The 574117-nt window shown below is 43.9% G+C and overlaps 7 protein-coding genes and 7 long non-coding RNA genes across 52 annotated transcripts; 7 read left to right on the top strand and 7 right to left on the bottom strand.

Annotated features, from left to right (window-relative positions):
• Nucleotides 1-3037: 3037 nt before the first annotated feature.
• On the top strand, nucleotides 3038-220245 carry PRKAG2 (protein kinase AMP-activated non-catalytic subunit gamma 2). Of its 8 annotated transcripts, none has more exons than XM_083824659.1 (16): nucleotides 3038-3294; nucleotides 69216-69287; nucleotides 81376-81655; nucleotides 148572-148786; nucleotides 169466-169538; nucleotides 190297-190406; nucleotides 204143-204224; nucleotides 204936-204994; nucleotides 209027-209072; nucleotides 209890-209944; nucleotides 211327-211453; nucleotides 212244-212409; nucleotides 212791-212828; nucleotides 214224-214370; nucleotides 216761-216854; nucleotides 219136-220245. In XM_083824659.1, the coding sequence occupies exons 1-16, from the start codon at nucleotides 3175-3177 to the stop codon at nucleotides 219165-219167; spliced, it is 1716 nt and encodes a 571-aa protein (XP_083680785.1). In that variant the 5' UTR covers nucleotides 3038-3174; the 3' UTR covers nucleotides 219168-220245. The 8 variants fall into 8 exon arrangements, with proteins under 8 accessions (XP_083680785.1, XP_083680786.1, XP_083680787.1 ...); XM_083824660.1 differs by lacking the exon at nucleotides 3038-3294 and adding an exon at nucleotides 27779-27941; XM_083824661.1 differs by lacking the exon at nucleotides 3038-3294 and adding an exon at nucleotides 56128-56260.
• On the bottom strand, nucleotides 148797-169076 carry LOC310894496. The gene is made up of 3 exons (XR_014579951.1): nucleotides 168992-169076; nucleotides 168227-168321; nucleotides 148797-167480 (listed from the first exon to the last, which is right to left on the bottom strand). It is a non-coding gene; the product is annotated as an uncharacterized lncRNA (long non-coding RNA).
• Nucleotides 220246-226244: 5999 nt separating the features above from the next.
• Nucleotides 226245-266972, top strand: RHEB (Ras homolog, mTORC1 binding). Of its 4 annotated transcripts, none has more exons than XM_083824675.1 (8): nucleotides 226245-226593; nucleotides 245322-245393; nucleotides 251270-251337; nucleotides 254377-254459; nucleotides 258592-258648; nucleotides 258749-258796; nucleotides 259312-259393; nucleotides 266455-266972. In XM_083824675.1, the coding sequence occupies exons 1-8, from the start codon at nucleotides 226542-226544 to the stop codon at nucleotides 266545-266547; spliced, it is 555 nt and encodes a 184-aa protein (XP_083680801.1). In that variant the 5' UTR covers nucleotides 226245-226541; the 3' UTR covers nucleotides 266548-266972. The 4 variants fall into 4 exon arrangements, with proteins under 4 accessions (XP_083680801.1, XP_083680803.1, XP_083680802.1 ...); XM_083824674.1 differs by lacking the exon at nucleotides 226245-226593 and adding an exon at nucleotides 229446-229524; XM_083824677.1 differs by lacking the exon at nucleotides 258592-258648.
• A 264-nt stretch (nucleotides 266973-267236) lies between these two features.
• On the bottom strand, nucleotides 267237-275153 carry LOC310894500. Its single transcript, XR_014579956.1, has 2 exons — nucleotides 275026-275153; nucleotides 267237-274285 (listed from the first exon to the last, which is right to left on the bottom strand). It is a non-coding gene; the product is annotated as an uncharacterized lncRNA (long non-coding RNA).
• CRYGN (crystallin gamma N) lies at nucleotides 274301-282397 on the top strand. Its single transcript, XM_083824678.1, has 4 exons — nucleotides 274301-274629; nucleotides 275021-275269; nucleotides 276633-276778; nucleotides 282040-282397. Exons 1-4 carry the CDS (start codon nucleotides 274609-274611, stop codon nucleotides 282173-282175), a joined length of 552 nt encoding a protein of 183 aa, XP_083680804.1. The 5' UTR covers nucleotides 274301-274608; the 3' UTR covers nucleotides 282176-282397.
• A 12442-nt stretch (nucleotides 282398-294839) lies between these two features.
• Nucleotides 294840-297108, bottom strand: LOC310894504. Its single transcript, XR_014579960.1, has 2 exons — nucleotides 296857-297108; nucleotides 294840-296604 (listed from the first exon to the last, which is right to left on the bottom strand). It is a non-coding gene; the product is annotated as an uncharacterized lncRNA (long non-coding RNA).
• Nucleotides 297109-297305: 197 nt separating this feature from the next.
• On the top strand, nucleotides 297306-319855 carry WDR86 (WD repeat domain 86). 8 transcript variants are annotated; one of them, XR_014579958.1, is made up of 8 exons: nucleotides 297306-297721; nucleotides 298634-298940; nucleotides 301719-301860; nucleotides 303398-303830; nucleotides 311896-312031; nucleotides 312154-312509; nucleotides 316564-316667; nucleotides 318309-318324. XR_014579958.1 is itself a non-coding variant. In XM_083824687.1 (8 exons), the coding sequence occupies exons 2-8, from the start codon at nucleotides 298778-298780 to the stop codon at nucleotides 318525-318527; spliced, it is 1113 nt and encodes a 370-aa protein (XP_083680813.1). In that variant the 5' UTR covers nucleotides 297306-297721; nucleotides 298634-298777; the 3' UTR covers nucleotides 318528-319855. The 8 variants fall into 8 exon arrangements, 5 of the variants coding, with proteins under 5 accessions (XP_083680813.1, XP_083680809.1, XP_083680811.1 ...); XM_083824687.1 differs by lacking the exon at nucleotides 312154-312509 and having other exon boundaries at nucleotides 303398-303637; nucleotides 303722-303830; nucleotides 318309-319855; XR_014579957.1 differs by having other exon boundaries at nucleotides 312154-316667; nucleotides 318309-318352.
• A 2204-nt stretch (nucleotides 319856-322059) lies between these two features.
• NUB1 (negative regulator of ubiquitin like proteins 1) lies at nucleotides 322060-337815 on the bottom strand. Of its 2 annotated transcripts, none has more exons than XM_083824680.1 (15): nucleotides 337043-337815; nucleotides 334614-334731; nucleotides 334363-334524; nucleotides 332298-332356; nucleotides 331654-331724; nucleotides 330627-330809; nucleotides 329036-329124; nucleotides 327550-327656; nucleotides 326493-326679; nucleotides 326032-326139; nucleotides 325686-325838; nucleotides 324634-324780; nucleotides 324266-324364; nucleotides 323309-323501; nucleotides 322060-322733 (listed from the first exon to the last, which is right to left on the bottom strand). In XM_083824680.1, the coding sequence occupies exons 2-15, from the start codon at nucleotides 334728-334730 to the stop codon at nucleotides 322570-322572; spliced, it is 1839 nt and encodes a 612-aa protein (XP_083680806.1). In that variant the 5' UTR covers nucleotide 334731; nucleotides 337043-337815; the 3' UTR covers nucleotides 322060-322569. The 2 variants fall into 2 exon arrangements, with proteins under 2 accessions (XP_083680806.1, XP_083680805.1); XM_083824679.1 differs by having other exon boundaries at nucleotides 337587-337814.
• Nucleotides 337816-342196: 4381 nt separating this feature from the next.
• Nucleotides 342197-348112, bottom strand: LOC310894506 (uncharacterized protein C9orf152). The gene is given in 3 exon segments (XM_083824700.1): nucleotides 342197-342814; nucleotides 342816-343321; nucleotides 347412-348112. Coding segments are annotated over 3 exon segments (813 nt in total). The 5' UTR covers nucleotides 347641-348112; the 3' UTR covers nucleotides 342197-342736.
• Nucleotides 345617-351318, top strand: LOC310894508. Its single transcript, XR_014579969.1, has 6 exons — nucleotides 345617-345675; nucleotides 346982-347117; nucleotides 348193-348380; nucleotides 349084-349305; nucleotides 349418-349565; nucleotides 350341-351318. It is a non-coding gene; the product is annotated as an uncharacterized lncRNA (long non-coding RNA).
• A 6495-nt stretch (nucleotides 351319-357813) lies between these two features.
• On the top strand, nucleotides 357814-457619 carry XYLB (xylulokinase). 20 transcript variants are annotated; one of them, XR_014579968.1, is made up of 20 exons: nucleotides 358998-359464; nucleotides 359874-359956; nucleotides 360869-360938; nucleotides 362422-362502; nucleotides 363980-364066; nucleotides 365873-366001; nucleotides 367281-367346; nucleotides 369709-369781; nucleotides 374977-375095; nucleotides 376330-376411; nucleotides 377407-377447; nucleotides 377874-377989; nucleotides 380683-380798; nucleotides 383263-383336; nucleotides 384673-384769; nucleotides 426729-426787; nucleotides 430843-430930; nucleotides 433166-433260; nucleotides 439124-439210; nucleotides 441141-442488. XR_014579968.1 is itself a non-coding variant. In XM_083824697.1 (19 exons), exons 1-19 carry the CDS (start codon nucleotides 358744-358746, stop codon nucleotides 452938-452940), a joined length of 1899 nt encoding a protein of 632 aa, XP_083680823.1. In that variant the 5' UTR covers nucleotides 357814-358743; the 3' UTR covers nucleotides 452941-457619. The 20 variants fall into 20 exon arrangements, 12 of the variants coding, with proteins under 12 accessions (XP_083680823.1, XP_083680822.1, XP_083680820.1 ...); XM_083824697.1 differs by lacking the exons at nucleotides 358998-359464; nucleotides 439124-439210; nucleotides 441141-442488 and adding exons at nucleotides 357814-358788; nucleotides 452563-457619; XM_083824696.1 differs by lacking the exons at nucleotides 358998-359464; nucleotides 439124-439210 and adding an exon at nucleotides 358146-358788.
• LOC310894509 lies at nucleotides 443096-452582 on the bottom strand. The gene is made up of 2 exons (XR_014579970.1): nucleotides 444500-452582; nucleotides 443096-444427 (listed from the first exon to the last, which is right to left on the bottom strand). It is a non-coding gene; the product is annotated as an uncharacterized lncRNA (long non-coding RNA).
• Nucleotides 457620-468000: 10381 nt separating the features above from the next.
• LOC310894510 lies at nucleotides 468001-508857 on the top strand. Of its 2 annotated transcripts, XR_014579971.1 has the most exons (5): nucleotides 468001-484440; nucleotides 484730-487307; nucleotides 487699-487974; nucleotides 495893-503020; nucleotides 508722-508857. It is a non-coding gene; the product is annotated as an uncharacterized lncRNA (long non-coding RNA). The 2 variants fall into 2 exon arrangements; XR_014579972.1 differs by lacking the exons at nucleotides 484730-487307; nucleotides 508722-508857 and having other exon boundaries at nucleotides 475518-484440; nucleotides 495893-497662.
• Nucleotides 508858-572298: 63441 nt separating this feature from the next.
• Nucleotides 572299-573368, bottom strand: LOC310895746. Its single transcript, XR_014580926.1, has 2 exons — nucleotides 573225-573368; nucleotides 572299-573085 (listed from the first exon to the last, which is right to left on the bottom strand). It is a non-coding gene; the product is annotated as an uncharacterized lncRNA (long non-coding RNA).
• Between the last annotated feature and the right edge of the window lie 749 nt (nucleotides 573369-574117).

Below are 574117 nucleotides of genomic sequence, written 5' to 3' on the forward strand. Positions count from 1 at the left end.
ATTGAGCGGAAAGCTGGAGAACAGAGAAAAATGGAGGAAAATAGAGTTTTATTCTGTATTAAAATGTATGAGTGCTCGGTAATATTGCTAACAGAAAACTTGAACAAAGATTTAAAAACCACCAGCAACTCAGACGATTATCTCCATGCACCACTTTTTTCAGACACACTTTTTCACTTAAATATAAAGTCTTCAAAAAATCTCTCTATATTGCATATTAAATTTCAGCACAACAGTTAGCTAGCTAGATGGTATTTTAATTATAGCAACTACAGTCGATACAACCAAGATTTAAAGTAAAGTTTTATGGTTATTTTATAAACTTAGGAATGTACTGTGGCAATTTATAATGGCGAAATCGATTCAACCTGCATTTAAGGAATAACTAGGGCAAGTTGTCTGATGGTGGTAGACCAAAACCCATGGGCTGTTTGTGCAGAGTTGCAGGTAAGGCTTGCCAACGTGGAGCACTCACACTGTACCAGGGAGGGACAAAATGGATGGGGTGTTTGTGATCCTCTTCTGCTGCCCGTCTCGAGGATGCATGAAACCTTTAAGTACTTAGGGTCATATCCTTGAAGTTATTTAGGTGTCCATTAGTCTGTGAAATTAGTAATTTGGATGCTTACCTGTCTCAGAAAACATGGTTGTCAGCAGTCAAACTAACAGGATTTAACATGGGAGAAATAACTTGAACTCTCATTAGAAGTATTCACAATATTGCTTGTTCATATGATGAATAAATTATTCTTTTTGTCCACTAAGGTTAAAAAAAAAAAAAAAAAAAAGCAAGCAAAGCAGAACCACGATGCCTCACTGTTTGAAATAATTGGTAATTCCTTTATTTTATGGCAGGGTGTTATTAACACTTGATTTTATGGAGAGTCAAGCTCCTGAAGCCTAGCAACTGTAGGAGAATTTTGGCTTTGGTTCTTTAAAGTGTGTCTCTAATCCTCAGAGCTGCAATTAAAAGTTTAAAGGAGTTTCAGAGGCTGTATTTGTGATCTTAGAGGATAAAATGAGAAAAATAAGAATAACCGCACATTGTAATATTATTAAAATTAAAAATGCACTCAGGGTAATATTATAATGGAGGGGGAAAGGTGAGTCATGATGTTTTTTAGGTTTGGGAGTTTTGTAATACTGCCTTTATGCTACTTCCTGAACCCTTTTTCACATTTTCCACCATTATTTATATAAATAATCTGCAAGAAAAGGAATGAGTTGATATTTAAAATGCTACATGTGTAAAATCAGAGATAATATTGTAGGAAACAATTCTGTATAAACAGCGGAATAAATTATATTTGTGGCAGATTTTATTCCACCTCAGATGCCTGTTAATTTAAGAAAGAACACCCAAGAAGTCTGCTCACTTATAGTACGTAGTGCTAAAATCCTTCTAAAGAAATTCTACCATTTTTCCTTTTTTTTTTTTTTTTTAAACTTTCAAGAACATAATAGCAATGGAAAATGTCGTAACAGTTTTTTGCTAGGAGCGTGTTTGTTAGTAACTTTCTCAGTGTTCATTCAAGGGATGATTTAGTTGTTCCTATATCCCCCTGCAGAAGCAGGGGGGATATATAAGTGTTTATAACTTTATATAAGTGTTGTGGGAAAGTGGGTTACAGACCCCCCGGCTTCTCTGGCGGTCTCGCAGCCTGCCCCAGACACAGTTTACTCCTTGGGGGAATTCTGCTGCCCCCTTCCACCTGCCGTTAATATCCCTCTATGATCCAGTGACAACGTTGTTAACCCCTGCAGTGTCATTTCTGGATCCGCTTCCTTCTAGGACATGAAGTAGGAATCTATGGGGCATTTATATATACCTTTAAAGTAGGGGCTTCGTATTTTTGTATTTGAAGCTGTATGCTTTTATAAAAGTGGCTCCAGATCTTATACCCAAATTCGCTTTGTATCTGTTAATTCCTGAGACTTCCCTAAGGAGGGAAGTAAATCTGAACTCGTGTGTATCTTCAAGATAGCCATCACATTCCTGGTGGTGGTGGTTTTATTTCAGGAGATAAGAAGACTTGCATGGAAAACACTTCCCCTTCTCCCCTCGGTGCTTGTAAATCATTATTTTATAGAATCCTGTACGATTTGTTAGCAGGAACCGAGGTGTAGACTGTGGGAATACACACGCGCACAGCTGGGAGCCCGGTGAAAATCTGGGTTTAAATGCTGCGATCGGAGGTGTGTGGCTGTGCCAGGGCAGGCTTGGCAGGGCTTTACACCTCGGGCACCCGCAAAACGGGACGCTCAAGGGGAGCAGTGTCACTTCTGACAGGAAAACCCCTATCTTGATCCGGAATGCGTGCCGGTTTCTACACGTACGAAAGCCTCTTGATTGGTTTTAAGGCAAAGACCCCTCGCTCTTGCAGGATTTGCCGTCGGAAACCCTCGGCCCCCAACAGAGCTGGAAGCGGAGGCGGCAGGGCCGTGGCGAGAGCCGCCAGGCGAGGCGGCGGCGTCCCGCTCCCCGACCCTGCGAGGCGGGCACGGCTTTGCCGGGGGGCTGCCACCCGCCTCCTGCTCTCGGCTGATTTGGGCGTCTGAAGGCTTTTTGGGGAGGGAGGCAGAGGATAAACCACGCGTCCAGGAGCCGGCTGGGGCCCTGCTGCCTCAGGCGCCGGCTGGCTGGCGGCAGCCCCGGCCCGTGGCCGCGGGGGAGCGGTGTCGGCCGGGGGCTGCGGGCGCTGGTGGCGTTGGGGTTTTATTTCTTCTTCTTCTTCTTCTTTAGGGGAGGGAGCCCGGGGTTTGATTTCTTGCAGGGAGAGCGCGGCCGGGCTGCGAGAAGGGAAGGAAACTTTCTTAACCCCTTAACCTCCCCCCCCCCCCCCCCCCCCCGCAGGATGCTCCGGATATTTTTGAAAGGGCGGAAGAGTGAGAAAGCGAGCAGCGCGCCCAGGGGCATCTCCTGCTCCTGAGAAGGTCCCCCTGACACCTCGCTTCTGGGATTAAAGGCTGGGGCTGGAGAAACTCCTCCCCTTCCCTCCGCTTCTTCCCCCCCCCCCCCTCCTATTTCCTAAGGCCATTAAAAAAAAAAAAAAAAAAAAAAAGAGGGAAAAAAAAAAATAATTAAGGAGCCTGGAGTAACCGCGGCCGGTGGGGTAGGGGACGAGCAGCTTTCCTCTGCGGATCCATCGCCCGGCACCACGCCGGGGTGCAGGGATGGGGAGCACTGCCATGGACACCAAGAAGAAAGATGCCTCCAGCAGCAGCAGCAGCAGCAGCAGCAGCAGCAGGAAAAGCTCCAGCCAGAAGAAACTCATGCTGCGAGTGCACATCCCCGTAAGTGGCTCCCTGCTCTTCCTCCCCTTCGGCGGCCGGCCGTGCCTTGGGCACCGGGGCGCGGCTTCCTCTGAGCCTCCCCGCGGCTGGAGAGGCAGGGAAAGGGGGTTCCGGCTGCTTACACCGAGGGCTGGAGGTGTTGGGGTGCGACAGGCGAGCCCTCCGCCTTTGGGTTGGGCTGGAGCAAGGTGTGTGTGTGTGGGGGGTCCCGTGGGGTCCCGCCTGCAGCGAGTGGCACCAGCAGCGAGGGTAACCCAGCTGTGGGATCGCTCCTCGGAGCGTGGCTCAGGGAGAAGCCCGCTCACCCCCAGACGCGGGGCTCGGCAGCGCCGGCTTTGGCTCCGGGAACTGTCCGTGCCTCGCGGCTGAAGCGCGGCGCTTAACCTGGCGCTGCCGGGGCTCGAAACCAGCCGGCGGCTGAGTTTCCCAGGGCTCGGGAGCCCGGAGTTTGACACGAGCAGTGCGTTTGTTGCTGGGAGGGCAGGGACGGTGGCACCGTCACGGTGGAGCAGGCAAGGGAGCCGCGCAGCCTGCGCACTGACCAAGTTTTGTTTTGCGCGGTCGCGCCGTAAACCAGGCGAGAAGCTGTAGCGTGTAGACACCAACTAACCTCACACCGAAAGTTTCGCTCTGCTCCCCGTGAGTACTCGGAGGCTGCCTTATTATCTGGGCCTTCAGAGTTCACATCTCTTTCAAAAGTTTGTTTGCTGCTTTTCTTTACTATTAGGACATTCTTGTTATCTCTGTAACTAGTTTCTCTGCTCTCAGTACCAACATCTTTTTGGTTCCAGTGCTTCTGGCAAAAAAAAAAAATAAAATAAAAAATGTCTGAGCCCCAATATCTTTTCCTGCGCAATCTGTTTTTCTTTTATCTCATTATATAAAAGTGGGAAACAGTCCTACACAAGTCTCTGCCAGGCCACCAGGGAGCGAAGAAGATATTTCTAAGTTTTTTTTCCTTTCTTTTAGAGGAGAATAAGAAGTCAAAGCGAATTTATTAGGTGTCTTGAGTGCACGGAATAAAATGGAGGAGAAATCCATGGCTCTTCTGCACATTTCGTTTTTCTCTGGGGAGGAATGCAAGCCCAGGAGCCCAAGCCAAACTTCTGCTGCGCTGCGTGAGTGCGCTCGATCCTAGGAGAGCCGGGTCTGTTTCTGCTCACAGGGGTGTTGCCTGTGTGTTTGGGGCTGGAATTTTTAGGCAGCGATCTTTGCCACGTTACTGGCAGGGCTTCATAATAGGAGTGTAAAATACCGTGAAAATTAGCTTTACCAGGTCTGAGCGCCGCTCACACTGTGCACCTTTTCCCTTTCCATCCTGCCTGCCACCTTGCTGCGTTACCAGCTCTTACCACAGCCCCCTTCCTCTGATTCAGTCTAGCCAGGACCTGCTGTGCAGCTCTATCTCCACCTCTGCTCAGAGAAAATGCAGTTTCTGCCTGCTGAAGAGCCACAGGTAGCCTGGGAGATGCTGTGGTTGCTGCAGGATCTTACAGGATCTGTCTGGTGCTTATGAAATCAAACCAAGCACCAGACATCTCTGACCACACCAGTGCTTGGAGCAGTTTGCCCCACTTTATGGCTGTGAAGCTAAGGTGGAAAACAACGCTGAATAACTTGTTCACTGAACAGATGAAGGCTGATGCTCTCTCCTAATCACTTCCTTAAGCCTGTAGACAGCCTTTTGTCATGAGCGTTGCTTAGTTTTGTCTTGGATGGAACATCACTAGTACCAGACGATAATTCTTCATGTTCATTAATCATTTAGTTTCTTTGCTTTGTAGTTTATCATCTAGATAGTGGTAGTTACTCAGCCACAAATGCCTGACACTGCACTGAAGTCCATGTGAGTTTTACTGTTCCCCCAGCTGGGAGCAATTCGAGACTTGGTAATGAACAAACACCTTTCATTTCTCCTTTCTACCCCCAAAATATGATCCTTTTGATTCATTTTGCATCATTTCAATATTCCTGAAATGGGCTATCGGACCCAAATTCTTTCAGGTAGTACTCTCATTTTTGGTGGGTTTCTGTTATCTGGCAGTTTAAATATGACTGTGCTATAAGAAAGAACATTTTTGTCATTCTCCTCATTTGACAGTGGAATCTGCATTTGAAAAGGCCCATTTAGAGTGTTTTTTTTTCTCTTTCATAACGTTTTCTTGGCTGTTGTTTTGAAGCATCATTCCTATTATTTCAGTGGCGCCTGTCAGTGTAGCTGTAGTTGTCAAGGGAGCTTTCACCAGACAGTAATTTTTATTTTGTTCATCCTCTTCTTTGTTTTGCTGTGAGATCATGTTTATTGCTGAGACATGTAATTCTTGCTCATTGACATCTTCAAATTAGGAGCTGAAAAGGTCTGAACAGGAAGAGAGAGCGGAGTCAATTCTGAAAGAGAGAGCAGTGGGCCAGAAAGGTGCTGGTGTGACGCAGGCTACCCTAAAACATATTTATTAATCGTGTGGAAATCCTGAATTAAAAAGTGATGATAAATATTGTGGGGGGGGGAAAAAAAAGGCGAATGGTGCAAAATATACTACATAATTGTATACATAACACATAATGGCTGGAAGACTGGGGAGTAATAGACATGTCTGAAAATAAAACTTGTATGCTTTTATTCCCTCTTTTTTTGTTGTTTTCTTTTGTTTTTGAATTGGCCTTGGATGGTGCGGAAAAAATATCAATTTAAGAAAGCTGTTTTTGTGTCTTGCAACACTCCAGGGCATTTCTCAGGTACATCTTTCTCAAGCAAGAGCATCAAAACATTATATAGAAAGTCTCGAAACACTCTATTTTTACCTTCTTTCTGTGCTGAATCTCCTTTGGGACGAGTCAGTGGTGCCCAACCTTTGCTTCTGGGAATAGTGGTTGACCACTTAGTTCCTGCTAGTTGGGTTTCCTAGCTCCACTCACCTTGTCATTCAGCAACCCAGAGAGAAGCAGGGGCCACCGTTTTCTGTTAGCATGGCAGGAAAGGATCTGCTAAATTGCCGGACTGATTGAACAACTTTTTAGTTTATTTGTCGTTTTCTTTGTAAATGCACAACTGACAAACTAGTGATTTAGACGGACCGTAATGTGGTCGCAGGAGCCTTTGTGAGGTAGAGGTCGTATCAGCCTCTGTCTTTCCCAGCAGCATGTTCTGAGAGCTTGAAATTAGAGCTGCCTAAATGGAAATTTCTGGTCCAATACTCTTGAAATCTGCTAAAGATTTGGATACAACTCTTTGCTCTCTAGATGCATCATGTCTGTAATATGAAGACATTAGCATTATACAATTCCTTTTTAAGCCATTAGACGATAATGCTGCCACATTACTTTGAACATTTTAAAAACCCTGTTCTAAGATGGGTTGCAATTGTCTGCTGAGTAGGAGCTCGCAGTAGTGAGATCAGCGTGTTCTTCTGTCATCTTGCAAAATTGATCTGCTCTAATGCTAACGTTACCGTTGTAATCCTGTGTTGCTGCAGAAAAAAAGGAGAGATTCTGCTCCTGCTTGCTTTGAATTTCAGCTGGGATAATTCAGTCAGTGCCAGCAAAGTTGAGAGTGTTTACACTAGTGAAAATGAGAGCAGAACGTGTCTCAAGAGCTTCGCCATGGCAAGTGCCAAGCACCTGCTGCTCCCAGCAGGTGAGCATTACAGCACCTTGGCACTTCCTTGGATTGTACCCAAATATATCACAAGGTGACTTTTTATGCAAGAGAACAAAGAGATTTTTTTCACAATAAGGACAAAAATAACATCTGTAAATGAATATGAAAACATCTTCTTTCAGCCTGGTGAAGTGGCTATTGCCTCTGACACTTCAGCCCTGACAGCAAAGCTGATGCATTGCACGGAGGCTCTTGGAGACCACGATTCTTTCTTGTCAACATCACCCAAACATCTCTGCACTCTTGCCTATTTCTTTTTCATCTGCCAAGCTTCTGAACACATTCCCCAACGTGCAAATTCATTGCTGCTTCCAGGCCTGTTATTATGTTGGGATGCCAGGCTGAAACATCAGATGGCTCAAATTTTTCTAACCCGATAGGTTACAACGCCGTCCTGACAGTTCGTGTTGGCTCAGGCTCTGCCCTTCCATCTTGCTCGCCACGCTTGCATAGTCATTAATGACTGCATGCCTAATAAGTCACTGTGAAATGATTTTGTTCTGGCACAGTTTTTGCAGGGTGCTTGTCTCCTGGTAATTGCTGGGTGGGCTGATGAGAACTGCACTTGAATCTAAGGAACACTTTAGAAAGCTGCACATGAGAAATAAGCAGGTCAGTTCTTTCAAAGATGAGGGAATCAGCTTCCAATTTGATCTAAGAATGAAAAAAAAAAAGTTTGTTTTCTTGGGAAGAGGTGGTGAAGGGATTCAAAGAGGAGAGAGAAAATTTTCCCTAATATTAAATCTGCGATTGTCCTTGCTCTCGCAGGGAGGACTCTAAGTTGTCCTGAGCTTCTGTGGCCTTGAATTTTATATTTGGATTCCTGCCTAGGGGGCTGATATATTAAAGATCTGAAGAGGGCAACAGGTATTTGCTTAGGAGCTTTGAGATTGTACTTTGAATCTATCTGAAGGAAAGAATAACGGATTCATATTTGCAGTAACAGTAGCTGCCACTGTACTTAAAGAAGCTTTTAGTCTTTTTAGTTTTAAAGCATAAGGAAAACTGATCATCATCTTATTGAAAAGCACTGCTTCTTTGAAACATCACTTTTTCTGCTAGGAGATTCTACTCCTAAATTATGTCATCACCCTCCATTATTTATCCCTGTGAGCCCTGTGAGGTCTGTGGGTTTGCAGGAAAGTGAACTTCATTGGAGGAAGAAGTCATGAATGTGGAAGAAACCTTACAGAAATGTGGATTGTAAGATTTGGCTTCTTAGAAGGTTATTCACACCATGCTTGTACTGGGAACTACGGAAATAGAAGAAAATGTCATTCTCCTAGAGGGGCTGGGAGTGATGAGGAAAGTAAAGGTCTTTTGATGGTAAGAGTAAGACAAAGAGGAGTGAAATTAAGTTCATGAATTTGTTGTCCTTTGCCAAAGAGGATTCATGTAGTTAAGTGTTAAACTACCTTTAATAGTTCCCATCATGTAAGGTTAGTCACACTATTACTTAGAGAGCAGATGACATTGCACCATGTTGTGTCGACATCAGTGACTGCTCAAAATCTCAGCTTTTGAGATCGTTGTTTTCTTTCCCCATGTGCCAGTCCAAGGGTATGAGAAAACCAGCTACGTTCTTTCCTTCTCATGAATCATTTCCATTAATATCCTGCAGTTAATGCATGCCCACATTAGTACCTGGGAGGTTCCAGTGCCTATTCACAGACCTGCAAAGCTCAACTTAATGTAAAATCTCACCTGGGCACCACATTGCTTTCAAGGGACCTGCTCAGAGGTGACCAAAAGCAGAATTTGGCTCTGAAGACAGGGTTAAACAATCATTTTGTTGATGATGTATGGGCAGTGTAGGTTGGCATGACCCTGTGGTTGGCTCAACACAGCTAATGGGAAAAGAAAGAAGTAGAAAATAGTAGAAAGTCAAAACAGCATCAGCATGGTTGTTTGTAGACTGAGTTATGGGCATACATGGTGAATGAAGACTTTTAATTTTCATTATTTTGAAGAAAAGCTGAATTTATATCAGAAAGTGTTCCATGTATAGGGAATAATGAAAGAGCAGAGTCAATTCCAAGAGAAATGAAGAATAAGGCTGTCTGGCATAAAAATAACCCTTTCGTGGGCTACATTACCCTAAGCTGATCGTCAGGCTTCAACAATTAGCTTGCTTTCAGAACCTGTTCTAGTTGCAGAGGACTGCTGTTTCAGTTTTCTACTACACACAAGAGAAAGTGCTGTGGCCTGGCAAACAGGGAGAGTGCAAATCTTCAAAGCCAAAAAGAAAAAGCAGCTTCAATGTATCTTGAATGGAGTATGTTTTGCGTGTGACTGAAAAGACGATCTTATGTATACACATAAATATAAGATACCATCAATAAAGATACAATATGTTTGGTGGTTTGGTGGTATAGGATAGTACTATGCTACTAGTGAATTACTAGAATTAGTAATTAGAATTAGAATTACGATTAGTAATTACAATTAGTAATTACAATTAGAATTACATTATTCTCATACTAGCAGTGAGTTGAAACAGTGGCGTGTATGAAAATTTCTGCAGCAGACTGATTTTTCTTTGTATGGTTGCAGGAATTGGAATGTAATGCATCAATTTAATTTTTGCTTCTGTAATACTGCCTCGCAAACTGCTTGCATATAACTACATATGAAATCTTTAAAGCAGTAAATTACATTATGTAAGCGTGACTTAGTGGGCTGCATAGCAAATGCATTGCAGAATGTGTTTCATGGTTGTCATTTATATTACACACCGTGATTGTTCAGACCCTTTGGTCGTTATTACACAGGGTGCTGATGATATTCTCTTCCAAAAACAGAACCTATGTCATAAGCTGAAGACTTAATCTATTTTTGCAATCAGGACGATAGAGCTACATACCCTTTTTAAGCCCCTGGAGAACACACTCATAGATCTGGAGTTTCATTAGGAGGAAATGTGTGCATTATAAGCATTATCTGCCATGTTATGAAACCTTTATCATCATTTATTCACAACAGGCATTGTGCAATTTGCAGTCAAGTTTTCACATTGGTAATGCTATCGGAACAATGAAAATAAAACACCCTGCTTCTGAGAGCTGCAGAAAGAAAAGCTATCACAGTGGCTAAAGTGCTGGCATACAGCACTACAAAACACAGGATTTTCCTGCCTAGTTGTAGACTTCCTAATGGTCTTTGATGAATCACTGGTGTTCAGATCTGGTTTTTAGAAGCTATGAGCCTGTTGATTCCTTTAGAAAAGTTTGGATTTCTAACTCCATATTTTCTGTGGAGTTAGAAATCGATACCTGCTGAGCTGGATTAGGGGTAAAATTTGAAACCACGCATGAAGAAATACTGCAGTGAAGACAAGCTCTCCATTGAAAAGGTATAGTTGGTGATGTTGCCTTTCAAAGGTGTAACTACCAACAAGTATTTTGTACAGAATCATGGAAAAAATGAGGTCAGGAGACATCTCTGGATATTGTTTAGTCCAGTTCTGCAGCTGAGAGTAGAGTCACAGTGTGTTGCTCCTTGTTTTATCACGTTTTGGGTATCTCCAAGGATGAAGACCACACAGCTTCATTGGTCTGAAGGAATGCATTTGGGCAAGTGAAAGCTCATTGAGACTAAATATTGTTCAGCTGCTAGCCAGGCAAACTGAATAGCTCCGCAGTTGTTTGGATCCTGTCCCACAAGCATAATATTCATTTGGGAAGTGAAAATGGATTTGATCATGTAGCATAGAGGCTTCTGAGAAAAAACATGCTCTAAGATGGGAGTGGAAACTGGAGGCACAATGTTCCCAAAAAGGCTTGTGGAAGAAGGGGAGAGTAAGGAAGAGACTAAAAAAGATGCTTAGTCAATGTTATCACAATATGTACGGAAGCTTGCCAGCTTCTCAGTAGAGCCTTGCATCTTCTGGAATGTGGTTTTCATCATGCCTTGTCATTCCTTTTGCATAAATTAATTAGAGGGGGATTTGCTGTTACGGAGTATTAATCAGGGCTTCTGTGTTGGAAGTATGATCTAAATCAAGAAGCATGAGGAAAGACAGTTCAAGAGCATGAAATCATCACCTAGTTATCTGAATGTCTATCTGCTTTATTGCCTGAGGTTGGACAGAAGAGAGTCCCGGATGTAAGCTTTGCATTGATGAGTGGCTGAAGCATGAGAGCCACAAAGAATATTCCATGCATACAGTGCAAAATAATACTAGATTTTTGTGTCACATTTCCATTGTTTTAACATGGTGGCTGGTAAACTATGAACCACTTTCAATGTATTTTTTTTAAGTATCAGTATGCCACACCGAAACCCCTATGGGATGCTCATTCCATGCACAACCTAACGCTTTTGAGCTAGATATCCATGCACACATAGGATGCATATATTAGTAGAGACAAACTGAAGAATTTAAGGACTTGAAAGGTGTTATAGACTGGAGACATGAGAGGAAACAGTATTGTTCCTGCAGTACTGATTTTCAGGTAGATGTTTTGAGTTTAAGCAACTTTTCCCATGTTGTAGAGGAGTGTGGCAGTTGCACTCATGAACTCTTGAGACCTAGTTCATTTACCTTAACAATAACCCCATCTTTCTTCCTGTGGTATTTTTCACAGAAGAAACAGTGTACAAGCTCAGCCTAAGTCAGCAGTGACTGAAAGTATTTTTCCTTTTGTTTTTTGAAAATCTGTGTTAAGTGAAAGGATTCCAGTTTTTGTCTACCATCATTCTGTGTCCTAAAATAACAGTTAGTGCTCTTTTGACGGTCTGATCAGGAAAACCAACGATTGAGGAGATTAGATATATAGAGAAGACTACATTAAATTCTAGCACGCAAAGTGACACATCAATGAGTGTGCCTACTTATCACACTCTCCATATGGTTCGTGTGGTTGTTGAAATTTGTGAAAGATTAGTCTTTTTTTGTCCTTTTTTTTTTTTTTTTATCTTTTCTGAATTGGTGTTGGCACATTAGGTGTAGAGTTCTTGAAACAGGGGATCTGCAGCCATTTAGTGCGTAGTCATCTATAAACTCAAGCCGATGGTCTTTGGAGCATCCCAAACAGCATTGTACCAACCTACAGCACCCTCCAAAGAGTTTGCAGGCATCCTGTCTCCATTCCTTCGATCTGTTGACTTGTTCTTCCAGTTGCCACAGTTGGGCATTCCCCAATCCTGCTGCCAGCTACTGCAGGAGAGAGAATACCAGCATTGTCTCAAACTATTCTTCTTGGATACTCCCACCATTAATGCTACACCAGCTCTCTATTTTTTTTTTGTGGGAAAATGGAGAGCTTCTGCCATTTGAAAAGTTGAGCCAACATTATTCATAAACATAAGATTTATAGTTGGAGATGAATGGGAGGTAAGAAATGTTACTCAGCTGTTCCCTTTGTCCTTTTATTTAGTTAGTTGATGTTAAAGGTAAATACTAATTTAATAGACTTCTTTTAGTTGGATAATGATTAATTATACATTTTCCTTTTTTTTTAATGTTTTTGAGAATGACTATACGCAGCTCTAAGCTATGCAGAGGCAGGAGGGTACATGCCAACAATTCTCTTTATAAAGTAATACCAGTAATTAAAAAACTGCAATTACTTCAATTCCTTTTCCTTTATTGTGTACTTAAAGAGTGTTGGCTCCTTTCACTGGAGCAGGCCTGTGGAGGCATCATCAGCTGGCATGCAAAAGCTGCTGTTAAATGAACTCTACTGATTTTTGATTGTAAAACACTGAAGACATGAAAAGAGGAAGCATGCCTTCCTTAGTCATGTACGGTAGGGGACTAGTCTCTATTACTTAGTAAGAGAATAATGTTGTTCACCTTTGGGTAATGTAGCATTCATCAGCTGTCCTGGTGGCCTCCAAACAACAGTTACCCAGGCAAAGCAAGCTGCTGTTTGCCAGTTTGGCTTTATTAATAGCCTACGTGCATCCTCCTGTCCTGTTGCAATGCTGAGTAAAACATGTTGTCTTAAAATGCTTTCTTCATTAGCCAGCATGTTTCATTTTCGTAGTGGGCACCGACAGATAAAACAACTCAGCAGGTGAGCGGTAACTTGGTGAGCCCCAGTAACTCACTCACTTTTGATGGCCATCTGACTATAATCTGAGATCAAAAAAACCCTAGAACAACGGATTACTCAAATTACTTGAAATGCCATTCACAAGATTAATCCTAGAGAAAAAATACTAGGTGCTAAGAAGGCTAGTAGTTCAGAGAGATGGAGTTTTCAAAAGATTTTGGGTGCGGTAGTTCCCTTTGCAGTATTTGAAGATCCTACTAGTTCATCTACATCAGGAAGTCCTTAAGCACGTTTGAAAATCTAATTTTACATCTTTCAGGCTTTCAAAATGCCATTCTTCCCCTTCTGTTTTTTGTACGTGTATTACAAAACAAAAGCTCGTTTTCCTACTTTTTCCACTCCCAATTTATTTTCAGCTTTGAATGGGGAAAACATCCTCTTGCACCTGATAGCTAAACAACAACAACAAAAGAAAAGAAAAAAAAAAGTCAGAAGCTTGCTTTTTTATGGAACAGAGATTGAAAGTAATACCAAGAAGTAATCTGGGAAGAAATAAATAGCAGCTGTTCTCTTGATGATAAAAACTGAAACTAATACCAGCGCTTGGTGTGGTGCAATTCACTGTGATACAATAAAGTTGATGTACGAACTTAGGTTTGACAGAGTGACCAATTATTGCATATGATAAAGGCTTCCAAACTAAATTCCTTTCCTACCCCGTTTAACTTTTAAATGTAACTTGAGAAAAAGCTGCACTCATTTCAAAGCTGGGAGGATTTTTTATTTACATATTTTTAGCTGTGTTACCTTTTAAAACTTGCTGTGAACTACTGCAGGCATTTCATGTGTTCAGACTTACTGTGGATAGTTATTTCAAATTGACCCTTAAATAGACAAGTTTTAAAAGGAAAAGTATCTTTCACTGCCACGATCTGTGTCGACTTTTTGTCCGAAAGTTTATGAAACAGAGGTATTTGGGTTTAAAAGTGTTTGGATTTGCACAAGTTGGTGCCGATATTGCTTCACAGGTTGCTGTTTGTCAAGGTCACTGGAAAGAGATGAGAGAACACCTCAAGCTGTCAGAAGGTGATGGGGTAACCAACTCGAAATTTTTGTGTACATATCTGCTGCAAAACAGCTCATCGCCTTGACTGTTTTTGAGTTAAAGTAATGGAGTGAAGGGCACACGTGTAATTACCAAAGACGGCCAATGCCAATGGCAGTGATCTGTGCGTGCATTTTAATGATGAGAGTTGGAACACACAGCCTGAGCATCTGGGGACATGCACGTGGGGATCACCTTCTCCCAGTAAAATCTTATTTCTGTGGACTCCAGCAACAAAATGAGAGGAAATACTAAGTATATACCCTAAGGAAACATCAGTTTTGAGATGAGAAATTGCTAAGAGTCCATTTCCAGAAAGCAATAGTTTACCCTTAATTTTGTTTTATGCTCCTGAAAGTTTTGTGTACTTGGCTAGGTTAATTTAAAAAATAGAATAACGTAAGGACACAAGTGCAGAGCCTGTGTACGTATGAAAGGAGGCTGCCCTGTGTGCAGCTGTTTACTACAAGCTGAATACATTCAGTGTGTATGTACAGGCTGGCAAATTGCTCATGTTCCAGTGAAATGAACTGTGATGGAAAATGCAATAGATATTGAATGATTTCAGAAAAAAAAAATCATTATGAATATGATTCTGCCTGATGTTAAAACATCTGGATTTAGTTTCTAGCTCTATGGAGATAATTTTCAATTTCATATCCTGTGTTTTAATGTCACAAAACAAATAGAACAGCTCACTGACTTTGTTTCTTGACCTTTTTGCTGTTTCTCTTTCTTCCTTTTTTTTTTTTTCCTTGTCTCTCTCTCTCTCTCCTTTTTTTTTTTTTTATTTTTTTGGATTTAAAAGACTAAATAAATTAAAGGCCAATCACCTAGGACAACGTGGTAAAAGAGTAAGGGGTATTAATTTGTGTCCTGCTGCCCAGGATGGTTGTAACCTGGACTAACCTTCTTCTTTCTTTTCCCTGCTTCCCTGCATACAGCTGTTGCTGTAGAAGGCCTCCAAGTCATGTCATGTCAAATAATGCATGGTCTTCAGAGCTCACTGGGGGAGAGCAAAGTCTGGGAACAATGTGAGCAGGCACAGCCAGCCACTTCCACTAATTGTTGATGTGGACGATGGAATACAAAAGCAGAAGGAGGGAGGGGGGAATGGAAATGTGTCTTGGTGTGGAAACGGCTGCGTAAAAACAAATATGCCTGGGCTTGCTCATTGGGAATGTACTTGTTGCACAGGAGAACTCCCACAACAGGAATCCTCTGCTTTACTCTGCCCTTGCCAGGTTATTTTAGAAGGTTTCTTTTTTAGTTATTTACCTGTGGAGGCTTTTTTGGTTATTTGGGGATGTGGACGGTAACAGGTAGTGACAATTTACTGCTGAGCTAACCTGAAATCATGTTAATTTTTGGTTCTAGTTATAAGGCTACTAAATATTGCAAATGTGAATTTTAAGTTAATTAATTTTAATGTAACATGCTAGTGGCATTTTGGATATATTCTGCTAAAGCACAGTCAAATATCTCAGGGAATCTCATTTGTACTGTGTCCTCTAACTCAAGGCAGGCTGCAGTGCTTTGCAGATGAATTACACACAACAAATAAAATAGAATAAAATTATATAGATGAGATTTTTACTCATAATAATAATAAAAAAAGGAATAAAAAACAGAATTTCCTCTCCAGAATTGTTGCAATGAAATGTCTAAACTGCATTTTCCTTAAATGAATAAAATCAGGTAAATACAGTGATGGAGGGATGATCATTTGCTAGGATGAGCTACAAAATGAAACATCTATCCTATAGGATTGTTGCTATAGAAAATAATGAAAAACAGAAAATGAAATTGGGAAAGTCATATTCATACAGAAAAATGAGTAAATTTCTACTTTACTACGCAGTGGAATTTAGCTACACAGCCCTGTGCGTTCTTCATCATCTCGTGGAGATGAAAAGGCTCTTTACATCAAGGAAACACGAAACGCAAGTGATACACAGGGCACTTGCATGTTCATCTGTTCCTGAATCATCATCATACTTATGCGGAAAAGTAGGTATTTTTGCAGTAAAATGCAACAGCTGCAATTAGTAATCGACGCAATTGGTAAAAATCCAAATGCTTACTTTATCCATTTACTACATGAATTGCAAAGTCTAAATCTGAACCAAGAGCTATTATGGAGGCAAGAGAAAAGGGAATAGTGAGCAGAAACACCAATTTGTTGATTGTATAATGGACCTGTCATTAGTAAATTGATTATGCCAGTGCCATTTCTTTTTCTTCAAGACAGATATTGCTCCTGCCAGAGCTGATGATCTTGAAAAGCAGTCTGATTATGCCATAGTGCATTTTAAATGGAAAATTATAATAGAGTTAAGGAAGATGGAAAACTATTGACCGGTAGAAATATGATTGCTGTTAGCATTGCAGAAAAGAGAGAATGTAGAAAGATATGATGGTTTATCCAAAGAGATAGATTTATCTCTTTTTAGTGAAAATTATTTAAATTAAGTGCTGTGAAAGTTAGCATGAGGACAGCCCTAAAGACTGAACATGGCTCAGAGCACAAATCAAGTCCATCATATAAAATTCCTCACAACAATTCATTGTGGCACTTCTGTTTTGACAGGCAGGATTGGTCTTTAAGCAATTACCACTGAAGATATTTATCGTCATAGTGAGGAAATCCGACTTCCTGGCACTGGGTTGGGAACTTCATTTCTTAGTGATCTCCTAAACATTTTTGCTGACTAAGACTGATTTTGAAACTGTTGCCAAAAGATAGCTTTTCAGTCTTCTTGCCAGTCTTCCAGTTTTCACATCAGATTTCCCTTTAATATGTGTCCCTGTTTTTGTAATCCAGTTATTTCCAAACGCCATCGTACCCTTTGGAAAAAAAATAGTAATTCCTTAGCAGTATCCTCCCAGCCAAAAGCACTAACTGCTATTTCTAGATACAGTTTCTAAAAAACCCCACCACAATCATAAAATACAAGCACCACAAAAATCAGTCTTGCAGTTACAAGTTGTGTCTTTATTGAAAGGATTTTTTCATTTTCTTTGCATCCCTGAGACAACGGTAGACTTTAGGGATGAATGTCAGGTTTTTCAGAACATCTGAGGACCTTGGCTACCTAAGGGTAGGCTACTTAATGCTAAGAATGCTACAATGCTCCTTCTATTTCATGGAGGATATTCACAATTAGTATTTTAGGGGATTTAAAGGATTTTTTTTTGGCCTGAGTGGTCTGTTCAGTGCTGAGCAAGGAGTGGCTGAACGTTCTGGAGGATTTCCAGCTGTATGGGCTGCTCACCACTAGATATACTGGGCCTGACTCCGGCGTTACCTGCCTTGGTGGGAGTGTTTTCCATGCCACCTCTGGAACTGCTATAGTCAACGGGGTCAGGGCTGGAGGCACTATTTCTGCTCAAAATGAAATTATTAAGGTTTTGTTATGGCTCTCTTGCAGGTCAGAGGGATGGGAGAGGGAACCACCTCAGCTTGTGAGTGCTCTTATAGCCGGTATAAATGAGAAACGTATGGTGTATTGATAAATACCTTGTTAATAAATACCAAAAAATATATGTATTTTTCAATTTTACAAGAATGCAATTTGACAAACATCTAAATTTCTTCTGGATATTCGACTGAGAGCTTTCTCTCCTTGCAGACAATTTTCATAGCACTGTTTACCACAAGTCTGAGTGCATCATTTATAAGGACTGTGCAAAATGGATGGTCTAAGAGATCTCTTATGGAGATAGATGAGAGAAACTCAGGTAGAGTGGTAATATGTGGCTAATGCTATGATTCACTCTCTCCACTATTCCGATTATGTTCCAACTGTAATTCTGAAGCTGTGGTTTCTTCCAGTGGTCTAAATGGGGAGGCAGGTAAGAGGCTGAACTCATTGTGAGCCAGAAACCTAAAATATCTCTGTGAGTATTGGCAAAGTGCACAGACCAGAATAGATACATTCAGCCTTTCTCTTTCACCTCCGCATTATAGAGACAAAGTACAAAAAGCCCATACAGAATTCTGACCGACCATATTTTGTTTAAGTAGATGCCTGGTGACAGTATGGACCAAAGACATTTATAAGGCTAAGTCATGTACTTTCTATGGAGTTTTAAGTCATTTAAATTAAGTATGCCTCGGTGAATAGGCTGAAGATCTGTAAATTGAAGCAGTTTTATGTATGTTTTCATAATATATGCTTTTTTATGTGCAGTACTTATACTTGGCTAGATGTTTTATGTTGGAATCCTCATGGTGATTTAGTTAATGTTGTTTCCTTTTCTGAAAATCATGTCAGAGTTTATCATGATTTATTTAATAGAAAAAAAAAAAGTTCTTTAATAGAAAAAAAAAGTTCTTTTATCTATCCCTATTTGAACATAAGGCTGGTTCTGAGGAAAGCTTGACTTTTCTGAGAAGCTTCTAAAAGTTCTGAAGAAAAATACTTCATTTCCATCTGGCAACTAATTAAAAATAAGCCTTAAGAAGTTCGTATTTTCCTTACTAGGACAATCTGTTATTCAGGCTTTTCAGCACTGCTGTCCATGAGCCTGGCTGTGTGTCATGTTACCAAACTGCTCAGAAGAGGAGTTTCCACCCATAATACCAGTGGAGACATGGGACTTATGTCCAGGGCCTGGAGTTCTTTGTCTGGCACACTGGTTGGGCTACACGGGAGGTAATAACTTTGGGAAGCAAACATATATATCCTAGCAATAGCCATAATGTTTTCTTGTTCTTGACTTTTTATTGTTGCAAAATTATATGTAAAGCAACTGTGACTGCACAACATATTTGTATATTTTATGTACAATGGCAAAGTAGAGCAAGTATGAATGTGCATCTTGGTTTAAGTCTTTTCCAAGTAGATGTATTCATTAAGCTGCCCATAGAAATTCAGTCAAACATAAACTCAGCTATTGCGGGTAATTCATTAACAGATTCATCTGAAACTTTGTCCAAAGCTTTAGTTTCTGAATCAGGTCATGAACGTCTCATTTCCTCAACAACCCAAAAATACACAGTCGATCTGGTGCTTGAAGCCAAGTCTAGCTAGACTCCGAGCAGCAGGGCAACCTCCTAACCACAAGCTCGCTTTATCTTGGATCCAGCTGTGCTTCTCCTTCCATATGTCAGGACTGCAGAGGAAAAGGATATCCCTGTAGTATGAAACATGGCAGTCTTGACCCTAACACCCTGACGACTTTGTTCTTGATCTTGAGGGGAGCATATAGCCCAGACTGCACTGACCTTGGGTGTACATGGAGTAAACTCAGGGACTGTTGTAAGCCTTCTCATATGAAAAGCTCTAAAGTGCTTTAAAAATTCTATTTTGCCATTTATGACTGACACTTAGATAGTTCTGGGACAGAGAGCTCTAGGTGTTTCACTGGTACTTAGCAGTTCTGGGAAAACTTTTTCCAGGAATTCAGGAAAATTACTTCATCAGGTGTATCTGACAGGGAGAAATTTTATCACCTAAAAATGTAAATTGTGGAACAGAGTTTGGAGTAAAAATTTGTTTTCTGAAGGGAATGTGTCATGAGATCTTGAATGGTTACAAGTGTTTTATTTCTCTGTATATAGAAACATATGGTTTTGTTCATTCCAGGCCTCTCCAGCATTTTGACTGCCGGCACTGTGCTGCCTTCCTGGTTTGGAGGGCAGCGTAATTCCTAGTGAACCATCAGTAATAGCAATACCGTAATTATGCTGAACCTGAAATTTCACCAATCACCTGACTGTCAGCTCTCAGGTATTTGCAAGATCCTGATATCCAACAGTCTCATCTTATTATCCATATGCTATTCAGTGTATAGTCTGTAGATCATAGCTCTTATCAGACAACTGTACCCTCTAATATCAGCTTTCTGTGCGCTCCAGTTTTCACTTATACGTTAAACACGGGGAGATCTGCTTTATTTGAACTTGCCAAAGAAGTGGACTCTTGGAGGGTGTCCAGGTTTTTATTGATGGGGTATTTGATCCAAATATTTTTTTTAAAACTCTCCTGAAAAGAAAGCCTGGTGTTAGAGCCAACATAACATAATAACCCTAATGGACTGCCCTCCTCTGTATTCTTCCTTCTGCACGTTTGGCAGAAATGTATGAGTTAATACCCAAATTGCCTGGAAGTATCATTATTTCTGATTTAAAGCCTGGAAAGCAAGAACATAAAAGGTAACTTGCCCAAGTCCATAGCAAGATGGAAAGTAGAGCTTATAGGCTCCCTAGTCTTGTACATTAGCTAAAACATCATGCTTAAAGCCAGATTGATCTAGGTAAATCAGCACTGGCAGATGTCTTGGCCCACACTAGTCCTGATCCCGCGCTGACTCTGTATGGAGCTTTTCATATGTAAGATCAACAGTAATGAGCCTTCCTTTGGCTGCAGAAATTTACCTGTGATGAAGTACATAGGAGTTGCCAGACTCCTATGTAAATAGATTTACTGCCTTCGGTTGGGGATGATGTCAATTTGACCCAGTCGAAGCAGAATCAGATAGCACTGTGAGCCTATGGCTCCCCATAAAACATCCATTCTCTGCCATTCATTGTTGTTAATGATGGATAATGTTGTTGCTGATGGAAATAAGCCAGTTTTAAATCAGGAGTGGGAAAGTAGAGCCTTGCCTTAAACTGAGCACAGCTGCTCTTTTGTTACTCGAGTTGTGCACAAGGGCGAGCAGGGTTTTGGCATGCTCTTGGCTCCATAAAAGCTCTGCTGAGGGAGCAGCGGAAGTTACTCCCACTATTTTAAAAGCCAGGTCACCAGACTCCCAAAGTTACAGCAGCTGATGCCTCTGGAGAGCCGTCTGTTCCCTAAGCCCTGGGGAGAGCTGAGGAAGAGCGTATGCTGCGAAAGACTCCCTCACCGTGGGAACCGTGGTTTGAACCTGGAAAGACGGTGACAAATCAGCTCAGCATTCTGCTACTGAGGGTCTGCTTTTCATATATAAGACAAAAGCAGTCTTCCGGGTGGCTGAGACAGGTGAAAGTAGGGACAGGGACCATGGTGGTGGCTGGTCAATGCTTAAAGTGAAAAAGAACAGTGTTGGTACATTTGCTTTCTAAACCATTTTGAGGAAGCCTTTTTTTCTTCTCTTTCTCTATCCTATTTCAGTTTTAATTTCACTTTTAAAACTTTCCTTTCCTCTTTTTGAGCTTCTCTTTCAAGTCTAGCTAAAAATATAATATTTCAGATGTGAAAAAAAAGTATCTTTCATGTGTTTGCTTGTTTTTCTAAGCTATTCATTAGGTTTGCAGAGATCGTTTCTGTTTGTTGGTTGATTTAGATAAGTCGGATCATCTTGATTCCACTTTGGAGTCATCATCCAACTCCTCACCAAACCTTGGGGCATTTCAGACCCTTGTGTAAGCGGATGATCTGTTTTTATGAGTAGTATCCCATGTTTGTGACATATATATGCATAGGGGTGTGTCTGCACACACCCCTATTTCCATGCGTACTTTTGCATTTAATCCACGTGACACATCTGGTGTGAGGTTTCCGAGAAGGACATGGAGCAAGGACTTCTTACAACAGGCTTCGCATGTTTTGATGTAGGTCTAGCAAAAGAATGTGGTTGGCATACTCTGAACGCTGAAATGGTGTCTCTCTGAGACACGTGGTCACATGTTGCATACCAGTCTCTTTCCAAATCTGGAAAATGGTCCAGAATTAACTTTCTGAATCATCCTATATTTTTTATGATAACCCTCACATCATACGTAGAATGACTTTTCTTTCCAGATGTCAGTAGCCTTTTCTGATCTTCTATTCATTGGATATCTTGGCTGCTTCTGTTCTGCAGATCTATCAGCTAAGGGGTCTCCACAACTGCTTAAACCTGGAAAAACTACTAGAAATAATTACCACATCTTTTCCTTCTCGTTGTAGTATATGTACAAAACAAGAAGAAGCCTTCTTTTAACCTGCCGTTTATTTCCATTTCCTGCTCCTGTAGGAAAATACTGTAGGCAGCCCCATCATAACTTCCTTGTAAGAAACTCCATCAGTCTGCAGAGCAGTTACGTTTTTTGTCCCCGTTGCTCTTGCTAGAATGTTGCTCCAGAATTTCAGTCTTTCCATTCCTAATTTCCAACCCAAGTTTATTCACAATCTGTTTCCATCTGACGATTGCACCCACAAAGTGTCCTTTATCTCTCTTCTCCCTCGGTGGTGTTTGTCCACCGTATGTAATTTTGGAGCGCGATCGCACACGCTCTCAGCTGTCGACTGCAAAGCTGAGCAAGCCAATCTCTTTTAGTCACGTCCCGTAAGAGAGCCTCCGTTCTGCTCGTCATCAAAATAGTCTGTCGGTGCACCTGTTCCCAGCTGAATTAACCTTTCCTGAGCACAGATGACCAGAGCTGTACACATTATTCCAGATGAGTTTTCACAATGCTAATATATATATCTTATTAAAGCTTTTTATCTGCTCTGAAGGCTTCCTGACATGCTCTGTAACCACAGGTGCTCTATCCATAGCAGCATTACAATGATAGCTCCTTGTTAACCTTTAGAGACTGCTACACTTCAGATCATCTCTACCCAGCTGCTAAATTCTCAGGTTTTTAGACAAAATTATAGTCCATAAGAACATGAATTCAGGGAATAAACTAAATTCATTAAATCAAATTAATAAAATTAGCCTTGATTCTTTTCCTTCACTCAGTGATGTTATCCAGTCCTTCCAGTGAGCTACTCTGGTGCTTCTGCTAGTGAGTGAGCCTGGTAGCTTCGTATCATCACCAGGCTGTCTGCCTCAGCTTAAAATATTTTGAGGGGACTCTTGAGCTAAAATGAACAAAACTATTTCCAAAACAGTGGCAGAGAAAAAAACAAAACCAAAAAAACTATGTTGTTCATCTGGGTTTTAAAAAACCGCTTCTTTGCACTAGGGACATGAAATTCCTTGCTCTCCCCCATGCTGCCTGGCGTGTCAGCAGGAAGGAGCACAGGAGAGGGCTAACAAAGAGGGGTTCACCATCTACAAACTAAATCTTGGAAGAACATACTAAGAAATTGAGGTCTCTTCCACAATTATCTGGCTTAGCATTAGGCCAGAGTTGGGTGGAGTCTCACAGAGACACCCAAAGATGGATCTGTGCTACCCTGTGAGATTTCAAGGTCTTAGTGAAAATGATAGATCTTTTTAATTTAACGTATATATATTAATATGACAAATCGTTTAATTTTCTAACTTTACCTTTTTTTCATTCAGGTTTTAGCTAAAACTTGACAAAATATAGATCACCAGAACAGGGCTTACATTTGCAAAGTGTTTGTATAGCATTTGCTATAGGTTGTATAGCATATAGACTTCTTGTTGCAGAAGTACAAGTGAAAATAGATCCATTCAGTGCAGGAAGATGATTTCATTACTTTACCAAATTGCTAAAGGTAAGACAGAATTAAGCACATTTAGTTAGGACTACTTTTGTCATCCTTACAGCAGTAGTAGCTGTCTATATCTTTACCTTTACAGTAGAGTCATTTGTGCAAGCAAATGGGCTTGGTGGTGTGGCTGAAACAACACGATCCCTGAAGCTGAGCCTTCTTATACTTTGATCTCCCTCTGTTTAGGGCAACCCGACTTTCAAGCATGGTATACTGAAGGGCTATGTAGTTCTTGAGAGAATCTGAGCTCATCTGGAGTAGAAGTTGCTCAGACTCTGCTTCAAGATCTTCATCAGCTTGCTTGACAGACTGATAATGCTTGGGCTAATTCCAAGAGCTTTTTCTTCTCTTTCTGCTACATTTTATAAACCTTTCTGGTGTCCTATTTCCCTTTTTATTTCCACTTTTCCTTTTCTGTTACTTGTTTTCTCCCATCTGTTTGAAGGGTATGAACCGTACTTTTTCAGTGGGGATATTGAAGGAAAATAAAAGGTTAATATAAGTTCTGGGCAAATAATGATTTGTTTCCAACAGTGCTACCAGCTGAATTCGCTTTCAGCTGCATTGTGTGCTGAAAACTGATGACTTACAATTGGCTTAAGCTGACAGCGAGGCTGGAGCAGCTGTTGTGTTGCAGAACAGCAGAAACTTGCAGAAATAACTCTTTTCCTTAAAGCTGAAAAAGAGTGGTGTTTGCTCCCCCACCCCTTCCCATGTAAGCAGGTGTGCTGAAGGTTTTCCTGAGAATTTAGATTCCCGCTGAGAAAGCAGCAAGATTTCAAGAACAAAGCTGTTTGCACACGTGTAAGCTAATGTAGTGAAATATTTAAGTGATCTCTTTGGTAATGTTTATGCTTTAGTAAGGATTTGTGTGTGTGTGTGTGGATTTAGCACTTCCGAAACAGTTGCTGGTTTCCAGCCCTGTAGTGGTGGGTTTATCCAGAGAGCAAATACCACCTAAAGCCTGGCCTGGCATCGCCTTTGTCTCGGCTGCCAATCCAGACCCCCTTGAGAGGATGCTGAGTGTCCATTTCAATGCCTCTTCAGCCCACAACCACCCTGAAAGGGCTCGAGAAGTTATGCTTCTCTGAAAACTGCGATGCTTTTATGTTGCAGACTTTGGGCCTTTTGAATTTCAACCAAGTAGAAATTCACCTCATGGCTGTGAAGGTGATTTACGAGGCCGTTTTCTGGGAGGGCTGTGCCAAGGAAATTGTCTCTCTGTGGCTGGTGCTTGTCAAGAGAAGCCGGTTGCTGCTCTCGTGACCATTATTCCTACCAGCTCCTCTTCCTGCTGTGCTGCCCCTATGACCAACGTACTTCTAACAGAGAGGATTTTCTTCTGGGCAAAAGTGTTTTTATAAAGGCACCTGGAGTCTTTTCACCTAGCAATGGTGCTGCTGCTTCCCCTGGGGCTGCAGTGTGTACCCTGACATGCGTCAGTGTGTGTTCAGCACTGCTGTAAATGCTGAGCGCTTCGTTGTTTCCTTAATCCGTGCTGACTCCACCATTTCTGGGCATTATCAGGAAAGCACTCACCTCAGTAGCAATCGCGTGTGGTCCACCGGGCATCTTGTTCTTTCCTGCGTCATCCCGGGAAGTGGCATGAAGGCTGGCTAGATCTTCCCTCTAAAGAGAGGGGGAAAACAAAGGGAAGGAGTAGCGTAAGTGACTCTTCTTATCAGCAAGAAAGAGGATTTGTTTTCTCACAGACTAAGCTGCTAATGCTGAATGACATAAAGAAAGAGATAAAGAGAGCTGCTAAGTCTCTGGGGAGGGTTGTGGGGACAAAGTATGCTCTCCAAGGGGATACAAAAGACAAAACAAAGCAAAACCAACATAGTTATGGAAATTAAAAATAAGCCCCTCCAAGAGGAGGATTAGCAGAGGAAATGAGCAGCAGGCAACAAAATCATGACATCCCGATCAGGGACCCCATGGCCAATAGTGGCTGATGAAGATCATCCTCCAAGTAACAGAGATAAGATCTATAAGTAAGAGAAGAGGAATTAAAAGGGTAAGGGGCCTAATTTTCCCTCTCTTCTTCCAAAATAGTTTATTATAGCTGCATTGTTTACAAGAGTTACTGTTTCAGGATGGGCTTTTCCCATATAAGCTGGCTTCCATTGATTAGTAACAAATAAGGTTCCAAGTCCACAGGTGGAAAAGGTCTTCTTCTGATATACATACTTCCTGAAATAGATAAATATACATGAAATACCAGAGAAAGATATCCAAGAAAGTGCCTTTCTCAAAGAAAGGTACTGAAAGGCTAATAAATGGGTTTGAATATTTAGCTAAGAAGGGTAAATCACTTTCCCAGAACCCTGAAAGCAAATAAGTAAATACCAATATCATAAAATTAAGTGAATAGGCTGAAATGGAGGTGGCAGAAAGTCTGAGCATTGCTGATGGCTAAGTACCCAAAGGATTACTTACAGATAGAGGAGCTCCCACTAAAATCTGTGATATTCCTGACAAATAGAACTTCATAAGGGTCAGACAAGGTGTCCACTGTTTTCACCAGTGGGACATGGTGAAAAGAATGGGTGGAAGAAGCAAGAGCAGCAAGACCAACTTTAGAAATTTAGCAGGTTTTCTGGAGTTGGATTTGTCTATTCATAAGCCATTTTACCACTTCTCAACTTGATCTAGTATCAGTGGAAATGGAGATCCGAGACAGAACAGCCAAAGACAGCCTGGCGTATCTTGGTACTTCCCTCAAATTAAGCTTATTTAATTGAACTGAATTTTTAAGGTTTTAGAGAAATAGAAGCGCTACTGATTATTGGCGTGATCTATTCTTAGCTCTTGCCACGGGTTTTGCTATATTTGCCATCTGAGCTTCTCGTGTGCTGGACAACACAAAGCAGAGCTGCTTTAAAACAGAACAGCCGACTTGTTATTAGTAGCTTGTTTGTTTGTCCTTAGGCCTATTTATAAAAACAGCCCCAGGAATTCTGCCAGCAGCCCAACCACTAAACAATTACAGATCTTTTCTCGGAGCACTGTGTTCAAATCTATGCAATAATTCAGCAGCAAACCAGGGCCCTGCTCACATGTGTATGAAAGTAGCCATTTTTGTGTGCAGCACTTTTTTTTTTTTTAAATGAAAACATAGTCTCAAAAAGTATCCATGCTGATGCATATAAAAGTCCCAAATTTATCACTGCCAGTTTAGTGAAACCAGGCCCACAAGTAAGATATGCAGAACTCAAAAGAAAGTCAAAATGGTCAAATAAATATTAACCAAAAACTATACATAGGCTGCAAACTCAGACAAGGAATTCAGGAGACTGGTACTCACATGGGGCCAGGCTTTCCAGCTCCCTCCAGTTAGCTAGGTTTAAGTGGAAAATAAAAAGGAACACCTCTGTGAGGGAGAAGATTCATCTTACTTTGAAAGGACACGGTAACATCTGGTTTTATCGTGGTATGATATTTCACGGATATTAATTTGTGATTGTGGTAGACAGTTGAATGTTTTTTCACAGTTAGTGTTGCAATGCAGATGAAATGCACTCCTTAATTAGTGGATGTAGCACTACAGGGATCGAATGATAGTCCCTTGATGGCAAAAATACAGGAGAAGTGGAAGGAGCCTTAACCATTTGCTTTTGTTTTTGTTCAGACTGCTGTAACAGCATAACAAGAGGATTTTGTGAGGATATCTTGTTAAACAGCAGACAGTAAACAAGGCTAGTGAATGTAATGAAAGGTAGGAATGTTCAAATGAGACTCTTTGGGGGAAAAGGAGAGTGCTAGCTGAGCAGATCTATTCGATGGAAATTACAAACTTTGCACAAGGCTGCCTCGGCTGGATCACTTCTGGGTACGAAGTACAGAAGTCATGAACTGGAACATCTCTGCTTGGGGAACGTGTGTTTGTTAACCAGATCGGTTGTGTGTCAGGGGTTTGAAATGTTCTTTCTGCACTGAAAATATTTGCTTGCATTTGATAGATGTGATGCAAGGTTTTGACAGTTTTGCATTTGTTTTATAATTTCAGCCTTAAGGAAGATCTAGAATTTGGGATTTAACCCCAAATCACTGTGAAATTAGATCTTTAGATGTTGGGCTTTTAAAATTGTTTTATTATTATTTTATTACATTCTAGTCTTCCCTGGAGGGAAAACAAAGCAAACCTGCCTGGCTGCTGCCGTGGAGAGGTGTGGCAGGGACACTTTGTCCCAGGGATACCTTAGGCCCAGATTATATAAATACACCCTTGAAACATTTAATCCTTCTATTCATGTCTGAAGATTGAGGCAAATCCTGAAGTAGCTTAAAAACCAGTTGTTGTGCGTAGGACAAGAGTTGGGAACTCGGAAAGCCCATCTCCTTTTCCTCTTTGCACGTATTTCTGGAAAACATGCTCTGTTAAAGGTATGACAGAGGCAGAGCCACCGCATCTCCAGTGTGCACAGCAAGCTGAAGGGATGCAGAGCATGGATGGTGGAAGCCCACAGCATCGTCTGCTTCTCCTCCCACACAACAGCCTGGTAATGTGAATGAAAAAGTTTGCATTTTAGGAGGAATACTCTGTCCCTGTTTGCTATTCAGGTTAATGAAAAAAACTCAAGGTGTCAAATTTTGGATACCATGGCTTAAAAATGAAGTTATTCATTATTGGAAAGCGTCTCTATTTTGCTCTTGAACTAGGAAGTGAGGGATTTGGAAAGAATCCTGCAGTATTTGTATAAGCTTTTTTCTTATAATTTGTCTGTTCTGTCATGTGCAAGCTAGTCTATAATACTGGGCTAAGGAGCAGATGAAAACTTTAAAGTGTTAAGTTCTGATAAGTTAGTAACTTTTTGATTCTTTTCTCTTTTTTCTTTTTCTTCATAAAGTTTCAAAATGGGGAGCTGAGAAAATAAGTAGCTCTCAGTCTCAGTTCCTCCTTTTTGCAGAGGGCCCTTGTTGAACTGCCTTGTTCTCCCTTCCTTACAGACAGATTATTCAGTCACTGTTCTTTATATAAAGGGTTAAGATCTGATGATGTTGAAACCAGTCTCCTGTTTACAATCATTGCAGAACTGTAGTATGGAAATTTCCATCTGCAGCAAGATTAAAAAAAAAATAAAAAAAATCCCTGCTGATTTTTTGAAGGTTTAGATCCAAATAAAGAAATAGTGGCTGAGTCAAGCATATTAATTCTGATTAGCACATACAGTGTGTCCAGCTAAATAAGTCCCCCATCCTTGGAAGAAATTAGCTTGCTCTGCTACTGCAGCCAGCAAAAGTTTTCAGTAGCAGCACAGAAACCACAGTTTCACTTGCAGAAGTACATAAGCTGCTAACCTCTGATGATCTTTCAGTGAGGTCCTCTGAAGTGCAGTGCTTCCTTCTCTAGGGAGGTATGATCAAGGTGAAAAAGTATTGACTTTGTAGCTATTGGTAGCAGTGGGTTAATTTTTTCATGTCATGCTGACACGGATAATTCTTTAGCTCTTCCATCTGTTTGGGCAAGGACAAATACAAGGATGTTGATACTTTTGGAGAGTTGAGTCCATAGCACAACATGTCTGACAGATAATTATTATTATTATTATTTTGAGAAGGAAAATAGATCTGTATATCCCACAGGCCTTTTGAGGAAACTAGACAGATGCTCAGCTTCTCTAAAAGTAAGATCAGTGTTGTCTTGGTTTCACTTGCTACATCTTACCCATTTCCAGAATTACTAAGGGTGTAATTTCACGTAGAAGTTGGATTTTCTGTATCAGTTCTGTATCACTTCACCTGTCCCGCTGCAACCACTGCTACCTCTCCTGCTCCTCCCGCAGCCCAGCAGTGTAACAGTGGTGTAATGTTTGCACGGAGAACAGAGCAGGACAGGGCTTACATTTAAAACATTGAAAACTTCAAGACTTGCATTAAGAGCCCTGGTATTAATATTTTCTATTGTCCTGGAATTTAAATTACTGTTGCTGTGTTAAGTTCCTGACAGTAGCATAATACAAAAAGCAAATTTTATGAAAAAATTCCCAGTTGTGGTTTTGGGAAGAGGATCTTTCCAAGCTGATGTTTTTAAGTTGTGTACATGGTGAAGTTTGCCACTGGACCAGTTCAAGAAAGAGCATTTTATATGTTTGTGAAACTGTCTTGCTGGGCCTGAGAGGCAGGACCAGCATTTTTGCAGGCTCTGTTGGGCACCTCCGTGCCCTGGCTGCTGAGCGTGGCAAAATCATCCAAACCATGTGCCCAAGTTATCTGCAGGCTGCTCTGGGTGCCTGTGGGTTTCCTTCACGAGAGCGAAATTGAGGTTGTTCCACTTCCTCCTATTTTGTATTTAGGACAAGTTATAATTAATCTGCTGTTGCCTTTGTAAACCCCAACCCAAAGTTGTACATAAGCAATACTAATCAAGGTTAATAATTCAACGCTGTGGTGATTTATATTTTTAGAGGCCTCTACAAGCATTTCATAGTTGACTGTCAACGTTTTTGTTGTAACTGAGCATCACACTCATTTTTTAGCTGGAGAAACCTCTTGCTGAACTGCAGAGCTGTGTTGGAAGCACAAGTAAAACGAACAGTGGCATTGGGACAGGCTCCAGCAACACGTTTTGGAAAATTAAGGCAAGATGCAATGAGTTTGGCAGGGGAGAATACACGAAAACACATAACCTTTAGATTCACTGGGAAGAGCGAGCATCCCCAGACAGCATCCTGCACCACACGTGTAGTATCTATGGTGGTGATCTCCTGCTGGAGCAGCACGGCAGCTGGCTGGCTGGCTTTTTGTTGTGGTGTTATCACGTGTAGAGGTGTTGGCCTCATCCCCCTTAGCGTGCTGGTGAGCTCTAACAGTCAAGCGGGGTTTGCCCAGGGCAATGAGGAAGCAGCGTAAGAGCTGGGATCAGAACCTGCTTTTATGTGACCGCCTTTAAGCCGCCCGTCTCCACTGTTTGTGGCACAAGGAGTAATTAAGTGATTACTTTTAGGCTGGTTTATTCAGTCATGGAGTTGTTCCTGTGGTTGCATCCTTGCAGGAAAGGCAAGTGGATGTTAAAAAGGAGAATGTGGGTGTCAGAAGTACAGATTGGGTTTGCTTGCATACAGTCCTCCTAATTTGTACACAGCAAAAACTCTACAGTGGAGGAGACTTAACATGACTTAACATCTTAAATGTGAGACAAACTCCACAGCTGTGAGGGAGATCACAAAAAGCTTTTGGGGCTTTATCACTGCAGAGAGATATGCTTGTAAGATGTGACTGGGTCAGCATGTGTGGGTTCACGTGGCCACATTAGCAAAACACGGACACGTCATATTAGAGGTGAAATCCTCACAGTGGCCAAGTCAATGTTTTGATTTTTTCTGCCAGTGATTTTAGTCAGAGCCAGGATTTCACCCTAGGTCTATAATCTTGTGTAATCTTCCTTTGAAGTTGTGTGGATTTTTAAACATTGTCTTACATAACACCAAAACAATTCATTACCCACACAACATTGTCTGTTTTCCTGCATAACCAAAACTGTATGTTGCAAATGTCCTCAGCAAAAGCTGAATGATGTTTGATGTTGAATTTTTCTTTTTGTTTGTTTGTTTTTTAAATATGGGGATGTTTTTTGAGCCATTTTGATGGTGTCGGTGAATTTTTCTTTCAACCCCCTGGTCTTACCCCATAGCTAACCATGCTTTAAGTAAGAGGTTGGAGTAAAGACTTTGCATAGATCCCTTCCAACCTGCATTATCCTCTGATCTTATTATTTATATCTTATGATTTAGATGACTTTTAGAAAAGAAATGTCTTTTAGACATTTGAATAAAGAACTGATATGCTGCTGGAAATGCAGTTTGTACCCTTAATGTGAATATAATCATCAACCACAGTTCCCAGTAGGAAACTCTGGGATTAGGTTTATATCAGTGCATATTCGGGAGCCTGTAACCTCAGACTGGGTCCACTGAAACCTGAAGAAATTTCATCTCTATCTTATGTGGAGCCACAATTTTACCCTAGCATCAACATAACATCTAGGATGTTGAAAGCTACAGGTGTGGTTTGAGTCTGCAGAGCTAAAAGAGAAGGTGAGGGGGAACACCTTCAGGGCAGTAGTTTAATGCTTCCATTTCACAGTGAATTAGAGGAGTAGCAGCCAACAAAACTTTATTTTGGGGGGAGGGCTCCCTATGTTGCTTCAGAAGGGATTGTTTCTTTCAGATAATGAGATGATAATGGGTCTTGGGAGGTTTCCGAGATGAGACTGGCCAAAGCCCTGTGCAACTTGGTCTGCGTTCATCGCTTACCCTTATTTGAGCAGGGGACTAGAAACCCTGAAATACCTTCCGTTCTGAATTATTCCGTGATCTTGAATCATGCACAACTCTCCTCATAAGCATTAGTAGGTCCTTGTCAAACACAGATGATGAGTGATGACAGGACATGAGATAAAAACAGTCTGCTATTAAATTCCTCATGGGATGTTCTACCTGTAGTTAATGTATCTGAGCCTTTGGTGCCTGTTGTGTTCAGGTCTGGAAATCACTGGTGAAAGGGACACAGCAGCTCAAACCCAAGTGCCTGGGAGGAATGGAGAAATTGTTGTAGGGCATTCCTTGGCCTCTGCAGAAATCAAACTGTGTGGGAAGAATTGCCTTTGAGGGATTATGGATCTTTGTTGCTGTTTTCATTGAAGTAAATTCCTGTTTCCTTTTCGTGCTAAGCCTTGTGTAGATATACACTGAAAGAAAAAATTTGCTCTGGGGAGTTCATATTATTTATGGTCAAAGATGAGGAAGGACTTCAACAAAAACAAACAACAGAGAAATGATTTAGTAAAAGTCAGAAAGTGTGTCAGCGATGGAGATGACAATTCAGCATCTTGTTCACTTGATCACATCATCTTTCAGGATTTAGGAATTCTCCTGTAATCTGCGTATGGGAAGACTTTATATTCTCTGGCAACAGCATCTTAATTCAGTAGTACAATTGCTGTTGACCTGGACAAGTTTATATCCCTGTGTTTATATCCATATATTCACAAACAGTTAAGGAAAAATTTCTGGTTATATTAATTCATCTATATTGTCAGTTTAATAAGGTCGCTTTTTCAACCTTATACCTCGATATTTGGGGTTTTGTTAAAAATACTCAGCTGGCACTTCCTGTTTCCTTGTGGTTTCTTCATTTGTGTCATTTTTATCTTAACCATTTTTCAATATTTAATTTCCTTTCAAATTTTCCCCTCTTAAAAAAAACCAACCAAATAAAAAAAACCCTCTCTCTTTACAAATCAGTTATGTTTGAATGAACGTCCATGTATTTGATGCTAACATTTGCTGTAGAGCACATCTTTTTAAGGCTGTGAGTTTTCTTTGGTGAGGGTTAACTTCATAACACTCTGAGGTGACTGTTCCAGCCTGGGAATTGTTTCAAGTGGTAGATTAAGAGGTTTATGAGGAGGTTTGTTGAAAGTACTTCGGAACGCAGGATTTGCAATAGCAGGTGAAATAATTTGTCAGTTAAGTCTGGTAACTCGCCTCCAGTAGTTGTCAGTCTCTAATGCCATGGTGAAAATTTGTTCTCTTTTCTCAGCTTCCCTTGAGCAACGGGGCTGGTTCCTTGTGTGGGGCGTTATAGGATAAGTGTGGGAAAACGTGGACTGTGTTTTAAAAGAACAATTAAGCTCCTTACGCTGCAAATTTGAGCCATATTTTTAAATTTAGGATTTGGTGTGAAAATGTTCCGGCTGTAAGCAATCTGGTTTTTGTTCTCCGAAATACATGGGACAGAAAGCTTTGCCAGAGGCCTGTTCTCTAATTTCTTCGAAGTAATGTGTTTTTCTACAGAAGTCAGTACAGTCCAAAGCAAAAGAACAAGCTAGGCTTGATGATGTCCCAAGAACTTCTTTAAGAAAATAATTGGTAAACTAAACTAAGCAATTTTAAGCTAAATTAAGCAATGAGATGACCGTGCTGCTCACTACCACATTCTGGATCCTCTCATTGGTGATGGCAGGCAAAAACTGAGAGGTATTTGAGGAGTATCTGGTATTTGGGGCTAAAGGAAGCAAGTTCTGCTCTTCTGACTGCTGACCTGCCATCCTCCTCCTGCCTGACGTGTCACAACACTGCACCTTCCTTGTCATCATCCCAAGGAATGTCTTCATCAGTTTGGATGGAAAGATGGACATATTTAAGAGTGTAGTCTCTTTATTTAGTTCCTGAATGCCACCTAAATATGAAGGTTTTGTTTTCTGTTTTTATTTCTTTCCCCTATTCCTCTTTTTTTTTATTTTTTTTTTCCATAGAGAGCATGTGCTGTGATTAGTCATGCGCCTTTTCGTTTGCCTTAAAGCTCAGCACCTGAAGGAAAACCTTGAATGGTATGAACATTGCTGCAGGTTGGATGTGTTACTGCATGGCTGTACCATGGCTGTACCATGCCTGTGTTTCTCCAGATAAAAGCAACAGGAACAAAGAACTGTGTTGAAATGAAAATTTTAAAGTTTCGGATGCTTTGAATTCTCTTTCCTCCTTTCTGCACCCATAATATATATAAATATATATATATTATTTTTTTTTAAATTGTGCTTATTGCTTTGACACTAATCAGGCCAATGTTTTTGTGCATTGAAACTCCAAAACTTGCTTAATTATTAATTGTTTTACTGGGACAGGGTCATAGTTCACCCTTGCACTCTCAGCACCTACGTATAATGTGAATATTGTCTCAGGAAGCCCACTGTGGTGGAGCAGGGCTTTCCTCAGTGATTCTGCTCTGCGTTATCCACCCAGCACTGGTGTTACACGTGCCTCTGTCCCACGAGGAAAAATCCAGAGGCAGCAGAGCAAATGAGAGCATTGGTGTGACGTAGTGTGACAGTACAGTGCCAACCAGTTCACCTCTCCCAAACTCCAGCCCTCATCTTCTCGCTGATCTTGGAGCTGGTTGCAGAAGGGTGTGTTGGGAGAGGAGCCTTTATGAACTGAGACGCTTTTTTTTTCCTCCTGAATCGGTGATTGACTTTATGGGCAGTCCTTGTTCTGCGTTCTTACCATAAGCGAAATGGAACGTGCTCGGGTATTTTGCAAGAATGCTGAGATGTAGCTAAAGTGTTTGGTGAACAACTTGGGTGGGATTTTAGCCTGGCTGGAGCATTTTGCAACGCAAACAAAGAATAAGAAAAAGACCTGATCAGGAAATCTACTTGACCTGTTTGTTAGTTAAGCTTTGTACTTTTTCTGGAGCTCACTTTCACCAAAGTGAGCCCTTGTTTTTGCTGAAGGGGAGGTGTGGAGTTTCTGCCAAAATAAAAGTGTTTCTAGGACCAAAGAACGGAGGGGAATGTGCAAATGAGGCCTTGGGAGATAGGTTGGCTCCTAAAGAAACTTGCCCATTCGCCATGGGAGGGGAGGACTGGCTGAAACCCACTGTGCACCGATCTGGGTAAAAGGCCTGGGTGCACAGGGAAAATTAATCACGGTGACTTGGTAGAAGGAACAACCAAGAATGGGTATCAGTATGTGTGTGTTTATTCACGTACTTCAGGGGTTATTTTTTAGGATAAGTATGTAATTTATTGAAAACTATAGGCTTTGCTTTTGATCCTGTCCTTGGAAAACTGTTGTCTGGAGTGACTAATTTGATTATATAAGCACTGAATGATAGTAGAAAAAAATATTACAAATATTATGATTGCAAGAATATTTTGAAAACTATAGCATGTGAGCTAGCTAGTAGAGGCACTTAAGACCGGGACTACTCTAATATATATTTTTATTTCCATTTGTGATGGGTGATGAAAGAGCAAGGTCTGATGTGTTGTGTTTTTATTTTTATTTTTTAAAAGAGTATTTAATTCCTGTTGTGGATCATCAGACAGCTCATAATTGTATCGTTGTGAGAGAAAACGATTGGAATGAATGGATTCAGCCCTTATGAAACCGAAACCAAGCTCTTAAGCCACATCTCCACGTGACACACTTCTTCGAAGCATTGGCCCATTCGAGACCTCAGAGGATCGTTCAGTGCAGCCTCTTGCACAAAGCTGGGTAGGTGTAGCTGGGCTGGGCTGAGGTCACACAGAGCCAGCAGGACTGATGAAAAGAGGGAATGGCTGCTTGTGCGGCATGTGGTTCTCCCACAACCAGCTCTTGTCCTGATACAGGTCAAGGAGCTGCCCGTGCAGAGTCCAGATGGGCAGAGGAGCTGACCCAATGGCATCCGTCATCCAAGAGCTGGGAGCCACCCCTTACGTGAAAATGAAGCCTGTGGGACCTTACAAAACCCAGACCCAGCCTCCAAAGCTGATGGGATCAGGCCACTTCTAGCTAAACCATTTTATGGTTTAAATTCTGATTGAATTTCTTACTTTGGTGACACTTTCCAAAGCAGCAGGTGCTGCAGCATCCCACATTAGTCTCTTAAACTTTGTCCCCGTTATTTTGACAGAAAGCTATCGCTTGTGCCCAATCTAAATCTTTCCTGCAAACTAAGTTTATCTATTTTTGTCCTTGGCTCAGTGGCCGTAGAGACTAGTTGACATCCTTGTGACAGCTACAGACTTGTTCTTTCTTTTTGTCTCTTTCTCAGTTAACACATAGACCATAGTTTATTAGTATCTTAATATTCTCTGGACTGTTCTGTTTAAGAGCATTGTTTTGAAAAAGCTCTAGACAAACGATATATAGCTGGGGATTCAAGTGTCTTACAAAGTAGAAAAAATGCCCCTACTTCTGTCTGACCACTCTCCTACCATACTTTTGTGACATTTTTCCTTTTTTTTTTTTTTCAGCAGTTTCTTGTCACTGCCTCATCCTCCAGTAGTCACCCATTTTAGCAGCCCTGCTAATAGCTGGCTGTTCCCTACTTCATATCTAGGCATTTCCTTCCTCCTTTCTATAGTACTTTGTAGCATTTTGTTTTATGGATGAGGATTATTTCACTAATTTGGAAGAACATGCTTGTTACTCTTGCAGTCCCCAAGAAAGCCCAGAAATGTCATGCAATGTAAATGAAATTATTTCATAATCATTATGGAGTGTATTCTCTGATCTGTTATTTAGGTAGTAAATAAAAGCACTGCCTGCAGCCAGGCCAACAGTAATGCAATATGGAAGTCTTCCTAGTTTAGTGGCAAGCCATCACTAGTTACCCGTTTCCCTTTTAAAGGCTTTTTTTTTTTTTTTGTCACGGCGTCACTGTGATTTTACCTATACCTTATTTCCCCAAGCTGGTTATGAGAGTGTCCTGTGGGACAATGTAAGAAGCTTTACAGAATTGAAGATGTATTGTATCTGCTGTTTGTGATTTATTCTTGATGAACTCACGTAAGATATTTGTCTTATTCTCATCTGGGTAGCTGCAGTAATTCATTGATCTCCTGAAAAAAAAAAAAAAAGTGGGATTATAGAATAAGGTTGTGCCTCCTGCTCTGTAACTCCCTCATTTCAATGATGAAAAGAACCAGTCAGAGAAAGAAACTACAATGCAGTAATATTTATTATATACATTGGATGCATTTGTTTACTGCCTGCATACAAATTGGGGAAAAAAAAAGAGTTAGAGATTTCCTCTGCAGATCCCAGTGGTCACATCAGTGAAGCATGGCCAATATTTGAGGGGTGGAAAGCACTTCTGGCAGCTCAGAGAGCAGGCTGCTACTTGCTTTGGCTACAAGCATGTTTCAGAAGCATCTTTAGACAAATTCTTTTCTCTGTCTGTGCTTTAAAAAGACCAAGCTCTGTATTATTGCACATTTAAGATGGTTTTATCATGTTCATACACCTCTAGAAATGTTCTCTAATTTACGTCTGCTCTAACATCTTGCAGCATCTACCGGTAAACTGTTTTCTTAACTAGCTTTATTTTTTTCTTCTTGTGGAGTATGTGTATACCATTTATAAGCTTTCATTGCGTCCAGGTAAACAGAGAAAGGATCTTGAAAAGACAGTCTTGTCTGTTGATTTGTGGCCTGAAGGGTCTCAGGATGGGGAAATAAAACTGGAGAGCATCGCCCACATTGTCTCTGGTGGGCGGTGGAGAGGTGAGCACTGCACAGCCCTGCCCTGGGCTGGTTCTGGCTAGTTTTGGTAAAAAAGCTAACACTGTTAGTCTGAGCACTAGTTTAATTGTATGCGTGTTTGTGTGTGAGATGGGAAGTGCTGAGCTATCCTTCCTCTGAAAATGGAGTCCTGCTGCTTTAGAAGAAAGATGCCATTCCCCCAAATCTGGATTTTGCCACGCTGAGCAAGGAAATAAAGAAATCTTCCTAAAGTACATCTTCATCCTTCTGGTAGTTCTTCACTGAACTATGAGCCCTGCATATAGCTTTGTTTGAAGTCCTTAATTCTGTAACAGTACCTAATGCTCACATTCCCAATTAGCCAGGTATTACCTTTTTTTTTTTTTCTTAAAAGTCACCCACCCTCCTCACAGAGGCAGCTCCATCAGCAACCACAAACACAGAATATTTGTGTCTGTCTGATCGCAGTGTAAAGGAATGTGAATAGAAATAACCTTCTTCAGAAAGCAGCATCCGCGTAGGCAGCAAATGAAGCTGCTGAAGTGAAAAATGCAGTAATCCCAATGTTGCCTGGATTTAGGGCCCTAATCGCTTTCCCTTGCACATGAGCCTCGTATCTGTTGTTAACTTTAATGAGACTTACGTGCCAAGCCTGCGAGGAGGATCGGCGCTCAGTTCATCTCACTGCTGAACTGCTTCATTAGTAAGCATTCCCATGTCTTTCTTTTGAAACGTTAGCTGATGGTATTGACACAGGAACCTTGCAACGAGGTCTAGGATCCTTGCCACAGATCGAGGAGCTGTGGTGAGGACTGGTGCTCGCACGGATGCGAGGGACATGTGCGGGCTCGTGCATGGCTGAGGATCAAATCCCCTTTAGATCCCGCTTGCTCCCTCAGTGACTCTGGGTAAATTACTGACTCTGTTTTCTTTTCTTCGTTTCTAAAAAGGAGGATAATTTGTCCTTATCTTCTTAATAGAGCTGTTGTGGAGATGAATTAGAACATGTTTGTAAAGCTCTTAAGGCATGAGAAGTTTAATTTGCACGTTATTGTTGTGAACTCCCCTCCACATTAACCTGATCGGTGTTTCTCTGAACTTCGATGTTAAGGTTTCGCCTGTGAGTATCTTAGGCGATGCCACAAAAACAAATACCAGGTGAACAGCTTCACCTAATATTTGCAGTGCCTTAATGAATATATTTATAGTAACAACCTTATAAACTCAGAGTCATTGAAAAACAACACGCAAATCAGTTGCAGCCCAGAAAATCCTAATTTGCGACTACTTTCTGCCTTCAACTTCATAACATTTTTTAATTTGTTGCACTCCTGTTTTCATGCTAATTTGCCTTGTGTGTTGCAAAAGCTACTTCAGCCTGCTGGCAGAGCAGGAATAGGAGCCGACCTGTCACTCCTTGGCAGCAGGTGAATGCCTTGCCCCTTGAAGAGCCATCCAGATTTACGTTTCCCTGGCAGCCGGCAGTTCAGCCAGGCCACTTTGCTGCAGAGCTTTTCTGGGAGAAATTCCTAACTTTATTTTCAAACTTGTGAACAGCATTTTGGCTTTGGAATTTCTTTCTGCTCCCAGCACCAGGGGGTTGCCTACTAGGCTGCCTTGCCTTCAGAGTTTAGACATTTTTGACTTGAAGGTGGCATTATTTTGCAGCTGCTCAAACAAGATTACAACCATGTAGGACAGGCAACGAGAAGAATTAAATTATCATTTTAGGGTGTTGAGGTACTTGAGGAAGGTAGTATGTTTGTTCCTGGAGTCACTCTTGGTTGCTATAATTGATCTAAATATTTCTTTATTTTTATGGAATATGTTGCTACTTGTGGTCACAAATACTCATAGATCTCAGTTCTTGACTGCTATTAGTGTTAATGTATGATATTTGTTAACAAACAGTATTTGAGAGTCATCCGTCATTGGAAGGTCTGTGGTTAATTTTGAGCTGATTAGGCTCTTTCACTGGCAAAGCTGAAGACCTTTGTTATTTGGGATAACATTAATTTGCGTTCTCTAAACTAACCCTGCATCTTTCAACTGAAACAATAGTTACTACGTGCTGAGTTGGTGATAGCTCCTTGGCAAAAATAATATATATGTATATATTTCAGTAATTAGAGTGCTCTGAGATCTAAGTGAAACATACTGAATTATATGTGGACTGTCAATCGTGATTTCATTTTCTTGTACTTTTGCAAGATGCCTGCTTAGAAAAATAAAGTAAATTGTAGATTGTCATTTCCTCTTGTTATAACAAAACAAGTTATAACAAAAAAATGTCCTTAGTCAATACTTAGCACAAATCTCAGCTGCTCAACTTCTGGCCCATAGCAATTCCCATGAAGTACTATGTTGGTGTACAAAGTGTCTCTCTTGGCTTGGATTGTTTTTATGGATTTGAATTTTAAGTTAAGGGATTTTGCCTTGTTTTTGTCATATGCATTTTAACTGAGGTGTTTGGGTTAAACAGCAGCCAAGAGTCAGAGAGTTCAGAGACCTTTCTCTAACCATTATTGGCATGTACATCTTGAAGCCAATGATAAATTTGGTTATCTTTGAGAGGCTTTGCTCTGCTGGTTTACTTCAGAGTAAATGGTGAATGGGAATACATCTTTGTGCAGGGCCAATTCCACTCATGGGGTTGTTTTTTGTCAGGATGCAGAAGAAAATGCTAGGATCACAGGGCGATAGCCTCAAAACACTCTGGCACTCCCTGAAGTCCTGGAGAAGACTCCAAAGGCAGAAGCACCCAAGATGCTGTCGGGAAGGCCTGACACTGCTTGCACATGAGCCATGTAGGGTTTTCTTCCTGCTGTGCTATCGAGGAGCTGAGTCCACCTGAGGTAGCTGATGACTCCCTGAGCTTTCTTTGGTCCTGTTGGGCAGCCAGACTTCCAGTGTCCTTCCAGCTTTTCTGCAGGTCAGTTTAGAAGATGGCTTGGGCCATGGTGCTCATTTGGGAGTGCCTCTCTTTGTGGGATCTTGCTTGTATGCTGGGCCAGTTTACGGTTATCTTCCAAGCTTTTCTTTTGATCGGCCTGTGTCAGGGGAGCAGCACATTTGGGGTGATCATGTTCTCACCTCACGGTCCTCTAGGGGGAGAGATGTGTGAGTCTTGACTTTTTAGCAGAGGTGGCAGAAGCAGAAAATGAGAAAAATTGAGATTAAGTAGGATAACCTTCAGGTCCTCAAGGACCCAATGCAAATTTTTCTTCTATGACCTGACCTTCTACACTATAACTACAGCGAGACTAAGAAAGGGTGTAATCGTGTTTGAATAGATGCATTTTCAGATGTCTAATAAGGATGAAAGTTAAAGGCCTTGTATTTTATATGTGGTTTAGTTGGCATAACAAAATTATGAAAGGACAGAAATGAGAGCAAAACAGGTGATAATGAGAAAAGGAGACAAATGTGTTATTGCCGGAATTAACAATACCTTAAGGTATCAATACCTTAACCAAACAAAATGAAACACTCCCTAAGATTACTTGATTTATTAGACCACAGTGCATCATAACCAGCTGGAGCCAGTTTACACATTTGCTACAGATGAAGGAAAGGATTGCATCACTGACATAACAACTTATTTTCATGTCTGAAAAATAATCCTGTTTGATATTACTCAGACATGTCAGCTTTTTGACCATGGGGAAAAAAATATGTGCTTGCTAATAAATTAACCTGGAAGAGCAGACATGTTCCCAAAGTGACAACAATTTATTAAATAACTGGGAAATACGAGAAAAAATAGAGTTCTGTAATATACCTTTTAAAAGTTTGTAAGAACCTTGAGAGATTTATAAGGCAATTGAAATCAGTATGGGGTGGGATGGAAGTTTAAAGCTGATTTCCTGTTCAGGGCCCTGTATTTCTTTCTGTTGTTGGCTGTTTCTCCATCTCATGTTTCTTCAGTGAAAGCAAAAAATCACAAAGTTTTGGTCAGAAGAAATAGCAAAATATCAAAATCAGTTGAAATATATTAGATGGTAGTACAGCTTTGGGATCATACACTGGCATTGTCTTAGGGATATTTTCTGGGTTTTTTTTGTCTTTTTTTTTTTTTTTTCCCCGAGGGCATCTGTATATTCCCATTTAGGTGATTTGGCTTGGAGCTATGAACTTCATATTGAAATCTTGAACAATTAAAAAAAAAATCAAGCCTGAAATGCAGAGGTTGGTGAGATGGCTTTGATTTAACCTTTTTGTATGTGTGATACGAGCTTTATTTACATCCCAGAATTAATTTAACCATTTTGGTATGTAGCAACCCAAACATTTTTTGTATTATTTTTTTCTGTTTTTTCCTAATGTTACAAGGAACTGAAGAAACAGATTCCATACTGTGTAATAATATTAATTTATTATTTGTTTCATAGTAGCCCAGATTTTTGTAGCCAAATTCCAGTTCTCTAGTACCTGAGCAAACCCAGTGAGCTGGTAAGAGCAGAAATCTGTACCCGCTGTCCGTGAAATGGCAGATATGAGCACTGTATCCCTCAGTCGGGATATGCAGAATAAACCAAATCTGAGGATATTTTTTCTCTTAAAGTTGACTAATGAATATGTGTGAGCCATAGTTCTTTCTTATTGAAGATGTTTAACTGCTTCTTTTCTGAAATGTGTGATTTGTTCCAGCTTTGGGTAGAACACCAATATTAAATATATCAAGTATTTTCTATGGTTGAGGCCAGGGATGGCAAAAATACAGTTGGATACAGTCTGCTGGAACATTTCACGTGCCCCTGCTGCTTTTTCTAAGGGTTTCTTCAGTGCAGATATGTTTGTCAGGTCACCTGGCTTTGGGGAAAGTCATCTCGGTGCTCTCTGCGTGAGCGTGATGTGTCTGATCATGCGAAGAAGCACACTCGTATGTCCTGCGTTGTGTGATGGAGCTGCCTATGTGTTGGTCACCGGACAGAAGAGGGACTGGGACAGACTGCCCTTCAGTGGCTCAGTGAAGGTCCCCTTACCCCCATAGCCCATCCCTGCTGAAAAAGATACCGTGCCTCTTTGCAGGGGGAAAATTAAAGCTTCTATTCCCTTTCATGATTAGTCTCACAGGATCTTAGATTTTTTTTTTTTCCAAAGCAAACTGGTGAGCGATAAATCATCTTTTCTTTTATTTTCTTTTTTTTTTCTTTTTTTTTTTTTTTTAAGCTGACAGTTGATTTCCTTCCTCTTTCTCTTTGAAGATCTGAGCTTTTCTTTTGTAGTTTGTTGAACTGTTGGCCCAAGGTCTGATAGAGCTCTCAGACCTTTGCAGCTCTGTGGTTACAGAAAGTATTATAAGATCTCAGGAACTGCAGACTTGCCAGAAAGTAAACAGCTATAACAGAAGTACAAAGAGCAACATTTTCTTTATTCTTTTGCACACAGATTGGTGATTGCCAAATATCGACATCAGGCTTGGGGCCTGAAGTGCTTGATCTTGTGTTTGAGATTTCAAACGAAAATACCCATGGTTAACAGAGTGTGAAACATATATGTGTTTGGGTTGCTTTTTTTTTTTGTTCTATGTTTCCAGTTGTTCTCTTCACTAACCTTTTCATGGGGCTTTGAGCTTCCTCTTTGGTCTTCACAAGTTACGTACAGAGTTTGCATTGAGTTTGAATTCCTCAAGCACATAGAGGCAGGAGGCAAAGAAATCAAGCTAGACTGGCCTTCTCTCAGTGGGAGATCTTGCCTTGCTATTGGCTTTCAAAAATAATTTGTTTAACCTTATTTGTCTTGGGTGGTTGGGAAAACCAGCACTGGGGTTGCTTTAACTGGCAAAGGTATCTATCAGCAAAGAACATGCTGTGTATTATGTATGCATGGTGCTGTTTTAATGACTATTATGAATCAAAGAGGATTTGTATTCATTTCATTAGGTGTTTTGGACTATCTCAGTCCAAATTAATATATAAAGACTTTATATAAGCATACCCACCCAAGAAGTGTTGAAAGAATATTGGTAAGGTTACAAATTCAAGGCCTCAGAAGTTAGGAAATGTTTGGATATAAGTAGCCTGTACAACTTAAATTCCTTTCTTTTCTTCAGATGTATTAAGATATAGCTGTTTCTTCAGCTGCCCATGTGTAAGTCTGTAATATAGCATTCAAGTTGCGCTAAGGAGTCCTCTCAGGCCTTCAGCTTCTTTGCCGGCACCTCTGCTGACACCAGGCAGCTCTACCAGTTTCTGTCTGCTCTTGGGAGAGAGGGTATGTCGGTCACAAAGAAGAGCATATTTCCTGCAAAAGAATGCCAGGCAAATTGGTGAAGCGTTCTCCTGTGGAGCACAGGTCGTGTGTAGGTGTTGTGGCAGATCTGCCAGCCCTGTGCCTTGTCATCTGTTGCCTCTGAGGGCAATAGGGATCTCTGCTTAGGCAACTGAATGCCACCCTTAATATTAATTTACTATCCCATGAGTTTAAGCACAAGGTCACATGTAGGCACTTATGCTGAGACACCTAAGTTTGAGTTGAGGTGACTCCTGCCTGTAATGTCAAATGATCCAAACTTGTGTCTGTATTTCCCCAAAAGAAATCAATTTTGTGTAAGTATTTTGGAGATGGTAATACTGAACAGTCTCTTCTGCCCATTGACTGCAGAGCTGTCTCCCTCACAGCCTGTGAGAGGACAGGACTTCATCCTGTCCCCCTCTCTGCACTGACTCTACTTCATGACTGTTTCTTAACCCCAGTTTCTATTTTGTGGCTGTCTGAACTCAATTTCAATCCCCTTGCCCAGCAAGTCTTTGATTCTGTCCTCTACCTCTGCTCTTTTTGAGATATTTCTATACACTGTAGCTGCTTATTAGCTGTCTGGCCGAATTCTCTCCCTAGCTCCTTCTCCCTTCTTCTTCAGAGGATGCCAGTTGTCCTGTTCCCACTGCCAGTCCTATTACTGTGAGAGCTTACACAGAGTAACTGTCAATGTCCCTGTATAAAGTAGCCACATTCAGGTGCATTTTTTAAGGAGAACAGAAATGTTTGTTTGATGCACTGTCTGCCCTGCCCACTTGCAACTCTTTGATCCAAACTAAGGAGCCAGAATTTTTCCTCTAAAAGTCAGCATTAAATAGTTTTTGCTGTTGAAAAAGTGCCGTTTTCTGCAACACTTTTGAGAAATGGCTGAAATATTTTGGCTGAAGCTTTCCTAGCCAGTTCCTGTTTGAGGCAGATGCGGCTTTGAAAAACTTCTGTTCTTTCTCATTACAGTTTGGCAAAGCTTAAAGGCAACTTAAAACAGGTTGTTAAAATAGGAATTGCCAAATAGTTGATTCAGATGCAATCACAGTTTTGAATATGTGGCTGTATCTGAAGCCATATATCAAGTTTATGACTTTAAATCTAGTTTTGTAAGGTATTAGAGCTGCTGACTTGCTGTGCAGCATTCTGTGCAGCTGACGCAGGAACTGCCTCTGTGACCTTTATAAGCTGAAGAACTTCAGTGGTGGAGAAAATCACTATGGACTCTTCTGTATTGTCCTGCTACCTCATTTCCTCTATGAAAAAAAGAAATGAATTTGGCACGAAAGCTTAGTTTAAGCAGCTGAATGTTTGCGGTTACATCTGGAGGAACGAGCTGAGCTGGTGGTTGCTTGCAACAATAAATCGAGTTTCTTAAAAAGATCTGAGTGCAATGGCACTTGTTGCCAATGAGTATTTCATGGCATGTATGTATGTCAGAGAGAGAGAAACTTGCAGATATGTCCCAAAAGTGCTGTGCTTGCTTTTTGTTCAATGTGAATGACTCCAGTTCTTTCTTACTTTTGAGGCGCTCATCTGGCAGCACTGGTACTGGCCATCTCAAAGGCTTCACACTACAAGGATTCACAGTACATTGATTACACCCTACACACAGAGACACACATACAACAGTTCACAGCTTCTAATAACAAAGCTTAGACCCATCACACACACACACACACACACACACGAAAAAAAAAAAAAAGCACCACAACCATAATATGCTACAGGAAATGGGCTGGAGTAACTAAGTGTACTACCAGCTTTTTATTTTGAAATTTACTTTCCTGGCAGGAAGAATTTGTTAGATAAATTTCCCAGGTGGCCCTTGAAAAGGGACCACACATAAAAAGATGAAAAACAAACAACCAAACAAAGCACTTTCACACTGGGGCAGTAGGGAAGGAAGAAGAGGAAATTCTTCCTGTCCCAAAGCACTCCATTTGTTTTAATCTTGAGCACATGAATCGCCTCTCCTTCTCCCAGTAAGCCAATGCACAGCCCATGCACAACCATTACTTCTGTCCTTTCAGTAGGAAACCTCAAACTCTAGCACTAAGCTAGATCAGCCTCTTTATTTTTGTAAAATTGAAGTGAGGAATAAATTCAGGAAGAAGGTTAGACCCGTAATAACTAATATATCTGTAATAACAGATGTTGCTGGTGTCCAGTTTTCCCTGGATGGCTTTGTATCACTTGTCTGGGCAAGCCTTGGCTTGGAAGACCACAGCTAAGGTTATCACAGATAAGTAAAGGCTGGAGATTTGGGGGTTATTGGTTTGGCTGGTTTTCAGCTGGGGTGTAGTCTAGAGTCTGACACGATACCTGAATTATCATGGACTGGAAGACGTGTTGGACTTGGCCCTTGGGAAGGAAATACTCTGGAAATATCTCTGTAGTATTGGAAAAAAACAACAAACCTCCAAGTTCCTGTAGATGGCCATATAGCACCATCCTGCACTCCTGTCAATGTCAGAAGTTGCCCTGGATCACTCTTTGGACTGGATGCTGGTTAGGATCTAGTTCATACAGAAGATGAGGGGAATGCTTCTTATTCTTGCCTAAAAATAAGCACAGTATTAAGCTCCATTTTAAATTTAAATGTAGCCTTGTCAGTGGTCACTTCCATTCGTGTCTTTGAAATCTAGCATTTGAAATGGCATACTGTGGGCAGTTCGAAGGGTTCAGCTTCCTTCTCCCAGTTCCCTTCTGCTTCCCTACCTCCTGCCCTGGAGAAAATAAATGAAAATAACTCAATATATACTGTTGCTTGAGATGCCATCACTGTACTACACAATTACAAATTTGACTTCACGGTCTAGCTTCCAAAAGCAATGAAAGATTATGTTGCAAAGTTCAAGTTAAAGGTATTTCTCATATTCCTCTCCTAGCAACTGTGTCTGCTGATGAAATTTCAGTGGAATTCTGTTCTGAGGGTCTAAAGGGAGGTGATCGGGCTCTGACACTAAAGAGTTAATACTGTAGAGAAAAACCCTGTATAAAAGCTGTAGCTGAAGTGGAAGACAGCTTATTACACATGCCAGTGTGCTGGCAGAGTTTCAGCTGGAGGTCCCCAAGGACCCCCTGCAATTTGTTAAATGTTGGTATTTCAGGTGTCTTAGAGTGGAAGGCTGAGGGATTGGGAAATTTGTTTTCAAAGGCTTCTTTGCAATCGAGACGAAAGTCAGTGGTCCTGGAGAAACAAATATCTTAAGCTGTACGTGGCTGGAAATGTTTGTTTTGTTTCAGGACATCATAATGGGTATATTATGCTACGCTGGTAATGGTTTCACTTCAAGTGCTAGGAGAGAGCAATCCAGAAGTATTTTGTAGCTGTGTTTCCTCCTCTTTTCTTCCAAAATAGCTGAGAACTTGTGCATTCTGGAGAAAAGTGCTGCTAACATTACGTACATACAACAATTAATATATTCTAAAATAAATAAAAATCTCTCTTCAGACTCTTTTAATGAACTGTAGGGTGGATTGTCTTTGGCAGGAGCACTTTAGAGGTATCCAAGAGAAAGGGCAAGGCTGAAAGTCTTTCTGGAGCGGTTTGCATAGCCCTCAACCACTGGCTGTTTGTTGATCGAGATCCAAAGTTGCTGTTTGTCTCCTTATTTCTGGTGTCCTGGCCAAATGCCCCTTAGGGTATTTGATGCTGCCTATTTAAATGCTGTGTTATCATCACTGTGTCAGTCACACTGAATGATACTTGTTACTTTATAATGTTCTGTAAAAAGGCAGTATGTCTGAATAGCATACAGTCTAAAGAAGCAGCAAAGAACAACCGGGAGGGGAGAAATGAGACGGAAGAGGAAAAAGATCCCATACACAGAAAAGTTGTGAGAACGGTCAATGAATTTTCATTTTTTCCACAATAAGAACAAAAAGGAATCATTGTTTTTACTCCTGCATTTTGCAAAAGTGGCTGCACAGCCCGGTGTCAAAAAGTGCTCTTTGCTGATAAATGTGTAGCCAGGCTGAAGCACGTTTTTACTGGGGCCATGCTGGGAGTCAGCCTGGGGGATGGGAATGCGACCCATGGCCACCACCAGCCTCCAGGGAAACTACATGGACTCATAAACACTAGAAAAGGAAAGAAAAGGCGTTTTATCAAACACATAAGACTGTGCTCTAATTTATGGAAGGTTGCCCAAGAAACAAGATTTCGGTCTCCAACCTTCAAAACAGATGATCCTGCTGTTTATGGGACTTGTTCCTGTTCAGAAGCTAATCTAGTGCTGACAGCTGCAGGGAAGCCGCCGGGTGCTTGCAGGGTGGTTTCTGTGAGCTCGGCAAGTTTTCAGATGTATATTATCCTGCACAGCACAGTAGCATAGTGATTAAAACAGGCATGATGTAACAGCGTGGTATTTTGAGGTATGAAAATGGTCTTGCCACGAGTGTTTGGGGTATGTTGGGTTAAATTCTGGTTAATCAAAATATCTTTCCAATTGATAAGACAGAATTTAGCTTTCCTATTGCAGCCTTGAATATTTTTGCAGCATGGTTATGTTTTTGGTTAGAAGTGATGATGGATATGAAAGTGGGGCATCCCTGCTGACTTCTGGTTTTCTCCAGGGCTGTCTCTTCAGCTGTGCTGCTTGATTTTAGTAAGGTGAGGTACAGTTGGAAATGAATCTCAGATGCCTACAACCTAAGAAATTCAATGAAAATGTTCTTGATCTGATTTTAATATTGACAGACCTTGTAATCACAAATGCTATCTTGGGAGCATTAAAATAAGTGCTAGGAAGATACCTGTAAAATAATCAAGTAGGCTAGCTGGATTTTGTCTGTAGATAATGAGCAGTAGCTGTTGTGTAGTAAATTGGAAATGGTGAAGCTTGAAAGACGGAAGAGCTTGTGAGCAGAAAATGACAGGGCCAAGCAGCTTGGTAGTGGCTGTAGGTTATTTGCTGGTTCACAAAAACCGGTAGAGTTGTCCCAAATTTGGTGCAGTAAACAGTAAATGATAGATAAATATTGAAAAAGAACGCTAAAAGGGACTTTCAAAGGGACAACTTGCAGCCAGGCTGTGAAATCAGTTGGCTGGAAATGCTGCTGCCACTCTGCCAGCCTCTGGCCCTGTGAATCCGAAAGATCTTACTGTCACCTTTTCTTCTCCTCACGTAGACTCAGCTCCCCAGGAGGGCACTGACAGCACGGTTATTAATATCACAGTGTGTCCCTGCCCTCAGTAGGAGGATGGGGTTTGAACTGGTTGAGGAGTTCAATAATATTTATTGACCCGAGCCCCGGCAGTGCAATGACGGTGTGCTAGGCCGCACTGCTGAACGCCGCAGGTCTGGGGCTTGGGCTGCTCCCCCAGTTGAGACTGGGGTGTTTGGGGCCTGTCTGTGGAAGAGGAATTTGGTCTGAGGAATGAAACAAGTGATGGGTTTGTGGGCTGTAGCTGTTGCTGTTTTATTTGTGGGCTTAGGCCAATATTGTGTCAAATGCACAAAGGTGGGGGGAAGAGAAACAGAATTCCTGTTTCCATCCAGTTTTATGAAAAAGTTCAAAGTACATATAAAAAAGTAAAATAAAATTAACTCTTCCTAAATAAACTAGCCAGGATTTGATTGAGAAGAGAGACCTTTCTGCGTTCCACAGGCTCTGTCCTCTGGGGTTTGCCAGAGTTTATCCAGGCTGTGGCTGGTAGTAGGGCTGGGGTACCCCGCCAGCCTGAACACAAAGCCACCTTTCACTCCTCAAAATACAGATGTAGCAGCGAGTATGGACCATGGAAGATGGGAAGGCCTAAAAATATTCTTATGCAACACTACCTTTTATGTATGTATCTATATCTATCTATGTGTGTCTGTTTTCAGATAGGTATATATATCCATGCACATCATTAATCCTATTACTCAGGATCTGGGTATGAGTAAGATGAGTCCAGTGACAGTTTACACCCTTTTCTTTGTTGCATGCAAAGGTTACACCCTTTAAAAGGCTTAACCTTTTCAATTATTTCATTAATTAAGACTTTTTTATGCCTTAGTGGTTTTTGTATGTGCTGTGCCACCTCACCTCTTAAAAAAACATAAAACGATGCTAAAGACATAAGCTCTTCTTTTGCAATGATTTGAACTTGTATTTAGTTATTTTTAATTATATTGGTTGTTTATTTGTTGGGTTCTTTAAAACCAAATTATGTTCACTTTCCTTTAGGCAAATCTTGTTTCTAGGATGTATTAAAAATGCTGCTGCCTGTGGTCACAGACTTTGAGAACATATTTTTCTTTCCAGTGTGGGTAGATTATTTTAAATTATTATTGACATGGTAAAAATAGGAAGTAAAACCTAAACTCTGTGTGTGCTCTTATTTTTTTTATTATTATTTTTTTAACCAATTCCCTACAGGGGAAATCCATAATTTCTCCTTAAAATGACTGCTCTTTCACCGGACGCTTCCTATATCCAGAATTGCTATTTGCAAACTTGTGCCCATTAAATAAAGACCAGACTCCTATCATAAATGGCATGTGCTTCAGGGATCCTTGCCACAGGGCTTCCGCTGTGCCAGCGGAGGTTGCAATAAAGCAGCGGGGCTTTGCCTCCCAGCCTCTTGCAGCCCCTTGGGGAGGGAACGTGACTCTGGTGAGAGGCCCCTGAGCTCTAGCAACACTATTATAGATAATATTGCAGATGTAACTATTCCTGAAGAAGTCATACCAGTCAGGAAATGTCCATGCTGCTTGTACCTATGATGTCCAGCCCCCCCAGCCAAACCACGTCTCCGTAAATGAAAATGAGTGGATAAAGTGGTTAACTTCATTTTCATTATGATGACAAATACATTTCCCACATTCCTCATGGTGAATTTTTGACTGTCTAACAGGTGTCTGCATTGCAACAGATGTATTTAAAAGTACTTGTTTTCTGTCAGTGCTGACCTACTTTAAATGCTGCAGGGTGGTGTTACCTCCATTTTTTTGCAGCAGCCAGTTGATACCAGTGAAGATCTTTGTACTTCACCTTCTAAACCTTTGATGACATTTTAACTGCTCATTATGGTATGTAAGCAGCTGCTTCATCCTTTTCTAGGTGGGCCCTTGCTTCAGTTCAAAGTTAATGGTTACTATTTATTGCATACTTTAGATTTGCGTGCAGCATGCACATGTAGTGCCTTAGAAAACCCAGAATCCCCAATATGAAGAACATACCGTCCCTAGCCAAGCTGTGATGGGGTGGGATACGTGAGTGATTTACCTGTGCCCTGGAGCTGTGGGGACAACTTAGATGAAATAACTCAGCGTCCAGCAAAATTGAGCCTTAAAATGCGTGACAAATAGTCATGAGGTTGAAAGAAAATAAAACAGGCTGTACACCCTGCAAGAGCATCTTAATGCCTGGATAGTTGAGCTGTGATGGTATTGCAGTGGGATGTTTTCTTTTTGGTAAATAATTAGTGCTCTCTGCTCTAGGGAGCTGTGAATGTGCTGTAACATTTTATGAGCTCAGCCACAAGCTCTACACCAAAGGCTTAAAATGCTGTGGACAGTACAGGTGTGGCTGGTTTTAGGCAGAGCTAATTGACATTCTCTTTTTCTCCTTGCTGCTTCCTTGTCCCATCCCATTCCCTGGCTTCTTGGGCACTGATTTCCCCATCCCTGCTGGGAGACGGAGCCTGAAGCAGCTCGAGAGCAGAGGGACCATGGAGGCAGCAGCATAGCTGAGGCATCTCTGTTCATCTCTGTCCTAACACATCCCTGGTCCTTCTCCCCTGTTGCTCAGAGGCTTCTGCTGACCCCATGCAGAGCACAGCTCTGCTCCAGCACCTTGCCAGGAGAGCCTCCAGCCTCCTCCTCTCCACCATCATATAGGAAAGAGGCTCTGTCTGTCCATCTGCCTAGCTCTGGATGTGGGAGCGAGTTGGGAAAGGCGGTGGGAAGGATCAGTGCAGAGCAGGGCACGAGGCTGCTGTTATTGCACAGCCTCCGAAGCTGCCTCTGTGTGAACACGTAATCTTTTCAATATCATTTGGATTTGCTATACGTGTAAATACAGAGAGCATAAATGACTACTTGAATCCTATTGAAGAACTATGTGTTTTAATTCATGCAGGGCATCACCTGCATGCAGCTCCCCCACTTTTGGTACCCAGCTGGCCGGGGCATCCCTTGCATGGCACAACCCACCCTCCTTGCAGAGACTGGTGGGGTGCTGGGAGAGATGGACACTTACAGGATTTTGGTCATTCTCACATGGATGCTGTGCTTCTGGCTTGTCAACAGTGAGTTACAAATTCCAGATGTTCAGTTCATTGCTTGGTAGATCATGATGAAAACTGCAAAGAAAAAAACAATGATTGCTTGAAGCAGATAAAGAAATGAACTGTAGATTTTGTTTTGCATGGGACATTTCTCCCTGTTTCTCTCTCTTTTCATTTTGTTCCATTTCTACCACCCTGAATTTCCAATTTTGCCTGATTTTGAGGGATGAGCTCCACAGTTCATCCCTACCTCTTACTGTTGGGGTGTGATGCTTTTTTTCCTTGTGATCCCTTTTCCAGCCTTGGCAGATCACGGCTGCCCTTTACCAAGCATCAGCTCTTGAGAGACTACATTGGCTGTCCCCCTAAGAACTGATGTAATTTATGGTGCTACTCAGGAGTTTCCTCTCCCTGTTTCACCTTCCCCTTGGGCTCTCCTTGTCTTCCAACTACCACTGTGGCTTTTAAAGCCCATCCAGGAGTCGCATCTCTTCCCCAAGCTTCCCCCAAATGTGTTGCTTTCTTGGCTGCAGGCTGCTCTGGTGCGCATCCGTGCTGTGTGACACTTTTGGTTGCTGCTCCCTGTAACATTTTGCAGGGTGACTGCAAACCGTGTAAAAATATGACAAATACTTTTTAAAATATGCACTGAACAAATGCCCTGCCCTGCCACACACAGTTCTGGCTCACCGCGTGCCTCAGCAATCGCTGTATGCTGCCAGGTATCCAAGGGGTATCTTTGCAGACAGTAGCCTCATGGATTTTTAAAGGACTGCTTGCTTAGAACAAGGAGATTTTCATGGAAGCAGGCCCTATGAACTCATCTAATTTATGTAGTACTTACAAAACCACTAGATCTTTGTGAAAATTACAGCATATAAATAACACCGACCAATGGCAGTGCATTTTCAGTCTCCTCTGGGGAGCTGTGGAAGGTTGCTGTACTGCCAGTTGGAAATTTATGATATCTTAGGCTTGTACTTGGACCAAAAAGAAGAAAGAGGATTGGTGTTTTGGAACAGTGCGAGCGAATTGTGCAGGAACTGTGTGCAACAGAATCTGAAGCTGATTGAGGATCTGGCTCTGCATTTTTGCAAACCAGAATCGTTAAACTCTTCAGATGGAAAAAACAAGATACAGCTGGTACAGCACTGTTTCAGTGAGCCAGAGAACTCCGTAGCTTTTTGGTGGTGAGACCGGGGTAGTCATGAATCTGCTTTCCTCGCATTTTGATCTTTGGAGCACGAGCGAGTGAGTGATTTACTGTAGAAGGCACAAGTGGGTTTTGGTGATTTTTTTTCCCCACCTTGTTTTTGTCCAGAAAAATATGAAAATCTTATGCTCAATCCAAATAAGTGAGTGTTCTAGGAGTGCTCAAAAATGAAATAATTTCTAAACTCTTGTACTTATGAAACCAATAATGACTGCTAAGCTTGAAATGCAAAGGCTTGAAAATTAAAAAAAATAAAAAAGGAAAGAAAGAAAAAACAACACTGAAAAATCTATTTGCATGGAATCTTGATTACATAAAACATTTTCTGGAGGCTTATAGATTGTCCTTAGTGCATAAGGAAACAGCTGGAATTTTGGATCCCTGCTCTTACAGACTCCTAGAATATGTCAATAAAGTATGTCTGCAAAAATATTTTAATGGCTTTGTTTGGGTGGCTTTCTCACGTTGCACAATCTTGTGCAAGATGCTGTATACAGCTTTGGTATCTCAGATCCGAGCATGTGCACCGGAAATCACAATTTGAAACAAGGTATTTGTTCAGAAATCATTTTGTTTTGTTTTGTTTTTTCTTGCATCTTCACTCGTTGGTTAACCAGCCACATCTGAGCATGGGTATTTGATCTGGGAATATTGCAGTCATAAGAGAGGTGCTAATTAATTAATAAAGAATACAAAATATTTACATAAACGTGATTTTGACACCTTAGGCCTGCGGATTCAAGAATAGCTTGGGGCTCTTTGGCAGGATGCCTGTCACATAAATGCAAGTAGACATTAAATAACAGTAAGAAATAATCATAATAATAATCCCTGCCTATTTTTCATCGCAGAAGGGTGAAAGAAAATGGCAAATCACTAAATGTTTTTCGTGGATGTCAGAAGCTGGACAGAATCCAAAAACTATTTCAGCAAATATTTATGAAATGGTATCTAAACCATTAACTGTTCTGCTTATCTCAGATGTAGTTGTGCAATGTGTTTCTCTTGCTTCGTATTCCTTATCCAAAGGTGGGGGAGGAAGAGGCATATTTTCAAGGTAGAATTTGTGCCAACTCAGACTTTGTGTCCAGAACTGGTTTTGAAGATTAATTAATAAAAAAACCTTTAATAGGTCTTGGTGTTTCTTTAAATTGGCTGCATCAAACTGAGCCCTACGAGTGATTTGAAAGGAATGATTTAGGGATATGAGACATTTTCCTGGCTGTAAATACCCATTTTATTTCATCTGATCTTTAATCAGAATAATCCTTTCAAGTTGCCTATGCATGGAAGCATCTGAGCTGAACCTTGCTTTGCAGCCTGGTTTGTAGGAGAACCTCTTTTACTCCAAGGCAAAACCCATCCTCCTTTTTGCCCTCTCTAGGGCAGCCACAGATGTGTCCTTTCTCCTACAGCTGCAGTGGGGAGGCACAAACATGTTTTGCTTGCCCCAGCTGCTTGACTAATATCTCTGGTACCACCAAAACAGAATTATAAAAGAGAGCTTGTTTATTTTCCCAAACTATTTGTATATTCTGCAGGCATAAAATATTCATTTAGCTGGGGAGAAACCTTCTAAGCGCTAAATATTTGTTCACTTCTGTATTAAAAAGGGCAGAAACCGAGCTTGTCTTAAAGTGGTTCAAGGAATAGCTGCCATGTGCGAGTGAACAGCGAGTACCCTTTGCAGCCTTTTTGCTCAGAAGGTCCTTGTGCTAGCAGGTGGGAGCACACTCAGCACGCCAAGGGGAGGCAGAAGGACGTGCACGAGGGGCAGCAGCACGACCTCGCTACTGCTGAATTAAAAATCCTGATTGATTAAAGCAAGCCCTATATATTAAAGAATATTTCAGTCTGTCCCCACAAATGTTGTTCTGAAATGGCCAAGAAAGGGCTGGCAATGCTTCACGGCTCAGGATTCGGCCACCTGTTTCTCCAGAGAGGTGTCAGTTCATTGCAGGAGGATTTTGATGTCTTTTGTTCAAATCCTGGAAGCTGCGGATGGGATCTCTCTGCTTTTTGCCTTGACGTTCGTGTTGCTCTACCAGGGGTGACCTCATCTGTGGCAGACCTCAGGAGCATCTTGGCCAAGGACGCGGCCCCACGGTCTGGAGGTGATTTCTTTGCCAGTAAAGGACACTTTATGGGGTTTCTTGATGGATTAAGCAAAGCTGAGAATGATTATTAAGAGGGATTTTTCAAAAAATTGTAGCTGAAGAAGAAATCTCAAATCCCCACCATCCCTCAGCTCCTACTTGGAGGGTTTGCATTGCTGTGCTAGCACAGCATGCTTTCGTCCACGTGACATGCTATCCTATTCAACTATTCTATTTTCTATTCTATTTTCAACTATTCTATTTTCAACTATTTCTACTGTTATCTTTATTTTTAACGGTAATGTTGTACTTTGCACTCAGACAACACGTTTTCCCAATGAGGTCTTTATAGCAAAATGCAAAGTCACGTAAGCCTTCCTCGTGTTGCAAATAGGAAAACTTGAGTACGGAGAGAAATAAGGTGATTTTTGTACCGATACAAAGTGGGCTTGTGGTTGAGGGGGGATCAAGGGGCTGAGAGCAGGGGCTGGGAGCAGGGCTGTTCAGCACAGCAGCCACTCCTTTCATACCGCGCCCGCTGCTCTGCGCTGCCTTCCCCGAGGTACCAGGGGCTGATGCAGATGCAGCCTCAGATATGTGAAACTTCTGCTGCCGAAAATAGGATCCTTTTTCTTCTCATATTAAAAAACGTCTGCGGTTATTTGAACTCTCAAACTTCCCTGGCGGACCCACAGCATTTAGCTAATGCACCCAGAGCAGCCCTTCATCACCTGCCTGCGTGGTCGGCGTGCCGCTAGCCCCCGCCAGCGTTGATGTGGCAGGTTCCTGTAATCGAATCGTGCGATGGCTTAAAGCATTTTTGGCACAGAGCCGGCAGCGGCAAAGGAAACTGTCGCCTGCGTTATCCTGAGTTACCTACGGCTCCTGCCAGCCTCTCGTAGCGCTGCGATGGGAAGGAGGAACACACCCAGCCCTGGTCCCCATCTGTTGCAGCATCGGCTTCAGTAGCAGAGCCTGAAATGTTTTAAATGCGCCTGCCTTTAGGGAAAAGCTTTGCATGCAGTTCTTCAATGGACGTTTCCAGCCAGACTGCAGGATTTTTCAGAGCTGTAAGTCAGAGCGTGGCTTGGCTGTCTGTTTTGTTTTTGTTTTTTTTTTTTTCAGGTTTGATTTTATTATTATTATTATTATTCATTTATTCTACCAGACTTGTAAAGGGAATTGGTTTCACATTCATTTAAGGGGAGAAGCCTGAGTGCACTGCAGGACTCTGCTGAGAGGCAGGCATTCTTCAGGCTGTGTAAGAAATGCATGGTTCTTGGGTGTTTTGTTTTTCATCTTGTTTTGTCTCTTTTGTATGCATGGCTGGCACAGGGCTGTTGTCCTGTTTTTACAGCATTTAATTACAATAGATATTCCAAGGCTGAACAAAATGTTCTTTTATCTAGTTAAAGAATGTAGCTGTTTTTTTTTTTTTTTTCCCTTGCATAACTTTTTCTTAGTGTTTTGGAAAGAGAGATTATCTTTTTGGGGTGTTTATTTAATTTCAGCCTAAAACCATCTGGTCTCCGCATCCTGCAATGCCTGTTTGCTCATACTGATCATCTCAGAGCAGCCTGAACTGCTGTGCAACTAATTGCTGTGGCTAGTCATTGCAAACCCCAAATCACAGCGCTTTGGTAAGCTGGTTGATTGGAACTCCTATTCTGCTGTTTGCCTTTCTTTTAATGCAGTATAATGCAATATTTGACTGTATGTCAGGGTAAAGACGAGTATTGCAGGCTTCGTGTGCTCCTTTTGCATTTTTCCCTTCCTGCTGCCAGACTTAATGCTGAGCTCACACAGTTTGCTTTGCAATTAATGGGCCCATGAGATAATGAACGTCTGATAACGATGAGGCTGACTCTGTCTTGGCATCAGAGCCAGTGCCCCGTTAGTGGGGTGATGGGAGGGGTTTGGTGAATGGCAACTGGAATTTATTCCCGTGTACGATGCAGTGGGCTTTGCCAGCTCCTCTCTGTTCTGCTGTGTTTTAGCTGCTGTTCTGGGCTGTTTCAGGCACATGGAGTCTGGGAAAGATTAGGGTGTCTGCTGCGAGGAGATTTCACTCTCAGCTACATTCCCATATGGGGGGAAGAGTCGGGAATCTCAGAGGGGCTGGACAGCAGAGGCTGCTCTGACTACAAGCAGCCCTGGGGGATGAGAGAAATCCGAAGTTGCCAAAATTGGGAGTTTGGGGTTCAGGGACATCAGCGGGAAGAGAGAATGACTGGCAGGAGGATGAAACGGATCCTGCTGCCATGGGGGCAACCCCCTGCATTTCAAAACACTGACTCGATGGAAAGGGAGGCAGCAGGAAGCCCAGCAAGAGAGCTCTCTGTTGCACTTTGTTTTTGCCCAGGGTTTGCTGAGAATAGAATACAAAATATATTTATTTTAAAAAATGCCTCAATTCGAAATGCACACTGAAAACAAACAAGAACACATGAATTTGTACTAGGATGTCTTACAGTCATCAAGAAGAAATTAGGAGAATAAAAAGCAATATTGCTGTAAGCCTTTAAAGGTAAATCGCAGAGCAGGTGGAAATCACCTGTAACCACAATCTGCTTCAGGCAGTAAACAGACCCGGGTTTTCCACCAGGAAGAGAAGATCCCTGTGCCATTTCAGCATGTTTCACCACCCAAGTAGGTCCAGTGACAAGCTGATTCAGAGCCAAGAAATATTAAATCATCCACGTTTAAGAGAACTGGCAGTTAAAAACCTGAGAGCTTGTTATCATGTATATATACACCCAATATATGGAGTTAGATGATCTTTAAGGGCCTTTCCAACCCAAGCCATTCCATGATTCTGTTCTATGATTCAATACATGTTTACCATGTGGGTTTTCCTACATGAGAGCATGCGTTATATATGAGTAAAAGAAAAAAAGACGCCCTGTGAGATGAGCTCTAGCACCCTGGAGGACACAGTCAGCAGTGACAGTCTGCTTCTGTTTCTCACCGTAGGTACAAACGCTTTTGGTTTTAGAACTAGTATGTTTTGATGAACTTATCCTTTTCCTCTGATGGAAGAGATGCTTTTTTATAACGTATTTAGCTGCTTATAATGCCTGTTTGTGGGCAGCCCAATTTGCATCCTAATGCAAATTCGCATCCTAATGCAAAAGGTAAAGGAGCTCAAAGTAAATGTCAATAAAACTTAAAGGCATACTAATTAATAACTGTACAGCTATTTAATACACATAGCTTGAAATTATCATTTTTAATGAGAAAAATAGCCAATATATTTTGAGGGTTGTATTACTTGCATGAACTTAGCTTTTGGTAGTATTCTGCTCTGTATAAAAATAGAAAGCCAAGCAAGAATAAAAATTGTTGTTTTGAATCAAGGTTTCCTGTTTGTTGTTTTAATTCACCTCGAGGAAAAAAAAATGGCTTTTTTTTTTTTTATCTTTGCTTAGTTTTGTTTCCTGTTCGGGTGCTTGATTCTTCTGTGAAGAGGTTTTTGGTGAAGCCCCTTGGCACGGTGGGTGTCCGTGATGGGGTGAGCCACAAGCGGAGTCCCTCCTGGTGCTTCTGGCGGAGCCTGGCTTGGTGATTCCAAAGGGAGGTTTGATATTTGGTGAAAACCGGGTTGGGACTGTCTGCCACATGTCTTGGAGCAGCAGCCACTTCTCAAATGGCATCTCTCGTGCCAGGCTCGTACTCTGTCCATCTGTCACTGTGTCCAGAGCACCCTGCCGACTTGGAAGGGTGTCCCACGCTCTCCGGACAGGATCAAATGCTTTTTGAACCATTTTCATGTACAGACTGCCAGCCAAACCAAATGCACGTTTGCCTGTTACAGCTCACCAGTGTCTGCTGGGTTTAAAAAACAATACATAAGGCAGAAACACCTTTTGGCAACATATGCGTGTGCATATACATATATCAAGTTTAAGTTTTAAATAAGACTTACCTGAATATAGGTGTGTTTACTTGTCTTTTCTTCACAGTGTGTTCACCCAGGTCCATCGTAATCATGGTGCTCAAATGGGCATGAGGAGTTAGATGGTTGAGATTAGAGGACTTATTAAAGAAGTGCACATGGCTCATTTTTAAGGTGTTTTCCCTGTACTGGATCTAAACGGGGAACAATTTCTGGAAAAAATAGTACATACCAATAAAATCCACAGCCCTTGAAAGAAACCTGCAATTTATTTGGGAGGATATTCACTTTAAAATTTTAGTATTGCATGTACAGTAACTAGAAAAAAAAAAAAACACCTTATTCTGTGTTATTTCTGTCCTTCCCATTCCATATGAAGATTATTTCCAAACTGGACCCACTGCAAAAAATTATTTTCAGTAATGGCTATCTCAAGTGAGAATGAGTAATCCCTTTTTATGTCTTGTTCCATTAGTCTCGTTGTTCACAAGATTTTCCAGATGGGCAAATATTCCCTCCATCTTTCTTCCAGAGATGGTCATTTGTGTCTTCTAACACCTTTTTCCGAACACAGCTGTGGTGTTTTTGAAGCACATCCCTAGAGGCAGCCTTAGCAAGTGGCCAGGGTGTGAGGAGGCCTGGCAGCGTGAGGTGCTTGGATCTCACCCTTGGACGTTTCCCTTAGATCATGCCCATTCTCTAACAAACTGGGTTCTCTCTGTGGTCATACAGCAGGCCTATTTTCCTAAAATTTAAATTCTTTTTGCTTCAGTTGGACACGGTGTCTCCTTCAATTTGACTCCAATGGGTGCTCGCTCCGTCAAAGAGTTAACCGTGTCCTATACAGCAGCCAAAGCTGGGTGAAGAAAATGTACATTTTAATAACACTTAGAAATGCCAGAGCCTGGGACCTCGTTGTGCCACCCACTGTATGGATGCCCATGGCGTGTCTAGCCCGCAGGCGAAGACGTGATTAAAGCTGGGGGTAAATTAACCCTGCTGAGTCCCGACGGCCGTACAACAGCGGGAGCGAGGAGCTCAAAGTGAGCTAAATTACCAGAGTATTTACTCAGCCTCCCGCGGGGATTGTGCAGCCTACGCTAGCCCGTGTGTTGTCATGGCTACACTGCTGTCGGTGCGGTGCCGAGCTGGGTTAAGCCGCGCTCGTGATTGCCGTGTAGACGTGTCCGTAGTACGACGCGGTCCCTATTCGGGATGCTTTGCTTTCTAAATAGAGGGAAATGGGAAAATAAGTGATTTCATTCCCACTTCGTAGGCGGTAAAGAGGGAGAGGTGAAAGTCAAGGTTCGTTCATCCTGCGCCGAACCATCCGAAGTTTAAGCAAGTTGTCCAGCCTTTCCCTGGAGCCCTGTACCAGGGGAACGGGAACAAATACCCCGGTGGAGATGCTGGCTTTTCCCTGAGCTCTATCATGGGAGGCTAGACAAAAAGTGTGGGGTAGATGATTAGTGTTTTCAGTGATAGATGTCCTGTCCTTGATGTTTTCCCAGAGGTAAGCCGGGAAGCTGGCGCAGGCAATGAAAGTCTCATTGCTTAAGTCCATCTGTGAAGCTATTCTGGACTGGATATGCGGTTTGTAAAGCTGCTTGGATTCCCACAGGAATGAAAAATTCCTGGATGAAAAATGTAATTTATTAGTATTACATGGCACCACTAACTAGAAAAAAAATAATAAAGGTACCAAATCTTTGCAGCTCTCAGCATCTCTCAGCTCAAAGCCTAGGGTGAGACTGAAGGACATGCAAGCTGGATTTAAGGCAGGGTACTGTACTGTGACTGTGACAGTGTTTTCTGGATTATCTCTGAGAATTTGATCTTCCTTCTGTCCTTGAGGGTTTTTTACATTGCCAGCTCCAGCAAAATGTGTAAAGAGCTCAGAGGGTGGAGAAACCATTCTTTTGGGAAAAGAAAAACAAATAGTCTATCCTATGAAATTAAGCATCCTGCGTATAATGGTTTCTTTTTACAGGTGGTGCTAAAGCTGTAAGAAAAGCTATAGCAAAGTGACTATAAATTTTTGTAGATACGATTTTTTTTTCTGCAGCTGCAGTCACAAAGGAGTTTACATCAGGAAAGCATGAACTGTGAAATCTTCCCTCATCGTGGGCTCCATGCGTTGTCCCAGTTGAGCTTCTATTCAGGTCTTCAGTACACCAAGCACATAGCCATCCTGTTCTTCCTTTCCTTACCTCATTTTCTCTTTGCTTCTAAACCTTTTTTACTTTCTTTTTTAGCTGAGGGACTACTCGTTCAGAGTAGGTCCCTCACTTACCTGCCTTTCCAGCTCTAAGCACTTACCTGGCTTTCCAGCTATTATTTTTTCTAATTGTTAAGATTATTCATGGTTATTAACTGAAAAGAATGGAAAGAGGAGGCAGTAGGCAGCTGTTTTCCTAAGTGCAGTGAACTGCAAAAAATAGTTGTAGTTCAAGTGCTTATAGCATTCACACCAGGCAGAAAATCTCTGACACCTTTTTTAGTGAGATGCATGCAAGGGGGAACCCTTTAAGTCTTTCTCAGATAATGGCATCAGCTGGAGGTTTTCAGCTCTGACTCTGTTTTGTTCTGCTCTTCCTCGAGGAAATGTTTTTCTAAGAGATTTGGCCTATAGAGAGTGAAGAAAAGCATCAAAATGTCAACTACAGTGACTTCTTAAGCAGATAAAGCGTGGAGATGATTTAGAAAGACTCATGATGATCCCGGCTTTGAATACCTTCAGATTGCCCCCATGCTGTAGTGTCTCAAGTGTTTTCATTACATAATGGCAAAATCATCTTTTGTTTCCTGTGGTTCTGCTCTTCCACTGCGGCTGACGTTATGTTTTATAGAAAATGTGTACTTTTTCTCTGCAAATACCTTGGGATCCTGTGTCTCGTTTATGTAAGTATTGGAAAGCAATTCTTTTGGCACCGAGCTGTGCCATCTGAACATTGGCAGTCTCTTGCCATCTCTCCCCGCGGTGGTATCTCTTCTGGTTGTTTCTTAACTCCCTCATCGTTCATCTGAGCATCTCATTGTTCATCTGATCACATTCACCGGGGCTGAGGTATGTTACCTTCTGCTTTCACCTTGCCTGTCTTAACTTTGGTTGTTTCTCGGAGGAAATGCCTAGCCAGAGAAAGGTTGTCTTAGGTTGAGCACCTAAAAATGGGGCTTAATAAAGACTTTGTAGTCACCAGAGTCTGTGGAGCACTGGGGGACATTCAGTCTTGCTCCCCTGTCAGTAGGCAGCTTCATACTTGTAAATCAAGCTGCGACATCTAAAAAGCAACAGATTTTTTCCATAGGCTGGATACATGCAGGAGCCAGCCACTGCAGACATTGTATGTGGACCGTGGTGTCACAGGGAATATTGAAAATTTTGTTTTCCTCCCTGACTTGCTTGCTCTGCTGTTCTTTTTCTTTCCTTTTTTTTTTTTTTTTTAATGACATTTTGTTATTTACGCTTTCGCTAGGTTGTCCATCTGCTGTTGTAATATGCATGCTGCCAGTCACCGTGCTGTGTGGTTCTTGGTGTGAAGGAGCTGACAAACCAGGCTGTCGTGTGCACGGGGATCTTGCTCAGGCTGTGTCAGAGACCCCCCAGTGATGGTGCGTGATGTTCTGGGTAGGCGAGAGCAGTGCTCTTCATCGCAATGTTTCTGTACCACCCTGAGCTCCGTGGACATTATAAACACCGTGGGGCTCCGGGCAGAACTGATCACATCCCACCCCAGGTCCGAGTGCTCCAGGCTGTGCTCAGCTTGGTTGCAAAGGCTGAATCACCAAGAAGATACCGAGGTGTTTCCTGGCAGGAGAGCACAGACTTGAAAGAAAATTTCAGCTTTTCCATGAGCAGTGTAGGAATGTGTTCTGGTGATTTAATTCTGAGATTGAGAGAAAAACAAAAAGCAGTCCACAATCTCTTGGCAGGTTTTTTGGATGAACCTTGCCTACAGCCTCAGAAGAAGAGGTACGCTTGCTGTGGGCTGCTTGCTGTAGTTTAAAGTCAGGATCAGTCGAGAGGTTTGGAAGGGTGTGCTGGAGGCTGCCAGCGTCTCATGGTCAGGATAACTCAGGATGAGCAGCTTGGACAGCTGTTTGAGGGAAATATCAAGGAATTACTGCTTTCATTGTTATCCCCTTCTCCAAGAAATTCTCAGTTTTAGCAGCTCTTTCAGACCAAGTGGTGGCAACTCAAGCCAGGCAACCCATGAGTGAGAACAGGGGAGAAGTAGCTTCGGTAGCTCTTTAGTTCTTTGCTTGTTTGTTGTTGCAGCTGAGTGCCAAGTTTTCTTTGCTATGGGACATTGAATAACCACCAGATGGATGGTGATCTTCACATACTGAGTTCTGTGTTGGATTTCAGCCAGCCATAGCTCCCTAACTTTTTACATTGTGCCTCTTCGGGACTGAATATTTCCCATTTCTTCCAGGCAGGTCATTTATTTATTTGAATTTAATTTTAAAAAATTAAGGTGACGTACCCTCTGTTAATTCAAGTCTGGTGCTGCGTCCACCTTGACACTGAATTTTGTGCAACTGGTCCTGCACAGTCACCAAGGACCACGGTGCTTCTGGCATCTTCATGCTGTGGGCAAAATAAAGTCTCTATAGCTCATTTCTACCATCTCAAACTGTCCAGACCCACTCAATTGTTCATTTTTAATGTGAACAGCCTGAAAAGTAACAGTACACAAATAAATTGCCATAGCCCTGTGAAGTACAAAGCTGGCTTGCACAAATGTAACCAGCTTTGTACATCTGTTACTGCCCACTCCCATTGAGTCATCCCGAGACTTAGTCACCAGCATCCTATGTCTCACAGTGCGATTTATATATCTGTCTCCAAAACACATGCTGCAGTCTAGATGGCATGGGGGAGGGAGGAAAGCAAAGCAATGAGCAACCTACTCCTAAAGGAATAAAGCCGTGTAGCAAGTCCTACGATACTATGCCTATTATATCAAAACAACAGGATCAAAAGGATAGAAATTCCCATGTAGGTCAGTTTTGAATCATTCCGTCTGCAACAGGAATATTTGAATTGATATAAATCCTAAAAGGCTTCTAGGTAGAAATGTTCTCCAAAAAGTAAAATTTTAATGCAATCAGAGCTGCCGAGCTCTGCACCCTATTCCACAGAGCTCAAAGTTTGGATTCTGCTCACAGGCTATTAGCATATGTAGTATATTTACTATTCAGAATTCCCTATGGGCTTGTAATAGGTAAAAACTAAGGCTGATCTAACAAAAATCTGCTGGTGCACAGGCTGAGCTGAAAGAAGTGGTTCACCACTATGTGAATAAATATCCTGACTTTCTTTGTCCTTGGTAGGACAGTCGACATGCACAGTAATGTTAGCAGAAGAGGAGACCCCGAGAGGCTTGTAATGTTGAGATGCTGAGGAGTGCAATTCTTAGCAATGCTTTATGAGATCAGCACTCTTTGGCACTCTTATCTTAATTTCTCAGTATCTTGTTTTCTTTATTTTATTAAAGGAGCCGTCTCCCCATATTGAGAAGCAGTCTCAGTAAAGTGATACCTCCTGCTTGAGTTATATTGTACAAAGAGACTGTGGTGTCTGGCAGGCATCTCACGTCCTTAAATTCGGTGCAGTCCTAGCACATACATAGAAGTTAGTGAAGCAGAAAAGTGATGTCTCGTAGGTGAGACCATCAGTAGTCAGGACTGCATGATGCTGCTACCACCTCCGCTGGGATCCTGAAGTTGTTTAGAGCAGAGGGACTCAGCCTTACATCAGAGATGGGCCGTGGGGTGTTTGTGGTTTGCTTTTGATTTCTCATTGTGCTACTCCACTAATGATAGGTAATAAATTACATTAATCTCCCTATGCTGAGTCTGTTTTGCCCATGACGATAAATGGTGAGTGATCTCCCTGTCCTTATCTCAAACCTTGAGCCCTTTTCATCGTATTTTCTCTCCCTTTTCCTTTGAGGAGGAAGATGTGTAGACTACTGTTGATCAGGGCCATAAAACAAGTCTTACTCCCACCCAAAACACTTTGGAAATAGGTCTCTGACCTGTCAATCACAGCCCAGCCTTTTATGGCTCACCGGCTTCAGCCATTGCAGGGAAGCTTTTTTAGCCTGGCTGCCAAAGCAGCCTTGAAACAAAACAAAAATAATAATAATAAATCCTTTTTATTCCGACTACATTGTTTACTGGATTCAAGGCTTTAGTGGTTTGTTATTTAAGTCTGCAGCCTCTGCAACAGAATTGCTGGAAACTCTTTTCTGACACCAAGGTCCCCAACTGCAGCCACGTCCAGACCAGCGTGTCTGGGCAGGCTTTTTTTGGCAGGAATTCTCCCTGGTAAGGAAAGAAACTGAAACTGGCTGGAAAAGGTGAAAAATTGCTTGGCGAACCAAATCTTGCTCCTGCTGCCATTTAGCTACATGTTGCCAGCTGATATATTTGCTTTCTCTATCCTAAAATGTGGTTTTCCTTCCTATTCTCCAAAACAGTTCTGAGAAAGGGACTTTTTTGTTGTTGTTGCTTTCCCAAGATATCAAATAACAAAATTTTTATTCTTCCTTCTTCTCACATAGTTCCAAGTATTCTGATATAAGGGCTGTCTAAGGAAAAAGAGAGGAATCAGGAAGGAGTGATGTAGCACTATATCCGTCTGGATATAAATCTGAACCAGCCTCGTGGCTGTAAAGTAAATCTAAACTGTTCAAGAGCTCATTTTTTCTAATGGGGCATGACAGGACCGATGTCTGGCTGTCGGTCTGCACTGAGCAATACGAAGGACCTACTGAGGAACAGGATCATGACAGGAAAGCAAACAAAACTTTACAAAACGGACTTTGAATAGCCTTAATTCCAGGCTAGCACCACTAGGAGCTGCAGCCTCTGGTGGCCTTTCCCATTACAAGGATGACCATAGACTGGTCTCTGCAGAAGTTTTCTCTCCAAGGATGTGATGCAGAAATGATGGACACAAGGAGTGATGCCATTTAGTCTTCAGCCAGGGCTCTGCAGTCTCAAATGAGAAGGAGCTTCCTCTTACCAACACATCACTGTACACCTTTGCAAAAGTATTTTTAAAGTATCTCCAAAACCATGGGATTTTCTAAAGCATTTATACCAAGTGTAATGAAGCAGAGCTGGAGGGGGCTGGTGGATAATAGCACCACCAGCTTTCTGTAGGGGTGAAAAGCTACCTAAGACTAGTTTAAATCCTAGGTTGATGGCAGAGCAAGCCTTCAATGTGTGTCAGTTAGCATAAGATCAGAGCAGTCAGATATGCAGTAAGAGCTAGGGCTGCACCACTGGCCTGTCAAGAGGTACTACAGGTGTTTTGAAACACTTTTGGAGCAGTTCCTATCTTTTTTTTTTTTTTTTACTGTGTCATCAACCCTGTAGCTGCGTATGTTTCTGGATGAAGAGCAACACAAAAAGGAAAGAAGAATCTGTTCTGTATTCTGCAGAGACACAAAGAGCAAATAAATACCCAGTATTTCCTTGCTTAACCAACAGCCTGGAATTGAGAGAGCAGTATTTGCAGCCTGGCTTTTGATATATGCAATTTTTCCTTCTGTAACTGGAGTTTTGTGAAGAAGAGAAAGATGAAAATATTGTTAGGTAGCTGCTTACACACTCTATCATGGGACTACAAGTAAAATTATCCTTTTTAAATGTTCGCTAGCAGACAAAGAAAGGTCTCATGTTGTCCAGGGAGGTTCTGGTACGGCCCCAGTTATTTCCACTTGTAAGTAGAGATGTACTGTTTCTGCATTTGAAAACAGATGAAGGAAACATACCTCCATCGAATCTGAGAATTACAAAATAGAATAAAATCATCAGGTGGTTTTCATACTTTTAGGCTTTAGAATATAGCATGTATCCATTTTTAAGCTTGGAATTGTAACTGGCAACTGAAGTTTAGCTGGTAGAAAAATAATTCTGCCTACCTACCTCTTCCTGTTTTTGAACATTTCTGCTCAAAAGAAAAGTTATGGTTTCATTTCCAGCTGTTCCAGGTTTCCTGGAGAGCTTTTTCAACCCTAATTGCTAGGTATGTGTCCCCTTAAAAACCTACTTTCTTCCTCCAGGCTCCAGCCTTCCCTAACTGCAGGTTTTCTCCTTGTGAATTACAAAAAGTAGGGGTATAGGGATGCTAACATATGGAGCTCAAAAGATATTATTTCCTTGTTTTATTTAATGGAAAATGATTTAGCACACATCAGATACAAGCTTCTTCACTACCAAAGATGGGTCAAAGAAAGTGTCGGTAAATCCTTTGGCTAAATTAAAGTAAACATGAGGGGATATGATTTTGTGTAACTTTCCATTAGGTTCTTAAAATTCTTCACAGAGATTTATTATTTAATTATTGTGGTAACCTATGAAGTAGGAATAATCCATTTATTGATAATGCTTATAAACACTGTTTATGGGTAGGTAATTTTTATATGGAGTACATAAGTCATTTTGGTCTTTATTAATGGTAGGAATAAACAAATTAATACAGAAGTTTTTCTTTAAGGTCCTGTGGTGCCTGGTTTAATAACCCTGTCAAATCTCGATAACAGTGAAAATGCAAACAAACAAATTGACTCTTCTTTTGATTTTGAAATATTTGCTTACATTTTCATTTGCAAATGAATGTGACGTGAAACACACGTCAAAGCGTGGTGATGAGGGTGACATACAGTTGGGTTGGTGCTTTGTAGTTTGGGCCTTGGTAGATGGTTCCCATTGAATTTGCCTAGCTCGGAGCACACTTATTTGTCATGAATACTTTGGTTTGTGGCCTAGGGACTCGGGGCCAGTTTGGCCAAGTGGGGTTGCTTTTTTTTTCCTTTCCAGCTTGGCACGAGTTACTCCCATGTGCTTCAGTTCCAGTAATTCAATATTTTGTTCCTTATTTTTGTTGTTCATTATGTAACCAGAATATTTTTGAACACTTGCAAGGATTATGCCCAAGTTACACACATTTTTGAGCATATTTTGGATTTAGTATGATTACACAATGTGATGTGATTAGACCTGTGGCTGTTCAGAATTCTGAAGGCCTTTTGGCAAGCAAGCCTTGCAGACTTCTCAGCCAGTGCTAATTTTTAATTAAGCTCTATTTAATCGCAAATTAAGTTTAAGTGAAATTGCTATTTATTTTTGTTTTGAGCAATTTTAAATGAGATGCAGATGTGATGGTAGAGAAGCTCTGAATCATTATATTTAAAGGGTGATGCCTTGCATCAGAGAGGCTCTGTGTTGAGGAGGTTTTCCTGACTTTGAGATCGAGGCTTGGGATCCAAGCCTCAGTTCTTCAGCACGCAACATTGACAACCATTCTTTTGCTCATAGAACTACTTATTATCTACTTTTCTGATCAAACAGATGCTAAACTTGACACTAACACAGAAAATTTCATTATGCGTTTACAAAGGAGCCCTAAAAATCTCGTGGCTGGAACACGAAGTAGCATAAACAGAACAGACGGCAGGAGGTAGAATATAATTACAGTTTGTTTTTGTTAGTTAAAGATGAGCATGTGTGCTTTTCTTATGGCTTTATTTTCTCTAGTTGCACAGAATTTGGTCACAGAGGGGACTTCTCTACCTTCTGAAAATGAATTGGTTATCTCATCCTCAACACCACATTTCTGTTTTCTCCCTCTTTGTTATATATGTTACATATTTTGAGAACATTGACATATTCTCATTCAAGTTTTGTTTATCACCATGAGTACTCTTTAAACAAAGATTGTAGTCCTCACTAAAGGCCAGATAGGTCATTTGCTGAGTAAGTAGCTATAGTTAGACTGTAATTTCCTACATTTTTTTTCTGTGGGATTTGGGTACCCCCCTTTTGAAACTTTTTGCAGGACTTTCTGCTTTGTCTGTCCAGATGCTGAGTGCCTTTTGATGGTGATGGATTGGAAGCACTGCAAAGGGCTTTCTATTCACTAGTTACTTAAATCTGTTCTCCTTTGCAGGCAAGGAGAACTGTCAGAGCCCACGTTATTACTTTTTGGTGGTTGCTATGGGTAAAGCAGTGGGCACTTTGTAAATAACACGGTGGGCTACAATCGTGGGAGCTCTGATGGAAGGAAGAAGACATTAGTACAGGACATCATTTTTTCTTCTCTCTCCTGACAGGATCTCAGCTCTTTTGCCATGCCATTCTTGGACGGTGATGTGGAGAACACAGACAAAAATGCTTCTCGCAAGGTAGGATATTTCCAAAGCTTCACGTTCACTGTAGTGGCTGAGTCCCTTTGTGATAAACACAATTTACTAGACTTAAAAAAGCCTCAGGGTTTTAGTCTTTCCTGCCATGCCATTAACACATTGAAAGAGATACTCTAGGGCAAGCGTTGTGACTTTTGCAGGCCTTATCATGACAGTGCTTAATGCTATCACCTGTAAAGAATGATAACCTCTGTGGTGATATTCCTTTAGAAACTGCAGATGTTGTGTGTAATGTTGTAATTCGATAAAGTGATATTGGGTAACTGTATTCTCAGGAAAACAGTTAGCTACCAGAATTTGTGGTGTTTCTACAGAAATGCAGTGCCCAAATAGGCATCTGTGGCTGTCGGTCTGTCTTCCTTGAGTTGCCTCCTAATGGTTGTCATCTGGCTATGGAGGGTTTAACTGTTCAGTGTCCTTGATCTATCCATCCATGGCACTGGCAAAATGAACAACATTCATTTTCTGGAGTCATAACTGTAGCATCTACCCATAAGCAAGATGGAATATTTGCTTCTTGATGTGAGATTAACTCAAGGTTATCCTTCTGGAGGCATTGCCAGCATTCGTTTTTCCAACAGCTTACTATTAGATTAAACGAATACATTCACAGAGTCTGCTTGCTTTAAGATGATCAGATGAGCATATCCAATGGACAACTTTAGGACCAGTTAGTCAGTGCCTACACATTCTTCAAAGCAATAAAAATTGTGCATAGCATCTGTCATGTTTAGGTTCCTGGCCTCATAGTTTTCACAGAGTGCTGATGTACAAGTTGGTCTGCTGAATGTAAGCCCCCTATCAGCCAAGGTAGGACTCGGTGAGGAGAGAGACTTCTATAAATGGTAGATATCCCCAAAAGCTAATCTATAGCTACGCAGTAGACTTATGACAATAGTTACAAGGATATGGACCTCTCTGAAGATTAAACCTGTTATAGGCCATTTGTCAAAGAGTCTGCTGTTATAGTTCAAGGCAGGTGAAGCAATAAATATCTCCTTAGTGAAGCTAATATGCATCTAGAATGATAATAATTTAGCCCTGTTGACAACATGAGTTTCTATTCCTTTACACCTCGCAGCAGAGGACAGTTGTTTAAAAACTTCTGCAGTCCATCAGTAACTGAATATATTTATAATACTGGCCTTGTTCTTTTCTGCAGTGGAGCTTTTAAGACTGTGACATAGGAGTTGCTGGTGAGCACAGAGAAACTCATAGATGCCAGGGAAGCTAAAATAAACAGTGTTATCAAAAGGGACTTTTTTGGTGGGTTTGAATAAAGTGAACAATATGATGGTTTTGGAAAGGGTTGTCGTGCTGGGAGAGTGCAGGTGTTCCTAACTGAAACTTGATTTCTCCCAAAGAAAGTTGGGGAAACTGCACAAATCTCAGTCCCAAAGAAAAAAATATGCTAAAGCTAATCTTGCTTGTGTATAGTGTTATGTGATATTGTTTAACAAGTTCCAATTTACCATTTATGAAGTCCCCATTTTTTCTCTTACTGGTCTCGGGATACCTTTTTAATGAGCGGTTGTCTTGGGAAGAACTAGAATAACATTTCAGTAGTTACCCATTTTTGCAATTTCATGGGATGCGTTTTTTTTTCTCTCCCAAACCTGGGTCAAATTCTTCATGTGGAAGTGTGATTAACTTTGGAATAATCATCTGGGGCTTGACATCTGAAACTGTTTTTTTAACTGACCTTTCTGACTGAGTGTATAAGACCCAGATATTTTTTTCCCCTAACCAAGAGCTCTGCTCAAAACATGCAACAAAGTGATAAAAGACCAGCTGCCAGTGCTCAACTTCTGATAAGAAACAGATCATCTAATGAAATCCATTGCTGCACATCTCATTCTAAATATCATTTTTCTCCTTAATGTGAAGGATGGGATCTTTGCTGTTAGTGGTTGATGACTAGCATCAAACTGCAGGATCTTATTTCATTTAAACTAAAAGTTTGCCAGGTCCTGCTGGTGCTACATAAAGAAGTTCATAGAATAATTAAGGTTGGAAAAGCCCTCCAAGGTCATCTGGTCCAACCATCTCTCTACCACCAATGTCACCACCAAACCATGTCCCTAAGCACCATGTCCAACCTTTCCTTGAACACCCCCAGGGACGGTGACTCCACCACCTCCCTGGGCAACCCGTCCCAATGCCTGACTGCTCTTTCTGAGAAGAAATGTCTCCTCATTTCCAACCTGAACCTCCCCTGGCGCAACTTGAGACCATTCCCTCTAGTCCTATCACTGGTTACCTGTGAGAAGAGGCCGACCCCCAGCTCCCCACAGCCTTCTTTCAGGTAGTTGTAGAGAGCAATGAGGTCTCCCCTGAGCCTCCTCTTCCCCAGACTAAACAACCCCAGAGCCCTCAGCCTCTCCTCACAGGACTTGTGCTCCAGGCCCTTCACCAGCTTCGTAGCCCTTCTCTGGACACGCTTCAGGGCCTTGATGTCCTTCTTGTACTGAGGGGCCCAAAGCTGAACACAGCACTCGAGGTGTGGCCTCACCAGAGCAGAGTACAGGGGGACGATCACCTCCCCGCTCCTGCTGGCTGCACTATTCCTGATATAGGCCAGGATGCCTTTGGCCTTCTTGGCCACCTGAGCACACTGCTGGCTCATGTTCAGGCAAGCATCAATCAGCACCCCCAGATCCTTTTCCTCTGCACAGCTTTCCAGCTAGTCTCCCCCAAGCCTGTAGCACTGCATGGGGTTGTTGTGACCCAAGTGCAGGACCCGGCACTGAGCCATGTTGAAACTCATCGCATGGGCCTCTGCCCATCAACACATCCTACCCAGACCCCTCTGCAGAGGGGGCAGAGAAGTTCCCAAGTTACTGTTTACTTTCAAGTGAAATGGTTTTCCTTTGTTCAAGTTTGAAATCACAGTGTGATCTGTAACTTTTGCATTCTCTAAGCCAATATTTCGTCAATGCCATGACTTTTCCATTCATCAGCCATGTTGGAGACTGGCAATTAATCAGAGATGTCTTCCTGCACTTAACTCTTCTGTCACCTGGGCTATATATCAAGTTAGAGAAGGGTAGTTCATAGCCTGTCTTTCTGATCTGTGATTAATTTAATGCCAGTGTTTTATTTTATTTATTTTTTTTTTGTGAAAAGCTTTTAGAAATTGTATTAACATTTTTCACAAGGATTCTCAGCACTTCACCGTGTGAGTGCCTCTCAATCATCCTGTGACAATAATCCTCATTTCACAGCTAGGAACTCAAGCGCAGAATTACTTTTTCATGTCAGAATTTTTTGGCAGTGGTGGGAATGTGGCATATATTTCATGCAGTTTAGCCTTGATCACTTTCATTGGTATTGTTATTATTATAGCTGATGTATTCTTCTTTGCTTTGTAACCTGATGGCAGGAAAGGGACAGGGTGGTTTTCACCTTCCTCTCTTGAAGTCAGAATATAATTCTCTGCAGACTCCTGCAGAGAATTTTTTTGGTGTGATGTGATGCAGCAAGGTGGCTCTTGTGCATGTGGCAGATATTATGGCCCTTCTTGTTGCCTGATAAAGTGCTTTAATACATGTGCTGGCAGCTATGTCCAAAATTACTGGCATTGTTGATTGCCCCATACTCAAAGACTCACCAGAAGTGGGTTGAATCCTCGCAGAATGACCTTACAGGATCATTAAATACATTAGTATAGATGAGGGTAACTAGGAGCTTAGAAGCAATTATATATACCAGATTTCCCCAGTCTGGGAAAAGACAGCAGAAGAGGGGGAGTTTAGAGGACTGGAGAATCATGAATGATATGCAGCAGGAGAACAGAAAATAATTGTGGTACGACATGGCAGGGTGGCAGTCAGGGATGAGTGCCCCTCTGCAACGAGGTGGCACTAGCAATTTTAGAGCTCTTAACACTTGGAATATTTATAGATCTTCCTTCTAAAATGTAGGTTACAGGAAAAGGTGTGGGAATTACAGGAAACCATTGCTTTCAGATGAAAGCCTGGGATTGTGAATGACTGTGAGAAGAAAATGATATGAGAAAACTGTCCATGGGGGAGCAACTAGCATATTGTATATGGAGGGGAGAGGAAGAGGAAGAAAAGAAGTTTGAAAAATAATATTGTTCTGTTACTTTACAGAAAGAATAGATTTGTTATTAACATATACAGGAAAGCTTGAAAAAGAAGTGTGCATTAAATGTTCATTTCTCTACATGGAGAAGAAGCAGGTGAGATGTTTATCTTACTGATAATGGTGACTGTCCCATTAATGACTCAAGTGCATTTAAAATGGAAGATACCACAGCTAGACATTTTAAAATTAAACCCAAACAACCCTGATAAAACAGCTTTGAATAAACTGGCTGATTAGTGATGATTTTGAATAAATCTTGGAGCAGAGAGGAGATTGCAAAAGACTGAAGAAAAAAAAAAGGCAATTATTGTGTTAATATTTACAATGCCTGTAATTAGGATAATTTTCAGATTTGTCAGTGTGGCATTAGTCCTGGGTAAAACAATGAAATATCTAATGTTGGATAGTTAATAATGCTATTACAATAGACTCATTTTGATTGGAATTAATGGCAGACAGTTCTTTATGAGAGAATTTGGCATTTTAAATGAGATTATACATTTAGTTGGAAAATGTATTGGTGTCATGTACATAGAAATGTAGCACAGGACATTTAGATTTAAGAAAGTGGAATGATACTGACAAAATGTGGAGCCTACTAAGTGAATAAAACCTGGCTGATAAAATAAGTTGAGACTCATCAGTGGAAAATTTTGTTTCTAGGCAGACAAAACATACTGTTGCTCTACTATATATTACTTTATCAGTGACTTGAAAGAAATACAGGCTCATTACTGTACAAATTGCAAATTGCAGTTTTTAGTTCATAGAAAAATGAGGGGGAAGAGAGCAGGAAACTTTCCAATGCAGAATGACCTGAGTCACTTAAAACACACTTTGCAAGCAGACTGCCTATTTCAGGTTGGCCAAACTGAGCAGTTACACCTAGGAGCAAATAATGAAGACTTTATTTTTGGAAAGTCTTTCACAAAACTTTGATTAGATTTTGAGAGCAGCTGTAGGTAATCAGCTGCACATAGATTCTGGATGTGATGTGATGGCTAAAGGATTACTTTGGTGTTTTGGACGTGCAAATCAATGAACAGGGCAAAATGTAGGTTTTGTTATGACTGCATCTGTCACTGACTTACAGTTCTGCTGTCAGTAATGCAGGAAAATGTTGATGAACTAGGATCAGAAAAGATCTGAGGAATGACTCCAGTACTGAAAGACTCAGGGGAGTGCTTTGCCCTGGTTCTGGTCCCAGCATTGTTTTTGCTTTGTGCGGTGACTCATAAATGGTAGAACAGGGAGGAGAAGCAAAAAAATGTCTGATTTTTATCCCCCTCTCCCTCGAATAACAAATCTCCTTTTGATTTATTTTTTCTCAGCCTTTAGTTATCCATTTCTTTGTGAACAGTGATCTGGCCTCAGCAGGAAGGATGGGGAGCATGTCTTGGGCACTGCGGCAGCCTTGGCACGGGGCACCTGCAGTGGATGCAGCGAGCCTGGCACAAGGACACGCGTGACAATATCTGCACTGCCCTGTGCCTGCCTCCTTCTCTTCTGCTGCTTCAACAGAAACATTTATGGTTAGGAAACAGAGCCAGGAGCCATCCTGATCTCACCTGGAGCCAGCCCTGCTTTCACCTTTCCTCCAGCATGCTTCTGCCTTCAAGCAGCACTGCTTGCTGTGGGAAACCCAACCCCGACCATCCGGACAGCCATGCAGGGCTCTCAGGACCTGCCAGATCAGCCAGCCGCATCCCATTGTATTTTAATTTTGGGAAGTGTCATTGTACTTTAGTTTTGGGAAGTGACATCTCTGATCCCATAAAACATGTTGTCATCCCGATTGTTATTGTTCATGCAGAACCAAGGGAGCTAACGGTGGTGAATGCAGCCTCATGGTGCCTGGGAGAGTAAGTCCTTCATTACCTTTCGGACTAATGAAGTCAGCTCTTGTGATTCTGTGAGCTCTTTTATTCCACAAGAATGAGGGAATCATCCAATTAAGTTTATCAAAGGGCTTTTTATTGAGATTCAGCAGAAGGGCAGGAAATAAGTGCAGACATCTATCTGGTGTGTCGTCTTTAGTTGTGCTTACTGTCCCTGACAAGGATGGTGGGAGGCGATTCCTTTCCTGTTATTCACCTTCCAAATTTTTTTTTAAGAGAAGAGGCAAAATAAAGGTCAAATAACTCACTGTTGTAAAAGCAAACAAAACTCAAATGCTCCATAACTGTGCTAACTTTTTGGAGCTGGAGAAGTAAAGAGAATTGCTCAGGAACTTTTAATAACTTTCACTTAAATTCAGAAACATTTTGAAGCTTGGGGGTTGTTTAGTTTGATCCCATTCATATTCCATACAGGGTGCTGGTTCCTTTTTATTTATTTATTGACTTAATTTCAGACTGTTCTGAAAATGAATCTAAATTCACCAGTAACTGAATTAAAGCCAGAGATTTTTCAGAGATACTGAGCTGTGTAAATCCCACGGCAGATGGGAAGGGATTGTGGAGTCGGTCACCCCAGAGAGGAGCTGTAGCACATCTCTCCACAAGGAGAGATGAGTTTGTCCAAATGGTGAAGGAATAGGGAAATCCAACGGAGTGCCTTAGCTTGGCGATTCCTGAAGTAGGGAATGAGGGCATCCTCTGAGGGAGGCTGTGTGCCTATGATAGGGCTCTGTGCTTCTAGGAGAGCGGGGGGAGGTGGCTGCAGAGAGGTGCTGGGGTAGGGTCAAGGACAGAGCCAGGGTTTCTCCAGCTCTGACATGGTCTCCGCCTGCTCGTGGTCAGAGTCTTCTCAGCACAGCTCATTCATTTTTTTCTGGCCACATCTCTTTGGCAGGACGCTTCTCTTCCCTGCAGTTAAGCAGTCCTTAAATTCTAAGTTGTGAGCACAAGTGGCTTCTTAGAGAGGACATAAGTTGGCAAAAGAGAGAAGGGATCAGAATTTCAATACAAAACAGGAGAAAGAAAATGACAATGTTGGGAAAACTTGTGTCTATGTGTGAGAAGAGGCAGGACTGAGACAGCTCATGTGTGGATGATGAGAGTCTGGTTTGTGGTGAAGGACGAATAGTTTGGTCTCAGTGCATTGCATTGGGGTTATCATACGGCAGTGGTTCAATATAATGTGCTTTAATCTTTCTTGTAAAATAAGAAGATTGTAAATTAGGTAAGAAAATAGTTGAAGGGAAAGGTGGCAGGCTGGTATCGAAAAGATGACTGTTGGGTGGAGGGACAGAACTGGTGGCACTTCCCAGGCTCAGTCCTTGGATTGAACTTTGGTAGTAAGGCACAGAAAAATAGAAATGCTAATGAAATTTGTTGGTGATACAAAGACAGAGGGGTGTTTTTGGATGTAGAGAAGGGTCTTATATAGGAAGGGCCTTATATAGGATAATTCCTACCTGCACAAGATACTTGGGATACGTCAATAGCAGTAGTAAGAGAGGTCAGGGACCATTCTCTTGCTCCAGAGATGCTGGGCTTGGGCCCAGTCCTGCTGTAGGGCCAGACTCTTGCGCCCACCAGCACAGGGTGGCCACATGCAGCCTGGGCCTGTCCCTTGCCTGAGCTCTCCCCGAGCCCAGGTAATGCCTGGGGAGTGCTCACAGCACAGGTTAAATCCCCAGCGGGTGGTGAGCAAGCAGGGAAACCATACGAACAACTGCGTGATGGTTTGGGCCTGTGTCCAGTTGTGTCTCGCTTGCTGGTATGAGGTACTCTGGCACTGGTGGAGGTTTATGCTGGGATTTTTGTTATCGAAGAGTTTGTTGAAAATGACCATGGGAAATGAAGATGCAGGCCTTCTGGTCCATCACAGAATGGAGTTGAGTCATTAAGGTGCGTTGCTGTGGGAAAGGAAGAAGAGATTAGGGAGAGAGAGAGCCCCTCATCCAGGTGAAAGGACAAGGGGAGCCGTGAGGATGCTGTTTGCTGAGATGAAATCTTCCAGAGCTGCCCAGCTCGGCGCAGGTGCCAAGCTACCACTTTACGTTCCATTCAGAAAACCGAAAGCACGTCTGCTCAATGTAAAGCAGTGCAAGTCTCCTCTCATTTTGTTGCTTTATTTTCAACAGCAGCCAGCTCTGGATACACTTTAGGAGCCTGCCTAAGATCATTCAGTTTATAAAACATGGCAAGGTTTCTCCCCGGTCCCCAGCTGAGGATCCTTTTGTGCTCTGAAGCATGAACACTGGTAGTCTTACGGCATTTTGGGATACATTTACTCAGTGCTATGTAAGGCTATGTAAGCCTTAAACAACCAAAGCCAGTCGCTAGAAACAGCACACGTAATCAAGCATGGGGCTCTGCTTGGCTGCTTAACCTCAGCGGGGAGCACATCCCTGCAGACTGAGGGTAGGGTTGTTCTGGCACTCGTATAATCTTCTATTACCCAGCTGCTAATGTAGCCCTGTTTCAGCTGCTCTGTTCTCTGCAGACCTGTGCTCAGAAGCTGAGATTTCTGCCTCTCCAACATCACCACTTTTAAGGTTCAGGGAGCCCAGGGTTAGAGCTCAAGAACCCCGTGTATGTTCTTCACAAAGCCAACAGAGGGGATGTTTTTTTGGTAGTTGTTTGCTTTTTATTTATTTATTTATTTATTTATTAAGTGAACAGTCTTCATACTTTGGACGATTTTTGAATTTGTTTAATTAGGCCTTATTTGTGCTTTGATTTGTATTGTACTTCCGTTTGGTGTTTGTACTACTTATCTCCAAAAGCCCAATTATCCAGCCAGGGTCAAATGAGCCACATCACTGTGTGTGTTTGCTGGGTGCGATTCATATTTCTGCTCATTCTCGCTTCACTGGCTTTCCTGGGCCATCACAAATTGATCTAAAAGGGTTATTAATGTGAGAAACTAAGGTGCGACACTGTCTTTTGCTGCTACAGCTCAGCAGGGGAAACAGTTATATTTCAGAAGCACGTGTGGGAGTTTTGTTCCCACCTGCCTGTCACAGCTTCAGGAAATTAACCCCAAAAGCATGCAGAACAGGCTGATGATCCATCTAGCTGTGCAGCCTTCCTCCAGCAGCACTGCTGGAGTCGTCACTCTGGGTCTGCATAGGATGCTGCAGTTTCTTCCACAGCAGAGATTCTTCTGCATTCCCAGCTGATGCTTGGAAATTAATATCGCCTTGTGACTTTTCTATGTGCTGTCATAGCTGTTGTTACTGCTGATTTTATTCAGAGAAGCGCCTAATCATCTTTAAAAACTCGCAATCATTAGCCTCCAATAACACTCTAAGAAAGAAATACTGATGTAATTCCCCAAGCAAAATCACAGGTATTTATCCTCTTTGATGAGGGGTGTAACCTTTGTGTAATTAATGTGTGGAGCAGCTGGGGAAGAATTCATTGTAGTAATTTCCTTTAATTTAGTAGCATGCACATGTGTATTTAGCAGTGTGCCCCTGGTGCTCTAACAATTAGCTAATTCAACTGCCTGGCGTGATGGAGGGAAAGCAACTGGTTGTGATTGCAATAAATAAAAACATCCCGCTGCTTCTCTTCAGAATTTGAGAACATTTTGCTTCCATGTCTGGCTCGTGTGTGCAAGGCAATACTGATTTTATTTGACAAATTGTTCCTTGACATTTTACATTTCTAGACGTGCTTTATCCCGTGAAGATAGCATAGTCTTTTGAAGTGTCTGCTATCCATGTTTGGTTATAAACAAATAAGCATGCAAAAAAAGATGCATGAAGTATTAAAGGTGGCACCAGAAGGACATCCTTCTCTTAGCTTTACAAATTTCACTGCTTGTCACTTCAGGAAAAATGATAATGAAATTACAATCTTGGAAACAGTCCTAAATTATAGTAGTGGTGGCAGACTTGTATTATGACTAAAATGAACTTGAAAATGTACTTCTAACTCCCAGCTTTCAGGCAGTAGATTTGGCAGTAGACCTGTTTAAGGTGCAGTGTGAATGGAGGTGCTGTTGTGCTACCTGGTTGTTTCCTGGGCTGTGTAGCTGGGAGAGAACCACGTGTAAGTAGTCTCAGATGACTTACAGATGATATTTTAGTGAAGTTAATAAGCCGCTATGAAAAAGTTACCACTTTGAGACTGTTTACCCATAACAAAAATGCAGTTTGTTTAGTAATTTATTTATAGCTTGTTAATTATTCCAGGTCTCAGCTGAGGGATTGTGCCCTATTCTTCATGATAAATACTCACCACGAGACGTTCTGTGTGCCAGAGGACTTAGAGGAGATACTCAAGGAGATACTGTCCTCACAGCAGAATAGATGTGGAATAGAAATGAGTTTTCAAGATTGCACACAAAACCGTGATGGAGTTGGAGGGCTCAGGCCGCTGCGTTAAGCATGAAACACTACATTTTCTCTTCTGAAGAATCAAGAGTCAAGAGTCTCTTGTTGGTTTTTGTATCCAGTGCTTTAGTTAGAATTGATTTATCCATTCCAAAAATTTCCCCGTGAGGGCAACTGCTCCTCTAATGCTTCTGCAAAAGGACAGGTATTGCCAAGACATTCTTTTCCGTGCTGTAAAAAATAAGTGGGGAGGTATAAAAAGCAGTTGTGCATCTTCCCAGACATCTCCGTGCTGCTCAGAGGAGCACAGAGCAGAGTTCATCAGCTGTGCAGGGCTCTGCCATGCCAGTGGGGCTCCGTGCTGCTGCTGGTGACCCATGCTGTTGGTGCCCATCTCCCAGGTGAAGTACCACGGGCCTTTCAGGTTGGAAACCTTCCCAAATGAGGCACCACAATCTCTGCAGGCCCTTCTGCAGTTCCCACACAACAAGATCCGTTCCAGCTCTCATCCTTTCTTTCATTTAAGTCGTTCTAATCAAAGATGTTATTTTCCCTGCCATTCTTCCAATGGCAACAGCACCCCTGCCCAGCTCGACTGATGCATATCAGGTGTGCCTGGCAAGCAGAAGTTGTGGTCTGCCCCATACCTCCCTTTTGTTTTGCATAACTGGGGAGCGAGGAGGCATGCAAAGGGCTTGGACCTCGGCATGCCTTGTGCAGGAGGCAGCACGCTGTGCCCATGGGTGCATAAGCCATGGCCTTTGCTGTTGCCTTCCCTGCAGACCTGAAACCCAGCGCTGCCGTCTGCCAGAAACAAGGCCCCTCATTCACGAGAAATGACCCCAGCTAAAAAAGAAGCCTCGTGCCCACAGAAGTGTTTTGTGCATCCAGAAGGCAATAAACTCCGCATATAGCTCAGGCACAGGCAAATCCCACAGCGGTTTGGGTAGGCTTCTGTTAATTGCATGTGGGGAGAATTTCATCTTTGCTCCTTTTTTTGGGTTGTTTTTCTGGATTTCCCCCCACTCCCTCGCTGGGCGAGCCTGCACAGTGCCGTGCTGTGTTGTGCACAGATATTCACGCTGGCTGGAAAGCCAGCACAGGTCCCAAAAGAGACAGAGCTGTTAGAAAGGTCGTGCCCAAACTGGAGGCCAGGCTAATTAGCTGGAACGTTGCTGCTCTAAAATGGTCGCTCTATTTTGGGACTGGAGTTGAAAGTAGCAGTGCCCGGCATTGTAGAGAGCTGCCAGGTGCTTGGGAACTTGTGCTCTCTGCTGTGCTGTATCGTGTGGAGGAGACTTAAATGCCACAGATGGGTGCTTAAGTGCAGGAGGAAGACTTTAGGGCGCTGTGTTTGCCCTATGTACATTTATTGTCTTAAAGTTTTCCAGGGAAGGAATAAGAATATGTGGCTAACAAAAAAAAAAAAAAAAAAAATTACTAAAAATATCCAGAATTATATGTGTGATAATAAAGTTTATGCACATAATTTTACTTTTTTTTTTTTTTGCGAAATTCAAGTCATCTTTAACAGCCATGGGCAGCACGGAGCCCAGAGAGGTGGCACTTATGCATCTATATGTGTTAGCGCAGGCAGGCCTGGCTAATCCATAGCCCAAATAATCAGGAACAACTGTGTTGAGACAAGTTCTGAGATCCCTGTGGCACAAGCTGAAGTGAATTAATGTTGCTTTTTCTTTTTCTTCCTTTTTCTGTCCTCCTCAGGTGGAAGAAAGCTACTCTGCAGGCAGCCCTTCAAAGGGCCTTTTCTCCAAAGGGCTCCAGAACCGACCTTCCAGTCCTGTTTCTGCCCCTGTGAGATCCAAACATAGCCCCGGCTCACCCAAAACAGTCTTCCCCTTCCCCTACCAGGAGTCTCCCCCACGCTCCCCACGCCGAATGAGCTTCAGTGGGATCTTCAGGTCCTCCTCCAAAGAGTCCTCCCCCAATTCTAACCCGTCTACCTCTCCTGGGGGCATCAAGTTTTTCTCCAGATCAAGAAAAAGTAAGAAATTGCTCATGTTATTTCAGGAAGATACACAGTACCTCTGGGCTTGGCCCATTCTTTACCTGCGGTAGTGAAGTAAGTGCAGATGAGGCATGTGCTAATTGTTCGTTATTGCTTTCACTGACCGTGTGTTTGGGTTTTTTTTTGGCTGGCGAGTAGGGAATGACTTCTGCAGGACACCTGCACAGGGCTGAGAAGGGAAATCACGCTTCAAAGCTTTGCTTAGGAATCCTGCTCCCATGTCAGGGGGAGTTTCCCAAGCAGTTTCACCAGGGCTGGTTGGGTGTCAGCTCCAGGGCTCAAGAAGAGCTCGAGCAGTCGTGGGGTTTGTGGTGGAGGTGGGCACAGAAGGGATCTCATCTCGGGAGGGAGGCTTGCCTCTGTAGTCTCTATGGAGAATTTCAGCAGGTTTTTAATTGGTATCTCTTTGCCCTATTGTTGGGGAAAAAGAGAAGCCTTGACTAGGTAGCAATAACTGGTACGTGTTTCTGATCAAATGACCACTAAAGGGGTGTTTGAGCTCCTTTACTACATGAAAGATGTGGCAGACCTCCATGGTTCACAGCAGTTGCCTACTTTGCATCAGGAATAAATTTTGCTTCTTCACCAGCCCGGGGACTAATATACCATTTCTCCAACTCAGAAATGAGCAGGGTTGAGAAAGGGCTTTGATTTTTAGGCTTTTTTGTTGAGTAAAGGCTCCCAGTGCTGATCTCCAAGCAGTTGTGGCCACTCTGCCTAGGGAAAAGTGGCTGTAGGAAGGGGACTGAGTTACAGGGGAAAGAGAGGAACGACATCATGCCACTGAAGGTGCTGGACTGTCAGACTTTCCTTTCTGTTAACAGAAGAAATAACTTAATGATGTATTTTTTGTCAAATCTTCTGAGACAATGTAGGTGCAGAATTAGCAATGCGAATACCCAAATGTGGCTGTATGTTTACTGCAAAGTGTTGATAATTTTCTGTGGCTTATAAATAGTGTAGAAGCACCTTCATCATCAGGATTTCTCTTCAAAATGCTGGCTTTAATCAGAACAAATAATTTCATAGTGATTTCTGTACACATGAAGACATCTATACAAACCCATGTTGGATTTTTCTTTTTGTTTATCTGTTTATTCTGCTGCAGCTTAGTTGAAATGGCACCTTTTCCAGTCCTTGCCTATCTCTGAAACACCCTCAGGAGACTGAAAGGACAGTCAGTGTTTCTGAAGGACACCAACTGAACTGCAAGCATCATTCTATTCAAGGGCATTTGTTCTTCTCCACTTAAAGTTTAAACGTGCTATTTATGCTCCCCTTTTTCTCAAGCCTCACAACATTAAAGATCATTTCAGCTCTGTTTGCTGGTCCATATAGGTTTCAATGTTGCACAGGCAGTATGGAGCTGACTCAGTGGACCCAGAAGAGCTTGCTCCTGCATCAATACACACTGCATAGCTAAGCCATCGTGTGACGTTTTGACTAAGTTATCCAAGCAAATAGCACCGCTTAAGTCTGATCCTAGCTAGGTACATCAGAATATTAAATAAAGAAATCTTCCAGTAGTCAGCAAAATCCTTTTGGTAAGGTCACATCACTGTCTCAGGGACAGGCTTGGAATGGGGCCATGCTATTTCTGAGCTAACAGAAGATCCCCATGACCCTGCTACTCCAGGGGCCATTGCAGGAATTGTGCTGGGCTTGCGTGTCTGTGGTTTTTTGTTTTTAAGGCCTCTTGCTGAGGGTGAGTTGATTAAAATTTGTATTAAATTTGATAATTTGATATTAGGAAGAACTTCTTTACTGAAAGGTTTATTAGGCATTGGAATGGGCTGCCCAGGGGAGTGGTTGAGTCACCATCCCTGGAGGTCTTTAAGAGACGTTTAGATGTTGAACTTAGTGGTATGGTTTAGTGGAGGACTTGTTAGTGTTAGGTCAGAGGTTGGACTAGGTGATCTTGGAGGTCTCTTCCAACCTAGACGATTCTGTGATTCTGTGATAATTTGTCTCATTCTGCAGCTTTTTTTTTCTTTTTTTTATCTGCAGAGCAATCTGTACCAGGTGCTTTCACATCATTAAGCTCTCTTACAGAGACACTTATGCAGATACATGCTCTTCACTCTGTCACGTTAAAGTAGATTTTATTCACAGTGTGCTAAACAGGGGTTGGTAATGAATTACGCTCTTAAGGTGTACTATATTCAACTGAATTGTATTTAACAAACACTTCTCAGGACTTCAGGAAACTTATGGAAGCCTATAGTTTTGTTGTATTATGTAGTTTTTCACAGGCAAAACTTTTACATTCTGCTGTGCGACAAAGAAAGAATAACCCTAAGCACCATGAAGCACTAAGTTAATTGGCTAAGTCCCACTCAAAGCAAAGTCTGTGTAGGCCGAGCAGCATTTTCTGAGTGACAAGACTTCTCAGAGACCCCTCAGACCAGATATTTCAGACCTTTGTGCAGGTGCCAAGCTGCAGAGCTCTGAGAAGCGCTAAAACAGCACATGGCTACCTTTCTGAAGCTATCCGAATGCTTCACTGCTCAGAATTGCCACATCCTATGTGATTAAAATCCCATTTCCTCAAGGAGCTTGGGACACTATGGGAGCATGCTAAAAGTGAAGGGGGGTTAGGTTGCTTTATTTCTTCTGAAAATGACAGCGTGCTGAAATCACGTGGACTTGCTGTGCTTGCCTGCTGTTACAGGTGATCAGCTGCTGGCACTGGGTTAATACTATTGAACTGAAATGGGCTAATACTATTAAAATGAAATGAAGTTAAATGTGTGCTGGGATGCATTAGGAGGAGCATCGCCAGCAGGTCGAGGGAGGTGATCCTCCCCCTTCTCAACACTGGTGGGACACATCTGTAGGGCTGGGTCCAGCTCTGGGCTCCCCAGTACAAGACGGTCAGGGACATACTGGAGTGAGCCTAGTGAAGGGCCATTAGGTTGGTTGGGGTTGGAGCACATGGTATAGGGGGAAAAGGAGGAGGAGAAGACCTTTTAGCTGTCATTAGTTACCTATCGGGAGTTTATGGAGAAAACAGAGCCAAGGCATGTCAGGGATGCACAACAGAAGGACAGGAGTCACCAAGGGAAGCTTCAGGCAGACATAAGCCAAATGTTCTTGATGGGGGTGACATGGCATTGGAGCAGGCGACCAGAGGGCTGTGAAATTGCTTCCTTGCAGATTTTAATAGTGCAACAGGACGAGGCACCCCTATCAGAAGTTGTAGCCCTGCTTTGAGCAGGGGCTGGACCAGAGACCACCAGATGTCCGTCCCAGCCTCACCTGCTCTGTGAAATTCGGCACTGGAGAATTTCCTTCTGATTTATAGCATATCTGCACTTACCCACGCAATCCACAACTGAAAAAAAGCACCAGGTAAAAGCCCACAGTGTTTGTAGTTGTTTTTTTTTTTTCCTCACTTTACTTGAACTGAGCCCATCCTATGCTCCTTCCCCTATTATCTTGGAGCAGTATGTGAGGGAAGTATATGCCGTCTTCATTGTAAATAAACTCCCCCGTCTTTCCTCCGCTTCCTCCTCCCACGCCTTGTTCAAAACACAGACTAACCTGTTACTCTGTGTATTCCTTGTTTTTCTTGGAAGCGACTTCTTCCTAGCTTGTTTTCATTTCAAAGGCTATGTGTGACATTTGCAGTGTTTTCTTTCCCATGTAGCTGCTCTTTTCCCAGTGAAGTTATTTTGCCACTCAAATATATGCAGTTCAGCAAGGATATTAATGGTTAGGACAATATTAAAGCAGCAAGTGATCCGCAGACATGAGGTTTAAAACATTTTCCAGTGTGAGGCTAGGAGTTTAAAGCATTTGCTCATCTTTAATATTTTTTCTCTCTCTCTGGCAATAACCAAAAGCTCATCTTTGTGTCTTTTCCTTTTGGTTACCCCAGTTCAACAGCTGGCCACCACCCCATGACTGACCTAAATAACTGCCTTGAAGTGAAAGATACCTTCCTGCAAAAAATATTTAGCTGTATGCACAGCTTTGAAACAGCAAGCTACAGGCTGGGGCTTCACGCTCGCTGTCCCACCTTTGAAAAGGCAGTAGATGCTCCAGATGCCTTGGCCCCTCCTGATGGAAACTCAACTGAATTCTTTTCACTGGGATTTGTTCTTGGCCCCCAGCACAGCCCCTTTGGTTCAGGAATTTCAGAACAGCAAAGCCCAAGGCAGCACCTCGTGTATAGAAGTAAAGCAAACTAAGGTGATCCAAAGTAAATGTGGGAGGATGACCTGCACTGGCAGAAAACACAATTCAGCCTACATTTTTCCATGGTCTTGCGTGAGCTCTCACCTCAGAAATAATACATGTACAAGTAAATCAGGAGAGCATCACTTTACCAAGTGGAAATTAGGGAGCTATCCCTGCAGATATGTTAAAATCAAATACCAGGAATGTTTTTAATAAAAGTACATGGCTGTGTGAGATTTAACTCATTAAAAATGAAGCTTTCTACCAGGGCTGAATGCCCTCTCTGAAGGACAGCAGGACATTTTCCAATCCTGCTTCCTGTTCCAAAAATACCAGTCAAAGTAGCAGCAATAATCACAGCGCATTGATGGCGCTGCCAATTTTAACAGCAAAGGAAATCAATTAAAAGGTTTCCATTGACCTAAGCTTTGGGTTGTGGTGGTTGGGATCAAAACATAAGTTAGCACAGGATTAAAGGCAGCTTACAGACTGTTGTATCTAAAATTACACAGCTTTCAAACACCTTGAAGTAGGTGCTCAGAGCTGAATAACAGTGAACATGCACGATATGTGAGGAAGGAAATGCTTTTCAATACAAGATTTTGATTTTCTGCTTTCTCTTAGTAAATATATATATATTTTTTTGCATCTGAAATTCAGTGCTATTAACCATGGTGCCTAACATAATCCATAAGGAGGGGTCCTGGTGCTCCAGTACTAAAGGACCAGAAAGGTTTCTTTTTTCCTTTTTTTTTTTTTTTGGAGAACATCTTGTGGTTAGAATATGCCATCTGTAAGGAAATAAAACTGTACTAGTTTTTACCCATAGATGGAGCCAGTGGCTCTCATTTCCAATAGCCCAGGAAAGAAATGGGGAAAAAGCCTACAGGGTTTCATGTTGCCGCATTCAGCTCTGCAACCTTGGAGGCCTCCTGACCGTGGCACATCAGTACTGAAGCTTTTCTTCACACGTTCATGCAATTCACAGCTCCAAGATTTTACTCCGTATTCATGATATTTAAGTAATAATTTGCAGTGAAGTGGCATTTTGGTCAGATACAGGCATGAGATGCCAGGCACGGGCATCCCACGTGTCATTGGATCAAGCTGGCTGCCCACCGTTACTCTGTAGGAATCTCCTTCTCATGCCATACAGGATGCGAGGAGATACATCCCTCCTGCAAGCTTCTGAGGTCTATGTTTGTATTTTTCTTTGCTAAATCAATACATTCGACCCATAGTCTGGGACCCTCCTGCTCTTCGGACTACAACTGTAGAGACACATCAATATAACTTGCATTGGGACGCTGGATAGCTGGGGCCACTTTCACCTTCAGTTTTTCAGCCTGTGTCCGTGGCTCCCCTGCCTTCTGGACCTGCAGGCGGGTGGGATGCTGGAGGGAAATGCCACGTGGCAGCTTCGGTGTCTGGCTGTGACTGCCCCCACGCCTGCTGCATAGGACTGGATGGTGCAGTCTCATCCAACATCATCCCATAAAGCCTAGGAAAGGAGCAGAGCCATTTCTGTCTTCCTCTCCTTCCCTGCACTGCTGCACAGATACATCTAATCATAATTTTTCAAGTTTGCTTTGCCAACAGAGGCAGGGGACTTAACACAATTCATTTCAGTCTTGCCTACACGAGAAAAATGACTTTTTGCAGACAACATGTGTCAGCAGCACGGCTGCAGCTGAACTGGTGCCACAGACAGCTTCCCATGGCCAAAGACCAGCCACATTCAGCCCCGGTTCCTCTGCCAGTTACTGACATCTGCTGTCAGCAGCAGACGATTTTTCTGGTTAGAATGTGCCCATTGTGATTGGTCTTAATTTATTTGGAGAAATCTTTCAATGCCTTTCCCATTTCACCTTAGTTTACCCATGGTCAGTGTTACCTGTAATCCGCATAGGTGGAGCGCGCCCAGCATACTTTTGTATTCTACACTGCTCATTCTTGGCAGAGAGGATTTTTCAGACTGTCTTCAAGCTGCTAATTGCTTAGATGAAATTATGCAAAAAAGAAAAAGAAAAAAAAAAAAGGGAAATTTTCAGTCTTTCATTGTTTGTGTATGCAATGGACCTGGGACCAGAGTCATTCCCATTTTCTCTCTTTCTTGGGATTTGAACTATGGATCATGCTATAAATGGTTATTTTTTGTAACTAAACAAGATTTTATTTCTTGTGATGTACAGAAAAGAAGTCAGTGACCTTAGTTTTATGTTTGTTCTTTTAGAGACTGCTGTGGGCATGCAGGGGAAAGAGAAGTTAATTCCCAAATTCCCAATCAGTAAAATAATGCTTTCCATGTTTATTTTAATATGAAATATACATATAGAAAATGTACAGTTTGAGCATCTCTAAAGGTTGCTGAACTCTGGTGGCCTTTCATGGCTCATCTCCTTCAAGTCCTCGTGTAAGGAAGGTTTGCAGGGCAGTGCTCTCTTGCAAGCAGCTTTGTTTCCCCACAGGCGGTAATGCAAGCAAAAGTAAAGCTGAAAAGAGAGTTTCGAAGTCTCAAAGTGTTAGACAGTAAACCGTTTGGAAATAATTTGTGTATTTCTTTTAGACTATCTCTAGTTTAAAAACCCAGGAAAACATGTAGGGCAGATTTTCAAATATACTTAGGTGTCTAATTTCCATTGAGATCAATCATTTCAGAATTTAGTCCCTAGGCAAGTTCTTGGTTTTAAGTACTGGAGAAATCCTATTCTGTTTATTTTAGTAGCTTTGTTCACATACTTAGTATTAAGTGTATCGCTTTATCTGAAGCTTAGCGAGCACTAGTCATGATCCCAATGAAACTGCGTTGTGCATCCAGTGTCTTACGTAGTTCGAGTCTGAAGTGTTACCAGCCAGTTAAGGTATCAAAGCCAAACTTTATATATATCGTAAGTTCTCAGAGTGCTCTTCTTCTTAGATAAAGCCCATGGAAAATGCCTCAAAAATGCATGATAAATGTTGAATCAATCAGTTCTCTGATCTGGAAAAATAGGGAATGAAAGAACTTGATTACAGGGCAAAAAATGCGTAGTTTGGGGGGTATAGTGTGTGTAGTAAAGTAAATATAGATAAATTTTAGACTCAGTCCAGCAGCCAGTAGTTCTTACGTAGCCCTTGCTGAATCAGTGTGGGTTTTGATTGAGATGGGGCTGAAAGAAAACATTAAATTAAAAAAAAAAAAAGGAATAATAATGATGGTATTGTGAGATGTTGCTCACTCACAGTGCTAGGTTAAAGGTTGGACTAGATGATCTTTGAGGTCTTTTCTAACCTAAATGGTTCTGTGATTCTATGACTATATGAACGCAGTGACATGAGAGAGGCCTTTAACATTTGGTATTGGTTAGGAATTACCAGTAGTTTTCTAAGATGCCCTTAGCAAAGGTGGTGGAGGCAACTTCAATACAGCAAGATGCATGACTCAGTGGGCTGAGAGCTGTGGACACCCAGTCCAGCTTCTGCTGTAGTAAATTTCAGTTCTACTTTTTCTGTGGTCTTTCAGGGAAGACGTTTCTCCCACTTCTAGTAGGCCATTTTCATGAGAAGTAGGCACAGGCAGACACCACAGGCTGGCAGCTGAGCTGGTGTAAACCATCACATGAGCTCACAGCAGCTGCTTCAGAAAAAGGTCACTTCCAGCAGTCACCAGGAGAGTCGTGAATCGGGCAAGGAGAGCCTATATCACCCATGTCAATTCAGTCAGTGGTTGGATCACCTACAGCAACTTGTATAGTCATCATCCAACTATGAAGTCGTTGTTGGCCCATTTGATGTGTACAGAAAAATTAAATGCAGATGGGATACTGGGATGAGGGGATGTGGGAAAGCACAGAAGTTCTCTTCTAGTATAAAGCTCTGCAAAGCACCAGGCTTCGGATTTTTTCCCCATTGCCATGCTAAGGCAAATATCAGACTGGATTAGGAGATCTAGCGTAAAGCCTTTTTGTACTTGCAGTTTTATGGAGGTGAAAGGGCAATGGAAATTGTGTAATACTAAAGTTATGCCAACCTCACTGATCTACTAATTTCTATGCTCCCGTATCTGTGTACTGGAGGTAAGTCTGTCCATGCCGCTCTTTATTTCACTAAAGTAAGCTCACGTTTGCTTTTGTCAAAGCAGAGGAGGACAAGGACGGCAGTTTTTAAAATTAATTGGTTTAGGATTTTCTAGCCTAGTGAGTTAATTGGTTTGGATTTTATTGGGCTTAAAATAATGAACACATCAGCTGGAGGAGGCTAGAAGTCCTGTTCTTAGTTTAAAATAAGGAGAGGACAGGCAAGGTCTTGTGCTGATGCCAGAAAATGAGTCTTGAGTCTATTTTTTGTACATCGATCTAAGAATGGCACCCAAGCATCAGGACCTCTAAAAAAGTTTGTTTGAATCATGTATCCTCTCAGCAGGCTAATACGTGTTTTGGGAGCCAGTAACTGTTATTGTGGGAGCTCTGATAATCCAGCAAACGTTCTGACACGTTTCCCTGGCATGGTGTGGGACAGACATACCGAACGAAGGACGACACTGTCCAGAGAACCCAAATCAGGTTCAGAAAAGTCTTGTGTTAGACACAGGAATGCACATGCACGTTATCTAGAGCTCCGTGCTCCTCAAAGTACGCATTATTCTGGGCTTTCATGGTGGGGTTTGCACAATGCTTGGAAGCACTAACAGTGGTTTGCCAGCCAGGATATGCAGTGGTTGGTGCTGCAAAATGCAAAGGATGGGGCAGCAAGATGAGAATGAATTGTAGTTATAGTGTAAAGCTGGGAAAAGAAAACATGCTGTAAGTGATTGTAATTTAGAGAGTAATTTCCTGAACAGTGACCTTTCTGAAGGGAAGATTTTAGTCTGTAGTCACCTGTATGCCATGAGTAATAATCTGTAATTGGTATTCTCTGCCAGTAGCTTTCTCTTTGATCCTCTTTCAGGATGCTGGAGTTCGTTATCTGGCTAAATAGCTAAACCAACACATCTGTAGAGCACTGCTGGAAAGGTCCAAATGTCAAAACCTAACTGTTTTATGACAATCACAGGAACACTGAGCCCGCATGGAGCTTATGAAGGTCCCTGTGCCTGGGAACTCCAGGGTGGATCAGCAGACTCATAGCCCTCCTTCCCACCTGGGCTGGCTGGTTCTATTATGGGGCGCTGAGTGTTTAATGAAATCCAAATAGGATCTCTCTTATTTCAGCTTTAAAACAAAGAATGTATTGTGGGCTTTTTTGTTTGCTTGTTAAATTATTTTGAAGCTTGACTCCGGGTTCCTATAAGCGTGATTTGATAGGCAGCTTCTGCGGATTGCAAAAGGGTTTTCTTTGTAGCTTGCTTCCTGCAGCATCTCCTGCCGGTATGGCTCTCAGCGACTGAATTGGAAGAGCAGCTCTGAGAGCCCCATGTAGGTGTGTGATGCAGGACTGCGGTGACAAGTGTGTGTGGGTGGCTGTGCCAGGCAGTGTCACGCTGCAAAGCCCAAAATGCATCTCCCTGGGAGCTCGTAGACAACCACGAAACATAGGTGCCCTCCTGTGGGCATCCTGCTGCTCCTCTTTGCTGTACGGAGAGGCTGGGATTGCGCCGTGTGCCTCTGGATGCTTTGCTTTAGGTTTCGAGCAGGATGTTAAGGACCCTTTATTATACTTTTTTTTTTCCCTTTGCTTCCAAACCCATTCAAACAGTGAGGGCTAAAAGCACCCATCCCTCTAATGTATGTAGCTGTAGTGATTTCTGGAGTTGTTCAGGGAACCAAGTCCTCCTCTCGTAGTCCCAGGAGGCTCTGTCACTGCCACCAGTGGGGTCAGGATGTAGCCCATTAATATGAAGATGGACATTTAATTGCATTGACAAGTACCTGTACCCTAACACAATTCATTCCTGCTGGGGAAGTCGTGCAGAGGCAAGCCATTCATCTTATGTTCATCAGTGAACGCCGTTAATTGGGAATGCGGAGCATTTCAGGGGCGCTGTGAATGTTTGTGCTGAACTGCCTGCATGCACGGGGCAGAAGGTTTGGTGTCAGATTTGTTTGCTTAACCTCAGTATAAGATTTCCGTAGCTCTTAACGTTCACGATCTTTTCCCGGATCAGTTTAATGGTGAGTGAGCTGCGTGTAGCAACCTGACCTGACACCTCAGCAGGACGACAGTGCTGCAGTTAGGGGGTTTCTTTCCCTCACCACTGCGTCCCCCACAGAGCCCGATGGGCAGCCCCCGACCTGTGGAGGCTCCTTCTGCCTCCCACCCCACCTGGCAGCCCCCGCACCGGAGGCCAAAACCACCTTTAGTCCATGCCAAAAAAAGCGCCTCGTCTAAATGCTACAAGGTCAAGACCTTCTGGACTGGGATGGGTAAGAATTGCACATGAGCTAACACTTAATACTGACCCGAGAGGAGCCGCACGTGGCACATAGTGCCTGCGTTATTTACGATGTGTTTAACGTCTACACGAAGCACCTGCTGCCTTCATGTTTCCTGCAGAAACACTGGGCAGCGTTAGGCACAGAGCAGCCACCTCATGCCAAAGGGTTTCTCCAAGACTGAAGTCACAAACAGCAGCTGGAACACGTAGCCAGGTAATAAATATAGTGCTTTGGCTCAGGGTGTGCGGGTCCTTAGTACAGCAGCAGGTGACCGCAACGCAGCGCTGGCCTAAACTTGTTTGTGAAAGTGAGTTCAAAAATGAATCGACGTAAACATTTAGATGAGTGGTTAGCTGATTTTTTTCATCTTTCAGAAGAAAGCACTGCTGCTGCCAGGGAAGGTAATTAAAGTGCAGCTTCTACCCCTGTGAAAGTCCAATTCTGCTGTCTTACGTGCAATTAAAACAACTGATTTGCTGCAGCTGCCTTTCTGAGAGAGTGGCACAGGGAAAGATTTGACCATTGCATTGGACAACTTATTCTAACACATTGGAACTGTCTCCAGACTTGGCTGCTTAGAGTTAATAGTGTAAATCCTTGCTGAGACATCTATGTTAAGAAGCTGGGTGGCTTGAAAAAATAGAACCTTTTAATTAAGAAAAGCAAAAAAAGAAGAAAAAAAATGAATTTTTTTGAATAATTTCAGTGATATTTGCTCATCACCCATATGATGGTGGTGAGCAACAAGGAATAGCTTGCTGTGTGGGCTCTTAAGAGTTGCTTTTAGTCCTTCAGAGCCAGAGCAAAGCCCTACTTCCTATGCCATCAAAGGCACTCTCACTGACAAAAGCCTCGTCATGACCCTTCCCTCCTAAAAACATAAATAGTTGGTGGTGAGGATTAGCACCAATCTGACATCTCGTATGCTCACTGGTGTTCACGGAAAGCTTTCAAGCAAACGGTGGGGATTAGTGCAAACCAGTTTGTACAGCTGCCCAGACTGTGTTCAGTCAGAAGCCCAGTCTGCAGAAAAAAAATTGGGAATTATCAGCAAATTCTTACTAGCGGTAAGCAAAGACAGGCAGGGATCGGTGTTCTGAACTTAGAAAAACAATCAAAGCCAGGGCTATGGGGTAACAGATAGGGGCTCTGTTGCAGTGGTTAGGAACATTTTTCTTTTCCCTGGTTTCCGTTGTTGTAGAAACAAAGACTGAGAAAGAAGCTGAGATTTAACATTCTTCTTACTTATATCAGTGTATTTAATTAATAGCCACCCCTCTGGTATTCCTTAGTGATGGGCTGTAATTCCTTCATATTTGTTTGACCATTGTGAATTGATGCTCCCAGAGTATCCAGACCACTGGGACAAAGAATGTGTAAAAAACATCACAGTATGAAAAAAAAAAAAAAGTACCATATATGTATGCAGTCAGATAAACCCTGAACTACAAGTCCTTAAAGCCAAGATATTTCTCTGGGGAGAGCAGGAATCCTGTGAAGTTTTGGGGTTGGTGTGGAGCTGCTGTGCGAGGGAGATTTCGTTATGGAGCTTTCTGTCCCCTGCCCCATGGTGATGCATTGTCCTCTAACCACGCACTTTAGGGGTGAGAAAGGGAAATCTCAGATATTTTTTTAAGTGTGTAAATGCTCTTGGGTACTCAAGGATGATAGCTGCTCTGGGATTGTGCCAGCCTTGGGGGATGGTGATGGAGGAGCATTACAGAAGGAGCAATTTGGGGTGAGGCACCTTGTTATGCACAACCACAGAAGGAGCTGGAGGAGGTCAGGATGGCCACGGCCACCTCGGTGATCCAGGAAAGTTTCTGTGGCACCGGGGGGCAGCAAGGTAGAGGACAGGGGGGTGCAAGTCTTTGGGAAGCTGGCCCTGGGTCAGCTCTTGCTCCAGCTGCAGTTTCTTGGCACGAGATTTATTATTAAGACAAGTCAGTGCAATTAAATCCAATTAAAGTCAAACATGCTGCTGGTGAGTGTTGGTCAGATGTGTGTGGGGGTGTTGAATCAGGTTTTAGGGATAAGTTTTGAGGCACCAGACGGTCTTCAAGCACCTGTGGAAAAGCAGTGTCTGCCCGCTGCTAGAAGTGTTTAAAGAAGCGATCAGAAGGCCTGTACCTTTCAGGAATCCCACCTCCATTTTCACTCCTTTACTCTCTCGTTGCATTTTGTATTTATGAAGAGCCACGCAGGTGGGAGGGCAGCATTTGTCCGTGCACTCATGCGTGTTAAGTGGGAATCGCCACGCGCCGCCTTCTGCATCTTCAAAACCAGTGAGTGCTCTTACGTCTCCCAGCCACAAGAGGCTTGTGGAAGGCAACAGCAAGAGGCATTGCTACCAAACGAGCCTGGTCAGGCAGTGCTATCATTTTTTCCACTGTGTATTGCTGCGGCTTTGTCCATCCCAGTGTTAAAGCTTGACAAGAAGAGAGGTGGTGTTCACAGGGGCTTGCAGGCATCAGTCAGAGGGAGTTACAATACTGTAGCAGCCCTGTGGGTCTGGGGCACCGAGGTTTGGAATGGGATTGCTGAAAGACACAAGTCTGGGTGCTGTTGGCTGCTCGTGTATTGAAAGGCGGTGAAGTTGTTAAGCAAATAAAACAAGTTGCACTAAAGAAAGTACCCAAATAGCACATCATTTCCTTTGGAAAGTAACCCCGCGGTGTGCTGAGATCTGCTGCAGCAGAGCGCAGGGATAACTGTGCATCGTTCCTCACTTAGGAGACATGTCAGGAACCAGACTGGAAAAATGATCTGTAGTGGGCTTTTCAATTCTCTGCCATCTAGCTGCCGGGAAGAGGAGTTTTGAGATTTTGTATATGTGCTTCAGTTCTGTTTCTGTTCTGCCTGAAGCCCTCTCTCAAGTCCCTCCAAATTCTTTACCATAAAAGATTATAAAACACTACAGCACTTCACTAAACGGCATCCAGATCTGTTCCTGCACAAGGCATATTTGGAGCAGGACAGCAATAAAGGGAAAGACTGGGAAAAAATCACTTCCCCCTGGAGTAGCTGGACTTTTGCCATCAGTGAAACCTGGAATCCACCCACTGTAATGAACAATTATCAGGTACTTAATAATGCTCTTTTTTTCCCCAGGATCCACAGGTACCCAGCGTAATGACTTACTGTAAGCAGCCCCTAAAAAGCAATGTTAAATCTCTCTGAGGTCTGCTTTGGAGGTCACAGTGAGATGGCTGCGTGAGCCTTGGCAGTGGCAAATGCAAAGCATAAAATGCTGTCACTGGGACAAGCTAAAGAAGGAGCTGAGTCTTAATCATATAAACAGATCCTCGTATATTTTCCCCACGATATATTATAAAGTGCTTATATAACTGAAAAGATTAACCTTGGAGAAAAAGAAGGATAGAAAAATATTTTTATGACTTCTTATTTATGGCTTTACTACGGTTGAAGAATTACTTTGCATTTTACAAAGCCAAAAAGTGGGGGAGGAGGGAAGAGGAGAGCTCTGAATAAGGAGAGATATTTGCATGGCTCTCAGAATATTAAAGAAAACCCCAAATCCTGAGGAGTTATTGCTGTCAAATGCAGACACGCAAGCAAATCCTTGAACGGAGCAGGGCTCAGTATCCAGGCAACGTCAACATTTTTTGTTAAGCTACTGCCAGCGCCGCTGACGGCTCTCGCCACTTTATGGTCACATTAAAGAAGAAAATGCCTGACATCACTGAAATTCTTAGAAATTAATTTCTCATCCGTCCAGCAGATGCGAGGCTCGGCAATGCACAGCACATGCACGTCTTGCTAAAAGGCAGAGTGTGCAGGGGAAGAAAAACCTTTGGCAAGTGTGTGGCTGGGAGGCCGTGCGGGTGCCTTGTTTCTCTGTAATCGAGGCATTTTGTTTCCCCCAGAGTTTCTTATCCTCTCCCTTGGATGCAGTCACTGGCTGTGCATTAGGGACTTGATCGCATTTGATTAAGAGGTTTATCAGCAACTTCTGCCTCTGTCCTGTAGGCTGCAGGATTAGAGAAGCCCTTTGCCACGCTAAGAAAGCTTCCACCTCTTTTTTCCTCCTCCTGTTTGCATAGCACAAAACCAAGTGGCTAAATGAGGCTAGGAACCTCGTTAACACACTAATAACACTAAGATGCTAAGGGATGAAGTCTTACAGGGCTGGGGGGGGACACTGAGGGTATTGGGCCTGCTGGGCCTAGCGCTGTAAGGCTGCAGGGGCCGTGCCGCAGGGTGGGGAAGAAAGGGTCCCCAGGTTGCTGCTGCTTCCCCAAAATACAAGCTCTCTGTGCTGGGTGGTGCTGTAGCAGAGCCGTGTCTTTCCTCAGGGCTGGGAAGTCAGAGATGTGTGTGAAAACCGACTTGCCAGCTGGGTCTCTCAGGCCACACTGGTCTCTGTGTTTGCCTCATCCCAGGCCGAGCCATTGCTTGATTTTGGTGTTTGCCTTTTGAGCACACAGGCCAGTGATAGATGTAGTTATCCCCAGTCAAGCAGCAGCCTAATAACAGAGCTGAGAATAAAACTGGAGTCTCCAAACTCCTCACTCAGCCCCGTTTCAGTGCCCCTCGCTCCCCTCCTCTGCCCTCTCTGTCAGTATTTTATTATGACTGGAAACTGCCTACTTGGTTTACAGGAATATGTTGCCTGGAGCCATCATTTCTGTTCCTGTCTGTTAGCACAGAGGTTTTAATATTTTTTGCTCCAGTCACACGCAAATAATACGACTGGCAGACTTGCCAGGCCTTATTGCTAGCTGCCAAGGTGGTGACAGGGACTTTTTTTTTTTCCCACAAATGTGTGTTAAGTAATAATAACAACAAAAGCATTCCATCTGACAGGGTTTTCCAGGCTGTTTTAGGCACCCTTGTCTCTGAGAGCCAGGATCACACCAGCCTGCATCACGGGAAGCTCCTAGCTAGGTGTAGGGCAAGTGTCCCTGAAGGCAGAGACACTCGCAGGGGGGGCTAAGGATGCAGGATGCTTTTGGGGAGGACACAGAAATTCAGGAACAGGGCTTTGTGCTGCTAGAGATAACCAGAGCTTTTGTTGCTGTAACACCAGATTTCTGCTTTGATTCTCGATGTGGAATTTGAACTGATTAATTATGTTGCAGCTACTTTGTGTGGTGCTTTCTACTTTAAGGACTCAAGCCTCTACACAAAGGCAGTCCTTGGAGAAGATTTGGGAATCTGATGGCACCGTACAACAAGTTCTGGTCATCCATGGTGCTTGTCTGGGTCACTTTCAAATGAGTTTTATGAGGTGAAAATAGTAGTGTGATTGGCCCAGAGCGTTGCCAAGCTGAATCACCATTAAACAAGATTTCATGGCTCCAGAAGTCTCTTCTCAATTTGAGGCTCAATGTGGTTTAATGAAGTAGGAAAAGATGCTGGTTGGAAGCTAAGCGTTGGCCTGGGAACTGAGTTGAGCTGGAGTCAGCCTGAGAACTTGTACCTGTCCTCTGATTCTTGAGAACCTCTTAAAAATTAAATAGCCAAGGAAGGGTTGCACAAGGAGTTACTGTTGTCTCTTGCCCACTCCATCTCTGGGGCACTCTCCCAGGGACACAATCAATAGCCTTTACATTCCCTTCCCTTATTGGAGCAGTTGTGAAAAGGTTTCAGACTCCTTTTCTCCTGTCTGTGCAGAGTGGCAGGGTTGGATTTTCCAGGAATATTCTCTTAGTGCATTGTTGCTCCCAAGTTTCCATCCCTCCTGCCATCTAGGCATAAAGAAACACACAGAAAGCCTTCCCTAGGTCATGTCTACATTGGTCCCAGCCAACCCAGGGAGATTTTTCACACAGCCCTAAATATAGCATCTCTGAACTGAACGCTGTTTGCTATTTTCATGTGCAAAGTGAATAAAGGTGGAACTTGGTACAACCCAAGTCATCCCACGCTGTCCCGTCATCCACTCCCATCCTGCAGTCACAGCAGCTTACCAGCTGGATGCTGTGGATGTGTTGGATGCCTTTTTCCAAGTTACTTGTCTGCCAATTGCATGAATTGGTAGAATTATCAAGACATTGGGGCTGGGATGGCTTCTAGCTCATTGTGGACATTGAGACAGTGCCAACTTTTCTTTACATGTGCTCCATCTCAGTGTTTGTTCCTTCTGTACCCTGGCAGTTTGCTAAGGTCCCTCAATTGCCATGTCGGTAAACTGCGGGATCTGTCTTTCTCACTGTGCTTTCATTTCTCTTAAAAATTCAGTAAAGTTTCTGTGGCCAACAAAATTGCTATGTTTGATCTGGGTGCAAAAATCTCATGGGAAAAAAAAAAAAGACGGAAAGAGAAACCAGAAAGATGTTGAATGATTTCTCTTCCAGACCTCATGTATGTGATAATGAATGTTTCCTCCTCTACACTTCCATCTGCTCTGGCAGATCTGCAGTAATTTGGGCGACTAATTGTAGTAATCTCCTCGGAGCTCGGGCATGTGAGACAGCCACCTCACGCACACAGCGCTTTAAAGCCGTGTGAACAATGTGTCGTGTTCTTGCAAAGGAAGGAGCCGAGCCACCGAGTCCAACAGATCTCCGTCGCCTTCTCTTCCTCTCCAGCCTCGTGCCAGCCTGCTGGGGGACTTTCGGAAAGGCACTTCTTCCTGGGCAAAGAAGCTGCAAACCCTGATGCTCACCTCCTTTCTGCTGGAGATAAAAAGGTGCTCTGGGAGGTCTAGCTGGTGGTGGTGTTTCCTGAGATGTTCGTCTCAAGCAGTTAGCAGGGCCAATTTGTCTGTTCAATTATTCTTGGCATTAAAGTATGCAATGTGCTTGGTTTCATTCCCTTGCTTGCAAGTCACGATGCTTCAGAATCATTAATTCATAGAAAAAGGGTTACAAAAGGTAGGGGTAGAAAAATGAGGACAGATCTTAGGATTTTGTGCAGTTGTGTTTGATTTTTTTTTTTTCCAAATCCTTTGTGTTCTTTGTTAACCAGCAAGTGAAGATCTGCTGTATTTGTTACGGGTGGCTTGAACAAGCAGACCGGGGGAGCTGGCTGCACTGCAAAGATGCCACACGGGGTGGATTTCAGTGCAGCCCATGCCTGCACATGGTGGATTCCTCCCTTTCTGCTGTAATCCCCTGGCTGGAGCAGTCCCCCTTTGTAATGACAGCACAGGGTTGGATGATCCATTCGGAATTTCCCCTTTTGGCATCATGCCTGTGTTTAGTTCACAGGATTGGGATCTAGGCCAGCGTGATGTCCTCGGTGGTTCATGTAAATTTGCAGTCAGCAGCTATACAATAAGTAGGCAAAGTTCCTCCTGTAGGTACCTAGGTTTGTCATTGGGATTTTGTGAGCGTAGAGTTTGAGTTCAGTGAATAATTTGGATCATCTCCGGTCTACAGAGTTTGAGTTCAGAGACTAATTCAGATCATCTCTGGTCTACAGCTACAAGACTCTGCTTTCACTGTCAACAAAATTGGGTTGTTAATAGCGAATGGAAAACGTCCATTCTGTATAAACACCACATTAGAGGCCATCTGTAGTAATTTGAGCATGGTCCTCAGGTTCTCACCCATCACCACAGCAGCCAAGGGCAGGAGAGGCAGCATCTGGAAACTCCTTCGCCCTTTGGAGACTGGAGGTTGGGAGCTCAAGGGGAAAGGTTTGTCCCCCTGGAATTGGCTGCCATCTTGCAGCTGAACACAATGAGACCCCTCTTCCATCACTGAAAAACTGGAGCATCGTCAATGATGTTGCTGGAGCCAGGAACGAGGAAGGCTTCTCCAGTGCTAGCTTCTAGCTAAGCATTTTGCTTTTCAAGGTGTGGTTCAATTTTCTCTTTAGTCAGTGTTGTCTGTGTTGTTTCTCATGTCTAATAGGATGCTTGTCACCATCTATAATTTTATGTGTATAATATATTTAGTATATTGTATCCACTGTGGCAGGGGAGGGGATCGTTTGTGGGATGACTGTCAACCCCAAAGTTGCACTGTCTGCATTTTTTATTGTTAGGGAACACTGAAGATTATTTTCAACCTAAAATAGCAGATAATAATAATGCCAAGCCAGGAAAAGAGTCTGTTTGTCATCTTATTTTATGTGTAAGTAAATTTCTTGGCTTCTGCTGTCAGATTCGGCTGCTTTTTGTGGGGAACAGAGGGATAGAGAACTTGAAATGACTTTGAAATCTCAACTCCCTGTCTACATTTTAGGATGAGGGCATTGCTTCACATGTGCGTGTTTGTCACTGAGAGCTGTATTTTATGATAACTGTGCCAGCACAAATGTTTAAACTGCAGTAAATGTGTGTGAAGCTGCTTTATTGGTAATGTTCTTACTAGCTCATGAATTGCAAATGTAGGAGCTGTGCCTGTGCAGGGAAGGGATGCTGGCTGGGTTAGTGTAAGGCTGATGTCTGAGGATGTCTCCTAAGGTAAAATCAGTGGAGGACTATGTTTATGTGAAGTTTTGGTGCTGTGATTTTCAGCCTCCTGTGTTTTGGGGTGCTCATTATGGGATATTGATATGGATTTCACTCTTCGGGTGCCGGCCACCCCTAATGTAGGAGTTTCTTGAAGTCATTTCTGCGTCTATTCATTTGCTGTCATTCAGTTTGCAGCCTATTCAGTGCTGGCTGAAAGAGCTTTTCTGGCGTTTAAACTGAAGGGGATGTTTTGTTCAGCCCCACAATGCCCAGTACAACTTGAACGCACTCAGTCTGCTCTGTCCTGCACAAGCAGTGAGGAACTGGGAAAGAGAAAAGAAGAAGAAGAGGACAAAAAGGGGATATGTGAGTTCCAGTGAATCCTACCTCCGTCTCAAGGCTTTGTGGGTGGACATGGTTGAAAGACTTGATCAAAGCAAGGAGGAAGAGAAGCAAGAAGAGATGAGAAAAGCACGAGTGGAAAAGTATTTCTGAAGAACTTCGTTGTCTCTACTATTTTATTGCAGAAGTTACTGCTGAGATATTTTCCTTTAGCTGAGAACTTATTAAATTTTAGGAGCTGCATTTGTCACACCAGACATCCTGTAATTACTGGATCAAATACTGTTTTGCTGTTTTGAGCACAGCCAGATTGTAGCATGTATAAGAACAGCTCCATTTTTCACATTGCAAACTGAAATTGCCAAGAAAGGGAGTGCTGCAGACATATGCCCCACGGTTTTTTAGTAGGATGGGGGGAAATGATAAAATTATCATATTCATCAGTCCCAAATCATTGGTCTTTTGGGGTAGGTGTTCTGAGCCTTACTAGAAATCCACTATGCCAACACTACAATCACCATTACTCCTACTCCTGCTGGTTCATATTATAAGCTCTGGAAAGGTAGGATAGAAAAACACGACAAAGACGCCAGGATGTAATTTATAAGTAATTTACCAAGTGATCTGGGGAACCCAGAGTGCACCTGGGGGAATTCTAAAAATAAGTAAAATTTAACTTTCAGATTTTTCAAAACCAATTTAGTGCCAGCCTGACAGCTTCGGAGATTGAAATCTTTCTTAATGTACAGTGAAAGCAGCATGAAGTATTATTAAAAAAGGGGATAAAGACAAAAACTCATTACAGTGAAACACTTGGTTATGATTATGGAAAGTAATTGAGCCCAGCTTGGAGTCATAAACTTGCAATTCTTTTATGGGGTGTGAGCTGGACTTGGACCAGATGGAGAAAGTGGTAGTTTGTATTTCCCTTTGAAAATGCAGGCTTGTATGGTCTGTCCAACTGGTGTGCAAATGTTGTTCGGCAGACATACTCTTTATTATTGTGCATTGCATCACTTCTAGTTTTGAGCTCTTTTTTTTTTTTCTTTTTAATAGCAGAGGTCTCTTTTACACATTTCTCTGTATGTTATTTTGAAATACTTTCCAAAATTGCTCTTTATATGAAATACAGTTGAAGTTAAAACCAGTCTGGTCTTATGAGACTTGTTACATGTCCCGGTACCGGTGGCAATAATAGGAAATTGTAATTCTGAGAACATCTGCCTGTAGAATTGAGAAGAGAGATTTAGAAAAATTCCAGTTTAGGGAAATTTTTAAGGAGAACAATGTAGAGAAATGTGATGCATGTAAAAATGCAAATGTGAATCATGTTTTGCTCTTCTAAGGGTGGATCTGACCTTTCTTTGGTTTCTATGAGCAGTGACAAAACCAGAAGAATTTCTGAACATGGAAAGTTTCAGCATCAAGGAAAGGGAAATACTTGGGTTTGTTGATTTGCAGTCTGCAGCCAGATGAAGCTTTAATTGTCACATATTCTTTTTAGCCTTCCCATTTTAAACCAAAGAAGATCTTAAATCTGGAGGAGGAAAACATTGCTTTCTTTTCATTTTCATGCAGGGAATACCCAATAAAACTCACTGTTCCCCCCTACCTACCCTGCGCTCTGCTGCTGCATTTGTATACCTGGTTAAATCTCTATTAAAAAGACAGGCGGGGAAATGGTTCCAAACATCAGCACTCCGAGTAGTTTCACCACAGCACAGAATTTACACCCCTATGAGATGGATGAATCAGGTCATGTCTCAAACTCTGAGAGGTGGTCAGACAGCCCGTGCTGCTTGCGCTCAGTTCCTGAAATGCCATTTTCCATATTTCCCATCAGGGCAGGAGACCAAATCTTAACAAACCCCAGTTCTACCTCACTGAAAAAATCTTTGCATAGCATTCAGGGGTGGGAATATTTTGCTATGTTTGTGCCTGAGGAGTCATGTTAAATTGCTGATGGGGTGGTGGGATACACAAGGTGCTTTTCTCCTGAGAGAAGAGGAACTGGAAAGCAAGGAGCATCAAGAAGAGGACATGGACGGGGCTTTCTTGGGTGGGATTGCAGGCAGCTACTGCCATGAGACTCCTCTCCTTATGTGGCCTGATGCATCAAAGTGAAAAATAGCAGAAGGCTTGTCTCTCTAGTTTGCGTGCTGCAGCCTCTCTTTCAAAAAGAATACAGCTGGTTTAAGGGGATGGAGGGCTGGGTTGAGCAGGGGAGGGTGTTGCAGGACAGGTTGGGAACACAGGTGGTTGACGGGGCCAAGACCAACGTTGGTGTAAGGGAGTTTTGCAGAAGTGGGGGCCTTTTTTAGCTGCAGAGCCTTTTTTTGGGCTCTCTTTTAGACCTGACACTGGGCCATCAAGGTAGAGCTTAGAGGAACAGCGGAACAGTGTAAGTGGAAAGGGACAGTGTAATTCTTCTACATTAAAGAAGCACGATGTACTATAACTAATTTGGGAGCCTTTAAAGTAGCTTGACAAGAGTCAATTTCATGGTTGTTTGGAAGGGATTTGTGTTTTCAGTCTCCAGCATGTAGATGGCCCCAAAGGAGCTCTTTGAAGCCCAGCTTTTTATTATTAGTTTTATAAGATCCTTCCACTAGAGTCATTAAGAGGATGTAGTATCTGGTGTAAATGTGGTAGGATCTGTTAGACCATTAGCTGTGGGAGACAAAATGATCATACTCAAAACACTTTGTGCTTTTTTAACAAATTACTGTGAAATTCGGTTGTTAAACACTATTGTTTCATTTTCTGGTAGCTCTGTGCAGAAACATCAGGGTCTTGCTGCTTTCCTTAATTAGGGGGAATGAGCCCTCCTGGTGCAACGGCCTTGCATGAAGAGGTCACCAGTTACTATTTATCGTTGGCCTCTACTAAAACGGGGGTTGTTTCTGTGCTGAAGCAATACCAATTTTTATCTCATTAAAAAGGGATTTACATTTTTTGGTTTCTGATGACATTAAGCTCTTCTCAGCAGTCCTTTGGCCACTGCAGGAGGAGGAATGTTTTTCAAAGGAGGGGAAACTTGAGGTCCAGATTGCTTCGGTGTTGTGGGCAGCATTGCTTGTGTTTTTGGCTAAGTAAAGACTGGAAAGAGAACTTGATAACTGTCTTCAAATATGTAGAGGGCTGCTCCAGAGCAGAAGGGAACAATCTGTTCTCCGTACGCACAGTGAATAATACAAGAAGCAGTGGGCTTAAATCGCAGCAAGGAATAATCAGTTTTGCCTGTTTCTCAAACAGGAAACTGTTTCTCAAACAGGAAAGACTTATGAAGGTCATAACTCTCGTGGAAGTGGGTTGAGAGCTGGCCCATGACACGTGCCCTTGGGGACAGCCGGAGCTTACCCTACTAGGGCTGCTGACCCAGTCGTGGTGCCACCAGTGGGGCAGAATGAAGGGAAGGGACAGCGAAAATCATGCTTGCAGAAGTAAATGTGACGGTCACACAAGGCCAGACAGGGTGGGAAGAGCTTGACACTTGTTACAATTATGCAAAGAAAAAAATAATAAAAAGAATTTAGGTACCACCAACACTTTCTCCTCCCAATCCCTAACCACCTCTCATTGCTCCCCCTGCTTCCCCTTTGCACTGGGTGAGCAGTGAGCCCCAAGGGAGCAGCTGGAAAAAGGTTTTGATAAAGCACTGATATGTTAGGCTTTTTTATACCAAAGTTTGTTACCTGGTGTAAAGCACTTCACATGCAGACCTGAAATGTGGCTAGGGCCGTGAAGGTAGGGGTGAAAGGAAGTAGGAGACAAGTCAGGAGGTGAAATGCTGGGAAAAAAAAAAAACACTTAAATTTTAGCTCCTTACATGGCTATTATGAGAGCTGTGTCTGCAAGATGATGTCTTGCTAATTTCATTTATTCTTTTGTTCGATAGGTGGAAGGACAAAGGTGCCCTCTGTAGAGACTTCTTCTGTGTTCTCCATAGGGTAGACTGAGGGAAGTCCCTGGTAGCTGAGGATGCCAGAGGGCTCTGCTGTCACCTCTGCACCTTCACTCTGGGTCCCTGAAGTCCTGGGACACGCTTGCATTGATGCCTTGGTGAGAATGATCTTTCTGGGAGACCAAAGCTCACAAGAAATCTGTACTGATAAAGGTATTTTCTCCAGTATTCATGGCCATTTTTTTCTTTTCCTTTCCAATGACATTAAGTCCCACGAGCAATCATGAGCACAAAGAAAAATCTATGCTTCTTTGGAGAACTAAAAGGTGATATAACCTTTAATTCTTCCTAGGAATGAAAAAGATAAGATTCTCATTACTCTAGATTACAAGACGAGGGGTTGGTTTTAGAAAGCTCTGAGCCTCAAGTTCTGGTGATATCCAAAGGAAAGACTGGCACTCTGTGTCTTCAAGGTAAAGCTTTTTATTTAACAGAACTTTTTTCTGCAGTCGTAGGAAGGTTGGCTGTGATAGTTTGACCATGCCTTGGGTTGTGCCTGCTCCCCTTTCCACCTGCTCGACATCTAGCCCATGCTGCTCAACCCTTTCCTAAAATAAACAGCTCCAACCTTACGGACTCAGCGCCTGCTGTAATACACCCCTGTCTGTAGGGGTGAGCAACAGCTTTGTGAATGCTTGCCTGATGGAAAAGACTACAAAGCAGATTTCAGTTGTGTTGCAAACAGCCGTCCTGTGTTTGCAAACAGCAGCTTTGACCAAGGCAATCTATGCAGAGCATATGGATATGCATAGCACAGGGAGGGCATGTCACTGGAGAAAGTCCAGCCCACAGCTCCGGCTACGGTTTCCAGAAAGTATCAGCCTTCTTTTTTATGAATTGGCAGCCGCTCGTTCCCATTAAGCCGTTAGTCATTAGTCGCAGAGGGCCGGGCGCTTCTGAGCTCATCGATAGGCAGCTGGGCCGGGCTGTCCCTGTGAAGACCTCGCGCACATGAATCAAAATAGTTGGGTGATGTCATGTCACGGTGTGAGTGTGCCCGGGCCGCCCGGTGCCAGGAATTGTCTGTATAGGGGTGGTTTCCTTTTACAGCCTTTTTAAAGAGTCATCATGCCGAGCTGCACATGACAATTCCCTTCAAGAGGGCTTGTGGCGCCTTTGCGCAGTTAGTGTTTTCTAAACGGGGGAGCTTAGCAGGCGCTCGCTGACCCTTTCCGCATGAGCTGATCTGCTGGGAAATGTTGTTTCACTCTCTGAGGCTTCTGACGGCCACCAGCTGCAGGCTGGGCAGACTTTGAGCCTCTCCCGGTATCCACAGCCGCTCGCAGGCAGCTCCTGTGCGCTGGGATTAAGGCTGGAAGTGCCTCGCCTGCAGGTTTTGCTATCCTGCTGGGGAGCCTCCCTCCACCAAGATTACAACCAAGCACCTTGAGGCTGAATTTCCAGCAAGCTGCCCTTTTTTTTTGTAACCACACGGTCTTCCTGGAGTTTTATTTTCTCGCACGTGGGCATTGGGTACAGGGGGCACCTTTCCCTGCCCCTCGCTCTGCCTTTGGATCGGAGCTGTGAGTTTTTTTTTCGATATTGGGCATGACCGACAGCTGCTGCTGCGTGGGCGCATGCTGCAGCTCATGAAGCGTTTTGGGAGTTTTAGAGGGAGCAAGAAGAGAAAGGAGCAGTGCAAAACCTTGGAGAGGCGCCGGTCCGATCCTCGTGGCCTCTTAGGTAGGGCCCGGCGGCGCGACCCGTCCAGAAGGCAGAGATGCCGGTCTTTGGGAGAGGGCAGCGTGGGGTATCGGGTAATCGAGCAACAATTTCGTGCTTCCTAATTCCACTGACTGAACTGTGCAGTTGTTGTATGGGGATTAGTTATATGTTACTTTGCACCAGGGGCGAACATCTGAGCTGACACCTGTAGCACACAGAAATAAGCTTTAGGAAAGGAGTGATGTTACAGTAAACCTCACAGTAAACTCTATGAAATCCATTCAAAAGGGAGTGTTGACTGTATATTTCAGACTAATGTTATTTTCATACAAAAAGAGCAACTAAATGCTAAGTTAGGGGCTAAAATTGTATATTGAAAGATGAATTTTAAGTAGAATAAAATTGCATATTGGTCTGATAAGTAATTCACTTAAAAACCCATCTTTCTGTTCCTGCAGGCTGTGGTATAGTTGCATCTGAGGTGCACTTAGGGACCTTCTTCTGTTAATCAAAAACTTTTCCTGGTCACTGAGTGAAACTACAGTGCAGGGGCTGAGTTGTGTGTGTGGTTGCCCAAGGGCCATGATTTCTGCTGAGCGATTGTGTCCTGTGACCAAGGGGTTTAAAAATGATGTTACACTGAGTCAGCCAGATCACGCCGAGGTTAGACAGGCTGACTCGTACAACGGGTCTGCAAGGCTTTTTTTTTAATGTGGTTTATTGGTCAAGAGTCACTGCATTAAATCCAGAGGGATGAGGAAGGTATGAGTTGTGTTGGACCATATGGAGGGTGCAGAGAGGTGCACACAGATGTGGTGATGAAGAGTTGCTATTGATGGATGGGTGACTGCCAATCCAGAGAGCTTGTTTTTCTATTATATAATGTTTTGGAATTTATTTAGTGGCCAATTGTGATGTTTTTAAAACATCCTAGGAAATGCTTCTCTTTTTTCCTATTTTTAACAATCAAGTGTTTTTAAATCTAAGTTGCTGAGGCTTGTTCTGCATTGCCCTAAAACAGTCTGAGGGTTTCTGCTGGAGAGCAAGTAAGGTCAAGTTGCTGTGAGTGAGATACGACCCAGGTCCTTGGAATGTCACGGTGTTGGTGAGATGCACAAAGACAGGTAACAGCCTCTGTGCAAGAAGAGGGATAGATCTGGCTTACAGATTGCCCAGATCCACAAAAATATTCCCAAAGTTCTGATGAAAACTCCTAAATTCCCACCTGGGCAGTAGCATGTGTGCTATTTGTTGACTGAGTGATTAATGGCACTTTGAGTCACTAGCTGACCCTCTTCTTTTGGTTTCATCAGTCAGATGGGAATAGTTAGCATCTGCAAAAGGATTCACTGCAGGTAGCAACAGGTGTGGTTGCAAGTCTGCTTCCACAGAGTCTAGCTCTAAACCCTCTGCTTATCATCCTCCATGGAGAAAATAATTCATCCTGCCCCAAGAGTTCTGGCTATGTGAACCTGTGATGTTTGTGGCAGTTATAACCAAACTGGTTGAAAGTGTAATGCCAAAAATGCCAGGCTGTGTTTGGGTTCCTCGGTGAATAGTTTATAATCCAGCAGCTAACTAGCATCCTGACTAGCTCCCATAAGTAGTTTTCGCCATAAATCCAGAGTGTAGCCCACTCTGGTGGTATGCTGGCAGCTTTAGGCACAATTCACTGCACAGTATTTGCTCTACACTATTTTCATCTGCTGTTCTTGTAAAGCATGGCTAGGTCAATTCCTTGCATCCATGGTCATCATGAATGGAGAGCCACCAAGCCACAAGAGTGGGGAAAAAACAATCAGAGATGTCTGTGTTCCTGCCTCCCCTGGATCCGTTGCTGCTTGGATTGCCTTTGCCATCCCAAAGGAGCCTGGATTCCTTTTGGGAAACAGGCTAACACTTGCAAACGCTTTTTTGCTCTAAACAGCCTTAAATATTTGCAGGAAAATATCACAACAAAAGCTTTGCATTATTTACTAAGTTTAGTCTGTACCTTGTTGCTGTTACGCTTTGCTAAACACTTCCTGAGCAGCTCTCAGAGGGACAAAAGGCACTGTGAAGGTTTTATGATCAGCATTATCTGCGTGTTGGAGCATCTGCAACAGGCAGACGTGGGGGCTCATCAGGTGCTGTCGTGCACGGGTGCCTTCCTCTTAGCTGCCAGCTCTCAACGTGGATGAGAAGTGCATGGTGGCAAACCAGCATGCGCTTTCCCATCTCAATGGTGCAGGTGTGACCTCAGGGAGCATTTTGGACTGCTAGAATTGACGCCAGGCATGTGTCTGCTTCTGAATGGGCTCCCATCCTTTCTAGAAAAGGGGTGGAAATGGTACAAAGAGGAAAAAGTCCCCTGATGCCTTAGAAAGGGATGCTCTGACACCTGGACTAACTGAATCTGGGATTTCTGATTTTACTTGACAGAGAGAACATAGAGGGGTAAAGGAAAAATGTGTGAGGGAGCACCAGGTGTGATGGAGAGCAGGGAGAGCAGTGGGACGAAAGCAGAACTCCCTGAGCATTGCTCTTGGAGAGGGGCAGCCAGTGGGGAGACCTCACTATCCCATCCCCACTCCACTGAACAGCAGGAAAAGGATGTGATTTTGGCAGGGCTGAAGATGGGGATCACCCTAAATTTATGTGACTTCTGAATCCCTTGGCAGAGTTCCCTTCTCCCCATTGCAATCGCTATTGTCTGGGCAGGAGAGCCAATGGCTCCTGCTACAGTGTGGCTTGTCGTAATGGATAGGCACATGGCATTGCTGATGGGGACAACTTTCTGGCCCCGGTGAGGCTAATTGCTCTGCCCTTCAGAGGACACCACCCATTCTGTGAAGGGTTGAATAACACATGCAAAAGGTGTGGTGTTAGAAGTGTTTCTTCCCTGCTGGAGCCGCAAGCACCCAGCGCAGAAACCTCTCTGATGCACAGTCAGCAGCAGTGAGCCCTGGAGCTGCCACCTGCCCTGGTGTTTTGCCTCAAACTGCTCCATTTGGAGACTTTTGGCCTCACTGAGCTGCCCAGGAGCTGCCCAGCCTGCTCCTTGCTTCTCTCTGGATGTGTCTCAGTGGAGTTGAATCAGCACCCAAAGACTCCTTCCTCACAACTTGGTTAGTCTGGTATCATTTAGGTCCAAATTAGGGCTAAATTAGGAGTTTCCCTGCTGAAATTGGACTCATACCCTGTACACACAAGTGCAAGCATGCTTCAGCACCCCCATTACATGAACCTGTCTGTTTTGGTGTGAAGGGCAGGGGCACATCCCTGAGTCACGAGGAGATGCTGTGTTTTAGGACAGCTTTAGCAGCTCCGGGGCTCAGCCTGTGTGGAAATGCCTTCCCTTCTTGGTCAGAAATCATATAATCACCTAGGCTGGAAAAAAGATCATCAAGTCCAACCATCAACCTGACCTATTGAGTCCCGACACCAAACCACGTCCCCCAGTGCCACATCCACACGTCTTTTAATGCCTCCAGAGATGGGGACTGCACCACCTCCCTGGGCAGCCTGTTCTAGTGCCTAACCACCCTTTCCATCAATAAATTCTTCCTAACGTGGAATCTAAACCTCCCCTGTTGTGACTTGAGGCCTATTATTACCTGAGTCCTGTTGTGACTTGAGGCCTGGTGCGACGTGAGGCCTGGTGTGACTTGAGGCTTGGTGCCACTTTGAGCCCACACCGTGCCACCCGTATTTAATGTGACCCATGATGGGGTCAGCTTGGAGAAGGGTCTACATGCTCATAGGATTTACAAGTGCGAATGGAAACCTAAGCGATGCTTCTGTGTGGCTCACAGCACCATTTATTGGCACAAGCCAGGGTGCAGATCATTGTACTGAGAGCAGGGACAGAAAACACGAAAAAACTTCTGGAGGAACAAATGGGCGTGAAGGGGTTGCTGCCCATCCAGCAGCTGTCGTAAAAGCACTGAAAACAAACAAACAAACACCAACAAAAAAAAAAAACACCAACAACAAAACCAAAACCAAATTCTTGTTGCTCCATAAAGGCAGCTAAAGCTGTCAGTAGCAGAGATCGGGCATGAAAAACTGAGACCACTTTGGTTTGTTAATGGTTTTCTCTACTGGTTTTCATGCTCTGTTGAGCTGGCAGTGATTTTAGAAAATGTGTAGCCCTGGCTGATCAGTACTGATTAATCTTGTACTGCAGAGAGCTCTGAGACTTGGAAGCTGTGAAATTGCAGTGGCTGGTTTTCAGGAAGCAGAAAAGCAGTGACAAGAAGCATGGTGAAATGTCTGAGGCCTTTTTTTTTTTTTTTTTTTTAACCATTTTCTGCCTTCATGTGGTACCTGTGCAGCTGCTTTCTATAAACACTCTGCTTTGAAACATTCTTAATATGGGGAGAAGGACTGTTCTGGTGAAGCAGTAAAATCAGCAAGGTGTTTTCAATCAGGTATTGGTAAATTAGGACAGTAATAAAGCCAGAAAATCTCTTCTGTTTTGGTGGAAACTGAATTGGAGGAGCTGCAAGCAGTGCGGTGCCCCAGCTGGCATGGAGCTGGGCAGCATCCTTCCTCTTAAAGGAGATTCAGACTTGTTGGCCTCACAATGAGTTGTCTGAGAATGCAACTTCTCCAAGTAATTCATTTTCAGAAATTAAGTTATTTTTCTTTGAATGGAAGGTTATAGACCTGAGAATACAGCAAGTTCCCATGAGGCACCAATTTACAGATTGCAGGTCTGTGTTGCTAGTTTGGTCCAAAATACTTACATTCCTATAAATGTGAGAATTGCTCAGCATTGACATGCTGCTGTCAGCGGTGTGTCCATGGGTGAGAGCAGCAGGATTGGCCTCCCTTTGGGCAGGCTGTTTTAGAAAACTTGCATCTTTGCGGCAGAGAGAGCTCTTGTTCTGGGTGTCCATGTGGCTATGGTCCTCGTTGGTGCAGGGGTTTGTCCCCCAGACACAGATGCAGCAGCAGCATAGATACTTCCATTTTTTTGCTTCTTAATTATACTTTAAATCTGCTATTCAAATGGCATCGTTTGAAACAGCAGGATGGATGTTTTTTCCTGAAGGAGAGACATGAAAAGCAAATGCTGAGATTAAATCTAGGTAGAGCTGTGAAATGCAAACATGAGAGGAAAGGTGATTTGCTGAGGTGGAAAAGGAGAAACCGAGATGGAAAACTGATAGTGACTGTGAGTGGAAGCAGATGCAGACATAGCCTGTTTCTGAAAGCAAACAATATTTATATGTATATAAGACCGGAAAGCTATCTTGGTTACCTTGTAATATAATAATTTATCTGATCTTTTTTTTATGTGAAAAGAAAATAACACAGATAAGACTTGCGTATATGACATCTCACTTTAATGAATGCATCCTGGAGTGATTTCATGCTGAACACTGGAGGATCACAATTTACATCCCCAAAATCACTGCAATTACTGATTTCCACATGTGACCAAAATTGCACTCTCACCCTTACTGCCCCACTTGGGAGTGCTATGGTGCTCTTCTTTTGTCTCCTCTCTATTTTACTTGTACTATTCAAGGGCTCTGACTTTCTGAAGAATAACTGTGTGAGAAGCTGTTATCCGAGACTGACTTCTATTTGATCGCGTTGTGCTCAGCTAGACCACAATTTATTTATATTTCCTTGCATCTATGCTACAAGTGCTGTTGCCAGGCTTTAAAAGCAAATTTCAAGCACAGATCTGTTTTTGCAGCCTGAATTTCCACTCAACAGTAGCATTTAGGTAGGGGGGTGCTTCTGTTTAATTAGAAATCAATGTTTTGGACTATTGACTCCTTGCTCAAAGTTTCAGTGAATTGCCCAAGAGTGCAATTTAAAAGATGTTGTTAAGGCAATTTGTTTGTCAGGTTTATTGGATCAGCAGATCCCAGGAATTACTAGGATTCAGCTGTTTTCTACTTTCACCTTTATTCTTGTCCAACCTAAAAGCAGTTCAAGGACTCAGGAGTGCTCTGAGCAGGGTGATTCAACGCCTCGAAATTGTTTGGGCCGTTTTTCTGTCATTACGGACTCGTGCTAAAAGGCGAGGGCTTAGGTCTTGAGAGTGAAGCACTGCTCTGGGAGCTGTCGTTATGCAGCTGGCAGGCTTGGTGTGGAGGCTTGAATTCGCCGTGCTGGAAAGGTCACGCAGCCCCGCTTGGTTTAAGGACACAGCCCAGCACACTTACACAAAGCAGTTCCCATCTTAGCCTGTCCTTTTTCTGCTCCTCCTATGATAAAGTTAGGGCAAAGTAGCTCGAGGAGGGATGATAGGATTAGCTGATATTAATTAAGAACATCCTGTTGTTTCTATGGAGTTTTTTTCCAGGCATCGGAAAACAGCTGCTTCCCCAGGCTGTGTTCTCAGCAGGGTAACAAGGGGCTTTTTGAAGCTCTCGGAGTTACAGTAACCGGATTGTTTAACAGATCCTGCCCATCTGCCCCCCGGCTTTATTTTATTCCATACAAGAGCTACACGAGCGTGTAGAGGACTCCCAGGACAAGTCATGCCTCTCCTGGCAGTGCTGCTGGGGAGGAGCAGATGAAGTGTGACGTCTCCACTGCTGGCGTCACACAGTCGTGGCTCAGCGGGAGGGAGGTGTAGCAAATGCTGCAGGCTTCAGCTTTGTGGAAGTGCTTGGGAGATGCCCACATCCCCTGCTTGGGGCATGCCCGCATCTCCTGGGGTCCTGGGTGCAGTGGCCTTTGAGCCTCCCGTGTGTTGGATAGACCCTGGTGGGAGCAAAGCTTCTGTTTTTTCCAGATCTGCAGACCTCAGAGACATCTGTCCTCTGACATTCACTCAGTGTAATGGGGCACATTTCAGAGTGGAGAGTACATGGTGTAGCATTTCCTTCTGAGAACGTGAGTGGAGATGTCTGCACAGGCTGCTGAGGAGCTAAGAGACAACCACAATGAATAAAAGAAGAACTAATCTACAGGAGCAGAGCCTATAGGATTTCTGCGACATAGCATAGTTCAGTTCCATTTCAGTGCTTTTATATAATTTTGTTTACTCTACACAAAATTAAAACTCTTTTCAAAATTATTGCATACCCTATTAGAGATAATAAACAAGAATAGGGAAAGAAACCAATTTATGAAATACAGATAAGGGAGAAATGAGGCGGAAACAACCAGAGAAATGAGGCAGATAAAGCCTTTGCAGAGGAAAGGTTCTTCCTGCAATAGTGGCATCAAAATTCAGATGTTCAGAGGCAAGGATTGTGCGGGGCTCCTTGGTAGGAGGACTGATATGAAAGGGTGAGGAACTGGAAAAGTGTTGACCTTTCCCAAGGGAAACAGCCGCATTTAGGTGTGGCCAGCACCCAGGGATCAGGATGGGGACTGATGATGTTCGTAGACAACCTGGATGATGAGGCATGGTGTACTGTCAGCTGATGTGTGGAAGATGTGACACTGCGGGTAGTCAATACCCTGTGCAAGAGAGCTTCAGTTCTGGGATCATAGGAAATTTGGGGACTCGGCCAAGAAAAAGCCCATGAACTAGGCCAAGAAAAAGCCCAAGAGGAAGCTCCAAGCCCTCACCTCCAGCGGTGAGATGAACCCATGCAGAAGTGCGTGCTGGGCACTGGTGACTGACTCCCAGAGGGAAGGACACAGTTGTGGTGGATATTGTGTGGAAAGTGATCCCCAAATGTGCTGTTCACCTAGTCACAAGTAGTGCGAAGCACATACTGGGCTACATAGGGAGGAACGGAGCAATCCAGTCAAGGGAAAATGTTGTCCCCCCACTACCTGGGTCTGGTTGGGCCTCAGCTGGAATCGTGTGTCCAGTTTCTGGTCCCCCAGTCACAAAAATGCTCAGAAACAAGAGAGGGTTTCCCAGCAGGACTGCCAAGGTGTTCTGGGACCTAGGGCACATAACCTATGAGGACAGGTTGAGGACAGTGGGCATTTCTTTTGTCCTGCAGAGAGAAGACTACAGGGCAATCTAATAGTGGCCTGCAACTGCTGGAAGGGGAGTTGAAAAGGTGATAGAGCCAAGCTCTTCTTAGTAGGGGCAGATGGTTAAAGGAGTTAAAGAGTCAGGCTCGATGTTAGCAAGAACTCCCTCAAGAGGGTGGTGCAGCACCGGTGGAGTAACTGCAGGCTCTCCTCCATCCTTGGAGGTTTTCAAGACTCAGCTAGACAAAGCCATGGCTGACCTGGTCTTGGTTGATGACAGACCTGTTTTAAGGGGGAGATTGGAGTAGAGGCCTCCAGAGGTCCTTCCCAAATAACATGCAGGTTGGAAATGAGGAGACATTTCTTCTCAGAAAGAGCAGTCAGGCATTGGGACGGGTTGCCCAGGGAGGTGGTGGTGTCACCGTCCCTGGGGGTGTTCAAGGAAAGGCTGGACGTGGCGCTTAAGGACATGGTTTAGTGGTGACGTTGGTGGTAGGAGGACAGTTGGACCAGGTGATCTTGGAGGGCTTATCCAACCTTAAAGGTTCTGTGATTCTATGATTTCTGTGATTTGGTGGAGTTGCTCAGCTGCTTGGTTCTGAAGTTGCAAATATCCTGACTGTGCATCTGTCCCCCCCGGTTCTCAGTGTCAACGTACAATTGCTCTCATTTTCGTAAATTTTCAAGAACAGATTGAATCCTCAGGTAGAGGCATCTTGGGACGCTTGTATGGCTCATTTGTACCAGCAGAAGAAGACCACTGTGAAGCCCAAGACTTAGCTACACCAAGGAAATTATTGGGCCAACAAAGGCAGCAAGATCTGTGTTCCATACAAAAGGCACCCCGTGTTAAAGGCTGCTTTCTGGCCAGCTCGTATAAATCAAGCATGGCCTTGAGAGTCCAGGACTGCCGTTAACTCAGCCCCGAGCTGAGCATTGCCTGGGCACCCCGAGCCACTGCCCCCCTCTGGGTGGCACCCATCCTTTGCCAGCCCGAGGATCCGCAGCGGGGCTTGGTTTGTATCAGCAATCTGTCACTATAGCAACTCCTCGCTTAACCACCCTAAAAATAGATCACCTTGATCTCGGGGAAAGAAAACCCGAGGAAATCAAAAGGGGCAGTGAGAGCGGAAGCTATGCAGTCAGCTATTGACTGAAGGATGGAGCATTTGAAACCTCTTATAAATAATCTATCACGCAAAACAAATATTCGAGGGGAGTCTCTTCAGTCCTGACACTCCACAGTGTCAGTGGGTTTGAAGCTTTAGCAAAGGGCACGCGTTGCTTTTTATCAGAGGGAAGGGTTCGCAGTTGCCACCGAGCACACAGGGCTGCCAAAAAACGTGTGGGATGCTGCTTGGGTTGCTCAGACGTATATGAAGGATCTCGTCTTCCAAGTAAGGAGATCTGCAGCTCTGGCACACCTGTTAGCCTCATGTGCTTGAATATAATGAGGTTATCAAAGCCCCTGCTCAGTCGTGAACACGTTAGCAGTATCTGCAGGAGTGTGTGAGGGACCCAGACCTGGAAAACACTGAATGCTGCTGGCGAAGCTGCTGCTGCCTCACGTTGAAGTTGATGGGAGCTGCGAGTTTTGGTACCTGATGGGGACAGAGTCCTCTATACTATGGGAAGTGTGAATGATACTTGGTATTACTTTTCCTGCAAACGTAGCTAGTCCTTAGCTCTGAAGGGGACAGAATAAGTCCTTGCGAAGATAGGGCGGTAGCTGTGAAAGCAAAGAAACAACAAGATGAAAAGCTCGTTCCGCAGCTGAAAGGCTGCAGAGCTCGCTGAAAGTGCCTTTGATGGGAAAAGAACTAAATCTGCGTGAAGACAGCTCAAGTATGACCCACGGTGTGTATGACACTCAGAAAAGGGTTAATCGAGCTGTCAGAGATGGCTGGAATTAGCACTGTGTGTTCAGCACAATCAGAGTTTGCGCTTGATAAAAGGGCAGATTGTTTTCATGACCTTTTTGGGCTGACAGTTTGCAGGCATGGCTGACACTGAGATGTGAAGGTATTTAACTGCCCTGCCCTCTGTATCGTGAGCATTATTTTTCTGATATTATAAATTGTAATTTTTATTTTTGGTTCATCTTCCTAGAACTAAGATAAGCAGTCTCCTGTGGTAGCATGCAGCATCTCAGGAGAAAGCCTTGGCGGAGCAGCGAGAAAGAGCACCAGCCCCCAGCTTCCACCATTCTTTTCAAGCTTAAAGCATATTACTGCAAGGAAAAAAAGTAGGAATATTTCCTCTTACGTTTTTTGGAGATCTGCTGCTTTTACACCACCTGGAGATCTGACCCATATTCTACACAACTTCACTGGGTGCTCCTTTTAATCAGCTTTGGGGCTATGAAGGAACTGAGCCGCAAAGTCATTAGAAATCCCCGGTGCGTTCCCAAACAGGAGGTGTGAAAACAGAAATGTAAATCTTCTGAACAGAGTAAACCATTCTTTGAAGAAGCCCAGTGATGCAGAGCCCGTAGCCCTAGCCCAGTTGTCACTGCTGTCTGGGGACAGGGAGCTGTCTCAGCGCACGTCTGGCTGCTGATACTCAGCTGCTGGTGAGAAGATGAGAGCAAACGAACCGTGCTCACTGTACACAATCCTTTCAGGTCCTGTGCATCCCTAGCTTGCCAAGACTCCTGTAGACATTTGTTGATGTTGCTGTCAGATTTGGTTTTATTCCTTTCCTTCCTAAAAGGATACCAGAGTTTTCCTTTGTATCAGCCAGGTCCTTCTTTAAAACTTTATGGAGATCCTTCCTGGCAGCGGCAATAGGAAAACTGGAGCCTAGAGACTATGTGAAGTCTATTTGAACTTAAAAACTGAAGGGCTGTAAAACAAGGGCTTAGTGTAAACCGTTACAAAATTTCCCCAAAATAAACACTGGAAGCTCCAACGCGGAGCACAAAGCAAAGCACCAAGCTCCCTGCAAGAAATCCCAGCAGCATAAACTAAGCTTGGGATGTGGAGACTAATACAGGAAACCTGCCATGCCCAAGACTGATGAAACTAATCCTAACTGAGTAGACTCACGGAGAAATGCCCGTGTTATGGGAGTGAGCCGCCAGCTGAAATTAAAGCCTGCTACAAAATACATGAGTGAGCAGCGCTCCTTAAAATTTAATTGCAAAACTGTCTGGGAGCTCATGAGGTGCTTCTGCTGCATTGGAGGGAGCTGGTGATGGGTCAGGACCCTGAACCGTGCTTGATCCTGGCTGAAAAATGAGCCCCAGGAGGCTGCGCACATGGAGGGGGAGGTCAACCTGAACTAGAAAAGAAAGGGATGGAAGAAGTCAAGGTTTTTTCCTCCATGTGGGGATGGGGAATAGCCAGAAGTCTCCTTGCAGCTGAAGAGCTGGAGGGTGGCTTCGTGGTCTTGTCTCAGACCTGGGTGACCACATGGACGTGACCAAGGCTCTGCTGCAGCCCCTGCAGTGCGGGATAATGCTGCAGGAGCAAACTTTAACTCAGGTAGTAGCTGTTATAAAGGGAACTATCAGCCTCCCAGCTGTAATGGAGCTCCTAATTTTCCTTGCTTCCCAGGCAAGTTTTAAAGCTGGGCTGACATGGCTAATCCATGCATCTGGGTGTTGTGCTGAAAGGTGACTTGGATCCGTCCTCGCCGCACTGCAGGCAGTGCAATTCCACCCTGTATTTTCCTCCCCACCTTCTTTCCTGATAGGAGTCAGGCATCCACCAGGTTTGGTCCTGTCTCTGGTGTTGCAACCCCTTGTAACCATAAACAGGCCACGTAGGCTTGGACTTGACCCTTCACGCTGCTGAAAGCAGCAGCCCGAGGCCCCCTGCCCCGGCTTCCAAAATAAACATAAAAAGGAGGATTTGACCGTAAATCTGTTAAATACTCGGCGCCAGTTGGTGCTTCTGAAAAAGAAATCTAATGGCTGACGTCTTTTACTGTCTTGTTTTAAGGCTTTGTCACAGACCCTTGACTATTTGGACTTGAGCACCAGCACATGCTGACCCACAGCTGCCTCACAGACAGGTCTGGTTAATAACACAGGTAACTCTTTGTCACCCTGTTATTCGCTCAGGTGTAGATCTAGGAGTGTCTTTAAAAGGTAGATCCCGTTAGTATCATCTTACAAATGGTGGAGTTTAGGCTACAGAAAATAAAGTGGTTTATGATATTTGTAGTGAGGATGGGACTGGAATAAAGGCACCTTCTGCTTAGGTGTGAGACTACGTTATTCTTTTTACTGCATTGAAACTCATTTTCAGTTCAAACACAAGAATGAATGTACCAGGTGAGGCCAAACATCCTTCCAGATCAGCCTCTTTCTGTAACACAGATATAGGGAGGAGTATGAGAGCAGGACAAGAATACAAGGGGGTTTCCCTTTATACTCACCCAGCCTCCAGAACTTCATAGCTTACTTTCTGAGCTAAAACTGGTGTTTTGGAGCCCTTGATGAATTTTTCTTCCATGATCTTTTCCAATTGCTTTTCAGAACCAAGCTTTTAGCATCTGCAGTGTTCTGCCATTTGAGAACGTGGTGTGTCAGAAATATTCCCTTGCATTTGTTTTGAGCCTTGCTTCTTGCATCTGATGCTTCCTTCCCTGTTTGTCGTCTTCATCTCATTCCTCATTTTACAGACTTCTGTCCTATCATTTCCCTTCACTCATCTTTCCTAATCTGAAATGTTACTCCGTACCTTTGATCGACCCTATCAGCCTTTTCTGCATCTTTTCTAGCTTTGTGGAGTCCTCTTCGAGGCTGATCCAGTAGAAACCCCTGGTCATCTGTTGCAGTGCATAGCCTGGACCCAGTCTGCACCTCCGTATTACAAAGGTGCCTTTGGGCATGGCCAGTAAGTGACAGGACACTTGTTAGTGTTTTGGCGACACAATTAGACAGGACAAGATCACCACTGATGCCAGTCTGGGGGCTGACCAGTAGGGCTTGCTCCAGGATCAGGACAATTTTCATCACCTATTTACATATATAGACTGCCCACTCCGGCATGTAACCAGAAGACTTCTCTTAGCTACCCCAGTGGCTGTTTACCTAAAAAAAAAGGTGTGCTTGGACGTCGTGATGTAGTTTTCTCCTGTACTGACTATGAGGAGCAGGTACACCTGTGAGGTGGGACAAGCACATGGCCACAGAGGCATTTCATGTCCCACTGATAGGATTAGGACTGCAGCTTTGCATGAGCTGCAATAAGGACAGTGAATAATAGTTCCCTGTCTAACTGATGGGAGAATAATAAACCTGAAAAATACTAAGATGTGGTTTATCTGTCTGGAATATTTAACTCAATAGCTGGAAAAATTTTTGCTCAGAAACGGCAGAGATCAGGCTCTGAACACAAGTTCAACTGTGCACACAAGTGCCTATAGTAAAATAAATCTCTGAAAAGTGGCGTTGCATATTTATTATTTCCTTGGCTTGTGTTTAGCTATCTAATCAGCCTTTGCACATGTCAGCAGCACATCCATAATAAGAAAGTGCTGTGAGGCTTGTGTGAACTGGAATTAGAGGTGTGATAATCAGCGAAACTGTTGGAGACAATGTAAAGGCGGCATGGCATTTGCATTCCTCTGGCCGAGGAGAAAATCCTTGTACGTGAAAATGAGTGGCTTGTATTTTATTTTATTTTTCCTTCCAAATATGTTCTACCCCTGGGCAAAGGGCTGTCAGAGCAGTGCTTCCTGACAGCGTGGCAGTTCGTAGCGTGGTGCCTCGGTGCCTGCTTAGACCTGCTCCTGTACAGCAGTGGCAGCTTCGCTGCCTTCACTTGGTGCGTGGGGCGAGGGGCAGACGGGCATGCAGACGGGTACGTGCCGTGGAGAAAGCTGCTGATGTATAGGTAGGCTCTGTTATCTACCCATAGACTACAGCTGGGATTAGAAAACCTGTTTTCCCACCTGTGAAATTCTGATAACATCGATCAGTCCCATCAAGATGTTGTGAGAGCAACCAGTAACAGGAGGAGCCTCACTTTGTGATCCTCACACTGCCACGAATGTCCTAAATCGTTATTGATTCCCTAAGTAAGCAATCTAACTGTCACCCGGTTATTCCTCTGGCCAGCCTCAGGGCTTTCTGTCTAAACCCTCCCTAACTCTTATCTCCCCATATTCTGATTAGCATCACATCGTCAAGGTATGAGAGGCTGAAAGCAAAAGGCTGATGATGCACCCGGGAGGTGGGAAGTGCTGAGCAGATAAAAGCGAGCTTAGAAGTGATGAGTAGGAGAAGCTCAACAAGATCTGATCCGGAATTTAATCACAGCCCTGCATGGCACCTGCGCTGGCAGGAGGAGAAGAACCGGGGTAGCAGCAGGTGAGCTGGAGCTCCTGCTTTGGTCCTGCTCAGCCCCAACCCATGCCCTGAGCCCCTTCGTGAGCTGGCAAGAAAATGAGGCAAAAACAGGAGAGAACGGAAACGTGGAGCTTGCTGCCTGTAAAGGTTTTTGTGATGAGAGCAGTCCTGACACACAGCTGAGGCGGGACATAGCATATCAATACTGTTCCTCAGCGTAGTTAAGCAGTTCCCGGAGCATAATTATCCATATCTCTAAAATTATATTCCTCAATAGGTTAAGAGAGTTCTCCTCCCAACAGCTGCTAATCAGCTACACCGAGCTGGCGGAAGTTTTGCTCGTTTTATGGTTCACATAACCGACAGATAGCAGAAGTGCCAGCTCACCTGCTCCCCCAGACCAAACTTATTCCCGACTTGGACTGTCCTGAGCGCTGTGCTCGCGTGGCAGGTGCCAGAGTTCATCTGAGCTCAGCTGGCACCTGGAAGAAGCAGAAATAGGGGAGCAAAACCGCCTGCAGGGTAAGAGACAGTTTGAAGGGCACGCAGTTAAGAGATGAGAACAGAGCATTCGCTGATAGACTGGAAATGGGAACTCACATGGAAATCTTGGATTTCTTCCATTATTTAGCAGTAAAAGGAACATTTCAGGACAAGAAGACGCAGGGGAAGCCGATTATGTTCTTTGCAATAATATTCTTTATCACAGATGCTGAGGAGATGCCTTCGTGTTAAACAGAAAGATGAGAAGACAAACTCACCGGGACAGTAACAGAGCCCAGCTCTGGGTGTTTGCTCCGGCGCTCTGAGGGATTTGAGTATGAAATAGCTGAATTGTATTAAAATGCATTATTTTGCAAGGAAGTGATGTGATGATTTGCTGTTCCCCTCCTTGCCCTCAGTTTTCCAGGCCTTGTTTGAACCTGCTGGGAAGACTTGACAAAAGAAACCTGACTGCTGCGATTTTAAAAGCCGCTAGGAGAGGCTGTGCAGGAAAATTAGCTGTTACAGGAAGAGGAATTATTGGGTCGGAGTTGTCTTCAGTGCACTGCTAGCTTGCATTTCACCCTGGCTGACTCCTACTCGTGCGCAGGAGTTTCTGACTCCGATTAGAGATGCTTTGAAGCTGCGCTGCTCTGCTGGCAGCGGGTTGCTCTTGATGCTGGGGCTGTGGCAGGAGGATGCAGCTCAGCCCCACGGGTGCTGCTGCTGAGGTCAGGAGCTTTGGAGCTTTTCTTTCTGCTCATTCACAGGGAAAAGTCGAATATAGGAAATTCTGGCCAAGGAAGACAACCTCTGCCAGCAAGGGCGAGGAGCAAAATAGTCATTTTTCCACATTTTTCCATAGGTTGGGAGGGTAACAAGGGGATGTCCTGGGGGACTGTCACAGGACTGGTGTCTGTAAAAGCACTGGTTGAAGAAAACTATTTGGATGAGCCTGTATCATTCTTAATGTTGCATGTCCAGAACAATTTTTGCCTAGATATTTCAGTATGGAGATTTTATTGTAGCAGTTCTAAGGAGTCTTTATGATCCATTTTCTATATCTGCCATAAGTTACCATGATCTGCTTAAAGACGGAAAGCAATACCATGTTCAGTATTTGTTTCAAAGAAAATAAAGGCTCTTTATAAAGAGTCTTTATAAAAAAAATAACTCTTTTTAAAGAAGATGGTGAGCCTGAGCCACAGAGAGATGAAGGAATTTGGCCAAGGTGAGATCAAAACCAGAACTGAAACTGCATTTCCTTGCAAAAGGGTCACCCTAAGACCTGCTATTTCAAATTGCACTTCTCTGCTCAGGTGAAGGGGACTGTATTTGCTGGCTGGGTCGTGCTGGACAGTGTAATTTAAGTGGGACAAATGCTCCTGCTTGCAGTGGCATTGCTGATCTACTTTTTGGTGTGTGTGTTTGCATCGTGTGAATCACCTGCCCTGCTCATTGCTTGAGAAGACAGCACCCATTTCATGTGGCCACCTTCATCTGGAGAGGGTTTTCCATATTTTTCCAGTTTAAATAGTTTAGTGATGGATAGAGGGACAAATACTGACTCTCTGCTGAATGGGGGTTTACTTACTAGTGCTGGTATTTTGTACTTTGGTAATAAGATTTTTTTTCTAATTTACTACTTCCCTCATAATTATTTTCTTTTATAAACAATCGTTTTGGCTTTATTGTTTGTGGAAACGAAATGACAGTGTTTCAAATAATGACTTCCACTGCATAAAACAGAGAATATCTTCATTGGTTCGTTTATTTCATTCAGATTAGTTTTATCTCCCAACAGCACTCTACAGGTTGAGCTTTGCAAAGCACCACACGCTGTGACCCACTTGGTCCTATTAACCACAGTGAGCTTGTGTTCGCGTGGCTGGTCTGCTCCCAGGTGCTCAGCACCTTGAATGAGCACAGGAACATATGTGGAAGAGTTAAATCCAGCTGTCCTATAGCTCCAGCAATTTCACTGGGGGTATCCAGAGTTGAATTTAGACGAAGCTTTCCATTTCTGTGCAAATGTTTTCAGCAAACATTGAACGCGTTAGGAATTTGTGCAAGCCCAAGGCTGTTGGTATCTGCCTGTGCATATTCATAAAGCAGTGATCTGTCCTGGGCACACCTGGGGTGTGTGTGTATGCATCTTGTGCAGGGAAATAGCTGCTCAGACGGGTACTTCTCGGTGTGGCTCAGCAGCTGGGAGAATGAAGAGTGTTTCTGCCCATGCTGCTAACTGTTAGAAGGTAGAGGCAAACCCACTGGAGGCATGAGATAAACAGAGGGACAGACTTGCGTGTTCACAGTTCACATGTAAAACATTTTGCATGTGGAGGGTCTCCATTGCATAGATATACATCCATTGCAGATCTGCACCCAGTGGATTTGCAGTCAGGTCCCTTACTGTTGGGCTCTTTTTCTCTGAATGTCTCTTCAGACCTTCATCACGGAAGGAGGAGGAGGGAGATTTCATTATTTGGAAAGGACTGAAGCATCTAGGTGTCCTAGGCGCTCACCCAAACCCTTTGCTGTGTGTCGTGCTATGAGAATGTCTCTGCTCGAGCTGTTGCTGAAGAGGGCTGGGGTCAGCCAGTGCCACGTCCACAGCCCTGGCACCCAGAGCTCCACAGGAGGCCTCAGAGAGCCCGATGTCTTCCCAGGATGAATAACCACAGTCCCACACACAGCCTCTGGAAGGGATATGAAGCCTCTGAGGAGCTGCTGGGGGCACTGAGAAGCTGCGATGCTGCTGGTGGTGGTGGTGGTGGTGGCGGCGTGTCTCAGCAGCCTCCTCCAGCTGTCCCCCAAGGAAGCCGCGAGGAGGACCTGACAGTCCCCACGTAGGCCAGGCAGGATTGCAGCCAGCTTTCCTTCTAGCTCTTAAAAGCTCATCAGGAGCAGCTATTAATATTGCATTTGGGTTTCGCTCCTTTGTTTCAGGAAGAGACTTTGAGCACCGGAGTGGAAAAATGGCGCAATTAGGGGCGGCGAGAAAGATAAGGCAGAAAAATAATGAGGCCTCCCTTGAAATGATAACAAATTGCAAACTGCAGGATGAGCTCACACCCTTTTGTCCTCTTTTGGGTGCTGCCATAAAGACCATCCCCTCTCAACCAGCCACTGCTGCTCTCTGGCAGAGGCGTTTGTCTAGGAAGGAAAGCTTTAAAAGAAGGCCCGCCTACCCTTTGGGATTTCCTCTCCAGCCCATCCTTGACAGGTGGGAATGCTGATTTTTGAGTATTTCACAATTAAAGGGGCAACTTGGACTTCAGACACCAGGACAGCAAAGCTGCTTCTGGTTCTGTAGTGGTTTCAAATCTCTCAGGTTATTTCTGTGGGGGGGTTCCCCACTTTAAAGCTCTTTCTGAGTCCACACGAGCAAAGGGGAAACCCAGCAGGTTTATGTTTCAGAAGGAGGCAGAGAAGTCCTGCTCGATGCCCAGAAGAAGCAAGCTGATAAAGCCAGTTTCTCTGTCCTGGTTTGTGGTTGTGTCTGCAGGGAGAGGGGCGAGCAAGAGCAAGCAGAGAAATTCAGGCAGAGTGGGATTTTGGAGGGAACTGTGTCCCTTTGAACATGAGATTGTGTTTTGTGTTTGAGATAACCAAACACATGCGTGGAATAATCTGTAATTTCACAGCGAGGGCAGACATTGCTAAACACACGGAGAGGAGACCGCCGCATTTTAATTCACTTAGGTGGCCCACGTGGAGGAAATCTGATGGATTGTGTCGGTGTGCCTGGCTCTGACGCTGTAATTACACACAGCTGCCTAGCAGCTATACAGAGTAGGTTTTAATTTAGTTAAATCAGGTAACACTGTGTCAGGGAGCCTTCAGACACCTGCCTAAACACCCCAAGGTGCTGGCAGGCTTGGGGACTGCATGGTTGCAGTTTCACGTCTCTCGGTTGCGGTACAGACTTGCTCTTCACTGCAGTCAGCATGTTGTTTGCCCAGGGTTTTCCTACAAGGGGGGGTTAAAAAGATGCTCATGAAAGCACGCTGCTGGGTTTCAGGTGACAAGGCTTTCCATATCGGATCCGGGTGTTAATGTATATATATAGCACCTAGAACAAGAGAGAGGGGAAATGAAGATTTTAGATTTTATTCTTTGATCATAGCTTTTGCTGAGCGATCTTGGAGAGATCAGATAAAAACATTCACGTCCAGGTGCTTGCAGTCAGCTTCCTAAAGCCCTGCAGAGATGCCAGAACAGGTTTCAGCGGAACGGGGGATCCTCAGCAACCTGTGAACCCAGGGGCTTAGTGCCTTAGTTATGGCACTGAGGCATTTATCTCAGTGAATATTGTGGAGCTGGGTGTCAGGCCCAAGTTTACCGTTCTTCCCTTAACCTCTCTGTTTACCCAGCTGGCAAACCGCCGGGAAGTCAGAGCTCCCTGCTGCACAGGAATTCAGCGAGGCTGCGTTTGGTGAGCACTAAATCCAAGTGGAGATTCTCATTTTGCAGTAACCTCGCTGCATCTGCCATTACCCCCAATCTTCGCAAATTTAATTTATCTAAACTATTACCATCTGATGCACACTGATAGAGGATGATGATTTGAAGATTCATTCATCTGAGATGAATGTGAGTGTTGGTTGATGAACTGCAAAGAAAAGCAGCTGCCATTCGTTCTCCCGTGTCGGTCTCTGCTTCATCCCCGGTGAGATCTGAATCTTTCTGGGAATGATTCTGGAAACACAGCATCCTCTGCCCTGAGTATTTCCTTAGCAGGAGGCAGCGGTGCTGGAGCTCATGGATGTGATTTTACCGGTGCAGTCACCGAGGAGGGAGAGGTAGGACGCACAGCTTGGAGTCCGAAAGTCAAAGGTCAAAGGTGTTGCCTTTGGTAGCTCATGCTACCAAAAGGTGTTGGTAGCATGAGTAGCAATGCAATACGTCACCAAACAAAAACACAGGAAGAGGTTTTCTGCCCCAGAAAACAGGTTGTTGAGCCTTTTCTGAGAAGAAGGAGGAAACTTATACCTTCTGGACTGGAAAGAAAGGAGCAGAGACTTGAAAGTTTTTTATTATTATTATTGTTTTTAATTTCTTTTGTCCATTTCTGTGTATTTCATTCTAATGATTTAATGGGCTGTGGAACGTACCTGGGTGAGTTCTTGCCCTCTTATCTGCCCATAAAATCTTTTCCGTTCCTGTCAGCACTCATTAGGTGACATAGAGCTTCCTCCATGTCAGCCTTTCATCTCCAGACAGAAGAGGTTTTCAGGTGGGGCCTTTGGGCTGCTTTCCTCTCCTGCCTCCTTCGGCACCCACAGAGCCTGACTCTCAAAAGCAGAGAAACAAAATGGGTCCAGCGATGATGAGAGCCAAACTCATACAATGCTTGAGCGTTGGTGGGAACCTGAACTATGAGAGCTGTGGATGACAAATGTGTAGGCTTTCAAGCTCCAATGGTTTTATTTTACATATAATACATATATAATCGGGCTTTCCTGTTGTGATATGATTTAAACCCAAACAATGTGCCCGGCTAGGCATGGTATCTTAGAAGTGTTCACGAAATGGTGGTTTAAGCGGTAACACAGCGCTGCTGAGTTATTGACGTGGTCTCGATGAGCCTAAACCAACGAGGCCGTACACGTGTGATAGACATACACCAACAAGGCTGTACTCATGCCCCCGGTGGTAGATCTATACCACCTAATGGTATGCCCCGGTGTGCTTTTTAGTGAGTTACCCTGCATCCGTGTGCTATTAAAGCTGTAGGTAAATGTATTAAAAATTATATTAAAAATTACATTCGAATTTCTGGGCTTGGCTTTTCAAATACTGTAAATGCTTCCTCATCTGAGTAATGTGCTGAGAGACTGTTCGTGTCAGTGACTGGTTCTGTCAGCTCTAAGCATTCCTATTTAATTTTGTATAACCTGCCCATAGGGACGGGACAGGGAGCGACGCATCTCTCCTACGTTGCAGAATTCCACTTTTTATAGAGGTTAGCATTGCACTACAAGCACGAGGGGCAGGGGGGCAGCTGTGGAGGTGGCAGTTGGCAGAGGGACTCCAGGGCAGAAGTGTGTGGCTGTTTCTTCCTCCAGCAGAAACCTTGGCACGGGGCTTGGAGGTGGTAGAAGTGCACCCAGGGGAGCATACGTTGAACGTGCCAAGGCCGGAGGGAGCCAGGCTGTGGTCACGTATTTGTGACGGGGGGAGTCTGCAGTGTCCTCTGCAAGCTCCTGTGCCTTTGGTGGCACTAGATAAAAGTCTCCAAAATGGCATTTGCCCAGGATTGTCATTACGCTTATTTCCCACACAAAATCTTACAGGAGGTGAATTGACTTCCCTGCTCGCAGAGCATCAGACAGTACTTACAAACGGCCTCTTTCATTTCCAGAGCTTATAACCAGCAGTTACTTTAACCATTTTTTTTTCCAGCCTTGTTAAAACCATCGGGTTTGTCAGTTTTGCACGCTGGGTTTCAGAATTTTGTACAACTAATGTTAAATTCTGGGTGCTGTCTGGATTATCTGGACGCTTTGGCAGCAGGAGCACGCCAGTTATCTGCGACGTCTAACAGACACCACCCCACCTTCAACTGGTCTCGCGAGCAGCTTTGCTTGATTTCCACAAGGGTTTTTTTGGCAGCCACTTAGATCGAAGAAGCCATTATCAGTCTCTGTCCAGATCCCCGTAACTCATAAACCAGGCTCGCCCGGAGGCTATCTGGTGGGACCAAAGCAGGGAATCCCCTCTGCAGGCTGAGGAGCAGCAGCAGAGATGATCGAGGGCTGTAGCGAGCATTTCAGCAGCTGTGGTTGTCGTTGTCCCTTCGTGAGAGCAGCAGTGGCTGCTCAGGTTGCTTAGCCCACCAGGACGGGCCCAATGCAACTGTGAAGATGATGGAGGGAAAAAAAACCAGATGTGCTGAGGCAAAGCTTGGAGGTTTGACCACATCCTCGGGCCCTCAGCCTTGCTCTGACCCCCACTTCTGCCCCGTCCTTGCTGCCGCAGAGGGCATCGATGTCCCTTGCAGAAGGGACCCTCCCCAAAACTGTGTTTGCCCAATTTTATGGAGACCTTTCACCTCCATGTCTGGAGGGTTTGGCTGCGGCATGACAGCATGTGCTAAGTTCTCAGCATGGAGCAATAGATGTAAAACGAGGGGTTTAACCTCAGGGTGCTGCAGCGGGCTCACGTTAAGTCCAGGTGTCTGCTTGCTACCAAATGGCACAGGATTTATCACGCTACTGCCAAGTCCCATGGCTTGGCCATCGGACCCACGCTCACGTTGTTCTTTGGTGTATTTGGAGGGCTGCCCCTTCATCGTGTCATCGTGTATGCCCGCATTTGAAGTCATCTTGGTTTTAAAGAGAGGGATTACAACATACAGCTTAAGTCTCAGGGTGCTGATGTGTTTTCATTCAATTAAACGGCATTGAGACAAGTTTGGGAGTTGTGTGAGCAGGTTAAATCAAACATAAGGGAATCCTGGAAGGGCATCTCAGACAGCCTACTTTGTGTTCTTTAATATACCTTACTGGACATTGGAAAGAATGTTGTTTGTTTTGTTTTGTTTTGTTTTTTTCCTTTTTCTTGGATGTTTTTTTACTAAAGTTCCCAGATTTGCTCTTCGAAGACTCAGTCATGTTTTACTCACAGAACATCTGAAAGGTGTCCAGCCCAAGTTTTTTACATGTAATGGTTGCAAATCTGGGCTCTAAAAAGCTAAGTAGTTACGTTTTTTTCCCTAATTTGCTTATGAACGTGTGTACGCATGTACAAATACACACTGCTATGGGCTGCTTGAAGTTGGCTGTAAGTCTGGTAATTCATCAGATGTCACAGCCAAAGGAAAATACCAACCCTGGCCATACCCTAGGTAACAACACACATTGCTATAGAAACCTAATGCATGCATGGAAAAAAAAAAATAATATACTGAAGGAGGAGAAAAGCCCTGCACACAGTAGCTTAAATTCTTTTGAATATTAAAAAATTGGGGGAAGAAAATGATAAAGTCTGTGCAAGTCAGGTCTTAACGCCTTTGTTTAGGAGCGGCTTTGAGGCAGGGACAGCACCAGCAGGTGCATAGAATAAGTTGCTAACTTATTTGGCGCCTAGGTCAGGTTCAATGCAAGCCTTTCGTTGATTGTTACTGGGCATTAGAGCCAGCCCTTTGCTAGTGCGTGAGATGAGAGAAAGAATCCATCACGAGCCACTTCCCCTCTCCTGAAGTACAGCCTCACTGAGGAACAGCAATGATAAAACGTGGTCGCCTACTGCCGCTTTTTCCATCGGTTTTGAAGGCGTGGAGCACATTATTTCAGCACTGCTAGGACGATGTAGGAGTCTACTTTACATTTCCCTAATATTTTTGTATAAAATTCAAGAGGCTTCATATACGTTCACGACATCATATAGCAAGTCATAAAAACCCACTGTGCAGTAGGAAATGTCGCTAGCATTTACAGAAGGGACAGAGGAATTGTTTGAGGAGCTGGTATCATCTCTAATTTCCTTAATTTTTATCAGTAATACCACTATAATAATCAAATATTTATGGGTATTTGTGATAGGTGATTTTGTGATCGCAACTCACAAATACTTACTGGTTTTATGATCATGTTATACACAATGCAAGTCCGATTCTTTCTTCATAAATAGGTACAAATCAGAAATACATTGATTTTTTTTCTTTTAATATACTAAACAAAAGCTTGCATTTAGATATTTTTTTTTCCTTTTGGAATTTTCTAGCCCTTTGTGGGTGCAGAGAAATATTGTGAAAACTTAATGCCTCCAAAAGAAAATGCAGAGAAGAATCCCGACATTTACAATTTTAAATACCGTGACTCTTTGAAGGTTTAGCTGGTGATTTTTTTTTTATTGGTATTTGAAACCAGTGCTATTGATGAATACAATATGTACATACAAATGTTATGCTTGTTACAGTAGGACCATATGCATTAAAATGGCTGTATAATTACAGTGTAATGTTGCTCGCTTGATCTTAAATTTTCACCTGGCTCGCATCAATGAAAAACCAAGCATCTGAAACAGAACTTGGCTTTATAGGGCCTTTATATTGGCTTCACGTGCATAGCTTGAGGCATGCTGCTGTGAAAACATTGCCTCTTGTTCTTCGTTGTGCAACATTCAAGGAAGGGAGCTGAGCCGCCTGTGACGCTAATAATGAATGAGTTAAAATTGGATTGGTTTGTAAAATGTCTACATTTAACCCAGCGTTTTGGTAGCTCTGCTGCGGCCACATCAAGGCAACTTGTAACACCACGGCTATTGAACGCTGGGTTATATTTACATTTGAAACCAGGTCTGGAGGAGGAGCGGTTTGTGGGTGTTGGCATATGGTACTGGGAGCGCTGGATGCAGCGTTTTCACCAGTGGGTCTGAAACAGCCCCCCAGCAAAACGAGGTGCTTTGGAGCACCCCAACTTAAGCTTGGCCACCGTGGCATCAGGGAGGTGGTGGCCATTTGCAGAGTTTGTTCTTCCTTCCTGCCTGGGCAGACACACACAGCCCAAAACCCAAGGCCAGGTCAGTGGCATTGGCTTATTAACGCATAAATGACCTTGTGTGCATCCCCGGGGGGGGGGGGGAATTTTTGAGAGAAGTGTTGAACAAGGGCAGAAGCTCAGTTTGGAAATCGCAGAAATCCCCCACCCTCAACTTGCAACATCTGGGATGTCCCACCCGCAGAGGTGGAGACGGGGCCCGTTGTCCCTGAGCAAAAGGGGTGAGGGCTGCCTTAGAGACAAGGCGTAAAAATCCCCTGGCGATGCCTGGAGCAGAGCGAAATGGAACTAGCTTAGGTCTCAGAAAAGAAAAAAGAAAAAAAAAAGTTTTATTTCTGAAACGGGCAGGCTTTACAGCTGCTAACATAAGGAAAGGGGTTTCATGGCATCTCAGTGCAATTCAGTCTGTCTGCTTCTGCCCGTGCTGCAGACCTGAGCACAGCGGCTCTGTGCTCCTGTGGGAGAAGCGGAGGGCCAGGCTGCCACGAGGGCGCACTGGGAACCCAGGTGAGGATCTGCTTCATGTCCAAGTGGGATGAGGTATGCAGACGGTGGAGAGCGGGTCAGAAATGAAAGCTCCCAGAACTGAGAAAGCTTGGAATCATAAAATTACAGAGTGGTTTGGGTTGGCAGGGACATTGAGGACCACCCAGTGCCACCCCCTGCCATGGGCAGGGACCCCTCCCACCAGACCAGGCTGCCCCCAGCCCCATCCAGCCTGGCCTTGGGCACTGCCAGGGATGGGGCAGCCACAGCTCCTCTGGGCAGCCTGGGACAGGGCCTCACCACCTTATATTTCTTCCCAATATCTAATCTAGATCTCCTCTCTTTTAGTATAAAACTATTCCCCCTTCTCCTATCCCTACACCCCTGACCAAGAGTCCCTCCCCAGCTCTCCTGCAGCCCCCTCTAGGCCCTGGCAGGCCGCTGTGAGGTCTCCCTGGGGACTTCTCCTCTCCAGGCTGAACAACCCCAACTCCCTCAGCCTGGCTCCACAGCAGAGGTGCTCCAGCCTCTGAGCATCCTCGTGGCCTCCTCTGGAGGCACTTGCCTTTAAGAAAAGCAAAACAAAGCTGTTGTTAGCCACCTTACAGACTAAAGGCATCCCACGTGTTAGCGTTACGATCAGCACGTGCTTTTCCTCTGAAAAGGGAAGAGGAGTTTGTGCTCCTGCATGCTGTTTGAAGACCAACTGCTAATTGGGAGCATATCGATCATGGTTTCCTAAACCAAGATGTGTGGGTTATTTTCATCTACATCTCATTGCGGGCTATGCTTTACATGTTTGATGTAAATGCTGCAGTAGGTTTGACTCCAAAAGACGGTGCGTAGCTCAAGGGATAGATTGCAGCAGGGTTCTCAGGGGAAGGAGCGGTGCTGCGCTGGTGAAGCCTAATGGAAGCTCATTTCTGCAGAGCCCCATACACGCTGCTGGTGATGTCTTGCCTATGCTGGGCTTTGTTTTGCATTATTAATTAACCACACTGCTGCTTCCAAGCACTTCAGACCCTTTTGAAGTTGCAGTTTGATCAACTGATATGCAGTGCACCACAGGTATAAATAACCTTATTTTATTAAAGGGACAATTTCGGTAGCTCTGTGGCCAGAAAATTTATCTGGAAGAACTCAGTGCTCAGCCATGACTCAGTGCTGCTTCAGAAATCCTCCTCTGTGAACTGCTTCAGTCTTCAAAATTGCCTGTTGGTCTGAGCACATGTGTTAGCCCTTCTAAGAGGCAGAGCAGGATAAGACATGCATTACTACATGCTTTAAGGCAGCTGTATTGATGAATAATTTTCTCTCCACAGAACAAGAAAACTGCAGCCTGGAAGAGAACTTCCTAGTTGCTAATGAACTGCTGTAGAAGAATTCTATCTTGTAGGGCTTAAGCATTTTTTTTACTTCCTGCAAAGTGCTCTGTGGCTTGGGGTGCCGTAGCTGGTCCAAGGGAATATTGCAGAGCTGGACGTGTCCCTCTGTGATGTCTGTTCTCCTAGGGTCTGCAGGACCAGCTGCCAGACCCTCCTCTGGGGTGGCCGGGCCAGCTCACACGTAGGTGATTCCACCAGTCATGGGAAGAGCAGTGGTGGTAAGAGCGTGTTGTGCTCCTGCATCCTCTTCCCAGCAAAGCCTGGGACAGAAGGCACCGTGAGCATGGGAACACCCCTGGGAGAGGAGTGGAAGGAGGTCTGTGAGTAGGCAGTGCTCCGATCCCCATGTGGACATAGGAGGACACAGCAAAAGCCAGCACAGTCAGCGAGGTAATCCTCACAGGGAATGAAATCCCCCCCGACAGCACCTGGCCCTGTCTCTGCTGCCAGTGCACTTGGTGTTTTGTTTCCACGCTTCATCCTGAATTCGGGCTCTGTTCATCACTGGATGGCTCGACAGATGAGGAAGAGGGATCTTAGATATTCAAAAGCTTTTAGGTCTGCCTGAGAGGTCTCTGGGAGAGCCCAGAGCTAAGTAAAGGAGGGGCCAAGTGCTGTGGATGGCTGTAAATGTTCTGAGGCAGTTCCAGCACCCTCAGCTCCGTACACGCTGTCGTCAGATAGTTTCGCTGTTTTCAGCCCACATTTCCCCTGTCTTGGCTTCATTTAATTACAAAAAAAAATCCCCATCACCTGTCAAACCAAATGGCTACAAGCACAGCAGAGGGAAGCTGACAGCTCCTCTCTGGAGAGGAAGGAGATCGAGGGAAAGGCCTGAGCGAGTTTTCCTGGATCACATTATGGCACGTGATCGGGAATCACAGGTTCCCCGGCTGCGTGTCCCCCACCTAGAGCAGCCGTCCACATGTCTGTCACACTCTGACACTGGATCCGCAGCAACTGTTGCTTCAGCCCGCTGCTGGCATGTATTTATCTTTGGTGGTGTTGGAAACGGAGCCAGAGCGAAATGTCATTAAAGCTCCAGCTCTAGGTATCAGCAGGAAAGAAATGGAGAAGAATATATCGATGCGAATGAAAACAACGTGATTTTGGTTTGTTTGAGCGCAGGAATTAGGTTATTTTCTTCTGGATTCTGCCTGATTTCAGGTGTCAGATTGAAGGAATAGTATGAAATACAGATTGTAATGTGCTCTACCAACGTCTTGCATGCTGCTGTAGGATGGAGCTGTGCAGTGGCCGGGAGCCCCGTCAGCACAGGGGGGACGTGGGGCACGGGGAAGCAAGGTCATCGCTCAGCGCAGTGACAAAGTTACTTAACGATGTCCGTCAGGGATCCTTTTTCTAATTGCATGCTGCTGAGGGTCTGCCACAGATTGTGCCTTGTTTGCCTTGGCCGCTTTAGTGGCTGACCCCGCTCTGGTCCGGATCCTTTTTGTTTCTGCAGCGCTCACCTCCTCCTGTGGCCAGCTGTGCCCCAGCCCCCTGCCCAGCTCTGATTATTTTCATTCACACTAAATAGCTTTGGTTCACCATCAGAGCCCTTTTATTTCATTGTGGTTTTGTTTACCGAGATGAAGCAATGCACTCGGAGCACAGAGAGGAAGACAAATAATCCTCGTTTTGGTGAAACTGCCCCCCAGCTCCTGACCTCTCAACCCTCCTGCTCTGCCCATTTGGCCTGAGAGACTCGTGCTGGCACATCCAGCACCCATCTCCCCTTGCCTACTACCACTATTGCTGCCACCACGGTTAAATGCACAGCAGAGCCTCCTCTAAAAATTCTTTGCTGTTCTTAACTCAGTGAAGTTTGAAGCCTCTGCTGGGAAGTTGCTTTCACCCAGGCTTCGGGGTTTTGTGGGGTGAGAGTGCCTGGCACGGTCTGTGCTGTGGGGTCAGGCTAAGCTCTCCTTTTGCATCATCAGGGTGGCCAGGGCGAAGGCACACGCTGTCAGACATCCTGCTCTTGGCTCCACGCACGGTGTGAATACCTTGGGCACAAGCCCTGCGAGGCTAGCGGCCAGCCACGTGATGGTCCGGAGACCTCAGCTGGCCTGGGCTGGTGTTCAGCTTGTACCGACCGCGGTCCGACACTGATACAGCCGAGTTGTTCCCAGCTGGATCCCGTTCAAGTTCAGCAGAACTCTGGGGTGATGCTTCATGTTCTATTCTGCATCAAGAAGAATGTCTGCTTACACACCAGCTATCATCCACCAGGCAGTGATTAAATTGCTTTTACAGTAGAGAAACTGTGGCAGCTTGTATCTGTTTAATCAATGCAATATTGTTTTTTTTTATTTTGTTTTTAAATAAAAAATAAAGTTTCTTGGAGCCACGGCTTTACAGTGTGATGGAGAAGGTGTTGCAAATGGACTGCTGATGCTCCCAAGATAAGAGCCTGCACAGACAAATCTTAAGGAAATGTCTGGAGAGCCATGAGCACTGTTCAGCACTATCCTGTCCTCTCTTGACATGCTGAAGGGAAAATATTGCAGAACTTCCTGAGGTTTTGTCAGTCTGTCTGTAAACTCTTGGTCTGGTAGGGGTTAAGGATCATATGTTCATGCTGTCTCTGCAGTGTCATCTTCTATTTTTCTGGAGGTGTCAGGAACATAATCAGCTGTCAGAAAAAACAGAGGCTCGGGAAAGCAAAGGACGGGGTTTTCTTGGCAAGTACAGTCCTTCCTCAGCTTATGTCCTCTGAATCTGGGCTGGAAGGACTAAGTACCAGTGTTCTTTCCTGACCGGTTTTGGCAAGGCCAGACCATCAGCCGCAAACCCTCATCCATTTGGCTCTTCAGAGCCTGATGCTCTGGTACCGCCTGGCTGTTCTTCCGTGCTGGGCAGCAGCAGGTGACACTCAGCACCAGATCCTGTATCGGCAAAGCTCAGCAAGTTGGGGTGATACATAGCACTTTACTGCTTGAAGAAGTGCTTGTAAACGTGTCACAGGCTTTTTGCGGAGGCGAATTGAGCGTAAGTGACTTTCTGAGAGGGTGCCTAGGGTTCCTAGGGGATATGCAGGGCTCAGGGTAGGGCCTTGGCCTGAGCTGCCTTGTGCTTCAAGAAACAGGCTGCAGCACTGCCTCGCTTCAACAGCCGAAAACATCCAGCTTTCCAGCGCAACAGTTACTTGTTAAGAGGAGAAAACAGCTCATCATTTATTTTCAGAAATGAGGTCAAAACAGTGCAGCTGAGGAGGGAAGTGACTGGTGCAGCGGGGCTGGTAATCAGATACAACGCCTCTCCCCGCTAGGTTAAATCCAGCTTCAGTCAGCAGTGACCGAAATCTTTCCTCGTTTGACAGTTGTTCGCCGTGGCCTTTGCGGTGCTGGCTTTGCTCAGCGCCATCTGAGTCGGTGCTTGCATAACCAGCACGCTGCCGGCCTCAGCCCCGCTACCTGCGAGGGGCCTGCTCGGCGGTCCTGTGAGAGAGCCTCATGAGCACCAGAGGATTTGGGGCCGAACACAATTTCTTCCTGAGAGAAAGTCCTCAATTCTGCGTTTCCAGCTCTGTCGGTAGACGAGGGGTGGTGGGGATCTGAGGTGCGGGGCAGCCGTAGTGCTGCCGCAGCCTTGTCAGAGCCTCAGCGGCTGCTTGGCCTGGGCCTGCCTGGTGGACCTGTCCCTTCTCCTGGTCTCACAGCCTTCTCTGGAGCCCTCTTCATGTCCACTGCTGTGTGCAGATTCACACGGGGTTAACGCCTTGAATAAAAGAGGATGTGTGTCTTCTGCACGCTCCCTTTCCTTGACCATTGCGGAGTTAAAGAAAACCATAGAGCAGACGTAAGATGGCTGCCCATATGTTGTTCCCTAATGCAGCCCATCTTCTAGTTATTGATGTTGCTTTTTTACAGATCCATCCGGGGAAGGATGTACTGAGATCAGGCATTTAAGACCTGTCTCTGCTTTTCTTCTCTGGCATGGTAGCCGCTTGGAGTTGTTCCTGTTTTCTCCCCTTGAAATATATTGACATTCATATTGAAGCTTTGTTTCCATCTCTTATTTCTGAGCTTTCAGGTGCTGTTGTCGTAGTCAGAGAGGCGGAAATTTCAAGGAAGGACCTCTGCAAAAGTACCTGCTTGGAGATGCACCGATGCAATGAAAGCACCAAACACGGTGTTCGCTTTGTGTGGGTTTTATGGCTGCTGGATTTGCCTGGGTTCTGCACTTTAACGTGTGTTAGTTCTCGGGGTTTCCCTCTTATCTCTTTGTATGTGAACAGCCATGGCTCGGGCTTCCTGAGCCTGGGGCCTGAGGTGCTGACTGCAGGCTGTGAAATCCCTGCCCCGCTGAGGAGTATTAACCCAAAAATGAAGCGAGGTGAGTCTGAGTGTCAGCACGAGCTGTCCTTCCACAGGTGATGCTGGTGGGCAGGAATGGGACCGACATCCCCAGGGACTGAAACATGGAGAGAGAAGGGAGGGAAACAGACACCTGCAGGAGCACAAGAATGGGTGTGAGAGGGCAAAAGGCAGAGTGAAAGGGCAAAGGTAGAGCTCCTTAAATAGATCAGATTTCCCCACGGCATGGGGGAAACCTCTGGCACGAAGGTGGCCCTGCTCCAACGAGTCTGCTGCTTAGGTACTCGCTCTCTCAGCGTGCTGAGTCCTTTTGGCTACCAGCGTTTTCGGATGCCTTACAGCGGGATGACAGCCCTGAGGGGTAAAACAAACCAGGAATGTGACTGCTGTCATGTGCCGGAGGCACGCCATAGTAGTGACCTGGGACGGGCGGTGGGGTGAAGCTGGGGTTGGATGACAAGGGAGGGGAAGGATTTCCTGGAGAGGAAAATTGCCTGGCCAGCCCTTTGGAAAATGTAAGCGTGCACTGCTGAAGGGCACGTGGGCTCTTTCCTGCAGCACCGCGGAGCTGGGTGTTGAGAGGAGGCATCAGCTGTGACTCGTTTCACAGCCAGGCAAAGCAGGGCACCCCGTGCCGTGCTTCTGGGGCTGGCTTTGCAGGGGTCTGGTGGATGAGGGAAGTTTTAATCAGCCTGCAAACAGAAGTCGGAGTAGTGAGAAAAAAGGAAATGTGGGAGGCATTCCTTTCTCTTATTCTAATAGCATCAGTCTCTAGCGGGCCTGCAGTGGAAGGGCAGAGGTCTGGAGTTATTTTTAATCTTTGTCACTTTGCGATCTAACTGTGAAAGGCAGAAGAGAGCCACTGTTGTGTGAACCGCTCCATGGGAAGGAGAGGGTTAGTCTGTGAGTGTCTGGAGAAAGCCGTGATGGTAAGGGTTTGAAACTCTCCAGGCTGTGCTGTGTGCTGCAGTAATGTTCAGCTAAAAGCATCACCCGGTGCCAGTGAAGGCAATGGAAATTATACGACCAAGTGGCAGAAGGAGCAGGAGCAGGCCCATGGCAATTTATTTTCCATCAGACAAGAGCCATGAAGTCATTAGTTATTTTTTCAGAAGGCTTTGCTAGGTGTTTTAAAGAGTACTGTACTATCTCTGCTGTGCCATGTATGCAGGAAAAGATTAATTCCCAGGTTAGCAAGATAAGAATTATGATGAGACAGAAGTCTGAGTCAGACGCAGGGGGGAGAGGCAAACGCTGCAGGCTGAAGCCATCCTTGGACTCCTGTTGAATTCTGAGAAGAGCTAGAGAGAGGGAAACTTTTTTTATTTTATTCTTTTAATTACAGAAGAACAGAGGTTTTGAAACACATGAATTTCAGAAGCAAAGAAATTGCGAATTATGGCTTCATTCTCTAGCTACAGCTACCCTGAGGATTTGGAGTACTTTGCAAATATTTAATTACTCTCACCTCAGTGCCCTTGTAAGCATTGCAGAAAATAAACAGAAATAAGCTGTGCTGTGAGACTTGCAGTCCAGCTGCAACTCTGATGCCTTTACTAGCAGCTCTAGAGCTGCTTTCTTCACTACAAGAGCAGAAAACTGAGGATAATATGAACTGGTAAATTAAATACAGTGCAGGTCCCAGGACCTGAGTCCTAAAGACTCTGCTCTGACACTCTTGTAACCTGCTGCTCTGAAGCTCCGAAGTGGCATACTCTGAACACTTGCCTTCTTGCTGAGCGGCCGTGGCTGTGTGCAGCATTACAGTGTGCATTCCCCTGGCGCCAGCTCTGGAGCTCTCATGCGTATGCAGTAAATGGATATCCTAGTGGTCTTTACGTGCATTAATATTCTGTCTCTCGGTTACTCGGAGTATGCAGATGAAATCGCTCACAGCGATTTCAGCAGGGCTCTGCAGGCCAGGATTTAGACCGGTCTTTTCATCAGTTTGGACCTCTAGTGATATATTTGTAAAAAAAAAAATTTGGGGGGGAAAGGGGCAAAGTGAGAGGTAAAGACGAGATGTTCCACAGGGTGTTTTTCTGCTTTAGCGTATTACAGAAGTAAGGTACATAGTTAAGTCACTTACAGCAAGTGAGCCAGGAAAATCTTTGCCTCAATTCCACCTTTTTTTTAAACTTGTGTTGGAAGAGTGTATCATAAATCATCACAGAAGCAACAACTTGCACCGTTCTGCACTCCCCCAAGCTGCTGCTTTTAAGAAGCTGACATTTAGTGCAGTGATTGAGTACGAAATCTGCAGTGTGAAATTAGGCATCAGAGCTAGCAAGCAATTACTTCCAAACCTGTGTTTGTATGTTGCGCACACAGCATTGCCCCTCCCTTCTCTCCTCCCTTAATTTCCCTCTTATTTTCCTTTGCCTGTCCAAATGTAAATCCTTCAGGTCAGGGCCTGCGTTATCTGTTATATTTGTCTGGTGCTACCAGAAACAAAACACGAACGACGACGATAACGCTGCGGTTTGCAGCTTCTGCCGTGCAAAGCAGGCGGCAGTGAACGAACCCAGGGAGAAGGTGCTGGGGCAGAGAGCAGTTACAGCAGCCTCTCCTCTGCTGGGATGGAGACACAGTGCTGGCTCCTGAAATATCACCGCGGAAAGGCAGTTTACAGCTTTCTGCAGCAGCAGGGGAGAATTTAGCTCAACTTGAAACAAAGCAGCAAGGAAAGCCTACACTGGACAACTGAGATTAATGTGGAAAGAGATGTTGCATGTTAGCTTTAGCAGCCAGACCCAGCTTTGGTAAAATGAAGAAAAAAAAAAAAACACATTATTTCCTTAAAGCCTCTGATGCTGAACACAAAGTACTCTGTGAAAGTTTAAAATGCCAGGTGGTGTATTAGGTAAATAAAGTCGTCCTGCTGTAGGCATTGTTTCTCACAGCAGCCGGCTATAACCAGCGCGTAGTACAAGCGGCCATGTGAATCTCTGCCATGTGATGTAGTGCTATGCCTGCCTAATGTGCTGATACCGGGCTGGGAAGTCAGCGGAGGCTTTTCTTTCAGCGGTTATCATTGTGCTGATAGGGGTCAGCTATTGCACGTGGCTTATTTGCACGGATTGGCGCACGCCCGTGAGTCATCTGGTTTGGATCACGACAAGAAACCGGGTGTTTGCACAGATGTCACGCGTCTTTACGGAGCAGATTGAATGAAGAGGACTGATTGATTTTCATTCTAGTGACTTTCCAGATTTGTATCACAGGACTGCACAGTTAGCTTTTGTTATAACTCGGTGGCTGCCCTGAGGCAGCGCTTGCACAATGTCACATCCCATCAGCAGCAGTCCCGGGTTTGCGTACAGCAAGAGTCCTTTGGAAGGCGGCAGTCTTGAACTCCTGTTGTTCTGCTGTAAGCAGCGGGACTGGAAAGTCAGCCAGGTGATTCAGAAAGTGCAAGGCTGGTATTCCCAGCCTTCTTGACCCCATGCTCTGTGGGTGATGGATGCACAGGAGGGTAAAGCTTTCTTTGCTCACGTGCTCAGCCAAGACTCCTGCTTCTGCTTCTCGTGGTTCTGCGGGGCATTTCCCCATGGTGCTGTTACCTGCTGAGGATCATTGGTAATGCTTCGCTCCCATCAATGCCACTTGCGCTGGCAAGGTGCATGGTTCGGTGTCTCCGACCATGCTTGCTGGCCACAGCCTAGTGTCTGGTAAATTCCTGGTGTCGCGTCTCTCAACATAATTACCGCACTCACTGCTGAGTGCTGATCTCACTGCTTCTGCCTGGCCAGGCACTTACTCAGTGCCCTGCCTCAACCGTGACCAGGACCTCTTCATTTATCACCTGTGAGGTTGTCAAACAGCAGTGGAATTTGCATTTGTCTTGAAAAAAAAGAAAGAGCCATCCTTTGCCATCCAGCTTGTGGCTCACAGCTGTTTCTCTGCTACAAACCCGCATCTGGTGCTCTCTCCAGTATTTGCAAGACAAAGGAGAAGGGGTCACAGAAAGCTGAGAGTTAGAGACCAGGCTGAGACCTCAGTCACAGCAGCACTTCCTGCCCATGAGAACCTGAAAAATCACACTGTGAGGAATGTTTTCTTCTTTGAAAAGCAGCAAATTCATAACTGTATAGATCTCTGGATCCTATGCACTACTTTCTGCAGCTTGCCTGTTGCCCTAAAAGCCCAAGTTCACAGCCCTTAACAGCCGTGTCTCTCCTGACAGTAAGGCTCCCTGGTGTATGTGTATATTCTGATATAATTTTCTCTGATGAATATGGGAAAAATGCAAGTCTGTTGGAAACAGGCAATGCAAAAAACAAAGTTACAAAACTTATCTAGCTGGGGAGAATAACTATTATGAACTAAGCATGAAAGCACAGGGTCACCATGGCGGTTTGGACCTCAAAAAGTGCTCCCTGTGCTCTCTGTTTGCCCCACCAGCGAATATCCTCGGGGCTGCAGAGCATTTGGTGCGACCTGATGACACGATACCGGTCCACGGCACATGAAGGCACCAAAGGTAGCTCAGACCGAAAGGCTGTCTGGCCCAGTGTTTTGTCCTGGATGGGGGAAAATAGAGGGTGCCTGGGCAACAGAGCAAGAGGAAAAGCGTAGGGTTCATAATTACCTGATTACCAGCCTGACTGCATCAGTTTACTGCAGAGGGACTTGGGGTCCCATCCCTGGCAGTGCCCAAGGCCAGGCTGGATGGGGTTGGGGGCAGCCTGGGCTGGTGGGAGGGGTCCCTGCCCATGGCAGGGGGTGGCACTGGGTGGGCTTTGAGGTCTCTTTGAAATTTGAAATTGAATCAATTACAAAGTGCAAAGCTTGGGGCACTGAGAGGGCAGAAACCAGCTGCAAGGGTGCACCTGCAGTGGGACAGGGAAGCTCTGCAGGTGAGATCCCAGGTGGCTGGGAGCCCGTCAGACTGATCCAGCCTGCTCATGCAGTGACTTGAAAGATACATTTTACTCCTTTTTTATTATTATTATTAATAGAAAGATCATTTTGGAAACAACCAAATCTCTCACTGAACACCGCAGCAGCTAGATGAAGAGCCATGGCGTTGCTTCATTAAGATTGAAGCAAATGCAGCTAGGATAGATGCTGCTCCATCATACTTTGGGTTATAATAAGATTGTTTTTCAGGTTTGTTTTTAATTAATGTGTTTTACAACATGTAGTGTCAATGTCACCAACACGACTTGAATAGAAACAGCCATTTACCTGCTTATGGGCTCATAGTTTTACTGCCATTAAGTGGCATTAAACTTCATTTCACATAATTTGCATCAATTTGCTTACGTGTCAAAATTAACATAGTATTGTGTCTGAAGAGTGAATCAGCTTAATGAACAGCAGGCTCAACTCGGATTCACTTGTGCTTCTGACTACTTAAAATTCAGCAGCCACAGCCTGCCTACTTCTCTGTTTCACTGCCAGCTGAAGAATGCAAATGAAAGGACGATGTTGTCCTGGGAAGGAATCAGACAAAAAGTGTCACTTGGCGACACCGCAAATGGAAACTCGCCCCCCCCCCCCCTTTTTTTTTTTTTGGAGATGTTTCAGTCTAAATGGTAAATGAATACATCCCTATGTAGTAACCTGGAAAGCTATTTTTTATTGTTAGTGATGGCATTATCTGCTTGCTCAGGTACAGGACAAGAGAATACTGAAGTGTGATTCCTAGGAAGATGCAAACTGTGAAAGTGATTTATTTTTCGTTGCCAGTAACTTTCACCAGTTTTAGCAACTCCATGTTAAGCGCATAAATACAAATGAAATGTTTGACAGCAGGCTGCTGGCTATATCCTTTGGACCCTCGACAGGGCAGTGCAACTCTGTCCAGACCCACCCTTTTGTAAAGGATCATTAGTTCATCCCTGAAATCTCTAGCAGCGTAACTTGTGGGCAGGAGGCTCCAAAGGTCCGTGGGGGCAGGGGCTGGTTTTTTTTTTCTTTCTGGAAAGGGGTTGATTGGAGCTCTGGGCAGAACTACACATCGCACTGCTGATAAATAAAAGGGAGGCTTTGGCAGGAATCACTGGGCTGTGAGCATCCTTCCTCCCAGAAACCACCAGATGCATCCTGCCAGGTCAGGCATGAAATGCAGGTGACAGAATTAATTGTGGGTGTCACCCGGGGAATGTAGGAGGGCAGCCACCCTTCTTCTCTCGGGAGTATGGGAATGACAATGGAGCGCTTTATCCTTTCCTGTTATGTATCTGTGGAAGGATGATGTGAATCCGAATGCCCAAGTAGGTGGATGTAAAATTTAATACCATGCAAAATAAGGGCTTTATTTAAAAGAAATAGTTGCACATATCTCAAGAAGCAAGGGAAGGTAGCAGCATTATTTTTGTATGCGTGTGACTAAGTAAATGCCAGTTAGTGTTGCATGCTATCTTGGGCCAAAGCTGTGGGCTCTGCTGTTACAGCAGTATCTTCTCGGAGCTCTTGCATCCAACCTGTGATGTGCAGCTAGATCCAAGCTGAGGCTGTGCAAATAAGCAAAGAATTGAATGTTGGGCCATCGCTGCTTATCATCACAGACAACACTGTCATAGAGGAAGACAACTGAAAATTGCCTTATTTTGATCAAAATTAAGACTAGTACTATTTAATTCTGTTACAATCAAACATACACATTCTAAGAGTAAAGATACACTATAATATGTGGGTTGCTTCTTTACGTGAATTCGATTAAGCACTACATTTGTATACTCTTGAGATTATTTTTATTCATATGCATATTCCGTTACACAAATATTAGGACTTACGACTCATCAGTAAGGAGACCACAAAGTTATCCTCTTTTTTTGGACTTGTTTGCCACCAGGAATGAAGTGGCAGGATGAACCAGAAAAAAAGCAAAACACTTGGACTGTTTATTTCCTTTTATGACAAGGTTACCCAGCCAGTTAAAGGAAGCCAGTAGATGTGATTTCTTGGGGATTTTAGTAAAGCTTTCGCTACTGTCTCTCACAGTATCCTTCTGGACAGAATATGGAGCGTACAGGTAGACAAGTACATAATATGATGGGAGAACAACTGGCTGATGGGTCAGGCTGAAAGGGTTATAGTAAATGGGGTTACCTCAGCCTGGCAGCCAGTCATTAGTGGGGTTCCACAGGGCTCCATTTTAGGGCCAGTTCTCTTTAATGTTTTTATAAATGACTTGGACGTAGGACTCAAATGCACACTAAATAAGTTGGTGGGCGATACAAATTAGGAGGTGCTGTTGACTCCTTCAAGGGTGGAGAGGCCTTACAGAGAGATCTTGACAAGCCAGAGGGCTGGGCAATCACCAACAATATGACATTTAACAAGAGCAAGTGATGGATTATGCACCTGGGAAGGGCAACCCTGGTTATAATGTGCAGACTGGGGAATGAGAGGCTGGGGAGCAGCCCTGTGGGATGTGGGGAGCCAGTCCCATGGGATGTGGGGTTTCTGGTTGACAGCAAGATGAATACGAGCGAACAGTGTGCCCTGGCAGCCAAAAGGGCTGGCTGTACCCTGGGGTGCATCAGGTACAGCATAGCTAGATGCTGGAGGGAAAGGATTGTCCTGCTCTGCTGTGCTCTGGTGGGGCCTCACCTCAAGTACCATGTGCAGTTTTGCGTGCCACAATATAAGCAGGACGTAAAACTATTAGAGAGTGTCCAAAGGAGGGCTAGAAAGATGATGAAGGGTCTGGAGGAGATGTGTGAGGGGTGGCTGAGGTCCCTGGGTTTGCTCAGCCCAGAGCAGAGCAGGCCAAGGGGAGGCCTCATGGCGGCCTGCAGCTCCCTCACGAGGGGAGCGGAGGGGCAGGCGCTGAGCTCTGCTCTCTGGGGACAGCGACAGGACCCGAGGGAACGGCATGGAGCTGGGACAGGGGAGGGTCAGGCTGGGTGTTAGGGAAAGGTTCTGCACCCAGAGGTGGTCGGGCACTGGGACAGGCTCCCCAGGGCAGTGGGCACGGCACCGAGCTGCAGGAGTTCAAGGAGCGTTTGGACACTGCTCTCGGACACAGGGTCTGGTTTTGGGGTGGTTCTGTGTGGAGCCAGGAGTTGGACTCGACGGTCCTTGGGGGTCCCTGCTAAGTTGGGATATTCTGTGATTCTATTATAAAACTAGACTGGGACAATAGAAAACATGGGACAAAACTTTCTGTTGGCCAGTGATAAAGTAACTGATCTACTAGAATCTCCACCACCCCCCCTTTTTTTTTTGTCTAAAATTGTTTTATTAATCTAATGGAAAAAAGGAAGAGGTTTTTTTTTTTTTTTAGTTTGCTAACATGAAAATACCACACATGATTAGTCATTTCATTGTCTGATGAATGAAACATTAGCATTAGAGATAATTACTTGGCATATCAGTTCATCTCCTTATCAGAACTGGAGGAGTATGCAGGCAACCTCCAAAACTGTTTCTTCTCCAAAATCCTAGATACATACTGCATTTTTTCAGCCATATTATAGAAAAGTCTAGAAATGGTGGCAGGCCTAATTGTTTAACATGTACTTTCTTAAAAACAAATTGTTTTCAGCCATACGATACAAGATGTATCTTGTCTCTTCAGTTTCTTCTGTAGTAGGCAAGTGCAGCTACTGCAAATATATGTACCTATATATTTACACCAATGCCATCTGTTTAGAAGGCAGTTCAATAGGATTAAGTTAACACAAAGTTCCGTTACTCCTGAACTGATTTTAGTTTGGGGATATATTAGAGATTTTCATCCTTTCATGTCACAGGCTTTCATAAAATTCTTTGTAGGGTTTAGGATATTGAGTTTTATCATAGCAGCTAAATCTTTTGTTTTAACAATCATAAAACTATTTAACATTTCCTAAAGGATTATTCCTTCAATCTCAGTATTATAGAAGTGTAAACAAAATATATACCACAATAATGCCATGAAGAAGGCTTTTAAATAATAAATGTTGAAAACATCTAATTACATAATTTAATCAAATTCCCTGCAAAATAATTATGACTTTCCCTCCACATCTTTGAGGAAGTTGCGTCATAGAAAAATTAAATCTCAAATGTGCCTCACTTTGAGTACTTACGTTTTAAGAGCCCGGGAGAAACAGACGGTTCTGAGGATCAAAGTGCTCTCAGTGAAGTTGCTGGAGTCACAGACACTTGTCATCTATAAAAACTCATGCCAAGTTTCCCAAGCTGCCATCCACGAGGAAGTTCACCATCAGTGAACGTTGTTATAAAATGGAAGCCACACTGTCTGTAAGGAACTTTTCCTGGCTGTGCTGTTACACATTTATAATGAGGTGACAATAGTTTTCATGAGATGTAAGGGATGTTACTTCCTTGGTCTCCTTTGATCCACATCTTCCGGTGTCCTATAGCTGTCCTCTATACTTGTATGCCAGCCTTGTTAGGACTGTGAATATGTGGTTCCCTTATGTCTGGTAATTACTCTTTTGGCAGGGCTTGCTGATACTGGAAATCGTTTCTGTAGACTTGCGGATACATTAGCACATAATGAGCACATCCCCGCAGTAAGACTTTAAGATCTAATGGTGTTTTTCTCCCTTTTAGTGGTTTTCCATTTGCAACAATTACAGCTACCATCCACCTCAAACCTCAGTCTAAGTGCTTAGGAAACATTTGTACACCCATAAAAACACAGAAGATAAGAGCATCTTCCCCAGAACTGTTTATCTAAATGTGCAAGCAAAAACCGTCCGTTTAATCGTTCAGCATATGGAACACTCCCCAACCTCACTGAAATCAGGAGAAGCTGAGGACATTCAAAACAACCATGGCATTTCTTCTTGCCTCTCCTTGTGGCATGTCACATTAGCCAACATTTGTATCTGCCTTATATTTATATAACACCCACTCTCCACTGGATCTGTGATTACTGCTGCTTGATCAGCAGAGCTGCAGGTCTCTCTAACGAAGAAAAGGAGTGAATATTGATTCCAATAAAGCTAAATTTTTTCAGTGAGAGTTAGGATTTTCTTGAAATAAATATATTACACTAGAACACTAATACCACTACAAATAAAACATCTTAGCTTAAAAAAACAGCTTAATCATTTTGAAAGTTTCCTGATGAGTGATTCTATTGTCTCTTCATATGTAAAAGCCATCAAGAAAGGCTGTTTTTAATGAACAATTATATTAAAAGAACAGTTACCTGAATTCCTCATTAATTCCTGGATATGTCAGGAGTAATTATTTCTTCAAGTAATAAATCCCTTCCTAAGTCGTTGGATCGCTAGTCTTCTGACTCTAGCATCTTAGTTAATACTGAGTTTTATTGTTTACCTTCCATAAATACAAAGTTTCCTTTAGAATGCTGTCTCGTGGGGTAGAACAGTGGCACTGAGAAGTAATGAACATCCTTTGAGGTCAATGGAAGTCAGGATACAAAAACATTGCTGAGGATTCAGTCAACCAGGGTTCTTGATGTGAGTCAGACATTTGATTGCAAAAGTGCTTTGAGAATAAAGTGAGCTGTACTAATACGTCTTGCCCTAGGTTGAAAGCAAGGACCAGCAGAGGCTGAGTGTAAGCCAGTGCAAAGTGTTTGAATGGAGGCGTGCAAAAGTCTCTGGTGAAACTTTGCTTGAACCAATCTTGCCACGAAGATGCACTGTCATGTTCCGAAACATTTGTTTGAATGGCTTGGGATTTTCTGCATATTAAAAGCTATCTGTTCCTTGTCAGTGGACTTGAATCCACTATGGACTAACTGGTTACGTACACAGATCTCTGGAAGTACAGGAAGTGAACCAAATTCAGAGGTCCTGTAGGTGCCTATAGCCCACTTAAAAATTTGAAGCTCTGCTCATGCTGGCATAAGAGAATCATCCTTTGTTTGCTGACACACAAACAGATCTATGTCATATACATGTATAAGTATGTTATAACAAGAAACAAGGATGTTGTAATGAATTTTCTTATTGGATGTAGATGTCTGCTTGTTCTTAAATGGGTAATAAATACAGCTTAAATTACGTGTTTGATCACAGCTCAGAACTGCCTTAAGAACATAACCTAAAATACAGCTGGGGTAGATACATGTGTCAAATAAAAACAGGATGCTCACAAGACAAACGATCTGCTTCTGATAATGATTTTCAGCAAAAGATAAGAATAGTCTTTCTCCTCAAAGGCTGCTGAAAACAATTCTAGTTTGTATGAAGGCATTGCCACGAGCTTTATAGAAAGCAGGCTGAGGCTCATGGGAAATATACCCTGTTTCGTTTTGCCTCTGCACCTAATTTTGTTCTAACTGTTGGGTGAGACAATTAGCATAATCAAAATGCAGAAGCGAGATTAAAGCTCTAGAGCGACTTGCTATGAGATAGAGGTAATCCTGACATTCGCAGGAGTATTAAAATTGCGACAAGAAAGTAACACCGCTGCTTAGGATCACTTTAGAAATAAGGGACCAGACAGGAGGTTAATATAACACAAACTTAGAGCTCTCTTATCTTGCCACTACGCCTCCCTGTATAACGGATCACACAGCTCACCCAGCTGAATGATTAAAAAAGTTTTAATGGGAAGGCAGAGCAATTCCTTTTTATAAGTGGGAGGATGAGATACATACTGTTTGCCTGCAGAAAAGTGATGAAAAAATACAAGTTTACTGTAAAGCTGAGATTTCTATCTGCTTTTCTTCAGAAATGATTTTTAGTAATTATTCTTTTTTACAGCCTCTGGCCTCTCTTCTTCTCCATCTACCCCAACACAAGTGACCAAGCAGCCCACGTTTCCTCTTGAATCCTATAAGCATGAGCCCGAGAGACTAGAAACACGGATTCACTGTTCTTCACCTCCGGACACAGGGCAGAGATTTTCTTTGCCTCCCTCCCAAAGTGCAGCCAAGCCTCCTATAATGACACCATCTCCCTGTGCTACCTCAAAAACAGTGAGTAAAACTTGTGTCCAGTTTTCCATTGGAAAATGTACAGTGTCGTGTGTAATTGTTTCTTGTACTACAAGCTCGAGCTTGTGTGCCCATACAGTGTAAGAGCGAGAACGATTTCATGCGCCTTTTACTCCAGACTTGTCTCGGCATCTCAGTGTTCAGTTGACAAGGCACTAGGAATCCAAAGGTGGTAGCTCCTCTTGTGATTTAACCAAATAGCAACTAATTTTGGCACTGTTCCCAAGTGAGCTTTGCAGTGGCTACAGATCCCAGAACACATTGCTGAAATCCCACTTTAGAGAAGGATAAAATTTTATTTAGGTTGGTCTTCCATCTCCCTTAAAAAGAGCTGATGAGGGGTCTAGCAGCCAAGGAGAGCATATCAAAAAGAAATTCACAGTAGGGGCTACAGGGTTTCGATTTCTTGCTGCCTCTGGAGTCTGAGGTGACTGGGACGGCTGCTGTCTGATGGCACTCATTGCAATCACGCTGTCTGCCCCACCTGAGTGCAGAGGAAAAAGGGCAGAAGTACCAGGGTATTTAAGCAGACTCCAGGTAGCAGTGGTGTCTTCACAGGAGTGGTGTCTTTGGTTCCTGGGAATGCACGAACTCAGCAGTTCCTGGGAATTGTGAATTCCAGCCTCTGATGTTCTCTGTTGCAACAACAGCACTGCAAGCCTTTGTCGTGCCTCCTCCCTCCCTTGGCAAGCCTGAGCCTCAGAGGCATCACTGTTCTTCTTCTGCGCTCCTCTGCCTTTTTGCTCTTTCTTTTTTCCTGTTCATTCTTTTCATTAACTGTACCTTTCTGTTCAACATTCCCCCGCCACACAGAATTAGAAAATGCTGTTCTGTCTCCAGAGTTAACTACCCTGTATTTATCTTTCCCCAGCTTTTCTTCTTTTTCTTTCTCAGACGGTAAAATCTTTGACTTTTTCTGAATCTAGAAATCTAGAACCCTAAAGGACAAAAAGGTTCCCGAGCTCTGTTTCCCTCTTGAAGTACTACAAGTTCTGTTTCATCCCAACTCTTACTGACTGCTCTTAAGGCAGGATGTCTCTGGACATGCTAACACAGCAGTCCCCAACCTTTTTGCTTTTGTGTCGGTAGCTCCCCAGTAGCGGCTGCAGCTGTTGTGCTGTGTGGTTATTAACGGTTCAAATACCACTTTCAAGTGGTTCGCAGCCATCCAGTAAAACACATGCCCTCGTTTGGGGAGCCCTCCTCTACTGGCTAGGAAGTTTCTGACTTTTGACCTGCATTTTTTCATTGGCAGCTTATGACCATTTGCTCTTATAAATAATAGATGTTTTCATTCCCTGCTCGTTACATCCTGTCGTACCTGTAGCCAACCTTTGTTTTTCTTGACTAAGTAAGCCAAACTCTCCTTGCAAAACACAGGCCTTCTGTTCTGCTGCTACGCAAAAATAAATAATGAAAAGCATTGAATAAAATAAATCCTACGCTTATAGTCAGGAACTCCAGCAGTAACCCTTCTCCAGACTACTCACTGCCTTTTCATGTAAGAAGTAGCCTTGGGATACACAAATTATGAAACTTAAGGGCTTGCAGGACACAAATGTATGTCTGGTAGGCTTCAGTCTATCAGTCATATTATTTGCATGTGAATGTGGTTTTCTCTGTTAGGCAGCTACAGGGGAGTCTTTGTACCTGTCAGAACAGAAATGGGGAAACAACATCATCTTAGGACATTCCAGCATCTGAAAGACTGAAAAGTCTGTTTTGTTTTTAATTATTTGCTGACTGGGACAATGTGAAGTTAAGTGAAGATACCAGAAAGAAGAAACAGGCTTCTTGGCAAGTATTTATCAGCTGCTGAGGTTGTGTATCTGTACACAAGAGAATCTGGATGAAAACTCGATATATTGGACTCAATTATCTCCTTTTCAAAGGATACAGAAAAATTCATATAAGATACGTAGGATGTACAACACCTTATTATCTTTGTTTTGTATCCTCTGCTCTCATTTATATCTGAGAAGAGTGAGCATGCAGGGCTGCCAGTGAATCGTTAGGTTTTTGTTTTACTTGGGAACAGATGTCAGCAGCTAGAGATCAGCGAGGAACGAAACAAAGCCGTTGACGTTTAATTTTCAACAGGGGCCATAGAGAGAGATTTGTCACGCTCTCCTAATGGGAGAAACTGTTCGGAGGGAAAGGCTAAGTTTCTGCAGAAGGGCACAAAGCTGAAGCTGATGGGTGTTCACTCAGGACTGTTGCGTCTTTCAGTCCCTGTAAGTTATTTCGCTTGCATTCCTTCACAAATATGACAGCAGTAGGCCAACAACCCTGATTTGAATACTGCATTTCAGACATTTCATTTATTCTTAGTTGCGTGCTAACAAGTGCTTGTTTTCACAGTGCAAATGCCATAAACAGATCTGTAAAAAGCAAACTCAAGTTCTTGTTGACTTAGATCACTGTTTCTTGGCTTAACGATTCCAAATATCTTAAAAACACGATAAATTATATGACAAAGGGTTTCGGAGTGGACATGCTGTTAGATGTTCAGTTTAATGACAGGGAAGCTTTTATGTTGACAGCTGAAACAAGGAACTCTTATCTGCAGGGCTCTGTCAACTTAAATCTCATTGCATTGTTTAATTAGTGATGATAATGTGTGAGATCCTAAAACTATTATAAATTATTCATGATTGCCGTACATATTGCAATAGCAAAGAGGAATCCTTGGGGCCAGAGGTGGAAGTATTATTAAAAACAAAAAACAAACCAAACAGAACAGTGGATGAGGATAGGAACTTGCATATCAGGACTTGGAATTAAACACATTTTTATAAGAACATGCATTTGAAGCTGATTGTGTAAGCGTTTTTTATATGTCTGAGACTGTGGCAGTGAATAGTTAAATCTGTTGAATAATAGAGAAGACATGAAAGAAAGAATCAAAATATTTATTTCCCGGCAGACATAATCAGGACTTTCTTGTTTCAGTAGCACTTAGCTTGCATTTCACAATGATTTTTAAGCCTGAACAGAGGGAGATGCTGCTTGTACGAGTATCATCTTAACACAGTACACAAATCTAAGCAATTAACCCCATGCTAAATGGATATCTGTGATAATCACTAAGGCCTGGATTTATCCCACCTAACTTCAGAAACCCATGTGAGCTGCTTAAGTGGGGAGTATGGTAGCTCTGGCTGTCTCTGTATGTCAGAGAGGCATTCGCAGAGGATAAATCAGATCTTAAGTGGGTTGAACAGCCCTTTGCACTGATTATACAGGGGCTGAGTCCAGGTTTTGCATTTCTAGCTGAAGCATTTCTGTTAGGTGCCCAAAGCTAGATGTGATGAGCCTGTGACAGACCATTGTGGCACCTCTTAGAGGCTTTCCCCTGGGAGTGTAGGGGTTCCTGGTGGTTGAGCTAGAAGGTTAGAATGAGAAACGCACCTGATAAGAGATCAAAGCTACACCAAAATATTAGCGTGCACCACATTAAATGGGGAAGGAGCAACTTGATTTTTCACCGTGCAGTTCACGACTCTGTACTTCAGCCTTGTGTTGTTTGGACTGTGTAACCTCCAGGCAGTTAAGTGGTGAATGATAACTCTTCTGTAATGTGACATTACTAACCATGAAAGGAATGTAGAGAGGTTGCAAATTCAATAACGAACGTGTTTTCCCTGTTTCCGCTTTGCCCCTGTTTTGAAGCGGAATGTAGTACGTTGAGCTTGGTGGGCTTGGATCCTTTTCATTTTGGCCTTTCTTCTTCCACTGACGCATAGGACACTGTGAAAATAACAGTAGTCCCTGCCTCCTGCAAACACAAGCATTTTTGTGGCCCATCATTTCCTGGCCTTTATGAGTTTCCTCTTTCCCTGCATGAGGAGAGTCCAGGCCAGAGAGAAGATGCCAGCTCCAAACTGAGTTCTCTTTTGGTGAAAAACAGGACTGGGCTTCCTTTGCTTTGAAGAAGTAACGAAGGCAGAACACACTTACAAATGGCCCCTTCCTTATGGTCGTAGACTTAACTACTGCTCTCTAAAGCCTACTAATTTCCCAGAACTTTCTTAAAAAGGAGGTATCTCAGCCAGAAGGCTGTCAGAGACTTAGGCTAAGCTTGTGTCAGTAAGTCCTCTTAAAACTGCACGTCTAGGACACAGGAGAGACTGGAAGAATGCATCTGTGTCCATTTTACACAGTCACTGCTGCTCCAGCGTATGGAAGAGGAGAGGGATAACCTACGAGTGGGACTCTCCCTTCCAATCACAGATGCACAGAGGGAAAGGGAAGATTGTTTCAGCAGCTACCTGTTTGTTAAACAGGAGCATTTCCCTGTGAGGCTATTCATGCTGTTTCTTAGCCAAAATGTAGTAAAGTCAAAAACAGGGCTCATAACTTGTTCGGCGTGAAAGACTATTACATCACACCCTGCTGCTGGCAGGCAGCCTGGGAACCAGGATATGTGCAGCAGGTCCTTCAGTTTGGCTCTCTCCAAAAAGCCATGCCACCTATCAGAGCTCCGTAATCAAGCCGGCTGATTAAAGAGATTTAAATCTGATGAAGAGAACAGAAAATGTTCTTTGATTCTGATGCTGACTTTAAAAAAAAAAAAAAAAAAAGGAAGAAAAAAAGTATAGGCTGGGAAAAAAAAGGAATCCGGTCTGCAAATATACGAGAACTCCCTATTTCAGCATTCATGTGGTTTAAGGAAATATACGAGTGCCAAGGCATTACTATGATTCAGCTTTGATTTACACCACAGTAAACTGATCATAAAAATTAGAGCCAGCAAGGCTGTCATTTACCAGTAAGAAGGCTCTTGCAGTGTTGTGTCCAGACTAGTTTTAAGTGCTTTAATACCAGCACTCCTTCTGGGAGATGATTCTGTTCTCTAATGGATCCTCTGGGCTGTGACGAGCCATCTGTGTTTCAACATTTCTCCCTCCTCAACTGTTGCTGTCCATGTGAAAGTGCATTTAATTTAAAAATGGTATATGCTTGTCCAACAGTTGGCATGCAAGTAATTAGTTGCAAACCTAGGAAATGAACAGCTTTTTGATACTGTGTAATTTAACTACTTAACAATTACATGCGATATTAATGGAAAAATGTCCTGAGTCTACCAGATTTGGTTTCAGTCTGCTTTGACAGAGCATCAGGGTGGCTCCACTGAGCTGAATACAGGCCCACAGAATTATTTAATGTTGTTGGGAAGCCCATAGTGAGATTCAGTGGGACGCTAGGAATAGACGAACCAGTAAACTCACTCGGAATTGAATGTTACAAAACCAGAGAGCTTCAGCTCTACCACACTCCTGTTTAATTACAACTCCCATTTTAATAATATTCTATTCTGTCCCTTTACCTTCTCCCTATTAGTCTTGCCTTTTGTATCGTATTTGGTATTTTTCTCCCCTTTTAAAATATGCAAAAAGCATCTTACTAGTCATTTTCTATTGGCTAATTCGCATTTTTTAAAACTACTTATTTGGTTTAGAAGAAAAAATGTGCAGTCACAACCTCCTGTAACACTGGTTTCCAAATGTATTTGTATTCCGGTTGCGGCACTCGGATTCATGGCAATCAATCTTAGGATGCAGAGAAATGATATTGCATAAACTTTTCTGCCCCGAGGAAATGCGTGTCTGTGTCAGCTTGTGGCTTTTTCTATAGAGCTAATTTAATCAACTATCTATGAGTTTACTGTGCGGAGAATTTATTCGAACGGCATGAAGTCGTACAATTCCTGTTCCTCTTAGTCCTAGATCAAAAGGAGAAAGGCTAGGTAGAAGGGATGAGTAGCCAAAATGCTGAGTTCAATCAATTCCCAGCTGCTTGGGCAGCTCTCATAAGGCTGTAAGTAGCTAAGGTAGTTAAAACCAGAGCATCTGTGAGTTTCTTCTAAGGTACACATGGGTACCAAACTCATGACCCCAGCATCCTGAAGAGAAAGTTAGTGGCTTAAAGCAAAGTTACTTTTATCACCGTATGCCCTGCACTGTGCGTGGTATAAAAAGGCTAAACCCAAGCACCTGGCTTCATGTGCCTATATAAACAGGTAGCTTCTCGATGAACAACGTGATGTAAGAGGGTGGTTTAGGATTTACAGCCTGCTTTTACCATTGAACTGATTTCAGTCACAGTTTACTTCTCCATTTTAGACTCGTTAACTTAATAAGCATCCTGTCATACTGTCAGGAGACTGGAACTTCTTACAAGAGTAAGCTCTATCCGTGATCACAAGCCTGATACACACCTTGTGATTTAATATATAGGTGCAGCTTAACAGAGGATCGCTGCCAGTTTCTTACCAACTGTATCTAGCACTGTAGGAAGACAAAAATTATGTTTTGAACCTTCTCTGTTGCACCATGCCTGCTTATGTATTTGACGAGATGGAAAATCCAGCTAAGAATAAGCAAAAAATGCTACAGGCTGGGATCGTTGGGAGGGAACTCTACAAGTCCCTCTCCAATCTCCATCTCTTTTAGCCTGGTTTTGTCTGCATTGTATTTTTAGATACACTGTCTTTAATAGCCAACAGAGCTATAACGAATGTAAACAGCTGGTCGATACCAAAAGGGCACGGATGACATAAAGCAGCAATATTCCTGTCTCTCTGTCTCACAGCGTTGCCTCGTCCCTTCCTCTATCTGGAGGAAACTGTTCAGGTTGGGAGAAATAAGGGGGGACATTGCAAGCAACGCTCCCTTCTGTACAGCTTCTTTCCTGCAGCGTTCATAATTCAGTGTCACTGTCTGCTTATGCATGAGGAGAGCAATCCAGCTCTTTAGAAATACAGCTTGTGTCTGTGTTCTTTTTCTTTTAAGATAACAATCAAGCAAGTTTGGCCATTTGAAAGTCAGCTGCATGGGCTGCTGACTCAGAAGAGGACTAGATACCATCTTGGCAGCAGCTTGGAAAAATGTTTCCATTGTGCTTGTGAAATGAATGCAAAATATTTATTCTTTGAGCTTGTTCACAACAGCATTCTTAGCTGGAGTTAAGGGCGAGGCCATGTGGAAGACGTTTTTAGGAAGACAATAATGATTTGTACAATGCCCAAGGTATGCATAATCTTATTTTATGATTAATAAAGAACAAAGCTCCTACCATATGGAGCTTATAAGCTGAAGTGTAGAACGGTGAAGTAATCAATAGAGCACAGCATCACAGAATATCCCGAGCTGGAGGGTCCCACAAGGATCATCGAGTCTGACTCCTGAACAGACAACGAAAGAGAAAAGGTAACAGAGGCAGAAGGGTCAGCAAAAGAAGGGGAGGGGGCAGAATTCACAAGAGGGGGTTTCAGTGTAGTCTTTTTCCATGATTAGGGTTACAGTCAATTGTCAGTGATAAGGTTAATACCTTAGATTTTTGAAAATGTTATCTATCACAACTTTCACTTACACCTGCACAAGCCAGGGAATCTGCAGCATGTAGAAAGCCTTCTTCCCTCTACCTCAGAACAAAAAGTTACTAATTGTTAGTTTGCGGTGTATGAGCACATAGGATTTCAGCAGGAAAAGAAACACGATTCTTGCCTGAGGACCTTATTGTCCAAGAGCTCGATCTAGCAAAACAGGCCAGGCAAATTCTAAAACTGTAAGCATTGGCTTGAAGAGGATTGTTCCTAAGCACTACTTCCCGTACACGCTCGCAGAACAGATTTTAAGTGTAGCCATAACACAGCCAGCAATGTCAGTGCACTGAAGAAAGGTAATCTGAAGGTTACAGCGCTGAGTCTCGTTGAGGTTGCTATGTGTTTATGTTGCTGAATCTCAGGTGCTGTTTTGTTTTGGCTTATGTCAATGCAATGATGGCCTCGATCCAGGAAAGCACTTAAACGTGTGGTTAATTTTAAGCACGTTGGTGGTCCGGTTGGAGTCAGCAGTACCAGAACACTTAGAGCTGTATGCATGCTTAGCCACTTTGCTCAGCTGGGGTCTTTGCACAAGTTTTATTGTCTGTGAAAACACAAATGACCAGCACAGGTACTGGAGATGAGATAGGAAGCTAATGGGCAGACAGAGGACGGAAAAAGAGTTGGGGAAAACATGAAGGATTCAGAAGAGAGTAAATGACGGAATGAATACAGGTATTGGAAAAGAAGAAAGCTCCTGGTGACAATGGGAAATAGCTGATCACCGAGCAGCAAGGAGAGCAGCAGCTGTAAGATTGCTATCTGCCTGCTGCTGTGTGGCTTTTAAGCTGGGGTGTTGGGATATTTACTTGGAAACATCCGTGGTGTGTACTGCCTCAGCACCCAGCTCCTCACACAGGTGGAAACAGCTACTGATGAAGAAATAGTTCGTGAAAGACAACACATTCCCCTCCTGCCCCTTTCCCTTAAGCATACTGGTAATGACCGCTCGAGCGTACATCCCCACAGACACGCTGCACACAGGGACAGGACATTGCCAAAGCTGATTCCTTAGGAAGCACTGTGAGGAATTGCTTCTAGAGAGAGTGCACAGCTTTCTTTCCTGGAATATGTCTTCAGAAAGAGACAGCAAGACGCCACTGGGCACCGCTCTGGTACAAAAGGACATAATACGAGCTGGTCACCAGGTAGTTTCTTCCATCATCCAAGATTTTACAGATACAGAAGCTGCATTTTGAAGAAAAGGATGATTTCCTCGGTCTTCCTTCTTTTCCTCATGGCCCCAAACATGGCTGTTGCTGTTCTAGTTCTCTGAATTCAAGATTTCCACTCTTTTCAGCTAAAGAGTTGTAAAGGAAAACAAGGAGTTTAAAAAAGAGAAAAATACAGTGCTAGTAGCTAGGGCATGCTTTTGAGGTAAGGGAGAGCTGTCTGCACCTATTTGTCTTGTCAGAGATCACGGATGTGATGACGAGTACGTCACTTGGTGTCCCAGTGCCTCGATTTCCCATGTATTTAAAAACATGCTGTAACACTGCCCTGAGTCAAAGAGATACATGAAGAAGTTCTACAGAAGTCAGATATTCATAAAGCAGGAGATATGAGTGGCTTAAGATAAGTTGACTATAGATAGCATGTTGCATTGAAAGGTTTTAGCAACAGGCTTTAACACTACAGACTATAATCATGTATAGAAACCTATCATTTCCAGAGCTCATCAAGATTTACACAAAAGATCATTGTAAAGCAGGCTGCTTTTCCATGTTATGTATTTTAGAGCTTACTTTAAAATAGCTGAGACATTCTCAGGAACTGATCATTTTCGAAGAATTACCACAGGACATTCTGTCCTGCAGATTGTATACAGATTAGTAAATACACACACATGCCCCGGGTTTAATGTTGTGCGCTGGAATGCAGACTTGCTCATTTTCACTCGTTTTTACCACAACTAAACATGAAATTACTTTAAAAATGGGAATCGATATAATGTCTACCTAAGTCAATTAACAACCTTAAATAAATACAGGTTTTTTTCTGGAGATCTATAGCCAGGCATCCGTTCTGAACTTGGTGTGCCTTTCCCAAGAGCTTAAAATATCATCAAAACAAACTAAAAATGAATATAACAACCACTGAAATGTCAAAGCCAAACGAGCTCCCCTTCCTTCAAGAATGCCCCATCCTGTCTCTCGCTCACAAGGCCTTACTTGGGCATCCTCTGAGAAGAACCCAGCTGAAACTCCTAAGCTTAACTCAAACGGGCTCTTGGGATTGCCCGGCCAGCAGCAGTTTCCCTTCTGCGCTGCCATCCCTCCTCCGTGAGCCCTTTCTCTGGCTCCCTCTGTGGCAGACAGCACAGCACAGAGGTAGTATCCCTGATAAAAAGGTCCAAGGCTTGCAGAACTTCTCATCTTAAAAGGTGATGCTCTCGGTTTCAAAAACCTTGGAAATACGACCATCTTGGCAGAAACAATCGCTTTCGTCGCGAACTCCTGACTGCATTATTTAGTTTAGTGTCCAACTGCATTTTTTTCATTTAGGTGAAACAGATACTGAATTTCCAGTCAGATACTTAAATGCACTTCAGAAAGTAAGAGACATCTCCATAGGCCTTATATACAATGTAATCTATGTGTATGTAATACGTATCATTGACATATGTTAAATTCTCAAAGCAGAATTTAAGCCTGACTGTACTGTAATGAGTGCCATTTTATTCTGTTGGCTTCAGAAAGGCTATTCATAGCTCGACTGTTACTTTACCTGTAAGGACAATTTAAGCAGCCCATTTTCACACTACTGATAACTGGGAGATACCACGCTACGTTAATACAGAGGTCTCCTCAAATAGACTGCTGACTAGTGAATGCAATCCTTTATTTCCCTATTTTGAGAGACTGGGATAAGCTACAAAACAAACAAACAACAAAAAACTTGGGGAGCATTTCGAGGAATAATTTCAGCTCCCAGCAGACATCTAACTACCGACTGTGTCTAAGCAGTCTGCATGTATGTGCTTGCGAACCCAGTGTTCACCATATGCACACTGTGCACATCCACTGACCACGAATACTTTTGTATCCACCTCTGCACAAACTGCAGTAATGTAAGCGTGGTGGCAGGCTTGCTGGAGGTATATCCCAGGTCCTTAGTGTGGAACGAATTTGAAATCTTTTCGATTCTGGTTCAGGGAATACAGGGAAAAGCCTTATCGGTATTTCCACATCTCTTCATGCTATTGTTCGGAGTCATAAAACATTTAGCTGAAGCACCTGATATGCTTCTTGCTTAGCAAAGTCCTCGCTTCAGTCCCTTCCAGGTGGTGTCAAACCACAGAACCAGTACATTGGAGGAGCTGGTCTCAATTGCAGTGATGGAACAATACTGCAGTGATGGAACAACTGAAGTGACGGAACAATATGGTTAAGAGGTTGTCAGAAGGGAAAGCATGCATGACAGAAGGAAGATAGCTGTTGCACGATGCTGTCATTGCAGACTTCTTTTATGCAGAATAAAGGAGAAGCAGCACACAATTATGCCTGAAGTGATCAGCAGTAGATCTGGAAGTAATTCAGAGGATAGTTAGGTTCCTCAAGCTATGCAGATTTAGTGCCATCTGAAAAATAATTTTATGTCCAAAAACGATTTATTTGGAGATTACAAGTCAACCATGGGCTCTGTGTTGAAAGAAGCTTGCTTGCCTCTTTGAGATAGCTTTTGAATACTTCTGGTGTCCTACTGAGTATGGAGATCCTCAGTCATGACAAGCTCTGCAGAAGGCAGCTACTTACTGCGTAGCTCACTTGCTACACGTTCAGGGAGCAGTTATCTGCTCCTTCGTGCAGCTCGTGCCACCGAGTGAATTATTTGTTCAGTTTAGGTGTATGTAACCTTCTTAAAGCTTTGTCGAGATCGTGGGTGATTCAGCTCTGAGCTGGACTGTCTCTATTTTTCAGTAAACCATCCTTCCAACTCTCACCTGTGTTGTCCTGCTGATGTTTAGGCTCGATGTATCTGCTTCCAGGCTTTCTGAACTGCTGATGGTCACGAAAATTCCATTTTAACAGTAGGCTGCTAATAGGTTACTGGAATTTTGCAGAGTTTACTCAAACCTGACGTGTGATATCAATTACCTTCAGGCTTTGTAAGGGAAAAGGTGTTTCATTTTAGATTTTAAAAACACCACCACTGATAGCTGGTGTAATAAGTGTTTGCACACTGAAGTCACTATCCATGGTTGAGGCTTTGAAATACGACACTAAGATGAAGAAAGCAAAATGGTGTATAATGAATGTTTATTCAAATCAGATTTGTTTCTGGGTATTCTTTTTTTAATTTGTTATTCTCAGTGGCCTCTGTTCCGTAGAGTACTCTGCAGTACTGTGGCCTCAATCCAGCAAAAGTACTTAAGTAAGTGCTTAACTTTAACTAACACAAATAATCCTTCTGTGTTCGATGCCTGTGAATGAAGCCCCAGGTAAATGTGGGCTCACACTTATTCTTGTCCATCCTCTTTAAATTAGTTAATGCTTACCTGTTTTTTAATCAATGACTTAGCTTAATCTGATTATTATTATTATTATTAAAAACAAACAAACAAAACCACAGTATGTTTGTCACAATCAGAAATATTGACTGTAATGTTTATGAGCTGATTACTACAGCTTTCTCCAGCAATCATTTCTCCTTTCCCTCCCGCCATCAAAGTGCGATAAGAGAGAGGTCCTATTTCAAAGAGACTTGGGAGTGCTCAATCACGTGTGAAAAAAGCTAAAGCATATCTTTTCAAGCATATATGATATACACATTTAAGACAAGAACACTTAAAAAAACAGGAATATGTTAAACTACTGAGTGAGATCCTCATGTTTGCAGCGATAGCACTATCATCACATCACTATTCTTAACAAACAATCTCTAGACAGTTCCTCACAAGTAACTTTTTTGAACTTTGTGTTCAAAAGGACAGAATTTAAATCGTGTCTTGATTAATAACATGCCATGCTGATAATACCGATTCAGTCTCCACCTATATTCTACATGCATAATGTGGGGAATGAATATTGGCCACAAAGGCTTCTTTAGAGAATGCCTCTTTGATATTCTTGACGCAAAACTCTTATCTGAGTTGCAGAGTGATGCAGGATCAGACATACAGCTAGAGATTAGAGGTTACGTAAACAAATCCTGTCTCTTCACCACTTCTGTTTTGACTTCTCTGTAAGAATTTAGCTGGGGATCTAGACCATACCTTGGTTGTTTACTTCCTTGAGGTTTATTTTTTTAGAAGTGCTTAACTCTTCTGGCACTGCTACCAACTTTTTTTCTCAGACAAAGCAGGAAAGCGATATAGGCCACTGTTCTTATCTAAGACAGGTTCTTCGTTTCTGATGTTAGATCAAAAGAAGTTTTCTAAATCCATCCTTTTTCTCAATTAAGCCAGTGTCAGAACTCCCTGGGATTAAACTGCAAGTTCATTTCCATACAGAAATATTTAGGAAGGGCGCTCCACTAGAAATCACTCTCCACATTCAGTTCATATATCTTCAGGGTAAAGAGATTTCAACACTCTGTACTATAATTGCAGTGCAGATTTAGTATAAACGCACATCGTTCATTTCAATATCTTTCCTGGTGCTGAATGCACTCCTATAACCACTTTTAGGCTACGTGTTATTGCTGTTCCAAGTATGTTATCCATTTAACCTACTAAAGGTCCCCAACTGTAACTCCCGATCACTAATAATTAACTCTGTAAAGTAATTAATATTATAGCTTTTGGTGTGTGTGAGGATACAAATATAATTCAGTGGGAGGCTAGTTACTACTTCTGAAACGTAAAAGCAGTACATAGTTACTGTGTCATGTCAGCAGATTCCGGATTAGGACAACTGTTGGATTCACATTCTGATGATGTTGGGATGAAGAAAAAAGTCCTTTCCGGGCAGAGTTCTTACCCAATGGCTGTTCGAGCTGTTTTAAAAAGAAACCACTACAGCCACCTTTAATCTCACTGCACAATATTAGAAACATATGCAGAGTAGGTACAATTTGCTCCATCACGTTCACACCTGGTGCAGGCTAGTTGTGCCTCTAACTCATTAAGGGCCGTGCAGATTAGGGACAGAGCATGGTAAGAGAACATGCAACGCTGCCACTAAGTTCATTTTCAATGCCACGCATTGTTATTGGGATTTGGTTACTGTGTTCTAAACAAATTGTAATCTCTGAGTTGTCACCATCTTCATTGCACATACTACGCACTGAAATGATTACAGCATCTAGTATTTCAAAACCTCTTTAAGACTAGAGCAAAGTTTATTGCATTCCTTCCAGGTACAGGAAGAAAACACTTGAATCCAGTATTTTGTATCAGACATCCCCTTCCTTACTAGTTCCTTGGGTGCTGGAACAGAGATTCCTTAGAATAAATGGTAGAAACTACAATTCCTGCACAGCTGCTCTTTTCACTCCAAGTTTTTTGAGGTAAGGAGGACTTTGCATCAGAACCAGGCCAGAGCTCTGCACTGGGACTGACCATGTTCTCCAGGCATGTAACAGACTCTCAGGCTGTCATCCTACAGCCATCCTTTTCATCACGCAGTTAATATTTTTAAATATGGAAGGGATTCAGGATGGGATCCTGATCTCAGACTCACTGATTCTAGCCTTCCCAGCTGTTGCAAGCCACTGGTATCAGTTATGACACTCTAGCAGAAAACAAGTAGGAGTTTAATTCACAGATTAACCAGCAGATGAAGCCTTTTTTTCTGATATTTTCTGTCTCTCTCCACTTCATAAACCAGACTAAATTAAACCAAAAAAATAAACAGTTTTTTAAATTAACTTTGCACAAACAGATTGCTACAGAATAAGCATATCTATGACATACATTTGGAAAAAATCTGAATTGTTCATTGACAGCTCATCAAGAGAAGAGCTGTTAACTACTTGACTGGTATAGAACTGTAATTGTAAGTAGCAGTAACAAATGGTGGGAAAATTACCATTTGTGGCTTACTCTTGCATTCAAAATGGGTTTGCCTTGATTTGCATTTAGATGGGAATTCCTTCTTGTTGCTCTTCAATCCATTAGGTTTTATAAGGTAAGTTTTTTTTTTTCCTTTCTGAAGTACTTCGAAGGGCATTCAGCTTTACTGCTGAACTGTGAGCTGCACAGGTGGCACCCCCAACACACCTGTATCAATAATGTTACTTACCGCCTTCAGGGATCAGAATGAAAAGAGGAGGAAAAAGGAAAAGCTTTGAGACAGCCTTGAATTTATCTGAAAATGTGTATTTCTTACTAAAGAACAGGTAACATCTTTGTTGAAATGCTTGAATAAGTGTTCCACACAAACTTGTGATTTGCAGCAGCATTTCATTTTTCAGTTTTGTTTTTTTTTCCTATTCCTACCCAGTCATCAAAGACTTTGTTTTTACTCAAACAGTATTTTAGTATTTTTCTAATTCAGCATGAAGGCCGCTTGTTTTGGGGGGAGAAGCAAAGCAGAGTTATATTTCTATTAGATTTTTAGTAAACTTTGACTTTCTTACAAAACATAAAGATTTCTCTTGAATTCTCATACAAAGACTAAATATGTTTTTCAAAAGACTGCAAAGACATAGAAACAAAAGGAAGTAAGTCTAGAAAGAATTGATTAAATTAAATTAATTACTTTTCCCAAGAGCACAATCAACTACGTGTAAATAATTCCCAACAAATGCTTTGTCTAACCTGTTGCTAATAAACTCCAGTTATGGGCATTTTACAGTTTTTTGTTTTGTTTTGTTTTGTTTTCAGCGAAGTGTGCTGGTGTTTCACTGTCATTATCATAGAATCATAGATTTATTAGGGAAAAGACCTTCAAGATCATCTGGTCCAACCATCCCCCTGCCACCAATGTCAACCACTAAACCATGTCCCCAAGCACCCCGGCCAACCTTTCCTTGAACACCCCCAGGGACGGTGACTCTACCACCTACCTGGGCAGCCCGTTCCAATGACTCACAGCCTTTCCAGTCAAGAATTTTTTCCAAATATCCAACCTAAACTTCCCCTGCACATCTTAAGGCCACTTCCTTTTGTCCTGTTGCTTGGGAGAAGAGAGCAACTCCCACCTCAGTACAACCTCCTTTCAGGTAGCTGTAGAGAGCAATGAGGTCTCCCCTGAGCCTCCTCTTCCCCAGACCAAACACCCCCAGCTCCCTCAGCCGCTCCTCACAGGACTTGTGCTCCAGGCCCTTCACCAGTTTCGTAGCCCTTCATCTGGACACTCTCCAGGGCCTCAATGGCCTTCTTGTAGTGAGGGGCCCAAAACTGAACACAGCTCTCAAGGTGCGGCCTCACCAGAGCAGAGTACAGGGGGACAATCACCTCCCTGGTCCTGCCGGCTGCACTATTCCTGATACAAGCCAGGATGCCGTTATATTCAGAAAGTTCTCCCAAATTCCAACCAAAGACTTCCTTGCTAATGGCTAAGTAAGTAACTTCTTATTCCATAACCCAGGGATCCAGAAGATAGTTTATCACTTTCCTTCTTGCAAAAACATGTTACATTTGGAACCTGTGGCTTTAGTTTCTTTCAGTCCTCTTTTGAGGAGGTTAAGTCTTTTTTTAGAGGCCATGTCTTCTCTACTCCTAGACAATCGTTGTTTTTCTTCAGACTCTAGAGTTCTTTGGATTCTTGAGTTCAATGCCCCAAACCAAATCCAATATCCCAGCTGGCAACTAACCAGCAGATATGTAGAACAGACTTTCCATGTCTTATCTGTAACACTTTTGTAGACAGTGTGATGTTTTTTTTCCAAGAATTTGTGCTGTCTCACATTTAGTTTCATTCTCTGGTCATTTCTTTGCATGACTGCTGAAAGCATATATTCATTATTCCTTCATCAGGTCCCCAGTGAAAACGGTGAATTATATTAGGCAGAATATAGACCACTGTGGAATCCTCTCTTAAACCCTTCCAGTTAGATAAAAAAACGTTACTACCTTCCTTGTGAGTATGGTTCTGACCTTTAGCAGTAGTTTCATCTAGACTATCTGGCTTGCTTAGGAAAGTGGCATGCAAGACAGTGTCAAAAGTCCTGTTAACTCATGCAGCATCTGCCTACCACAAGACTTCTAACCTGTTATTAAAGTGACCGAGATTGGCTGTGTTGGCTGGCTGTTACCAGTGATCTTCCTTTCCTCTAGCTACTTAAAATGGGGGTATTTTTACCTCTTATCCGTCTTGGAATCAAAGTTACATTGTTTAATACATACATACAAAGTTACAAGTTTATAGCTTCTCCTCTAGTTTATTTTTTCTCTGCACACCTTCCCTTACAGATAAACATTCTAAGTGGAACGAGCCTAATCAATTTGGAGATCTAGGCAGTACAGCGACTGGAGTCCAGCACACAAATCATTTTATCATAAGTACTCGTCTAAAATAGGTCATGTGAATGACGTTCTAGAAATGTCTGTTTCTCCACTGGTGGTAGAAGCAGCAGCCTAGGTTAACTCATTCAGTACAAAAGGCTACACAGTAGGTGTCCAAGCTCAGGTGAGATGAATCTCCTTCATTTGATATAGCTGGTCTGACCTGATGACTGCCACCGATAGACCTCTATCCCAGTAGGTGCATTCCTACCAATTCAGGGAGGCAAACTGGCAGGAAACTACATCAAAAATAGTTATCTGTTGATGTTAATGATGTAATTTAAATATTTAGAATGTCCTTATGAAAATAAAGGAATTCCTTCATCAGGACACAGGACTAAAAGGACATCTAGATAATCAGATGTGTTTTACTATATTCATTATAAGTGCATATTTAATTTACATGACTGATTTTACTTCTACAGAGTATTATTAACTCTCTTTACCCTAGAAAACTAAAGAAAACAATCAAAGTCAAAGTAAGCAGTTATCTATTAAAATTTACATCCTAGCCTTCCCAGGAGTCCTTAAACCTCTTTTGTTTACATCCACCTTTTTATGACTTTTGCTGTTGTACCAACCTTGAGTTATTTGTTTTACTTTGCTTCTACAAAGATTGCTGGCACTGCTGCATTAAGCTCCCCTATCAGTGTTATGTCGTAGGTCCTTGGGTTTTTGGCTTAAGTAATGCCCCTGTAAAAACTGAACTGAAACCTGGCAAAGAAAAAATGTATTCAGGAAGTTTTGATTTTATATATATTTTCCTTCTAAGCTTTTATATATAACATTTATTTTGCCCATTAATATTTAGTACATGAAGTATATGCTCAACTCAAACAGTTGAAATGAATTACCTGATACATTCTGATGTCTGCCCAAACATTTAAATCCTAATCTAGACAAATCTCTAGGATATAGTTAATAGAAACCTCTTGTGGCAGTAGAACAAAGAGTCGCAATAAACAGATATTGGAATGTTACAGTATATAATACTGTCTTGGTATGAATTACAGCTCCTTTGAAAGACAGATTTTTCCTGTCTTTAACCAGTAATCTTTCTGTAAAACAGCAGGCAGAGTTTGTAGAGAGAGGTAATACCTAAGACTGCTGAAAATATCTGCTAATTTGTATGCCGCCATAGTAGTTCACAATGAACACGAATGTTTTCACCTTTAATTTAAGTGAACTTAAGTGTGGGGTGTTTCCAGAAGGTATGGTCCCACTGTCACTCTTGCCCTTGGCATTTCTCGTGCACTGCTGGCTGTACAACCGCACAGTGAGTTGGATCAGGAACTGATCTGGATGAAAAAAACAATCTTTTCTTTCGGTCCGTTTGATTTTCAGCTGCATCTGTTTCCTGTTCTGACTCACCGTGTTGCCTACAAGCACAAAAAGAGCTAGAATGCAAAGTGAGGAGCAAAATGAACGCTGTGATCAGTAGCGTGTTCTAAGATAGGCTTAAACAAATTGTGAGACCGCAGGCAGAATGGGGGATGGAGTTCAGCCTTTACTTCTCAATTTCCTTTGTTGTTTTTATTTTTCTTTTTTGAACAGTATGGATGTTACAGCATAGCTATAAAGTTTACATTACAAATCTCTGCTCTATATTACACTCCTATCTTTATATTATCTTGACTTTCTCATAATACTCGTCATCTGGGTGTAGTTTCTGCAACTGTAAAACCCTGATCTTGCATTAAGCTCTGAGGTTCACAATGCAGTGCAGCTCACTGCATTAAATAGGCTTACCTGGCTTACTATGAACATATCCGTGTTTCATAGCAGGTGAAATGCAATGCACACCTTTGAAGATTCAGTGTTACTTCCACCTACAAACAACCTTGGAGTTGTATTTCCTCATGTCTGGTACTTAGGAGATTCTTATGTGGAGTAAATACCTATTGTTTTTAAAAAAGAAACAAAATCATGGCAGTTATTGCCAGGCATGTCACCTTATTCTTCTCTTTTGTTTAGCAAAGTAGGCAAAAACTGATCAATATCAAGGCACGTGACATAGAAGATAAAGTATTCAGAGCTTTTAAAAATAGCTCTCGGAGATAATTAGAAGCTTCCAAAGCATTTTAATTAGTAGACTAAAAATACATTAATATGAATTTCCTTGACATCTTGTGGCTGGTCAGTTAGAAAATTTATTGAAATCCTACTAGTCTTTTAAAAAACGCAACTAGGTGTGAAATATTTTAGGATTTTATTTCCAAGGGATCACTACGGTAAAGAAGAACTGGATATTGTCAACATCCTTGTCTATCCCTAAAAGCATCCCCCGAAAGAGGCAGCTTGGGGGATGTAAGCTGAGTGTAGATACCTTACTTGAAGCTTCTCTGGAATTAAGAAGTGATGAAGAGGCAGGTTCCTGTTTTCCAATAATTTTTGGTTCTCTCCTCCCATCACAGCTTTAATTCTGACTCGTGTACTTGGCTGATGTATGCACATTGCTGTGCTACCCTAGGTCTGATCTCCTCCCCTCCCTGAAGACTTGCTGAACCGTTGAAGTTTGAGGCTCTCCTTGAGGACCACCACATTTTAAACATTCCCTAATGGCTCCCGTGACCCCTTTGGAGCACCACACACGTTTCTGCCTGCCACAAGACTTGTTGCCAGCGCCATACGATAATCTCCTTACCTCCCTCACCAGCACCCGTGCCTGAGCCTCCCAACAGCCACCGGGGATCCCCTCAGTGCAGGCAGGACAGCCGAGGTTTAGCTCACCACATCTGTCTAAATAAATTTAAGTTACATCTGACGAATCTAGTTAGAACATTTGGTCATAAAAGGGATTTTAAAGTACGACCGGGCTGGGCTGACCCGCAGCAGGCTCCCAACCCGCCCCCCGCCCCCTCAGAGGGCTGTGAGGGGAGCGCGCAGCGCCCCGGCGCCGGGCTCCGGGGGCTAGCGACCGGCTTTCCCCGAGGTGTGCGATTGACGTGGAGGACGCTGAAATTCGGGCTAATCTGGAATTGTAACTTCTAAAAAATGGAACTTTTCAGTGGAAACGAGCGCCTCTGCTCGCGCAGCGTCAGCGCCCCGGGGAATCCCTCCGGACGCCCCCCCCCCCCCCCCCCCAGCCGAGCAGTGGAACCGCCGGCTTCCCCGCCGCTGCCTTGCAGGTGGACGCGCGGGACCGTACCAGCTCCGTCTGGCGGGGGGGGATCGGAGGGCTTTCCTCCCTTCTATCCCCTCCTGCACCTCCCTGGCCCAACGAAACCAGGCGAGAACCCGCGCTTGAGAATACACTGAGGAAGCCGATCGGCCCGGCAGAGCTTTTGGGGAGGCGCCATCAAACAACAACCCCCCTCTCTCCCCTCCTCCCCTTTTTTCATGGAAGTGGTATCTTCCCTCCCCTCCCGCCGCTGCCCGAAGGCCTCGACTGCAGCAAACCGGAACGTACCAATCCCTCCACCGGGGGGGGGGGTGAGGGGGGGGAAGGAGCGAGGAGGCGGCGAGGTGCGGCGGCGGCCGAGCGGCGCCCAGCGAGAGGGCGCCCGGGCTCTGAGGGCTCGGCGGGGCCGCCCCCGGCCGCTCGCTGCGCGCCGGGGCCGGGCGGCGGCTCCGTGAGGAGCGGGTGCGGGGAGCCGCGGGGGGCGTAGGGTTAATGGGCCGGGCGCCGCCGAGGAGAAGGGGGAGGAAGGGCGAGCCGCGGTTCCTCCCCTCTCGCTGTGTGTAAGAGGCGGCGGGGAGCGGGTGAGGGAGCCGAGGGGGCTGCCCTGGAGCCGCCCGTGCTCCCCTCAGCAGCCGCCTGCCTTCCCCTCAGCGCCGCCGCCTCCTGCTCCTATTCCCCCCGGCCGGCTGCTCCGATGCCGCCCCGGGGCCGGTGAGTCGGCGGCTGGATGCTCATCTCCTTCTCCTCTCTTCCCTCCCGCAGGCGGCTCCGGCTCCCTCTCAGCTCCCGGCCGCCTCCGAAGGGATGCTGGAGAAACTGGAGCTCGAAGATGAAGGTAAAAAATAAAAAATAAATAAAAATAAAAATTAAAAAAAAAAATGGGGGAAGGGGAGGGAAAGGGGCAGCCCCGCTGAGGAGCCAGCCCCAGCCCCGCGCCTTTTGTCCCGGCCGCTGCCTCCTGAGGGGGCTCCCTCAGAGGCCCCGGGCGCGCTTTGCAGCCGCAGGGCCGCTGGTAGGGGCGGCGGGCTGAGGGGAGGCAGCCCGCGGGGCGGCCCCGGCCGCCTTTCAAACCCTCTTTCTCCTCTAAAGCGCCTGTGATACCAAATATAGGCGCGGAGAGCTAGGTGCGAGCAGAGCTGGGAGGCTTGCGAGCTGCAGCTCCTGCTCCTCAGGGCTCTGCCTGCGCCCGTGATCTGGGTTTTCCTCGTGTGGCAGCTCCCCTGCCTTGTTCCTCGCTGTTTTATTAGGAGCTGTGGCTTAACAGAGGGCTGTGCCTGACAGAGAAACTCGGCAGGAGTTTCTCTATCTTGCAAGCACAAAATTATCGTGGAGAATCTTTAATATTTTCACTGACTTGACCAAAGCATTCGCTTGCCCCAAAAAAGGTCCGTATTGAACGTCTTGAGCTTTTCAGAAAGGATTAGATCAGTGGACGCGCTGCTAATCTGTGTGCTCGGTGTTGTGAAGTGCCTCAAACTTCACGAGCTGGGTTTTTCCGTAGTTGGTGGCTGCTATTGTAAAATGTAGGACAAATATTTAAGGAAAAATTGGAAATAGTAGGCTGAGTCATTCTGTGAAAATAAATATCTAAGCTGGTATGCTAATAAGGCACCTTCTTGGTTAGCAGTGTGCTTTTTGCAGCTGTGGGGCTGGACTGGAAAAGTAACACCTTTTATTTTAAGCTTCCTGTGTGTGAGAAAAGGAAGCTCTTGACAATTGGATTCTTCGAGCTCTTTTAGGAGCCCGTACAGAGTCTGATTTCTCATGAAACACTTGTGCCTTTGAGTTGTAAACATAATGAAATATAAATATTTAATGCAAGGGATTTGTTGCGAACTTCTGGATTTCTTCTCAAACTGATTAACTAGTTTTAGTCAGGCTTTCATTTTGTGCTTATTAAGAATTAAATTTACTGGTTACTGTTTTGCTGTTTGTTTTTTTTTACAAAAATCTAGCTGCTATTACTAGATAGATCCTAAAAGCTGCTGACTCACTAACAGTTAAATCATCATAAGAGCTGCTATAAACACTAAAGCTTAGATATCTGAAAGGGATATCAGGTTTAAAAAAAAATAAACTCGGTTTTATAACACTTTTACTACTTTATGTTGGTGGAAGAGACACCTGAGTAGGCTGAATGCCTGTGTGGCTCTTAAAAGCATTGCAGTAAGATAACCAGCAGCTTTCTACAGAACTCAGGTTTTCAAACTTCAGATTTGCTTTGTTTCTCAGCTCGTTTAACGCCAAAACGAAGGCTTTGTGGGTAGGTACTTGAGCTGGGTGAGTGAGAGCTGTTCAGGCATCTGTCAAAAGACATTGCCTAATAGCAAATGTGTGACCAGTTTAAATTGGTATGTAAAGGAAGCTGTCATCTAGCTCGCTTTCCGGATTGAATGAATACCTGGTTTTATACCTAATTTTATAGCAGAGTGGGAAGGGTGTGGAGTGCTATATTCAGAGGGTAAGGTGCAAGTGAAATGGGGTGTGATTATCGGAGCAGAACTTACTGTTCGGGATGCCTGTAGAAGGAAATTGATAGAAAATTGAGACGCGGACGGAAATGCGGCAGCTTAGTTGCGGTACGTGTTTTATGACCTAAATTTTTGCACTAGTTGTTGTAGTTTGTGCTAATATTGGGGGTGGGGGAGTAAGATGATATCTGATGGTGATAATATTTTTGTTGGATGGCAAGTAGTTAGTACGCGGAAGTTGAGAAGCTTCCTTAACGTTTTAGTAAGATTTAATTAGGTGGATGCAGCCATAATTTAACTGATGATCTTTTGTCAAGCTCCAAGTGAACTCACTCCAACAATACCAAAATTGGAAGGTAAATAAGAAATTTGAAACTTGTTTTGGAACTACTTTTCTGACCTCTAATTTTGAGTATTTCTTGCTAGCTTTTGAGTTTCTGTATCCATCAACAGTTGATAATTGTCTTGTTTGTCAAATTATGCTGCAGTTCTCTTGAAACGGGTTAATAAAAAAGGCTGGAAAATGAGGCTCAATGTGTTCCCTGAATGCCATCCAGTATGCTGAAATGGATTCCTGCTTGTCATTCTCCTCAAAGGTTACACAAATGAGAATGCGAAAGCACAGAAGGCATTCATTTAATTTGGATTCTAATTAAGAGAGTTACATTGGAAAAAGCAGTACGAGAAAGATTTATAGTCTAAGTAGTAATGTAAGGAAATATGCAGAGTCTGGCCTAATGAGATTACTTCTCAATAAAATGGTACTGTCAACTCAAGGGGGACTTCTTCCCCTCTGAACACTTTGTACATAATTAATGTGGGCAGTACTACACATGACGTTTCTGTACCAGAAAGGAATGCTAGTCTTCTTGGTTGAAAGCCTGTCTACTTAATATATCTGGCCGGATTCTCTGGGGTCAGGGAAACTTCTTAGGGGTTGATCACTTGTTCTTTCTAGCATTGGCTCAGTAATACTGCTCTCAAGTGATGAAGAAGAGCAGATCGCAGTGAGATGGTGTTTAACAGCACCAGCTGCACTACAGCTGAGGTAGGACAGGCTGTGGGCTGATCGTGTGCACAGAGGAGAAAGGCTGGGTAGTCCAATGGGTACTGGTTTTATTTAGGACTCCTTAAAGGGCTTTTTCCCCAACAGTAGTCGGATCAGAAAAGGAAAAATGCTATTGTAAAAAGTTCAGAGTATCTTTTCTGTTCAAACAGAAAATCCTCCAGTTAAAACGTTATTAATGTAAGACTCTGAACTCATCTTGCTCAGTGTTCCTTGGATGGGGCTGACCTACCTGTGTCTTCTCAAAACGAATGAAGGTTATCTGTTGGTGGGTGTGGAATTCCTCATGGTAGCCTGAAATTAGTGCTGAGAGACTTCTCACAAGTCTGTAGATAGACTATCAATTTTTTTTTCTTTATATGTATTGTGGCTTTGCTTGTTCTGTACTAGTGTTTACGCAGTCATGTTTTATATTAGGGTTGTTTTTACTTCTGATCAGTGTCAGGAGTACTTAAGGGTTGTATTTTATGGGGAATGAGATGAACGTGGAAAAGAGCAAGAAGAGATTGTTGTGAAGGTCTAATGTGAAAAGAAAAAGGGCTTTAGTTAACAAATGAAAGCAAAGCGTAAATTGTTAAGCTGGAATTTCAGAAACAGTTGTGTAACAGCAGTTACTTATGCTGTGCGAGTGGAAGCAGGGTTAGAGAAGCAAATGTGTACCTGTCAGTGGTATTGATTCCATTGGTACAGTTTTAGCATGATTTTTGGAAGCTAGCTTTGTTGCAGTGTTGGCTCAAATCCACGTCAACCTCTTCTATTCACTCAGCTTGGGCAACGAAGTTGTTCCGCAGCCTGGTGACACCTCGGGGTCCCTCGGGCCCAGCCTCTGCCCCAGCAGGGCCACCCCGAGCAGGGTGCCCAGGCCCATGGCCAGGCGGCTTTTGGAGCTCTCCAAGGAGGAGACCCCACAGCCTCTGGGCAGCCTGGGCCAGGGCTGTCACTGAGATAAGTTTCTGGATGTTCAGAAGGAACCTCCTGTGTTCCAGTTTGTGCCCACTGCCTCCTGTCCTGGCACTGGGCACTGCTGCAAAGAGCCTGGCTCTGTCCTCTCTGGACGCTCCTTTTAGGTCGTTGTATACATCGATAGGATTCCCCTGAGCCTCCTCTGGGCTGACATCCTAACAGAAGTGACGCTCTAGTCCCTTTATCCCTTCATGGCCCTTCATTCAACTCTCTCCAGCATGTCCAGGTCTCTCTTGCACCGGGGGGCCCAGACCTGGACAATATTCAAGTTGTGGCTTTACCAGTGCTGAGCAGAGGGGAAGATCACCTCCCGTGACCAGCTACGCTTTGCCCAGTGCAGCCCAGGGCACTGTTAGCCTTCCTGGTGGCAAAGGCCTGCTGCTGGTTGTGCCCCACTCGGTGCTCAGCAGGACACCAGACCCTTTTCTGCCAAGCTGCTCTCCAGCGGGGTGCTCCCCGGGCTTTGCCCTCCTCCACGTTCTCCTTGCGCTTCTCCTGGTAGCTACTGATGAGGCAAAGCTTAACTACTTCTTTTCTGGCATCTGCTAACTGTTCTGGCGTCCGGGAGTCTTCGCGAGGCATTTTCTGTGGACAGGAGATAATTGCATGGTTCTTGTGTATCTGTGCTCAATTCCTAGCCTGGGAAAAGTTCTGCAGGCAGCAGCATAGAACTGGGGTCACGGGGCTGATGCGCTCGCTCTCGAACGCCCTCCTGCCATGGATTGTTGCACAAAGTAGCACTTAGGCAGTTATTTGATAAACAGTTTGTACTGGAGTGGAATCTCTCACGGTAATGCTTTGGCCTGCATCTCGCTTTCTTCTTCGCCTGTGTCATACCCTTGTTTCTGGCCGTCTCTGGAAATAGGCTTTGAGCAGTAATTGCATCCCCTTTTGACTAACTGTTGTGTCTGGAGTCATTCCTTCTGCGCTCCGTGGGTTTTCTGGGAAGTGGTTTCTTACTGAGCTCCTCCTTTCTGCCAGCCTCCCGCTGCCACACAAATATCCGAATCAAGGTACGCAAACAAATGGCACTCTGAGGCCAAAAATAGCTGCAAGAAGTTAGCAAGAAAATGCACGTTCATGTGCATGCCAGGTTTTGTTGCAGAACGTAAGGCTGAAGGATCAAGCGTTCAGGTTATGAAAGAATCCTTTAATATTTCCTAACCCTATTGTGTTTCGTATTTCTTTAGCAATACGAAAGATAAGGCTTTCTTTTATAACTGCAATTTGTTTCTGATGTTAATTAGGTGGTTGTTCAAGCTGTTGAGAAATGGTATTTTGACCATGAGGTGTGCTCTGAGATATCAGGGTATGCGGTGATGATGATAGGGGGTGCTTTGCGGAGCCTTTCCTCAGCCAATTGGAACCCTAAATGTACGTAGCAAGAGTTGTTACATGGAGATAATTGGCATTAATGGACTTTATGTAGTTGTAGATCCGGATTCGTTTCTCTCTCTGCATTACAGTTCATTTGTGGTGTAATATTTGAGGCACAATAGCACATTAGGAACAAAAATCCTGTTACATGGTGCCTTTTTCCCCCTGGGTACCCCATTTGAAGTCAGACTGAATACTTGCATCCAAAACTACAGTCAACAACTGCTCCCACCGAATTTACTCAACTTTTATTTTTCTGTCATCTTACAGCTAAGAATACCAAGGGTACCATGAACTTTCCAGAAGAATTACTTCTCTGGGGTATTCAAATTTCAGCTTTATTACTTCATGCAAAAAGTTATGATCGAGTGCCCTGCTGTCCTGGGCAACCTCACGTCCCTTGTCTGCCACTTTGCTATTTAGGAACATTTTACAAGTTTTCTCATGGCGTTTTCCCTCTTCAAAGCTGAAGGATGGCCGTTACGTATGAAATTACAGGTCAGTGCAAGTACAAAGCCTTCCTTGAACAGCATAAAACATACTTTTGGCGGTTCTGTCTTAGGTAAAGGTTGTTCATGCAGTCTGCACGCTGGTCTCTTACCTTGTGCAAGTACTGCATTGGGTTCTTTCTGGAAGCCCGGTGCTCACTGTCTCCAGCCAGTCCTAACTCTTCCTGCTCCTACAAAAGATGCAGCTCTTGCTCTTAAAGTGAGGAAAGCCCTACTTGATCTTCACTAGGAAATAACCAGTTGACAGCAGCTAAGGCACCCAGAGCAACTCGTCTTTCAGGAAACAAACTTTTCAAGCGTTATTACTGTCCTGAAGATCATTTGCCAAAGTAAAAGATACAGCTCTGTTACATAGGGTGAGCTCTAAAAATGGCTGCTTTAGGTCTTTGGGTTGGAGGAGCTTCCAGATGGAAAAACTTCTATGAAATTTTAATATTGTCAAAACACTTCCCCAAACCTGTTCCTGGAAAGAGTGGAACCATTCTGGCTGAGATGTCCTAGGGGGAAAAAAAAAAGCATAGGAAAAATGTCTGTGATAGCAGAGGTGAGGCCATGTAACCACTGGCAGAATTGCAAGCGACTGAAAGCAGAACGTTTGAGGAAGTGTTGGAGCTGATTTGTGTCCTAGTAGTATTGCACCTGCATGATCTGCAAACACAATGTCTACCTAGACTTTAGTAAAGCTCTTGGCACTTTCCCACAGCATTCTTTTGGAGAAACTGAAACTGGCTGGGGCCAGAGTTGTGGTGAATGGAGTTACCTCCAGCTGGAGGTCAGTCGCTAGGGGTGTCCCCCAAGGCTCAGCACTGGGGCTGGGTTCCTTTAACATCTTTATGAGTGCAAGTGCTGCATTCGGCTTTGGGCCCATCACTACAAGAAGGCCATTGAGGCCATGCAGCATGCCCAGAGAAGGGCTACGAAGCTGGTGAAGGGCCTGGAGCACAAGTCCTGTGAGGAGCGGCTGAGGGAACTGGGGCTGTTTGGTCTGGGGAAGAGGAGGCTCAGGGGAGACCTCATTGCTCTCTACAGCTACCTGAAAGGAGGTTATACTGAGGTGGGAGTTGCTCTCTTCTCCCAAGCAACAGGACAAAAGGAAATAGCCTCAAGCTGTGCCGGGGAGGTTTAGGTTGGATATTTGGAAAAAATTCTTGACTGGAAAGGCTGTGAGTCATTGGAATGGGCTGCCTGGGGAAGTGGTTGAGTCACCGTCCCTGGAGGTATTTAAAAGACATGCAGCTGTGGTGCTCTGGGACATGGTTTAGTGGTAGGCTTGGCACAGCTAGGTAAGGGTTGGACTTGATGATCTTTGAGGTCTTTTCCTACTTAGATGATTCTGTGGCTTTATAATCCTCCTAGTGAAAGCCATTATGGGTTAGCAACTGCTTGACGTAAGGTCAGAGGCTCTGGGTAACATCATCCCAACTTCCAAATGTCCCGAGAACCCCTTCATGTGTTGATCGGAAGATGCTGAGCTTGCAGAGACGTGCGCTCCAGTAGTGACAGAAGTGACAGATGTGACAGTGTCAGTGCTGCCTCACAGCTGACCACACGATGCTGCCACTTGTCTGTGACCACTCTGGTGAGCAAGCCCCGTGTTTGAGCAGCGTGGCCTCTTCACTGAGCAACACCCCGACGGAGATCTGAAGGATTCTGTCTGGTACACCCTGGTACACCTTGCCAGGGATGAGGTAGGGGTGAAATAACGTGGTGGTGGTGGCAGTGATAAGGGTGACAGCGGAGTACTTGCCGAAGTTGGCTCGATCCGGTTGTTGCTAGATAATCACGAGAGATTCTTCCGCTCCTAATCGCTTGCAGCAGAAGTGACTGTCCTTTACGATAGGGCTCCTCGTGAAGCAGGCTGCCTCCCGGATAACTCGAGGCTGGATGAGCAGAAGGCTTTGTCTGTGGGGCCTTCCTGTGAGGTCACCTACAACAGCACTGCTTTTGTTGGGTTAGGACCTTGCTCTCTGCATGGCACTTGAGCTGCATACAGTGACTACTTAGTTGAATGTTTTGGCTTCCAGCATTTAAAACTGGACTAACGTTGCGTGGAGGAGGGGAGTGGTTAAGTCCCAAACATTTTAGGGAATGCAGCATTTCCCATGGAAGCACAGTTGATGATACCAGTTTTTCTTATCGCTTCTTGCCCTTGAAACAAAACTCTCCTGTCCATACTGGGACTGTTCGCCTTTGGGTGCGTGCTGTGGTGAGCTTTACTGTGGCTCTGCGAGCAGAGAGGACTGATAAAGGCAAAGCCAAGGAGGTTGGGGGAAAATCCTTCCATGGAGTGTTACACCAGTGTCTAGTACTGAGGTATCGCCAAATCGAATCAATACAGATACAAACATAACTATGCAGAGCTGAAATAGATGTTTAGATATCTAGTTTGGCATCAAGACAGAGCTTTGCAAAGCTGAAATAACCTCATCCTTCTTAGTCACCAGTGTCTGGCGTGTTTCTGAGCGTGTGGATATTTTCACAGGAGCTTTGAAGACTATTTGAGTAAATCTAACTTGTCTTTTAGATGCCTTCCTCCTGTGCTGAACTTCATGTGGATTTTGCTGTTTTACATAAACCAGCTTGATGAAGAATTCTATTGAGTCAACGTTGTCAAGTTTAACTGTGGCAGAAATTAGATGGCACTCCTAAATTTTGTCTAAAAACAGCATTCTTATGCTGCAGACTCACAGTTTTGTTTCTGACAGGGAAGTTTCAAAGCTTGTTTCTTTTTTTCTTTTCCAAGATGTTTTCTCTCCTTTTTTTTTTTTTTTCCCCCAGACTCTTGCTTTTCTCTGATTATTCAGTTCAGACACTGGGTATTTTCAGAAACAAACTTTCAGCATTCAGTACCCCATGGTATTCTTTGGCTACTTAGTATGAATTCGTGCTGCCGCAGAGGCAGAAGATACCTGAGGTGCTGGAGGAGAGAGCAAACTGGGGAAGGCATGGAAAAGGGCCATTTATGTCACCAGAGAATATAGAAGTTGTGTTACAGGAAGCAACTGGAAAGGCTTTTGATCCTTTACTATGGTGAAAGGAGAGCCAGGAGGGGACTTGATAACCCTGTGTATGAAAATATCCTCTAAGGAGTGTGGGAAGGGGTAAACACCAAGGAGGAAAATTAGCTGAATGAAGAATAACGCTGGCACAAGAACAAATAGATACAGACACTTCCTGTAGAAACCTTTGAACAGTATTCTGATTTCAGCATGTTTGCTGTGGCAGTGAGGTCCGTAGGATACACTTTTGGTGATTTGAGTTGTTCCAAGGAGAGAGGAATCAATCGTTCAGTGAAAGGGGTTGTGTGGTCACCGTTAATAGGCTCTGAATGCCGTAACACAGAAGGTGAATGCTTTGCCCTGCTTTGCTTTACACTTGTAGTTGTGTGTTTGTCTTCTGCCATAGCCTTCCTTGAACTCATCTACTCCTTTTCCTTTTTAAAAATAAAAAATACAACTTTGTTCTGCCTGGATGTTGGAGAAGGATCAGCTTTGGGTGAGGCTGCAGTTAATGGGATACAGAGAATGGATCAATACAACTTCTAAACTAGGTTCCAGAGAACTTAGCTAAATGCTGAATGTATTGTACTGATGTGTGTTGAATCTCACCTGCTTCAGTTAGCACCTGTCTGTTCTATTTCTGTGCAGCTCCAAGCAATACCTGCCATTAGTTACGTCTCTTCAGTGGCATACTGAGTGATTAAAAGCTTTCAGATGTTGTCAGTAGGTAGTTACTCAGTATTTGAGACCAACAGTTTAAAAATTTGAGTGGAGAAATGCCTGAATGCATGCTTACAACACGTTTTATTAGACCCGACCGAACTGTTTCTCCAGCAAGCATAGCCCAAAGTCCTTAGGCTTCAGCCAAAAAACTTATTTCTTCCTTTAAAGCATTTTATGCCTTGAGATTAGATTAGGAGATATTTCACTGAAGACTAACGCAGATTAGATCCTTACCCTGTTCAATAAGGATGTAGCTGTGCCTGGTGAGGATGTGTGCACTCATTTTGGAGCTGCTGGTCTTGTGGACAGTGCTCTGCTTGTTACAGTGTGATCTTAAACTAACCCTGCACAGACTTAAAGGGATATTTCTCTTCTAAAGTGTGTGGGCTGTGTGTATGTGGTAGGATTTATGCTTGCTCTAAAGAAACTGCCAAAGCTCCCGTTTTTACCAGCCTTCCTGTATAGGTAATATTCCCCAGGATACAGCCTGCTTCCTTCTTACATCCCTCACAGACCTCGAACCTTCCCTGAATGCAGCTCCCCAGCGTATGGATCCCGATAGTAATATTCAGAGCCTTAATACCATTTTTGGTTTCTTGGGTTGTGGCCTGCATCTCGCAATCTTGAAGAGCATGTCTGCATTCCAGACAGGCGACATCTTAAATTAGATCTTTGTTGGGGATGTTTAGGGAAAAATTGCAGTGCTTGTTGTCGAGGGAAGAACTTGAACATGTTGTTAGAAAATGTTTCAGGTCCATTTCTTCTTTCTTGTGGTGAAAAATCTTAGAAGCGCTGTTAGGTTGAAGGGTGAAGCTGCTGCCTTACTCACAAAACCACAATGAAGCAGCTTTTGGCAAAGTACAAATCTTTAACTTTGACCGGCAGTTGATGTCGGTGATAGTGGGCTGTCTCAGAAATACTCACTTGGGCTTGTGATATTGTTTACCAGTTCCCCAGGTAGTCCCCAAACAACGCGGCTCTCGCATGTAAACAAATAAGTTTCTGTGCCTGCCTGGACAAGAAACTTCAGAGTTACTATGATTAGCTCTGGAATGTGAGATTTCTTAAGCTGCTCGTCGCTTTTTGTCTGCCTCAAATCTCACATAATTATTTGCTCAGGCAGCCTGCTAGCAGAGGGCAGCAGGACAAAGAAAGCGTTAACTTCTCAGCCTGTTTGCTAGGACTTCTTAACTCCAAAAACGAGCAACAAAATTCAGTGCAGGATTTCAAAGTGTGCTGTGACACACATGGAGGGCTGAAAACAAACTGAGTCTTGCATTGTTTCAGGCAGCTGTTTGCATTAATTTTCTCTTACAAGTCTTGGTTCTTACTGACTTGGGAGAAGTGGAGATATTCAAGCCTAAAACCCAGAAAAGTGGATCTTCTGATCTCAGGAACTCGTAGTCCGTTTTTTTCTTCACTAAGGCAGGATGTGCCTAGGCAGTGTCTGATGTTTGTCTCATTCCACGTTTAGGACCTTTGAAGGAGGAGACCGTACAATATCCCAAGGTTGCTTTGTTCTGTTTAGCCAGCTTCTGGAGGGAGTTAATAGCCCTGTAACAACTGGGGTGGGTTTTTGTTTGTTTGCTTTTGTTTTGTTTAAGCAAACTGCCTTTTCCCCACTTGTGCTTTATTAAATCAAATGAATAACAGTAGGGTAGTTCTTAGTAGTACTGTTTAGTCACTCCCCTAATTTGTGCTCATCAGACTGAGTGCTTTTTTCCAGTTCTGGTATTCTTTGAAAGACTGTAACTCCAAGCCATTTATGAATATGAGCTTAAATTCCTGCAACCTTGCTGCAAACTCTTGGAAACATCTTCAATCAATTCCTGACTTGAAGATCAGTAATTAAATTTTTTGAATAAAAGGGAGCCCTGATTCTCTGAGACTTTTTGCAGTGTTGTACCTGTGAAATATCAAGGTGCAAATATCAAGGTGCTGATTTAAAAAAAAAAAAAAAATTCTCTGAGCCTAGCTTGTAGAAAACTTAGGTGATGAGGTCAGGATGTGCTTTTTTTTTTTCTTCACTGGAGCCACTTTTCCACGTTCCTTCAGTAGTTTTTGAACATGGTAATCAGTTTCAGCTTAATTTCTAAGAAATGAAGGCTTCAAAACCCCAGTTCTGTGAAGCCTTATGAAAGTGCAGAGTGTGTCCCTCTTGCAACAGCACTTGTACAGAAGAGCTGTGGCATGAACTTAAACAAATTGCCTAGTGAAAAATGACATATAAGGTGGACCAAAACTCTTTGAAAAGAGTTTGTTTTGGAGCTCATATCTTAAAAAATGCCCAGCCCTCGTTGTCCAGGCCTGCAAATTCACTGAAAAAGAGGTCTTAGTTTTGCTGCAACTTGGGCTGCTTCGTGTGCTTGTGGAATCACCTTGTGGTGATTCTACTGCCCATTTTTCAGGTGTAGTAGCATCAAAGTTTGCTTTAATATCTATATAGCAAATGTGCTGTGTTTATTTTTTTTACCCTTCCATTTTTCATCCACTTACTACTTTATCCTGTCTGAGTTGGACTGAACTGTTCTTGAAAATCACATTGGTTTTCTTTGCTTTCAATAAGCTTATTCTCTAGGTGCCTATAAATACGTGGGTTTTAATAACTTGTTTCAGCACGTACCTAAGTGTTTGGACCCTTCCTAAATTTGTCTGGCTTTCCTTTAGCCTAGAATTGTATCTTCCCCTTCATGAACTTGGTGAATTTGGGGATAGTTGTTTATAGGTAGGTAGTCTCCTGTCTACATCTGTAACATCTCCTGTCTCTGCATCAAGCACCTGCTTGTGACGAGGGGAGATGACGTCTGAATCACTTAGTGACCTGAAGTGACTGAATAGTTACACAGACTCCAGAGTTCACAAGCCAAATTTATGTGTGGAAAGGTGCAGATGCAAGCAATCCTAAGTCTTATTTCAGTGTCTCAAGCAACTACAAATACAACTTCAGAGCTGACATGTTTTAAGACGTGTTGTGGCTTCTTTTAGCTCTGAGTTGTTGTTTTAAATGAACCTTCATCAGAAAAAATGAACCTTCTTCTGAACACCGAAGCAACAAGACATTTGTCCCTAACCTGTTCGTGTGCCTATTCTTCCTCCTCATTTCTTGTACCTCTGGCACCTCTTCCTGTTCGTAGGATGCGTTACAGTTCGCAGGACATAGCTTATTCTTTCTAATAGTGTCCCTGCTCACGCTGTGTCAAGTGCTCTTCCTACCCGAAGTTACGTATTCTCATTGTAATACATAATTGAATTCATCTTGGAGCACCACAGAAGCTGTTGATAGAGATCTGCAGATAAACTTCCTATCACTCCTTTGTATCAGCATATCTCCGATCTGTAAACTCAATCTGATCTTTCTTTAGCTGCCAGCTCATGCGTTCCTTTAGATCAGGGGTGGGAAATATCCATCTGCGACTTCTGTATCACGTAGCCTGTGGCTGCGTGAATAATGCTGCCTTGTAAGTTTAACATGTGGTCTGCCAGCGTATTTTAGGTTTGTTTGCAGCTTTCAGAAAGAAATGATTTCTTGTCGCTGTCTTTGCATCCTGTCTTATGCTTCCCTGCATTTGAAATCCTCTCAGCTTGTCATGGAATAGCCAACCCCATCGCTGTCATCATCGTGCTTTCCATGTGTAAGACTAAACTCGCTCTTCTCTTCCTAAAATCAGAACTAGTCCTTCGCTAGCCTTGGTCGCTGCATTAGCAACAAAGTTGTTCCAGGCATGTTCTAAAAACTTCATGACTGATCTCCTGCTGTTTACAGCAGGCATCTTTGTAACCATCTATTTCCACCTTTTCCATCTTTTGTTGCCACTAGGTCTTATCCTCTAATTACGTGGGTGTTTCTTGGCACTTGGGTGCTTTCTTCCTGAGAAGTTTCCTCATAAATGAGCAGAAACCAAATGGTACAGTATGACAACACTTTTTTTTTTTTTCCTCTGCTTTCCCTTCTTAATCTAAGTCAGTATTCTTCTCCTACGGAGTCCAACACTGATTCTTCTCCTGGTGCCTTGTTTCTTGTCTGCTCTCTTCAGTGCTCCTGGCTGCAGAGCAGGCAGCTCAGCAGACCGAGAAGTCCTGCCTTCGTACTGCATTGTTCTGTTACAAAACAAGCTGCTTGTTCTTTTCTTCCAGTCCCTCAGTTCCCGTGCCTTTCATCGGATACTTTGTACATTCAATTTGTCTGTGTATCCTTCAAATCTATTTAAAAAGAACGTTATCCTGACAAATTAGTCATATTTCTGTTCTGGGGGGTAGGTTGAGACAGAGCTGTCGCTCATCACTGCAGCAAGATTCTGCACGCAGCACAGCCCTGGGTTTGTTTCCAGTGCTGGTTCCTGGCTGGGGGATGCTAATAAAAGCCCACCCGAACGCTTGATTCCTGGAGTTTTGATCTCAGAACTTCTTTCTCATTCAAACGCCTTCATTTCCTTTGAAAATAATTTTCCAGGGACTGTTGGTCAGCTTGTAGAGACACCTGAGGAATAGGCTGTGGTTCTCACTGCTGTCACTGCGGTGCTTTGGGTGGGTTAACTCTGTCCAGTCTGGGTGTCTCCTGGAGCAGTTGTGTTAGGGACTTACACAAGAACGGCAGCTCTCTCCTGCTGCTTGAAAGTTGTGGCAGAAGTTATCCAGAATATTAACGAACTCAGAATATTAACTAATATCCTGAGTTGGAAGGGACCTCCGAAGATCGAGTCCAACTCCTGGCTCCACACAGGACCACCCAAAACCAGCCCCTATGTCCGAGAGCGCTGTCCAAAAGCTTCTTGAGCTCCTGCAGCTCAGTGCCGTGCCCACTGCCCTGGGCAGCCTGTCCCAGTGCCCGACCACCTCTGGGTGCAGAACCTTTCCCTAACCCCCAGCCTGACCCTCCCCTGTCCCAGCTCCATGCCGTTCCCTCGGGTCCTGTCGCTGTCCCCAGAGAGCAGAGCTCAGCGCCTGCCCCTCCGCTCCCCTCGTGAGGGAGCTGCAGGCCGCCATGAGGCCTCCCCTCGGCCTGCTCTGCTCTGGGCTGAACAAACCAAGGGACCTCAGGTGCTCCTCACACATCTTCTCCTCCAGACCCTTCACCATCTTTCTAGCCCTACTTTGGACACTAATAGTTTCATGTCCTTATATTGCAGCACCCAAAGCTGCACATGGTACTTGAGGTGAGGCCGCACCAGAGCAGAGCAGGACAATCCCCTCCCTCCACCCACCAGCAGTGCCGTGCCTGATGCGCCCCAACACATCCAATAACTTCAGACTGAGGGCAGACAGAAACTTTATAAGGTTTGGTGACATTTTAAAGATAAAAATATAGACAGAAGAACAACAAGCAGGGTTAGTGATATGCCTTCCGCCTACTGTGTGCTCTGCCAAGAGCTACCTGTAACTCGTACTGCCTTATTTAACTGATTAGTCACCCCGGTGTCTTCTGGCACCGTTGGATGTAGCTGAGCCAACCTAATGGCTAGCTGCCACGACAAGGATGTGGTGTTCTGCAGCTTCTAGGGCATGGGAAGGGCAGGAGTCACCTGCTAGATACAGGAGCTAAACAGACCTAAAACTGGTAAGACCAGAAGGCCAAATCTCTGAGCAATCCAGCGTTTCCGCCAATTTGTGGAACAGTTCTGTGGAAATCTAGAAGCACCGGGTGAGGGAGGGGAGCCACACAGCTAGCACGAGGGGAACAGCAGCTGCTGCTGCTTATGATGCTATGGAGCCAGGTTTTTTGGACTTGGCCTCTGAAAGGTGGAGTTATTCTGCGTTTGGTGGCAAAGGAATGTTGGCTAGGAATGTAAAAAAAAATAAAAAAAAAAAATTTAAATTGCTGCTTAAGCCATTCTCAAATTGCTATTTTCACTGCCATATGGATTTATCTACTACAAACTACTGTTAACTAAATACTTTTAATGAGTTATTTTACATGAGTAAGGAATATAAGATTACTAAAAGAAGTGTTATACCAAGAAAAGGAAAGCTTCTCAGCATGGTTATACCAATAAACCTCACCTGATGCATTGCTGTTCGATCAGCTCTGATTAAAAATTGGGATGAAAAATGCCTCTAACAGTAACAATTGTAACTTGCTGGTATCTGAAATGTGATCTTCAGTATCTTTGAAGCTTTGATTTTTTATTTTTTTGTGAGTGGCTTGGAGCAACTTAAACTACAGATGCATGTGTTTGTGTCCCGTAATGGAAAAGACTTTTTTTCCAGTAACTGGGTTTAGTACATGTGAGGCTGACATAAGTACACTTCTACTCTTCCCCATTTGCCTTTATCTGCCATCTGAACTGGCCAGGAGGAGCTGTTTTTCCTGGTAGTGGTCTAAGCTGGAGTGTTTGGCATTGGGCAGTGGCACTTCATAGCTCCTGTTGCTGTAAGGAAGCTCTAGAGAAGGACTGATGTGTCTGTATGTGGTCTGCCATCCTTTGTCTGACTAGGCAGTTAGCTGAACATATTTTTGACTTACTGTTCCAAGCTGTTTTTCCTGCTTTTTAAAGGATCTTTAAAATTAAGTAGTTAATTTCATAATAAACTTAGAAATGTCAGTTATCCAAACAATTGTTTTGGTTCCTGAGGAGTCTTTGTGTTTTCAAACACCTGAGAGCTGGTAACTCCGGTAATTCTCCGTCTAATCGTGAGGAGCAGGAGTGCTGCTGCGTGTTCTTACAGCTGCAGCGGCACGATTGTGGGCTGTGGTGGAATTAACTCTTAGCTGAAAGAAAACGCTTTCTGTGGAATGCTGTGTTTGTGGTTCCAGGAACAAACTTTAAGAGTGACCGGATACCAGCGCAGAAATACAAGGAGCATAATAAGGGAAAAAAGCTCATGGCTTTGTGTTGTTGAAACTGGGAAACGCGTACAGTCCAGGATCTCCTTGCTGGGCCTGCCTGCTGGGGTACAGCACAGAAAGAGAGCCTGTGGCTTGCGGAAAACACTTTTGGGGAACTTCCTATCAGCTTTTATGTAGCGGTATTTGAAGGCTTTTCGGTATGTGTCGGCCATATGTACTACTGCAGGTTCCTGTTGTCCATCTGCAGGCAATTCTTCTTTCTTTTTTTTTTTTCTTGAAGGCCTTGAAATTCTGAGGAAGCTACAGTAGAAGAGCACCCTGTGTGGTGGCAAAGGGATGAGTGGAACTGAAGGTACCTGTACAGGGGATCTCTGAGGAATGCTTTCAGGAACACTGTGGAAGTTTCCTTTTCACTTAGGAGGAGTATTCAGACACTAACTCCACCGTAGAGCTCTCTAAATAGATAATTACACTTAGTACCAGGTCCCACCGTGATCTGAGTCAGTATTGCTGAGTAGTTCATCCATGCTTTATTTGGGGAAAAAAGCCACAGTGTTTTTCAAAATATTTACTGTCTGAAATAAAGTTAAAGCATCTCTGTTATAGAGGAGGGTGGGGGAGAAAGGAGTAAAAATTACTTGGTCTGAAGTGCATAAAATGGTGTAGATTGGGAGGGGAAATAGCTTGGTCTTCCTTTTAAAGGATCTCTGCCTGTAGGAATGAAGTGAGGATGTGTGATGACTTTACACTATAAAAGACCTTAAGACAGGCTGTAATCAGGTGCTTAAATTGTCCAAAAGTTTTGTAACTTTTCAGGTAACTTCTGCTTGTGTTCTATCTAAAAAATTGCAGAAGAAAGCCCTGGGGGGTTAGAGTATTTTGACTTAACCTATGGCTTGTGGGGAGGGAGTGCACGTGGAGAATGTCCACTTGCAATGCAACTTTCTGATCCATCTTCAAGAAACAAGCTTTCACTAGAGAACACCCCTAAGGAAACAAACTATCACTCATAGCGGACTCTTCTCCCCTGATCCCTGCTGTAGATTAAGATGCCTCCTGCTGGGAATCTGTTCTGTCAGCAAGCCAGGTAACATTTGGCTCATCAGCTGTGGGAAGCTGAGGTCTGGCTGGAGGCAGTGTCCTAAATCATGGTGTAGGTCCAGCAAATGTATTCCCCAGGGCTTCTTTGCAGCTGCCTTTGCTGAGTCAGGACACCCGTAGTTGTCTGGTGCCACTTCATCCTCACACACCTTACAGGAGTTGTTACAGAAGCAATTTAAGAAAGGCACAGGTCAGGCTTCTGCCTCAGGGAGAAGGAATACAATTGCCAGGAGCGGCAGGGACGGGCTGTGCTTGGCGCTGCTGCCGTGCCACTTCAGCTGCCAGGGAGAAGCGCTCCCCTAGGAGGCCCTGCCCTCAGAATTACCGTAGCTTGTAGTCCTGCTGGGGCTTCTCATACAGCTTGGGGCATCCCTTACTGTAACTGGGCTTCTGCAAATGAGATCCGGATGCAAATCTAATCCTGGACACCTCAATCCCTTCTTCCAGCAGGAGCGGAGGATCTACATCACTTCTTGTCCATGTCGTTCACCCTTCTGGTATCAACACCTGAGTACGTTGCTGATTTATGGTGAAAGAATAGCCAGTATATGTATGCAACTCCTGCTTGTGGGGCAAGTGATCTTCTGTGAAGATCAGAGCTGATGTGCAGAGACTGGGTGGGGCTTTAGGTCAAGCAGAAAGGTATTGTTCTTGCCTGTCTGAAGGGAGCGCTGCTTTGCAGGTACGGGGCAAGACTGCAGTAGCCTAATAGCCAGAAAGGATGGGCATTTCTAGCGAAAACAGAGCTAGAAGTTAACAGAATACTAATATCCTGTAGAGATCAGGGTATTTGTATCTGATAGTTTGTATTTGCAGCACGGTGGTGGCTGGGTACAAATGAAGGCAGTACGTTTGTCCTCTCGAAGGTTAAAGGAACTGTAAAGAAGACTCTGCCCTGTCCCTGTGCTGTGTGGGAAAGGAGGGTGGGAGTGCACCCTTGGGGAGTCCCAAGCCTGCTGGAGACCTCTTCTCCTTTCAGCAGCCGCGTACACCGGTAACTCGCACGCAGCTCTTGCACAAAGAGCTAGCTGGAGGCAGCTCCTCGGTACTCATGGGTAGCTGAAGGGCTTGGAAGGTCTTGAATATCCTTTCCACTAGCCACTTGATGACACCATTTAGAGCATACGAGGAAGCGCAGCGGGGCTTATGTTTTTGCATGTTTAGTTGGTGGGTGATATAGCGGTGCATTATGCTGGTCTGTCGTATAAGGATCTGCAGAAACAAACCTCAGTTCCAGCTGGACAATTGCATCCTTGTTTAGACCCTGCTGGAGTTCCCTAGCTATTTTTATAGCTGTTAAACACAGAGCTCACAGATGACTGTCTTGTGCTTCTGAATGTTTCCGATCCTAACTTTCCATCCTCGGGGAAGGAACCGGTTGCTCTGTGGTGCCCGGGGTGATGTGCCTAATCCTGATTTCTGAGCTGGGAGACAAACTAGGGTGAGATGGCAGCGCCTAACCAACCCCACGCATCCCAAATGGGTGAGGATTGTTGAGGTCTGGTTGAAAGTATGTGTGCAGAGCGTGTGCTGAGCAAGAGGAGGGTTTCTAGGCACATCTTTACTGTGCTGGTCCGTACAGGGTTCATAACTGTGCCTGCCATTCCCAACCTTGCCTGATTAAACCTGGCAACACGCTCTATCAGCAATTACTGCCCTTGCTACATCTGCATAACTGTTGGTAGGCCGACAGAATGGTACCCAGTGATGATGCCCTCTGCTAAGGGTGTCATTTTTTCAGCTAAAAACAGTTGGTGGCTTTGCAGTTCCTTGGTTATTTGATATTTTCCTATGCTTGTGTCTACAAAAAAAAAAAAAGGCTAATTGTATACAAAGTAACATTGTCACGGCTACAGAATCAATAGGACGTACAGATTCAGGATACTGCACAGAGGGACTGCGCTGGTGGCTGTAGAAGCGACCTTAACTTCCTAACGACCAGGCTATTTCTCTTGTCATCTAAATGTTCTCATTATTGTTTCTAGTGCTTAGTGTCTCATCCACCCCCCTCCTTCTCCTGTGCTCTTAGAAAAGAAAGCCAACCATAACTTGCCCTGTTGCAGGGTCAGTACATTCGCCTTGTGCAGACAGTAGCCATGTAAGCTGTTGTGGAAGCTGGAGGGTGAGAAGCTGTTACTCTATTACGGAGTTACATAAAGCGTCCTCTGTTCCCGACTGCCTTTTTTGACCTCTCTTATACATGCCCTTGCCGAGTCAGTACCAGTTCCCCTTTGGTATCATCTTATAAAGGCTGCTTCGCACCAGCCTTGTCCAAGTCAATCTGCCTCATTCTTCCCCTATCAGTTTGCTCGCATTGTTTCCTAATCTCTTATCAATTTTTCCTAGCTCCTGCTATTTTCACTCCTGGTCCTGACCTTTATAGGAACATAAATCCAGCAAATGATTTTTTTTGTGCTTCTTTCCAGTTGAACTCTCTTCTGTATTCCTCTGGAACTGCTGCTTGGGTTTTAGTGGGGAAAGGGCTTTTTTAAAGAGTAGGGGGAGCTGAAGAACTTAACTTAGTATGCAGAGAGACTGCCTGTATGCTAGCGTAGCCACTTACAGGGGAGTTTCATCTTAGCTTCTGTAGGATTGTACTAAAACTGTGCTGAGCCACCCTGTGGAAGTGACATTTTCTCTGGCACTAGAGGATTAATTTTGAGCACATGTAGCAAACAAGGATTTTGAGGTTTATAGCTTTCTAATACAAAGTTCTTCAATGGTTAGTAGGTAGGTTAGGTTTGGGTTTTTCTTCCTCCCTCTGCAAAAGCATAACATGACCAAATTCCTGCTCATTATTACAGGATTGAAAAGGTGCACGTCTGATAGAGAGGTTAACCTTGACTGAGTTTCAGGTACCTGCTGTAAAGAATGGAGGGCCAAAGGGCTTTTAAATAAAGTAACATACCCAAGCAGATCTAAAGACTGTATGCATATGCATCTGAACTTGACAAATGCAAAGTTAATTTAATATAGATTGTGTTGTGTGACCTTGCTACAGACAGGTCACATTTAAGAACAACAACAAAAAAAAAATACCAAAAAAAACGAGTCCAGCCCAAGTGGATCCTGTTTTCATAAATGAACTGTGGGATTTGTGATGTTTTGTGTAACGTAGTTTGAATGGAGTGGTGCTGATTGTGGAACTTGCCTACTGCCTCTTAAGAAAATACAAAACTGAAAAGTGGAGCGAACAAAAGTGTGATCAGAACCGTGTTAACTTAAGGAGCTTGGCTTAGTTAAGCCTGACACTACTTAAACGTGCAACTTGCTTTGTACATACCTGGAGTTCAGGTACCAAGTATGCATAGTCAATAGCTTGCTGGTAGGGAAACAAAACCAAAACATAACCGTTTAGTACTGAAGTCCTTCCTTGTCAAGGAGGAGCAACGCGTTTTGCCTGTGTGCTGTTTAATTGGAGAGGAAAGATAAGTGAAATGCAAAGTGCAGGACTACAAACTGTCTGTCTAGATCTGAAAGCATGAATTTGAGTCTTGCTTTAGGGATGTCCTGCAATGGTGTTCAGTTGATTTGGCATGCTTTTTTACTCTTTTTTTTTAAGGTTATTTAAATAAAACAACCTAATGTTTTTACTTACAGCACTTGAAGAATCGGAAAGTGACATTTATGTGCGATTCATGAGGTCACACAAGTGTTATGACATTGTTCCAACAAGCTCTAAGCTTGTTGTTTTCGACACTACGCTACAAGTGAGTATTCTCCTTTCAGTCTGCCTTTGCTTGCAGTTCTCTTTTTTTTTTTTTAATGGGCGTGTGTTTCCTGAGTGTTAAATGCAATTTGAGCAGCTCTCCCGTAATGCTTTACTTTGAATACAAGCCCCCATATTGTTTCAACTGTATCTTTCATGTTCTGCTAGAGGAGGAGCTGTGGGGAGGCTTCCTGGTTGAATAGAATGAGAAGGTAACTTGTTGGAGCTGGAGTCACTGGCTGGGAAAACTTTCAGAAAAATCCAAATTTATGTTGGCTTCTTCGTGCTATGAGAATTTCTGTAAAGACATCTTACATAAAGATCCCTGTGCAGTAGTTAGAGTATCTAGGTGTTCTGAGCCTGTTGCTGCTATGTTGGTACGATGATTTAGGACTGAAATGGATGGCTTAATGACACAAATTACCACAGTCTCCAGAAAATTTTTTGTTTTCAGTTTCTCATTTTGCTTTTAATCAGTAAATCATCATCTGCTAGGCTCTTGGCTCTGTGGGAAGCGTTTGGTTGCCAAAAGATGGCAATAGCTGCCTGCTACAGAAATGGAGTAATCTGTTCTGCAGTGTGGTAGAGCACTGTGGCTTTTTGTTTCCTGGATTTTGCAATGGATGTTTTTTTGGGGGTGGATTTCTTTTTGTTTTGGTTTTGGTCTGATTCCTTTCAAAGGTACTCTGCTCTGGCTTAACTGTGCACGTTAAGTACTTTGTCCTGGAATGTACTCAGTTAGGCTCCAGCCTTCCACAGTTAAAGAAAACCATGTAATAGATACTTAGTCCCAAAATATTCACAGAATCATCTTGCATATTGGATACTAGTATGTAGTGGAGGATTATTAATTAGTACCATGATCTGGAAGATAGAAAGCCTACTTACATGACAGTGCGAAGCATTGTGGCAGGTCAAGAGTATTGCACACAAACTAGTCTATTTGTACAAGGACCAAGAGCATCCTTCTTGAGTTGATCACCACCTGCACAGGCAGAAACTGGTGGTGTAAGGAAGGCTGGGTAGATAATGAGAGCACTCTGTCCCTTCCTGCTTTGTGTGATTGTGATCCTGATGCGTGGAACGTGGAGACTGATTTGGGCAGGCTGAGGTCCTTTTCACTAAAGAGCGTTTAGACCAGGGCATACCACTGATGGTCAGATCTGCAGCATGACTAAGAGCACCACAGCTTTAGTTACTGCTTAGAAAAAAAAAGCAGCTTGTAGCTTCCACAATGGACTTCTTGATTATCCAGGTGTCTCACTCATGAGGGAGTTTATTAATCTCTTTAGACTCAGAGCACACTGAGATTTCAATATCTTGCCTCTGATGCTGATATCTTGACCGAGTCCTCAAAGGTAAGTATCCTACCATTGCTGGAATTCAATTAAAACTTGAGCAGAGCAGTGGTGAAGTCTCTGCCCATGAGCTGTAGGACTTCCTGCAGCTAACTGATGTGGTGGCAGAGAAGGCAGCGCTGAACATAGCGGTTAACCTGGCATGAGGCAGTGGTGACTGTTTTCTCCTCCACCCAGGCAGCCAGACTTCTTTTAAGAGCTTTTCCTCCTAAAGCACCTTGGTATGAATGGAACAGGCGCTTCTTCCCCAAGGGTTCCCTCCATGTGCTTGACTGGATGCTGGATTTTGTGGTGCAAAGACATCTGGTCTGCAGTTAGGTGGTGGTAGCCACTGGTTGTAAAGGAAGAGCTTTCAAACACAGGGACAGCAATCCCACAGAGTTCAAAGGTTCATGTAGCTGACTTCCCTTGTATCTGCCATGTCTTGACTGTTTGGAGTCTTTCAACTGCATCTGCTCTTGCAGTTAGCATTCGTGTAGGCTCTGATTGTGCAAGTCCTGTAAGCACTAGTGAAGGTTTGACATTTAGACATACCGAATACTTCACCCTAGGCTCTTTTGTCTCATTCCTGTTCAGAGTTTTCTTTGTCCCACAGAAGCTTGTGCTTCTTGTGCACAGATGCGGGAGTCAGATCGTGCTGACGTTTTCACCACCTCAGAAGAACACGGTGCTACATCTCTGTGGTTTCTTTCCTCTTGCCAAGAAGAGAATGACTGTCGGTTCTGAACTAAAGATTTCAGACCCTGAAAGGTCAAATGTACTTTGACTTGATGGTGATTTTGGTGTTAACTGGTGCTCTTTCAGCTCTTCTTAATGGTGTAGCTTGTTTTGTTCCAGAGGTTTTGTTCTCACAGGGAGGTAATCTGCTGGGAGTTGCTATCTGCAGCTGCTTGTGGCACGGCTCATAACTTGTTGACTTCTCAGCTGCCAGTGGCCACCTGGGTCAAAAGCTTGAGCTTGGTCATCATCGCAGTCAGAAAGGTGAATTCTTCCTCTTTATTACATGAACTGGTGAATCTTGGAGCCATTAGGGCAGCTTCCCCAAATCTGTAGATGAACTACAGAAAATGACCCCCGATACCAGCCTTCCTCACTGGAGCTGTGTTGAAATAATGCTATTAACATCAAGAAGTTGGGGTTTCATCTCCAGTTGGTGAGGTAATGATTGGAAAAGTAGGGTTTCAGTGAAGGAACCTCTGAATATTTGTCGTAAAGAAAAACGGGTAACTTAACGGTAATAGAAAATGTTTCACCTGACTTCCACCAAATCCCTGTCTTAGTTGAGATCCTTAATAATGGCTGTGGATGAAGCTGGAGGAGAACGGAGGGCATACCTTGGTCTGTGATCGTGGGGCATATTCTGAGCCTTCTCCAGGTGTTTGGAAGCAGTGGTGGTGGGAAGGAGTGGTAGAGGGGAGCCTGCGGTTAACTCATTCAGACTCTAGTATGTGACAAACATGAACGTCTTTAACATCGTGCTTGAACTTTGATATTTTGGACTTCGTGCCATTAAATGTAATCCCGATTGCTTTACTCTCTCATTTATAACATAATATTAAGCAATGCTTGTCTTCCAGCATTGATACTGTCTTCTAACTTCACACGTTGTGCAAAACTAGTAAATTGCAGGGTTATTTAAGAAAACATTAAGTGGTCTGATAAGAACAGTCATTCTGGGCTATGCTGCAAGACTTCCTAAATACTTCTCTTCAGTATTTCCCTTGCAGTTCTTTGCCTAGTATATTGTACTAATGTTCCACCTTCAGTATCTTAAATCTTCAGTGTCTTGTCAGTGTGGCTGGTGCACGTACGTGTGTCTGGAATATGAGCAGAATAGCTCTTACATGGCTAAATTAAAAACGTAGAGAAGAAGGTACCTTATAAGGGTAGCCAAATTTGTTCTGGTTCTTATGTATCAACAACTAATACAAAGTCGTGAGGTACTAGAAAATTGATTCATCTTTTGATGACTTAGAGCACAGTCTTCTGGAACATCCAGTGTCCTCAGAGTGAGAGGGTCTTGTATATATTGGTCTTTCCTGGATCGGTTTCACTCCTACCCAAATCACTTTCTCCTAATTTAAGAACAAGAAAAAAGCTTGAAGTTCTCAAATGTCTCAAAACTGAGTTTAGGTTTTGAACAGTGCTAGAGCTTAAAACAGTTCGTGGCAAGGCTCACTTTTTTGCCTTAGTGTAAGCTTGTAGCAATCAACGGAAGACAGAAGAAAGCTGTGCAGCTCCATTTCATCCTTTCCTTGGAAAACTGCCGCTGGGTTTATGTTTGACTGTGGTATCTGGTCTCCCTCTGCTGGACAGAAGTCACAGCACACAGCCCTTCTGCCCCGGAAAATTGTCCATGGGATATGAGAAGTGTTTCAGAACTGTTAACTGTGGGAAAATTGGAGGCGGTCATTGATAGCACGTGACACAGGCCCTACCACTAAAGTGACATCTTTTCATTAAAAATGTGTAGTCCCAGTGTCTCGGAGGGATTTAATGTTTAAAAAAAACGTAAAATCTTGTTTTATCCTTGAATGAGGAGATGGTAAGGCTTCCTATCAGCTTTGCACGTGAAATAGCAGCAGTAGGAGCAGCTAATAAAGAGCAGGAACAGGCTGGCAGTCTGTTCAGTCCTGCTTGTTTCTTCCTCAGGAGGTCTGGGGGTTTGTGGGCTCTGATCCTATGGGAAGGGAGAAAAGTGTGCTGTGCTTCAGCTAGGGAAGGTGTCCCTTGGCACAGACTTGAGCAATAGCTATCCTAAATAAACAGACCTGAGCTCTGTACGCTGTATTTAACTGGCATAGTTCAGTTTGCCTTAGTATAGCTTAGCTTATACTTCTCTGAAAACTGAGCCTGCCTGCCTGAGATGGTCCCTGGCCTGTGCTGAGCCCCAGGAAATGGTGAATATTGTCTGGGAAAGTGCTGGCTGGTACAGTGCTCGTGACTTACAGCAACATTCACTCTTTAAATTTGCTGATATAGTTGTAGCCTGTAAATAACTGCTCCTCAAAAACATCGAACTGCCTCGGTGCTACAGCTCAGCCTGGCCTGTGACCTGTGAGTACTTGTTTGTGACAAGCTCCTGCCTTTTGGTTTTCCCAGAGAAGACACTATCTTTCTTCAAAACACACTGAAGAAATGTTAAAGTCTGATCTGAGCATGAAGAGTTGGAGTTGAGAGTTAGATGTCATGAGCTATCCTGTGAAGTTTGGAAATCTGACTCTCTGGATGGTGGGGGAACTAAGCAAGCAGCAACAGCGTGCAGCTCCTGGTGGATAAAGCTGTCTCTCATCCCTTGCACATCTCCCAGAGTGCAAACAACAGAACAAACACTTCCCAGCCCCTCAGAGAGGGTTAGGAGGGTTGTCCCCTGATGGGCTACGCTGCTGTCAGTGACTGAGCATTCACTTACTGTTCTCTTTCCCTCTAATTATTCAACAAATGGATCATCTGTAACAGACTCCAGGAAAACACTGAGCTGGGTGCAGATCTACTGGTTACCTGCGTGTGTGTTCAGTGAGGTGTCTGAGTACAAGTGTTAACACATTTAACATGTAATTATGCAGGGGAAATAGCAACGTCCAGATCGGAGTTTGCTGTTTACTTGCTGGTGTTTTAACTTGCAACTTGTCCATATAGTGACACAGCAATTTGACCTTTTTTTTTGATTTGATACAAATGTTTTGGAAGGAAAATTGGCATTCCAGTAATCTCTGTATCAGACAGAAGTATGGGTAAAAAGTAGCACTTCCTTCGCTTTCCATCAGTCAGATTTACTCTCTCTAGTGGTACTAACTACTGTCATTTCACTTTTTCTGTGTTACTGCCTAAATTTGACTTAGGTCTGTTGCAAACAAAACATTACAACGTGTTTCTTCCACCCCATCGTGAATTCTATTTGAATATTTAAAGCAAGTGGCTCTTAACAGCATAGTTTATAGCAGGTTCCTGAAGCTTATCTCTTTAAGATTATTTAAGGCTAGACCTTTGTCTGGCCTTCAAACAAATTTATTACTTGAATGTATTTTGTCTTTGGTCTGTGCTACAAAACAAGCTAGTGCTTCTCAATTTACTCTCTAAAAGAAAGGTAAAAGGTAGGTGTAGGACAGGGACTCCCTTGCTACATATCAGCAGTAATCTGCAATCCCACAAGCAGGATAATGGCACAGTTATTTAGTAGCTGTGTCTTGTGAAGTCTGTATAAGCTCTTGGGGGGAGTAAAAAGCTCTAACCTTTTGGCTACATGACATCCTCATCTGTTTAGTTTGTTTTAATACTAAAGCATACATGGCTTTTTGCGCAGTATGGTACTGAAGTTATCTTTGAGGTATTTGTCGGGTGTTTCATAAACTAATAATCATTTTTGTATGGAAACACTCATCAGAACAAATTTTCAGAGTTCTCTTTGCCTTCTATCCTGAAGAAATCCTGGACAGTTGAGTGACTTGAAGATTGCATTAGTTAACCTGTCTGTTTAATTAAATCTAAGGTGGTAATGAACCAGATGTTACTACTAAGAGAATTTTGTAAGTAACTATCACACCCTAGGAAAAGCTCAACTGCTTATTTTTCTACTACATAACTAGAAAAAATATTTGGGATAATCTCCTGGAACTTAATTTGTGGTTTAACAAGCTGGAAGAACGGAACTTCTGCAGAGCATGCAGTGGATTCCACATTAGAAGAGTGGAAGAGGATTTGTGTTTCTCTTCCTCATGCTGACACTAAGTAAATGGCTTTGTTCTTGTTCCCTCCAGGTCATTCTTGACTGGCGTGTTGCCTCTCTCCAAGGTGATGAGGTAGACCAGGCTTCCAGGAAGAATGCTCTAGAATCTTTTGCTTCCAGAACCATGCAACAGTCTCTGGGGCTGCTGTCATAACAGTTTGTGCAGCCTTTCAAAGGGGCTGTCTGTTCCTTAATTGGCTTTGAGGTTTTTTCCTCTCCGAAGCTGCTAAATTTAAACTAACGCTGTCTGCGTTTCTGAGGAGCGTGAGCACCCCTCCTTGCTTACCCGTCCCACAGAACTGTAAGAGGACGATGTAAGTTAGCTTCTAGCTGGCACATGGGCTGAGACGGACCACAGGACAGTTCCCTTCGTTGAGATCAGGCCAGAATCAGCAGGACAGCACTGGAAGGCTTTGTTTTCCTTCGGAGTTGCTCCTGTCTCTTGCAGATAACAAGCACCGGAGCTTAGTTCCTGCAGCTCTCAAAACCAACATGAAGCACTCAGCCCTGAGTCTTGGGGGAAGGTAATGAGTTCCTCTGTACCAATTAAGTGGAAATATCTTCGTCAACACAGGGTGTAGATAAAGTGTTTGTGCTTGGCTCAGTGAAAATCGTGCATTGTTCTTGCCTCCCCTGCCCCACCCCTGCCACTTTTTTTGGCAAGATCTTAATCTTGGAAGGAATTTCTGTACCCTGTCCAACACAGTTGGCCCAGTGGCTCTGCCTCCGAGACCTCGCTTCTTACTCTTAGCCCCCCTCAGCATGGCATCTAACAGCAGTCACTTCATGCCAGAATTTCTGCTTTCTTAGAAGGCAAACCTGTTTTTTTTTCTTATGTTATTGCACACTAAGAACTAGAGTGCTTAGGCTCCCCTCAAACAGCAGATGGAAGTGAGTGGCAGCAGAATAGCTTTTGGTTTTCTTCCGACTGCTTGGAAAGTGAATGCTTAGCTTCCCTGGAAAATTGATCCACCTCCCTCAAACTTCTTTGCTTCAGGTCCTGGGTTTGGACAAAACTACTTTATCCTCAAAGGTGTCTTAAATGTCATTCCATCTGGGTGGGAATTGCATCAAAGCAAAAGTGTATGAAATACTTGGAGAATACTGCACTCATGCTGATCTTGGATCGTCAAGGTGATGATTGTGGGATGTGGGGAGGAATGCTGGAGTCCTTGGTTCCATTTCAGTTTACAAAAATTGCCGTGCTATAGAATTAAATTATTTGGAGATGATGCTAACAGCGTACAAGAGGAAGATTACCTAAAGAACCTTCTATGGGATTTTTTTTTTAATATATATTTTTCAATATAGAGTTCATTAAGTGATATGAGGTAGAAGGGACCTCAAAGCCCATCTAGTGCCACCCCCTGCCATGGGCAGGGACCCCTCCCACCAGCCCAGGCTGCCCCCAGCCCCATCCAGCCTGGCCTTGGGCACTGCCAGGGATGGGGCAGCCACAGCTCCTCTGGGCAGCCTGGGACAGGGCCTCACCTCCCTCCCAGTAAAGAATTTCCTCCTAATTTCTAATCTAAATCTCCCATCTTTCAGTTTAAAGCCATTTCCCCTTGTCCTATCCCTACACCCCCTGACCAAGAGTCCCTCCCCAGCTCTCCTGCAGCCCCCTTTAGGCCCTGGCAGGCCGCTGTGAGGTCTCCCCAGAGCCTTCTCCTCTCCAGGCTGAACAACCCCAACTCCCTCAGCCTGGCTCCACAGCAGAGGTGCTCCAGCCTCTGAGCATCCTCGTGGCCTCCTCTGGACTCACTCCAACAGGTCCCCGTCCTTCTGGTGCTGGGGCCCAGAGCTGGGCGCAGGCTCCAGGTGGGGTCTCATGAGAGCAGAGCAGAGGGAGACAATCCCCTCCCTGCCCTGCTGCCCACGTTGCTGTGGGTGCAGCCCAGGACACGGTTGGCTTTCTGGGCTGCAGGCGCACGTTGCCAGCTCATGTTCAGTTTTTTCATCCACCAACACCCCCAAGCCCTTCTCAGTACGGCTGCTCTCAACTTAGTGTTGTATTTTCCTATGTTCCAAACACTGCTTCAGATAAAAACTGGGTGTTCGGCCTTTTCCAGGCTAAAGGGCCTACTGAAAAGTCTCAGGATGTCAGGTAATATAGAAAGAAGCTGAGAGTAAAGTAAGGGGGAGAAAACCAGTTTGAGTACCTCCAGACATTGCTGCAGAGTATTTTTCAGATAAGAGATGATAGGTTCCTAGAGCTGAGAGTCACCTGCGCTCCTAGTGATGGGAGCGAGCAGCAGGGGAGAACGCCTCAAGGAGACATCATAGCAGTTAGATGTCAGGCTTGCATCTCATGAATTGGCTGTAACTTTTTTTTGGGGGGTGTTTGTTTCCCTTTCCCAGCTCTGCCAAGATCAGGGCAGCCGTAGGGCTGGAAGCCCTTGCCCCATTCTTTGGGATTTTTACACCAAAAGAAGTTGCAAGCCAGGCAGCTCGTAAACACGCACAGAGCAAAGGAATGAAAGGAATGCGGGGCTCAGGGCCTGCTCCACCGGGGGCTCCTCCACGGGCTGCAGCGTGGAGATCTGCTCCGTGTGGGACCCATGGGCTGCAGGGGGACAGCCTGCTCCAACTGGAGCTGCCTCTGCTCTGACATGGGGCAGCTGCTGGGCTCTGCTCACAGAGGCCATCCCTGGAGCCCCCCTGCTACCAAGCCCTTGCCATGTAAACCCAATACAGGGACCAATTGAGGTGGCATTCTCACGCGGCATTCTTACACTCACAGGTATATGAGTGTAACCTTCTAAACACTACGTCAGCTGTTTTTATCCAATGGGTGAAAACTGGCTGCTTTCTGCTTTTGACTAAAATAGATTTTCAAGAAAACTTTGTTGCTTGTAAGCTTTCCTTAGATAATTGTTTCTCAGTGAGTTCCTGAAAGATCTGAGCTTGATGCTTTCATCCAATGTGAATTTTATGGGGTGTCTGTTTCCCACTAAATTCCTCAGTTGTAGCTCTTAAACATCGTCATGAGAACAGCCTCAGGCTTTTAAGTTTTCAACTTACCGAGGGAAAGCAGCAATGAATGTTCTAGCTCACCTTGACTACCCATCCATCAGGAATCGGACACGGTGAAAGTATCAAGGATCCGCTTTCTTTCTTGACCTAATAAATAGAGATTTCTTGGGGCTCCACTAGGGGCTTTTCAGGTTTGTAAGGCTAGTGCCCTGGTATTGGTTTATGGAGCGAAAGATAAGGCAAGAGAAGTGCACGTTACCACCTTGTCCTTGGATAGCACCTGTACCGTAGGAGTTCTGGAAGTTTTTTTTTTTTAACACCCTCCATGCTGTTAGTCTTCCCTGTCCTTTCCACGCTTCATACTGGCACATCGGAAGCTTCTGTGCTCCTCGCTTCTCTTACCTGCCACCTTTTTCAAATTAACGTTGGCATTGAGGCCGTGGTGGTGGGGAGATGTGTCTGTCAGCACAGCAGGGTCCTCTACCCTACTCCGCACTGACCCTTTACCGCCAGGACCCTGTTATAGGTTTTCTCTTAACATTTTTTCCAGGACAAGAGCCTTTTAGCTAAGCAAATGAAACAAGTGATTGTGATGTTGTTGGCAGACGCCCTCTTTACTTTATGGGGCAGTCCTGACAGACAAATTTAAAAGCCACTGGTCACTTATGAAAGCCATAACTACATGCATAACGTGGTTAGGTAAATCAGTGTAAAAATACATGTGTGTACATGGAATTTTGTACACCAACTCCTCCTCTGTTTTCCTTTCAGAGGCTTTCTTCATTCGCACGTGCCCTTGTAAAAATGACCCTTTAAGTTAACTAGTGGGATAACTGGTCAGGAGTGTCACGGTGATGAGTGACCCTTCGGTGTTTCCCATCAGCGAGGAAAAAACTTCTGTGTAGCTTGGTGAAATCTTTAGTCCGCTGTGACTGTTTCACGTGCCCACGCCTGGCAGTCAGGCTGTTTTGGAGCTTGTAACCTTTAAGGGACGAGGTTTTCCAAGTATTCGGCTCTGTGGAAGCACAGGGCTTCCTGCGTACGGGTCCCGCTTCATCTTTCTTGGTAGTGACCCTCACGTTGGAGGGAGGTTGTGTCCTCCCTAAGACGAGTTTGGATACATTGTTGGAAAACATTTGGGTAGTGTACAGAAGCAACGAGCTCTGGAAGTCCTACCTAACCTAAATTATTCTGTGCCTTTACTCAGCATACTCAAAACTGGTAGAAGGAGCTCCCGCAGTAAGAAAAGCTTGTTCCTGTTCGTTCCGCTGTATGGCGGTGGCACCTATCGCTGAGGCAACGTACAATGTGGTGCAGGACTTCTGTCGCTGTTCTTTGCAATAATATGACCCTTTATTTAAGGGGCAGGGTTTTGGAGAAGGTCCGTAGTCCCATCAGGTGAGATTCCTCATCTAATTAGAAATAGCTAGAAAGTAGGCAGCCTGTAGCCAGGGGCAAAGCAGTTTGTCTTGGTCTAAGCCTGGTGAGTCGTGCTGCGGAGAAGTAGCTGCTTCCCCCTGCTGGCTCCGAAGAGGTGAGGTGAGCGTGCACGATCAGCATACGTGTCGGATTAACCTTTAAATCGGGGCAGGTAAATCCCATCCTTTAGCAGCTCCTTTGTTTGTTAGGGCCGCTACGCAGTTAATAAGAACAAAAGGGCTTTGTTTGAAGAAGGTCTGCACATGGCGCTGAACAGCAACAATCTATGGGATCTGGCTGAGGAACAATGGCTCTGTGGAGGTCAGGCCAGTCCAACACTCCACGGAACATCAGAGAAGTGCAGCGGGAAGCTGGCCTCCCGCAGGAGGAGGCTGGCGGGGTCGAGAATTAACAGCGCTGTTGGAGGTCTGAGGATGGGACACGGCAGCAACCTTCAAAGCCTACAGACTGTACATAATCTGCAAGGGAGGTCCTCGTGGGTATTTTCTGCACGGACATCACCGAGCCATCTAAATGTGCTGGACGGAAGCCCAGCTCCACACCCCAGCGCCTTGGCTGGCCACCAAGCAATGCTTTGGGCAACTGAAATTGGGAAACCACGGAAACTGAAGGAAAGTGTGAGTGGATGAGGGGTGTTTGTGCTTGCGAGCAGTTCGAGCAAGTAGGAATTAAGTTGTTTTTTGTTTTGTAATGACCTTGCTGAAATGAGAGTGAAATGTTTACATAAAGGACTGTTGGCGCTGCTATTTTATTTAAAAGGTAACTGTGTAACACTTTCCATTCTAAAACTGAAGGAAACAATGAGACTATCATTTAAGCTGTGGTTGAGAAGGACAACCCAGGAAAATGAATATAATATTCTTTTATTAAATGTTTGTGTTCTCTTACTTCAGACGTTTAATATCCTCATTCCCAAGCTGAACTCAGTGGCTTTTATGCAGACTTTAACTCTGAGCTATCTTAGCATATCTATCTGTTCAGCAGGCCGCAGTTCTTCCAAAATCTCTCTTCTAAAGCTAGACAAGATGGCATCTAACAGAAGATTTGTGAGTTGCTTTGACACAAGTATTTGCAAATAAATCAATGAATCCGAGGAAGATCTGATCCTTTTAGGAAGCTTTCTTTTCTTCCTGGATTGTCTATAGCCTCAGTTTATAGCCTAGTACATTTTTGGCATTCTCTCTTGAAGTATCATTTCTGACTGTAAAACAATCCTCAATTTTACCATCTTGCTAGATGAGTGCTATGAGTTTGGAGGCTGCCTGAAGTCTCACTCTTGGCATTTCACGTCTTTTCTACTGTGGGCGTTTCTTCTCAGGTTAGCAGAGTTTGTAAACTCCTGAGGAGTTCTGCTGCATGATTCCTATTTGGAAAGAAACCCTTTTCTTCTCTGGTTTTACCAGATTAGCTGTTACCTTCGTGCTGCGATGGGGCTTGAACTTAACAGTTCTCATGGAAGACGTAGGACGTAAGTTGACAGTGACCAGTAAGTCTTGAAACAGCCATTCTTACAAAAGAGACCAAAGCTGAAGGTTCTCAGTTTCAGACAGTCTGAGTGTACTTATTTTTTTAATGAAGAATAATTAGAACCTGCTTGCTTTGCCCCAAGGTGGAGCTAGGCTGTGTGAACTCACTTCTGCCTCTTATCTGCTCCCCAAATAGCTCGCTGCTGTTAGCTTTCGCTGCGTTAAGAGCAAGTGTGATGTTGTTATGTGGGAACACTTTGTGTGGCTGCCCGGAGGGTTTCTTTGTGGTTTCAGCCTTCCTTAGGAGTCAGTGGGTTCCTGCGGTGGATTTGGTAATGTTTGTTTTACTTGACTCCTCCCTGTGTCAGTGAGGTGCCTTAATACCTCCGGGACCTTTCTATTAAACCATTTTCTAGAGAAATACTACACGGTGTGCGCATTATGGTCTTATTCGTGGTGCTGGGTATTTTTTTCCCATATATTTAATTCAGTTTCAGTGCAGTTTAGGGATGGTGGTTACAGGGATCATTATTCCTATTCATTGATGATGCAGCAGAAGCATTGGTAAAGTCAGAAAGGGGCTTTGGGAGCAGTCCTCTGCCGAGGTCAGGAGAGCGGAGGGGCTTCTCATGATCAGGGAAGAAGCAGGCTAGCTGTAGAGAGGCTGCAAAAAATACGGGTTGCTTTCGGAAGTCTAGTCTTAAAGACTGTGGTTCACCTACAAGAGGATTAACGCTAGGCATTTGAAATGCTGCATGCAAATTACTGAAGTGCAGGGGAGGTGATGTGTTCTGGTGCGGACCAGAGGGCTTATGAACTTTGTAGAATTTTAAACGGATAAATTACAACACTCAGTCTAATGTCAAACATCATATGGCACTGGATTCTGCTGACAGCGTAGCCCTCTTGAAGCCCACTTTGGTGTTGTGTTTTCCATGGGAAGGCAATTTAGATGCCTGGGCAGGATAGGAACCATAACATGCTCAAGCATATCATTAAGAGAGCAGGACTTTGAGGTGCACCAGAGCCTGACCGCTGCATGCCTCAGAGGGCTCCTGTTCACAGGGAAGGGTCTTCTCTTCTGAGGCTGACACTGTAACACTATAACCTCTGATACAAAAACTGGGGAGAGTTGATTCAAAAATCAACAAGTTTGGTTACGCTTCTTCGGAAGCAAAACAGGCTAGCTGGTCTTTTTAACTGTTTCAGTCATATTTAAAATAACCAATCTCTTTTCGTTTGTTTAAATGTGAGTCTAGAAGCTGGAGATGAAATAAAACTTCTCTTTTTTTTTTCCGTGCAACTGCTGCTATAGTAAATGGTAACTAGAACATAGTAAAATTTTCAAGTCTCAAGCTATACTTATAAACTGTGTAGTTCTGATGATTATGTTAATTACAGATGATTATTCCCCCCTCCCCCCCCCATAAGCATGACCTTTTTAATAATTGTCATGGTTAATATCAAAAGGAATAAATTTGCAGTTAATGAGGATATCTTCTCAGCTCTATCAGCTTACTTGTTCATCACAGGTTTTCACACAGCATGTTCACATAATGGAACAAAACCAGATCTGGTCTTGCTAAGCTTTTTAAACATCTTAGAAGTGAACAACTTAAGTTTTTTTTGTGGTGTGTGTGGCTTTTGTTCTGTTTTGAATCCCGGCTACCTTTCTGTACCGTGTTTTTCCTAGCAACTGAGGAAACCCTTCTGTTGGTGTCTGATGCGCTAAATGAAGAGCAAAGATTTATTTAGCTGTTCGTTCCTTTTGCAGGTAAAGAAGGCCTTTTTTGCCTTGGTGGCAAATGGTGTGAGAGCAGCTCCACTGTGGGAGAGTAAAAAACAGAGTTTTGTAGGTAGGTGGTTCCAATATTGTTAAGGATTACTTGAATTTTCAGGGCGCTGTACTGTTGCAAAATGTGGTCTAGGGCTGGTCATGGTCTAACATCCTAAGACATATTGGGCTTCTTTGTTTTCTCCTTGTGAGCAAAGAATTGTTGCTGGCTTGCATAGTTTTGCTGTTCTCTGAGAATTGTGATGACTCTTCCAGGTCCTGAGCTTCTGAAATTTATTGTCTAACATGTCTATTTCTCCATGCCTTTAAAAATAAATGCAACAGTCACAAAAAAAAAATAGGAACTATAAAAAGAAAAAATAGTGCTCCTGTATTCTAATATGCATGTGATGCAATCATCTCTTTCTCAGCATGTTCTCAGTAAGGTGCTCTCTGAAGTGACTAAATACCAGAGCTAACTCTAAATATCGCAGGTATTATGTCCCATACAGGGAGAAATAGATTTTCTTTGGGCAAGATTGAAAGAGGAGAAGCACATAGATCATAGTTTTGAATATGAATTCAGGCTTGTGTCTTTTTATTCTGAAGGTTTGTATCAATGTGAAAATGTATATACATACTTTTGAAATTAAGCAGTTGATTAGTCCAATACAAATAGTCTGTTACACAGATTTAATGTTTAATAAATTATATAGCATGACTTTAAATGGAGAACATAACTGTTTATCTTAAGTATATATCTGAAGAACTTCTTCCTTATCACTTTTTGCAGGAATGTTAACAATTACAGATTTCATTAACATACTGCATAGATACTATAAATCTCCAATGGTAAGTACGATGCTAAGCTGCTGTCGGTTGTTAGACGGTACACAAACTGAAATATCAAACTGCTTGAGGGATTGATTGCTGTTATTTTTAAGTGTCTGGAAGCTTAGATATGTCATGAGTATGCTTGTTGAGTTCTTCTGAAAGAGAGGAGGATAGTTTTGTGATCAAGGTCGTAGGATGGTATCGAGATACCTGGGTTCAATTGCTGGCTCTGCCCATGAAGGTCCCACAAGCTTGGGCAGGTAACGTGATTTGTCTGCTTCACTTATACATGTATAAACATGAGGAATTTCCTTAACGAGTACTACCATTTATTACGTGTTGTGTGCTGCTTCACTATAATGGCAGCCTTGGGTTTGGATACCAGGCTCCACTTGGAATTGCAGCTATTGTCTAATGCATTTGGGGTGAAGGACCTATCTTAACATACTAATTAAATATTAGACATAATATAAAATGTTTGAGGGTGAAATACTCGATTATTGATCACTGCGTGTGTTTGTGTCCAGGTTGTTTCAAAGCACAGTAATCAGAGCTCTGTATAAATGTGGAATGTCAACCAAAAATGTAGTTGGGGCTGGGGGGAGTGTTTAAAATTATATAAAAAAAGTTAGTTGTATTTAAAAATCACATATGTAGCTACACAGTGGTTCATGTGATTTTATTAACTTATACATCTATAAAAAAATAAGTAAATCATCTTTGCCTCATAACTATGATAGAGTTATCCTGAAAGCAATACGTGGAGCTAAGCAGCAAGCTAGCTTGTGGAGGCTTGGATGCTTTAAAAGGTTACTCAGGTTTGGAAATGATGCTGGAGAACAGACGAGTTAAACTAGTTAAGCATATGGAAATATTTTAGTTGCATGGCTGAGTTGCACAATCACTTGGAGATCTCTTGGCTTCAATTAACTGTAATTTACCATTCCCATTGGCAGGCAGTTGATGAGATCCTCTTGCTTACATGTTCATACAGACATTTACATCCCTTTCTTGTTCCTGTCAAATCCCAATTCCCCCTCTTCCAATTAAAATATACCTACTGTTCAACCAGCTAAAATACCAAGAACAGTTGGATGAAGCGGATATCTGATATATTCGGCTTCTCAAAGCCAGTTGATCATGTTTGTTTTTAAATTTTCAGAGTTTTATTTTTGTCTTCTGGGGATTTACAAGGTGGAGGGGAAAAAAGGTGAATGGAAAGTGATTGCACACTGATAATTTCCATGTGGTTTCCATATTCTAATGACTCTCAACCTCCAACAATACCAACTTTCCCATATAATTTTACCTAAGGTCTAACTGTTGTCACTTATTCATGTCACCTAACATGCTATTCCATCGGTTGTGCTTAAAACAGCCTCTGGGCAGGGGAAGGATGAACAACAGAGAAGTGACAACATTTGACATGAGTGATTGATGCAGTCTTCTATAGAAGAAAAAGATATAAAAATAATAATAATAATAATAGATGTTCCACTGGGGAATGTTCTAGTCTTACTAGGTACAAGTGTGCTGAAAATGTAAGTCTTAAGTATTTTAATCGGTTGTTCTAAACACATCACATCGTGGTGTGAAGCATATTGCTATCCATGTACTATATTGGTTTTTTTAAAATGATTGATAAGGAAAGTTCAGGAATTTCATCCATGTGGTGTGGTCAAAGAATGAGATTTAACCTCATTTTGCCAGCATCTGAAGAGTTCTCTTGTTCTTCTGATCACTTCAGTAGACTGGACTGTGCTCCACAGACTTAGCTGATTTTTTGGCAAGTAACATAAGCAGGTTTAGCTTACTCATGTAGGTATCTTTTATACCATCCATAAAGGGTATATTTGAGTGGTCTAATTACAGTATGTCAATTTAACATTCCCTTACACTTTTCGAAAGGTGATAATGGAATAGAATAGTTCAGCTGGAAGGAACTTCTGGAGATCATCCGGTTCAACTGCCTGATCACATGAGGGCTAACTTAAAGCACATGAGTGAGGGTGTTATCAAAATGCCTCTCGAACACTGACAGGCAGGGGACATAACCACCTTGCTAGGAAGCCTTGAGTGTTGGACCACCCTCATGGTAAAGAAGTTTTTTCTAATGTCTAGTCTGAGCCTCCCCTGGCACAGCTGTGTGCTGTTCCTGTGTGTCCTGTCATCAGTAAGCTGGGAGAAGTGACCAGCACCTTCCTCTTGTACTTCCCCTGCTCGGGAAGTTGTAGAGAGAAATGAGGCCGCCTCTCAGCCTCCTTTTCTCCAGACTGGACAACCCAAGTGTCCTCAGCCCCTCTCCCTAGGACATGCCTTCCAGCCCTTTCACCAGCTTTGTTGCCCTCCTCTGGAGGTTTTCAAGAACCTTAACAGCCTTTTTATATTGTGGAGCCCAGGACTGCACCCAATATTCAAGGTGAGGCTGCACCAACGCTAAGTAGAGCAGGAGAATCACCTCTTTTGACCAGCTGGCTATGCTGTGTTTAATGCCCCCCAAAATGTGGTCTGCCCTCTTGGCTGTGGGAGCACGCTGCTGGCTCACATTGAGCCTGCTGCCACCAGCCCCCCCAGGTCCCTTTCTGCTCAGCTGCGCTCCAGCCACTCATCATTGCTCCATCCCAGGTGCAGCACCCAGCGTTTCCCTTCTGTTGAACTTCCTGCCGCACCTAATCACCCAGTGCTCCCATCTAGATCCCTCTGCAAGGCCTCGCCCCTCCAGGCAGTCAAAAGCTCCCCCAAGTTTAGTGTCAGCAGCAAACTGAGGACACCCTGCATCCAAATCACTGATAAAAATGTTGGACAGTAATCCAAAAGGAGTCTCCGTTGGTCCAAAGACAAATGTAGTAGGCTTTGTAGACACTCCTACACCTCACCTATAAACTTTTCAGCTTCAGCAGGGTTTATAGAGGTACCTGACGGGGAGGAGCAGTGTAAAAGAGGACAGGCTGCTTTGGCCTAGGCTGTGGCACGTGCCACTGCTCTTGCAAGTGGCTGGCTTGCAGCTTGATACCTTGAGGGAAAGGCAGCTTTCACATCCTAAATGTTCTCAGAGAACCGTGAGCAAGGTGGAAGGAGCTACCAGAGGAAGGTTATGCAACCTTTTGACAAAGAACTTTGTGAAATGGCTGCTGAGCAGCGGGAAGTTGGTGACTGTGTCCTTTTTGTGTGTGTGTTTTTTTTTTTCAGTTTACTTGTTTTTGTTTTTTAACATCAAAGACCAGACTCTTTGTTGGTGCTTTGTTGTTGCTGAGCTTATCTGAAGGCTAACTGCCATCAAAAGGTGGAGACTTGCCACATCCTTTGCACAGTGTTGTTTGGCCTTTTTGTGAGCCAGCTAAGGAACCTAAACCAGCAGAAAACTAGTAACTTTCACTACATTGTTTTTTTTGCCTGTTTGGTGCCCTGTACCAGCTGAACGCAGGTTAGATGAGCAGCATTGCGTGCTGTCAGCATTTCTGCTGTACCAGCGTGGTGGAGATGCAGCTCCCAAAAACATTTGAAGAATGTAACATCAGTAAAAGAGTAAACTTGGGGAGAAAAAAAAAATATAACAGTGATTCTTCTGGTTGAGCTGAGCACTAAACCAAGTGCTGCTGCTTGTTTGTAGTCCAGGAAGAGTAAAATTAATCTCTTTTTGGCATTAAGTAGTGATCGGAATAAGCTCTTTACTTGTGTAGGTGTGTGAGGTATCATCAGAGGGTTTACCCAGCATGATTGTTTTAAGGTGAGGTAAATTAGCGAGGAGATGCCTTTGAGCCTAGCAGAGATCCAGACCACAACCTGGGCAGGGGAAAAATCTCTCCTGTCCACTGAGATGATAGGTCCAGTATGGCACTGTGCATTGAGCAGGATTGCACCCTTTCCTCTTGTATTGCCAAGAAATGTTGCTGTGCACTGGGCAGTTATAATTAGCTGGGATTCTTACTCTAAAAGTTAAATTGCCTCCAATGAAATACGAGGAAATTAACAAGATTATTCAAATCTGGGTAATTATTTTGGGCTTAAAATCATTGCTTTAAAGTTAAATTTTCCATGTACCTATTGCAGGTTCAGATCTATGAATTGGAGGAGCACAAGATAGAAACCTGGAGGGGTAAGATTACTTACTACTTGATTGCTAATTTTAAGTGTTCTAATATTGTTCAGCGTAGTGGATTCTTAGTTAATCATAGACATAACTAGTTTATCTCCAATACTTTTTAATGAAAGCAGGAATAGCAAAAGCTTGTCTGCTTGTTCCTGCTGCTTATTTTTTTTCTACCTGAAACGATGTGAACCAGAGTGATTATGCTTTGTATGTACTGCTTCACTGCTTTTTCCTGATTAGTACCTTCTCACTCTTTCTTAAGAGAAGAAAACTAAGCAGAGGAAGGGGCTGTCTGTGGCTGTAGAGACGATGGGAGTATCTGGCATGGGAATGTATCTGAACCTGGATGCAGAATGAGTATCAGATGGTGGGGGTACTGAGTGAACTGAGATGAGCAACAAGTCACACCTGAGGGAATTGCATGATGTGACTAGAAGTTCGTAGAACATGGTTGGGTGTGACCAGAAGTGCTGAATGCAGGGAGAAACTTTAATGGGAAAAATGGCTGTATGCCATATAATAACATATAGAAATCCTCTGTGCAGCAGACAAACCCCTTCAGAAAAGAGGAAAGTGGTAAACTAAAATTATTTGCTGTTGTTGCAGTGACCCCTGGTGGTAACCAGTTACTCGTTTTAAAACTTTGGATTCTTTTTAATGTCAATACAGGTGAATGAGTGTAAGAGGTAGAACATCTAAAGAAACTGTATATATTTTTTCTCTTCTGTCCACTTAATTTTGTACTAAGGAATTCATAAAAGGCTTTCTTAAAAATGCTGATGTTTTCATATTAAGTGATGATGGTCTCTTTTTCTATACACAGAGCTTTATTTACAAGAGACATTTAAACCTTTAGTGAACATCTCCCCAGATGCAAGGTAGGATTTTCCTTTTGTTTTGCTTAACTGGAAATAAACTAACTCCATCTCAACACTGAATCTTTGTTCTGCTTTTCTACTAGGTTGCGTTCATTAAAATCTAAATTACCTTAGTTCAGCAGGTATCTTTTTGTCTCAATGGAATTTTAAAACAATGTTTTTTAAATTGCCATTGTACCTTATTTACCAAAGGTAATTTGAGAGACAGCTTTAGCTGATCACTTTAAAACTTCTGTACTATTTAATCTCAGAACAGGAGAGTACAGTTCTGATTTTTGCTTTCAGTTGCTGGAATAGAATTGCTTATACCCAATCTAAGGAAATTAATGAAGGGAATTAGTGATTACCTTGAAGTAATGGTATGCTATATCCTCGGTAGAATTGCTACTATTAAGTCATGAATAAGTTACTCAATTTAGTCATAAGGAATGTGTTTGAATGGTAAATGGTTGCAAAGAATATCGTATGAGAACAAAACAGTGATTGCTTTCAAAGGTGCAAAAAGAGATGTATAAAAATGGAGATGATGCAGTAGGATGTGTTTAAAAGGATACAGCAAGTCAGCTTAAGACCTGAGCCAGAAAGGGACTTGTGACAGTCAGACTGCAACACTTAGGAATAGTTAAATGCTGACTTCAGGAGTGGAATCTAAAGTGCAGTATGGGGAATTTTGGCTTCGTGTGTATGTAATGGAGATAGTTCGTCCCTGTAAGGGACTCAGAACATGCAAAGTTCTTACTGAATGTATTCCTTACTAATTTATTATAATTGGCAGTAAACTGTTTTTATTACAGTCTTATTAGGACCAAAATCAGTGATACTTAAAGGAGAATAGACGTGCATAGGTTGGAATATTGCTAAATTGTAGTCTGTAATACAGAGGAACGGAGTCTGGAGCAATATTTCAGATCTCTTGAGAATAACTGCTTGCTAATACCTGGTGATAATTCAGTGAAATGATTAGATAATTGTTTTGGCTTAATTGCATGCATACGCTTATCCATAAAAATGTTCTTCCTAGAAAATGTTACAGAAGTTTGGGATTGAAATGTGTTAATTGCAAGAACAATTATTTTCACTGTTTGTCTCTGAACAGAAGAGACAGCAGTGAGGACAGCAGCCATTTGAAAAACAAGTTACTCTTGTAGAAATATTTCTTCGTCACAGAAAATCACTTTTCTGTCACAATTTCTTACTGCTTTAGGATGTCTGTAAGCAGATCGCTATAGATAGTTTGAAATCCCTTAGCTTCTGTTTTCTATAACATTATGGATAATGCAAATAATTGTGTACTTTCTGTGTACTTGTAAATCTCTATATGTATCACTTAACGTTACATGTTGGTGGCTAAAATTCATTTTAAAAAATATTTTTCTCCTCAGCCTTTTTGATGCTGTATATTCATTGATCAAAAACAAAATCCACAGATTGCCAGTTATAGATCCTGTCAGTGGAAATGCACTTTATATACTTACCCATAAAAGAATCCTGAAGTTCCTCCAGCTTTTTGTAAGTATTTAAAGTTATGTTTTGCTTTAACTGCCCCCCACGCCCAGGTAGACATCTGAAACATTAATGCAAGTCTTAGTTCAGAAACTTCTTTATAATCTTTCATATTTGAGCGCTGCATTTTGTCTTTGCGTATCTTTTTTTGATAACAAAGAAGTAAGCTTGATGGAGTACCCATACACTACTTAATTTTTAGTCATTTAAAACAAAAACAAATTAAAACAATTAAACACCAGGGTCTTGTCTCGACTTTTTGACTATTTTGGTGTCCTTTTCTGGAAGGTCTACTCAGATTCAGAAGCTTCCTTGATTGCATGGATAGAGTAATGAATCGTCTCTCAGAGACAAGACTGTCGTAACTCATTGTGCCATACGTTGGCCACAGGAATGGACAGGAGGCCAAACAAAGCACCAGGAGTTCAAAATAAGCACAAAGCATGCAGAATTTTCAGTTTCAGTGGGAATGACATAGCTCAGGATCAAAAGCTTTTAGTGATGGGGTACTATAAAAATAAACTGACAAGCAAAAAAAAACCCAACACCTAGTTACATTATCTTAATGTAGAGGTTCTTTAAACAGTAGTAATGTTTCTAGATCTAAGCTTGTTTTAGCTTTATGTAAATTTAGTAGCAGATTACTGTAATGATCTGTAACAATCATTTGGAGCCTGTAGATGGATGAATGAATACAGATTTCCTAATGTATGTATCAGTCGTTAGGGGAACCTAGTAGCTGTAGCACATCTTGCAGAAAACTGCACAGTAAATACATTCATTCTGATTTTCTTAGATGTCAGAGATGCCAAAGCCTGCCTTTATGAAGAAGAATCTGGATGAACTTGGAATAGGAACTTATCACAACATTGCCTTCATACATCCAGACACTCCTATCATTAAAGCCTTGAATATATTTGTAGAGAGAAGGATATCGGCGTTACCTGTTGTGGATGAGTCAGGTGTGTGTCGAGTCTTCTGTAACAAGAGCGTGGTTAAGATAAACAAATGATTTATTCCCCACCCTCCCCTCATATATATATTTTATATATATATATATATATATATATATATGAAGAAAACCTGCATGTATATATACACTATATATAACATTAAAAAATATTATAACATATTGAAAAAGTATTTATGCAAGATGTAGGTTGATGAGCCTGAAATAACTCATCATGGGTTGTGGATTTTTTGTTGTTGTTTTTTTTTTCCATTTTCCTTCTTGACCTGTCTCTTTGCTTTCTGTGTAATTATAAGATAACAAATGCAAACAAGATGTAAGAAAACTAACTTCATATTTGAAACACTTTATTAACATATATTTTTCTTTCTAGGAAAAGTTGTAGATATTTATTCCAAATTTGATGTAATAGTAAGTATATCTTTCACATTCTATTAAATATTTTATATGTAGTAAGCAATTAGAAATGAATTTTCTAATATATATCGATTGTGACTCTTTGTTCCTTAGGCTTTAGTTAACCAACTGATTAAGACAGATTCAATTCACCCTGCACAGTGTGCACTTCTTGCATGACATTTTGACAAGGAGTCTCCTGAAGGACACTCCTATTTCTTCATCTGTTCTACTTTGCCTAATTCTTGAACACAGGTGACCACACTAGCACATGGTTTTTCATGGAAGGCTTAATTGGTTTTTCTTGTTGGCATTAACATTGCTTCGTGTCTACCTTCTGGTAATACAGGATGATTTTTGCCTCTCGCTAGAAGCAAACGATTGTTAATAGTTATCCTGTGATTGAATGACTAGTACATCTAGGTTTTTCTCTTCATTTAGATCAGGCTGATATCTTACACTACAGCAAAAAAATCTGTAAGATCTTAGGTGCATATATCCTCAGTATTCTTCAAGTGCACCCCATCAATGCTATTCCAGTTGTCAGGGTCATCTACTTACTGTAGATCTCTATGTACACTTTGTGTGTATCTGTTTCAATGATTCCAGTAGTGTTGTCTCATCAGTAAATTTCATTTCTTGCTCAGGTAAGACAAAATGTATTTCCTTTGCATCCTTCCTACAAGGAAAGCTTTTGCTAGTCTGGACAAAGTCCTCTTGCTCCAAGCAGGCTACTGTTCTTAGAATGCAAGTTGGGAATGTTAGCTTTCAAACTCTTTTAACCCTGTTGCTTTTACTGGGGATGGACTTTTTTATTAGTCTATAGTACTTATTAAAACAAATTATATTTTAAAAATTGTTAAATGGCAGTGCCAGCACAGTCCAGGAGAGGGAGTTTGAGCCCACAAATAAGAAAGGTGAAGAAACCAAATTTGTTCTCTAGTTGGATCTCCAGTAGCATCTACTTTATGGCTCATGTTCAGAGTAGTTGGTGTCCTCACCTGTCCTGTGAAAAAAAAAAAAACAAACAAAAAACTATATATTCTTAAAGTGTATTCTGTGTATTCTAAAATCTGTAGAACTCCATCTTCACCTTTTCCTACTGCTTGAGGCAAAAGCAGGATGAGTGCCATCAAGCCAAATATCAGATAAAGAAGTAAGGAGATTTTCATTAGCCTACTGCATAATCACAAAACAGTATTATCAATTAATCCAGTCTGTCATATGGTGTTTAACATAATTGCATGCTTGACTGTTCCCAAAAACTGAAACTGAAGAGCATCTGGTTTGTTTAATATGGGACTTGGAACAGGCTCAATTTACCCCAGAAATGTGTCTACTCAATGCCAAAATATTTACTTTACTGAGTACTTTATTACTGAGTAGTGAGTTCTTTGCCTTGTTTTTCAGAATCTTGCTGCTGAAAAAACATATAATAACCTAGATATCACGGTGACGCAAGCCCTACAGCACCGTTCTCAGTATTTTGAAGGTGTTGTAAAGTGTAGTATGCTGGAAACACTGGAGACCATTGTTGATAGAATAGTGAAGGCTGAGGTGAGTTTGCTTATAATTTTTTTTTCCTTTACAGAAAGTTAAAAGTTGTATGACCAAACACTGCAAATTTATCCTTTTCAAGTTATTTTGGTTACTTCAAGGAAATATTTTTTCCATACCTACATACGTAGGTATCAATTTGATACATAGACTTACAGATGCTTAAATGGATGTGGAAAATACAGTCTGTAAAAATGCCTAGTTATTTGCACTGCTGGCTTATGGTATTAGTCGAATGTGAATGTTCAAAGCTTTGGAGTTTGGGGTTTGTGGGGTTTTTTGTTTGTTTGGGGGATTATTTTTTTTAGTTGTTATTGTTTGTTTGGTTTTGTGTGTGTCTGTTTTTTTTTCTTGGGCAGAATCAATTTTTTTCCAAGTCTGCCATAAGTTTTGCAGGGAAATAATTCTTTGAATGCCAACTCAGAGCTGGGTTGCTTGGCCCATTGTTCAGGAAATTTAATAGATGCATATGGAATCCCACACTGCTCTCATACAAACATTGTGAAACAAGGCCAGAAAATAAATCCTTGTGACAAAGAATTCACCAACTGCTCTTGTAAATGATTTCTGTGTGTTTCTTTTTTCATTCTTTACATTCTTACACATTCCATTCTTATACGTGGAGGTGAAAGAGTATGCAGGTCTTCCTGTTATGCCTCTCTGCAGAAGAAAATCAGTATCACCAGTCCTCTCTGAGGTGTGATCAACTCCATCTAGAAGATATAACTTCTTCAATTTTACAAGTTTATTTTTTCATCTTCAGGGTCATAACTGTGCATGTACTTAATATGAGTAAAATTTCCACTTTGTGAAAATTTCCACCCCTTAGAACCTACATAAGACAATTTTTACTTCCAGCTTCCTGCATCAGCTTAGTTTCATCCTGAAAATGAGTAATTTTAGCATTGCTGATGTACAGATTCCAAACGTGGCTAATCTTATTAATATTCTAAGAAACTTTAGACATTTGGGTTTTCAGAACAACTCCTACCCTTTGGTTCAGCCTAAACATAGTGAGAATATATGTAAGAATGAGTCAGTCAAAGCTACAAGTAAGGCAGTAATTGATGCTATTTTTAGCTGTCAGACAAATGCTTGATCTTACTGGGAATGAAACAATTATATTGTCCATTTTTCTTGAATTCATTACACTGAGAAGAAAAATGAAGTATGTGCATGTACCCATCTGAAATATATCGCCAACGTGGTTTCGTCAAAAAGAAAATGCAGAAATATTTTCTCTCACTTTGCCACTCCTTTTGTTTCCCCTCCCTGTCAGGAAGGTATGACTGTTCAAAGGCATCAGAGCTTCTCTTTTTTTTTTTTTTGTATCAGCCTGGCAATGAAGTGGTTGACCTCAGCCAAAAATTAACATATCCATTAAATCAAGACTCCTGTAGCTTTCTTGCTATCATCTCTGTGAAAAAATGAGAAATTCTTTCCACGTTTTGCCATTACATTTTGATGATTTAGACTTTAAGTAGAAGGGAGAGAATTTGCTTAGATAAGAAGAAAACCAGGAGTAGGCTCTCGCCTCTTGATAAACACCCTTTCTAGGTTCACTTTTTTATGAGCTGGCTCAGCCGTGATGTTTTTAGTTACCCAGCTCCGTGCCCAGTTGTGCTGGGCCCTGGTGCCGGGGCTGAGATGAGGGCACTCTCCCAGTTCTGCAGCGGTCTTTCTGCTGAAGCCTGCTTCTGGTGCTGAGCCTCAGGACAGGGCAGCACCCTGCTACTTACCCTGCAGCTAGAACAAAAGTTGTGTAGTATAAAGTAGCCCATAGGACAGAGCTGTAAGGATAAGCTCGATATTCAAAAATGCGGTTTAAATGTAAATTTGTTCCCAATTGTCCTCTACAGTGGGTTTCCATAGGTAAATTGAATCCTTCTGTCCTCATGCAAAATCCAGACTTTGTAACCAATCCGGCATTCAGCTGCGGTTGTGTAGCCCTGTGAGAACAGTTAGGCCAGAAACAGTTTTGGCATGTCAAGATACAACAAGCTTCAGTGCTGTGACTCTCTCTGTTGAGAAAGTATGTCTCAGAAGGAAGCCTGAATCGATTTCATTTTATTTCATTGAGATTGCAAGCTAAGCTAGGCAGAGCCTGTGAACTGGGGAAAAGCGTTGGTGTTATCTGAAAGCAGAAGTGTTTTTAAGACCTAGATGTTGGCTTTTACCTTCGTATTTCAAATATGATTTTGTTGTTGTGTCAGACAGCTGTGTGCTTTTTAAACGTGTGCTAATTTTCATTTATGCAGGGCTAGCGTGTTGGTATCACTGTGTGAGATTCAAAAATTCTCTGTTTCTACTAGTTTAGGATTTTTTGCATTTCTTCACTTTCGTTATTAATTTAAAACAGAAGAATCTCAAAATATTTTCCCTGCCTGCAGGTTCATCGTTTGGTGGTAGTGAATGAAGCAGATAGCATTGTGGGTATCATCTCGCTTTCTGACATTCTACAGGCTTTGGTACTCACGCCAGCAGGTACAGTACAGACGTTGCGTTGTAACGTTTGCCATCAGTCAGTGGTGCACACAGCTTGCCGGTCGTAACTGGTTTAATGACAATAACACATTTTGGTTTTAAAGTTTTGTAATTGTTTGGTCATAATTTTCAATACATTTCACTTCTCTTCAGGAAAATGCTGCCAAAATACTTAACTGTCAGTCTTCTTTTTTTCTTTTTTAGAAAAGAGGTCTTAGTTACTAACAGGAAAGGCAGGATGAACGTTGCGTGCATAGACATCTGCAACAGGGCACCTTCCCCATCTCCCGGAATCTCTGCACCCTGGCAAGCTGTTCCTAGCGTGCTTTCCACGAGCTCTGCAAAACCACCCCCTCGGAGCACCGCAGCTGTTAGCTCTGCTGCGGGTTCTGTTGGCACAGCTATGTCAGGGACATCGCCCCAGACTACCGGAATTATTCCAGTAGAAATCCCTAGTGTGTTACTAACATGATCAGGTTCCTTTTAACAAGAGTATCCAGCGGTAGATATAATTCATTCTGCTACTTTATGCTGGTTGTTTGGGGTTTTATTTTTATTTTTTAAATTTTGCCCAAGTTACCGATCTGCTCTATGTTCTTACTTGTAACTTCACTTTGATCGTGTAAATGAGACGGCTTCAGTGTCACAACAACTAAAGCTAAGCCCTCTTTCAGCTTTGTTACGAAGACAGAAAAGGTTTTAAGGATTACAACTTCGCTTTCAAAAATACCAGGCTAAGCAGACAGACCCAAATGTGTACTTCAAAAAAAACAAAATGAAACAAAAAACTAATTGAGCTTAATGGGTCAAAGAGGCTCATTGCCTAGAAGGGGAATGGAGGGGCAGAATGAGAGCGGTAGATGTCCTTCCTAAGGTAGACATGTAGAGAAGGTTGGGGTGAAAGTGCCAGGCAGAGGAGGTCATTTCCCTTGTGACTGGAGGGAAAGGTCGCCTGACCTACAAGGATGGTGAAACTTTCAGTTATTGTTAACGAAGTAAAGTTTAGACAGAAGAGATTTATCCGAATTTTGAGAAACCAAGAGCTTTTTGTATGGGAATTGCACAGACACCGAAGATAACGTTTCTGTGAGCTGATCTAACGGTGCTCTGTAATTAAAAAGGGGAGTTCCCCTGCTCTCATACTCTAGGTCAGGTGCTTCTGTTGCTTAGTGTGTGACAGCACCCGCTCTCATCAGATGCCTCTGTGAGCTGCTTTAACTCATTGATCTAACAGGAAACTGAGCCAGCAAAGAAGCTGTTGAGTTTTGTCAGGCAGCACCCCAAGCCAGCACGCAGAAGAGTCTAGTGCTAGAGTACAGAAGGCAGAGCAACACGGGGCAGGATTGTGCTGCTGGAAGAAATGGGGTGAGGAGGGGTTTTTTTTAGGAGGCACGGGGGTTTGTCTGATCAAGCGAGGATGTCTGCAACACAGATCTAGTCTGTGGAGTTCAGAGTGTGATTCAGCTCTTGAGGTGGATGTGTAAGAACGACCAGATAAATCATGCCCTAAACGTGTCCATTTCTCTTCCCTGACTAGAAAGGAAAATACATTGGCAGGAATTAAGACCAGTGTACACACGGGGGGAAAAAATCAGCTGTGATGTGAAGACTGGATGTATTTAATGGATTTTTCAGTGTTGGTGATTATACATTACAAATAGTAACTCCAGGCTGCTGGCAAGAGATTCCTGCTCTCCAGAGCTGGATGCCAAAGCCAGCTCACCGCAGGATTCAGCCAGTGCCCAGCATGTGGCTAGTCTGAGAGCTTGGAGAAGTGGCAAGATGCTACACGGGCATGCTGAACAGGACTTTTGGATCCATACTGTAATCAAAACCTGCCTCTGAGCCAGGAAAAATCAGTCAGCACAGCGTAGTTAAACTGAATTCCGACAGGGTTTTTATTTCTCAAGTAGGACCTCACTTTTTCAGACTATTTTGATGCTTAAGCTTGGCTTCTAACAGATGGACAGGTTTGTGGTGTGACATTTTGGTTGGGCTCCTTTTAAATAACGGGTAAGAGGGAAGGTAACGGTGCTTCAAAGCCAGTTTTAGTAACATCCACCTTTGCAATGACGTTAGAAGCAATGGTGGGCTCAAGGCCTTCCTCGCTCTGATCACGTTGGCAGTCCTGAAGTGTGTTCTTCATAGATGGTGTCCAGCACGAGGATTCCAATAATGTGTTCAGACAAATTTTGCAGCATCCACAATGAGCCGTGCTTGTCCGTGAGCCCAGTGCCGTACGCATAAGGAAATCACACGTGCTTTCCTCTTCTGTTAACAGGTGCCAAACAAAAGGAGAACGAAAGTGAATGACTGCTGTGAATGTATAAACGTTTGTAGGAGAACTTGAACAAAGTTTCTGGGTCAAGTATGTCTCAAGAACAGTGACTGCAATAGAACAGAGCAGGATGGTTGAGGATGTGTATTGAGACTTAGTGATGGATGATGAGTCTCTTCCCCCCCAGTGATGTCGCAAAAAAAACAAAGCAGCATGACAAAAGCTTATGTTAAAATGTAGGCTTGTATTTCAAAACGTCTTCAGAACATTTGCTGGAAGACTTCACATGATGTCCTTCATTAAAATGCACTGTATTCTGAAACCTTTTCATTTTGTATTTGACAGAAGTCACTGGTCAGCAATGGATATATGTGACATAAGGCAAGTGTATGGCATATTCATATCATAGTGCCTTATGTCAAAATACAGCAATATGTCATCACTGTTGCCCATCACTGTCAAAGGAAGTATTGTGCTAAACGAGACACTGTATTTGAATGTGAAAGTCTTTAAACCTAAACCAAATCAGTTTCAGTTCTCATTAGACTTGTCATAAAAGCTGTAATTTGAAGATCAGTAGACTTCTTTAAAACTTTAATGACAGTTTTGTGTTAAATGTTGCATTCTGAACTGAGATGTAAAACGAGACTGATTTTAAAAACAGCTTTATTTATTTTTACTTTCATGACAATTTTTTACACATCTTTGGTGGATAGCTAAAATTTCACCATATCCATTAATAAACTGTTGATTGTTATACAAACAAGTGGTAGATTTTCTCATTATTTAAAACCTTGGAGTTGCAGAAGCTGTGGCCTGTTGGTCAGTCCGTTACTTGAGCTGAAGATTCCAGAAGCATGGATCAAAAGTGCTCTGTCCTGTAACGCACGGGCACCGGGGAGGAAACGAGGTGCCGGAGAACAATGCTTTCCTCTGTATTAAAGTGTAAAACGATGGTTGTACAACTAAACCGAACCTTGTGATTGTATATGACTTGTACAGAAGCTGAGAAGTGAGGAAGGCTGCGGGGTTTTGCTAATGTAAATGTACTGTAAAGTTTGAAGCTGAGCTTTTTATAATTGTAGACGGAAGAAATTAAACCCTACAACATCAGTCTGGTTTTAGCAGTCCTTGCCAAGTTTTTTCACACGTATAAAAGTACGTGCATTTGGGTTAGTGTAAACTAGACGGAGGCATTCTTGTTTTCCTTCAACCTGAAAGGCAGCTGTTGGTCATGGCGTCATGCAGATAGTACTGCTCTTGAAAATACTCTGTGAGAATGCGGTCCTGGAATAAGGGCAGTAATTTGATCTATTAATTTTTCCACGTATAAACATCGAGGTAAAAGGTTAACCGGTTTCAGTTTGCTCACAAAATGTGAGGTCTTTAATAGTAACGAAAAGCCCTTTCTTCAGAACTTCTCGCTTCCTATAAGAAATTAAATTTTGAAACTGAATGTGTGAAGATTTTTTTCCTACTGGCTATTTTTCACATGTATAAAAATGTTCGTGTAGTACCCGATGGAAAACCGTTCTCTTAAATCTTGTCTCAGTTTCTGACTCACTGAAGAACGTTGTCTTCTCCATCACCTTTTCTGACTGGGTAAATACCAACTGTGCTCCCCGTAGTTGAGTTGAAATAGCTCTTTTTGGCCTTGTGGGGTCTGGTGCTGGTTGCTGCCCTGCAGACAGCCCCAGCCCAGCTCTCATTGCCTGCGCCGGGGAGATGGAGTGACAGGAGCTAGGAACAGCAGCTCCTGCTCTTTGTGGGGTATGTGTAGGGGAAAATGTGTGGTAGGTTGGAACTTGGCGTTAAGGATATGTGGTCAGTAGTACCTGTAAATGCCGCCTGTGAATTACAGCCTTCTCTACAAGATACTTGTAAGGGAGTTGCCCGAATGCATCACTCCATCTCGCTCCACCTGGTGCCAGTCTGTGAGCATTTTCTTCAGCCCCATATTTAAGATATTTTTAAAAATGAAGGGTTGAGCCACTGATAAATGCGCTTTTTTTTTTTTCCATGTACATATTTTTTTAGCACAAAGTCTTTTGGCCCTGCTCCATCCAGACAGCTTTGGGCTCGTCTGCATAAATCAGTATGCAGGAAGCCAGAATGAATTTGCAGTTTTCAAACAACCATGCACAGACTCCTTATTTTAACGTTATTATAAGTGCTGTTCACGTGTTGTGGGCACAGGGCTAGCAAAATCATGGAAAGCAGTTGGTGATGCAAAACTGTGTTTAGAGAATTTCCACCCTCTCCTCGGTGATAAAAAACTGTACTTAGAGATTTTTTATTTTTCCTTTCTAAAATTCAGTTCTGAATTATAATTTTTTAGTAGAATTGCAATGTAACTGTAAGTATGAAAAGAGCACCAGCAAAAAGGGACTTTACTGTACCGCTCTCCTTGTCCTGGCACAAGTACCTGTGCTGGTGCATAAACAAAAGCAAATCATGTCTTTTTAACACAGATCGGTTTACTACAGAGCTCAAAAAAATGCTTGTTGCAGCTTCAGGAAGGGAAAGGAGTAAGTAAATGAGAGTAGAAAAGGGAGGGATGACTCAGCAGCATGTACCGCGCTCAAATGACCGAGCGGCTAAAGCTTTGATGTCGGCCTCGTCCCTTTCACGTGGCTCACAAGAGGTCTCAGCCAGAGAAATGAATGAATAAAATGTCATTAAGCTCAAGTTCTTGCAGAATTGTCTTTTCCGGACAGACGCAGTCGGTGCTATATGGCTGAGACCCCAGCAGTGATTCCCCATGCTCCTTTGTTTTACAACAACGTGGCGATGCTGCAGTAGAGGTTGCAGTGAGTTTCTCCCGCAGCTCTGCTGAAAGCCTGTTGGGTAGCGTGGATTTTCAGTCCCAGGGATGTGAGATGCTGCAGACATGGATCCTGTTTCAACCAACAGGATGGTAAAACGTAGGTGATTTATTTCTGTGCTTTCCTGTGCATTTCCTTGCCAGCAAGAGATGTCTGCAAGAGATAATTATCCTAACGTACTTCTCGGTCTTGAAAGGGAGCAGAGGGGAGGCTGGTTTTAACCTACTCTGGATGTGTTTAGGTGTTAGAAATTGTCTTAGGAGAATTATTTGGTTGAGCGTGGGGTGAGCTGGAGTCTTTCAGTTTTGGTCCAAGCAGAAGTGAAACCACGCGTGCTTAATCCTCGCGTACAGCAGGCTGGTCGTACTGAGCTCTCCAGCCAGTGCTAGGAGGAGCTGGCTTGCTTCAGGAGTTTCTGTGAACTTTCACACCTTATACTGCCACATTAAACATTTACTAGGGGTAATTTGCAGGGGAAAATGTCATTCTGAGTAATTTAATACTACCCTTGTATCCACATCACGTGTGTTACGCAAAAAGAGTGTTCTGCAGACACTGCGATTTGCTCTCAACTTCAGGTCTTAATTTTAGTGCAGCTTTGAAAGCCTCTTTTTTAGTACCTGCTTGTTTTATGACAATTTTATTGATTCCCACTGAAGTGGGCAGGACCAGGTGACGCGCGCTCACGCCTCACGTCGATCTCTGGAGCGTGTCTGTGCCCCTGGGGACCAAGAGCTGAGGGCAGGAGCCCGTGATGCCAGTAGCCCCAGTGACTGGAGTTGCAGGTACCACTTAATGGTGAATTAGTTCCTAAATTCCTTTTTCTACTATCATTTTGCCAGTGTTTCTAACCTAATAATGGAAAATGTGATCACTGTCAAAATTCAGGAGGGAGCGGGAACAAGTGGAAGATTGAACTAGATGTACTTTCTAACCTCTGTGGGCAGTAAAGTGTATGCTGTACATGTGGAAGCACGCCCAGTGCTAACACTGGGCGCACTTCAAAAATTCCTCAGGAAGGTCCTGATTTGCCAGAGGATCGAGCAGGTAATTAAATTGGGAATTGCTGTTATAGGAACTGAATGTACAAGTCGGAGCTGTTCTGCGTTTGGAATATGAGCAGCACTGTGTTCGTGGGCTTGGATGTTCTGTATTGTCAGAACCCAGCAGTTCAGTATTTTTCTGTTTCCTAAATGAAATTCATCGCAGTTTTTCCTCCATCGCAGCAAAGCAGACATAGGCCACAAAAGACAGACACGTTCCCTTTTCTCAGCCACAGCATCTGATCCTGATCTCACTGCATATACATGTTCTACTTGTGCCTGCACTTCTCCCTTTCGATATATATATTTTTAGAACATAGACCATACCTGATGTGTTGCGTTCACTGACCGTGCCTGTTGATGACTCATTTACAATAAAATTAATATAACTTGTCAACTAAACCAGTGCCAAGAGTACGTTTGATTTGGAGGGGTATCTGGCGAGGTGAGGTACTAAACTAGCTCGGAATACACCTGGAGCATGGGCGCGTGGCATACACCGCACGTCCCAGCGCTCTCTGAACTCCCTTGCTGTTTGCAGGACGACTGGCACGTGCTCTAGGAATGACGAAGCTGGAGCGGTGTGAGGGAGGGCACAGGGAAAGCCATGCTGCTGCTGCTGCTGCTGCTTCAGCACGTTGCGGCGATCGCACCTGGAGCACCCGGTCTAGGTTGTTAGGGGAAGAGAATTTCAGGGCAGGGCTGCGTAGCGAGCGCATGAAGCTGCTCAGCCCAAAATGTATAAGCAGTACCAGCCCAAATAAAGCACAGTGCACTAATCAGACATGGTGACATATGCTTCACAGCTAAAGCTATGCTCTCGCGCTGCAGTAGAGCATTCCAGGAAGTGTTTCCATTTATCCCGACTAGAAATAAAACAACAGCCGTCTCACGATGCAGATCAGCTCCTTTCTGCTTACGCTGCTGCTCGTGTGGCACCATCCCAGAGCGTTCTCAAAGGCCACTCAGCAACAGCACCAAGTCCTCGTGTATGGGGAAAGGACGGAGCTGGTCTCAGAGCTCCCCATCTGCCCGTTTCGAGTGCCCCAGTCAAGACAAAACGAAACGCTTGAGATGCTCACGGCATGAGGATTAGTCACTTCCTGCCAAAGAACCAGTGGAAGAAAAGGATGCTGGAGGTTTTTCCCAAGTTTAAAAGATGCCACAAAGGGTGAGTTCTGGGTTCCTGCCCCACCTCGGGCTGAGCAAGCATGGATGTTACCCTAAGATGAAACAACACCATTGCAGCTAAAGGCAGTAAAGGGGAAAGGAGGCGGGGAAACCTGTGGTCAGAACCTGTGGTACTAAGTTCTCCCAAATAAAAAAACAGAGTGAACAAGTGCAAGTTAACAGAAATGAGACAAAATGACAACAGCCCAAAGGTGAGTGAGATAAGAGAAAAAGAATAAGGGAAAAGACCCAAGCAGCTAAAAAGAGGTGTCAAGGAAGGGAGCTAAAAACCCCTGAGAAATGAAAAAAATACTGGTGCTTACCACTCCTTGCTCTGGGCATGCAGAAGGATCTGGATATCGTGTCTGAAAATGTAGATGAGGTTTGAGCAGAGTGATAAGCACAGTGCCTACATTCTACAGGCGAATCATACGAAACATAAGGCTAGGGAGGTTGAAAGGACGACTCCCACAGACTTCACTTGTTTCCAAATCCATTAATATTGTTGCAAGGTAACTCCTACCTCAGTTCTTCCAGTCCTTTGCTTGGTAAATGGCCCAAACTTTGGACAATGACATGATTTCAGAAGGAACAGGTGCAAAGATGACAGCACAGCTGCGGAGAGATTCGATGGCAGTGAGTATCAATGGTGCTGGATCACTATGGCTACTGCAGGTCTCGTGTCCTTTAATACACCACACAAGGCAAGAAGGAATACAGAATTCTGCATCGGGCAGGACGGCCCCTCCAGAGAGCTTTCAACAACGTGACTGTTCACAGAGATGGAGTTTCTACATGTTACTCTTCTTCCCCAACCTGACCAGATCCATCTGTGTGACAGGATTGTACCAGTCCTTACGGTGTAGTACTCTAGAGGGATGAAACAGGGGGGATCTGTCCTGTAGTATGTGGAAAGGAGAGAGGTTGTACGTGGAGGAGCACACACAACATCCACCACAGCTGTCAGTATCATGACCAAGAACATAAGCCCCTCTTTTGTTATGAAATAACTGAGTTTTCACCATGCACCTATTGACTGAAGGCCACCCTGTCTGGCGATTCACAGGTTACCAGTACTTAGCCCTGAAGATCCTATAATCCGGAGGAAGAAGGGTGTAATCAGGCTATCCTCCACAATGTAGATACCTCCGTAAAGCTCATCTGATCTTCAGGAGCAAATGGCTTTTGCATACAAGTAGTTTCTTTGCTGTAGTTCCCTGCCCTCTTACCAGGTCAGAAGAATGCCAGCACATGAGAACGAGTGGCTGACATCGGGGACAAGACCATTTTCCCCTAATATCATCTGACTGTTAGGTTGCTTTAGTACATAATGTGGTATAATAATGAGTAACAATTTAGTATAGTTGTACATAGTGTGTGTAATTGCACATCAGATATATGGATGTACGTCCCCAAAAGAAAATATGCACATGGAAAATCTGTTTGTTACTCAAGAATGTTCGTTTTTCAAGAAAATGTGGAATGTGTGTAAAATAAGTAACAGCAGAGGGGAAAAGCTTCTTCACAAAGCCCTTCTCCCTTAATTCAGTATGCAGCGAGCGCTGGACCTGCTCTCTGAGGTATGAAGCTTGCTGGAGCTTGGAGTTTCACCTGATAAAAAGGTTAACAAATAAAAAAAAGGCGACACTTTTCCTCACTGTGGCGTCACCGTCCCTGGGGGTGTTCAAGGAGAGGCTGGACGTGGTGCTTGGGGACATGGTTTGGTGGTGACGTTGGTGGTAGGGGGGTGGTTGGGCCAGATGATGATCTCGGAGGGCTTTTCCAACCTTAAGGATTCTGTGATGAGCAGCAAGGAGCTATTGGAACAAAGGGGGATGACTTTAAGCACTTTAAGGGGCCGTTGGCCGGCGGGGGGGGGGGGGGGCTCCTGAAGCCACCTCCCGCCTCCTCCCCTCAGGAGGGCGCCCAACGCCTCAGCCCCGCGCGCGCACTCAGCGACCGTTGCGCGCCGCCGGCCGTTAGCGCCCCGCGCACGCGCTCGCCCCCCCGAGGGGGCGTGGCCTGGCGGCACGATGACGCAGCAAGTTCCCCCCCCCCCCCGTTTCCCTGACGGGCGGCGGGCCCGTGACGCGCTGACGCGCGCGGCCGGGCGGGGCGGGCGGTCACGTGGGGCGGCCGCCGCCGTTGCCGCCGTTGCCGGTGCCGCGCGCGCTTCCCCCCCCCCCCTCGCCGCCTTCCCCCCCCCGGTTGCGTTCTCCCCCCCCCCCCTCAGCGCCAACCTCCCCCCCCCCCCCCTCACAGCCTCCCCCTCACAGCCTCCCGCCCTTCCTCCTCCTCCTCCTCCTCGCCGCCTGCCTCCGCCGCCGCAGCCGCCGCCCTTGATGTGGTGCGGGGCCGGCCGGGGGACAAGATGCCGCCGTCCAAGTCCCGCAAGATCGCGATCCTGGGCTACCGGAGCGTGGGTGAGAGCCGGGGGCCGGCGTGAGGGGGAGGCGGGGGGGGGGGGGGGCGCCTCAGGGGAGGCCGTGTGGGGGCTGTGGGGGGGGGGCGACCGCGGCCACACCGACCCCAGCACCTCTGTGCCGGGTGGGGCCGCCCTGTAACGGCTGTACCGGCCGGGGGGAGGCTGAAGGCCCCGAGGAGGGAGCCCGAAGGCCCCGAGGAGGCCCCGAGGAGGCCCCGAGGAGGGAGGCCGGGGGCCCCTGAGGCCCCGAGGAGGGAGGCCGGAGGCCGGCAGGGCGCCATGGCGGCGCCGCAGAGCGCTGCGGGCCCCGGGGCCGCCGGAGGAAGCCGGGCTGCCTGGCGGAGGAGGGTTTCAGGGCGGGTTTTGAGGTGGTTTTGGGGTGGTTCGGGGATAAGGAGCTGTCTGTAGGGATGGGAGGCTGCAGGGCTCGCAGCCTCCTCAGGGAGCGGCGTGTCCGTGGTCCTGCAGGCTGCCAGCACCGCTCCTCCAGCACCCCAGCCACCAGCACTCCCCTTTCCTCCCCAGAAGTCCCCTTCCCTTTGCTCTATTTCAGTCCAATCCCTGTTTTTTTTTTTAATTATTATTATTATTATCATCACCATCATTATTTCCTCCCTCCGTAGAGACGCATCGCGCCGGCGCTGTTCCCAGAGATGGTGCCGCCGGTTGTACTTGTACAACCCCGTGGTGCCCCGGTGCCGCGGCCCCGCTGAGCCCCCGGCACAGCACCGCGGCCGAACCCGAGGGGAAGAACTGCCTGGAAGCGTCCGGCACGAGGCCGTAGCAGCCCAGAGCTTCTCTGGGGCTGCCCGCACCTGTAACGCCCTCGTGGTCTGCGATGGAAAGCAGGCGTTTTGGCATTCGGGTCCTTTTCCTGATCGATCAAGCCTAAAAGCGCAGATCGATGTCGAGGATAATGCGTGGCTGGAAAATACAGAAGATCCTATGCAGAGATACTTTCCTGTAGAAACCCTTTTATGGCAGCAGCTGAATTAGTGTTATTTCTTTGGTCATGCACAGCAGAAAGAAGCTGGAAAACGGAGCCTTTTTTCCAGATTGAAAAAAGGCTCTGTAAGCAGAGGAGTTTTAGGTGTTCTGTGCATAACTGTGGCCTGCCCTCGAGATGGGGTGAGGGGAAAAAAGATGCTGATTTTGTGTCGTCCTTGCAAGGACCAGCCAGCAGTAGGTCGATCGGTTTGCATAGTGTATTTGGTGTGACTTGTCGCAGTCAGTTTCGTTGTCCTGTGTGCTGTTTTTCCTCTTTTTTTTTTTTTTTCCTTGGATAAAAACAAGCAATGGGCAGTGTAAGTGGGAAGGAAAAATTCTTGAAATTCTGTTCTTTAGAAGCATGTGTAGGGGACTGGGTGCGCTGCTGAGCTTTGGTCCGTCATCTGTTGATGGTGAAAAGCAGCGGTCAAAAAAATCCGATGATCGTAGGGTATGTAATCGGTTGAGAAAAGGATGGCACAAATAGTATGGGGTTGTTAATCCGGCGGTGTGGCCTAGAACATTTTTGAGCAATAGTGCTCGTATGGAAGAACGCATTCTAGAAAGAGATGGGCAAAAAGTTACCTAATGCCCGTAAAGACCTGCTGCTGAACTTCTTCAACTCCAGTTTTCTGAGACTAGGGCGCTTTTAGGCGTTGTGGGACACGGTGAGCTTTATTAGGACAGCTACAAGTCATAGGAACGCAGCAGAAGGAATAAGTAGTTTTCCGCTCATTACCCTTGACAGCTCTCTGTTGCCTCATTGCTCCTAGGTAGAAATCTTGCCTGTTAAAACCACAAAGCTGCTCCTCTTAAATACGGGAGCATCGCGTTTCTAGGAAAATACTTATGTAGCAGCCCAGGCAGCAGAAACAGGTCATTGGGGTCTTGCTTCCATCTTGTACGGCCGTTAGAAAAATACGGAACTTAAACCGCGAGATTTAGGTTGGATCCTTTGTTTACCCAAGCATGCCTTTAAAGTCTAGGAGAATAACCACGTAGTTTGGCTTCAGAGAAGCTTTTAAGTAAGTCTTGCTTTGCGTCATGATGGCAGGAATACCGATCAAGCGCTGGGTTAGGAAGAGGATCTAATCTCTTCCTAGGACGAGATTTTGGGCAATAATTCCTTGGGAGAATGAGGAACGTTACTTCTGGGGAAAATGCAGCGTTTGAATAGAGCTAATTTTCATCAGGATGGGGAATAATTCCGAAATCTGAAGGACTGCTGAAGGCTTGCAAGTTTCCTTTTCCAAACAGAGAGCTGTAGCTGTCCTTAGCTGTAATTTTGACCCTGGAGTGAGGGAGGCCAGCTCCAGTAAGGTGTGAAATGCTTCCAGTTGTATAGGTTCGGGTAAATGCTTGGGTTGTGTGAACTCTTGTCGTTTGCATGTGCAGTGTGGTGCTTGAGATGAGACTAATCAGCAAATAGCGACTTTTTTTTCCGTCTCTCTCTCAGCTCTGACCTGAAATAGCCACGTTTTGGTGACAAACGTCAAGCAGCGAGCTGTTCCTACAATCGATGACTGCAGCTCTTTCAGGCTGCGAGCGTGCACGGTGATGGACAGGCGTGTCCTCCAAAGGGTTTGTGAAACGGGAGTCTCAATCTGTCACTGCCTTCACGCTGCGCCCTGGTTTTCACTTGTACCGCATTTTACCCTTTTCCCGGTGTTGTCAAATGCGGCAGGGCTTGGGAGTGGTGTTTTGACGGAGTAGCTGTTGGTATAGAAAGTTCAGGAGCCTGCTTGTTTGGATACACTCCCTCTGTCTTTCAACACCACCAGCAACCCTTCCGTAGGTGAAACTACCGTGCTTGGCTGATGGGAGAGATCGGCGGCAGCCTCGCGAATTCCCGTGCAGACCTGCTGCCTGGGAAGGGAGATGCGGGCGGAGGATGTGCCAGGAACTTCAGGACTTGTTTTTTGGTGGAGAAGGCCAATTACACGTGGGTATAGCCTGCAGGTTGTGGCATGACGCTAGACAGAAATCTCACAAGAACGTCGTCTTTGGGTTTTGCTTGGGCTTAAAGCGGTCTAAAAAGAAAGTTTAATTCCATTATGTAAATGTGATCGTCTCGGTGAGGTTCTGATAATAGAAATCGGGTGGATTTCATCCTGAAATCTGATGGTTTTGCAATGGGAAGAACTTGTCTTTGGTTACTGATGTCAGTTCAGTGACCGGAGTGGACCAGCTATTTGAGGTTTGATTCCAGAGCAAATCTGTCTGATGTATGAAGTGTGAGATTTCGTAAAGTTATAAGGCCTCTGCTGAAAAGAATCGTCTTACATTGCCCTCGTTGTGTTTTAGCTGTAATTCATTATTTCCAGTTATATTTGGGCTGTGTTAGATATTTATGGAAATAATTCGACCGAGAAGGTTTTTGTATCTGGATCAACTTTGTGAATTTCTTCGGAGTAACGTTTACTCTGAAAAGCAGTGTGTAGTTGTCCAAAATGCATTCAGTTTGCTTATTTTTTTGTCTGTACGAAAAAAATGTAAGTTCAGACTGTGAATGCTGGTGTCAGTGAGGTTTCTCAGATTGTTTTGTAAAAGAGTTTAGTGCTGGGGTTCTCTGAACTGATGGATTTGAGATAGGCAGGAAGGAGTCGCTTGGAGCAGGTGCTTCAGTGGTAGGTTGCTATCGCAGCCTCACTTGTCAGCTTTTTTGTTTTGGTTTGCTGTTAATACGGCTGTTGCTGCTGCTCTTCTGGAAATAATTTCTGACTTTACACATTTGAACTGGTGATCTGAAAATGTTCTCTCCTGGTCAGTAGCTCTGAGAGGGGTCAGTCGAGTTGCTGGTGACTCACCTACTTGCCTTTCTTTTTTTTTCCTCCAGATAAATAGCGCTTGGTGACTTTCAGGTTTATACATAACAAACTTTCGTGTAGGTGGAGAGCAGTTTTCAGACAGAAATAGCTGTGATCTGTGAATGTGCCGTGCAGATGCATAGTGAAAGAACTAGAGTTGAACAAAACTGTCTGCCGAGTTCAAATTCATACCGAAAGGCTTCCAGGTGGTTGCAATGGGATTAAAAAATGCTTCGTTGCCCTGCCTGAAAGGCAGAAAGAGTGGTGATAGAGACCTGTAAACGGTAAGGATAATTGTTTTGGGTGAAAAGTAGAGCCTGGTTTTGAGAACACGAGTCGCTGGAGCATCAGGAGGTTGGTATTGTAAAATGGAGCTGGAGCCTTGCCTCTCACTTCTGAAAGATGGCACCTGTTAGCACGTGCCGCCCGGGGGAGGCAGCCCTTTGGGGCTGGACAGGGGGAAGAGGTGACGGTGGGAGGCAATAAATTGCCCGTGTGACTGTCAGGAGAGAAGGAGCGAAGAAATTAGAGCTGGTGCGGTATGCAGCCCGATTTCCAGAACCGGACGCGTCTGCGGCATTGGGAATCCTGAGACCGAGCAGGAAAATGGAGTGCTTCGGCACCCGGCTGACGGGGAGGGTGAACGTTTTGCCGAGCCCCGCACGGCACCGGGATGAGCCCCGCTGGCAGCTGCCGGGAGGCTGCAAGCGCCAGCTTCGGGTGCGTTTCGGCTCGGCCGCCGGCGTGGCGCAGCGGTGCGGGCTGCTGCAGTGCATCTGCCGGCAGGAGCTGGAAGCAGCGGAGGGGAGGCAGCGCGCTCAGCTGTAATATCAAGCCGGCGGGGTTATTTGAGGACGAGGCTCTTGCGTTAACTCCTCCGTTGCCTGCTCTGGCTTCCTCTCCTCGTGACGCTCGCGGGGTTTGCTTGCTCGGTGGAGTGTTTCGGCGCTTGGGTATGCAACCGAGAGCTAATATCAACGGGGGAAACCAAGTGAAATATAGATCCTGTAATTCATAAGCTATAAAATGGCAAAGCTGTTCGTTTAGAGGCACAGCACAGCCGTGAGCGTGGACCTGGGGCGCACAGCACCTCTGTGGTCTGCGCTGCTGTGGTGTAACCACGCGCTTGGGATGGGGAGAGCGGCTCCAACGCGATAAACTAACGCCTGGTTAACTTCCAGGAGCTCTCCTGAAGGTGACGTTCAAAGGCATGAGTTAAAAACTGCTCTCAGCTTCAGTTGTATGTTCAGGCCAAAACCTAAACAGCTCCTCTGCGGGATTTTCACGTGCGCTCAAGCCCTGCAAGTACTGCGTGAGTCAAAGTTAACCTGTCGGGGTGTCAACCCACTGTGTCCTAAACCAGAAGCTGGAAACTGGGAGTGTGGTATAGAGAAACAGTGAGCTGCCCTTGGTGCTTCTGAACCTGGCTCCTTAAGGACTTGAGAGGTTTCCTTTTGTTTTCAAAGGCCTCTATTTGAAGCAACCAGCAAATTTGTTGTGAATTCGCTAGCGTGAGAAACCGAGATGTTGTTCCTGAGTTGGGGGCGGGGGAGGAGGAAGGGTGGTTGCTTCAAATTTCTCTCTTCCAGTCCTGCTCAGGAAATTTGCTTTCATTTGCTGCGCTCGCACACCAGTGGCAGCTATCCTGCGTGGGGTGGGGAAGGGAAGACTATGGAGGAAATCCATGTAGGTCTCCATGGGATTTCAGATTATTAAATTTACCAAAACCAGGTGAATGTGGGCCATTTAAGATCGTGTTCTCCTTTTGAGACGTATGAAGTGCAGTGGATGCTGAATTGTTTGCAGGGGGGGGGGGGGAGATGGTTGTATTGAACTTGTAACAAGGAGGTAAACCGAGGCAGGTGTTGAACAGCGCTGAAACAGGCTTTCAAACGCAGCTTTCCTCTAGAGCCGTGGCTGCCGCTTTCTTTTTCAGTTGCCTGTAACGAAGGCAGATGCAAACGTACAGCGCAGGGTGGGGCTTCGCCTGGCACAAGCCTCGCTCACCCTGCCCTGGCAGCGGCCGGTTCCTGCCCCCACCCGTGTGCTGGCACCGGCACGCCCGAAGTGCGGCCCCCAGCCCGGGGAACTGATTTCCTTCGCAAACGCAGCAAGCAGCAGAAGTTGTCGCAGGGCTCGGCTCTGCAGCAGGACCTGGGGCAGGAGCGAGCGCTGTTTGGGGAGGGTGGAGCGGCCTCTCCGCGGCACTGCAGACTTTGATTCGATCTGACCTGTTACGAAACCACATCTGTGAGTATTTTCCTCCGCCGCTCCAGATAAGCGTGAACGCTTTTTTTTTTTTTTTGCAAACTTTCGGCTGCGGGCCTTCTGAACCCGAGTCGTTCCCTTGCCGGGAAAAGATAGCCTTGCAAAGGTGGTGAACCGTGCCTTGAGGAACCACGAGGAAATCAAGTTTTTCAAGATTCTTGTCTAAATAACCTTGTAGTCAAAGCTAATCCTTTCGGGCAGAATCGTGGAAAACTAAGGAGTTTGACCGGTGGTAAATCTAAACCTCATTTTCAAGTCTTCAGATTCAAATGATGCTCCAAGTGATACAATCTTGGAATTTATGGATGCACTTAATGATAAAGATGCTACTGTGGATCAGAGGCAAGGTCCAGACAGAATCACTGATTGCCTCTCTTCTTTGAAAAACAGTGGAAACGAGTCTAAAAGGCTCTGTTGCATTCCAAAGCAATCTTCAGTGCTTGCTCAGCTATGGCCCAGAATATCTGTTGTGGGCAAATATCAGTCGGCTCCTTGTTTAGGTGTAGGTATCCGTTCTTGCAGCACAGAGGGGAATCGCAAGTACTGAATCTGTTCGCACGCACTGGTTCTTCCTCGGCTTGCCGTACGCGCTTTGATCGCTGTGCGTGCAAATTTTAAGTGTTGTGCGAAGGATGAGGGGTCAGAGTGATGAGAAAGGTGGTATAAATGGGCAGCACAGGCTGCTGAAGTGCAGATCTTGGATTATCAAGCATAACGTGCCCGTCGGGATGAAGACAGGGCAGGCGAAGAATAGCTTGTGAGCCTTGGGAGTTCCCGCAGGAGGGAAAACTGCTTGGAATTTCTTGTGGGACTTCCTACGTGAATTGGAACACGAAGAGGAAATTTATAGTTGTTGAATTTGGATGAAGTCCTTAGGAGCTTGTGGATAACGGCCAAAGATTAATCTTTTGGAGGCAGAAGACTAAGTAAGTGATTTCTGAAGGCCTTTTAAGGACCAAAAGACCCTAATGTGTGACGTTTGGAAGACCAGTTCAGAAAAGCTGCAGTGCTTATATCTTAAGTAGATCAGAAGTAGAGAAATCATTACTCCCTGTCTTGGTTTGGATTACGCTTTAAACAGCGAGGCTTCCTTTCGGCTGTTTTTTTAATGTAGCGGTAAAGTTTTAATGAACGAGGGGTCAATATTTCTGGAATGGTTATCAGCATCCTTAAATATTTTAAATTACAGCAAGCAGAACAGCCTGCCTGCAAGATCTGAGCTGGTTATTTGTATTCTGTGGAGTACTGACTTAAATGAATTTTAATTTGGAAAAAGAAGGAATACATAAGTGGTCTTCAGCGTGTGGGTGCCAACATGTGCAAGTGCAAAGCGAAATTATGCTATTAAAGTGTCCCTTGACAGCGTTGTCTCCTGAGTTAGTGGGATACATCTGTCTGGCTTCAACAGCTTGTCAGATTGTATTGCCAAAACTTCCTTCAAGATGTATGACCTCCTTTAAAGGTACTCTTGCTCCACGCAGAAGCGCTGGGATGCATCATGTGTAGGAAAACTCCATTAAATCTGTCCCACAAGCTGTCAAAACAATCAGGCACTTGACATTAGTGCAGTAGAATGTGTTTTGCGTTAAGGCTTGGTCTACCATTAATAACAAATTCTTGGTGTTCTAAAATCTGTTTCAGAATCACCATTTTGAGCTAGAACTGGAAGTTTCTGCTCTGAAACTTGCACATAAGCAAGCACTCTTCCTTCGTTTGCTGCAGTACTGTCTTCTGCCTTGCTGTCTTGGGAGGTGTCCGTTTCTAATAGATGTTCTGCTTCATCCGTGTGGCTTGGTGCTGGTGAATAAATTCTAAGGAGAGGTGTTAACGGTGCTATTTTAACTTCCTTTGCGTTTGTCAAAATTCTTGACAAATCTCTTGTTGGTCGCTAAACTTAAATCTAACAGTTGTTTAAATGCAAGATATGTTTGTGGTCTTTTTTTCTGAGTGGGAGCCTAATGACACCTGAAGTATTCTTCTGCTTGTCCCCACTCATCCACAAAACTGTGGTGGCAGGACAGAGGAAGAGCTAACTGAAAGTGCCAGCATTTCAGTGAGTAGCTTGTTGAAATGTCTGCTAGATGGGCATCTCAGAAGGTGTTTCGTAGCGTCGGGCTGTGCTTTTGTCAATACAAACCACTCGGAACAAGTGCAAGGTAATGGTGCTGCAGATAAATAAGATGATGCCTTCTCTCTTAGGATTTCCAGGCAAGATTGTGATCTTAAAAAGCCGTTCTCATTCATAATTTACAGCTAATGGTGGGGCTGTTGGGTGTACTGCTGTTTGTTCCGAAGGTCATTTGAACATCCAGTTACTTTGGCATCCAGCTGCTTATGTGGGCACGGGCCGTGTGCGCCAAAGGGTGAAAGGGTTTAAAGGCGGGGGCCGGGGAGGAGAAAAAAGCATGGTGTGTGAGCGGGGCGCGTGCAGCCAAGTCTGAAGGGCAGCTTCTTGCGGGGGAAGTTGGGCCGTGCCCCTGCACTTCTTACAGCGTGGAATCGTGGCAGCCAAAAATGAAGATGGGAGTTATTTTCCAAATAATAAGGCTAAGGATGTAAGCCCTTTCTGAAAGGCTTTGCTGTACCTACGGTAAATCTTTGCCCTTCATCTACTGGCCTTTAGTAGTTTGTGTTTTACCCATTTCTGCCAAGTAGATGTCATGTAGTTAGCTTCTTAGATAGTGTTTAAAATAGACTTGAATTTACGATTAACCGGATTAACTTATGATTTAACAGGATAACAGCTGACTAATAACCACTGCCACACTTGGAGAATTTTGAGTCGGTGTGCAGGACCCGCACGGCAGACAAATGCAGCGTGCTGCTCTGTCTGTGAAGGTCGGCCTGAAGCTTGGGGGCCTTGAGCTGTAGCCTGATACTCCTCGTCTGCTCCAAGCTGCACGGCTGTGCCAGCTGAGTGCTGGGAGCTGGAAAATCCAGCTCCTGTTGGCAAGAACCTCCTCGTGTGCTGGAGCTGGACCGGCTGGGAGACATTTCACTTGTGAAAGACAGTCTAAATGTAAAAATAGTTTAACGTCGGGTTACAGGTGTCATCATCAGTTACTTCCCTGGTGTCGTTTTTTTGAGGTGGTTGGGGGGGATTCATTTTTTTGCTGTTTGTTCTGTTGTTTTTTTTTTCTTGTTCCTTGCAAAGATCAGAGTTCTGTTCTGTGACCTTTTTGTACTAGATGGTTTAAGCACTGAGGATAGATTTAAAAAACTGTATGAGCCAACAGATGGATATGCACTGGTTCAGAAGGTGAGAAAGCCAGCTGGCTGTCACGACAGGCAAAATGTTTATAACATGTCATTGAAATCATGGGTTACCTATTCCATCTTCTCTGCCCTATGACAAAATCAACTATGTCATGTTAGATCTGCCCTTGCCTTATGTTACCTTAATGTTTCCCAAGGTTGGTGACTCTTCCACTAGGTTATTCAGTACTCTGTGGTGTTATTCTTACTTCTGCAGGCTTTTTTTTCCGGATGTTTTACCTGTCTGTCATGCTGTGATTTTAGCATATCATTACTTTGAACATTGCTTACCGTTAACAGATTTTCTTCTGTTTTCAGAGCCTGCTCTGTTATGTTCCTCTTCTACACAAAATCCTTTCTCAGTCATTTTTGTAGGTTTTACAGTGTGGAGTATGTTGTATAGGTGTGAAGGATAACCTAGAAAAGTGGTAAGTGCGTAAAAAGACAAGGCTTGCAATCAGAATCAGTGAGGAGGTGTCACCGACTAGCTCTGGCTGTATCAAGTGCTCTGAAGGTGCCATTTAACTGATTGTAGCTGTATGCAGCCCTGATTAGTACGGAGGGAAGGAACTTGGCACCTGAGTGGAGGGAACATCCAAGGTGCAGGTATAGTTAGTTCAAAGATCTAGAACTGAGTTGGAGAGAGACAACAGTAACTTTAAAAAGTTGATTTAAAGTCATGGGGGAAAGCTTTTTGTAAAGGGAAATACTGTTTCAAGTATTCTGGCTGTAGTGTTGCATGGGTTTGCATAGATCACAGCAGGGACTCCCAGGTGTGACTAGCTGTGACATTGTGTCCTTGTAGCGGCTGTGGCAGTGTGCTTGTGCCCTGACCTGCTGCTTCCCGGGCTAGTGCAGGAGAATTAAACTTGTCAAGGCCCAACTTTATGGTCACTAAGCAGTGTCTACCTGTGCATCTGCTGACAGAGGCACAGTGGAGTTCACCGTGTCCCGCACTGCTGGTGGGAGAGAGGAGCAGCACTGATCCTTCTGTAGCCCTAAACACCGTTTCTGTTTCATGCTCGGAGATCTTCATCTCGTCAGGGTGGGTGCCTCGGTTCCTGCTTCGTGCAGCTTTGGGAACACCCCGCAGCGCAGGACGCGGCAGGGAAATGGTGCTCCGTGCCCATCCTGACCGCTGGTAGCAGCAGGCTTTCCACGAAAGGTGGGTTTTGGCTGCCACGTGCAGCGCTAGCAGTTGTTGACATCGAGTTCACCAGACTTTGGACCATCAGCAAAGACAGAAGAGCCAGTTACATTGACTGGCAATTTTAGAGCGATACAGCCTGTCTGAGGCTGAAACTGCCTTTTGTTGCAAAGATCCTCTAGTGATTATTGTGCAGTTATACCTCCGTGTGCCTTTACACACACACAAGGGCCCATTTCCCACCATTTCAGTTGCATTTCCTCCAATTCACTTGGTGTTATGATGTGCTCGGGGTCAATCTCCTGGGCTTTCTTTTTTAAAATAATGCCAGGAAAAATTCACTGACACTTTCAGAGATTTAGCCTTCTGCTTGGGGGTTGTTGTGAGCAGCAGTGAGTTGTGGTGGGCACAGTAAATGCAGGGGCTCTGGTCCTTGGATCGGTAGGGAAGACCTTTCAACTGTTTCACTGACACACAGACTGAGGTCTTTCATATTGACAAGAGTTCTGTGCTATTGAGGTTTTCTGTTGGTGGTGTAGATCAGGTGGCTTAAAGCAGTGAGATGTACAGCACGAGGAAACAGGGAGGAGTTCATCCTGCTGTCTAACTGAAATGCAAAGTTTGGGTAGAAAGACACGCTCTGTGTTGGTCGACGGCACGCTGCTGCACCAGGCGACCGGCAGCACGTGACTCACTGTGGCTGGTGTTAGCTTCAGCCAGTTGTGTAGAAATGGAATAAGGAAAATGTCTGCAAACCTGCTGTGAACCCAAACAGTTGTTTTATCACCTGCAGCGTGCGTGGAACGTAGCTCATAACCACTGTGGCTGAATTCAGCGGTGCCACAGGTGCAGTTCCTACCTGTACCGCGGATGGAGAGCTAGTGCTGGTAACTTCAGGAAGGTCTGCCTCTTGAAGAAGTGCTAAAACCTCCTCGTCCTGATATTTCTGACTTGCAAAAAAGTAATTTAAGTTGTACGCCCCAGTAAGCCCTAGCTTCAGGAAGGAACTGACTGGAAGCTGGGAGTTGCTTTGTGTTGAAACTAAAACTTTGAAGCTGAAGAAGGGGAATGCGTGGAATGTGTTAAAGCAAGAGGCGTTTTTATTTCTAATGGCACAGATTTTTAAAGCTGATTTAATGATGAAACAATGGCAGTTACTGGAAGGATTTTTCAAAAGCATTTCATGTTACACATACCCAGTGATCCAAGGAAAGGTCAGGTTTATTCAGGTCCCTAATTATCTGCCTGAAGTGTGTGCACAGGGAGAATGGACTTCTACCCAGCACTGAGTTAAATTTGGCCTCTTGGGGGGGGAAAAATCAGTGTAAAGTTGAGTCTTTCCCTCCAAGTGTGCCCTAAACTAAAACGTTAGGGTCTGATTTTTAAGTTTAACAAGCTTTCCTTTCAGAGTACAGCATATCAAACTGTAACACCAAACATTTAGTTTAGCAGTAAACTCACTAATCAGGGTAGCAGCACATGCCTGGCAGGTTGAGTTACCTCTGAGTTTCTGCTGTCACCTTAAATGCTTTAGCCATGGAGCTGCAGGGATGTAGGGTGTCTGCAGGCAGTCTGAAGAGAATACAGAGGATGGTGTTTATCTGCACAAGTGAATGTCTGAATTTCCTTGGTCGTGGGGAGAGTGCAGGATGCAGTTCACCTGAGCTGTTTAAAGCCCCTTTAATGCAACCATCTGTGAATACTGTGGCTAGGTGAGATGCATGCCATACAAGCTTCTGGATTTTTTTTAAAGCCTTGTAGCGGCTTTTCCGTCTTTAACAACTGATAGTTAGCATGTGAAGTTAAAGTCCTTTATTGAAAGGGAAATATCAGGCAAACTGTGGCACTCTTTTTCTGCTGGCAAAGGTAAGAAGCAGAGGTAACTGCACTGTGTACTAAAATAGCTGAAACTTATCTTCTGATAATCATCTGATGAGGTTGGTGGCTTAAATGAGGCAAAATGGACATGTGGAAGTGTCAACTAAGCTGTTGCATTAAAACACCAGAATTTTTCTCGACGTACTTCCCTTGACACCCAGTGCGTTGCAACAACCTGTAGGTGAACATGGAGGGGCAAGCACTGCCCCTGAATAGAGCAAAGTGGTTGTTCCACATCAGGGATTTCCTGCTTTCCTTAGAGAAATTTTTTATCTAGAGAGCATTATTAGGACTTCTTGGTTTGTGTTTCGAAGGCTTGTTGCCGGCAGCCTAGCGAGGGCCTGCACAAATGCACGTGAGTTTGCCTGCTTTGAAATGTGAAGGAAATGAGGAAGCCATCTGACTTCCGTTCAAAGGGACTCCCAGATTGCTTCTGGCTTTCAGAGGAATACCTTTGATAAACCTCAGAAAGGTTGTGCAATGCAGGAGGAAGGGAAACGAGCACGTGTCCTGTTCTTCCTCCAGGCTTGTGTTCTTCATACTACCGGCTGTCACGTGAACGTCGTCTTCTGCACTAGGAGTGGTTCTTGCTACAATACCTTGCCTGAGACCTCAAATACCTTGTCTTATGTCCTGATGGGAAAGTAGATCAGGAGAGGGCAGGGAGCAGTGGTAGCAACAGCATGAAGAGCTACAGAAGTTGAAAAAGAGCTAGTTGTGTCCTGAACTACTGTTCCAGTTGTCATTAGGGTCTCTTCTGTTCCTGAGGTCCCTCGCTACTTAACCAAAAGTTGTTTCACTGAGGTTCTCACACGTCTGCTGTTCGAGGATTTGTAAGTACAAATCTTGTAGTTTGTCCTTGAGAAAGCTCCGATAGCACCTTGAGAGGAGTGCCAGCAGTCCTGGAGTTGTGAATTGAGCATGAATATCAGAAGTGCAGCAATTGAGCTCTAAGGCTGTCTCAGAGATTCTTCTCTGGAAGCATGAGAGGATCGTTTTTTCAATCCTGTTACCATACTGTTGATGTCACAAGGAAATCACTACAAAATGGGTAAAACTGCATCTCGAAATAGATGTATGTGCTATGATTATAAGTGATAACTCCTCGTAATTAAAAATAGTATTAATAGAAGTAAGTTGTATCTGAGTAAAACACAACTCGTTGTATTGTCTTCAGAAGTTCAGGAACAGAATTCTCCATTGACCCAGATATTTCTCTAGGCGTTAGAATGGTTTACTGAACTGCATAGCAGTGGTCAGCAAAATAGCAGCTGGATAACTGTAGTTAGTACCTGAGAGGGAGAAAAATCTTAATTAACCATAGAGAATTGCTAATGATGAAGCCTGGGATGAATGGTGAGCTAATAATGAATTTGAGATCTACTATCTTGTGAAAAGACTGTTGTCCAAGAGCAGTTCTACAATTCCCTTTGCTACCCAGTTGAACCTTCCATCTCGGTCCTTTTCTGCGCTCTGAGGACAAGGAGACAATCTGCCCTGGGGAGGTGCTGGGGGCTCCGTTTTGCACGTCTTGGTATTCCAAATTTTAAAAAAGATCAAGGTCCCGACGTTCAAGTTAAATATAACTAAGTATGAAATCTTAATCTTTGTGCAACACAGCAAGTTGGGTGTCAATGCGTGTGAGATGCTGCAGTTCTGGTGTGCAGTAGGGTTATCTGATTTAATACCACTGACAGCGTTTTATTATGAAATTCCTCGAACTTTCTTTGACAAAATCTGAACTGATTTGTCCTGTAGGTAGGAGTAGATCTACTCAGAGCCTGACTTCTGTAAGATGCTGGGTTTGTGGTATGAATGGGTTAGATGCTGCCAGCTGTTCAGCGTTTAATAGTTAAGCACAGCGCTTAAGCAGGCATTTCGGTGAAAAAGACGGGTTAAAGAAACCACAGGCACCTAAAATCCGAGCGGAACAGGGAAGTGCAACTCCTCAGTAGCTGTCGTTCTTGACCCCATCGTATTTTTTACCGATGGCTTGTGCAGCCCGTTTCTAGTGTTAAGAAATCCTCCCTGTTCAGCTCAAACCGCGCTGCCCGTGGCCGTCATCGCGGCGGTGCCGCGTTAGAGGGCAGCTGCGGGGCCGAGCTTGCACAATGCCTTGCTTGTGGGGCCATTGTTCGCCTGCCTGGCTGGCCGCTTGCATCATTTCTGTCTCCTGGGGAGATCTTTCGGGGGGAAATTGGCAGCAGATGAGACTTTCAGCTGGGCTTCCCCTCTGCCTGTGGACGTGGGGAGGGATTGGCAGGCCGGTGGCGCACCGAAGAGGTGATGTCCTCTTTCAGGAGGCCACCTGCTGATGAGCACACACGGGCTGGGTTGCTCATGTTCGTGGTAAACTGCCTTGTGTTGTGTAGCCCGAAATTTAAGGGTAGACGAAGTACCACAGCTCTTGTCCAAGAAGTAAGAAGACGAGTAAAAAACTCAGTTGGTTTGCACTGACAGTTGCAATGGCATTTGTAGCTGATGTGGTCTGCTCCGCTTTATTTAGTAGGTGGTCTATTGTGTGAATAGAAATGCGGCAGCTTATTTTTTTTGAAATGGTTTTCTCTCTGGAAATTGTTCCTTTTCTCTTTTAACAGTAGAAAACTTTTTTCTGTACCACTCCGGCATCAAATCATAAATGTCTGATACTTCTGGACAACTTCAGCTGAGCTTCCAGCTGCCTGGGACATGGATTCTAGGTACCATCAAATCCATCCCTCTGAATTCTTCCTCTCCCATCCCTCCAGGGAGAGGGAGGTCAGGAAATCTGTAGGGTTTTGCTTACAACTCCTTTGCCATAAAATATCCAGCGCTTTGAGCTACAACAACCAAGTATAGCTGGAGGAGTTATCCCGTTGCCCTGCCCCAGTGTTGCCCTTACTTGATTCATTCATTTCTTTGGAATTTAAGCTCTGTGATGCTGAATGGAGGATCAGAAGGTTAAACCATAACCTTCCTCCAGTAAGGTTTTTATGCGTCTCATCTGAAAATCACAGGTCTGCATCAGTTCGGGGAGCTGCTCCCAGCGGCCGTCGCCTTGCTCCTGCTCACGACGCTTCTCCTTTTGGTTTCCACGGATGTTTATTTCCCTGAAACTTGAAGGCAGGAAAAGTACCGTTGTAGAGAATAATGCGAGGAAAAGCTTAGCAAACCAAAAAAGCACTTGGCATCTGTTCCCAACGAGGGCATGTGAGAGCTGGGCCTCTTTTGAGGCATGGACCCTCAAGCAACAGAGCGTGGCGTAAGCCGCCTGGCTCTTTGATCCTCTAGGCTGGTGTATGAGTGGTGTGAGTACGGTTGGTTTGTATCGTTCCCCCTTTCCCCGTTGCCTGCAGAGGACAAGGTGCAGTGAGCACAGCAGGCAGAGCACAGCTGGGTGCCTTTCCTTGGCCCGTGCCTGGCGGGCTGTGCGTTTACGTTGTAATTCTCCGAAAACCGAGAGCGGAGTTGCCTGATCTTTCTGGGGAAAGAGGAGATAGGAGCTCAGCGGTGACCTGAATTCTCCTCTCTGTCCGTGAGCGTGGTTCAAAGGCCTGGAATAAAACCTGTGGGACAAAGTTCAAGCCGAGCTGTTGTTGACACAGTCCTGCATGCTTCCCAGGCATGGGCTGGGACGTGGCACAGGGGCTGGTAATGACGTAGGCTCCTAATTTTTGGTGCCTGCCTTGGGAGCCTTGCTGCAGCAGGATGCTGCTGTGTGTGTTTACCTGTGGGGTACGTGGCTGACCCTAAGGCTGGGGGGCTTCCCTGTGGCTCAGGGAGGAAAGCAGGATCATTTGGGATCACAAACATGGCATTGCAGCAGGTTTGTTAGGGAGCTTGGAGGAAATTAGGAGGAGAGTGGTGGAATACTGCTGTAGTCTTTTTTTTTTTGGTTTGTTTCTTTCCCTTTCAGTGTTGGGAGGAAAGCAGTAATTAATACAGCTGGATGCTACATGCAGCATTTGCTGTTGGCTCCGACTCCTTCCTAGTACTCGGTTTCCAAACTTAGCACAGCCGGTAGCAGTCATGCCTTTCAGTTTAGGATCCTTCTTAGGGGGAAAGCTGTTCAGCAATGATCTGTGCTTAACTTCTCTGTCCTTCTAGGTGGAAAACTTACAAAAAAAAGATACAACAGTCTAATATAGGAATACCTAGCTTTGTTTTAAAACAAAGTGTTTAACCTCCTAGTATTATTGCCCAGAGAAACTGTGGATGCCCCATCCCTGGAGGTGTTCGAGACCAGGTTGGACGAGGCCCTGGGCAACCTGATCTAGTGGGCGGCATCCCTGCCCATGGCAGGGGTTGGAGCTGGGTGGTCTTTAAGGTCCCTTCCAACCCAAACCATTCAATGGCATTGGCAAAGAGCGAGGAACCACGAGCTTTGAGTAGCAACTTCGCAAACTGACAGTTGAAGAAGAAATAGCTAGAAAGTCTGTTGCCTTCTAAGTGGTGTCTAAAACGCACGCGCTTGCAGATAGCTGCTGGGATGGATAGACTCAGTCCTAAGCCTGTCCTGACCGGGATGATTTCAGATGTGCAGGGTTGCTTTCCCCCCCCCTCTGTCCTTGCTGAAGCAACAGTTTACAGTACAGTGTTCTCTGCAAGCCGATGCGCGCTGGGTATGATACCTTTACTTGCACTGTTGTATCAGAAAAAGATATCTAAGAAGTTGATTTTTTTTAAAAAAAAAAAAAAAACAGCTTTTAAAAGGTTGTGTACTGGTTTTTGAATAAACCACCAAGACTGATAGGAGACAGCAAAGGGATAAAAGCGTGGCAGAGCTGGGAAGTGATGTTAAATAAGCTAAGCAGTGAGTTGATGGAGGTTATCGCTTTCGTTAATCGCAAGATCCCAAATGATGATACTCCATAACATTTTCTTCCTCAGTGTCTGCAGAAATAAGTCCAGAAAGCATTGCAGTTAATGAAGTTTACTTCATGTGTAGATACTGAACTGCCTTCGCACCACTTTTATCTTTTACCTTATTTGTCTGACTTGTAACTTTTAGCATGCTGTTAGCAAAACGATTTCCTAAGTATGTTGACATAAAAAGTAAAAAATTTGAATGTGAACAGGTCAAGAGCCTTGTATGAGGAAGCAAGAACAAGGGGAAAAAATGGAAAACTGTTCTCATATCTCCTTTAGGAATGCTTGGAAGGAACTTTTTCTCCAGCAAAGTGTAAACACAGCGTGGTTGAAGCACAGCCAGTGGACAATCTTTATACAAAGCAATTAATTCAGGAAAATAGTTTTACTGCAGACTGGCTTACCCAAAATATCAATTATCGTTGATGTCACTGAAATGCTTCTACTGAGTAGGATGGTCTTGATGCTAAATTTTAACTTGGGGTCATATTTTGTTTATACTTTCATCAGCAAGAAGCATAAAGGAACACAGTGTGTACTCATCCAAAGGCAGCTAACACACTTGGCAGTCTTTATAAGAGTATATTTGTCCAGTAAACATGATGTAATAGGATCTAGTGGATTCCCAAATGTAGATGATGTGCTGTAATGGAAATTGTGCTAAGGCTTTGGTAATGCTTTGAAACATCTTTTTTTTCAGAGCTTTAAAGTTACTTATGGTCAACATATGTGATTCGTTTTTGTTTATCGTCTTGTAAAATCTTTCAAGACTAAGTTTCCTTTTTTTATTATTTGTTACTAAGTACATTTTGTTTTGTTCTTTACTGGGAGTGTGTGATCCGATCAGCATCATGGAAACTGGGAATGTTGAGTCGTCTGCAAATATTTCTGCTAAATTGCTTTAAAAAAATAAAAATCCAAGGATGCCTCCTCAATTGCTATGCTGAAAGTACTGCGTCCACTGCTCTGTCGTGGGGCGTTAATAGGATGAGTAGAAGAGGAGGGTATATTGACCTCAAAGCTCTTGAGATCATCCTTTTGTCAAGGGAAAGATGTCCAGTCTTCTAGTCAACCCAAATTTAGTTAATGCTGTCCAGGTGACTAGTTTTCCGTGCGATGACTGAAAATTATTTCTGGTTTTCCTTGTTTCTGGATGGAAGAACCTTCCGATTATAACGCTTCGTTAAATTTAGTTTTATGAGGGTTGGACTCTGCAACTTTTAGATTTGTTTCAACTGGAAGAAGCATTTAAATAATGCTGTAGGATCTGTGTTAAAACAAAAGCAGAACACGTGCCGAGTAGTTTTTGCGGTGTTGTTGCTGTAAGTTCGTGAGACTCGGTTGCCTAGGAATAGGCACTTAATTTAAAAATAGGTCAGTTTTTGTGTATAGATAGTTTACGTGTACCATACAAAGCTCATATGGGCTTTTGTAAGAAAATAAAAAATAAGAATTACTCTATCTGCTACCAAATGTAAAGTGATAACAGCCTGCAGACTTGTTTCAATACCCATGATTTTTTTCCTTGCTTTACAGGAAAATCTTCACTGACGATTCAGTTTGTGGAAGGGCAGTTCGTTGATTCATATGATCCAACCATAGAGAACAGTAAGTAACTAACTGATAAGCTGCTCTTCTGTAGCTAGTTTTGTTAGAAGTCGTGATTATGTAAATGCCTATATAAATAATATGTATTTTAACATTGCAGCTCGTTACCTTAATGTTTGAGTTCAAGTTGAATTAACTCACTAGGATGTTGAGTCTGTGTGTTAGTCTGGAAGTTGGAATGAAGTAGTCATCAGTACAAGATTACTTTTTGACTAACATCATAACAATTAGGAGTCAGTGGCCATCAGCACATTTTATTCAGGATTATTTTACTGTTTGGAACTAAAATTCAAACACTGGGAACTAAAATTCAAACACTGTTTTCTGAAGAATCTCTTGCTTTGCTTTAGCAAATCAAGCTGGATAATTTGCCTTTTGACATGAGTGATCTGTTAGTCCTTCTATGGCTCTCTTAAACAGTTTCCATCATCCTGTTTTACTTTGTTAGAATTATAATAAGGTTTGTTTTGAATTAAAGCCATTAACAAATGAGATATTGTGCGTTAGATTTCAGTATTTTAAATCTTGGCAATAATTGGGACAGGTAGTTTTTCATTGTCTGCACTATAAAAATGTGACGTATTTATGTAATCTTGTAGTTTTCTGCATGTATATGGAAGTGATTTGAGATGCAAGGAGTCAAAAGCGTGGAGAGAGTCTGTGTATCTTGTTTTAGGATTTTGACACCTTGGCAAAACATGTGCTTGTTTCACCCTTTACAAACTCTGTCCACAGAAACCTATTGTCCATAACTCCTGTGCTCTCTAGTTCCACATCTATCACTGGTAGCATTTAACTATATGAAAAAATACTCATTTAAAACATCACACCCGGAGTTAGTCTACGCCTGGATTTGGTTAGAATCTTTGTTGACTACTGAGCGTGATTACATACATGTGGATAATTCAGCTGTGCATGAATTCTGCACTTATTTGGCTCTTTTAGTTGGCAGCGCTCACTTTCTCGGAGTGCAGAACATTAAGTACGTCATGGCCATGAAAACGTTGTTGGGCATGGGGGCATCTTGAAAAAGCTCAACATTTCGCATGATTTCGTGCTTGTTCAGAAAACAAACAGCGTTATTCTTGTGGTGCAAGTCTTGTGATCTGCGGTATCGCTGGAGGAATTTGCTCTCTGAAAGGTAGAGAATTGAAGGTCGATTCTGGCTTCAGAATGTGTCGCTGGGAAGTAGGGGTTGAAAACCTGCAAGATGTGCCCTGAGGTTCAAAACAGTAGGAAGTCTGTCCTAGTATAAGATCCTTCTTTTGACTTTAGTTCTTAATCTTTCACACGCTTTTTCTAAATATAATTTCTTAATCAGTCAAGTCTTTTGACACCTCTAGCTGTATGCTTCTGATTCTGTCTGAGGTCATAAGGCACGATATGTGTAATCAACTCTCCATGCTTTCCTTGCGTGTAATTTTGAATCCAATTAACAATACTGGGAAAAGGGGTTCAGAAATCCAAGTTCATGTACAAGGGATGATGATGAAGGATGTTGCATTTCTTCAGTGCTTTATAGCAGCCTGTAAAACATTTTAACTTTCAGAGAGTGATCGGGAAAAAAAAATACAGGCTGAAGAGTGGTCTGGCCTATGTGATTTCTGTTTCGCCTCCAGAAATTGTTATTGATAATCATCGAAATATTTTAACAGCACTGATGAAAGGGCAGGAAACTGCAGTACTGGTGTTAGCTTAGTCTTTGTAACTTTTGTCCTCAAATAATATACCTTGCATGAGAAATTGAGTCTAAAATTAAACTGCATAGAAAGCAAGCTATAGTTAAGCTCTCACAGGAACAAGATGCATAGAGTATAAGCCTTGAACTATAAGAACATGACCTAATATTCCAGCAGTTTCCTTTTCCAATGTAAAAATCTTTACCTTCTTTGGAAGTGGTGCAGCGAAAATAAGCTGCATCGGGTTTCACTTAATGTTCATTAAAGTCAGCACTTCTTCTCTGCTGCATTTTGCTTTGTTTATATTACATTAGAACCAGAAAAGTTAGTTTATCTAAGTTAATAAGCATGTTGAATTCAGTTGCTTCTAATAAACTTGTGCATCGAGAAGAGTAACTTGTGCCATTTTGTGGCAGCAGTGGAGGTGAGTTAATTGCTTAGCAAAACAGAATTTCCTCTTCCTAATGTCCCAACAAGAGTGATGCTGTGATGGGTGGCTATTCTTGAGACAGCCAGGTTGAGAAACCAGTGGAACAATTACGTGAGGAAATCTTGGAAAGAGAAGCAAAACCACTGCAGAGCAGGAGTGCATGGAAGGAGTCTGCGTGGACGCGGAGCTGGATGGAGGCAGATGAACTCAGGCGTTCTTCTATTGTGCACTTCCCCAAAGACCAGAAGAATTTTAAACTCTTAAATTTTTATTGGAATAAAACCAAGAATCTTAATTTGGAGCTCAAAGCAAATAGGTCAGAAGGAATTGAAAATGAAGACGTGCCCACAGCTCCCCCTGCCCCCGTCTCTGCAGGGATCTCTTCGGTTATCATTAATTCAGTGACTTTGCGTTGCAGGAAAGCTGCATCTTGCCTGCATCTCACAAATATTTTCTCCAGCCTGCCTGGCTGCCTTCTGCTTTTCATGGCACCCTTGGTGAGGTCTCCAGCACTGTGCTGTGACTCGCCTGCCCCTTCTGCCCTCAACAGGCTCGGTAGCTCCCTGGGGGAAGGATTCTTCCCCTGGGGGCTTTCTATCTCCATCTCCCCCCCCTTTTTTTTTAAAATACAATGGTGATTAAAAGTGTATTAGAAAAGGGGAGGGGTCTGGAGGCACCTAGTAGCTGTGGAGGCAATACATAGAGGTTTGGATGGGCTGCTAGAAGCATCCTTAAGGCCCAGCTTCTCCCTGGTGTGTCAGGCCGGCTGCACTGGAAGGTGACAGTCTGCTGCTTCCCAGAAGCTGCTGCTGAGTGGCCTTCTCAAGGGGTGTAAATGAGGCTTCTGAGAAAAACCCAAAATAGCTCTGTTGTATTACACATCTCAGTGTTATAAAAGATGTCCTGAGGGATTCGTGATAGGCACTGACCTTGGATTAAAGATAATTAGAAAGGTTTGCAAAAGGTAGTAACTGATGAACGCTAATAAGCTGGTTGCGTTTACCAGCCAGGAGCTCTGGGAACCATTTCACACCACTCCCCTACCTCTTATTCAGTAGAGTTGTTGGTCTGAAAGCGCATTCATAAGCATGGAACACATTTCTTAATCACAACAGCTTGCTTTTGCAGCAGCTGTCATTTGAGTTGCATGTGCAAACCACTTCATGTCAGTGTAACTGAATGGACTTGGTCTTGGGGAGCAGTGGCCAGCAGGTGATGGAGTTGCTGGGGGAGTTACGTTTCTGAGGCGTAGCAGCAGTCAGGGCTGTGCTGTGCAGGTCTGTCCCTGACAGCAACGTGACTTTAGTTCCCTTTGAAACTCCCCTTAGCTGCGTGAATACACCTGTTTGGAGTCGTGCTGGTCACTGCATCACCCAATTCTCCGCGTTGCAGCAATGCACCAGAACTAAAACAACTGTAGGGGAAGGTGGGATGGCAGTTTCTTTGTGTAACTCCACTTGAGCTGTGTGCTGTAAGCGTGTCCTGTTCTGAGATCTGTGTGCTTCGTCGAGCTAAAACAGGCTTCACCCATGCTTCAGCTGATGAGCAACATTTCACAGATGGCCATGTTATGACGCGGACTGCAGAGACTTGTTCTGGTCTGCAGAAATCTGTTCTTGTCATCCCAGGATGTGCCATGATAGTGTTATTGGTTACATTTGTCTTGCTTGTAGGCACAGGAGTGAGCAGCACGTTCCAGGAGAATGGCAGGTGATCACCCTGGAAATGAAGGCTTCCTCTAGGTCCAGGAGAGGAGCTCATGGGTCATTGACCCTCACTAAATACAGCTGCAGGTTTTTCCTGGGATGTAATTCTTACCATGAGTGTTTTTAAAAAGCTTCAGCAAAGACCAGGGAGTTGTTAATTATGCCAGCATCAGAAGAGGTTTGTGCTGCCCAAGTAAGCTGTTCCTAGGGCTGGAAGTCTCCGCGCTGAGCTAACAGTTCTCTTCACCCAGCCTGCGGTGACTCCTCCACTGTTTCCCTTCCCTAGCTCTGTCACAGTTTGCTTTCGGTACTGATGATGATGATGTCTCTGCTTGGTCTATTCTAGGCTTCCAGAATAGTCTGAAAAAGCTGCCATCTGTCTCAGTCCCTTTTTAAATATTAACTTCATGAGGCTCTTGAAACTAGTTTGATTACGGAGCGCTTTGATGTGTGCGTGAGGTGCCAAGAGACCGGAAAGAGGCTGTTACTGTTCGGGTACCTGTTAACGCAGGACGTCTCTCCAGATGAGGCTGTTTTCCCTCACACTTGAAGCAGCGACGCTGTGTATGGCAACCCTGCACGTTAACATCTGTTCCAACAAGCAGTGGCTTCTGTCCCTGCCATAGCAAAGAGCTTTTGTGGGTTCTTCCTTCCTAACCCGATGATTCTGTGCAGCATTGGCAGCAGCTCGTGTGCACAGGTGCTGCAGCAGCTGTACCTCTGGGGGCAGGCAGGATATGGTAGGAGCTTTTCTTGAGGCTTCATTCAAATTGCACTTGTTGGTATCGTGATGGAAACAGCGCGCAAGCTCCGTGCTGTGTGTGTAGACATCCTGTGTTAGTTTGACTTCGCTTTGTTTGGATCGCCCCTTTTTAAAAAGGGCGCTTGGATTTACTAGGGCCAAAACTGAGAGTTTCAGATATTTCGGCGTGGAGTCAGCCCATTTACTCGAGATAATGCGTGTGTTGTGGAGGCTTGGCAGGGCAGCACGCGCTGGCGGGGAGGAGGAAAGCTGGCGAACTTCAGCTTCTAGGGGAGCCTGTACAAGACACGGAAGGCGTGGGCAGGAGATTGCACAGCTGGATCGAGAGCAGTCAGCGTTACAGCTTCAGATGGACAGTTGAGGACACGATCAGCGTGTCACTGCAGCGTTGGCTATTTCCCTGGTCGTTGTTGCAAGGAAAGATGCAGCTTCTCATGACTTAGTATCTGGGATAAGTGCCTTAACCAGGAGACAACGCAGACCTTATTCAGTGTATGTGTGCTGTCCAGTGACTGTATTACAGTACACCACTAAGGGCAAAACGGAGCCCTGAAGCTGGCTTTCTGTGCTCTGCTTGCTCTGTGTAGTGCTCGGTAGTACATTATGCCACAAGAGCTCTGACACGCTTTGCTTTTGCAGTTGCATAATACAAACACTGAGTAAGGTTCCTCAGCTCGCAATGCGTTGGCATCTCATAAATCCTGGGAAGAGAAGCAATTCTCATCTCTTAGGAACTGAATGTACTTCCTGACTGAGCACCGTGGTGAGCTGCTAGCTGAATTCTCATTATTTAGTTTTAGCATATTCATAAGTGAAGCTGTGTCTTAGCCTCCAAAGAGTTTTTTTAATGCAGATCATTTACCTCGTGGTATTTACATTTAGGAAATTGATCTTGCTAAACTGCTTGGAAACTGGGGAGAATACCCTATATTAAGTTCAAAGTTAGCTTTGATGCTAATTGTATGTAAGTGTCTCATGTTACCACAAATTACAGTTGCCTGGAAGTCTCTTTGAAATGCATGTAAAAAGCTTTTTGCTCTTCATTTTTAAGTCACTCTAAAGGAAGAACTGCTGCGTGCAGCATAAGAATGTTTTGAAATTTGAAGTTTTAAGGTTTCTGAGTTTCAATACCTAAAATGTGCTAGTTGAAATTACAGCAATCTGATCTAGCTACTTTAAAGTCTCTAACTAAAGTTCTTTTTCTTAACCTTTCAGCTGACAATGGCACAGATAAGTGACTACTGATCCTTTCCTTGTTCATAATTCTGAAATGTGTGTGTGTTTCTTGTTTCTTCCAGCTTTTACAAAATTGATCACAGTAAATGGCCAAGAATATCATCTTCAGCTGGTTGACACTGCTGGCCAAGTAAGTCATCTTTCTTCCTCTGAATCTTTCATCAGAGATAAGGCAACGGCTATTCATACTCCTGAAGAGTGAAGCTGGTTGCGACCGTGCATTCAAAGTTGAAGTTCAGCCTCTAACTTAGTCCCCAGGGAGCTGTGTGGTATTTATGTGAAGGCTTTTTTTCCTGTCTACTGAAATTGAAACAGTAGCTAGTGGTTAAAGTACATATGCCAAAAAAAGTGAAGAAAGAACCGCCTTAACTCTGATGTACTGAAAGGTCCAAAGTATGGACTAAACTGGTCCATAACCCAGTTCGATAACCCACAGGGAAGTTTTTCATGACTTTCTCCTGTTTGTATTCTCCAGCTACAACACACCACGACTGTGTCCATGAAATAGTTGCCCAGAGCAGGCAGCAATGCGTGTAGGTAGTGCTTACTGGGCTGCCCATAAACTACTGCAGTTTGTTTACATTTTTGAGTAAGTGATGGTTCCTCGCGTGCTTCTGAGCTTCGTGTAATGGCAGGGAGTGCAGGAGGAGACAATAAACAACCGTCCTGTGGCATGGTGAGCACCTTCATGAAATAAAGGTGTTCATTACATAGTGGTGCTTGGCAGCAATTGCAGGTGAGAGTGCACATTCCACACATAGCAGTGCTCCATCTTTTGAGAGACACTGTATGTAAAAAAGAAAAGGGACTGATAGATCCTTGTATTGTTACCCTAAACTTTTTATTGGTTATGTGTGCTTAGCTTCTGTGAGTTGTGGGCTTGTGCCTTTTGGTTTTTGCAAGCTGAGCAGTGTTAAACAGTCTTAAGGAGTATCAGCACGTTTCACAAAGACTTGAAAGCTGCAGGACACTTGCTTATAGCTGGGAGAGTATTCAGAAGGGTTGTGACCTTCTAGGTATGTTCGATCACCTTCTTTGAAGAGAATTTAAGAATAGATTTAAGAATAAACACGCCTTATTTATGTGGTGTTAATTTGTGGTGTTAATCAGTGATCCTGTAATCTGTCAAAGGCATTAGAAACACGATATTGACCACACATACTGGGGCAAGCAGTGTTTGATGGGAATATTCTGCAGAGGAGAGTGAGGTTGAGGGACGGGCAGGCTGTGAGCAGCAGAGCAAGCCCCGTAGACTTCACTTTGTGTGCATCTCAAACTGTAGCATGGTGATGAAGGTAAAATTTCTCTTTGAAAAAGAAAAGGCCTTTTCAGAAGGCGGCATAACTTCACCAGTGACGTGCCTCTGTTGCTGAGGTTTATTTTCAGAGTTGTTTTAATGTAAATTGAAAATGTGAAACTAACATTTTTCCCAGTCTGGTTATTTTCAAGCTTGATTCTTCCTATAAGTGCCTTGAACTTTGAGCTGTGGCTCACAGGGTTTGAGGGAAGAGATGATACTGGGTTATGGAAGGTGTGACTTGAGCAGATTTTTCTCAATTCTGTCTTGCTTAATGATCCATAGAGAGTCCTTGTGTATACAGCGTAGCAAAGATTATATTGTAGACTTATGTTATCTACTTGAAAAGGTGGCTACAGCTTGAAAAGTTATACCTAGGTTTGTTTTGTCACTTGGCAAAGTTTTTAATTTGACCTACAAGTCCCAGGAAGCATAGCAGGCTTTTTTCTAACAAGCTGAAAATCAGTTTTCTTGGTTACCTTTTTTTGTCTTGTGTCTCTTTACGTTTTGTGGTTACGTATTCAGATTTACCTAGTTCAGTTAAACAGAAGTCTTGGTATGGGGTCACAGAACAGGAGTATAAAACAGGATTCAAACTGTAGCAATCCAGACTAATTCCAGATAAAGGTAAATAGCTACGGGGTTGCACTTTCACCTGTTTTGCGTGCAGGCCAGCTCTGACCCCTTCTGTATTGACTTTCGGATTACAAGGCCAACAGAAGTGGCAGTTTGGCATTTAAACAAAGATGGGGGAAGGCTGCTGTCAGTGTGTAGCATTAAAGGCAAAGAAGGGTACTTTTGCAGGTGTTATTCTTGAAATCTTTTTTGGCTGAATCTGTGAAGTTGATTTATGAAAGGTTTTCCTCCCATTTGCTAGTTAAGGAAGTTTGATTCCTTTTAGCTGTCTAGATTTAAGCTGCGTAATTGCACTGCTCCATCTGTTCAGTCATGACAACATACAGTGAGGTTGTGATCTTAAGCTAAAATTAACATCGTTAGAAACACGGGTTAAAAAATTTGAGAACCCATACAGTAAGATGTATAGCTCTTGTCAAAATGTAAATGTTACCTGGGAATTGCTATTGCAGTGTTTCAATTTAGATATTTAACATGGGATTTGTTTTGTGTTGTGTTTTGTGCAGTACATCGATCTGTTTCATTTACCTAGTTGATCATTTCCTTTTCTACAGGGGTAATAAGTTTAGAAATTAGGTGTCTGAGTTTCTGTTTATTTTTTTGTTTGTTTGTTTTCTATGAAACATTTGCCATATAATGGAGACTTCCATTTGACATGAAGCAGCTAATAATTATAGTTGGTGCATCTACAGTTGATAGGCGTGCATTAGTTGGTAAGCCACAGCTAGCTACTTCCTAACGGACCCCTTGGGTAATTTAGATGCGGTCATTGCCACTTGGAAGTTTTGAAGTGCCAGATCCTATCTTCAGCTGTTGAAATTTAGAATTTGATTGAAACGTATCACTAGCAAGATAAGAAGCATAATGGCTAATTAGCGGTAGGACAGAGTGGATGTTTTGTACTAGTGTAAACTGATAATTAAGCGGGGTAAGAGGATTGGGAATAGCTTTAGCTGATCCATAGTCTTAGAGGGAATAAAGCGAAAAAGCTGTAGAGTATACAGACTAACAGGCTAACTAAGCTTGTGTCCCAAGCTTGCCTTGCTTTCTCTTAATTTGGTAAAGAAGCCACAGCTGGCATTACGATGAAAAAACGTAGTTCTGAAAGTACTACATGTACAAAAAGGTCCGGTGCCTCATGTCTTACAAGTATGACTAAAAACTGCTCATGATTTGCTAGCATCAAGTTCTCAACTGTGGCAGTGAGTAATTATAAATGCAATATTCTTTCTACAGGATGAATACTCCATATTTCCTCAGACATACTCCATAGACATCAATGGCTACATTCTTGTTTATTCAGTCACGTCAATAAAAAGGTAATAAAATCTGTTGTGTTCTAATAGTTCAGATATTAACCAGATGCACACACACACAAAGAAAATATAGCTCAGGCAGGAGCTGAATCCAGAATGTAATTCATTTAATTTCTTTTCACCTTAGAAGTTTTATGGAAATAAAAATGTTTTTCAGAAATTTCCCCTCAGATCCAAATGTCACAGATACTTTGCAGACTGATACAAAAGGTACTGGGTAAGAAACGAGGCAGTGCTGAACTGAATAGGTTGAAGTGTAAGTAAAACTACGTGGATTAGTACCAGGAATAAACAGTTCATTGCTGGAGCATACGTTACAAAGATGGACTTGAACATGATCTAAGTGGGCACTGTACATTTGTGTGAAGAGCCCAGCTAGTTGTTAGGTCTTGTCCTAGCAGCTTGTTACAGTACTGAGATTTCTTTGGCTTCCTGTCTTGGCTTGTTCTGGTTAACCATCAAAAACTTTGATATAAATAGCAGTATGAGATGTTTGGCCTGTAGACTGGCTCAAATGCCTTATTTGACAAATTTCCCAGGGTATCTGTTCTGTCCCCACTGTTGCCTGTAGTCAGCTCTCACATGAGGACACTGTCATAGCTGGAGTCGTTTACTTGCACCAAGTGTCTCAACCTCCTTAAGGTTTTCTCCTCTGCTGTTATTTTGTGCCTTCCCTTTGTTATTCTTGATTTCAGTACTGGTCGTTCTTTAATCGGTCTTAATTTTCTAGTACAGTACAGCATCTTCATTATGGCATTATTTTTGTTTGTTTACAATTATTTTAAGACCTGAAGCATTTTGCTTACTTCAGGTAGAAGAAAAGGTAATGCTTCCCTTCTACTTTTAAGCTGATAAACTTTTTTCAAGTGCTGAAGCATTCCAAGTCTTTTCCTCTAAAGCAGACAGAACAGCTCATCCCTTTAGTAAGAACATCATAAATTGCAGGTAAAACAGCTTGCTTATTGGCTCTTCTGTGCTTCTTGAAGTGACGTGGTCTGGTTATAAACTTCAGTTGCTTTTAAGGTCTTTAATGCTGAACAGATTTTCAGTCCTTCGTTCTTGGTTTTCATCTTTAGTTCTGAAGAAGTGAACAGGAAGCGTGTGTGATCTGGAGGAAATGCAACAGATGTTGGGCTTTCATGTGTTTCTAGATACACCACCTTTTTGCTTTTTTCTCCCCTTGATCGGAGGTTCGCTGTTGGTGCTGAGTAACCTGTATAAAATAGGACTTAGTATTCTCAGACTGAAGTAGAAAACCTTTCACTTCTAAAGTGAAGAGGAAAATGTTCGTTGGTGTGTGGTATTGTTGGGACAAAAGTGTCTTTAACCAAAGTCACCCAATTAAAGGAACGAGAATCTGTTTTCTGTTGTAGCATTCAAACAAAATAAAAATCAAATCATGGTGAAAATACTAATACAGATTAAGATATTTAGCTATATTATCTACGGTAGGTAGATAGTATATTCCTTAGTATTTTATTTTTGATCCAACTTAATCCAAGTTTTTTTTTTCCTTTGAAATTTAAAGTATTGATGACCCTTTATTGTTCAGACCCTTATCTTCAGTATCAAGACAGTGTTTAGGCAGAATAGATTTTCCAGGGTAGTCTGGTAGCTTTGATGACTTTCCCAGGCAATCAGATTACAGTTGCCATCTCTGTTGATTTCTGTCAAAGTGATTTGATCTGAGTATTGATTGAGCTGGGTGTGAGCTTTGACAGCAAACTTAATAGAAATGTCCTTTTAAAATGATTGTCTTCCCTACTGATCTCCACTGGGAAGTTTAAAATGGGACTTGAGTAAAAACTAATGACCTACATTTTTAATATTTATTTATTTAATATATTTAATATTTTAATATTCCCAGACTCTCAGCTACAAGGTTACTGGAGGGCTTTTGCTCTAGTTTAAATTCCAATTCTGTATCTTGCCTCTGTTCCATGATTTTGTATAGGATATCTCTCTGACAGCTAATAATTTTCTGTAGTATTTCACACATGGAGCTGTTTTCTGTAACCCTGTTTGCTTGACAGAACTGGAAAGGACCTCTTAAGCTCTCTGGACCTCTTGCTGTTTCGAGACTTGATGTGATGATGTTCTTTTTTGGATTGGTCAATATCTGTCTTAAATTGTACCCTTGTTCCTTTTAGCCTTATTAATTTGGAAAGCTTTCTAGAACATTAAATCGATCTGGTCAAGCTAGTTTCATTCCAGGTAGTTCTTAGCAGCTCGTATCTCTGTGTCAGAATCATGTTCAGGTTTAAATAGCACTTCTTTCAGTTTTCACCTTGATCTATTAATAAAGATCAGCTGTTTATCCTTAGTCTTTTTTTAAACTAAAAATGGAGCTCTTGAACTAGACTAGTTAAGCAGATGCACAGAACTGGGAACTGAAGAGCTGAGGGTGGGTTGGTCTCTAGGGTATTTAGCAGAATCATGCACTGGAACCACGGGCGAGGTCTTACCGCTGAGCTGTGCAGTGGCATGGCATTTTTCTAGCTATACTGACAGCAACACGCGTAATAGTGGAAGGAAAGAAGTGATTGTATTAGATTTGTGACTCGGTTATCTTGTGGCTAGTATGCTAGATCTTTCCTGTTGCTTCAGATGAACTGAGAAACAGTTTTGTAGTCTTAGATTTTTTTTTTCTTTCAGTTTACAGGGTCATCTAATTTCATATGTAGTGATGCATCTGAACTTTGTCACAACCAAACTCTGTTTAAATCTTTCTTTTGAAGTAATTAGAAGAACCTGAAAGCCCAAGGCAGTTCTCAAGACCAAAATTTCACTTCTTTCCCTTTCATCACAAGTTCGTTGTAAACCTGAAGACCTTCCATTGATTCCACTTTTTTTAATGGAGTCTGTAGTATTTGAGTTACTAACAGCAAGTTGATCGAGTTGTGCCACGCTAAGTCACTTTTTTCTTTGCAAAGTGCTCGTTTTCTCCATAGGATATACTAGAACTATTAGCAAAACATAGAGGGTGAGTAGAACTCAACACTTCAAGAATTATTTCTGAAGTATTCCAAACTGAATCTTACTTGACACAAAATTCTTCTTAAATATGGTCGTGTTTATTGCTCCGGAAGTGAGAAGTTTTAGTGATTCGAATAGCTCGAATAGTGTTTTCAGGCACCAGTTCTTTGAGAACTTGGAGTTGGAAGTTTGAGCGCTGCTCTATTTTTTAAGAGTTTCAGTTCTAATTAAAATGCAGCACAAGTCAAGACATTGCTTGTAGCTAGCAAGCTTGGAAGTTGGAGAAGTTTCAGTCGCTTTTTTTGTTGTGTAGTTGTGTGTCTGGTCTGTGAACCTGTGCCTCTCTTAACTCTGAATTGTGCACTTCATGTACCAGCATTTTTTCCATAATGTAATTAGAGGAGTGCAACATCTGCTCTTTAACCCTGTTTATAGCTTGTTCTCAAAAGTGCTAAATGTCAAATGCAGGGGATTTTCTTAGTGGGATTTTAGGCTTCTCAGCATTTCACAGTACTGTTCCTTATCTCCAGTCATGCAGACTTCACCTATATGGTAGGGGAACTGACAAGTATCTGAATAACCACAGTTTCAATACCATCTTGCTGATCAGTTTACTTACTTTCTGTAGAAGGTTGGAATTCGGGCTTCTCTTGGCTTTCACGTAAACAAAACCAAAGAATTCTGTAGGAGCTAACTTCCTGTACAAACTAAAATGCTGAATTCTTTCATGGTGGATTATGCTTAACCTAATAACTTTTCTTGTTATTAACTTTTTCTTTGAAACTCTGCTTTAATTTGACATGCTCATCCAGGGTTGTTGGACTCAAGTAGTTAAATTTCTTACTGCAGATACAAACCAGATTGGGGATGTGGGGCTTTTAGCATTTGTATGTTAGACACATCAGTCGTGGGTAATGTTGTTTATTTCTGCAAGTATCATAACTGGGGAGGCTGTAATGATAGTCGTAGCCTAGTCTTTGTTGCTGCCTCTAGGACCATTTGGTCTATTGTACACAAATCAGTAACGCTTTCAGCATCTTTGTAGTTCTGCCGCTATACACAGAGTAAGCATATCTACATATGCATTTAATTGCTTGTGTATTGGGTATTAAGGATAAACATTGGAGTGCATGTGTGACTTCATCCCTTTATTTTGCAGTTTTGAAGTGATAAAAGTTATCCATGGCAAGTTATTGGATATGGTGGGAAAAGTCCAGTAAGTAGTGACACTTTCATCTCATTTCACTGCAGGCATGTTACTAGTACTTTGTTCAGTATACTATAACTGTTCTGAAGTTCTGAACTTTCTTTCACAGAATACCCATTATGCTGGTTGGAAATAAAAAAGACCTGCATATGGAACGGTATGTGAACTCCAGTACGTGTGAAATGCAAGACAGCAGCCGGCATTCCTGTGGCTGCAATAGGCTGGTTTTGTTCTTGGCTTTCCGTAACTAAAATCAAAATGTAGGTTAAAACAAGGTACTGGCAAAGGAATTGTGTCCAGAATGTGAACTAGGAGTCAGGAGCTTTTGTTGTAATGTTGACTCTCGCTGCAGGGTTCCAAAGAAAGTGGCTTTACCCTTTCATCAAAACAAGTAACAGAAATGTTTTTTACGACTGTAAGAGATAAGATGATACTACAGATTAGGAGAACAACCCGGAACTTTGGGACAACTCTTTTCTGAGTCACATAGTTTTACCTGGCCCAGTTGTGTATTTGACAGCAGCAAATATCAAGTGCTCAGGATCAGACTTTGCAAAACATTCCTGTTATATATGCATTTATGTGCTTCAGTACCGTGAAGACTTTCCTGGAGTTTCAAATTCCAATTCTTCTGTGAATCATAAAGAAACACATTTTTTTTTCTTCTATCAGGGTGATCAGCTATGAAGAAGGGAAAGCTTTAGCAGAATCCTGGAATGCAGCTTTCTTGGAATCTTCTGCTAAAGAAAATCAGGTAACAGATTTAAGATTTTTTTTGAATAGCAATGTAATGGGATGTCTCCGAGTTTCACTTAATACAGGAAGCTGAAGTATTTGCATGTACTGTACAGATACTTTGTGTAGATTGTTGGAAACAAAATGGATGTCTGCATTCAGGTTTGTGTATACAATTTTTTTGGTGCAACTGTAAGCGTGAGGGTGAAATGAAGAACTGAAAACTAAGCTTCACTGAGCATAGCGGAACAGTTAGTGACATACTAAACCTTGCGTATCTGTGCGGAGGGTGGGTGGGACAGGATCTGTGATCTGCTGCAGTTACCTTAATTTAGGAGCTCGTTGCTATTGTGGAGGAATGAGTTGGTGTAAGGGGATGAACCTCATGTTTTCAGGTCTAGGCAAGACTTGGTCCCTCTAATAAGGGTAATAATAGCTTCACAGGCCCATGTCTAACATTTTTCTGATTTGTCTACAGCAGAGGCTGTCAGAATGATAGAACAGTAGTGAAGTTCACAGTCTGACCAGTATAACCAGCATACATTTACTCCAGCTGGTTTCCTATCACAAAAGTTTAATTATGTGTTAAATAACATCTTATTTTTTGTGCTGTAACTTACTTTAAAATGCCTTCTGAATCTCTTCTGGCTTTTGAATTTGTTCCTGTGGCTGTTAATAACACTTTGTCATTGATTTGACAACCTACGTATTTACTTCAAGCCTAAACCAGTAGGTTCTTGTAGCTTAATGAAAAACTTTATTTTCATTTCAAGAGGGTTGTGTCTCTTTTTTCTCGTTTTTTGTCTCAACAGCATTAAAATTTCTGCTTTTTGCAAATACGAACATACGATAGGGTCAGAAGGACGCTGTCAGGCTAGTTCTAAACAAATGAGTCCTTATGCAGAAGAAATGCTTACGTTGTCTCATTTTTAACTTAGCATATCGCATCCTTGGCCTCCTTGATAACATCAGCAGAATCAAAAGGGCAATCCTATAGCTAGAACAGCACCTGTTTACGCAGCCTTTCTTCCTTCTGTGCGTCCCCAAAAGCAAAACAAATAGCTCTTGTCTGATAATTTGTAGAACTACTGACAATAGATGCTTGTGTAAAGTTGGATTTTCCCTGGAAGAAAATTCAGATTTTTTTTCTCCAGATACGGAATACTTGGAATTAGGTACTTCTGTTTCTGGCTAAGATTTGCACTAACCTTGTCAAATCTGGGTATGATGAAAGCATGGAATTTCTCAATATCCTCTCTACTGCTGGAGAGCTTCAAACGCAAACCCACAGAAACTACAGAAGAAGAATAAATCAGTTAAAAGAATTTGATTTTTTAAAACAACTTTATATCTGGAGTAGGCAAAACTATTCCCTGTACTTTTTTTTCTTTTTTGGCATATGTTCACAATGTGTAACAGTGCAGTAGTGTATATTTTACAGAATATCTTTTCAATAACTTTCTGAAGTTTGTATTGTCATGGTTTAAAAAAAGGGAAAAAAAGCTGGGTATATTTATGCAAAGAAGCTACGAGCTTTATGTGATGCTTGGCATGCCTTGCATATTAAACCGCTGCACTAACAAAGTCCCATTGACTGCCATGTATTTGTGTCTGTTTCTTAGTCTAAGAGTACTGCACTGAGTTATGCAGCTAGCTGAAATTCATGTAGCAAACTCGTAGGCTTCAGGGAAATCAGAGTGGTAATCGTCAGATATTCAATCTTGTTCCATACAAATCCCAAGGAGAGTCAGAAGTTTTGTTATTTCTTGCTGTTAAAGTTGTTCTTACCAGGTTGCCCTGTCGGTGTGATCCATCAGGACGCAGATCACTGGGTAGTGCGGGTCATTAAAATTGCAGATGCTGTCCCTTTGGGGTCAGAAGCAGGTTCTCGGGAACAGGTGCTGAATACAATTCCTCCTTGCTGTGGAAAGGGAAGTACGGTGGTAAGGTCGTGCCTCTTGTGTAATACACCTGGTAAATTTGGCTGACTTCAGAAGTTCGGGAGATAATGTGTCACTTCGTGTGCCCACAACGTGTGACTGATTTTAGGCTGTCTCACGTGCTTCCTTTGGGGGTTTGGGATGTACAGAAGACAGTGTGAAGCAGCCCAAAACTGGGGCAGCTGTCCTGGTCTTCCTGCAAACAGCTGCTGAGGAATGCTTGTTGCTGAAGGAGGTGGCTGATTGTGCTTTGAAAGCAAAGTATAAAGTCTACAGCTGGGGGAAAAAGAGACACCGGGCAGGTAGCAAGATGGGGTAGTGTCTTCTCCTATGAGTTATACCACAGAGACTTCTGAACTCACGTATTCTCCCCCCCCAAATCCTAATCTGACAGGATCAAACCAGCTCATACATGGAATTCTATCAAGAGAGAATGTCTCTTCCTGCTCTGAAACTGTCTCTGGTTTGGGGCGAGGCAGGGGAGGCAAAAGGTTAATTTTGAGTTTAGTAACAAGGCTTATTGTCATGCTTTAGTGCTGGATATTCACCTTAAGTCAACATCACTTGGCAGCAATTTGCTCTTGGAGGTTCATCCAGATCTTTTCGTGCCCTGCCTTGGTACAGCAAACATAACTTGCCTGTGAAGATCAAGTCTAAGTTCCTTCCAAAACTGCGTCAGATTGTTTTTACTGTACAGAAAGCTAATTTGATGCGTAAAGGGATGAGCTGGACTAGACTGGAGCTTCAGAACTTCAGTAGAGAGCTCGGACCTTCCTGGGTGAGGGGGACCCTGTTAATTCTGTCTCTCTGAAATCTATCCATGTGTATTTGGTGGATGTGAGCAGAATGACAATCTCTATCTGCTGTGCAGGCTGCAATTGGTTTGGTACATGATGTTCTTCACAGCAGTGAGGAGAGTAGGCTTCCTTGCTGCAGAGAGGCGGGAGGCTGCTTCAGGTTTGGCCAACACGGTCTGTCCTTTTCGACAGCTCTGTTTGTTGCGAGGAACTGCTGAAACCAGAGAAGGTATTCCCTATTGCAGGCTCTGATAGCAGAGGCTCTTTGCCCCCTAAAGGGGGGTGGGAGAGCATTGACTCATCTCACTTCCTGCTTTCATCCAAAAAAATCCTGTCTGGAGCATCTGTGGGAGTTCTAGGAGCATATCCATACTGTGTTAGGCAATTAAAAGTCAGGCAATTAAAATAGTTGTGCAGATCAACGTAATCCAACTGTACCTGTTCTGCCAGGAATTGTCAAAAGATACCACATCCGTGAAATGGCGTGGCTTTGAATAAGTGGAAAGCAGGAGAGACAAAGATCTGAGCTGACGTGACGATAAATGGTGGTGGCTGGCAAGAGTTCCCCAGGTCAAATCTATTTTAGGCTCTGTATCACCTCCTCGAGACTCTGGTGACCTGGTGAGGCTTTCAGAGGAGGCTGTGTATCAGCAACATTTCAGTCATCTGGGGAAATCCCTAGCCTTTGAGAAGGCAATTCTGGGACTCGATGGAAAAGATGTCTTTCAAATTACTGCTACTGGCTAGAAAATATTAACCAGATTGAGTAAATGCTTCCTACAAAACAGGAATTTTGGATTTTTTTCAGCGCAAGCACGCTATAAAACAGCACACCTTCAAGCTAAGTGTTTGAGGGCATCAGCTATCTTGTAAGCAACATGAGGCATGTGGATCATGTCCTCTTGGGCTGTGGGCTTGGAAGCCAGCATCAGATATTAAATCTCTTCCCTGGACCCTAAATGTGCTTGTTGTATTTTCTCAAGCTGCTTAGTAAGCACTGGATATGTCGAACTGCTTTGTATCTACTGGGCTAACTTCAGGAGCTTCAACCCTAAAAAGTGGAATTCCCTACTTTGTTCCTCCGAAGTCATAGTGTAGTACTTCGTCTTAATCCCAGTACAATAAAATAGCAATGCTCTGAAATACAACAGAATCCAAATTGGTCCTTAAACCCAGCTGAAGCTGGAAGCCAACTTTAACTGGAAGAACTTAGGGAGTAACAAGCATCCAAGTGTGCTCATCCAGTTGTGTAAAATTCATTAGGTGGACTTACTTGAGAAAGGGGAAGGAAGGAGCAAAAGTTCTCTTAAAAATGAACTGCTCGGACATTACTCTTCAAAAAGAAGCGATTTCATCTTCATCAAGCTCAGAAGCTGCAGTGCTGGGTGTATGCTTCAGAGAGACGTGGGATCTCGGCCTCCCCACACCCCTCTGGGATCTGGAACATTCACCTGGGAGGGTGTTTGGGCTGGCAAAGGACTGGGGAGGAAAACAAACCTTCCTCACCTGACTATTGTTCAAGTTCCTTTGCCCAGTTCTGTGCCAAGAACAACCAGGAGCATGAGCAGTGGAGAATTTCCTCTTTAAAATAATAGAATGGGGGCGTATTTGAGAAACAGAGCCCAACAAAGGCTGAGCTGACGGTGGCAGCTGTGGGCTGCCTTTAGGTGCTTGGACCTTCCTGCGCTGGCTCCTGGCAGCGTGTTCCTGACTTGGGCAGCAAGAATTCACCTCCTGGGCTGTCTGCTCCTTACATACCGTGGGACACACCTGCAGAAGCAGTTGAGCAGTGAGCAAGTGTCTCTTGCACTCGGCAAGGTGCTAAGCTCCCTAGGCAGCGTGCGTTGCCCAGGCGGACATCCACTCCGTTTCCTCCAGGGAGGAAGCCAGATGGCTTTCTGTAGGCTAGATGTGACCTGCGGTCTGTAATTGGGCCATATGGAGGCAGATGCATATGAAGTCTGGCTACATTCTTCATTCCTTGTTGCAAAACAGTTTCCTGCATTGTTTAAAAAGCTCGTTCTAAAATCCTGCATTGTGTTTGGGCTGAATTACGAGGCGCTGTGGGTTAACTGGAGGACAGTGATTAAACCACCTCAGTGAATGTGTATTTTTCTGGGAAATGAATTAACAAGCCCTGGGAACTCCTACATCTCAGTGCTTCAAACAGCATGGCTTTGACAAAGAATGTGCAGCTTCTTGGTTGACAGAATAGATTGTGGGATTTTTTTTTTAGGAGGTGCTTTCAAGCAGGGATATAAAGAACTTGTGCATTAAAATGAAAGCATTGGAAATGTCAGCTGTAAGTAACGACACATCGGTACAGTGTATTTGTAAATCAGTACAGCACCTATTTTTGGCTAAGGGAAACTAATCAGTACTGGAACCAGTTTGATAGCAACTGGAGTCTTGTCCTTGGCTTTCCTAGAGTCTGATTTGCCCAGGAAACATGTTGTGCTGTGGTGGACTAATAAGCCGCTTCTGCTAGATTCTGTTTGGATTGCAGAGGAGCCTCATTATGTGGGGGAATAATCTATTTCCAGCTGATCAGGTATTTTAAATAGTTCCAGAGACGATACTGTGCACAACTGGTATTAATATGGGAAACTGTAAAATTCAGTCTAATCTTGTTAAGAATACTTCAAGATTGTTTGGAGCCAGTTTAGTCAATGGGTTTAATTTGGAAATGATCCAGTTAAGAATTATATCCTGTGGAGGCAGAAAAACATCTGTCAGGCCAAAACACATGATCATAAATCACAGGGTGCTCTTCTGCATGCTGATTAAAAACAAACAAACAAGCTTGAAACTTAAAATGGCATGTATGGGATGATCAGGAACCAATTCCAAACTGGAGATGTGTGCTGCAGTACTGATCATGCAGTGAATCTTCAGCTGGGAAATATCATAGTGAAGAAAAGGACTTCAGCAGCATATTTGACTGTTGCATGGATTTCTTCTTAAAATTAGGAATTCTTCTTAAAATTACTTACAGGCAGTCTCAGGGGGATGTTGTCTGTTGTAGTTTTAGTGTCTGGATTTTCTGATGGAGGCTAGTATATACTTTTGGAAGCCTTAAAACTGAGTGCATCCTGGAAAGACCAGATGTATGGTGTAAGATACTTATTGCAGCGCTCTTGATGTTGTCCCAGGCACCTTTCTATACCCTTCTTTCAGTATTTTTTTGTTCATTCGTTTTGTTTTAAAGATATCTACGCTTAAGCAAATTCTCCCATAGAATTTCCTGAATCTCTCAAGTGCTCTGGCATCCTTTCTTAGTCTCTCTGATTCCATTAAACTCATTTACATTCTAGCTTTCCATCCAAAGATTTTTAACTGGTACTCTCTAGCATCCACATGACTGGCGACGTGTTGCCCTTTGGAGCCCATGCACGCAGTTTCATTACCTGAGAACAGCAGAGCCTTTTTCACCAGACTGTGCTGTGCTAAATGTGGATGAAGGAGACTCAGCATAGACCAGACCAAGGGGAGTTGTTAACAGAAGGTGACTCCTACTCCAAGAGTATTTGCTATCATCCTTCTGAAGGGGAGCGAAGGGATGGATGGTGCCTGTGTGCTTCACGGGTCTGCGGAGAGACTGCTTAGTCCTTTGTTCCATATGGTAAACTAGGGTGTCTGTGAGCCTGATCGTGTTAGTGATACTTATCTTCTAGTTCCAGCTCTTTAAAATATAAAAACCTCTTTGTACTCAGACTTCCTCAAAGAATAGCGGTTAGTATTAGACAATGGCTAGTTTGACTTGTGTTTCCCTTCGTGGTCTTGCACCATGTCAAATCGCGTTGTTAACTGTAGATAAGATGAGAGCATCACAGTGGTGTGGAGGGACTTGGCTCTTCTCACAGATGAAGAATATTAAATTAACCCTCATACTGGGAAGTGCTTCGAGCTGAAAAATCTGCCTTGTTCTGTAGTTACTTGGAATCTTAAAGATTACGCGGGGGAAATGAATTGGTTTGTTCTCTGGAGAAGCAAAGCATCAAAATCTTCAATGCTGTCGGTCATTCAAAGCAAATTTATTATCTACATACTTAACTATAAGTCTGCTTTATATTTTATTAGCTCTCTTTTGAGTATGGCTCAATTCAAACTTTCTCTCTCTGCAGTGATGGAGAAAATAGTTGAGGATTGTTGTGGAGAAGGGTTTTACGCTATTCCAAAAGTTTGTGTTCAAAACTGAAATTACCCTATTTTCCCTCTGATTTGAGAATGTGCTTTGGACATGCATTTATCTGTTGGTATAGCCAGTGAAACCACTAAGAGTTTTTTTTTTAAGTGTCTGGTAGTTTCCTCTTACCTACTAATCTTGTTTTCTCTCTTTGCAGACTGCCGTTGATGTTTTTAAGAGGATAATTTTGGAGGCAGAAAAAATTGATGGGGCAGCTTCACAAGGGAAGTCTTCATGCTCAGTAATGTAATTCCACTGCAAAATCTGAAAACACTGGGAATACATTCTACCTGAAGAAGCAAAACTGCCCGTTATCTTTAAGGATAAACTATGCTTCTTTTTTTTAATTTTATTTTTATTTTTTTCTTCTGTTAACCTGAAAGATAAACAGTTGGTTTGGAGCCTTTCCCTTCAGATTATGTTAAACTCTGACTCCTGTGCAAATGGCTTCACTTCCATTTTCAAATTTTAAGCAATCATATTTTCAATTTATATATTGTATTTCTTAATATTATGACCAAGAATTTTACTGGCATTAATTTTTCAGTGTAGTTTGTTGGTTAGAATAATCATCAAAAATGATGCATATTGTTACACTACTATTAACTAGGCTTGGATATCAGTGTTTCTTTGTGTTAAATGTATACTTGTAAATAAAATAGCTGCAAACCTTAATGTTCTGTTCATAATTTTTTGTTAGTTGCCCCATGTCAGCTTGCTTTTATGAAAAATGTTCACCTACTGGCCTTAAGAGGAAGTGTGGGATCCCTGGAACCACTGGATTGACTATTGCTTAGGCAATCCCAACCATTTTTTTTGCTACTAGAACTCCAGGGTGGCCAAATAGCTCAGCTGTATTTTGTGCCCTGTGATGGAAAGGAGATGCAAGGGACACCTTGGTCTGATGTGGAAGGGAAGATCTGGATTTTGGCAGCCAACCTACGCTGTTTTTTCCTTTGTGTAACTGTAAGAGCTGTGGAGGAAAGGGCACGCAGCTCTCCCAAGGAACAGGCCAGTACGCACCTGCACTGCAGACTGCTCCCGTCGCCTTGTAACTAGGAGCGCTTTCAGGATGGAGTGGATTTATCCAGGTTACACGTGTAGACTTGCTAAGGAAACAAAAATGTCACTTAAAATAAATTGCACGTCTTGAACAAATTGATGTGAGTTGTTTATCGGGCATTTCTATACTTGTGCATCCAGAGAGGTGGGTGGTCTCCTGGCACCTGGCCTCTCACCGTGTCAGTCCCACTGCAGCTCTGGACTGCTTCATCCACCACTTGCGAGCTTTTGCTGGGCTTTTGGACTCAGGGCTTAACGAGCCTTAAAACCTTAAGTCTGGAAACAAACTAATTCAACTATGTATTTAAAAAGATGTGCAGTTGACCTACTTTGTATAGAAGAAGATGCTGATTTAAGGGAATGTTTTATTAAAGGAAGTGTTTTCTCATGCATTTCTGTGTCCATTGAAAACTTTTGATTCCTGCCAGGAATAAAATGGAAGGGAAACTTGCAATGTTTTTGCAACCAGAAGTAGCTTTTGCATTTCATTCTGTTCTAAATGATGCAAATGGAGAAAGTCTCATCTCTTTCTTGTACAGCGGTTCCCTCATACTATTGAGTAAATTGTCTAAACTCCACATGTGAGATTAACTGGCTTCCTGGACAAAAAGGTTTCTGAAAGCTCATTTCTGTTACCTAAATTTTCATACCCTTACAGAAGTTGAACTTGTATGTGATAGATCACAGAAGTTCAGCACCATCGGTATGCTCATTCAGGGACAAAATACATGCTTTCATTTCAGAACCAGGCTGATGTGGAGCTGTGTAGCAGGTTTCCTTCACAAGAACGCAGAAGCAGGGCAATTTTTCTGGTAATGAAGTTGTAGAGGATTCAGAAAATGGTTGTCAGTGGAGCTCAGGGTCAATGTGTCTGTTTCGTGTCATCCTTCACTGCCTGATCCTGAGACGATTTCTTGCACAGCCAGTGTCTTTGGCATTGCATTCTGGACATAGTATTGGGGAGTTACAAATTCCTGTGATTACTGATATGTGTATGTATATATATATATATGGCTTGAAATAGGCAAGTTTAGTATCTGACTTGTCATGTATGTAGGCATCAAAAGCTGGAAGTTAGAGTACCAGACACCTCAAATACTCCATATACTAATTAAAAAAAAAATGCCCACATGTACTTGTAATCTCTGAAGCCTGAAAAAGTTGCTTCATTAAAGCCTTAGCAGCTAGCACACTTAAAGCCTTAAAGGGTGTGGATGAGGAAATGTGCAACTTGATAGTCTTGAGATAATGAAGGCCCTGCTTTCAGTGGTGAAGCTTTTCAGGGGAGATCAAATGCAGATGCAGGTTCTCTGGATTATTTGCAAAGAGAACTTCCAAGAAGTCATTTTATGTAAGAGCTGAAAAAAGGCATCCAACATAGATTGTTTTCTTTGTCCTATGGCTGGCTTATGCAGCAAGAAATGGAAATTATTCTACTTGCCCAAGCCTTTCTCTGCTAATAAGGTCTAGAGAACAGCCACATGCGATAGTCTTGCAGTTTTAATGAAATATGTAGTCGGACATGATCAGCGTGAACCACTTGCACTTGGGGATCCAGAGATTTCAGGTGACTTCTCGGGATGGCACCTTCCAGCAGTCAGGATTGTGGGCAGCTTCTTGCTTCCTTACACTGGTGAAAGGGGGGTGGGCAATCTTGGAAGCCCTGTGTTATGAATGGAAGCAAGAAATAGTATTTAACAAACCGCTGCCTGCCTGGAGTTCTTACAGCCTTGTCTGGCAGCTGCCCTGATCCTGCTGAGGATTGTAATAAATGGTGTACGGGTTAAAAGGTAAATCACGAAGGCAATGACAAGTTCTCTGGCCCGGGCTGGAGTAAGTTTGGTGCACACTTAATGGGGCCCAGCCTTATTCTTCAGGGATGGTCATTGGCGAGGGTGGATGTGCAAAGATCCTTTTCCTGAGGAGGAAATGAGCAAATTTTAACTGCCATAAGTCAAGTTAAATTCCCTCTGACTTGAGCGGGCTTAAATTGGTTCTGGTAACAGCTCCTGCCTTACTCGTGCTCCTGTCCAACTCCGTGCTTTGCTGCATGAAGACAGAAAGCGCTCGGGGGTGCTGAGGACCACAAAACCCTTGGGACTGGTGCTGTTCAGCAGCTGGAGGATGGACTGCAGGCAGAAGGTGGCTACGTAACGCTGATTTTTCACTGCTTCCACGCCGGGTGAACTCCGGCCCTGTCTGATTGACTTTGCAGTGGGGGGTGCTTGGAGTTGGTCTGCCTTGGGGCTGTGCAGTGTCGTGCCTCATGTTTCTTCCCATCTTCTGCAGAGGGGTGGTGAGTGCTTCTGCAGAGGGGTGTTGAGCGCCCACTGTTGTTCCCTGGAGAAGAAGAAAGCTGTGAAAGTGGGTTTATGGCTCCCTGGGGCCTGCAGGAGCTGTCTGGTAGTAGCTGAGCTAAGTAATCTTACATTATTGCCCAGCCAAGGGTGGAGCAACATGGACTGAAACTGGACTTTGCATAAGAAGTTGTTATAGCATTGGAAGAATTGAAGACTTCAGGCTTTCCGTTTTCTAGCTTCTTTGAACAGAGACGTTCCTACACCCAAACGTGCACCCTGACACCGAACGAGCAGCTCGGGCATCGCTCCTGCAGTTACCTTGCTGCTGCAGCCAGCTCGCTTCTCCAAGCATGAGACAGGCCACGGCCTGAAGTGGAAAAGGCATCCTATGTCGTTGCCTTACTGTTGCTTTCACCTTTTTTAAAAGAAATGTGCGGCCTCACACCTTTGTTGCTACAGAAGGTGTGCTGCCGCTGCGTGCCGGTGTTACGGGCACTGATCCACCCAGGCTTGCTGGGCTTAGGTCGCTAATTAGCGCCGCTGTGCTGCGGCCTCTCGAGAAGGAGAAATCAACAGGATCTAATTAATCCTTATGTAATCAGTACGGCTCATCTTCGGAGCATGCTGCTAAGGCTGGCTAATCTTCACAACCTCATCTAATAAGGTCAAAATGACTCCCCCTTCACAGCTGGGGGAGGCAGGGCCTTGTGGCAGATGTCCTTCACGCGCGGGCACGGAGGAGCCGTGGCTGAGCTGGGCCTGGTGCTAGGTGTCCTCTGCGGCCCAGCTGCTTCTGCCACATCCTGTTCCTGAGTGAAACAGAATGGAAACTGAAAGGGTTTTACCAAAAACCTGGGACTTTCTGACATCTTCCAACATGGGATCCGAGTCCCAGCTCAGTCCGCTCACTTATGTGGTCCTGCTTGTTGAGATGTGCAATGAGCTGCACTAATACTGATCCCAGAGTCTTCCCGACAATAAGCTTTTGCTTATTTTTTCAGTATCCATCTCTGAAATGCAGCTAAAAAATATTTGGCTTAATCCGACCAGCAGGTGCCAACTGTGAGGCGTGGGGCTGTTTTTCACAGTGGGAAACTGGCCAGGTCCGAGCCATGATTCTGTTACAGAGTTTGCGCAGGCATTAGGAGGTTTTTTGGAGCCTGCACTCTTATGTGGTGACGCAGGGTGTGTCATGGACACGTAGGTCACCAGGATGCATGGTAGGTCACCAGGAGCGACCTGGTCTGGTGGGAAGTATCCCTGCCCATGGCAGGGGGTTGGAACGAGATGGTCTTTAAGGTCCCTTCCAACCCAAACCATTCTGTGATTCTGTGTCGGGGGAGCCACCCCTTGTGGAGATGTTGCAGAGGTTACATCTTGGTGCATCTGCAATGAAGACCACGTGTAGAGCAGTGGCTGTGTAGCTGGTGAAGCCACCTCTAATGAGCTAGAAGTACCTCTTATGGAAGTACATAAAGACATCTGTGAGCTTTTAAGCTAGATGGCCTTCTGAAAGCAGTAAGACACAGAAATGTACAGGGCCTGGTCTTACACTGCTTTGCAAATACCCAAAGCTCTTCCAGAAGTCGGAGCATGGCCCTTTCAAAGGGTGCGAGGCAACTTCTTGGCTGTTGCTCACCTAATTATTATTTGCATGGAGTCGCACTGCCCATATGAGGTGCCTCTGAGCACAGGACGGCGTAACGCTAATCCTGTGCCAATAAACATTCCTGTTAGCGTTTGCTGGGTCACTCCTAAAGCTTTGCCTCCAGGAGTCACACCCCGCTCTCTTGAGGAAATCTCTTTGTCAGAGGAGGAGCAAGTTGGGCTTCTCCCCACCTTACCTCAGGTATTCCAGAAGGATCTTGTCAGCGCCACGTAACGCAGCAGATCTTTGTGGGACCGTCGGCGTCTGCTGAGCAGCACGGAAAAATCCCCCCATAAAGCCCATAAAACACCCCGTCGAAGCAGGCGGTGGTGTGTCATGGCCACGTTTGGGGCACTGCCCGGCCTGGACTCGTTTCCGCCATGCTCACGGCCTGGTCCTGTGCTCGCAGGTCCTGAGGTGGGACATGGGGATGAGGGCGGGCCCACTGGGGAGATGGTCCTGGGTGGTTGTGTGTGGGCTGGTAGCATGGCCACGTCTACTTCTGTGGTAAAACAGCGCTCCTTGGGCAGCAGTTCCTGCTCAGGCCCCAGCCAGATGGGGTCAGAGAAGATGTCCGTCAGCCCAGTGTCCTGTCATGCCAATGGCGTTGGCCTGGAGGGGACAATGAGAAGAGGGCCAACGTCTGGCAGTGTGTCCCCAAGTCCACAGCCAAGCCACCAGCCAAAGGGCCTTCAGCATCAGGGAAGGGGCTCTGCGATAGCCACAAGGGATTTTCCTTGAGTTTCTTGGTGAGCTTTTGTTGGGCGCTGCTGAGCAGCTGGCACCAGCAGTGTGCCATGGCATCAAGTCCTTCCCTCCTGTGTCCCCAGCAGAGCCATGGGGGCTCCAGGAGGCCCCGGGCCTCATCCAGGGAGTCCTGTGCCTCTCAGCTGGGAGAGACCAACGGAGAGGACGTGTCCTGGATGCCAGTGGGTGTCCAGCCACTCCTGCACCCGCTCTTCTGGGGCTGCTTAAGCACTTTGGGGCACCTGGAAGTAAATGTCGCCTCCAAGGCTGCAGCCACAACCTTTAGGCCAAAATTGGGAACAATGGGAAAATGGAGCTGTGGGCTGTGACACCTGGGGACAGGCTGGCTGGGCCTGTGCTCCTGCAATGCCGTGTTGCTGCCAAAATCGTAAGCTCTGGGGCTCATCTGCGGCAGTATGGGCGTCAGCCACAGCTGGATGTGGGTGACGGAGCCCTGGCCCAGGCTGCCCAGAGGCTGTGGGGTCTCCTCCTTGGAGAGCTCCAAAAGCCGCCTGGCCATGGGCCTGGGCACCCTGCTCGGGGTGGCCCTGCTGGGGCAGGGGCTGGGCCCGAGGGACCCCGAGGCAGCCACAGGCTGCGATTCTGTGATATGATCCTGCAACCAGGCACCAATGGGAGGTCAAAAGGCTGCTAGGGGCTGTAGCCTTTTTGTCCTTTACAAAAGAATAGGGGGTTTTGTCCAAGAATTAGGATTTGCAGTTCTTCAGTATTATTTTTTTTCCTGTTTTTTCCTTTTTTTTTTTTTAATGGCTCCTTATTTTTTTCGTATCTTTAATGTGCTTTCTCGAAGAAATATGAAAAAAAGCAGTCGCGCCCTCTTTCTGTCTCCTTAAATAGCTTCCCAACCTGTTGGACAGCTTCTAACAAACTTAACAGCTGGGCTGGAGTCTCAGGACGTCCAGTCCCTGCAGATTTAATTACAGCTCGCACCTTAGGAGACACAGGGAAAATCCCACCGTGAGACAGGGCCAGGGGAAACCCAGCTTCGTGGTTAGCTTGCTTTCGTGGTTATTTTGGGGGCCGGTCTGCAGTGAATGTTGTGGGTCTTCCTCTCCGCTCACCGGAGAGCTGATGGAAACAGCTGCAACCATTTTGATAATGGCACGGTTTTGTGGGTTTTGTTTCTTCATTAATTAGCTGTTTCTCCATTATTTCCTGGACATAGAGACGCAAGCAGCTTTCCTGCCCCCTTTCCTGTGGCAGTGAGGCAGGTTTGCTTGGGCTGGCCAAAGGATGCTCTCCCTTCCCCAACACACGCGTGCCTCCTCCCTCCTCCTGCACACCCCAACCACTGGCGTCCTTGAGCTCAGCACACACGCTCATTAACTTTTACATCTTAATTGAAAGGGCGGTACGTGATTAATCCTTAATAATCACCTCCTTTCTTCGCAAATGGTCTGTAATCTTAAAATGAAGCAGTTAACGAGGAGGGAGGGAGGCCGGGCTGCGCTGCGGGACGAGGCTGCAGGCACGCGGAGGGGTGGGAGCAACCCGCCAGGAAGGGAGTTTTGGGGATGGATTCGAAGCATGCACCCCGTGGGGTTTGTGGGCTGGGGCTTTCCTTGGCTCTTTGTCCTGAGAAGTCTTTTAAAGTCTCTGGATGCATAGATGCATCTCTTAGAGCATAGAAGAGAGCAACGTGAGGCTGGTTTCTATCAGAATCACAGCCTGATGAGGCCGGCAGCATCTCTGGGTGCTTTTGGAGCTCTCCAAGGAGGAGACCCCACAGCCTCTGGGCAGCCTGGTCCAGGGCTCTGAGATAGCGTTTGAGGTGCCAGATGCAGAGCATCCACTGTGGTAAAGCCATAATTGCAGTTCTTTGGGAAATAATATTAATTTATGGTCAATGGTATTGCTTTAAAATCCCTCTAATCCTGCCTTATATATGCCTTTTGGTGCTGAAAGATGGAAATATTCATAAAAACAATGATCATGAGTAACACGAGTGAGCTTGTGAGCCCAGCCACTGTGCTTTGGAGGGGATGAGGTCCGCAGTGCTCAGAGATGCCAGTTAATGGGGCTGGAAGGTCAACCAAGAAACCATTTCTTTGATGGATGGGGTGCAACTTGCTTCTGGTGAGGAGTCTTCCAAGGACATTTGCCACACATCAGTAGTGGCGGAATACTCTGGGAAAAAAGCAACAGCCATCTGGTAAAGAAACAGCCGTGCTTCGAGTGGCTTCCTTCTCCTTATTTTCTTGTTGTCTGCTCTGTATAAGAATAAAATAAAAAAAAAGAGAAATCCTTCAAAAAGGAGCAGTAAATGCACACCGCTAATTGACCGAAGCCCTGCCAAGCAAATCTTTTGTTAAATCGTCTGCCCGAAATCAAAACCCCGCGCTCAGCAGGCCCCGGTACCACCAGTTCTGCCTACTAAGCACGGCCGCGCAAAGCCCCGGCTCCTGCCGCTTTGTCCCAAAGCCCTCGCGACAGCAGCCCCGTCTGCCCCTGCTGCTATATAGCGGGGTGGCCGACGGCTCCGTGGTTTTGGTTTGGCTTCCCCTTTTTGGTCTTGGAGAGCAGCCAGCAGAAAATGTCTCAATACTCAGGAAAAGTGAGTAAAACCCAACCGCTCGGCTCTCGCCAGGGGAGCCCGGGTTTCTATGGGGTGAAGGTAAAAAAAAATTTGGTAGAAGGGATGGGGAGGGTGCAGCGAAAGGAGCCGCGTTTGAGAGCGGAGCTTCCTGTTTAAACATTCCTGCTGGAAATATGTGAGGGAGCGAGAAGTGTCGTAAATGCGGGATGCGCTGCCTTCCCAGAAAAACAAACACGGCTCTCGGAAAAAAAAAAAATGCCGGGGATGGTTGCATGCTCCTTTTGGGAAGTGGCTAAAAAACAAACCGACCCCAAAATGATGCATCTGTGAGAGGTTCCTGTTGGCTTGACATCAGGGCCTGGCTGTGCCCTGCTCATCACCACCGTGCCCTTCTCCTTCCCCATCCCAGATCACCTTCTACGAAGGGAAATGCTTCACGGGCAGGAGGCTGGACGTCTGTGGGACCTGCAGCAGCTTCCAGGACCGGGGGTTCCTCAGCCGGGTCAACTCCATCTGTGTCCGGAGCGGGGCTTGGGTCTGCTTCGCTCACCCCAACCTCCAAGGGCAGCAGTACGTGCTGGAGCACGGCGAGTACCCCCACTTCCATCGCTGGAACGGCCGCGGCGACCGCCTGGGCTCCTGCCGGCCCGTGGGGATGGTGAGTGGCTGCCCGCGGCTTGGCCGAGCGTGTCCTTGTCGTGGATGAAGCCTTGGAGGGGACAGAGATGCCACGGGGCACCAAATGCAACGGCCTCGATGGGAACGGGGTTACTCCTGTGGTTTGCAGACGAGGTGGGGACGAACTGATGGCATCGCGTGCCTTTTTCACGTGGGTTGCTGCGAGATGCTCAAAGAGGCTCAGTGCTGGGACAAATAGGGACTGAAGGAGCTCAGCATCCCCATGTGCGCCCCAGGGGCTTCCCAAGCCGGACCCATGGGGCAGCTGCTCCAGGTGGATTTTATCTGCATTCTCTGCTATTGGAAAAAAGAAATCAAATAATTCCAGACTACCACCTCTTTTTCCCCAAATGGAGAGCCCTCCCCTTACGAAGCTTTTAAAAGCACCACCTGGAGGAAGGTATAATTGTGAAGGTTAAAAAGCAGCAAAGAGAAGTGAAGCTGGGTTCATTCTCCCTTTTTTGATTCTCCCATCCCTCGGGACCCCCAGGGCAACCACCCAACCCATCCAGGCCTGGAGGGGTTTCTCGCCGACCGCTTTTTGGCACGGCGATGGGCACCTCCTTCCCAAAGCTCCCCAGGGCATGGCTCACCGCTCCTGCTGCTGGTCCTTACACGGAGGGATGCTTCCCGGGGCCCAGAGCCAGAGCAGAGCCAGAGCCTCCCCTCCTGGCCCTCTCTTTTCCCCCGCTGGATGTCCGTGAGCGCTTTCAGGCGTTTCTGCAGCGCGGATTCCCGGAGGAATGTTTGCTCAGGCGCCGTATCCGCTCGCCTGCTGTGGGGTTTGGCACCGCAGCCCGGCCGTTCCGTGCCTCGGCGTGGTTTATTTGAAGTATGCGTTTAGGTATTCTTTGAATTCGGCTTCAGAAACCCCGTTCAGCTCGGTCTGCCCCGTGTGCCTATGCTGCAGAGAGGCTGCAGGACTCTCCCCAGAGGAATTCACCTCATTTCACCCTCAAGGGTTCAAATAACCATGCTGCTGTGAAGGTTTCCCTTCCCGTTCTCTGTTTTATTTCTGTTCTTCAAGAAAGTCACAGCGGCTCCTGTAAGGAACTGTAGATTTCCTAATTAATTAGTTGGGGGAAACATTATGACATTTTTTCGGGGGGGGGGGGGGGGGGATTCACAGGGAAGAGTTGGCAGCGTGTGCCCGCACGAGAGCAGCGGCTGCAGCTCGACATGGCCGGGAGGTGGCACGAGGTTATGGCATGAGTTCTTCCTCCCGTTTCCACCCCAGAACCTTCCCTCTTTATCTCGCAGAAGCTGGGGAAACAACTCACCGTGGGCTGATTTGTTTTGTGGGTTGTTTCTTTTTTGGCTGACTCCACTCCCTCTGCCCCCAGCACGGCGAGCACTACAGGATGGAAATCTTCGAGGGGAGCCGGTTCAGCGGCCGCAGCCTGGAGCTCACTGAAGACTGCCCCTCGCTGCAGGGACAGGGCTGGGACAAGCCCTGCGTCAACGCCATCAAGGTGTACGGCGACGGCGCGTGAGTACCCGCCACGTCCCTTCCCGCACGGCCTCCGGGGCCAGCGTCAGAGCGAGGGATGCGGCTGCAAAGGAGCCAGCGGGGGAAAGTCTGTTGATGCTGGAGGAGTCTGGGGGAGCCTCAAAGTGTTAGTCAAGCCTGGGGTTTAAAGACGAATTTTCGTGACGCCAATATTGAGTGTGGAACGGGAGCTGCTGCCAAGGGGCATGATTTTTGTAGGGTGAAAGGTTGCAAGAGCTCTGGGGCACCTTGAAGATGCATGAAACTTAAAACTTGGTTTTTCTTCCTTTCTTTCTTCCTTCCTTCCTTCCTTTTTCTTTCTTTCTTTTTCTTTACCTTTCTATCTTTCTTTCTTTCTTTCTTTCTTTCTTTCTTTCTTTCTTTCTTTCTTTCTTTCTTTCTTTCTTTCTTTCTTTCTTTCCTCTTTTTTGTTTTGTTTTTAACATTTCTGTGCATGTTTCCAAACACCTCTTTAACACCCTCCCAGAGGCTGGTGCTCTCTGGGTGCTGCAGGTCAGGGCTTTTGCTTTGCAAGCAGCTTCTCCAGGGTTTCCTGCAACCCCAGGAACCTCCTCGGACACCTGAAGTCCCAGGCATCTCACCTTAAAATTAAATTATTTCTTGCAAAGACCGTGGCAGCTGCTGCAGCATGGAAGTGGGATGCCCCAATGGGGTTTTTGGGCACTCCCCTGTCCCTCATGAACCCACTTTGTGGATGCGTTGCCCCATCCTCCTGCCCAAAAGCCCTGCATGAGTGGCTTTGCCTTGGTCTTGCTGTTGGGTGGCAATGTGCCTTTGTGCCCCATGAGCACTGTGGCACTTTGCCTGTCCTGTCCTGGATGTTGCGCATCTCATGTGCGTCAGGTTTGTGATGCTGGGCACTTTCTGTCCACAGCAACATCTTCCCAAAATGGGGAAGAGTTTGGTGTGCCCTGTGACTGAGACATCCTGACCCTGGGTGTTCTGCAGGAGCCTTTCCAATTCAGCCAAAATCTCCACATTTCAAAAACAAACAAACAAAAAAACAAACAAAAAAAGGGTTTATGGTCAGGCAGTGACAGTTCATTAAAACCAAGAAGCATCCAAGGGAAGCAGTGGCCAGAGCCCACTGGGGACCCCCTTAGCACTGAGCATTTGAAGCAAAAGGCATTTGAGCAGTGGGGAGAACCAGCACCATAAAGCCAAGAGAGAGCCAACGAGTGTGCTAAGAGTTGTAGGACCACTCGTTTACCACAAGTGTCCCTGTAGTAGAGACTGGAGCTGGAGAAATTGGGATGCTGCCCAGAAACTTTCAAGCAGTTAAATTTTTCATATCGAGTCACACCCCCCAAAAATATATATATATATTAAGGCCACAAAACTTTCTTTCCCTTGCATGGGTCAAGATAGCTCTGCCTGGTGATGGTGAAGTCCTGCCTCGGCCATTTGGAGAGCAGAGGAGATGCAGTCACCAGAAACGAGGAGAATTTCAGCCGCAGGCTCTTTCCAGCTCATCCCCAGACGAAAAGCATGTCTATACCACCCTGCACATCCGAGAGCGATGTAAAGCAGGGCTCCTCTGAGCTTCCAGCAGTGCCCAAACCTCACTCCGCCGTTTTTTTCCCTCCTCATTCCCCCGGCATGACATTGGTTGGATACAGAAATATTTGCTTCCCCTCCAAAGCCCGTGGATGGTGCCACGTGCCGCGAAAACACTGCTTGCTGCGCCTGCCTTTGGCATTGTGTGGGGCTCAGGGACACGTTCCTGTCCCTTTGGGGCTGGGGACACAGGGACAGAAATGGTGCTGGTGCAGCTGTTGAGGCGATGCTGGGAACGAGAGCGCTGTTCCGGGGCACTCGGAGACGTTGCTGCCTCCGTGGGAGCTCGGCGGTTTGATGGCAAGCGGCTTCGCGCTTCCCACCTGCAGAGGATTGCTTGGAAATCGTTACTTTAAAAAGCTGAATTTGTTTCACGGTCTGGGAGAGAACACCTAAAAAAAGGGCTTTTCTGAACTATAGTGACATAACTTGGAGAAACCAAACCAAACATTTATTCTGCCTGAATCCTACACAGGGAAGGATGGAGCCCCATTGCTCGGTCAGAGCTGAACCTGCAGCACCCACCGGGCTCCCATTCCCAACCCATCGGCCGGCTTCAGAGCAAGCCAGGGCACATTTCAGGAAGAGATGGGTCAGTGGACCGCAGGTTTTTGGTTTTCTCCTGAGGCCAAGAGGCTGAAATTCCCAGGTTTGTGGTATACATGCGGGTACAGCGAGCGAGAAACAGCCCCTCCTAGCAGGCAAACCCGAGCCATGGGCTCCAGTGTAAACGTCTCATTGACTTCAGTACAGCTGAGTGTTCGTTGTGCTAATTACTGAGGCCCTTCAGACAGGACAGGCTGAATTTTAGTAGCCACAGCAATTTTGGGGTGAAGCAGTGAGTTTCCGCCAACGTTGGCCTGCGTGTTTCCCCTGCCCCCATCACCCCTGCTCTTCTCGGCGTCCCTCCCCGGCCACGAGCAGGCAGAAAGGAGCCAGGTTTCTTGCTGCCAAAGCCCTGCTGGATTTTCAGCGCGAGCAGCCAGGTTCGGCTGACGGGGCCCCAGCCGGATCCACGCAAGGTTCATTCCAGCGTCCTCTGGGTTTATGTGCTAATGAAACGCAGCACGGAGATGCTGGGGGGTTGTGTGCTCTGTGCCTGGATCAGCTCGCCCCTGCTGGGCTCGAGGACAGGATCGTCTCGTTTCTGGGCTGACTGACTCCATTGCCTCGGTTGCTGATGTTCTAGGGGAACGTAAATTTTAGGAAATAAAGGAAGAGCTAAGTAAGCCGTACAATCCTCACTCATCACCTTGCACTGCCAATACGCTTCAATCCCATCCTTCTGCTCTTCTGCTCTTTTGTTTTGCCGCCTTCCCCTAAGCAGGGGGGCTCCCCAAACCGGTGGGCTCTCACCACCAGAGCAGGTCGTGCCGTCCGCTTCCATCTGCCCCAGGGCCTGCTCAACTGCTCCACTGACCCCGTGGACACGTGAACCATGGGCCTGGAGAGAAACGCAGGTTTCTGGGGCTACGATGGGCTGCTCTAGCCCCGCACTGTCCCCTGGGGTCCCTCCGTTGCTGAACGATGCCCTAGAGAAGGGTTGGAAGAACCACCATCTCCTGGTGGGCCAGCAACGCCCTGCGACCTGGAGGTGAACAGCCCTGTCCTACTGCCGTGCATTATTTTCAATATTAGGTGTTCTCAGCGGGAGGGAGTGATTGGAAGGCGCAGAAAGTAGGAGTGGGAGCTCTCTTCAAGAGTTTTTGAGGGAGAGGTGGTGAGCTGATGGAAGAAGATCACCCAAAAATACGCAGGGATGCGTTGCTGGGATGGGGTAGAAAAGGAAGAAAGCCAGGCATGCCTTATGAATAAGGCGGGGTGTATTCAGAGGAGAATGGCAGTGGTGTAAATTCTTCTTAATTAAGGTGAAGGGCTGAGCACCCTCTCTGAGAGGTCAGGTACACGAGGGTGCACGCGGCTTCGGGGCACCCTGCCGGTACGCGATAGTGGGCAGTCTTCAAGGAAAGCCTGAGGACGACTTTGCAGTTCTGCTTCTGATATAAACTGGCTGCAAGAAGTGCCAAAGAATGAACTTGTTTGTTTGTAGGGAAAGCTCAGGAGCCAACTGTCTTGGCTGAGCACATTTCGGCGATGCTGTGCGCTTGCGGAAAGGAGCAGGACCACCGGGACCACATGGGTGGGTGCCCTTCAGAAGTGCAAAATAAATCCAGACATGTCCGGGAGTCCGTGGAGTGGCTCAACTAAACACTCTAAGCTTTTCCTTTTCTTTCTTTTTTTCTTTTTTTTTTTTTTTTCTTTGATAGTGCTCATGGATGACTGGTTTTATAAACAACATTTTTCCTAAGGGCTGCAGCTTTCAGCTCTGGGTCAGATTGATCCGAGCTCAGCAGCTGTTGTCTGACCCTGGAGGCTCAGCAGTCACTGGCCCGTGCAGGACTTAAAGGAGTTTCTCCCTGGAAATCCCACATGCAGTAGGTCCTAACCAAGATGTCACAGCTGAATGTCTGGCAAGAGATCGACCACAAAAACTGAATGATTTGGAAGATTAACCTTGTGCTCTGCTGTCATTGCGGAGCCCGCAGATGGGACGAGGAGCAGAGATCTGTGAAAAAATGACCTGTGATTCTGGGATGAGACGAATGAGGCAGAGATGAAAAGTTCAGCAATGGCAGGGTGGAAACCTAAATGTAAAACTATCAGAGCAATGGCGAAATGATTAAAAAGCACCAGAGATTTAAACAGAGGAAAGAGGTGATAGTTGTGGCCGCATTAAGACCATGGCATGGTGCGTATTAAAAGGATGAATGGAAAGAAGAGCAGCAAAATGTGTCCTCTTCAACCATCAGAATTGCTCCTGTCTTGAAGACCTTCAACTGGATATGCTACAGGTATGCTAAAGAGACTTGGCCAAGCTAGGTGAAGAGGTCAGCTGTGCCAAAGGGTGCTGAGTGCTCTGCCTATGTGACTACACTCCAAGGGAAAGTTGGAGTTAACTCTGGGCGTAGAGACAAGGTGAATATAACAGACCCCAAACCTGTTCCCTGTTAGAAATGTCAGAGAGGATTGCTAGGAAAAAGAGAAATTACTAAGCGTGGCTATAGACATGGTTCCCATCACAGCTAAAGAGTCAGCTCAAGGAGGTAAGATTTATTTCCAGCGTAGCAGGAAGGATATTTCTCCTTAGAGTCCAAAATGTGTTTACCCAGGGGCAGAGGGGACTTTTGGGGTACACCCCAGGAATTTTTTCTTGTCCAGCCTTTAGGAATTCTTCAGACCTGCCTGCTTCTGGCCCCTGAAGTTTGGTTTTATGATTTAAAATTTTAAATTTATTAGATTTTTTGGGGACTTGTGTCCTTCTTTAGCGCTGAATGCTGTGAATCTGTTTCTGTCGTGTATGGTGAAGATCAGATTTGTTGCATCTCACTCTGCTCCTGCATAAACATACAACTCCTACAGCAATGTGAAGGGGGAAGGGTCTGGTCGCAGGCTTTGTTGCTGGTGTAACCCAAACCAACTTCTGCCCAACCTGGCCGTGGGGTGACTGCCAGGCTGTGCTGGAAAGTCTTCTGGGGGCTTTCTGTGTGCTGAATGGGGCTGGGGCTGCAGGCCTTGGTGGTTCACAGCACAGAAACTCCTAAATGCAGCTGCTCAACGCGTGGCCAAGCCCAGCTTGCACAACGGGGCCGCGGGGCCCCACGTAACCCTCCCGTTCCGCTCAGGTGGGTGCTGTACGAGGAGCCCAACTACCGAGGCCGTATGTACGTGGTGGAGCGGGGCGAGTTCAGCAGCTTCAGAGCGTGGCAGGCGTGCAGCTCAAGCGTCCAGTCCGTCAGGAGAGTTGTCAACTACGTCTAGCTGAGCTCTCAACCCAACAGCTGAGACCAGGCATCACCCCCTCTCTGCCCACTGGCCCAAGGAATAAATCATTAAACATCAGTTTTTGGCTCGAAGTATATTTTTTTTCCATCGATTGTATGAGTTCGAGAGGGAATGGACTTGAAACCTTTCTGAGCTTGAGCTACGTGCCGGGATTTCATTCTTCCTGGTGCAGAGATCTATAGGGAGGACACAGGGGTGATGGCACAGGTCTCCTCCCAGAACTGGTGGTGACAAGCAGACCTGGGGAACCTCAAAACGCGCTCCCAGTGTGGTTCTGGTCTGAGATGTGCTTGCTGTGTCCCGTCCAAGGCCACCACACGATGGACCCAGCCAGCTCCTGATGCCTGGAGGGGGTCAGGGTGCTACACACATGTGCTGTGAGACATCAGAGGGGTGTGAGCTGCTCATGCCGTGCTGGGACACACGTGAGGCTCATGCCCCAATCTGACTGATCCATGGGGCCCATCTGAGTGCCATGCGCCGGTCCTGATTCGAAGGCGATGGAAGTAATTCCTCCTGACTTACTTTGAGCTTAGATCAGCACACCCTGAAAACCATATTAAAAACAGATTCCAAATAAACAAAATAAAAACATTTTAGGGGTGGCACCAAAGTATGCAGCCGCAGCTCTGCCACTCGCACAGCCCTCATCCCTGGGTGCTTCCAGCCCATTTCCATCTCCAGCTGTCTCAGCTCACCCAAGTCCACACTCGGTGTTCAGCAGCTCCTCCTTATCTTGCACAGAGCCCATCAGGCCCATCATGACACATATATGCCCATATAGGACATATATGTGTTATGGGGGTATGGAAACAGCTAAAAAACCTACATTGTGAATTTAACAACGTTTCAGTTGATGTTTCCCTTAGCAGCAATACAGGCAATGATGTCCCCTGATGGACAACAGCTCCAGACTGTGATGGCCATGTCCTGGGTGGCTTGCAGTGACACATGGCCTGCTGGGGCCGTAAAAATATTTAAGCATCTTTAATGGATTGCAAGGTATTTCTGGGTCGGAAAAGAAGGCAGGGAAATGATTCATTCATTGAGTAGGATGCACAAATGTACAACTCATGCATCAACTCTTGCGTACTTCGTTTTCTTTTAATTAAATGCAGCTTATGAAAGATTTTAGGAGTTCTTCCAGGATTAGCATTGCTCTTGCTTTGTGAAAGATCTAATCGGCTCCCGAGTTCAATGCACTCTATTAAAAGTTAATATTCAGTCACATGTGTTGCTCTTGTTGTGACCTTCCAGACAGTAATCTGTTAAAAAAAAAAAAAAAAAACAAAAAAAACCACAGTTGTGCTCCCAAAGAAAGATGGGCATTGAACTGTGAGTACCTTTAAAAGAGTTTCATTCATGTGAAGCACATTCAATGTCATGGTGCAGTATGAAGGATGAAGAAACAAAGGGTTTAAAATAAGCCCTAACAGGAATCCCAGATGCTCTGAGTTGCTGGAGGACAAAAGAAAAGAAAATAAAGAGGAACCATCCAAAACAGCCACCCCAATTCCCCCGAGAGCAGCGGTCTAAGACCAGAAATCCACACACCTGGGTTTCTCCACACTTGGCTGTCCTGCTGAAGCTGGGTCAGACCTGAGAAACCCTGGAGAGCTGAGCTGTATGGATTCCAGATTTCGGTGGCTTGGCAGCCCTTAGGGGGGAGCACGGACATCCCTCCCCTTCCTTAACGTGATGCGTGGGCATGTGCACGTACGCACAGATGTACAGCCCCACTCGGACATACAGGCACTGCGTGCGGGTCCACTCCTTCTATACGTCTCAAATTCAGGTTGTTTATGTGTTTTGGTGGGTTAATATTCATTATTTAAACTGCGGAGGTATCTAGGAGCCCCAGTCCTGGGCTGAACCCTGCTAGGGTTAAAAGCAGAGAAGAGGCAGCCTGGTTAAGCTGTGCGGTTGCGTGTAACCAGCACTTAGCTACCTATAGCACGCCTTACACATGTCCGTGCTATGCCTCCAGACCACACGCTCATCATTTATTAACACGTGATATCCCATTTATGAGCACACTCCCCGCACAAGGAGCCAGTCTCATGTGAACATTTCATTTAAAACCATCCTCCGTACGTAGAAGCGTCATATCACTGGAAGCTGGCGGCGGGGAATTGTGTTTTTCCTTTTTTTCTTGATTTGAAAGCTAAATGTGGTGGACATGAGCCTGGTGGTGCTGCAGAACGTGCACTGCGTTGGCAGCGGGGGGACGCAGCTCGCCTTCTCTTCCTCTTCCCTCCTCCTCCTTGCTAAATCTGCACTTGTTTAAAGGACAGAACGTACGGATCCCATATGCACGCTGGTGGTTAGGGTGGTGGCTGTTCTTAAGATTACTGACATTGCTCTAGTATGAAACGGTCTGATTTGTGTGTTTGTAGCATATAAAAGCTCAGTGACAGAAGTGCCAGCTTGCTGGGAAGTGGATGTGAGATCGTGCAGCACAGATCTGAGCCGCATGGCATTAAACTGCATGGCTGAACGAGCTCTGCTACGTGCACCCAGGCAGCAAGCAAAGGATTAAGTAAATTGGAAACCGTCCTACAAAATGCCAGGATAAAACAAAGAGTCAAAAAAAAAAAAAGAACAAAAGGGGCAAGTTATTAATTACAAGAGAGGGAACTAAATGAAATCAGCTCCATCTGGAAAGCCAGGAAAGCCCTAATAATCAGCATTACTGGGCTTGGCCAGGCTGCTGCAGTGTAATATTCAGAATAACTTTGAATTACATCTGGCCCCAAAGCCAGTAGTTCCTGCCAGAATGCCTTTATACACGAATGTCCTTTCTCTGTAGCTGGATAATGTGGGAATTTGATGGAATATCTTTTGCAAATGAATCTGTGGAAGACATCTGCACAGCTACAGTACTTTCACATTGCTACATTACCCAGCACATGGAGAGATCCTCGCGTCCTTTCTTTTCTCTTCCTCCAGAGCCACCTATTTGGATCAGGTAGCAATGAATTCACTCTTCCGTGTCTGCTAGAGCTGTTTTCTTGGTTCTTTGAGCAGAAAGCCTGGCTCCGCAGTGACCTCCTTCACTGGCTGCAGCAAGGCAATGAGCAGCTTCAGAGGACATCCCTAACCTGGCACCAGGAGAGCCATGGCCACTGTTAAAGCCTAAGCAATGACAGGGCAAAAATGTAGAAGGGGACACATCTCAGTCCTCTGGGAGCACGGACAGGTATCCTGGCTCCCATGAAAAGTTTGGTTTTAGCTGTTGTATTCAAGTTAAGGAGAAGTTGCCTGAGGTGAAAACAGGTTTGCCTTGGAGATTTTCACTCCATGGGCTCAAATTATTGCCCAGGAATAAATCTGATTTAGCTGAGAAGCCCTTGAGTCAGATGATATCTATGTGCCTGATGTGGTCAGCACCCTCAGCATCACAAACGGCAATTCCTAACCCCCCTGGTCTATCGGAGCAGTTAAAGCCAGCTCCATAAATCTCCAGTGACAGGGACTCCCGTAGGGGCTGTACCTTGGTGTCCTCTTGCTCCAAAAGTTCGATCAGCCATCGTTCAATCCAGCAGAGGAGGTGCAATAACGTATCACCAGTTTTGAGTTGTTCCCGTACAACTGGTGACAATGGTGACAAGTTGGTGACAACGAAGGAAGCCAAACACACCCACGTGGAAGAAAGTGTGGAAAAGGACAGAAGGGTTTTAGTTTTCCATGGAGGGACAGAAACACTGAGGAGCAAACAGGTACGCCGTGTTTTCCACAGACGGCTGACCATCTTGGTGTGGTTCGGCACAAATCCATTTGTACTCGAGTCAAGCTGCCCCGCTTCAAGCCTGTTAGCACGTGGAGGAATGCATCAGTGTTCGCAGTCAAATTGCACGTGGAGCAAACCCGAAATCATACTGAAATTGTTAATGTCGATTCCTTCTTTAAAGAAGATGATCTCCGGTGGGTTGTGGTAAGCCTGCACTTTGGGTAGGCATTCACACCTGCACTCGCCCCATCCAAAATGTTCTAATGGCTTCCCCTCCGTTGGAAGGGATGGCTTTATGTGCTCCTGCTAGGACAGCACAGGGTCTGGGATAGTGAAGGATCAGTCTCTGATCACCCCTGAACGGGTGTCTGTGCCATCATCCCCTTCCTCGCATGCCTTCATGAAGGCAGCCACCACCAAAACAAGTCTCTTCCCCCTCCGTGAACCACTGCTGTATGTTCCATATGCCACGGGGTACTAGCACGTAACCGAGCCTGCCCCGACACGGTAACATGCCTGACTCTCCAGGCTTCGTTCCGCTTTGCAGGTCGGGATGAACATAAATCCTGTTCGTAAATCATCCTCGAGCTTTCGCAGTGAGAAAGCACCGTGTGGTCCAGTCCACACGCAGAGCTGACCGGCTCAGCTATGCGAGTGCAGCAGCTGTTCCAGTAATGTAAGTGGGAACCAAAACTGCTGAGATTTGCAGAGCTTTATGTGGTTGTCATTGGTTTTCTTGGCTGGTAATGCAAGAAGAAAATAATAACATTTGAGTCATCTGAACCTACAATAATAATAATAATAATAACAGGATTCCAAAGGCTTTATTTTGTGTGTATCCTGCTATTATTGACTTGTCCTTTGAAATTATTTTTCTGAGAATAATAGAGCTGCTTTTTTCAACTGGGGGCCGGGGCCAGATTCATTTATCTTCTACCCTTAAAAAAAAGAGAGAAAAAAAAAGTAGGCAAACACCATTCTGGCTTCTGGAATTTATCGTTTCAGTTCAGATCTTACTACAGAGCTGGCAATCTGCATTTCAAGGGTTTCAGACTTCTTTTTCTATAATTTATTAGTAAGTGATGTATAACAGTCAGCTCCCTTGACAATAAAGGATGACATGCCCCATCAGAAACAGGGACTTCTATGGCACTGAAAAACCTTCTGACTGCACTGACTGATTCTTCTTTTCAGCTGCATTCAGGCAATACAGGTTTGGAGACCAAAAAAAAAAAAAAAGAAAGAAAATCTGGTAAGAATCCAAAAACTCTGTAACAGACCCCCAGGCCTGGGATTTGTCTAATAGATTGCTATTAAAGAGTTCTTTGGCTGGAAAGAAATACCAGACAGAGTTTCCCTTGTTCCAGTTCTTGGGGTATTTTTCTTTTTCCTTTTTCTTCTTCTTTTTTTTTTTTTTCCTATGAAGTTGGCATTTGAATATCCAGGTCAAACTTGCAGTCGAGATGTTGGAAGGTCAAGGGGAGGGCACAGGTTACCAGATTCTCAAAACTTCCACTGATTTCTTACAGAAGGTGTTGTTTCCCCACGACCTAGTTTGATGGAATGGTAATAGTAAGAATAATACCACTGACAATAATAACAAAAACAGTCAAATCAGTGATTTTTCTATTTGGGTCCAAATCATCCTTTGAAAGAAGCAGCAGATGCTTTAGCTTGTATGGAAAAGACTCAAAACTGTCTCAGGAGACTCCAGCCTCAGTCCTTTTGCAGTTCTTGACTTTTGCTGGGTGCAGCAGCAGCGGGGAAGCTCTCATTTCCCAGTCTCAAAGTGCGATTACCCAACGCCGAAGGCAGGCAGTGCCAATTACTATGAATTAAGGCAGTCCCGGAGCTGTGTGCTGGCTGATGCAGCCGGTCCCAGAGGGACACAGCCTGGCGCGGGGCTCTGGTGCGGAGCTGGCTCATCGAGCAAGCCACGTAGTACAGTTGAGTTTGTTTAGCCCGACTGCACTGATTTACGGCGGCCAAATAGCTGGCCAATGCTGTGTATATGCTCCTATATGGTTAAAGATCATTCTTCACATTTCCATTCCCGTACAAGAGCTCCAAGGCTGCATAGTTCAGCAGTGCCACAGAAAAGTAGCTATTGTTTTTATCATTTCAGTGGTTTTGTTGTGAAATCCACGCTTGAGGGGGGAGGAAAGTCCCGGAGCAGCTGACCAAGGTAAACAGCATCTCCTCAGTCCTCGTCCTTTCCTTCTGCCCCTTCTGTGCTACTGTAAATTCCTGGGAAATCAGCTCTGTGCTGAATACATCAAGCACTCACTTAAACCTATGCAGAGTTCTGATTTGTTGTAGATGATACATCAAATTTAAGGTTGAAAGTGAATCAAGACCACTGGTTTGAGCAGCTGCTTCTTTGCTTCACCGCCACGGAAGTCGGGAGAATAAGCACCTTACTCATCAGCAAAGGGTAATGGAAACCACAGACAAATTTAGAGGAGAGAGAGGAAGAGTATATTCCCTAAGCTTAATACCCTTAGCAAATGTAGCCGTGGCTTTATCAAAATCAGTTGTAGGTAAAACTGGGCTATGACTCTTCTGCTTCCTCGTTGCATGTCCAGGCCTAACGGGGATGCAAAGGGTTAACAGCACAACTGCTGGTCTCCTTTGTATTTATCTGTATGGCCATAAGTAATGCATATTTTGAGCAATTGCATCCAAAATGAACAGATCTGTGAGAGGAGATGGATCACTTACAGAGCAGAACAGGAAGAGCCTGCAGCTGTCTTCCAAAAGCACGGAGTGGTTATTTTCTAGGTCCTAGTGCCGTTCCCAGCATATCCTGAGGCTCAAACACTTAATCAGCATGATTATCATCACACGAAAGCTGCCAGAGAGTTTGATTTGCACATTTACTTTTTTTTACTAAACGAATAACCTTTCCAAAACCCCGTGATGCCTGAGCCTCTGTCATAATTCTTCTGAATTTTGGATGGCTTTCCTGCCTGTTTGGGGTTTGGCGCTTGAGTAGAGAGGTGTAATAAGAAAAGTTATTCACAGGAGAGTGTCAGATAGAGCAGGCAGCTCAGCCTGATTTAGCTAAGGCCTCATCCTCCTGGGGCCGAAGCCTGGCCGTGGCGTGAGCAGATGCAGCAGCTCCTATTGCTTTCAGGGGGAACCGAATCTGCTCGGGGTAAGGGAGGGATTTTGTTTCAGACGAGCAGATGTTTCGCCAAAGTGGTGCGAGCCACAGGGAGCCGCGCCGGGCCCGTGCGTTTCCATTGCCCTTGGATCGCAGTGGGGGCATCGCCGCTGCCCTGCGACAGCTCTCCCTCTCGGGGTGCTCGAGGCCTAGATCTCCGACATCCCGCCCTGCCTAGGCCGCAGGAGGGCCCTGCTGGCTTGACGAGGGTGCAGGCTGAGAGTTATGGGGTTATCTCAGCAGTACCCTCCAAAGCACCTCTGTGGGCGCGGTGACCAGCGAGTGACCACGTTTTACGGCCCAGCGTTGGGCTGGGGAGGACCAGCTGGGCCTCCACCAGCAGCACCAGCCCCAGCTCACCCCCGGGCTTCGTGCTCACCCCTGCCCGTGCTCCACTTCTGCCAGTACATCCAGAGCTTCCATAAAGGCTCCACGAGGCACATATAAGCTCCCGTGCCTTTTTTCTTTGTCTCCGCTTTCCATTTGTGCTTGAATGTCACCAGAATACAGCACAGAGCCTCCTAAGGAGCCCAGGGTCCTCTCCCTCCCTTTACAGCCTTGGTTCTTGGCTTCTCCTCTGAATCACAAAATGTCCCTTGCCCTGCAGCCAACTCACTGCTCTTTCTTCTGTTTCTTCTCCACTTCTCTCCCTCTTTCTCTTAAATAGTTGGCAGGAGGCCCTTTCTTTCATAACTTCCAGTCATTTTTGCCAGGTGACCCTGTGAGTAATCTCCCCCAACAAATAAGCAAAGGCCTGGTTAAAAGACCACTCCTGGCAGAAAGCACATTCCTCTTCTGAACCCCTTCATTACCCCTCCATTGGACCTCTCAGGCAAACAACACAAAACTGTGTTCACCCGCGTACCCAGGCCGACACGGCTCTGTGGCACACATACTCAGTTTTAATTTCCCACCCTGGTGAATGGCTCTGGGAAGAAGTTAACCTCTTGAGGCCAGAAAAGAGGCAGCAGAAGAAGACTTAATGGCTTCAGTGAGTCACACACGATACTCCATAAAGTGGCACGGCAATTGCCTTTATTCCCCAGGGCTGCGCGCACCCATTTGTATTTTTATGTTTTTGGTCAAGTTTCACCCAACTGGCATCTTAAATGTCACGGTTTATATCCTAGATGAATCTCACTTGCGAGTGTCGTTGCTAAGACAGACCATATTGTGGCATCAATTTTTAATCAGGCTGTTCCCTGCAACTCAACAGGGAGTTCTGCCTGAGATCTGCTGGCGGTATAAATCAAGAAGTTGTGCTGTTAGCATTTTTTATTACTCACTTTATGCCTCTGCATGAGCAAGAAGGACGATAAAAGGAGGAAGAGGGAATTTAACAGAAAAAAATAGCTGAATATCACATCTTTTCTGATGGGATCTGTCTACCTTACACCCGTGAAAGTGCAAACAGCTCCAGCCCCCCTTGAGATTCAGTTTGTTTTTAATCCCAGCCCTTAGATGCTTGAGTTTGCTGATATTTGCCTGGTGAGGAGATGGATGCTGGACCTGGCATATGTGGGCTGCAGGACTCAGCAAACTGCTCCTCACCATCGTGCCTCTGGCCGTGTGGCGCTGGTATCCGCTCCGTTCTGCAGGACAAAAAGCACTGCGGATCTCCCGGCCCCACCTAACCCTCTGCACTGGCCATGGTTCAAGTCCACCCAGAGTGTATCAGTGCATTGTTTTCGTGGGCAGCTGGAAAACCTCAGGAATGAATGGAAACAGACAGTCGCGGACCAGCTAAATTGCACTCTCTCCTCCCGACAGCAAAGGACTCCAGCAGGGGTGCCTTCTTAAAAAAAAAGGCTAAGATGAACTCTGGTAGGGGAGGGAAAAAGGAGAACAGAGATGAGGAAAGATTTATTCACCAAGCAAACCGTGGGGACGTTTGAGAAGTGAAAGCAGACTGACATCCCACCACCTTGTCACACCATTAGCAGCACACGGCGTCGAGCTTCCTCCTGCTACCCTACAGCTGCCATTTTGTGTCTCCCCAGCAGAACACCAGCCACCATCTCACCAGTCCTTCATGCTCTCTTTATGACACTGATTTCAGGGGGGTTTTGCTTGGGCCTGGTGAAGCTGCAGCAGCGTGTTCCAGTTCTACTCACCCAACAGCGATGAGAAAAAGAGACACAGCTTGTTCACTGATGAGCCCAGAGAGCTCAAGTCACCTGTGAATTTACTGCTGGTGGCTAGAGGTGGAGGCTGTTGCAGTGCAGTTTCCCTACGCAAACCCATATTAGGTCAGCTAGAAGTAAAATCAAGCCCTAAGGGCAAGAGTACTTGAAAACACGGTGCTATATTTGTTGTAGGTGAAAAAAAAAATGCACCTTATAATTAAAATATATGTGCCTAAAAAGAGTAGGTGCATCATGTGAAGATTTTCTCTGTGAAACCAACTGGGATGCTGCATTCGGGTGGCTCACACTTCAGAGGTGCTAGTAAATCCTATTAAAAAAAAAAAAAAAAAAAAAGCCTTTTCCTGCCCCTCTTAAACCTCCTGGAACAAGATTGCAATTCCTGCTGTACTGGGGTCAGGAGCAGGGGCAGTCTGGCCATGAAGACCAAATCTTCATCGTAGCTCTAGAAGACTTTTCAGGTTCGATCAAGGAGGTGTAGGAGATCATGAACAATCCTCCCTTACCTAAGGCAGCATGGCAATTTGGTTCTGCTGACAACCAGGCAGACAAACAATGGAGAAATCTTTCAGAGGCCACATGTGAATACAATTGTTATAATACTGCATAGGTCACTGGTTGTATCTTCAGCATTTTTAGAAATTTGTTTTTTTGTACCAATGTCAAGAGTGCTGGGTCTCTCAGCCTGCGTCAGTATAAATCTGGATCGATGCAGTCAAAGCCAGCAGAGTTGTATCAGTGCAAAATCAGTTAAAACAGGCTCAGAATCGGGCTCAGAAAGTCAGTCTTGTGTCACTTAGTAAGACATATTTCTTTTGGCTTCCATTTAGATGTGATCCTTAAGGAGTCTGTCATAAGAGATATAAGGTCTGGGCAAGAGGCCAGCTTACCGTCTGGAAGGAACAGCAGGGCTCCCATCAAAGTAGGGAACAGGGTAAAACGAGCTTTTTACCATTATTTTGCAATTTAGTAAATATTTATGATTTTGAATGATGCAGTAAAGTTCACTGTATAGTGACACGATGGAAGGACCTTGCCATCTATAGACTACGTGAGGGGAAAGCTGTTTACAGTAAAGACCTTACACGTCCTGGCATGTAGCATCTTAAAAATTTCTAGGAAATGACATCTGCTTTCTTAGCCAGCAAGATAAGATTCCTTCACAGCAGTGGGTTTTAAGCCATCAGTTCATCACAGCAAAAAGTCAGTTCAACCCTCCTGAGAGTTCATGGCTAAACTCCCATTGCCGGCAGGGGTTAGGTACTAAGACCCCAATATTACCAGAAATATTACCATCATCTAACCTAGGTCATTGAATACCACTTGATTTTCCAAATCTCAGGTTTTCAGACTCCTGACATTGATAGGGAGCAGTCCGTCCACCTGGGTAAAGTAGTAGTGGATGGCAGAGATGTATTTGAGTTTAGCAGAGAGGCGTTCTTGTTATAGACGGAATAGAAAACCTAGAAAACCAAGTATTTTTTGAAAGAACTGTTTGGAAACCACTGCTTCTGATCTGATTAAAAACCGAAAGAACTTGGTAGACATTTACAGGAAATCCTGGGCTATGTGACAGTTTCAAACCATCTTTTTATCCTGTAGGGGGAATTTGCTAAATCTTTATACCCAAGCTAGACTTCTGAGCACTCTGGGACATTTTTAACTGCAAACGATCCACACTTCCATGAGAAAGGGAGAACTGTCACCTGCACGCAGTGTTACCTGCAACAGAGACTAGTCACAGAGGGTTCAGAAGGAACTGCAGTGCTGATCTAAGTTGTGATATCTGGGTCTGAAGTCTGCAAGGATAGCTTCAGACTGTGTGCACACAAGAGCCTGGTGCCCAGAGCCTCCAAAGGCCTTTGGATGACCTTGGGAAAATGCAAGAAATTCCAGAGCAGGCGAACAGGGAGGGTCAATGTACTTTCCAAAATGATTTTTTTTTTTTGGTGTTTCTTAATACAATTGCCAACCCTGCAGTTGTCTGCGTACTTCCACATGAGCTTCTTCAGTCCTGTTCCCAAGCAATACTTCACACAGTACTGGTGTTCTGGAGTGGAAAGCCTTGCTCTGTGCTCCAGTGTTAGGCATCATGGAGAGTTGTGCAGGCAAGCAGCATCCTGCCTGTGCTGCTTACAACGGAAGGGACCCTACTCCAATAGGGCTTCTTATTTGGGTGGTAAGAGGGCTGGCTGCTCTAAAGAGCTCGTGGTCCCACACATAGACATTACCATGGCAAGAAGACTGCAGCTGGGCTGTGGATCAAACCAGCCCTTCCCTTCAAAGAGGCCCCAAGAAATCTTGCACCCAGCCCAGATGTAAGGCATGGTCACAGCCTTCCCCTGCGCTGTGACCCCGGGGGCACGGCCCCACATGGATCTGGAGCTACATGGCGGTCTCCGATAAATGTTGAGGGCTGGCAGGGTCCTGCTGGTATGAATTGTTAGGGAATTTCTTTGTGAAACTCTTGGCCACAACAGCATCCTGTGGCAATGAGTTCCACAGACTGATTACATGTTGCCTAAAAGGTATTTCCTTTCAGAGCTGAGAACTATCTGGCTTCCATTGACTTGCCCTCATACTTGTGGCATCGGGCTGGGAAATCAAGACATTTTATCCTACAAAGCTATGCTGCTGCATTTTAACGCAAAGCTCTGTGCCCATCTTTTAGCTGCAGCATGGCTCTGCCAGGAAAAGCTGAATGTTGCTCCTACTGAACCTACAAAAGGATGCAGGGAAGAGGAGAGAGTAGCTTCTCCACTCCCTTTGAGCAATGCACTTGCTGGGTCTGTGGGGCATGGCCACGTACCAATGAAGCTATGCTGACTTCTACTCCCCCATCCTCCCTTCAGAGTAAGGCTACATCTGCTCAAGCTCTGATAATTAAATCCATGTAAAAATCAATCTGCCTTTGCCAATATCAGCCCTTAATGCAAGCAAAGCTATTTAGACGTCGATGACATTCTGAATTTAATCAAACTAGTGGAAGCTACATTGAAATCTATTTAAGGTTAAATTTTATTTACACTGTACCAGAGTAACTGGATCGATTTTAAAATCAAATTTAACCCTACTAGAGAAATTTTCTTAGTATAGACTAGGTTTGCTCTGTGAGGAACTTTGCCACTGGAGACACCACACGGCCTTTTGATGTTAACTGTTCTCAATCTCTTTAATGATGTGGTTGGTATTAAAAAAAAATCAGTGCAGGATATGCCAGTATCAATTTTCTGGGACCCAGACAGTAGTTTCAGGAGAGAGTTGGTTGGTTTTTGTGATTTTCTGAGGTGAATAAAGAGGAAGAAATACTTAATTATCTGCAAATCTGATGGTGAGTGGCGTTGATAGCCTGAAGCGGAGCAATAGTGTTCAGTGAAAAGAGGCTGGCAGACGTAGAGGCCCTTCTGTGGGAATGCGGAGGGGTTTGTGTGGAGGAAGGGGTTAATCCTCTAAGAAAGATAATTTGCATTGCTGCACACTTTATTCTTTTGTTTTTGGTCGGGTGAGTGGAGCTCTGGTGCTGACTTCTTTGGGGCATTATTGGCTCTGCTTCTTTGACAGAACAAAAGTGCCTTTGTCGTCCATTAAAGACCATTGCAATTCCATCCACATACCCAAAGCCTGAGAAGGGGGAGGTGGCAGAGCTGCCTGTTCTCCGTCCCCCACAAGTTACATCAATAAGATTACTGAAATCATTTGCATTATCACTCAAGTCTTATTAAGGGAAGTGTTCTTCAGCATTTACATTTTACAGCTATACATAAGATGGAGCCTACACTGCTGTCAAGGTCTGTCAAGTGAGACCCTAAATACAAGTAATTTGGGATGAAGGTTGCTGGTAGAGGCTTTTCCACCTGACCATTTACTCTCTTGGGGGTGATTTAAGGAGTACCCCTGCACTATGTTTTTACCAGATCAGAGATGTGAGAACAAGTTGAATCTGTGCTGGAAAGAAAACATGGTTTAAAGGCAAAGGCCCCAGTTCATCCTACTTAATGGAAAAGAATTAGGAACCTGCTTATATTGGAACCATAGCATCATCCATGTGGAAGGAGAAGAAGTATCCCCTTCCCTTCCAAAAGACAATGTAAATGAACTCTAAATCCCTTATTCGGAAGGCACTTGCCTCTCCTTGGTAACTGGTAAAAGAGTTTAAACAACTTGGCTCTAAACTTAGCAATAGCCATTGGATTCCTCAAATCATGTAGTACGAATCTAGACATAAACGTCTAGATGCCTTCTCAAAGGTTTATATTTATCTGGATGTTACAGGAGCAGCTGTGTATGCAATATCTATATTTATGTAAATAGCTAACAGAAAATTGTTGGAGAATGACAAGTGAAATGTATACCAGCAACACTAAGTTTTGTGCTTGCCCATCCTTGTGTGTCTGGATGAAGAAGGATTCATTGCAGGATCTGGGCCCTGAAGAGCAAAATCAAACAGCTGATAATTTTATTTTGCCTTCCTCATGACAATTAAAAACGAAAAAGGAGTATAGAAATGTAATAAAGAAACATAATCTGAAATTCAAGCAGATTAAAGTCATAGAAAAAGAATATTAAAAACCCCAAGAAAATGAATAAATATTCATGAAAATGTTTGAAAGCTCATATTCTTTCATCAGTCACCACAGGAGGAAATATTCATTTGAAATAATAATAAAAAACCTTAAAAGGGCTTTTAAAAAAAGGGGGAGGGAACAGCACAACCTCTGTTCCCACAGGCTCCTGCAGTCAATGCACGGCCTCCTGAGCTGTGGCCAAGGGTTTCCCCTGCAGCTCAGCCTCCCCTGGAGATTTAAAATGTGTATGTTTAAAATGTCCGTACCTGCCTTCCACCTAACAAAATACCCCTTCCATCTGAATTTTCCCTTGTGTTCACATCATTGCAGCACAGGAAAACAAAAAGGAGTGCTAATCTATCCTACAGTTTCCCAAAGAGGGACTCCGGGCAGTGGTTTGTGAGTGGATTTGACAGATGTACGAGCAGATGGTGAGGGACACTCCCTGAGAGCAGCCGATTCCCAGGCCGACATATCCAAAAAAAAATCTTTCCACGGATAATGTGATTTTCAGAGGGAAGAAATCCAGGAGGGAAGAAATCCAGTGCTCATGTCTCACACCAAAAGTTCCTGGCTACTTTCTTGAGTGCACAGCGTTCATCCTAGGGATGGTGCAGAAGGGTATGCCTTCAGAAAAGGGCTGGCCTGCGACAACGTGCCACGCAAAACTCAAATTTGCAGCTGCATCTCCAGTGAGCCTCCCCATGGTTGTGTGGTTACAGCCGGCAGCAGAGTCAGGACCATCTCGTGTTGGTGTTGGGCGGGACGTATTAGCTCTTTTCCATGTCTGCCAGAATGCGCTGTGCAAAATAAAATATCCCATTAAGTATCCATTTAATGCATGCATTTCTGTACAGCCCACGCACTGAAATACATCACGCAGGAGCGGGGCCGCTGTCTTGTTCAATGTCTGGTGAACCTCTAGATTGAACACGACAGCCTGAAATGGAGCTGGCGGGCCCATTTCAAGGTTGGTGACTTGACATGAAACGGTGCTTCTCTGATTAAATGGAGTGGGAGACAAGAAAAGTGGGTTTTGCTACATATCCTACCTTGCAGGTGTGCTTTTAGCAGCACGGGTTCCTCAGCTGCCCATTTCATAGCTGACTAGTTTGGGCAACAGGATCCCTGTCTGATCCCCACCACTGCCTTGCTGGGGGCTCTTATCACATTTTCCGCCTGATGGACTTATCTTTTGTACATTTAATTACATTGTGGTGGGATGGGACCCTTCCTATGTTTGTTTTGTATTGCTCCTGACACAGCGGAGCCCCATTTTGTAGCATCCCCACCCCACCACCCTCTTTGGGGCTGGACGAAGCCAGGGGCTCTGCAGCCAGCCTGGCTTGCCCATGGGTCAGAGAGGACAAGGGACCATGTTAAACGAGAAACAGCCCCAAAAGCTTCGAGGAAGATGTGGATGTTTGGGGCTCCCGTGAGGAGAAGCCCAACCTCAGCTGGTCCTCGGGGAAGGCGAGCGGGGGGGGGGGGGCCGAGAGGAGGAACAAAAGGCGATGGCTTCCCTCAAAGCCAGCCCCCGGCGCGGCAGCACGGGGAAGGGGACAGGGGGCTGAGGGAACCGAGGGCTGGAGCCATTCAGAAGGGGAAGGAGGAAAAGAACCGCGGCTGCCCTCCGGGGAGCCCGCGGCGGGGCCGCTGCCCCCCGGGGGTCGCCCTGAGGCGGGGGGAATGGCGCAGCCGCGCCGCGGAGCCGGGAGGCAGCCTGAGGGGGCGAAACGTGCCGCAGGAAGCGCTGCCTCCCCCCGAGGACGAGCCCGGGGACTCGGCGGGTGTGTGCGGTCGGGGGGGCTGTCGGATCCGTTCGGTTTTAGGGCGGTCATTACAGGGTCCCAGCTGGGAACGACCCTCCCGCCCCGGCGACTCTTCCCCCTCAGCGCCGGGTGACTGGAAGGAGAGGTAAGGGGCGGCTTCAGCCCCGGGGGGAGGCGGGGAGGGTGCGTTGGGGCGCCTCTATTTTTTGGGGGGTGCCTCTTTTTCTTGAAAAAAGGGGGCTGCCGTGCCGGGAGCACAAAGAGGGAGCTCCGAGGAAGCGGCACTGGGCCGGGGAGAGGCCGCGGTTCCCGCCCGGGGGGAAGCGGCTCTAACATGGAGGGAGAGCCGGCGCCGGGGACCCACCCCGGGGTGGCCTGAGGGGGGCACGGCGGCGGCGGGGCGCCGGGGGGAGCCCTTCCCTCTTCCCCCCAGAGCAGTGCCTCCGTTGTTTTTTCCCCTCTGACCCCCTCAAAAAACCCAGCCGGAGCCGGGGAAGGGGTTCCCCCTTCCCGCTGCGGGGTGAGAGCAGATCGTCCTGCCGGAGCTGAGCCCCCTCCTGGCTCCGTTCCCCTCGCAAGGAGCCGAGCCCGGGGCGGAGATGCCGGGGGTCGTGTGGGAGGGATGGCGAGGAGGGCTGGGGGGTCTCTGAGGTGAGCTCGTGGTGGCCGTGGAGCTGGGGGGGGACGAGGGAGACGGGGACAGGCGGCGCCTTTGGGCGCTGGGGGCTGCATGGGATTGGGTCCCCCCCCCCCGCTTGGAGGCGTCTCCTCTTCAGGCTTGAGGTGGTTTAAAAAAGAAGCGTGCCCCACTGCCTCAGCACAGGGCTCCAGGTGCCCACACTGCGGGGCTGGGAGGGCTTGGTCCTCTCCCAGGGGCTTGGATGCCCACGGAGAAGGTGCACGAGGGGTTGGAAACGCGTCTTCCACGGTAGGGCTTTCTGTGGAGAACGGGGTGCTCGAGAACCTGACCGCATGCTGCTTGAGGCAGCGATGTGTCCATGGGGGAGGTTATGGGATTCAGCGCGTCCTTATCTCCCCGCTCTGTGTCCCCATGCAGGAGTCAGGACTACCCGGCTGATTTTTTGGGAGTCGAGGTAATGGCTGAAGTCGGTCGGTGGGAGACAGCTGGAGGCCCACGGCGGTGCCAGGGGGCTGCCCAGCGCCCATGAGCTGACCCCGAGCGTCTGCTGCCTCCGCCGGGATGGGGAACAGCGGCTCCGCCGTGAAGGTCTGCGCAGATCACCAAGGAGGCATCAACTGGCTGAGCCTCAGCCCCGACGGGCAGCGCCTGCTCACGGGGAGCGAGGATGGCACCGCACGGCTCTGGAGCACGGCCGACAGCCAGTGCCACGGCCACTTCCAAGGTACGGCGGTTGCCTTTAGCCTGCTTTTCGAGGCTGGAGCCTGGGACAGGCCACACAGCGTGTTCTGGTCTCTTTCAGTCCCTGCTGCCTGCTGTGCAGCCAAAATCATGCTTGTTTTGTTCTGTGCTTTTCTGAGGGCTGGTTGCAGTAATGTTAAGCAGAAGCTCTTTCAACCCAAAACAGGTTACCAGCACTACTGAAGGCACGGATCCTTTCATCTCAGGGTGTGGAATACAGCAGTTTAACTTCTGTCTCTTTCCAGAAGCCTTCTCTTTTACAACCCGATGAAATCTTGACTTCTTATTATTGTCTCTCTATTTTTTTTGTCCTTTTAATCTTCTCATTTTTCAGATGATCTTTATTTAGAAGCTTTTGACCCAGAAACTAAAGTTTCTGGAAAGAAACTTTAATAAGTAGGATATTTTTTCCCCACAGAACTTTACATTTGACACAGAAATGTTAATTGCTGGGCTTTTTCATTCTAAATTGTTTTTGCATTATTAACAAGATTTGTTGTCCTTCGACTAACATCTGAATAATTAAAAAGAAAGGCAAAGCTCTGCAGAACACAGTCATGCAAGGGTCACACTGTGGACCAAAGATTATGTTTGTATTCTCACTCACTCGTGTTCTTTTTCTCTTAAAACAGGGGGGAAAAAAAAGGAAGCTCTTACATTTGGAATTTCTGATCGTTTTTTCTTCCAAAAATAAACATTGTTTTTTTTTTTTTTTTTTTGTTAGTTTGTCTGCTTGTTTTTAATGATAGAGTATTGTCTTTTCCCCCACATCCTGCCATAGTTCTGTGTCCTGGAAAACTCACTGCATTTGCTTTTAAGGATTAGAAATCCATTTAAAGCACTAATTAACTTTTGACTAGAAAGATGAGTATATTGGATAATATTCAGAATCTGGCTGTGAACTGCTAGTTTTGGGGGTAAACTTTAAAGAAGGTTGGATAGATGGTTTGTGTGTATTGTATGTATTTTGTTTATGTAATTGTATGTATTTTATATCTATGCACTCACACAATTCTTGTGTAAATTCATGTTATAAAAGCTATAATTACTAATCAACCTGTATCTCTAGCACAGCTTCAAGCTTCCACCACAACATAACTGACCAGACTTCCGTGGTGCCTGCATTTGACCAGACCATCACCAGACCTTGTCTGCCACAGGGGGTTTTGGCATCCTTTGTGTGGCTCAAGTAGTATCGATGGTTAAAATCTGACTGACAGACTTTATTTCAGTAACCAAAATGCTGTTTTGATCTTCTAAGAGCAGGACTAGAAGCTGCTGCAAGAAAAATGCCAGTGGTTGAAACCTGCCCCGTTTAAGCTGCTTTGCAAAAAGTTTTCAAGTAATATGAGGATGGGTATAGTTTACTTACAGTCCTACTTACAGGCCTGTTTAATTTTTGACATCTGGTGAATTTGCTTAAGAGAAAACAAGACTGTGTGTTTGTAATGTGGATTCTGATTTGCTGATTACTTGAAGTACAGGCTCTTGAAGTACAGGAATTTTAACAAAATCACATTTTTGCAGTCAGTGAACCTAAGTGTTTTACTGGACAGTCTGCTTTCCCTCAGTTCTTTAGTATCTTGATTGTATAACACGGATCTGTTTTTCTTGTGTCTTTGTCCGCTTCTCTCCATTTAATCACACTCATCCTTTTTATATTTCTGTCTTTTCTAAATCCCAGTAAGGCCTACTGGCTTCAGCCGAAGTCTGGGGCTCTCTTGTGACACTTCAGAAGAAACAGTTCTGGACTGAAAACTTTGAATATATAAAAATGAAAAAGTGTAAGAGGTAAAGTCTAGGTAACCGTCTCATCAGTTACCTAGATAGGTGACAATATTTCACACGAGATCTTGGACAAAGCTGGGCCCCAAATCCTAAGGTGGTTTTAAATGCAGTATGTTTCATAAAACAAAGGCGCATCTTGCTAAGCAGCAACAGAAGCCTCGGGTTGCAAGATAGATTCCTCGTCACTACCATTACCATATTTTTCAGCATGCAATTTTAGTGTAGCGGTTTTGTCTATCATAACAGTAAATTCCCAACATACTCTGATTACTGTATAAATAATTCTGCTCTTATTCTTTCTTTCTGTGTCATCTCCTAAAAGTATACTAATGTTTTGAAAGCTCTGTTTTCACTCATGTTATCATTCCTAATGGGGAAACTACTGGTTGACATTTTATTAGTTATGGTTTTTTTTTTGTTTGCGTTTCATTCTGCTTGGACAGTGAAACTAAACTTGCTGGTAAGGCTCCGTCTCTTCTGTTTTTCATAGTTTCGTGATTTAGTTTAGGAACATTGTTTGTGTCCTGACAATCAATAGGCTGGGTTGAAATGCAGCCTTTTTTTCCTGACCAGAAGAAGAAATCAAAAGCATTTTTTTATTTAAAACAAACAAACAGCCCCCATCCCCCTTTCAAAAATGAGTTTTAAACTCCAGTAGTCTAAATTTTATTATACCGATACTAATTCAGCTCATTATGCTTTTATAAAATGATATGAGCTGCCTGACTGGTGGAAGTGTACTGTTTTATTCTTTCGCTTGATCCTTATATCAACGAAGCAGAGTTTTCTACTGTTAATTAAACACGTTGTGTTTTATACAAATCCTTAAATGTGAAAAACATGATTGTGCATTTAAAACTAGGGCTTTAGTCTGTTTGTTTCTCGTATCTTTAGTTAAGCTGAAGAACACACCTAGTCTGCCCTGCCTGTGTGCGCTGTGGTTGAATGTCTGTACCTCTGTTCTTGTTCCTAGGACACGAAAGCTACATCACCTTCTGCCACTTAGAAAACGAGGCTGCCTTCACGTGCAGCGCCGACCACACCATTCGGAAGTGGGACGTGGTGACAGGCCAGTGCCTGGCCATTTACCGAGGACACACCTCAATTGTTAACAGGTTGGTTCCACGGAGTTCTTCCGTTGTGTTCCTGTAATCTGTTATCACGTGTGTTGTCGTTTTACTGCAACTTTCCATTAGTGTGCTAATAAAATAGGTGGTGTAAACCTTTGAGTGCAAGCTACGCGTGTTCTGTGCTGTAATGATTAGTTTTCCTAGCAACAGTGCTGACACATCCATAGACAGCAGATAGGAGAGAAATGAAAGGCACACGGCAGGGGAATTGAATCCAGTGCTAGGAATGAAATTCCACAAGAAATTATTCAATTGATAACAGATGCTTCTGATAAATAGATGTAAAAACATCACGTCAAGCCTTTGAGTCACTGAGAGGGAAAAAGTCGGGGCTGTTTCTGCAGTTACTATTCCTGCTCGTGCAAATGAAGTTTAGCATTAAGCTGATTGTGCATGACTGATCGGCCCGTTGTAAAGTGCCTCTTAATAGTTGGGATGGTTTTAATTAATCACAAACAGAGCAGTCAAAGATTGATTTTTTTTTTATTTTTTTTTATGTGTGTTTTTTTGTTCTTTACCGAACAGAAAACACATACGATGTGTAGCTGGATCCTGTAAATAGGAGGGCTGGCTCTGTCTGTGTTTTGGCACTGGCCTGATTTTGCTTGAATCAGCAAATGGGGAAATGTGTTCCCTATTCATAAGTCTTTGTTGCCAGTTTGAAAGATTCCAGAGGACCAAACTCAGCTGACAAAGGAGATAGGGAACATTATAACCTATCTCCAGTTGGGAAATGTGAACCGCAGAGATTGTTCTCTTATCCATTATGTGTTTGTGCAGCTACAGCTCGTTATTGCGGAGGCCCAGTAAGCTGAATTCTTGAGCTGCAAGCTCTAGTTTGCTGTTAGAAGTGGGGTGCTCTTGCTCTACCTTTTTTAAGATCCTGCAGTATGAGAAATTAGCTGTACAATTTATTTTTTTCTGCACTCTCTATCTGTTGATGGAAATATGTTTGTATTTCTACACCATTAGTTACAGTTCAGGTTCTTGGAATGTATTTTGTATTTTAATTCCAAGCGATTTTCGTAGGTCAGTTTATAAGTAATTATTTGTAAAGAAATACTAATACGTACTCATCAAGAAAAATAATTTTTCTTGTAAAAACAAAAACCCACAGCCAACTACAAGAACACACAGAAAAACCACAACACAACCTGCCCCCAAGCTGCCCCTAAGAAATTAATATCTGTTAATTGGCACGTATAACTTACGAAAAGTAGTAGTGCTGCTGGAAAAGATTGTAGAAAAACAGACACTCAGAGCTGCAGTGCTACAGGGCAAAAATATCCACATTGGTGTACGTGAATAAGGGGTGTTACTTTTCAAAAGTAAAACCAGGGAGGTGTAGAAAAATGTCTGTTCATAAATAATGTGTTTGAAACAGAGGCTGAATCAGAGTTAGATGTGTTGTGTTCATGCTACTCTTCCTAACTTCAGTGTGCTTGAAACTCAAATTGTGACAAAAATAAGATTATGTCGAAAGAGTGATAGTGTTAATACATACAGATGTTATTTTTGACAGGATCCTGGTTGCCAAAGACTATCTCTTTAGTGGCTCCTATGACAGGACAGCCCGCTGCTGGAGTGTGGACAAGGAGAAACAAATCCAGGAATTCCGGGGCCATCGGAACTGTGTCCTGACTCTAGCTCACTACTCCTCCAAGGATGTCCTCGAGGAGGAGGAGGAGGAGGAGGAAGAGGAGGAGAAAGTGAGCAGAGACCTCCTGGTGACAGGTAGCACGGACTGCACTGTTAAGCTCTGGTGGGTGTCCAGCGGGCGCTGTTACCAGACTCTGCTGGGACACACTGGGGCTGTCTTATGCCTTATACTTGACGCACCAAACAGGGAGCTGTTTTCTGGCAGCACGGATTACACCATCCGAACGTGGAACATTGTCACTGGTGAGCAGTTGAAAGTGTTCAAAGAGCATCAAGGATCCATAATTTGTCTAGAGGTAAGAATGGAGGCCTTGTCAAGAGCCACTCGAAGGGGGTGTCCATATCCTAATTGTGTGGGCCTCAGTCGTCTCTTTCATTCACAGAGACGCTCTTCTGAGACAGGTTAGAAATGGTGAGCGTAAAACATTCATGTAATAACAAAATAATCCTGCTCTGCAGTCTTGGAACAACTTCTCTTTCTCTATAACACATTCTGGTGTCCTCTTGGCTTCTAGTGGTTGTCTTGGTCTAATTTCTACCTCAGTATCTATTCAAAGCCTCCTAGATCCCACAATTTGTGTGAGATTAGCAGGGAGCACTGTTCTTCTGAGTAGGGTTGTATAGGGTCTGTGTTCACCAGACTCTGAAGAAACTTAACCTGAGCCCTGTCCCCCAGACACAGGGATGGATAACTTAAAAAGGGGAGGGTAAAAATCAGAGTAAACCAAATACCTTCCAAAGAAAAAAAAAAGGACAAAACACCAAAAACCAACCTGAATTTATGGGCAAGAGATAATAGGAGAGCATAAAGCTGAAAGAAATCCTGCTTTTAAAACCACGCAAACATATTCTGAGAAGGAGATGGCCAAACAGGAGAACGGGCAAGGAAGATGGAAAAGAGAAATAGAGCTTGGGGGAGAGAAATCAGAAATAGTGAGGGAAAGAGGGGGAAAAAATTAGTGTGACTTGAAAAACTGTACCTTATTTTTCTGTTTGCAGTATTTGTCTGGTGAATGTTGCCAAGTTTGATAATGTTGGAGGGGAGGGGAGGGGGCTAAGGAGATGAAGAAGGAAAAGGGGAACCACGGAACACGTACTTGTCCTGTAAAGTCAGTTATTTACCAGAAAATAGTAATGGAGTGTTTAAAGGAGGTGAATGATGGTCTGTAACTTAATTTGAGGTAAGTAAACCTAAATGTTTTTGAATAGATGTGTCATATTAACTTCCATCAGACAACAGTTTTCTCGCTGCTCTTGTTGTTTGTGGCCCTACCAGCTTTTCCTTTAGGGAGGCTGCAGTATCTGTTTTTAATAGCTGTTCAATAGAAGTTGCCTTTGTTTCTAAAGAAGATGGTCACAGCCGACACTAACGGACTGAAAACCCAGCGGTACTGAAGGAATTCTGTTTTCCTTCAGTCTTAGAAAGGAAAAAAGAGCTAAATTGTGATGCCCTGGAGTAGTGTTTGTCTTGCTTGGATGTTACAGCTTGGTCTTGAGATACCGTGGTAATGTATTTTGAGGATGCTCAAGTGAAGCTGTTGCTGTTCCTAGTGTCACGCTATGTTTTGCTGTTTAATTGCTGCCCTTCTCCCAGGCACAGACTGGCAACGACAGAGCTTGCTTTAATTTAATTGGGCTCTCGCTAAAATTGTTAGACAAAACTGGCTTGACCCTCTCCCAGAAGCCTGGGAAATTCAATTACGCTCTTTGAACGCCCCAGAATGAGCAGTGCTCCTCTGCTTGTGAGCACGGAGTTAAACAATGGCTTTAAACAAACACAGCTTCTCGTAGGAGAGAAGAAAGGCAGACCCAAAAGATCTATTTGGCAAACCTGAACAATTCAGGGTAGACGAGGGCCGCTGCTGCCAAGGCTGTGCTGGCAGCGCTCCTGGCCAAATCCTCTTCCCGGAGCTGTGAGTGACTGGGAGCCGCTCCGATCGCCGGTTGGTGTCTGAGGCTGGAAGAGTCCAGCTGGGTACACGCTGCCCCGCAGAGAGCCTTCGGTTTTAAGACCTCTAAACCCTACCCCAGCTTGAACAGTCGCTGTTGAATAGCTTCTGCCCGTCGATCTTTCCTAATTCCTTCCTCTTTCGTCCTGGGTTCAACACGAGCCCTTCTGTTCTGCTTGGCTGCCTCTCTGTGCAGCCCACGTGGGATTTTCAGCCTTTTGTAAAGCGGTCAGTCACCAGAACCCATACAAAGATGGTACAACAGAAGGGAAACTTCCTGAACAGAGGTGTGTGTATTTTATTTTTTTTTTTCCTTTTTGTTTGTTTGCTTTGCTCTTTGTTCTAATGACTTTTTGTTCTCCCGAACAAAGCTTTTGGAGCCTTCTTTGCCCAGGGCTTCTTTGTGTCAGTGTTGCAATCTGTGTCAGTGAGTTAGCGTAGCGTTTTTCACACAGTGGGCCAGGAAGGGCTGGGAGGTAGTTGTGAGTCACTCCCGGTAGCCAGCAGCTTTAATTACTGGCAGTAATTCAGTTTCTTCGGGGTAGAGGAGTGAGCTGCTAATTACACCAGATTTTTACTCCCCTGTCCTGGAGGAGCGGAGCTGGTACCAGCAATTAAAGGTGGTTGTTACCAGCTGGTGAGGAGGTATATGCTTGTGTGAAGAGACCGATGGGGCAAAATGTACTTATTTTCATTTCACTTTTGCAAATAAAGGTTCCGAAGGGAGGCTGACCTTTCAAAAAGTTTGCGAAAATGACTTTGGCCGGGGGACAGGGAAAGTTTGGATATCGAGACCGTATTTTTCCCCAACTTTAAAATGCACTGTCGTTACCGGGAGTGCCCCGGGATGCTCCGAACTGCTGAAATTAGGTCTGGGCTGTTCCCATTGCTTTCCAGTAAATACCAGTAGCCTTTCTGTAGTGTGAGTGGAGCTTCCTGGAGGGGCCTTTCTGGGTAGATACCACAAAGCACGCTTGTGTTTTCCACCTTGCTTCCTGCAGGGCTGCTGTATGGAGAGCAGAGAGGTGATACCACGGGCACGTTTGGATTTTGAACGTTCCTCAGTTGCTCTGAGATCCTTTAGGTGCATGGATGAGAGGAGCCTCAATATTCTAAACTAGCATGGCAGGAGAGAAAGCCCTGGTTAGCTTTTAGCTCTCCTTTTTCCCCTCTCCTTGGTGATCCTGGAGGATGCAGTGAACAGAGTGAGCTGCTCCCATTTTCCTTGTCCTGTCCCGGCTGAAGGTCCTGCATGTGCTGTGCCCCCCGCATCGTTCTGCTGCAGGTACCTGCTTCCTCTCCTGCCACTTCTCTTGCTTCGACTGACGTTTTCCCAGAAGACTTCCCGCCTGCTGCGAGGATTGCGTCCGAGCTCGGTGCTGGGGCAGCCTCTGCTCAGGCAGTCAGTCGAGGTAACCGGCAGCGTGGCAGCCAGAGCTCCGCTCCCCGCTCTCCCGCAGCGCGTCGAGAGCTTGGCAGGCGAGGGCCAGCAGCTGTTCTGCGTGCTCCCTCACCGTCCGAGAGCCAGCGGTGAGGTTTTGTAGGAAGCAATGGGGAAGAAGCAAGGGTGGGCTGAGAGGAATCACGCAGCTCGTTCTGCTGCTTCCACTTAAAAAATTCAGAGCCCTGCTATTTGTAATTAATAATCGATTTTTGCTTTTCCTTGATGTGGCCGTCTGCAGTAACCCTGGCCTAAATATTTCCTTGTGTATGTTGTTCTAAATGCCTCCAAAGCGGTTTTGCAAATCGGTCACAAGGATTGCTTTGTCATTTGCTGATTGTTCAGACCGAGTATTTGTAAAAGTTGTGCTGCCAGAAGCTGGCAGAAAGAAAACGCTCCAGCTTGGTATTTAGCTTGGATGCTGCAGTGAACGTTCTGACGAGGATGAGAATTGCAAAAGGAGTTTTAAATGAACAAGAGCGGGCAAGGACTTGCTTCTGGTTTTCCTGCAAGGGATCCTTTGTTGGGAGCATTCCCTTCGGTTGTCTCTTAGAGCTGGCTAGGAGAAAAGAATGCTTTGAGCAAAGCCATTGCCTGAACTCCGTTTGTGCGCTTAACTGTTGTGATCACGGGGACAGAATTGTTTTCCTTGTCACATCAACTGAATGAAGTGCACGCACGTTTTGTAATTCGTTGCATCATTCATCAGAGGGCGAAGATACAAATTAGGGAGATCTGAAGGTGTACAGCACCTTCAGAAAAGGGTCGTGTTTCTAGGACCATTGCTTTGCACTGCACTGAAGCCGAAAAACGCTCTTTAACAGCCAGACCAGAGAGCTCACTCTAGATGGATTCTCAGTTAAAAAACAAAACAAAACAAAAAAAAAAAAAACAATCCCTTGCCCACAGGGAGTTCTTTAGCTCATTAAAATGAATGTGGTTTGAATGGGATCCTGAAAGTCTAACTCGGCTGAAGGCTCGCATAGTTGTAACTTGAGGCTGCTCCAAGTTGGCGATTTCGAACTTAGAAGCAGCTGTGCACAGAAGACCCGGCTGACAGGTTGTAGGAACGCCGACCCCCACGAAGAGGAAGAGCTGGCAGTGGGAAATGGGGTCGACGTGAACTCGAGTTCCTGGCAGCCGGTCTGAGCGCCCTGGTCTTCGGAAAGAGGACGTGCCCAAATCTGACCGGTGAGCTCATTGCCTCTCCGTGGACGGGGGCTGAATTGTGTCTCACGCAATTTAGGGAGACACAATGGGGAGAGCAAAGTCCGTTCCTGTAAGCTGCGGGTTGAAATACCTGCTAAACAGTTCTGCTGCTGTGCCGTTGGCATTCATACAGGTGGAAACTGTCTTAAGCTGCGGCAAGTATTCAGTTCAGCCAAGCCTGCGGAGCAAGAGGGTTGGGACTGCCTTGAGAGACCAGCCCTTGGTTTGCTGTTTGCTTGAGCTGTGGCGTGTCTAGGGGCTGCCACCAACAGCAGGGTTGCATAAAATAAGCGTTTTTAAAGTAAGACCTGTAACAGCTCTGGTGTTTGCAACCTGTATTTTGCCACTGCAGCTTAAAGGCCAGTCTGACTGAACTTCTTCATGGAGCAGTACACCTCCAGGACCTTGGCCTAAGGACTAAGACGAATTTCCTTCCTTCTGGTGTCTGGGTTGCATCTGGTGCAAAGCAAAGTCCCTCAAAGTAACGAGGAAAAACGAACAGTCCAGAATTACAGATATCAGCACCGTGATTTTTTTTTTTCTCTCTGTCTGGCTCAGGCTTTAAAACCGGGCATCTGATTGTCATCAGCTTTTTTGTTTATTCCTGTGAAGCTCCTTGGGTTTGAAATGCCCACTCAGCTTGTTAGTATCTGAGCTGCGAATCCCTTGGGTGCTGTGTGCTCTGCTACAGGTGGCCTTGCCATGCTTTGCCTCATCCGGAACTTTGTTGGGCTCTTAGCCAAAGGGAACAAAGGGCTTAAAAGCCAGCCAAGGGAAATACAGCTCTGAAAATATCACTGCTTCTCCAGGCACTTGCAGATTAGAACGTGTAACTCTTTCTCCTGATCGTTTTGAAACCAATAGTTGACAGGCTGGGGTATATTCGGAAAATCTATTGGGTGAAATTTTACATTTTTCCTTTTAAATCATAAGGGAGTTAAACTCTTCACTAAGAATAGGGCCGGGGATAGGGAATTGGGTATGGGTTTTGGAGCCTTTTGGGATGAGGGGAGGGAAAAGGCCTGGTAGTTTGTGACTGGGGGTTGTAAGCCCACAAGTATTTGCTGAAAATGAGCACACCCGGCTACCCGGACACAAAATGGGGTGCCACTTGGGGCACCGGGGAGGCCTGGCCTCCATCGAAGCTACAGCATGGTCTTGCCTTCTGGTGAAGAAGTCAGCATGCTCTGTAGTCTGCAGTCCATCGGGATCTGGATTAAATGCTCCCCGTAGGCTGTGTCTGCACTGGGGATAACCACATCTTTTGGATGCAAGCTCTGAAAGCAAGCTCTGGAGTAAAAACACTGCCTTGACACGGGTCAGATTGGGCTGGTGCCTCTGTCTTGCTCTTTTCAGAGAGCATCCTGGCTGTTTTCGTATATTCTCTTGGGCAATTGCAGGCACTGATGCCCATCACAGCTGCCCGTTGGCATGTAATGCTTCCTGGCCCTTGCCGCAGAAGTTGGATACAGATGGCTTCAGCTGAGAAGGCTGTAGCCTTCCTTGTCCAGGGACAAAATACCCAGTTTTAAGGTACAAACTGTTTCAGACGCCTGCTTCAGGATGAGACGAGTCGTGCCCTAGGCTGCGGTGACTGTAGGGAGCCATCTTAGCTGTAAGTATCTACATCCATTTAGATGGAGATGCCCGCATCGTACTGCTGGTGGCGGGTCTGATTTGCATCTTCACCCTGAGCTACGGCTCTTGCTAGGTTTCCCCACTAACAGCTACTTCGTGCTCTGCATTTTACAAACACCACGGCTTTGCTGTTGGCGTTGCCGCAGGCTCGGTCTGTGACATCCAGTGGGCTGTTCAACCCGATGGTATTTCTGTTCCCAGCCTCTGCTGAGAATCCTTTTTGCTGCTGTGCTCACCTGCTTAAACTGGCGAGTGGGAGGGAGGTGTACGGGCACTCACAGGGCCGCCTGGGTGGCTCGGAGGCTTTGGGTTTGGAGAGGTGGCTGGCTCAGCAACTGTCTTCATCACCTTCCGTGCCTCAGAAGCTGTTACAGCTCTTGTGATCCCAGTGCTGCAAATGACCTGGGTGAGCACAGGTCATTCAGAAGAGTTTTAGATCTATCGAAGAGGAAACTCTGGGCACGGTGCTGCCGTTCTGTTTCACTTCAGCACTTGTACACCCACCTCAAGGCGGAAATCAAGCGGCGCGACCTAACGGGTACCTAGCGCCGCGTGGCACTTGCCTGCAGGAGGCTGTCACCTGCTCTTTTCCCCTGTTCTGCAAGCAGGATGTCTGAAAAAAAAAATGTATTGACCTGGCCAAGAACAACCCAGCAGGATCTCGGCTCAAAACAACCTCTTGCATTCAGCAGGTGCCATCAGACAACGTTCTTCGTGCCTGTTCGGGTCGAGCCTGGAAATTAAGGGTCAGGTTCCCTTCCTCGGGCTGGCTGTTACAGGTCTCAGCCGGTCGTTCCTTCTCTTCCCTGGTGGAGACGTGGTATTAATGCCGTTGCTACAACAGCTGAGGAGTAATAGGATGTGACGCTTCAGAGTACTGCTGGCTTTTAACAGCGCGTGTGTTTCACAGCCTCCTGACGTTTAGCTCTGCAAACTGCCCCTGGGCCAAGCTCTGCTCATCTTTGACACCGTTCAGGAACGACGCCTTTTGGGAGTGGGGATGGAGATGGGAGAGGGCGAAAAACATTTCAACCTGGCAGAAACAGCGCGTAAAGAGCGGAGACTGAGCATTTATAATAATGCAAGGTGGTGGATGAACCAGCCCCTTAAAAGCGACCTCAGAGCAAGACCCAGCTCCAGTTGCTTTCCTGGAGGCGTCTGGGGAGCCTCAGGGGTCAGTGCTCTGCCCATCGCTTTGAGCCTTCTGATCTGTGCATGAGGAGGGGAACCAAGGTGGTGTTACTCCTTACGTGAATCCTGTTTCCCTGGGGAGTTGGGATTCTCCCTCCCGGCTCTCTCTGCCTTTGAACCAAATTGCCACAACCTTGAAGAGCATGTGTCTGACTGGCTGCCTTCGTCCTCCTGCCTTCAGGTGCTGGGCCAGCTCTCTGGCTGGGCTCACAGCTCCGCAGAACGGTGGCTGTTCAAGCCTTTGGTTCATCTTCCGTAGTTGAACATTGAATACAAGTTTTTTTCTTTGCACCAAAGGGTTTCCCTGCGAAGCTGCCAGGCTTTGGGAGGTTCGGATAGTTGGTTGGTGCGTACCAGCTAGTTTTATAGCCTGGCACAGGTCAGTAACGTTCTTGCTGTCTCAGTTTCCCTCCTGCAATCCTTCCCTTTGCCATCCTCTGCCGTGTCTGAGTGGAAAGGAAAAACCAACCTCGCTCACTGGTGAGCTCACACAGTGTGGAGGATGACGGCCATCCACGAAGTGCCGTTCTTTGGGTTTTATAGGACTAATCTCTAGATAACAGTCCAAAAAGACTTCTGGAAACAAAGGCACAAGACCCGTTGAAGAGTTAGTGTTTCCAAATGTTGACCTTGTGCAGAGCGATCCTGTTATTCTCTGGTTTATGTTGGGTGGAAATGTATTTTTAATTTACATTTTTCGTTACTCGAGATTGTTCTGGGGTTTTTGTTTTAATTAAAACAAAGTGTTTTAATTAAGTGTTCTTGTCAGCTACGCTCTGCAGAAACTACCATGCAGGTTTGTTTGTTTTTTTTTTCCTTTTTTGAGGCCGTTCAGTCAGAAGCCGTGACTTCAGATGAGTCACTTCGGTGCAGCTCTCTCACCAGCAGGCCTGAGAGACTATTGCTGATGTTTTTTTTTTCTCTTCCCTTCAGCTAGTGAATCGGCACTTGTATTCAGGAAGCGCGGACAGGACAGTGAAGTGCTGGTTAGTAGACACTGGGGAGCGAATCCAAACGTACAAGGCTCACAAGCACAGCGTTAGCACTTTGAAATACCACGCTGGGATCTGTAAGTTGCCTTTCCTATGTTCAGCAATCCCCTGTCTCCTTTTGGATGTTTGTCTTTGATCAAAGATTGCTAATAGAGGATACTGTAACTGCGAAGGCTTGTGAAACTGTCACTTTTTTCAGCTCCAGCATGTTTTGTGTGCAGTATCAAACTCTGCTGCGCTGCTCCGTGTGAGAAGCTTAGATCTTCCCTCCATTTTCCACCTCCCTCTTCCGGCATGTGAAGGGGCAGCTGCTTTATTTCTGTTAGGAAGGGAAGTGGCTTGGATCCAGAGCTGTCTGGGGGCTGTTTGTGCAGCCACGCTTTGGCCTCACCGGTCTGATGTCTGTCAGTCTGCTTCTGCTGCTAGTCTGTGGACACAAAGCGCTGCTGCTGGATGCACAGCCCTGTGCCTGCCTCTGCCACCCTGTCAGCACTGTGTAAGGGATTGTCCTAAACCAGAACCGCATCTCAAGTCCTCGCTGCTTCGTGCTAACAGGTAGGGTTCCCGTTCAGACCCTGACTGTCTCAAAGACTCATTTTCCACAAATCCTTTTCCCTTAATCTGCCTTCCTCCATGTAGTTGTTCCCCAAACTACCTTTCTGCTCTAGCTCTTGCTTGCCTTCTTACGAATGCTTGGGATTCAGCTTCAGTACTCTGATAACAGTGATATCTTTACATAACCGCCTCTTGTTGACATAACATATTCTGACCAAGAAGTCTCTTTAAATCCCTCTCCTGGCTGGCTTTCCCTCTGCATGTCATCGATACGCTTCATGGTTTGGGTTGCAAGACTACTCCTCTGCTTTTATCAGCCTGTTCTTCTTCTGCCACTGACATCAGACTTGATGAGCCTTCATTCACTGCCCAAGCAAGTATTTCTCTGCCATCCACGTCACCCAGTGAAGGAATACCTGTCTTAAGCTAATCTAGAAGTTGCAGAGCTTGTGATTTCTGTACTTCAGCTATGCAACCAACACGTAAGACCAAGTGAATGGTCAGTATTGGGCCTTAGTATCTCTTTTGGAAGATTATTGGTATGATGGTGATAAATGGGCTGTCTGACATGACCGAATATCTGACTGCACTCATAATCCAGTAACTGAAGTGATTTCTTAATTGTGTTTGGAAACTTACCACGAAACCAAGCCCATAGCTAGACTTAGATTTTTAACAGGTAAGCCCTGTTTTTTTTGGCCTTCCTTTTAATAGTAGACCCACAGCACTACCAGCCTCCGTTAAAATAGTTAATCATAACTGATGGTTAATTTCAGCTCCCAGAACTGCCCCGTGCTCTAGTTTCTGCTGATTTAAACTTGTGCAGGTGGCTAAAAGGCTGAAATGGAAGGGAAAGGGGTCTGAGCCTATGCTGCAAAGTTATTATTGTTCAAAGATGCAGACAGGTGGGGCAGGGGAAATGAACCTGAAATTTGAATCCAGGAGGAACACTGGCAAACAGTGTTCTTTCTTTTTTCCTTTGTCTTATTTTCACCCTTTAAACCAATATGAACCAAAACATTGAATTCATCGAGAGTACCCAAAACCAAGATAACTGTGCTGAGCTATAATGGTGGCCTGGTCCAGCGAGGAATCCTTACTGAGGAGACAGGAGACAACCAGTGCAGACCTGACCAGGCTCCATAAAACCGTCCTAAAGAAAGTCAGGCTCAGACAGAAGTTTAATCATCTGGGGCCACCCCCACCAACCCTGCAGCTTTCTTTCTCTTCCCCCTCAGCCCCACGCCCTGTCCCTGCCGTACACATCGCTGCACTTCCCTCACAGTCTCTCAAAATGCAGGCAGTGTTGCTGCGTGTAGTCAGGCCTGTGAAGAACATCCTGATAGTGTGAGAGAAGTGTGCATAGTGTTAGTTAAGATCTCATTTTTAAATCAAATGCAAAAATACTAAAGGTGTCAAACAGGGCAAATTGAATCCTTCCACGTGAAGGGTGGAATACATGTCATGGAAAAATGTAGGGGTGTGACCGAATAATAATCCAGATGCATTTTAATTCTTGAAAGAGGAAATTTCCCCCTAAAAATGAATTTATATACTATGATTGGTTGTATTACAGTAAGGCAATTCTATAGTAGCTGCAATTATGATTGAAACACAACTATTAGGTACGGTGTAAGTAAGTGATTCAGGGCATATGCACTCGATACCAAATATTGGAGTTAATGTAGCTTGAAATTCGAGCTGCTCACCTGGGACAGATGGGCACTGTGTGGGCATTCTCTGCTTTTCGAAAACGTGGAGAAAATACTTCGAGATAAATTAACTTTGTTATGGTTTATGTCGCATGTGCACCTGCCCTAGAATATGGAAAGAATCTCAGCTGAGAAGTGGTAATTTTCTTTTAGATATCATTTGTTTTTGCTTGCTGTCTGATCAGTACCCACAGGCTTGTTGCCAAGAAGATTTCACAGTGTAATTAAGAAAATTCAGTCAAAGGAGGGCAGGAAAAATATACACGTGTTTCCTAAATGGCTTTATATCACATAGGGAGGCCAGACAGATCTGAGAACTAAGCCTAAAATAATCAGAATATGTTTCTAGTGGCTTTCCTCAGTATGCTTCTGTAATTAATAGCATGGGGAATATTAAAGCTTGTTCTCAGCTTCATTTACTTAATGATATTGTCTTGGTTATTTCTCTCCTGCAGTAGGTGCACGGTCATTTAAAATTTAATTCAGTTTATTATTTTTTTTTCATGACACAAAATTCCCAAGGGAATGTTTAAAACCTGTCCACCCTCCCAAGATACTGTGAAATTTAAGTAAAATATAAAAATGAATTGTTATTTTTATATATTAATTGCTTGTTTGTTTCACAGAGGTGCATATATAACCATATATTTAAATGCTGAATCTGGGTTACATCAACAGCTCTGCTTTAAAACTCGGAGCTGCAGAGAAGCTCCTTAAATCTAGAGTGGCAGTTCAAAAGATGTAAGGGATGTTTGTCAAAAGCAAAATCCTGATAGCTGAAATAAACTGACAGCTGCACAGCGAAAACAACTCTTAACTGGTTCTTACTCTGTGTGTGTGTGTGTGTGTGTGTAGTAGGTATTCAGTGATTTCTGAGCACTGAAAAAATAAATCTTGTTCTGTGCTTTACATTGTTGTTAGTGCTTTGCAGAATGGGACGAATGCTTTTTCAGGATTGTGTCGGCAACTGAGTTTATGCAGGCCCACATCAAATGAGGCTGATTTTTCCATATCCAGATGTTTCTTGAAGGTGTACCCCGAAGTACCCAGCCTCCTGCTGTTTAATTTGAAGTTGAAAAGCTGGTGGCAGTAGGTAGCCTGTTCTCATTTCTCACTGTAGCCCCGAATTTACCATGTGTTAATTTTTTCACATCTATTTAGGAATTCATTGCCCAGCTTCTCCCAAAATATAAGAAATCTGTTTTCAGGCATTTCAGTTTTGTAAAAGTCTTTCCACGCTAGTGGCTTTTGCAGAGACGTGAAAGGCAGGGAGCAGTGAGTATGTTGCTTTTTGCACATCTGAAATTTTTATCTCTAGATAAACTCGAGGAATTTGGGGGTAAGTGAAGGGAAAGTAAGTGTTCATGAGGACAGTTTGTAACCCTTAAAGCATGCAGATGTGCTCCCTTTGGGGAATAATGCTGAGTACACAGCCTAAATATTCAATACTGCATTACGCTTTCTGGCTGCAGCAATGAAGCTCCTGAAGAGCTGAGAAATTGTTCTCTGAGCATGTTAAGATACCCTGCGGAAACCTGATCCTCAGTCAAAATCCCTGCTCATGCTTAATTTAGTTTAAAAACACAAATCTGGCAGCACATTTACAATATCTAGCACCTAGAATGGAAGAGTTATGGCCCAAATCCTCAAATAGTTCTGTGCTGTACCGAAACAGGGTATAGCCTAGGCCTTGAGTCGCTTAAAGGCTCTGCTGCTTGCAAAGACCCTAAGCTGCAGGATTTAGCTGAAGAAATCTACCACGCTGGAGGAGTTTATAAAGCTTCTTGTAAAGCTGCCTGCACCTGCTGCTCACCTCCGAGGCCAGATCTAACCGTGGTATTTCAACACAGACAGCCCTGCTACGGATAGTAAGCTTCTGGTTGAAAATGGGGGAAAATATGGTTTGTAAAACGATGAAGCTAGGGCCAAATTCATATGATCAGAATGGGAAATTGCTACGGTAAAACAAAGGGAAGGCTTAGAGGAAAGCCTTGAAACCACACCTGAGATAAATTGCCTGCTTAGAATTAGTGAGGCGTGTTTAGGCAGGGAAACGTTCATGGCGAAGAAGAGCAGAAATAGATATCTGAAGTATGTGCAGAGTGAAATGCTGATGTGTGTAGGGAGTTCGGTGCTTGAAAAATACAAATGAAGTCAGGCATGCAGGGGGCTGAAATGAAAACGATCAGAACTTGCTCTACCAGAGAAGAGGCTCAGGCCAAATGACGATAGGCCCCGGTCCTTTGTGAACTGGTTTTGGGAAGGTTTGTGAGCTGGTGTGAGCTGGCGTTACGTGGCCGCTCACGCCTGGCCGCGTGCCGCGCCGTGTGGTTGCTTTGCAGTGTTCACAGGAAGCGGTGATGCCTGTGCGAGAGCTTTCAATTCCAGGAGCGGCGTCCTGCAGAAGATCTTCCGAGGACACAAATTCATCATCAACTGCATCCAGGTACCAAAGGGGTTTCTTTGCCGGGATTTAACTTCTGATTTCTCCCCCGTTGATTCCATGAGCTGGTGTGGCTGTTCTCTCTGTGACGTTGGGCTGGGATAAGATGAAGCGTGACAGACTCAAACGTTCCCTGTGCAATTTTAGAAAAGCTCCAGTGAGGATAAGCGAAACTTTATAGAACCCTACATAAAATACTGCCTCCGGCATATATTTTTCTATAGGTATGAAGATGACAGAGCAGCTCTGTATTGATATATGGTCCACCTTCCACCAGACAAACGGAAGAGTCTCTGCTGCTGGGTTAAAAATGTTCTGGAAGTTATTGAAGCCCTTCAAAAGTTGCACGCACATCCTCAAGGGTTATGGGCATTTCGGTTTAAAAGTGGGGAAGTTAGTAATCCTTGCAGGCCGTGCTAAGACCAGTTTTGTGGTTTAAGTTACGCTGCAAGGAGTCCTGGAGGGAAAGTTGGAATCCCTGGGTGCTTTGTGAGATCCACATTTCCCCACATGGGGATCTCGGTACAAGCCGAGTACAGGATGAGGATTTTGATGAAGAGTGTGAGACTCTGTCAGCGTTTCTGGCAGGCTGAAGGTCGAAAGAAAAATGAGAGGGGATGAAATTCCTTTTGGAGCTGATCCCAAGCGTACGTACTTGTGAATATGCTCCTCTTGTATGTTTTTTCTGCATTAGCACGTGGCTAGCTGGTCTTAAACTGCAAATGCTTGGATGTTGAGCAGTTTGGTTTCGTAGCAGATGGTCACCTGGGTGCAGGTGAAGTTGGGTAACAACTGCGAGAATCACTTCACAGCACTGACGAGAGCAGAGCTTGCCTCTGTACTTTTTTGTAATTTAATTCCCAAGGGCAAAACATCCCGGGAAGGGAGAGGACTGAGAAGTGGCGACCTTAATCTGAACTGGTGTGCTAGGCAGGGCTGCGGTGGGGACGGGGGCTGCGTGCAGGGCTCCTGTGGGGCTCGGTGCCCATGCAGGGAGACCACGAGCATTTTGGCAGGCCAGCAGACACAGGAAGGGAGGATGAACGAGACCGGGAAGGGGAGGATGAACAAGACCGATGGCTTTCTTCTGGGGATGAGGGGACAACTGGGAACACTGCCAACGGAGCAAATGTTGCATTGAGGAACCTAAACTACAGGCGGGCAGTGAGGTTAAATTCCTGGAGGTTTGCAAGAACAAAAGATTTCAGAGGGGGAATTGTGCAGATTGTGTGCTGCAGAGGAAGAAGGGAGGTGGTAAGGAGAGCAATTCCTGACCCGCCCACCGGTGCTGATTTTGGTGCTGCCTTCAGCTTCATCTTCAAAACCAGCAGTCTGAAACCAGCACAGAAATTCCCAGCTCCAGCCTACTCTGACACTGAGAAGTTAGCTCCCCATTGCTTTTCTGGTAGATTTGTTATAAATAACTCTTGCTGTTTATATTTTATGGCTCTGGGAAGCGGCTGAGAAACGAAGCCTGACTTGGTAACATCTCATCCCACTTCGGCAGCTTTCATGATAATTTATACTGCCTCTTGCAATGAGCTATCAGGTCTTAAGGATCGGTTCAAGCTGCGTTCGCTCTGATTTTTGATCGTGCTCGTTCTGAGCCGTACAGTTTGATGCTGTGTGACCCTGTTGTTGCAGATCCACAACGAGTTGCTGTACACGGCTTCCCACGACGGCACGCTAAGGATTTGGGACATCCGGGGAATATGCAAGAGAAACAAGCGGCGCTTGAAGAAGGAGAGGTCTGCGCAGGGCAGGAGCTCTCAGAAGGGAAGCCTGTCTCGGCTTTTCAACAACAAAGTCGGCTGTATGGTACAGCAAGAGAACGGCGACCACGAGACTGTTGAACTAATGTGACTGTCCGGAAGGGACTTCTCATCGGTGACCAAAGCTGAACCTTTTGTTTTCTGCACCACTGTGTCCATGTAACCCGGAACTTGGGAAGAGATGGGAAACTGCTTTGCTTGAACCTTTTAGAAGCCGGGATTGATTCTCTGGGACTGGCAGATGGACTCAAGTCAGGCCGCCCCTCCAGCTGACTCTCAGCTGAGCAGTACTGGGGGCAGGAGGGGCTGCGGGGGGGGGGTCAGGTGATGTCTCTGTGCTGGGTGTGTAATTAAGGACTTGATTTACGACTGCTTTTTTTTCCAATTTTCTCTGGCACAGAGGTGTTGCACGCTTCCGCCTGTCTGGTATGTAATGAGAAGCGTTTCCTCCCGTTCCTGTCGCCTGTTCACGTGCCCTCTGTTCAGCTGAATGTAGAAAGTGAAGGTGCCTTGCAGCGTGACTACGAGGTCAACTATCAAGGCTGACCTTTGGCTGTTTTTTTTTTTTTTGCTGATCAGACCGACGAAGGCAGGAGGATACGGCCTAGCAGGGAGGAGTTTCAAGTAGACTGGACGCCTCTCTGGGAAGTTGAGCGTATCAGGGCGGAGATTAAATCGCTAAACGAGTGAACAATCCACACCTCAGACCTTTTGGACCAAGGCCAATTGCCAAGGCACAGCAAGTTGTCCTCCCACCAGCCTCGTGGGTTCCTCCTTTAAGATCTCATGCTTCAGCAAAGGAAGCCTCAGTGGCTTCGTGTGCATCTCGTGCGTGCTGCCAGGGGCACGCACGCTGCCAACCACCTGTTTTTCCCCAGGCGCAGTTTCCCAGACGGGAAACTCCTTACGTGCGTCTGGGACGGGCCTCGGCACGGCCGGGGCTGGAAGCTGGTCAGCGGGCATCGCCTCTGCGGCTGCACAACCTCCGTGGGCAGCCTGGCTGTCCTCATAGGGAAAAGGTGTTCCTGCTATCCACAGGGTGTTTTGAGCGTGTTTTTGAGGTGAAAGAGGAAGATTTATTGGGTGCTGGAGGAAAGAGCGCTAGATTTGTCATCTTCCCTCCTTATGCGGTTACACCAGGCCTTGGTTTGCTGGCAGTGTCGCTAAGCAGTTGAAGTCGAGGGTACTTCTCCCAGTCTTTTTCCAGGTTCATTCCTTTCCGATAACCACTGAGCCATGAATAAACAAGGGTTCTTATATTTTTCTATTTGCAGATATAACTCTTTGTAGACCCAGTACAAAAATAGCTAACCACATGTTTTTATTTTTATGGCTTTATTTATTCTGTACTACGGCAAGATAAAAATGCTGTAATTCCTTTTTAGAATGGACTAATAAACATGTGGCATTTACAGATAACTGTCTGGTTGTTATTCGCGTTTGGAGGGGATTTAGCCGTCTGCGGAAGCGCAGCAGCAAAGAATGGCTGGAACATGGAAAAACAAACATGCACTTTTGAAAACATTTCTTTCTTTTCCCTCAGTGCTGGGGCCAGTCAGGCGTGCTGCAGAGCTGTCCTGCCTCCTGCCAGCGACCGGACGGATGGAGCTCAGTGTCTCTAGCCGGTGGAAGGGGTGACTAGCCACAAACATTAAGGAAAAATCGTGCGTGATGAAGAGCCACGCACACCAGCTACAGTGTGCTGAAGGCCTGCCTTGCATCGCTGGGTCAGGGCTGTCATTGCTGCTACGTACGCTGCCCGCCTCTCCTGCTGAGCAGCTTCGTTAGCTCTTACCCGGCAGGTTTCTGCATCTAGTTGGAAAGAGCGCTTTAATTATGTTAAATGCCTGCTAAGAGACCAGTTTTGGAGGGCATCTGCATACTGTAGGCTAATTCCCCTGTAACTCTGGCGGGCCTCTTTGTAGCTCGGCGCTGGCCCTGTGGGAAACGTTTACGAGATGGTGGCTCTTGGTTGCTGGGGGTGCGGGCTCGGTATGCAGCTCAGTTTAGTTGTATGTTGCTTTTAAGTCTATGCTAAGTAGCAGGCCTTCAGCAGAGCTGGACAGAGCTGCACAGATGGCCCGGCACATAGTTTTTGTTCAAAACTTTGAACTGCAGGCATTTGGGGCAGACGTGAGAGCCTGTCACCGAGCAGCTGCACAGGGAGATCACAAATGGATTTAATAGATGTAGATCTCCTGGAGCGGAATTAATGAGTCAGTACCATTTCTGCCTGTTGCTAAAGATATCAGTGTCTTCAAGTACAGGTTCAAAATTAACTACATTTTTAGCCAATGCTTCCCACCCGGGTTAAAACTGCACGCACAGTTACTCGGGGGCAGTGCTGGCAGAATTACATCACTGAGGAATGGCTTCTCTGGCAGACACTGCATGTTGTGATGCTAATTTTAAATTCCTCAAGGACAAACGTGCACTTCTTGAGCTGTCATTGCCACTTTGCTATGCGAGCCACTTCAAAGAAGAGAAACGAGCCCTGTGCAGCCAAATGCTGCCTTCAGCGCATGCCTATGGGCTAGCATAAGGCAATGCCGTCATGCCAGGAGGTTTGTGAACCTTTTAGCTGAAGGAAAGCATAAATTCATACTTTCCCACCTATTTCTTGTCAAAACTACATGCTTTTTCTATTTACTTTTTTCCCCATTTTGTTGTATATATATATTTTTTGCTCAGTATCATTCAGGGGTTCCTCAGTGCTCTCCTCTAGAGAAATGGGATTTAACAATTGCTGTTTTTTTCCTCAGAAGTTTGTATTACTGGCTTTAGAAACGCTTCAACCTATGAGGACAAGATACAAAACTACCCCATTTTTGTAGCATTTGTCTTGATGCACAAGTGTGAAGTAAACACAAATAGTTCCTTTACGGTATAATCATTCCCTGCTTTTTGCTGCCCTTGGCTAAAGTAGCCAGGAAAAAAAGAAGTCCACTACTGAGACCTATCAAATCCGTAACTGGAATGGTGCTGTCGTGTTGCAGGCCGTGGCTCTACTTACAGCACTGTGTTCGCCCTAACACAACTGCAAGTCCTCATTTCCCCATCAGTAAGTGCTGGGTAAGAATAAACTGGCACCACATAAAAGGTTCTTGGTTTTTTGGACCTACCTCTAAGCAAAGATCCTGGCTAGTTTCTGCGTTCCCACCAGCTTCAGCGCCTCTGCCTGGAGCAGGTAGGACATGAGCTCCCTCTACCGCGAGACTGGAGCTACTGAAAGTAAATAAAACATTTTTTAAGAGCTAAAGCACGGTGAACTTGCCTTCCATGCGGAGAGGAGTGCTTACAGAGCAGAAACCTGGGTGCTATAAAAAGGCACTCAAACCCAAGTACTTCTCCACAACGTTGAGAACCCATTTAGCTGGGTACAACCACTGCGATAGTGGCTGAGCTGGGTTTTGTTCAACAGCCAGTTAAAGAAACTGGTCTGCATGAAATGAAACAGTTCGATCCATCTGAGGTATGTCAGGTACCTGCAAGAGGAGGGGCAGCTGCTTGGGAAAATTGGTTATTTAGGTACAAACTGAAATGCCCCCCCTAGACACACGCAGAGCTTACGGAAGGGTTCCTGCAGCTTTTTAAGAGCAAAGAACAGAAGACTGACGGAAAGCTGAAGCAGCATATAGTTATCTTTATTGCCTGTGTAACACCTGCATGAAGTGACAAGCAAGACGCAGTACAAATCCATGCACGGATACATAAATGACTCTTAGAAATCTTTCAGAAGAAAAGAACGGTTTGTAAATAGTTACCTCTACAGCCTCATCAGCTAGGTTTCTCATTTACAAACAATTTTTAAAGCTGGTATTTTAAAATGGCATAGAAATGCTTATTTACCTGTATTCTAAGTGAATCAACTTATTTCACAATAAAAATATAGTTAAGTTCTATTAAATTTTCTTCTGAAAATAAACGCTTCTATTTTTCTGCTATGACAATAAATTACAACGTATCACAAATGTAGGCTTTAAGCAGATTTATAAATACGCAGGAATTAAGTGTTTCACCTACAGTTTAACTGAATTCAAGGCATTTAGTAAGAGATAAGCTGAAGATGCGTTTATAATCCAAACTCAATTTGTCAGGGGAAAAGCATGTAACTGAAGTAGAGGTAATGAGATTTAATGCTGTGGTACTTGTATATAGGATAAGTATTCATGAATGATCTGTTCTTCCTCCTCCAGTGTTAAATCCAGATAATCCTCTTCGTGTTCAGGAATATCCTCTAGGATTTCATTGACTGCATCGGTCTCCATGTCTTCGTCTGTCGGTGAACTAGAAGAACCTTCAATTAAAAAAGAAAAACAAAACCCAGAAAACAGCGGTGATTTCATTGCTGGAAGAAGTTTATACTTTCCCCCTTTCGCCACCACCACTGCTCTTCGAGAACCAGTTACTGTAAAACCACCTCTTGTTTCAAATTGCTCTACCGAAGCTGTTACAGGATGGCAAATTGTCCTACTGTGTAAGGCTGTAGGAAAGCCCTTAGATGTACAACGGGGATCCCTAGAGCTCTGACAGCTCATGGGGGAGAGAGAGTGTGCAATGCTCCTCCCTGGTAAGTGGTGAGTATCGGTTACAGCTGTATCACAGTATGGGATACGCAGTCAAATCAGCTACTGTACAGCACAAATTTGGAATAAAACTTCTTAGCAATCAGAAATCAGGTATTAGCAAGCCAAAAATCATCACCTACAGTGGTGTAGGTCCAGGAAGAATGACAGTCTTAACTTACTGCTCGCTCTCTGAAAGGGTACAGGCAGGGAGAGGTTGGTTTGGTTTTAATCCTAATTGGCGTGATGAGTACAGGTAGGTGGGAGTGCTTAGTGTTAGGTGCTTGGGGCACGCAGGAATTCTTACCTGCAGACTCTGTGGGCGAGTCTTTAGATGAAGCAGATTCTTCTGATGGACTGGAACCTTCAGAAGACAGCTGCAATGAGGCAGGCAGAACTCCCCCATAGTGAGCCAGGGTCTGGGAAGCTAAGTGGATGTTGCCTTTAAAGACCTTTAAAGCTTGCTTTGCCGACTCGTGGCTGAAACCCATGTACATCAGCTACAGGAGCGAGGGAAAAAAAAAAAATCAGTACATATGGAGAAATCCAAGCTCATTCAGCATCAGTGACTGACAGGAATCTGACTGTGCATCTGACAGTCACTCCTCTCGCACAGAGGAAAGCGTTGCATACCAGGAATTCCAGGACACTGACTCTGGCTTACTGGAACAGTTAACAACAGGGCAGTGACCTATTAAAGGAATGGGGATGTTGAGCAGAATCAAGAGCCTCTTGTTTAACATCAGACCAACTCTTCGTCTGTTTTCAAAAGGAAACTTCAAAGCACTCCAGCACATTCACATTCCTGGAATGCTATTTACTTTTTCTATGCAGTATAGTTTTCCTGCCTGTCTGACACTAATTGCAGAGCCACACAAACTATCGTGGAGCTTTTCAGATGGCCTGTGGTGAGAAAGGCACATGCCAACTCTTTCCCTTGTGCACTACAATATGCTTAAAGAATTGAATGCATTTCTCATCTGCTGTCCTTTTAGGGTTAGAGCATTCGGGTGCACACACTTCCCTTAGCATTTGTGCACAACAGCTTGGTGTGAGGGGCAGGAAGTAAACAGGAATTACAATTCAGCCGGAGAGCGAGTTCACTGCGAGGGGCGGATGTGAGACAATGGAAGTGTGACAGCTCATGAGGGACACGGGACAAAGAATATTTGTACAGCTTCGCTTAAGGAAGATCTGGTGGGGCTGAAGGCATAATTCATAAACATGACTACCAGCTCCCGAGAAAGAAAAAGGTCTGACTTACTTGATCAATACTTTCTTGGGATACTTGAAACTGGTCCATGGCCACGGGATCATCGTCATCATCATTTTCCAACAATAATTCTGGATTGTCCAGAATAAACTACAGTAAAACAGAGAGCGGTCAGAATAGAGCAATGCAGTCATATTAGCCCTCAGTATGGATGTTTGTTTAGCCCTACGGTTGATACAAGCAAAACCTCAGCCATCTTTGATGTTTGATTCACTGGGTCAGGAAGAAGTTCAGTCATTACAGTTCAAAAAAGGGTTGCTCTGAGCTAACCAATACAGAAGGCAGAAAATCTGCTAAGCAATTCACCCCCCAAATGTATTTGCTTTGGTACGGAAGCACTGCTCCTGAAAACCACTTACCTTAAAGGCTTGGTCCAGGTTTCCTTGTGCATGATGAAGAGCTACTTGAGCAGCTCTCTCTGAATAGCCCATACTTTTCAAGGTGTTTATGTCTTCTAGTCGCTGCCTTCTTTTAGCTCTCTCCTCCCTCCTTATCTGTGCTTTTTCCTGCAAGAACACAGCATTACAAAGCTATCTGTGCATGGCAATACTTCAGCCTTCCTCTGGTGCATATGGTTTCTTGGATTTACTTGTGTTTGAATTTCTTGAGGAAAAAGGATTTCTTGTTTTAAATATAGATTTTGCTGCCAGACACTCATCCCTAAATAAAGTTGTATTCCCATGAGCAAGCACTGTGGCTGTACTTCTGCTCTGAAGTCTCAGCAGATCAGATTCTTATGCTATCACAGCTATTATAGGCCCTCTGTGGTAAGTGATAAACCCATTTGGCAGATGGGCCTGTAGACAAGACTTGCCAAGGACATACAGTCAGAACTGGGCACGTGGCCAGCAAGTTCTCTTCGCCATTTGACTTTTCTATCCACATTTCAGTGTCTGAAGTCCAGAAGTGCCACCTTGACATACCAAAAGTAAGTTCAGGCGCTTCAAATCCAGACAACACCCCCAGCCTCTTTCACACCAACAGAGAACAGCCTTTTCCCCTCATGGATCTTGTAAACCCAAAGCAATACAGTGCAGCCTCACGGTCTCCCTAACAGCACTTGAGTGTGCAGCCTCCTGTCTCCCATGCCAGGAGTGATAACTTTGACCATGGTGGCTTTGTTTGCATACAGGGCAAGAGCTGAGTAGCAAACACTGGGGCAAACCCTTCCAATGTACCTCTGTAGCATATCCACAGGTCTTTGGCTCTCTCATCCCATGTGTTTTGGGATAGAGGTTCTCTTGTTTTGTTAAGTTTTGGTTTCAAACTTGTGGCAGCAGATGTCAAGCTGTTAGTTACAGTAACAGCGCCAAAGCAGAATAATCAAAGTCCTTAATTTAGCACCACGGTGCATTAGTCACGCAAGACACGATCTAACAGACACCCCAAGAGATACAGTCCTGCACCATACCTCTCTCCTGTTGGTGATGAGATTGGCAGCATGCTCCACATTCCCATGACACGCTCGCAGGGCAAGGCGAGCTTCCTGTTCGGAGAATCCCAGGAGCGACAGGCGATAGACTTTTTCAGGATCTATGTACAGCTCTTCATATAAACGAGATGCCTGTATGTAAAGGGCACAAAGTGGTGTTACCAACACTGTTGCTAACATACAAATGGAGAAAAAGTTTCTCCCCATTTTTCTGAGCAAGCAAACAACAGGCAGGTGCAACACAGAACCCAAACACAGGAGCACTTTTCCTTGAATAAGGTTCCTAGTGTGAACAACCTGAAAGTTTTCCCTAGTTGCATCTTACCCTCTGAATGTACTCAGCAGCCTCCTTTTCTCTACCGCTGTGATAGTGTCCTATCCCCTGAAGAAGGTAAAGCCGTAGAAATAAAACCTTCTCACGACCATAGCTTCCCTAAAGAATTGTTAAACAAAGGGAGGAAGAAGGGGAAACATAAATAAGAACGTGAATCCGTTACCAACAGAAGACTATACAAAGAAAATGTAGTCTCTAATATACAGCACTTAGTATGCAGAGAAAGCATCACGTCTAGAACAGGGGCGTCTGTGCATTTAAGCACATGTTTGCTGTGATCTTGTTGTCAGGTCCAACACTTTCACCATGCTGGCAGTGACACAACTAGATAACCAGCTAAGGAAGCATGAGAAAACATTAAACTTCTACAAGAAGGCCTTGTAATATTTGAGCAATAACTGAATATATGTAGAAAAAACCAAAGCCATCTAAATTAAATCAAACCATCGTACTTTGATATCAATCAGCCTTTCGTGGTTCTCCCCATAGCACCTCTGGAAGCATCTATGGGCTGTGGTCAGCTTTTTCTCGGCATCATCCAAGCAGTCCAGCTGCTCCAGGCGGAAGTAGCACCACACTATATCCAGCTGCAGCACTGCATAATTATCGACGGTGTTCAGCAGCTCTGTGCTACACTCACTGCAAAACAAAAATTTAGTTTTTGGGGGGTGGTTGTTTGCTTTTTTACCCTTTTTTTTTTTAATACTAATGAAGCAACATGCTAGAAGTATGTACACTCACATATTTGAGGAAGCATGTGCTTCTTATTTGAGGCAAACTGACACCAATGGAACTTTAATAAAACACCAATCTCCCAACATATTCACTAATACATAGGACATGAATGATAACACTACACCTCAAAGAATTACGAGTCACAATTCATTTTGTTACTATTCAAGATAGCATCTCTTTAAATGCAGGATTAATTAAACCCCACGTAACCTTTAAGAGGACAGAGATCAATCATCTTCCTCAGTGCAAGTGATCACGCGGGGTTCTGTGCCAGTCTCCTTGCGTGCCCACACAGATGAGAAGCAGATGGGGACAATGATACTTTTGGTGTTCTCAAAAGAGCAACTTCAGGTTCTGACTGCTGACAGCAAAATAGTTTACCTGCAGAAACCCTGACGTGCTTACTGACCTCTGCTATCTGCTCCACCCTTTGCAGGAAATTATTCCTTCACAGGAGCAATTGCAAAAGAGTAGCTGTATCTGCTTGTCCAGCAACAGCAATCTATAGCCCAGTACATGAATATTGATGGTTTGTTTATGTTATATGAAAGACTAAATTGCCCAGTGGCAGTATCTGTTTCAGCTGTTCTCCATGAAGCCACCTGTCACCAAAAGTCAGAGCCTTTGTCTGCTATTTCCCGTCTGCAAAGGGGGAGTGAAGTAACCCTGGGCAAAACAGGCCCTGAATTACAGGCACAGGCAGACCTAACAGCGTTCCTATATTTGGTTGAGAGTACAGGAAAGCCAGGTATAAGGACTCAAAAAGGTTCTTACCAGAAGTGTTTATCAGCATCCAACAAATATGGCAGTGCTATTTCATATTCTTTCTTCTTCATTAACGCTCTGCCCTTCTCATGATAACCCATTGCCAGCACGAGTGCCTGAAAACATGAAGTGCCTATGAAAAACATACTGAGACATTTCTGCACTCCCCCCAGCTCACTTTTATAACTGAAAAGTGATATCTAGGAAATCCAATAGTGCTCTTGTTCCTTTTAAAAAAGTACCATTCTATCAGTTCAGTAAGATCAACACTATTTCAACATTGCTTCATACTTTCCTCCCAGCTACTAATATTAAGGTATTGTCTAATTAAAAGCAACGAATGCTGCTGACACATGAGATGCTGTACCAAATTTAAGACCGAAACCCTAGATAGATTTTCAATAATGACTGATAAAAAGCTAAGTACTTTGTAGGTCCTACACTTCCTACCAGTATCAAATTTGTTTCGCTTAGTTATTAACACTACCTTGTAAACTTTAACAATTCACCTCCTGCAAAACCTCAGAATTGAAAATTAAACCTTGAACGTGGCAGGAAAACACTCTAGTTCCTGCAGTATGACAAATGGAAATACAAATAATATTTCTTGATAGAAACAATCTGCAATAGTTCTTCTCACCCATGTTCAATAGTGATGAAAGCTTGTGTGATTACACATTTGATGCTTCAACTCTTAGTGCGAGTTACTACTTTCAGCACTTCATCACGACAATATGCATTGTAGAAATGGACAGTTATTTTTTCCAATCATCCAGAAACTTGAGATGAACCAGAAAACTGATGCTAGAGCTGCAATTAACACATGTTGGGGCCTGCTCATTCCTCCCCCCCCCCCTTTTTTTTTATACTGGGCATAATTCCAAGCATTTTGTAGAGAATTTTTATTTGTCTTCAAATCCAAAAAGCTGAAAAGACAGCATCTACCACCACTCTTCTGCTTCAGACCGCAACATCAGGTGCGTCACTCCTACTACAATTCAATGCACGCACCCAGCCAAAAATTTTCAGCTGAGAATGTTGGCCTTGAACGTGAACAGATTTAAATCTGAGAGAGGTCACAGTGCCAAAGATCTCAAAACTATTTTTGAAGAGTCCGATTTTGTGAGACTCAGCAAGTTTCCAACTGAAACCAACTGAGCCTAAAGAACAAGTTATTTTCATGTGGTTCTAGGGCAACTCAAATTAACAACAGGTGGTATGATATAACAAAGTTATAGCTCATCTTAAAACACAAAAATAAGGCAAGATTACATCGATTATATCAGCAATTAGGGGTCTGTCTTGAGATGACTAAAGTATTCCCAGTTATAGAGTTCTACTTTTATTTCAAAATTATTTCTATTAAGCATACATCTACTGGACCCAGTGTACAATCCCCCAAAAGCCTGAGTATTTCAATCTCACATTTGACATACTTCACTAATTAGGCTTCACAAAGCTATTTTATTACCTTTATAAGGTAATTTTTACTTACTTTTTTAGCTTGAGGAGGAATCTCGATTGACCTCCCAGTCTGATTAGCTATATCTAGATATGGAGTAGTATCTGGATCTAAGTACTCCTCTGAAACATAAGAAAAAGCAGTCTTAGTTTCAAGTACCACCTTCCAACAAAATAACATTGCTGTCATAAGATTACGTCATTAAGTGCATGGTTAAACAAAAAGCAAATAAAACCAAAAAAATCTGAATTACATATGAAGGCTGGTTTTGGACAGACCTACCACCAATGGCCTCGACCAGCCAGGCACAAGAAACTTTTAGGGCCTCTTACTTAGTGAGCTATCATCATCCAGAAATTTAGACCCAACTTAATTTACATGAATTGTAAAGATTTTTTTTGCAGAAGACAAAAACACCTACATTTTATATGACACTTGAAATCCTTTATCAAATAAAGTCTACAGAATACAAGAAAACCCTCAGCACAGTTGATAAAAAAACAAAACAAAAATACAGCTCAGTGTTTTCCATTCCCCATATATTTAATGTTTATGACCAAACTATCAATTTTGTTCTCACCTACATTTAATTTAAAATGAAAAGATGTTTTTCTTATAAACAAAAGACAATTAAGAGGAGTTTGCTGAGATTAAAAGTTTACAAAAGGTTTGTTAAATCTTTTTTAAATTTCACATAGCTTTGAAGACAGCCTTGAGCCTATGAAGCCATTATGGACTCCATGCCACACTCTGGCATTGTGCTATAACTGACAGTGGTAAATATCTTTAAAATGCCCTATACAGGATTCAAGGGTTGGGATCTAAATTACCCCTTAAGTCAATAAAAGGAATCACTTCTTTTAACTTGTTCAAAATATGACATTATAGTAAGAAACGGGCTGTCATTGACTGTTAAAAGCAGCTTTGTTCACGTATTTTTTTTTTGCATTTGGCAGGAATTCGTTACATACTCAATTTCAGTTTCTTGTTTGTGGATTTTTCAAACAATAAAGTAGCAAAATGATTTAAACTCACCATCTAGCAGTGCAACTCATGGACACACTTAACCTCATTTTGAAAAATTATTACTGTTAAATTGACTATATCCCTTTAACTTAATCCACGGTTGCTAGCAATCAGCATCAAACACAGTGAGAAAAGAACAGCCACATTATAGATCAGAATGACAAGTGAGCTGTTCTGCACAATGAAACCATGGTTACGCACAGTCATATCTGAGGGAAACTACAAAAAAGTGTGTAATGACTGCTAATACATTATTCCACTGTGCTTATGTGTACAATAAATTTAAAGCCTGTTCTCAGCGTTGTCAGTCCCCTAACTGTCAAGTGCCAATTAAATAATAATTGATTCATTTTATATCCGTCTCAAAGTGCCAAATATTTTCTAGCATTCCAGTTTTATAGGAGTTAGAGTAGAAGAGGAAGTTTTAATCAACTTAAAAGTCAGTTTTAGAGTTGTCAGAAAACTACAACAGTGTAAGTTGAAGTCTCGTCATGGTAGAGGTACTCTTCTAAACTGAAAGGCCACTGAGAGGACAGGTTTTGATCTTCGAGAGTTAACAAGTGCCTAGCTCTCCACCTCCAAACCAATTCTCCCTCACCTCTCTCTGCTAGAATCTCCAAACCCTTCTTAGTTCTTTGCATCTTGTCACTTATGTCCTTTTCTTTCTTGCGTTGAAGTTCTTCTTCCTGAACCTTTCTTTTAGTTTCCTCATCGCTCTGTTCCAGCTGAAGTACCATCACTTTCGCATTGTGTGTTACGCCTTGATCTTCAAGAGTTCTTCCTGCAAAATAAAGCATGATGAATGAAATACAAATACCGGATTTACGAAGAGAGACCATTTTATGTTGTACTGCCACTGGAAAATAAAAAACAACCTAAACAGCCCCTTGCCTTACTTGCACTGTACTGGAGAACTACAGTAATTACTAGACCCAAGTACTCAGTCAAAACCACTGACAACTGCTGACCTCTTCAGCAGAAATTCAGAAACCAGAAGCAGACTGGCATTTTAAAAATGCTTTTAAAATGACTGGTATGTTTCTTCGCTTGCTTTTTTCCAAAGCGTTCAAGAAATATGAGTGTTTCAGTTAGTTGATCTCCAGGAAAAAAAGTGGAATAATGTGAGGTTAAACGTGTCCAGAATCATACACCACAACAGTACCAGGACAGATGAAGTGGGAATCGAAGCCAAGTTCTTATTATCAAGTTTATGGCTTTAACTACATCTGACCTCTTCCAAGGGAACTAAATATGCTTAGGGAATCAATAAAAAGAAAGTAGGTGAAGTTGAACATGTGTAAGACATTACAAAAAGTTTTTGAATGTGCTGTTATACAATATGGATTTTGGAGAAGTTTATGGTTCCTCTTAAACATACTTTGGGCGTTTCAACACTTAATAAATGATGAAAATCTACTTTCTGAAGGGATTCATATAATCACTCTAATTCTTCCTGAGGTTTTGATCATTATGATTTCTTACATTTCCTGTAGAGCAAAACCTGACAAATATAACTGCTATTCCTTGGGGATTTTAGAAATTAATAAAATTGCAAGAAACTTTGCTTCTGAGAAGCAATAAAATGGAAAACACAGAAGTATACTCAACTAGAGAGAGATACATACCCAGGTCAAGCTGCTTCTTATTTATGATTATTTTGATAGCATTTTCTTTTAACGCATGTTCCTGTGCTATCCTGCGAAATAAATCATTGCACCCATTAATATAAAATTGTAAGGATAAACAATATTTCTATTAGAATAGTGACAAAACTTGAAAATGAATATGTTCATAACTGGTTTAACCTTTTGCTACAAAAGGCTGCTAAAAATAAAAATAGCATCAGAAAGCTTTCGAAATCGCTTAGGGAAAAGATGGGATACAAAATGGGAAAAGCAAAACAGGCAGAAAAGGATCTGATTTTAGTATGGTTAAACATACAGAAGGGAGAGAAGCTGATGGTCACTGTTCAAAAAAACTGTTACAGATTTGGAGTATTGATCAGTGGTGCCTTCCCAGGTACTTGTTGGTGATTTATAGAGGAGAGTCTCCTTCCACAGTTGTAAGTTTCCTTTTTTTTGTATCTGTTAAACAACTGCTTTTTACATGAAGAACTGCCCTACAGGGTCGCTGGACATCCTATTCAGACATACTCAATGCTAAGAAAACGCTCAAGACAACGCAATAAATAGCGCACCATTTGTATTTTTTAGTACCGTATGACAGTATGCTACTTCAGAAGAGAAGAACCAAAGGTGATTGCACTTACTGTGATCTGAGCTCCTTGCCTGTGATGAACAGGCTAGTTTCCAGTGGGATTTTTCTGCTCTGTAGTAATTATATTGGGTGGGGTAAGGAGGAGGGAAGGAAAAGAGCATGATATCAAGATACTTTGGACATTTTCTTAATCAACTGTTTTACAACAACTACAATTTCTTCCTCAAATAATAATCATGTTAACAGGGTTATGGCTTGGCATACATATTAGTAATTTCTGGCCAGGGAGTCTTGCACTTGCTATGCAGTGCTAAAAATAAGCATTACAACGGCAGAAGATGGAGAATTAGATAAATCCAAATTCAGAACCAAGCAATTTAAACTGACTAATTTAATTATGCACTTCCAATCTGAACTCTGCTTTGTAATTATGCCACTCACCTGTGACTGGCTAAGTTATGATTAATTCCTTATTAGTGTGTCTGGCCCCAGATTAGATAAACTGGAATTTTAAATGAATTAATTCCCTTATGCCCAGTAGCATTGAAAAGAGGAATTATGAAACTATTTGTTTGCTTTAACTGCATGGCAATCACTTAACACCCTCTACCCTTTCGCCCATCACGTCCCCTAGTAATTAATTTTCACTACAGGAGAGAGAACAATTATGACTGTGCTGTGTTTTTTAAATTATTCAGTAACAACAACAACAAAAAAAATCCTTCTGAAGCAGATGTTATCTAAGATCATTGTCTTCAGTAGAAAATATTGCCCTTTTCCAGAGTGACCACTCACTTCTGTTGCCAATGACTACAATCTAAGTGTCCCTAAGTAGGGGAGTTCTCTTTTACTGTTATCAGAGTAGATGAAGATATAGAGCACTGGGGAAGATGCTGCTCCCACAGAGCAGGATCAAAACTGGGAACTGCCTGGAGATCGCAGCTGTTGCCAGAGACTGGCTTTGTCTGCACTGCTAAAAACCCTAACCAAAGGCCTGTTCAACTTGTGATTCCTCTCAGCTTTCAAAGCCGAGCAGCTGTGTCCAAGCTGATGGAAATCAGTCCCTGGCCCACATCAGCCCTCACACTGCACCTGGTCATGGCTTGGCAGAACACCAGGAGGCCTGGGCAAAACTGCATCAGAGATGATGTTACCAATCCACAGGATGTCTGACTGTGGAACAGCAGCCAGCTGGCCCCATGGGGGCTGAGCTGACTAGGGTAGACGTAGCCACAGAATCCAGTAGGGTGACTAGCATGACACCGACTTAGTCGGATTCACTTCATTATTCTGGTGTGTGCTACGCATGAACTAAAGGCTGAATCCTGGATTTAAAGGGGCAATCCTTAGTGCAGTTCTAACTAGGTCAAGTTTTTTGGTCCTGACTTAGAATAGATGTGTACCATCGTAACAGAAAACCACCCCTCTCGTTTCCAAGTTCAAACACCGGATGTACCTTAAAGTAGGTGTAGTTAGCTGCCTGGGCTGGAGGAGTTACACGAGGATGATGTAAAGTCACTGTAAGAACCCTGCCAAATGCCATGGTTAAAAGCCAAAGGAGTTCTTTTTGATATCATCATCTACACACAGCCTAAGATGACACTGCATTCAAGTTGCTTATTGCACTTAAAGTTTTCTTTTTTTTTTTTTTAAATTAAAGCTGTCATTCAAACAATGATAGTGGTAATAAAGTGATATTCATATGCTAATGCAACTTCAGGTATTTCACAACAGAAAAAATATATCTGCTCTTTACTGCTAATGTGAGTGGTTAAGTCAGAAGGAATCAAATTGAACTAGACAGACACTTAAATCTAATGTACTTTTCTTAATTGAAAGATCATTTCTCATTAAATCCTAAAGGGAAGACAATTACTAATCTCTCAATATTATATTCTATTATATTCCTTTGCTGTGCTATTTCTGTGTATCTGGGAAACTAAAATATACCTAAAGAACTTCTCCCCAACATATTTTTTATACCTCTACACAGATCTCTTATGCAAATCACCCCAAGAAGTTGAGGAAGTGAAAACATTTGAATTAGATGCAAAACTTGAACTCAAAAGGCTGTAGAATAAAGGTACTTATCCTAACTTTTCTGCAATGGCACTTACTTTTCTACGAGGCAGATATATATCAAGTCTTGCAATCCCAGTCACTTTAAAATTTTCATTTCCTGTTCCACGCTCAACTGCTTTACATCGTATTTCTTCAAGCATATTCTCTGCATCATTCTCATTGATATTCAGCTTGGATGAATATTTCTGTGCAAGCTCCTAAGGAAACAGCAAGAAAAAAAATGGCAAAATACACCAGTAATACGACACGAAAAGCACGTGACACTAACTCAAGACAGAATATTTACCTTCATCTCTTCACCAGCTTCCTTATTCTCATTTGTGTATGGTGGTTTCCATAGCTGAATTTTGTCTTCTCGTAAGCAACTTGTCAGTTTTGCTATTAAATACTTCTTTTGTGCCATTCTTTTAAAACAAAAGCATTTTTGGAAGGAAAAAGAAAGGAAAATAATCAGTCTTTTCATATAGCTTTCCTGCATTAAGATATTGTGGTTTTTCACTGAGTCTAAGCAATATTGCAGAACTCTGTAAAAACAAAGAAAGAAAAAACAACAACACAAACAACAAAAGCAAACAAACAATCCCCTTGAGTATAAAATACATCCTATGCATTTGGGTGATGAGGGGAATCTGAAAACCACACTATTATCAAAAACCCTGGGAAGAAGGTGAAAGCTGGACCGAGACAGAGCTAATTCAGGAGCAATTCAAGCTTTGGATTTGGTATTTGGAAATACCTTGGTATTTCAAGTGGAATTAAATCTCTTCCTAACCTCTCACGTAAAATGGAATTACAGAATGTGCTGATTCATCAGACTCTGTGATACAATTCTGCCCTGCCCTGGAAAGGGCTGCTCATTCCAATCCCCTTTTAAAACATGTATTTGCTATACCTCTGCCTTTCTGCTTCTCTTACTTCCTTGCTTCAACAGCCTTTCTAGACCAGCGGTGGTTGAACGTGAATTATTACTCTCTTTGGCAAGACAGAAAGGAGCTATCATGAAGAAACATCTCAGTACCACAAGCCTCGCCATGAGAATACTGTAAGTATTACTTACAGTACTGTAAGTAACTGTAAGTATAAAGTTCTCATCCCTCCAGCAAAGTGAGATCTGCTACAGTGATGAGAGAGATCTTTGTCTCCCCAATCTCAATCGTTTGACAAGAAAGCACGTTTAACAGTATCATTAAATGGAACTGTAAAATTCTGGTATCATAACAATGACATAGCAGGGCATCACTTGTCACAGTCCAAGAGATGCTCTTCCCACTCCCGCTGCAAAGTTAGGAAAGGCACACTGAGCACAAGCAACATAAAGAACAGAGGCTGAGATTAGAGGCGATGTGTACTGTAAATCTGCACCAGGCAATAAAGTTCCCATCACTAGGTAGAAGATGGTTGTGGCTGAACAGAGCAGTTCCCTGTCTCCTGGGTAATAGTTTAGGCTGAATTCATCATCAGAGGTTATTCAGCTGAGAGGAAGCAGTAACCTCTGTGAGGGCATCAGCGTGTCCCTGAAAACAAAGCAAAACAAACAAAAACCACAACAAGAAACAGGGAAGGCAGAGAGAGGGCAAGGAAAGCCAGACGCAGTGATCTCGACAGAAAAAAAAAATCGATTTGGATATTAAAGCATGGAACACTTGGCTTTTGGACATTTGGAATCCTATGCAAGACATCTTTTAATTTATATAGAAAGGCACTTAAAGTGTTGGCATTTATGCACTGAGACTGGCATCAAAACTGATTAAATGGTTTCATTTTTCTTTAAGAGTGGTTTCATTTTCTTATTCTTGTTTATCAGCACAGAGCACTCAGGAAGAAGGAGACAGAATATGGGAATAAGATGCTACTACCCATTTGCACAGAGACTGTTCCTTGCTCAAGACATGCTTTCTGAAAACAAAAACAAACAAACAAAATAGGCAAAAATCCAACAGCTCCTAAATTCACTTGTCAACCTTATCTCAGCCCCAGCTTTAGCCAGCTACAAAGAATCTTTGAATGCTAAAAAGACATGAGTCTCTTCCAGAGAAGAGCCAGAGTGGCTAACTGTATGAGTGGGTACTTTAACAACCCTTCTGTTTTGTTTCCTATAATTTGCATGGCGTCTGGCCAAACCAGGTGAGGCAGCCCGGCTTTTTCTTGCTGAGATGTTGTTATCATCTTACAGCCAAGGCAAAATACAGTATTTACAAGCAGAACGCAACACACACATTCCATTTTCCAAAGATTGTCTTAAAGTTACTGACAGAGCTGTTCTCCTTTTCCAGAATATGTCTCATAATTCCCATTAATAACTTTAAACACTGATTTTGCATATTTAGGGTACGCTGAAGAAGCACCTCATACCTGTAAGTCTACATAACATACACCTGAAAAACAAAAAGGTATCAACAGCTTTGGGGCATCCAGACAAAGTCTGAAGTTGCAATGCATAAATAAAGCTACAAATTGTACACTCATCTTTTTACGAATATGATATTTTATAGTTTTGTACATTTGTGATTCCTTACTCATCTATTAAGCCAGAAAACAACACTGGAGTCTCCAGTTAAACTTACCCTTTCCCATCCTGCATAAAAAAAGATATGTTTTCCCTTCACAAAGGAAAATCTATCACTCTATATGCAAAATATCTACTGTTTATCATAAATTAATATTTCAACGTAACTAAATTGCAAGAGAATCTCTAACAAAGCCTTTGTGACTTACTTTGCCACCAGCCAGCACGACAAGTGTGCCTGAAATGCTTTCACTTTCGGTAAGGGTTTAAAGGGACTTTCTCAAAACCGCTTTGGTGAACAATCAGAGGGGATTTCCCCAGGGCTATGGGGTGCAAGGGGGAGTTCTGGTAGCTCGGGGGTTGTCCTCTGAGGCCAGCTGGCCTCATAGGTGACACAAACGAATATAGAAATAAGGGTGAAAAAAGAAATTTTTAAGGGAAGGGACAGAAGATTCTCAGCGCAGTTATAAGTGATAAATATCACAGCAGCTGTAAATAATATTATAGAGGTTATAATAAAAAGATATGGCTTAAATAGTGGCAAGCAGAGCTCCCTGGAGCATCTGCTTGGTACCCCCGCGGCTCAAGGGAGGCTGCAGAGCCTCAAGCAGCACCACGGGCAAAAACACGAAGCACCTTCAGAACCCCAAACCCCTGTCGCCACCACCCCCAGCCTCCCCCTGTCACGACACCACGGCGACAGCCCCCGACCCTAAAATCTCCCCGCATCCCAAGAAGGGGAGGGGCACCCACCTGAGCCTCCAAGGCGGAGGCCGGGCCTCGGGGCCCAGCAGGTCCCTGAGGGGCTCAGGGGGGCTCTCGGGGGAGCTGCTCGGCTGCCCCTCAGCCCCGCTCGGGGGCTCCGGGGGATGGCGGCCGCCTCCTCTGCCTCAGGGAGGTGGCGGAGGCCGCTGGAGGCCGGTTGCCTCCGCTAAGCCGGAAGGAGCCCGGGGAGACGGGCGCGCGTCACGTGGTTGAAGCCGAGCCCCGGCCGCCATCTTAGCGCTTTGCCCTTAGTTGGGAGGGGATGGGGGGGGGGGGGGGCGGGGTGTTGGTGTTTGCCCTGTGGCGTGTTTTAGCCGTGTTAGGTCTTCGAAAGAAGTATGGCTACACGAGTCTGGCCTTCCAGGGGATAACTAGGCTCTTTCAGCTGCAGCCCTTCTGCTCTCGAGGCAAAAGGGGCAGCGGTTCGCGTCAGCTCTGAGAGGGAGCTTGTCCCCAAAGGTGGAGAGATGCTGGGGAAGGGCTGAGGGGGGGTTCTTCCCTGCTGCTGTGTCTAGGGTGAACTTTTCTCTTTGAGCTTGAGTTTCTCCTGTGGTGATGGAGAACAGATTTGTGCTTGTTGTGGGGGTGTTAAACTGGATTCAGAGACCTGAGTGGAGAAATACATTGTGTGTCATGGTCCGCGTGCATGCATTGTACCTCCTGCTCCGGTCCCTGTAATGCCCCCTTGCTGGGAACAGGCTGTGAGGCCAGGTGGGCTGTCTGGTGTTAAACTTGTACCAGAGACTGCTAAAAGTTTGCAGCTCACAGAAACACAGAATATCCCGAGTTGGAAGGAACCCACAAGGATTATCGACTCCAACTCCTGGCTCCACACGGATCTACCCGAAATCAGAATAAAGCTTGCTCCTGGAACCCTTTTGGTGCCTGTAAAAGATGTCATTATTTTTGGTGTAACCCATTAAAAGAATACTTTAACTTGTGGGTTAATTCTTTCCTGTGCCCAGTTGTCCCAGCAGCTAAGGGATTTTCTTCTAACTGCTCTGATACATGAGTGAAAGCACTGCCCAAGAGTATTACTTATTCCAGAATAGATGGCCCTGCAGGTCAGTCCTTATGTAAAACATATTCCTTACCCAGTCATGGGGACTAGGTGGGGGTGCTGCATACTGAAGCTTAGAAAATGGGAACTTCACAGGTATCGTGGTTTGTGAACACCACTCTGAACTAGAATTTCAGGATTCCAGGCTCCCCCATGTGCATAGATCATTCAAGTTTGCCCATGGGTGAAATAAGGGTGTTGTTACTGAACTTGCTTTTATGACAGTCTTGAGTTCAGTGCTTAAAACTCTGCTAAAGCAGAGTAATGCAGTGATGGTGGTTACTCCCCCATGATCTCCAAACATGAAGAAGCTCCAAACAGCAAAGGGTTTTGCAAATCAGGTGCACTTGAGAATTGGGACTTTCTAATATTTGAAGTTTTCCATTTTTCTCATGGAACGTGTCCTTTTTTTTCATTTATACTAAGGCTGCTTTAGAGAAAAAAAAAAAAAAGTAGAATTCTCCTCAGGCAATGTACCTGTGTAATATTTTAGTCTCCTGAAATATAACTTTTCTCAGAACTAAAAATACTCCACTAACAAATGAAAATTCATTGAAATTTATCTTCCATAATGTCCGTAGGAATTAAATTGAAAGACTTCTCCAGAGGCAGAATGCCCTTCATAATTAAGCTCCAGCTAGTACAAAGCAAGCTAGTTTGCTGGAGAAGACTCAGGAAAGGGTGAAATGTTTGCATGAAAGTGCCTACAAAGGATTGAGTTACTTAGTCCGTGCATAAACTTTCACTGAGTTTTAAATCAAGGTATTCAAGGTCCATGTTTAATTAAGATAACTAATTCAAAGCACCTTAAAAACAATTTAAAAGTATTTGCAGAAAATAATATCACTAGTTTAGTCAAATAGGTTTATAGAGTAGGTAAGTGGCTAGATAAGGTTTTAAAATTTCTGTGATACTGATTTAAAAGCTTAAGTTGCATTCACTGAAATGTTTTCAATTATTTTACTGCAAGTACCTAGCCAAAATGATCTTAAATTAAATTTTTAATAGTTTTTATAGTGGCTTCTTGCTATCATGGGATTTTTTTCAGTTATTCCTTTAGCTTTATGTGATTCTCTTATGGTCTACAGACTTGGAGATGCAACAAAAATAACACTCCAGTGTAATGAAAGGCTGCAGTACAAATCAATATACTCTGTAATCAGCAAGTCAGGTAAATAGAAAGCTAATGTGTATCACATAGTTCAAAAAATTCATTGTCCCTTGATATTTCTCTCAGGTACTTTCTTATGTCTGGTTATTTAGTATTTCATTCCTGTTATACCTATACCTATTATTCATATCTGTTTTATCTTCTTTTTTTTTTTCTTTCTTTCTAATCTTTCTTTAAGTACTCTAAGTACTGTTTTTTGCTGTTGTTTTAGTTTGTTTCTTTAAGTGTTTATGATTGCTTATTGATGTTTCATGCCTACACTGAAACAGGAATCAGTATCTGAGCTGGAAACGAGCCTGTGGCAAGCCAGTTTATTGAAAACATCAAAAAAAAATTGAAAACATTGAAAAATCACAATGAATGCTTCTACCAAACTGATGTCTCCAGTCTGGTGCTTTTACTAAACATGAATGAAAAATTCTTCAGGAGTTACTGGGGCATACTCATCACTATCAGTAATAGCTGGTGCTTTTCAGCATGGCATCTCGAAGTACATTACTAAGCAAGTCCTGAACAAGAAGATCAGTAAAAGCTATTGAAGTATATCTTTGGAGAATTTTGTTAAGGAACCTCGATATTCTTTTGCCTTAAGAACAGTCACTGCCTGTCTACTGATGTTGGCTGGATCAGTGTGAGACACGATTGAATTTAAGTCTGGAACTGTGTTGAATGGCACAGAAAAAATGAGGCTTGGCAAGAGGGGTTAGAACAGCATTATTTTCCATGATAGTCTTTCCTTTTCTGTGCTCTTACAAAATACTGTAGTACTGTGTGCCATGGTACTCAGGTATTCTCACATGGATTGCTGCATCCAGCTCTGAGGCCCCAGCACCAGAAGGACGGGGACCTGTTGGGGTGAGTCCAAAGCAGGCCACGAGGATGCTCAGAGGCTGGAGCCCCTCTGCTGTGGAGCCAGGCTGAGGGAGTTGGGGTTGTTCAGCCTGGAGAGGAGAAGGCTCCGGGGAGACCTCACAGCGGCCTGCCAGGGCCTAAAGGGGGCTGCAGGAGAGCTGGGGAGGGACTCTTGGACAGGGGTGTGGTGGTAGGGCAAGGGGGAATGGCTTTAAAGTAAGAAAGGGGAGATTTAGATTAGATATTAGGAAGAAATCCCTCATGATGAGGGCGGTGAGGCCCTGTCCCAGGCTGCCCAGAGGAGCTGTGGCTGCCCCATCCCTGGCAGTGCCCAAGGCCAGGCTGGATGGGGCTGGGGGCAGCCTGGGCTGGTGGGAGGGGTCCCTGCCCATGGCAGGGGGTTGGGATTAGATGGGCTTTGAGGTTCCTCCCAACCCAAACCATTCTCTGATTGTACACTTATGGCTGTGAATCTCCTGCAGTGGAAGCATAGGCTGTGATGGCTGTGTGCAAACATCTCCAGATGTAGTATCCTGCATGAAGCACAATAAAAGTCAGTGGAATTTTACAAAATTTAAGTGATTTGAAGTTGTGTTGGATGGATAGAAAATGGTAGTTTCTCCTACAAGTGGATAACACCGCTGCCTCTGAAAAGATTTTGTTAGCACATGGGTATTAACTAATATAACATATTTCCAAGATATGTTGTAAGAGGATAGTTTGTTTCTGGCCTAGAAGAGTTTGTGTCTAGGACATAAACCACAGCTAAGCAACTTTGGCTTTTTTTTTATATAGTTCATTTTTCTTGTCTGTGGATGATGTGATTTTAAGGCAGTGGTGGTAAGGGGAGATATGTGCCAGCAGGCTGTTTGTAGGGTCATGAAGTTTGTGGGCCATCCACCTGATCCTTGTTTTGCTGTCCTCTTAGGGCTCTGGTAGATGTGGAATAGTTTAGAAGAGCCACTGGCTGCCAGGGGGATAGTTCAAAATCAGTCCTCATGAAAAAAGGAGGCATCTCAAGTCTTCAGTTTTCCTGAAACCTACATTTGACAGAGAGACCTGTCCTAACACTTGCCTCCAGAAGTGGGTGATATGTAGCATGTGGTTTTTGTCATTGGAAAGCACCTGGGACAGAGAGTCTCCTTTGATAAAGGTCTTGCAGGAAGGGGAGACCAGAAATAATTTCCTTTAAAAAAAAAAAAAAGGCATGGATTTGTGGTGTGGTTGTGCCACAACAGCAGTTATCCATACGAAGTTGTATTGCTGCAGTTATATTTGTGTAGGTGAAATGGTTATATCCCCTTTGAGTGCATACAGCTGTAGCAGCAGAAAGGTGCGTTATATTTCTGGTAAGGAAAGTATGTTGCTATAGGGTATTGGGGAATTAAATAACTATTTCAGAGTTTTGTTTTTCTAATGAAATTCTGGGGGTGGAATGGAACCAGCAGTATGTTTTTATAGGGTTTATATATAGGGAACAGGTGCCATTTACTATATCCCATTAAAACAACGATAGAAATGAGCAAAGGTTTTATTCATTGATTTTAAAAATACATTGGAAAGTATCATGAATATCTTTTCAACATTCCAAAAGGAAAGATAATTTTCAAATCATGTTTACTATATGAATCACCTTCAATACTGCTTCATTACTTATTTGTCTAGTCAAATTGTACCGCATTGAAATTTAGCCAAGTTGCTTCATTAGCAGTTTTGCTAATCTTTGCTCTAGCTCTGTCAGGTATTTCAAACGCTGTTGTGATAAAATTTTAGTTTCTAAAACAAGTAACCTGAAAATAGAGAAGGAAACAAACAAACAGAAGATTGCTCCTGTATCTGGAATAGCAGCCAAAGTGAGTTTCTGTTGCAGTCCGGGATCTTCGTTACAAAATCTCACTTTACATTGGGCTGTAAAGCAACAGATTACTTAGAGAAGATCTTCCTTGACTAATAAAAGTACTAGGCTTTCAGGAGGTTGATCAGGGCAACTAGGAAGACTGTTTTGCTGTTTTAAGTTTAACTCTTTTTTTTTTTTTTTTGACTAAATTTTAGGTGTTACTGAAGATCTTCATCGCGAGACATACAACCCAAGCCTCCTTGCTGCTTCGGAAATTCTGGGTGCTTTTTTATTGGGGAAAGGGTAAAAGTCTAGTTTGTGGCAAGCTGGCGTGCATTTTGTAGAGGAAATGTATTGCTGCATCCAAACTGCCGAAGCGGCTGATTTCAGAGGAGGCTTTTGGCAGCTTTCTGAAACGTTGCTGCCGTTCTCTTTGCTGAAACCGTTCGACATGCTCGAACTTCCCAGCTGACTGAGCACGGATAGTTCACTCGCACCTTCTAATTCCTGGTGCTGCAGTGGGCCGTTTTCCTTTGAAATCAGTCTCTGGTTGTCAAAACTGCACGGTCCGTTCCTGCAGCCGGAAGGATCCCAGGGAACTTCTTGACAAGGGGCTTGTGCCAGGCGGTGAATTCCCAGGTGAGTGCGCCATGGTGAGTTGTCTTGCACATTGCCATTGCTGGTCACCTCCAGTCTGACCTTTCTGATGGGAACATGTTCTGTAAATGACTTCGATTTTCTAACTTTTTTATTAATTAAAACAGCGCTGACCATTGATTCTGGGAGAACAGATTCCTGTGCACCTGCAAGAGAATTGCATATATGCAATTTATTATTGTGGCAGAAATTAAGGGTCTAATTTCTGTAGCACACACTGCTCCATTAAAGCTCTTCAGCTGCGTTTATCAGTACTCTTTCCATCTTTGACTGAGAGTAGTACAAGTTCGTTTGATGCCAAATTACGGAGTAGAAGTATTTCACGTTCAGTTTTGAGGACATAAATGCTACGATAGGATCGGTCAAAAGATAATGGAGATTTATCAAGTCAATATTGATCTAAGCACTACTCTAAGACTCATTAACAGCACAGATTGAGAATTGACTTTTAGTAATTAACTGCTTGTAAGCAAAAATTCTTAAGGTGAACAGGGGCTTGCTCAGTGTGTTGATAGGTACTGTGATGTGAGAGAGAAAAATGTTTAACTTGATACTGCTTGAGGCTTGTATTCACAACCTAAAAATAATCTGAAATTTTCTTCTTTTTCTGAACAAGGGATCATTAGCATATAGGTGTGTATTTTATTTTTTAATTACATTGTTTTCCATCCCTATGGCTTAATTTCTCATGCAGTATGAAAGTTACTGTTAGAAATGTATAAGATATTAAGGATAGAAATGCTAATGCTACCTTAATTACATGTAGCAGCCATCAGATTCCTGAACATGATTGGCCTGTGCCTTGAAAATGAATAGAAGCTGAACCATTATACTAAAGATAAGCAAACAGCACTGTTGTCATTGTAAGTGCTAATGAAATACACTTCAGTTACTATAAATACAGTTTAAAGTAGGAGTAGGAGTAAGAGAATGCTGACCTTATTTACAGGGTTGAGTTACAGGAACTGTGTCTGTTGCAAAATGAATTATAAAGCATATTGAAGTGAAAAAAACAGAGTGGTGATTGTATTTTGAAACAGGAGAGCTGAATAGCTGTTCGAAAGAATTGTCACCTTGAATTTGAAACGAAGCTAGTTTGAATAGGATCTTGCCTTAAAAAATGCATGCGCACACAAAAAGCCTTATAGCTGCCTTTCATAGCGTTTTACAAGGACCTATTTGAAGATGCCAGACCCAGTTGATATACTGGCAGTAAATGGCCCTGTACAACAGGGCTTCAGCTGAGGAGGGGCTTCCGTCACTGTCTTTGGCTCCCACTGCTCAAGCAGTGACATCGGCACAGTTTCATAGAATTTTTTCTGCTCCCTCAGCTGGCCGAGTAAGGTTGATCCGATACGAGCTGCTTTGGTGGCTCTTGGCAGTGAGAACCACGTGAGCCCACGTCTTCCCTTCTCCTGCAGTGCCACCAGGAGAGAAGAGATGAAAGGACACGCAGAGTATGGATGTGTCTCTGCACATGTCTATACCGTGAAATATGCTCACAGAATTTCCTAGGGCGAAACCATTCTTACAGATAAGATCACACAGTGTTCTCTCGTGGAACAGTGAGAATCAAAGTTACAACTGGACTTTTCCCAGGAAATAAAGCTCAGCTTGGGGGCTGCAAAAAGTTCACTTGCAAAGGAGATCCTTCTAAAGTCTGCAGAAGAGCACAGTGTAGCACCAACCTACAAAGCTGGGTTTGTTCTTCACATGTGAGAGAAAAGGCGAGAGAAAGGAGGAATGGAGAGACTGAAGGGATGCAGCTTTGCGCATTTTTTGTGCATATAACTACGCTCTTGGATGAACTGGCATTGATAGGCAACATCAGGTTTTATCTCAAACCATTTGAACTGGTCATCGGAAGAATTCCAGGCTGGCTTGAGCTGAACAGAGAGTTCAGGGTAGTGCATCAGTCCAAGTCAAATAGCCTGAACTGGTTTTCGGTTCAGGTTTGATTTGATTCCTTGGCTACAGGTGTGGCACACAAAATTGAGCAATGAGCTCTGATAGGAATGTTAGAGTCCTCTGTTGAGTTAACAAACATTCAGCACTCTGAACTTCTAAAGAAAGCTTGAATCAGATCTTTGGTCATTTGAAAAAATGGATTATTTTTTAAATTGCACATAATAGCCTTGTTGCAAGGTTGTCTACCTTGTGGCCTTTTCCATGTGCTCTCATCGTAGGTGCTTTTACGGTTGTGAAGTAACAAAAGTTGATCTTGCTTCAAGGTAGCTTGGGAAATTCTTGGAGATTTCTGCAGCCAGAGGCCCAATGTTTACTCTGTTGCCACTGCGTGCTCTGAATGCTATTTTAATTCCTACAGTAAACACTGCTTTTCTGCTTCGCAGCCAATGAATAATGAATGCACTGCTGTATCATCCCCTACCTGGGGAGTTTCAAGTCTTGTCAGCTTTTTTTTCTCAAATAATCAGGAACAGGCAGAAGTGTGAATGCGGCTGTGTGTTTTGGGGAAGGAACAGAAGAAAGTTGTTTTCAGGTGGCATATCAGTTAGTAACTCACATTATTTCTGAACAGCTCTGTTCAAGCTTGTAACTGAAGGAGCAGAGGGCAATATGCTGCCTCGATGTGTGCTGTTTGTTGCTGCTTGACATGCTCTTGGAAACCGATGCATGTAACAGCTTCAAAGTGCTGGGCTATGTAATAGGTTTTTCCAAATTCCAACCCATAGGAATGTTTAAGATTAACTTTCAGGACACAGAGAGCTCAGCATAACAACAACAACAACAAAAAATCAGCTGCTTCTAACAGCAACATTAATCCTTTCCACATGGCTTGCTTAAAAGTTCAATGCAGAGGGTTGTGTTTTTGTGAATGTTTTGAGTTATGTGTATATACATGAAAACATGTATGTGAACTTCTAAATTTTAAACTTCCTAGAAACCGTACAGCCCTGCTTTATCTTTCTTTAATCTTCTATTGCTGTACTGGAAGAAAAAAAAAAAAAGGATACATTCGTTATATCTGAAGTTTCGTCTGAATTTCACCTAAATACAGACCTCTGCTTCCTTTCTTTACATGGTTTATGTTGTTGCAATAGTTGACTAGATGGCCTGTTCTGTCCTCAAGTTAGTTGCCTTCTCATACCTTATAAAAATAACCCTGTATATTCATATCCTTTTCTTCCTCACAGAGGCTTAAATTCTTTTAACATTACAATTTCTAGACATTTGAATGAAATGATACTGAAGAAGTTAATCTGTTTTATGGCTCATTATGTGTTTTTTTTTTTTTTCAATTGTTTTGATGATATGGTCTGGCTGCAAAAATAAAGAACTGCTGAAAAATGTAGAAGAAAATGTAAAGAGTGGAAATAGCCTAAGTTCTGCATTTGTTGAGCTAAATACTTATATTGGAGGTGAAGGAAGCAGGTTTTGCATATTATTATTACATTCATTCATTATTACATAATATTACATTCAAAGACAACTTCATTAATGGACTTAGTATTCTCAATACCACTAACTTAGAAATTGAATGAAAATATATCAGAGCAATATTGTAAGGAGTAGTCTAACTAAAAACTTCAAAGTAGTTGAATGTTTGTTTTGTAAAAGCTGTCTGACATAGCAGGTAGATGATTGATACTTCATTACTTTTAAAAATATATTTTCTGAGCTATGTGCAGTGAAAATGCTTTCAAAAATCTTTTATTCAAAGATTGTATCTTAGTTACCCACTATGACTTAGTAGATTTTTTTTTTTTTTTAATTCAAAAGCCCAGCTTATGGCTGATATTTGGTATTGCTTCTTGTAGTCTTGTAAAAGGCATTTCTCTACGTAGGTAAAGAAGAAGAGAAAAAGAGAGAGAAGCCCAGCATTGATTGTTCTGACGGAAGCATTCAAGAGAGCAGAAATGTTGCCGGGTACATTGCACAAAGAAACTGATGATAGATGTGAAGTACGTGGCTCCTGTAAGAGTAAGCATCAGTATTAAGAACTTTACTTTCCTGACTTAAAATCTGTAAAACCTTATACCAAATACGTTCATCTGTTTCATATTCATGTTAGTGTTTCACTGCTGTGAAACTAATTTAGTTTAAGACTGCCTTTTAGTGAAATGAATTAAAAAAAAACAAACAACGAAACGACAGAAAAGGCATTCACTTTGTACCTCTCTTGAAGATGAGAATGAAAAGAACAAAGTTATTCAATATTTAAAGTAAAAGTTTTTACATCTACATTCACATCGTTTCCTATAAATCTAAGCATACCTGTTTTAAATACAATAATGTGTGACTGCAGCTTTTGCTTCTGTTTTATATGGTCATACTGCTCCTCAAGTAAGCTTACATCCATCTTGGTTGGCTGCTTATCACGATCTGAAGCTTGTTGCTCTGAGGTATGAGTCACTGAAAAAATACCAGTTATGTATTTGTAAGCCTTTACCATCTGTTCCCACAAGGAAGAAAAACTCATGCAAAAGCAGGCCACTTCCTTCATTGTGCTGGCAGAAAAAGCAAATCAAATATGAAGCATCTGAAATCTTCCTAAATGAAGAAGTAACTCTCTTCTGAGTGTGGTGATTTCTTTCAGAAGTTGTGCTGTCTTCTCTGAAGTCGTGGATTTCCGTCAGCTTGTTCTTGGGCAGTGTGTCTTGAGCTCCTGCATACAGAGTTCATGATTATAACCGGATAGTTGGATTTAATGTTGACTTAAGGTTGTGAGCACACGAGGCTTTGCCAAAAAAAACAGTGAAATACAAAACCTCATTGAACACAGTCAGGTGCAAAGAGGGCCGGATAATACTGGTTTATGTAGTAATGTTAATTCTTAAAGGGGTGCTGTCGTGGTGACCTGCCCATGACAGTAATTCCATCAGGGAAAAAAAATCTTTCTTCAGGTTTCTTTCTGTATTTTGTGCCTTTTTCCCCTCTACTCTCCCTTCCTTAATTTTCATCCAGCTTCATTCTTGTTGCAGCTTCTTTGGGCAATGGGATGGGGACTGGACTGAGAACCTTAATAACAACCTTGTTCTTATTGCTCCCTTTTCAGAATGTGTTTGAAGTATTCCCTGGTGCAAAGCCAAAACAGCGTGTGCCAACGACACTTGAAACTGGGAAGCCAGAGATAGGAATGCCTCCCTTGCACTCATTCAGTTTTTCTGCATTTCTATAAAATGAAATAACCTGCAGAAATAATAATTTATTTACTGAGAGCTGAATAAACTCTTCGAACATGTGGTGAGTCACATTTTAAACATTCTTACATGTTACAGTGTTATCTAATAATTATATAAAAAAAGTGCATGGCTTTTGGTCATGTCAATGAAAGTATGAGACTGTCTGAAGTATCAGCTGTAAGTTTCTGTCCCTGAAATAGGTCCACTTGATGCTGTTACAAGAGTCCAAGAGAGTCGCATGGGAGAAAATAATGCTGTTAAACAGCAGTGTCAATATAATTGTTCAGCTGCTAGGTTCCTTGCAGTGAGAAACATGACACAAAAACAGTGTGAAGGGGCAGTGTGCGGAAGGAACGCCTGTGTGCTGTATTTTTCCAGTTACTGGCAGAAATTATGCTCTCGTTTGCATTATAAATGATTGACTGAATCAGGCTCGAAATCTACAGATCTGAGGAACCTGTCTGGAAGTTGTGTGTTTACAGGTGACAAAGCTCTGGCTACAGAGTTATGCGCGTAGAGTTCTGGTACGGCTCAACACACTTGTGTAAATCTGCTTTAATTCACTTATTAATTGCTTCTGCCTTCCCAAAGTGCTTGTGTCTTGCAAATCACGTTCCCTACCTCAGCTGCCGTCTTGTTCTACCCTTGTGTCCTGGTTTTAGCTAGGATAGAGTTAATTTTCCTCCTAGTAGCTGGTAGGGTGCTATGTTTTGGATTAGGATGAGAAGAGCGCTGATAACATGCTGATGTTTTAATTGTTGCAGAGCAGTGCTTACACCAAGCCAAGGACTTTTCAGCTTCTCGCTCTGTCCTGCCAGCGAGGGGTGCAGCAGGAGCTGGGAGGGGACAGACCCAGGACAGCTGACCCAAACTGGCCAAAGGGGTATTCCATACCATCTGGCGTCATGCTAAACAATATATAGGGGTGGCTGGCCGGGGTTGGGGGCCGGCTGCTCGGGGATAGGCTGGGCATCGGTCAGCGGGTGGTGAGCAATTGCATTGTGCATCACTTGTTTTGCACATATTATTATTATTATTATTATTATTATTGTGATTATATTTTCTGTCCTAATGAACTGTCTCTATCTCAACCCACAGGCCTCAGTTTTTCTCGTTTCTCTCCCCCATCCCAGAGAGGGAGGGGAGGGTGAGCGAACGGCTGTGTGGTGTTTAGCTGCCGGCCGGGTTAAAACCACAACACAAAAGTAAGCACAATACTCTGCCAGACACTGTGGATACTCCTCAGGTTAGCTTCTCTCTCTTGACCCTTGAAAAATCATGTGTTGTGTTAAGAGATGTTCTGATGTTTCATGGCTCTGGTATACCTGCGTGGATATCCTGCCTTCAGCAGTGACAAACACCCGGTGGTCTGTGGAAAGGAGTACCTCTGTCGCCTTGTTTTTTCAGTCTTCTGACTTGGTGGCACAAGGAGTCCCCCTTTGGACCTTCAGGCAGTTGGTTCCTTACATTGGGGCAGGAGATTTAATTAACCCTGTTACACTTTGAGCTGGTACTCGATACAAACATTATTAATGGTCATAAAAGTTACCCAAGCTTTTTAAAATTCCAGGCACAGTGTTTGACTCACTGCCCTCCTAAGAAAGTGACTTGTACAACCCGAGTGTGTGTTGCAGACAGAATTACTGTGGTAACATCCTTTGATGTGATGTGTAGGCTCTGTCTTAAAAGACAGACATTTAACTTCTCATTAGAAGAGCATGTAAAGTGTGAGTTTGTATCTGATCTGAAAGTATTATGATTTTTAATCATTTGTACTATACCAGCACCTCAGGCTCGTGGAAGAGCCATCGCTCTTGGCTACGCAAATGCATTATACAGGGCAGTCTCTTCCCAGGTTGCAAGGGTAAATAGCAAAAATATAAAAAGGGAATAGAAAACAGAAGCCCAGTGAAATTCAGCAAATGAGTCCAAGTGGCATAGTTAGATCAGTGGAACCAGGAATAGGACAAGTTTTGTGTTACAGAGCCAATCCCTTACACGTTGCAGTTTTTTCTTTTCAGGGGAAGCTTGTGAACATGGCATCTTGATTCGGTCTCAGGAGGTGTGCTCGTGTGTACGTATGTATTTGTGGGTCCGTACTTTGCTTGCTCTCAAGGTGTGTATGTGCATACATACGTGTGTGTGTTTTGTGAATAAGTTGCAGCCAGGATATGATTCATAAAATGAGGTGCAGGGCTAATTTGCAGAGGCTTACAAAGTAAATAGGGATGTGTTTTTGATGTATGGTGAGTTGATGTAACTAATCCTTGTTACACCACTGACATAAACTTGCAAACTGGTTACCCATGGCTTCTTACGCCATAATGGAACAACTTCCTTCGTACCCCTAGCCTGTTTAAGTGCTGCTAATGAAAAGAAAAAAAATCTTGTCACATACACACACAAAATTGAAATCATGACACTGGTTTAAATCAGTCATTCAGTCTTTAAACACTTGCATCTGCAGACCCCTGTACGCTTTAAAAATACGCAGCAGATGGCACTATTGGAGTGGTATGGCTGCAGGCTTGCCTTAGTCCTAAAATGTTAGAGGTCCAGATTTGGCTTGTAGGTTGCTGAGGAATAGAAGCAGTCGAGCCATTTCTTATCACTGGTAGATGTATTTCCTAACAATACTACAGGTTTCGAAAACTTACTGCCATGATTAGGTTTCTGTACAAACTTGTCTGTCTCTAATTGAACAAACTCCTCTCAAAAACATCGTCTGAGTGATTTTAATTTGATTATCCACTGAAGTCTGAAGTGCTATATTTTCTCTTAAGTCTGTTCTTCCACCACACAATGGAAGCAATTTTTCATTTCCTTGAGGCAAAATAAATTTGAGAGTACTTCATAATCCAAAAGCAATGGCTTTTAGAACTCGAAGTAGATGCTTACTGCCCTTGACCTTGGTTGCAAAATCTCATTTAAAAAGATGCAACTAATTCTCAGGCTAATTAATTTGTGAGTAGTAAATTAATTTTTTATTAAAAAATGTTTGGGGGATTTTATAGGAATAATTGTTGATTTAAAGATAATTAAAAAATGCTCCTAACAGTTAACTGTGACTGAATGCACTTCCTGCAACACTGGATTTTCCTGCACACCTGGGACTGGAGGTATGTATGATTATTCAGACTGTTCATGTGGAGAATTACAGGCATATGTCCTACACTGTTTGTGCAGGTTGTAAAGGTAGAATACAAATAGCTAGATTTTAACTAGCACTGAGATGGAAAAAGTTACTATGATAATCCCCTTTCTGTAACTTTCTGTATACTTTTTTTTTTTTTACTCAAACACAGTATGTAAGTGTTAGAAACTGACTATTGTTAGGAAATGTAAGAACAAAAAAAAAGGTAGAAACAAGGTGACTGCTATTATTTGTGCTCCAGACAATATTATCAGAATCAATAGTAATTATTTACTTTTTAATGATTTTTTTTTTATAAGGACACGTGTATTTCTGTTATTTGAAAGCATAACTTTAAAGCATGCTACAGTCCGGGATTGCTTAAGTAGTTTGAGCACAGGACTCTCTGATGATGCAAGACCTTTTTTTGGTGTTCTTTGTATGTCCATGCTAATGGGATGAAGGTGCCCATGATGCAAGTTTTCAGAATGATTTTGAGACGTTTCATCTGATCTGCTGACTTTTTATGTGCTTTTAGACATGAAGGGTTCAAGCGTATCAAAGGGAGAGCAGCCCAGCTGTCCTCAAGTCCCTCTGAAGGTTTGGTGAGCCCGGTTCTTAGGTAGTCCTTCTTCAACTTTCCTTGATAGGATTCTATTTTCCCTTGTTATCTCTTGGGGACTTTAGGTAAATATAATTATGTAATGTGTGTGTATTTAGGTATATGCTTTCATCTGTACTCGGTGCTGTGCAGTACCCTTTGCAGAACCACAGCAGGTTTTGTTCTTTGTTTTTTTTTTGGTTTTTTTTTTTTGTGGGTGGTAAATGCAGCCACACTGAAATCACCGGGTTCATCTAAGTCAAATTAAATTGTGCTGGTTGTGAGGAGTTAAATGTAGCAGATGTCCTGTATGTGCTGTTTTTGTTTGTTTGTTTGTTTGTTTTTGTGTCTGGCACAGGCAGCATTTAAAAACCCCTTTTCTTCCATCTTGACTCTGTTGGGGCTGAGGATTAAACAACTTTCCTTTAGATTGTTAACTGCTATGGAAAGTAAATTAAAATGCTAAACTTTGATCTGTTAGAGGGCTACTTGCTCTGTTGGCTGCCTGCATCATTAGGACTAGACTTTCTCCCTCTGTATGAACAATCAGTATCCAAAACTTAGGGTCAGGTTTTGGTGTTCATTTTGTAGTTTTGTTGTCCTTGCTCACTGAGCACTTCTGAGATGCCCGTTTAGAAGTGACAGTGTGCAGAGGCAAGTCAAAGAAGAAACTGAAGTTATTTACGATTTAGACTTTCTAAACAAATGAACCCTGACATCTTCCTTCACTGTTTACCTTCCTTCGTAGTTCTAGGTTTTCTTAAATTAGTATGAACAAGATGGTTATGTTCAGTCTGTTTTGACATCATAAAACTATCCATGAGAAGAGGGTGAGATGGAAGGTGGGTTGCCTTCAGAATAGACCTTGAGAGGATTTTGGAAATTGATTGAAGTTTCCTTGATTCTGCAGATGTCTTAAATTCCAGTTACTGATGAGCAGCATTCACATTTGTGGTACTGCTATCTAAATGTCTTTTCTATATCAGCTACTTCTCAAGAGTGTTTCCTATCCATATAGTTATGATGGCTATAGCTCTTTGAGATGACATCAACCTGTGTTTATTTGTTCGTGCAACAGACATAACCATAGAGGAACTCAAGGAGAAGTTCTAATTTCAAGTAGGGCCTAAAAAGAATTGGATAAGCTATGTAAATTTTATGCCTCAATTTTTTCCACCTGTAAACTATGTGATTTCATTTATTTTTGATTGTAAAATGCTTTTTGATCCTTGCAGGGTAATGCTGAACAGTGTGAGGCTTGGCCCTTATTATTTTCCACTTAAGGCATTGTTTCAGTAAGAATGAATTGATCTTTGATTGTTTTCAATCAATAAAATGTACTTATCTGTAAGTGGAGTTTGATAAGAATCAAATGCAGCATAAAAGAACCGGTTAATCTCTTGTTAATGAAAAGTTTTATCTGGATGACAACATCTTGCTTTTGAGCTTTAGGACACAAACAACTTAAGAATTCATCTTCAAGGAAATCTGCAGGTGTGTAAGTTTTAATAGGCCTTGCAAATGACTCTAGTTAAGGTAGTTCTCTGAAGAGGATGGTTAAGTGCCACTGCTATTGTGAGAATGAATATGGACTTGAAATTGTACAGACAGGGGAGAAAAGCGTCCTAAAAATAAGTTGCTATTCAGAAACGTTCTTCACTTCACTTCCATGCAGAGATCTCATGAGGAGTTTGTACTGCGCTTCATAATCACTAGTAACCTAACTGAAGTCAATGACATTACATCTGTAAAACTGGAGTATGTAAAACCAGAAACAATTTCACAGTGCCTGATTCAGTACCTCCCGAAGTCAACATCTTCTGTTGAATTCAGTAGAAGTGAAATTGGAGGATTTTATGTAATTGATTAAATACAAGCTGCAAATTGACCCAAACACATGAAACTGACAATGTAACTGAGACTGTGCAGTTGAGCCATCATCTGAATTCTTTGCTTATATCTTTTGTTCCTGTACATTCATGTGCTGTTATATGGAATCCTGTGCCAATTCTTCATGAGAGGCTCCTCTTCATTAAAGCACCTTAATTAGTTAATGCAGTCCAATGCCTAAAAGCTTTAATAGCATAGAATCACAGAATGGTTTGGGTTGGAAGGGTCCTTAAAGCCCATCTAATTCCAGTCCCCTGCGATGGGCAGGGACCCCTCCCACCAGCCCAGGCTGCCCCCAGCCCCATCCAGCCTGGCCTTGGGCACTGCCAGGGATGGGGCAGCCACAGCTCCTCTGGGCAGCCTGGGACAGGGCCTCAGCTCCCTCCCAGTAAAGAATTTCCTCCTAATTTCTAATCTAAACCTACATTTTTTTTTTTTTAATTTAAAGCTGTTACCGCTATCCTATCATAGAATCATAGGATGATTAAGGTTGGAAAACACCTCCAAGAACCCGAATGGTCCAATGATCCCCCTACTACCAATATTACCCACTAACCCATGTCCCTAAGTACCACGTCCAACCTTTCCTTAAACACTCCCAGGGAATCTACAGCCCCTGACCAAGAGTCCCTCCCCAGCTCTCCTGCAGCCCCCTCTAGGCCCTGGCAGGCCGCTGTGAGGTCTCCCCGGAGCCTTCTCCTCTCCAGGCTGAACAACCCCAACTCCCTCAGCCTGGCTCCACAGCAGAGGTGCTCCAGCCTCTGAGCATCCTCGTGGCCTCCTCTGGACTCACCCCAACAGGTCCCTGTCCTTCTGGTGCTGGGGCCCAGAGCTGAATGCAGCACCAGGTGCATGTCAATATGCAGATAAGGAACTAAATTATCCAGTAAGATTGTGGAATGATTACACCTAAATAAGGTATGTTTTCAGTCTCAATGTAACAACTATGTCTCAGTAACTGGTTTGGGCTTCCTCTAGTGGAACTCGTACATAAGATTTTTGCTAGATCTTTGTTTTACAGATTTTCACCCATTCACAGGACAATCAGTAAAATTAAAGTAGGTAACAGCTGTCTAGATACATTGCTTTTAAACATTAAGTATTTATTCTTAGAGCGAATAATGAGACTCTCCACAGCATTTGGAGGTATGATCAAATAAAATGGTTACCACAAAATCAAGTGCAAAAGTAACTTCCAGAAAAAAGTGCATATTTACAGAAAGGAAAACATTTTAAATGCTACAGAGCCATCTCATTAGAAAGAACAGCAACTTTGTATTTAATTTATGGTACTGTGGTATGCAGCGTTATCAGTACTTGGTTGAACATTGCTGGAGATTGTGTGATAACAGAGTACCAGCGGTGCTAAGCAGAAAAGGGATGACCTTTAGAGAATTATTATTGTTCAGATATCTTTCCAGTAGGTAGGTCTAGTGCTCATGCTGAGGTTTTTGTTTAGGTGATGTTTTATTGTTGTGTTATGCGGAGCTTAACGTTGTAAACATCTCCCACTTAATTAGCAGCATTGCATGTGACTGTCAGATTACTTGGCAAATACACAGGAATTTATCTGACCCAGCTTAGTATGTTTAATGTTTCTGAGGCTAATTAAAGACCCATGAGAATTCTTACTGGGAAAAGGATAACTGTGCCAGCAGGCCTAACAGTGCCAGGTCTAACATGGGCTGCCTTCGTATTGCATGTGCATAACTGATGGCTGTGCAATGATTCTTAGCTGTCTTCTTGTTTCTGCTGCGCCAACCTCTGTTGATGTACAAATGTGAACTATCAGTTTGGGACTCGAGAATATTTGGCTGCCCCACTACATAAAATAGCTAGGTAGAGGCCCCAGATCTGCTGGAAGCAGACGGATCGGTTGCTTTGTAGCTGTTCATGGACTTCTCGTACCTTTGTAGGCAGGTACAAGTATTTTATATGGCCTGCATAAATCAGGATAGCTGGACTACAGTCAGTATGCTAATCCTAACTTATATCAAACAAAGGTCTGGTCTAGCTGTTCCCTAGTTTGTTGGCACATCTAAGATGATGTGATGATATCAAAGCATGGTAATTAGGCTGGCACTGTTTTTGAAAGAGTTCACTGCTCTAATTTGTATGATTTCTTTGTTACCTGCACACCTGTACAAAGCTGAAGGGTGCAGTTAAATCTAAGTTTTTATATCAGGGTAAAACCGGGATCAGAGGCAGAGTTTGAAACAAAGTGAGAATAAAAAGTGAAAACTCCTTGTATGTAGGATTATGCAATACAGTTAAAATAATTTGTTTTGCAATGAATTGAAACGAGTGTGGGGTTGAAGTTAACTTGACAGTCAGGAAGAAAAAAACAAACACATCAATTAGCTTAACAGTTATAACTTACTAAAAGATCCAATGGCCTAGCAGAGCATAAAGGTATTGCTTCTCTGTCAGGTCTGGGCATAACTGCAGAAACTGGTTGATAGGAAAAGGGGAAGAAACTCGCTTTTCCCTTTACCCTGCTCTATGTGTCCTGTGTGATTAATCTGTGCTTTGCCTCAAGCTGTTAATCTCTGATCGTGACATTTCAATTATAAATGGCATTCTGCCCATCCCCTCTGGAAATTTTGGATTTGTCAGTGCTAAAACATCAATGGTACGTGAATGCAACTTCACTGGTAACTGTACAGTTAAGCTTTGTTTGCTTTCAAGAAACAATTTTAGAGGTTATGGTAGTAACTGTCAGCCGGAGCTTTAATGCAGAAAGAACAACAGCAATGCAAATTTTCTGCACACAAACTACTAAATTTGAGAGAATTTGACTTGATGGAAGGATGTGCAACAGAGTGACAGGATGAGACAACGATTCTCTAAACTTCCCTATTTTCTTTAGAAAAACCTAAGGAGTAAAAGTAACATTAACTTTCCCATTCTGTCCTTGAGTGGATTCTACCAAACTTGCACTGTTGTTCCAGTTTAAGGAGATCTGATAACACGTGGGTTGTTATCCCAATCCCATAACTTTTCCGTGCTGTTTAAAATGAAGTATTTCATGCAGCAATCTGTCCATTGAATGATCTCATTGCCGAATAATATAATGGATTCTTACCTCCCCACAGGATTGCTTTACGTATTTATAAACTATTGTTTCCTTTCGCATAACTACCACCTCCTTCTATTATCTTTTCAAAAGTTGCACAGCTGTCTCTTTCTGAAGTCATTTATTATTTTTATGGCTTTCTTCAGGACCGACTTCAATTTCTCTTACTTTTTGCGAGTAGTTGTACTTTGAAAACTGCAGCACTTCAAGCCTTCAAATTCCATATCTGTTACTTATTTATCGGAAATATGCAGTAAGTTAAAGGGCAAAGCAAGCTTCTCCTCCCTGGCTCACCCGTCACATTCTGCATTAATGGAAAAGCCAGGGTGTGTTACTTGATCCTTTCTCTTCTGGTAGGAGTTATACTAAGGAAGCAGTTCCTGGTAACATTTTAAAAACTGTATTTTCTTCACAGTCTCTTCTTGCTTAAATGAGACCTTTGTCCGGGACAGGTCCATCCAGCATGAACTCCTTCAGGGCAGGGAAAAACCACCAACACCAGACACTGGAAGCCATCTGATTTAAGGAAGCCAAACTACAAACTGGGTGACAATTCTACATGCCTTTGTTTTCAAGTGGACTGTTAGTGCTTTCTTCATTCGGACATTTCCTGATTGTGAACTATTTAGATATATTTGCAGGATTAAACTGTGAAGTGTTGGACAACACCACTGTATGCATTTGAAGGGATCCCCACACTATAAATGTTTCCCAGACAACTTTAAATTAAATTCTTATTTAAAGATTTTATGATTCCATGTCTTTGGGAGTTCTAATACAGGCACTGTCAACACAGAGTATTCAAAGGTGACGTGATGGTGTAGGATTTGTTTAAAAGTCAGTATATTAGAATGGCGGCTGCATTATAGATTTAAATCTGTATTATTTTTTTAAAGGTTTTTCTTTGCAATAATCACTAGAAACCTTGAAGCATAAGCTTAAGGAGTTGGGCCTTTGAGAAATCATTGGGAATACTTACAGAATCTTCAAAACGTTCAGTATGTGACAAAATGTAGTAATGTTTTATAGTTTGAAGGGCATTTCAAATTAAATATTTGTACTCTTAAAACAGCTTAGGATCCTGGGCATGCAAAACCTCGTTAAGGCTCTGCTGAGATACAGCCTGGACCGCAGAATGGGAGTATTTCTTAGATAAGCCCTCCTTTGATTAGGCAACGCCTCTGTCACGTTGCTATAGGAGGAAATGCAAAGTCCTAAAACCAAGCAGAATTTTGAGTGTTTTTACACAAACCCAGGGTGCGATGCTACACCAAGACCCGTACACATGATATATTAAAATTCAGTGGATTGCTTCGGGCTGTGGCGCAGATTTGCCCTGTTCGTTGTGCCTCAGATTAGGCCGATCGCCGTGCGACTGCTTCGGCGTTTTCTCCTCCAGACACCGGCAGTTCAGCCGAGCCGTGGAGCTGAGCAAAGCCGAGCGAGCTGCCATGGGATCAGCTCCGGAGAGCCTCTTCCCCAGCCGCAACTCTCTCACAAACCCCTTCGCGCTGGAGAGGGACGAGGGGGCTGCTCCTCCTCGCCCAGCTCCTTTAACCCGCCCGCCCGCAGGCCCTTCCCCACCCACGGCACCACAGCGGGGCCGGGCCGGCGGCTCCTTTCCGGGGGAAGGGCCCTGAGAAGCCGGGGGAGGGCTCCGGGAAGCCGGGGGAAGGGCCCCGAGCAGCCGGCCCTGTGAGGGTTTCCCCGGCGCCGGCCGCGACATGGCCGCCCCCTGCTTCCTGGGCTGGGATTTCAGCACGCAGCAGGTACCGCGGCCTCTTCCCTCCCCTCCTCGGGCATAAATCACTTCGTTACAGCTGTGCTGAAGTTTGGGAGCTTGACAAGACATATCCAGGTTACCCACGTTAGGTTGATCAACTGTTTTTGAAGGGGGTGCACCGCAAGCAGAAAGCCAATTAAACCGCAGTGGGTCAGAGCCGTTTTTAAGCTAGCTCCGTGCACCAGCCTGGTAATGAGTTGTGCTAGTGCATAAATGAGGCCCTACAGTAGTACGGCTAAAATTGAAGTAGCCCGCCCCCAAATGGGGATGGTTTTATTATTTGAATAGAGCTCCTTTGAGTTGACTCGCTCTTTGTAGGTTTTTTCAGTCTGTTCCTTTAGCGGCAGTTTGCACTCTCCCTTGTTAAAACGCATGCAGGATGTGAACGACGTTCTTGCTTTTCTTTGAGGCTGTTAACGCTTTTCTTCTGCGCCAGGTGACTTTGAGAAAAGCTAGTTTGTGGTACTCTTCTAGTCAGTGCTTGCAAGAAAGCTCGGCTTGATGGAATTGGGATTTGGATGTAGCTCTGCACAGGCTGCAGAAGCCAAGCATGAAGCTGTGAAATGCCCTCTGAGCTTTGCCAGGCTGGTAGAGTGCAGTTCAGACACTCTGGGCAGGAGGGAAGGTCCTCAAGGTATCCCGAATGTCTGCTAGTTTCCTTGGTAAGATGAGGCTGTTAAGAAAACAGAACCAACAACGCATGACATCTTTAACCTAAGATACTGTGCTCTTTGGAGAGCTTGGTTACTGTGATGCAAACTGGGAACTATATAACTTGCTTGGTGATCTTTAGCAAAGCATCTGGTTCTTGCGTGATTAAGGAGGGAGAAAATGTAGCAAGCAAATACACATGTTGCTGGATAAGCGTACATCAGTGCTGTAAACTCGCATAATAACTTGTTTTGTGTAAAATTGTGTCCATACTTACAGTTAGTTACATGGATTGGGGTGATCCCCACTTCTTCCTTCCCATTTCATCCATGAGAATTGAATTATTATAAATGAATTATCAGTACTCTCTAGTTATTGTTCTAGATGGTTTTTGTTAATATCCTGTTTTATTTCTTCTAGCTGAAAGTCATTGCAATTGATGAACATCTGAGAGTCATTTATGAGGATAGTGTTCATTTTGATAAAGACCTTCCAGAATTTAAGTAAGTTTTTTTATGTTTTACTTGGATAATAAAATGTAAAATTTTGGGGATTAGGATGAGGGGCTGTTCCCTACTTTGGTCTTCTTGATACGTGTGGAGGCATGGAAAAAGTTAATGCTGTGTTTGTGTTTTATACTTGGCAATGGAAGTATGTCCTTTTGCCTTGCTTTGTGTGTAAGCATGGCAAGAACTCCCAATAGAAAATAAAAAGACCCTCCCATCGTGAAGTATTATTAACCAACATGGTGTAAATTAACCAACATTTTTTTCTTTTGGAACTTCAGACTTTTGGACGTGGCTGTTTCTTTTTGGGACACAGAAGTAAGCACCGCCTTTATGTCAGGATGGAATGTTATGATAACAGGAAATAAATTGCATGAGGGAAACTTCTGAAAGGCATTTGGAGACAAATTCAGTGGCTCCAAATGGCACATTAAGATGTATAAACTCAATTTATAGACTAGAATTTACAGATTTACAGATTTCTTCCATCATAGTCACAAGTGCCAATAAAATACATTTATCTACTTGATGGTTTAACAGCAAAAATTGAATTTCATCTTCTAGATTCAAGCCACTAATGGTGACAGTTAGGAAACTTAGAGATAACCGTGACTTGCATGGAGCCAATGAGCAGCGTCAGCACTGGAGTCTGTCACAGGTCTTACTTCGGGACCACAGCCCTTCCTTCCAATTTGTTTTCTTTGCAATTGAGTCAAACGTCTCTAATGCCATTTCCTAGGAGCTGGCTTTTAGTCTTTAAGGTTTCAAACACCGATCTTATCTTTGCTCCTAACAAAAAAAAACCAAAAAACATTGCAAGCTCTCCTTGGTTATTACTAAACTTAAAGAACTTTGCTTGGTGGGGAAAAGTGACTGAATTTACCAAGAGAAAATACCATTTTTCTGTAGGACTCAAGGTGGAGCCTATGTTCACAGTGACAGGCTGACAGTCACTTCTCCTGTGCTAATGTGGGTCAAGGTATGAACGAGCTTTATTGTCAGCCTTTTGGAAGTATCTGTAGTGTATGGTTCAACTTCTTCCTTGCTCTTATTGAAATGGATATGTATTGCGAACAACAGTGAAATTCATCATTAAAATCATTGCAGTCCTTTTGCTTATTTTTTGCTTTTTAAAGTGCTATTCTATGTCTTTGGGATGCAGATGTTAATGTAAACAACTTCCACTTTGGTTATGCATAATATTTCGTTTCTTTGTTTCTTTTTTCACTCTCTGCTATTTATAGCATTATATGCATGAAAAATCCTTTCCTGGATTTCCCCTATTTTTAAAATGCCATTTTTTTTCTTTTTTTTCCCTCCATCTTCCTGTTTCATATGCAAAATGGACCACTGTAGCTTTGCCTAGCTTAATTCTGTTTTTTTGCAGCATCCAGGTTACTCGCACTATCTTTTTAGAATAAGCTGTGCTAACAAATTGATTTCTCAAATGGCAGGTGTTTAAAGAGCAATTTATTCAGTAATTCCCAGTCACTTTGACTGCTGTTTATTTTGAAATACAGATAACATTCTCTTCTGTTTTAAAAGCAGGCCTTTTTTGCCTCTGTGCAGATTCTGCAACCCTTGCTCTCACATGGTGCTACGTCAATCTGTTTTACTAGCATGATTTGAATAGTTAAGACATCTAAAAGGTCATGGAATCCCCAGTTGGTGTTCCACTGTAGTTCTGTCTGATGATCCATAAAGATTTGGTAAATTGTTCGCAGTTGGTCTTTTGAACCGTAATAAACAGGAACAGCTGTATTTATTAAATTAATAATATGATGATATAGGTATATGATAAAGGAATATGGTTTCTTGGGAAGTTCTGAAGCCTTACAGTGGTCCATTTGTCAAGAAAGTCTGGCAAATGCTGATCCGAATGGGACTATATAAAGATAGATTACTTTTTGGTTTTAAAATCCAGTAAAATGTGGCAAGAACAAAAGTAACCTAGGGGCTTAAAGTGCAAAAATTCACTTGAATTAAAGAGGTCCTGAGTTTTCAGCAGACACGACGGTCAGCAGTATTGAGGATTCCTAGCATCTTGTGGAATGGGGTGCAGGGTGCACACCATTAAAGATTTCATAGATTTCCAAAAGTAAGAACAGACAAAGATAATCATGTCTTGTGTCTGGCACTCTTAATAGATGTTTTTTAATGAATTGGAATTCTTTAAATCTTGCCGCTTGTTTAGGTTTCAAAGAATGATTCTTTGTGATTGAGCTTGTTTAAAGATTTTTTTTCCTCCTTTGTGTGATTCAACTTTTCTTTTATGGACTCTTACTTAGTAAATTAATTTATGCAGCTTCTTGAAAAGTCCATAGTCATTAGCTAATTTTTCATTATCTGCCAATGAACTCTTATCAGTGATGACATGAATTTACTCTTTAATTCCAAGGATTGTGAGTATGCATAATTTGGTAGCTCGTTACAGTCATTCTTGATTTTGTTTGTTCTTGTAGGCTCTGGATATGATTTTAGAAAGGATGAAATCTTCGGGTTTTAACTTCGCTCAAGTCAGAGCTTTGTCTGGTGCTGGCCAGGTTAGTTTATAAAGAAATAAATCCATCTTACTGTATTTCTTCAATATAGTACAAGGTATACTGATAAATTTTAAATAGTTGTATTGCAGAAGACCTTAAAGACATCAAGTAAGATCAAAGCTTCTATGTAAGCATCCATTAAAAGACACATGTTACTCAAGGTAACCTAAAACCTGAAGCATACAGAGCAATCTACAGCAGGTAGTAAGAGGGGAGGATGAGGTTTACATAGTAATTGTTTAGATCAGTATAGTGCATAACTAGTTGTTCTCCTGTTGCTTAAATTCTTTATACGTGTAGATTCTGAAATGACTGGGGTCATTTTGAATTTCACTTTATCCAGGTGCAGTGGAAATAGGGTAGAAAAACAGTGACTAGCTGACATTGCTGAAGGCATAGTAAAGTCCTGTTGAGCACTGTTTTTGTTGGCTAGGATGGAGATCTGCCTAGGAACAAAAGAAAACAAATTATGATAGTCTTTGATGCAAAGAGGACAAATATGCTGCTTGGCCATTTCTTATCCTTTAAGTACATTTTTTGAGGTTTATAAAACCCATTCTGATACTAAGTCAGTTCTCCAGTCTCCTAGTACTGTGGTGAGATAAGGAAGTCCTTTATTCCATTTACAGACTTAAAAATTATATTCAGGGTAAGGACAGCACCGAAATGATAGCTGATTGTGATGCATGAGGTTTAGTTAATCATCTTGATATATCTAGGGCTAATTAATCAAAATTTTTGCTTTAATCTCCATGTTTCATTGCTTTCAGTTGAAAGTCTGAGCAACATGTCTGAAAGTCATAGTTTGTATCAAGGCTCTGTTAAGAATTCCTCAGTGGAACAGAAGTTAGGGACTGCCAGGCAACCCCAACTCACTCAAGTGAAGGTAGGAAGGTTTTTTTTCCAGACTACCAGCATTCCCTTTGTTTTCCTCTTAATTCAACAAGTTGGGGTATCAACTTGGTGCTATATTCAGATTTTTTCAGGTAGAACAGATTTCACTTAACTGTCACCTGCCAACACACATCGTCTCTCTCCCTTTTCTCTGTTAAGGACCTTGTTTCTGTGCTGCAGATCAGACAGCAGAGGTGCACTGATGTGCCAGTTTTTGCCCCAGAAGAAGGGGCAAACAGGTTTCAATTGTCAGAAGAACCAGAAGAGAGATGTTGAAGCAATCTGGATGAAGCTGTGGGTCAAGAACTATGGGCTTGGTTTTCTTTGTGTACATCTAGTTTCATTGGTGTAGTTGGTATAATTCAAGGCCATTATTGTATTGACTCCTGTGTTTTCTGTTTCAGTATATGATTTGCTCAGTCTTGAATTGTCTTCTAATGGGACACTTGATTTGAAAAAGTGCATTTTTTTCTCCTAGTTTGGAGAGAGTTCTCTGTCCCTTAGAGCTTGAAATTCAGATCAGGGTATGAACTTTGTAGCCTGACAGGCCATCTCCAACTTCGGTTTCTGTACATTCCTACAGCAACACGGGAGTGTGTATTGGAAGAAAGGAAGCATCCAGATTTTAAAGAATGCATCACCTGAACTGCCTTTACATCAGTTACTAAAGGTAATGTGCATAAAAAAGCTCTGAAGGGAGAGCTACAGTTTTTCTGATACTTAGGCATTGCTTTTTTCATTGCCAACCTTTCCTCATGTTTAGCTGAGTTGCGTGTCCCTGCAGCATGAAGGGAAATATACAGGTTACTCCTTCAGCTCCAGGGCTTTTGACATTTCCTGTTCTCCTGAGCGACAGTGTGTACTGCTTTAAAAGCTTACAGGTGTCAGTGGGCATTCCACAATCTTTTCATGTCAGAGTAACAACCTGTTTGTTCTTTTAGGAAACATAATATTTTTGTTAACAACCTGTAAGTATTTTTTTTTAATTTGTATTAACAAAAAAATTGCGATGAAGAATATTATTGCACCTGAGTTTCCTTGAAATGCCTGAGATTTCTTTAGAAAATATTAAAAAAAAAAATCAATTTACATTTCCCCTTAAACAATGGAAGTGTAATGCTGTGAGGACAGAACCTCCTAACAAGTAAACTGTTGAACCTCAATGCTATTTTTGTTGTGTTTGGTATGTTTTGAATATAGACTTCAGAGTTTTGTTTGAAAAGAGAAGTAGGGAGAAAACAGCTTTCCTTTCAAAGTCCCTGACCTTCCTTACTTCAAGATCTGTATCCAGCCGTACCTTGGGGTGCATCAGGCACAGTATGGCTAGCTGCTGGAGGGAAGGGACTGTCCCGCTCTACTCTGCGCTGTGTGGCCTCACCTCGAGTACTGGGTGCAGTTTTGTGTGTCACAATATAAGAAGGATGTAAAACTATCAGAGAATGTCCAAAGGAGGGCTACAAAGATGTTGAAGGGTCTGGAGTGCTAGACTTGTGAGGAGCGGCTGAGGTCCCTGGGTTTGCTCAGCCCAGAGCAGAGCAGGCCGAGGGGAGGCCTCATGGCGGCCTGCAGCTCCCTCACGAGGGGAGCGGAGGGGCAGGCGCTGAGCTCTGCTCCCTGGGGACAGCGACAGGACCCGAGGGAACGGCGTGGAGCTGGGACAGGGGAGGGTCAGGCTGGGGGTTAGGGAAAGGTTCTGCACCCAGAGGTGGTCGGGCACTGGGACAGGCTGCCCAGGGCAGTGGGCACGGCACTGAGCTGCAGGAGCTCAAGAAGCTTTTGGACAACACTCTCAGACATAGGGTCTGGTTTTTGGGTTGTTCTGTGTGGAGCCAGGAGTTGGACTCGATGGTCCTTGTGGGTCCCTCCCAACTCAGGATGTTCTGTGATTCTAAGATCAGAAACAACAGTTGTATATTGAAAAGGAGGCATTCGTGTAAACGATCTCTTAAATGATTACTTTTGGAAATAATCTCATCTATGCAAAACTCTTGGGAATGGAATTAAAATACTCTCTGGTGATGTACGAAGCCTCACATGCATTGCTTATGGCAAGCCTCACTTGCATTGGTTATGCCAGTCACTGAAGAGAAATCTTTTAGAACAGCTCTGGATAGTCTTAAATATTTGAAGAGACGTTCTGAAAAATGGGTCTAAACTTGTATAAAATGACCTGGGGCTTTGGCTACTAAAGGAGTGTACTGATACATTGCCACAGCACATCCTGCTGCAGGGCATGTGTGAATTACTGGCAGGTGGAGCCTGCTGCTTCCCTTGAGTGTGAAGGTTGGGTTAGGCTTTCCACTGCTGACCAACGTGTTGTCCAGTATCTGTTTTCCTGTAATTATCAAGAGGGGAACAGAAGGCACCTCAGAGCACTGAACTGTGAGCTGACAGCTAGGTCTGCTGGATTGTTATTGTTCCAGCAGGGACTTCTAAGAGCTCAGATGTTCTTAATAAAGAATATTGTTTGTTCCAGGCTTGTTTTGCTGTCAGTAACAGCCCCATCTGGATGGATTCGAGCACAGCTTCCCAGTGCAGCAATCTGGAGAAGGCTGTGGGAGGAGCACAGCGCCTAGCGGCTATCACTGGATCTCGAGCCTATGAGGTGAGGAGCAGTGAGAAGAAAGTCCTCGGCAGAGCTGGGTGACGGAAACAATTCTGCTGTTAAGTCGTACCACAGCAGATAATGAGCAGGCATTAGCTATGAAAGAGATAATTTTATTCAGTGTTTTTGAAGAACCTCCGACAGTACTGTGCTTTGTAGTAGCCTCACAAAGGAAGAGGTGGAAATCGTATTCTATGGTAATTTTAAGGTGAAATTAGGCAAAACTGGCAATTTTGCTGCAGGAACCAGCGTAGAAACAGTGACTGTAGTGAGCTGTAGCACTTGGCCTGTGGTTCCCCGGGCCCAGTTCTCCACTGGGAGCTCCCGTACAGCCAATTTTCCACTGAGATGACAATTTAATTTGTGTTACAGGCTTACTTGGGGTTATGACTCAATGTTTGGGGATAGCTGCTCTAGGTTACTTCCGTAGTTAAAAGAATTAGCCTTTTAATGTTCCTCGAAGGCTAACAAGTAGCTGTCGACCTAAGAGAGAAATGAGTTTCCGAAGTTCGGGACCCTATCAGAGAGTACTCAGTCACTCATCTCCTCTTCCCAACCCTTCCCTCTCTTTTAACTATGACATTGAGTGGGATCGGGGCTGCCCTCCAGGCATCTTGGCACCTGGCTGCTCTTACTGTTGGTTTAATAGAATAAGGCTCTAATCTCCTAAATTGCTGATTCTGTTTTTGAATCATCGTAAGGCCAGTGTTTGAAATCAGACTTTGCATACCACTAACAGTTTATTTTTAACTTAGCAAAGGTTAAGGTTTCAGAAGTTCGGTGTTAGAAGATTTTTGTTGTTTGATACAATATATGAATGAAAAATAATTATTCTTAAAACTGCCATTAGCTTCTGCTGGAGTTGCTTCTTTGAGTATGGAACTTGCTGCCTGCTTCCATTCACCTTCCTCGCAGAGAGGTGCATAGGTTGGGTAGCCTAAATCTTTTAAAGAATTCGAAGGCAGCATTTGAATAGTGTTGGTTCCTGGGTATGTAATAAGAATGATTCATTCCATTGAACTGTCATTTCTGAAGTGTAAATTATGGATAGTAATGCTTTTTCACAAGCTTTTTTTTTTCAAAAGGTGAGCAAAATTCTCATAATGAGACTATGTGTTATAGCCTGTTTAGTGCAGATTGCCTGCTGTGCACTGACTTTCATCATGCATCAGGCAAATTAAATATCCAAAGTGCAATGTACTGAACTCATTACACAGAGTTAATGATTATTGACTCCATTTAGGGTTTGTGTTTCTAAGCATTTGCATTTCTTTCTCAGCGTTTTACAGGAAACCAGATAGCAAAGATTTACAGCCAGAATCCTGAGGTCTACACGCAAACTGAGGTTGGCTCAACTTCAATATACTTATTGGAAATCACAGTTGAAAATCTTTTAAAAAGAATTTTGTGCAGATGTCAGATTATTACTTTTTTTGGCTAAAAATATTTTTATTCTTGTGTTTGCTTTTAAAATTAAAATAAAAAAATGCTTTTTTTTTGGTTATATTCGTAGTCATTAGGCGGATAATAATCGGGCATCAGTTCCATTTTGAATGTTATATTTACCACAGCAGGCTCCATTGAATCTTGCATTTGTGGAAGAAGTTTTTCAAAACAGGCTTCGTTTGGGTGGCAGTAAGTTGTATGTTCAGCAATTCAAATACAAGTGGGTAACTAAGCACACAACTGAAATTTTAGCGCTCAGAATTGTCTGTCTGCATACAGAAATGTGGTTGCTCTGCCATACAAAGCTGGCGTCCCTGCAGATGTGCATAGGAAAAAAACTGCAATCAATTCTAGATTTTTTTTCATAGATTTTCCCTTGAGGAGCTACTTTGATTCTGTTAGTACAAATGAATTGCATTGTGTAGTTTCCTTCTGATTTTTAATTTTTAGAAATCAATGTGCAATTGTGTTGTTTCAATTTAAGTCTGCATCTAGCTGCAACAAAAATGGTTTGAAGCAAGGTGAAACCTCCATGCAGGTATGATATACATGAGGAAAGGCTCCTGCCCTGTGGTTAGAAAACACCAAACATCCTGACCTGTGAAGTCAGGTGGCTTGTGTTTTTATATTACTGCAGTTCTTGTTAGTATTGATCATAATTTTTCTGTTTTTTAGAATCTCACCTCTACATGGAACATTTAATTTCATGGGGAAATGGGTTACAAAGTTTTCTGGGGAGAATGCTTCATTTTTAAAAATTTCTTTTTCTCTCTTCGTTGTGTAACCTTTATGCTAGTAAGGGATGGGACGAAACAGAACACTAATACAGTCTGCTCACAAGTTTAAGAGTAAGTTTAGAGAAAGATGCATGAATAGCAGGGGCAGGGTGGGGAGCAAGTCCCTGGGAACTGAGAACTGGTCAGACTAAGTACGCTAAGACTTTGAGGACTGGTTGGCACTGATGGCACCTTTTGGCAATAAGGATATGCAAGAAGTTGTGTTCTAGCACAAATATTTCAGTGCCAGAGTTGCTTTTGGGGACCTTCAAGCAGCACTTAGCAGCCTGGCAGTCTGAGTGGCACGTGGAAGGTGGATGTTTTTCCTCCTCTAGGTCAGCTTGCTGAACTGGCTGATTCACAGTTTAACTTCATCCTTTTTCCTTCCGTTTCAGGCAGCTAGTGCCCATTGGGGCACCAGAGAAGGTAGGCCTTCGTTATCTAAGCACAATGTGACATATTCTTGGGGAGAGACACATGAAGAGCAAGTGCATCATTAAGTTTCCTGGCCATTGTAACCACTTCTTAGAGCTCTGGCTATAGTCCGTCTCTGAATGCTGTGTGAAGCAGTGGTTTCATAATCGCTAATACAAAAACCTGTCACTGCTGGCTCACTTCACCAGTAGAGATTTGATTCTCATTAGTTACTGGGTGACAATCATATTTCTTTTGAATTAGAGCACACAATAAGGAATTTGACAGCTTTTATGCCAGCTTCTGGGGAACATACAATACTTGATCCTGCAGAAAGCTTGGCTGCTTAACTCGGTAGTTTCTCTAGCAGGCTTGAAATGGAGGTGAGTTCGTGTTGGATCAGTGCTTTGTATTACACGGCCAGGGCGTTTAGGGGCCAGTACTAGGAGCCCTGCAGCTGGATTTCATGCATTGTTGGAACATATCCTGAGGCAGAGCTGCAGGCAGTGGTTTAGTGCAGAGCTGGTTATTACCAGCTCCTAGGATTAACTCCTGGGAGGGCTGGGGTCTCAGCTGGGAGGAGGTCACAGGTGGGAGGAAGGTAAGAGCTCACGTAAAGGTGCTATCAGAACCTTGCCAGAGTGACTAGAAAAGCTCTCAGACCTGTACCCAGGGTTGACCAATTCATGTCTTCTGGGCATTTCCCCGGTCATCCACACACAGTTTTTTTCTCGGTGAGTATTTTTCCTTAAACGAGGTCCTGTGATACACCACAGTTGTGAATTAATTCATGATAACATAGAATACGCTAATATACTAGGTATATTTTGCATGTTTCAGAAAGCAGAGCTATTAACAGCTTTTATCATGGGGTTACTTTTAGATTGATATCTGCTGCGTTACTTAGGCAGGAATATAAAACTGAATAATCCTTCTAGGTGTATTTCTGTGTGCATTCTGTGTCTAACATAAAGCATCTATTAACATTTGCTGCTTCCAATTACTTATTTATTTTCTTTGAAGTGAGTACTGATGGGAATCACTCTCACACTTCTTTTTTTTTCCTTTCAGAGAATCTCTTTGGTTAGTAGTTTCGCAGCTTCCCTTTTCCTAGGAGCTTATGCGCCCATCGATTACAGTGATGGTAAGTGTGTGGGCTTTTCTGGTAGTGACAAGTCAAGAAGGAAATTTTCCTCTCTATCCCTCCCCACCTTACATAAAAGGGGGGACAGGCTCTCTGCCATTTATTTTCAATCTTTAAACTTTAATTACAAGTATATTAGATTTTCAACTAAGTTATTCCTTTTGGTTTGTTGCTACTCTTGATAGTGTTGTCAGCTCTGCTTATTTATCCCCAGCGTGCCATGATTCCAATTTCTATAAAATGGATCCAGAGAAAAAGTTCTTAAATGAAAGTGTACCTTTTTCCTTACTTTCTGATGTGAAAGGAATGTTGACATATCTATTTAAAAGCATGAAAAAGTTGTGGATTTCCAGGTAGACTTCATAGTTCTGATATTCTTTGTTTTTGCTGGTTTAGCTCTGAGTTGCACAGGATGCAAACAAGATGTATACTGTGATTATTCCACACGCCCCCACACCTAACTGGAGTAAGGATCTGTAAGAGAAATTTCTGCTGGTTCATTTTGACAGGATAAGCAAAGCCAAGCCAGAAAAAACAAAGCAAAAACAACAACAACAACAAAAAACACAAACAAGCAAGCTCAGTTAAAAAGAATAAAATCTAACCTTTTTTTTATCTCTTCATTCATCATAACAAAGACCAAAAAGTGACCAGACACGTGTCTCTCTTTTCTGTTGTGTGTTATCTCAGCTATCCAGCTTTTAAATGGCAAATTTAAACAGCCTTTATGAGGGATACCTTCTTCCTGGGAGCTGTGCTGTTATATCTAAATAGCATTTTTGATTCCTTCTCTGAAAATAAGAGGAGATATATTTCAGAGCTGAAAGGTTAGATAACAAGGCTCTCTAAGGAAATTTTGCATTATAGAGCCATAGTTGACACCCATGTCTGAAGACGAACTTATTTTTTCTCCTTCATTGTTCCATCAAAGCTCACAGGAAAAGGCAAGACACCTCAATTTTAGGTAATGGACAACTTATTCAATACTAGATTTCCCATTTATATTTGAGACCTTAAAAATTGCAAGGCAATCCACGCTTATTTTGCAGCAATTGTGAGATTATTACATTTGTCTTCTGGTCTTGTTCTGTTAGCCATGTATTTTCACAACTAAATTTTATTTTTTTTTTTGTGAATTATTGCCCACAATACCTGTTGAGAGTTGCACTTTGCTCCTCAGTGGGCCCAAGTGCTGAGCATTTCGGCCACTCACCAACCTACAGAACTAGCTCTATGTACTGTATTTCAAATAGAGATGGTGAGAGCTCCAAGATCCTTTTTTCTGACAAAGAAATATGTTGGTTGTTGATATTTTTTCAGTGAGTGTTTATTTTGATTCAAATTTTGCTTAAAACACAAGCAAATAATAAATCCTTTTTTTTTTTTTTTGGTAATGCTATCTCTGACTTTTCTAGTTGGAAGCGAGTGAGGGAAATCTGTGCTTCTTCTGTTTTGGAACATGATCATTTCAGTTTGGTTGGAAACCAAAACATTTTAAACTATAAACAAAACAAAAGTTCGCTTCGTTGGAAAACTTTCATAGAAAATGTGTTGCATTTTTCAAACAGCTCTAAGGCGAGCCTGTTCTGTTACACCTCTGGCTATTTACATAACTTGAATCAATGTTATCTGCTGTTCAGAGCATGTAAGATTATTAAATTTTTGTGTGAAAAAAGATAAGGGAACTAAGCAGGATGTTACAGTTCTTTTTACAAGACAACAGATTTTTCAGCGTTGTAAGCTATATTTTGTCTTGTACGTTCTTTTCTTCTGTTAACATAATGAGAGCGAATTCTAATTCCAGTAATAAAATGTAATTATAATGCATGCAATAGTTTTTTGGATCCATCTTAAAAACCTGTTTTCTTGTCATATATGATTTCTTGCAATTCACTTGATCTTTTACGTTGCACCTGTATATTGTAGTTTGAAATGCATCTCAAAATAATACTCAGATAATAGACCTATTCTTCATTTCTGTAGGTTTAACTTCAGGTCATATCGTCTTTAAAAGACCCTGTCAAATTGTTTAGCTCTACACAATAACTTCTCTCTTTAAATTTGTGGGTTATTGTAGGAAATGTGCTACTCAGTTTCAGGAATTTTTCTTCTTAAAGGTCCAATATTGCAAGGTTCAAACCACTGCTTATGAATGGCTGAGCACCTTGTGTGATTGATTTAAAAAAAAAAAATCAAATTACGTTCTGGTGGAACGAAGAATGATTTTCATTTATATTGTGCAGGTGGTAAAAGTAAGATACATCTGGGACCTAAATAACTCGAACACTCGAGGCATTGTTTCTTTTAGAAGACGCCTTAAAGAACAGCTATTCAGCTCTTGACCTAGAGAAGCTTTATCTTTTGAAATGATTTTCCAAGAGCCTTAGGCAAATCATAGCTTAGCATATTTGTTTCTGTTGATGTCTCAACTAAGGCTGTTTTGAACTGAAGCCTTTTCAGAAGGAAGCCTGTTGGGCTGAATTTACTCCTTCTGTAGCTTGTTTGGTGCCAGCAGAGCTGCACTGCTCACTGAAAAGGCAATCCAGAATGCTGTAATATAGATGCACTTACCCATTTCTAAATGGATGCAAATATTGATCTTTAGCTTGCTGATTGATAAAGCCAGTTAGTCAGTGTCTTTTGGTCTTTGTAATGATTTTTTTTTTCCAGTCTTGAAATAATTATATTTTTGTATAAGCAGTATATATTAGCAAGTCCCAGTTGTGCTCCTTGGTCACTTGAAGTCAGCGATGCTTGCAGTGAAATACTGAATCCTACTCATCCACGTGTTAATCCTTTCCTCAATCCTTACTAGACCATGGGCTTGGCTATTGACCTTCGTTGCTGATGGGGTACCTAGTTGGAGTGACGAGTCTAAAGACTGCCTTTGTTTTTTTCCTGTGATCTTAGTTCTAAGGTTGTTGTTTATTTTTATGTTAAACTCACAATGGTGTGCTTAAGCCATTTTTTTTTTTTTACTAACTTCTAGAAGCGGCATAGATCATGCATGACCGGACATGTGTGAGTTAGGAACTCACTGTGCATCGCTCCCTGTGTGACTGAAGGAGAAAGAGAAGCAGTTTCAGGGAGCTTTCAGCTCTCTGGTCTTGGTTTTCTGCTGACTAGAGATTCTCATTCACGTGCCTGCAGCTGGATAGGATGAATCCAGGGCAACAGACGAGTAGTTCTTGTAAAATAGTTGTTTCACGTCTTTTAAATGAGTTTTTGAGGGTGGGATAAATTAGTTCATCTTTCTCTTCTCAGGGCATATTAAAGTCTCTTTGCAACTATATCTACCAGTCAATAAAACTGAAGTGTTGTTTCAGCTTCTATATAAGCTTAGACCTTTTCAGTTACAAAGGTTAGTGTTTTGCCTGGTTTAAGGAGGAAAGATGGGAGGCTGTGCTTATTCTTCCAGAATTACATTGGAGGACACTGGTTAAATGCTTCTCTAGGCTTGCAGGATGTGGGGATGAAGGATTTAAAAGAAAACAAACAAGGAAAACCACCAAAAAAAAGAAGAAAAAACAACAGCTAACCCTTTTCTAATGAAATTCCTCTTTATTTAAAGACTCTCTTGCTCACTGATTAATTTGGCTAAGGTGTTCTTGGCCTTTTACATTAGGCTCTTTTCTAGTAAACTTTCTAGCTTCATATATTTTCTCATAGAAAGCCTAGTTAAGCCGGAGAGGCTTGGGAAGAGGCTCCATGTCTTGGAAGTGCAGATAACAATTCTGGACACAGTTTACCGAGGCAGGAGGGTGGCTAGATGTAAGAGTGAATTGAGAGAAGCTGGACTAAATCTTGCCATCTTTCCTTCTCCTGTTGCTGGTAGTGACTTTGGCAGCAGAAAAGGGAAACGCACCCTTTGCCTGTGGGAGCAAGCACGCTTTGTGCTCTGTCAAATTCCTGCTGTCGCATCACAGGCCAAATTTACCAGTGCATAATTTAAGTGTTTAATTTGCATGAAATGGGATTGATTGAATTTAATAAATGTAATTCTATTTTCTGTGTTACTAAGTATAGTCCAAATTTCCTGCTGTTTGGCTTGGTTTATTCTGGTGTCTCAGCTGGAGCGTGCGACACTTTTTCTATTTACAGCGCCGTGCAAAGCACTGGGTCCAGACCGTGCTGTTGGTGCTTAGGATTTGACTGTACAGATGGGTATTTTGTTAATAAACATTATTAAACTCATTATTAAGTGAAAAAGGCTACTGGGAATTGATAGTGTAGGCTTATTTGTGCGTGTGTAACCAACAGTAGGGCATGTGCAGGGAATATGGCAGGCTTATGCTCTTGTTGAGAATAAGAGTTCTGCTAGAGCCTTGTAATGTGCTGGCTGAGATGTGATTATGACCCTTCTCTTCCTCTGTGTCCCAGCATTGCAAGCATAGCCGTACTCCACAAACTCTACATGTTGGTCAGCCTCACCTTCTTTGTGTTACGCTGAGTTTAAAGATGTATTGAATTGAAGTGAATTTGAAGTTTTCCACCGTGCTCGGCTGAGAACATGGCTGTGTTTCTGGGATAAATAAGTCACGGGCTAAACAGTCTTTGAAATGAAAATGTTGTTAATCCAGAGTAAGACTAATATGTCCCTGAACAGCACTAACCAGAAGTGTGCACGGATTTTTCAAGTCTAATGAAATGTGCAATTAAATGCATCTTAGAAATGCAAGCAAGGGATGTGGAGTGCTCAGGAAGTTACATAGATTTGGCCACTAACCAACTTGAGTTCACTTTATAAACCAGGACAACGCAAATGAGACTGTGACAAAAAAGCAGTGGGAAGTGAAACAGAAAATGCCCAGCTCTTCCTCAGATCCAGTGATAGTAGCTCTAGTAGCTGTAGTGAAGTCTCTGTATAAGGTGGAAAGGTTGAGGGGGAGTTGATGGGGAAGTATGTGTTCTTTATTTTGCTTTTCATGTGGGTATAACTGGTTTGTCTGGTGCATTGTGCATCAGGGAAGACTCTTCTGATAACTTTACAGGTGAAAGCTATCTAGAGGTTGAATAACCAGTATCCTTTATGCTTAGAATAGCTGAAACTGTTCTATTTGAATGTAAAATATACTTCTGTAAACTTTCTGTTACCTGTAACAAGGTGGAATTTTCTGATGCAATGTTGTTTGTTTTCTTTACACTCTTTTTGTGTTTAATGATCTATGATTCTTGGTTTGGTCTGTGTCTTGTAGGTTCTGGTATGAATCTGCTACAGATTTGGGAAAAGGTATGGTCAGCGTCCTGCCTTGATGCCTGTGCACCAGGGTTGGAAGAGAAACTGGGAAGCCCTGTACCATCCCATTCAGTCCTGGTATGTGCCCGTCTTGAAGAGTTAAAAAAAAAAAAAAAAAACCAACCACAAACTTACTGGAAGAAATAGGGCTTTGTGCTGAGAGTCCTGCTGATGGTACTTTCTTAGAGTATATTTGTGTGTGTGTGTGTGCATGCATGTACAATTACCCTGAGAGTTATGCTAGTTGATATTCCAGATGCATATGCCAGAGCAGAAATGGACATTTTTGAAAACTGGTACCTTGTATCTGCCATAGTTTTCACCATGGATCACTTGGGGTTCTCGCACACCCTGGGCTATGAAAATAAAGGTTTTGGCAGATGCTGCAGTGATAAGAATCACTGGGGTTCTTCTCTCCGACTTCCCATATGCCCACAAGTACCTGCTGACTGCAAAACTATGCACAGTATTTATTACTGCAGAAACAGAGCCCAACATTTGCGTTGCTTAACAGGGACCTTGTTTTAAACTGTTTGTAGAGTTAATAAGTTAATCTTCCTGAATCATTTGGGATGTTTAGAGCTCCTCTGTTCATGTAACAGAACGATGAAATCAAGGCCCACATCTCTTAAAGTAAATGAATTTAGTCTTACCGTCCAGCACACAAAAGAGCTACTGCTTTAGGTGGTACACGTGTAAAACCGGGTAGATATCTGTCACCTGATCCCTCTCAATTCAGTGCTAGTGAAGTAGCTGACTTATGATTCCTATGCTGATCACGTGTAATGGAGAGGAACAAATCAAAAGTCCGCATAAATGTCCATGTATTTTTTAAGGATAGTTTTCTTCTCCTGTGTTTTCTCTGTGGCTTAAAAGAATACGGTTCTTGACCCCTAAAATAATAGATGTCCTATTTCACATTTAATGTTGTGATGTATATTAATGTTGTTTCCTCTTTTGTTTGCATTGAATTTCTAATTTTTATGTATTAATATTCATGTATCTGTGCAAAATAGATGGATATGTTTATATTACTTGATGTGAATAATTCCAGACTGACCCAGAGCTAAAATGCTACTATTTACTTAATGTATTTCAAAATCTAATCTCGGGATATTTCTATGAGGTTCTCCGACAAAAAAAAAAAAAAGATTCAAAATCTATGAAATATTCCTGCCTTAAATATACAGAAATGGTTATTGCAGCTGCTCCAGGGTTTTTCAGCTCTACGTTACGACCAATTGTATCATACATTGCAAAATCATTTTCCATTTTTTAAGCTTTTTTTTTCACTCCGTATTTCTTTCCTTAGGGGTCCATTTCTCCGTATTATATTCAGCGATATGGGTTTAGTCCAGACTGTAAAGTAGTAGCCTTTACAGGAGACAACCCAGGTGAGATGATTAAATGTATAAGATTCAGTGAATATCATTATGCATGTACTGAAATTCTAGATCAATCTCATTAATTCTCAGATGCTCCCTTATACAGCGAAAGAATATCATGTTTATCAGCATTAATAGCTTTTTCCAACAGCCATCCATCACTGGCTCTTCTGAGGTATAGGCATCTTGGATAAGCTGGGTACTGCAAATGAATTCCCCGTAGCCTAGTAATTAGAGGTGACTTTAGGTTTTGGTTTGTCTCCACCTAAGAGAATAAACTATTTGTAATACGAATTACTTCCATTTTTAACTTAGGAAATGGGAATTCAAAACCTGCTGTTGTATCTTTTGAATCAAAGAGCCTTTCCCTAAGAATTGGAGCTGTCCTTTTGTCAGACTGATATATCCCAGTGTAAGGAAAGGTGTTAATTTAGGATCAGTTTTTGGAATCCTCATGACTGTTTCAGTGCAGAGCAGTCATCTTTTCTCAAGAATATGAAAATAAAATACTTATCCATATAAAAGTAGCATATTCAGGTTTGAATAAAGATGTAGGCTTCATCATGGTATGTTTCCCATGTGTATTATGGGGCATGATTAAGCTCTGAATTTCTTGAAAGTCAAATTTTTCCTTTAGAAATTCAAGTCCAGTTTAGTTCGATAAATATGTGAGTAGTCTGATGCAGGTGGGAGGCTTTGTACTTAAAAGTGTGTTGTTAAGTAAGGGTCCGCAGCATTTCAAACTTGAACATACAAAACTTCAGAGAATCCTGTAGTTCTGCAGTTGTTTGTTTTGAGCATTTTGATTAGGTGTTAAAAATAACTCTCTCACCCAAACTCTTGGCTCGTCTTTTGCAACGTATAGGCCAAGGTTATCATGAACATAATTCCCATTTTTTCTACTTTGAGACAGTGAGTGCAGTGTACTATGATGTGCCAAGTGGCATGCTAAAATTAAGTCATATGAGTAACTTTCTCTCTGTTATTCTGACTTCTGCTTTCAGCATCATTGGCAGGGATGAGACTGCAAGAAGGAGATATTGCAGTAAGTCAAAACATTCCTGAAAACTGTCCGTATCCCTGAATAAATGGGATACATGAAATGTGAAATGGTAACAAGGACGATAGCTGTAGGTTATCAGTTAAATTAATCTGCTAGTGTTGATTTTCTTTTTATTGCCTTCATGCTTGTTTTATTTCTATCAATCTGCAAGCTGCCTGAAAGATTTTAAGTAAACTGCAACTATTTTTAACTAATGCTCTAGACCCTAAAGCCCAAGTCTCTGTCTGCTATGTATTTCACTGATGTGACAACCTAAAAGTCAGAGCTAGCTTCAATACGAATCCAATTGACTTAATGTGTAATTTAAAAACAATTAGTGGTAATAACAAATGGTTTTAATTTAATTTCTGTATTGCTTTCCGTGCACGTTGTGATAACGCTTCAATTACTTTTTTTTTCTCCTTCCAGATTAGCCTTGGCACAAGTGACACATTGTTTCTGTGGATCCAGGAACCGACTCCTGCCTTAGAAGGTCATATCCTCTGCAATCCTGTTGATTCGCAAACATTTATGGCACTTTTATGGTAATACCATTTTTTTTTGTACATCTGGGACCAATAACACAATTCTTTCTTTGTATTAGTGGTTTATTTCTTTTGCAAAACGTTAATGAAAAGAATGTTCAGCATTCTGTACGGTATATGGCAACCTATTGCTGAACCATCTGCATCAAGATTATGGCATTCGCACTGTTCAGTGTGGGTAACTGCAGAGTTGTGAAGGATAAATTCTCATGGCGATAAAAAGACAAAATTATTTTTATGTATACATAGGGCCAGTTCGCTGTGAATCGAAGGTAATATATTTAATGTACAGGAGTAGCAGTCTTCTGAAATGTAATAATCTGAAATGTCAGAAGCTTGACCGGGCTGTGTAACTTCGGTGCTCTTCTAGTGGTCCAGAGGGGACATAATGGGGCAGGTGAAGACTTCCTTTTCGTAGACGAGTATAATCAGTGCTGTTCAGGGACATATTAGACTGCGCATGTGGAAAATACTGAGATCTCAAGAAACCCAGCTGACAGAATGATTCTCCTGGTAGCTTTTGGCTGCTGTGATGTGGGAATGGTTTGGCCCCTTGCCAGCCAAGTAGGTGGAAGGAAGGCCTGAAGCTGCGCTGTCCCTCACTGAGTCCCTGTGTTCACCAGAAAAGCTTCCAAAAGAAGTCAGAGGCAAATATTTACACAATACACAGATACATTTAGTGTCTAAATCCCTGGGATTGCACAGAGCACAGCACAGCAGTTATTGGCAGGAATGGGTAGGGCTGTTCCTCGGGAAGGCTTTCGGAAGTGGACAGCACTTCTGTAACAGGCCTGTTAATTACGAGTGTGCACATAAAACCCTCTTAAGGACTTAAGAGGGATTATTATTTTTTCCCCTGCTTGGACTGTCTCTTATAAGTCACAGTAGTAATATTGTTTCAATTATTACAAATGATCAGATCTATAAGGTAGCATTTTCCGAAGCGGAGATTTGATGGCATTAGTGATTAACTCACCCCATTCCCTGTGGATCCTGAGATTACCTCGTATCTCTAACACTACAACATCAAACTGTAGGTGCTTGTAACTGAAAACTTCAACAGAGCTCAAATCTGCCTTTTAGCTGTGATGTTGAGCCTTACCTTTACGGTGAAAGGATGCTGTAGATGACAGTGGGAACTGTGTTGTGAAGTGGAGCTTAAAAGGGTGATGTCAACTGCAAGTTACTGAGTTTCATAATGTGATTTCCCAGCAGCTGGTTATTTTTGAAGCTTTGCATTCAAGTTTTCCTTTTTCCCAATTTTTCTCTATTTCCCACTGTTGCTGTGTGAAAGAGCTCTATAAACAACCTGTTTGTAATAGGAGGCACTGAGACGTTTTTCTGAATAACTGCTCTGCTGTCATTCTTCTACTGCAGCTTAGCACACGCAGAGGGCCAAATCTTTGTCCTTCAGAACACAGGCTACTTCTGTAGCCATGCAGATGTAAAGAGTTCCTGTTCTGCCAGTCTAGCTGGTCCTGCCCTGACACTGCTCCTTTGGCACCCCTTTACTAATGGAGCAGTGTAATTAATAGGGGACTTGCCTGGTTTAGTAGGAAAAGTGCCTGAACTCCCAGGCAGAATATACGTATAGAAAACTTGAATGCTTTCAGTTGCTGCTATGGAGCACGTTCAATAATTTCCTTGCCCTCTTTCTGGATATTTCTGTGCCTCTCCTGCTGAGTTGGTGTGATAACTCCGTGTTGGAGAGTATTCAGACTGCTTTCCTTCGGGTCTGAGTCCAGTGCTGCAGTATGCTGCAGGAGTGTTATATTCACAGAGGAGACAAAGGAGGAGATGGCATAAAGGGCGCACAGATCGTGCACACTCAACAGATGCATATTTTACAGCATGTCTTACTGGCTCTGGGACAGAACCGTGTAGATGCAGCTGTGCTGCTTCCCTTCGCCAGATACTGGCACGGATCTAGACCTCGTAAGTTTTACTGGACCCAAGCTGGCTCCTGAAATCATAAACGATGTAATGCAGTGTGGAGATGCTCTTGTTCCTCCTTGCAGCCATCTCACAGTGAGCTTTCAGTGCTGTGTCAGAGTACTGCTGGCAGTGCATACGAGTGCTACCTCTGCACCCGCGGCACGGACCGTTTCGCTTGAAAGCAGTTACTAGGTCCAGCTGGGGGATGTCCAAAAGCAGGTGTTTGTCTTTGCTCTTGGGTGCAACCAGACTCAATGAAGCCCTTGATGAGAGTGCTGGCACAGTGCAGAAACGCAGCTCCACGGGTCCTGCTTCACGGCCAGCATGATTGGAGCTCCTGCTGCTGCTCCAACAGTGCACGGTGTGTATTCTTCAAGGCTTTGGGCTCCAGGAAATTGCAACAAGTCAGGCTCTGGGCTGCAACTCCTGCACGTGGAGCTCTGGGGAGATGTTAGCTGTTCAGAGCTAGCTTGTGTTTGGCATGGCCTGCCAGAGTAGATCTAAGCCATTCACTCGTTGGAGAGATCTAAGTAGAAGAGCATCTCTGCGCTGTTTTCCTTAGCATGTCTTGTTACGGTTGTTTTATTTACTTTCCTTCCTCTGTCTTTCTTTCCATAATGAAGAGATGATTGTATCTTTTTGCTTGCCTGGCTGTATTCAGGTGATACAATGAACAGCAGTATTAAGTAAAACATCAAGTTGCTTAAAAAATAGCCAAATGGTTTGAAAAATGCATGTGGTATGTTTGTGTGTTTTAGTTTTAAGAATGGCTCTCTGATGAGAGAGAGGATCAGAGATGACTGTGCTTCAGGCTCCTGGGATGAATTCTCCAAAGCCTTATCATCTACTGTTGCTGGAAACAACGGAAACTTGGGTATGAGCCTTAGCAGGGCTGGGAATTCCAGGGTTGGCTTGGAGACATAATTTGGTGGGAGTTGCACCTACTTTTTATTTGGGTTGTGATAAAGGCCAAGAATTAAGCCAAGCAAGGTAAATTTCTAATGTGTACTCAGAAATACTCTGGTGGTGGGTGTCATAAGAGTATTTTTCTGCAGTGTTCACTAAATAAGAAAATGGTATTTATAGAGCTCTTTTGGTCATTAAAAAGGGGTTAGCGGCATTTTATCTAAGGAATGTTTAGAACTACTAATTTCTGAAGGAGGCTTTCATGAAAGTTTGTTGCTTTTTGCTGAAATTCAAATCAAGTGGGTTAAGTAGCTCCATGCTGTTTCTCTCTGTCTTCAATGGTTTTGCTCTCTGCACATTACTCTAGAATCATGCTCTGTGCATGTGAACAAAGCAGAAGTATCAAATCGTACCCAGATGTCCTACATTTTCCCCAGTGTATGTCACAGAGTCATTTCATCCCTGTTTTCTCCCACATTTTGTTAAGTGAATGAAGTAAAACAGTGATGCAAACATTTAAAAAATACTAATAAATCCATGTATTTGTAGTTTTACATTATTTTTTTCCTAAGGCTTAACATTTCATGGGTGTATTATATAGTTCTGAAATAAGTTATTGGAAGGTGAGCATAATCAAGATTAAAATTTAACCATTGCAGACCTGGATTTGAAATCATTGCAATCATACTAGATCTGAATTGATATGTTAAAATTAATTAAAAAAAAAAAGTAGGATAATTAAGCTATAGAAGACTCTACTCCTTAGAAAAGTGAATTAAAGACAGTTTCTTGACAGAGTGAGGTTAGCACTGTTTTCATTTTTAGATGCTCTGTTATGTTGTCTGTCAAATCCAGTCTCTGTGGGGTATTAAAATGGCCAGGCATCTCTTTTCGCTAGAAGACAAATCAATTCAGGTGTTTCAGAAAATGGGAAGATATTATTTTAAAACCCAGGAGTCAGCCACTTTAGACAATATTAAAAAAAAAAAAAAAAGTAAAAAATTGGAAGTTGATGGAAATCTTGTTAGTGATTTCAGGGATACCAGGACACTGTCTTTAAGTCTTAAAATTTGTGTTATTGTATATTCCTTTGGATAACTCAGTACCCTGTAAAAATTTGTTTCCTGAAAGTCATCTTCAATAACTGGTATCCTTGGTTAACTTCTGTGTTACTTGAAGATACAGTATACACGTAAAAATACAGGAATCTCCGAGTTCCTGAGGGAAGCAGAGTGAAGAAGGACCTGGTTAGACATCCTCCCTTTTGACACTTGTTCCCTGCACCCTTTATTGTGCAAGAAGATGCCACTGGAAGCTTTGGAGATCTGGAGATGAGAGGAGGCAGCGGCTAGGGTGAGGCTGGGATAACGAGAGTAACAGGGGTAACAAATGGAGAAAGAAGAGTGGTGAACAGGCGAAGGTCCTGTCACATCTGGGAGGTCCCTGAGAAAGCTATTAAAACAGCAAGTTTACCTGAACACCTCATATGCCAGGTGGCAGCAGGTTCAAGAAGGAAATTTCGGGATATAAATTCCCTGGTAGGGCCTGCAGATCTGTAACCCACAGTGTTCCTTGCTGGCAGGCTTTCAGAATGTTTAATCAAAAAGGTTGTGTGCACTAAAGCACAGTGCTATTTCTGTGGGTTTCTTTTTTTGAGGGGTAATACTCATGGGGCTGCTAGGGCAGCATAGTCTTCTTCCGAAGATCTGAGTCTTACAGGCTGTGCTGACTGCCCTTAGTTTCTTAGCTATTCTGTTCAGTTTTTCTGTTCTCATTTTCTTATTTTTTTTTGTCTCCTTTTTTTGAATATCTTTTCTGACCAACTTGCCATCAACACAAGGGAAATCTTTTTCTCACTTTTTGTCTAGCTGCTTGCAAAGCGTTACTGTATTTCTTTAGATCTCATCAAAATTATTCAGAGACCGGCTCTGCTTCATGACTTAAAATATCTGATGCTCTCTAATAAACTCATGAAATCTTATCCCGTGCATGAAGTGTTCCCCTATTCCTGTACTCTTCTTACTAACCTTTCACTTTTTCCATTTTTTTATTTCACTCTTGCACATAATTTATTGAAACTATTTCTGAGATGTTATATATTATCTTATTACTATATTACTTGCATGTGTGCATGTTTTGGTGGGCATGCGCTTTTTTGTAGACTTGTCTTTTATTATATTGTTTGGATTTCTAATGAAGTATTAGAGGCATTGAGCCAGATATGTTTAAGATCCTCTTATTTTGTAAACTGAAAGTAATTAAATTTAGTAAGTATCTGGACTGAAATGAGTTAAGAAACAAGCTGTGCGGTGTCTCAAATGTCTTTCCAAATATATGACATGCATTTATTATCATTTTAGCTGTGTGCTGAAATAAGATTACAACTTTGGGCTAGGAGAAAACATGACACTCTTTAATGTTCCTTGATGCAGGTTTCTACTTTGATGTGATGGAAATTACTCCTGAAGCAGTTGGGATTCACAGATTCAACAGTGACAACCAAAAGGTAGTAATAATCTAATGTCCAAAAGCTTGAAGGAGTACTCTCAAAGCTCAAAACCTTTGCCATTATCATTTTTTTTTTTTTTTGGGTCTGAGATGCTTGCTTTTGAATTTCATTGATTGATGCAAGTCCAAGGGATGATTTACATAAGGTTTGGTTTGTAGCTAGAGAACATCCACAATACAAAGTTGGAACTAGAACTTAAATGTCGGTTTTTTTTTAAGGAAATATAATTTTTTTTTTACTAGAAAATGTGGATTTACTAAAGCCAATGCTATTTTTGAAAAGAGGTTAGCTTTAGGGTTATTGAGAGCTTGGTAAACTTGTATCACTTAGTCCCCAGCTTCTAAATTTTGGACACAGATAAGAATGTGTTGAAACATCGGGCTATAGTATTTCCTTTTATCTTGCTCTAAATGTGAGTGCAAAGACCTCATTTGGCTGTCCTGCGTGTCTTTGGTTAACCTACAGGCCACATGGTGGTAAGTAAGTAAACACAAGCTCAAATACAACAGGAATTAAAATAAAAATTATGTTATGAAAAGAAAAGTTCTTTTTATGTTCGTATTTTTTTTTTTTCTTTTGAGAAATGGATGTTGTTTAAATGCCTGGCTTTCTGGGTGGTATTGGAACTCAACAGATGTTTCTAATCAATCATGACTCCCCGTTGATTAGACCTCACTTAGGTGAACAGAGATTGATACTATCTTGTGTTTGCAGTGTAGCGCTGGTCTTTTAAACACTTACTGCTTAAATGAATGCTTAGTCACTTCTTGCTGTTTTTGTAGTGTATGAAAAAACTCAACTTTTTTGAGATGTTTTTTGTATTGGTTTGTAGTTCAGCATTTTCCTACCTCTTTTGCCTTTCTTCTAGTTAACAGAAGGACAGAAAAATGTTATAAATAGCAATTAATGAAAAGATTGTTTCGCTTCTCTGCAGACAGAAATGGATTTAAACTCCTGTGACATTGCTTAATGCATTTGAATTTTATCTACTTGCTTTAATTTAACGTTTTTGAGATACTGATCTTTAAGCAGCTTTTTGTGCTGAGAAATGCCAAGAGTTTACAACTCACAGTAGCACCTCTTCCCATCCATCCGGCATTGATTTCAAGACTGATGGATTTGCCAACAGTTCTGCGGTTATGGGTTGCGTTTGAGTCTTTAGGTGTGCCTTTTGTGTGTGACTGCAGAGCTGGGCCTAGTTGAAAGCTGACTTCAGGGTGAAGACAAGGATAATGAACTATAAATCTGTCTCGTACTTTTAACCTGTCTCCAACTTGGCATTGTGTACTGTGCAAGGTGCTGGTTAACTTAATGTATTCATTCTTTGATACAGGTTTCAGACTTTCCAAAGGAGGTGGAAATACGAGCCTTGATTGAAGGGCAGTTCATGGCCAAGAGGATTCATGCTGAAAAGCTGGGATATAAAGTCAGTAAGTATGATGAAAAAGCTGCAGAACTAATGGCACTAGAGTTCAAACACAAAGATAGGAGTTCTGACAGTAATGTCAGTATCGTGATTCATGCCCTAACGGATACAGAAAGTGGTATGAATTCTAAACTAGCCTCTTGGAAACATTTTTGACAGTATGCTGGGGACAAATTTTTGCAGATGTTAAATTTAGAAGGACTGGTGATTTAGCTTTGATTACTTCTTTTCACGTATTCTTGCTATTTCATTGTTACTGAGCTGCATTGTCAATTTTTAAATAAGAGTTTGGATTTTCGATAGCTTGTTAAGTGAAAAGAAGAACAGCCTTCTGCCTGAAGCACAAGACTGTAACTCTGAAAATCTGAAATCTATGTTCAGTTCCTGGACCTGCCATAAAATGGTCACTTACCTCTTCACCATAGTTTTCTGTTAATAAAGCAGAAGCCCTTTCTCTGTCTTGTGATTTAGAAAGTAAGACATCCTGCTCCCCAGAATTAATAATATAGTTTTTAGCACATTGAAACAGCAAAATAGGCTAGCATTTTACTTAAATAAGTGTGATGTGAAATTCTAGGAAAAAAAATAGGAGATCTGGTAAGCTGTTCTGTTGGATTTGTCTGCCAGTATGTCAGCCAGTGGCATCTTAAAAACATTGAATTACCTTTTCTTGATGGCTTTTTGAAATCATATGATTTTACAAAATAAAATGTTGGTTATTTATGTAATTTACAAGCCAATCCTGACCTAATGCTTTGAGCCATTTATTTGCTTGAATCTCTTACTTTTATTCATAACCATGAAAGACAGTGCTTTTTTTTTTTGTTTGTTTGTTTGTGAAGAGAGAACTCCAGGAGCTGCAAGTTAAGAAAATATAGAGACACTGGAACAAATCACAAGGCGTGGCAACACCACCTCATAAATTTACACTGTAAAGATTTTCCTGTTACGTGTTTTCTTATATACTTGAAACAGTATTTAATTGAGGAGGTTATTTATGGAGACAGAGATTCAAATACATCATGTTTAAAATACCCGTTTATCCTTCAATCGTAGATTCTGCTGTACCAAAAGATTGGCTTATATAGGCTAGAAAGCTCATGGCTGAAGAGGATACATTTGTAATTTTTAAATGGTCAGGGGTTAGACAAACACCAGAGTAGGAGGAGAATGATTTAAGATACCAGGCAACTCTGACACAGAAACAAATGGGTAGAAATGATCTGTAAATACATTTAAGCTTAGTAGAACATGTGAAAACCTAACTAGTTTTAGGATGTGGCTTCATAAAATAAAGAAAATTCTAGAGCTTTATTTTTTTAGTGTTGTAGGTATCTACAGCAAAAAGGAGATGGGTGTGATTGCATTGTGTTCCTGTAGTTTCCTTGGAACCTTGTATGCTTTTGTTTTGTTTCATCCCCAAGGGTCTAGCTATTTGGTAACTAACAGATGAGTTGCTTTAAGAAAGAACTGCTGTACGTAGTGTAGGCTGGATACATCTCCCACTTTTCCTTAGTGGTATTATTTAAATGTCATATTCTGTTGTTTGTGTGGTGGTGGCAGGCTTACATCTGCATTTGTTGTGTGACAGCTCTGAAAACAGGGTGTGTTCTGAACGTGTTTCAGGGTACGGATGAGCATTGTGGGAATTACTCTGATATTACCAGACTTTCTCTTGTTTAATAGCTGCTCTGTGTCAGGCTGCTTTTTTGTTTTTAATGTGATTTAAAAGCTTATTTATCATTTGGATGAAAGATACAGTCAGGACCCTTGTGTTTATTCAATTCCTGTTAGGCTTTGTCTATATGGGCAATTTATTTTTTCCAGAAATCAAGATTTGCATTCAAAAATATAAGTACAGCAGTGTAAACCTTTTGTGTGTGTTTGTTTGTTTGTTTGTTGTTTTCACCAATAAGAGAATACAGTAATAACTGCTCACAAGATCCAGAAAGTTACATGATGGTACTTATTAAATTGGTCTGCACAGAAGATGGAAGTGACGTGGTCAGTCACAACAAGCAATTCCCTGTGGTATCCCGAGGTTTATGTGGTACCATCTCAGTGGTGCAAATGAGCCAGAATCATGGCTGAGAATTTTCCTAGCTCTGGTACCGAGGTGCTGGAAAATCCTTTCTGCAGAGTCATGAACCTGCCTCTCAGTTCCTGGGCCAAACACTCTTTGGCTGACTGTGATCTGGAAGGCAGCAGGTAAGCCAGAAAGCCATGTGCGTGGAAGAGAATTTTGTAGAATATATTTCTGTTTTTCAGAGTTCTTGGATATGCACTGCAAGCATCAGGAATATCAGATAATCCCTTAGAATTTATTTTTGGCTAAAGAATGTATTATCTTGCTAGTAGCAGTATTTTAAATCTCCTCGGTCTGCCCGGCTCTGCAGGAAGAAGTGCAGTGATGCCGAAATATTATCTCACGTGTACGGTTTTGCAGCCAGTTTGGTGTGTCCGGTACATTATAGATCTTTCACAAATTACAAATCATAGTACGAAAAAAATTAAAACGGCTTTTCAGCTGCTGTGTTTGTGCTCGGCTGTGGGTGTGTGCACAGGCTTCAGTGCATCTCGTGTGCCAGTAGAGGGCAGGGGATTCTGCCTCATGATTTTTTTTTCTTTGAGGCTGGAATGTGTGTGTCAGCCTTGTTCCGAAAATGGCTCAGAGTCACCAGATAATCCTTGAGAGAAAAGTTAGACCGTACATTAATCGTGATTTAAGGCTTTTAAAAGTGTGTGTCACTTTGCTCTAATTGCTCTAATCTTTCTCAATCAGATTTCAGGGGAAATCATTCAGTAACACCCTGTATCCTGTTTTGCTTAAGGGCTGGATAGAGCGTTGTGATCTAGAAACAAACAAGCAAAGTTTGGTCTGTGCCTGTTGTTTACATCCTCTCATTCAGAGATTCATGCAGATAAGGGGGAAGGTTTGCTGTTTTGCCTTTATTTTCCTGGATTTTGATTATATCATAAACACCTTCTGTTTTGTCACTTCCTTCTTGTGCTTACAGCCATCCCTTTTTGAAAGCTAAGCTCGCAACTGGAATTCAGATGCTGACTGTGTAAACATGCTTGTTGCCTGGTTTGGGGACCTATTGTAGTAAGGAACATACCCATCCTCGTTGGTCAAAACCATGGCAACTTTACAGAGAAATGACAGTGTGTGCAGCTCGGTGACACAGGTGATCACAGCAGCTATAAAACTGTCAGTGGCTTAGAGTGATCTGCCAGTACATGCATTAATAATCTTCATAATAATCGTTAATAAACTTCAGAGTTGATTCTACTCCTGACCAAGCAGTCCTAAACTTCATGTTGATACTGGCCAGAGAACGTTATGGTGGTCCTTGCTTGCACCCAGTGAAGCTGTCCTGGTGAAGACCTACAAAACTGATTATTTTTGGGAGCAAAATCTGCCCTGCTGGCCACCGGTGGGTGAAGTAAACATTGCCGTGGTGTGGGTTGTGTATGCTGAAGGAAGGCAGTACACAAGTAGGTGTTTGCACGTGCAGCCAATAGATGTTGAAATGATGTGCTGGTAGTATAGAAACCTTTGTGTTGATGGCAATCTGTGCATGAATACTAGGTCACCTGTGCCAGAGCCGTGGAACTGCAACAGTAATTAATAAATCCTGCCTTGTAGGTAAAAAAAGAATTCTCTTGGGCGGGTGTGTAGAAGCTGCTAGCTTTGGGCATGGCTCTCTGTTCATGGTGTGTACCTCCGTTGGTGGGTTCTTAATACTCTTAGGTGCCCCCTGTGCCGTTTGTGTCATGTTTGTACCTTCAGGAATCTGATTCTGCCACCTAACTACCATCAGCAGGGAGAGATGGATAGAAGGTGCCAAGTTTTACAAGCGAAAGCATTGTCCATAAAATCCTGCGTCCGTGTTTATTATGGAATTTACAGTTTGTTACGTACATAAATCCATCACTTGCAAATAACGGTGGTGCCCTGAATTCTACTGACAGCACTTGGTGCCTGTGTATTGGCTGGGGTGACGCAGACATGCCTGTGTTTTTGCACTGTTAGAAGAATGAGATGTTTTTTTTCTTTAAGTGCCGTATGTTACTGGTGTTTCAAGCGTGTGAAAATGCATCTTGCTGGTCACGTGTACAATGGGATGCATCCTTACACAAAACGGCAGTCATACAGTGCTAGAAAAATGAGGAAATGTCAGAGCATGCTGGGCCTGACTTTCCAGCAGTCAGAAAATATACGTTCTCACTCTGAAGAGCTCAGTCTAAGATTGCACAAGGGCAAACCCCACGTTCCCCAATTTCCTTTTTTCTTCGGGTGATGTTTTCATCTGATGTTCTTTTCAGCAGGTTGACGGTAGTAATAACGTGTGCCTCTTTGTCTGCAGGGAGAGCAGTCTAATGGAGCGAAGGGACCTCAGAAAATATCAATTAGTGTAATGTGGAGCTGTTGTGTTTCATTGTTCACCTTGTCAGGTGGAGGCACAGCAGCCCAAAGGTGTGAGGCGTGAGGCTGTCACTAGTCTGCTTGATGATAAGTGGCTCTCCGGTTTGGCAAGGCGAGGTGCCACGGATTTTGGGACCCTCACAGGAATGGCTTCTATGGCTGTAGTCTCCAATTCTCTTACAAATTAGCAGCAGCTTTGGGGTACTTGTTCTGTCAGTCTTTGCCTTCACTGCTGAGTGTGTTTCTACTCGAGTTGTAGCAGTGTTTCGGCCGAAATGAGGAACGCTGCGAGTGAAGCATTTTTGTAGATGCATACAGATTAAATTGATGTTTATGCCCTACGGGATTTAAATTTCTTAGAGGAATCAATACTAAAATGTTGTGTTGGCTTCATGCTTGTCTCTTGATGTTTGCTGCCAAGAGTGCTGATGGGGTTTCAGCAGCATGAGGGTGATGGCTTTGTTAGGGGCCTTTTGCTTCAGCAAGTGAGTGAAAACAGTTTAAAAATAATTAGGGGACAGTGCCCTTGACAGGAGGTTGAAGTCCTATGTTTAATATAATAGTGAATGGTGGTAATGGTCAGATTGGAACATACATGAATAGTGATGGGGCAGAGTGAACTGCTTAGTATGTGGTACAAAGTGTAAACACCCTGTGCCACTGGGCATGCATATTTGAGGGAGGAGCGTTGGCTCAAAAAGTACTTTCGAATTCATCAAAGGCAGGATATTCCTCCCAGATAAGTCATTGATACTGCTGCAGAGGATATCTGTATTTTCTGATGAAACTTCTGGCTGAAAAGAATGCTAGCCTGAGATGGGCAATGCCTTGCCAAGAACTTTATTGCAGCTCCTCTTGTTTCCCACAGAGCATCGGGCTTGTGTCGCCGTCCTGCAGCCAAGCATTTAGGCACGATCAAACAAGGCTTGGTTTTAAGCACCATCAAGCAAGGTTTGGTTTTAAGCCAGTGATCTGGAGTGAGAGGTTGGTTAGCTCATTACCAACTCCCTGACCAAGTCTTTTACAAAAAGGGCTTTTTATTATTGCTTGGCTCAGGAGAGTACAGTATTAGTCTAGCTAGTTTTTAAACGGGTTAGATAAAGTGTCTCTGAAGGAAATGACCTAATATGCCATAAGGAAGTTGCTTACGTGCTCTAGGCTTTTTCATGTAGTGTCTATTGTCTTGCTTTTAGTTTGTTTTATTGTTGTTATACATATACAGGAAACACAATGAAGACAGAAAATCCGAAGAGTTAATAAAAATGTTGGAAGGGGCACTATCTGTCTTTCTTTCCTGACACAATGATGAAATGTTGTCATTGTTTGAACAATCACTTTTAATGTTTGGTCAGCAAAAGACCAAGTATTTAAATGGTTCAATTCCTGTACCCTGGTGGGGGGAGAGATTGTTTATAGCTGTTCCAGTGGTTGTACTGTTCAAGCAGTATTCTGAAAAATAGTTAAGCTGTCAGTTGACTGGTTTTGTTAGAGCTTCATGGATCTCTAGAAGCTAGGGATTTGGAGATCAGTCGGGTTATCTAATAAATCACCTTCTATCACTTGTTTTTTGAGACTGATCTATAGTTTTAAATCCATTTAGATTAGCAAAGGAATGACATGATTGCAGTCCTTAAGTACCTTCTTTGGGAAAGGAAACTTGACAGTATAGGACTCTAGAGCCTTACAGGCAGAAACATTATGGTTCAATAACTGGAAGCTGAAGGTAGGCAAACCTCAAATGACAAGCAAGGTGCAGATTGTTAACAGAGACTGAAATCAAACAATGCAGCAATTGACAGTGCGATAGTAGATTCTGAAGCTCTGACAGTTTTAAGAACAAGATGGATTTTTTACTAAAAATAGGTATCCTGTTTTTAGTAAAGGGATCATTTATGCTATTGAAGGGTGAGTTTGAAGGATCAGAGTTGTTCGTTCTGTCTCAGAAATGTGAATCTGTAGGAGATGCAGTTGTTGGGAAGCTCATCTGATTCATAGCTATCCAAACATTGCTTTGTATTAATCATTTATACCAAATGCTGTTATCACCCTAAGTGATCCCCTGTTTTGATGATCATTCTGCTCGTAAAATCCTACATTTGCCTTTGTTAACACTGAGTCAAATGTTAGATATTTATTATTTTAAATCTCTCTCTCTCTCTGTCTTTCCATATTTTCCTTTTTGTTGCTCAAATGTGACAGGCCTGTTAGCGAACTCTAATCAGCTCTTCCAAGATTCCCTAGACCCTGTCTTTCCTTTTTTCTGATTTAAGGTGATTCAGCTTCTCTTGCACATCTCACGTTATGCATCAGCTCTGAGCACTAAGTGTCTCAATGCTTTCAGCTGCATCAACCCACACTCAAGTTTTTCAGCGTTAACAGGGTTCTACTAGATAAGTCATTCTTTCCCTACCTACTCTATTTGCCTACATGTATGGTGATTTTTTAGCTATGATTGTGTTTGTTGGATGAGGTTAGGCAAGACAGATTTAACCTGCTTTAAAACAGAGTAGAGCCTATGTTTTTAAAACAGCTTTAAGTATCTAAAGCTTTGGTTCCCTCCAGACTTTGGTTTCTAGAGGGCAGTTACTCAGTGCTTATTTAAATGATATCAAGAAAAAAAATACTCCCTCCCCCAATTTCTTGTGTAAGTAAAAACCAAATAAAAGTTCCCGTTTCTTTGGACAGGTGGAATTTTGCAGTCTACTTGTATACCTAATTCTCTTGAGACATGAAAGGATTAATTTGGGCAGCTTTTCTTTCTTATTTCTGGTCTGTGGATCCTAAGAATGCATATGGAGGGTATTCTTTTTCCACCTTTAAAATGGCTTTTAGCCTGTATATGTACAGGCTTTTTAGCCTGTATATATTTTGTCTAATCTATGCACTAGAACAGGTATGCATAGTGCACGTGAAGTGACAAGTCTCAGCCCCAGGGCTCTCACAGTGCCGGTTTAGTCCAAGTGTAAAGTGTGGCAAAGGATGGGAAGTTCGTGAAAATAAGTTTCAAGTGCAGTACTTACTCATGTCAAAGAGAGAACTTTGAAAATAGGAGCAGAAAGTTTTTTAGCTTTGCACTTAAAGACTGAAATTTGCAATCAGTGACAAAACTGACCTCAAGTAGGAAGGTTGGATGTGCAGAAGAGTGGGATTAGAGCATCCACAGAATTAAATCCACTGCTGATATGGTAGGTGACATGAAATTCCTGATCCCAGTTTCTGGACAGTGATATAATTTCTCTCTTTAATGTTTGAAAGCCTGGACTTCATGATCTTTTGCAGTGTCCCTTTGGCTCATCAGTGCTATACTTCTCCAAGCTGGAAAATCTAAAGAATAGATAAAAGAGCAAAGAGAAAAAAGTTTGCTTGAATCTGAAATTGTCTCTTTCCTGCAGCTCTTACAGTGATTGTACAGCATCTGACAGACTTAAAACTAAATCCAGGAGCACCTGCTAAGCATTGTTCATCAGTTACTACTCAAGTAGAGAGTGAGTTTAAAAACAACCTCTTCTCTATCACTAATGTTGGTTTGAAGTATTTCTTTTCCATCTGACAATATTTGAAGCTTAATAAGATCATATCAAGAAATTTCTGAAAGTTGGAAATTTGAAATTGAAAATAGAAGTGTGTGTATATACATACACACATATATATAAACAGAGGGTGGACTTGTGATGGTTTTATTTTTGGTAGTGTCTCAGAATGAACTTTGAAGTTTTTTAGAGGATAACTACTGCATATAAATGTGCTTGTTAATCTCTATCTGAAATGTTACGGAAATGAGACTTAACTCTTTAATATTTCACCTCCAGGTGTGCTTATCTCTGTCGATTCTTTTGAAATGCATACTTTTTAGAAGTCTTTGGAAGCTTTGGTGGAGGAAAGTTCAACTCACTCCTGGTTGTAGAAATCAGCTAGCATCTTACTGAAATACAAATCTGCGTGCTTTTGTACTTTTACTTTTGCAGTAACACAAACTGAAAGGAACAGCTGCGTAGGAGTGTGACCGAGCTGAATGCCTTGTCTGGAAAACTCCACTTGAAAGTGCTTGGTATGCACAAACACGTAATAGTGAATTCTTTCTTTTTACAAGCCAACAATTTCATGGAAGGTAACAATGCTAAACAATACAGATGTATTATATATGCAGTATCAAATGCCAGTAATATTTTGGACAACAGATTAACTGACCTGAATATACATTGGACTTCATTAGCCTAAAGTTGGTAGCCAAAGTTTCAGTGTTCTTAGGTAAGTCCTCCATCGACGATAGAAGCTTTTTTCAGGACATTCTCATATACTTTTTTTAATAGATAAAGATTACTCTTGTGAGCTTAGTTGGTAGAAGGTTTAGGATCATATTTTGACCCTACTAGGCACTGCCAAAAAGACATGCTTCAAAGGACTGCTTCATGCCAAAAGGACAGTCTGTAGCTGATTTCCTAAGACAAGAACTGAAGTTAATGTTAGTGCTCTGAAGCCTCTAGACCTTTTGATCAATGAGCAGAGAGAGAGTTTGGCTGAAAACTGCGCGGTTTGTCTTCTAGGCAGGTTTTGGAGCTGGTGTTTTCCTCTCCATGAAACCTGGAGGTCTGAGACTTGCTCTTCACAGCATTTGTCACTGTGCACCTGGTGGTCTGCTCTTCAAGGCTGCTACAGAGAGGTACTCATGTTATGGAGGAAGGCTTCTGAAAGCTCTATTCCAGCACATCCTTGACCTTTTCCTCAGTTTTTCCAGGGCTGGGTTACTCAGTTACTCAGTTCCTTCTCTCTCCCTTGCTGGTATCTGCTACCTAACAGGTAAATGTCAATATTTATATGTACATAGCAATTTTCACGTATGCATCTCAAGAAGTGGTAATTATGGAAAACTGGAGGGCACTCAGCATTGTTGCCAATCAGTGATGTATTTCAGGCCTCTCAATGGCTACTTAAAGCATACAAAACAGCAGAAAATAATGTCATATATTAGCCTGTGTAGTTGCAGCCCTGTAAGTAGCGTTGGAATGAAGGCGGTCACTGGTCACAGAGCTGGAGGGATTTTAAAGGATATTTTTCAGAAGCATTCATCCTCTTCAGTCAAGGTGCTCTTGATCTTTTTCCTCTGTGTTTATTGTGGTCAAAATTGAACTTTTTGTTGTTTTGAAGTAGTTCTAATTATAATGGTAATACAAGTGTACAAGTGGAGAGCTGCTTGAGTAATCTCTTCAAATTAAGTGCACTTCTAGTTAGATGACTTAAGTTTACCTGCAAGTGAACACTTGTGCTTCAGAGAAAGTGATACAAAGCTTTGTATTTCCTACCTAATTTTGTCTTTGAATGCAAAAGCCTGATACCCAGGGAAATGCAGGTGAAAATCTGGAGCCATTGTTTCTGAAGTGTGGCACATTAGAATAAAAAACTGCTGGCATATCTATTTGAAAAGGTGAAATTGTCTTTTTAAGTAAATTGGGAGGACTAAGGCTTCTTGTTTATTTTTCTTTTAACCTCCTTTTTTACTCAGGTCTTACGAGTATTAATAAATTCTTTCAACTACAGTTGCTGTTATGAGCTGTAATACAGTCCAGTGCAAATTTTAAATGTTAGCTAAGCTGTTACTTGCAAGCATAATCACTGCAGGAGTGTTCCTGTTGATATCACTGCTGCCATTTGCATGAATAAAGGTTAATCATGAGAACCAGGAGAGTGCAGGACTATAAACCTAATTTCCAACACTTCTATATGCTTTGAAAATGAGCTAGGTAGCTCTTCAGAGGCCTTAGCATTTCACCATTTTTTGCTTTAACCAAGGGATTAAACTGATGTAGTGAGCAGTTCTGGTTTAGAGAGGTCTTGGTTTGACTTCTTGCACTTACCTCCTCCATATATCCTTCGTGATGGCACATCCAACTCTCCAAAATCAGCTGCAGATTCCTGGAGACTGCAAGAGCAAAAATACGTTTAGGACTGGTGTTTTTATTCTACTGATGAAAACAGGAAGGTTTCTATACATATGCTATATATCTGTATCTATCTAAATCTATATAGATTTTGATTTTTTTTATAGATTTATTTATTTAAATCTATATAGATTTAGATAGCTGGTAATCTATATAGCTGGTATTATATAAATAACTTTTCTGTATCATGTAGAGGCTGGGAAGCAGGACTGGATACTTACAGAACTTCCCTTTTAATTAGTATAACTGACGTATTCCTGTAATGAATTCTTTTGTCTGAAAAGCCACTCATGTGCAAGTGACCGCTGCATGTGGAGATGCAGAAAAATGTCTTGTAAAACTAGTGTGGCTTGGATAACTCCTGTGCATCTGCTGCTTAGGAGCAGTACCGCAAATGTATGGGAAATGTGATCTAACAGACGGTGTATACCTAAGAGCTCTGCATAAAAGGCTCAAAGAACAATTATCTATGTTGAATGCTGTGTTTTAAAAACAGCTTCATCCATTTTCCTGCCATTTCTGTGCTTTTCCTCTGAATAACTCCAATGTATATTAATTAATTGCTTGAAATAATACCAATAAATCTAACAAGGTTTGTCTAAAGCTTGACTGCACAGAGGAAACTTCATGTTTGTTTCAGCGGTGAGAGAAAAAAATCATTTACTGAAAATACTAAGAAAGCTAATATTAATTTAGATGGAACTTAATGAAATCTTTAATGGCTTTTTAAAATTGTTTTATTTTCCTTAGATTTTAATTTGAATTAAATCATTACTATTGTTAAATTAGTTAAACACTAAATTAAGAAATGCAAATGAAGTGAGCCCAAAATCCAATGTGGTTATTGTTTTTATTGATGTATGTAGGCTAGTGGTGTGGAACAAATTCCAATTATATCTGATCTGTTATTTGCAGTACAAGTTCCTGACTCTTCATTAAGTGTAATACATCAGATTAAATGCTGTGCTCGATAAGAGCTAGGAAAATACCAGTGTTACAATAAACCTCTTGCCGCTTTTGCCTCTTCGTTTGGCCTCTTAGCACTGTGTATAATGCAGGCTGCAAGGCCTTCTAGTCTGAAGTTCTACAAATCCTGCCCAGCTGTGATCATCAGAGAAATATAAAGGTAAACTTTAGGCAGCGTAGTCACAGGAGGCCCACAAGCAAGGGAGAGTTGCTAAAGGCAACTCCATTACATACATGAGTTCACCTGAATAAATGTTCACTGGCTTCTGCTATGCTAACTTAAAATACTGGTAGCTAGCGAGGAAAATGCCAGTTTCAGATGATTTATCTCCCCGTGTGATTAAAACATCCAAAATAAATGAAGCATATTTTCTAGCACCAGAACTGGATCCTTCCGAGTTGTTCTTTATGCTTTGGTGTATATTTTTGAAGATGCTGTATCCTAAACAGACTGAAATCAGTAGAAATCTAGTTAAGGAAGAGGAAAGGCTGGGTGCCATCCTGGGCTAGCCCGCTTTGTGCACAGGCAGGGTACTCATCTGTATAAACATTCCTTTTTCATTTTTAAGCTATTGTTTTCTTCAGGATTCATCCAGAGAGGTGAAATGGAGCCAAGTAGTCAAAGCTGCCCTGTGGCAGTCTCACCTGGAGAGAGGACACCGTAGAGGGAGAGCACACCTTGCTGCGTGGCTGGCCCAGCGCAGCTCTGGGTAAGCCAAGCACACGTGGCAGTGCTGCGTTGCACAGCTGGGTATGATTCGTGCCTGTGCCCCTGCCTCTGTCCTGGTGCTGCGTTGCCCTGGATAACATGTAATTACCAATCTTTCTGGGGTATTCTTCAGGTTTCGTGTTTGAGCTGCTAGAGGAATCGTATCCTCCTGTATTGTGGAAGAAGTTGGCTGCCCTTCTGAGCGCCCATACTGAAGTGTTCCTAGCTTAGCAGTACTCCAGGATAAAATACTTTCAGCTTAGCACACTCCTCGCTTCATTTTATTCCAGCAGTGTCAGAGCATGGGTCTAGCATAAGTGGATGAGCTGCGACTGTTTCTGGCGTTGCTGCATTTGCAGCAGGGTGTTGAGAGAGAATATGAGACCTCAGCACTGGTTTACAACCTTTTGGAAGGCACTGTTGGACTTCGGTGAGGAAACCGTACAAGTGGGATGCTGACAAAGCAGTGGAGATGCTGATGCTTACAGCTGTTGCTCTGGTTTCCCTATATATAGATGCTTCTTTTTGCCAATGTACGAGGTAAGCAGCACTATTAGTTTCATTAGCATCCCTGTGAGTCAGATTGATACATCTTCAGTCGGTGGTTAAGCTGTCTGTCTCTGGCAGGATAACTGTTGGAGGCGACGTGACGGAGGCTTGTGAGGTGTTTACTGTCTCTCGTTCCCTACATCTTGGAGGATGTAGCTGGACTACCAAAGTACTACTTGGCTTTGGGAGATGGGATTCCAGTCTCTGGGTCAACCTGCATCCAGAGTCACTGAAGATAGTCCTGTGAAGGCACTGAAAGAGGTTGTAATGTTTAGTCACTGGAATGAATGAAAAAACTTTTTTTTTTTCCTCACCATGATGATGACCATCATGCCATGGTGCTGTTTCACACATTTGACTGCTCAATAATTGCTACTGTAGAGTTTGCAAAACGCTTCCTTCCTTTGTTTAAACTTTGCTCTCATACCCATTACTTCACAAACCCTTAGAACATGGCTCCAGAACATCACCCTCAAGCATCTCTGCCTGTCGGTGTACTTTATCTATGCTCCTCCATTCCCTTGGCCATTGGGGTCCTCATTCTGTGCCTGGTCTAAAAATGAGATCATTCTAGCTCAAAAACCTGCCATACATCACCCTTTGGAGAGGGTGTTGCCAGCTATCGAGTGCCTGCCTGCAGTGGTGGCGTGTAGATGGGGAGTTCCTGGGTTAGGAACAGAGAGCTTTCCCTGGCAGGAGGTGGGCTGATGGAGGTGGGCAGGAGGTGGTTTTGAGGCTGATGGTACTTGGGCTTCTCTTCTGGAAGATTTTGAAAATGCTCTTACATAGATGTTTTCGGGTGCTTCTTCCAGACTTGTGAATCTTTTTACTGTCAGAGGATGTCTAGAGTTCCTGAGTAGTCCTCTGGCCACCTGAGGATTTCATGTTGCAATGGCTGGGTGGTTTCAGGGTGGCTGAAGCGGTTGGTAGGCTATGATTGGGCCCAGTGCAGGTGTATGAATAGTGAGGATAAGTAGTGCTGGATTAGAGTATAAATATTAATCAGGATTAGGCTACAGCAAACATAACATGGCACATTTTGCTCTATAGAATCACAGAATATCCTGACTTGGCAGGGACCCCCAAGGATCACTCAGTCCAACTCCTGGCTTCTCACAAAACCACCCCAAAACTAGACCCTGTGTCTGAGAGCACTGTCCAAATGCTCCTTGAACTCCTGCAGCTCGGTGCCGTGACCACTGCCCTGGGCAGCCTGTCCCAGTGCCTGACCACCTCTGGGTGCAAATCCTTTCCCTAACGCCCAGCCTGACCCTCCTCTGATTCATGGTGTTCCCTTGTATCCTATCTCTGGTCACCAGACAGAAGGAAATATTAATAGGAAACTAACTGGATAAACAAATTCCCCAATTTCAGATAGCTCAGCTGCAGTCTGTAAGCGGTAGTGCCCTTTTACACTCCAAGGGCAGCTCTTACTGCACTAAGGACGAAGCTTTTCTTTGAAATCCAATTCATTGGCCCCTGACTGAGAAGAACTTGCCGCAGGATTTGCTCAGGATTCGCTCACCCCATTGGAAATTCTGACAGGGCTGGAATGAAATGTGAGCGAGAGGAACGGCCGTGTAACGGTGCTGGCTCATTTGTTTTCACATGAATGCATTAGAACAAAATCTCACTTTCATGAATCAGCGTTTCCCTTGTCAATAACTTTCAATATTAAACAGTAAGGTGACACCAGGTTTACATAAGAGGAGAGGTAAATTAACTTGTGCAACAAAGGATTCCTGAGGGTAAATTGATAGCTCAGATCTTGATTCATGGTTCAGCTACAGAACAGGATGGAATAACTGTTTCCTTCCCACCGTGATTAAAATTGTTTTGTAACCAGGAGAGGAAAAAAGGCATGTCTAGACCCTTAGAGGACAGCAGCTCATCCTTTACCAAATCCCGCACTGTACTGAGAAGTGATTCCCTCGTTCCCTTCTGTGTTTTGTGAAAATTATAATGCTCAGTTTGCCAAGATATGGAGCATCAGGCAGTGCGCTTCCCTTGTTGCCTAGAAAGAAAATAGCTGATGTATCCTTGTGTGCTGAAATGCCATGTTCTTCCGCAGCAGTGCAGTGTTTCCTCCTCTTCTTCCTCAACAAATCCATTTTCTGTGTCCACAAACGAACTTCTCCCTGACCTTCTAGTGCTACTCATACATGAAAACCCCAAGTGCTTCTGGGTGGCAAGTGTACCAGTTGTCTAATATATTGGAATTGACAAGATTCAAAGAGGAATGCACAAGTTTATGAATATTATTAAAAATTTTAATAAATAACCATAGAGAAGTTGTTTTGGAACATTTTTTTAGTGAAAAGTCTGTCTTTAGAACTTCTGAGATTTGGTATGTTTATTTCTTTTTTCTTTTTTCTTTTTATTTATTTATTTATTTAATTACACAGATGTCCTGCTATTCAGATCTTAGAGGCGGAAATTATTTTACCTCAGGACATACTTGATTCGTATCCATAAGTATACATAGGTTTATATAAATACAAAAATCCAAATAAATACACTTCCTTGACTTGTCATTTTAGTTGCACTTCTCTCATATGTAATAGGGTAAGTCTTCTAGACCCTCCCCTCCCCTCCCCCCCCCAAAAAAAATAAAAAAGAGATTCCCTATGTTCTTTTACTTGACTTTACCAGTTCAGGCAGCCAGTCCCGAACTGCTTCTGTCTCCCTCAAAGGTCCACAGAAAATTTAGAAGGAAACAAACCCAAGAGAAAACAGACTTTCTGCAGGCTCAGTAGTGGTGGAAGTTGTAACTGCTTCTTCAGTTGCAGGACAGGTTCTGTGCAGACACGAGCAATGAAAATTTCTTTACCCATCAATCCCAACTCCGACTCAAGAAAGTACCTTTGGAAAAAAAGTGTATGCATTTATTTATGGGCTTTATTTCTAGTTCAACTAATTTTTTGTGTGTAGATTTAACTACAGAGATTTTCATCCCACTGTCTTGCTTACGCTAGCGATGCTACTTGTGTTTAGGCATGCTCTGAGGTGGTTTCCTGAGCTCCTAGCTTTAATTTTTCTCCTCCTGCTGAGAGCCAGCAAAAAAACTGAGTCATGTCATTGTGACCCAGTGCATGCTTAGCAATTCCTTGCAGAAATCCCTTGAATGGGGATGTAGCTTGGGCCAAATTTCTCAGAATTGAGAACTATTAGTGTAGCGTATTAGTAGCTGTGAATATAAACATTGGGAAAGGTCTTATGATATAATGAGAAAAGGCCAAAGAGGTGAGCTGTGCATCACGCTACTTCATCCTATCTGCGCTTAATCCTGTTTTACACATTCAGCTCTATCTCCAGGATTATCCTCTGATATGATGATGAGAAGCTCATGCCTGTGACTTGAATAAATCACGTAAGTTGCATGTTAAATAGGGGAATGGTCTGTCAGGAGCCTCATCAAATTCAACAAGGAAAAATGTCAAGTCTTGCACCTGGGGCACACGAACTCCCTGCATCGATAAGAGGCTGGGGGGAAAAACTGCTGAAAGGAACCTGGGAGGTCTAGCTAGAAAAGAGCCAACAATGCTTCCTTGCAGCAATGAAGGCTGACAGCTTACGGACTGCATCAACATCACAGCTGGCTATCGAGGGAAGTGAGCTAGTCTTCTATTCAGCATGTATTAGACCACATTCAGAGCTACTGCACCCACTTTTGGGCCACTAAATACAAGAAATGCATTGATAAACTGGAGCAACTGCAGCGGAGGGTGACCAAAGTGGTTGAGGGCTAGAGGGAGCTGCCCTGAGCAGAAAAGGCTGGGAAAGCTGGAGTAGTTTAGCCTGGAGAAGAGGAGTCTTTAGGGAGGCTGAGATGCATGGCAGAAGAATGTGTGACAACGGATGAGGGATTCTAACTGGATATGCAAACCAAAATTTTCGCAAGGAGGAATAAAAATATAAAGCATCTTATCGCTGGCCTCTTGGTAACGGAAGGTCTTGAAGCCTTGTCTCAGAAATGTAACAAGACTCAAAGTTAATTTTATGTTGTTCTCTTTCCAAATCAAGTTGGTGTGTTGACCTAGTTCTGTCACTCAGCAGCCACAAGCCAATTGGAGCCCTCAGCTGCCACCCCATCTCGTTTTGCCTCATTCGGACAGATAGGGCTAATTACACTAGGTACTCTCTCCAAATTTTTACAGATTAATTTACAGCATGATGAACAGAGTCAGTGATGGAGATGCAACCAAGGAAGTGAGGGCTGCTCTGACCTTGTCACTCAGATGGATGAGGGGACATACTGCTCTTTTCCCAGATGACTCCTGAGCTTTGCAGAAAGTCAGTGACATGTTTAATTACTTCTGACAAATAAAGAATGCTTTCTCTTTTAGCTTTATTGTGTTATGCCCTTCATGACGGTGGAAAAAGGCAAAACTGCATCTTGACCAGCCGCCCTTTCAGTAGGATGCGATGGAGTGAAAGTCTCGCGGCTGAAGTGCAAACTTCCAGCTCACATCAACTCTTGGTGCTGTCAGGATTAGAAATGGTTGATGCAAGGAAGTGCTCAGGTACCTGCGAGGTCAATGAAGCTTAAATGCTTGCCTAAATAATGTTCTGTTAAGAGATGTTTTCTCAGCAGTCAAGATGTGGTTTACATGCTCCGTGGCATTTGATAACTCTTGTTACACAGAGAAGATTAATTTGAAATTGCATTAGGATGTGGGAAAAAAGGTCAAGATTGTTGCAATCTCCAGAACCATGATAAATATAATAAAGGTTGTGAGACTTGTCATAACTTTTAAAACAAACACATCCAGGGGAAAATGGCTATACCTGGAAATTTAGGCACGGTACAGTTAAGTGTCTGCAAGATTTGAGGCTGCCTTATTTGTTGACTTGATGGTGGATTTTTTAAATGCTTGGTGTAACAGACTTTCATGTGATGGGGACGACGTAAAAGACTTTGTGATGGGGAAAGGAAAAATGAGCGAGGGTTAAAAATGCGAAGGTTAAAAATTTGAGAGTGAAAAATGCGAAGGTTAAAAAGGCTGTCTTGAGTCAGGCCAAAGGACGAGCAAGGTGAGACACCTCCTTTGACGGTGGCTGGTCTCTCATACATGGGGAAGGCTACAACATCTACTATATCCTCTCAGCTTCCATCAGTCTGCAATTTAGCAACATCCTGAGCCTGAGGGTGTTTTTAATTATCATTTAATGGTTGTTGACAAACTTTTCCCCGTGAACTTCTCTAATGGCTTTTTAAAGGCATGTAGATTTTTGGCACCCATGGTATCCTGTAGCACTGAGCTCTTCAGCTCAGCTGCACATTGTGTGAGAAGCCCCTATTTTTTGTGTTGAACATCTCACCTGATAATTTCATTTTCTACTACGAGAAACAGGGAATAGTTATTCCCTATTGATCCTCTTGAATGCTGTGCTCTCCTGGCCTCCCCCTGTATCCCCTTCGCCATTTCTTTAGGTTTTATTTCCCACAGGGAACATTTTAACAATTTTACACTTGATTCCTATGCACCCTCTGTATGGGTAACATAGAATCTTATCTATTTCTCCTCATTTATTTATTTTATTTGTTCTTGTGCCTCCCTCGTTGACACCTCATTCTGGGACATGTCTTCAAACACATCCTGAATTAAGAGCTTCTTCATATATTGGTCTTTAATAGTCCAGGTTACTTTATGAGCATTTTAGGCTCTCGTCTGCTGCCTTTATTTTTAATGTGCTCTCTCCTTTTTATGGTACTCCATTTCACTGAAATAACATTTCTGTTGTGGGTTTTTATTCTATTTATTTATTTTGATTTATTGGCTCTTCCTAGACCAATGTACCAAAATACTTAACGGTAACTATTACAAAGGGGTTCTTGAGTAGTAACTTTCTGAACCCATCTCTTTTTTTTTCTTCTTCTAGGTTTCTTGAGTAATTGTAGCATATTTAACATATATACCATAGCGCAAAGCATGTATACCATGTAGATACATGAGTGTGATGTTTACCCTAACTCATAAAGGGCTAACTGTAGTCTCTCAGTGTTCCTGTATTTTCTGTCCGGGTAGTCTCTCCGGTCTCTTTGTGTTTGTCACTGTCATCATTCTGGGCAATTCTGGTCTTGTTGTATGATCCCAGTATTGGTGTGATATTCAAACCACATGGATTCCACGGATAGCAATCCCAAGCAGGAATTCAGGCTGGGAGATGAGTGGATTGGGAGCAGCTCTGCAGAGAAGGACCTAGGGGTGCTGGTGGATGAAAAACTGAACGTGAGCCAGCAACGTGTGCTTGGCCAGCCATGTCCTGGGCTGCACCAACAGCAGCATGGGCAGCAGGGCAAGGGAGGGCATTCTCCAGTGCCCAAGGCCAGGCTGGGTGGGGCTTTGGGCAACCTGGGCTGGTGGGAGGGGTCCCTGCCCGTGGCAGGGGGTGGCACTGGATGGTCCTTAAGGTCCCTGCCAGCCCAGACCATCCCTGTGACTCTGTGATGCTGTTACAAGTTGGTACAGATAGCTTGCTTGTCTGTTTAGGCTTCAGGTTTTCATTAATGTATAGCAACAACCTCACTGCTGTGATTTTCTATAGCTTTGCAATAAGATTTGTTCTTTTATTTTACAGCATGGCAATGATTATCTGCCTTTCACTACTCTGCTGCTTCTGTCAATATCCTCACTGAAAACTAAACACTTAAGGTTTTCTATCGTATTTTTTAGATTTCTAGTGTCTGTATAGCAGCACTTACCCAGTTGGCTCAGTAGCTTATTTTCTGTGCTGTGATTAAAATGGAATTACTTTTTTTTTGCGGTTTCTTATTCGGATTTATTAATGTCTGATTTCAGGCCTAGAAAACGTGTCATGTCCATTTGTGCCAGCCTTACTACGCTTCTTAGTTTAAAGGCTCTCCTGTAATGTTATTAACTGTAAATGCCAGCAGTCTGGTACCAGCTTGATTTAGATGAAACTCATCTCTCCTGTATAAGCAGCCCTTCTTCCAAAAGCTTCTGCAGTTCCTCCTGAATCTAAAATTAACAGTAAAAGCTCACATTTACGAGAGCAAAGTTATGCCAGTGCAGATTTTTTTTTTTTTGAAAACCATAACCAAAAAATAGACTTCCTTGACAAAAAGCTTTGTTAGGATAGAAAACCTGTTTGCTTTACAGTAAATCCGTGAATCCTGAAAATGCAGAGTGGTAGCTGCCAAACAATAGGATTCAGGTGTTGGCTGTGACTTTGGGAGGGCTAAGCTTGTAAAAGATGATTTTGTTCTGCCGTCGACTTGGCACAAGAGAGTCAGGATCCTGAGCAGGAGAAGAGAAGCAGGTTAATAAAGGTGGGTGCGTGGTGCATGGGTAGGATTTGGCTGTAGGAATTTGAAAGTTGAAGGCAGTAAGCTAAGCAGCTTAAAATCTTCAGAATAAGAGGGAGTGAAGCTTGTAAGTGCGTCAAGCCGTTTGCTTAGATCTGGAGTAAGGAGCTTAAGTAGCTTATAACACCACAACCTCGGCAGCTCCAGAGGAAGGGACTTACAAGCTGTGCAACAGCTACACTTCAAAGGCCTTACAAGCACCGCTGATGAAGCCTGCAGGGCTTCGAGAGAGCGTGTCAAGTAAATCTGTCCGTCTGCCTCTTTCTCTGCAGTATCTGAGAGCTTCCTTTTCTCTCCTCCTCATATACGCGGGGACAACTCTCCTCCCTGCAATTATCACAATGTTAAATACCAGGCACTTTAAAATCAGGAGTTTTTCAAAATTAATTTAGTCATGTCCTGTCTATATATTCTTCTTTTCCTCACTGGAAAAACAAATTACTATGTATGCTGGGATGTACTGTTATTTTCTGAAGAAATTTATATAAAAAAACTTGAATGGAACATCTACGGCCTTTATAGTGAGGGATAGAAAGTTATCTCAATTCTGTAGTTGTAAATTAGCTGTTGTTGTGGTCTGTAGCTTCAGACACATTTGTTTCTTGTTAAAGTCTTTAGGGCTAGATTATCACAAGTTGAAGTTGCGCTGTGTTGCCTTGATCCTATCCAATTCCTGTTGAAATCAGGTGGCTTAGCTGGGGTCAAATAGGCTCCCACAAAGCAGAGTTGGCTACCTTCACAAGCTTCTGCTCTGCAAAATAGTTGTCATGTCTTCAAGAATTTCTTTACTTACTAGTCAAAAATAAACCTTCATAATAGTGCTTTCTTGAGTTATTTTATAATCTCGAGTTTGTTCTTCCCTGACTACTGAAGATGCACTTCTAATTACAGGCATATGACCAGATTTCTGTTTTGCTGCTACTCCCTTCTCCCTATTTAGTTTCTCTGTTTCAAAGTAGGTTTTTATGTGCTGCTTAGTATTTCATCTGTACAAACTGAAGCATTTAATGATGAAAAATAAATATTTGTAAATGAGTATCTCACACTTCAGGCTGATTTTTTTTTAAAGTTGTCTTTAGGGTTTTTTAAACTGTACACGGTTCTGTGTTTTAGCTTATAGGTAATTAGAATTGTAAAATGGGTGAGGTTAGAAAGGAGCTCTGAAGATCATCCAGTCCAAATCCCCTGCTCAGAGGAGGCCCAGCTGGAGGAGATAGCCCAGGACAGTGTCCAGTTGAGTTTGGAATATCTCTAGGGATGGCAGCTCCACAGGTTCTCTGTGAAAGTTATTGGAGTGTTTGATCACCTATACAGTTCAAAAAAAATAATTTGGAAGGAGTTTCTTGAATTTCTTGTATTTGTTTGTGGCCTTTGCCACTTGTCCTGTCACTGGATGGCACTGAGAAGAATCTGTCTTTGTTGCCTGGATGCTTTCCTCCTGTCCCCCACAATTAATGCATGTTGACAAGATCCTCCAGGAGCCTTCTCTTCTCCAGCCTGAAGACTCCCAGCCCTCTCAGCCTTTCCTCACAGGTTAGATGTTCCAATCCCATAATCATCTTCACGGCCCTATATGGGACTTGCTCCAGTATGTCCATGTTTCTCTTGTGCTCTTGCCCAGAACTGGACCCAGCACTCCAGATGTCTTGTCTGTGCTGAGCAGTGCTCCCTTGATGTGCTGATACCACTCTTTTACATGCTGATACCACAGGCCTTTTGCTTCCAAGCTGCTTTCCAGCTGATGGCCTCTAGCCAGTTGGCTCTCGGTTGTTTCTCCCCAAGTGCAGGACTTTGCATTTCCATTTGTTGAACTTCGTGAGGTTCCTGTTGGCCCTTCTCTTCAGTCTTTTGAGGTCCCTTTGATGGCAGCAAAACCCTCTTCTTTATCAACCCTTCCCATTTTTGTATGGTCTCCAAAGTTGCTGAGGATGCACTCTGTCCCATCATCTAAGGCTGTTAGTGTTGAACAGTATCAGCTCTGGTATCGACCCCTGGGGTACACCACGATTGAGTTGCCTCCAGCGGGGCTTTGTGCTGCTGATCACCACCTTTGAGTCCAGCAGCTCAGCCAGTTTCCATCCACCTCACTGACCGCTTATCCAGTCTGTACTTGATCAGTTTGTCAGTGAGGATGTTGTGGGAGACAGTGCCAAAAGCCTTGCTGAAGTTGAGGTAAATAACATCCGCTGCTTTCCCCTCACCCACCAAACCAGTCACCTCGCCTTAGAAGGCTATGCTTGCTAATCCCAATAACCTTTTTATCACGTTTGGAAATGGTCTTCAGGAGGATTTACTCCATCACCTTACAAAGATCGAGGTGAGCCTGAGTGGCCTGTAGTTCCCTTTATCCTCCTCCCCCTGTTGAAGATAGTGACATTTGCTTCCTTCCACTCCTCAGGAGCCTCCCCCAGTTGCCATGACCTCCAGAGATGGTCAAGGGTGGCCTCACAACGATACCGACAGGCTGCCTAAGCACCGATGGGTGCATCCCACGAGGTCCCATGGCCTTATATATGTCTATTTAGTTTATTTAAACATTCCCCTTGTGTGGTCTTTTCCCCTGAGAGGAAGTCTTCCCTCCTCCAGTCTCAGGGACCTGAAAGCACGCCTTAGCAGTAAAGACAGGTGAGGGAGGCATCGGGAGCTTTGCTCCTTCATCGCCAGGTCCAGTTTGCCGTAGCGTGGCGCAGGCCTTGGTCTGCGAGGCTGGGTGAGCGTGTCCCTGTGGGCACGTCTCCAGAGAGGCAGGCCTGAGGCCCGCACCGATTTCCCAGACAAGCTCTTCCTGCCCGCGGCTCAGGATCCCGGCCAGCTGCCCCGGCGAGCCAGCGATTCAATCGCAGGGGAAGTTCAGCTTGGGTGAAAACAAAGACAGCAGCACACGTTTTTTCTTTTGTTTTTGATTGCTTCCGCCTCTGTATCTGAAGTATTTTTGAGAAAATACTTCACTTCGCAGGTGTAGCCTTGTGGACTTTCTTTCATCATAGGTTTTTCTTATCGTTTGTGGCCATTGGAGAGTTGAAAATGCTTTTGGCAGGGGAGTTAGCACAGGTGCCCCGGAGCAACTCCCACTGGGACCATTTCATTCTTTTTACCTAAAGTCCCCTTTTTGTCAGCTGTTTTCTTAGGGGTCATGTCATGTCACGAGCTGTTGTGCTGTCTGCCAGAGGATTGTGTTTTACTGCTGGCTTTTAGGACTGAAACTTCGGTATGCGAAGTAAATTTATTTATTTATTTATTTTGATACTGAAAGGACAATCCAATAAACCATTTTCTTTCTTATTGGAAATTGAAACGATATTGCTTTGTTTGGATGGAAAGAAGTGTACAGGCTGGATTTTGATGTCTCATTGATTTTAAAGCAAAGCATTGACTGTGGTTCGCAGTGAAAAGGTGGTGTGGTATGGGTGCTGCTTTCTCGCTCACGAGACATGGCACGCAGCCCTGCTTCATGTAGGTGAATAGTTTTCTACCTCTAAAATACAGACGATGATAATTCCTGGTTGTTAAGGGTGTTCTGAGGATGAATTGCTTATTATCAGATTGGGATTATAAACTAGCTCAGCTGTTATATGGGAAATAAAATTCGGGTCAGAGATTTCCTTTTTTTTTGTGGTTAATCCTCTGATGGAAAAACTTCTTATGGACCCTGTACACCAACAGAGGTCTAGTCCAGAGTCACTGATGTTTTCGGGTTCACGGTGATTTATTTGTGCCTTGGATGAGATACTTGGATACACAGAGGAGAATAAACCAGTTTGCTGCATGGTTCTGGAGGGCCGGAATCATTGCTTTTGCTTAAAACTTACGTAGGATATGGATGTGGGGTAGCATTTCTATTGTTTATTCTGGGAGGTTATGAAAGGAGCTAGGAGGTGACAGGCCATGTAGTCTGCCTGGTGAGCGTGTCTCTGATACGTCAGATCTGACACATGTAGCACACAGGAGGCCAGGGCCCATAGGGTAAATCATGATGCATTTTGTATTCCTCGCTTTCCAGCCAGCCAACTTTTGAGCTTGAAAAAGACAGGATGAGTATAGAAGTCTGAACATACGGTGACCCTAATTAAGCGGCTGATGTTATTTTTTTCATCATCATACTCATTGCAGTCATACTGACCTTAACAACTACCCCTAATCCTTTCCTCTGGTGTGTTCAGCTATTGCCATGAAAAGTTTTTGTCCCAAGAGCAGGAGGCTGAGGAAGCGTGTACAATCAAATACCTACCTTTTTGTTTCATAAGAAGTTATGCTTTCAAAATCTGTTTTCAAGCTGTCACAGAATTAAAATTACACTTCAGGGGGCTTTTGCGAAGAAACATGAAACATCTCCTTTTGGAGATGGCGATTGAAATCCCTTTTTCTGACTGATAACAGGACTGCGTCTTGAACCTGGATTTGACATAAATCAAGCCAGTGCATTTGCTTTTGGGCTGAGAGTCAGCCTGGCTTCTGCTTGGGGCTATTCTACTTCTTATGAAATATTCACTGGTCCAGAGAGACAATGTGACTTTGTATAACTTGATGGTGAAGGAAAATTTGTGGGATAAAGCAGACCCCGGTTCAGGTTCTGTTCCTACTCTAAATCAGGTGATTTACATCCTAGGTGAGTCCATGGGCAGTGGGGTGATAATGTTTATTCTTTTTCTGATCTTTCTTCAGTTATTAATTTTCTGTCATGGCCCTGAAAAATTCTTTTATTAGCTGTCATGGTCCAACAAAAAATATCTCGCAGAAAAATTCTTGACCAGCTCTCTCAGAACTACTTCATAAGTTATGAATTATAAAACAAGGGTGCCAATATGTTCTAGGTAATAATGCATGGGTTTTCCCCTTTTATTTAACTAGTCTTTGCTGTAGTCAGCATCTCTAGTTAAATCCTTGGCTTGTATGCAGTTGCTGTATTCCTACTTTCTATATGCTGGTATAAGAGTCTAAGACTCCCGTGACCAGAGCTTTTTTTTTTCCCCCTTTATTCTTGTGATTTTCCGTAATTTAGATAGCTTTACAGTGTGTCTTAGTGGATTTTTAATTTTGCAGAACTTGAATCAGTTTGCTTTTGAAAAATTAACCAGGCCGTGCCCTTGAAAAGTCATTGCATCCATTATTACCTCCACATGTGATAAGTTTAAGAAAATGATTAGCAAAGGTGTCACTCATTTCTGCATGCTGTATATCAGATCGGACTTGCTGTGAAGTAGTGAACCATATTAAAGCCGTGAAATCAGCCCTGTTCTACAGGGACTCCAACCAGCTGCACCAATTTTACTACTTTTTCCCTTGCAGATTCAGGAATGATTGGAATGGAGTTTGACAGTTTATTTACAGATTCGCTGTGACTGACAGGACGCCAGAGGGGAAATGTTTGTACTCCCTGAAGGTAGTTTTTGGTAACTAAGGCTAAATATCTGACAGGACTTCTGTTACCGAACAGTGTGTGATCAACAGTTGCATTGCTGCAGGATTCAGGGCATCTTTTCATTTAAAACACAGCTAAAATTACAGAACTAAAGCTAGCATTTGCCTTGATGGAGAGCGCACAACATGCACACCAGAAGATGTGGGGCACTGGTGAGTTCAAGCCTTCATTCCAATCCTGATCTCTCATCCCTGTAAGAAATTAGCACCAGGGAAAGAAGATGAGAACAACTCACATGCCTTCTTTCCTCTTGGTCACTGATTTGCAGACGTAAAATTTGTGAGTTCCATAAATTTTTCAGTATGGGCTTGGATCTCTTATGTGGAAGATTCAAGTCTCCTACACAACAGGCCTGTTTCTCTATATTATGGGCTGTCAAGAGCTCATGGCCTGTGCCTTGAAAACTTATGTCCGTGTGTGATGTTAAGGCTCCTTACAGTCTAACCTTGAAATCAATAAAATCAAATTCATCTTATTCTTATTCTTTACCTTAAAATTAAGGCAGATAAGACTTCTTGTTCATGACTGTGTTGTGCAGTTTCATATTGTGAGTGTGTACAGTAACCTGACTGAAGTATCCTCATGGTGTATAAAAATCAGTCTAATATGATGATACTCAGAAAACAGAAACCTTCTGGAAGAGAATGTGTGAACTATATACTATATAATATACAATGTGTGTGTAGTAATATTATACTCTGTATTCCCAGAACTAGTATTAAGCATTTGATCAGGAAAGTATTTTTGTTCATTAATAGCTCTTTGTTCATTTAAGAGGCACAGAAGCTTTTGTACGTTGAAAAGGTTAATTATACTCTGAGTAAAGGTACTTGAATAAATTGTGTGTTTTATGGGTAGCAGAGGTTGAAGGTGGGCAGATCTGTCTAGCGCAGAGAAAAAATATATTTTTATTAGATTGTTAGGTGTTAGGAAGTGCTGCCAACTGGCCAAATGCAATCTGAGTATTCATGAGCAAGAGATGCTGATATATTGCAGGGGACAGAAAATATGCACCTGAGTTCCTGTGTCCTTACTTGTGTTTAAGCTAGTCTTACTCACTATATGTCTCGTATCGTAGAGTTTGGTAAGGTTAATTTTGTTTGTTTGTTTTTGTTTTGTGTCTATCTGGATTCTTTCCTATATATTTTGGTTATAATAAGGCTATGCATCAAGAAAGAGTCATACAGCAGAAATGGTGAAAAATAAATGAAAAAAAGGCAAAAAGAGTCTTTTTAAGTCATGATCATGTGGTGTCCACTTCTAATGCTGATATGCCAGGTGTGACTTACACAAGGACCTGAATGCACTGTGTCGTACCACAGCTCTAAGGAGGATTTCTCAGGGTCTGTGGCTATTAGATCATCCAGCTGTGCCCACCTCCCCATTGAGTGGGGTTCTTCTGCTGCCGTCTTTGCTGTGGATACTACAAGGCTGACAGGTGAATTCTTATTTATATTTTTCTAATTGTCAACAATAAAGGACATATTTCTGGGAACAGATTCGCAAACAGCTCAGGTCTTTCCCCAGTGAATTCTCTTATTAGACTACGTGGCCGTGGTTATTCTGGACCTGTGACTCTGGCAGTCCTGTCTGCATGGTGACTTTTCCATAAGGGTAAGAGCGATGGGTGTCTGTTCATGCTATTATCCAAGGAGTCAGGTCAGTACCCTGGGGAATGGGAGTGGTGCTTAACCTATGCCCACGTCTTGCAACCTTGACTCTTAAAAAGCTTTTCTCACAACAAACTGAACTTTGGCATGCCACAGTTTAATATTGCCAGTCTTTGTTCTCTCCACGGAGAAGAGCTGATTCCCCTTCTCCTTGTGGATGCTCTTTTAATCATGTTTCCACTAGTTTTAGTGTTAGCACTGCCTGTTTATAAGCGTACAAGTTTTACCCTTAAGGGTGAAGAAAGGTTGCCCAGTGTAATGCAAGAAGTCAGTGATGGTGTAAGGTCCATGTGGTCCAACAGCCCTGGGTTCTGCTTTCCTCCTGTGGGTCTGGTCTAAAACCTTTTAACAGACAAAAGTAGACTTAATGTACTTTTAGTAGACTTCAGCTAATGCTGAATATGGATCTCAAAATCCTCACCTTTCAGGTTCTGGCTGCTGCTGTAAGAAGTTAGGTGTCCGCTCAGCTGCCGCATCCCTGGCAGATGGCGTCTTTCCTGCCTTGACCAGTCCATCACACTGCAGTTACCGTGGCTCGAGTCCATGTGCAGGTTGTCACGCTACAAGCTCTGTTAAAAGATACTCTCATGCTTTTCAAGACCCAAGAAAAGTGACCAAATAAATTAAAGAACAGTCAGCGAGCAGGGTGCCTAATACTATAGCTGAAGATCTTTGTACGTTGTATTATTTTTTTTAAAGAACGATTAGATACGTAGCAGGAGTGGAGTGCTTTGAGATCAGTCAGAGCTGTGAACTGGAATCGCAAGTATTACCAGGACCATGATTCAGTGCCTAAAGACAAAAGCATAATTACAAGGAGAAGGTCATTTTTCTAAGCAAAGGACAGTTGTAAACTGCATTTACCAGAACAAAAAAATCCGTATTTGTTGCATTGCATCATTGAATTATTCATCAAGATCAGACACTTTTCTTGTTCAATTTACTTTGTCATTTTCTTCTAGCTTATTCTCAGCAGTTTGGATGAAAATATAGCACAGTGGCACCTGCTTACAAGAGACATTCAATTCACTGGAGGTCTTGATTGGAAAGACATTTGTTTCGGTCCAAGCCAAAATCAAATGCTCTTTGTTTTAACGGGATATTCATGTTTTATGGAAAAATAACTAGAAGTTATGTTAAAGTATCTCTCAGTTAACCTGTTCTTATTATTTAATGAGGTATTTCAGGACCTTAATATAGAATAAACAAGAATCACTGATGGATCAGATCCTGCATCTGATATATACAGCCTCTGTTGAAACAAGTGTTTTCCCAGCAATAAGATTTGATTGCCTAGAAAGGTGTAAACTTCCCTTTTTCAGAAATTGCTTCATGTCTATAGGTGAAAATGTCACTCTATTTAGGGTGCTGTTGGCATGGTTAGCTGGTTTCGAGATCCTAGTCAGTGTGCTGAAAGGAGTAAATAATAATTACTCTGTTACTTCACAACCTTTTCTTCTTCTGTGGAAACATACAGAGACACTCAAGCATGCAAGGAGATCAGAATGGGCCCCCATGTGTTCCTCTCACCATGATCGTTTTCCCTCTTTTGTTGCTTTCCCCCATAATTTCCTTCGTTTGCATATTTTAGTGTTTCATACCGTGGTGCCTGAGTCAATTTGCTTTTGAATAATTAAACAGGTACATGCCCTTGGAAAGTCATTGCACCCATTATTGCTGCTTGATGTGTTAAGGGTGAGGAATTGGGAAAAGGCGTCGTGTGTTTTTGGCGACTGCTGTTTTTATGTCAGGGTTGGATGTTATGCGGATGGGATTTGCAATATGCTGTGTTCAAGTCTACGTGGTGAACTCATCTCAGGTACCCCGAGGACGGACCCAGACCGGGGAATAATTTATAGGGTCAGTGGCTGTTGCAGAGACATTGCATATTTAGGTGGGTCTGGGTTTTTGGTGGCAAAAGATTTTGGCTTCTGCAGAAGAAAACCTAAAGAACTGATCGTGAAACCTCTCTGCTGAGTATGGGTTTGGGAGGAGGGGAGGAGAGGATGGACAGGAGGAGTTTTGCAGCCCTGCAGTAAAGGTAGCTGGGACTTCTCTGGAGGAGAGGCAGTCAGCTGGGGATTGGGGTGGGTAATGTGCTCTGAGCTGCTCTGGGGATCGTTGGGTTGACAGGGAGGTTTCTGCAAGCACCGGAGGGTTTCAGGTTTTCATTTAAATCCTGAGGCTGCAAAACTGGAGCATAGCTGCATTACAGGTGCAGCTCTAGTGGGGTTATTGTAGGGTTTTGCTAACATCATGCTGGCCTGCGTAGCTGAGCCACAGATTTCATTCTATGAACAGCATATGCTTGCCAGGGTAGGCCAGTGGCAACACGTGCTTTGTTAAATTGCATTTTATTGTACTGTTGTCTGCTAGTTATGCTTTTTTTTTTTTTTACTGTTGTCTACTAGTTATGCTTTTTTTTTTTTTAGTGAGTGTTTTTAATTGTCCACATATTTCAGTGTCTTTGGTCACTCCAAATGGCATTAAAATGTCAGCTTGCTTTCCTTGCTCGTTCTCGTTTTACTCTTTTGCAATTAGGGTGTTGTTAGAAACGTGCATCGATTTCCAGGTGGGTGCTTTCCCTAGGATAGGGCATATTTCTGCTTAAATGTTACAAAATAAACCAACACAGTTTGTGTCCTTTAATGCAAAGGCGTAGGTTGTTGGCGTTGTTGGCCATGGCAGCTGCCTGCTGCCAGCTCCGTGGCAGGGAGGCGAAATCTCTTTCTGAAGCAGAGAATTCCTTCATACAGCAAAACTTCTGCCCAGTCAAGCTGGAGGAGAAAGGGTAGGGTGGAGCGTGTGCTTTGGGTGTTGGAGTTAATGAATACAGAAATAAAAGGAGAAGGTTATGACGGGGTAGTTTTGGGTTCAATGCAATCGATAGGTTTATTGTCAGAGAAAAGGGACTCCACCCATCCATACAGGTGTTGTCTTTTGGCATTTGGAAGAGCTTGCTATAGAATTGCCCAGCTGTGATTCAGGTTCCCTATGCCAGCACAGTTGATGTGTTCAGCCATGTGCTAAATGAAAAGCATCTAGTTTTGGGGTTCCTCAGTGGGAGAAAACTGCGAATAGGGCATCAGTTCATGAAAGAGCAGCCACTGGAATTGAAGAGGTTAACGTGTCAGGAAAGGTTACAGGAATAACACATACCTAAATAACGGTAATTGGTTAAAAGTAGTAAGTGCCTTGGAGATAAAGAAAAAAACTTTTATAGGCTGTAAACGAGATTATTGAAATCTTTCAAACCAGGCCATGTTAATGATGCAGATCTTGAAATGTGCGATGGCTGAGATTTAAATATGTGTTTTGATATGAATTGTACGATCACTCATCAAAAGCTTCAGACCTGTTGCTTTTTAAAGGATGTTTTCTTTAGTATCTGAATCAAACATGTCAGCTCTGCAATCTGGGGTCGGTTAATTGAAATGCGGTGAGAGTGCAAAATCTGGATCAAGCGCGAGGCTGGCAAACTTCATTCATCCTTTTCTATGAGCAGACCTCTAAAAGTAAGTGCTTAGCTTGAGAACTGTTGATGAAATTAGTGACATTCTCCATCCTTCTTTACATGGGAAGGATTTGGGCCAGATGGAGTCTGAAGGAACAATTTGAAATATACCATGTCACACTTGATTGGATTGAGTGAATGAATAGCAGATCTTGAGGAACTCCTTATTATAGTATTATTATACTTTTCACTGTCTGGTGATGGATTTTATCTCACTAGAGCAAAAATCTGGAATTGGCATGCCCAAAATACCCCAAGGTAGGTTTTGCTGTTTCCCTTTTCCTCATAAACTGTTATTTAATTTTAGGTGATTGAATTTGGTGACATTTAGTGCACATTAAAGGGAAGAATTTATAACTCCAGCTAAGGCAAAGTATATTTCAGGCTTGTTCTTTGTGAGCTTTTCTTGCTATTCTGCCAAGTCCATGTGCACCTCTGCCTGCTAGAAACCTGTGCCACACCATGCCCGAGCTTCTGGTTGGGCTCCTTCCTCAAGGTAAAATAACATCTTCAGCAACCATCAACAGGAAAAATAAATACGTGAATCTGTAAGAGCAGTTCCACTACAGAGTGAGGGGTTGAAGGCACTCGTTGTGTGTGCCTTTGGTTCCCATTCAAGTGCTCTCTTGATGCCTTTAATTTATATTGACCCCTGGAAACTGTGCAGCAATGTGATGGCAGCTAAGGATGGTTCAGGTACTAGGAAGATCCATCAGGTTGATGTACCCACGCCCCACCTAGAGGGGAATGTGATACAGCAGGCACCACAAAACCCCACCATTTGCCACCAGATCTCCCCATTTCCAGCGGCATGAAGTTTTGGGGGTGTTTGGGAATGGAATATCGAACGGTACAACCCCTTGGTACAGTGCCCAACAGTGTACCCTTCCCGGGTCTAATATTTCATTTAAAAGCAATTTGCCTGAATAAAATAAAATATGCATGATGGGTGAACACAGATGAGCTCTGTTAATGTATTCTAATTAACTTGCTAAAAATATTTTAAAATCTTAATAAGCTTAAAGAGAATTTCTGATGATCAGATGCAATGTTAATGAGCAGGGTATAAAAACACAAGAAGGTAACGTGGATCGCTGATTGGCAGTTGCAGCGCTGTCTGTGTAGCTGACATCTTTCTCATGTGAAGGAAAGCTTTTTGGGTTAAATTTCAGCTTTTGTCTTGGTAGCTAATTTCTCAAGGTCCTTTTCGAAAAAGCTTAATGAGCAAAGCATTAAAAAAAAAAAAACACACCTGTTTGATTTTGGGTGGAGTGGGGATTTTATTACTTAATTATGCCTTAGAAAAAACATGCTAAGGACATTGATAATAAAGTATCTGTGTTCTTTGTGTGTGGGAGAATGATTCTTTTCCTTTTATATCTGCCATAAATCTCAGCTTGTAGTTCTTGTTCTCTCCAGGCTATTAGGTTTCTGCAGCCTGTATTTCATTCCTTAGCACCTATTGTTGCTTGGCAACTGCATCCGATTTACATGAACCCAGCCCGGGAAGGAACAGCTACCTGGAACCTTTCTGCTCCAAAACCCCGAGAAACGTAGTGCTTCTCCCATTCGCTATGACAATTATTAGGAAGTATTAATTGCTCCTGCCTATTCATCTTCCTATAGCATTTATTTTATAGTTAAAGGCAAAAAAACCCTCCGTTCTCTGTTTAGTTCCAGTCTGCCAGAGGTCACAAAATTCATTTATAAGTAATCCTCTCGGAAAGGAGGAGGTTTATTAATAACAGAGGAGTTTAGTAGTGTTCAGAGCCTCAGCCGATGCAAGCGGTCCCCAGTGCTGCGTGCTGTCGGTACGGAAAGGAGGAGGTTCTGGGCCGTGAAGTGACCCACCATAGTCATATAAGGAAGATTAGTGTTGGTTATTATTATTTTTTTTCCTGATAGTAAGTTCTGTATAGTTCTTAGGGAGAAAAAGGACGAACTGTTTCCAACTCACTCTGTGTGCTCCCCTTCTTGGTATATGAAACAAATAAGCAGATTTTCTGCCTTCCTCGGAAAACTTGCCTGGTGTTTTGCGAGCAGGTGAACCCCTCTTATTAATTATTCTTCTGAAGTCCATTATGGCCTGTAGGTTATATCTAGTGAGAGGAACAGGAGGTATTAAAAGGAAAAATCAAGAAGAAAATTTCTTCACCAGCACAAAACAGTCTTACAGGACTAGGAGAATGAGAGGTACAGGCAACGTTTGTGAGTACCAAACATAATACTTTTTTTTTTATATATATCTTGTGAAGAAAACACCGAAGTTGCCTTGTTTTATATTTTCTTTTCCTCATCTGGCTTATCCTTTGCAAAAATAAGATGATCCCTGGACATTGACTCTTTCCTGTTGTTTGTAGGCCTTTGTTAATGTTTTTTAGATAACTTGTAAAGAAGCAGAGTAGATTTGAAATCTCCTAGAGATCTGGTTTGCAAATCTAGATCATAAGCCGTTTCTTGCCAAAGTTCATCATGCTTTGGGTTTCTCTAAAATCAAAATACCCTGTAGGATGTTCCTTCCTCTCTTCCCTCAAGTGGCATTCAAGGTCAAGTCGTCGCACCCTGTGCCTTTTAATTATATTCTGTGGCTTTAGGTAATGCTGAACTTGCAGCTGATTATTATTATATTTTCTCCTGTGGACATGTCTTGCTACTGATGCGCAGACTGTGCAGATTAACTAATGCAGAATCGAATGCATTTGTGATCTAAGTAATGAAGGGGCCTTTGTTCTATTCTTGGTTGTTCCACTGATTTTGTGCGACCTTGGGCAGCTCATTTATCTCCTTCCTTGCTTTTCCCATTTTAACCTTCCATGGATGGTGTCCTATGTTGATTTGCCAAAGTAATTTGTTAGTTCCCTTAAAAGATTTGCAAGGATGAATATTGCTGTGTGTGAGGACTAATAGTTTTTACAAATGAAACAATGGTGGGTTTATGTTTCTAAATAACTCAGCAGCACTATACATTGCTGCGTGGTCTCTAAAGCCACATGGTGATTACCCACGTCAGAGTTGGGATAGGCATGGGAGGGTATATGTTTTGCTCAGGTTCAGGCATGAGTTTTTCGTACGTTGGAATATTTTGAAGAAATACTGAGACGTGCTGCAATGCTAGCAACAGAGCACGTTGAAGAAAATCATAGTAGTGGTCACTTTATTTACTTATTTCTTTTTTAAACCTATTTCTGGGAACATCTTGCATGGTCCTGACTGTAGGTGAACGTCTCGCCTCTGGCCCAGGGAACTGAGCAGTAGGAATTCTTGGTTTGCATCTCCAGCGTTCCCAGCGGCACTGCTGCATGGATTGGTGGAGAGCTCTCCCAAACTCTGGTGCTTCTGGTGACGGTGACGACAGGATGCCTGCCCTCCTCCTGTGGTACTCTGCACAGCACGTCTTCCAGAGCTGCACACCTTCAAAGCTGGCACATGCTCCCAAGAATCCTGGCAGATTTCAAGCAAAAGTTTCTCTGATTAATCAAGAGTTTTTCACAGAATGGTTAAGGCTGAAACTGGATGATCTGTAAAGGTCCATTCCAACCCAACTGTTCTATGGTTCTGTGGTTGGAGGGCACCTCTGGAGCTCACCTCATCCAACCCCCCCCTCAAGCTGGGCCACCCAGAGCAGGTCGCCCAAGACCACATCGAGGCGGCTTTTAAATATCTCCAAGGATGGAGACTCCGCCACCTCTCTGCACAACCATTTTATACACTGGCACCTTCCTACTAAATATTTGGCCAGGCAAACTGACAACATGCAGCATCAAGTAATTCTAGGGTAGATGTTTTCAATGCTCTTACTGACCCTGCTCTTTTTTTCTAGTGGTTTTAGTGGTGAAGACATTTCTGCTAGGTACTGGTAGCGTACCAGCGGCTCTAAGCATCAGCGGTTTGTGGTCTTGGAAATATGCCTTTTAATGAGTAGCAGAACTTCATATACTTAGCTTATCAAAAAAAGAAAGACAAGATGTAATTTAATTGTGGTCTATAAGTGCCAAGACATGAAGGGGAAGCCCAGCTCTACACTAATGTTTTAATTGGAAGGCTGAACCCAGAAAGATCAACTGGCTAGAAGTTTAAAAGATAAAAATCTAAATGATGGGAAAAGTATAAATATTTAACTTTAAAGTCTCATTCAGCATGAAAATAGCCAGTAGTCGCAGTAAATTCTCTGTCACTTTGCCTCTCTCAGTGGAGAGGCTCTGTATCTTCTTCGCATTACTGTCCTTGAGCAAATGCACTGCTGGGTTGGATGGTGGGATCGTGGTGTTAAAGTTATGTGACCTCGATAAAGCAGATGGTCTCTTCTGACCTTTAACGCTTTTGGAGCTCTCTGTAGGTAGATTATTAAATAGCTGGATGTAATGGCTAGATTTCAAACACGCAGCTTTGGTCTCCTCTAAGGTTTGGTCTCCTCTAAGTTCTGCTTCAGAACATTTTTTAAGAATCAGTTAATTTGTCCCGTTGGTTCCAGATTTCCTGTTTATCTGCTGAAGGACAGCAATTCTGAAGTGGGGAGTGAAGATAGAGGTGTTGCCAAGGGTCTCTGAATAATTAATGGAGGCATGGTGTAAATCAAAGCAGGTGACACTTTGTTGAGCCTTTAATTGAAACCTTGGCTACTTCATGGATATTTGGACAACTGCTGAACAGTTTTTGTGGTGATTAGTATTTTTCCCAAGACACTATTTTTAAGTTCCACAGTTCTTGCCATATTTAAACTTCGGTTAAAGAAAAGATGAAAACTTTGAGTGCCAAAAAAAAACCATTGAAGCTGAAGTAAACCAGTTCTGAGTTCTGTTGGTGAGTGCATTTTACCTCACTAATTCCTGGTGACTTATTTTTTCTATAAGGAATTAATTCAGAACCAAGAATTTATACAAGTCAGAGAGATAACAAGTATTTATTAAATTACGTCTAGTAGTAATGTCTTCAGGAGAGGACTTTTCCCCAAGTACATTTTGAGTCTTGACCAAATAGATTTTAAGTGTTTCCTTCTCGTTTGCTTTCTGCCTCTTTCCTTAAAAGCTTCTGCAGGAAGGTTTTTCCAAATTATTCAGCCTGTACCTATGAAAACTTCTGGTCTGAATCATCTGCTTTTTTTTTTTTTTTTTAACTGCTTCCTGTAAACTCTAGTGTTGAGTTGTGGGTATATTTTTTATATGTTACACTTGGAATTTAGCCCAGGCTTTGAGAAAATACTCTGTCAAATGGAGATCCATGTCTTCAAAAAAAAAAAAAAAAATCACAGTGAATTGATAAGCAATTGAGCTCTGCAGTATTTCTACAAGAAGTGCAAATATTCCAGAGGTCTCATAGTGCACTTGTCAATGTATATGCGATAGCGCTGTTATGACTATTGATCAGCCTGTTCCCGAATAAGTCTTTAACGTTCATGAACCAAACTTTTCCTTGCTGCATAACTCTGCTGAAGTCAATGAAGCTGAATTGTCAGTAGCGTTGTATCGTAAATTTTTTTTTCTGGTTCCCTATAGTACGTCTTGGACTATTTGTGTTTTTGGGGTAATTTGCAATGTTGTGAGGTGCGGTTAAAAAGATAATTTTTGTACGCGTTTTTTCTACGTTTATTTTTCCTGAAATCCATTAAAACGGGGAAGGCTTCTTCCTGTCTGAAGTGAGTTAGATTAAGAAGAATTTTAGAGTTAGGTGATTTGGTGTCTTTCAGTTTCAGGTTGTGAAATACAAAGTTTTGTCTTTATTGAAGCAAGGTCTTAGGAAAGCTGAATTTGGCATCTTCATGAAGAACAATCTCTGCTATTAGTAGTCAACATTGTTGCTTGAGAACACGAGGCGATCTAGACTAGCAGTAGCATATGAATCTTGACTCTGGGTAACATTTCTACTCTGTTTTACTTAGGCATGTGCACATCAGCTCATAGCAGTGGTATTATTCTTGCCTTGCAGCAGTGTGATCAAGAAGAATCATGCTCGTTCTTCCCTACATCATTGTAGAGACTTTGTCTATGTAAGCAGTGTAAATGTTGAGGATATTAGGCATATTTGTCATTGCTGCTGAGAAAATCAAGGCTTTTATTTTCTCCTGTTGAATTACAGCTGGTTTGATGGGAGCTGTAGCCATACAGGCTGATGATCAATTCTGTCCTTAAAAGTTATTTTTCTTCCCCAGGCACTGCATTTAAAAAAAAATAAAAATAAATTCTGTGCCTGGAAAACTTCTAACATGCAGTTGAGCAATTGAAACCCTCAATGAAATTAAAAGTCTTAACGAAATGTGAAAGCTTTGCTTATAAGCAAGGAAAAGGCCAACCTGTATGGCAAATATGGCTTGCTTCTCTCTGTAATAAATTAGCTGACACTTCAAAGTACAAGTAAAAAGGCCTTTTAAAAAACAGATTTTGAATAGCTTTTATGAATTACTGTCTTCTTTTTAGTATTGCAAAGATGGATGAATTTGTTTTATTATTTGGCTTCAAGCCTGTAGTTTTTTTCACTGGGGCAGTTGTACGGATCTCTAAATTAAAAAAAAAAAAGTTAAAAATCAGATGCTGTCTAACGTGCTGAAGACTGTGGCAGTCTGTTTCTTCTGTGTTATGAAATGCTTGGAGATGTCAGAAGTAACAGAGCACAACAAGGTAGAGAAGCAAGTGCATTTGGACTCAATCCTAGAAGTCACAGGGATGTAAGAGCTGTTTGGTAACCTGTAACTTGAATATTTTCACATTTGAAAAGGTATAGACAACAAAAACCTTTTGCCATAGTGGGAGTTCAGCTCACGATGCTTATTTGAATAAGAATGATTAGCATGAGTTTTTGAAGAGTTAATTTGTAAGGAGGAAGATTTTGGAACGTTGGTTTTATAAATGGGGCAAAATAATGATGTATTTTTGTTTTGTTTTTCTTGAATGAAGAGCAAGAAAATATATTTTTTAAAATTATAGTGTTTGGAGTTAATCAGAGAAATAAAGGAGGGGCTGACACTTTTCTTGTTGCTTACAAATTGTAAATTGCAGTTATTCGCAATCATGCTTATAGCTGGCGTGGGTTCGTGTGCGTAATCAGCTGCTTTTTGAATGCATGTTCTATTGTTCTGTTTTATTTATGGATTCATTTGTGATGAGAAAGACATTATGAAGTTGTTTGAATGAAGCCTTGGAAATGTCTTTTAGGAGTTTTGAATGTCAGCTAGCGCTTGGAGTTTGGGGTACAAATCAGGGCTGGGCATAGAAATGGAAATTTAGGTGAAAAAGTTGGAGGGTTTCCATCCTTAGCTCCTGCTTGCTGACTTCGCGGTGCATGAGCTAGTGAAATTCAGGACTGATATGGGCATGTTGTTGCTGTCAGCTGAAATACAGCCAAAGCCTTGAGGTCAGGAGTCTTCCCATCGATTTCAGCACCTGGACCTGTTAGCGCTGTGATCTGACTCCGCTCCTGGTGGAACAGGAGAGTGAATTTCTACCTCCAGCCTCCTTTGTGCTGATCATCGGTGCTAACCTGCTGATTGATGTGAGTTTGCTCAGGTGATTATTTTTCTTAATGTCTATGGTTATGCGCCAAGACCATTGGAGGGGATGTTGGGCTGATCTGGAGGGACTCTCCCTGTGCCACTGGTTCCTGTTTCACGTGCTGAATCCACGTGGGCGATGCTCTTTGAGTTTGTACTTTCTAAAACTTTTTGTCCACACCCCCCAGCTTTTTGTCTTAATGCGATGAAGCTGCTTGCTTTTCTGGGAAGGCATCATCAGTACAGAACTTCAGTCTTTTGGGGAGCACTGAAACTGCTGTAACACAAACCACAGTAATTTCCCTGTCTTCTCAGTGACAGATTTTTGTTCCCCTTTGTGCCTTTCAGTGAAAACAGTATTTTGACTGAAAACAAGAGCCAGGAGGTGAACTTTAACATCATTCAGTTCTTCTTACTGGATCTCTGAAAGGCAGAGTGGGGGTGGTTGTGTGAGCAGTAACACATTCAGAGGGCTAACATCTCAGTCGTGTTTGGGAAAGTGCCTTATGCTCCATCTTGCTGTGCAACTGAACTTCTTTACTTGTCTCTTTTCCCCCTCGCTCTGTCTGCTGCCATGGGAGTTACTATTTTAACTGAATTTCATTAAATTAGTCACCCCATTCCGCAGCAGGTAATAGATCTGTGGAAGATGTGCATGTTGCAAGATGACACCATGCCCTGTGAACACTTTCTAGACAGGGTTAAAAATCTGTATCGGCTCTCAAAAAATCATAAAATTTTAAATAGGAAGGAAATAAACTGGTTGGTTAGGTACTATGCAGGGAGCTTTTAATTAAAAGATGTTTAAACTGATTCTCTCAACTGTCAAAGAACTGAATTCATGAATTATGTTTGCTACAGTTGTTTGTTTTTTTTTTTAGTAGCACTGTGTTTAAGTTCTTTCTGTGCACTGCCGTAGGGGATAGATGGTAGCTCCCGACAGATTCAAACACAGCTGGCTGAGAACACCACTAGTGATGGATGAACGATGTCTTTGTTAATGCCCCTGTATACATAAATGATGGGCTTTATTTATTTATAAGATGTATCCAATTACACACCTCAGAGCGAATGTCCACCGTTCAGTAAAGCACACAGTATTGGCGTTAAAAAGGCAATCCTGAAATCAGTGATCAATGCCTTTTCCCCAGTCTCAAGGGAGAGATTGAAATAAGGAATAAACCTAAAATTCAGTGAATTCGGATCGGTTCTTTTGGGACCTTCTTGTTTGTAATAAAACTCAACCAGTGAAGCTGTCGTCTCGGCTCTGGACATACGCAGAGCTGCTGCTGGAAGCGTGGAGCACTGGGTTCGCTTGAGATCTGTCTTCCACGTGCTCTGATGGACCAGTCCCACCAGCACACTGGGTCAGATTCTGTTGTCAGATATTGATGGCTACGGTTCACTAGGCTGCTACCTACTGGGATATGTTTTGGTGAAGCAAACCATCCTAGTTATTCAAAGTGGAGAAGAATGAATGGTTTTGCCCCTTATGTAGCTTCAGCATAGAATTTATTTATTTATTTTTTCTGTGTAGCTATGTGTTTTTGTACTCATAAGCTGACCCCATTCAGAACTTGAGATGTCCAACCAACATCAGAAACTTCATTGCATAAACTACATCATTTCCTTTTATCAAGTAGGCTAGCCATTTACTGAAATAATTCTTAGTGTTTACCTACAAAAGAATTAGTCTGGATTAAGATAGGTGTGCAGATAATCCGGGGTGTTAAGCACTTCTAGGCTTAAGTTCTGTCTCCTCTCTTGTTAGGTATTTACCTCAACTAAAAGTAGGGTAAATGTAGGTTCATGGGTGGTTTCTGTAGAATGAAGTGTACATGTAGTGTAATTTTACCCCTATTTTTTTTACCCCTGTTTTTCTTAGGGAAACATTTATATAGAAATATCCTGAGAAACAGTTATGGCATAAAATGGTAACATATACAAAACCTGAATCTTCTGACCTAGCAAGGAGTAGAAGTCTCTTGTCCAGTCCTCAATTCCTAATGCAGATGTGTTATCTGTTACAGGGACACTGAAGTCAGCTTGAAGGCACAAGTCAGCCCTACCTGGCCTATCAGTTACTATGCCAGTGAAAGAAGATGCAGTATCTACTCACAGAACCCCCAAACTTTTGGAAAGTTGGGTAGCAGCAGCCCTGAGACAGAGAGCTGGCATGCAGGTGGAAGTACCAGAAGCAGCTGAGCTAGGATTTGTTTGCAGTTTTCACAGGGGTGGTCACTGCCTGGCTTTACCACCAATGTCTTATGCACCATCCTTTCCAGATGGGGATATCCCAGCAGTTTACAAAGCCCCTTTCCAGAGGCAGGGGGTAGTAAGCATGCCTCATTCATTCGGTTTGTTCAGTCGCTGTGAAGTGTAGCAAACATTTATTTCTAATTCTGTCTTGCTGGCTGTCTTTGAACTGTGGTTTCGTGTTGGATATGGTACTTTGGCAAGAATTTATATTCACAACAAGGTTTTAGCAAGACAGAATTGCAACTACTAGGCAAATCATTCAGAGTTCAGTTTGGTCTCTAGGAACAGAGGCTTACCAGTTATTTTTCACTGGTTTCTGTGCTATTATGTTGTTGTGATAATCTTGGCAGGGATCTGTCACTATGTGTTGGTATAATTGAAACTTGTTTTCCCTGAGGAATCGCTCTGCTGTTTGTTTTATTTGTTTACTGACATTGACAGAGATCCTAATGGCTTTTAAAACCCAATTTGTGCATCTCTGAATATCCTCCAAAGAGGAAAATAAAATTAAATTTATCAGCAAAATAGGGTCCTCCATGCTTCAGCTGGGTCTTAGACTCCACCTGAGAATCTAGTAGTGGGTCAAGAAATGGCATGAGGAACCTTTGTGAGCTGCATCTTCTTTGTTGCTGGTTTTGTCTTCAGAGACCTGGTCATTAAGGTACTTGAAAAGATAAATGACAACAAGTCATTTAGGGCCTCAGTATAAGTTGACCAAGTTTTCTTTCTGTGAAATAAATTATCTTTAGCTTTCATTAAAAATGAGGTTAAAATAACATAATAATATCACGCTAAAATTCCCCTTTCAGGAGGATGGTGTTATTATTGTCACAGATTAGGATAATTGATGTCTTTTTTTTAATGTTTTTTTAAAAATATAATATATTGAAGTATTTACGCATTTATTTAGTTGTAAGCCTTTAAAGAATTTCAGTGAGATATTTGGACTACTGATGCTTATAACACCTTGCTGAATTGTGGTTGTGAATAGATGTATGGCTTGTTGCATGTTGTGCTCCAGAGGAGCATGCGCACAAATAAATAATGAGGCATTGGACAGAAATTCGAGAACATGATGAGGAAGGGTGGGTTTCCTTAAAGACTAAAGAATGCAGGGTAATTTTTTTTTTCTCAATACCTCCAAATCTATGTTTTTGAATTGGATGAAGATTCAGATCATTTTTTATTTTGTTGAATTGACTTAGACTATCTCTAATTGCCTTTTGACACACTTCCTTGTCATTCAAGCAGATAGAGATTGCGCAGGTTTCCGTGAACTCTGATTGTGAACGTCACGAGGAGACAAGTTTGGAAAATACTGCTGATTTTAAAGGTTATCTGTCAGCTTGTATATATACAGCTATGAGCCAAACCAATCTGACCTCAAACCAGAGCTGTAGTATAATAACACTCAGCCTTTCGTATTGGATATCTCTTTTGCAAATCTCCCAGACTTTGATAGCACTATAATAATAATAGATCAGCAAAACTTATATTGCCTCGTCTAAAGAAGTGTTCTAATGTGGCTTGGAAGGGTGGGTAATTAGTCTTATCTCCTTTTTTACAGAAAGTAGATTAGAGGTACAGAGAGAGAGCACAGGCCATTTGACTCCCACCACCTTGTTCTCATTGCTTGGTTCGGTAGTGCAAATCTCGACAATATGCAATTTCAGGCTGATCTATATGTTGTATTGCATTGCAGTGCCCAGAACAAGGATTTTGGCTACTGGTGGTGCATCCCACAATAAGAAGATATTACAGGTAAGTAGGAAATTAAATCCATTGAACTCAACGCACAGTTTTATCTGCTTTTTTATTTTGATGTACAGAATCCAAACCACTGCAGCTGCACAGGAAGGTGTGGGTATGAGATTATGAATCTGCTTCAGGTCTTTGGGATTCTTCCTCAGATTTAATGTGGAGAGACCGTTAGCCCAGTGCTAATTTTGTATTGAACTTTATTTTTTTTTTATACTTGACTAGTTTGATGAACGTGTATCTGGAACACTGGTGATTTCCAGATCTCATCACTTACGTCAAATCAATCAGCAAAGAAATCAAGAAGAGACTTGCTAAGATAATTGAGATTTTTCTAGTTTTTGTCATTAAAGTCAGAGTTGGACCTTAGATTTAATCTGGGGGGGGATTGTGCTGGTGCTAAACACTCAGAAAAAAACAGCGAAAGTAACAGGAAAAAAAACCACCAACAACAAAACACGCTATAAACCCTGTCCCTGTTGTTTTGAGCAGCTGTTACCTATTAGCAGTGTGTCACATATCGTGGGGGAGGCTATGCTTCTGTATAGTCTCTCTTCCATCTTCCCACCATCCTCGTCTGCTGCAGTTGCTGCACGTCCAGCCCTGGTTAAGATCCTTTGTCTCAAGAAGATGTCTTGGGAGCAGAGTACTGCGTGCTCTGCTTCCGCACTTTGGCCCTGTCCTGTAGGGACCCTCCCAAGGGATGGGAAGGTTGTTTAGTCTCTACAGACTGTTTAATTGTTGGCCTCCCTTGTGAAATCAGCGTTAGAGGGATGGCATTGGATTTAGGGTGGGGGCACTTAGCCGCTAACAACATATTTGAGTAGTTTTTTTTACTTTGCAGAAATGAGCACTGAGATTTAGCAAAGCCTCTTGCTGATGGCGAGAGGCCTCTCACCTAGATTTTGCTATTGCAGAATTAGACCTCTGGGTTAGGATTCATGTTGCCTGAATCCAGTCATCTGTGATGTGATGTCTGTATGCGGTCTGTCACTGAAAATCCTGTAATAGCCAGGGGAGAGCCAGTCAGTTACAGTGCAAAGAAAACGCTGTTTTAACTTATCAGATGCAGGTGTCTCCCTCTGGGTGAGCCGAAGAGCTTTCTGTACTTCGCTGACTGCACTGACAAGCTTCCTTTTGACTAGAGCCTCACACACTGAGGCTGGAGGTAGGCATCTGCACCAAAAAGCACCTGTCTTAGTCTTGGGCTGAGTCCTGGCCCTGAAGTTAGTAAGAGACAGGGCGTTTGCTTTCTGTGGATACCAATCCTTTTCCATCAGCTACCGCAAGTCAGCTGTGCACCACATTCTTTGACAATTGCAGTTGTACAAAGTGAATGCCTCCATTCTCCGAAACCCGAGTTGGAATAAATGGAGGTTGAAGAGCAAAGAGCTCACTTTCTCCTCAGTCATCTAAAATGCATGTTTGTATAACCATAGGGTGTAGAGCTGATTGGGACACAACAGATTTGGCATGTTTTGCCTGTAGATGTCATTTCTCTTCCTCTGCTTTGGTTATTTTGCTCAGGAACTTGACATTGGGAAATTAGCTGATGGGTTAATTGCTTAAAACATTGGTCCCTGCTGAAGTAGTTCTACTAAGAGTATGTCAAGGAAGAGATCGAATTAGTAGGGTTTGTTTTGAATTTAGTTTAGTTTGAGTTTGTTTTTCAAGCAGTGTTTAGGTGCAAGGGGTTCTCCTTGCCGTGGAATGAAGGCAGAGAACAGGATGTTTTTATAACATGGGATTTTAAAACAGAGCTGAAAATTGTGGGGATGAGAGAGTGACTGCTGTGGTGCTTGCTCTTCAAGTGTAACAATGGAGCTGCTTTTAAAACTCATTAGAGGTGTCTTAAAATAATATGATCAATACAGTGTCATCCACTTAATTCAATCACTGGTTAATTGGGTCCTCCTTTTTAATTTAATCAAAACCTCAGAAACCGTATCAGTTGCATGAAGAATAACAGCTTCCCCCCTTATCGTGTTCAATTTTGGATAATTTGTTCCAGGGCTACAGAAGAGTATCATTTAATTAATCAACTTTCAGTAACTCCTATATTTTACGTAGTAAAGGAGGCAACTTAGGAAAATGTGCTTTAAAAATGTAGCCATAGTAGGGCAGCTTTTTTCCACTGTTCTGGGAAGCTTTTTATAACTTACCTGGTGCTTGATTAATGACCACATGAAACACAATGAAATATTTTTAATAGTAAAACCTCTAACAGTTTCTTTTAAAACTATTCATGAGAGAGATCATGGTTTCAAATGACATACTAAAAATATGAACTTTGAATAATTTTAATTTGATAATCATGTGGCACAAGATAGTTATTATTTGTAGTATTACAGTACATGTTAGCATTCAGGATAGAGTAGAGCTGCATTGTGTAAGGCTCTGCAGCTATGCAAAACAAAAGACCTCTGTTGTCCACAGGAATTTACAATTCAAGCATAAGACAAGGAACACCTGTTTGGGATGGAGAGAAGCAGATGGGGGATATGTTGAAATCATACAATATTACTGGCCATCAGAATGGGCAGTGGAACCGGCACTCTATGGCCTTATGATTTCCAGAGGACCTTTTAATAGATACTGTGATTAATTTTCTACTTGTCCTCTAGCACTGAAGCTCACATACTGCTCAATGCTTGCTTGCAACTGAAGTTAGGTATATATGAGTGTTAAGCGTATAAGCTCAGGCTTTCAATGAATCCTATTAGCAACAAGTCACTTTTGTTTAAAATTCCCAAAATAGATTATTTTCTAAGGTTTTGATTTGCAGATTTGACCCAACCTTTCAGAGAAAGAAGCGAAATCCTTTAGAAATGTCATATGCAATTTTTCCTATAGCATATATGAATTGAATTCTTTACTCATTTTTTTATGAAGCCCTAGGGCCCATGGTTGGTGGGGCTGTTAATTCCTGGATTGGGGTTTGCAGATGATGAATCTGAATGATTTGGATTCTTGGACGCTGGCCTTATTTCAGCTTCTTATATACCGATGTAAATTGGGTGATACACTGTTGCCTTTGATAAAAGTGATAACCATCACAAGTTAAATCTCAATTGCTACCTGCTTTTTGCATTGCCTAGCCTGAGGGACACCTGCAGACCTCAGGGTGATGAAACCAAAATGTCTGTTTAATTTGGAATGAATTTATTGGCAGTGTTTTCAGAAAAAGAGTTCTTGAACCTCTTTTGTCCCTACCCACATTTGTCTTCATTTTTCCTCTTCTGTATCTTTTTTTCTTATACCTACGCTGTGGGGAATAGAGCATATATTCATTAAATGTGAGATGCCTGGTGTAGATTTCAGTGCAGTGGGTGGAATGGTGCGTGGTGGAATAACTGTAGTGTCTGTCGGATATCATAGCAAATTCTTTGTCTGTACAATTTTCTTTGTATTGCAAAGCAAAGTTGAGAACATGCAGTCTTGCTTTGTCTTCGTAGCTAAGGATTCCACAAGTGCAGGAGGATTCCTAGTGTGTGTAAAGCCTGTGTAACCAGCTCCTGTGTCATTTTTCCTGCTAACCATAATGTGGTGGGAGTGCTGGAGGCAAAGATGACAAATGTAGACCTTCATATTGCTGTAGCTTTTGTTGTATTAAAGCTGAGAACTGAGGAGATACAACTGGCTCCTCTCTCCTTCCTTTCCCCTTGGATCAGCCATAAACTGGATGGCGGAAAAGAGGACCCAGTTGTGGGTTCCTCAGTGGATATCTTTGCCCTGATGTAAGCCTTTGGCACAGGTAGATTGTGTGGGCTTATGAAGGAGATGATGCTCGAATTTAGAGTCCTCTGAACTTGTAGTAATGAGATCTGGAGAGAAATGGGTCTTCATTTCCTGGCTGCAGTTACACCTCTAGGTCAGATTTACCAATACCCCATTGTGTGACAAGTTCAGGACTCATTGCTTGTGGTGCCTCTTTCCATGGGTACCCAAATGCTTGGCTGGAGTGTACAGAAGTCAGTTGTTTTTCCATGCAGTGATAGGGGATTGCCTATCCTTTGTCTTTCACGGGCATGCATAACTGAAGCTTTGATACTTCTCAGGTCCTGTCTGACGTGTTCAACGCACCGGTGTACACTATTGATACCGCCAACTCTGCTTGTTTGGGAAGTGCTTACAGAGCAATTCACGGTAAGACTGTAAGGAGATACTTCTGAGCAGTCTGGGCGTTTAATTTCAGCTGGTTAATACGTGGGATTAACATTACTGAAAATAAGGGGAGAATAAAGCTGTGTGGATCTGACTGGAAGGTCACTGAGGTCAAAGGGTATTTTTTTTTTTTTGTTTAATACACTTGGATCAGGCCCAAGAATAGCATTTACATTATAATTCAAGTCTGATTCAAGGCTGCTTCTCAACCAGGGGAATAGGGCCTGGAAACTGAGATCGGCAGGGTAGGGTCTAGGAGCTTAATGCATTAAGTTATGATCTCCGTGTGTCTTTTCCAAAGAAGAATACAGCAATCTGAAGATGTCAGTGTCTCCTGCAGCGATGGATTGTGGACCAGGCTGTAAACTGGGCTGCTGAAATGGACAAACCAAACAAAGGACCAATCCTAGCAAATAAGATCCAAGAGGGCAGGGATGACAGGACTAGTAATACTGCTAGCTGAGTAAATGTTATTAAACCTATATATATCTTCCAGCTTTTAAACGTCAAGACGTAGGATATACAAGGCATACTGGGCTTCATGCTCAACTGTGTGCACTTTGTCTTGTAAAAGAATAAATCTTGGGATATGTTAGGTTATACAGTCATTTTGTTCGTTGTGCTACATCACTCACTGTACCACAGTGGTCCAAGTCCCAAATTTGAAGGGTTAATGACTTTGTATTTATTAATGCATGCAGTTGTATGTTCAGGGTAGGCCCTCAGCCATTTAAGAGTTCAGTCCCAGACGGGACATTTTATTAAAGTGTTTTTAAAAGTTTCTAATACCTTAGTGCTAAACAAGTTGAGGAACGTGGATCAAATTGTAAAGTCCTTGTTTAGGCCAACTCAGTTTAGCCTCAGTATTTCTGCTAGGAAGCTTTAGGATTTGGCCTGTAAGAAATGGATAGATTCTGCACAGGTTCATACAAAATCCACGGCATTGCAGCAAGCATGGAAAAGATAACATCAGCCATCAGGAAAAATCAGCCAAGTTTTAATTTTAGAAGCCAATTCTGCTGTCACATTAGAACATCTGAAGACTACATGCTCTCGTGCATCTGAAAGCAGCACAGCCAAAAGCTTGAGTCAATGTGTTTAACACAAACAGCATGCTCTCCGCTTTATTTCCAGAAAAGACACAAGGGTTCTGTCAGGCAAAGTATGGCAGGACTGTGAAAACACTACTGTTAGGTTATCGCTATGTTTGAGGCCATAATGGGTTCCTTTTTGCACTTTGGGGGCCAGATCTCCAAACTCTTTACTCAAAATTTGCCTACTGCTTCAGAAGCCACCGGAATCTTTCCCGTTCGTAATGCCACAGGCAAACTCCTTGTCCACGAATAGAAGCGAGCTGCAGAGCCGTCGTTAAAGTTTCTGCAGTTATTTCATATGTATGGAAGATGTAAATTCCCTCTGCCAGTTGGCATGTGAAATCTTGGGGCTTGGTTGACAGAGCGTTTGAGGGAAGGTTTTGGATGCCATGCTGACAGAGGGACTCCTTCGCTCAGGTACTCTGCCAGCCAAGCCCCCGGGGCATGCTGTGTGTGCTTCTAAATGGCATTTTTGATTGATGCCTTCAGCTGACTCACTGTTGGCCAGGCAAAGGAATTGGGTAAAAGCAAAGACTAGTTAATATAAATGAAATATTGATGACAGGGGCTCCTTAATAACATTAGAGTGTACATCTGCAAGCAGGGTTTTCCACAGTTAGCCTGGGGTTCTTAGCAGGTACAACAAGGAACTCCTGAAATGCTGTGATTCACTTACAAAGCCAAATGCTATGGTAGAGGGACCCCGCTATTATTCTGCTTTGTTATATATCAATATATTTAATGACTTGTAGCAGGTTTTCTTGACGCTGTTTTCACTTCCTTTTTTTTGGATCACATTTTGTCCTTGAATCCCTTGCTTCCACATACTTCCACTGCTGCTTACTGTATTGTTGTAACCATAAATAATTACTGATATTGTTGAGTAGTGTTTCTGCTGGCTGCCTATTCTCCAGGGTACGAATTGAGTGATTGGCAAAAACCTCAATCACAGAGTCCCTACTTCCCACTGCATTGGAATGTAAGATCTTTCGCCATTTATCCTTCAATCCTGAATGCTGACCTGAACAGGGAAGATCAATATAAAGTATTAATTTGCCAGGGAGTCAAGGCACATCCCTCATCTTGCTTTTTGCATTGATCAGGATTGTGATTCTCATTGCAGGACTTGTAGCTGAGACAAATGTGTCCTTGGCTGATGTTGTGAAATTAGCACCGGAGCCTAGATTGGCTGTTACACCAACCACCGGGGCTGAGGAGGTGAGCAAGCTTGGAAATGTCATTTTCCTTTTCATTTCCTGTCTGCTTCAAAATGTAGTCGTTAACTAATTTTTTTTCTAATACAATAGATTAATTTAAGAATTATTTTGTTGCACAGGTCTTATTGTAAAGATTGATTTCATTCTGGGAGATGCCTAGTGTTGTAACAATGTAGTAATCTGCGTGATCACTCCATCCAGGTCTGAGACGTGTTCTCCTAACTGGGTGTGATCAGAGAGCAGAATCTGCTCCTTAAGGGACAGAAAAAGTTATAGAATAGGTAGACTTTAGATACAGGTCAGGTTGTAACTGATAATAATTGACAAAACAGTCTTTACTTGCTTGCAGCAAGCAGCATTGAAAAAAGCATGGTGGTGGAAAACATCAGAAAAACCCTTCCAGTCTGAAAGAGAGGACAGCAATTCTGTGTCTTCGCTTGTCGCTTGAAGTTGGAACAGCTAATAGCGTGCTAGCCGGGAGGATTCAGTAGTCACAGGTCTTCTTGGGACCTTGCCCACCCTGGGAATTTCAGCATATCTGAAGGTGAAGCTTGTGCTTCAGAGATAAAGCAAAACAGTCACTGTTGCTAACAGCACGGTTCTTGCCCATATCCCTGCCAAGGAAGGAATTGCAGTCTTGGGCCCTCCAGTGCAACCCCGTACCTCTCACTACTGAGTGCCAAAGGCCTTAGTTTACAACAGCTTCTGAAATACAAAGCCAGATAATAAATTAACAGTAGGATATAGCAAGATTCCTAGAGAATTCGAGTTTAAATTAGAAAGCCCCCATCTTCAGCTGTGTAGAAACTTTTTAAATCAAGACAGCCTTACACTCTTCATTTATGAGATTTGGCTGTGCCCTAACTACAGGCAACAAGGTTTTAAAGCTTTTATTTAAACTGGGAAATTAATGATCTGCCAAAGGTACTAACTCCCAGCTACATGTGTAGTGGAGCACCAGATATCATCATGAGTAATAATAGAAATGATCATGCTGCATTGTGCCTGCCAGCATATTATTTAATTATTAACTGAGATGAAGGAGCTCAGTAATCGAATAGAAGTCCCCTTCAGAAATATTAAGACATTGAATAATTTAAACTTGATTGATCTGATCTCATTTACTCAACCTTCCCCCCTCATTTTGAAAGATAAAATAATTAACAGCAGTGGCCTGTGCCGCATGTGTTGCAGCTGAAGGCTCCTGCAGGGGCTTCGGGAGCAGCTCCCTGGTGTCTGGTTCAGCCTCCCGTCGCTGCCTTGTTTTCCCCCAAAACTCTCTCTGCTGAAAAGCTGACAGGCTGCCTTTGGTGGAGGTGGAGAGTGCTCAGAGACCTGCTTTTGACCCCCCGGTGCTGCTTCAGCTAGAAAGCTCAAGGGCAGGGAATACAGCTGTCACTCACAGAGGCCTTGCAAGAGCAGCAAGCACCTTGTGCCCCTGCAGGGGCCAGGCTAACCTAGCTGGAAGGATCAGTGGGGAATTCATTTACCTCTTTCTATTTTACTGTCTGCATAAAATGGCCTGGAAGCTAAAAGAGTTAATTATCTCCCTCTCGATACTTTTCTTCTCCTTTTCCACTTGGTTAAACCTGGCTCTCACAGCACATCTTTTTATTGGTTTTAAATGATGTACAGCAGTGAATTATTGCCCCAATGGATAGGAGTGAATGATAGAGAAGGTAGTGACCAAACAGCATGCAAAGGAATAACCGTGCCTCTGCTTTAGCTTTGCTTGCCAGCTTCCTTCCATTAAAAGGAGCTTCTTGCAATTACGTATTCCACACCATTTTTTTCCTTCCTGTCTTACAATTTTACAGTTGATGGTGGATTCCCTGGCTAGTTTCATGGCTGTGAAACTGCAGAAAGCCAGAGGGCCTGTCAGTAATAGTGTGTTAGCATGAACAGTGCAGTAAAAATTCATAATGTGATGAGTCAGTTTGATTCTGTTTCTTACAGAGCTGCATCTCCCTGTCCCTCCGATTTAATTCTGTTGAGTTTAGAGGCTTTCACTTAAATGACGGTTCTTTTTATAAACTTCAAAGTCATCCTGAGGTTAGGTTCTGTCTCACTGAGGAGCTCTTCTGAAAGAGTCTGGCTAACCAATGTGAAATTGCCTGGACCACTTCCCTACATTTTCTGGACAGCTACAGCTAAATCTTGGCAGTGCGGAGAAAAAACAGTCATAACACAGCAATCTGGTCTGGTTTTTGTCCTTTCTTCCTGGTGGAGGTTGGAGGCAACATGTGCTACATCCTTGGAAGGAGGAAAACTTCCTATAGACAGAGGTCAAATGCGACAGTTTGATGTGGCTGCTTCTTCGGTGCCAAGGCTTATCCATGCAGTAGGACTTTTCAGGAACCAAAAACGCAAAAAGTGTTTCTTTGATTGCCACAGGATTGTTTGTAATAATGAAAGTGATTTCTTTTGAAGGGAGGAGCAGGACACACAAAACAATTCTTCCAGTTCAGTTAAGCTGATGAGCAGGTAAAATAAAGTCACGAGATGAGAAGTAGAGAGCTTGTGATGTGTGGTGAGATAGCAGTGGAAACTGAGGTCCCGTAAGTTGCAACTTGTCTGGCAAAAATGTCACTTTTTGCTGTGGAAGAGACTATTCCAAAGAGGATAAATTCCTCTTTGTGGCTGACCCTAAGCCTCTTAGCTGAACATGATTTCACAGAATATTTGTAGAGTGTGGGGGCTCACCACCTTGAGCTTATTTAGAATTCTGTAGATACCCAAACAGGTCATAAAGAATTCTGGTGGTAATCACTGTGCCAATAATCCTTGGTCATGACTCAACCAGGCTAGCTGAAGTCAGCTATCTGTGGGTTAACCTTATGAATTCCCTTCCCTATTTTCAGAACAACAAAAATTAGTCATCTCACCTCTTTGGAGCTGTCTCATCCCCCAAGGAAAAAGATTAATCAGAACCCACTAAGCACGACAGAAATAACCAGGAGATTCTAGAGCAATAAATATATATTAAAAGACCAAAAGAATGCCTTATTATGGCATTAGAATTCAGCTGTATTTCGGTAATCTATTAAAATGGAGTTGTTTAGCTTGTTGGTTAATTAACAAAAAAGCATGAGAGGGGAACATGGTTATCTGGAGTTGATTGCTCGTGTTTATACAAACCATGTCCCTGTGACATAGCATCAGATTTATTGTAATACCGTGTAGGGCTTTGTAGGGGGAAGGCATGGTGCAGTTCACTACCTCTGGATATGTATTTTTTGATTGCATTATCGACTGTACTGAGATGTATTAATTCTACAAAAATTCAAGGAGGAAAAACGTGGGAAAATGTGGGCCTAACAGGTTTTCTTGACTTTGGTGAACTGCCTTGTAAGCGTGTGTATTTATGGAAGTGACCCTGTTACCCAGGAAAGTTATAATGACCTATTTATTGATTTGAAATAATGATATTTTTTGTTGAGTTAGATTTTGGAGGGGGATGGTTATTTTCCAGGATTGGTGTAGGTTGGTAATTTAGTGCAAAGTAGGTAATAATAATACAGCTATGGAAATATGATAATAGGTATCGATGGAAGTTTGATTAAAGTGATTTGTGAAGCCAGTAAATTTTTTAACCTGTTAAACTGATTCAGATATGCTTATAGAATGAATATATGAAGTAGATAAAGAGACTGGGGTGTGGTTCCTTGGAGTCGTCTTCGGGGTATTTCTAGACACTGTCATATCCGTTCTGCTTTAAGCATATTCGTTCTGTGTTAAAAAAGGTGAACAACTGCCATGATTTTAAAAATAAAATATCTGTCTCTCTTGATTTTTTTAAGCAATTCTCTGATGCTGAAGTAATTTGAACGTGGTTTAAAGAAAAAAAGGAACCTATCAAAAGTAGCAAGTGTTTGCAAGGGACTGATTGATTTTAATCTATTCAGGGTAGATTAAATGTACTTGGGTAGATTAAAATTAGATAATCATCAGCATCATCTTTGTAATTTGTAAATTTTGAATTGCTCCAATCATTGGCTAACACAGCATTGCCGGAGACAGAAGGATCTGTGAGGATTGTCACTTGTAATAATTTGTAGCTGGTTTTGCTTGTAGAGGGACAAAGTCCCATTCTTCTAGACGTTGCATGAGGAAATATTAACAGCCGTATTAAGTTTATAGGCTAGTACTGTGGTGAGATAAAATACGAGGATGACATACTTGATTTGGACTAGAGAGCAAGGTACATTTATTTGAACATATTTTCCAGGAAAGGCAGGTCAAGTTTTTCCTCTGTTACACAATGTAATATGTATCATTACTGTTTTCTTATTTATTTGTGGGATTGTCGGAGTGTGGCCAAGTTGTCCCAGGAGTGAAGTTTAGGGTTTGTAAATGAAGCCATCGGAGTATTGCTAATGTTGCAGAGTAGGCTATAGAGATAAGCGGGAGAAAAGGCCATAATATAGCAAGGACAATTAAATTATGGACAATAATAAGGTTCATGTTGTGATACATGTAATTACTTTCGTTAAATATCATGCTCTGATATATTAGGTTTGAAGCTATGACAGAGAGGGAATTTATGTACTTGAGTTTTTATGCATCATTGAGAGTTCTTTATTCCCTTTGGACCTCAATGAGAAAAATAAATCTATATAATTGCCTCAGGAAGAAGGGTCCTGGAATCGCTTAGGAGGAGTTGCCTGAGGTTTTGCAGAGGCAGTTCAGTCGTGGCAGATGTGGAGATGCATCTTTCACAAATGTAGCTGGCTGCATGCTCAGGCCAGGTTCTCAGCTGATGCTTTGGCATTTCTTGCATGTGCTTCATGGGAGCAGTGCTGCTTCGGCCCCAAACTTCATCTGCTGTAAGGTTGGCATGAAAAGCACAGCTTATGAAAAGCTTGAAGCACTGCTGCCCTTACCAGCCATGAGGTATTGCAGCCAAATTCCCTAATGAAGAGGAATTTAAAACTTTGTGCTAGCCCTTTGAACTGTGCTGCTGTTTTTTTCTTTTTTTTCCTCTAACCCCAATTGAAAATAAATAGAGTACAAGAAATGGTCTTGAATTTAGTTGTTGTCTGCATTTTTTTCAGATGGTACACAATGCAACATTCATTTACACTAATGGCTGGGAAGGTTATTGCCAATGCCTGAATTTTGTCAATTAGCAGGCTAAGTGCTTAAGTCCAATAAACAGGAAAAGGAACTGTTATCAGTAAACGTGGTTGTTCATTTATTTTGACACATTTTAATTTAGAGTGATGTATTAACAATAATACTTCCCAACCTTCCAGTGAATGTGTTGTTGTATATTTTGTAAAAACACTGCTGGGTAGGTAATAAGGAGCCTCCTTTCTTAGCAGCTGAGCACACTTGCCCATGCATCCCTGTGGTGCTGAAACCTTGTTGAGAAACACCGAGGGTTTTCCAAATTTACAGAACAGCAAAGTAAGAAATAGCGAAGCTTGATTATAAATGCTTCAGTGAATAAAAGAGCTGGTTTTGTCTGGTATGCTGATACTCCTGGTACAGCTGTAGTTGCCTGCTCAATATTTTGTTTACTGTGATGTGCGCGTTTAGCAGAAATGGGAGCAACAATATTCTTGGGGAACATGAAAACAATATGTGTATGTACTTCACTGAACACCGAAGGTCCCCGTGTAGTCAGTTAAAAACGGCATGCTGAGTCATGTGGCATTTAATAATAGTATTGGTTTTATTTGCTAACTCCGTAATCTGCTTAAACCTCCACGGGCCTCAACATCACTGTCCTGTAAAGAAGAGGAGCTGGGGCACGTGCATGTTAAATGACTTGCCTGAGGCCACTGAGTTAGCCTGTTGCACAGGAAAGAGGGAGTAGATTTCTCTATTTTAATCTAAATTTAATCTATTTTAATCTTAAGGCATTGTAAGACTCTGGTAATCACTGTGAGATGGATTGGAAAAACTGTCCTGAAGAGGTCACGGCTAGAGAACGGTGCTTGCTTGCTGTACGTGCTTCTTCTCTTCTTCCCCTTGATGTACTTCATCTGTTGAAGAAATGTACCTTACCTGCTGTGACATCATGTTGGTGAAAGGGAGAAGTTGATCAAAACAGGCTCCTGCTGCAGAACGTGTCTATTAGGTCTCTCTCACCTGCCCTAGAGGAAGGTGGAAGTGGGACTGAAGCAGTGCCTCCAGGTTTCACTCAGCAGACTGACACTACCCTTTAGGAAGAGGGAAGCAAGAACTGCATTATATAACTGGATCACAAGAACAAAACACTCCAGTTCTTTATTTCTTAGATGAGAAAATTCTGCAAACGCTTCATGTTTCTTTTCTTTCATCTGAGAAAATGACTGGTGCAGATACTGAGGCCAGTGCAGGACTGTGCACAAAACCCCGCAAGAGCAGCACTGTCTTCTCCTACAGCCTCACAGTTTGCACTCAAAACATCTCCCTCCTGAATTTTTCATGCACATACAGTTGTTGGTTGTGGCTCTTATGTGGAAGAGGATAACATGCCTTTAACTGCTGGATCTCACTTATTGATGAGAGCAGTAATTCAGTTTACTGGGTATGATTCATTGTGGCTCTGTAACCTCTCTGATCCCGGAGCCAGGAGCGAGACTGTCCTGATTATGTATAGCATCAGTGCAGAGGGCTCGTAGACTAGACTGGCGGCCCATAGGATTCAGTGCAGCAGGGATGTGACCTTATGGCATCCTCCTAAGGACTGCTCGAGCTTGTACCAGACCCTACACCGGCTCCTGGCTGTCCCTTCTTTATGCTAAGGCCAGTGAATGAGGGAAGCTGTCCTGGCGTGGCATGTCAAATTACATTTTTATTAGACTGTTAAAACTAGACATAGGAGATAATGAAGAGGTTTATTTAGCAGATCTGGAAGCATCATAGTTTTAGGTTGGAGCCTACAGTAGGGCTAGGCTTTATTTGGGATTTCTGCTATGTAACCCGGTCATGTACAAGCAGCTCATCTTCTAAGATATGTCCTGTGATGAATTTGAAACAGAAGGAAAAAAAAAATAAAAGGGGCGGGGGGGGGAGATGAGTGAAGCAAATCCCAGCATGGATCTTGCCCATATCCAAAAGCCCAAGACATGATTCAGTGTGGGGTTTTGAATATGTTTGATTCTTGATTGTACTTTTCATAGCTGGAACAATTCTGGATCTAAAAATTCCTGGTGGATTCCAGCTAAAGAAATAGGAGAAAGCTACTTGTGTGCTCGGTGTGGTTGTGGAAAGGAGCTGGGTCTTCGTTTGTGCCCTGGGATTGCAGGGCAAGGAGCCAGGCCATGAGCACATTGTAGATGGGGAGGACTGTGGTGTTGGAAGGCGTGAGGGAGAGGAGAAGCTGAAGGAGATAAGAGAGTACAAGAGGGGTGGGAGAGGGAGTGGGAAGTGTACTTTAGAAAGCCCCAGTCAGCACATTGGCCAGGGAGGACCTTTTTGCAGTGGTATTTCAGTGTGCTAGGGGGTGGCGGCGTGCCTATTAGCAAGGCAGAGGAGGAGGGGACAGAGGCAGCGATCCGTCCCGAGGGAGGGAGGCAAGGACAGAGTTCTGCCTGGGTGGTCAGGACAGCTATAACTGGGGGGGCACGCCAGGCTCGGAGAGGTGACTTTATCAGAGCTGCTTCCTCTGGAACCAATGACTTCTGCTTATAGCAAGAACGCAATCACAATAAGAACAACCTGCATGTGTCATAAAATTAGGCTATAAAGGAGACGGTAAAAAGGACGGTGACATTTGAAGAAGGAAGACGCTGCAGCGTTTTCTTTGGTAAATTGGGGGAAAAAGACTTGAAACCTTCAGGTGCCTATGAAGATGCTACATTTCTCAGGTCTGAAGATATTTTTAACTGCAGTGTGATTTAAAAATCTGATTTTTCAAATTAGACGTATTTGTTTCTTTTTCTTTTCTAGCTTTATCGTCCACTTCTGAAAAGATATGCAGAGCTTGAGCAGAAGGTGATCTACAACCCAACCTCTTCTTGTCCTGCGAAATAATAAGCAAACAAAATTTATACGTTGGCTGCAGTGGACTCCCAAGGAGATCAAAAGAGATTTGCTCAGAATTTACTGGAGTTGTTTAAATCATTTTTTCCTCATTGTAGATGAATAATTTTTAAGTGGCTGAGTTGGAGTGTGTTGATGGAAAAAGTTACATTGTGATCAAAACCCTAATTAAAAAAATATCTTATTGTTCTGTGTGTGTGACTTCAGTTTTTCCTGAGCGCTTTTCAGATGGTGCTTGCTGTTTTGGAATAGCTGGCTGACCAAGTCACGTCCCTTGCGTATACGAATCACTCCACCCATCTCCATCAGCTTTGATTCCATGTGTTCAGTGTGCTAGACTCTCTACGTACCCATCTAGTACAGTATCTAAATTCCACAACCTCTTCCACCTACATAATTTATCTATGTTTACATCTTTGCCCACATAATACCAACAGAAAGCTGAAGCATACTCCATCCCGTTTTTCTTCAGTACGTAGGGGATGTGTTCTGTGAAGGCTGATTAAAGCTTTTGACCGCTCCCTGGGATCCTCAGAAAAGGGGAATTATTGTTACCTGACACTATGGAAAGTCTGCTGTGTGATGGAACGTGATGTGACTGGGTTTTAGAAACTGGAAATCGCAGAGGCATTTGTAGACACATTGAATTTGCCCTGTGTGATGCCCACATAGCTGCACAAAGTTTTATCTGACAACAGTTTTGAAAAGATGAAAATAAGGGTCAGATGTGAAAAGATTTAGATGCTTTCTTTCTGTTTCATAAAGAGTCAGTTTCATCTCCATAATTGTTTGCAGTTACGCTGTTTTCCTTTCCTCCTTCAGGTGTCACGGCCATGAAGTTCTTCGTTTCATGCTGAGTGTGTGTGCAGAAGAAACAGGGCAGGAAGGTCACGGTTTTGTGGTTTTTTTTTGTTTGTTTGTTTTTGTTTGTTGTTTATTTATTTATTTTTTTATACCAGCAGTATGCCATTTTTCTTTCTTGGAAGTGCTGAGCAGAATGCTGAGCTGTCTTGCTCTGATGCTACTCTTCCACTTCAAATGTTTCAGTCCAGATTAAGTAGATGCTAGCTGAGGAAAATCTCAGAGAAAATACAGATCTTTCTACAGAGGTGTGTGGAAGTCACAGAATTCGAGTGAACATCCTAAATCACCCTCTGCAAGTGGGAACACTTTACTGCACCATTGTACAGTGCCAATATTTTCCCCTTAGGATAAAATTTCTTCTGGGAATAAAGTAGGCTTGTTTTAATGTAAATGACTGAAGTCTTTCTTCTGTTCTTGCAGAAGTTGTAAAGTGCCTAGGGAGCAAGGCAGGGAATTGTAGGGAGGAGAAGATCTCTCTATTGAGTATTTGCTGGAGATGGGTGACTCAGATTTGTGTTCTTCACCTTACAGCGGGGTAGGAGCACTCACCTTGTCCCTGCCACATCTCTGCGGTGGGAGTGGGAACCCTTTGCAATGACTCACCTCGTGAGGGGAGGGGGAATGAGCACGTTCCTCCTTTGCTCTCCCTTTTATATATGAGTAGGAACATTGTGAGTATGAACAGTGCCTTTTTTGTTCATAACTGAATAATTGTAACTTCGCTTGATATTAGCAAGATTACTCAGTGGGGTCAAGAATTACATTTCCGAGTTTCTAAAGTAGGTTTCTTTTAAGCAATTGCTTTAAAAGGTGGCATTATAAATACACATTTATCTCTTTTATGTGCTTATTATTCTGAGTCCCAAGGTACAGTGCTAAAACATGTAATACTTCTTACAAGCCTCCACCTTCAGCAGTCGCTCTGTCATTGAGAAAGACTGTGGAAAGGCACCGAGGAATTTGTGAATGCAAGTTAAGCGATGCCTACTAGTTTGTCATCATTAATCATTAGCTGGTTACTAATTGATAGAGGTGGGTTTCAGAGGTGTTTTAGGTTTGTCTGGTTTTGCTGACAGTTTGAGTAGCTCAGCTGGCTTACCAGAGCGAGAAGACTGATGCCTCGTACAGCTTTGTGGCCTTGCCAGTGAAATAAGAGATTCAATTCCTTGCTTAGCTGAAGAAAGTAAGCAAGCTCACGTCTCCCAGCTCATAGCACAGTACTACTAGGCACAAGGACTTTTTTTTTTTTTTTTGGTAGGCAGAGCATCTCTAGATTATTAGCAGTACTGTTAGTGGGGTATTGCTTAGGTGGTTTAGCTACTTTCAGGGCCTGAGCTCTTCTCTGTGTTCAAGGCTGTATTGCAGCCACATATGTCCATTCCCAGCCATGGTAAGTCATGTTGGGCTGGGCTGGGGCTCTCTGATGTGTCCCGTGTCAGCATTAAAATGCTTTCCTCAGGGTAACTGATGCACTGTGTGCTTGCTGCAGGAGTCTCTGCGAAAAGACTCGGCTGCAAGACTCCGAAAGACCAAGAGCTGAGCACCACTGAATTATAGTATTGCTGTGGTGATGGGTTTATTAGGGCTGGCCGCTGAGGAGCAGTGTCTGGAGTATAAGAATTTATAGACAACCTCTTTTTTTTTTTTCTTTTTCTAGCTCACCAAAGTTGCACATGTTCACTGACTAGTGTCAGATAGAATAAGACTCAATAAATCTCCCCCTAGAAAAGTCCTTTGAAAAGATGCAGCTGTAAGAATTCACGGAATCACAGAATTGTAGGGGTTGGAAGGGACCTCCAGAGATCATCGGGTCCAGCCCCCCTGCCAAAGCAGGTTCCCTAGAGCAGGTTGCTTAGGTAGGCGTCCAGATGGCCCTTGAATATCTCCAGAGGAGGAGACTCCACAACCTCCCTGGGCAGCCTGTTCAAGAGAACTCATAAACGGTTTGAAACAGAATAAGGCAAGAGAACTCATAAATGGTTTGAAAGAGATTTATAGCAGCATGACTGAAAAGGAGGAGAAGAAAGAATTACACATGACACCTCCTAGTACAAAAAAGAAAGAGCTCTACATGAAAGGATCGGTTGGCAAATTGAAAACAAGCAGAAGAATGTCCTTCTTCACACTTCATGTAGCTGAGCTGTCAGTCTGGCTGCAGACATGGCAGATGCCAAAAAGGGCCGCAGTGAAGAAAACACCCAAAGCTCCACAATGAAGAAGTCCTCAGGGGCTGCAGTGAAGAAAACACCCAAAGTTGCACGATGAAGAAGTCCTCAAGGGCCGCAGTGAAGAGAACACGAATAGCTGCATGATGAAAAACTCCTCAGGACCTGGAATGAGAGAAAAACACCAAAAGTTAAAAGATGAAGCACTTGTCAGTGGCAACAAGGTGAAAAACCCACCAAAAGCTGCATGATGAAGCTCTCCTCAGGGAAAACATGGTGAGGAGAACCCCAAAAGCTGGACGGTGCAGAACTCCTCAGGGCTGCTGTGAAGAAAATACCAAACGCTGCATGATGAGGAACTCCTCAGGAGCCGAAGTGAAGAGAACCCCAAAAGTTGGATGGTGAAGAACTCCTCAGGGCTGTAGTGAAGAAACACCAAAAGCTGCACGCAGAAGCACTCCTCAGGGGCCACAAGGAGAAAAGATGAAAAGCTCCACGAAGAATTAATCCTCAAGTGCCATAGTGAAGAAAACACGAAGAGCTGAATGATGAAGCCCTCTTCAGGTGAAACGTGGTTTGGGAGAAACCCCAAAAAGCTGGATGGTGCAGAACTCCTCAGGGCCATAAAGAAGAAAACACAAAAAGCTGCACGATGAAGAACTCTTCAGGGTAAACATGGTGAAGAGAAACCCAAAAGCTGGACAATGTAGAACTCCTCAAGGGCTGCAGTGAAGAAAATACCAAATGCTGCTCGACAAAGCAAACATAAGGGGTCGAAGTGAAGAGAACCCCAAAAGATCAATGATGAAGAACTCCTCAGGGCCGTAGTGAAGAAAACACCCAAAGCTGCACACAGAAGCACTCCTCAGGGCAACAAGGAGAAGAAAACACAAAAAGCTCCACGAAGAATTTCTCCTCAAGCGCCGTAGTGAAGAAAACACGAAGAGCTGAATGCTGAAGCCCTCTTCAGGGGAAACGTGGTGTGGGGAAAACCCCCAAAAGCTGCACGATGAAGAACTCCTCAGGACCGTAGTGAAGAAACCACCAAAAGCTGCCCAACAAAGCATTCCTCAGAGGCTGCAGTGAAGAAGCACAAAAGCTGGACGATGAAGCTCTCCTCAGGGAAAACGTGGTGAAGAGATCCCCAAAAGCTGGACGATGAAGAACTCCTCATGGGCCGCAATGAAGAAAACATCAAAAGCTGCACGCAGAAGCACTCCTCAGAGCAACAAGGAGAAGAAAACACAAACAACTCCACGAAGAATTACTCCTCAAGCACCATAGTGAAGAAAACACGAAGAGCTGAGTGATGAAGCCCTCCTCAGGGTAAATATGGTGTGGGGAAAATCCCCAAAAGCTGGACGATGAAGAACTCCTCATGGGCCGCAATGAAGAAAACACCAAAAGCTGCACGCAGAAGCACTCCTCAGGGCCTGGAACAAGAAAGAAAAAACACCACACCAAATGTTGGAAGATGAAGCACTTCTCTGGGGCAACAAGGTGAAAACATCACCAAAAGCTGCATGACGAAGCTCTCCGCAGGGAAAACATGGTGAAGAGAACCCCAGAAGGTGGACGGTGCAGAACTCCTCAGGGTCGCAGTGAAGAAAACACCAAAAGCTGCACGCAGAAGCACTCCTCAGAGCAACAAGGAGAAGAAAACACAAACAACTCCATGAAGAATTACTCCTCAAGCGCCATAGTGAAGAAAACACGAAGAGCTGAATGCTGAAGCCCTCCTCAGGGGAAACATGGTGTGGGGAAAACCCCCAAAAGCTGCACGATGAATAACTCCTCAGGAAAAAAAAAAATAAAAAAAAAATGTTGGAAGTTGAAGCAGTTCTCAGGGGCAACAAGGTGAAAACAACACCAAAAGCTGCATGATGAAGAACTCCTCAGGGTAAACGTGGTGAAGAGAACTCCAAAAGCTGGACGATGCATAACTCCACAGGGCCATAGTGAAGAAAAATCCCAAAGCTGCATGATGAAGAACTCCCCAGGGTAAATGTGGTGAAGAGAACCCCAAAAGCCGCACAATGAAGAACTCCTCAGGGCCGTAGTGAAGAAAACACCAAAAGCTGCACACAGAAACACTCCTCAGGGCAACAAGGAGAAGAAAACATAAAAAGCTCCAAGAAGAATTACTCCTCAAGCGCCGTAGTGAAGAAAACATGAAGAGCTGAACGCTGAAGCCCTCTTCAGCGGAAACGTGGTGTGGGGAAAACACCCAAAAGCTGCATGATGAAGAACTCCTCAGAAAAAAAAAATGAAAAAAAATGTTGGAAGATGAAGCACTTGTCAGGGGCAACAAGGTGAAAACACCACCAAAAGCTGCATGATGAAGCTCTCCTCAGGGAAAACATGGTGAGGAGAACCCCAAAAGCTGGACGGTGCAGAACTCCTCAGGGCCGCTGTGAAGAAAATACCAAACGCTGCATGATGAAGAACTCCTCAGGAGCCGAAGTGAAGAGAACCCCAAAAGTTGGGTGGTGAAGAACTCCTCAGGGCTGTAGTGAAGAAAACACCAAAAGCTGCACGATGAAGAACTCCTCTGGGTAAACATGGTGAAGAGAAACCCAAAAGCTGGACGATGCAGAACTCCTCAAGGGCTGCAGTGAAGAAAATACCAAATGCTGCTCGACAAAGCAAACCTAGGGGCCGAAGTGAAGAGAACCCCAAAAGATCAATGATGAAGAACTCCTCAGGGCTGCAATGAAGAAAACACCAAAAGCTGCACGCAGAAACACTCCTCAGGGCAACAAGGAGAAGAAAACACAAAAAGGTCCACGAAGAATTACTCCTGAAGCGCCATAGTGAAGAAAACACGAAGAGCTGAATGCTGAAGCCCTCTTCAGGGGAAACGTGGTGTGGGGAAAACCCCCAAAAGCTGCACGATGAAGAACTCCTCAGGGCCGTAGTGAAGAAAACACCAAAAGTTGCCCAACAAAGCATTCCTCAGAGGCTGCAGTGAAGAAGCACAAAAGCTGGACGATGAAGCTCTCCTCAGGGAAAACGTGGTGAAGAGATCCCCAAAAGCTGGACGATGAAGAACTCCTCATGGGCCGCAATGAAGAAAACACCAAAAGCTGCACGCAGAAGCACTCCTCAGGGCCTGGAACAAGAAAGAAAAACACCACACCAAATGTTGGAAGATGAAGCACTTCTCTGGGGCAACAAGGAGAAAACATCACCAAAAGCTGCATGACGAAGCTCTCCTCAGGGAAAACATGGTGAAGAGAACCCCAGAAGGTGGACGGTGCAGAACTCCTCAGGGCCATAGGTGAAGAAAACACAAAAAGCTGCACGCAGAAGCACTCCTTAGAGCAACAAGGAGAAAACACAAACAACTCCACGAAGAATTACTCCTCAAGCGCCATAGTGAAGAAAACACGAAGAGCTGAGTGATGAAGCCCTCCTCAGGGTAAACATGGTGTGGGGAAAATCCCCAAAAGCTGCACAATGAAGAACTCCTCAGGGCCGTAGTGAAGAAAACACCAAAAGCTGCACGCAGAAACACTCCTCAGGGGCCACAAGGAGATGAAGACACAAAAAGCTCCACGAAGAATTACTCCTCAAGCGCCATAATGAAGAAAACACGAAGAGCTGAATGCTGAAGCCCTCCTCAGGGGAAACATGGTGTGGGGAAAACCCCCAAAAGCTGCACGATGAATAACTCCTCAGGAAAAAAAAAATAAAAAAAAAAATGTTGGAAGTTGAAGCAGTTCTCAGGGGCAACAAGGTGAAAACAACACCAAAAGCTGCATAATGAAGCTCTCCTCCGGGTAAACGTGGTGAAGAGAACCCCAAAAGCTGGACGATGCAGAACTCCACAGGGCCGTAGTGAAGAAAAATCCCAAAGCTGCATGATGAAGAACTCCCCAGTGTAAATGTGGTGAAGAGAACCCCAAAAGCCGCACAATGAAGAACTCCTCAGGGCCGTAGTGAAGAAAACACCAAAAGCTGCACACAGAAACATTCCTCAGGGCAACAAGGAGAAGAAAACATAAAAAGCTCCATGAAGAATTACTCTTCAAGCGCCATAGTGAAGAAAACATGAAGAGCTGAATGCTGAAGCCCGCCTCAGGGGAAACGTGGTGTGGGGAAAACACCCAAAAGCTGCATGATGAAAAACTCCTCAGGAAAAAAAAATGAAAAAAAATGTTGAAAGATGAAGCACTTGTCAGGGGCAACAAGGTGAAAACACCACCAAAAGCTGCATGATGAAGCTCTCCTCAGGGAAAGCATGGTGAGGAGAACCCCAAAAGCTGGACGATGCAGAACTCCACAGGGCTGCAGTGAAGAAAAATCCCAAAGCTGCATGATGAAGAACTCCCCAGGGCCGTAGTGAAGAAAACACCAAAAGCTGCACACAGAAACACTCCTCAGGGCAACAAGGAGAAGAAAACACAAACAACTCCATGAAGAATTACTCCTGAAGCGCCATAGTGAAGAAAACACGAAGAGCTGAATGCTGAAGCCCTCTTCAGGGGAAACGTGGTGTGGGGAAAACCCCCAAAAGCTGCACGATGAACTCCTCAGGAAAAAAAAATAAAAAAATTTGGAAGATGAAGCACTTGTCAGGGGCAACAAGGTGAAAACATCACTAAAAGCTGCATGATGAAGCTCTCCTCGGGGAAAACGTGGTGATGAGAACTACAAAACTGTATGGTGCAGAACTCCTCAAGGGCCTCAGTGAAGAAAACACCAAAAGCTGCATGACGAAGAATTCCTCTGGGTAAACATGGTGAAGAGAACCCCAAAAGCTGGACGATGCAGAACTCCACAGGGCTGCAGTGAAGAAAACACCCAAAGCTGCATGATGAAGAAATCCTCAGGGTAAATGTCGTGAAGAGAACCCCAAAAGCTGGACGATGCAGAACTCCTCATGGGCCATAGTGAAGAAAACACCAAAAGCTGCACGCAGGACTCCTCAGGGCCTGGAATGAGAAAAAAACAACACACCAAATGTTGGAAGATGAAGCACTTCTCAGGGGCAGCAAGGTGAAAACATCACCAAAAGCTGCATGACGAAGCTCTCCTCAGGGAAAACATGGTGAGGAGAACCCTAAAAGCTGGACGGTGCAGAACTCCTCGGGGTCGCAGTGATGAAAACACCAAAAGCTGCATAATGAACTCCTCAGGGCTGTAGTGAAGAAAACATCAAAATCTGCATGATGACGCACTCCTCAGGGTCCCAAAGTGAAGAGAACCCCAAAAGCTGCACGATGAAGAACTCCTCAGGGATCACAAGGTGAGGAAAACACAAAAAGCTCCGCGAAAAATGACTCCTGAAGTGCCATAGTAAAAAAAAAAAAAAAAAAAACGACACGAAAAGCAGAATGATGAAGCACTCCTTGGGGGAAACGTGGTGTGGAGAACCCCAAAAGCTGCATGGTGAAGACGTCCTCAGGAAAACACAGTGAAGGAAAAAAAAAAAAAAAGCTGCCCCCAGAAGCACTCCTCAGGGGCCACAAGCAGCCCACCGGCCATGCCTCGCCTGCGCGCTGCCATCACTGGAGTGCCGCAGCCCCAGCACACCCAGCACCATGCCACCCACCCTGCCCTGTGACACCTCTGCTCCCTCACAGCCAGGCGCCGCCCCATTGGCCGCCTGCCTTGGCGCCTCTGGGCGCAGCCAATAGCGAGGCAGCTTGCGCTTGTTGCTAGGCAGCATGGAGCTGTGGCACCCAGTGGGCGCCAGGAGGCTGCAGGGCGGTGCCGGCCTCCCAGGGCTGAGGCCTCCCTGACACCACCTCCAGCTCTGCCTCGCCTTGCCCCCCGGCCCTCCAAGAGACGGGTTTTTACGCTAGGAGCACGCAAACTGCTCCAGCGAGGTGGCAGAGGTGTAGGTCATCGTGTAGGGCACACTGACGTTGCCCAATAAAACCCTCTGAGCTCGGCCAGTCAGCCAGTTCCCAACCCACCTTACTGTCCACTCATCTATTCCACACTTCTTCAGCTGTGGTAGCAGGATGTCCTGGGAGACAGTATCAAAAGTCTTGCTAGTCAAGGTAGATGACATCCACTGCTCTCACCCCATCTACCCAGCTGGTAATGCCATCGTAGAAGGCTATCGGTTTGGTCGAACACGATTTTCCCTTGGTGAAGACTTCTACCACTGTTTTCTTTTTGTCTTTCCTAGAAATGCACATTAGCCTGTCAAGGAACCACAGGTTTCTTGCTCTCATGTGCACATCTCTGTAAAGGAGCCCACAGTGATGGAAGACTCTGGTGCACTGTAGTTTCAAAAATCAAGTGTTTTTTTGTTTGTTTGTTTTGTTTTCATTTTGCCAGCTTGTCTACCTCATGTTGTTCTGGCTGGCTGGAGTAAAGAGGTTACCCAGTTAATTAACATCTTAATGAGCACAAATCTAAAGGCAATGTATTCTACCTCAACGTATTTCGTGGATTGATGCCCTCCCTCCATTGCAAGGGACCTTCAAGGTTAGCAACAAGGGGCCTTGCTGTTCTTCAAGGTTAGCCACAAGGTATCCCCACCTGGTCTAGAGGAAAGGCTAGCTTCTGTGTTTAAAGACCTGCTGAGCTATTCCCAGTCCAGATTAATCTGCTGGAACTTGTATGGAAGATTGATCTCACCTCCTGGACAAAAAAAAACACAAAACAAACAAACAAACAAAGAAACAACAACAACAACAACAACAACAAACAAACAAAAAAACACTCGATAGCCACAAGGAAGTTTTTCGGTGCTGTCTGATCCGCAGCTCCCACCTGGCAGGAGCAGAGCCCCTTTAGGTTGCAGGTGGGTCGTGGAGTTACATGGAAAAATCCAAGCAGCTTCCTTAGCTCGATGGCCCTGTGCCCTCGTCAGTCAGTCAGAGCTGCAAAGGATTCGCCCACAAGCTCTTGGTGTACCGTGACCCAGAGACACTTTTCTTGGCAGCCTGAAGTCTTTAAAGTCTTTTGTGATGCAACTGGAAACAAACAGGGAAAGATGCTTGGGTTTTCTTAAGGGATCGGTCTGAGAGAGCTGGAGCTCTGATTGAATAAGTGATGTGCTGAAAAAGTCCACGCTCTGTCGGTGCTTTAATAAGTAATTGAACTGAGTAGCGCCGTGTGTGATCCCGGTGGGACCTTTTTGTTTTTCAGCTTTCTTTTCCTTTGGAGTCGTGGCTACCACCACAGATCACAGAGCAGCACAGTGTATCTAAAGCTGCAAAAAGTCAAAGCAGAATTTCTTTTATCCGCATTTCTCTTGCTGTCATCCCCAGACTTCTGTATGCAGCTTAGAGGGTGTGGAAGAAAAGCACAGTTGTTTTAGAGAACTAAACTCTCTGCTTTTGGTGCATGTCATGAATACATGTCCAAGTTGTAACCACTTTCTATCTGAAAGCTGCTAATTCTGATTTTTCTTTTCCTCAGCCGCTGATGTTTTTCATGTGACCTTTAGGATTTGGATTTTAGATCTCAACCCTTGGATAAATTGGGTTGAAATTGGGAAATGGTTAAAAATATGGCTAGGGATGATGAGCAGCTGGGTGGATATTCCCTCCGATAGCAGGGGATCACTGTCCCGTGAGGAGTGTTTCCTTGCAAAGCTTCACTAGAGGTGACTGTAGTCCTAATCCTGCATGACTTGAACTTTTAGTACAGTGAAGTTTTAGTACAATTCACACATGTGAATTGGGTATAAAATCGTATCTGCACCAAAGGATCGTATTACTTTGTTCCTTTGGTGCAGGTCAAAATTGCAATGTGATGTGCCAGGCAAAAGAATTTGGGATGATTTTTTTTGGTAACCAGCTTCTTTCTGAGTATGTCTCTGAAGTGTGCTAATACGACATCTTCAGCATGGTTATTCAGAGCAGTTACAGCTCCTGCTCACCCTCTGTGCTTTGATTGCAGCCTAGGTCAAATCTCTTTGGTTAGCCTCTTCAAGTGGTTTAGCTTTCAGTCATCAAAGCTTACACTACAAGAATATAAGATTTTTAGACTTTTTTTTTCCATACAACCCTTTTTTTCCTCATTCCTTCAGGAGCAGATATGATCTTTTCTTGTACACGGTTTGCCTGTACCGCTGTTTCCACTTCTGAGGGATGCTAAGAACTTCTCTTACGTGGTACTTTCCCGACTGAGCTTGTCTCCTGCTGAAAGTCAACCCAACACTCTTCACTTGGTTTTCTGCTCTTGGTTTTCTGAGATTAGATGATCTTGGTTGCCTCAGTTCTCAATAATTCAACCTATCCCTTAGAACAACTGAGGATATTATTAAATGCATGCAGCATTTCTTGCTCTGAGACTTTTGGATGACAGAAATTTGTGCTATGTTTTTTGTTAAGATGCTGCTACAAACTCTGCTTTTATTGGGTAAATTGTGTCTTAGTCCTATGGGATGCATCTCTCTGGTTGTCCTTTCCCTCTTAGCATCTGATCAGACAGAGGTCTTTGGTTATGTTTGGGGTGGGATTTGTCTGACCAGATATAGGAGACATCTGTCTCCTATGATAGGGGCTCTCTTTGTAATCAAAGGAGAGGGTGACAAGGGAAAGGAGTTCTTGACTGCTGCTCTTCTTATCTTACAGCTGATGTCTACAAGAGATCAGGTGAATTGTCTCCTGAGTGAGCCCTTCCTCTCTGCTGGCACGGGGAGTAGAAAGGCAGTTTTGTGGAGAAAGGGCAGAAAAAGCCAGTTTTTCAGGTTGTGTCAAAACTCTTGAAGACTTGATTGAAAGCTGCTCTCAGCTTTGGAGGCAGGAGTTGTCCCCAGTTGCCATTGTACAGCGAGAAAGTTTTCTTGTTCCAGGACTGCTCTGTTTTTACTGTCAAATCCATGAGATTGACCTCCCCAGCTCCCTTCAGGCAGCACTCTTTGTACACCTGCATGGAGATATCCAACGGACGTGGGCTGGGAGTTTTGTTACGTTTCTGCTTTTTGTCCTTTGTTGCATGCCCTTGCTCGTGTTTATCCCTTCAAGCTGGACTCTTTCAGGCATTTGTATTATGCCTGCAAGCTCAGTACTCTGGTACAGTAAAAGACAGCTCCCTTAAGACTTAGACAAGCATTACAGAGGAAAACAAAGTTCTGTTCAACTTGCTGTTGGGAGACAATATTTACTCTCTGACTGACATGTATGCACTACCCTCCTGAAACCTCAGCTCTGTTCCAGTACCGGTGTGTCGGAAGATGGCATTCTCCTTGAAAACAGCCTGAGCCACGTTGCATAAAAGAAGGGCTTAGAGAAACAGGGCAGAAACGGAGCTGCTTCTTAGCTGAGGACTTTCATCTTAAAATAAAACACATTAGAGAAAACAAATATGGAGCAAAGGATTCTCACACAACTTTGATGTCACAGCTTATGTCTCCTGAGAGCATCTCTTTGCACTGCTGCCATAGCTTGTTAGGCTAGGACGGGACATTCTCCTGTCACTCCCGATAACGTTTCTTTGTTAGATTCCTGCCCTAAATGACTCAACCTGAGGACAGTTGCTTATTGCAAAAAGACCCTTTTGATCAAGAAAGATACTGTTGAAAGGCAACAATACGTTTCCCTAATTTCAATTTCTCAGCTTAATTATTCTGGTGCCTGCCATTGTTGTCCCTTAGAAGAAATGCCTACTTAAGCAGAGGGAGAAAGAAGGCATTGAATGTAGCTAATCCAATACGTGATTTAGTCAGTTCATGTGGATGAATAAGCAAATAAACTGCATTTCAAGACTTCCTTTGGCGTGAATGCATTTTTTTTTCTCACAGTGACTCTTGGCTCAGAAGATATGTCTGTGGTGTTTTATTTGATTCTATTTCACCGTGTTTGCAGCGTGGCAAACTCTCCCAAATGCTTTTCTGCAAAGTCTCCTTTTGCTGTTTGCCCAGTGAATGTAGATTTTTGACTTTGATCTGTACCGTGTGCAGTTTTGGCATGCTTCTTAGTTAAACAACTGTTGCTAACAGCTTCCCCTGCCTGTCAGTAGTCACTTCTATCACTCATGGGCTTTCCATAGCAAAAAAGAAGAGCCACCGTTGGGACAAGTGCTCACAGTACAGGCCAGGAGGAACATCAAAAAACTCTTTCCCTTCTTTCCTGGCCTAGAAACATTGCTGCAACTCAGGGGACAGGCACTGTTGGATTGTCCAGAGCATGAGTATTTTGGAGTAGGGGGTGGACGCCCGCGTGCTGATGGCGAGCCAGATTGTCTAGATGAGAAATCACTGAGGTGAGACTGGCCAGGTAATTTGTATCAAGTTCTGTGTTTTGTATACCAAGTTCAGCATTTTGTAATTTACGCTCTGAGTCTTTAAATGAAGAAGTAAATTAAATTTCTCAGATGAGTGAGAATGCTGTGTTTGGAGGGGGAGGGATTTGGGAATTGCTTGGGGAGGGGACCCCTCCTCTGCCCTGATGCATCTTGCTGTGTTTCTGTACAGTGCTCCAGGCTCCCAGGGGACATGGACATGGCTCCCTCCCTGAGCTTCCTCCAGCCTAAAAACTGGGAACTGGGGTCAAACACACCAGGCAGAGGTAGCATCAGAGCTCCCAGTGGTGGGGTAGCACCTCAAGGCTGCTGTTCCAAAAGGCTGAATGCCCCACGGCCACTGCTTTCAGTGTACATGGGGGTGGCCGTGGAGTTGTGGTGTCTCCAGGGCCTCGTGTTGGACTGGGAGCTCAGCCTTCAGCAGTGACAAAGGAAGTGAAAGATTTCAACATACTTTTTTCTTTCTTTTTCTTTTTTTTTTTTTCCACATGGTGACTAGAATATAGAGTGTGAACTGGCCATGAAGGTTAAGTGTTGTCCTTGAGCTCAGCTGGGCGCCTTTCCAGTTGAGGTAGGAGCATTGCCTTGTGCAAGGCACTGGTGGGACCCCATCGGGGAGGGCATTTGCAAATCGATTCTCTTGTGTTCAAGACAGAATTTAAACTGGAACAAGTGAGGAAGAGGGCTGATGTGTTGATCAGGGGAAGAGAAATGCTGTCCTAGCAGAGGAGACTAAAAGCTTGGCTTGCTTAACCTACCAAGTGGAAGCTGAGAGGTAATACCATCGCGCAGCATAAATCCTTCAGGTTGGGGGTAAAGAGCAGGAGAAGAGCTGTTCAAGCCAAAGGACAGTGCTGGCACACAAGCAAATGACACGCACTGGGAATAAATTTGGACTGGAAATTAGGAGCGAGGCAGGGGGAAGGTGCTGGAGGACCTCCCGTACCCTGAGCGTGGTGCCAGCAGCACGGAGCTGCGTGCTTGCAGCATGACGCGTGGCAGGGCTGTAGCACCGTGTCAGCAATCCCGTGCTCCTGCAGAAACCTGCATTAGCCTTGGACCAGAAGCGACCTTGGGAGAAACTGCTGTTTGCCGTGTGGGCAGAGCGGGGTTTCACGCTACACCTCTTTTTGAATTTCCTCTTGACTGCATGAGACTTGTGGGAAGGAAGGAGCACGGAAGGGGCAGATAAATTGAAAGGTTCCAACTCTGCTTCGTAACAGTGGGGCACGTAACAGCCCCGTTTGCTATCAGCTTGCTGGGTTAGTCCTCTGCAAGCAAGAGGAATTTACCCCGTGGCAATCTTTCTTCACTAGAACCCTGCAAAAGGAAGTGAGGTTTAATTAGCATTTTAAAGTGGACAGCCTTGAAGTTAATGATATTCAATAAAGAAAAATTGTTTTAACCTTATTTGCACTTTTCAATTTACTTATTAGAGGCCATCTGTTATATTTTAAGCAAGAGCACTGGGAGCTAAACTCTCAGATTGTCAAATGAGGCTAAGCAGAAGGGAAAGAACAGGCTGCTTTAAATGAGCAATTAGGCTGTTGGTTTTTTTCTTTTTCCAATTTCTCACTTTTGTGTCAAAAAGCAAATGGTCACCATTTCAAGTAACAGTTCAGTTGCTATAATGACATCTGTTTTTACAGGTGCTCATCAGTCCTGGAGAATGTCACTTGTCCTCAGAGCTCAGATATCGTCCAACATGGATGAAATTAGAAAAGCCAGAAGCAAGTTGAAACTGATGATGAGGGATGCGAGGGGCAAGAATAAGGTTTTCTATAGGTAAATCATCAGAAAAAGGAAAACCAGGAAATATATTGATCTGCTGCTGACTGGGTTGGCCAACCTAGTCAGAAAGAGCATGGAAAAAGCTTTGCTTTTGTCTTTACTGGCAAGATGTGCTGCTAAGCCTCTTTAGGTCCAGTGGCAGATTTTGGGGAAGATGGGCATTACCTATAGGATAGGAGGGTCAATTTAGGGGCTAGTGAAGTAAAATGGGCACACGTGGGTGTGTGGGATCAGACAGAGATGTGTCTGAGTAAGGGAACTGCAAGCAGGTCAGCTCCACCTGTCTCCAGGAAGGTGACAGAGCAAATCTTCCTGGGAGCCATTTCCAGGCATGTGAAGGACGAGAAGACACCGCTGAATGCAGGGACCACATCTCCATCGACTATCAAGGCAATTTGACTCCTAGGCTTGTTTTAAACTTGAGCTGATTCCCACCATACCTCTGAGGAGGTTCTTGTGGTGTGCCTGAGCAAAACAAGAGCCTTTGGCAGGGCAGAAGCCAAACCTTGGCCTGCCAGGTCTCATGAGACTAACTCAAATTCTGGGCCTCACAGCATCCACCGTGGAGGGTTGGGAAAGGAAAGAGGTCTTCTCCAAGGTCTTCTCCAAGTCTACTCAAAATATGGGAGTCGGTACAGATGGTGCTGCGCATCTGGATTTGGCAAGGTAAATTCACGTATGGACGTGAGCAGTCCCGCTGGGATTAGTTTAGGACAGAATCCTGGTCTCTGTGGGATTTGGCTGCAGTGTCTGTAAGATTACCCATCCCAAAGCGGGGTGGAATAATCCCTTCTGTAAACGAATGCAAAATGGGATCAATGCCACGGGCTGATAACCTCTTCCACGGTGGCAGCGACTTAAACTGCTACAGCAGGAAGCCCTTCGACCTCTGCATCAAAACAGCCGATCCCACAAATGTTTGAAAATGTAGGTTTTTAACCTCACTCCTGTGGTTTGTTGCGCTAAAGTTAGGCTGAAATCAACTTCTTTATGTGAGCTCTTGGGAGTCCCCCAGATTTGTTAGGGGCTGAACCCACCAGCTTCTGTTGACTTCAAGCTTGCTCTGCACTCAGCTGTTTCTGTCCTCTGTGGGTACAACTGTACCCAGTACAGAAGGGAAGAGAAATGATCCAAACAGAAGAAACAGGGCAGAAATGTAAACTAGATCACGTTGATTCACAACAGCACTTGATCATTACAAAGAAAACCCGTACTAAACCAAGCCAAGTGTGAAGTATCTGCACCAGTGAAATCCATCTGCCAACGATGTTACTGTAAAAAATAGCCATGGGTACTGTTAGTTTGCCGTAAATGCAAAAGCTGAATGTGCATGCAATAAAATAGCTTTATAAAATCTTGCTTTTGTGTCTGTCCAAGCTTAAAATGCTATTTCGGGTTTAGATCTATAGAGAGAAAAAAAAAAAAAGACCAACACATCTTGAGGTGACTTTTGTTTTAAGGCTGTTTTAAATTTATAACTGAGCTGGCTAAAATGCTTTTCATCAAAGTACAAAAGTTTCATGCTGTAATTAATGGCAAGTGATATCTAACGCAATAAAACACCATCATTTCAGTGTTCTTACAAGACTATTTATGACTGGGTATTGAAACTGATAATGATTCTGCCATTTGTCCTCATAATTTATTATTCCAAGGAGAGGCAAGTGGTGGTAAGGGTTCACGATCCGTTTTATGGAAAGAGTGCTGAATTCAGCTTTTTATAGGTGTAAATGACAATGTTTGGTGCTCGGTGGAAAGCCTGCATGTGACAGCAAGTGCAGACCCCACTGAGGGGTCGAGATGGGGAGCGTTAATGCTCTTTCCTAGAGAGGGGAAGCCCTTGGCCATGTGATCCCATTGCAGGTAGCATTACTGGGACCAGTACAGCCACTGGGTCGTTGTCGCAGCACGATCCTTTGGAAGACCAGGGCGGGATTTTTCTGGAAGCCTCCCACCTGGTTTCTGAGCGAGCTGATCTCACAACGTATTGCTCTAGGCAGCCAAAGCTGAATTCACTATAAACAACCTGACCCATAGCCCATTGAACGTAATGGAAAGAATTACTGGCCTTGGCAAGCCTCGTGTCAGGCTGAAACAAAAGCTCGGCTCCAGAGGAGACTTCCCTTGGTCTTGCAAAGTGCCAGCCAGACCGCGTCCCTCTGAGCACAGCCCTTTCCCTTTGCACCAGCCAAGGCTGATTTACCGAATGCTCAGGCTCTGATTCTCACCTTACTGAGGCTTGTGGAAACCTGGAGGAATTTCTTTAAAGTCAGTATTGACACAGCTAATGGAAAATCTGAGTGAAGTCAGACCTCGGGGTTTGTTTTTCAGGCTAAGATCTGAAAAAGAGAGGTGATGCCTCAACCTGCCGGACTCTGGGACCGGGAGGTTTGCATTCCCTAGACTACAGCTCTCTGGTTTTCCCCAGGCTGCTGTTCATTTGCTGTGGAATAAGGTACTGTAGGTAAAGATTTGCATTTCCATCAATAGCCCTAGCAGTAAGTCTAACGAGTTCCTTGCAAATAGCTCGGAGTGAATCTGCGGCCACAGAGGCAGAGCAGGATGTGACCCATTTTCTTTGCTTTCCAAGAGCTACGGCCCCCTTCCTCCTCCCTTCAGCCTCCCCCCATTTATTCTAATCAGCATGTCAAAAGAGAAGTCACTCCTTTATTGGAGGTTATCCATGTCAAGGGAAGTTATGTTTCCATCACTACCTGGGGGCCCATCAGCAGATGAAGACGGAGAGCAGTGACTCAGAATGACTTTGAAGCAACACCCAGCAGCAACTGAAGACAAGAACATAACCTCGGCTGACGTTGAATATAACCCAATACACAAATAAAGCCATTCCACTAAATTATGCATCTTTTTACTCTTGGCTGTTCTTAAAGGAAGGGGACAGGGTGAGTGTTTTCTCCGTGCGTTGCTTCCTTTCCCCGCGCTGGGAGCTGAGTGACAGATGCACACTGATGGAGCACGACGCATTGATTTTCGCTGCTGCAGTACTTTATGCTGAAAAGAAATATAGCTTTTAAAACGACGGAGGGGCCCTATTCAGAGAAAAAAAAACACTGAGGCAGATGGGTGAGTTTCACTGAATGCACCTTAGTTATCTGCTTTGAGTTAAGCACGTGCCTAAATGCTTTTTTTGACCAGCATTGATGTGAGTACATTCACCAGCAAGTTTGAGTTAACTAAGTAATGACTAAAGAGCAGTCAAGAAAAGTAGGGTAATAGGGTTATTTAGGAAAAAAATCCATTTATGATTCACTTATCATTTGAAACCAAGAAATAATATGTTAACTTTCAAGCTTTCCCCCAATGGTGCCAACACAGATATGTGCCATTGCTCGTGCACTTCTCTTTCCCCAGGATGGGCAGAGAGGTGGTGGCTTCAGCTGCTCGGTGCTCCCACAGCCCAGGCTGCTTCTCTCCTTGTCTCTGACTTTGCTCTCGCCAATGCAGCCCCTTAAAACCCGGGGCAGAGCCCTCGCCAGTTGCAACGTCACCGACCGCGCGGGAGAAGCATCGATTGACCCCGAGCAACAACCTGCCCTCCGGCTTTCATTTAATGCTTCTTATTTAAAGCTCCAAGGGAGGGGGGAGCACAGGGCGTCTCAAGTGATTTGGGTATTATTGCATTAGGTTTTCCACCACACTTGCACTTAACATCTGTGCGCACGGAAAAGTACGATGTTGCCCTGCTCTTCAAACGGGGACCAAGCATCCTGCCCGGGCCCCTGTTTCTCTTCCTTTTGTGTCTTCTGTAAGCCGTAATTAAAAAATGCAACCTGATTTAACAGTCTTAGCTGGCTGTTTTGCAGTGGGGAAGGCAATACTCAATCCCTTAGCATTTTGCCAAGACCATTTTTTAGTAATTTCCTGCAAGCCACTGCTCTTGTACTGGTTTTATGGCAATGCTGAATCCTTCTGTGGTCTTCTAAAAGGATGCAAGCATTGCACGTGCCGCGGAAGCTGTGGTTTGCAAGTGGAAAAGCCAGTGTGAGCGAGTTGCTTTAATGTTTATCCTTCTGCCCTGCCTCCAAAAAATAAATAAATATTGCTGCTTCTGATGGGGGCAAGTGATCCGGTCATAATCCCAACACACTGACCAGGGCTCGAGTCTCCTCGCTGATAGCTCTGGCTCGCTGAATTCGGCTTATTCAGTTTGGTGGGTCTATGGTTTGGAAATGTAAGCTGATTTTAAAAAGGCTTCTTACATCTTTAAGAGGGAAAAATCACACTTTTCAGAATATGTGCATAAATTGAGAGCAATCTGTCTCGCTGATGGTCTCGGCTGAGTATCCTGTGAACATGTGTCCACATCACAAAGTGACCACGCAATTAGCACGACAGGCAAGAAGCGTTTTAAAGGTCGTTAAGGGGATTCACTGGCTGGTCTGCCTGCAAAAGCGTGCACAGATCCTGGCTCAGTCCTCGCTTTTGTGTTTCCCCCTCTCTTACACTAACTAGCAATAAAAATTTAAGCTGTGTAGCAAAAGTCCTTTTGTTTCAGGGGCCAGGCAAACATCCCAGGTTTTATGTTTATTTATAGGAGATGAACTTGCTTGCGAGATGAATATTGTAAAATCGGATCCAGCTTGAACCAGAGCTGAGCCAGACCCGTGGCTTGCATTACTGGCAGCTGGTTTTCATGGGAAGCATCTGGCTGGTGCAGAGGAGCACAGGACCTGGAGGAGGAAGGTTTGGGGGGAGAGTGGGGCAGGAGATACGTGGGTTGCCTTCTGCCCAAGCAGTCCTTTGGTTTTGGACTAAGGGGACAAGAAAGAGCATGGAAGAGGGGTTGATAAAGTGGACTGTGTGTTTTGGGATGGCAAGCTTGCCCTGCACTGAGCACAAAATACTCATTTCTCCCCAGATAATAGAAACCTTCAACAAAAATGTCAGTGACTAGGTAACTAGGAAGGGTGTTTTTCAATGACATGAAGGTTGGTGAGGTGCCAGCTCTCCAGGTCCAAGGGGAGCTCTCACATTTTTGCGCTTGCAAGACCAGCAGCAACATTTACCAGCAGCAACGTATCGGGGCTTGGCCCTGCCCTATCTCAGGGCTCACAGAGGTGGCTGTCCTGGTGGTGGTGGCTTCTGCATGGTCCCACCTGCACCTTCCCAGGTGGTGATGCTGAGGCCACCACCCCCCATCTGCCCCTCAAACCATGCTGCTTGTGACAACACGGGAAAGGAGCAGGTTTTGTTCAGGAGGCTTTGTGGAATTGGTCCGAATCCCTGGGAGGGACTGGCGTGCCCTGGGCTGGGGTGATCTTTCCTCCTGCCCGTGCTTCGTGCGGGCTCCTCGGCTTCGGAGATGATGTGAGATGTCCTCCTGGGAAACGTGCGGGTGCCTGTTTGCCATTCACAGGCTGGTGCTGCTCCGGTGACGCAGCATACATTACCCAAAAGTTCACCGGAGGACGGTGAAGGTGAGGAGGACGGGAAGAAAGCTGTTTCCTTTCCAATGGCTCGAGAGCCAAGTCGTAAAAGGCAAAATATTCGTGGGCGGCCGTAGCTGCGCCTCCTCTGCTGGGGAGATAGGGTGCCTTGGGATAGCAGATGGCATAGAAAGGGGGCTGCTGGGCTGGAGAGATGGGCTCGGACTGCCTGGGGGGCTGCAGGGCGAGGGGACACGGCTGGGGCCCGGCGATGGGTGCCGGGTGACGAGCGCTTCCCGGAGCATCGCGCTAGAGGGTGCCAGATCGCTTCCCTCCGCGCCTGCCTTGCACGCAAACCCCTGCCCAGGTTTGGAGGGGTTTGGCTTTGTGCACCTCGCTGGCTCCTTCCTCCCTCTTTAATAGCTCGTTGTAGGAGCCACAGCCTTGCCGCGAGTCCGCCGGGCGCCCCCAGATCCATGCGGTGCCCTCCTCGGCTCGGGCTGGCTTGGTCCGAAAGCCAGAGCTGCTTCTCGGAATTGGGTGGCGGGCACGGAAAAAATCGTGTTGATCGTAGGAGGTGCATTGATCTGACAGCAGGAGTAATCCCTGGGCTTGGGTAGTGAGCCCGGAGGCTGGAATAGCAGCAGCTGCTCTCAGCTTTCCTGCTGGGGAGGTTTGGGGCTACCCCCCCCAACCCCACCTGCCTCCCGTGTACCCCTTCCCTGCAGCCCTCTCACTGGGTTGTCACTCCCATGGCTGGCTCTTTGTGGCCTTCTGCCTGCCCTGAGACCACAAACCAGCATCTCATTTCATGCCTGTGCTCTGGACATGTCCTTCCCGGGGGGCAGGAGGTTCAGCTCTCCCCTCTACATTTCTCCTTGCTTCTCCCAGACTGCTGCCTTGCAGATCGTGGTTGGTCTGAGTCCTGCTCCTCACCTCTTGAGCACTCGCTCCCCTTTCAGTCTGGGTTCTGTCACACATTTCACAAACATTTTCTCTACCCTTCCTCAAAGGCATCAATTAAAATGTTGGCCAGGCCCGGATTTGAGGCAAGCCTCTGCAGGTTTGGGAGTGAGCCATCACTAACCACTTTGCATGCTGTCTTTCAACCACTGGTATCCTTTCCCCCTTAGCTTTTCCCACAGCCTGAGGTTATTGTGATTTCTGGGCCCTAAGCATCCGTAGTCCATATTCACCGGGATCCACGGATCTGCCTTTGGACACTACTGTGAAGTCCCAGGCAATCTTTCAAGTAACTATAATTCATTAGAAAAGAGCTTTTCCTCCCAAAGTGGCTTGTGGGTGTATTGAGAGTACCAAAACCTCCTCCAGATTAACTGGAAGTCCCTTGGGAATACTTCTCCGCCCCACAAAGGTGGCACTGCTGCTGCTGATCCCCACGGGTACACAATTGTCTCCTAATGTGAAACAGAGTCTGAAAGAGAAGGGGGAGTATACGAGAGAGGTAGGAGAAAATAGCTCTAAACTCCAAATCCCCCAAGCTGTAATCCTTCCTGCCCATGCACAAACACTCCCCCAAATACCAAGCAGAGATTTTACCCCCAGAATGCCCACAGGGACTCCCACTCCTGTTGTAATTGCAGAGACTAAATATATTAGGGGTGGGTAAAATCTATTGGGTTGGTACAGCTGAGTAACAGTAAACTAGAAACAATCTAATTCCTGGATACCAGCAGAGTAAAGAGCTTCTTCAGCAGGGGGAAGCCTCCACCTCTTCCTCTTGCCATATTGCACAGGTCTGGGGATGGTTTTCCTTTTCCCTCCTGTTTCTGTCACACTTGGAGCCAGACCCTAATCTGTGTGTTACGTCTTTCTTACTCCTTGTGGGCAAATTAGACACGTGATATGAGATGTAATCAAAAATGTCAATTAGCACCCAGGGCAGAGCCACTGGAACTGAATGAGTTTGCACCGTGGATGGATCTGTCCCAGTGTTTTCGTGCCATTCACATGTGTATGCAAATGGCTAACGTGACCATAAGACAACCCAGGGAGGGATGTGTCCTCCTAATCCAGCCTGGCTGCCTGCTCCTTCGTCCAGCCTATTGCATTCACAATTGCCTGCCTTTGTTTTAGAGTCTGGATATTATCAGGATGGCACACACAGAGACCACCCCCTTTGATTTTCCTAGCTGTGTGAGTTGTACTCTGTTTAACCATTCGTAGAGGTGGCACAGGCTGTGAGTTTTGAGAGGAAAGAATGAAGTGGGACTTTCTCCCTGTTGCACAAAGAGCCCTGCCACGTATTCACTGCACCTTACAGCAAGCCAAGCTCAGAAGGGTTTGGATACCAGCTTTGGATGTACTTCTTGCTGCTGTAAAGCACTGCATTGTGGCAACTCATCCCTTCTGGAGCTGAATCCTTCAGACCTTCTTGGGTCATCCTGGTGGCTTCAGGTGGGGTGTTCAATGAGAATTGTGTGTCTTGGTTAGCAGCGAGAGGATATGGCCTCTTGTGGCTTGTCCTGCACCCAGTTCTCTCCGTCAGGGTTGAATGAGAGCCCAAGTCCCTGCCTGCATCCCTTTATCCTGCACAGCTCAGTGTGGCAGCATCCCATCCAAGGAAGGGCAAAGCACCTGGGAAGGGACTTGGGCTGCTGGAAGGCCCATGGAAATTTTCATTTCCACAAAATTGCCTGGGTTTGAACTATGTAGCTGCTGGTGAATGCACCACAGACAAGCCTTGCTCTCGTAGTGTATTTTCCTTCGGGGTTTTCTCCTCCTCCTCCTTGAATGGAGAGCTCACCATTTGAAAAAGCAGTGCCACTTCTCCCTGGCTTCCTTGTCCTTCCCTCTAATTCTACCAAAGTTTGCCAGTTTGCATGTTCACATACAAAATACAAAGGAGAGCAAAAGGGGAATGTGCCCTTATTTCTGGCAGAGTTGCAGAAGAACCTTTCAGTAGTTAATGAACAGGGATGTTCTCCTAGGTTTAAGTGGTAGAGCAAGAAGAAGTCCAATGCTCCATGCCTGGAACTGCAAACTGTTGTGCGGCCGAGGCTTTGAAATAAGTTATTCTTATTGTGATTCTTGCTTATAACACCAGATTCATTGTTTGCAATTTTGTTCAGTGGCATCCAATCAATAGCAGACAATAAAATATTATTTCGAGTGGTGTAGACGTTCCACGAGAATGTGATTGATTGCTTTAATTTCTGCCTTCCTCAGTGTTTTTACTAAGCCTTGTCTTGATTTCTTTCATTCTGCCTCATTCTCTTCAGCATCAGTTGTTAAATAAAGTGACATATTTATTATATCAGCTTTATTTGACAGATTGCAGGGCGACATATTTTAGATTAATTTTTTCATTTATAGATGTGGGTATAAGAACATGTGAAATTATACATATATATACACACACATATATATATACACACTGTATAAAATCAGTGTGTGTGTGTGAACATACTCAAGGTCAAAATTTCCAAGCACAACTGGAGTCTTTAGGTGCTGTTTCTAGATGTTTAACTTGAAACCCCTTTAACTAGCCCAAACTCAGTTGCCAATAAGTGTATGATCATGTAGTTTAAGTGGCCACGTTAGCGCGTGTTTTATGAAGTTCCCAGTGGTCAGATGAAGTTTATCATCCCTTCGGCTGGGCTGCATGAACAGACCACGTGAGCACTCCTGGATTCCCACGTCTACCGGGTTAGCTTAACAGGCTTCCACTGAGAATAGTTATATTAAAACAAGTCCTAGAAGGTGGCTTAAATGTGGTTGTTTCATTTTTTTTTTTTTTTTTTACAGAGATATGTCAGAAATGTCTGGAAAAGATTTTTTTTTTTTTTTAAAAAAAGGTGTGGGAGGGAATTTGTTGGAACTATTTCTTGTAACTTTTAGTCCCTCACGGAGCACCTTTGTTCCTGTAAGTCTGGTGTGCATGGAGGTTAAAGTCAAGCTCTTTGGGTGGTATATATTGATCTAATCCATTTGTTCGATGTAAGGATATGGGCCATGAGATGAGATTTAATGCACCTCCTAAATTATGGCCTAAACAAGCTGTTTCTCCCCATAAATACTGCATGACTCAAAGATAGGTGCCCCTGCACCTAACGGTCAGTCCCAAAAATCCAGTGTCATAGAGAACATGGCAACTGCTTCCAGCTTTAGCTTTGGTCAAGATATTGAGCAGTAAATCCTAGTCTTGGTGTAGGACAGAATGTTGCTTTGTAATGAGCCCAGTGTGCTTTGGGTAAGGAGTTTCAGAGCTGGAGAACAGCTGGGCGCTGTTAAACATCCATTCTTGATCCCCAAACGACGACTTCTTTTTTGTGTTAATCTGAGTTTTTCATTTAAAATGGAAATTGTCTGAACTTGCTTAGCAATTTAGGATGTTCTCATAGCAAGGAAACATTAAAGACTACCCAGACTCTGAACTGCATATTGAAAATAGAGTTCATTTGTGTTTATTTTCTAATCCTCTCAAAATGTTGTTGGGATAGGGTTTAAGCCCAGCCACGTCCCTTTTCATGAACATAGCTTGTTGTCTCTGAGCTTAAAGAACACAACCACCAAACAACCAACAAATAAATCCTATTACTCCAAAATATGATTAGTGTTCTGGTTGGAGTTATAAATCACCTTCATTTAAAATGCACTGTTGCTACAAGTTAGGATTTGAAAGTACAATCATGCAAATGACATTTGCAATGTTTTCACTCTAGTAACCTTGGCAATACTGCAAACACCTTTCCTGTTTGATACACACAGTTTTGGAATCTCAATTGTAATGCAGAGAGCAGGAAGCTGCCAAGTTGTGCCATTCCTGGGGGGAAAGAGGTCATTTCTGGGGCAAAATTTGGCTGCCATGGGAGCCATGCCTTTTTAGTCCACCCCATTCTGGATACTAGTGCTTTGTTTTATGTTATTTTATGCTGGTTATATCCAGCTTTACGATATTTAAGCCCTTCGTATAAATCAAAATCATGGAGCATAAATATTTATCAGCAGAAGAAATACGCTGCACAGTAGACAAGCTTGGGAGCAGAAAAAGCCAAGTATCGCTTATAAAGGCAAAAACAGGGGGTTATGTTTTCATCCTGTCAAAAGTTAGTGTGTAAAGCAGCCACAGACACAAGCACCTTAATTCCCTCTCCGTTTGATGTTAAACACCCCAGACCTGTGTGGATATTCATGCTCCACTTGGTGGAGGGGGTTCCTTCGGGTACCTCTCCCTCCTGATGAACAGCAAGTCCCCTTCCTGCAGACACAGAGCCCTGAAAACAAGCCCCCATCCAGTGCTGCTTGACCTGCCCATGACATGGTGGTTGCTTCTGGTGGACCTGGAGCCGTAGGTTGGACTTGATCGCTGTTGGGTTGCTGCCTGCCTGGGGGAGCGGAGGGGATGCTTTGCAAGAGGCGTCTCGTTGTGACTGTGATAAAGCCAGAATTTCTACTTGTGAGTACACACACAAAAAAATCCCCAGTAAAACACATCAAGAAACTTGCCTTCATCAGCCCTTGCCCTCTGACTAACAAGCGGGTCTGATGTTCTCCCACCCAGGAGGCTCCCAAGTGATGCTGATTTTCTGATGGCAGCCGCTCTCAGACACTCCTGTGCCCACCACGGCCATGGCTTGCTGCTCCTGGATGTCAGCCATATGTGTGGATTTCTTTGGAAACTCTTGGCCACCCGAGCCTTCTGTGTTTTGGAAGGTGGGTGAAATGGCAGCACATCAGCCACTTGTTTCTTTCCTGTTGGGTCCCCAAATGTCAGAGGCTACTGCCAATACGCATGTGGGGATCAGCTCTGTGATCCGAAACAGCAAGCAGAAAAAAAGGAAAAAGGAGGAAAGGTATGAATAGAGCTTTAATGAAAAGTGTTATGTGCATATGTGTTTGTAGGAAAATATATTGCTTATAACTGACTGAAAATATCAAGTCTAACATAAGAGACTCTTGTAGCTGCTCAGCTGATTTCCAACATTGAATATATTTACAAAAGTCTATGAGTTCGAACTTAGTCTTCCCCAGTCCAGTTCACAGGATAATCTCCTCACTAGGTCTAGGAAACTCATCCAGTAGTGTAGAAGAATGTAAGTTGTATAATATAAGTTTTATAAGTGTATAAGGTTGCCCAGAGAGGCTGTGAGTTCTCCTTGGAGAGCTCCAAAAGCCGCCTGGCCATGGGCCTGGGCACCCTGCTCGGGGTGGCCCTGCTGGGGCAGGGGATGGGCCCGAGGGAGCCTGAGGTGCTGCCAGCCTCACCAGGCTGCGATTCTGTGAAGATGAATGTACCAGCAGAGGTGGAGAAGAGAGAGAGAGAGCAATGGTCTGTCTGAGTTCAGGGTTGCTGCACGGGTGCTTCCCCTGGACCCCATATGCTTTTGACCTCCACGCGAGCAGGGCAGGAGGGACCCCCGGGGCTGAGCCTGTTGGGGTTCATGCATGGGTAGAGAGCTTTGAAGGCAGAAAGCAGGACACCAGGAGTATTTTTGATTTGCAAGAATGAACGCCTCCTGTCAGTGCGGTGAAAGCAGAACGCCATCGTGACGGGGGCTGTGCCCTGCCTTTCTGCAGCACACGCTTCCTACAGAAGGATTTTACTTTGAAACAAAACACCTTTCCTGTGCCTTTTCAGCATGGGTAGCTAGCGTGAAGATGAAAGCAGGCATGGGCTGGGTGGTGGGGCCGTAGAGGGGCCCCTCTGCCTCCCCAAGGGCTCTTTGTGTGACCGCATTGTTTGGCATCGCCTTTTCAGAGAGGCATTTTGCAGCCTGTAGCATTGTTCAGCATTCTACAGCAGAGTCAAATGTTAATCGGTTTGTTGTAGTAAAATGTTTTATGGGACAATTTAGCTTTAACCGTAACCCTCCCCCTCTTCCCCTTGTCTTTCTTCAAAAAGCAGGAGGACCTGCCTGGTGCTGTTTGCCAGGGGCTGAGCTCTCCTGGCCACGCTCGCTGCCCTTCCCCTCTCGAGCAGGGTGTGCATTTGGGGTACTAAAGTTGTGTGCATGCAGGATTGGTGTTTCTTCTACTGGTCTGCGGATGATCCTGCCTGCATTTATCGGCTTTGGGTGGGATTCATCACACCCCACACAGATACCCAAGTCTGATGCCTGTCCCCAGGGACGAGGGCTGTGCTCAGGAAGCTTGTTTTCCAAAGGGGATGATGTTTTCTACCGATTTCCTTAAGAAAACCTTTTCCATGTCCAACCTTCCATGGCACACGTGGCATTACTAGGCTCAAAGAGTTGAACGTTTCCCTCTGAAAACAAGCATCTGCATCACAAAGAAACCATCGTGTCCATGGCTACCATGGACAAGGGTGTTCTAAGAGGACTGACTTGAGACACAGTTAAAGGTGGTGCTGGCACCTCAGCCGACCTCACCAGCCATCTGAAAACCCCACCAGAGGTGCAAAAAGACACAGTTGGAAACCACGATATTATTATTTGGATGCAGTCTTCTTTGGGGAAAATTATATGAAATTCAATGGCGATAGGAACGAGTATTCTCTGTCAAATATGCTCCTCTGTCAAACATGCTATGGATTTTTTTCTTGTATCCTACAGAATTTGATACAGATCAAACTCACTTCTATGAATGTCTTTAACACTTTGTTTTCTATTCAATTCTGTTAGCACGATCCGAGGCAGAAAACATACAGTTGCCATTAAAATGTTTAGAGCATCCTCCTAAAGATTTTGCCTCTGAGATCCATAAAAGTATGCTCCCCATCAGTTAAGGCTATCCCTTTGTCAGCATTTCCATTCTCTCCTAATCCCTCCCATTGTCAGTGGTCTTCATTCAGCTGCAAAGAAAATCCCCCCACTTGGAGGACTAGGATCCAAAATTCACCCTCTAAACAAAATTTCTCAGACATGATTTAGTGCTTTGGATTTTGCTCAAAGAAGAGGCATTGCGGTGTTGAAATGAGAATGCACAAATGCATCTTGTCTTGTGCTTGTATTGTGGAGGTATCCCAGATCACGAACTTCTGCAGGAAAAAGGGCTGGAGGGGAAATTTCCATGCATGCTGGCAAGGCAACAGGCATGCTAATTAGCTCGGCTGTTTGCTACTCGGGGTCTCAAAGGACCTGGATCTGTTCAGGGATTTCTTAATTCTTTCCCTCATTTCCCACTTGTTTAGTTTTTTTACTTCTTTTGGCCTTCACCTGTTTGATCTTGTGGGAACAGGCATTAAAGACTGAGAAGGCCTGTCAGAGAATAATTGCTTGCACCCAGTAATTAGTTGAACTAATCAGAAGTGGTTAATTGTGATGGGAAAATAAATATAGTAGCCCACCACTGTGGTTTGCAGGCTGGAGATGAAGCTGCTGAGGTGACTGCTGGCAGGCAATGAATGAGAAATAGAGGGCCCTGGAAAGGATCATCTGAACTTGGTTGTGCGTCCTCTTGCAAGAAATAAGGTGACTCTTGGTCTTGGTAGCCTGATATCTCAGCACCTCCTGGGCCATGGTTGAGATGCATGACTTGCAGGTTTCATTACCTTATCACGACTTGTCATTCCTTATGTCAACCTGGATTGTCAATCCAGAGGGCTGCAATGCACCTTGGATGGAAAAACTCTGTTACCGTCTCTTCTTGACCCTTGTTTATTGAGGTGGGTCTGACCTGGAATGAGGGCTTTGAGAACACTACCCTGGATTTTGAGGAGAATCTCTACAACCTGAATCCTTCGCTGTTTGGAGAACTCTACAACCCAAGTACCTGCATTGCTATTCTTCTGCTCTCTCACTTGCTCTGGTGAAGGGTATGTTTTGTGATCCTTATCCATGTGAGATAGAAGACTTGGGCACATCTTATCAGCTGGGAGACCAACACATTGGATAAATACTCCTACATCATGCAGTGATTGAGATTTCATACCTAATGGGCAAGTGCAGATACTACACAGAGCCTGGCTGGGAAGATGTCAAAATGTCATTCCTTTTTATTCCTCTTTCCTTAAATTTTCATTTCGATGCCATTTCATGCATTCTCTCCGAAGAAGCACATCTTCTCTTGCAGAGTCATCCTATTTGTGTCTCCTTAGATATGTGCCTCAGGTTGAAATGATTGTCGTATTTTGCTTTCCTCCTTTTGCTGACCAACATCAGTGTCATGGCCTCTAGACCATGGTTTGCATGGGCCACTTGTGCCAGCTTTTAAAATCTGTTGGCAAAAGACTTGATTTACTTTTCTTTTTCATAAATGGCGAATGTGAATGAAGATCTGGATCTGAAGCAATGACAGGAGAACAAAGCCATTTTTATATTCTCCTGAGGATGGTACTCATTTGCATGAGAGCTCCTATGCTGTTCTGTTTAGAGTTTGTGTAGAAATTTCTGACAGGATAGTAGAAAGTAGTTTGGGGAAGCTGAAACTTTATGTTGGATGTGTAGAATTTCTGGTCAGAGAGAAATATCCTCACCTAAAATACCTGAAGTGGGAATGAGTTGGGTGGTCACCTCAGACGGGAGAAATGGAAGCTTGTGTCACTACCGTGGCTTGAAACTCACTTTTTCTGCAGCCTGTGAATATTGCCCTGCTCGCAATTTATTGGATGGATTATTTTTCTCCTCTTGTACCTTGCCCACTTCATATGGGTAGCTCAATAACCATTGCCCAGGGAGAAGGTAGAAAGGAGCTTTCCTTCATTTCCACCCGCCTACCCTCTTCCCTCTGAATGTCTGCAAGACCATAAGGTTGCAGATTTGGAGAACCAGATTTTAAAATGTCCTGTAATGATAACCATTTCCTACCCAGACTTAGCCCTCCTGGGAGGTCTTGATCCTGCTGCAGGGGAGGTGAGGGATGTGAATACAACTGTGTGTCCAAATGTCTGTTTTTCACAAAGGAACATTTCTGTTAGTCTGACAATTTTGTCTTTTTTTTTTTTTGAATGTCACAGTAATCATTTCTCATTTTTAAAAACCACTGCAAGGTTCCCTCAAAATATTACCTTGCCACTCCTCCTGTCTGATGTGTCGGGGACCCTTTGGACGCAGCTACTAACACCACAGATTGAGTTCAAAGAAACTGTGTTTTTTCTGTTTTACCTGGCTCTTGTCACTTGTTCTTCAACCTTAAAACAAAACAAAACAAAACAAAACAAAACAAAAAAAAACAAGCAACCCCATGAGAAGGAACCCAGACAGACTGGATTGTACCAACAGGATAAGACACAGACTGTACCTTACACTGCCAAGCCCACAAAGCCCGAATCCATCCCGGTTTTAATTGTTTTTAAACACTTAGACTGCCTGTACGGCTTACAGAAAATCTAGGCTGTCATGTCTACACATCTCATTTTTTGTTCCACTTTGGTTTACTGTGTCCCCTTGTCTTTCTGCTCAGGGCAAGAGGGAAGCTGCCACTTTTTAAGCATTAGAGAAAGGTTTCTCACACCGTAGGCTTATAAATAATAATAGAACCCAATAACTGTTCATACTGTAAACGCAAGTTAAGAACCAGCCGTATCTGGAAGAAGTATTCATATTTTATGAGGATCTCTGCACAGCTGGCTAGGCACACACAATACTGAGCTGTGCTGAACAGGTGAGCAAATAGCAATCTGGGCTATAAACTGAGTTTCCTCGCTAGGAGCAGGGGCCTGCTTGTTTTTCCAGAATTTCTCTGTTTTCTCACACCTAGAGTGGCACAGGTCTCAGAGTGGTGCACACATGAGCACAGGGGTATCTTATGTTCTTCTCACTGAATCTTAGGCATTTTCTCCACAAATGTAACACTTGAAACAATCAACAGATGTTAAAAACATGTCATATTAATGACCTGTTTCATATTCAAGTTCGGATCCAGAAGTCCCTTCTCAGCCGCTAATTTGCATAACGTTTTATTCACGCTCATTAACCATCAGGAGACTCTCTAATTCAGCAAAAGTGGATATTCATCAATTTCCCTTTGATAATGAATTGATATGACACCAAAAACCGCAATAAACCTTCCTGTACCTGTTGCAGTACCTGGAAAGAGTGCATTGTGTAGCCCAGTCACTTCATATCTGACAAGGATGCCTTGGGGGAATTCTTGTGTTTGATTTCAGTGGAATAAATGAGCCCTGAAGAGAGTCAGTAAAAATATGAGACCATGAGTGCATGCTAATGAATCTGTGCCTGCCTAGAAATCTGTGAAGATTTCCAAAACCTCCCCAGAAGGCTGCCTGAAGTCCAAGACTCTCCTCCAAGACTCTCTCCAGGTCTCCAGCTGAGAACTTCAGAGCTCCAGGAGTTTTGCCACAGGGGAAAGGAAGGTGGAGGATTCCTTCTCCATCATAGCCAACAGTCAAACATTGATCCTAAATCTAATTGATTGACCTGCATGCATCCCTCTTGCCACCGACCTAGACCATGTCAAACTGCATCAGGTCTTCACATAAGAGCAGCCACCAACTATCTATCACACGAGTGGAAAGAAACAACAGCCCAATATGCAAGTGTGGAGAAGACCAGAACATTTTTGATCCCTACAGGCTGCTGAGCAGCCTGGATTGCTTTTTCTTAAGCTGCTGGAAAACTGGATGCTTGGGACACACTGTTTGTTTTCAGAGCTCAAGGGAGTTCTCTGGGTGTCAATGAAATTTGCAATGGTAACGGCACAGAGGAACCCAGCAAAAATAGGTTTAGTGTGGCACATTGTTAAGGGAGGGATACTCAGACATGAAGAATAACTTTGAGTGGCTTGTTTGTACATCATCCAGCTAGAACTGTTGGGCATGGAGAAGCTTCAAATTCTGGTTTTATTTTTGAGTGCAAAATATGAAATCTGTGTTTATGGATGTGTATGCTTGTGAATGTGCTCTGGGGATTGAATAAGAAAGCCTCTCAATATTTGGTCCAAATGTATCTTACAATGGACAGAAACACAGACCTTTAGGGGGTGATTCATCTGATTAAACTTAGCTGTTTCTTTTAGAATAGGATGAATTGTGCCCTCGATTTCATGGCTGTTTTAATATTGACTAGGAGGAGGTCTGTGGTTATGGCTGAGCTTTAAAGGTCTTCATTGCCGTCTGTGTTTAACTGGGTGACAGCCTGGGCCATGCCAAGCACAGCAAGCCTTGTTGCCTTCAACAGTCCAGCAAGGGGATACCTCTTGAGTGAAGAAGACAAAACCCATCAGTGACCTGAGCGAACCTGCAGCAGGATAAAAGTATATTAATAAAATGGGGCTGCAACAAAATGTGGATGCCACTCAGAACTAAGACCTGGTGGATTTGTATGGGGGAAGAAGGTACTGGGGGTCTTTCTCACCCCCCTCTGCTCAGCATCCAAAGGGACTTTGAGTCTTACAGCCCCAAGTTGTGATTTGAAGTAATTCTAGGACAAAGCCATGGCTCAGTTAATAACGTAAGACAATTCTGAGAATGGGGGTAGGGGATAGCCTGCTGTTCCTTGTATTGATCAGGAATTAATGTCTAACCTTTAAAAATGCAGTGTAGAAGCTCAGTGTGATTGTGAAACCCTACTTTGTGCTGTCTGTGATCAGTTACCTCCGGGGACCCGCAGAGCTCAGGCTGCTGATTACAGATGCATTTGGAAAAACCTGAATTTTCAATTTTTCACACGAATCTCATAAAGCGAAACGGAGTCCTGCTGGGATTTATGAAAACTAGTTTACTCTCCGCTGCACTCAATACATCTACTACTTGGCTAAGTTGGGAGAGTGCTCCGACCGGAGAGGCAGCGCAAGAATTATTCCACCCTCAGCAAGTTAATTGCTGCATCGTCAAGTAGCATAGTTATCCATCCTGTCCCTTCTGCTTTCTCTCTCTTTTTCCTCCCCCCCTTCTTCCTCTCCAAGAGCTGACGTGTGATGTCTTTTCTTTTTTTCTCCTTCTTGCCATCTGTTTCGTGTTTGTAACTCAGGGAGGGTGGGTGTGTGGTAGTGGAGCTTGTGATGAAGTTTGCTGGTAGAGGCAATTCTTTCACTTTCTTAATTAGATTTGTGTTTTCGTTACTCCCAGTTCTAAGGGCCATGCAAATAAGACTAAATTATGCAGTAGTGATATGCCACAGTGTTTAAAATGCTCTTATTGTTGGGAGACACCGACTTTATCCCATATTCCTCCCTTTCATGGAATTCAATTATATTTAAACTATTAACAGGGAAAGTCTAAAAATTCTATTAAAATGTCAGTTTAATAAATCTTCCAAGGTTTAATCTTTCATTTCTGTACTGGGGGAAGGGGAGGATGAATTATGACAGTTTTAAGTTTTCCCAGAGCAGCCCCTCTGTGTTAAATTGTCTGTAACTCTTGGTGTTATAGAACGTATCTCTATTTGTAAAACAATACGAGGCGATAGGCGGGTGCCCCGGGGTATTTGCTGGAGTCACACACTTCAGGTCTGGTTGTGAAACACGTGAAGGTTGGGGGAATTTGGACCCAGGCCTTTGGTGTAAAACATTACAGAGAAACAGGAGAAATTGGGCAATTCACACCCACTGGAGACCAACTCCTCTCCCTTCTGCAGGTCCTCGAAGATGAGGAGGAGATCTGGCTCTAGACCTGAGGTTTGGACCCAGCACTAACTGTGCATAGATCGCTGTAAATTCTCATTTCTCTCTTTCTCCACTTGCCACCTGAGGAATATCAAGGGATTTGGGTCCCCGTTGTGCTGAGTGCCATGGGAACATCTCCTGTAAGTGATGCTTTCTTCTCCACCTCTCCCCGTGCGCTCTGCTTCAGCCCTTAGCAAATGCCAAAATCGTGTCTCTGTTTGCCTCAGCTCACTCTTGGTTTGAAGCTGTTCCAGTGTCTAACGCACAGGGAGTTTTCTACTATCTCCTCGCAGCATTCCTGTGCTTGAAATCGGGACTCACATAGGACCGTATAAAGAGATTGAAATGTTTCAGCCCAAATAAAGAAAATCCAGCTCTTGGCCTTGCATCCTCATGTCTGTAACCCAGGATGCAGGTGAGATGGGCGTTTGGAGACCTGGGACATGAATGGAGCATCCAGGAGAGGCTTGTGACAAGTCTGCTGCTTCCCGGTGAAGATTTGAGAGCTGAATATCTCCTGTGTGGGGTCCTGTGGGTGCTGGCAGGGACCTGAGTCTGCAGCTCTGACCCTGCTTGGAGGGGCTCAGCAGGGGTTCCTCAGACCAGGATGCGTGCTGCCTCTGCAGGCATTGCTCATGCACCGAGGGCTGATCCAGGCATCAGAGCCAATCCACCGAGCGTGGGATCTGCAGAGGATAGGCACCAAGAAGAAAAGTCCGGCTGCCTCTCTCTGGCGTGGACTGATGCCGGAGTCAAAACGCATGAGGATCTATATTGAGATGGAAGAGATTTTCATTAGTTTCCTGGCTTTGCTGGGGAATCCCTGTGTGCTCTCAGCCAGCTGCCTGCACAGCAGGGAAACGTGGTTGGCACGGGTCCTGCCATAAGCAATGAAATGGTGCTGAGCCTGCCTCCTCCAACCCTTCTCCCCATTTTCATACCTGACACACCAGACCTTAAACGTAACAGAAAAGGTCCTTTAACTCATTCCACTGCAAAAGGGAAAAAAAGTCATTGTAAATCTATTTTTTTTCCAAATTGCTTCAATTTTTTATCCAAAAAATAAGGTTTTGGGGCAGGGATTTCTCTTTTGCCATGTTTATGTGGCATTCAGCACAGAGGGGGACCCCAATTGCAGAAGACCAGGGTTGCCGGAGGCACGTGCAAGAGTCCCCATGATGGGAGATATTTCCACCTGGGTGATGCTGCTGGGGGTGTTGGTGATGGGGTACCGAGTGTGAAACGGGTACCCCCAGCAGCCGTGCTCACCAGTCACCCATGCTCCCTGAAATGGAAAAAAGCCCCAAAAATCCTAACTCCTCCTCATGCCTCCCTCTTGCCACCACATTTCCACCTTCTCCCAAATATTTAAGCCTAGAAGAGTCGAATCGCCCTGTTCTGGCCCCGGGAATGGAGCAAGCCAGTGACCAGCAAGGAGGCTCAGAAAGTTTTCAGCAGCTTCTGGGGAGAAAGAGGTGATAAATGGTACTGATCTAATGCCTTGGTCAGCCGGGCTGCAGCCAGCAGCTGATGTCAGGCTGCAGGGAAGGCGCGCGGGGCGTGGGGCTTTGTTTGGGTGGATAAACCATGCATGTTCATGGAATATTAATTAATAATAAATGAACATGCATGAATTATTTATGCTCATAAAAGCAAATTTGCCCTGAAGGCATAACACAAGATAGGTTTTAAGAAGTTTTTCTTCTATTTTATTTATTTATTTATTTATATACTGGGGGAGGGATTTGCATAGGGCATAACTGATTGGTGGCAATCTGAATCTAAACATAGTGTGACTGCCACAGCCGCAGCCGAGCCGATGTATCTTGGCATACCGAGCAGGCACTCCTGCCTCCACTAATGCTATTTTAGTCATTCATTTTGTCTTCCAAGCTGCACATAGGGACCTACTTGCTCTGAATCCAATTTGACTCCAGCAGGCCAAAAGTGGTCCCCTGGGGTAAGGCCACTGCTGTTGGAGCAGGGATGGATTTGTCCCTGCAAGTTCGTGCTGCTGACGGATTTGTTCCACCGACGTGTCGTGCAGATGTCTCATACATGATGCAGGACGTCAGGTAAGATTTGAAGCAGTGAGCTGACATAGGAAACACCACTTGTGAGGTTTAACTCTAGATTACGTTAAACAGCCCAGCAGAACCTTTTGCTGCGCCAGTAGCTGTTCTTCTTGTCAAGAGAACAAAACCCTGCAAAAGAATTCCAATAAAATAATGTTTTTGTGTCTCGGTGAAGTGCCACCATGCCACCAGAGGCTGCAAACTGTCTGTGACTTAGGAGGTATCTCTCCTTCGGGCTCTGACTTCACCAAGGCAAAAAGGTGTCGCTGCAAGAGCCACGTCTAGGAAGGGTGTCACTCACACTGTCCTGTTTTTGCTGCACTCTGTAAATGCTGACCTTGCAGGAACCAGGGGCGTAATGTGTTGTAGCCCTGCACAGAAATGTGAACAAGTATTTTGTCAAATCCCTGGATCTACTTCTGAGTTTTGAGCTGAAATCCAAAGATGTTGTGGCCATCAAAAAACTCTCAGGCTGCCCTCACCCAGGGCTGAATGCCGAGATACGTCCCCTGCCCATCCATGTCCCCGTGTGAGTTTGTGTAAGACCACGAAGGCACCACGGTTTGGCAAAGGGGTGTCTCCAGGTGGGGAAATGTGTCTCATATGTGCAGCCATGTCACATCACTCACTGCTGCGATGTAAAAGGGCTGCTGATGTCTCCAGAAAGGGGGCCAGGACCTCCGAAAGCAGAGGATGGTTTGAACGTTTGCTGTGTGCCACTGGTGGGATCTCGTGGGCTGGCACGGTGGCAGATGCACAGGATAAATGTGGCCATTGTCAGAATCCTGGTCATCGCTTCATGGGAAGACTTCAGGGAATGTTAAAAATAGAGGTGAGATCCCCGGGCACAGCACAGGTCTGCTATGAATCTGGCCTCGAACCATTAAAATGATCTTAAACTCCTTTTTATTTCCTTTCCTATTTTTTCCCCAGAAGCCTGCATTGACTTCCTCAGCTAATAAAGAGCGGGGCCATAAACTCTGGTGCATTTTCCCCAGCAAGGCCATTCCTTCTGCTAAGCTTCTTCCTCCTGCCTTCATGTTCCCGTTATTACATTTTTAGTTTCTGCTTTTCCAGCAATCCTTCACTGCTGAGCTGCTATAGTTTGATCCCTTCTTTTTCCTGATTCCATAACAAACATGTTTTAAAGCCTTTGCTGCTGGTCTGCAGACAGTTTTTCCAGGAAAAGTGTTTCATGTATTACAACTTAAAACATGGGTGGATTTATTAGGATTTAATGTATTGGGAGCTAAGCCTTTGGTCTCCTTTCTCATATGGCAGTGGAGGCAGACAGATGGGAGCGATTTGAGTAATTTTTATGTTAAGAAGTAATAATCTTTGCAGCCATTTTATCCGTCCAAATGCTTTTACCTTTGATCTTTCTGTTTTCGAGAAACACCTTGTGTTTCTTTTTCAGACTTCTTTCAAAGATAAACATCCCTGAAGACTCCTTTGAGCCTTTCCCTCAGCTGAAGAGATGTCTGATTGCCACCACCCAAATGCCTCCACAATTAGCTGCAAAACTTTTTGGTGTCTGGGGGCAGGGCAGCCCAGGGAAAATGCTCTCTAGACCTTGAAAGCTGCATTGTCCTCGCACAATGGCAATCTGAAGCCCTGGGCCTCGTGGTGTTTAGAAGTCAGTAGATTTACTAATTAACGTTGCTCACTCAATTAAAAACCCCTTGATCTGAGCCAGTCAATAGGTTTTTGGTATCTATAGAAATCTTTGCCTTGTGTCAAAAGATTTAGAGATTTCTTTCTTTCCCCTCTGACTAAGGCTCGGTGGGGATGAGACACGGGTGACAAAACGAGCCTTGGTGGGAGTCCTGTCGGAGGCTGTCCTCGGCCAGGAAGGGGGCTTAATTGTCCTGGGCTGGGAAATTGTCAGATGGAGGTCGGTGTTGTAGCACTGAGGGAAGCACTGACAGCAGATAAGGTCTTGTCAGAAGAAATTCGTAACGTTGGAGGAAAAGTGGCAAACTCATCCATGATGCTTCTTTTTGAAAGTTCCCACAGCTCAGAGAACGAGGTAGCTACCAGCAAAGTTTTATTTCATTCTATTTAGGCTATGTTCAAGAAGGATAAGAGGAGGAGTATTTTTATTTCACCTTGCAACAGGGTAGAGACAGTCAGTGCTACGCTGTCTCTCTTTCACCTCTTGCTATAAATACCTGCTTGCGAGAAGGATCTTCACAGCCCACTTTGTTTGCATTTTAATTATTTTCTCTGTCTGGCACTTTTCATCTGTTGAGTCTGTTGCTGTTGTTGTTTCCCAACACTAAATTCGAGCCAAGCAGCACCATGAACTGGACATCATAACTTTTTTTTTTTTTAAATGGGAAATGGAAATAAAGTTTTTCCATAAGAAAAAGCCCTGAAGTGAGATGAAGACCAGATGAAGATGGTTTTTCCTAAGAACCTTAGCACAGCATGATGCACTGATTTCTTGAATTGACCCCAGTTCAGCTCTTCGCGGTATTAGGGCCTATTTCAATGACTTTCTTAAGAAGTTTAGGCACACGTACCCTCCATTTTCAAATCTTTGTTCTCTCACAAGTTTCACCACCTTGCTGAAGTCAAGAGCCTTAATGAAATCTCTGATCATGCTCCTTTTTTTAGAAACACTTTTATCACCGGTTGTCTTATACCCTATTCCTTCCTACCTTGTAGCATGGAAATCCCTTTCTAGTCTTGTGTGTGCAGCACCTCTAGGTTCTGGGTGCTGTGGGTGGTGGCAAGGGGAAAGTGAGGGTGATTGGTAGGTGTCATGAAGTAGTCAAATCCTAAATCTTGCCTTTACCAGGCAATGCCACTGCACAGCTCACTGGGTGACCTGCCATGCAAGTGCCACTGCGCTGGCTTGGGTGGGAAGGAGATGGAGGTGGGTGACCCAAGGGGGCAGAGTGTGAAACAATTTTGGTTTTTCTCATACGTGGTGGCTGGAATGGAAAACAAAGCTCCTGACTTCTCAGCTCTCACTCTGAAAGCAAAGGAGTTCCTCTGCAGCACGCTCCCTCTGCCGTTCTCCTCGTCGGCAGCTGGGCTCTGAAAAACCTCTCGGGGAAGTCATCGGCCCTGCGAGGCTCCATGGGTTTCACGTCCAAAAACGCAGCCCGGAGACGATTCCCGTTTGCCTGCCGTGTGGTTGTCTGCTTTTTCTAAACCTCTCGGTCGGAGCGGATGGGACTCGTCTCGTCAAATCGTCATCCGCAGAGCAGATGCTGACTTCAGCAGCAGTCACCCGGGGCTCCCAAACGGAGATGGAGCCAAGGCACCGAAGGAGCCCGGGGCACGATTGGTCTCTGCTTCCACTAGACGTCTCGAATAGGTCTGGAAAGCCGAGCTCCGAAAGTGCCGATTTCTGTCTGCTGGCTGTGAAGGGGGCTGACGGGGGTTGGTTAGCTTGGCCATGGACATCCCCATTGTGGGTGCCTGGGTCGGGTTGGATGGATCCCCCCAGGGAAGCTGCTGGCTGTGTTTATGTACAGAGCTCAGCACCAGGGGGGCACATCCTCGGTCCCTGTAGACATTACTGTAGCATAAATAGTACCGCTAACACATCCTAGGACACGTGTTGTACTTCCCCTGTTGTTCTGGCTCCACATACGTACCCCTTGCCATCGGTTCGATGTGTATTTGTTAACATAACACATCGGGGGCAGGGGGGCCGGGTGGGCAAGCGTACAGTGCCCAGCGTGAATAGGGTGAGACAGGCTGATATCATCCGGCAGCATTTCTGCGTCCTGATTGATTGAGGTGCTCCGTTTCCACATTAACTTGCAATAAAGTGCTCTCTGATGCCGATATGCATTCATCATGAGCAATTGTGGAGACTGTTTATAACTTAATTTACTCCAAGGTAATGATGATTATATCTAAATATTTATGGAGAGGTCAGCGCGAGTAAATTTCTCAGTAATTTTGTTTTGCTTTTCTTTTCTTTCTCTTTTCTTCAGCCAGCCAAATTATCTCAATGCTCCCTACAGACCTTCTGCTAATGCCTTTGTTTGCAGTGACAGTTAGTGGAGAAAGAAGGCTGATTAACTGCAGGCTGCCTCTGCGCCGAGCCAGCCCGGAGTCTAACCAGAGGCTCACGGCGTGTCTCTCCCTTTTATTTTAATTTTGACCTGCAGGAATGTCATGGGCCAGAGCTGTCTATTAGAATATATCTGAATCGCACACGTGTTTGCGTGCGCTAGTAATGAAAGCTTCATGCTATACTGTTAAAATTGATGCTCTCTGCAAATGTGACAGAGATGGGTGGCTCTGGGACTGGAGCATTGGACTGAACATCATCCTCATCGGGTGATGTGTTCAGCTCAGGCTGGGGCTGATCATGCTTAGGGTGATGGCTAATTTTGGAGTGTGGGCGTTCTACAGTCCTTCTATTCATTCTTTTTCGCTGCTCTTTATCTCAACCAACACACAGCACTGAGGAGGTCCCATCTCTTCTAGTGGGTTCGGCAGGTGCTTCACAGCCTGTCTGCTGATATTTAGGACTGGCTGGAGCTGGAATTCTTCACCCAGGAATTCTCCGAGGCAGCATGGAAGATGGAACACTTTGTTATCTCAGAGGGAACAGGAATTTCACAACGTTGATATGAAACAACTAAGAGAATGTTTCATTTTGATGTCTTCTAAGGAACATCCCTGGATCCCTGTGCTGGTTGGCTGTCCTCACCCCATATGCAGAGCTCCAATACCTCACGTACTTCTCCTCCTTCTCCTCCTCCGTTGGCCCTGGTTTTTTTTGTATTCATGTGACCCTGAGTGCTGTGGTTGGCACAGAACTTGTTGCCATCACTATGCCCCCACCTCTTATTTCTGCATTCTAGCACAGTGCTCCTTGTGACTTTTAAAACTTATCCTCATCCTACCTTAAATGTTGCTTGGCTTCTGTCCCTCATACATGCTCTTACTTTTTTTTTTTGTTTTGTTTTTTCCCCTGCTTTTCCCTTTCCCGGTTGTATTTTCAGTATTTTCAGCGGAGGAGCAGGAGGAGCCCAGCAGCCATGCCTTCCTGTGCCTCTCGTCCCCAGCCTGCGCTATGCCATGCCAGCTGTGTTGTGATGACTGCTTCACCTATCTATGTATCAGTGGTTCGGGGGTGAGGATGTATTTTTGGATGCTCCTCAAAACACTTGAGTGCCCAGCTGTGGGCTTCGGCTGCCTGGGTCCAGCTGGAAAACAAGCTGGTGCCGTCCTGCGGTCCAGCCTTTATAGCGCTGAGGAAAGCAATTGTATAAATCCACTGTAAGCCTGAATGAAATGCTGCGAGAGAGAAAAGATATCAAAGTATATTGAACCACAGAGGAAAAAAATATAAGTGCAATCTGCTCCATTAAAAATTTCATAGGCCGTTACTTTTACAGTGCAATTAGCTTTGCAATTCCAGTGCTATTGGAAGACCGGCGCAGTGGATAATCAGAGGCAGAAACGCCCGTGCAGGTAGACCTGCAGAAAACCTTCAGGTTTTGTCTACCTTTCACGAGGCAGGATCCCGAGCACTCTTGTAAGTCACCGACTGCTGCTCCCTTCCCGTCAGCTCTGCTTTCCACCCTTGGTGCCGATTGCTTTGGAGGAGTTAATGCTGACATGGGAAGCAGCGAGAGGGCTTTTCATGTGAAGTCTGACGAAAGGAAAGGGATCCCAGGAGCCACATAAATGCTTTTCCATGGCTGAATGCTTCAGAAGAAGTTTATGTTTTCTTTTTAATGCAAACCAATGGTCATTTTTTATTTTTATTTTTATTTTTTTTTACTGCAAGACTTGGAGAAAGCTGCCCACTTCTTTGATGAAGGGCCTGACTCTGGTCCTGCTTGTATGCATTAGCTGGTGTCAGGGGATGGGCTCTGCCTAACACCAGAACTGTAGTGGGGTTTCTCCTGGGCAGATAAATGTTTTGGGGTCGTTTATATCACGACCCATTGCAATGACTCTCAGCCACAACATTTACATCAAAGCAACAGGAAGGCTTTAGCACCTCATTTTTGAGACTGGTGAGATGCAGACCTCAAGCCTGACAACTGCATTTCCACACAGGGATGCTGGTGGGCTCCACTGTGGCTCCACGTTTCCTCATGTCTATATGCTCAGGTCTGACAAATCTGGGCAGAAATTCGCCTTGTGCAGGAGGATAACCTCACTTAATGCACGCTGCAGACAAATAGGAAGGCAGGCCCTGATTTCCCCGTGTGCCCTGTGTGTGTGCATGCAGTGTGGATGCTCTTGGCTTGTGCAGCCACGTGGTGAGAGCAGGGAGCTCGGTCATTTGACAGTGAGCCCCATGGAAGTCTTTATTCCTTCCCCCACCCCAAAGCCCAGAGCTCTGTATCGTGCAACCACACAAGAATCGCAGAAGAGAAAAGAAGTAAGTTCTTATTCCTTCTGGCTGAAAAAGATAAATTTCCTTAAAAGCCCAGTCCCTGACATTTCAGAGGGCTGGAGCTGAACACAAAGAATGTGTATTGTTTCTAAACAGATGCATGAATAATAAGGAAAAAAAAAAGTCTTCTGCTTTTTAAGCCAATCTCATGATTTCCAAACCTGGCTCATGGTTTTTCTCATGCTTCATGGTGACAATGCCAAGCCTCTGTTGTCAGACTGCTAAAAAAGCTCATTCAATTTCATGAAAAAAAAAAAAAGGCAAAATCAGATCAGTCTCCTTGTTTCCAAAGTATGGATGGAGGTTGTGTCTCTTTTTGTGATGTGCCTTAGAGGAAGAAACAGGGGCAGGAGGCTGAGCTGCAACACCCAGGGGTCCTCGTGCTGTCTCATGTGTGTGCACTGCTCTGTTAGCTTCCCCATCTCCCAGACCATCCCCTCACAACCTCCAGCTTACAACAATTAGTTCATAATGCAAGATTATTCATTTCTGAGCATGCAGCTGTTGCAAAACATAGGCTGCCACGATGCAGCTTGAGGTCCTGACTCGCACAACGCACCCATCATTTTGGGATGGTTCTCACCTGGGGAAGAGCTTTTCCTCCCTCCCCTACACACAGGTGCTGCTGAGCTCCCTGGGCACGGTTTGCAGAGGATTATGGTACGAGAGGTTTAGGATAAATGAGGGGGTTTGTTGCTGTTGCTCTCTCTGTGGGCAGCCTGGTGCTGCTGAGTTGTGGTCAAGGGCTCCAGTGCAGTGCATGCTGCTGCTGCCTTCCCCAGCTCTGCTGGAAGCCATCTCGCTGGCCTGTCAGGCCAGATGTTTAGCAACCAGATTTTCCAGGTAGGAAATTAGTCCCCATCAGGTAGCAGGTGGCATTTTCTCCCTTTTCTGTGCTGTCAAAGGCTCTGGGGAGTGAATGTCCTCAGCCTCTCCCCTCTGCAGCTCTTTCTGATGGGCAGCACGATGGGACCAGTGCTGGCAAAGCCTAGTATGTGGAAGGAGAGAAGGGAAAAATAAGTGTCACCAGTGGATCCAGACCAGCAGAACGTTCAGATAACTGTAATTTACAGAGACTTTGCCTGTTGTAAATACAGCTCAGACAATGAGGGGGGTCTATTTTCTGCTGCAGGCACGGGAGCATCTCTCTTTAATGTCAGCAGGAGCTGTCCACACCCGGAGAGGAGGACGTGGGTAAATGTGCCGTGCAGGCCGTGTTGATCGCTCACCTCTTCATGCTGGGGAGGGGGCATGGTATGGGGGCTCAAATTTTGCAAAGGTCTTTTGGTTGTAGTGGCAGCAAGCAGCAGTGCACACGCATGAGCTGGAGCCCTGATGAGCACCATGCTGCCCATTCCCTCTGCCACAGCTACCTTGCCCCAAAGGAGAGGGGATTGTGTGCCTAGTGGGTGGCATGAAGCTGAAGAAAAGATGCTTTAGCAGGACACCCAACGAGCAGGCTCGGGAGCTGAGACCCCCAGGGGGAGGCTTGATCCTACACACCTATTTATCCATAGGTGTTTGTGTGCACAGGGACTTTCAGTTTTCCCTGGAGATTAGTGACACTTGCCGGTTTCCCAAGCATGTAATATCGGCTTGACAACTGTGGCCAACTTCTGGTTCCACTTACTTTCCCCATTAGCCAGGAGGGGAAGTGCAGATCGTGTTTTTTGCCTGTGGATCTGAGGCAGGACAAAGGCAAACCAGAGACCTCCCTGGTTCCCGGTCGCTCTCAGTGTTCAGACCTGGGGGCTTCAGAGGAAACGCCACGTGAAGAACCCCCCCCCCCTCGGTGAGCTCTGCAGGGTGCACGTGAAGTGTAGGCAGTGCCTTCATTTCTGCACACACGTATGTGCTTGCATCAGCCCGCCTGCCCCCAGCACGTGGCTGTAATGTGGGAAGGGGGGTTCCCTGGACAGACCTCTACTCAATTGCCATTTTTATTTTCTGCTGACATCTCCACCTGAGTTGCAAAGGGTCTCATTTGTGGGAGGAGGCAGAGCCAGAATTTCCAAAGGCATCGATCAGGAAATCTCTGTGCCTATGGACGCGGCCCCAGGGCTTGTGCCAGCTGTGGCTGTGGTCACGGCTCTCTTTAGACCTTTTTTTTATGAGCCTTGAGACCACATGTGGGTTCCCAGGGAGCTGTGGCTGCAGCCAAGTGCGGCGTTTTGGCAGGACAATGACGGAGGCACAGCTGGGGTGGCAGCAGGGGGGAGCAGGCCAGCCCCATGGCCGTGTTCTTGTGCTGGGCTCTTTTTGGGGAAAGGATGGGTGCCTGCAGGTGGCCTGTGCCAGATGTGACAGAGGTGCAGGGGTAGGACAACCAGAGGAGACCCAGGGCACAACACAACGACCAGGAGAAATGGGGTCCGAAGCCCTCTTGCCATCGGGCAGGGATGTTAGGACCCAAGAAGAGATGAAGCCTTCTTGCACACTGTCTGCTCCAGGTCAAAACACACAAAACGAGACAAAAAAACCTGGCCAAACCCTCACCAGGTGCCAGCAGCATCCTGATATCAGCTGGGTCCTGTCCTCGCAGGCTCCCCAGCCGCCCTGCTCTCTCCTTCCTCCACGTCCTCCCCAGCCCCCTTCTTCACCGGGTTAATTTTATTTTTCCCTCCAGGGGTTTGCGAGCGCTCGCTGAAACGCGCAGGCCAGCTGCCTGCCGGTGGCAGCAGGAAAACAGGCAGACAAAGCAGATGGGCCCAGCAGGGGTGGAGGAGCGCTGTCTTCAGCGGGCCATAGGCATCACTAAAGAGTAAACAGCTCTCCGAAGGGAGCCGGGAGCTAACCCCAAACCCGTCCCCTCCGAAGTGCTCAATCACAGCACATTAACAAGAGCGCCTGGGCTGCTGGGGGAGAGTAAACAATGAGAGGCTGTGCTGGCGGGAGAGTGGGAAAAGCGCAGCCCCCTCCAGCTAATATTTATTGTAAAAAGGGTGTAAAAAGTGGCTTGTGGCTCAGCGTGCTGTCAGCGAGTCACGGTCTTTGTCACCGCTCGTCTCCTCTTGGGAAAGCCGTCCTTTTCCCTTCCCGGGCATCCGTGCACGATGCTGGATGTCCAGGGAGCCTTGGTGAGGCTGGGAGGATGAAACAAAGGCTGGAGGTGCCTCCCTGGATGCCTCCCATGGGTGGCTACAGTTTGATGGCTCCCCAAAACCAAGCAAAGATGGCACTGGGGGCTTGCATCTCCTCCAACACCGTGGCCACACTGCCATCCGAGAGAGCTGCTCCCGTCGGGGATGTGGGCAGTGTGTTCGGGGGCCCAGGGCTGTTGTTCGGGACCAGGAGGGGGTGATTCTTCTCCTGCCTGTGCCAGCGGGGTGTCCCTGGTTCGGTTTGAGCGGCTCCTGATTTATGCCTAGGAAGCGGAGCCCCCTCGCCGGGCGCTGCTCTTTCATCTGCGAGGCTGCAGCGAGGTTTGTTTGCAGAGCTCTTGGCACAGCCCCGGATTCCTTCTCCCCTTCCCCCCTTTCCTCCGGATCAGCTGCAGTTTTCCCTCTCCTTTGGCTACCCCTGCAAAACCGATTGACCTTGCTGGGCTGTGCCTGACACATGAACCATGCAAAAGCCTTTCTTCTCCCCGAGCCCTGTGCTCGCTGTGGAGCGTGGCCACCTGGAGCAGTGCAAATGGGAGGCCCCCAGCGATCTTGTGCTGCATTTCTGGGGGCTGCTTTGCCCGTAAGGCTGGGCATCCTTGAGACTGGGTGAGTGCGGGTGTCGTGGCCGAGTCTCCCTGGTGCTCTTTGCAAATAATGATGCCGTCACTAAAAATGATGATCAAAAAAAAAAAAAAAGGATTTCAAGCCAGAGTTTGCAAATGTCAGTCCCAGTGCTCCCTGCTCCCAGCGGGGTGTATCCGCACAGAAAGGGCAGAAGGACAATTTGTTCTCCTAGGGACCAAACACTCGGCAGAGCTTTGCAGGAAAAGCTAGCCAGGGGACCTGCAAAGAGCTGGTCTCACCTGTGGTGGCTTTGTGTTGTAGCCAAGGGCAAGAGTTGCCGATGCTCGACCCATTGGGCTGCACAAGACCTATTGAGAGCTGTGAATTTGCCATAAATACAGTCTGACTGGTGTTTCTTTCTATGTCTCTTGAGGGTCAAGAAGCGTGGGGGAAGAGATGAGTGCTCTGCTGCCTGGCTGAGGTCGCCTTTGCAGCCATTTCCATGGGCTCCTACCAATCCATTGAAGGCAAAGCACTCCTTTACCCAGTCCTGAGCACATGTTGGACCCTGGCCCTATAACCACATTTTGGAGCAGGTTCAACTTCGTTGTGTTCCTCATCTGCACTGCAAGAGAGAGGTTTGGGAGCAGCTTTCCTTGGCACCAGCTGGAAACCAAGCTGATTTTCAGCCCTGCCATCAACTGCTAAGGTAACCTTTTCCTGCCTGCCTTTTGTTTTAGAAGCTGGGGTTTGAGGCAGCTGAATGTATCAAGGTGTTTTCTTGCTCTTGTCTATGGCAGTGTGTTTCTTGTGCTAGCTAGTGTAACTGTGTTAGATGCCTTGGTGAAACCCGAGCACTACCCAACTCAGCCATCACATAGCAGATAAAATATCAACAGTAACCTGTAGCACATGCAAGGGTGGAGCTCAGAAAAAGTGCCCAAGTGACTGGGAATGTGTCAAAGGGTGAAAGCACCTCCAGCTCTGGGAGCAAGAAGGTCCCATTTCAACAAAACGGCAATAAATTGGCCAGAATAAGTATCTGGTAACGGTGCAGGCTGAGCATCCTTAGACTTGAAACATAAAGCACAAGGGTCCCATGGGGAGCCCAACCCCATCTGGTGGGTATCTGGCAAGGGGATCTCTCCTTGGCTGGGACGTGCCCCAAATGACCCATTCCCACGCTCGTGGATGGCAACAGAAGGCTTTCATGGGACTCGGGGAGAGCACTGATGTAACTTAACAATGGGATCCCCCCCCTTTTTCTGGAAAAGACGTCTTCAAATTGAATAAAATATAAAAGCATTTTCTTCACTTAGCCCTCCTACGATCGAATTCCTCTGGTGCTGCTGGTGGGCTCCTATTTTCCCTGGGCAATACATCAATTTGATTTTCTCCCTCAAAGGATTAGTCGCTGAAAGACAACACCGCTTTTTTCCCCCCAACTTTTCGGCTGCCTGCGGGTGCTAGGGGAATACCAGCGAAAGGAGCTGTGCTCTGCTTCTTTTTTGCTCATTTTTTTCTCATGCTTGCTTCCTCTCTGATCTTTCCTTTCTTTTTTTCCTCCCCCCAGATTTCCTCCTCCCCACCATCAGCTGTGCCTGCAGCAGCTGAGCGTGTCCCAGTGTCTGTCCTGGGCACTTGTCCGTCCCTGTCCCTCCCCTGCCAGGCTGATTTCTGCATCTTTTCATCAGTGTTGAATAAAATTACCGATAGTCCGGGCGTGTAGACCCTGCTGCAGGGCAGTTTTGCAGAGCTGTACACTTGGTGTAAGCGTAGAATAATTTGACATCTACAGCCGGCAGTGGCAGAGCCCTGACTCTGCTTCTGTGGGACTGATGGGGGTGGGCAGCTTTCCTCAAAGCCTGATAAATATTCAGCAGCCCTCCATCTCCCCCAGACGCAGCAACAATTCGCTCTGGTGGCTGAACACGAAGGTGGTGGGCTCCAAACGTGCCCCGATGCTTTTAGTGCACAGTGGCCATGCTGAAGGTGACTTCTGCACTGCTGGCCCCCGGCATGGGGGGTCGCACTAGTGCTGATCCCAGGAGAGGTGAAGAACTTGCAGAAGTGATTCGTGAGCAGGACTGCTCTGCCCTCCTGGGTGCTGCTCTGTGTAGGGTTTCAAACGGGGCAGTCCTGGGCAGGGAGATCCACATGGGGCAATGAAGTCCCTTGGAGGAGCTTATAGGGGCTTCGTATTTGGCCTTTCCGTAGTGATTTAGAAATGGCTGTCCCCGTCGTTGTGCTTCTTAATTTCACGAGATTGCGTGTTTTAGGGGTTTTGAATATTTTCAGTGCTCTGTTTCCTACGGCGAGTGAAAATGCTGCCTTCCCCTTGCCCTTCGGAGGGTCTCCCAGGAGATACCTGCCACAGCCCCTGTGTTTGGGAAGGAGTCTGCCTGCTTCCCTGGGGTATTTTGGCCTGAAACTCCGTGAGGCAGCTCCAGGTTGGAAAACACGAGGAGCACGCTGTGCTCCTGGCTGCCCAGGAGTGATCCATCAGCCTGATACGGGCCTGATGTCACGTTAAGGACGAGAGCTTTGCAGCCAGCTCGTAGGGATGCTGTGAAGTTTCCTCAGTTAGAGACCTCAGAATGCTTCAGGGTCCTTGGGAGAAGGGCTCTGTCGGCAGCACATCCCACACCTCAGTGCTGTTCTCCAGAGCTGTTTGCCAGTAAGTTGCCAGGATTTGAAATTCAGGTGGGTCGCAGGATGAAAAAAATATCCTTCCCCACATTTCTCTGACCTCTGAGGTAGTTTATTTGTTAAAGGCATTACCGCTCCCCGTGGGAATGGTGTCTTCCTCTGTTTTATGCTCTGAGGATGTGGCTCTTTTCATGTTTATCTTTGATTCGAGCATTGTAAAGAGCAATCCCTCGCACTTATGCACTTCATTGTATTCTGGCCATGAGAGATTCTCCCCCACTGTTTGTAGCTCTCTTTTCAGTGCAGCTAGTAAAATATTTGAACAGAAAAAAAAAAAAAAAAAAGGAAAAAGAGACACTAAACAGCCTCCAGCATTTAGAGGATAAAATGAGATGTAAGGCGAGGATGGCTGCGGTTAATGCATGGGGCTGGGAGGCCTCAGATGGACCACGGCCTCTCTTAGCTTCTCTTCTGTGACTTTGTCAAAGTTATTTGACCTCCTCCTGCTACAGCTCTGAGGTCTTTAACACGCACCACATTTTCTGCCTGGAAATCCCCTGCAAAAGCAAAGCCACAGCCAGAGTTGCATGGTTTGGGGTGGGGGGAGCTGATGCTAAGTTAGCTCAACTCATGGCAGATGAAGTTTGGGTGGAAGAGCTCAGGCAACGCTGTGCTGAGCTGGTGGGGTGTGAGGGGCGGTGTGCAAGCAGACGCAGTCCCCGAGGCCAAAAGAGTCAGGATTTTCCCTGACTCCAGCATTTTTCCCAAGCAAAGACTTGGGAAGCAGTCAGGCTACAGGCAGAAAGAAGATCTGGAGCACGAGCAGGACACGGACACGTTTACTGGAGCTGGTTGCAATGTGGTTGCATGTCAGCATGGAAGCTGATTTGCACGGGGTGGTTGCAAGCCAACGGCTCATCCGCTGAGGAGTAAATTAAATTTCAACGGGCTACAGCAGGCAAGCTGGTGTCAAAAGGATCCTAAGGCTGATTTCTTCTTTTGGAAGCCTGCTGAGAATTCAAAACGGAGCCAAGCTGGCATGAAGGGGTATCACAGGGTTAAAAGCATAGAAAATCAGGAACTGACTGCAGTGGTGGGAAAGGGTTGGTTGAGGAGAGACCTCCAGTGGGCAAGGGTCCGTTGCAGTCCAGGTAATTCCCAAATAAGCTCTCATGATGCAGAGGGTTTTCTTCTGGGGCATAATGGCACACTTGAGGACAGAGCACAAAGTGAATATTTGACATAAATAAGCCGATGTTCCTACGTGGGAGAGGGGCAGAGGGAGCCTGTGAATTAATGATCAGCTTTTAATTTGTCCTTTCATTGGAATCAATGAAAATGTCAGGATGATTGAGGTTTATGCGCTCATGGGAGAGATGTGAGCCCAAGAGGAAGAGATCAGGGTTATTTTTTAATATGTATTTTTTTCACTGAAGAAGATGCTTCCCTTCATCTCTAATAACAGAAAAGGGATGGGAGAAAGAGAAAGGGAAGCCTGAGATGTACCACTTTGTGGAGCTGGTCTGGGGATGGTGATCCCTGAGAGTGGCTGCAGTCACCTGGAGTCAAACTATCTGTCCTGTGCTGCTGGATTTGCTGTGGGTGAATTTCTCAGGAAGCCTATGCAGTGTTCAGGTCTCAGCAGAGTCCTCAAACCTACCGTCTTCAAGATATTGGCTGCTGGCTGCCCTTGGGCATGGGATTCAACTGAAATGGCGCTGGCAGGTGCAGTGTTCCCGGCTGCAGTGTGTCCTGTTTTTTCAGCCCAGTGCCGGATTTGCCCTGGGAGGTGCTGGGTGCTTTTTGGGATGGTGGGAGAACAAGGACAGACTCATCTTTCTGAAGACCTTGGTTTGAAAGGGGTGCATCCTGCTGATGGATGTGAAAAGCTGGCGTTAGTGTGCCAATTGCAACAACTCTAACCAGCAAGCCAAGTGTTCAGGTCAAGGGTTTAGGATGGACCAGGGGTGGAAATGTTGGCCTGAGGCTGAGGGCCCTTTTGCATGTCACCTCTGTCTTGGTGGAGTTTTCAGGCAGCCCCATGGCAATGGGAATGTGTTTGCAAAGCGCCAGGCAGGCCGCGGCCTAGTTAAATATTCATGGTGACAAAACGCCACGAGCACAGGGGAGCTTTCAGCGACTGCTTCACCCCGGATCACAGACACCTGCTTGCTCCGGGAGGGCTCCCACAGTGGGTTTCCATCCTTCCTCCACACTCACCTGCTCACCTTGGTCAGCACCTTGCTCAGCACCAAGAACAGGGCAAGGATGAGCTGGGCGTTGTGTCTCAGAGCATCAGTGCATCAGTCCCCATTTTTTTAATCATTATTATTATTATTATTATTTTGATAGAGCAGCCCATGCCCTCCTCAGTGGACTCAGGAGCTGAGGCCTTCTCCAGGTGGGTCAGCTGCCAGACCTCTAGCTCCTCTCTTGCTCCTGAACGTTGGCTTGGGCTGGGTTTTTGTTGCAGAAATGTTGTCATTCCCAGCACTTCCAGACATGAGCAACACCACCGTGCTGCTGCCAGCAAACACAGCCCTCGACAGGAGCCTTTGTGACAATATCAGCTCCGTTTTTTCCAGCCTCCTCAGGAACTGACCTCACCGTTGCCTAATTTAGAGCTGGTTATGCTGAGCGTGGGGAACGTGTGTGCTCAGCACCCGTGGTTACAAAGCTAGCTGGCTGCTCAGTCCTCTGGTAGGAGACCTTTGGGCACCCTGCCCTGAACCAACACCACGTCTCGGGGACCGCTGAGCTTCCCTGGTGGCCTCAGCAGGGACAGGATTTAGCCGAAATGAAGGTCAGCTCTTACACCTACCTGGAAATAGATTGGAAGGAATGAGAGCCGGGGTCCTGGCTTCCAGCTACCTTTCTTTTCTCTTTTGAGACGAATATGCTTCTCTCGTGGAAGGCAGAAAACTGGATTTTCAATCGACCCACAATCCAGCCTAACGCCCATCCTGTGACCATACTGCTACTTACTGCTTCAGGGAAGACACTAAAAATGCTACTGTTATGGAAGAATTTACTCAGAGAGAAACGTTCCTACAAAATCTTTGTTTTGTCATCTTCATCTTCCCCCATCCGTCCCACCAAGGGGTTTTACATCCCTGCTGAACTGATGGGGCTTTTTTAACTCCTTGTTTTATTACTCTTGCTGTTCTTGTTATCGAAATTTCCAACCCTCTCTTAAACGTGTGGCTTGTAGAGACGTGCAGTGAACTGAGCTCATTCAGGTGTGTGCACTCACCTGAGCAGTGAACTGCATGGATTGATTGTGCTTTATGTCAAACCCAGGGCCCCAGAAATACTTCAGTGAAATAATTTTTACTGGCTTTAGTTTCCCAGCTGATTATTTATCCATCTTCACCAGAAAGTTGTCTCAGTGAAATAAGAACTCGCCCACATTCAGGATAAACTCACGGTTCTATTTTTTTTTTTTTTTTTTAGGTTTGGAAAATGTCGGGCTGTCTCTGGTGGTGGATGTGTGTGTGTTTTATTTTCTGTGTGTGGCATCCCTGCATATGGCTTAGATTGCTTCAGAAGCTGTAATAGCAAAACAAGCTTTTCTTTATTCAAAAATGGAAATGGAATGATCAAACTGCTCAGACAAGAGCTATGTGTAATGCTTTATTTTTTATTTTTTTTCCAGTAATTTTGTAGTTATCAATAACAGTAACTATCATTACCATGACTCTTCATGCTCTTGCTTTCTTCATCGCTCCTGAGTCTTTCTATATTTGCAAAACATTATGATAGCCCATTCCTGTTTGTTTTCTGCCCGATGAGGATGTTGTAAATTCTGCTGCAATCTGCCTGGAGGCTATGGTAAGCCAAAGAAAGACAGTGGTTTGTGCAGTGCAGAAATCCACACCCCTGCACAGGGGTGGTGCTGGGGATGCTGCAGCAGTGAGGCACCAAGTTGGCCCTTACCCTGCCTCTGCGGAGATGTGCTGCTGGGGAGCATCCTTATGTCCTTGGGGTGAACATCTCTGGCCACAGGGATGCTCTGAATTTTGGGCTACGGATGCTGGGACTTGCAAATACACCATAGTGCAATTGGCCAGGGGGAGCAGGGGGAACCTGAGACCTAAGGGTTGGTATTGGAGAGCAGATTTGGTGGAAATCCTACAGGAAAGAAGGCTGTTGGTAAAGAAGGGGACCTGTATAAACCCGTGTCCCTTTGTGAATTTAGGGTGGAAAGGACTTTAGGCAACTGATTTTGTTGCTATTACACAAATATGTGAGTTGAGAAAGAAGGAAAAAAAAAAGAGGAATCTAAAGTTTTCAGATTCTGTATTCTTGGATGGGGCTTTGCTGAGCTTTCTATGTATTTTTCCCCCCTGAATTTGGCACAGTTAGTGCGACAGAAGCTAAGATGATACATATGTTTTATAACAGTAATGCACATAGTGAGTTTAAAAGCAGTTTATCAATGTCTCTCCTCCTTTCTCTCTTTCTCTGTGTTTTCTGTTGTTCTTCATATAAGCTCTGCAGATTAAGCTGAGGAGCTGGATGTCATTTTGTTGAGGGAACAGCAATGACACGCTGTTTGGACAGGGCTGACATTCTTGCATTTCTGGTGTCCAGGAGAAAATGACAGCCAGATAGTTTCTTTTCTGCACATCACTTCTCAAACCCCGGCTGTGCGCATAAGAGCATTCATTTAGAAGAAAATTCACTTTCAGAGGGGAATTACCACTGCTCAGTCTAATTAGGAGGAGCAGAATGCCTAGCACAGTGCATGGCACATTTGGTTGTAATGGAGACCCTGAGAAGAGAAATAGCTTCATCTTCCCTAAAGGTGTTGGCCACTGTCGACTGGATGCATCATAGGGCACAACAACTATGAGCATTCAAATATTTAGCATCCAGTACCTAAAAGGTTCGTATTACCCTCTATTTCTGTACTGGACAAGGTCCATGCAGCCCACAGTTTTATGTATCAAAGGAAAGTCCAGCACTGCAGAGGTGGGAAGGCTGTTCCATGTACATGTCTTGCTTTAAAGACATCTTAAAAGCAAATATTGTCCCAGTGAATACAACATCTGTCCATGAGGCATAAACCTGGTTGTGGACCACCCTGGCACGGCATATCAGCAAGCTCTGGGATGGGTTTAAGAAGAAAACAACACTGTTTTAGGTTGTTGGCTGTTGCTTGCTTGCTGTTGTTCTTCTGACTTCCATGAAGCTAAGCTGAATTGCATCTACTGAAACCAAATCCATCTAATTTTTTCCCCTCGCCTCTGATGTTCAGGCTTGATGTATCACGTCTGGAAGCAAACAGTTAGAATAAGATGCATTTGCTGGATTGTGTCTTTTCATTATCCAGACAGAAGGAAAAGGCAGTTGACAAAGTTTCAGCAGACGGTGCATAGTTGTTGTTTATGTTAAACAAAACGAGAATGTGCAGCATTCGGGTGTATAAACAGCATGACAGCAATAAGCATAAAACATAAGATTGGAAGCAGATTTTACTTTCAGGCCTTGGGGAACAGATGGATCTGAGATCATTGTGCATTTGTGTACAACTCCAAGACCTATAGAAACTCATTTATTCCCCATGTCGATGTGTTTTACAGGAGTGAAATGCGGCACGGCTGCAAATGGATGCAGCTCCATTGAACATAATGGGCTGGACCCAAGCACCTAGATCTGTCTCTTAAACCGCCCCAGCTACACTAAGAGGATGGAGAGCTGCTTTAGCCTTGCTGCCAGTGATTGCCTTGTCACCTTAATGTTCAGGTGGCATAAAGATGAGGCAGCCCCTATTTGCATCTGCTCTGTGCTCAGGCTGGAGGGAGGAGGACAGGAGTGGAGTTACAGCCAGTGCAGGAAACATGCACAGAAGCTGGTTTCCTCCCCATATATAAGATGCATGATGTATATATATATATATATGTATACATAAACATATATATTGCTATATGAAGGCTTACATTTTTCTCGATTGCTCTTTTCTTACCCCTTTGCAGACCTTGCGCAAAGCTGAGCCCAGCTGGAAGTGGAGATGAGGCCCAGATGATGGAGCTGCAACTGTGTGTACCTGCGTGCCCCAGGCCTGATGCTGTAGGATGGAGGAGAAGCCAGGCCCGCTCTCCATACAATGGTAGACACAAAGCCATCGCCTCTCGGTTTCGGTGGGCCAACTGGATCAGTTGAAAGGCTGCCCTGATTTGGTACTTGCAGAGGCAGGACCACACCGGCTGCCCATTGTGTACGGCCCTGATTCCCCGGCAGATCTGCGTCATTGAAGTCAAGGACATAATGAGGGTTTTCAGTCCCAAGCAGAGACTATCCAAGCAGGTGGGAAAGTGACGGGCCAGCGTCCAGCCTTCAGAGCACAGACCAAAGGGAAGCTGTTTTAAATAGCAACAATGGCCTTAATCCCCCGGCAGGATGGAGAGATGCAGACTGGTAAGGGAAGAAAGGGCAGAAAATAGCAAGCACAGAAAGTGTGTATGTGTGAGAATCCCTTTCAGGATGCATTAATGGGATGCAGTGAATAGGAAGAAGAGACCCCAGAGTGTGTTTTAAACAGATTCCTGGTATAATATGAACCACTGTAAATGAAGTGCTGCACAAAAGAAATAATAAAAATATATCACTGTAGTCAGTCTCGCTGGCTGTGTCAGTGTTTAACCACGTCAGAGCTCATCATTAACTAAGAGGCAGAATAAGACGAGCAAACAAGCGGGCAGCTGGGAGGAAGAACATAAGGACCACGTTGGGGCCCCAGCGAGGTTCCTCCCATGGCAGCTCCAAGAAATAAGGGTACAGGCAGGAGAGAAAGCCCACCTGCCGGGCACGGCTTGGCAGGGACACCTCCGGCGTTGGTGTGAGGATGCGCTCACCTCCTCCGTCGCCAGCTCTCCTGCAACAATTCGTCTGCAGCAGCCGCCTGCCTCCGAGCAAGGAGTTTTAATAAACGATCGTCATGTGCAAGCCATGCATGTATGTGAGAGAGGATGGGGACGTGTATTTTTAAACGCGAAAACTCCCACCAGCCACAGGCTGAACACGGGCTGCATGATCTTCAAGGGAAAGAGGAAAAAGGCGTGCTGGTTTTCTCTAGAATTGGATCATTTGCTGCAAATTGGGTGGTTGATCCAATAAGAGTTACGGAAAATGTGGTCCGCAGTGGGGAGTAAGTTCAGGTGGTGTGAATTTTAGGATGGGCCGTTAGAGGTCCCATCCCAGGAGAGGTTCTCAGTGCTTTCTGGAGGTCAAGCCAGTGTCTCAGCATCAATAACCAGTCATCAATGTGCATCCAAGCTAAGATCTCTTTTTTCTTCTTTTATTTATTTATTTATTTATTTATTTACCATAGAAGAAAACACTTTTGTGATCCTTACGCTGAAGACCATGGTCTGCTTGCACAGAAGTCAGTGGAGGTACATGACAGCAGCCATGAGCTGGCCCCCAGGGCTGGGCTTTGGTACCCTACAGCCTCCTTTGGCTCAACAATGTTGATGTAAGGGCATCTTGTGCTGTATTTGGTGCTCTCAGTCTCTGACTCTTTGAGGCAGTTGGGAAATAGGAGGGGTCCTACAGCGTCTCCAGTGACCCTTTGGGATGGAGGATGGTGACCGAGGGAGGAAGGTTATGGGAAAGAGCAGGGAGATCATAAAGGACACAAGTAAAGACTTTACGAAAACACTCTGTAAGTTTAACTTAAATACCTCTGGCCTCTCTTGGCCTCTGGGGCCTTATTATTGCTGCGGGGGTGTGCTTGTGCATGACAAGGGACTTGAAAAATGAGCAATGGAAAAAGCCTCAGCCTGACCCGCCATTCCCCAGCATCCCTGTATGAGTTCCTCGCCATCCCCTACAATTCTGCACAACTCTCCCAAATACCTGCACCCCTCGGCCAGGGCAGAGCCCCAGGCTGGTGAGTAAGGCTTGAGCTCAGCTACTGGAAGCTGCTGGGCTACGTCTGAATGTGTACTGGAGCTGTGTTTCACCCCAGAGCCCACTCCCCAAAGCCAGCCAAAGGAAAAGGGAAGGACAAAATTTGGTCCTGCCTCATTTCTGCCGAGGAGGCATTTCACGGCAAACGCAAACACAGAAGTCGCTTTGACTCCTGCGTGGATACACTCTGGAATCCAAAGGATGTTTGAGGACAAATTTTCAGAGGTTGGCACGTACGTACTGACTGTAAAATTACTTCACAGAGCCTGGCTGTGCATGCTAAATCCACATTTGCCTGCGCAAACAAGGTGCTTATGCATGCAATTAGACGTTTTGCAGGCACAAAGGCGCAGGCAAGTTCAGCCCTGGCTTTCTCCATCTTTCTGACTGTACTTAGTGGTACTTTTCCCCAGCCAGGAATGCTTCCCAGGGACCAGTGTTTGCAAGGCAGAGCTCACGCCATGGCCCCAGAAGGAAAGGCTTTAAGCTCAAAGCTTAGCTTCAGACAGACCGTTTTAATTGGGAAGGTTCCCAAAGCAATGAATAATCAGCCCTGAGTTTTAAATTACCTCAGAGGAACGTCTCCTCGGCACGCAGTGGGAAGGTGCCTGCCGCACGAGCTCTCGCTCCCCTTTTGATGCTGAAGATTTGGCTCCCGATGGTAGCAGGTAAAAGCTCAGGGTGGCTGCTAGAAAATGTTCAAAACCACCCTGATTTCTGCCTCAGGCTGTGAAATGATGCTCGGACCTGCGGGCAGCTTCAAGCTGTGCCAATGCTTCCGACTCCTCTGACTTTGGTCTGTATTACCAGCTGATGGCTTGAGTTCAGCAACTTCACGGTGCTTTGGGAGCACTGAGCTTGGGCTGCCTTCATCCAGACTTCGTGGATGGGGCTCAGGGTCCTCGCTCTTCCCCAGAGAGAGCCCTCCAGAGCAGGGCTTGGCTGCTGGAGAGCGGGGCTGAGGAGTGGGCCGGTGCTGGGTGGACCTGGACTGGAGGGTGGGCTCAGGGTGGAGATGGGCCAGATGTGTGCTGGTGGGCCACCAGGGGATGGTGAGTGTTGTATCAGCGCTGGGCACTGCAGAATACCCTCCTCGCTCCAGCAGGTGAGAACAGGCTGTGTTTTCTGTGTATGGGGAATCGTGGTGCAAAAACAGCTGGTCGTATACCTCAGTGTTTAGAGGCAGAGGGAAACCGTGCCACTCTTGGGGAGATAATAAAGGCCTAAACATCCACAGGCTTTGAAAATAATTGTCTGAGTAAAGTATGCTCCTAATCCTGCCTCTCCCGCGACGCTCCTGCCTCCCTGATGATCTTTGTCTCTTGCTCAGCTATCCGAGAAAACTCATGTTAGTTAATAACAGCAGCTTGGGGATAGAGATTACAACCAGGGCAACGTAAATAAGACATTTGTTTTCAACAAATGGGATAGAGTGTCTGATCTGCCACGCTCGCATTTGGCATCCTCGGAAATTTAAGGCCTGATATTCGGTGTCCGGCGCATCCATAACAATGTGGATTCATCACAGCCCTAATTATAGTGCTCGGATAGCTCACATGGGGTAGTGTGAGGCTTCGTTATAGGCAATATTTATAAACAGGCCAGCAATCTTCCTGGGGAAAGGGCTCTTAAGGAGAGATGTGTTATGGTGATTGCTCTGTGAGGCATCACGGGGAGCTTGGCTGCATGAGCCTGTTCCCCCTCCACGCAGGGTCTGGTCCCCCCATCCCACTCCATGCATGCATGCTTGGGTACACAAACCTATTTGCTGCACTTTCTGGCTCCTTTTGGGGGAAGGGGGATGTCTGAAAATAGCAATTTCCCAGCTTGGTGGAGGGCATGTGACAAGCGTGCCGTTGTGTCTCAATGGGCCACTGCGGCGTTCAGCTGCAATCATGTGGCTTCATCACCTGACTGTATAAATGAGTTTCCCTTGACAAGATTCGATCCCTTCGGGCCCCTTGACTAATTACCTGCTATTGTGAGAGGGCCTTCTCGTTGGGAAAAGCTGCTCTTGTCCCCCAGCAAGAGCAAAATAGAGAAATAAACATAAAAGCCTGGAGATCAGAGGGCGCTCATTTACTCTCCATATTTAGTGCCACATGAAGGGCCGTTAATTATGTTCCTCTTTCATGACAAATGTCTCTTTTGCAAACATTTTTGCTTATTTGTTCTCTTTTTCAAACAAAGGTACCTGCATTTTTGTCTCCGTAATCACCCCTGCTGCACGCAGCAGCTTTGCAAGAAGGAGTTGGCAAGGAACCATGTCCCCCAGAGCTGCACTGCTTGGGTTTGGGTTTCTGGGTGCCCTGCAAAACGTAGGGCAGAGCCCCCTGCCCCTTGTGGATCCTCTGGATCAGAGCTGCAAGCTGCTACGAGCACAGAGGAGCTGCCTGGCACATGCCCTGTGCCTGTCCCTGCGTGGAGGCAGCGGATGGTTGGAGCGGGTTTCAGTGCCTGCCCCTATCTGTGCACTCTGAGGGCATCATTTTCCACTTCCATGGGTGGTGAAGATGTACAAAAAGCATTGGAGAAAGTAACCGGGTTGCCCAGGCAGAGCTGGCGTCTCTTTAGAAGGAGAAGCCTTCAAGGCTAGGATGCACGTGGAGCCCTTTACTTGGTTGTGCCAGGCTTGCACCACTCATTTCTGGCTGTGTGAGTCTGGAAACTGAAGGTGGCAGAGCTCTTTGGTCCCGATGAGTGGTGCAGAGGGCACTGAGAGTCCAGTGCTTTCCCTTTTCCACAGCTACCTATAACAGGCCAGGATCAGCCCCTCTCCTTTTTTATTTTTATTTTTTTTTATTGTTTATTTTTTTGAATATGCAGAAAACAGACCCAAATTGTCCTAAATTAGCCTCCATCCTGACATGCTGTCTCACACCTCTCTAGCATCAAGCTCTTTTTTAGGTAGTGCTAGAAATCACAAAAAGGCAAAGAGGGGACCTGTACCTTTTCTTAGAGCATCACAGGGCCATGGCTCGCAGCTTGGCTGGTGTCAGTCACCCCGTACCAGTCTGCTCCTGCCCTTCTTAGGGAAAAGAGGCCTCTTTGTTATTTCCTAGTACGGAAACACTATTTATAACCGATAGTCCTATAAGAAAATGATCAGGAGCAATTCAAAGACTCAGGAGCAGGTCATTTTCTATTCTTACTTTTTTGCTGCTTTAAGTTCCACCTAGGATAATGAAGCTGCCATATGTTTAGGCAGCAAAGATGAAACCCAGCTGAAATGGGGCCTTAATAACGCGCAGTGGGGCATTGATCCAAGGCTTCAGTCCTGCCTTGCTTTGTGCAGTGAAAACCCAGGAGAAAGATGCATCTTCAGGGGTTCTCTTTGAAGGCACACTGTGGATTTACACTTTAAAATTGCAGCTTCTTCTCCACTTTTGTTATGATTTGATCTAAGTGGGAATCTTCCAAAGAAATTTCCACTCTGAAAACACCCGTCTTTCAAAAGCGAGCTCTTCCCAGAACAGACACCCATCAGTGCAACTTCGGGAGGGTGAGTTTCTCAAGGTAAGGATGCTAGAAAATTAGAAAGGGATACGTGGGTACTGACTCCTGTCAACTAAGCAATATTATGTGTAAGATACTTGGCTTGGATGTGCAAGGATCGTTTTCAAGACCCTGCTCTGGGCTGTGAGGTGTCATGAAGGTCTTTTCCAACCTAGAGGACTCTATGAGCCTGGCACGCTAACATCTATTCTTTTTTTCAGTAGTTTGATGAAGCAGAGCAAGTCAGACAGCATTTCTTTGGTCTTTCTGCCTTTTAAACAACCCTCTGCCCCGTTGTTCAATGTAGTTCTTTCCCAAGCTGAATTTTTGCAGCTCTTCTTCCTTATGCACAGCAAGCTCGTGTCGCCCCACTCTGGGAGAATTGTCCACCACAGATACTACTTTACATCTTAGTAAAATCAGTTTATAGCTGGCCTTGAGTGTTAGTGTCCAACTTAGCAATGCACACCTGGTCGGAGCTGTAGGGAAGGCTTTCAGCAAAGTGTGCACCTCGTTGTTCCTCACGACGGGGACCTTCCCTGCCCTTCATTTCTCTCACCCCTGCATCTGGGGTGAATTGTACCAGCATCTCCCTCTTGGTGCCTTCTTTACTGACTTCAATGTCTCTTTCTGTGTAAGTTTAATTTCTTGCTGCCCAAATTAATTTCCCCACTTGTAATTTTTTTTTTTCTACTGACTTTAATGAAGCTCTCCCAAGACTCCTAATCCTGATGACCTTTCTAAGAAGAAGTACAAGTCAGCTTGTTTCCCCAGGCAGTTTTTCCTAATTTCTTACAGCTCTGTTGACAACACTTTCCCACCTCCATCTAATTTCCTTTGGATATGATGACTCCTCTCCTAGCTCTAAAGAGAGTAATCAATATCAGAAGGAAAACCAGCCCGTTTAGCTGCTTGCTGGGGAAGCAGTTTGTCCTGTTTAAGAAAACTCTGGAGAGAGTCTGTTAGACACAAACCAGAGGCATAAACTGCCTCTCACAAGCTGACAGCTCACATTTACTGTTTTCTTCATGCTGATGCTTCCAAAGTCTGCGTCAGCCACTAGCATCCCCATTGGGGTTGCTTCTCACCTGACTGCTGAGATTTCTGTTGAGTGCCGTAATATCTAAAGTTGGTTGTGTTTTTCTTCTTCCCACTGTGATGTAATTATAATTTTTGCAGCCAGAGAAAGCTGAAGGCATTTGGAGATGAGCAACTGAGACATTCTTGAAGCTTCAGAGAGATTCTCCTGTTGAAATCAGCTTTAAAGAGCCAGCAAAAAGACTTCCCCAAAGCGACCCAGGACGTCTGCAGCAGAGTGAGAACTGAACTCTGGTCTCCTGAGTCCCAAGCTAGAGCCCTAAACAGAGGATTTTCTGTGTCTCTTCTGTAGCAATGGGAGAGAGGAGAGGAACGGATTTCCAAGAACAAACCCTCACTTCTTCAAACCTCTTCAAAGGCCATGGAGATAAGTCCTTCTTGTACTATAAATGTGCAACAGGAGCAATATAAGCAGGAGAAAAATAGCAGTAACCTTCAGCTCAGATTCGCCTGCAATCAGAACATCCCGTTTTTGTTTCTATTTTTTTTTTTAAATGCTCTTTCTTTTTCCAGTTCCACACTGAGGGCACTTAAAGAACAACAAAGACACAAGACTATTCATGTGGTTTGGATTTCTGGCACCGCTGAATGTACTGCAGGTGAGAAGCATCTCTGTATTCAGCTGGCTCGCTGACTCTGTCATAGCCCTGGTAGAACACCATTAAAAATAGTTATTTCTTATGACATATTCCTGTGCACTGGAGATTCCTGTGTATGTTAATTTGCTTTGAGGATTGCATCATCCCAAAGGAAGTGTAGCCAGAGAGATTTAAAACAAAAGAGGTCTGTCTCCAGGCTGAGCTGTGATACTTGGCAGTGATGCTACTCTCCGCTGAGTCCAAAGTGCTGTTTTAACATACTGCTCCCCTCCCCATAATGTCATGCAGGAAGGATGGCATTTCTTATCTCCCAATCCGTAAATATTCTAGATGAGGTATTTAAGCTGCCGATGTCCTTCGATGAGGTTATTAGTCCATGTGGGACCTTGTACTGTGAGCATTACCAGGATTTCAGGGGGATTTTCAGGAAGCAAAACGTTGAAATAGGACCACTCTTTACTGGAGCAAAGCCATGGAAAACTACTGATAACTTGGTTATAGGATAGGCATATTTATTCTTATTACTGACCCAATATTTTATTGGTTACTGTCTGAAGCTAAGGGGTGAATTGAGAGGGTGGGATGCCCAGGATGGGGGGAAGGATTTAGTTGCCCACTTCCAAGTTTCACACAATGGAAACAATGCTAAGATGCCTATTTTCTTCCCCCAAAGTTGACATATGTCCCTTGCTACTTGGAGGGGACACCTTTTGTATTGTTCAGGACAATTTTTGGATAAACACCACTGAAAAGTTCCTACCTGTTGTTGGATGTCCTGGGAGAGTTGTGCTGACAATATGGTGTGCTGGTACTTCATCAATTATTTTTCTTTTTTTTACAAAATAATTGAGGAAATGAAGCATTGGTTTAAAAATTAACTTGGATTTTAAAGTTTCCCTTATTGACAAATCTACCATAAAGTCACAGAGTTTTGTGGTGAAACCTAATAGAAACTGGGTGAAGAAAGAAGAAATTCTGCTTAATAAATGTGACCCTGTTTTAGGACTGCGACATAGAAAGTGTTTGTTATGATACATTCCTGATATTAATGCTCACATGGTGGGACTATGTGTATGAATATAGATGGGAAAAATGCTCCTGGGGTTTGTGTGGCACAGCCTTCCCCCTCTGGCTCTCTCCTTTGGAAGAAAGGGAACTTGCCCTGAAAAATGGAGGACAGGGTGTCCTGTGAAAGGCTAACCTCTCGTGTTCCCTGGTGTGTCCATGCTTGCTGTCTTAGCTTGGGTAAAGTTGTCAAAAAGCAATTCCTAAGCAGTCTCTGATGATATGTTAAGGCTACTGTAATCACATTACACCTTCCTTCCACCCTACAAAGCAGTTATTAATTAAACTGGAAAACAATTCTGTTTGGTACTTAAATGTTGTGCATGGCTTATTCTCATAGTTCGTTATCCATTCCTACAGAGATCAAAAGCGTGGCTCTGGCTCTGAGGAATATATCAGTGAGAAGTGTAATCTTCTTGTTGCACTGATCTGCCAACTACCTGTAGGCAGAAGTACATCTGCGCACTCGATCAGCTGGGGACAGCATCTACTGCTGCAGCTCAGCCCCATATGGGAGCTGCTGAAAAATTTATAGGCAGGTTCAAAAGGATTTCAGTGGGATAACTGATCAATTAAAAGTAGGAGTCATTTAATCTGCTTTAGATATGCTTCCGATGGAGAAGTTTAGAGGTGCTTAAGTTTAAAGTCAGTGATTGCACAGTTCTTTTTTATTCAGGGGAACAATCTCAAAAGTATCTCTTCACATTTTGTCAGCGAGAAAAGCGCCCCTTTCTAGAGGGCAGTTCTTCTGACCTCTCCTGGATGCTTATTTTAGGATGAGGTCACTTCCCATCTCACCACTGGCTATAACAGAGGCTGAGGATGAGCAAGTCTCAGATGTCTGACTTTTGGGAACTCAAATTAGGGCAGAGGGGCTGCACCTTGCCTGCCCCTCCATGTGAATGGGGCTGGGGAGCGAGCGGGCTCTCATCTGATGCCTGTCCTGTCTGTGGGCTTGTTTCCTCAGTTCGAGCTCTGGATGCTTTCTTTTTCCTTGATACATGAACAAAACATACCCCACTGAACATTCAAAACTGTGGATAAGTTTACAAGATGGGTGGAAGGGACACCCATGCTTGTTATTTTATTTGGAAATGAAGCATGCTGGACATAACCTTGCTGGACCACAACACAAAGGAGATCCTGCGGCTATCTTCAGAGCAGCTCCCACACCCTGGCTGAGCTGGGAACACAGTCTGGGAGGCCTCAGGCTCTCATCTGCTCTGCAATACACACTTCAAGTGAAAGGGATAGTACTCTTCACCTGTAAGAGTGAGAGGAGCTGAGGGGAAGGCATGCTAACAAGCTGAGTGCTTTTGTTACTGAGGCAATAAAATCTCTTTGCACCTATTATTCCTTTCTGTGCCCATTTATAAGTATTTCCACAATGCAAGTAGTGTTGTTCAAAGTTCTCTGCGTCTGACTTGTTTTTTAAATCTCTGTTATACTATTATCTGGAGCATATTAACCCTAGGTGCTTAGGTTTTTAAATGTGTAAGAGATGCCAGAGGGAGGGAGAGGAAAAAAAAAATCTAATCCTGCTTAAAAAAGAGCCAGAAGGTGAAATAGTAGAATAATCACTCTTTAACACAATTTGCCGTCACCTTCACCACAAGGTCCCTTTGCTGTGATACCCAGAATTAAGAGACAAACTCGGCTAAGTTACTGCAATTCAAAAAACATGCACACACACACGCATGCACAAATAAATCAGTGCCGAGCAGCTCCCTATGGTACAATTGTTGGAAGCACAAACCATTTTTAAACTGATAGCAGGAATGAACTTTTATTTTCAATCATATTTACTGTAAATTAGAAATTACTCAGTAAAATGCAATCTGTTAGGCAAAATGCATCCTGTCACTTTCAATTAACCAGCTAAAAGGTTGTTAATGAATAAATATTGACTTTTAGAGGAAATGGTTCTTAACCAGCCTCAGATCCATGTGCATGATATTTGACAAGTGATCAATACGAAGCTGGTACACTCCTGCTAACCTGGAGGTAACTGTTCAAAATGCCTAGGCACAACACTAAATGACAAGTTGCTCTCTGGCCCAGCTGTAGTGGTAGAATAGAAGAGGTGCTGAGATAAGGCTGGTAAAGCAGCCTTGTGTTGATGCATCCCACTTTACTGCAACTTCTAAAGCTAAGCAGCCAAAATTGTAAACTTGGAGATGGAAATCAGCCATGTGAGCACCCCTGCAACAAAGACCATGAACACTAATGAGAGCTGAGACAGCTCTACCTATGTGCAAATCAGACCTTTATTTGGTACCAAAAATATGCATGTAGATGCTGTGCAGATTGACTCTTCAGGCTTCTAGGAGTTCCTCTGACAGCCGTGTCAGGAAAAGTTCCCCAGGATGACATGCCAGGGCTGTACTCACTGATGTGCATGGTGACCTGTACTGCTCTCTTTGCTAATCCAGGAAACTGAATCCTTGATCCTGCTGTGAGGCATCAAGGCTCAAAATCCATCTGAACTGGGTGGGTTGTAGCATTTGTGGGTAAGGGAGAGCCAGGCAGGCAGGAGGACCCCATGGTGAAAGAGCACGTCCAAGGGTTCAAATCCTGGCCCTAGGTTGCACTCTAAGGGCAAGTCATATAGATGCTCTAGTTCTTATTTGTATGTGAACGAGATATGTTACTGGGATTGTGTTTAGGTGAGGATCCCTAGTATGTCGTGAGGCCCTGGGCTCCAGGCATGGATTTACTTAAGCTTCAAGCAGCTTCAGCCGCCTCAGTGGTAACGGCTGGTGTGACATGCCATGAGATGCAATGACACAACTGCTTTGCTTCTCATGACTTTTTATGAAAAAAAAAAAAGAAAAAAAAGAAAAAAAAAAGAAAAAAAAAGAAAAAAAAAAAGAAAAAAAAAAAGAAGTCCTGGCACATGGCCCTCAGAGAGGTGGGGAAGTGGAAAGGCCTCCATGACATGGGAGGATAACGGAGCTTCTTGGGTTGACCAGGGCTTTCAAGTGTACTCCTTCACAGTCTTCTTTTTTTTTTTTTTTTCCTATTCCACGTCTTACATGTATGAAATTAAAGGTTGCCTGGGTCAGTCCATAAGCACTTCCTATTGTTCCTAAATTTAAAATTGTACCTTTCGACCTATTGTTTCTAAAACCAGAGTGATCATGTTTGAAACATGACAGCTGCCGTCGGCTGAGATTTTTAAAGAGTTAAGTGTTTCTACCCATGTTGGTGTTTCAAGTGTTTTTCTTGCTTGAATGGAAACACAATTGCCTCTGGCTCCCTGGGCTGAAGATGATCAAGATTATGAAGTTCATAGATGCTTTGCTGCTCTGACATCTAAATGGAAATGAGTCCATCAGCTGGGACACCTCAGGAGATCATCAGCAAGATTGCTGTTTGAACTAAGCCTGTTACTGTGGAGGCTGAAGGAAGTCTTGTGGAGAGGTACCAGCCCTGTCTTAGATGGGCAGGATTATCTTTATTCTAAATGTCCTGCTGATCACTCTGATGTGGTGGGTTTGATGGATTTTGTTACGTGAGGGCTCAAATTTATTCCAGTTCCCCTTATGGTACTTGTGACTCTGCAGTGACAGAAGACTCTCATCTTGCAGTTTCATGTGTATTTGTCCCTTTCTTTCTGCCTGTCCATGTTCCCCTGGTTGATTTTTACATTGGACCAGAATGGCACGGCCTGATATATGCAGGGCAATTCAACAACTGGACAGCCTTTGGGATCCAGCTGGAATCCAAGGACAGGTTAGTCAGGTGCTGTGCCCAACCTAACAAGTCCAATTTCTCAGGACTATTTAGCACTCTTCCAAAGGTGCACCAATGGCTTCTGACTCTGGGATAGTGCATTCAGTGCTTTCTGGAGGATTTTCGATATATTTCACAGCACTTGTTGAAGGCAGGACCTTGGAGACTTCTTGCCTGGAAAGGGTGTTGCAATACAACTCTGTGATTTTCTTGATATGTCAGGAATTTGGAGTGTAGGTGAGTATTAGGAGGCTGTCTGTGAAGATTATAATTGAGAGTTTTTTTGTTCATAGGAAGGGGAACACATATATAGATTAGATTTGTACCCAAAGTCAAGTGTGAGGGACCGTGCCTTCCATGTAAGCATACCACTAGCTTCATTTTAGTCTAGCTCTAATGCAAAGGAAAAGCTTTTGTGCTGTGATGTTCTCTCTCTCCCATTGCTTTAATTTCTGCTCCTCAGACACACCTAGATTCTTCTCACGTTCCCATCCAGGTGATAAGTAATGCAGCACAAATTATGGGAATGGACACTGGGTGCATCAACAACAGTAAAAGCTAACAGCATTGCACAGGGACTAATAAAGCTGAGATAAGAACTGTTGGGCTTTTCTCTTCTTCATTGGCAGTTAAATGTGATTTCTATTATCTCACTGTTTGCTTTAATGTTATATGGAACCTGTCAAAGCGCTATAGTCTGGCTGCCCACTGTTCCACTAGGAAGAAAAGACTTTGTTAATTACAGTAACTTTTGCTACTGAAAGGTGTGTAAAACTATTCCACCTAATTCATGGTCCCCTTGTGTGGAAATGCACAAGATTAGCAAGGTTAGACGAGTTTGGGATATCAGGCTAAATATATAAATCTTTAGAATTTACTGTATTCTGACCATTATCCCTAGATCTGCCACGACCCATATCCACCTCTCCTATGCTCCACCTCCAGATCATCTTCTCCCATAAAGGCCACTGATTTGGGATCCTGCTCACCAAAGCTACCAAGACTGCAATAATCCAATGTATGGCAGAGAGGACAGGACTTATGGGGTGGTAAGTCTTGTAAACCTCTGCGTTCAGACTGTTTCCTTGTGTCCCTGTGTAGACCATGATGACACACAGGTATCTTGAAAAATAATTGAGAGGGTCTTTACCTGTGCAAAGGAAATTAATTAATTAATTAATTCAGGCATAGTCCCATGCTCACTGTTCCTCTTTAGGAATTCCCTCTTGTGCATCTGCATAAAACTGCTGTGCATGACGTGCAGGACCTGACATACGCCACAAGGCACTTCAAAGCAGCAGCAAAGTCAAGCATCTTTGTTCTACCTATGGGAAGTAGCCTTCTAATTAACTTTTGCATGGTGGCATCAATGCACAGCTCAGCTGCTTAGTCATATTTTACCTAGCAGATTGGGGTAGGCCATCCAGGATGGTTTTGATAACAGAGCTGTCCTCACCTGGGGGACTTAATATCTCTCTCTGGAGAGCAACACTGTGCTAGTGATGGTTGTAAAAACAGCCAGAACAGGAGTGTATAAGCTACGTATGGTATAGGAAGGAGACTTGATCTCTTTGGTAAGGATCCAAATCCTCAATATGATCATATTTCTTCAGCTGGCAATTTCTATGGTAATTGGAGTATCAGGGATCTAATGAAAATCTCCAAGCACACATTGCTCATCCTGTGCCAAAATCCTCATCACCCTGGTGCTGTTATCAACAAAGGGTCATAACACTGCTACTTAATATTTATGTTATGAAATAAATCAGGAGCAATTAGGACATGTTGTACTAACACTGCAAGAATACACAAAGTTGTATCTCTCATGCCAGGGAGTTTTTAAGAAGTGCAAGGCATGGAAAAGGTTGCTAGCTTGGACAGGAGAACCTCCATGGCAAGCCTTGGGTTGTCGCACCTCTGGGCTCTTCCCTCAGTGCCCTATGCCAGCAGAGGAACCTTCAGAAATTTCAGAGTAACTTTTGTGGGAATTATTGATGTGGGCAATGGGAAGGATCCAGTAGGTCAGCTCTGGTACTGGAGTAAAACAAAAGGATCCTAGCGTATCAAAAGTATTAAAGAACATTGAAAGAAAATATCAAACAGATGGGGAGAAAGCTCCTTTTGATTACTCCAATCATGGTGCCTGCTTTTCTCTACCATACCCCTGCCTGTAGCATTACTTTCCTGCCACTGCAATCTCACATGAGCCAATAGCTGATCCTTTAGGTTTTAGCATGAAGATCACAAATGTCCTACAAACTCCAGCAGAGCCCCAGACTCCATGCAGCTGGGCTGGCCAGGATCCAGGGACTCCTGCCAGCTTGCAAGTAGGCAGCAACGTGAGCCCTGGACCCAGCTCTGGGAGGTGACAGGGGAAAGTGAGGAACGTGTGTTAAATCAGAGCCTGCTCAAACCAGGGTCCGTACAGTCATGCTTAGCTAACACCTTTTTGTGTTGGGAAAGGGCACAGAAAGTGGCTGACTTCAAATCCAGAAAAAAAAAAAAGGTAAATTTTGAGCTGGAAGTTGGAAGAGGTAGTGCCTCATGTTCACAGTCATCCGTGCAGCTGGTGGAGAATGCATTACAGAGTCGCAGGACTGAGGATTAAAGGGAAACCATTCCCTGTGCTCACAGCAGGAAAGGATAGCAGTCCTGTCATCCTCTCAGGAGCTGCTTTCAGACACACTCTTAAATGAGAGAGGATAGTGATTAAATTCCTTCCCTGGGAGCTTGCCTTTCTGGGACAAATGAAAAAAGGAAAGGAAACATGTAAACAAATATAAAACAGGCAGCCCAGCCTCCTCGATTTAATCAGGCTCTGGGCTGCTGCTTGTGTGGCCTGTTGAAGGAGATACGCATGCCTGTGTTTCTGTGCTTTCTTCAGCCTGCAGTAGCCTTTCTGCAGCCTCCCTTCGTCTTTATCTCTGCACCCGTCGCTGTTTCTCCTTGTGCCTGTGGTGTGCAATGCATTGAAAATTTTGAAGTGGGAGTAGGACTTCTGCTGCTTCTCCAAATGGATTAGGAGGTGATGTTTGATTATTCAGTCCTGATGTTTTTCTTGTTTCCCAAAGTCCAACCAGGCTGAATTTAAGAGCTTCTTTTTCTTCTCAAGTCAGGACCATTCCGCAGATCAAATAGGTCTGCCTTTCATGTAAGGCACTCAAGCTTTGTCCATATCTCATAACACATCATTTGGAGGTTTTGAAATGTTTCATCTGGGCTGGGGCAATCCCAAGCCCAAATACAGGCTGGGTGGAGAGTGGACTGAGAGCAGCCCTGAGGAGAAGGACCTAGGGGTGCTGGTGGATGAGAAGCTCGACATGACCAAGCAATGTGCACCTGCAGCCCAGAAAGCCAACCGTGTCCTGGGCTGCACCAACAGCAGTGTGGGCAGCAGGGCAGGGAGGGGATTGTCCCCCTCTGCTCTGCTCTCATGAGACCCCACCTGGAGCCTGTGCTCAGCTCTGGGCCCCAGCACCAGAAGGACGGGGACCTGTTGGAGTGGGTCCAGAGGAGGCCACGAGGATGCTCAGAGGCTGGAGCACCTCTGCTGTGGAGCCAGGCTGAGGGAGTTGGGGTTGTTCAGCCTGGAGAGGAGAAGGCTCCGGGGAGACCTCACAGCGGCCTGCCAGGGCCTAAAGGGGGCTGCAGGAGAGCTGGGGAGGGACTCTTGGTCAGGGGGTGTGGTGGTAGGACACAGGGAAACAGCTTTAAACTAGAAGAGGGTGGATTTTGATTAGATTTAATGAAGAAATTCTTCACTCAGAGGGAGCTGAGGCCCTGGCCCAGGCTGCCCAGAGGAGCTGTGGCTGCCCCATCCCTGCCAGTGCCCAAGGCCAGGCTGGATGGGGCTGGGGGCAGCCTGGGCTGGTGGGAGGGGGCCCTGCCCACGGCAGCGGGTTGGGATTAGATGGGCTTTGAGGTTCCTTCAAACCCAAACCATTCCGTGATTCTATGATCTGAAACTTTGGCTGCTTGATGCCAGACTGACTTACCCACATTTTACATCAGACTGAAGAAATTTATCCCAGAACAACTTTTGAGTCCATGCAGGGATTATTGAGACTTAGGTAGTGAGGAAAGAATTTGCCCTTGCGTAGGACAAGAATAATATAACTGCCAAAGGATACTTTAGCACCCAAAGCCACCCTATGGGTGCAAGCAACACTGCGTCCTTCATACATTTAGGATGCCTCGTGCTACATTGATCTGCACCTCACAAGTATGTTCTGTTGCATTATGTCAGGAACTGACATGACATGAGGTAATTGGATTTGATATGACATAATCCACCCATAACACAACATGTGATAGATGAAAGGACTTTCCCTGAGGCAAGCAGAAACCAGTTGGTACTGTACAACACCTGCAAAAAGGGATGGTTTTTAATCACCTCCTCCTGCCTGACGCGGGTGGCAAGTTGTTCCGTCTGTGCACATCCCTAACTTAAACCTCCAAATGATTAACTAATTTTTTAAACACTTCATATTTTATTGGGTTTTAAGCAAAACGAAAAGTTTCCATAAATTCATATCACACACACACACAAAAGGAAAAAGAAAAGCCAAGCATCTCTGGTGAACTTCAACAATATATGAGGTACAGTCAGTTGCTTCAGGATATTCAGATCTAATGTACCTTTTGCTCATTTTGATGTGTGTTTAATCCCAGTTTTGGTACTAAGAGGAACATTTGTGGGCTGATACACATTTAGACCTGATCCTGAGCAGAGCTTCTTGTGGTGCTTCCTGGTGTTCTGCCAATGTCAGTGACCAACCACTATGTGGTCAGAGCTAGCTGGAACAGAGGTGTAATGTGGAAATGTCAAAGCTGAACTTCACACTTGATTGTCTTTTCCTTGGGGACATCCCATAGTCTGTGATGTCCCTTGAGTGGAAAGGGAAAGCCATGAGCAGAAATTTGTTCACGGCTTGGCAAAGAGTTTTGGTACCTTCATTTCTGAACGTAGACGTCCCGTGAAAATGCTGGAGGGGTGAGAGGAAGACTTGCTTTAAATGAATTAAAAGGGATCTGATCCTAAAGTGAACTGTCCCCCGTCAGCTTTGATTCAGGTTAGTGTCATTCAGCTGTTTTACAGGCTTCCCTTTCAACATTACTTTCTAGAACTCTGTCACCTCTTCATTCACTACGAATGTTTCAGAAGGGTCTAACAAAAGTAGTACTAGGAAATCCTGACAAATATAGGGATGGGAAGGGGCGGGGGGAATCATTTTCAGTGTACGTGTCCTAATTCCTCTTGGCTTTGATGTATAGCTCCTGTCTTGCACTATTTAGCATAGGCTGTGCCTTGTGCATGTGGCACTCTCACATGCCACATGTGAGGATCCACAATCCTTATTTTTTGAGGTACAGCATGTGAAGGTTTATGCTACATCATGTAGCTGTCAAAGAGTTGGAATGTGCCTTTTTTCCCTGTTTCAACCCCAATTCTACCCACAGTATTTTCATCCCAAGGAAAATTAAACTAATATAGCATATAAGACAACAGTCCTATTGGTGTGCAATGCTCTGGTTCTCTTAGGAGGAGCAGGACTTTCCCTGCATCGCCACCACCAGTACCAGTACCCTTACTGTCCCTTGGACTTTCCTGTCCTCTTTGGTGGCCCTACAGTCACTAGGAGGAACTATGCTTAATTTCTTGTGTTCTTTCATAAGCAGAAGTAGCTCGACTAAAAAAATGAGGCTTGTGACTTATTTCAATGATCTCTAAATACGAGGTGATTTTGTATTCCTGTCAAAGGCCCTGCTGCAGTTTCCTCTTGCTGGTGTATCCAAGAGCTGCTGCCAAGTGTTGCCATCACAGCACATGCCCTACTGAGCAAAGGCAAACTGTGTTTCAGTGCTGGCCTTGAACGTCCTTCGTTTGGGGTTGAAAGAGATGCTGAATGTTGTTCTAAGCTGTTTCCTTTGTGATGCCTTTAGTATAAATCTCTGTCCCCTTTCTTAAAAGCCAGCTCAGCCACATGAACTAGGCTTTATTTTATGAGGCTCATTATTTTTATATTGATGTTCATTTTCTGAAAATAGTGTGAAAGCTAAATGCATACAGTCCCCTAGACGTTTTAACAAAATCATATTTCAGTTGCAGTATTGATTGTCTATCTATAAAGCAATATATGGCCAGGAGTTAATGTTAACAGTGCACTATGTTAACTGAAGTAATGTAGTGAAAAACAAAAACGAGAGTTGGGCTTGCTTTCCTTTTTTGCTGCAGTGTGACAACTCCAGCTGAGCTTTATTGCTTCTCCTGAGTGTTAGGTAATCACAGAGATGACCTATAGCCATTTCCCTTAATGGATGATAAGCAAAATCAGCCAGAGTTCATGGTTGCTGGTATGGGGGTGGCACATAAACAATCCTCCTTTCATTGTGTTTACACACATTTTGTTTTTGTCCTTTAAGCAAGAAGTGGTTGGATGCAGGTTCAAAGTTAAAGAGATGCTGATGCTCTGTTACTTCTGTACACTCCTGCAGTCTTGAAACTCTTCTTGTTTTGCTGCAAATGGTGAAATTTTTATAGGAACTATGTTTGCTCAGTCTCCCAGGAAATGAGGCTTTATGACAGACAATTGTTTAGGTTGCAAAGCTTTTCTTTTATGATTATTGCAGATATACAAAATGAGTTGGAGGACCTTGATCTACATGATCTCCACATAGAGTAGGGCAGATTGCCTCCTCTTTTCAGAAGTCAGCACCATCCCAGCAGATCTATAATCAGACAGACCTTCTAGGAGCATTTGTTTTTTTCCTTTAAAGGGAAGAATATTTTGTTTCTGTGTATTTGCATATGGGAACACTGATAAGTAGAGAAATGTATTGATCTGGCCAAAATCACATTGTCCTGCCAGAAATGGGAGAAAATCCCAAAACTCTTTGACCTACAAAGACTGTGAGGGACCCCAGCCAGTGATCTAGTCTGTCCCTCAATGACTACGTCGCATCAACTCAAGTAAAAACTTCTCTATCTTATTCTTAAAATACTCCAGTGATGATTCTACTGACTACCTTGGCACATGTTGTATAGGAAAGCTGTCCTCTCGTCTGAAGTGAATTCCCTTTAATTCAATCTGTGGCAGTTTTCATCTCCTACCCACTGCGGTCATCAGAAAGAGTTTATTCCCTTTGTATTTGCAGATGCTTCTTACATGTTTGAAACCACAGTAGTGCCACTTTTCCATATTCTCTTCCCTGGTCTTCCCTGGTCTTTTTCTACACAAGCCATGTGTCGTATCTCTCTGATGGTAGTCTGCTGTTTTTTTTTTTTTTAATTATTATTATTATTGTTGTTGTTGCTGTTTGTTTGTTTGTTCTGCTCTCTTTCCCATTCATCTAACTTCTCCTGACATATAGTGGCCAAACCAGAAAAGAGCCCTCCAGCAAAGCCTTTACCAGCAGCAAATGGAGCAGAAGGCTTTCTTCACACGTCTTAAATATGATGGTGCTCTTTGCATGCCTCAGCATGGTGTTTGCTGTTTTCAGTGTAACCTTGTTGATTCACATCTAACTGCATATCCACTCCAACCTTCAAGTCCTTCTCTTCAGAGCTGCCACCCAGTCTGTTGTTCCTGGTTTGTAATGGTGCAGTTGTTGTTCCTCCCTGATCTTGATATCTGTAAGGACAAAAGCTCATTTGCATCCTTTTTTTTTTTTTTTTTCAGACCACTTCTATCATTTGCCAGGATGATTTTGAACTCTAGCCCTGTGTTTTCTGGTGTGCTGGTAGCCCCTCCCTCTGTGGTGGTGTGTGCGCGAACATGTAAACATAAAGGTTACAGTGTCATACAAATTGTTAAGGAAAATATTGCATAGTGTGACATCCCAGTCAGAACCTTGAAGATTTTTTCCTGTTATATACCTCCTTCTGTTTTTTACTACTCCACAAATACATTTTTTTCTTGGATTTTTTTGCATGTTCAATAGCAGTTTCACCTAGACTGCTTCACCTTGTTGTGAAAAGATAAAGTTGCTGAAGTTGAGGTATGATCTCTATTGCTCTTCTCCTATTTATGCTGCCAAATAAGAGCATTGGATTGGTTTAAAAATGATTTGATCTCAAAAAATCCAAACTGAGTGTTGCTCAGTGTTCCTGGCTATCTCTTAGATGTTTACAAACAGCTTTGTTGTGCCAGTATTTTTATAGAAATTGAAGTTAAATTGGTTTTCCACTCTTTCTCTCCCTTCCCTCTATGTTGGCCATTTTCCAGTTCCCTGTAATCACCACCACTTTTCATGAGATCCAGACGAGCCCTGCCAAAGGCTTCTAGATTTTTTTTAGCCTGCTATTGCAAAGCCAATGCCAATGCTTTCTTAGCTATCTTCTTCCTTCTGGGTCCTTCAGTGCTGAGCTGCTGGATCCTCACCTCGTGCTGTGCAAATCCTGGGGATACGTGTAGAGCAAGTACTATTCTGCCCACCTCCCCAAAACGCTTGATCTGTGAACATCTCCTCAAGCATACTTGCTGGACTGTGCACAATATTCAGAGCCACTGTCCTAAACGGAGAGGTGAGCCGTCTCACCCAGTAGAGCACTTCTCAGCAGCCAGGAGACTTTGATCCCTTGTGTCTCTGGAGATTTATCTTGCAGTCACGATGAGGGGCAGGGAAGAGGGGTCAACTGCCTCTACTCAAGCTGCTGAAAGGCTTCCACTTTTCCCATATAACACAGTGATCCCCCAAGCTAAAATGAAGTAGTTGGACTCTCATCCAGTGATGTATTTTGGGAGGAAAAGCTTCAGCTTCCTGTCCCTCCTGCTCCAGGGATTGTTTTTGTAATTTAATGTGATATTTTATGCATTTTTTGATATGCAAAGTGGGTAATTAAACCACATTAAATCTCTTCACAGACCCTCATTCAAGTATAATATAGCACTTATTTAGCTGAGCTTAATTTACTTTGTAAACTGAATTAGGGACACTTTAATTCTGAATGAGAGTGTGCATAAAGGAGCCTAATGTGGATTAAATAATCCAAATTAACTTAAAGTGTGAACAGAAAATGAATTAATTTTTCTGAGTGTCCCAGTGTAGGCTCAATACACCAATCATTCTCTGCTATGACTGCACATCCCATGGAGGTGAAGATTCACCTCCAGTGATTCTCTCCCTCTTTGCTATGTGGGTTTCTGTTTTCTCCACGCAGGTGACAACCAGATCCTGCCTGAGCACTTGTGGCCCAAATTGGCAACAAGGAAACAGGGGCATTTATCAACAGAAGAGAGTGTGAGTGTGCAGAGCACATGGGCAATGCAAACAGCTCTCCACCAAGAGTAAAGTGAAGATGGGAGAGAGAAACAACATCTCCTGACCACAAAAAGGGAAAAGAAAAAAAATCTTTCTCTGCTTTTAGCTTTGTTCCCCTTTGCTTTAACCACCACTCCTGATTTACACTGAGAAGAGGGGCCGGGCTCATGACTTCTGAATGTAAAGTATTCCTGTAGGACACCATCCATTACCTGTGCGGCGTAAGAACTAATAATCCCATTGAGCGCTCTTTCACTTGTGCCTTGATGCTAATGCCTTGTACACCAGCTTTCTCATGCATCTCCCTTCATCGGGAGCTCTGGGGAGAAAACTAAAATCAACCACAGATTACTCAGACTTGCCAAGTGTGTTCTGCAGACCGGAGAGCACATCCTCAGCTCGATGCATGTGCGTAACTCCCATTCACGTTAATGGGAGCTATGTGCTTACATCCACAGGAGGCTATTCCCCAATGCCTGACATCTTGTTTCATCATTTATGGTACTGAAACGACCTGCAAATAGTAGAGGTCAGCGTGCTGTGGCGGGTCTGAAAGAAGTGAATGCCGATATACTGAAGCAATGCCATGGTTACGAGTAGACGGGAGTTCCCATCTCTCACACCACGACGCCGGTGCCCGGCCCAGGGCATCTTTGCTCTCTCGCTGCTAATAGGACAACTTCTAGATAGTTTTGCAATGTTTTCCCTGTGGAATTGAAATAAGACAAAACTTAACCTCCCAAATGTTCTGACTGTCCTATAGGATAGATTTATACCAACCCTATGTGGAGAGGAATTAGCCCTGTGGCAACAATCAGCAATTATACGTGCCAGGGAAGACGAGCAGTTGCTGCAAAGGGGATTAATTAGGAGTAATGGGATAAAATTGAGGGGGTGGGGAGTTTAGTTTGAATATTAGGTCACGCTTTGCACTGTCACATTTCATAAGTTGTGGAACAGTCTCTAAGAGGGGAAATCTTGTCAATTCAGGAATTCAGGTGTCCCTTTTCCTTCGGTTGAAGACCTCTGAAGGGACTTTACCTGGCCTAGCAGTAGTGGGGTAGGATAAGAAAAAGGAATGGGACACTCTTCATGGTGCATGGGGATGAACCCTCAGGCATCCCTGTGTCCCCTTCTCTTTTTGGTGAAGGGACATGGGCTGTGTGTGCATAACAGAGCTGCCCCACAGAGCAGGTGTGAATCTATCTATGTGATAAGCAAGAAGAATATAAATCACTTCAAGAGTGCCACTAAGCTCAGTTTGAGCTCAGGCATGAGTTTGATTTTTTAAACCTCAAAATTCCCTTAAGTTTTGGGGCTGCATTGTCATGGTGGTCTGCACCAGTTCATTCTTTCCTGGCATGGACCATCCATGTAACCTTTCACTGGGATTCATAGTGCTCTAGTGATAGTAAGTGACAGGAGTGTGTATCTATTCAAAACCGTAAAGACCATAGGGGTCACGACGATAATCAAGCGTGGCCTCCTACTCAGAGATCCTGTCTCTATTTGCAAGATGTTGCTGGAGCAGAAACACATCATCCCACGCTATCAGCACCCCACAGATCACTCCCTCTTCTCCCAGCCTCCCTTCACACCCACAGGGACATGTCTGCAAGGACTGACAGCCTGCTCAATGCTACCCTTTCAGGCAGTGGAAGGTTTGTCTGAACCATGATGGTGCTGTGCCTTCCATGTGACAGAGCATTTATTTATAGTTAATGGCATTTTTGACCTTCCTCATCTCCTTACTGCTCTTTTAAGTCTGCTTTAATCTCATTACATAAGGAAGTAAGAGTCTTAGAGGGAGAATCTGTACCCAAGCAGGCCAGCTCAAATAAGGCTCTAAGCACTACAGGGTGAAAAAAATCCACCTTATCTGGTTACTGACTACACAGGAATCAATGGGAGTGAAGATGTGACCTGGCAGCCAAGTGACAAAAAGATTTAGAAGGAGGCTGATTCCTCTCTCTGCTTCCCTTTTGGTTTAACCAACCTTTTCCCAATTTATCTGGGTAAAGAAAACTAATAACAATATTCAGCCATCGACTCCTGGTATTTTGTTTGGATGTGGTTTGAGAAGTAGATTTATCCTTACCTTGGTGAGATACCAGAGAGGAGGTGACCTCCTGCTTTCTATTTCTACAGGGACTGCTGAAGGCTGGTTTGGTGCATGACAAAATTTGTAGCAGGCCTGATGTTTGCTGTGTGTTCACAGGAAGAATTGCAGCTCTGCTTTGGTCAGTCTCCTTTTCACTCCTAACCTGCCCCAAAACAGGAGGCCACCCCCAGGTAACCAGCAGAGGTGGAAGAGATATGATGAGATGCAGGGAAGAGGTGTTTGTTCTGTGCATAGTATAAACCTGAGCATGCTGAAAGCAGTCTGGGATATGTGGTGGCAGTAAAATAGGAAATCCCCCTATCACTAGGGTTATGGGAATTTCTGCTTGGGTGTAAGAAGCCGGAGGGAAAAGTCCCAGGACCTCCATTTGAGCTCTTCTTTCAGAGACAGAAGGATATGTGGTCTTAGAGCACTAGGTATACTCCAGATGGGTGCAGTAAAATATCCCTCTCCTGGATAACTCCCCAGATTCACATTTCTTTTTTCTCCTCTGTCCTTGCATGCTTTCCTGGGCCAATATGGCCTCTGGTCTTAAATTTAGCCCCTCAGTAATACTCAGTAAGAGCAAAAGCATTTAATCTCTCGTCCTGCATCCAGGCTGATGTTCCACTTTTTATTGTCTACATATATCTGTAATTATTAACTTACAGCAACGTTTCATTGGCCAATAAATGTTAGTTATGGTATATTTGGTAGCTTTATGAAATGTAATTAGTGCTGGAATAATATGAGATACTCAGGAGCTCCGGCACTGGTAGATGAACCTTTTATCAGCTGTGGGCATTTAATTCACTTTAACAGGAAAGACATAAACAAATAACAATATAGTGTCCTGAAACTGGCCTAGTTTCATCTTGTTTGCCTGCCTGGCTGCTGTGTTTCTACATTTTCCTTATATGATTTTTAGCTCCCGCAGGCTTGTAGTAAATTGATCATTGTTAGCTCAGAGATTCAAATTTCCCTTTATACCATCCACAGACCATTTATTACTGCTTATCATATTTCACTGGAGCCCAGGAACCTCCGTCAGTTTTAGAGGTCCTTGCTCAAGACTCTCAGCAGTGAAGAACAGATAAAATAGGAAAAATGCTACTAACAAAGCTTTCAAATAATGCTTTTTATTTTTTATTTTTTTTCCCCACTTTTGTGGTCAAACTAAAATATATACCATTTGGATTAAACCAAATCATGTTATTATCCAGGTTATCTGACCCAAATAAAGAACCCTAAATAGCATTTTATATGCCTCAGCATGTTCCCTTCAACCTGGAGGAATGTATTTTTTTTTAGTTATTTTTCTGGAAAAAACAGCAAATTTCCCAAATAGTGGGCATTTCAGAAGACTCACAGAGGATGTTAGAGACCCAGATTTATTTAGCTGCTGCTTCAGCCTGAGAAAACCTGCATCCACTCCTGCACCTGCCAGGAGAAAACTTGTCTTGGGTGAGAAACAGTCGGTATTTCTCTTTGGCTCCATTTCACTTTATGCAATTAAAGGCTTATAGGCCTTGAGTAGGTTTTGGTTTACCAAAAGAGAGAGTAGGTTTGGGTGTACCACCTCCTGATGTGTGTGTCCTGAATGCCTACAAGGAGGGTCACCTGCTCAAAGCAGACCAACTCCAACAAGATAAGCTGAGAGATGCCTGCCTGAGCTGCAGAGACTAGAGGTCCGATTTACTCTGCCTGAATAAGAAGCCCAAATTTGCACATAACTCCAGACTGATGAAAATGAATTTTTAGCATATTTACCAGTTGTCAAAAAAGCTGTCTTGGAGCTCTGGTTATTATTTCCACTTTATGGTAAGTTAATGTGTGGCAAGTTAAGTTCAAAGTCCAGGCACACTGGAGAGGTGCTGATCATCTTTAAAGCTTGCCTGCCTTTCCCGAGCTTTTATACAGCACTCGTCACAGGTATCTCAGCACTCTGCACACCTGGAAGCTAACAGCACGTCAGGGATCTCTCCCTGTTCCTGTTACTGAAGGCTCTAATCCATCTTTTCTGATGACACTTGCAAGCAAAGGGGTGTGGGTGCAGGTCACTGGGGTGGGACCAACCATAGTGGGGACCATGGGATCCTTCTCCCACCAAGAGGCAGAGATAAGGCCACGGCCATCCGCAGGGTGGTCCCAGTGATGAACATCTCCCATCTGCATGGATAAACCATGCAAACATCTCCTGTGATCCTGAATAACAGGAATCTCATTCTTCAAGTACAGGTTTCATTTCCAAAAAAACACTGAGCCAGGTCAAAAGTCTTGGACTTTCCACTGAAATCTTCTTCATAAAGACTTGCTTGTTGCAAACAACGATCTCCCAGGCAAGACCTTCTGTGTAGCAGGGGGAAGGGTCCTTCTGCTCCCCCTCACTCTCCAGGGGCTTATAGCATCATTAACTAAAATCCATAGGCATGCACTAATCTAGTGGAAAAGGGAAAATTGGCCCCCTGGAATCTGACTCTATTTATCTCGGAAACAATACAAAGAGTCCATGGACATGGTGCCGTTAAGAAGCCATTTGGAGCTGCCAGCACCTGGTATAGGGTTATCGGCGCTTTGTGGGATTGGTCTCGGTGCAGGCTGACAAAGTTGGTGGGAGGGGGAATTCACTTGTCATCCATTGGATTATACCTGATTCATGGTTTCGCTCATTGACTTCGGGATTCTTGCAGTGGCAAGCTGCATTGTCTTAACTTTGCTTTTGTAGATTATCCACACTGCAGAGTTATAAATCCTTCTGAGCACAGCGTGCTTCCAAGGCTTAATTATATTGTCAGCAATAGGGTCTGAAGCGGGAGTGTATGCGCTACAATGCTCTGCTGGCCCCGAGTTCAGGAGGCATTCATAGAGGCATTTTATCAGTCAATTTCATGAGACATTAATTAATGAGATACTTCAATTAGATCATTTCTGTCACTAGGAAGAAATTATTCTTCATGGTCAAGATTACATCATCTTAATTAGTCCCTCTCCAAGTAATTTGCTTCTTTTCAAGCCCTGAAGAAGGGTACATTCATTATAGATAATTAATATTCAAGTTAATTGACTGTACCCTACAATTCATGGAGCCCCTTTGAAACAGATTCTCTAGTTAGGCATCGGCAAGTGCTGTTGAAGTTGCACTGCACAGTCCTGTGTTGGGCTTCTCAACCATCCAGGGGACCAAATTATAATTATCAGCCCCAGGCCTGCTTCAGCCACTCCAGTTAATATTCACAACAGGGTGCCCATTCTGAGCAACCACAGTATGTATACAAAAGTTGAGACCAGAAGGTTAGGCTAAAGGTCTGGTATTTACGTACACACCATACAGGGAACCTATTTTTTTGTTAGCACACACATTCTTCACAGCAAAATTACTTTGATTTGACTATTTCAGTCTTACAAGGGAATTTTTATAACAAGCCAATCAGGAAGAACAGATACTTGAAGCTCAGATACTCTGTTTGTTTATTCTCTCTGAAGAAAGGGCATGCAATGTTAATCTTGTGTCTTTTAATGTTGCCAATAACCTGCAGAAATTACTGCATTACTCAAAGTAGGAAATTTAATGGAAATGCTCTCTATTATGTACAAATGCTGCATCATTTTTCTTTCTTAGTATTTGCACTTAAGTTTTTACTTTTGACTTGAGTCATAACTTGATTTTTCCCTGTCCTATTTCAGACCACGGCAGCAATCCAATATTTGAATATGTTGCCTGCTTAAAGTCTCTGAAACTGGACATTCAATTGCAAGTAAGCATTCCCAAAAGCAGTTTTTTCTTTCTTTTTTTTTTTTTTTTTCTTTTAATTTAAGATTTTGATAACACTAACAGGCTAGTAAGCTCAGAAGCAGCTACGAGTCTGGAATAAACAGGTAGAACTCCTATTGAAGCCAGGGAATTGTGCTTGCTGTGTTTGCATCAGGGCTAAATCTGCTTCATTGCAAGTGCAATATTGCTGCTCTCTATTTCTATGCAGATTGCTGAACCTGTCTGATCCAAGTAGAGCTTCGGAGGAAAGGAGATGCAGTTCATATGTGTGCAAGTCTTTGTTTTTAAAAACAAAACTTCCCCTTTGACTTGAGCTTTAAATAGTAGAGCCAGGCAAATAATGTGGATAATGACACTGAATATATGCTTAGATTTCAGCATCTTTTAGCTCTCCCTGTCTTTGTGCCACATATTGGTTTCCTCTGGATAGTCTATCAAACAAATTAAATGACAGGAATGCTAGTGGAAGCAGTGAGATATAAAGAAACACTGAATATTCAGAGTGACTATTTTTATTCCCTGCAGAAACCTAATTTTAAGATCAGACTTTCTCCAACGGGGAGGAGAAATATTAATACGTGTACAGCCACTTTTATGTGCTGTACTAGTATAGGAGCATTGCTAGAAGCTTGCCAGGAGGAGAACCCCATTGAGTAAGTACTATATATGCACAAAGTGAGACTTGGAGTGGATCTGTATGGGAGAGGGTTTTTGGTCAGTATGGTCAATCCCACATGGCAGTGAATGGAGAAGTCTGCTATCAGATTATTTACACCAAGGATTATTTGAATGGCAAGCAAGCAGGGATTAAAGTATTTTAGGATCTGGATATGTAAGCTTAGTAATACTGACACGGAGCTGCTCTGCTTGCATTGCGCTTCCCACTGACTTCCCACTCTCCTCCAGTCACTGTGACCCCTGCTTGCTGCAACAGGTGAGTGCCAGCCCCACAGCAACTGTGCAAGACAGGGAATGGGGGTGCTTGTGGGGGGCACCTTCTCTTGACATGGCTGCCACCCCATATTGCCTTCCCCTTCCTTAGTGGTGGGCTTTCTGGCTTTTTGGGGCTCAATTCTAAACACAGCTTTGCTGAGGTATTACTGATCCCGAATGGTTAGTGGTACAAAGTCTAGTTGGAGGCCAGTAATGAGCAGAATACCTCAGGGTCAATACCGGGTCCAGTCCTGTTTAACATCTATATTAATGATCTGGAAGAGGCAGCAGACGACACAAAACTGAGGGTAGTGGCTGGCTCACCAGGGGGCCGTGCAGCCATTCAGAGAGACTTTCACAGTCTGGACAGGTAGACTGACAAAGTTCAACAAGGCGATGTGCAAAGTCCTGGGGAGGAACAACCCCAGGCACCAGGACATGTTGGGGGCCACCCTGCTGGAAAGCAGCTTGGCAGAAAAGGACCTAGGAGTCCTGGTAGACACCATGTCAAATATCAGCTCTATTGTGTGCCCTTGCTCCTTAACAGTATGCCTGGCTGCACTAGGTGAAGTATCACGAGCGAGTTAAAAGAGGTGATCCTTCCTCTCTGCTCAGCATTGACAAGGCTGTAATATGGCATTCAGTTCTGGGCCTCCCAGGGCAAAAGAGGCATGGACATGCTGGAGAGAGTCCAGCACAGGGCCTCCAAGGGGCTGAAAGGCCTGGAGCACCTCTGCTATGAGGAGAGGCTGAGAGCTGGCACGTTCAGCCTGGAAAGGAGGAGGCTCGGCGAGGCCATATCGACATCTGTAAACACCCGAAGGAGGGGTGTAACAAGGCCGGAGCCAGGCTCCTTTCAGTGGTGCCCAGTGCTAGGACAGGAGGCCGTAGGCCCAGCCTGGAGCCCAGGAGGTTCCCCTGACCCCCAGGCTGTGCTGGGCGGATGGTGGAGCCCTGGCCCAGGCTGCCCAGAGGCTGTGGGGTCTCCTCCTTGGAGAGCTCCAAAAGCCGCCTGGCCATGGGCCTGGGCACCCTGCTCAGGGTGGCCCTGCTGGGGCAGGGGCTGGGCCCGAGGGACCCCGAGGTGCTGCCAGCCTCACCAGGCTGCGATTCTGTGAATAAGTGATAGAAAGTATCCAGTGCAGAATACCAAGTAATTAATAATTTTGTAGATGACTGTATTCAGCATTTGACCAGGTGGCAAAGAAAGACTGAAAAAAAAAGAACTGCGTAAACTTCAGCTAGGAAATACTTTGCTGGGAATTATTCACCCAGGGCTGTTAAAAATGTAGCTTGAATTAACATCCCGCCACTTGCTTACTGCTTCTGCCTAATTCTGTTATCCGTGATTGATTATCCAAGAGCTATTCTCAGGAGCTTGCCCAATTTGTTTTTATTGCTAGTTAGGCCAATGAAAAGCAATCATCTAAAACTTCTTGTTGTCTGTCCCCCCTCCTTTCGCTTTCTGCATCCTTTTTCCCTAGAAGGCTCTCACAACTCCTAGCTCCGTCCCCTGCATCATTTCTGGGCCCTGTGTCCTTGCATTTGACTTTCTGATTTTATTTATTAATTAATTAATTTATTTTTTTTCCCACATTTTGTGCCCCACAGAATAAACCAGGATTTTTTTTTTTTAATTATTTTATTTTTTTTGCTGTTGGTTTTATAGTACACTAAAGATGATATTTTGTGGCCCAAATATTTTGTGGCCCATATCAAATCTGTGCTCCTCAGCTGGGTTCTGTCACCTGCTTAAGACAGCACAGGCTCTGCCTGTACAGTAAGTGCACAGATACAGAGCAAAGGTGTGTGCTTCTGCCAGTGTAATTTTGAAAGGGTTCCTCTGTTGATTTGGGGATAAACCAATGCAAGAAAAAAGTTTGGATTGTGTTGCAAAAATCACCTGCCAGCCTGTCCGACACCATGGCTGTGCACACATTTGCTCTTTCAGCTCTGGGTCTGGCAGCGCTCTCTGCATAATAACTATCACAAGGTTAGTTTAGGAGGATCACTGCCAGATTTTTGCACATCTGGAGCAGCCCATTTGAGGACCTCAAATTGCTCTTCAAACATAGGTGCAAAATCTATCACAGAAGGTCAGTAGCATTAACCCTATTTTGGCACTGGCTAATTTAATGCCCAGAGAGACTAAAGGTCCATGTGGTGGAGATGCTGAACACAGGCACTTTGAATTGAAGTCAGGAGGAGCCATGGGTATGTGATGGCTGCGAAGAGTAGGGATCCCATCAGGGATTTGTTTAAAGGTAAATAGAAGAATAAATGGGAAGCCTTGACTCCCACTCCTGTCCTCTGATCACTGAATCACACTAAAGGGTAACTTGTTTAATCATCCTATGTCTCAGTGTTATCCAAGCCTGAAGCTTGAAAAAACCTTCCTTATCATTTCAACGGCTTTATTTCTTACCTTGGGAAAAAACACTCCTTAAAAACACTCCCAATAATTGCACAGTTCTAACATTTAAACTGGGCTTTTCTGGTCAGGGGCTGACTTGGGCACAGGTAGGCCGCTCACTGTTGCCGTGTGTCCAGGCTCTGAAGAAGCTGATGGAGATTTTTTGCAACAGTACTCCCAGGTTCCCCATAGCTCAGAAATTTTCCTTTGCACCCAATTTTCTTACACCTTGGTTTCTGTCCCCAGACCTTTATTGACTATGTCATGCCACGCCTGTCTCCAAATCAGGAGGGAAATGCCCTTAGACGAACAGCACTCATTGGTACACTCCGAATACTGAATAATTGTGGTGAAAACCCATGTCCATTGGCCGAGCAAAATGGTTAGAAAAATCATAGAAAAAAGATAATGTAGTCCACTGGAGGAAAAAATCCACTTCAGTAAAGATCTCTGAGAGCTGGGGGAGCTGTCTTCTGCGAGGAAATAACAAATTGCCCATTTAAAACTGTATTTTTCCTTGCATGGCAGAGAGGTCCATGGAGTGTGGAGAAACATGAAGAGCTTGTCTTTGGACAGCCTGGATCCAGGGTCCCTCAGTCCTGCTGAAACAAACTGGAAATGTGAGGGCTGTTTGGGATAGGGACAACTTCCCGACATTGTGCATTTCCAGACCCAGGGAAAGAAGCAGAAATCAGAACTTTCTGAAGTGACTGATCTGCTCTGACAATGTGCAGTAAGTTAATCACAATTTATGCTGTGCCTTTGTCATTGTCTTATCAGGAAACTTAACCATACCTTTGCATGTCCAAACGGTGTATTACAGTACACTCAGCATAGCAGTGTGGTTTGTTTTGCCCAGCTAAGCATTTCTTACTTAATAATCGCCAGCTTTTCATGAGAAAACTTCTTTTAATTAGGGTTGTCCTATCTATTTGGACATTTGCCCATCGTTCTAGCATCTGGTGTTTGCTTTGTAGGTATAGACTGTTGCTGGCACTCACAGAAAGAAGTTTTTTTCTGGCCTCCGATGAGGTTTAGAGAGGAGTGGTTGTGGCCCAAATCTGCAGTCAGAGCAATGTGAGTAATTTCCATATGGCGCTTTGAGTCTGAGGGGCTGCAAACAAAGGGAAAAAGGAGAATGCTTCCTAAGCACAGCCATGGGAGCTGCAGTGACAACCTGGTGGGGACCCTCCCAAAAAACACTGAAAATACCAGTTTTCTTCTGCATTCCGGAGAAATCCTTTTCAAGTTTTTTTTTTTCTTTTTTTTTCCCTCTTTCTCCTTTTGCTTCTTCTCTCTTTCATCCCTTCCTTTTCATTTTCAATTTTAGCCACTTGATCTTCAGATGTTTTTGAAATAGCTGGGAAAAAGGGAGACAAAAATGAAGATGACATAAAGGAAATTGAAGCATGGGAAAAATCCACAGTAGCTTATTCCAGACCTTATTTAATAATTAGGAAATTTCAAAATGCTTTGCAAGCAGCCATCCCATTTTCTGTTTATTTTATGATGCACAAAAACTTGAAGCTTTTCTTTCCTACAATAAAAGCAAGTAACATTTACATTTTTAATCACAATTTTTTTTCTTTCTTTTTCTTTTTTCTTTTTTTTTTTTTCCTTTTTTCTTTTCATTTAATAACTTGGAGGGATTTTGCATCTGAAACAGCCACAATATTCAGAGTACTGTATTCTAACTCTTTTTTTCCTGCTTCCCTAGCCTGGTTGACATTTATCTCCATGACCTCCATCTTCTCTGGGTGGGCACAGAGCTAAAGGCTGAAGCTGAAGCTACTGCTGAAGTGGATTTGACTCATTGAGGGAGACAAATTGCGTTCGTGCCCTGTACTCCATCAGAAGGAAGCGCTGGTGGGACTGGACAGGTCAGGTCTTTTTAATTTGGAAAGCAGATAACATTGAGGGAACAAATTCGAGGGCACCAAAATCAGGGATGGAAAGGAGGAAGGAAAGAGGGAATAATTATCCACCTTGTCTCAAAATGCAAGATCTACCTTGACCCAATGAAATTACCAGGTGACATACCTGAAACAAACAAAAGGTGGTGTTTTCCACATAATAAAGCTGTGGAACTCATTGCCACTGGATGCTGTGGAGAGCAAATTTTTAAGTGTACTTAAAAAGGACTAAACAGACTTATGATGCATGAATAGCTTTAATAGCAGAATTAATAGCATTACTGGAGGCTATTAATGATGGCTTGCACCCAAACTTCAGCTCAGAAAAAAAAAAAATGAGCTGCTGGCTGACAGAAGCTGGATGGATCAACCAGGTTACTGCACGTTTGTACAATCTTTTTCCTCTTCCTTCACATCTACTTTTAGTGATGAGATGGACCTTTCCTGTGCTGGAGCTTGGTGGGTTTTCTCTACCAACATGCCATTCCCCAGCCCAATTGCACTTGGATTCTGTTAATTACAAATAGAGGAAGAATTAGCTAAATTAGCTCTTCAAGAACTGCTCCCACACGGCTCTGTACCATGGGGTCCATCCATCCCCCAGGAACAAACTGCTCCAGCGCGGGTCCCCCACGGGCGGCAGCTCCCCCCAGACCCCCTGCTCCTGCGTGGGCTCCTCTCCACGGGCTGCAGCTCCGGCCCGGGGCCTGCTCCTGCGGGGGCTCTCCATGGGCCGCAGCCTCCTCCAGGCCACATCCACCTTATTTCATGCACTGGCCCTGATCTGCCATGGGGCAGCTACTGGACTCTTCCCACAGAGGCCACCCCTGCAGCCCCCTGCTGCCAAACCCTTGCCACATGAACCCAATACAATGCACCAAGTGCTGTGGCAGGAAAAGCAAGGTTTTATTCTTGCCTTCTCTAAGCTCTTGGATGAAACGTTTTCTTTTCTAACTGTTTTCTCTCCTCACCTGTGGTGTGCTTGTGCTGTTTGGAGCAGAACTTCTTCAAAAACCTGAAAGTTTTCTACTCTCAGTACAAAGCCTAGTATCATGGGGCTTTAATCTTGACATTTATAGGCTCTTCTTTAATTCAGGTGAATGATTATAATTTCTACAGAACTACTGCATTTTCAGTTTGGTCACTATAAATGTCTTCTGATAAAGCAAGACTTGTAGTAAAACTAGTGTTTGGTCTTATACTTATGGAGTGATGAGCAAAGCTCTCCCTTTGATGCTACTTCCCTACTTTCTCCTTTGCATAAAGTGGAACATCATATCTGAAGGATGTGCTGGGGAGGCTTCCTGTGGGGTTTTGCTGTTTTGCAAGTGGTGGTGTATTTTTAAAGAGATCTAGACTGAGAACCCCAGGAGTGCATTGATTAAACAGGACTAAATATATCAATATCCATGTTAAAGTAGAGGTGTTGTCTTGTTATTGGAGACCACAGGCAAAAGAGGGGAATGTGAGATTTTCATGTGCAAAAGAGCAATAATGGCATTTGATCGTTCAGGTAAAAGAAGTTAAAAATCACCCCTTATGAAGTTATTTTTCTAAGTATAAATAATCTCAAAGTGCTACTGTGGTCATCTGTCTTTGCATATGGTTATTATTCAGCAGCACCATGTTAGGTTTGGTTGTACATTGCCATATGGAAGACATTTGAATGATCAGGAAGTGATACTTTTGGGGTTTGGGGGCAGGATCGGAGGGATGATCTTCTTTAAATACGAACAATGAAGGAGTAACCCAGATTTTCCATTCTGACAAGCGTGCTACTTGCACAATATGAAGTTAAAACAAAATGCTTGGGAGACAATTTGGATTCGAATGATGTTTTCTAGAAGGAGCTGCCTGCTGACAGTGTGTCTCAGTCCAATGCGTGTTGACAAGCCCAAAAGCAGAGTTAAGAGGCCCTCTGAAGTTGACTGAAGTCAGTGTCAACAAAGCTGGGATTTCTTCCAACCAAAAGGCGTGCAACCAGTGTGAAATGTTTGTCAGGCTGTACTGAGGAGCAGCTAGTGGAGCTACCAAAATATTTAACTGAGACTCTCAGAGAGACATTGGGATTCTAGTAAAAGACACTGTAGTGGAAATCAATTGAATACTGTTTTATCCAGAAACTTCCTTGAGTTTCCACTTCAGGAAGACTTCTTTGGGAGGAGTCTGAACATTGCAAGGTATTTAATGGTCAAGGCAAAGGGGAGCTGCATTGTGCTAGCCAGATATTGGAGGCCTGCTCCAATCCAGCTGGATTTGGGAGGTTCAGTTGCAGCCCTGCAATTTGCAACTCTCCCCACCTTCTTCCTAGTCCTGTTGTGCTAAACTTCATGTCCACCTCAGTTTCTGCCCTGAAGTATTTCCTGGGGTGAATAAACCCCCACAGAAGGAGAATAAACCTACCTCCATATTCTCCTCTGACTGCCTGGGGAAGAATGAGAGACTAAAGACCTAAATTAGGCTCCAGTCCAGTGGTGGCTCTGGTCTGACAACAGCCTGTGCAAAAAGGATCTTCAAAGAGACACAAGAGGTGGCAGGAATGGGAAGCTGAGGACAGTTTAATGCCTGATGTAAGAGGAGAAATCTGTTCCCACCAGTACCTGGCATCAATGAAGTACTTCAGTCTTGACTTTGTTGGGTGCTGTCTTAAACTGGTGCCCGGAGAACAATTCCTTCATTAAATAGGCATATTTTTGGAGCATATGATGCATCCTTATCAATTTAAGTCAGGAGGTTAAACACGTTAAATCTACTCTTGTGCAGTTTTTGCTCTTTGACTTCTCCAGTCTGCATCAAAGAATTTCAGTTTATATTTCTGTCAGTTACCCCAGCTGCTCTCAGAGTATTGTCCCCTTAAGTCCTCAATAGACCATGCAGGCATGGTATCTCCTGGGCAGTGGGAGACTTGGATCTGAATTCCTTGAGGCAGAGAAAGTCATTAAACCTAGGACTCCTACTTCCTTCCCCAGGCTTCTCATCACCAGTAATTGCTTAAAAGTAGGGCACCTCCAGCACCACACTTCCTGTGGATGTCCAGTCCTCACTCCAGGAATGAATCATGTGTTTTCTTCTGAATATTTTTAATATCAAGTGCAGACAGCCCTAAAAACAGAGACTCCCTCCACCTCCTCTGCAGAGGAATGTGCTAACCGGCAAGTCAATCTCACTCCTTTCTGTAAGGTAGAAGAGGTTGAGCAGACGAGATGGAGACTTCCCAAAGAGCCTGTGGTTTTCTTCTTAAGACAGTCTCTGGAGAGACAAGAAAATGTGTTCACATCTCTATAGGCAGCAGCATCAGGACTTACTCTAGTAAATGGGTCCCGTCTTCTCCCTCCTGCCAAGGAGGAGAATTTGTGGGCATAGCATCAGGAGAGGCATCTTTCTGCAGCATAGTATGAACCATTCCAAGGTAAGAGCTCTGATGCCTCTGAGCTCTGATGTCTCTGGGTCATCCACAGGCTGGTTGTTCTGGATCCTGATCTGAATTTCTTGTCTTTCCCTTCCTGTTTTCCAGGTCTTCGAAGCCTTGGGCACCTCATTTGGATCTGAATTGCTTCAGTAGAAGTTGGATTTGGGAGTATCAGTGCTTCAGGGCCTGTATCCCTCTTTAGAGACAGACGAGAGCTCACAGCAAATCAGAGCTGATTTGTGATTTTCTTGATTCCTGAAATTTTAGTGATGCTTAATTCCTCCCTTGGCCACTCACAGACAGAAGTTACCACACTCACATACTGAAGACATCAGATTTTTCCTAAGTCCCTCAGAACTAATGTTAGAGTTCTTAGTGTCAATGTCTTGTCCAATAAATGGTTTCTTCTTTCACTACCTTGTAGTCCTAATGTTTAGGATGACTCCCAAAATGAGGTTATTGAACAAGGATGGTTAACTATGATTTTATTCCTCTGTGGTGGAACATGGCAGCTCTGGTAAACCCGTGTGCCATGACACCTGTAAGGTGTGACCTGGAAGTAGGGATTTGGCTAATGGCTTTGGAGGTGGAGAAATAAAACTTGACCTGAAAAGCCAAGCAGAACTCAACACAGATTGGTGAGGACACTAAAGATAGCTCTTATAGAGTGCTGCGTTCAACTCTGCAGCCCCCAGCACCAGAAGGACAGGGACGTGTTGGGGTGAGTCCAGAGGAGGCCACGAGGATGCTCAGAGGCTGGAGCACCTCTGCTGTGGAGCCAGGCTGAGGGAGTTGGGGTTGTTCAGCCTGGAGAGGAGAAGGCTCCGGGGAGACCTCACAGCGGCCTGCCAGGGCCTAAAGGGGGCTGCAGGAGAGCTGGGGAGGGGCTCTTGGTCAGGGGTGCAGTGATAGGACAAGGAGTAATGGCTTTAAACTGAAAGAGAGTAGGTTTAGATTAGATATAAGGAAGAAATTCTTCCCAGTGTGAGAAGTGAGGCCCTGACCCAGGCTGCCCAGAGGAGCTGTGGCTGCCCCATCCCTGGCAGTGCCCAAGGCCAGTCTGGATGGGGCTGGGGGCAGCCTGGGATGGTGGGAGGGGTCCCTGCCCATGGCAGGGGGTGGCACTGGAAGGTTAAGGTTGGACCAGATGATCTTAGAGGTCTTTTCCAACCTTAATGATTCTATGATTATATCTTTAAGGTCCTTTCCAGCCAAAACAATTCTATGATTCTATGATCTTGAGAAAATATCTGTGTTCTGCTGCACTCATAATTGCTTACAGTCTCAGTTTTATTTCTCATCCAAGGAGCAGCTGCTTGATAAGATACTGGTTGGGAACCAGTTTCTTGCTCTTTAAAGCTGTATTAAATACCCACTGAGGCCATCACAAGCAATCTTTGCAATGGCCTCAGTGGGCGCTTAATTGAGAATAAGAGAAGAGATGAATTTTAAAGACTTAACATTCCCTAGAACAAGGGACTTCACACGAAGCAATTTTTACTTGTTTTGCCACCTAACTAAAAGATGCATGGATCATTAAAGTGCATGCGTCCTCAGCATCTGGAATAGTGATCCACTGTGGGTTCAGTGATGATTATCTACAGAGCTTAAACATGAAAACCAGGATAGTGGATGAACTCATAGTACCGAGGTTCAGTAGGATTCAAGGCTAGAAGAGGCAATTTGATTATCTGTTCTGTTCTCTTGAACATAGAAGGTAGAAAATGTCATCCACCGATGTGTGCACTGAGCCCAAGGTCTTATGTTTGATTAGACCATCTGCGTCAATTCGAAATCCTTATCACTCATGTTTGCAGACTGCTTTAACCAGAAGCCCCATCTTGCTTGAGAATTATAGGAGTGAAACAGCAACTGTAGAGTTTATAAATAGACAAAAGCTATCAGATACTGTTTTGTTATCATATTAATTAAGACCTTTGTCCCTTGGCATGGGAAGAAGAGGAAAGGCAGTGCTTACAAGGACTGGAGGTAGCAATAACTGCTGGATTCTCACGGGCTAATTTATAGGACCCCGTGGAGTGCTGATGAGTGGAGCGAATGCTTTGACTTGGCAGCGTTGAAGCCAGCTCTGTTCAACACACTACAATGAAAATATTCTTGAAGGATCCTCCTTGCTATTGTTTGGTGTTAAATGAAATAAAGAAGGAAAAGATACAGAGGAAAACAAAGAAGAGAAAAAAAGATCAGAGAGAAACATTGGCACGGAGCTCCTCTTTTTTTTTTTTTTTTTAAAGGGGTAGGGGGGAAATAATCCCTTTCCTCAAAGATTTTGGGGAGAAAAAAACCCTACTGTGCTTGCTAAAATTCCCTTCCAGCTCCCATTGTCAGTGTTAATTGGTGATAGCCCCCATCACACAGAAGCACTGTGGAGATAAAATGAAAGGAAATATGTAAGGGGGTGTGTGTGAGTAAGAGGCTGCTGTATCATGTGAATGAGGTGTACAACAATGGCCCAGGATAAGCTAATATATATAAATGAAAATATCAGCTTGATCCTTTGCTGGACTTTTTGATGCTTTGAAAGTTCACGTTAATTCCAGCTGCGTGGGTCCCTTTATTAATTAAATGGTCAAGGCAAGCTCCATGTGCAGCACCAGCTCTGCTAGCAAACGATGAAAGCACGGTGTTGACATCCTTATTCTAAGCTCCACAGTCACCTTCAGGGCCTGCATTCAGGGTGAATTACTTTGGCTTCAGTGAACTTAAAGAATCCCAGGCTTCTCTCAATAGGCTTTAAATCCTTCAGTGCCGTTCCCCTAAGAAATGAGAAGGTCTCTTGCTGACACCCTTCTTGATGTTCCTGATAGTAAAAAAAAACTTTAGAGCCAAGTAGGTAGATCTAATTATTTCAAAGGGTTCCCAGCTGCACCGCTTGTTAGCTTTCCCCTTCATCATCTATTTAATTAGAAAAGGGCTTTGTTTTATTTATTTTTACACTGTATGTGGTAGAATTTTATTTTAGACTCCTAATAGCTCACAGTTTGTCTGTGTGCTGGCAATTGCAGCACTTGCTCCTCCAGTGCTTGGTCCTGGGTAGGGTTTGAGACCAGGTGTTGACACTCCTGTGGGTGGCTCGGTGGCCTCGGTGACATAAGAGGATTTGCTTTGTGGCTGACCTAAGCATCCACTGAGGGCAGCTTTGTCCTCTCAGTGTGGAGAGCAGGTAGGACCTGAATATAAAAGCCGGGGGTTCTTGCAATTGCACTCTCAGTCCAAAAGCTGCCTGTGTTTTTTATGCAACCTTTGCTCTTTATCACTTTGATGTGCGACATCTCTGGGTGACTACATAAACAGACCCTGAAGGTTTGCTGAGTGTGAGGAGGGACAACTGTATGTTTATGGAACAGAGATGTCACAGGGCTCTGCGGCTCTGGTGCATGCAGACGATGGTGTAAGGGTGGTTTTCAGTCTTTTCAGCAGCCCTGAAATTCTGCAGGAGCCAATTCTCTCTGCAGATAAAGCAACACAATGTTGAGGTGTCGGTCACCGTTGGAAATAAAGGATTTATCTGCCCTCCCCGAGGAACATTAAATGCCCATGTATAAGATAACCTAAGCTTGTGACCCTCCTCTGTGTCGCAGGAGGGGGCTCCTGGCAGCTCCTTTTGACTCCAGTCTAGGTTTCAAACCCTTCTGGAAGCCTTTTGCAACACCATCTAACTGAATGCTAAATTAAGGTTGCAAAAATACAGGCAATGGAAATCACTTAAACCTTCATGCACGAGGAAGAAAAACACACTTCCAGTTGTGAGGAGAGCTTCCCTGGGGACAAACTCTCATGTAGCCAGGTCCGTCTGCCCTGGCAGTGCATGGGGTACCAGACCCAACCCTGACCTGCTGCAGCAGCTCCTCGGCAGCAATGTCCAGGTTTGGGTTTGGGGTGTTGGGCTTCTCCCACACATTATGACAGGTTTTGGTCCTTAAGTCTCAGAAAAGAAAGCATGGGCTGATTTCGGGATGGGTATCGTTAGTCTGTAATGATTAGACACCACATCAGCGTTCCCAGGTTTAATTCACTGTTATTTTACACTATTCTATTTCAGCTCATCATCTGAGGTTTGAATCAGTAATCTAATAACATGCTTCAATGGCCAAGTCAATTCCTCCTCCTGGATTTTTTTTTTCCTTTCTCTTCTGATATTAATAGCAATAGGGGAGGTGAAGGCACTGGATTAACATTTGGGCCCGGTGGCTCTCCAAAGCGGTAATGGCTTTTTCCCAAGCCAGCACATGCCGCTTGCTGCATGGCTTAATGTGCCAGGTGTCCAGAGGATAGAGCCAGCTCTTAAGCTGCTTGTCATCCCTGGGTGGCGTCATTAGTGCATCATATGTTTCAGAAAGAGAGTGCCCAGCGAGAGTCGTGCATTGCAGAGCAGTGGCTGAGATGCTCCTGCTCTGCCCTTCTGTCACCGTCAGGCTCTCACAGGCAGTCGAGCAGGCTGGGCTGTGTGGGGACATCTCTCCCGTTCTGCTCCACAGATGGGCTATTTACCTTTTTCCTGTGATGTTCTGCTCCACAGATGGGCTATTTACCTTTTTCCTGTGATACTGCGGGAAGCTCTATGGAGCCTGGGCCTGCCTGAGAGCACAGAGGCAAGCTGCACCACTCGTGGGCTGACCGGGTGATAACTCCCCGTGATTTCCTCCTGGGTGGCTGGAGGACCTGGGAAGTTCTGCAAGAGCAGCTGGAGGATGTGAAATGTGCCCCTGGGGTGCTCATGGCCTCCCATGGTCCAGCCTTGTCCCAGGCAGTGTGGACACCCAAGTGGCAGCTCCCCAAGCGACCCATGGAGTCAGGGCAGCTCAATCAGAGATGTAATTGGTGCTAATTAGGGCTCCTGTGGGCTGTTGTGGTTCCTCACGGGCACCTACATGGCCTTCACAAATGCATAAAGCTCTTCCTGGGCTTTGCAAATGTCAAAAGACCTCTGAGGGGGCACATTTAATGCAAACCTTCAATGAAACCTCAGGGTGGAAGAGGTTTTGGGAAATCAGTGGGGGATCTGTGGTGGCCAAACATCAGCAGGGGCAGGAGAAGCAAAACCCACTTGAGTGTACTTTTTGTGTTCTGAGTTTTGGGAGGGTCTGTTGTTATTTCCCTAGGAAGGGGCCCATTTATCCAGTGACAGGGCCCACCTTCATCAGGCCTTGCGTTATCTGCTAACAATGCTGGCATATTTGCAATGGGCAAACGTTTAACGTCACCTGCACCTACGCTGGAGATTTTGCTAGCATGTGCTTGTGTGAGTGGAAGACCACAATGAAGTCCTGAGTGACCTTCTTTCCAACCTCTGTGCCTCGGTTTCCCCATATGTAAATGATGGGTTTCCTTAACAACTGCAGCAAAAAAAAAAAAAAACACAGTTGGGAATCAAGCGTTAACACAGGCGAGGCCACTGCCTTGGCTCTCGAGGCTCTTTCTTTCACACGCCTTTCATTTTTTGTGAAGAAAGAGGGCTTTGTGCATGCTGGAAAAAAACAGCAGAGAACAAGTGCTTGGAAGAGGCAATGCGTGATTGTATTTCTGTGGGTGCACTGACAGCACTGCCTGCAAGAGACAGGGGGAGCCTGGGTGGTGGAAATGTGCAGAAAAGTGCAGAAAATGTGCAGATCAGGGGATGGAGAAGACCTTCATCATGTGGAGCTGCAGGCGTGTGGCCATGGGCTCCCATGCCCGCATCCTGCTCCCTCACCAATTGTGCTTGGTGGGGAAAGCATGCTGAGTAACAGCATGTTTTGTTTATTCTCAGGGAAAATGGCCGAAATGAGATTTAGTTATAAATGTGGTCTGTGTTCTTCAAGAGGAAAAAGCACTCGGAAGGAAATACATTTAATGAGGAACATATAAAATGAGATGATTCCAAAATGTGCATATGTTATCTAATGGCTTTATGATGGAATGTACTATCGGGGCTGTTACCAGTGTTTGCAGAATTAAAGTATGTGTCACTGTGTTTTGTGTTTTTAATAGTATTTCTGCTGCTCCTGGAGCACGAGGGGGCCTTGTCCTAGAGCAGGGCGCTTTGTGCTTGGTGAAGGGCAGCTGAAACCAGGATGGGAAATGCTAACACCTCCCCTGGAAGATTCCCGTTTTTGCCAGCTTGGATTTCCCAAGGGTCCCGGTCTTATATGACATGCTGACACAATGCCAGTGAGAGGATGGCATTGTAGGTGACACATTAGCGGAGGTGACAACTGCTAGGCTCTGGTCAGAGTGACCTACTGCAGAAGAGCTGTCCTGGTTATTCTTTGGGGTTTCAGTCCCTCTGGTGCAGTGGGATGATGAGGAGAGGCAGCGTGCGTGCACTGCACTGACGCGAAATGCTCCTGCATATGCAGCACGTGTTTGCTTTCCCCACTACAGCTCATTTCTCCTCCCTGAAGGGACAGAGTACAGTTTTCCACTTTGTCACAAATAATAATTATCTCAGCAATAGCCTGTGATGGGAGCTTGCCCTGAGGAGCCTGCTCCGGCTGCAGGAGGCTCTGCAAGATGCTCCAAATGATGCTCTGTGCTATTTTAGCTGTGCATTTCTTGCATGTAGGAAGCGGGCAGACTCTGGTGCATTCATCCATCAGAAAATTCTTGGGTATATTTGCTTGGGGCAATGCAGGCACCTGCACCTTCCCTTTGCCTTCTGGTGCTAATTGCTCTCCACACCTTCCCAGGTGGAACAGCCTTACAATTTAAGCATTTTCCTAATCCCCAAAATTGTAGCAGCTCCTCTGCTCACATTAACCTAACATTCCAGCATTGCAACTTTGCGTTCTGTCCTGATGAGTCCCTTAGCATTAAAACAGCCATTCATCATTCACCATGTACAATAAACCCGGAGACTGTATTTTATTCCATTCCAGCCCCAGGCATCTCAAGCAGGTATGAATCTTTTAAACATAAGTTCATCTTTAACTTGTCCCAAACGTGCCATGAATTACTTACGTGGTTTGTTAAATGTCTGTAAAACAATCTGGAAATTGAAAATGATGATGTGGCCCTAGCACAAGTATGCTCACTAACGTCTGTAGAGGAAAATTTGCTTGGACCATAAGTTAGACTGAATCATGCTTTACTTTCCTGCCCTGTCTTTTGGGCAAGATCTTCAGCAGCCTGGGTTAATTAAAATGACAAACTTTGATGGTAACCTAAGGACAGGACGGCAAATCTAAAGAGGCAGATTCTTATGGGCAGCTGAGGACATGCTTGGCTCATCCAACATCCACATGCAACAAGGGATGTGAATTCCTCCCAGGAATGGACCACACTTCATCTCGGAGGTGTGCAGGTCTTTTAGCCTCTATTCCTACTGGAAGATGGGTCTGTCGTCTCTCTCCTGAGAGGTGTAGATTCTGTCTTCTGATTCCTAGACTAGATAGTGCCAGGCACATTTGTTCTCACAGAGAAAAGAGGGAGACATTAACCGTACAGACGTTTTCATCCTGGTCACTTGGGGATTGATGGGGACTAACTGCTGGCCTGAGTTTCACCTGAAACTGCATTGAAAAAAAATCCAGACACAGTTGACCTTGCGAAGTAGTGAGGCTAACCTCAGAAAGGAAAGGTGACTCCAGGGAATACACTCAAGAGGAAAAGCACTTAGAGCACTTTGTAATCCGGGAGAGAATTAGGCCCAACATCTCAAAGCAGTGAAGATCTGAAGCAAAACGCAGTGCGCAAAGCAAGCAGCCCTGACAGCAGCCACTTCCTCTCTGCTGTTTTATCATGTAGGTTTATCCCACCAATTTCTATTCCAGAGACTTTTGTATGTCATCGGTAATGACAGTAATGGTTTTGCTTTTCAGTGCAGCATACCCTCCCTAGGAGGCAGCCCTGGTGGAAACTGTCCTAACCTAGGATTATGGGGTCTGGAACTGCCAATGAGCTCGACAAGGTGGAATTCCTGTGACTAAGACTGGAGGAATGCATACATCCTGCTGTATATCAGGAGTAATATGCATGGACATGGCTGTGATAGGAGCTTTGCCACAAGCTTATTCATGTTATGCCAGGATAGTCACTTACTATCAGCCTCCTGCTTCCAGAGCACTGCAACATCACTCCTATTGGGTTTCTGTTTTTGTTTTAAAGTGTGTGTCGAGCCCCAGGGACGTGATTGTTTTGTAAAGATGAAGCTCGCTGCCTCCTCTCCTGAGGCGGAGTCAGAAGTGTGAATTCTAAAGGACCCGATGAAGTCTTAAGTGGCTAAAACAGATAAAATACCAGCACCGAGTATTTTAACATGCTGTACTAACAGCAAACAGAGCTTCAGAGGCAGAGAGGCCCTCCTAAATACTTATGATAATGTCTAACAAGAATAGTAGATGTTAGACAAAATAGCAACTACGTATCTTAAGGAGAAGCCTTGATGTTTCCATAGCTCATTGGATATTTATCAAAGCATAACCTGTAGGTTAGCCTACAAAGCACCAGAAAACAAAGACTCCGTGTTCCGATCTTTCAAGGGGGAAGGTTAAACAAAGGACATTGAAATATGCTATGTCAGAAGATCTTTGTTTCTAGACATCAGTGGAATAGAGGATTTAGAATAGCCTTTCCACTTCCTTCGTTGTCCTTGCCCACGGGTGTTTAGGGAAAAAAAAATTAAAAAAAATGTGGAAACAACTGACATCTATTGATGCAGTGGTTTGAGTTGCCATATGTGCATCACCTGGAATATGAACTACTCGTATTCCAGAAAGTAAGCTGTGACCCACTGTGCTCAGATTTCAGAGTACTCTGCTGCTACAGATACAGGATTTGCAAGATAAACTTATTTGATCAGGGAATAATGTGAGCTGAAGTACATAAGTAAAAATTACTCAATGACTGCATTCCACAAGTGAGACAGATATTAGTATATTAGAGGATTTCATGCTGCTTTTCCTTAGGACTGAGTAAACCAGTTGTACCTCCCATGTTTTCAGTGGAGTTATGCCAGTATAAGTGGCACATCATGACATTGATGAAACTGGGAGCTCTTTCTTTGGGTGCCCTACAATAAAGCCACTGCAGAGAATTGGACAGAGGTAAAAGGTTTATCAGATTTTTCAGAAAACAAATCTTTGTGTCACAGGAGGACCATCACCGGACGTTGACTCTTATATGTTCCTCTTCTCTTAGGGCTTCCCTATGAAATTCAATGGCTAAGTATTCTGAGAACACAGCCCTTCCCAAATTCCCTCCAAGGCTCCCTTGTCCACACTACCAAGGGGAAATGTCTTTCTTTACCTTGTGCTCCAGAGTAATTGTGACCCTGGAGCACCTACATTGAATTTCACAGCAGCCTGAGATATGGACTTTTATCCCTTGGGTAGCAACTGCTTCATGTAAAGGTTAAGAGACTCTTGTAGATGCCAGATCTGCTCTGGCGTTGGCCCATTCCTCAGGTTGATGCCAATGTCAGATGCTGTATAAGGTAATTTGTTAGCGTGCACTCACTTCTCACCAGAACAAGCAACTCAAATAACAATAAGAAATGATTTGAAAGCAGGAAAACCAGAGTGAAAGCACAGAGAACAGAGAGGGTTACTCAAAACACAAGGGAGATACCAGGCCTTGAAGAAGCTGCTTCTGGAGGGGGAGATGTGTCCATGCAGAGGGATTTGCCGGGCTGGGACACCAGCAATGGACATGCTGAATTAGCCTTGTATGTGTGGATCATACCTCTGCCTCTCAAATCTGCCTATTGATGCTACAGGTTTAAAAACTGTAGAAGCTAAAATCTGCCTTTTTTTTTTTTTTTTCAAATATGTACGGTGGCTTTCTGTGTTGCCTGCAGGTTTCACGTTTTAAAAAGCAACTTTCTCTCTCTAATGGTTAATTCTGATGAGGTGATCACGCAATCTGGCGATGATAGCTGTTGAAATACCTGTAATGTAAAACTAAATGGGTCATTCTGTGTATTTCACTGATAGGCATAAAATCTCGTAAAGGTTGGGCAACTGCAGCTGGAAATCACTTTTTTTACCTTTTTGCCACTGAATATAATCAATGTACAATAGAGAATAAAAGGGTTTAGCATGTGCATTTGGATCATGGGGACAGTTCTTCTGTATGACGTTAAGATGCTTAACTTTTAATGTCGATTGCTTGAAAAAGCTTCTCCAGAGGAGTTTTCCATTCCCTAGAAACATGGCCAGGATAAATGCCCAATAAATAAAGGAGGGAACACTTGGTAGAACTTGAAGTGATCAGAAGAGACACAAAAATGGCCCTGGTTTTCAGGTTCTGCTTTTAAAATCCAAATAGCTGGGTTCTTTGCAAGCTCCTACAGGCCTCCCATGGCTGCAGAGCAGTTACCTGGGACTGTGGCTCCCATTTATAAACCAAAGGAACAAAGCAGTTTTAATGCACTATTATAACACCCTGTTTATTACAATCTCAGCTGCAAGAGCCGTTTTTGTTCTCCTGCTACCAGAGCAAACATGCTTAGAAAGTGATTTGGATCCAGCAGCTTCATTTATTTATTTAAGGTGTGTATATTTGGTATTTTATATGCAGTATTTTAAATATTTTACTCATTTCTTTTAAAAATATAATTTAAATATTGGCTATTTGAGGCCATTTCTCTCTCTACTGGTCCCTCATAGACACCATGGGAACACATGTACCGTCATGCCTGGTTACAGTGAGGGGCTGCGGATGAACCTCATCTACATGCTAATATAAACGATATTTTTTAAATATAAAGGATTATTTTTAACATAAAGCTCAGCACGTGGAACAGGTTTGCTCTTAAGCCTGCAATTCCCAGGCAGAAAGGAGGGCTTTACCTTTAAAAAGCAACCTTTGCTTTTTAATGTGTAGGATCAGCTTCTGTGTGCTGTGCTTGGGTGATGGGGACTTGAGCGGTTTGGGGCAGGAGGATGCAGCCCTGGGATGATGGCTGGAACTGGGGGACATAATCTGGAAATATCTGAGCTTTAACAATCCCTAAATAAATAGGGATAATGGCACATCCATTTGGGAATGCAACCTGGACCAGGGGTTGTGCATCAGGGGTTGTGAGTCTATGTCTCATTGGTAGGTTGTGGAGCAGAGCAGAAACAAACTTTTGATTCTAAACTAGGGGTGTACTCCCTTGGCAACAGCTCAGTTCAGTGCTGTTTCCTTTAATTTCTGCTGTCTCTGACTTCAGCGGCCTTTACAGGCAACATAAACTTTGCCTGTGTACCAAGCAGCACAGCGCTGGAGAAGCAAAGCTGTGAAAGAACACAAAACACTTTTGGTACAGAAGTCCAATAATCCTCAATGTGCTTTCGGATTTTACCCCAGGGAAAAAAAAAAAAAAAGAAAAAAAAAAAAGAAAAAAAAAAGTATTTACTCCTAAAGACATTACTAGATGTGTTCCCAAAAAGCACCTTCCATAGCCCTTTACGTGAGAAGGAACCCTCTTCACGTGCTTTGAGCCTGTACCAAAATATGGTGAACAAGGTCCATGAGGGGCTTTGCTGCTCCAGCAAATGCTGATGTTGATGTGCCCCAAGCACCTTCTTGGAGTATGCAGTGATCCTTAAAAGGAGAGCACTGAGTCCTTGCTTTGGGGTGGAATTCAGTTGCCTAGTTGTAGCTACAGTGCAGGACTTTGTGGAGACCTGCATCCTCCTGGGGCAGGAGCAGAAAGCCAGCACCTAAACCAACACTGGGTGCCTGTAGGGAAGCAGCTGAGCCCTTCCCTCTGTGGACAGTGCCCCAGCATATCTCCAGGCCACCTGGAGGGAACCAAGCTCCATTTCTGTTTGTGCTACCACGTCCCAGCAGCCAGGTCAGGCTGCTTGGGAAGCTGGTGGGGAGAGCCCCACAGATTTGGAGGGGGCTTCTAACAGTGCCCCGTGATGCTATCCAATTCAGACATCCAAGGCAGCGACTTGAAAAAAGTTTATTGCAGTGAAAACCCTGTTAAAATGAACATTTATCGAAGTCCCTCAGGGGTTTGTTATATAGAGAAGCTAGATTGCAGTCTCCTTTTTCCTGTCATCTATTTAGACCATACACAGTCTCTGGAGCATGTATCAGCTTTTCGTCTGTGTACAGGCAGCGTTCAGCACGGCGAGTCTCAGGTCTCTGCTGAGCCCCTAGGTATGGCTGTGATTAAAGCAGTTTGGGGCAAAGGGTGGCTTGTGGTGTTAAATCAGAGACCACAAATAATACAAACAAGATGCCAAGAGAGGTCTGGTTTGAATTCTCGGATAATGCTTCCTCGTGGCTAATTTAGAAGGACTGAAACTTAGAGTTTTTGTGGTCAGTTCTGCCAATGTGATCTTGTAACAAATGCATCCTTGCAGAGGCAGGAAAAAAAAAACACAGCATCACGTCCTCTTTCGCAAGCCAGATCCTGGGGTGCTTATTTAGAAAAGCCTCCCGTTGACTCCTGTAGCATGAATGCACAACATCCGCAGGAATGCAACCCAGAAATGTGACCCAATAAATGTTCCTTCTTCAGCCATCAATCTGTTTTGCATCATGTTGTTCTCTCAACTGTTAATCCAGATGTTATTTACATCGGTACAGTAACATTAAACGCTTGTACAAGCAGTATTAATAGCATCAATAACAATACTGAACATAAATAGCAGCAGCACTGATAGTAATACTTCCAAAGCAGCTTGTAATTGTAACAACCTGTCATTCCTTTGCTAACTCGTGCTGACTCAAGATTAAATTGCTCTATGTGTGGAAAGCAACATGCAAAAGAGCCCATCTGTGCCAAGACTGTTTTCCTCCCTTTGTATTTTTGTTTGTTTGCTTACACCGTCTAGCTGAGAAAATGTCACCATGCTTTACCCGCTTTATTGTTGCCCTGCTTCTGACTGGAGTAATTCACAGGCTGCTAGTCCCTGGAAATGGCGGATAGGAAAGGAGTAGCCACAAGTCCTCCTTACCAAGCAGCATCTGAATGCTGGTGAAACCGTGCTGACTTTGGTGGATTCACTCCTGATTTATGGGGATGCAGCCTGACCTCACTGGCCAATTATTAAAAAAAAAAAAAAAAAAGTGTAAGAGTTGTCAAAATGTCATTTGGATGTGTTTCCTAATATTTGGGTTTTGAGCTGTTTCTGGCAACCTCAAAAATATCCAAAGCAGCCACATTTCCCTGAAATGGCACTTGTCTGGAGTGAACATGACCTGCCCCTGCTCCTGGGTGTGAATGGAGTCTCGTGAGAAAAGAATGGAGACCTCTGAAGTCCAACACATCAAAAGCAGCTGTGGGCTTTATGAATTTCTTTGCTCCGTAAAAGGATTATCTCCAAAGAGAAGACAGGTAGGCTTTCTGCTCCGCAAACGCTCAATTTTATTTTTTTTTCCCCTTCAGTGCAGTATGGCAGGGTTTCCTGGATATGTTTTTGTGTGTTCGGAACACAGAGAAAGCAGGATTTTCCTGCATTTCATGTAGAATTTTCTGCATAGCCCCATTTGTTATGAAGAAAGCAAAAAAATAAAAATAAAAAATCCTGTAAGATAGGAATGTGATATACATTTTTTCTGGCTTATCACAGATTGGGGAATATATCTGAATGCCTTCATTGTACTGTGGATCTAGCCTTAGGTCATTAAGTGGTTGAATGGTTCCCACTCTGAGACGTAACTATGGTACTAGAAAGGATTTGAGTATAATACATGTGGAGGCAGATCCAAACGCAGGAAGTTTAAGGCAGATATAGCAAGGTGTCTTGTGGGTTTCTTTTTTAATCACTGTTATTTAAATTATTGGCTTGTCTCTACCCTAAGTGAATAGCTCTGTTGGACTATATTCTTCTCCCCATACAGCTCATCATCTATTGTCATCCCCATGGGTTTCAAGGGGAGCCAAGAACCTTATGGCCTGTATCCACAGCAGCAGTTTTAGGGGAGGTTAGGTCTCTACAATTTTGGCCATGAGACGATGAATGGAGCATGGGGTAGTTGCTGTAGGAGTGTGGTGGGGTGCTCATCTCTGCTTCTGCTTCCTCTGAAATGGAGACAGCCCTGTTAAACCACAGAGAAAGGGCACTGTGAAACACGGATCACTCACAGCTGGTCGCTGACAAACCCTGTAGCTGCGATTTCAGATGTCATCACGCACGGGTGTCTCTCCTGTCCGGTGAAAGTGGACTTGTGCTAAAATGCTGGCATGTGAACCGAAGCAGCAGGGGGAAGGACAGGCAGTGTGTGGAGGAGTCGTCATTACCCGTGCAGCAGCAGGGTGAGCACTTGGGGCAGCAGTTTTTTGAGTCACCACAACAAAATTCAGTAGAAAATATCTCCTATTGTCCTTCACTAGATAATATTGGTAAAATGCCTAAAGCCTGTCCAGAGAAAAAAAAACAAAAACTAAATAGGCCAAAAGACGTATTTCTATGTTGCTTTTTGTGACAGCGTCACCTTGCAAACCACTGCTGAGGTCACTGTTAGCTCCTATCTCATGAGTTTTCCATTTGATTGTGTCATATAAGTTACAAACAGAATTGAGCAGTAAAATGAGCAGTAAAAAAACTCAGCCTGGGATACTATCTTTAAAGAAATTAAACCACTGCAATTTCAGAGGCTCTGTGATGCTGGGTTTAAATCGTTGGGTAGATCCTGGACAATGTGCCCGGGGGCTGGCATCCCCAACCCCAAATAGCTTCTTCCGTACCCCCTGTCTGAGTATGTTTTCAGGCAGCTGGTGGGGAAACGACTCCACATGTTTCAGAACAAACAAACGATTTCTTAAGTGGATGTTGCTTCGAGGTGTTGGAGTCAAAGGTGTTCATCTGGCCTGGGTTATAGAAGAGGTCAAATGAAAAGATCATTGTAATGGTGCCTCCCAGCCTTTAAGAAAAACAGTTAGCGTGTGGATCTTTGGGATCTTGGAAGATTTCGCACAATGTTTGCTTATAATAAGAACTGTAATAAAACTTTACTTTGAACTTTAAAACTTAGAAAAGAAAATGGAAAGTCAAAAATCTTGAATCTTGAGCGGTTGTACCTCATCACAATTCTCGCTATCTGTAAGTGCACCTCAGGAAATATCTCTCTAAAGAAATGAAACCTAGGTTTGTTAGGACCCTTCAGAATACGGAACAGACTTTCAAAAGGCAGAGGGAGACCCTCCTTTGTATCGTGAACTGTGTTTTAGCAGTGCTTGACGAGTACAGTTCAGATATATAGCCAAAGATTCAAATGTTTACTCAAATCTTATCTGACCTACAGAAATCTCTGAGCATGCCAAATTAGGCTGCAATTTTGTGATAACAGGATTCTTCAGGAAAATTACAGTATTTCTGATGGGTCCTAAAATAACGGCAGTGTAATCTGCTGCAACATATTCAGCCCACTCTCTTCTGATCATAGAGAGATTACAGAAGAAAAATGTAGAGATAGATTTTTTCTTTTTTTTCTTTTCTTTTATTTCTTTTATTTTTTTTCTTTTTTCTTCTAGAAGATCTCCAGCTGTGATAAATATTGTATTTTCACTTTTCAGTTCCAGGGGATTTCTATTCCCTCCTGACATTTGTGGCCAGTTTGCCCCCAGACAGAGATGGTGTCAGGCTCTTTTTTTTTGCCAGGAACTGGGCCAGTCCAAAGTGCCTTGTGTTTGCTGTGGGATAAAAGCACAGACATAAGCTCACATCACCCATCATACATCTGCTTTTTCCTGTATCTGATCCCCACATCCCAGTTTATTCTGTGATTTAGCCTTGTACACTCTGGCTTGTACAAGGGGTGGATTTTTAGGGGTATTTAGCACTCCCGACCTGCAGTTTGGCACCTGAAATATTTCTGAAAATATTTTTGAAGTATTTGTTGCCTAATTCCCATTGAAACCTGAGCCCACTTACCTCAGCCCCTCTTCTAAACCAGGATGTAGGTGGCCATAGTGTCTGAATCTTGTACCTAAAAACTATATCCACAGGACTGAACCCTACATTTCTCCATCATAGGAGTGATGGAAGGTCTGCCCTGTGCAACAGGATTAATAATAAGTGGCTGCCATCCTCCCTCGTCCTGCTGACCCCCATCATTTCTTAGGACACCCCCGCTGCTTCCTCCTGCGGCCTCTTGTTGGACACACTGAGGGATGCTCCAGGGGCATGTCTGTCTTCTCTGTTTCTGCCCCTAGCAGCCACAGATACCTTTAGTCTCCAAACCATTAAAACCACTTCTTTTCAGGTTACTTCATCCACCTGCATGGCTGTGGGACTGAGCTAATTCATTTTTGCAGGCTCTTTGCTTGAGACTCAGGTGAGGAGCTGCTCAAGCACGGTGAGCCTTGTTTGTGCATCTAGAGCTTGTATGAGATTGCCATAGGAATTTCAAAATCTCCAATTAGATAGAAGAACAAAACTCGCATTAATCATTTGGTAGGACTCGGGCACTGCTCTGCCATTGGGCATCTTCTGAAAAATATGCCCTTTCTGGACACAGCACCTCCACAGCCCTCCACAAGTGCTCCGGTGGCTGGTGCTCATTTCATTCCTTATGTAAACAGCACAAAACCTGAGCTGGAACCTGGAGGTTCACATTGCACGGAATTAAAAGAATTTTCTTTGTTACCGCTCAGTAACAAAACATCACTTTGTCTGGCCCCACCAGAGGAAGGTTTCGCTGTACATCCCCCTGGGAAATTCCTCTTGGCTGGCAGTCAGGAGCGCGGCGGCGTTGTGAGCACCACCGCAAGATGCTGCAATTACTGTACTTGTGTTCCTTTGCATTTCAAGCTGCTGTCTTAGTGTCAGCCTGTGCACATTAAACATGACAGGGCTCTGTAGGCTCCTCTGTGATATCAGTATCTCTCCGAGTAAAGAAGATCCCAGGAACACGGTGAGAGAGGAGGTTTTTTGCTCCTTGTGCCGCCCCTCTCCTGTTTGCTGGTGGGGCTGGTGGTGATTCAGGCGTGAATCTGGAGCCAGATAAAAATACACCAAAAACCTGAGTGTAACTGTGCAAAACATTAAACAAAAAAATGGGAGCATTTCACAGGGAGGAATTGTATGTGCTGCAGTTTTTTGATTAGATTAAAGAGCTGGAATGCAGCAGTATGATTCAAAGTGGTCACACAATAATAATAATAAATAATAAATAAAAGCTGCTCTGAAATCCTTTAATTGGAAATAAAAATCAGCTTTTGCTAAGCAACCTGGAGAGAGGGTACAAAGGGAGGGGCGGGAGCTTGGATTTGGAACCCCTTTGAATGATCTATTATGCTGAAACTGCTTTTATCTTTTGTTTGGTGCAGTTGTTGAATGCAAAGTTGGCTTCATCTGCGTGACATGTGTGGCAGATGCCTCTTTGGTCTGTGCATCCTACAGGGTGCAAAGGACCAGCTGGCTCAGCACATTCCTCCCAGCATTATTTACTGCTTATCTTAATACTGTGCACAGGGGTTCTCTGGCGTCCTTGGGAAAGATGGACTTACACAGGTCAAAGGAGGCTGTGCAGGAGGGAGCAGGAGGAAGGATGCTGCCCAAGGGACTTCTTGCCATGCCACATCCCAACATGGCCCATGGTGATGCTTTCTGTGCGTGTCTCCTGCCCTCAGTCCGGCAGCAGGCACGTCCCATTCCATGAATGGACAACTCCTGCTTTATCCAGCTGCAAACCCCAAGCCACTTGCACACCGTGTGTTTTGGTTAGGCAAGTTTTCTGAACACAGGTGCCAGCACCACCTCCCAAAGCCTCTCCCCAGGTTGCTTAGCAAAAAAACAGAGCCTTTTCTCCCATTAGGGGGTCTCCAACATACTCCTTCCTATTTATTATCATCATCACTCCACCACTGCATCACTCCAGTTTAACTGCAAAAGGCAGTGGGAGGCTTATCTACCCATCATAGGATGGGTAACCAACCTCCTCAGAAATGTGTGACCAAGTGGTTAATTCCAGCTTCAGCTTTAGGTGATGGATTTTATTTATTTATTTATTTTATTTATTATTTTATTTTTCCTCCTACAAGCTTTAATAAGCCTCCTGTCTAACAAAGAGAAGTCTGGTCTACCTTGAGTACCATCCTGTGGACTGAATGCCCCCATGATGCAGGGCTATATGAAATACAAGTCTGTCCATCTACAGAGATGGTAAATGTGAAGGTCACTCTGACCAAGATGATAGGAATACTTACTTGGAGTGAAATCCTCTGGAAAACTCTGAAAGTGATCCTGCTCCAGGAGGGGTCTGGCATGGGACATTCGCAGACGGTGCATGGCTTATTTTTCATTTCCGATCTGCGCCTGTAATAACTTTTGTGGCTGAAAGAAAAGTAGAGGACTTACAATAAAGGTGCTATAGCCAGACAAAAAAATAAAAAAGTCTAATTTATGGTGATTTAAACACACTGTACCTGCACTGCCATTTGAAAACCATGATTGTAAAAGAACTATAACATGAAAAACGTGGGGAGGAATTTATTAAAGGCCAGGCCACTTTAGCAAAGCCAAGATCTGAGCTGCCTGAAATGTAATGTGGTGCTTATAAACTAAAGGCATAAGTTATTAACTTAACCTAAATGATTTCAGATTTGTGTTCAATGGACTTGGTAATTATACCAAGGAATTTAAGCTGACCTCATCAAGCCTGCTTTCTCTTTTAAAATGTATTTCTGTGTCAATTAAAATGCCTGAGTATAAAAAGCAAAGTTTTTATAGGCCCAGCCATACAAATTCATTATCGCGCTATTATATACTTGGCAGTCTACAAATATGCCAGTGATTAACTTAGCGTGCATTAGCTGCCAGTGTTGCAGCATTTCAGATAAGTGTGGCTATTGTCTGCATTCAGCTGACTGAAATTGCCACGGATATAGGCCTTGGATATCCTAAAGAAAGTAAGTCCTTTCAGGCTGATAGCGGCTGTCTGCTAGATGATGTTCATGTTGGATCCGGAAGCATCGCAGTCAATGGGCAGATAGCTGTTCCCAGAAAAAAAGGCTGCTGGAGAGGCAACTTTTCTGCAGGGTGCTGGACAGGGGTGGCAAATTCCCAGCTGGGCCCAGTTCTTGCCTCTGTCCATGCAAGGCTGGATGGCCTTGGTCAACAGCTTCCCTATACCAAGTCCCTATAACATTATATTATTGCCATTTCATCCCATTTATATGTCTGCTTTACATTGTAAATTTTATGGGGCAGGGTCTGTTTTATGAGCGGCTGTTACTGAGTTATTGTATAAATATTATCAGCTAAGCTGAATTTTCTCTAGCACTTGTTCCTGCTCCTCTGTCTTGCCACTCAGATGGCAGTGGTGGTGGGGAGATGGAGCAGATCACCCCTGGACACCAAGACCCAGGATAAAACACCCCATCTTAATATGAAAGTGGTGAAACAGACCAAAAGAAGCTAAGCAACATGCCCAGGGGACAACTAAGAGGGTTGTAGCAGAGTAAGGTATACCCCAACCCTTTAGTTTTGTGCTGTAGCTGTAGCCATTCCCTCTGTACCTTCCACATTGTTTAGTCAAAAAATGCAGTAATATCTACACCTTCTGGTAAATATTTCAAAATACCTAATATAAAACTCAATAAAGTGATAACGTCAATGGGGGAAGAAACTATTTTCTCAGGGTAATGGGCTCTTTCTGTCAGATAAATGCTGAAGCAGAGCCTTGAGCTGTAATGGTAATAGACATCAGGGCAGGCCCAGGGGAGAACTGCTTGATATTATGACAGTTTTTTATTTATTTTTTTCACTTGTGCTTTATGTGTTGGCATCTGGGAGCCTGTTTTCTAGAGGTGCTGAGCAGCCACATTCCCTTTGGGAGACAGTGGTGCTCAGCACCTCCAAAAATCAGACCTCTAAAGATGAATCCTGCTGACCTTGCCTGTGTCTGAAGGTGACAGCTGCCCAGTGAGCCTGTGAGTTTTGGAGTGAATCTCTGAAGAAGACGCTATAGGGCTTTTCACCCTTGGGAAGAGAAATATATTTCATGGGTTCCAGGTGGAGTTGTGGGAGAGGTTAACTTTAGCTTCAGCATCTCAGGAGGCCAATCTGTTCTGGCGTAATTGTTGCCAGTAGTGAAGGACTCCCAGAATGCGGACACAGTTATCTGGGGAAGCATTAGGTTGGGGTTCCCAAATTTGGTGTCCTCATCTTGTCCTCATCTTCTCCATTGGTGGCAGCTCTTGGCTCCATGCTTTGCCCTGAAATGAGTGCACTGCTCATCCTTCAGGGACGGCAGCTGGGAAGCCTGCTCTAGTGAAGCCATTCGGGCTTCATGTCCAAATCCGGGCTTCATCTCCATGTCTGGGCTTCAAGACATCATGTAGGTGGGACAAATCATACCCTAACCTGAGCTTTATGAAAGTTAGGGGCCTAATTTAATCAGCTAACAAGGTTCCTCTGCAGTCAAAAGTGAGGGCAGCTGCAATGACAAGACCTTCAGTTTAGATATTGGCACTAGGCTGCCCATCCTCTGAAGGTGCATAGGCATGCAGGAGAAAAGCCTAGGCTTCTAGCTGACATTAGTTCCACAACCTTTAGCATCCTGAAAGTATGAGATGAATTCCTTCCTGATTGGATTAACTGATCAGCAATATGCATCAGCTCTCAAAGGCCATCTAAATATGAGCTGGTGTCTTGGTGGTCTCCAGGTGTCTGACCTGTAATGGAGACCTGACCTGAGTAACTGATAACCCTTCCAGGCACAGAAGTACAGTCTGGGATTAAGAAGCATCTATGAAATCACGTTTATGGATATGACATGATCGGTTCTGTCTTAGAGTATAAACACAATCAGGCAATGTAAAATGAGCTGTTGTATTTTTTCTGTTATTGTTTAAAAAATACCCCATGAAACTATCTTCATATGAACTCTGGCTGTGATTAGCCTAGACCAGCTCGGAAGGAGCCAGAGATTTCCATACCAAGTTGCATGTGTGTTTAGTATATCTTGCTTTATATTTCAAGTAGCAATGGAGCAAGAAGACACTGTTGTTATTACTTAGTGTCACTGCAATGTACCCCAAAATGAAACCTGGAGGCCAAGGTGGATGCTACAGTCTTCTGGTTTTAGCCAGCCTGCAAACAGTCTCTTCCTGGAAAGGCTTGCTGCTTAAACTAGGCTGAAGTTGAGAGAGAGCTGGGAGAGATATGTGCTTTACTGGATTTTACTGGTTTACAGCTAGAGGAATAAGAGAGGGAGAGGAGTTGCTTGTGGAAAAGGCAAAGACTAAAATGCAAATGTCCCATTTTGCTTCAAGTATTCTCTCTTTCTACCCTGTTGCCGGCCACATGACTGTGAACACCTCTGGAAAGGAGATCAGCCCCACGTCGGGATCTCAAGCATTTCTGTGGGTTTGTGCAGTCACAGTCTTGTACCTTAGGTGTGACAAATTCCAAGGCATGACAGGAGGGTGGTGTGTTAGAGGTCCTGGTACATGTTTTATGCCTGAGCAATAAAAGTCAATTATTGAAGTTTTTGGAATGAAGGAGAACAATTACGCATGCAAGGGGATACTTAACACAGCTAGACATGTCACAAAATGAGACTCAGTTTGATGTATTATTATTTAATTAGTATTGCTCTGTTTAAGCCAGCCCATTTGTACTCGTGCATATCACAAACCCTTATTATAATCCATTCAGACACAACAGCGGCACAGAAATAAGCAGTTAAAGAATGTTCCCTATTGTAAATGGAATAGTAAAAAGTCTGCTCTGGATCCAGTGAAATCCTTACCCTTCAGTAGGAGAATTTGGCAGCATCCACCAAACAAATCACACAGGAATTTTCCTGTGGGTTTGGAGCATTTGGACACTCAGGGGACATTGAACCTGGTACATCAACTGTGAGGCCCTGTGCTAGAAGCCTGGTTCCCAGAAGTGGATACAATAGCAGGTTCATAAACCACGAGCTGTCTTGTATCTAATGGGGCAAAACGAGACCCTCTTTTAAACATAGCCATAGATTTACACCTAAGGCAGGCCTGATAATACCCCTACTACAGTGCTCTCAGACTGGAGTATAATATATTGTCTTCAAGGCACTCATGGCACCATCTCTGCTCCTCTCCGTGCCCAAGTATCTCTGCTGGACATTGTGGAGGGAAAAGATGGGCAGATGACTTCCAGGTGATTGTCTGGAAACACTTTCAGGTCTACTGGGAGGAGTTCTTGAGTGAAGGCATATAAGTTATGTTACAAGCAGAAAAGTGCCAAACTGTTCACGACCCTTATCCCTGCAGAGATATTTCCTGTATTTACATGAACCTGGACCTTTTATTTTGGGTGACCATTGAAATGCTACAATCCAATTTTACACCTAAAATAAAGAGCAAAAGCGTTTATCCTTTATTACCACTGTATTTATCCAGGCATGAATTGTACAGTGATGCTTACCTGAGTCTCAAGGCAGCCTACGGATAGCTCCAGGGAAATAGGGAACATGAGTCACTCCTCAGCCTGGCGCTAGTGCTGCAACCCCATGACATTTGTGTTGGTCTTGATATTAAAGATTGTAATTTATCAAAATGTTTACAGAAGAGTGTTACTGACCCTGTCTTTGGGCAGGGGAATGGTCAAGATCCCTTCCAGCTCTATTTTTCTATGATTTTTCTGTGAACATGTGCACACTGAGCTGGAATATACAGCGACGTGGGAGAATATCACCGTTTATTTTTTCCTCTGGGAAATCACGGACCTTTTTATTTGCCACTACAGCCATTCATTATCCTTGCTTAACCTCCCTCCTCTCTGTCTGCTGTGGGAATCAGCGAGGAGCTCGGCAAGATGGCAGAAGCCCTCACACCATCTATATTTGATGGAATCACTTGGGATATGCGGATGGTATTTCCCCCCCAAACTAGAAACAAGCTGTGAAAGTAGATGTCTGCTAACTCCCTGCCTGCTGAGCCAACAGAGCGAGCACAAGGGAATGTTTGCTAATCTAATGGGCTCCTGGCGTAGACCCAGCCAGATCCGGACCCTGCTCCCAGCCTCGCAAGGCAGGATCTGTCCCTGCTGCTCCTTTGGTTTTGAAAGGGCTGGGTAAGAGAGGAATGCTCCCTTCCATGCCTTTCCTCCTCTGGCAAGGAATAGGCATGGAGGTAGTAAGTTATATTACAGGGGATGATTGTGCAGCCTACTGGAGAAGCACAGTTAACTTGGCTGTTGATGATAAAACCGCTCAACATATCTCCCCGTGCCTAAATCAGTGGCACTTATAGGGACCTGAATGAAAGTACTGCAGTGCTGTGACAGGTGACCATTTGTTTTCCTAGCCCAAACCTAGGCTACGTTGTGAATGATCTGGGCCAGAGACCTGCCCTGACAGCCTTGTTTGTCATTAAAGAAGGTTGTGACAACATCCATTAATCTTTTTTAAATTCTTCTCTTACCCACCTATTTTTTTTAAGCAGGGGCTTGTAGAATGAGCAATTTTGTCTCTATTTCCAATAATCGGTCTCTGTGAAGTCAAGCCCTTACTTATTTATATAGGGTTAATATTTGCGAGGCTCATCAGTAAAGTGGCTGATAGCTTTCTGTCCGGTGCTGCCATCCATCTGAGCTGGGTCTTTCAGAGGAGGCTAGCGGCAGAAGTGAACAGTATTTTTTTTTCTTTCTGTCTTTTCTTTTTTTTTCCCCCTAGGTAATAATTTGAGTAGCCCATTAAAAAGATCACAATTTCTCCTTCATTAAACTAAGATTATTCACCTGCCCATGAGAAAATTGCCTCACTCACCAGCACCAAGCAATACTTTTTCCTTCTCCTTTCCACTGATGACAGCACCTCGAATTGTTAAGCCATCCCAATTGTCTCTGCTCCCCACGTTGGCCTGTGCACCAAGTGAGGAGAACACTTAATAGTGATACACAACCATGACTGCCATGGTGTGTTGCAACGGTGGTGTGCTTCTTAATTGTCTGTGGGTAGATAATGTGTGTAAGCTCTGTTAGCTACTAAAACAACATTGTGGTGTCTGAGCCCTGTGGGAGCTCGTGGCAGCCTGCTCTCCATGTGACATTATCCATGGAGACCCCACAGCTGGCCACAGCGAGCTCAGAGCTCTCCCAGTAGAGCAAAATTTGCTCTTTAGAGAAAGCATCTCCACAGGTGTGTGTCAAATGGTTGAAGGGATGTTGCGTGACTCTGAGATCCATTGGTTTAAAATAAAAAAAATGTTAAATGAAGAATGGTGGCCATGAGAAGGGAAAACCAAGACTCTAAATGCAAGTGGCATGGAGTTCAACTTTGTAGGGCATCGGCTTAAATATTGCTCAGCAGCACCAGTCTTTATATTAATGAAAAAAGTGATGTTTGACTCTAAATTGAGGTGTTGTAGTAGTGAAGGAAATCTGCTGTTAGTTGGTTAACTCTATCCTGTTAATCACAGAACAGGCACAGAGTGTAATTCTACAAATTCTGCCAGCGAAACTGCCGATCTTGGTTCACAAAATGCTGATTTGAACCAGCTAAGAGAATTGCTAAATGTCACTCCATTAAATCTTTGCAAAGAGTTTAGAATCCCAGAATGGATTGGGTTGGAAGGAACCTCAAAGGCCATCTAATCCTGACCCCCTGCCATGGGCAGTGACCACCAGCCCAGGCTGCCCCCAGCCCCATCCAGCCTGGCCTTGGGCACTGCCAGGGATGGGGCAGCCACAGCTCCTCTGGGCAGCCTGGGACAGGGCCTCACTGCCCTCACAGTGTAGAATTTCTTCCTTATATCTAAAATTAATCTACCTTCTTTTAGTTTAAAGCCATTTCCCCTTGTCCTATCCCTACACCCCCTGACCAGGAGTCCCTCCCCAGCTCTCCTGCAGCCCCCTTTAGGCCCTGGCAGGCCGCTGTGAGGTCTCCCCGGAGCCTTCTCCTCTCCAGGCTGAACAACCCCAACTCCCTCAGCCTGGCTCCACAGCAGAGGTGCTCCAGCCTCTGAGCATCCTCGTGGCCTCCTCTGGACCCACTCCAACAGGTCCCCGTCCTTCTGGTGCTGGGGCCCAGAGCTGAGCACAGGCTCCAGGTGGGGTCTCACGAGAGCAGAGCAGAGGGGGACAATCCCCTCCCTGCCCTGCTGCCCACGTTGCTGTTGGTGCAGCCCAGGACACGGTTGGCTTTCTGGGCTGTGAACACACATTTCTGGCTCATGTCAAGCTTCTCATCCACCAGCACCCCCAGGTCCTTCTCCTCAGGGCTGCTCTCAATGCACTCATCATCCAGCCTGTATTCATGCTTGGGAGTGCCCTGAACATTTCAAAGATGATTGATAACCTTTTTGCCTTTTAAAACTTTCTAAAGTTGTCTTCATCAGATATTATATTTTTCTTTAATATTATATATTTATTTATTTATTTATTTTAAATGTATTTCAGTGTGATAAACCCTATCTGTGATAAGTTGCAAACCCAAAACTTTTATTATGCCACTTTGTACCCTGCACTTGCTTTGTTACTTGAAGACGCAGATGGGGCTGAAACATTCCCAATCTGATCAGAGCCATCCTGGGTACAATGATTTACACTAAGTGGGTAGAAGTTCTTCTGGAGAGCTACCAGAGTGAAGAAGCCATTGAGGGATCTTCCCCCCTTAATTAGGCTTGCTGTTAATGAAGACTATTGGCTTTGAATGAGGTTTGCTCTGAAATGTGTCTGAGGAGGATCTAGTAGTCCACGGATGGGGTGTATTTGGATTTGCAACATCATGGCTTGACCTTTTGACAATAGGTGGGAGAGGTCATTGATGTACTCAGATTTTCTGAGGCAAGATCAGGAATTTCCCACCTGAGCTCCTGAGTAAGCCTGGAAAATGGAGGTCCAGGACAGGTTCCCCTAGAACAGGCTGCACAGAAGAGTAATGTTCTCAAAGGCTGTTTGTTTTTCATAATTGATTGCTCTCTGTGCTTTCCTAGGAGTAAAAGTGTTTGAGGTTAGGAAATTGCCGTGGCTTGCCAGTGGTTTTGCTTTGCTGCCATCTAACTCTAAGGGGTTAGTTGAAAAAACAGAGCTCCAGGAACCTCTGGAAGTAGCTATCTGAGCAACTGATGGCTCAGTAGGGCTGAAATTGTTTCCAGGCTGGAAACATACTGTACAAACAAGGCAATTTGGCATGAGTTTGGCTTCAGGGTACCCTTGCAATGTGCTGGTGTCCACCAAGAGAGGGAGACAGTACCACTGTGGGACTCTGTTTAATCACTCTACAGGTCCCATCAGGGTGATATCTGGGCACCTTTGTCCTAAAGAACAAAGTGCTGAAGGTTGCTTTTCTGAAGTTCAAGCTGTTTCAGAGCCAATGGGACTCTATGTTACTAACACACCCCAAGGGGAGATCTGAGACTGCCTATCAACATAATCCAGCCGCATGACGCAATGAGTGAGGCAGCGTGGCTGGAGCCCATCCTGCTGGTTGTCATCCAAAACACATGGACTGTAGTATTGCTAGTTCACGAAGATGAGAAAGAATAATAATAATAATAATAAAAAAAAAGTGTTTTGGTTGCAACTCGCTTCAGCAAATCCTATCATGCATTGGTTTGACTTGGCATGTCCTCCAAACTTGGGTGAAAAAGATTGAAATAAGACATACAGCCCCTTGAAGGAAAACTGTGGTGCAGATCAGGATCATGTCTTGCAACAATGCCAGTATTATCACACGTTTGTCCAGCAGTCAGTTGTCCCACTGCCAGTCCCTCAGAGACCGACTGTTTACACCCCAGGTAGGTTTTGCCTCAACCAGTGTCTCATTTCTTTCAAGCAGGGACTTAGGGATCAAGAAAGACCAGGAATCTTTAAAGTGGTACAAAGTATAAACAGGTACGTTGGTAGGAAGTGGGTGAAGTCCCATGTGGTGTTATGCTCCCTGAAATCCTACTAAAATGGGGGAGTTTTGGAGGCCGGTGGAGCTCTGGGAGATTAATTTCCTGCTAAGCCTCTTCCACGGACCTCTGGTAATCACCTTGAGCAGCTCATTGGACGTATCCATGACACTTTTAATGGTTGTCCCCTTGCATTTGCATACTATATGCATGGCTGGTTTATCCAGTCATGTCCTGTAGGACTGATGCAGGCTCCAGGGAGCAGCTTCATTGGTTGCTGGTGCAATCCCTTTAGGTTTGCTGTCTCCATGGACAAGAATAACAGTCAGTGCAGGAATTCTTGCCTCACAAAGATCACACAGATCTTCCCTTTGTGCCTCCTTCCTCCTTCCTCAAAAATGGAGGTGATACTGGTTTTGTGTTTTTTTTTTTTTTTTCTGTTTAAGCTGTTATTTTTTGAGGCAAGGGATGTTTTTCACTCTTCATTTTTACTACTTCGTACAAGATGTGAATACTGATCCATGGTGCCTCTTGTTATGTATTTATGAATGACCCAGTACAAAGGGCCTCAAACTCTTCCATAATAAATGCAGCAGACATGCTTTTCATTACTGCTCTTGACACACTGAAGCCATCAGCTTATTAGATAAACTGAAAATTAAAAGGAGAGCAGCGCTTGCTTCCTGCCTGCATTAAAACCCCTTCCTTGCCCCGGGTTGGAGCACCTCTGTCCTGTGAACCCAGATCTCTGCCCGAGGGCCGTGGCTCCCTCCTCCTAGGGTATCAATGCTCCAAAGGCAGTTTCTGCTGGCAGAGCTATTCAGAGCAGAGAGGCTGTTCTCTAAGCTTCATACCCGATTCTGTGGTTACAAGAGATGAGGCTTTAGAAATTGAGTCACCAAGCAGTGTGAGGTGTGCAGTGATATTGCAGGGCTTGGCAGAGCTGAGCTTTCATGATGCTTAGACTCTACCAGCTCTCTGCCCTTCAATCTGAAGGATCCTCAGAGGCCACCACACCCTCTCAATTTCCCTTTTCATCAGTGGCCAGGATGGTAGGTGCTGTTTCATTATTAGTCATTCCTTTTTTTATTACCTTTGACATGCTAAAATATTGTTTAGTGATTTACTCCCTTTTGTATTTAAATGTAGTGATTAGAATATCTTTTTATATTAGACTGCAGTTTTACTTTGAAGATCAAAAGTGACATGAATTAAGTTATAGTGCAATAAATCATGGTTCCTGTTACAGTCTACACAACCTGTACTTGAGAAGCAGCAAGTTGGACAGTCTTCACATGTGTACCCGGATGCCTTTGCAGTACCTGTTATTGCATTTCTGCAGAGAATAAACTGAAAGCACGAAGGCTACATTGTCCACCTGTGCCCTCCCAGCCAATACCAGCAGAGCCTTTATTTTGCCTCCTGAAGGAAGAAGAAACCCAGCATTAGAGCAAAACCTTATCCACCCATTTTAGGAGAAGGTCATAGACTAGGCAGGCTGAAAAGGCCATTCAGCAAAAATAAACAGAGGGAAATATGACCATCTGTGCTCATCTCAGATGAGCAAATGGTATTTGGCATAGTCATAGTCACAGCTGAGTACCATTACATTCTGTCCCCTCCAAAGAGGGAGATTGAGCGTCACCATTTAAGCACCAGGAGGTTTTGCAGTTGATCTGGCACCATCAGCTGTGAAACCTCGAGTGAACCTCCCTTGCAACTTTTCTAACCCTTGTGCACATGTAAAGCAGACGATATAAACCATCTCTGGTGTAACTCCATCATCTTCTCTGGCTAACAGTTATCCAGAATTTGCCCCAGAGGGACACTGTTGTGGCTTACAGTCACCACGGAAAGCTGCGGAGCTTGTCATTACGAGATAATTTACTCAGCTGCTTATGACAGCCATCCTAAAGCCCTTGGCCAAAACACCCTTCTTTGTGGTTGGTTAGTGACTTGGGCTTTTTGAAGGAATAGTCCATGAAAAGGGAGAAAACTCCATAAAACAAAGCAGAATGGGGTGGCGATGGTACATAAGGAGAGCTCGGGTGAAATGTTTTCCTGCAGTCTGATGCTCTGAGGCAGTTTTCTACCTGACTCCAGCTAAGTTCAAATTGTCTTGCAGTCCTGGCTTGCAAGACCAGATGCACTATGCATTTAACTGATGGACTTAGGGCACCTTCACACATGAGGCAAAGGCATTTTCAGTAGCCCATGGGCCAGATCTCTCCTGGTGGTAGCATTTGTTTCATCTTGCCCGTAATGTCTGAGTACAGTTTGTGGTGTGAAGAGGTAGTCCAGGGCTGAGACACCAACATTAGCATAGCTGCACTGTCAACATATTTACACTTTTCATAAATTCCCAGCTCCTGGAATCACTTTTATTGAAAGTAAACAAAAGAGTGTGACTACAGAAAAATTGTCAGGATGAGTCCTGATCATTCACAGCCACAGGCAAACATAATCTGAAATGAAATAGACCTGTCTGACATCAGGGAGGCCAGTTAAGCAAACCTGGATGACAGGCTTTGGGATGTAGTTATATACATCTCCTCCAGAACTGCTCACCCTTGGCTCCACCAGCTTCTCTCCTTGCTCCCTGGTGGCTGACAGCTAATGCAGTAGTACTTGCTTGCCTCCTTGTATGGCTACACTCATTGATGGATTTGTGAAATGAGGTACTTCAGAAAAAAAATCTACCATAAATATACAATCACGCCAACCAGTTTGAGTATATAGCTTATAGAAGTAACATTATTCCCTTACTTCAGCTGCTGATGTGCATGTCTGACTGTAACTTTTATGGATTCTCTATGGGTATGACTCATTTTCCTAAATAAAAGATTTAGGCAAATTTTGGTACTGCTTGAGGTGCTCTTGGGTAACTGAGATGTCTTCATTGGCCAGGTAGATGGGACCCACAGAAGACCTGTACCTGTCCGTAGTGGCAACCAGGTCCATACAGGATAATCTAAGACATTTCTAATGCCCACAAATACGCAGATTGTACCTGATGTGTCCACACTACCTTCATTCTAGAAAAATAATGGTGTGGCTTATGCAGTACACAGGAAGCTATATTGACATGAAGTAGATACACTGACTGACACAATTGCATTTCCATAAATTAGCCAGTGTGTGCAATCTGGTCTTCACACTGCCTATCTGCTGACCACCAGAGGACAGAGGTCCTAACCTGGATAGAAGGGTATTGGCAAACAGCCCACATTTGCTGTGAAGTCTTTCAGGACTAGAAAATTTCCTTGAATACACGTAGCTATATTTGAATCTAGGTTTGTCTGTTTTTTTGTTTTTTTTTTTGAGGTGTGGATGCTTTTTTATTATGGTTGCATTGCATTTGTGTTTTCTGGCCACAGTGCTTTTGATGCAGGACTAGCCACTAGAACTAGGTTTATTGAATAGTAGAGACGTGACCCAAGCTATGTTGGCATTAGGGACCAGAAATTTTTACAATTGTGCAACTCCATCTGCACTAAGGCATATGCCAGTGAAATGTAACTGCTTCTAAATGAAAGGATCACATGGATTTGCATAATATATATAGGAATACAGCACACAGGAACATGAAAAGTGGCAATGGCCTTATCTGATTCTTCCTGACTGCAACGCCACAGCTATCCATGTTCATATTCTTTACCTACTTTTACAAGAGGTGCAGATTAGCTCTCCCCTTTTACTCTGAGATATAAAATATTGTGCTTAACTCACAACGAGAAGCAATTAGTTACCTTGCCAGTTTAAGATGCTATAACTCAATTGACTGATTGTGTCCTAGAGTTTTAGACTAAGTCTATCATGGCTGCAAACGTTAACTTAATTTAGGCACTCTCCAAATGCTTGTTTCTGGCCAGGGTCCAGCTTTCAACAAATGTTTCAATCCTGAAAGATGTATTCATGGAGGATTGCTAATTTGCAGCCCTATTAGTTAGGACTCTTTCTCCAGCAGGTGCTTCTGCTGCGGGAAAGTTGTTCTGCTCTCTACAGGAGGCTATAGGAGGGACCTTGGGGCAGCACCAACCATCAGTGTACCCAACCTCTCTCTGCCCTGCAAAATCCAGGACTCAAAACAGCACTCCTGTCTGTATAAGCTCATCCAGGCCTCAGAAAACTCTTAAAGGCAAGACCTTTGCATGGATTTGGACTTTGCATGGATTTGCAGAGATTTGGAGTAAAGCTGCATACGTGCCTCAGTCAGCTGTGATGTGCAGATATGACTCAACATTGCACCATGCCCTGGCTGTTAAGTTGTCCTCTGGTGAACCAAGAAAACAAGACAATTTTGGGATTTAGGCTGCCTGCTTACCACTCATAGTTTTCCTGGAAATCACTGAGAACGGCAGCTTACCCACTTCTTACGCTTTCATGGGGGCTTGAAGTGAGAAGTGGCTGGATGAACCCCCTCATCAAAGAATTACAGTTTACTCTGAGCATCTTAAATTACACCTTGGACACGAAGCCAGAAGAGCCTCAAGATCCTCTGCAATTAATGTTACTGTGTGGTCACTGCCACCCCCACAGCGAGTGAGAGCTCCTAATTAGACTTCAAATGTGCATTTGCTTGGGATCAGAATCACAGAATGGTTTGGGTTTGAAGGAACCTCAAAGGCTATCTAATACCAACCCCCTGCCATGGGCAGGGACCCCTCCCACCAGCCCAGGCTGCCCCCAGCCCCATCCAGACTGGCCTTGGGCACTGCCAGGGATGGGGCAGCCACAGCTCCTCTGGGCAGCCTGGGACAGGGCCTCACCGCCCTCTGAGTGAAGAATTTATTCCTAATATCTAATCTAAACCTACTCTCTTTTAGTTTAAAGCCATTTCCCCTTGTCCTATCCCTACACCCCCTGACCAAGAGTCCCTCCCCAGCTCTCCTGCAGCCCCCTTTAGGCCCTGGCAGGCCGCTGTGAGGTCTCCCCGGAGCCTTCTCCTCTCCAGGCTGAACAACCCCAACTCCCTCAGCCTGGCTCCACAGCAGAGGTGCTCCAGCCTCTGAGCATCCTCGTGGCCTCCTCTGGACTCACCCCAACAGGTCCCTGTCTTTCTCGTGCTGGGGCCCCAGAGCTGAGCACAGGCTCCAGGTGGGGTCTCACAAGAGCAGAGCAGAGGGGGACAATCCCCTCCCTGCCCTGCTGCCCACACTGCTGTTGGTGCAGCCCAGGACACGGTTGGCTTTCTGGTCTGTGAACACACATTTGTGGCTCATGTCGAGCTTCTCATCCACCAGCACCCTGAGGTCCTTCTCCTCAGGGCTACTCTCAATCCGCTAATTGTCCAGTATTTATTTGTGCTTGGGATTGCCCTAGCCCAGGTGGAGGAGCTTGGGCTTGGCCTTGTTGAACTTTGCGATGGCCTTGTTGAACACCATGTCCCAGCACTGTGAATGAACCTTTGCTGGACAAGGGCAGCTGTGGATGTCTGCCTGACTGCCTGAAGGGCCTCGCAGCATGAGGGAGCAGGACCCAGCCTTTACAGAGCATATCAGGGCTCTGATCCAGTGTCCTGAGTGGCATGGACATCTCAGCAAGGTTATCACTGGAAGGGAATGCTTTCCAAATACACATGCAAAAACTTGGATTTGGGGCATAAACTGAGATTTGGGGCACAAACTGGGATTTTGGGCTTAACTGGGGATCCAAAATGAATCAGGCACTGTTCCAGAATTCAGCCAGTGATCCAAAATGAACCAGTGAATGTGCACAAGCAAGAACGGAGCAAGGATCCCCACCCTGGAGGTGAGTGCCAGGCCTTCTCCAGTAGGTAGTTTCGCCCAAGAAAGCTACTTCTCCTAAATCTAAACTTATTTCTTCCCATGTCCCAGGGTACCCACTGTCACGTCTCATGAAAAAGAGAGGAAGATTTGCCTGTCCTGAGCAATGAGACTACCACTGCTGCCTTTGGGAGAGTCTGTGCCAGAAAATATTTAAGGGGAGTATTCAAAGCAGCAGCAGCTCTCCTAGTGTTTAATTTCTCTAGTGAGAAAAGCACAGGGTGGGCTGCAGATGATCTAAGCATGTCAGTTGTCAGATGAAAGCATTTCCAAATGGCTTTCTGGTTATATTTATGTCTTCTGGCTGAAAATGCATTTGATATTTTTTTCAGATGAGGACTTTTTTTTTTTTTTTTTTTTCCCTGCCTGTCTTAGAGAGGGAATTTACTGATTAAAAGTCACTGCATTGACAGCACTGGAAATTGAAGTTCCTTTTTTATCTACAGAACAGGTACACCATGTACAGAGGCAGCATAAACCCAGGCTACTGATGTGTCTTGGCTCTGTCCTGGGCTTAACAACCTGAAAGGAAGAGGGAATAACCTGCTCCTCATGGCCCTGTTAGGTTGTGTCGCTATTCAGATGGAGAACCCTGGCATTAAATCTGCGATAGGAGACTTTGTTAATGGGATTGTCTGTTCAGCATGAGCATGGCTGAAAACCTCTTGGTCAATTTGCAATGAAGGTAACTGGATAGCTGTCAGGTACTGACAAGTGTTGATCTTCTGAGTTGGATTTGAACGGCTCAATGATTGGCAAAAGAATTTTACCACTTCTGAGAAAGTCCCTTTAAGAGGAAAGTGGTCTCCATTTGACTGCACAGGAGATCCCCTTACATACTCACAATGAGGATATCACTTTACATACAGGTCTTATTCTTTTAACAAGCCTCTGAAAGAGGTCTTTGTCTTGTGATTTAGTGAGGTCCACTTTTTTTTTGAAAGATTCGTGCCAAGAGCTAAACTTGTATAAACTGATTTGGGAAAAATAATTCCACAGCAAGGTAATTGGCTGTACCATGAAAACCAAGGGTTGCCTTACTGTTTGGCATATAGATGCTGTCGCTGTTTGCAAACTTAGGCTGCCAATATTACAAAAACAGACCTTCAGTAAGCAGCCTCCATATTTCTGCCTCTACTGAGGCCAAAAATACCCTGAGAACAGCTTTCTTCTGATAGACCATCAGGACACTGGATGTCACTGTAGTGTAGGACACTTGTTTCTGCACAGAGAAACAAAAATATAACCATGTAATAAATTATCATTGACCTTTCAACAGGTAAGTGTGTGTGTGTAAGAAAAGACTGGGAATGTATTCTAGCCTATTTTTCTTAGAAAATAAGACTTACATGATCTCTGTGTCTCTGCATGTATTCCCTTGCTACCTTCTAAGCCTGCTGGCCTATTTCAATCAAATTTGACATAGGTCTTACAGATATTTCAGTCCTACAAGTTTCATTAAAATAGACAGTACAGAGGCAAACCCTTTAATGCCTTCCCTAGAGAAAGGTTGCCGTGTGAGCATGGCTCTTCAGAGACACCAGAGAATCCCTCCATATATGTTAAACCTGCAGGAAAACTGGCTTCGCTAGTTCTAATATGTCTGAGATTATTTGATGAATGATAGGGAAAGGTGAAGGAGTGGGGTATGCTGTCACTGTAGGACCTCCTCTGTATATCCTTCTGTCCCTGGGAAGGGGTGGGTTTGGAGCCAAAGCACAAATAGATTTGGGCAACGTGGACAACGTTCTGCCAACAGAAGCTCACTTTGGGACCCTACAAGAGTGGCTTTGCTTTTCTTTGCCTTATGTTCTGCATGAAAGTTGGTGGCCACGATATCTCCTATGATTACCATGAACTCATGAGAATATGTGTGTTAGTGAACTTGGGTGAAGTTCCTTCAAATCCTCGGATGGATGTTTTGCACTAAGAAAACTTTGTACTCCAACAGTCAATGCAAAGTAATAGAAACAGAAATGTTCCAAACATGAAAATGTTAATGCTAAAAAAAAAAAAAAAAAGAGAGAGAGAAGAAAAATATCTATGGTTTGACTTGCTGGAGAACAGATGCAAGTTTTTGAAGCTTTCTTGCTCAAATGTTGAAAGGTTTTCTTGCAAAATGTTTCCTTCAGAGCTTTGCTTTCTTCATTTTTTTTTTTTTAACTAACTAGCTCCACTGCAAAGAACATAAAGCAAGTCCTTCAAACGAGTAAATTCATCATTAAACGTGGATGGTGTTCTTTATATAAGCTATTTTTCCTTGAGCTGGAAATTTAAGTCCATATAATAGGGAGAAATTTTGATTGGGCAATCTTTACACAGTGTGCTGTTTGCATTCTGCATGTTGCATATTTTATATATATATATATATATAAAAAAGAAAAAAAAAGTGGTGGTCAAATATCTAAGGTGGTACCTTGCATACATTGCTGTTGAACTGGAGGGTGAATCCTTTCTTGGCTGTAAATGATCTCGCTTCCCTGGCTCCCCTAAAGGAGCCCACAGAAAAACCTTTGGTGGCTCAGTGCCACCTGAACCAAAGTGGTAATTCACAGAAACACAGGCTGGTTGAGGTTGGATGGGACCTCTGGGTCCACCTGGTCCAACCCCAGCTCCAGCAGGGCCACCGAGAGTAGGGTGCCCACGCCCATGGCCAGGCGGCTTTTGGAGCTCTCCATGGAGCTGACTCCAAAATTCTCTGAGATAGTAGAATTTATAAGCAATTATCTTCAGTAGGTCCAGAAAATATATTTAACAGCATTACATCTTTTCAAAACATCTCCCATGCAGAGGACAAGTCCCATTTGCCCTGTGTCATAGTTTGCTGCAGAAGGAAAATTTTGGCAAAGTGGTGGACCTGTCATGTTGTGTGTGACTAGAGGCAATGCAGCACTGTCTGGGGGCTGTTTTCATGCAAAAGCAAAAAAGTTCCCTGATGATTAATAATCGGGAGGTGCGGGGAAAGGGGAGAGAAAGAGACCAACTAAATAGTTTCAGCTACGCAAAATTCATGTGGTCAGTAAATCAGTTAATAAACCTGTCTGTTGGAAATGCCCCGGCTTACACTGATCAAAACGTTCCAGCAGGCAGTGCCTCCGAGACCTTACAGCTCAGCAGAGAATTGCAAACTGTTAATCTGAAAAATATTAAGAAGCAAAGCACAAAATAAAACAACCCTCTCCCCCCAGCCCTGAAGTCAAGTGTCTGTGGTTCTAAATGCACTTTGTCTATGTCACCCCAGCTGCTAAATGCTTGCTATTGATTTATCTCTTGCATGTTTTTTTTTCTTTTCATTTTTCTGCGTTTTTCTTTTTTTCTTTTTTCTTCTCTCCCTTTACATTCAGGCCGCTTGTTCTATAGGTACAATGTGTAGCTTTAAACAAAGGCCACAGAGTGACTGCTTGCAAGAGGACAGCTCTCTTGTTGTCTGAGCCAGCAACACCTTGGCAAGCAGATGCATTTCCGAGGCTCCGACAGGGGATATTCCGTGCAGAGCCTGAGCAAGAGGTGTTGCTTATCTGGCCTTGGCAAAGGATCCCATATATCTGTTCCCACTGCTTCTATCCATCTTGTTGCACTTGGGAAAGGGCAAAGAGAGGGACATTTTGATTTGTACCTAAACACCACCATTGCTCTGCACATCTCCAAGACACCCAAAAAGTCAAACAACTAGATCTTGCAAGCTGCTGTATACCTTTCTTCAGGTTTCATTGAGGCTGAAAATTAGTCCGTGTCCCATAAAACCAAGCTCTTTTGAGACCAACATGAATGTTTAAACAGATCTAGTCTGAATGACTCCATGTCCTGTATCATCATACAACTCTTTTGTCTTTTCCCTGGCCAGCTTCCCCAGGGAAGGAGCCTCCAGAGGTTCTCCAGCTGTGTGGGAACAACTGAGGAGCACTCGAGGAGTGACACGCGAAGCGGGGTGCTGCAGAATGGGCTGGAGACTTCAGAGGGGACATCTCACAGGAGGAATTCCAGCTCTGGAGGCTTTAGTGTTTGCATGGGTTGTTGTGACCGCTGTTGTTTTCTCCTTTGTTTTCGGCAGCTCTGTATATTGTTATAATACAGCCGGGCAGCATGGGAGTTGCTAAAGAAAAAAGATACTTTTTTTTTTTTTTTTCCTGCCCTATTTAGGAGCAAAAAGGAATACAGTTCCTCTAATGTGGAGGTAAAATGTGGTGTGCAGAGGTATGAGCCACCTGGCTTGAGGTATATGGGAAAGCTGCTCTCTCCCCCCTCCCCACTTTCTCACCATCCATCAGAGCTGAGATCAATTCAAGTGTCTTGGCTGCAAATTTGGTTAGTAAGCGGGGAAACTATGCCTTTGTTCTGATGCTGGCAAACCCCAGCAAGCTTGATTATCTAAAATAAAACCATCTGCAGCCACTCTAATCAATGGCACATGCATAGCAGCAAAAGCTCTAAGCTCATGGCTCGTGTAAAATGTTCATTACATCAGAATGTTTTGCTGCAGGAAAGAATTTATGGGAGAGAGCAAGTGGCTCAGAATTACCCAAACTCATCGGTGGGACACATGCCCCACTGTGTGCTGTGGGACGCTTGGCTTCTCTGGTAGCTGGTCCAGCAAAGATGAGGCTGGACAGTGGCTGGAGGAGCTGCTGTGAGTGCCAGGGCATTCCTGGGGCACTGTTGGTCCTGGATTCAGGACTCACTGTTTGGTGATGTTTACAGGCAGGCTTAGAAAACAATAAGGGGTCATGAAGTTTGCTCATATTACTTGTGGCGTGAATGAGGTTACACTAAAGATCTCGCCAGGAAATGGGTTAATCTATTTCCCCATGCATTAACCCCCTGCAAGCTGGGGGCTCGTCTTTGGCTCCTTGTCTTGAGGGCGAGGTGCAGTGTGCTGATACCAGAAACCAGGTGGGAGTAATGGATGATCACGTTCTAGATCATAGAGCCTGACTTTTCAGGCATTCCTTCGTGAGCTGGAGCAGATATCCAGGGTGACTTGCTTGTTAAGATGTCCGCAATGAAGTACTTGTACATCCCTTGTCTTTAAATGTCTGCCAGCACAGACCAGAGCACAGAGGATAATCTTTTCCCTTGAGGAGCCCAATGCAGGTACCATGTCTAGTTCCAAGACTTTTCTTAAAAACTGATGGCAGATCAATGCAGGGAATACGTTCCTGTGCTACTCCTGTCATTCCTTCGTCCTACAGCCTTGTGTAGTAAAGCTAACAATGTGCTTGCCAAGACCAAATATTTCCTCAAGCATGAAAAAAATATATCACGTTACCACTGGAGCTCACCTGCCCTAATGTCATAGAAGTTATTCACTACCATCTTTTCCATTCGCACTTTTTGTATCAAACTATTGTGCCAAAATTGACAGACATGGCAAAGCCGGAACAGTGAGTCCATTATCTTGGCTGATGATAATCACAGCATCTATCTCTCTGAAAAGTAAAAAATTCTGGTCCCCCATGGTCTCTTTGGAGCAACACGCAGCCCCGTACTCGTTAAAAAATGTCTTTGACTTCTTCTTCATGTTCGAACAAATGCTGAGCCTGGGAGATCCTCCCTGCTTTTGTGATCTTCCTCCCGCAAAACCCACCTTTTTGCTCAGCACTATGTGAAGTGGTCGCAGACGTGGTTGCTTTGTATTCGGAGGCAGCCTGAAAACTAGCCTTTTCCCTTCGAAATCTGATGCGCAGGTCAAAGGGGTGACTGGTCACATGCTTTCATCTACACTCGCCTGACAGCTCCAATCCTCTTCTGCATATTCATTGCTGCCTCTTTCTCTGCAAAATGATGTACTTGAAAGTCTACTCTGCGTCTGACCACCTTGGGGACTGTTTTATGACAGCAGCATTTTTTTTTTAATTGTATTAATCTTTACATATTGAACGTGGCCCTGGGCTACACTGCATCGGTTTTGGGCTTGTCTGTTTCTGTTTTTGAAGGGTTATTATGTTCCTTTATAGTAAAGATTGATTTAATCAGACAAAATCTCCCAACTTAGAACCAAAGTCCTAATTTAGCAAACCAAATCCACTCAGCAAAGCACGTAAGCACATGGTTTACGGAAAGCAAGTGCTTAACTTGTGATAGGGTCAATGGGTTTGAAGGATTTGCTCAGGGAGCCCTGCAGAACGAGGGGCGGGGGGGTGTTAGAAAAGGGATTCTCTGCTACTTCTCTCACCAAATTTAGGTCACTTGCATACAGTGAAGCAGTGGTGGGAGCTATGGTAGTCGAAAGCAGGCTGGCTTCTTGTCTCTGCTCATAGAGGCCAGTGCAGTATTCATGACAAAAGCTTGACAAGAGTTTTTCTAGTTCCACCAGCTTTAATGCAGGCAGTGGTCCCGAGCACTTTGCAAGTAATTGCATTGCCCTTGCAGAAGATACTTTGCCTGGGTGAGATCTTCCTTCTCTACAGTAAATAGGGTAGCTAGATGGAAAAAAACCTTCAGGCCTTAGAAACATGAACAAGTCCCCCTGTGACTGCCAATTTGCATCCATATGAGAACTCCTCGCCCACAGCAAGTGCAAGGTAATCTGCTGGTTTAACCTCCACCGAGGAAAGGCTCAATAAATTCAGGTTGCCTCCTAATGGGAGCGTTCACAGGGACAGCTATCATGGATCAGCTGTTAGGCTGAGATGTGTTGCCCTCCAGTAACTTTGCTCATGTTTCCCAGCCTGCAGATTTGCTGCAGGCACATATTGCAGCTTTGGTATTTACTTTCCTGTAGTACCGTTTGACCGTTCGCTGAAGGAAGGTTCTCAATTCGACAACAACACTCAGCAAGGGTGTGAATTTTCAAGTTTTACGCTCATATGTGCAGTTCAGAATTCATACTGCTGTTGGTTAGTTACATAAGATTTTTCCATCGAGGGAACAGGAGCGTTACCTTGACGTTCCTACAGCGAACCCACACAGCGTGAGCTGCAAACTGTGACTGCTCGCTATGCACCGCTTAAATGCTCCGCAGACTGATTATGATTCACCGAAGAAACCTGCAAATAATTTTAGATGAAGAGTCCAATCAAGAATCTATTTGCAGACAATTCACAAACACAAAAAGAAGTGAGATTCATTGGATAAATTATGCATTATGAATTATTCATCCAGCTCTAGTTAATGAGGTAAATGGTACTATCAGTGTTTAAAGTTAAGCTCATTTGTATATATTGGGCAGATCAAGGCTGAAGTAAGAGATCAGGTTTTGAGGGAGAAAATTGGGCTATGAGGACTTCAACAACAGAACTGCCAACTACATGTGCAACCAGGGTTTCATCCTTCAGTTTAAAGTAATGGCTTGTCTGTGCTCTTAAATTAGAGGGGTAAAAAAAGGTATTCCTAATTCCATGTTTGGGTCTCCACATTAGATGCCATTCAGTGGAGCCCTGTATCAAACCAAGAAATAGAACATCAGCAAGGAAGGGAAGCTTGGGATGGCTTCGTTAAAGGTTTTGTATCATACTTAATATGGTGATTGTCCCTCACTGCGAATCTTGAGTCCTGACTGAATTTTTACTAGAGGCAAGTGATATCCAGGCATCCATCATTGTTATAGTATGGAAAAATCCTGCTGAAGGGGCAATCATGAAAAAATATTCTAAAACTTTCCTGTTTAACTGAGTTTACTTTGACCAACATTTTAAGACTTCCATACTTAAACCTTGGCTTTAGACCAGCAAAACACTTAAGCACATGCTTGACTTTAGTCACATGAGTAACTACTGAAATCCAGGGGAATGCTTCTAAGAGCAAATGTATATGTAAGCATAAGCCCATTCAGAAAATCCAATGTAGAAGTTTTGGGTTTAGCCACTCAAAGATTTAATCAGAATTAAATGAGAGGTTGAGTAGATATTAATTTCTTTCAAAATATTTTTTATTTAAGAGTCTCAAGTTAGATTTAACACCTCCATTTAATCACACGAGTTTGAAGGTTTTCACTTTTAATCTGCTGCCACCCTGAGTAGCAGGATTCAGAGAAATCTTTATGGAATGGACGATTACTGTACTGGAAAAACCTTTAATTCCAAATCTAGCTTTTCCTTTGTATTTTCAATTTATGAATTTTAAAAAACTGATTTCTAAGTTCTAGGACTTAGCATTTTTTTATATGAAATGGCATGGTCAAGAAACAGGTTTTTTGACATTGCTACACTAAATCTTTAGCAGGTAATGCTTGAAATTACAGGCCACAAATCTCGGTAAGTGCTATTTACTAACATGATAATTGTGGAACATTCGATGATGTGTTAAGTACCATGGAGTGGCAGTATAATTACAGTACATGGCACGTTACAATATAAATATAAAGTAAATACATGATTATTTCTGGCTTAGGTCACATGGTAAATACTAAGTGCAATTACGGCACCAAGTAATCTGCAGGAACGTGTAATTACTCTTGGGCTCAATTCATTTACAAATCCTTGTCCAGCTTTTCACACCACACGGGCTGTGGAGACTGTAGAAAACAGATTATTCATGGCTGCAATGGCCTCCTTATTACCACAGCCAAACCTTATCTGTAGCTGGTGGCTCCCCTGCCCTCTCCTGTGTCCCAGGGGATGGAGGTGAAGGTTGGTGTTTTCGAGGCAGCGCCATGCAGCCAGAGGTCTACTGAAAGCTGGACCAAGAGCTCTCTCCAGCTGATTTGACAAACGTGGCTGATGTTATCTAATCCTTTTCATCTCAGTGGTTTTGCTTTAGTGAGATCGTCTTGCCCCACTTTTGAATTACCACCAGCAGCAGGTACTCTGCCTTGCACTGAATTTTGGAAGTCAAAGGCTACAGATGCACTGGTCCCATGCTGACCCAGGAACCTGCTGTTTTGTAATCCCTATTCACATCCCGCTGTTAGCTGGTAGGTCTGGGGAGCTGAAGGGCATGGCTTGGATGATACCTCCAGCATCTCCACAGTTTCAGCAGCAAAAAAAGGCAGTAGAAACACCCAGAACGTAGCAAAACACCTTGGTCCTAATGGAGAGCAGACATTTGGTTTGGATGATGTGAAACCATCAGTCTACAGACAGCCATAATGCAAAACATCAGAGAAAGGAAGAAAAAAGTAGGGGGAAAAAAAGTTTTAAAGCCACCAGGGCATCATTCTGTTTACCCAGCCAAGAGGACAACACTGTGCCTCATACATCATCGGCTGCCTGCTCTCCCAAGCACCTGAGGCCTCGGAGAAGGTGATCCCTGCAGTATTTTGCTAGGCAAGATTGTTAGTATTAATCTTACAGTCTGTCAACAGGATCTGAACCTGGGACCTTCGCTGTTAAAGCCCAGATCCCCTGAGATAACATTAATGACTGCAGCTGTTTGCCATTAGCGAGTCATGCTCTCCGGGGACTGCTTCTGGGGTAGCTGGGATTTTGGCTTGTTTCTTCTAGGGTCAGCTGTGAAGCATTTGAAGTAGACGGGAGATGAGAAGCAGAGCTGGATGCAGCAGGAAAGCACTGGGGTCTGAGCTGCATTGAAATACACAGGAGGTACTGGCTCCTGAGCTGATGTGGCTGACACTTTTTGGGGTCTGAGGAATAGAAAACTTCCTGAACATGGGATGGATGTCTCCTGAAGCTTTGAAATTCCTCAGACACTTGGGTGCAGGAATATCCCAGCGGTAGAAGCAGGCGCAGGACAGCTGAAGGACAATGTGGCTCTGGAGTCATTGGGGAGGGTTCAGAGCAGGCACCACTGCATTTTGGCTGCCCTAAAGAGCTAAAGCGATGGCTCCTTGTCTGGAAACTGCTTTCCTGCCTTCAGCAGGCCAAGCAAGGCTTGCAGTGGTGCATCACACCGGGGCTTGCACTGCATTACTCTGCCATGGGCTTCTCACACTGCTCTCTACCAGCAAGGGGGAATGCCAAGCTCTGAGCCAAAACACAGGAGCAGGGATGTAAGGAAGCGATCTCCCCCTCTCTCAGCTTTTTCATTTTGTCCTTCTGTGCTTTCTTCTCTTATGCTTTTCTTTGGCTTGTACTGTCTGATTTGGTTCAATTTTTCACT

Source organism: Anser anser (genome assembly GCF_964211835.1).
Source record: "Anser anser genome assembly, chromosome: 2".
NCBI lineage: Eukaryota > Metazoa > Chordata > Aves > Anseriformes > Anatidae > Anser > Anser anser.

What these genes read in the sequence shown, in the direction of transcription:
- NUB1 (XM_083824680.1), bottom strand. Translation starts at nt 334,730, where the DNA reads ATGGCACAAAAGAAGTATTTAATAGCAAAACTGACAAGTTGCTTACGA. An exon ending in GATGCTGATAAACACTTCTG is followed by an intron (nt 326,680 to 327,549) that starts GTAAGAACCTTT and finishes TTTGTTTTGCAG; the next exon opens with TGAGTGTAGCACAGAGCTGC. An exon ending in CCCAAGAAAGTATTGATCAA is followed by an intron (nt 323,502 to 324,265) that starts GTAAGTCAGACC and finishes TCGCTCCTGTAG; the next exon opens with CTGATGTACATGGGTTTCAG.
- PRKAG2 (XM_083824659.1), top strand. Translation starts at nt 3,175, where the DNA reads ATGGGGAGCACTGCCATGGACACCAAGAAGAAAGATGCCTCCAGCAGC. An exon ending in ATTCCAAATTTGATGTAATA is followed by an intron (nt 212,829 to 214,223) that starts GTAAGTATATCT and finishes CTTGTTTTTCAG; the next exon opens with AATCTTGCTGCTGAAAAAAC. An exon ending in ATAGAATAGTGAAGGCTGAG is followed by an intron (nt 214,371 to 216,760) that starts GTGAGTTTGCTT and finishes CCCTGCCTGCAG; the next exon opens with GTTCATCGTTTGGTGGTAGT.
- CRYGN (XM_083824678.1), top strand. Translation starts at nt 274,609, where the DNA reads ATGTCTCAATACTCAGGAAAA. An exon ending in CCTGCCGGCCCGTGGGGATG is followed by an intron (nt 275,270 to 276,632) that starts GTGAGTGGCTGC and finishes CTCTGCCCCCAG; the next exon opens with CACGGCGAGCACTACAGGAT. An exon ending in AAGGTGTACGGCGACGGCGC is followed by an intron (nt 276,779 to 282,039) that starts GTGAGTACCCGC and finishes CGTTCCGCTCAG; the next exon opens with GTGGGTGCTGTACGAGGAGC.
- XYLB (XM_083824697.1), top strand. Translation starts at nt 358,744, where the DNA reads ATGGCCGCCCCCTGCTTCCTGGGCTGGGATTTCAGCACGCAGCAG. An exon ending in GGGATTTCAGCACGCAGCAG is followed by an intron (nt 358,789 to 359,873) that starts GTACCGCGGCCT and finishes TATTTCTTCTAG; the next exon opens with CTGAAAGTCATTGCAATTGA. An exon ending in AAAGACCTTCCAGAATTTAA is followed by an intron (nt 359,957 to 360,868) that starts GTAAGTTTTTTT and finishes ATTTTTCTGTAG; the next exon opens with GACTCAAGGTGGAGCCTATG.
- WDR86 (XM_083824683.1), top strand. Translation starts at nt 298,778, where the DNA reads ATGGGGAACAGCGGCTCCGCCGTGAAGGTCTGCGCAGATCACCAAGGA. An exon ending in CACACCTCAATTGTTAACAG is followed by an intron (nt 301,861 to 303,397) that starts GTTGGTTCCACG and finishes TATTTTTGACAG; the next exon opens with GATCCTGGTTGCCAAAGACT. An exon ending in TCATCATCAACTGCATCCAG is followed by an intron (nt 316,668 to 318,308) that starts GTACCAAAGGGG and finishes CTGTTGTTGCAG; the next exon opens with ATCCACAACGAGTTGCTGTA.
- RHEB (XM_083824674.1), top strand. Translation starts at nt 229,461, where the DNA reads ATGCGGGCGGAGGATGTGCCAGGAACTTCAGGACTTGTTTTTTGGTGG. An exon ending in TCAGTCACGTCAATAAAAAG is followed by an intron (nt 254,460 to 258,591) that starts GTAATAAAATCT and finishes TTTATTTTGCAG; the next exon opens with TTTTGAAGTGATAAAAGTTA. An exon ending in CTTCTGCTAAAGAAAATCAG is followed by an intron (nt 259,394 to 266,454) that starts GTAACAGATTTA and finishes CTCTCTTTGCAG; the next exon opens with ACTGCCGTTGATGTTTTTAA.